The sequence below is a fragment of the Mustela lutreola genome, chromosome 8, assembly GCF_030435805.1.
Source record: "Mustela lutreola isolate mMusLut2 chromosome 8, mMusLut2.pri, whole genome shotgun sequence".
In the NCBI taxonomy this organism is placed as follows: Eukaryota; Metazoa; Chordata; class Mammalia; order Carnivora; family Mustelidae; genus Mustela; species Mustela lutreola.
Window position 1 is genome coordinate 50,224,067 of NC_081297.1, and position 519,494 is coordinate 50,743,560.

A 519,494-nucleotide genomic window follows, 5' to 3' on the forward strand; every position below is an offset into this window, starting at 1 on the left:
ATTAAAAAAAAATAATAAAATAGGGAGCCTGAGTGGCTCAGTTGGTTAAGCAACTGCCTTCGACTCAGGTCATGATCCTGGAGTCCTGGGCTCAAGTCCCACATCGGGCTCTTTTCTTGGTGGGAAGTCTCCTTCTCCCTCTGACCCTTCCCCCTCTCTTGCTCTCTATCTCTCTCTCCTCTCTCTCTCTCTCTCTCTCATTCTTTCTCAAATAAATAAATAAAATCCCTAAAATAAAATAAAGTAAAATAAAATAATAAAATTCAAACCATCTTCAGTGACTCTTTTGTCAAATCCTGGTATTAAAGACCCCTAAGGGCATCTTACAGCTCTTCCACCTCTTTCCTGGTAAGAGTGCCTGATGGTCTTTCGGGGGACCATCCATCCTTAGTTTTAGTCCTGTGATTTGCTGAGCTGTATTCCGCTCCCAATTACAGAAGTGCATTCTGAATACCCTATGCCTCTGACACTTCCATTAGCTTTGTACAAAACCGAAGAAGTAAACCAGAAAACTAAATCTGGTCTAATCAAGGGAAAGCCTCAGGACTGTTGCTGCATTAGCAGGACTGTCTTTTCTGCAGAGCTGGATGCTGTGAGAATATCAGGCTTGGGACTGCTGTGGCTCTGGAACATTTGTCCAGTCCAGACAGCCTACCTACAGACAGCCACAGAGAAAGCAGCACTGAAAGAGTAGATCAGGTATTGTGCTTGAGTCCTAGACCAAAATGAGCATGAATCCAAAGGGTCTCCCCAGGGCCATTCAACCTATTAATTTCCATTTTGGTTTTAGTCAGTTGGCTTGGTTTCTTGAGCACCTGTGAGATGATTATTTCTGACTGGTAGAAGACCTCAATTGAAGACACCGATGTTTCCATCCCTAATCATACCTGTGCTCCAGTTACATATGGTTCCTCTTCATTCTTTGTTTTAGAATTAATAACAGAACTTAAGAACTTAAGAAATTAAGAACTTAATAGAACTTAAGAAGATAACACATGTACAGCCTTTAGCATTGTGTCTACCAGTAGGGGCATCTGGGTGGCTCAGTGGTTAAGCATCTGCCTTCAGCTCAGGTAATGATCCCAGGGTCATAGGATTGAGTCCTGCATGGGACTCCCTGCTCAGTGGGAAGCCAGCTTGCTTCTCTCTCTCCCCCATTCCCTCTGCTTGTGTTCCTTCTCCTGCTATCTCTCTCTCTGTGTCAAATAAATAAATAAAATCTTAAAAAAATAGTAAACATTAAATAAGTGTTTGATTATTGCTATTACTCAGCCAGTAAGTGTTGGAACAGAAACTCCTCAGAGTGGGGCCTATGGCACAGCTCCGTGTTTGTACCACCTCACACGTACTATGAGTCAGTACTTTTCTGTTGGCTTGAATTGTTGGATGATTATTAGAGTATATCAAGCAGTTTCTATGGCACAGAAATGCTAATGGGGGGAGAAGACGGTGTAAGTGGAACATTTGATTACAGCGATAATGTTCTGAATATTTTTTAATGTTTTAAATGATTACAAAAGGCACTAGAGAATAATTGGCATACTTGTGCTATGAAAATAATCTCTGAACAATTCCAATCTTAACTATTAGTATTATTATTACAGTTAAAGATATATTAAGTTATTTTTAGGAGGCTAAATGTATTTTGGAACATGGTTTTATTTTTGTTAAACTCAAGTAGTATTTCCTTTCAAATGAACAATAAGTTTTGAGAAGGCTCTATGTTAAGTTCAAAATTAAATTCCTTTAATGTCGGTACATCTCTAGCAAACACTGAGTATGGAATTAGATTTGAAAGATATAATGACTAGCTATAATAAGAGCTTTAAAATTGCACTTTCCAAGAAAAAATTATTGAGCCTGGGAGTACATTGGAGCTAAAATGCATGCTGAAATAATTCAAATTATGAGCTCATAAATTCTATGGTTTGTAATATTACTATCATCTTTTAGACTATCAGGAGAAAAGTAGCTTTCAAGGTGGTCTCCATTTCCTTTATGCTGGAGTCCTCGGTAATTAACAAAACTCCATGATTCTCTCCAAACAGGTGACCTCCAGATTCATTAAACAGTATATCACAACCAAGTAATGCTAGGTTATTTTCAGCATTTTGTAGATTAGAACCAAATAAAAAGATATTTGTAAAACAGAGGATGAGGGAAATGACATTTTAAAACAATAAAACCATCTGTTTTGATTCCCTCATGGTGAAATGATTATTTTTCTCTAAAGATTTTCAAAGAAAAATAACAATATAAAACAGCTGCTTTTCTTCTTGACTCAATATTGGAAAATTGTATGTTTTTAGGAATTCGTCCATTTTTAGGAATTGTCCAATTTGTTGGCATATAATTTTTTGTAGTTTTCTTGTCTAGTCGTTTGTATTTCTGTGGTGTCAGTTGCTACTTCTCCTCTCCTTTCTGATTTTATTTCTTTGGATTCTTTCTCTTTTTTCTCAATACATTTGGCTAAGAGTTTGTCAGTTTTGTTTACTTTTTCAAAGTACCAGCTCTCAGTTTCATTGATTTTTTTTCTATTTTTTTAGTCTTTGTATCATTGAATTCTGCTCTGATCTCTATTATTTCCTTCTCCTCACCTTGGCCTTTGCTCTTTTTTTTTTTAGTTCCTTTAGGTATAAAGGTAGATTCTTTATTTGAGCTTTTTCTCATTTCTTGAGATAGACCTGTATTGCTATACATTCCCCTCTTAGAACTGCTTTCTCTATGTCCCAAAGATTTTGAACTATCATTTCGTTTTCTTTTTTTCCCCCATATATTTTATTTCTTTGATTAATTTGTTGATGCATTAGTTGTTCAGTATCATATCGTTTAGGCTCCCTGTTTGTTTGCCCTGCAGTTTTTTTCTGGTGATTTATTTCTAGTTTCATATTGTCATGTCAATAAAGATGCAGGGTCTGATTTCAATGTTTTTAAATTTATTGAGGCTTGTTTTGTAGCCTAACATCCATTCTGAAGAATGTTCCACGTACCCTTGAATAGAATGTGTGTTCTGTGCTCAGTTCAGCAGCACATATACTCAAATTGGAAAGATGTGTTTTCTGTTGTTTGGGGATGGAATGTTTTGTATATACCTGTTATGTCCCTCTGGTCATTCAAAGAGACTGTCTCCTTATTGATTTTCTGTTTGGATGATCTATCCATTGATGTAAATGGGGTGTTAAAGTCCCCTACTAGGGGAGACCTAGATGGCTCAGTCAGTTAAGCAGCTGCCTTTGGCTTGGGTCATGATCTTGGGGTCCTGAGATTGAGTGCTCAGTGGGGAGTCTGCTTCTCCCTCACCCTGTGTCACTCCCCAACTTGAGCATGTTTGCTCTCTGTCAAACAAATAAATTCTTTAAAAAATTTTTTAAATAAATAAAGTACCCTACTAATATTGTGTCACCATCCATCGCTCTCTTTATGTTATCCTGAGTGAACTAATTCAAGCAGAGAGAGTCAATTATCATATGGTTTCACTTACTTGTGGAGTATAAGGAGTAATACGGAGGACATGGGAAATGGAGAGGAGAAGGGAGTTGGGGAAATTGGAGGGGGAGGTGAAGCATGAGAGACTATGGACTCTGAGAAACAAACTGAGGGTTTGGGAGGGGAGGGGGGAGTGGGTTGGGTGGGTATTAAGGAGGGCATGTACAGCATGGAGCACTGGGTGTGGTGCATTAACAATGAATGCTGAAATACTGAAAAAAATTTTTAATTGCTCTATGTACATTAATATTTGCTTTATGTATTTAGGTATTCCAATGTTGGGTGCCTAGATATTTATTATTGTTATATTTTCTTGTTGAGTTGATGCTTTATCATTATGTAATGTTCTTCTTTCTTTTAAAGTCTGTTTTGTCTGATATAAGCATTGTTACTCCAGCTTTCTTTTTACTTTCATATGCTGGTAAGTGTTTTTCCATCTCTTCACTTTCGGGCTGTATATGTGCCTTTAGGTCTAAGGTGACTCCCCTGTAGGCAGCATATAGATGGGTCTTGTTATATTTTGTCATTTGTTTGCCCTTTTTTAAAAATCCATTCTGCCACCCTTTGTCTTTTGATTGGAGCATTTAGGCCACATACATTTAAAGAAATTATTGGTAAGTATGTACTTCCTGCAATTTTGTTGTCTTCTGGTTGTTTTTGTAGTTCTTCTCTGTTCCTTTTTCTTTTGCTCTTTTTTTTTTGTGATTGATGAATTTCTGATGTGTTTTGTCTTTTCTCCTTATTTTTTGTGTGTCTATTATAGGTTTTAGGTTTGTGGTTACTACTAGATTCTTAAATTAAAACTGCCCTTTCCTAATACAACAAAAGAGAGCCCTTTTAAACTAAGAAAACAAGGAAGCCCATCTATGCTTTACTCTCTCACTACATAAGATTGTCTGCTCTTTATGGCACATGAAAATCCAACACATATAATCATTAGTTTAAAAAAAAATCCTGCGTTTTTAGAAAAGGGTCAAAAAACTAGAGTTAAAACTACTTACAAGAAGAAAACACTTTTTTAAAACAATAGAAGTCCATAATCATAAATGGAGAAGCGATGAAAAAAATCAGAAATGATTTTGAACACTATGATTCAGCAAATTTGATCTAATAGGCATATGTAGACCATAATATCCAATGATTACAGACTATACATTCTTTGCAAGACACAGAGAACATTTATAAAAATGATCAAACACTGGGCCATAAAATTTTTTTTTTAAAGGCCAGGAAACACAAAAAGTACTGTAATATAATACTCTAACACAAATAAAATTAATCAAGACCTAGTAGAAATCTAAGGACATAACAAATCAGAAATTAAAAAATTCAAGATGATAATCTCAGGAAACAAACTGAGGGTTGCTGGAGTGGAGGGGTGTAGGAGGGATAGGGTGACTGGGTGATGGACTTTGGGGAGGGCATGTGCTATGGTGAACGCTGGAATTGTGTAAGACTAATGAATCACAGACCAGTACCCCTGTAACAAATAATACATTATGTGTTAAAAAAAAAAAAAAAAAAAAGAAAGAAAGAAAGAAAGAAGAGTTTTTTAAAAAAATCAAGATGAAGAAAAACAAATAACATGTGGAGACTGGCTGCCTGCTGAGATCCATGATGGTATAAGACCATCGAGAGCCTCGTGCAACAGATTACATATCTTTGGCTGCACATAGTCTTTGTGTGCACATAGTCTTGCCCTTGTCTGAGTCTACCTTGATTTGGTACTTGCCCATCTTGGCAACATAATCCCACTAAGCCTTTGTCCAGCATCTGTTATGGTTCTGGCTCTCAGACCACTACACCGATCTGTTGTGCTTTGTGCCTTCATTACATATGTTTATTGGGTGATACATTCCCCCCCACCAAAGAAAATTGCCCTGTTTAAACTGACACAGAGGCAGTTTATCTAATATGTACTTTAGATTAACTAGACTAGGGCAGTTGCAACTTTCTATGGAGAATGAGCACGGATGTTGCCAGACATCACTCTGGGTATGCTTAATTGCTTTGGAGTTAATAGAGCAGCTTTTTATGGCTTGCCATTCTTAAGGCATCCAGCTGTTTCTGGAAAGCTTTATTCATGTGGTGCAAAGCTGCAAGAACCAGTGAACCTCAAGTTGGTAACAAATATTGATGAAGAAAAACCCTCCTATTAATGGAAGGTAAAACTTTTTGATTCAATACCATATGCTGTTCTGGTTAGAGTGATCTAAGGATACAAAATAAAAAATGTCAGAAAAAAGAGCATTCAAAAAGTATCAAAATATGGCTTGAAGAATGGCTACCGGAGGACCCTTGGATGGCTCACTTGGTTAAGTATCCAAACCTTGATTTCAACTCGGGTCATGAAAGAAATCTTGATGTAATTAAAGTAATTCCAAATTTAGCTGATTTAGTGATAAAAAGAAAGAATTTGTATATAAGACATGTTTCATTAAAAAAAAAAAAAACACAGGCAATAACAATACTAATATAGTTGAGGACTCTAAAGTGGAAAATAAATTTCCGAAAGTGTTCTATGACTGTTGATCTGATGAATGAAGATGCAATTATTGATCTCATTCACCCAATAGAATAATTGTCATAATTAAGAAGGATAATTTACCAGTGTTTCATCAGTGTGGAATCATGCTATCTGCTTCAGAATACCTTAACTATGTAAGCGAGAAGATGAATATTCCTGTATTTTGGCAGCATTTTAGCAAGGTCACTTAAATTTGAATGATAGAAACCCCTATTTTCTACAAGAGCATATTTTCAGAGGTAAGTGCATGTTTACAAAAACTCTAGAGTCTGAAGTGTGAAAAAAAATTGTATTTTCTAACAGGACTTCATTTTTAGATGGAAATAAAGTGGAGATTGCCAGTACTATATGTAGCACAAATAATAGATGAGGATGAATTTTCTAGAAGAAAATAATGTGGCACTCTATCCATTGACAAATATTTTGCCCAGAAAGATTCCTACTGATAATTTATGGCCAGAAACACAGAAGAGTCAACTTTAGCTTTTTTATTTGTTTTCCTTTTTTTTTTTTTTTTTTTTTAAGATTTTATTTATTTGACACAGAGAGAGAGAGCACAAGTAGGGGGAGCGGCAGAGGGAGGAAGAGAAGCAGACTCCCCGCTAAGCAGGGAGCCCAATGTGGGATTCGATCCCAGGATACTGAGATCATGACCAGAGCCAAAGACAGACACTTAACTGACTGAGCCACCCAGGTACCCTGATTTGTTTTGCTTTTTAAGTAGGCTCCATGCCCAACATGGGGTTCAAACTCACAATACCAAGATCAAGAGTTGCATGCTCTACCAATTGAGATAACCAGGCTCCCCCTGAAGAATCAACTTTGAAACACTGAAGAAAATCATTAAAACCAATGAAATCAAAGAACCATAAAAATAAAGATTTGGGGGGCACCTAGGTGGCTCATTGTGTTAAAGCCTCTGCCTTCGGCTCAGGTCATGATCCCAGGGTCCTGGGATCGAGCCCCACATCAGGCTCTCTGCTCAGCGGGAAGCCTGCTTCCTCCTCTCTCTGCCTGCTTCTCTGCCTACTTGTGATCTCCGTCTGTCAAATAAATAAATAAAATCTTAAAAAAATAAAAAATAAAGATTTGGGATGGAAAAGCTCGAAATAATATATTTTGAAGAATTAGCAGCACAATATGAATTCAAAGAAAATTAGCTGCATGGTTGATTTGGGTAAGTATTTAAAGTTACCATATGTCCTCTTCTAAATCTATTTGGAAAATGATCATTATATCTTAGCATGTCCTGTATCAATATTTTCCAGACAGTGAGTTGAAGTTTCAGGATCTGTGCTGGAGTTGGGTGCCTGGAGGTGCCTGCTGCACAGTATTTTGAAACATAAATTAAGGCCTTGTAAAATTCTCAGTTAATTGCTCTTTTCAAATTAATACACTCTTGAAAATACCATGGAGCTTAAGTTTAACCAAATACTTGACACTCCACATTAGACATTTTGGAATCATGTCATATATAGAATACTTTTAAAAATAGATTTATGCCAGGTTGCCTCACTTCTTTTGAAATTCGTCCTGTTTTGTTTTTCTTGGTGTGGCTTGGCTTTATAATTTGGACATAGATTTTTCCTTTTTTTTTAAATTTACTTTTAATTTTTTTAATTTTTAAAAAATTACTTTTATTAACATATAATATATTATTTGCCCCAGGGGTACAGGTCTGTGAGTCATCTGGTTTACACATTTCACAGCATTCACCATAGCACATACCCTCCCCAATGTCCATAACCCCACCACCCTCTTTATACCCCCTCCCCCCAGCAATCCTCAGTTTGTTTTGTGAGATTAAGAGTTTCTTATTTTTTTTATTTTTATTATCTTATTGTATTTATTTTTATTATTTTTATTTTTTAAAGATTTTCATTTATTTATTTGACAGAGAGATCATAAGTAGGCAGAGAGGCAGGCAGAGGGAGAGGGGGAAACAGACTCTGGACATAGATTTTCCTTACACTTATCTCTGTGACCTAATAGTTTAACATTTTCACATATATATAATTTAAAAATTAAACATATATAGTTTAAAAATAAACCTTCAGAAAATTTAAGACTATTTATGGTATCCACTATATTTATTTATTTATTTATTATTTATTTATTTTTTAAGATTTTATTCATTTATTTGACAGAGAGAGATCACAAGTAGACAGAGAGGCAGGCAGAGAGAGAGAGAGGGAAGCAGGCTCCCCGCTGAGCAGAGAGGCCGATGTGGGACTCGATCCCAGGACCCTGAGATCATGACCTGAGCCGAAGGCAGTGGCCTAACCCACTGAGCCACCCAGGTGCCCCCACTGTATTTATTTTTAAGATTTATTTGTTTATTTTAGAGAGAGAGAAAGGGAAAGGGCAAAGGGGGAGGGAGAGAGAGCCTCAAGCAGACTCTGGCTGAGTGAGGAGCCCGATGTGGGGCCTGATATTATAACCCTGAGAACATGACCTGAACAGAAACCAATAGTTTTCACTTAACCCACTAAGCTGTCCAGGCAACCCCCCACCACTGTATTTATTTCATGTGTGTGAAACTGCTTTTGATATAATGGCTTTGTTTTTGGTCGCCTCTCAGTAGACTGCAAAAGTTTTCTATGCCTTTTTGTTCTGTGCTTTAGAAAGAGTTATTAAATAGAGATTCCTCTGCTCATTTATGGTAATAAATATGACTGATTGGAAATGTATTAGATAGTGCCATGGAGTGAGTGTGATCTTAAACCCGTACTTTAAAAAGGCTGGTCCTTAAAATAGAATGCTTTCTTTTTGGAGAGTTTCTGTGCTATTTGAAAGGTTCAGAGGTTACTGGGAGAGCCCTGAATCCACAATATATTTCACATCATACCTTATATTAGCTCATAGATCAAACTTGTAAATGTATAATAGTATCTTGCTATGTCTCTATTAAATATACATATATACACAATATATTAGATGTTTTTAAACAACTACAACCCCATCAGTGAGTCTGTACAATGCTGTTAAAAACATACTACTTTTTTTGCAACAATCTGTATATTGATTTTTAAACAAAGTTATGTAGTCAAAACATCCCCCTACTTAGATTTCTAATTTAATTTATGAAATTTGAACAAAACTTATATGTATCTGTCTTTATTATATGTAAGCATATGTGTGTTGTTATAGCACATAGTATGCTAAGGGTCCTAGATCTCTATTAATCTATGGAAATCATATGTACACTTCACAAGAACCTGGCAGATGATAATAAGGTAAGGTACATTTTTGACAAATTTCATGATACTCCTAAAATATTAACAACTTATTTTGTAACTTATTTTGAAATTCTCTTAGGAAATTTTAGAAATCATGATCTTTCTACTTGGATAGAATTTTTGAGATTCAATTTATATTAATATGACCCAGCATTCACAAATAAGGGGTTAAAAAGTCATCTATTCTGATATATAATTGTGACATTTCATATATTTTAAAATTCAGATATTTTTTACTTTATATAGAGATAAGCCTAATGGATCTAAAACAGTTTTTTTTTTTTACTCATTTGATTAAAGTAGAGACCGCTTTTAAAGAAAAGTTTCTGAAACCCCTACAGTAGACAAAAATTATTTCATTTTATGTTGAAATATGTAAATTTGTCATATAAGCCTCAAAGATCTCATAGAACAATAAATTAAATCACATTTACAAATTAAATACATAGAAAATGATAAAACCAATAAAATTCATATAGGCAATATATAACAGGATATTGAATTAAAATTTTTACTGGGCTGGCAAAATAGGGTGGTATCAAATACCACATAAGTAAACTGGAGTTTTTAAAACTGGTGTCCTCCATTACCAGCCCCTTCACTCTCTACAAGAATGGAAGAGTGTTGGTTGAGAGCACAGTCTATAGAACAACTTGAGTCTTGTGCAGGAGAGTTCTCAGTGATGTGTCAATACTGGTTACCCATAAACTTCCAACTAATTCTGAAGTAACCAATCCAAAACTGACAACAGTTGAAATTACATTTAAGCCTATCTCCCTGTGCCTACTTCCTGAATCCAGTAATGGTTATTTCAGTGCTTGAAACGTTAGGTACAACATTCACTGCCAAGTGCCATCTCCCTTTGAGCTCCCCAGGGAAACTTCCATTTAATCTCATTATCTTCTTCTTTTTTTTTTTTAAGATTTTATTTATTTATGTGACAGAGATCACAAGTAGGCAGAGAGGCAGGCAGAGAGAGAGGGGGAAGCAGGCTCCCTGCTGAGCAGAGAACCAGAGGCAGGGCTCAATCACAGGACCCTGGGATCATGACCTGAAGGAAGGCAGAGAAGCTTAACCCACTGAGCCACCCAGGTGTCCCAATATCATTATCTTTTAAGCAATGATTTGTTTATCATCAAATAGTGTCTTTGTTTCTCATGTGCTTCAAATACTTAAGCTTTTTATTTATTTTGACTCCATTTTTGACATTTTTTTACTGTAAGGGGAACATATGACTATTAGCTCTGTTGTTATCATTTGAAATTAGGTTAAAATCTTGTGTGTAATAGAATTTAGTAGTGAATTATTTTTGTCTTTAGAAAGAAAATGTTATTTAAAAGACAATAATAATTAAATATGATTTAATTAAATCAATTTTTAGGGTAAGTCTTCAGAGTTTCCAATGTTTTTCATATATAGCTATTTATATTTCATGAATTTTTCAGATTTATTACTGAGTTAAATGACTAGTAATATTTCAATATCACCCATGCATACAATATTTTACATTTGTGGGATTTTCTTAAAAAGCATTCTTTAAAAGACAAGCTAAAATATATATGTACATTTTGGAGCAATATCTTTTCTCCCCTGACTTTACTGAGATATAATTGACATGTAATACTTGTGTATGTTTAACATGAAATGTGTTAAAATGTCACACATATTGCAAAATGATTACCACATAGTGTTTGCTAATACCTCCATCATGTCCCATAATATCCTTTCTGTTTTGTGGTCAGTTTGAAAAACACTTTTAGAAATATATTGTGTGTTAGGGGAAAAAAAAGTATAATCTAGGATCAAATCTAACAAATCACTTAACCTCTCTGTATTCCAGCTTTTCAATCTGTATAGTGAGTGGGGTGATACATAGCCGACTTTACTAAGATGAGATTATCAAGAAGATAGATACCTTGAAATTAAATGACATAAAAATTCAAAGAAATGTTTTGTGAATTTAAGTGTAAATAATTTAATAATGCAAGCTATACTGACTTATGTCTGAGATTTTGTCAAGAATCACATTCTAGTTTTCCTTCTTCTTTTTTAAGGCTTACTTATTTATTGTAGAGAGAGAAAGAGAGAACATGAGCGGGGGCGGGAAGGAGGAGAGGGAGAGAGAATCTCAAGCAGACCGTGTACACTGTGCAAAGCCCCCACAGGGCTTGATCTCAGGACTCTTGAGTTCACGAGATCACAACCTGAGCCGAAACCAAGAGTTGGACACAACTGACTGTGCCACCCAGGCACCCCTGGTTTTCTTTTATGTTCTGTCACATGAAGCAAGGTGCTTATTCAATTCAATCTAAAAATAGTCATTTGAAGAGAAGAAGTTTTACTTCGATCATCATTTTGTTTAAAAGACATCTTGAATGGGCAGCAAATGTAACTTATTCAGGAAGATACTCCATTAGCCCACTAAAACTTCATTGATGAGAAGTGTTTATGTCCTTCAATAGCTTAAAAACTGCTGAAGAGCTCCATTTCCAACTGGAAATCCAAGAAATTTTTCTCAAAGTAGCATGCGTTTTTCTGCATGTAAATCAGAAAGCCTCAGGACTAGTTATAACTCTGGGTAAGGGCAAAGAGATGATCTTTGTAGTTAACTTCATGTCTTAAAACTATACTTGATTCTGTCCAAAAGATCACTTTGTGTTTTCTTAGTCATAATATTTGAGTTGCAAAGATAAATGTTTGTTCATTATCCTAATTGTCTTGTCCACGGTAAGTCTTATAAACATTCACTCCAAAACTTATTTCAATTCTCAAACCTCCAAAATGAAAAGAAATATGAAATTCACTCTAAAACAAAGAGAATATGTTCCCTATCTACTTTTGACTAGTATTTTAAAATTTATTTTAAGCAAAGAAGAAATTTTATCTTTTCATTGCAGTATAACAGGAAAGATGATTTGTCATTTTGTTCATAACTCTTCCCGCCTGTTGAACATCAGTGATATTTTAAAATATATAATAGACAGCATAATATGAATTTAAAAAGTTTAGGGGCACCTGGGTGGCTCAGTTGGTTAAGTGTCTGCCTTAGGCTCAGGTTGTGATCCCAGGGTCCTAGGATCCAGCCCTGTGTTGGGCTTCCTGCTCAGAAGGGAGCCTGCTTTTCCCTCTCTCACTCCCCCTGTTCATGCTCTTTCTACCTCTCTCAAATAAATAAATAAAATCTCAGAAAAATTTTAGTAATACTTAGTAATAAGGACCAGGTTTTATCTAGTGTCTCTGGTATGAACTAGTCATCTATTATTCATTCTTCTAATGACACATTTTACTGATAACACTTCTCATTCTGTGCAAGAATACAGTATTACCTGCACTAGTAGATAAAGCATTCTGCTTACCAGGACAATGCAGTTCGTACACCCAGATGGGACTCCCGCACAAAGAAGGTTTTAGGGAGTCTTTTACGAACATCTCACATGCATGTGTGAGTGCTCCGCGGTCAATCTCATCTCACTGCCCTTTCTGAAACTTTACTGCTGGGCAATCATTAGGGCTAAGATAGTGTTGTCAGTACTAAGACACAGAAGACAAATAATCAAGTCATTATCAGATCCAATCTGGAAGCAATTAGGAGCCAGTGGTATAGATGATGTCCCAAGGCAGTTTGCTAAAGAATTCACTCTTGCTTGGGGAGGCTGGTCTTTTTGTTCTAGTGATGCTTTTGGCTGACTGAATGAAGCCAACTCACATCATGGAGGGCAATTACTTACTCAAAGTTCACTGACATAAATATTTATCTCTAAAAACACCCTCTAACTCTGACACATCCAATGCACCATCACAGTGAAGAAAAACAAAAATGGTTGTTTTTGAAAAATATTTCCTTTCCTTGTTTTCCCTTTCTCTCTCTTACTGAGACCTGGATTTCTGCAATAAAACTGCTTGCCTTGTACCGTCTTCCATGGAGGCAGTCCGTCCTCCCATACACCATGGCCATGGGACTCAGAACAATGTTGGCCTTCTCTTAGCAGCCCAGGGTCACTTCCAGACCATTTTCCCCCCTTTGGAGGAAAAGCCTCTTCCTTCAAATTCATGCTAGTAGGTTATGCAACCTTTCACCACTTCATGTCACTGTCCATGTCCTACTGGTCAGTCCCCCACATTTATTGAGAGCTCTTGCACCCAATTCACAAGATTTCCTCTTCAGCTCAATTCTAACATTTCTAGGGTGACCTCAGTCACCATGATGCTGACTCATCCTTCAAGAGTTTCTTTACATCCTTTCTCCCAAGGATTGTGCTCCACCCCTTTTCAGCGCAGGGTCTGCCTCCTCTTCCTGACTTCCCTCTGAGCCCTTTGAATGGAATTTGTTTTCATCCTTCATCATCATTCCTTAGCCCATAGAAAACACTTTCTTTTGTCAAATCCTAAGTATAAGAAGGAAAGACTTTCAGCCAAACAGTCTGAAACAAGGTGGGCACTAGGAGAGAGCAGGAGTGGAATAAGCAAGAAATTTCTGCAAATGAGTGTAGAGTTGCCCCTGTCCAAGATTCTACTTACTGATCAATCCTCCTCACTCCCTCCAAAACACTGATCCAAAGCCAGTATTTCCCAATATGAAATACTTTAGTGGCTTGGTGCATAAGTCCTAAAACCTTATCATGACATACAAAGGTCCTCACGATCAAAATGCTTCTTAACTCTTTAACATTCAGTGTCTACACACATGGCCTCCTGCCTATTCAGTGAAAGACTTCTGGATTACATAAACTATGCCTTCTCAGACCTCATTCCTGTGCACACTATTCCCTGTGTCTGGAAACTCTTCTATTTATACACTTCTGTTCACATAGCAGACTCCTAAGGCAAAGTGCTCTTTTTTTTTTTTTTTTAAGATTTTATTTATTTATTCAACAGACAGAGATAGACACGGCAAAAGAGGGATGACAAGCAGGGGGAGTGGGAGAGAGAGAAGCAGGCTCCCCACCGAGCAGGGAGCATGGTACAGGACTGGATCCCAGGACCTTCGGATCTTGACCCAAGCTGAAGGCAGATGCTTAACAACTGGGCCACCCAGGCATCCCCAAAGTGCTCTTTCTTGAACAAGACTTTCCTGAACCTCTGCAATCCCAGGTCAAAACCCCTCCAGGGGCCTCATTTCATTAAGTGGCTCCTGCCACTTAATATCTCAGTTACTTGTTTGTCTGTGTGTCAGTCCTCTCCATGTTCTGAATTTCCTGAGGGCAAAGTTCTGTGTACTATTCAATCCTTAGCACCCTATATATTGAATGAATATAAGCCAACTTATTTACATCTACTTAGAGCAAGCTGACCACCAACATGGCCAAGAAACTCAGATGTTCCTGGACCACTGACAGATGTACTGAGTCCTCTTGCCCAGTTCCTTCTTGTTCTAGCTCACTGTCTTTCTGGCTTCTAATCTCTCTCTCTCTTTTTTTTTTTTTTTTTTAAAGATTTTATTTATTTATTTTACAGACAGAGATCACAAGCAGGCAGAGGCAGGCAGAGAGAGAGGAGAAAGCAGGCTCCCCTCGGAGCAGAGAGACAGATGCAGGGCTCCATCCCAGGACCCTGGGATCATGACCCGAGCCAAAGGCAGAGGTTTTAACCCAATGAGCCACCCAGGTGCGCCCTGGCTTCTAATCTCTTTGGTTCCATTTCTCATCTCCTACTTTGTGTTTTCCCCATGGACTGGACACCAGAGCTCCTATTTCTAAGCTGCTTAGGGTGGCAATTCTAAACTTCTGTGTCCCAAATATGTTGAGTCATAGAACAAAAAGAGAGGAAGGGGTAGAGTTGCAGTGAGCTTGCTGAGTTTGCAAAAGTAATACCACAACCCACAGTAGGCATGAATCTCAAAACCATAACATTAGGGCAAGCAGCCAGATACCCAAAAAATGTGTAATGAAAACTAATATGTGTTGTTAGTAGTAGGGAGAGCAGTTCTTTAGGGGTAGAGTGAATCTGAAAGAGCATTGGGGAAGTGACTGGGGTGCTTATAATTCTCTCTCTTTTTTTCTTGTGTGTGTGCTCGCTAAATATTTATGATGAATTAATTACCAAAGTCTTTTTACTAGCCCAGCGCCCAGAGAGTAACAATGTGACATGAATGTGTAATACAATGCAATAAACAGGTTGTTAGTCTTGCAGTTGAGATCTTGAGTTTATATTCTGTAGATTAACTCGTTGTGATTTTAATTGTGTTTCATGATTTTCTTTATGCCTATCTCTAATTTGTATATCCACAAACAAGGATCTAGAATTGGAATATGAAAACATGGAGAGCAAGTCCTGGCTCTGCCACCTGCTACTTGTGTGTGTGTGTGTGTGTGTGTGTGTGTTTTAAGATTTTATTCACTTATTTGACAAAGAGATCACAAGTAGGCAGAGAGGCAGACGGCCCGTGGGGGTGGGGGGTGTTGGTGGGGGAAGCAGGCTCCCTGCTGAGCAGGGAGCCCAATGCCAGGCTCCAGGATCTATGAGGAGCTCAATCCCAGGACCCTGAGATCATGACCCAAGCCAAAGGCAGAGGCTCAATCCACTGATCCACCCAGGTGCCCCTAATTGTGTGCTTTTGAGCAAATCATTTATTGCTAAGACTTTGTCAGCTGGGGAGACTATAATACATGCCTTATGTGCTCTACAGGGCTGCTCTATAGACCAAATAAACCATGGGTGAGTAAGTGTCAGTTTTACCCCAAACTCCACAGTTATTATATAAAAACACCTATTGTTTTTAAGTGTTTCATTGTTTTTAGCAATGGCTTAATGAAGAATGTTTCCAGACATTCCAGTCTCAGAGGGTAATGGCTTGAGGAATGTCTCAACAAGTGTATACATCAATCAGTGAAAACAAATAGCGAAAAATATGCCAACAATGAATTTATTTTCAATGAAAATTCCAAGGCTCGGGATGCCTGGGTGGCTCAGTGGGTTAAGCCACTGCCTTCGGCTCAGGTCATGATCCCAGGGTTATGGGATCGAGTCCCGCATCGGGCTCCTTGATTGGCAGGGAGCCTGCTTCTCTCGCTGCCTCTGCCTGCCTCTCTGCCTGCTTGTGTGTACTCGCTTGCTCTCTCTCTCTCTCTGGCAAATAAATAAAATCTTTAAAAAAAAAAGAAAAGAAAAGAAAATTCCAAGGCTCGTTCATAACACATAGAAATAGGGATGTCAACTCTTGCATAATGCATGTACCTTGATAGATAGTGATAAGTTCTCAAGGGTGCTTATTCTAATTTAGGTAATATAATCTGGTCAAATATTTCAACTTTCTAACAGTTGGGTAATTGCTTTAGGCTGAAAAGGAATCAGAATCATTCTCCCACAATCTAAACTTTGTGTTGTGCTCCAGCCAGTTCAGCTTCCTAATGGCCCAAGACAGGTAATCAAACACAAAATTTTCCTGCTACAGATATCTATTCTTTTTATGTTTGCTTGATTTGAGAAACTTTTCAGACTCAAAACTATAAGAAATTTTCTTTTTTGTGTAGATACACACATGCTTATTTTCAATACTCTGTTTCTTGATCTTTATGAAGATTTATCTAGCTCTACACTTCTGATCCATTTTCATCTCATTACTATATTATATAATGCAGAGTGTCAAGTTAAAAAAATCAAATGCAGTAATGGGAACCTATTTTATACCCAGAAGAATAGGTAAATTTTTGAAATTCCCCTTTGCAAAGTTTTTATCCAGAATGTGAGAAAATGGGAACTCATGGTTTTTAGAAGTATAAATTGGCAGAAAATCTTTGGGAAAAGTTCGGCATTATCCTGCAAATTGTAATTTGTTTTACAAATTGTAACAATTTCTAACAATTCAACTTTGAATTATAACAATTCAGCTTTGCAAGATAGTGCCAAACTGTTCATATCCTACAACTCAGTAATTCCATTCCTAAACCAGAGAAATTTTTGCATATCTGTATCAGAAAGCATAAAGAATAATGTTCAGTAGACGCCCTGTTCATGCATTTAAAAATAAAGATGAGAGAGAAAAAAATACTTGGCATAACCAGGCACCAGGGATATAGGTAAGTAAGGGGCAGCCTTTCCTCACTACATAGCAGTGAAAATAAAAGAACACAGCTACTCACATCAACAGAGGTGATTTTAGAAACAAAATGTTAAATTAAAAAAGGTAAATTACAAGAGCTTATATGTGATTCAATGTTTATAAATCCTATAAATCATAAGAAGAAGTAGAAATACAGCAAAGACTGTAGAAATACAGTCTGGGAAAGTGGTTGCCTCTGGGGGAAGGAGGAAGGAACAGATGGGGGGGCGGAATCAGGGAGCTTTGTGGCAACTGTCCATGTTCTAATCCGCAGGTCAGATGATGGGTTACCATTGTGCTTAATAACTTGCATATGTATGTCGGTATTCATTTGTAGGCACGGATCTTAACCAGTGAAAAACTTACATAATTCTGGCTCAGTCTGAGGATGCTTTCACCTGACCTCCCTTCTACAGTAAAATGAAAATACTGATAAAATGAATGAATTTTATCAAATGAAAAATGCTGATGGCAATAACAACGGTTTCAAAAAGACACGAGTGAAAAAAGAAGAGTGATTAGGTAACAGAAGCTTCATCAGGGTGTTGCTGATGAAGCATGGTAAAATGTGTGAAGGAAGGCCTAACTGAGGAGAGACACCTCCATAGAGCAGAGTTTCTTTAGACATCTCCATATAAATGTCTGAACCCCTTCATGCCCCTCCCCTCACCCGACTTGGAAATGTAGCCTCTGAGCTCTGGTCTTGGTGGAGGGAGTGGGGGCTGGCTTCCAGCACTTTCAGGGGCAGCTGGGACCTCCACTTCCGGAGTCTTTTTGAGATTCTGTGGCTGGAAACATTCGACTTCTGTGCTTTTCCCAGGGAAGGGCTTTAGCTAAATTTGTTATTGCTTGCCCATCTACAGTCCAGCTTTTCAAATGCTGTTGCTATTTTCTCCTCTTAACCTTTGTGTTTTTGACCTCTTATTTAAATTATTTTATCATGTTGGAGGGATGGAGGTAAGCAAGATTGCAAAGGAATTCCCGCACACGAATATTCAGACCTACACCTTAAGAAGAGTTAGGCTACAACAAGAAACTGTTACAACAAGAAAAATAAATATTCTTAAAATATTTTTCTATAAGGTATTCAATTAAATATTTAATATAATTTAATATTTATTAAGTATTAAATATTAATTTAATAAATATTCTATTAAACTATTTCTATAAAATATTCTTAAATTGAGTTGAGTTGGGTTGAAGACATAAAATACATGTGTGCATGTTTAACAGATTGTTAAAAATGAAACAACTGAAAATATTAGGGTATAACTTCTATAACAAGGGTCAGTATCATTGCCCAAATGTGTGTGTTATAAAAATGTGCATGTTATTTAAATATGGCTCTAATTAATGGGCTGTGATTTTTTTTTTTAAGTTTGAAAAACACCCCAACATTGACTAGCTTCCAAAACCCAGAATGGGACTTTCAGGTGCAGAGTTTCATCGAGCTGGAAAACAGCCAGACACACACTAGTTCTAAATCAACTGCTAGGTGCTGACCTAGGAAAAGCCCTGTGGGAGGGGCATGGGTGGTTAGGGGACCAGGATGAGGGCCCATTATTATAGTATAGCCTTTTGTAAAAAATTTTTTAAAAAATCACCTACTCATAAGTAAATAAACAAACACATTTATAAAAGGGGAAACCAATTTTTCTTAAGTTTCCTGATCTCCTACAGTGTGCCTTAGGGTTTCACTGAGAGAACCAACAACCTTCCCTAAGAAAGAAAATACTAGGGGTACCTGGGTGGCTCAGTCAGTTAAGTGTTTACCTTCCTTCAGCTCAGGTCATGATCCCAGCGTCCTGGGATCGAGTCCCATGTCAGGCTGTCTGCTCAGGGCAGAGTCTGCTTCACCCCCTCCCTCTGCCACTCCCCACTGCATGTGTGCGTGCTCTCTCTCTCTGTCAAACAATTTTTTTTAACCTTTAAAAAAAAAAAAGAATTCACATCACTAAAAAATCTAAGGTAGTAGGATGGTGAAAAAGCAAGGTTGTGGTGATAGTGTTCTGTGGAATCCCAAAATCCACAGGGACCGTATTTATTTATTTATATATCCATTTTAATTGTGTTGAGGTAGATTCAAGTGAGAATCAAATTGAAGTGAGAGAGTGAGTTTCTTGTCTCAGGGAGTTGGAGAATGAATCTCACAGACAAAGGAGAATAGCAAAGCGATAGAACTTTATTAAGCAAGGATACAGAGAAATCTGTCAAGTGAGACCGGTCCCGACCACATTGCCAATGTGGGCCTCCACCAACAGTCTTTTATTTAGAACTGACCAGGGATCTTGTGGCCTTAACATTCTTGTGACGTCTTGGTTAGAGTAAGGACTGGTGATAACATCTTTAATGGTTTATTTTTTTTTCCATTTTATTTTATTTTATTTTATTTTATTTCTTTTCAGCATTCCAGCATTCATTGTTTATGCACCACACCAGTGCTCCATGCAGTACGTGCCCTCCATAATACCCACTACCAGGCTTACCCAATCCCCCCATTTCTTCTTTGGGGTCTGGTTGTTCTTTGTTGGTAACAATGGGACTGCCATAAAAGAATCCCTTGGGGCAGGGTGGTCTGGTTTGTTCCCTTATCTCTGGTTTCTTACACCTCAACATTTCTGGGATTTTTGGTGAGCCTGGTCCTATAGCCCCCTCTCCCTTCCTAGCCCTGCCTGTAACTTACTCAGTGAGACCTTCAGATGTATACTGGTGAGTCATGTACTTGGTGGATAATTGCCAATATATGGTGTGGGGGGTGAGAGAAAGGAAGTTTCCAATCAAATTTTTTTAAAGATTTTATTTATTTATTTGTCAGAGAGAGAGAGATCACAAGCAGGCAGAGTGGCAGGCAGAGGCAGAGAGAGAAGCAGGTTCCCTGCTGAGCAAGGAGCCCGATGCGGGACTCGATCCCAGGACCCTGGGATCAGACCTGAGCCAAAGGCAGCCGCTTAACTGACTGAGCCACCCAGGCATCCCTCCAATAGAATTTTTGTATATTAAAGTAGACTTACAGGGGGTCAGGCTAAGTTTGCCTTTTGTCCTTAGCAAAGTGTCAACATAGGGGTGGTTGAGTTCCACTGGGAATGTCACTCTGCCTGTTTCAAGGACTTGTCAGTGGGCTGTAAGTAAGGAAGGAAATTTAATAATTCTTCTTATGCCTTTGTTTCTCATATCAAAATGAGATCATGCAGAGACAAGTATTTTGAAATGAGAAAAAAAATGCAATTTTAATGTGAAGTAAAGCCTCAAAGATCTGTGGTCCATTAGGGTATGGGGAAATGAGGACTTTTTCTATCACAGAATGAGTTTTAGAGAGGGCCTTTACGGGGTTATATTTATTCTTTCATGTTTGGGAATGGGATTCTAAACCTCAGAAGTGAAAATACTTCCCAAAGTTCAGATATGCTGGAGGTCAGCTCTGGAAACCACAGAGTTTGTTGCTAAGCCCAACAAAGCTCTCTGTTTATCATATCATCCATCAGTATTCATTTTATCATTGTCTTCTAGCTGGGTGCCCTTAAATGATGCTTTCTCACCTCGGTTTCTTCGTGTTTAGTTACAGACATATAGAATTATAGACACTGAGCCAGATGTGGAAGACGCCTTCCAGTGGTAACCATCTGGGGATTCCCACACCAGCCTAGGTCCCTGTGCCCATTTTTCCCCTTGAAATTCTTAATCTCGTCATTTCCATGAACCCATTCTCAGCTCGGTTTATCGGTAACAGCTGCCCTGAGACAGGATCCTTCCCACGGCTCCCAGATTGAAAGGGAACAATTTCTACTGGAAAGTATTTCTGGCTACTTCCAGAAAGCAGTCATTGGCACACTGTAATGTTCAAATAACGTGAGAAAAACCAATCCACATGCTGCTGTATTTTACGTGCTGATTTTAGAAAAGCTATAGTCTGTGCCTAGGGCAGAAGAGAACTTCTCTGCCAGCATGTAAGTGGAGATCCTCAGCACTTCCCCCTACTCTTAAATGCTGATGTCTGGAAGGGAATGCTTTCTAACATGCTATAAGGCTACCAGAGACTGGTCTTGACCTTACTAAACACAAAACAAAACCCTCCATCTATAAATGGGAAAAGAAACTGAATTACAATAATATTGGAAGAAAATACTGGAATTTTATAAAATAATTTATGATATAAATAAACATTTAGACATGATTGGTGTACATTAAATTGCTACTACCTGTTTGTTGGCAATTAGTGATTGCAATTAAAATTTATAATTGCATTCATAGATTAGCAAGTTCTCATACACACACACACACACACACACACACACGAGTTATATAAGTACATCTATTTCAGCATTCTCTGAAATTTAAAAGAAGTATATAATCTAAAAATAATATATATAGGACATATGTTGAATGAAAAATCTATTTTAATAAAATATATATATATAATATATAATTATATTATATATATTATATATAATTACATATAATTATATTATAATATATATAATTTTTATAAATATATAAATTTATAGTTTAATAAATTATGGTACATCTATATTGAATATATACAGTCATCAAAAGGAATGAGGAGGATGAATACAGACCCCCATGGAGAGAGCCCCAGGGTAAGCCAGGCCTCTCACAAGAAGCACGTCACATCATATGTATATTGTATGATCGTGTTCTTGTTACCATAAGCACACCAAAAGAAAAACCAAAGCATATATTTACCTAAGTGCATACATGTAGTCCTAGAATTGGATTTAAATGCTACTCTACCTTACCAGATATAAACTTGGTCCAGTTGCTAGACCTCTCTGTACTTCTGTGTCCTCATATGAGAAAGAGGGGAAATATTAATACCTACTTCACAAAGTACTTGAGAAGATTGAACACATAAATCCTGGAGACAAAATACACACATAGCAGACACTCAATAAATGTTGATTCCTGCTTGTAATACTCATGGGCATTGTCTCTATGTCCTGAATGACAATAACATGAAAGAACACTGCTCCTTTCCTTCTTAAGAATACAGCAAGGGATGCTGAGGTGGCTCAGTCAGTTAAGTGTCTGCCTTCAGCTCAGGTCATGATCCCAGAGTCCTGGGATGGAGTCCCAGGTCAGGCTCCCTGCTCAGCAGGGAGTCTGCTTTCCCTCTGTCCCTCCACCTGCTAATGCTCTCTCTCGCTCACTCGCTCACTCTCTCTCTCAAGTCCGTAAATAAAATCTTTTTTAAAAATTAAAAATAGAACTACCCTGTGGCCCAGCAATTGCCCTACTAGGTGTTTATCTAAAGGATACAACCATAGTGATCTGAAGGGACACATGTACCCCGATGTTTATAGCAGCCAATGTCCACAATTGCCAAAATTTAGAAAGAGCCCAGATGTCCATTGATAGATGGATGGATAAAGGCAATGTGGTGTATATATACAATGGAATATTACTCAGCCATCAAAAAAGAATGATATCTTGCCATTTGCAATGACACGGATGGAACTAGTGTATCATACTAAGTGAAATAAGTCAATCAGAAAAAGACAAACACCATGTCCTCTCACCCATATGTGGAATTTAAGAAACAAAACAAAAATAACATAGGAGAAGAGAAGGAAAAATAAGAGGGAAAAAATAAGAGAGGCAGGAAAATCATAAGACATTCTTTTTTTTCTTTTTTTGAAGATTATTTATTTATTTGACAGAGAGAGACACAGCCAGAGAGGGCACACAAGCAGCAGGAGAGGGATAAGCAGGCTCCCCTTTGAGAAGGGACCCTAATGGAGGCCTCAATTCCAGGACCCTGGGATCATGACCTGAGCTGAAGGCAGACGCTTAACAACTGAGCCACCCAGGCACCCCATAATGGGTGTCATAAGAATGTCATAAGACATTTTTAACTATAAGAAACAAACAGGATTGCTAGAGAGAAGATGGGTGAATGGGCATTAAGGGCACTTGTAGTACTGAGCACTGGGTGTTGTATGCAACCGATGAGTCAGAGAATTCTACCTCTGAAACTAATAATACTGTGTGTTAATTAAATTGAATTTACATTTAAAAAATTTTTAAAGAAAAAATACATATTAATGATAATCATCCAAACATCACGAGTAAATATTATTTGTTAACAAAGAATTATTAATGCATTACTCAATTCAATATTCTTTTCTTTTATTCAGTGTACTTGCTATGTTTATATGTGAGGCAGGCATATAATCCACTCTTACACAATATTTACCTGACTTGATTTCAGAATTATATCCATCTCATAAGTTGGGTATTTTCTCCTCTTTTACTCTTTCCAAAATGTTTTTTATAAGGTACAAATCATGTATTCATTGGATATTTGACAGCACTAGCTTATAAAACTATCTGAAACGTGGGCTGGGGTAAGATACTTAACTAATGTATTTATTTAATGGTTATTAGTCTACTCAGATTTAAATTTTAAAATTTTAAACAATTTAAAAATTTCTCTTAATTTTCTTAATTTTAATTTCCACAAAGCTCTTAAAAGATGTAATCTAGGGACGCCTGGGTGGCTCAGTTGGTTAAGCAGCTGCCTTTGGCTCAGGTCATGATCCCAGCGTCCTGGGATCGAGTCCCACATCAGGCTCCTTGCTCGGCGGGGAGCCTGCTTCTCCCTCTGCCTCTGCCTGCCATTCTGTCTGCCTGTGCTCGCTCTCTCCCCCTCTCTCTCTCTGATAAATAAATAAAAATCTTTAAAAAAAAAAAGATGTAATCTATTTTATCTGTGTACTATCTTGTTTTTCATTACTACCTTGCACCATCACCTTTGATCTAAATCCTCAAACTAGAAACCCACAAGTAATCACGTGTTCCTCTCTTTTTATCACTCCTTAAATTTAACAAGCCCTTGCTGTTGTTGTTGTTGTTCTAATCCCAAAGTACATATTGAATTCTACTTTCCTCCATCTCTGTAGCCGCCACCTTGGTCATCATTCTCTCTTCTGTTTTACTACAGCAGTCTCTTTATTTTAAAATTAATTAATTTTATATTTTAATTTGAATTTTGCTAGTTGACATAGCATGCAATATTGGTTTATGGAGTAGAATTCAGTGACTCATCACTTTTATGTAACACCCAGTGCTCAGCATCACAAGTGCCCTCCTTAATGCCCAGCTCTGTCTAGCCCATCTTCCACCCATGTCCCCTCCAGGACCTTCAGTTTGTTCTCTATCATTAAGAGGTTCTTATGGATTGTTTCCCTCTCTTTCTTTTTTTTTTTTTTTTTTTCCTTTTCCTGTTTCCCAGATGTTCATCACTGCAACTATCTCTTAACCGGTCTCTCTATTGCTGTTCTTCAACACAACCTCCTAACTACCCCAGGCTCACTTGGCTCCTCTCTCCCCATCGCTCACTGAGCTTCAGCTGTATCTATTCTTTGCCCGTTCTTAAAATAGACCACTCTCATTCCTGTCTCTCCGTGTTTGCCATAGGCATTTCCCCCATCTTGGGAACTCTCCCCTCACTGTGGAACTGATGAACTCCGGAACTCCGGCTTGTCTTACTTACATTGTGACTCCTGGGAGACGCCCCCCTCTAACCACGTGATCTGCAGTGCTTCTCCCCCATCCATTCCTGAACAGTCTCTGCCTCCATTACTTGTCCTCTCCACTGCACCTACCATGACTGCAGTAACTATCCCACTTACATATATGATTGCTCCTTATCTGTTTGTTTTCCTCGCCAGGACAGAATCTTCATGGGGGCAGGGTCTGTATATTTTGTTTCTCCACTGCCTTACATAATGCCTGACACATGTAAAATGCTCAAATCATGTTTAATGATTGAATTAAAAAAATAAATGAGTTCCAATTAATGGAATCAGTGTGAGCACAGTCAAGGTTTAGGAAAGCTCAGCATATAAATCAGGGAACCGCAAAATATTTGATGTGGTAAAATCAGGGGTTATGGGAGAAAAAAATGAAAGGGTCATTTAGTAGCCAAATATGAAAGATGAGGAGCTGGAATTACATTAATTTGCCAAGGAGGATCTGTTAAAGGTTTGAACTCTCTACTCTGCCCATATCTGGTGGTGAGTGTTTAAGAAAAAAGACAAAAATAACATATTGGATGCAGTGTTGTTTAAGCAGATTTTTAATAAGCCTACCTCCGCAAAAAAAGTTTATGAAATTGGCAACTGATTAATTACGAACTTCTCAGTAACACACCTTACTTAGCCCATCAGCAAGTTTTCCAGATTTCTAGAAGGACTCAGACACTTAAATCTAGTAACAAGAAAATGATTGTAAATGAATTCCCCTCTTCTATTCTGAACAGCTCAGAGGACAATGTATAGAGAATCCCACTTATTTTCACAACTTGTAAAACAGGGTAGATTTCATTCCCGTAGCCTATAGTTAGAGTTTATTTTCTCTGATGTGTCACCACTAGTAGCCCCTGCATACAGTTGATTCTTAATAAACCCTAATAAAAGTTATATAACTATACCGCTATTTCTAAATGTCCAGTGGATCCTTTGTGGTTAACTGTTGTAAACATGACTTTTAAGTCTGAACATTAAATTAAACAAAAGCTTAAAAAAGCAAGGGAAAATAATACTTTAGAAAGGTAGAAGGAAAATAAAGAAGCATATTATAAATTATTATTTCCAGAAATATTTTTAATTAAATTTAAAATCATAACCTTGAGGTTCTTCTCATGTTATTTAAATTAAAATTAAGAAAACAAAATCTTACAAATAATTTAAAAATGAACTGTGGCTCATAGATGAAGCTTCAGATTTGCATTTCTTTCATTAAACCCAGGAAAGAGAACTTCTTGGATGAAAAGGAAATGAAGGTCAAACAGTAAAAATAAATATACTGGACAATATACAGCTATCATTTCCAGTAAAAAAAAATTTTTTATTCTCTGCTAATAATATCAAGAGTACAGAACATAGAAATACAAAGGACAAAAATCAATTCTCTCAAAGTATTTTGGGAATACAAGGAAGTTTGTCCATTCTTTTGATTCATTTAGTCAGCAAAAGTTTACTGCTTACTTCATGTCAGAAACATTACCAAAATTGCATATATAAAGATGAGCAAATGATAGCCTCTGCCCTTAAGGAATCCATTAATTAGCAAGATATATATTAAATGTATACTTTTTAATTGAGTAAAATTCAAATACCTGGAGATGGATGAAAGGACCTTCTAGGAAAGTAAATAGCTAGAACAAAGACTTTTGAAAAAGCATGAAGTTCAGTTAGGCTGACCTATGAGAATTGCAAAGTAGAGTAAAAAGAAAGCATATCCAAGAAATACATTGCTGTCTTTCATATCAGGTAAAGTAGCTTGAGCTACATCTTCAGATAATATAAGATAATGAAAGACTGCATGGGACTATATTTATACTGAACATGGAGAAACAAAGGGCAGGAAGTCCGGATTTAAGGGGAGGATTGGGGAAAGGGAAAAGAATATTTTTGAACTCCTTCTTTGTCCTAAGCAATGTACTACATATTATACATGTATCACTAACTCCTCATAAGAAGGTATTTCAATGGGATAGTATTATCATCCTCTTTTTACAGTTTAGGAATCTGAAGCTCAGAGAGGTTAAATGATTTATCCAAGTTCACACAGCTCAAAAAATGGAGCCCTGGGCGCCTGGGTGGCTCAGTGGGTTAGGCCGCTGCCTTCGGCTCAGGTCATGATCTCAGGGTCCTGGGATCGAGTCCCACGTCGGGCTCTCTGCTCAGCGGGGAGCCTGCTTCCTCCTCTCTCTCTCTCTCTGCCTACTCGTGATCTCTCTCTGTCAAATAAATAAACAAAATCTTTAAAAAAAAAAAATTAAAAAAAAATAAATAAATAAAAAAAATAAAAAAAAAAAAAAATGGAGCCCTAATGGAGGCAGAATAAAAAGTCTTGGGAACTGGTTGGATCAGGGTGAGAGAGAGAGTAAAAGACCAGGCTCAGGTTGTCAGCCTGATTCATTCTGGTGGTAAGGTTAACAGGAATGGACAAGTCAGGAGGAAGGGCTGGTTTGGGCAGCCGATGAGGAATTCAGTATTGGACTTGATGAGCTTATGCTACTGCTGAAAAGATTTTTATGGACAAGTTAATAGTCCATTAAAGATAGAAATCTAGATCTTAGCAGAATGGTTAGGGCTGCTCATGGAAATTTGGAAGTTCTCAGTTAAAACTAAACAGTGAGAACAAATGAAATCCAAAATGAATATGCTAAGAACAAATTAGAGCTATCCCATTGAGATGATCAGAAATAAAGGACAGTGTAAATATAAATAATGTACTTTTAGTTTGGCAGAAAAAGAAAAAGTAAGACATTTTCTTTATACTTTCTCTTCCTGAATAAGCCAACAATTGAAGCTCTGACAATTATCATATAGTAAAGAGAGTTCATTGCTGTTTCCTGGGGCTACATACATAATGGTCTGTTTCCTATGGGCCGCAGTCTTCAACAGCCTGATTCCTTTTTAGAGGCATAGGGAAACATTTACTTCACTCAACTCCATTCCTCTAGCCTCAAAGACTCGCTTTGAGCCAAGCTTATTTCAGCTCGGGAATGGCTGGAGATTGATTGAAATCTGTCCCCACCTTTCCTCTCCGTCTAAGGGGACTTCTTTATTCTTCCAGAACAACTTGAGGACATTTTAGAAGCACAAAACGGTATGACTTTTAACTTACTCTTTATTTACTTAGATTTCTCCAAGAGGCAGTTAGCATCCACTAAGCAATACTTTTGTTGAGAATCTGGGTGACAGCTGCTGTGTATGGGATGGGGGAAGGGGGACAGAAGGCATGGTTCCTTTGAAGCGGAGTCATCACCACACCCTTGTTCAGAAGAAGCTGACTCAGAGAGGGCAGCTACATCTCAAAGCAGGGAAGAACTCAGAGCACTGCTTGACTGGCTTTACTGTTTGGGGCCATTCAGGTGCCATATCATTTTGTTCTAGAATTCTGTAGTCTCCTTCTATTAAATTTCTATTAAAAAACCTGAATATTTGGTAGGATAGAGTTATTGCTTTGTTTGAATAGTCAAAACCAGATCCTCATTATCCACCAATTTTCTTTCTTGGTTTTTCTTCTATTTGCTTGCCATCTGATAAAATTTAACTTTGAGGGCATCAACTGACAAACCAGATGTTTTGCTGGTGATAGTGGCAAAACAGACTAACAACCAATAACTTCTCAAAGCATTTTATGGTTCTCAAAGACAAGTCAACAAAAGTAGTCTTAGGGAATTTAATTTCAGAGAAACACTGTTCAAAAATAGTACTGCCCCATGACAATTTATATCAACTGAAGGATAAAATAATAATATTTGACTATTATGACATTATTTGTAGTGCACGCTTATAGAAAAATGGAATTCTGCCACCAAAAGACACCACAGAGGAGGGCATGCTCAAATAAGATGCCACATGCCAGCAAGATGAGCTGCAGAACCAGACAGACTGAGGTGAGAATCCAACTCTGAAATTACAGTGTGATTCTGTGCAAGTTCTTTCAATTACCTGCAATTAGGCCCCCAGATTATTGTGACTATTAAATACCAAGATGTATTAAAATGCCCAGCAGATTCTTTCAATAAGTAATTACTGAGTAATTATCCCACCATGCTGGAGGGGGACAAAAAGGAGAGACAAATAGGAATAAATGAGAAAAATATGGTCTCTCCTCAAGGAGCTACATTGAACAAGTAATTTAGAAAGTAATGCACAGGAAACAAACAGGGTTGCTGGGTGGTGGGGAGGGATAGGGTGGCTGGGTTATGAACTTTGGGAGATATGTGTTATGGTGAGTGCTATGAATTGTGTAAGACTAAGGATTCACAGACCTGTACCCCTGAAACAAATAATATATTATATGTTAATTTTTTAAAAAGGAAAGTAATGCACATAACAAAACAGATACAGGGTATTATACAGTAAGGACTCACTAAATAGTAACTTTTATTATTAGCTGACAGCATATTCATATGTTATTTTATTAATGATTTTAATTTTAAAATGTTGTACCCCTGGGGATAAAAATATATGTTTATAAAAAAAAATTTAAAAAAATGTTGTAAGGAGTTACTATATCAGAAAATAGGGAAAATAACTTTTCTTTTAAGAGAAGAAAAAGGCATTAAAGATAGTGTAAGTTTTCAGTCTATTTATACATCAAAGTGAATTGGAGTAACAAGTTCAGGATACTTGCATGATGAACTCTTAAACCCATATTACCAGTTTAAAATTGCACCAATTCCTGTCATCTGTTTGCAAGCAGGCTTATCCTAAAAAGAACATAGTCTTTGGAACAGTGATGCTTGGTTAGTTCTGACAGTACTAGCTGTATAGCCTTTGGCAAACTTTTGATCCTTCCTGTTTCACTTTCCTTACCTTTAAAATGAGAATTATAACGCATCTTCTTTCCAAGTGTTTACAGAGAGAGCATTTAGTAATTGGTGCTTAGCAAATGACAGCTTTGACTATTGTTATCCTGTAGTACATACTATGAAAGAGTGGGGAGTCTGCCCTCAAGAGTTTGTAGTATAGTAGAAGAGACATGTACTCAAATAGGGAATCATAAAGTAGCAGTTAATGGCCCCAGTAGGAAGAGCACACAGTGCTATGTGGGGATACATTGCTATGCCCCAGGCTGGGATAGAGAGGCAGGTAAGGAAAAAATCTCTGCCTCTGTGAGCTATGCTAAATTAGAAGACATGAGAGAAGCAAGACAGGTACCTAATAAGCATACTGGAAGGCACAAAGTGTCTTCAAAAGGAAGACCAATTTATTGTAGAGATTTCTTGTAGCAGAAGACTATCTCACTTTGTACATATGGTTTGTGAGCCAATCGGTACTTCTAGGGAACAGAGCCTATGAAACCACAAAACTAATGGAAATTTTATTGACGCAAACCTTCCACTCTGCACAGTACCCAAAGTTCGCAGCCTCTAATAAGAGAGAGGTTGGGATGCCTGGCTTGTTTAGTTGGTAAACATGCAACTCTTGATCTCGGGGTTGTGAGTTTGGGCCCCGTGTTGGACATAGAACATATTTTTAAAAAAGAAGAGATAGGTGGCCTCTATTATGCATTTTTTGTCCATCTGGTTTGACCCACACATAAGAAACTCCATTGAAAAGATACTTCAGGGTGCCTGGGTGGCTCAGTGGGCTAATGCCTCTGCCTTTGGCTCAGGTCATGATCCCAGGGTTCTGGGATCGAGTCCCGTATCGGGCTCTCTGCTTGGCAGGAGCCTGCTTCCCTTCTTCTCTCTCTGCCTCCCTCTCTGCCTACTTGTGATCTCTGTCTGTCAAATAAATAAATAAAATATTAAAAAGAAAAAAGATACTTGAAGGTAACGTATATAATGATTGGATCCTGATTTTCCGTGTTCTAGTTTTTGTTTTGTTTTAAACTGTTGGATGTATTTAATATAGTTGAAACACAATATTACATTAGTTTCGGGTGCACGACTTAGTGATTTGACAAGTTTATACATTGTGCTATGTTCACCTTAAGTATAGCGACCATCCCTGCCCTTGTTGACTATATTCTCATGATGTGCCCTTTATCTGATTTTCAGTGTTCTCTTTTGAGAAACTCAGATGGCAGGAAAAATTCAGTCATAGCAAGTTAATTTCCAAATCATAATGACATACTCATCTGCTTTCATCTAAACATTACAAAACAAATCCTGGCATGGGGTTCCAGGCTTCAGGGCTCCTGAAATATTCAGAATCTCTTGAACGATGACATTTTGTTTTACAGTTACTGCTGTTTTCTCACCCTTACAACTGTGCACATAAAGTAGGAAGAGATCTCTCCGGGTATCAGGATTGGCACAGCATTTGTTAAGGCAAAAACATTCAATACTCGGAGGTGTGTTATGTATTATAATAATGATTTTTTTTCCCATAGACTAGGAAAGAGTTCAAAATTCATGTTTCACTTGAAGAGAAACTTTTAGAAACTAAACAGAGACTGTATGTGTATTTTAAAAGTGTCTTTCAAGTTTTTTCATTATTTTTGACGTAGGCAGTACATATGTTTCTTCCCTGGGGCTTGTACCACAGAGGAAAGAGGTAGCAAAGAGACTGGCCTGGGTTCAAACAGTACCCTTAGGGACTCCAGTCAGTGGGGCACCAATATCCTGCTGTGCCTTTGCTTCCTTCTTCCGCCTGCCCCCTCCACCAGCTCTTCCTTTTTCCCATCAAAACCTAGCCTACTTCCTGAACAATTTGGTCTGACAAACATATTTTCATTCCAGATGATTCAATATCCTTGATTTCCTAAACAAATGCTAAGTTATTACTATCGTTGTTATTATTCACAATATTCTGGGATTTTAGCAGATTTTTCCAACTGCATAATTTGATTTACGCATTACTGTGTATTTCTGCTTCTTTGCATTCCTGACCTGCCTGCAGTACAGACGTGCTGTGTGAACAGCGGGACTTCGTAAATACTCCCGTGTGGCTCTTCAGTGAGGCTTTTTTGGTGCCGCATATTTTTTATGCAGTCACTCCCAGAATAAGAGTGATAACAAGCACCTCCATTCTGAGAACACCCGCCAAGTGATAGAATACAGGACCTGCCACAGAGGTGGCCAGAGCTGTGTTTAGACTTAAGGAGGACCCTGAGGTCTGATAGGAACAGCCACGTTTTCTTTCCATTTAGAGTCAAAAAAGGGGGAACTCAACATTCTTTGGTTGCATTACCAGAAAATAAGGTAAAACATGATTTGTATGGTTTTCAGGCTCTCTGGAATGCATTGAATATGAAGATCTTTGAACAGAACTGAGTAGTTTTTTTACCCTTCACACTCCCTGGTATATTTTCATCTCTCTGGCTTCTTTTTAAACTTCTCCGTGAACGACTACAATATCTGTAGAGATAGATCTAGTTAGCAAAAAAGAACATAAGATTTTGAAATTTACTAGTCACCGATCAATTTCTTTTCTGGGTTACCGTTTACTGACACTGACCCCTAAGAAAAATTTTAGAAAAACGGAATCAGGTAGAATCTTTTCTTTGTGTAGACTGCAGCAACTAGAGCTGAATTTCCATGTTTTTATTTTTTGTTATTTTTTAGTGTGGGGGTTGTTTTTTGCTCATTCATACATGCAAAAATAGAGCTCAGTTATTATGTTAGTAAGAAGAATAAAAATTCCTTATTAACTGAGAATTGAACTTTAAAATAGAATAGCAAAGGCTATTGGGTAAAGTGTTAAATTTAACAGATGGAACATTTTCACATTTTAATTACACCATAAGATTTTTAATTAGTGTCAGCAAGTGGCGAGAATCCTTCCCATTGTTTGTTTATCAGGCCATATATGATATTCATCTAAAAAAATATTCACCTAACTAGGACCAACATCCAGAGATTTACATTTGTATTTTGAAGGAAGACTGGGAGTGCCTGGATGGCTTAGTCAGTTAAGCATCTGCCTTCCGCTCAGGTCTTGATCTCCTGGTCCTGGAATGGAAGCCACATGTCCAGGTCTCAGGGCTCCCTCTCCCTCTGCACCTCCCTGCCTTGTGTGCACACACATGTGCACTCTGTCTCTCAAATAAATAAAATCTTTAAAAATAAAAAAAAAACAATGGAAGACTTTTTATCACAAGTGAGGTTATTGGACTTCAAAATAGCAATTTATGTACATACATGCGTATACACACAATACAAAAACAAAAATCTTTTCATCCATGTATATGGTGACTAATTATTACTTCAATTAGGAGGGAGCTATTAAATTTTCTAATGCATCTTGATTCAGTAAATTAGTTTTCAAGTAATTTGTTTATTCATCCAGGTTACCAAATTTGTTGGCAAAAAGTTATAATAATAAAATATATAAAATAATAAAATAGTATAAACTATAGTATTTCTTTATTAATCTTCTAATATCAGTTAGACCTCTAGAGGATAACACTCTTTCATTCCTGTTATTGGTAATTTCTACTTTCTTTTTCCTTGATTAGTCTAGTTAGAGGTTTATCAATTTTGTTACTCATTGAAAGAAACTATTTTTTACTATGTTAATTTTCTCTATTGCTTGTCAGTTGTCTATTCCATTTATTTTCATTCTTATTTTTACTGTTACCTTCTTTCCACCACCTTTGAATTTACTTTTTCCAGATTCTTTTTTTTTAACATTTTATTTACTTATTTGACAGAGTAAGACACAGAGAGAGCAGAAACACAAGCAGAGGGAGTGAGAGAGGGAGAAGCAGGCTTCCCACCGAGCAGGGAGCCCATGGGGGGTTAAATCCCAGGACACCAAAATCATGACCTGAGCTGAAAGCAGCCACTTAAAGACTGGGCCACCCAGGCACCCTACTTTTTCCAGATTCGTAAGGTGAAATCTTCAATAGTTGTTTTTAAAACTTTCTTCTTTTCTATTAGAAGCATTTAAAGTTACAAGTTTTCTTCTAAACTTTGTTTTAAGTTTCATTATACAAATTTTGATGTGTTGAATTTTCTTTACCATCCAGTTAAAAATATTTTCTGATTCCCTGTGTAATTTTTCTTGACCCATGAGTTGTTTAGAAATATATTACTTACTTTCCAAATGTTTGGCATTTTCTCTTGACATCTTTTTGGTTTTGATTTCTAATATAAATCCATTATGGCCAGGGAACATAGTTGGTATGATTTTAGTATTTTTAATTTTATTGAGACTTATTTTATAGCCCATCAAATAATGTCTTGGTTTATGTAATATCTGTACTTGGAAATAATGTATATTGTGCCACTTTGGGCTGTCATGTTCTATATTAATTAGGTCATAGTGTGTTCAGAAATCCTATGTCTTTACTGACTGTCTGTGAAATTGTTCTGTCATTCATAAAAGAGAGATTTTGCAATCTCCAACTAGGATTGTGGTTTGTGGATCTATGTCTCTTCAGTTGGGTCCTTTTTTGTTCCATTATTTATTAGGTGCTTTATCAGGTACTTACACAGTTATGATTTTTTTAATAATTTATTTATTTATTTGTCAGAGAAGAGAGAGCACAAGCAGACAGAGGCAGAGAGAGAAGCAGTCTCCCCGCCGAGCAAGGTGCCCAATGTGATCCCAGGGTTCCAAGATCATGACCTGAGCTGAAGGCAGCCGCCTAACTGACTGAGCCACCCAGGCATCCCCACATTTATGATTTTTATGTCTTCATGATGAATTGACTCCAATATGCCTTTTTATCTGTTAATATTTTTTGTCTAAACGTTTACCTTATCTGATATTAATATAGTGACCAACTTTCCTATACTGACTGTTTGCATGGTATATTTCCTTTATCTACTCAATTTTCTTTCAGCCTATATTTTATATTACACACACATTGCTCATAGACGATATGGCTGGGTCTTGTTCTTTTAATCAGTGCTTGATAAGCTTTCTTTTCCTTTCATCATTATTTTTGGCTTCATTCCTATTTTGTAGTCTTTCTTGGTGCTTCTATAGCCCAAAGACCCTAATATTTAAAGCCAGTCATTATTTTATAGCCCCTTTATGCACATGGTCTTGAATCAGAGAGATCATTGCAGTTGCCATTTTCTCAACTCTTTCCAGTAATCTTATAACTTTTTTAAGATGCAGAAATCAAGATGGCCCAAAGAATTCCTAATAATAGTCACTAAAGCTAAGTTCAACTCCTTGTGCTTGTTATAACCTAAGTAGAGGGCCCTAACCTAAGAAGAGGCTTGGGCTTTACGTCAAAAGATCAGGAATAAACATTCATGTATAAGTTTAAAGTGACATAAAATATTATGATGCTTCACTTCTTACTTGCTAACATGTAGAAGATGTTACTCAGGACTATCAGAAAGCCATGTCTGGGCTTGGTGATAGGGCACATGGGTGGTTATTAATATTCAATCTGGAAACATATCCTAACATAATACTTGTTTCCCAGTCTGGGCTGGGGGCTTGCTTTCTTGGTTTTTTAATGAAAGTAACAGATTAGTTGAGGACGACTAGGTTCATGCTATGTAATGAGTAATATATACACTTTTCCTAAAACAGCTACTTAGTTTAATACATGCACTGCTGTGAATACTATAGAGTGAGTCACAGGTAAAAGCTCAGTCTCTGTTCTGAGGCAGTCTCTACTCTCTTTCTTCTTGTATAATCCACATCCTGCTGATTCCTCTTGACTGTGTTTCATCTTGTGCCTGCATGGTGACAACAGGGTCCTTGCTTTGTGTCTCTAATGATGTACGTGCTCAGCTTCCACATTAAGAACAACCTTCTTCCATTGTGTATTTTTCTTAAAAGATTTATTTATTTGACAGAGAGAGAGAGACAGAGAGAGGGGGAACACAAGCAGGGGGAGTGGGAGAGGGAGAAGGGAACCCGATGTGGGTTCCCGCTGAGCAGGGAATCTGATGTGGGGCTTGATCCGAGGACCCTGGAATCATTACCTGAACCAAGGGCAGACACTTAACAACTGAGTCATCCAGGCGCACCCCTTCCGTTGTGTTTTTAAGGGTGCTTATTTTCTATCAACTCTTGTCAAAATTTCTCCTACTGAAGATTTAAATCTTCTGCATGCACCTGATTGTTGAGTAAAGTTATAGTCTAAACCTTTTAGAGAAAAGCAATATCCAGGGGTCCTGGGTTCCAGCCCCACATCAGGCTCCCCGCTTAGCAGGAAGCCTGCTTCTCCCTCTCCCACTCCCCCTGCTTGTGTTGCCACTCTCACTGTCTCTTTTTGTCAAATAAATAAATAAAAATCTTAAAAAAAAAAAAAAAGCAATATCCATTTTGGTGCCTTATTAGAAAATGGAAATGCAACGTGAACGGAAACAATGGCACTTTCTGATGACACTTTACCATCCCTGCCCGCTCTGCTTCAGGCTTCTACTGTTTAACTCCTTCCTGCCTCTTTAACTAGTCACATGAAATATATTGAAAATACATATTGAGATGAAGATCATGCCTGCCTGCGTCACACACATAAATGCAGACAAAGTCCTACTTTCAATTCAGAGAGCTCCTGAATAAAAAAGAGAAATGTCCACTGAATATGAATAAGCTGGGTTTCCATTGAAAAAGCTGTGGTTACAAAGTGATATAATGTAACCAATAAATGTCTAAAAGTTTCTTGGATGCCTGAGTGGCTCTGTTGGTTGAGCAACTGCCTTTGGCCCAGGTGGTGATCCTGGAGTCCAGGACTGAGTCCCGGAATCGAGTCCCACATCGGGCTGCCTGCTCAGTGCAGGGGTCTACTTCTCCTTCTGCCCCTTCCCCATCTCATATACTCCTCTCTCTCTCTCACTCTCTCATTCTGAAATAAATAAATAAAATCTTTAAATAAATAAATAATAAATGTCCAAAAAAATCCTCTCAGCTGTGAAATGCCACATGCTGGACCCCAAAACTACGACTCATATGTGAAAATGGGGTGTGACTACGCCACTAAAAATATCCCTGGAAAAAATATATCCGTGACAGCGAAACAGGCTGTGGATTGTTTTTTACTTCAGCATCCATAAATATCTCATTATCACTGTTTGGACAGTTGCACTTATTTACTATTCTAGGAGAAGTTTGTTGACATTCTGTTATTCCATTTTACACGTTCTTAGCAGTGAAATGATGTGTTCTGTGTTCTCTAACATGGGGTCTTCATTCCATTTGATAGCAACATGTGCAGAAGGCACCTCACCCAGGGATGGCACGTGCCTTAAGCAACCGAGACCCTTCATGGTGGACACACACCAGAGACTCAGGTTATATTACCTGTTCTACCTCTTCCCTTCATGAACCTTCTTGTTCTTTTCTTCAGTATTCAGTCTCTATCCCACTCCTCACGTGAGGGTTCTGTCTCCCGGCCTAGCATCCTCACAGGAATACAATACAAAGACTTTATTCCTGGCTTTACACTCCAAGTCCTGTTCCTGGGATCACCCTGCATCTTGAGGTGTAGTTGAGGCTCCCTATGACCTATGTCAGGTCAATCACTCCAAATTCACTCTTGCCCAAAAAGGAATTTAAAAATCACATTTCCAGTGGTTTGAGGGCAAGAGCCTTCTCTTCCTCTCAAATACTTTCCTCACCTACTCACTAGTACCTATAATTAATTTATGCCATAAACATTATAACCTATCGTAATGTCATGACATTTTCTTACAATTATAGAATCTTTTTTTTGGACTGGGTACAGTATGCTTTATTGATGGTATATGAGAAGATAGGGCTCCCCAAGCCACTCCCCCTTTTCAGGGGGTCTGAGATGGAAACTGTCAAAGTTGGGATATTCTCAGTGTGTTGGGGGATGAATTGAGCAAGGACTTCCCAGTAGCTGAGGGCCTCTCCCTACCCATGGCTCTCACCAGGGACTGGTGGTCCAGAGGGCTCTTACTCCTTGGAGGCCATGTGGGCCATAAGGTTCACCCTCCAGTGCTATAGCCAAATTCATTGTCATACCAAGAAATGAGTTTAACAAAATGGTCACTGAGAGCAATGCTAGTCCCAGTGTCAAAGATAAGTGTTAAAGGTGCAGGAGACAATCTGTTCTTCACCAGCCCAGGATGTCCTTGAGGGGGCCCTGTGTTGCCTGCTTCACCGCCTTCTTAATGTCATTGTATTTGGCAGCTTTTTCCAGGTGGCAGATCAGATCCACAGTGGACACATGGAAGGCCATGTCAGTGAGCTTCCCATTCAGCTCAGGGATTCCTTTCCTATAACCTTGGCAGGTCAGAAGAAGCAGGGATGTGTTCTCAGCAGCCCCTTGGCCATCACACCACAGCTTCCTGGAAGGGCTGTCCACAGTCTTCTGGGTGGCATTGATGGCATGGACTGTGGTCATGAGTCCCTCCACAATACCAAAGTCGTCATGGATGACCTTGGCCAGAGGGGCCAAGCAGTTGGTGGTACAGTCCTGCTTCTCATGGTTCTCACCCATCACAAACATGGGGGTATCAACAGAAGGGGCAGAGATGATGTTCATCTTGGCCCCACTGCTCAAATGAACCCCAGCCTTCTCCATGGTGAGAAGGACCCTGGACTCCACAACATACTCAGCACCAGCATCATCCCATTATGCTGGCAGGATCTTGCTCCTGGAAAATGAAGATGCACTTTCCACTAATGACAGGTTTTCTATTCTCAGCCTTGACCATGCTGTTGAATTTGCCATAGGTGGAACTGGAACCATGGCATAGACCATGTAATGGAGGTCAATGAAGGGGTCATTGATGGTGACAATATCCACTTTGCCAGAGTTAAAAGCAGTCCTGGTGACCAGATACCCAATATGGACAAATCCACTTTCTCCAACCTGGACCATCATGTCTCAGGGAAACAGCTGGCTCTGCACCAGAAGGTGCAGCTGTCTGTCAAACATGGAGAAACAAGAACCCCATTCTAGAATCTTTGATACTTACGAAATTTGAATCAGCCCAGGCTTGGCATTTTTTTAAATCTAGGAGCAAGTTTTAATACAGAGACAGAACCCTGGGATTGAATTAGAGTGGCAACATCTAGGACACCAGATGAGAGTATATGCATATGCTTGTGTGGTGCTCACATGTGCTCAGAATAAGGCCACTGTTTCTGCCTCCAAATCACAAAGTCACCCTTTATTTTGCTGCCATGTTTTATCTTCAAAAAACTACTGAGATGAATAAGCCTTGCTTCTCTGTAGAAATAATTTGTACAACAAAGAAGCTGAGGATGGCTTAATTTAATTCCTAATCATAAAAACTACATGATTTCTCAAGAAGGAAGCTGCATTAATTAGGCACCTGGACATGTCAGAAGCATCACCAGCATTCTCTCAATTCTCCCAGCAACCACAGAAGGCAGCTATTAGTGTTCCAATTTAGTGAGAATGAAACTAGGCAAAGTCACGGATCTATTACTGACATGGCAGAATTCAAATCTAACTCCTGATACTGTATGTGTTTTTCACATTCCATATACAGGAGGGGATCTAGTAGAGTTAGAGCTCAGATTTTGAAATCAGAAGACCTGAATTCAAATCTTCTCTCTGCCCTTACTATGTCTGAGATGCAACAATTTACCTCTGGCCCTTGGTTACTTCCAGTTTTATATTCTTTAACTTTCCTTTCTTTTGATTAGTGTCTATTACTTTTTCCATTGCTCATTGTCCTTATGTCATCATAAGCCTCATGTCTTCCCCTCCATCTATAATTCCCATTACTGTATCAAACTCAGAATTAATTGCTGACATCTCTTTACATTTCTGAAAGTGAAAGCCTGGACATTTTGGCATTACCTCAACTGTCAGTTTCATTCATACTAAAGAATACTTAGTCAATGTTATTTCTTCAGAGAAATTATCATGTTTATAGTGTTTCTGTACACAACAGACAGTTATATAGTTTATGTATATCATCCATATCAACCCTGGGTGGCTCAGTGGATTAAAGCCTCTGCCGTCAGCTCAGGTCATGATGCCAAGGTCCTGGGACGAGCCCTGCATGGGGCTCTGCGCCCTGCTTCCTCCTCTCTCTCTGCCTGCCCCTCTGCCTACTTGTGATCTCTGCCAAATAAATTAAAAAAAAAAACTAATAAAAGATGTGGTTCCTCTATCTCAAATGAGGGTAAGTTTAAAGTGGCTGGCTCTTGAAGGGACCAGCTCTTAGTTGGACTAATATATCATGAAAATATGTAATAATAATAATAATAATTACTATTATTATTATTCCCATTATGGAGACATCAAGTAATTGCCCAAATCACACAGCTAGAAAGGGGTAAGGACACTATTACAAATCAGAGATAAAAGGTAGACTCTTCAATCTATGATATTGGGAATGATGATTTTCTACACACAAAAAAATAAAATTAGATCTCTATCTTGATAAACCCAAGCTAGATTAAGATCTACATGTGAACTAGATGATGAGAATTAAGGAGGGCATGTGATGTGATGAGCATTGAGTATTATATGCAACTAATAAATCACTTAATATTACATCACCCAACTTTTGTATCAACATGGACGGGACTGGAGGAGATTATGCTGAGTGAAATAAGTCAAGCAGAGAGAGTCAGTTATCATATGGTCTCACTTACTTGTGGAGCATAAGGAATACATGGAGAACATTGGGAGATGGAGAGGAGAAGTGAGTTGGGGGAAATCGGCGGGGGGAAATGAACCACGAGAGACTATGGATCTCAGAAACAAACAGAGGGTTTTGGAGGATGGCGAGGTGGGGGTTAGATGAGCCTGATGGTGGGTATTAAGGAGGTCACATATTGCATGGAGCACTGGGTATGGTGCATAAACAATAAGTCTTGGAACACTGATAAAACAAAATTTTAAAAAAATTTTAAATAAAATAAATTTTAAAGAGCTATATGTGAAATATAGAAGTTTAAATATTGGGAAAAAATGTAGAAATAAATTTGTAAAACTGATGATAAAGAAGACTGTCTTATGCAAAAAATAAAGAAAAATAGTAAAAATCATTTGATAAATTTTGTATCAAAATTAAAATGTATGTTCAACAAAGACATACAATCAAAGTCAAAAGTAAGAGACATCGAAGAGATAATCAGTTCATATACAGATTATTTTTTAAAAACTTAGAAAAAGAAAAAAAACACCACAGACAATGAACAAAATATGAACAGGTAATAATCATAAGAGGAAACCCAAAGAGCCAGACAAAATGCTCACCCATTCGGAAAATGAAAATTCAAACAATAGGATATCATTTCTTAGCAAATTGTCAAGAACTCTGAAGTGTTGGTAAGGATGCAGGGAAATGGGAATACTATATGTTACTGTAGAAATAGAAATTGGGAGGTGCCTGCGGGACTGAGTTGGTTAAGCAGCTGACTCTTGATTTTGGCTCAGGTCATGACCTCAGGGTCATGAGACTGAGCCCTGAGTCCAGGCTCCATACTCCGTGGTGAGTCTGCTTATCTCCCTCTCCCTTTGCCCCTCCCCTGCTCATGTTCTCTCTCTCTCAAAAATAAATAAATAAATAATTTTTTTTAAATTAAAAAAAAAAAGAAATAGAAATTGGAACAATCATTTTGGAGAGCAATTTGGCAATATCTCATAAAACATTAAAATGCAATTCCAAGTAAAAGCATATATCCTAGAGTGATTTTTGCATTCATGCTCAAGAAAATTGAAGAAAGATATTCATTGCAGCAGTGTGCATAATAGCAAAACAGAAGGATAAAAGAGAAGACAACCTAAATGCTCATCAGAAGTGAAGAGATAAGTAGTATGACTTAATAAAAGAATTTTATATAGTAGTTAAGAAAAATCTATTTTTTTTTAAAGATTTTGTTTATTTATTTGACAGAGAGAAATCACAAGTAGATGGAGAGGCAGGCAGAGAGAGAGAGAGGGAAGCAGGCTCCCTGCTGAGCAGAGAGCCCGATGCGGGACTCGATCCCAGGACCCTGAGATCATGACCTGAGCCGAAGGCAGCGGCTTAACCCACTGAGCCACCCAGGCGCCCAAGAAAAATCTATTTTTAATTAGATAAAGATACATAACATATATTGTATTACATATAGTATTATAAATACATTTAACATGAAAAAATTACAAAAACCTACTTTTCTGTGGAAAAATAATTCACATATCAATGTTTACATTATATTTTTCATATAGTTTCTCTTAAATGACACAAATAAGAACTATCTTTCTTTTCTTTTTTTTTAGGATTTTATTTTTAAGGGATGCCTGGATGTCTCAGTCAGTTAAGTGTCTGCCTTCGGCTCAGGTCACGATCCCAGGATCCTGGGATCAAGTCCCACATCAGGCTCCTTGCTCAATGGGGAGCCTGCTTCTCCCTCTCCCTCTGCTCCATTCCACTGGTTGTCCTCTCTCTCTAATAAATAAATAAAATCTTAAAAAAAAAAAAGATTTTATTTTAAATAATCTCTACACCCACCGTGGGGCTTGAATTTACAAGCCGGAGGTCAAGATTTGCATGCTCCAGTGAACATGTCAGCCAGGTGTCTCTAAAAAACAATTTTATTGATAAATAACTACAAAAAAATAAAAACTTTACTATTAAGGTAATTCAATAGAAAGTTAATTAGAAAAATACTTGGAATAATTAATTAAGGTAATATATCTATAGAAAACTAAATATTGGATTAGTGTAATTAAGGAAATATAAGTATAAAATAGAAGTAATTAAAATAGAGCAATATATCTACAAAAATAAAATGTGAAATTAATTACTCATTAATTAATAATTAAGTCAGATGATTAACTAGGGTATTATAACAAAATAATTCTAAAATTACAATGGCTTAACCTAATTTATTTCTTGCTCATATAACATTGTAATGTAAATTTTCCTCCTCATCATATATTATTCCTTCATGAAGTGATTCAGGGATTCAGATCCCTTCTGTCTTTCAACTGTAACATCCAAAACAAAATTAAATTCTCAGGATCTTCTACAACCTTGTCCTCTGCCTCCAGCCAACAAAAGGGAAGAAAGATGTAGAGGGAACATATCTGCTTCTTAAAAGTTTAGGCGGGCAGTGACTTCTCACCATTCCATTGGTGAGAAATAGTCATGAGGCCATAGCTTACTAGAAGACGTGGAGCCACTGGCCAGACAGTGATTTCCAGAGACAGCTCTGAATTCTGAAAAGGAGAGCAGGGCCCCTAGCCAACAACTGGCCATCCATCACTTGCCAAAATTAAACTTTTTCTATAAATGGAACTAGATGAGGGAGTGTGAGAGTGGAAGAGGAACAGAAAGATCTGTACTGTTTGGTAGAAAAAAAATGATGTACATCAAATATGATAACTAATAGCTGCTAGTTCTGGGAGCTTATGAGTGTTGTTACAGTGTGCATGATACTTCCCTCAATTTTAAAATATTCTTTGAGAAAAAAGAAAAGATTCTATAACAGCCCACATAACCATATTACTACTTAGGAACAACCCGTCACTCTGTCTTTGGATTCAATTTAGTGGCACCAAGTCATAGGAGAGATGTTCCTATAATGAGCTTATTCTGGAAGACAGCACAGTGAGATGAATGGATAAAATTTGAGGTCAGATTTAGATTTCAATTAAGCCTGGCTGTGCCGCAGTACCATGGGACCTTAGACACATTATTTGAGCACCCTCAACAATGACAATAATAATATGTGTCTCATAAATTTGGGGGAAGATACAATGAGATATTTTAAGTAAACTGCCTGCCACAGAGTAAGGATTTTAAAATGTCAATGCCTTCAGCGCACCTGAGTGACTCAGCTGGGTTAGTGTCCAACTCTTGATTTTGGCTTAGGTCATGATCTCAGGATCCTGAGACCGAGTGCAGGGCATGGAGCCTGCTTCAGATTCTCTCGCCCTCTGCCTGTCCCCCAATTGTGTCCCCCTCTAAAAAAAATAAATAAAAGGTCAATCCCTTCTTTTTCAGTTTGTCTAATAATTGTCCTAAGAGAGTAGCAGTAAGGGAGGAGGGGCAGGTAATAACATTTCTGAATTTCTTTTTGTATACCACAGTGCTGGGGTACAAGCTCATTTGCACAAACTGTTCCCACTAAATTGCTCTTGTTTTGCCACTTCTGGCAATTCAGGTTGTTGGTTTTTTTTTAATATTTGTGTTGTTTATTTTAATTCCTCTTGAATTTCCTTCATGTTGTTTGTCTTTATGCATTTTGGTTTCATAATACTGAGTTGTCCTCAGTTGTATGGTCTTCTGTCTCAGGTGCTTATTTTCAGGATGATGGCTTTATAGCTTTTCCTTTGACACACATTTTTCTTTTTTCATTGCTTAAAATTGTCCTCTATCCCGTGGCCCAAGATCCTCTTTTGCATGTTTCTGTTGGCCAGGCTGGAAAACACTTCAGTGGCTGCCTAGGCAAAACAAACAAAACACATATCCTGGAGGCTTTTAGACCCTAATTACTTGAAGGGCACGTGGGACAAGCAGTCCAGGTTAGCTGGGCCCTCTACAACTGGCTTCCCAGCAACTAATGCAATCAGCTGGAAAATGTAATAAAATGTACAGTAAGGTCAACCCAGGAAGTTTATCCCAACTTCCTGAGTCATCCAGGTAATCACTTCTAAACAAAGGCCAAAATAGTCCTGTGTAACCCTGGTGCTGTTACACTGGTGCTGTTCAACTGTGTTGATGATCCCAAGATGGTCACTGAACAGCTCAGCCCAGCGGAAGACCTCACAAAGGAAACATTAGGGAGTGATGAAATACTTCTCTTCACAATTCTCTTTTCTTCTTTCAACATCAAATGCCTTTAAATACATGTATTTCAATCATTGATTGTTTTGTGCTGGTCTTAGCCTTTCCAGAACCAGGGCTGTCTAGACAACCCTTGTGGTTCTTACTATGATTGCAAGCGGCCTACAGCAATAACCATCAAGAAGTTTTGAGAGGTCAGGTCTCATTACTTACAAGTCCTGGAAATTACAAGCCCCACATCAGGTTCCCTGCTCCTTGGGGAGTCTGCTTCTCCCTCGGCCCCTCCCCCCACTCATGCCAGCTCTTGCTCTCTCAAATAAATAAAAACCTTTAAAGAAAAACTCAGGATTGAGCTAGAAATGAGAGATAATATGATTAGTATATCTGTAACTTCAATTTATTGAGTACTATGTACAACTATTGTGCTTTAACATGGATATCTCATTCAATTATCATAATATTATAGTATGTAGATCTTGTGATTATCCATATTTTACCATTGAGGAAACTGATATTAAATAATTTTTTAATAAGTAGCTACAGTATGATTAAAATATAGATCTGTCTAACCCAAAGGCAGTGTTTTTAACCAATATTATATAAAATGCCTATTGCCTGGCACATAACACAGCTCAGTAAACATTAGTTGGAAATGACAGTAATGGGACACTTGGGTGGCTCAGTTAGTTAAGCACCAGCCATCAGCTTGGATCTTGATCCCAGGCTCCTGGGATAGAGTCCTGCTTTACACTCCTTACTCAGCAGGGGAGTCTGCTTCTCCCTCTAACCCTACTCCCTGCTTGTGCTCGCTCTCTCTCTCTCTCTGACAAATAAATAATAAAATATTTTTAAAAATAGAAATAATAGCACTAGTAGCAATAGCTAGTAGTGGTAATTACAGTATGCAAGTAGGCGAAGAAAAATTAGTGGTGAAAATTTTGGTGGGGCTCCCAGGTGGTTCAGTCAGTTAAGCCTCTGCCTTCAGCTCAGGTCATGATCCCAGGGTCCTGGGAACGGGACGCACGTCAGGCTCCCTGCTCAGCTGGGAGTCTGCTTCTCTCTCTCCCTCTGCCTCTGCTCCTCCTCACTGCTCATTTGTTCTCTCTCTTTCTCTCTCTCTCTCTCAAATAAATAAATAAAATCTTTTTAAAACAAAAAAGAAAGAAAAGTGTGGTAATGGCAGTAGTACTGATATTCTATAGAAAATGAGAAGTGAATGGTTTTCTTGGTTATTTATTTGTTTACATGGAAAAACAACGTGATCATATTTGACTTCTAAAACACAACTCTAGAGGAAATGTATTTTTAAAATGCACTTTGGGAGAAAGTTCCTAAAGCTTCAGAGGCCTTTTATTTAAGAGGTTGTTTCATAGCCTGATAAGAGATTAGGAGCACCAGACATGATACAGCATTTAAAAAATAGTTCAGGAATTTAATTTATGAGACTTAGTGAATTATTGAATATTGGAGTGAGATCAAGAAAAGTTGATGCCGGGGCACTTGGGTGGCTCAGTGGGTTAAAGCCTTTGCCTTTGGCTCAGGTCATGATCCTGGGATCGAGCCCTATGTTGGACTCTCTGCTCAGAAGGGAGTCTGCTTCCTCCTCTCTCTCTGCCTGCCTTTCTGCCTACTTGTGATCTCAGTCTGTCAAAGAAATACATAAAATCTTTAAGAAAAAAAAAAAGAAAGAAAGTTGATGCCACCAATCCAATCCAAGATTGAAAATACAAACAAAGAAGCACAGAGAAACTGATTCTTTTATTTAGGAGTGTACTGATAGGGGGACATTCAGTTGACTGTCCAGTGGACAGTAAACTCTGGGCCAACAGGCTCTGGGCAAATACAGTCTTCCTGTGGGGTAAATAAGAATATTCAAGGAACAGTAAGCAAGGAGAGAAGGAGGCATAGGACCAAACCCTGAGAGATTCAACATTTGTGACATGTAGAAGAGTTCACATAGAAAACTAGGAGAGGAAGAACAGAAAGGAAAACTGGAGAAGGTGAGGATGGATTTTACCCCCTTCTGGTTTTATAGAAACTGACACCAAACTCATGTGAGTAGCAGGATTTTTCTTGCAACTGGTATCTCTTATATATCCCATCGTAGGAGTTTATGATCCTTATGTAACCGCCCACAAATGAAAACTGACTTTTTACACTTACTTGCTTTTGTTCATGCAAATTTAAATTTGAAGTGACCCCATGTTCCCAGTGACTACTATATTGGACAGTACAGCTTTACATGACCACAAAAAAAAAAAAAAAACAGTAATGCAAAGAGCTACAGCTGAAAGGTAAAAGAGAAACTAAAGTAGAATGAGGAAAAAATGTTGATTATTTCAAAATAAAGAAGAAAAAAGGAATAAAAGAACAAAGAGTAGATGGGGCAAATATATAAACAACAAATTATTTAACTTAAATCCATATCAGTAATCACATAAAATCTACATAAATAGATTAAATACTGTAATTAAAAGAGGTCTCATCAGATGGGATTTTTTTTAAAGATCTTTTTACTTGCCATATCAAAAGACAGATTCTAAACATAGTAATACAAGTAGATGAAAATAAAAGATTAGTAAAAGCTACATCATCCAAACACTAACCATAAAATGACCGATGCAGAAATACATCAATCATATGAGACATGAGATCAAAGACTTTTATCAGAGATGAAGATGGGCATTTCATATATATAAATGGTCCAGTTAATCAGAAAGACATAAAATCCGGGGTGCCTGAGTGGCTCAATGGGTTAAGCCTCTGCCTTCAGCTCAGGTCATGGTCTCAGGGTCCTGGGATCAAGCCCCACATCGGGCTCTCTGCTCAGCGGGGAGCCTGCTTCCCCCTCTACCTCTGCCTGCCTCTGCCTACTTGTGATCTCTGTCTCTGTCAAATAAATAAACAAAATCTTTTTAAAAAAAGAAAGAAAGACATAAAATCCTCTGTGTATTACATAAAAATATGAATTAAAGTATATGAAGCAAACACTGATAGAACCAAGAGGAAAAAGAGATAAATCTATAATTAAATTTGGAAATTTTAATACAAGTTATTCTATAATTTATAGAAAAAGCCAACAGAAAATCAGAAAAGGTATATACAATTGAACAACATTATTTACCACCTGGACTTAACTGACATTGTACACCATGATATCCTACTTCAGAATACACATTATTCTCAAATGAACATGGGACATTAACAAAAATAGACAATATGCTGGGCCATAAAGAATTCTCAATAAATTTCACGGGACTAAAATCATACAGAGTATGCTCTCTGATCACAAAAACCAATTAAGCTAGAAATTAATACTGAAAGGAGAACAGGAGATCGCAAAATATTTTAAAACTAAGTAACACATTCTACGTAATCCATAAGTCAAATTGAAAATCACAATGAAAATCAGAAAATATTTTTAACTAAAGCATAAAAATATAGCATATCAAAATTTGAGACACAGCTAAACCAGGAATTTAGAGAAAACTTCTACTTTTAAATGTACATATTAGTAAAAAAAAAAAAAAAAGTGTGTAATCTGTGACAAAAGCTTTGATCTTAAGAAGCTAAAAAAAAATACACAAAGAAGATAGAGGGAAAAAATATTAAAGATCAGAAATTAAAGATCAGAAATTAATGACAGAAAAATGTCCATCAAGAGGAAAAGGAATAAACTGTGTATATTCATGCAACTGATACTATGCAGAATTAAGAACTACTGATAAGTCTCAAAAATATTACTGGAGAAACACACAAGGAGTTACATGTTGTATGCTTCTATTCATATGATCTTTGGAACTAGGCTAACCGACCATGATGGAAGTCACAACAGAGTGAGTATGTTAGAGTATTGACAGGAAATACGGTTTGCAGAAAACTTCTGGGTTGATGACAGCATTCTGTATCTTGTACTAATGGAAGTTTACAAAGATCTATGTGTAGGTAAACATCAAATTATTTAATGAATATATTTGTAAATTTTACTATTTATAAATCATACCACAATTTAAAATTAAAATAAAATAAAAACTCAAATCAGCACTGAAGGAACATTTTTCCCCTGAGGGAAATAAAGGGTTATAGTTTGGTGTTTTAACTGAGCTACTACTAGCTGAACAAATGGAAATGTTTACCAAGCAGTCAGTAATCATTTCAGTGAAATGCTGAGGATGAAATCCAAAGGGGATTCGGTTGAGAAGAAAATAGGAAGCAAAATATTACAAAATGTCACCAAAAGGGCAACAAAGGCAGACCACATTTTGAGAAGTTTTGCTAAACAGGAGAGTGGAGATATGGGGAAAGACATGAGAATGGGAGAGAAGAAAGGGAGAAACTGAAGGGGGAGCATTTATTTCATACGGGTGAAAATGATGGGAATCAAGTGTCCAATGAAAGCTTAGATAAGAGTGGGGACAATTTTTCACTGTAGGTTCATATATTTGCCATTGGAAAGATGATGTAATTTTTCATCTGATTACTTCTCAGTGAAGCAGGAGATGAACTCATCAGCCGAGAGAGAGAGAGAGAGGAAATCATGCAAGAGATTTGAGGAGAGAGGAGAAAATGTAAAACAATCATGTGAGAATACAAAAGTCAACTAATTAGAGCGATGGCAGGATTTTTGACCCCTCTGAGATTTTAAATTTTAAATAATGTGCAGTTACGTAGTTTTTTTCCAATCTGCTCAGCAGCGCTAGACCACATGCTGTTTTAGGTAAAAGTTGGGCGCTGTCACACAGAATAATTATCTTGGGGCACCTGGCTGGCTCAGTTGCTAGAGCATGTGACTCATACTCTCAGGGTTGTAAATTCAAGCCCCACATTCAGTATAGCAATTACTTAAAAATGAAATCTTTTTTTAAAAAAGGAATAATTTTATCTTCATGGATTACTCAGGGAATTGCACAGTAAGACACAAATTTCAGGACCAATTTCACCATCCACATTTAAACTATATTAAATTCATTAACTTAATTTCAGTCATCCTCACTCTAGTTTTTAAAATTATTGGTTCTATTATTTTTTAATTTTTTATTTTTTATAAACATATATTTTTATCCCCAGGGGTACAGGTCTGTGAATCACCAGGTTTACACACTTCACAACACTCAGCAAAGCACATACCCTCCCCAATATCCATAATCCCACCCCCTTCTCCCAACCCCCCTCCCCCCAGCAACCCTCAGTTTGTTTTGTGAGATTAAGAGTCACTTATGGTTTGTCTCCCTCCCAATTCCATCTTGTTTCATTGATTCTTCTTCTACCCACTTAAGCCCCCATGTTGCATCACCACTTCCTCATATCAGGGAGATCATATGATAGTAGTCTTTCTCTGCTTGACTTATTTCGCTAAGCATGATATGCTCTAGTTCCATCGATGTCATCCCAAATGGCAAGATTTCATTTCTTTTGATGGCTGCATAGTATTCCATTGTGTATATATACCACATCTTCTTGATCCATTCATCTGTGGATGGACATCTAGGTTCTTTCCATAGTTTGGCTATTGTGGACATTGCTGCTATAAAAATTCGGGTGCATGTGCCCCTTTGGATCACTACGTTGGTATCTTTAGGGTAAATACCCAGTAATGCAATTTCTGGGTCATAGGGCAGTTCTATTTTCAACATTTTGAGGAACCTCCATGCTGTTTTCCAGAGTGGTTGCACCAGCTTACATTCCCACCAAAGTGTAGGAGGGTTCCCCTTTCCACGCATCCTCGCCAGCATCTGTCATTTCCTGACTTGTTGATTTTAGCCATTCTGACTGGTGTGAGGTGATATCTCATTGTGGTTTTGATTTGTATTTCCCTGATGCCGAGTGATATGGAGCACTTTTTCATGTGTCTGTTGGCCATCTGGATGTCTTCTTTGCAGAAATGCCGGTTCATGTCCTCTGCCCATTTCTTGATTGGATTATTTGTTCTTTGGGTGTTGAGTTTGCTAAGTTCTTTATAGATTCTGGACACTAGTCCTTTATCTGATATGTCATTTGCAAATATCTTCTCCCATTCTGTCAGTTGTCTTTTGATTTTGTTCAGTTTCCTTTGCTGTGCAAAAGCTTTTGATCTTGATGAAATCCTAATAGTTCATTTTTGCCCTTGCTTCCCTTGCCTTTGGTGATGTTCCTAGGAAGATGTTGCTGCGGCTGAGGTTGAAGAGGTTGCTGCCTGTGTTCTCCTCAAGGATTTTGATAGATTCCTTTCTCACATTGAGATCCTTCATCCATTTTGAGTCTATTTTTGTGTGTGGTGTAAGGAAATGGTCCAATTTCATTTTTCTGCATGTGGCTGTCCAATTTTCCCAGCACCATTTATTGAAGAGGCTGTCTTTTTTCCATTGGACATTCTTTCCTGCTTTGTCGAAGATTAGGTGACCATACAGTTGAGGGTCTATTTCTGGGCTCTCTATTCTGTTCCATTGATCTATGGGTCTGTTTTTGTGCCAGTACCATGCTGTCTTGATGATGACAGCTTTGTAATAGAGCTTGAAGTCCGGAATTGTGATGCCACCAACTTTGGCTTTCTTTTTCAATATCCCTTTGGCTATTCGAGGTCTTTTCTGGTTCCATATAAATTTTAGAATTATTTGTTCCATTTCTTTGAAAAAGATGGATGGCACTTTGATAGGAATTGCATTAAATGTGTAGATTGCTTTAGGTAGCATAGACATTTTCACAATATTTATTCTTCCAATCCAGGAGCATGGAACATTTATCCATTTCTTTGTGTCTTCCTCAATTTCTTTCATGAGTACTTTATAGTTTTCTAAGTATAGATTCTGTGCCTCTTTGGTTAGGTTTATTCCTAGGTATCTTATGGTTTGGGGTGCAATTGTAAATGGGATTGACTCCTTAATTTCTCTTTCTTCTGTATTGTTGTTGGTGTAGAGAAATGCAACTGATTTCTGTGCATTGATTTTATATCCTGACCACTTTACTGAATTCCTGTACAAGTTCGAGCAGTTTTGGAGTGGAGTCTTTTGGGTTTTCCACATATAGTACCATATCATCTGTGAAGAGTGATAATTTGACTTCTTCTTTGCCGATTTGGATGCCTTTAATTTCCTTTTGTTGTCTGATTGCTGAGGCCAGGACCTCTAGTACTATGTTGAATAGCAGTGGTGATAATGGACATCCCTGCCGTGTTCCTGAACTTAGTGGAAAAGCTTTCAGTTTTTCTCCATTGAGAATGATATTTGCGGTGGGTTTTTCATAGATGGCCATGATGATATTGAGGTATGTGCCCTCTATCCCTACACTTCGAAGAGTTTTGATCAGGAAGGGATGCTGTACTTTGTCAAATGCTTTTTCAGCATCTATTGAGAGGATCATATGGTTCTTGTTCATTCTTTTATTAATGTGTTGTATCACATTGACTGATTTGCGGATGTTGAACCAACCTTGCAGCCCTGGAATAAATCCCACTTGGTCGTGGTGAATAATCCTTTTAATGTACTGTTGAATCCTATTGGCTAGTATTTTGTTGAGTATTTTCGCATCGGTGTTCATCAAGGATTTTGGTCTATAGCTCTCTTTTTTGATGGGATCCTTGTCTGGTTTTGGGATCAAGGTGATGCTGGCCTCATAAAATGAGTTTGGAAGTTTTCCTTCCATTTCTATTTTTTGGAACAGTTTCGGGAGAATAGAAATTAGTTCTTCTTTAAATGTTTGGTAGAATTCCCCCGGGAAGCCGTCTGGCCCTGGGCTTTTGTTTGTTTGGAGATTTTTAATGACTGTTTCAATCTCCTTACTGGTTATGGGTCTGTTCAGGCTTTCTATTTCTTCCTGGTTCAGTTGTGATAGTTTATATGTTTCTAGGAATGCATCCATTTCTTCCAGATTGTCAAATTTGTTGGCGTAGAGTTGCTCATAGTATGTTCTTATAATAGTTTGTATTTCTTTGGTGTTAGTTGTGATCTCTCCTCTTTCATTCATGATTTTATTTATTTGGGTCCTTTCTCTTTTCTTTTTGATAAGTCAGGCCAGGGGTTTATCAATTTTATTAATTCTTTCAAAGAACCAGCTCCTAGTTTCATTGATTTGCTCTATTGTTTTTTTGGTTTCTATTTCATTGATTTCTGCTCTGATCTTTATGATTTCTCTTTTCCTGCTGAGCTTAGGGTTTCTTTCTTGTTCTTTCTCCAGCTCCTTTAGGTGTAGGGTTAGGTTGTGTACCTGAGACCTTTCTTGTTTCTTGAGAAAGGCTTGTAGCGCTATATATTTTCCTCTCAGGACTGCCTTTGTTGTGTCCCACAGATTTTGAACCGTTCTATTTTCATTATCATTTGTTTCCATGATTTTTTTCAATTCTTCTTTAATTTCCCGGTTGACCCATTCATTCTTTAGAAGGATGCTGTTTAGTCTCCATGTATTTGGGATCTTTCCAAACTTCCTTTTGTGGTTGAGTTCTAGCTTTAGAGCATTGTGGTTTGAAAATATGCAGGGAATGATCCCAATCTTTTGATACCGGTTGAGTCCTGATTTAGGACCGAGGATGTGATCTATTCTGGAGAATGTTCCATGTGCACTAGAGAAGAATGTATATTCTGTTGCTTTGGGATGAAATGTTCTGAATATATCTGTAATGTCCATCTGGTCCAGTGTGTTGTTTAAGGCCTTTATTTCCTTGCTGATCTTTTGCTTGGATGATCTGTCCATTTCAGTGAGGGGAGTGTTAAAGTCCCCTACTATTATTGTATTATTGTTGATGTGTTTCTTTGATTTTGTTATTAATTGGTTTATATAGTTGGCTGCTCCCACGTTGGGGGCATAGATATTTAAAATTGTTAAATCTTCTTGTTGGACAGACCCTTTGAGTATGATATAGTGTCCTTCCTCATCTCTTATTATAGTCTTTGGCTTAAAATCTAATGGATCTGATATAAGGATTGCCACTCCTGCTTTCTTCTGATGTCCATTAGCATGGTAAATTGTTTTCCACCCCCTCACTTTAAATCTGGAGGTGTCTTCGGGCTTAAAATGAGTTTCTTGGAGGCAACATATAGATGGGTTTTGTTTTTTTACCCATTCTGATACCCTGTGTCTTTTGACAGGGGCATTTAGCCCATTAACATTTAGGGTAACTATTGAGAGATATGAATTTAGTGCCATTGTATTGCCTGTAAGGTGACTGTTACTGTATATGGTCTCTGTTCCTTTCTGATCTACCACTTGTAGGCTCTCTCTTTGCTTAGAGGACCCCTTTCAAGATTTCCTGTAGAGCTGGTTTGGTGTTTGCAAATTCTTTCAGTTTTTGTTTGTCCTGGAAGCTTTTAATCTCTCCTTCTATTTTCAATGATAGCCTAGCTGGATATAGTATTCTTTGCTGCATGTTTTTCTCATTTAGTGCTCTGAAAATATCATGCCAGCTCTTTCTGGCCTGCCAGGTCTCTGTGGATAAGTCAGCTGCCAATCTAATATTTTTACCATTGTATGTTACAGACTTCTTTTCCCGGGCTGCTTTCAGGATTTTCTCTTTGTCACTGAGACTTGTAAATCTTACTATTAGGTGACGGGGTGTGGGCCTATTCTTATTGATTTTAAGGGGGCGTTCTCTGAACCTCCTGAATTTTGATGCTCGTTCCCTTTGCCATATTGGGGAAATTCTCCCCAATAATTCTCTCCAGTATACCTTCTGCTCCCCTCTCTCTTTCTTCTTCTTCTGGAATCCCAATTATTCTAATGTTGTTTCGTCTTATGGTGTCACTTATCTCTCGAATTCTCCTCTCGTGGTCCAGTAGCTGTTTGTCCCTCTTTTGCTCAGCTTCTTTATTCTCTGTAATTTGGTCTTCTATATCACTAATTCTTTCTTCTGCCTCATTTATCCTAGCAGTGAGAGCCTCCATTTTTTATTGCACCTCATTAATAGCTTTTTTGATTACAACTTGGTTAGATTTTAGTTCTTTTATTTCTCCAGAAAGGGCTTTCATATCTCCTGAGTGGGTTTCTCTAATATCTTCCATGCCTTTTTCAAACCCAGCTAGAACCTTGAGAATTGTCATTCTGAACTCTAGATCTGACATATTACCAATGTCTGTATTGATTAGGTCCCTAGCCTTCGGTACTGCCTCTTGTTCTTTTTTTTTTTTTTTTTTTTTTTTTTTTTTTTTTTTTTTTTTTTTTTTGTGGTGAGTTTTTCCGTCTTGTCATTTTGTCCAGATAAGACTATATGAAGGAGCAAGTAAAATACTAAAAGGGTGGCAACAACCACAGGGAAATATGCTTTAACCAAATCAGAAGAGATCCCAAATCGTGAGGGGGGAGAGAGGGGATAAAAAGAGTTTCAAAAAGGAAGAAAGAAAAAAAAAGAGAAAAAAAAAGAAAAGAATTTAAAAAAAAGAAAATGAATAAAGAAAAATATAAAAAAGAAATAATATATATATATTAGATAAACTAGTTTAAAAACCTTAAAAAAGAAAAGGGTAAACGTTAAAAAAAAAATTTTACCAGAAGGCGAGAAAAAAAAATGAAAAAGAAAAAAATTAAATTAAGTGCAAGACTAAATCAAATCACAGGGAGAAAGCCATGAGTTCCGTGCTTTGCTTTCTCCTCCTCTGGAATTCTGTTGCTCTCCTTGGTATTGAAACCGTACTCCTTGGTAGGTGAACTTGGTCTTGGCTGGATTTCTTGTTGATCTTCTGGGGGAGGGGCCTAGTGTAGTGATTCTCAAGTGTCTTTGCCCCAGGTGGAATTGCACCACCCTTACCCGGGGCCGGGCTGAGTAATCCACTCGGGTTTGCTTTCAGGAGCTTTTGTTCCCTGAGCGCTTTCCGTAGAGTTCTCGAGGACGGCAATACAAATGGCGGCCTCCTGGTCTCCAGCCCGGTGGAGCCGAGAGCCCGGGGCCCCACTACTCAGTGCGCCTTCAGAGAACAGCGCCCAGTTACTCCGGTCTGCCTGACCTCTGGCCACGCTCCGAGCTCACCGAGCCTGCGGCCGGTTCAAGTAACCCCGAGCTGTGATCTTACTGTCGGCTCTGTCTCTGTAGCCGGTTTTCCCATTCCAATACCCGCAAGCTCTGCGACACTCAGACACCCCCGATCCTTTTGTGACCCTGCGGGACCTGAGGCCACGCTGACCCTGTGTGGGCTTTGCCCCGGTTTAGCCTCTGGAGCGATGTCCCTCAGTGGAACAGACTTTTAGAAGTCCTTATTTTGTGTTCCGTTGCTCCGCCGCTTGCCGGGAGCCGGCCCCTCCTCCTAGGTCTATCTTCTCGTCGCTTTGGATTCACTTCTCCGCCAGTCCTACCTTTCAGAAAGTGGTTGTTTTTCTGTTTCCAGAATTGCTGTTCTTCTCTTCGATCTGCCAATGGATTTGTAGGTGTTTGCAATCTTTAGATAAGCTATCTAGCTGATCTCCTGCTAGCTGAAGTAGTCTCAGCCTGCTACTTCTCCGCCATCTTGACTCCTCCCCCCCGTTCTATTTTTAATAAGGAAATATTACACTGAGGTATCATAAAACCTAAATCGTAGTGTAAACCTAAAAAAAATTCTACATTCAATTTTATAATTGAAGTAAAAAGAGATTAAAGTGGAACTTTAAGGTTAAATATATTCATAAGTGCTTTTTAATTTTATATGTAGTTACCTATTTTCATTTAGATTTTTCATATTTGCGTGTCTTCAGTGTGGTAGAAGACTATAAACTCAGCCCATGCCACAAGTATCAGAAGTAAAAATGAAAACAAAATCATCTCAGAAGAGACCATAAGGTGTCTATGAAACAAAGCAAATTTTCAGCCTCAATTCCATACAGATATTATGAAGAAGAAAATGAACTTTGGTGATGATTTAACTTAATGACTAAATGACTAAATGACTTAATAACTAAATGACCTCAAACAATCCCAAACCAAAGAAAACTATGTGAGTCTGTTCTCAAAAAGCAGGAGAAAATGGATAATGGGAAAACACTAACATTTAGCAAGCACCTACTTCATTCCAGGCACCATGTTGGGACTTTATGAAGGTTATCGTTCATGATGGCGTCTCACCAAAGTACAAAAGACGGAGTTTGCTCTTGAATACTAACATTTATACTGAAGCATAATCTGATCTGCATTTTCTTATATTACAGAGATGTATAAATCAACTCATTTCATTAACTGCTGTAAGAAGACTATAGATACTTTAACGCACTGAAGCAAGTAGAAAGATCCAAAATGTCTAGGGTACTTGAACCCTTATCACCCACATGCAAAATTCAGCTCAGTGTGCTTTGTTATGTAAGGAACTTAATTAAGCTGTTTGAGGTAGTCCATGCATATAAGCTCTTCTCCACATTGCAGGCCATATTAGTTGTTTCACTTTAATATTCATGCAGCCATTGTAATTTTAAGTGGCAACAAAATGGAGAAATGAGGATATTATGTGACTTGGTTGCTCTGAATAAAACACTTTACTACTTTTACAAGTAATCATAATGGTAAACATGCCCTTCGTAAAACAGTGAGAAATACTTGCTTCAAAATCTTTTGAATGAGACCTGGAGGAATTTAAATATAATCTTCATACTGTTTCAAAGATTATAAAACCAGTCAGGAATTTTAGACACAATGTTTTTCTCAGTGGAGTGTGGATTATCAACCTGAATCAACAGTTTATGCTATAGAAGACCTCTGTATTTGACATAAAGATCTATTTAATCAATTTTCCTAAGCTGATTTAGAGTCAACGTGTAAACCCACCTGTTCTTCATAAGACTTCTGAATTCTGAAAGTGACTAACACAGCTTTCAGTCAATTTGACAAGCTATTAATAACGAGAAAACATGATTCATGGATTCTGTGAGATGAAATGATTTAACAATGAAATGTTTAGAATATAGTTCAGGCACTGTATTATGACCAGTGACCTTTGGTCACCATATTTCCTAAACTAAAAATTATCCCCACTCTAACTTTTGAGAATTCCTTCAGTGGATGTAGATGCTAGCAATCCCCCAATTTGAAACAGTTAAGAAAAATATCACATGGCCCACTGCAGTGATTCATTGCAGGAACTAAACTCTAAAACATTCAGATGAGCCAGAAACCACAGCAGGGTGCATTTCTAGTTGTGGTTATGAACAACTTTAATGTTTAATGCAATGTATTCTGCATGTATTTTATCAAATTGCCAAAGATATTGGAATTATTGATATTTATATAATGCTACGCAGCTTACAAAGCATTTTTTTCATAATTAATTCCACCTCTCACAACCACTTTATGGAGTAGATGTTATCATCCTAGTTTTTCAGGTTAACAACATAACTAGAACATTGTAGAATTGAGATTCAAACACGTATCCTTCATTTTCCTACTCCCAAGGTGAATTTTTCTCCACTGACCCATCCTGAATCCTATTGAAATGATATGCTCCATCTGTACTCATAGATGAACAGATCTGCATATGACCTGGGTTCTAACATTAGTAGGAAACCTGTACAGTGATAACAGGAAACCTCAAAGGAGCTATCACATTGTGTGATGTGGAGAACCCACCATAATGGGCAAGGGGCAAATTGCAGTTGAAGACATTCTTCGTCAAGAAAGAACATGTGAGTTTTATAGCTGTCATATAAAGCCTGTTTTATTTCTACCCTTGCAGAGATGGTGACAGAGAAAAAAAATTTGTCAGAGAACTGCTATATAACAGATCTTAGCCAGATGAACAACATCAAACATGCTGCACTAATAATCAGATCCTCAAACTCTTTCTTTTTATTTATTTAACAAGTATATCTTGAATGTCTCCTCTTGGCCAAATATTAGGCTTGATGCTAAGGTAGAGTGGTAAATAAGAAAGATATGGGCCCATACTGGACAATTGTGATCCCCTTCTGAAATCCAGTCCAGTGAGGGTGATAAATATTATTTCAGAAATAAAAATTAATCATATAATTACTAATAGGAACAAGTTATAAAGGAAAGAGGCTGATTTTTTTTAAGTTTAGTTGGTCAAGTTTCTTTTTTTATGATTATTATTATGTTAGTCACCATACAGTATGATCATTAGTTTTTGATGTAGTGTTCCATGATTTCGGTGGGAATGCAAGTTGGTGCAGCCACTTTGGAAAAGAGTGTCGGAGTTCCTCAAAAAGTTAAAAATAGGGGCTCCTGGATGTCTCAGTGGGTTAAAGCCTCTGCCTTCCGCTCAGGACATGATCCCAGGATTCTGGGATCGAGCCCTGCATTGGGCTCTCTGCTCGGCAGGGAGCCCTCTTCCCCCTCTGTCTCTCTGCCTGCTTCTCTGCCTACTTGTGATCTCTGCCTGTCAAATAAATAGATAAAATCTTAAAAAAAAAAAAAGTTAAAAATAGAGCTAACTTATGACCCAGCAATTGCACTCCTGGATATTTACCCCAAAGATACAGATGTAAGGGTTGATTTCTATGTGAGAGAATCTAACAAGAGGTACTGAATATAATCTGGAGGGTCGGGAAGGGTCCCTTTGAAGAAGTGATATTTAAGCTGAAATTTAAAGACTGAGTTACCAATTAATTGCTTTTCTCCTCTATTATCTTTTATTTTGTTAATACTTATTCCATATTAATAATAAGTTGGAATTGATTTTAAAATATTGAAAAGAAGCCGCTAGATGTTAGGAACAGCTTATATATGGTGATTAAGGTATAACAGAATTGGAAGGTAGATGACCTTGGCTGTTATATCCATCTAGTATTGCTACAATCATTGCATTAAAAAATCTCATACAATCTCAGTGGAATATAACAGCAAGCATTTATTTTCACAGAACTGAGGGTTGGCTGGGGGTCAGCTGATTCAGGTTGGGCTTGCCTATGAGGCCCTGCTTCAGACTGCAATGTCTTCAGAGGCTGTATTTCTCACCACTGGTCTGTAAGGCCACAGAGGTGGCTATGATACACATGTCTCCCATCCTTCTTGGACCAGTGGGTTATTTGGGGCTTCTTTTTCCTCATGGCAATAGCAAAAGTATAAGAGGAGAATCAGAAACGTGGGGAATCTCTCAAATCCTAGTAGAATTGGAACACTGTAATTTCTTCCCCATTCCCTTGGCCAAAGCAAGTCATATGGCCAAACTCAAAGTCAAGGGGCAGGGCTGTATATTGTACCCATTTAGAGGTCATTGACAAGGACTGGATACAGAGAAAGGTGAAATTATTGGAGCCAGTAATTTAATCAATCATAACTTCTATGGATCATCCTAATAGATATTACCTGATAGATGTATGTATCAATACATACATGTATCCAACTTGAATAATTAGTTTCAATGAATTAATAGCATTATATTCTAAATATCTACCCAAAGTATATTCAAAAGACCACTGATTAGTTATAAAGATTTCAGAGCCCTTCTTTTTCGTTACATTTAATTTCCATTCATGATGGCACCCAAATAACTCTTCAAAAATGGAGGAAAAAAGATAGACAGGAAATGAAACCATGTGCCTACAACCAAATGTACAGACGTCTCAGAGCTTTGAACCTGTCTTCAGTTCTGGTTCAAGTTCCATCACTAATTAACCATGCAATCTTGGGAAAGTTAGATAACCTTCTGAATCTGGAATACTGATATCTATGTCACCTGGTTGTTGAGGGAGCTGATGGGACAATATACACCAAGTTCAGGGCCCATACTGGACAATTGTGATCCCCTGGATCCTAATGAAATGTGCTTTCTCTAGTTACTCCAAAGCTTACTTCTGTATGGTATGGACCTTTTTTTTTTTTTTTTAAAGATTTTATTTATTTATTTGTCATAGAGAGAGAAGCGAGAGCAAGCACAGGCAGACAGAGTGGCAGGCAGAGGCAGAGGGAGAAGCAGGCTCCCCACCAAGCAAGGAGCCCGATGTGGGACTCGATCCCAGGACGCTGGGATCATGACCTGAGCCGAAGGCAGCCGCTTAACCAACTGAGCCACCCAGGCGTCCCTGGTATGGACCTTTATCGAGTCCTTAAGGTATGAGGGTAACCTACAAGGTAGCTTAAGAGAAAAAAATGTAGCAACACCTCCTGTATGATCTACATAACAGAGAAAATCCTTAGTTCAAGAGCTCAAGAGGGGTGCCTTGGTGACTCAGTTGGATAAGCAACTGCCTTCTGCTTGGGTCATGATCCTGGAGTCCCGGGATCGAGTCCTTTATTGGGCTCCCTGTTCAGCCCTCCACCATCCCATGCACTCTCTCTCTCTCTCATTCTCTCCCTCTCAAATAAATAAATAAAATATTTTTTTAAAAAATCAAAGAGTTCAAGAGAATTGTGACTCCTAAGTCTCCTGACCTACTTAAAAACTAATATGCAAAGGATTTTCCCAAAAGGCAGTAAAAGTAGGCATTTATATTTGAAAACACCGTAAAGAGCTAATAGTACTTAGACTGATTTAATGGCACTCATTTCATTAAAGAGTAGAGAAACTCATTGAAAGTGTATGAGTCATAAATTAGAGCATATAATTATAAAAGAACTCCAGGCAAGAATTCCAGGCAAGAATTGCCTTCTTGCCCCTTTATCTCTACTCTAACCTTTGAATTTTATAGCTAAACATTATGAAAATGTATCTAGGAAGAAGTAAAAGATGAATTTCATAATTCTTAGTGTGAAAGTAGAGACTGTATTAATTCGTTCAGGGTCTCAGATCTGGTATCTTTTTAGATTGTGTGGAGAAAAGGAAGAGAATGTCAAAAATGTGACTAGCATGGGCAAGAATGGTTCCCTGTATCTGCTGATTAATCATTGTGCCCAGATTATCACAGCCATAATGTAATCTAGTGATTTGAGCCTAAATGGTTTTATTATCTTGTGGGATTATATGTACATATACATATACATATACATCATATATGATGGTTATTGGCTGGGATTGATGAGGTTTCAGAATTAGAAGTGGCCATAGAAGCTAAGAGATCTAGAAGTCCCCTTCATCTGACAGGTCAAATTCAAAGTCACACGGAAACACAGAAACTATGACCAGGACCAGGGCAGAGATAGCCAGATGTCTGATCCCATGTCCATTTCAATCTTCAGAAAACATCTTCTAAAAAAAAGTCTAAAAAGTGGAAAGAACACTACATGGAACCAGAATCAGATATACATACTAATGCTGTGACTTGGAGCCAGTTACTTGATTGTACTCAGTCTCATTACCCGTAATTATAGCAATTTAAAGAAGTAGTTCATGTATTCTTATTAGGATTTGATGAGATAACAGATGTAAAATTGTCTCTAAACTATTCAAGTCATAAACCAGTAGTCTCATGGTATTTGTTTAGCCTGGAGAGTTTCTGTAAGTGTTTAAAAATAGCTTAAAATTGTAAATACCTGGAGATTTTACATAAAAATCGAGGGTTTTACTTTTTCTTTAGCACGAACAAAGTCTGACAATATGGGTTTTCCATATCTCTGTAGTTACACCAGCGAGACACAAGAAACAGCTGTCACCACACAGGCATATATGCTGTTTGCCATGGTTCCCACCCTGCTCCTCATCATGCCTGGCTCTGCATGCCTGGCTCGAGTCAGCATGTAAGATACCCACCATTCATTTAAGGCTTGATTCAATGATCACATTTTGTCATGATGTAGTCAGAGGATCTTTCTCCTTCACATAGACTGATACAAACACTCTGTGGAACCAAGCAGAATAAAATAAGCATGAGATGGCTAAGAGTATTTGTGAAAAAATAAACTATTCTCAAGACATAATTCCATTAGGAATAATAATACATTATGATTACATAATGCTCCAGCTATATTTCTTTTAGATCTATTATAATCTACTTATAAAGAGAATGAGACATTGGCATAAACTTCTTTTCTCCTTGCAAGTTTTCAAATTAAACACTACTTCTGGCATAGTGAGAAGAGTTTGCTCAGAAATACCCAGAGAACTGGGGTGCTAGAATGTCTTAAGCTACATGGCTCCATCTCCTGGTTTCAAAGAGCTTGGACACAAACATGAAACTCACCAGAAGGAAGTGTAAAAAGTGGAAAGAAAAATTGCTGTCTTCTCTGTCCTGCAAATTCATTCCTTTTTCCCTTGCTGCTTAAACTTAGTATCTGAGAACCCTCTTCCTGAAAAATAGATGACATGAATTTTTACAATTAAAACAACTAATGTTTTTCTTAACTGTGGGATGTGATAGTCACAACTGATTAGCCACATCACAAAATAAATCTTCATTTTAAAGTCTGAGGAGTTTTCCTCCCCCACTTTTATTAAGGTATGATTAACCTATTGCATCGTACAAGTTGGGGGCATAAAATGTGAGGACTGGATACACATAGATTGTGAAATGATTGCCACAGTAAAGTCAGTTTTAGCACTTCCATCAAAAGCAATCTATTGCTTCCTTCCAATAAATTCTCCTAATGTGATTCTGTAGATTATAATTCACTTTAGAATGGATGTTTTAATATTTCTGGGCATGTGTGCTAGACATTACTAACTTTTTAGCAACATAGCATACCTCTCTCCTTTGGTCTCACAAGAGACACCATGGCAATGTGACTTGCTTTGGCCAATGAATTTGAACAAAGTGATTTACGTCATTATATGTGGAAGTATGTCATTGCTGGTGCTTGGTACTTTATTTCTTCCCTTGTCCTGGCAGAGTGGAAGCCCCCAGTAACCCATGGGTATAAATGACTAATGACTAAATGACTTCCACTGATCCTCATCAGACATGTAGCAGGGGCAAAATAAATGTACTTCCATGATTTTAAGTCATTGAGTTATTGAAGAATGTTTGTTAACACTACATAACATGATTTATCCTAACTGATTTAGGTATGTGAGAGACCACTTTATTTAGATACCTATTTTTTTGCATAATAACCAATTTAAAGATCTGAGGATGCAGAGTGTATATTTTTCCTTTGTTTCTTATGTGTTGATATCAGACAATCTCAACGATGATGGATACACTGTGATAGAAGAAAGTACCCATCTTGACATGCATGTGAGCAAGTGTTGACATCGTTCTTTTTTTCTTTTTTATTCAAATTTAATTTAATATATACTGTATTATTAGTTTCAGGGGTAGAATTTAGTGACCCATCAGTTACATACAACACCCAGTGCTCATTACAATCAAGTGCACTTCTTCATGTCCATCAGCCAATTACCCCATCCCTCCACCTACCTCTCCTCCAGCAACCCTCAGTTTGTTTTCTACAGGTTAAAGTCTCTTATGGTTTGCCTCCCTCTGTGTTTTCATCTTATTTTATTTTCCTTTCCTTCCCCAACATTCTTCTGTTTTTTCCTTAAATTCTACATATGAGAGAAATCTGATATTTGTCTTTGACTGACTTATTTTGCTTAGCTTAATACCTTCTACTTCCATCTACATCATTGCAAATGACAAGATTTCATTCTTTTTGATGGCTGAATAATAGTCTATTGTATATATATACACACACATTTATATATGTATAAATTATAATATATTTATATATAATTTTATATTTAATATATGTTATATACATCATATTTATATATGAATTATAATATATGCTTATATATTATAATTTATACATATATATGTATCTTAAATTGATAAAAATAAAAAACCTATGAAAATGCCTTTATTCTTTCAAGAAGTACTTCAGTGGTGCCTGGCTAGCTCAGTCAGTAGAGAATTCAACTCTTGATCCCCCAGGTCATGAGTTCAAGTCCCCTGTTGGGTGTGTAGCCTACTTTAAAAAAAAAAAAAGGTATTTCAGTTATAGTATACTGGATATCTTTGGAGGTAATTAATTTTTTGTAGAAAAGACTAAAATATCATGCAATATGACTAACATGTCCGTGGATATTCACGGATTAGTTTGACAAAATATAGGAGGGTGCCTATGGACCTACCTGTGTGCATACTCACATGGTGTACATTTTTCTCATTGTCCACATTTGCATTTTTTTTTTAAAGATTTTATTGATTTGTCAGAGAGAGTGAGCGAGAGCGAGCACAGGCAGACAGAGTGGAAGGCAGAGTCAGACGGAGAAGCAGGCTCCCTGCAGAGCAAGGAGCCCGATATGGGACTCGATCCCAGGACGCTGGGATCATGACCTGAGCCCAGGGCAGCTGCTTAACCAACTGAGCCACCCAGGCGTCCCCACATTTGCATTTTGATAGAAACTCCCACATTGCTCTACTGAGTAGGCAAAATATTCATCAAATCCTAAGGAGCCAACAAGAAAATAGATAAATCATTACATTTGAATAGGTGAAATGACATGCTATAAAATTAATGTAACTAAATTAAAAGTCTTAGATTTTACTTTTCCTTCTAGAACTTTTAGATACAATTCTCTTTTTTTAACATTTTATTTTTAAGTAATCTCTACAACTAACATGGGGCTCCAAACTACAACCCCCAGATCCAGAGTCACACACTCTTCTGACTGAGCCAGCCAGGTGCCCCTTGGATGCAATTTTCTGGAGTCTAACTCAACATAGTCCATTTAATACAATATGGACACATTCCCAAAAAGTTCCTTAAAAGCACTTTTTTAAGCTATAAAATTACTATGGTTACATTTCTTTAATAATATATAAAATTATAGATAAGATGATAAAGTCCTATAACATTCCACCACACCTAATGTATTTCTTCCATGTGTGTGTCACAGTTTTGTGTTTGGATTTTTCCACTTAATGTTTTACCCTGGGTATCTCTCAATGGTATCAATATTATCCAAAAACATGTTTTCATCTACATGTAATAATAATTATAATAGTAAGTACAAGCTCTTGAGCTCTGGCACTGGGGAATTCTAAGTGTTGCACAAATCACTTGAGATATATTGTCAGTTAATCCTTAGAGCAGCCTTTTGAGGTACGGATTTTTGCATCCCTCTTTCAGATCAGCACCAGTCAAATAACTTGGGCAAGGACACAGTGCTTTTAAAATTCAAACCAGGTGTGTGTCCTCCAAAGCTGGTGGTTTTAAGCACCATAGTTCTGAGATAATAATGAATCTTTAAGGGAATATTCAGGTTTTAACAGTAAAAACCTCTGTATATACATTTTATGTATATTTTAAAATATATTCTTAGGATAGATCAGTTGAAGTAGAACTAACAAATCAGGAAATTTGAACATGTATTCGATTCTTGATATATATTGCCAAATTGACCTTCAAAAAGATTATACCAATTTACTGTGCCATCAGCAATGAAAGGAATTTCCCATTTCACTTCACCAAGAATAACTTTTTCAAAAATCCTTAATATTTTTCTCTTGCACCTTAATATTATCTTATTTTTTCATTTGTTTTATGACTACTGATGTATACATGTATTCCCATGAACTCTGTCTGTCTGTATCTCCTCTTTTTCAAATACGCCCTTCACTTCTTTTTCTATTTCTTTTTCCTATTTTTCTATTAATGAATGAATCTTCTAATAATTTGTAAGAATTTTTATGATATTAAGGATATTAAACTTTGTCAGACACGTATGTTGCAAATACTACCCTTTTGTTTTTTTGCCTTTTAATTTTGAAATTTTATTATGTAGTAATAAATGTTTACTATAATAATATGTAGCCTTTTAATTTTGAAATTTTATTATGTAGTAAAAAAAAAATCTATCAATAATTCAATTTCACCTTAGCTTTTTCTTTTTGTTTTTAGGCTTGGAAAATAATTTATACTTTTATATTTATAGCTTCTTAGTTTTACTCCATTTACTTCTTAAACTTACCACATTACTTCATTTTCCAAGTGACGATACTGTATCCAGTGTTTTGTTCATTAAATGATCTCATCTTTCACACCACCTTGAAATGCCACATTTATCTCAGTATCAATTCCTACATATATTAGACTCTATTCTACAACTTATTCTTCTGTCACTAGCCTACATTAATTGCTGACACTTGATCATCTGTTTTAACAATTAGTAGTGAAAATTTTCACCCAGAATTTTTCTTTCTCAAATCTTCTTGGACATTTTCATCCATTCATTCTTCCAAGTGATTTTAGAACTGAGTTTCAAACCTCAAAAGAGAAGACTATTGAGATTTGTATTCAAATTATTTGAAATACACAAATTACTTTGCAGAGAATTACACTTTTAAAATAGTTGCTCATTTGAGCATCCTTGCTAGTATTAAACCCTAAATCATCTTACTCAGATTCAGGACTATTTTTATTAACATACATTTACTTTTTAAATTAAATTTTTATGGAGCCTAATATGAAACTTTCTAGGGTCTATTCCACACTTTTGTCTCTAGCTATTATAAACGTGGTCATTACAAAGCACTTCCCATTATGGCTATGAAAATAATAAATAATGATAATTTTGTTTGGTCTTTATTTTCATTTAATACCCAGGTTGGCTTCCATACCCTATACCTAACATTAACATACAGAAACTTCATGCTTTTTTGGTGACACAGACTCTAATATGTAAATGATATTTATCAAGTAGCTGAAAATCTAAAGTCAAGTAAATAAGCATTTCTCAGTTTGGGGAATTTTTAGAGGAACTAGGGGCCTTTTATTTTCTTTAAACATATGAAACTGGTGTCTTTTCTTTATAATACTTAAAAATATCCTCTAATTACTGTAATGTCCTATCTCATAGTCTTACAAACATACCTATAATTATACGACTTTCCCATCAAGTAACCTTATACATATTTGCCTTGTTCTGAGTCTGAGAAGCCTAAAAAGATTAGTAATCCGGAATGGGATGTATAGCAGACACAACCTCCCTGAGGAGTAGCTACTATTGCCAAATCCATAAAAAGATCTTCCCAAGAATTGGGGTCCATAAAAGTCCGAGAGTGAATAAGTTGTCTACTTCCCACATACCTCAAATCCCCAAGCATCTTTGTGGGTATATGAGTTTACGGTTGAATAAACTTGTTAAGCTACAGTTTCTAAGATGCCTTCAAGTTTTTTTTATTTTTTATTTTTAAATATATTTATTTATTTATTTATTTGACAAAAATCACAAGTAGGCAAAGAGGCAGGCAGAGAGGGGGAAGCAGGCTCCCCACTGAGCCCAATGCGGGGCTCCATCCCAGGACCCTGAGACCATGACCTGAGCCGAAGGCAGAGGCTTAACCACTGAGTCACACAGGTGCCCCTGCCTTTAAGTTTTAGACCACTGTTATATATCTCTGGCAGAAACTGAAGTCTAGTAGCAAGGCAGGACTTCTATGGAGTTTTCTGCCTTAATATATACTAAAAAGAGAGTTCGGCAGTGAATGAATTTGAGCACACCAGAGTTGAAATTTAAAAGGCCTCCTTTGTGGGGCATCTGGGTGGCTGAGTAGGTTAAATGGCTGACTGTTAATTTCAGCTCAGGTCACCATCTTAAGAGTTGAGATCAAGCCCCGTGTTGGGCTACATGCTCACCACTGAGTCAGCTTGTGGATTTCTCTCCCTCTGTCTCTCCCCCTTACTCGTTCACGCTCTCACTCTCTCTCTCTCTCAAATAAAAATAAACAAAAACATTTTTTTTTAAAAAAGAGTAAGTATCAGTACAAGAAGTAGTCAGCATCGACAACTTCAGCTTAGAAAAGAATCAAATAGGCTTTTACTTTTCTGTGTACTGCCAGTTCATTTCAATAATCTGGATGTTTTTGTCTTAAATGTTCTCTCTTTAATACTGTGTTTTTGCTTTTTTAGAAATTTTCTTCATTTCTGTCAGCTTAAAGGGCAAACTTTGGTGCCAGTTCGAGAGTAAATGCTTATGCTTAGTTATATATTTTATTGGGTTTTGTTTTTTTTTGTTTGTTTGCTTGTGACTAGACTTTTTTTTTTTTCTTTAAATAGGTAAGTTGCATTTCCTTTCTTGAAGCTCATGAGATTTTGTCTTTGGCTTTAGCTTCCAGACATTTCACCATATGGCTTCTAAGCATGGATATGTTGTTTCCCTATCCCTACTTTCCACCCAGTTTGCATGGCATCCCTCCCATCTGAAGACCAGAGTCATTATTTGATTTCTTCAATTATTTGTTCACTTTCTCCACACCATTCTTTCTTATCTTCTCCTCCTATAAGCATGATGTCTCTGGGTCTATCCTCCAGGATACTCCTTTGCCTTGGCTTTTATCATTCAGCTCTGGGTGTAGCCTTCTGAGCTATCACTCAGCTTACAAATCCAGTCTTCAGTGGTCTACTCTCTTTAGCTAGTCTATTCTTTTCTCTTCTTTTTATCAAAAAGGTTGTAATTAACTTTCTTCTTTCTCATAGTAGCCTTTTATGGCAGACAAAATATGCTTCAAATCTTTAAAGATGCTTATTTTATTTATGTTAGGGTTTTTTTTTTTTTTAACCCTGTTAACTGTGTTTCCTATGGGCATTTTTTTTCTATTTATTGAGTCTGAGCCTCTCTTAACTATTATTTTTAAATTGCCTATTCACATTTGTATATTTGTAGATAGACATTTAAATGGTATAATATGGCTCAAGCACTTATTCTGGAATCTTTGGAATCAAAATTCCCACTTTAGAGAAAGTTACTAGTGGACTTTGACCTGAGGATATAGGGTAAATACAACTGTTCCTCATTCTTCAGTTAGGATACTCAATGCCTGTGGCCCAGAGCTTTGTACACGCTCAGTGGGACTGAAGTATTCTGGGTTTCCCCTGGGAAAAATTCACATTTTATTTTCATTCATGTGGGTGGGAAAATATATTTCTCATTCATTCTATATATTCCAGAAATTCATTATTATTGTATTCTATTTTCTATTTTTTCTGCTTTTTCAACAGTTGGAATAGTTCTGAACCCAATCAGGCAGAAATCATGCTTATGTGGTTGGTAAAGTAATCAAATAAAAGCAACATTTGTTAAGCACTTCTTATGTGGCCCTCAGTAAGCTAGCTATTTTAGATGGTTTTCTTTTTAATTCTCATGATAATTTAATGAAATAAGTACATTATTATGCCCACTTTATGAAGGAGGAAACAAAGGACCAGGACATTTTAGGAAATAGTCTTAGACCACACAATCTAAGTGTCAGATTTGAATTTTTGGTTTTTGTTCACGGCTCTTCAACTATTTCATTATCTGATATCAATTCCAGAGAGCAGACTTTTGACAACTTTTCCCACCACTCCGAGTAGGGTTAGAAAAGCTGTATGATACTAGGCAACATTATTGGGAAACTTAAAGTGGCCTTCAGTCCACTAAGTTCAGGGCAGCTGAACTTTGTTTACAAATCTAGGGAAAATATGGGGGTACCTGCATGGTTTAGTCCGTTAAGCATCCAACTTTTGATTTCAGCTCAGGTCATGATCTCAGGGTCAGGAGATAGAGTCCTGTGTGGGACTCTACTCTGCGATGTGCATAGAGCCTGCTTGGGATTCTCTCTCTTCCTCTCTCTCTCTGTGCCTCCCTGCCACACTCACACACTCTCTCTCCCTCTCTTCCCAAAAAATAAAAATTAGAAATATAAATAAATGAATAAATCTCAGAAAAAGAAACATCCCAAATGTCCACCAGGATATGAACTTACTCATGTAACACACAGAAAATATGTGTAGGGTTTTTTCCAAGACTTGAACTAAAACTGGATAGACTATATTTATAGATTGAAAAAAGTCAAGAATTTCTTTGTAGTGGTTCTTAAATATCTATGAATTTGCTTATTTGTTTTAAGTGGGAGTTCTGAGATAGTCACTTATGCCATACTTGTGATTAAGCCAAAAATGTAGAGGAAATCAACCGTCAGCCTTCTCATGAGAAATTTCAAGGGTATTTTTTTGTAATGAGTGGACGTCAGAATTAATATGTTCAAACAAATGCAAACATTAACAAATCTATAATTTTTTCAGTCTCATTTTTCATACATGCATATATTTTGTGCTTTTCCTGCCATGCCTAGTTTTGTATCCTCTGTGCTCTCATGAATCCTTTTCAAGTGGAAATATTTATGAATCTAATTATGTTATCTATTTAGTTATACTACTTACTATAATGATGGCTTGATATTTTCAATATGTAAATGGTACAATTAGCTACAAACATAGCACCCAAAGATAATCACTTTTAACATTTATTAAATATTCTTCCAAATGTTCACCAGTACACGCATGGATGGATGATAGACAATTAGATGAAACTTAGGCAAAAATTGGTAGACTTTTTTTAAACAGTACAGAATAGCACTATACAGACTGTTTCTGCCAACCGTTTTTCAGCCTATAGCTTACTTTTAGCCTATCTATGGCATAAATAATAATCCACATAGTAGTGGTTGTATACTATTCCATTTTACAGTTGTATACACAATTTAATTAAAATATGCCCCCCAATAATCACTTAGAATGGTTCTAACTTTACATAATCTTTAAAAGCACTGCACAACCTTACATATTTATTGTAGTTTTTTTCTGATACATGCTTAGAATAAATGCCTAGCTCGAGGAGGGTGTTCTATTTCAATTAGCTTAAGTACTAGAAAAATTATTACAATTTAAATTTTATATCTCCCAGAAAGGAGATATAGAGGACCTATTTCCCTTCCCACTGTCCCAAAACAAATGTCATTATTCTTTTAATCCTTTCCTACTAAATATTATTTCTTTTAAATGAATCTCTTTGTTATGTAATTTCTGGTGAGGTTGAGCATCTCTCAATTTGTGCACTGAATTTATATCTTTTTATATAAAATTCCTTTATTACCTTATTATTACATTCATATGTTATTATTTGTTGGATACCAAAATTTCCTTTTTATTATCAGACATCTATATGCTGCATATTTAACAAAATTTTTTTCTCAATCATCTGACTTTTAATTTTTTTATGATTTATATCTAATAAAAGGTTTTAAGTTTCACTTAAGCTATTTCATCAAACTTTTTTTTTACAACTGCCTTTGGTGTCATGTTTGGAAAAATTATCTTCTATTTTTTTCTAACACTTTAAGGTTATCAGTATTAATACTTAACTCTTGACTCCATCTAGAATTTGTTTAAGCATAATTGTAAGGAAAGGATTCAAGCTTAATTTTATTTTGTTTTCTTTCAAATGGCAAGCTATTTCACTCATTTGTTTGACATATACTTATGGAACATCTACTATGTGCCAACCAAAATGGGATATGATCATGAATTAGGCAAGCATAGTCTTGACCCCCATGGTACTTACTCAACAGCTTTCTTTGACTTTTTGCCCCACCCTTTCCCATGTGGTATAATTCCCTCTTTCAAATCCACTCCTGCTTAAAAGACCTAAAGATGTTTCCATTTTTCTGACAAAACCATGACTTATACAATACTGTATTTCACAATTTGAGAGGCAGAGTAGGGGGTTTAGGGGGTAGGGAAGGAAAAAATGAAACAAGATGGGATCGGGAGGGAGACAAGCCATAAGAGACTCTTAATCTCATGAAACAAACTGAGGGTTGCTGGGGGGAGGGGGTATGGAGAAGGTGGTTGGGTTATGGACATTGGGGAGGGTATGTGATATGGTGAGTGATGTGAAGTATATTAACCTAGTGATTCATAGACCTGTACCCCTGGGGCAAATAATACATTATATGTTAATGAAAATAATTAATTTTTTTAAAAAGATAAATTAGGGAGCCTGGATGGCTCAGTCAGTTGAGCGTTTGCCTTCAGCTCTGGTCATGATCTCAGGGTCCTGTGATCAGACTCCACCATTGGCAAGAAGTCTGCTGGAGGATTTCTCTCCCTCTTCTTCTGTCCTTCTCCCTGCTCATGCGCTCATGGTCTCTCTCAAATAATTAAATCTTTTTTTTTTTTTTTAATTTATCTCTCATTTAAACTCTAGTATCTTTAAGGGAAAGTCCTTTTTTCTATTTTCTATTTTTCTTAATGCCTAACATGGTGTCCACACTGAATGACTAGCAGATAACTGCTAACTGATAAGCCTGCAACAAAGACCATTTGAACATGTTCTTTCATTGTTAGTTTAGTGAACCCTCTATCTTCTCTGTTACTTATACTTGAGCATCTGAAAATAGGAAAAATATGCATCTGGGCAACTCATTACTCAACACAAATCTTATATGGCTTCTCAAATTTATCAGAGGCCTTACTGTATTTTTCACATACATTTGCTCTCTGATTCTCCTCACATCACTAAGCTTTCTGCCTTTCTGCCTTTCTCCTTATTCTCAACTAATAACTTTGCCTCTACTCTATATTGTTATGGCAACTCCAACTTACAACCACCAACTCTACAAACTTAACCTGAAACCAAGCTCACCTTCTCCATCTTTCTACTCATTACATCCAGTGAGGATTAGTCCTTATATTTTGTAGGACCCATCACCTGTCTCTTTTTTAAGAATGCATCCATCTCCTTTCTATCTCTCATGCATAGTCTTTTCTCTCTCTCTAGTGGACATATGTTCATCCCTTCAACATACGCTTATGTTTTAAAATCTTCATTATTCATTTTTGATGGGTTGTTGGTTTTCTTAGTCATTTATAGAAGTAGTTTATATTTAATGGACAGTCATTTTTCTCAGAAATGTTACAGATACATTCTCTGTTTGTTATTAAGACTTTGACATAAATTTTCAAAAATTTTAAATAACCAGAGTTTTTATTTATTTCCTTTGTTGTTTCAGGGATTTGTGCATTGCCTAGTAGAAACTTTCCCTAATCCAAAGTTTTCTAAATATTTTTCTGTTTTCTTCAGTATTTTTTTTTAGTTTTATTATATAAACACTGTCTAGAATTCATCATTGTATATTATATGTTAATAATTTACTTTTGCATTTCATTTCAGATCTATAGCTAAGTATTTTAATGCTATTTGCTAAATAGTTCACCACTATGTGCTGACTTTACCACAAACCTAATCTCCGTATATGTACATGTGTTTCTGTAACTTCTCATTTTTTTCCTCAATTCATCTTTGTCTATACATAGACAAATTTCTGGCCTTGTGGTACATTTAACATCTAACAGGACCAGTTCCTCCTCATTCTTTTTCATTTTTCAGAATTTTTGTGACAGTCCTTGAACATATAAGGATGACCTTTTTAAATTCCATTTTAAAATCCTATCAAGTTTTAACTGTGTTTGCATTGAATACAATTTTGAAAAGACTTGACATTTACAGTAGTGAGTCTCCTCACCCAGAAACATAAATTCATTACAGCTCCACATTCAGGTAGACATTTATGTCCTTTAATAAAGTTTTTACAGATTATAGGAAGAAGATGTGGAGAAACAAGTTTTCATAGTACTTTTAGCTTTGCTGCCATTATTCATTAATTTAAATTACTCAAATTTTTGGTGTCTGGGTGGCTCAGTGGGTTAAGCCTCTGCCTTCGGCTCAGGTCATGATTTCAGGGTCCTGGGATTGAGTCCTACATTGGAATCTCTCCTCAGCAGGGATCTGCTTCCCCCTCTCTCTCTCTGCCTACCTCTCTCCTTACTTGTGATCTCTTTCTCTCTCTGTCAAACAAATAAATAATTTTTTTTTAAGATTTTATTTATTTGACAGACAGAGATCACAAGTGGGCAGAGAGGCAGGCAGAGAGAGAGAGAGAAGCAGGCTACCTGCTGAGCAGAGAGCTTGATGCGGGACTGAATCCCAAGACCCTGGGATCATGACCCAAGCCGAAGGCAGAGGCCCAACCCTCTGAGTCACCCAGGCACCCCTAAATAAAATATTTTTTAAAAATAAATAAATAAGTTACTCAAATTTAATCCAGAGTTAGGTTGCAGTGTAATTTCCAAAATAATGAAAAATTGCTGAGAAACCCATCATTCGAAAGAGAATATTCCTGATCAGAGAATAAAACTAAGAGAATAACCTTGTCTTTCAGGCAGCACTCCCTCTTTGGGGCACCTAAACTGGCTCCCCTCTGGAGGGTCAGGATTCAGCTGAATATTCTTCCTTTGCATACTTTGCTCTTGCCACCTGTTCCGAGGCTTTCTTTGAGTCACTTCCAGTTTTTGAAGGGAGCTAATTTTAAATTTTGTTTATTCCAAATTCATTATTCTGGGCCAGCGATTTAGCATTTGCAAAAGTATGACTCACCTTAATTAACACTCATTAAGTCCATCCTTTAGCTTTTTAATTTAGCTGAACACAAGAGTTTCATTAACAAGGAGAGATGGAAAGGGTAGTCCAACAAAGAGGAGGATACTCTGGTAGTCATTTTGATAGATTATTTGCGCATGGTTCTCTGGCTCTACTCTGTACTACTATTTTTTAGCAACTTGAGAGTGAGAAGCAAAGAGTCAATTTCTACACATGGGTCAGATTTTCAGCACTAGCATGTTGTAAATATCGATGACAATGACAAAAGGCATTTATTGAATACTTAATCAATTCTAGGTGCTGTTCTAAGAATTGTTACATTAATAACTTACTATAACCACATAGTGAGATTTTACTAGGTCCATTTTTACAAACAAAGACATTGAAACTCATGGAGTTTAAGTAAACTCTAGAAAATGGCAGGGTCAGAGGGCAAAATCAGGTGGTCTGAGCTCTACAGCTACAGGCTGTTTCTCTGCTACCCCACAGCCTGCCCAGTACCATTAAGTAATTTACGTATTGTATTAGTTATGTATGGCTGTTGTAACAAATTACTACAAACTACATGAGTTAAAACAACAGAAATTTAGGGGTGCCTGGGTGGCTCAGTGGGTTAAGCCTCTGCCTCCAGCTCAGGTCATGATCTCAGGGTCCTGGGATGGAGCCCCTCATCGGGCTCTCTGCTCAGCGGGGAGACTGCTTCCCCCTCTCTCTCTCTCTGCCTTTCTCTCTGCCTACTTGTGATCTCTGTCAAATAAATAAATAAAATCTTCTAAAAATTAAAAAAAAAAAAACAAAAACAGAAATTTATTCTTTTATATTTCTGGTGATTGAAAGTCCAAAATCAGAATCAAGGTGTCAGTAGGGCAGCACACCCTCTGGACATTCTGGGCAAGAATGCATTCCTTGCCTTCCCCGCTCATTACCTTCCAGCTTCTGGTGGCTAGAGGCATTCCTTGATTTGTGGCCACATCACTCCAATCTCTATCTCTGTCTTCACATTGTCTTCTCCCCAAGAGAATTGTGTGTGTGTGCATTTGTGTGTGTGTGTGTGTGTGTGTGTGTGTGTTCAGATCTCCATTTTCCTCTCTTGTATTAGAGATACATATGGTGGCATTTAGGGCCTAAATAGATAATCCAGGATAATGTTCCCATCTCAAAATCATTAACTTAATCACATCTGCAAAGACCCTTGTTCAAAATAAGGTCACATTTACACGTTCCAGTGAGTAGGACCTGATATCTTTGGGCGCCATTATTCAACCTACTATACATTCTTATTTTCCACTCAAAAAAAAGATAAGAATAAAGTAAAAACAAATCTTTAAGTTGCTCTCATTTTAAATATGAAGAGAAAAACCCAAGTCCACCAAAATGTGACACAGGAGAATTTTACAGTCACCAAAAACTCCCAGATGTCAAATACAGGTTTTTCCCACTAATACTAATAAGTCCCGGTATTTAGCTAAGTATCTTGCATATAGTAGATACTTAAGAAATATTTGTTGGATTAAAATTTGGTAAAACCTATGGATATTTATCATTAGCTAGTTATACTACTTATTTTTTATTAAGTTTTTAATTTTAATTCCAATATGGTAAACAGTGTTGTATTAGCTTCAGGTGTACAATACAGTAATGCAATGATTCTGTCTATCATTCAATACTCATCATGATGAGTGTACTCTTAATCCCTTTCACCTATTTCCCCCTGTTATGCCCCAATAACGGGTCCGTGATTAAAGGAGGGAGACTGATAGAAAGCGAAGGTCAAGCAAAGCTTTATTTTGCGCAAGCATCAAGAATCAGACCAAACGTTCAGGGACGGACCTCTTACAAGAGAGGGTGACCCTTCTCTGCTTCACAGACTAGCTTTTAAGGGCAAAGGCCATGCGGTCGGGCCTGGCCATGCACAGGTGGCCAATGAGATTGTAACATACAGGAAACTCCACAGTGATGCTAGATGACCAATTGAATTACAATTTACCCTAGTAGACATTTGAACCAGACTATTACACCTTGATTAGGATTGGCGCCAAAAAGGCTGCCAAAGGGTGGGGGCCCATACTCCTTGGTAGCTAGGGAGACAGTATGCAACCCCTCACTGATTGGATGTCTCCACCTGGCCTGACCCACCCTTGTATCTGGGCTTTGTTACCTGGAGCTGGTTTCTGGGACTTGTTTTTAAGTAAATCCCCTGGGGGAAAGGGAGCAGGGATAGTTTAACTTTAATGAAAGCCCCTTGCTAGATAGGTCCTTACACCCCCACCTCCCATGTACCACCCCTCTGGTAATCAAATTTGTTCTCTATAGGTAAGAATCTGTTTCTTGGTTTGCCTCCCCCTTTTTTTCCACTTCATTCATTCGTTTTATTTCTTAAATTCCACCTATGAGTGAATTTCTCTCTCTCTGGCATTTCACATAGCATTACACTGTCTACCTCCACCCATGTTGTTTAGTTGCACTACCTATTAATGGAAAACATTAATTTTTTTAAAACATTTTATTTATTTAAGACACACACACACACAGAGCACAAGCAGGGGGAGTAGCAGGCAGAGGGAGAGGCCAAAGCAGGCTCCCACTGAGCTGGGAGCCCAACGTGGGGCTCTATCCCAGAACCCTGGGATCATGACCTGAGCCAGAAGCAGCTGCAACTGAGCCACCCAAGCACCTCCAAAACATTAATTTTTTTAAAAAAGAAAAATAATTCTAAGAAATAGGTAACAAAGGACTAGAAATTTAATGACAAAAAATTATAAGCATTGTTAAGACGTCAACAAGAAAAAAAATGATTTGTTTTTAATAAACAAATTATTTTTTAATGTTTGAAGAATAAAAGGCAATAGAATTTTCTTCTGCAATCAACACTCAGTAGAGAAACCACTATATGTCTAAGTTAAAAGAGTGTTTTTAAGCACTTTATTATTTGTTTACATTGATGTATATAATAGCATAGCCATGTGCAAATAAAATACAAAGCCAAATAAATGCGAACATATCAGACAAGTATATAGATTAGATTATAAGGGCTACTAACAATAAGAAATTATTTATTCTCCTTCATTTGTCCTTAGTGATCTCTAATAAAAATTTAAAAGCATATTAATTATAAAAACCATAACAAAGTGTCACAAAGAAACTTTGGTAGGTATTGGGCATGTCTACCATGATTGTGGTGATATATCACGATGTTAAGTACAAACTCATCATATCGTACATATTAAATGTGTAGTTTTATGTATATCAATTGTACGTCAATAAAGTTGTTAAAATTTCTTCTAAATAATTTTTTAAAGATTTATTTATTTATTTGACAGAGAGAGACGGCGAGAGGGAACACAAGTGCAGGGAGTGGGAGAGGGAGAAGCAGGCTCGCTGCAGAGCAGAGGTCCCTAGGATCCCAGGTTCCTGGGATCACGACCCAGCCAGAGGCAGACAATTAATGACTGAGCCACCCAGGCGCCCCTAAAATAATTTTTAAAAGCATATGCGGCACCTGGGTGGCTCAGTGGGTTAAAGCCTCTGCCTTCGGCTCAGGTCATGATCCCAGGGTCCTAGGATCCAGCCCCGCATCAGGCTTTCTGCTCAGCACTGGGAGCCGGCTTCTCCCTCTCTCTCTCTGCCTGCCTCTCTGCCTACTTGTGATCTCTGTCTGTCAAATAAATAAATAAAATCTTTTTAAAAAATAAAAGCATATTAATTACATTGACAGGAGAGTCTATCTTGGGAGATGATGTTTTATATTAATTAAAGCAAAAGGTAACACCACTATTCTGTCTAAGAAAAGAATAAATATGGATGGTAATTCAATTAAAGAATATATGTTAATATATAACCTCTATTGACCTGGGATCAAGATAATAGTAGCTAAGTAATGTAAAAGTTTTTAAAATCATGTTCTCTTAGGGAGTAGGTGCTTGGTTATGGACACTGGGGAAGGTATGTGCTATGGTAAGTGCTGAGAAGTGTGTAAACCTGGCGATTCATAGACCTGTACTCCTGGAGCTAATAATACATTAATAAAAAAATTTAAAAAAAATTTTAAATCATGTCTTCCAATGTGATGTTGCTTTGAAGACATGAACTTTTTGTACCTTACCAATATAGATGAATAAGAAAAAGAACTACCTACTCAGTAACTGATTCTGATGAAGTTTCATGGGAATATTAAACTAAGGCTTGGAAAAATAAGGGGAGACAAAGCCCTGGGGGGGAAAAAATAGCAATTCACAGGCAAGCCTGATCTGAACTTTATCTCCACTACACATTCATAGCTATAAGCAAAACTGTCCATGCACTGACTGGTAACTGTAGGAGATCTAGATGTTAGAATCCCATTCAGAATGGATTCAGATAATAAGAGTATGTAACTATCTCCGGTGGTTCATTATGCCTAAAAAACACTGTGCTCACTGTCTCAACATTAGAGAGTGGCAATACATGTTAACTGTTGTGGACTCCTCATTCCTCATTTCCCAAAACTGGATTTTCTTGAGAGAGTTCTGCTCCACCAGCGGTCTTGCTGGTTAGCCTCTGACTTAGCGTAAGTCTGTCATTCTTTGGGGGTTTGAATGAGAGTTGCAGTAATTTAATAGTGGACTAAACAAGCATCTTTAAGGTATCTTCAGCAAATAATTCAATGAATTCTTTCCAGCTGTAATATCTGTAAATATATGCCCAAGGGGTAACATGAATCATTACCATAACAGTGGGAGACAAATAAGTTACTAGACTATACTTTGATTTTAAAAGAGATGGAATTCAGGATATTAAGAAAATGATGATGGAACAAAGTGATGGAGAGATCACTCTTACTTAGAGTCATTTAGAAACATTAAAAGGTAGCCTATAATCATGGGTAGATTTTTGAAGGAAGAAGACATAACAAGTTGAGAGGAATAGTCTAAGCTGAGAACAGAGACTCATAATTTGGGATGTTTGGATTTTTTTAAATTTTTTTAAGTTTTATTTTCTTGTAGAAACAATACTGTACATGGTATCTGCTCTCTTCATAAATGTGTAAGTGCACAATACATTAATGTTGGTTACAAGTACAATGTTGTTCAACAGATCTCTAGTGCTCATTTATTTTTCTTAACTAAAACTTTTTGCTCATTAATGAGCAATTTCCATTTCCCCATTTCCCCAGCCCCTAGAACCACCATTCCATTCTTTGATTCCATAAATTTGACTACTTCAGATACCCTGTATAAGTCAAATCATGTATATTTGTCTTTCTATGACTGGCTCATTTTATTTAGCATAATGTCCTCAGGATGCATCCAGGTTGTCACATATTATAAAATTTTCTTCTTTTTTAAGTCTAAATAATATTCCATTGTGTGTATATACCACATTTTCTTTATCCATTCATCTGTCAATGGAATTTCAGGTTGTTTCCACATCTTGGCTATTGTGAATAATGCTGCGGTGAACATGGGAGTGTTAATATCTCTTCAAGACCTTGATTTCAATTCTTTAAATACCCAGAAGCAGGATTACGGGATTGTACAATAGTTCTCTTTTTTAATTTACTGAGGAAATTCCATACTGTTTTCCATATTGGCTGCACCATTTATACTTCCACCAAAAATGTGCAAGGGCTTCCTTTTCTCTGTGTCCTTTTTTTTTTTTTTTTTAAATAATAACCATCCTGACAGATAATCTTATTGTGGTTTTGATTTCAATTTCCCTAATGACTAGTGACAGGGAGCATGTTTTTCATATACCTACTGACCATTTATATATTTTCTTTGAAGAAATATCTATTCAGGTTTTTAGCCTCATTCTTTTTTTTTTTTAATTTTATTTATTTATTTGACAGAGATCACAAGTAGGCAGAGAGGCAGGCAGAGAGAGAGAGAGAGGGAAGCAGGCTCCCTGCTGAGCAGAGAGCCCGATGCGGGACTCGATCCCAGGACCTGGAGATCATGACCTGAGCTGAAGGAAGAGGCTTTAACCCACTGAGCCACCCAGGTGCCCCTGCCTCATTCTTAATCAGGTTGTGAAAGGGGGTTGCTATTGACTTGTAGGGGTTTCTTACATATATTTTGGAGATTAATGTTGTATCATATACATGGTTTATAAATATTTTCTCCCATTCCATAGGTTGGAATTCCATTTCACTCTGTTGATTATTCCTTTGCTGTGTAGAACCTTTCCAGTCTGTTGTGGTCCCACTGTGTTGACTTTATGTTTTTGTAGCCTGTGCTTTTGGTATCATATCTGTGTAATCATTACCAAGAGCAACGTTATGAACTTTTTCCTCTGTATTTTCTTCCAGGAGCTTTATAGGTTCCAGGTCTTATGTTTAAGTCTTAAATCCATTCCAAGTTGATTTTTATGTGTGATATATGATAAAGGTCTCATTTCATTCTTTGCATATGGATATCCACACTTTTAATCAAGGCAGTTTTACATGCTCCAACAAAAATATTTGTTTGAGAAAGTTTTAGAAAAGATAACACCTCCAAAAAAGAATTATTAAGTGTTTATCAGGGCACCTAGCTGGCTCAATTGGTAGAGCATGTGACTCTTGGTCTCAGGGTCCTGAGGTCAAGCTCCATGTTGGACATGGAGCCCACCAAAAATAATAAATTAATTAAATGAATAAAATGTCTTTTCATTCATATATATATATATATATATATATATATATATTTTTTTTTTTTACAGAATTCTCTCTAAGTAAGTACTGGCCTGCACAATAAGCAATAGCTTTGTCCTCACCTAAAAAAACAGACCAGTATATCCTAAACTTGAGAATTCTTTGAACTTGAGAATACGTTCACTGACTCCAATGAGGAGAAGAGTCTATAATTCTACTAAAATTTAAACATCACTCCTGGCTCTGTCAGAAGAGCATACAACCCTTGATCTCAGAGCTGTGAGTTCAAGCCTCATGTTGGGTGTGGAGGTCACTTAAAAATAAAATCTGTAAATAAATAAGTAAACAACATCACTTAAGATGACCCCACCATCAACAAAAAAACCAAACATGAAAAGTGAAACTGCCACATTTTGTTATAAGGTAGACACGCAAACAATTCCAAATATACTTATGTTTTTTGAAGATTTTCATCAAAAGAAAATATAAAATTTAACAATTCTTGTAGAAAATATACCTGAGGATCACAGTGGTCTGGTTCTAGTTTGAGAAATACTATAGCAGGCCATGCCAGGAAAGAGCTAATCTTAAAATATTTTCTTAGAGGGCTGCCTAGGTGGCTCAGTGGGTTAAAGCCTCTGCCTTCGGCTCAGGTCATGATCCCAGGGTCCTGGGATCGAGCCCCACATCAGGCTCTCTGCTCCGTGGAGAGCCTGCTTCCTCCTCTCTCTCTTCCTGCCTCTCTGCCTACTTGTGATCTCTCTCTCTGTCAAATAAGTAAATAAAATGTTTAAAAAAATATATTTTCTTAGATCCATAAGTGACACTCTTGCAACATAACCAAAGCTAATATGTGAAGAATACTTGAAATAGACTTTGTGGGAATGGCTGTAAGTGCCAGCAGTATGGAGATGGTAATGTTGAGTGCCAAGTGCTGGTTTACCATGGAGATATGAAAGCACACACTCACCAATTTGTTACTCCTTAACATTTATTTTTTAAAAGACATTTCCCAAAGATATTAATAACTCTATTTGGGCTCTGTCCATTCCAGACTAAAACAAATATGAAAACTGTTGGCAGATATAAAAAATAACGCCTAATGGGCCAGGATTTTGAAAGCAGGTTTCCCAAGAGTACCATAATGCAGAATGGAACTGAAGTCCAAGTAGTTGTCTTCAAGTTTTGTATATAAACTTAGTGAAACTGGGAATTACTTGTCCCCAAATCTTGAACTGCATTATCTTTTTTTGTTGTTGTTGAATTGAATTTTTATAAATTAGAGAACAAGAAAACCACAAGGAAATTATATATTAAAATTGAATATCTACCAGTGGAATTGCAAATACATATATGAGATAAGGAGACTATTAACTTGCCCTTCAGTTCATTTTGTTATATTAAGTCAACTGTTTATTAAAAACACATGTATATTAGGGGTGCCTGGGTGGCTCAGTTGGTTAAGTGTCTGCCTTTGGCTCAGGTCATGGTTCCGGGGTCCTGGGATCACGCCTCACTTTGGGCTCCCTCTTCAGTGGGGAGTCTGTTTATCCCTCTCCTTCTGCCCTCCATACTCCCCACCCCGCTCATGCTCTCTCTCAAATAAATAAATAAAATATTTAAAAAAAAATACATGTATATTAGAATGTATTGAAGTGTTAAACTGCACATGGTTGAAAATAACTATGGAAGTCCCCCTCAAGAGATTGAAAGAAAAATTACAGGAATTGTGTCAAAACATCTGAAAATAGGGATGCCTGGGTGACTCAGTTGATTAAGAATCTGCCTTCCACTCAGGTCATGATCTCCAGGTCCTGAGACTGAGCTCCGAATTGGGCTCTCTGCTCAGCAGGGAATCTGTTTCTCTCTCTCACTCTCCCTCTGCCCCTCCCCATTGCTTGTTCTTTTTCTCTCTCTCAAATAAATAAATAAAATCTTTAAAAAAGAAAGAAAGAAAGAAGAAAGAAAGAAAGAAAGAAAGAAAGAAAGAAAGAAAGAAAGAAAGAAAAGAAAGAAATCTGAAAATAGAACCCATTCTAGTCTTACTCGTTCCCTCTAGCTACCAATGTCAGGAGGGGATTGAAAATTATGAAATGCTCACTTTGAAATAAATCATTTCCCCTTAACAGTGTTTCTCTTTTCCCTTTGATTTTGGGGAAGGGACAGAAATTAACTATAGTATTCTGACTTTGAAGAGATGGAGAAACAGATTCCTAAGTGCTTACCTAGGATTATTTGTTTTTCATCCTGACTTCTAATCTAAAGTACACCAGAATGAGAATCAGCATATTTTACTGGAAGACTATAAGACTCTCGACTCTCATTTTCCCTCTGTTAATAGTTGTAAGAGTGTAAGCAAACAATTTTTACTACTCTACACCTCAGTTCCTGTAGAAACAAAATATGAATAATGGCACATGTCTAGAACCGTAGGACAGGAACAAATGAGATTTTAAGAATGCTTTCAAGGTATTAGATTTTTATTTTATAGACTTCTCTAAAGAGATTGGAGTTATTCAAACCCATATAAACACTTAAGAAAATAAACCGTTCATATCTAAATTATCACTGTAACATGTCATATACTTTGATTGTTTCAAATTATTTAGAGATTAACTCAAAGAAGTTCATATAGAAAGACTAGTCTAGATCCATTAACTTTGGGCTTTATAAATAATAGTAATATCTGGAAGATTTCAGAGTGATAATATGAACATAAGTTAGAAACTTATAATAAGTAATATTATTGGTTTTTAACTGCTCACTATTACTTCAAAAGACCGAGTGCTTAAGTCTAAGGGTTTGATTTTTAGTATTTTTGTTGTTTTTTTCTTCTTTCCATGCATATATCATAACCCAGAGTTGGTATAGGACAAATTGACTTTGAACATATTCTTCAATTTTTAAAGTGTATTTGGATAGGACAAAAATGAATTAATTGCCAAATAACTTGTATATCAAATTGACACTATCAATTTAATTCTCAATTATTGGAAAAGAACATTAGTATATCACCATTAAAATATATTTTAAAATGTATCTTTTATTAAAATTCAAACCAATAAAGGGAAAACATGGTTTGACAAAGAGTAATAAACCTAGATGAAGACAAGAGTACTAAACCTAATAAACCTAATAAACCTTTTGACAAAGAGTAATAAACCTAGATGAAGACAAGAAAGAAGATTAAAAAATAAAAACTAGAGGAAGAAAAAGAAAAAGAAAAACATATGATTTTAAGCTCAAATATATCAACAATAACAAAAGGCATTCTTTTTTAGTATATGTGCTGCCGAAGAGAGCACAAAAGGCATTCTTTTAAAAGTTCCTTCTTTAGGTCTCCCAGACTTATCCATCAACCTTTGGCTCTGAGGTACTGTAGAATTCCTAAACCATTTATGGCACATTTTTTAGTTTTCAGTCTTTAGATTCACTGTACTTTATTATTTACTCTTCTATTTTCTGACCTTTTCATGAAGCTAGAACTCTTTGCCAATGATTCCTTTCCAAACAGTAATCCTTTATTGGATTTCCTATCTCATTAATTTTATCAGCAATATTTTGAAGGACTTTTATAACTTTGTTCTGTATCCTTTTCTTAATCTCTTGAATTCCATTTTCTGCAAAATCAAAATGTAATCTACTAACTTGAAGAATATAAAATTTCAGCTTTTCTACAAAATTATTTTTCTGAAACAAAAATCCCTGGAGTGTTAATTCTATGTCAGTACTAGTATGCTTAGAACTGGATTTCTGTCTAAAACTTAAAAACAAAAACATATCTTCATCCTAATCTTATTTCTTCCATATGTTTGAAGATTTATGATCATTTCCTCTTTCCTTCATCTTCATAAAATGAAGTTAGAGGGGTGCCTGGGTGGCTCAGTGGGTTGAGGCCTCTGCCTTCGGCTCAGGTCATGATTCCAGGGTCCTGGGATTGAGCCTTGCATCGGGCTCTCTGCTCAGCGGGGAGCCTACTTCCCTTCCTCTCTCTCTGCCTGCTTCTCTGCCTATTTGTGATCTCTGTCAAATAAATAAATAAAACTAAAATGAAGTTAGAAAGATTTCCTTTGATATACCTTTCTTTTTTATTTTAGTTTTTTTCAGTGTTTCAAGATTCATTGTTTATGCACCACACCCAGTGTTCCATGCAACACATGCCCTCCTTCAAATCCACCACCACTTTGATAAACTTAAAGAAAAAAAAATTTAGAGACTTATTCTTTCTTTTATGGTGAAAAAAACTATATTTATATTTAGCCAGCTGGACTCAGTTTAGATGATCCCAATTTTGTTCGCAACATCCAAAGCTTCATAGTCAGGAGCCAGTCAAACATATGCCTTCTTTTTTTTTTTTATTTAATATACTTTTTATTTTTTATAAACATATATTTTTATCCCCAGGGGTAAAGGTCTGTGAATCACCAGGTTTACACACTTCACAGCACTCACCAAAACACATACCCTCCCCAATGTCCATAATACCACCCCCTTCTCCCAAACCCTCTCCCCCCAGCAACCCTCAGTTTGTTTTGTGAGATTAAGAGTCACTTATGGTTTGTCTCCCTCCCAATCCCATCTTCTTTCATTTATTCTTCTCGTACCCACTTAAGCCCCCATGTTGCATCACCACTTCCTCATATCAGGGAGATCATATGATAGTTGTCTTTCTCCGCTTGACTTATTTCGCTAAGCATGATACACTCTAGTTCCATCCGTGTTGTCGCAAATGGCAAGATTTCATTTCTTTTGATGGCTGCATAGTATTCCATTGTGTATATATACCACATCTTCTTGATCCATTCATCTGTTGATGGACATCTAGGTTCTTTCCATAGTTTGGCTATTGTGGACATTGCTGCTATAAACATTCGAGTACACGTGCCCCTTTGGATCACTAGGTTTGTATCTTTAGGGTAAATGCCCAATAGTGCAATTGCTGGGTCATAGGGCAGTTCTATTTTCAACATTTTGAGGAACCTCCATGCTGTTTTCCAGAGAGGTTGCACCAGCTTGCATTCCCACCAAAAGTGTAGGAGGGTTCCCCTTTCTACGCATCCTCGCCAGCATCTGTCATTTCCTGACTTGTTGATTTTAGCCATTCTGACTGGTGTGAGGTGATATCTCATTGTGGTTTTGATTTGTATTTCCCTGATGCCGAGTGATATGGAGCATTTTTTCATGTGTCTGTTGGCCATCTGGATGTCTTCTTTGCAGAAATGTCTGCTCATGTCCTCTGCCCATTTCTTGATTATTTGTTCTTTGGGTGTTGAGTTTGCTAAGTTCTTTATAGATTCTGGACACTAGTCCTTTATCTGATATGTCGTTTGCAAATATCTTCTCCCATTCTGTCAGTTGTCTTTTGATTAGCCTCAGCAATCAGACAACAAAAGGAAATTAAAGGCATCCAAATCGGCAAAAAAGAAGTCAAATTATCACTCTTTGCAGATGATATGATACTATATATGGAAAACCCAAAAGACTCCACTCCAAAACTGCTAGAACTTATACAGGAATTCAGTAAAGTGTCAGGATATAAAATCAATGCACAGAAATCAGTTGCATTTCTCTACACCAACAGCAAGACAGAAGAAAGGGAAATTAAGGAGTCAATCCCATTTACAATTGCACCCAAAACCATAAGATACCTAGGAATAAACCTAACCAAAGAGACACAGAATCTATACTCAGAAAAGTATAAAGTACTCATGAAAGAAATTGAGGAAGACACAAAGAAATGGAAAAATGTTCCATGCTCCTGGATTGGAAGAATAAATATTGTGAAAATGTCTATGCTACCTAAAGCAATCTACACATTTAATGCAATTCCTATCAAAGTACCATCCATCTTTTTCAAAGAAATGGAACAAATAATTCTAAAATTTATATGGAACCAGAAAAGACCTCGAATAGCTAAAGGGATATTGAAAAAGAAAGCCAACGTTGGTGGCATCACAATCCCGGACTTCAAGCTCTATTACAAAGCTGTCATCATCAAGACAGCATGGTACTGGCACAAAAACAGACCCATAGATCAATGGAACAGAATAGAGAGCCCAGAAATAGACTCTCAACTCTATGGTCAACTAATCTTCGACAAAGCAGGAAAGAATGTCCAATGGAAAAAAGACAGCCTCTTCAATAAATGGTGCTGGGAAAATTGGACAGCCACATGCAGAAAAATGAAATTGGACCATTTCCTTACACCACACACAAAAATAGACTCAAAATGGATGAAGGACCTCAATGTGCAAAAGGAATCCATCAAAATCCTTGAGGAGAACACAGGCAGCAACCTCTTTGACCTCAGCCGCAGCAACATCTTCCTAGGAACAACGCCAAAGGCAAGGGAAGCAAGGGCAAAAATGAACTATTGGGATTTCATCAAGATCAAAAGCTTTTGCACAGCAAAGGAAACAGTTCACAAACATATGCCTTCTTGTTCCCTTTGGGTCTGATCAGGGTGTTGATCTTGGCCACATCAAAGTCCTAGAGCTTCTTCATGCCCTTTTGATCTGGTGCTTGTTGGCCTTGAAATCCACAGGGAACACAAGTGTGTTATTTTCTGCTTTCTTCATGGTTTGCTCTGTAGTCAGGGGGAACTTGATGATGGCATAATGGCCAAGCTTGTTTCTCCTGGGGGCATTCTTTCAAGGATATTTGCATTGCCTTCAGAGATACAGTATCTAGGTGACATGCAGATCATTTTTGTGTGACCATGGACTTCTTTCAGCACTGCTTTCTTGGCCTTCCAAGCCTTTGTTTTGGCTTCAGCTTTGGGAGGGACAGAGGCTTCCTTCTTCACTTTGGGTGCCATCTTTGTGAAAGGCTCAGCGACTTCATTGTATAGTTCCTTTATATTCCTCTCTGTTATATCTTTTATATCTTTGAAAATAGCTTTCCATTATATAGACAATAGAATAATACCAGAGATATCTTTTTTATTAAATTAGTTACAAATGTTTTATAGTTGCACATGGTTTTCAAAAATCAAACACTACCAAAAGATACATCTAAAAGGAGCAGTTCTCCTCACCACCACCTATCACTCCAATTACTGCCTATAGGAGCAGATATTTTCAACTCTCGGATGATTTTTTTTTTTAATTTCTTCTGCATTCCTAAATATGTGTATGATGCCACTTCTGATCTATCAGTTTTGTCATGACTTTTTTGGCCCTTCAGTGCGGTCTATTTCACTTCATTCCCCTTCCGTCTTCCCAATGGGGTCATATCTGTGCATACATTGTCCCAAGCTATAAATGTTGGTGGGTAAGTAGAGTACAACAACTACTTTTCTTACTTCTAGAACTTCAGTAGAACAGATGTTAAAAACCAGTAAAATGAAGAGCAGGAAAATAAATCACAAATTCAGCTTTTTAACAAAAGGCAGAAACTGAGATACTATTTTTGCTTTGCTTATTGTTTAATTTTGAAATCCTCTAACATTCATTTTCCTTTTGATAGAACACATATTCTCTTAATTCTGGTAACTGGTTCTTTGAATGATTTAGAGGTGTCAAAAAGTTTTTGAGGACAGAATGTGACAGAAAAAGTAACTGACCTAGCAGAGAAAAGGAAGCTACAAATAAGGACTGCCAACTAAAAAACCTCTTTAGTTTTGCTCTCTGGGAAGATCATCCTTATATTTTTTCTGAAAGATCCCTTTTAAGAAAGGCACAGGGGAGAATTTCTCTTAATATTAGCAACCCCTTCCTATTGTTACAGTGATGGGGACTCTGAGTGAAGGCTTTAAAAAGCAGGTTTTTGGTTTCTAGGGTTTACTAAATCTGAAATGGCAATCCTATAGGCAGATAGCCAAAGCCAATAAACATTTGACACTGTGAACCTTGGCTCTCCAGGCCAGCATAGATATTCTTGTTTTGCAGCAGTAGACTTCAGTATTCTGCCTTTGCCTTAACCCTCAGCTCTTCTGTAAGTGTGAACTCACTATAAGTGTGAAGTGAAGAGTTAAAAACAATATTCCCTTTTCCTCAAGCTGCAGCTCAGTATTCTTTCATACATCGTTCTTTGTATTAACATACTCACAAATGCTTCTACTGAAAAAATTAGTTTTGTGTAGATAGATATAGTATATAGTAACAAAACTTCCAAACATCTAGGCAAAGAGAAAGACCAGAAAGTTTTTTATCCATAAATATTTTATATAAAGGAAAAACAATCTACTTCTTAATAGTTATATTATAGCCAAGATGGTAACAGAACAAATATCTTCCAAGTGGCAAAGAAAGACACCTGTTCTATCAGTCATCTACTGCCACAAAATGCCGCTCTAAAACAGAACCTTGAAACCATACTGATTTATTAAGCTCATCAGTCTGCAAATTGACCAATTAGATTGAACTCTGCTCAGTGATTTTTTTTGGTCTCAGTTGGGCCCATCCTTATATATGGGGATCAGTCGGCTATTGGCTAACCTAGAATAGCTAACCTAGGATGGCTTCCTATGGGATAATAGCAATAAGTTTGTTCCAGGAAATGGCTGAACACAAGAGCAATAAAACAAGGGCTTTTAAGTACTCTACTTGTGTTGTATTTGCTAACATTCTTTTTTTTTTTTTTCAGCATTAACAGTATTCCTTGTTTTTGCACCACACCCAGTGCTCCATGCAATCCATGCCCTCTCTAATACCCACCACCTGGTTCCCCCAACCTCCCACCCCCCACCCCTTCAAACCCCTCAGGTTGTTTTTCAGAGTCCATAGTCTCTCATGGTGGACCTCTCCTTCCAATTTCCCCCAACTCCCTTCTCCTCTCTAACTCCCCTTGTCCTCCATGCTATTTGTTATTCTCCACAAATAAGTGAAACCATATGTTAATTGACTCTCTCTGCTTGACTTATTTCACTCAGCATCATCATTTCCAGTCCCGTCCATGTTGCTACAAATGTTGGGTATTCATCTAACATTCTGTTTGCCAAAACAAGTCATATGACCCAAGCCCAGAATCAAACCAGAAGTACATGAAAGACTAAAGATTGAGGGAAGTTTTTCAGTCTACCATATCTATCAATTCAGAGATTTATACTTTATTTTATTCAAAATAAAGCACAGACATTTTCAAACATTAAAGTACTATTTAATACTCATAATTTGTCTTTAGGAAAGTTACCAGAAAATATTTTTATAACCAGAAGAAAAATGAATCTAAGAAGAATTATAGAATACAACAAATAATGATGAGGGAAAAAATGAGTAAAACATTATTAAGTATCAAAATTCATTGATCTTTTTTTTTTTAAATCTAAATCTAAAAGTCCGAGTTGTATCAAAATGTAAGTTTGAAGAGAGAAAGGAAATGGAAGTGAAATACAAAATGATATAAAACATATTAAACTTTTATCTTGTGATGAAAGTTTTTCTCTAAACATTTTGAGAAAAAATATATTATTAGTATAATATATATGCAATAGAGGAAAATAGGAGAACAAGGAAAACTTCATTATTCCAATTAAAACCAGGATAAAAAATAAGATAACATATAAGTGTAAGACATGAAATAAGATGGTTTAAATAGCTACAAAATAGCAGCAATCAAAATAAATATAAATGGATAAACTTTCTTATAACACTGGCTGCTAGAATTTTTAAAAATCAAGGCATGTGCTTTTTATAAATAACACTGAACCAAACTGATACAAAAAAGTTAAAAAATAAAGTAATGGGAAAAGATAGAACATAAAAATGTTAATGTAAGACTATTGGAATTTTGGAATCAAACAATACTGAATCAAAGAAAATAATGCTGAGAATTTATAGTAATAAAATTTCCAAACCTAAGATTAATATATATCATAAATATTTTCTCACCTAATAACATGGCTTCCATATAAGCACAGCAAAACTGATAGAACTTATAGGAGAATTTGAGAAATTTATTATCAGTAGAACAGAGCTTAACCTCTCAAAATATTAAGCAGACAAAAACATCATCACTATAGAGAAAAACTTGATTTAACACTCATTCTTTTTTTTAAACACTGATGAAAGGAGCATTTACAATTGACATAATACTAGACTACAAATGAAATGTCAACAATGTCCAACAAATTCCTATTATTCAGCTTATATTTACCATAATATAGAGAAAATGAAAAATCAGCCACTTGAAAGATACCATTCTTTTGAAAGGAATAACGTAATTAAGAAATCTATATACTTTTTAAAGTTTCAAAATTTTGAATAAGAAAAAATTACAAAAACACACATTGAATTTCTATGTCAATAACTGCTTAAAAAAAACATTTCAATTGAACAAGTAGACAAGTTTGGCTGCTCTTTGCACTACAGTATAGCATTGTATTGGAGATGTTGGCCCATGAAATAAGAAAGGAAAAGAAATGAAAATGGAAGAGATGAAACTACTGCTATTTGCAGTGATATGATTAACAATTTAGAAAATCAACAGAAATTTTAGTCTACCAAGGTGGTTAGACAAAAGATCAACACAGAAACTTCTAATTAGAAAATTTAATTATTTCAAAATTTTAACTCATGATAGTAATAAAAAGTACAATGTGTTTAGTGATAAGCCTAACAATAAATTTGTAAAACCAGTAGAGATAAAATTATAAACTTAGGGAGACATTAAAGAAGGCCTAAATAAATGGGAAGATAAATAATATTGAAGAACAAGAAAAAGCAATACCTCTTATTATACTTCTGTATTTCAATTGTTCTTTCTTTGATTGTTCTTTTAGTCTACAAAATCTCCATTAAGTGGAGTGCTCTTGTTGTTGTTTTTAGAGAGAGAGAGATTGAGAGTGCAAATGGGGAAGGAAGGGCAGAGAGAGAGAGGAAGAGAGAAAATCTTAATTTTGAATCCACTCAGGACTCACTCTCCCAACCCTGAGATTGTGACCTGAGAGCTGAAATCAAGAGTCATATACTTCACCAACTGAGCTACCCAGGTGCTCCTCCATTAAGTTCAGGTATTCTTCAACCACTATGCACTTACCAATCATTCAAAAATCTTTCATCTCCAGACCTCCCTCTTTAGCTCATTAAATAAATATTTTTTGAGGGGTACCTGGGTGGCTCAGTGGGTTAAGCCTCTGCCTTCAGGTCATGTCATCATCCCAGGGAGCCCCGCATCAGGCTCCCTGCTCAGGAAGCCTGCTTCCCCCTCTCTCTCTGCCTGCCTCTCTGCCTAGTTGTGATCTCTCTCTGTCAAATAATAAATATAGATATGTGTATATATATATATATTTATATATGAAATATATATATGTATATATATATTGATATATATATTAAATGTATATATGTGTATAAATATATAGAATATATATAATAATAATAAATATAATAATAAATAACTAAATAATAAATATATGTGTGTATATATGAAATATATAATAATAAATAATAAATATATAATAAATAATAAATATACATGTATATATATTATATATAATAATAATAAATAAATAATAAATAAATATATTTATTATGTTTATTATTATATATTATATATATTATACACATATATATTATTTTATAAAATATATATACACATATATATAAAATATAAAATATATATATACACACATATATATATATTATTTTTTTTGAGCATCGACTTTCTCTCAGTACTTGAAAAACTTACAAAACATGCTTAACTACACACCTGATACCTACATCTGGGTGTCCTCATATTTAATTTGTTCAAAAGGAAATTCCTGAAAGAATCCTAAATCAATTAAAATTGTTTGGCTGTAGAGAGAACTTCTAAGTAAGATACAGGTTTCTGTTGGGGCGCCTGGGTGGCTCAGTGGGTTAAGCCACTGCCTTCGGCTCAGGTCATGATCTCAGGGTCCTGGGATCGAGTCCTGCATCGGGCTCTCTGCTCAGCAGGGAGCCTGCTTCCTTCTCTCTCTCTCTGCCTGCCTCTCAGTGTACTTGTAATTTCTCTCTGTCAAATAAATAAATAAAATCTTTAAAAAAAAAAAAAAGATACAGGTTTCTGTTTATTTCACATCAAAGTTATCAGGAAGTAAGTAGTCTAAAACTGAGAAGGTGACCCCGTAATCATCAGACCCCTCACCTTCTTTCATCTTTTTAGTCCATCATCATCACTGAATGGTTCCCATCCTCATGGTTGCTTTTTTGCCCAAGATGACCACTAGAAATCTAGTCATTACATTCACACTCCAGGCCAAATAGAATTGAAGGAGAAAGGGAAGAAGAGCAAAAGCTTTTTTAAAGAACTCTCTCATAATCCAACCCAATAACTTCTACTTAATGTTACTAATCAGAAATGAGTGACATAGCTACTTTTATTTGAAAAGAAGCTTGGAAAAAATATTTACTGAGCCCTCCAAAACAATTAAGATTCTATTGATAAAGAAGAAAGAGAAAAATTGGCGTAGGATAAGTTACTGGTATCACAGAAAGTGGTGATAGTCATTGATTCTGGACACTAGAGGCCAAGTATGAAATTGAAACTTACTTTTCACTCTATGTTCTTCTGTGCTTTTAAATTTTTTTTAGATTTATGGGCTACCTATTAAAAATAAATATTTTTCATTGAATTCATTGTCTTTCTTCATGAGCCCACCTGTTCCCCTTAAAAATTGTTTTTCTTTTAGTAAAAGGAATCACCAATCACCAAGTGACCCACACTACACATGCGAATATTATTTTCAACTTTAATTTCAGCTTCCGTATTTATCTCACAAGACACCAAATTAAGTCAATTTTATCACAGAAGTGACTCACATATCTAACCTTTTCTCTCCATCCTCATTGCAACTACCTTATTTTAATCTTCAAAATGTCTAGTAGGACTATTGCAATGGCTTATTGTCTGGTCTTTCCCTCATCAATTGTTCCCAATTACTGCCCACCCTCCAGATTGCCACTGGCTATTATTTGAAAACAATTTTAATATGTCACTACTTCTTATAAGTCTGTAACATAGATGCTCATAAATATTCTTTTTTTAACTTATTGATTAATTAAAAAACCTGCAAAAATGAAACTTTCATGAAACAAAATTAGAAATCAAATATACAGGGATTTCTTTTCAGCATTTCTAGTGACTGGATGAAAATTTTACATTCTTGAATCCCAGCTTGCCAATATAAAAATAAAGATACCACACTAACTGACAGGACAACTTGCTAATAACTGCAGAACATATGAAGACTTTGAATTAAACTTCAAAACATTTATTAAGTCACAGGTTTCATTTGTTTAATTACCATTCAGCAATGAACTATTCTCCATGTGCTTTGAGCAGCTATCAAATAGTTGTTTGAATTATACTATAATTTGGCCAGCTATTATTCAGTGATTTTTACATTAGAATTTTAAATATATATATATATATATATATATATATATATATATATAAACTATATTTGAATATGTATGAAGTCAGGGATCACAGAAACTATACGTTTTAACAGGCTAAGCTTTATTTAAATTTCAGTAACTCAAAGAAGGGTGGGGCAGAAATGTATCTGACATCAAATTTTATGCTTAGTTTGTATTTAAGAAAACACAGCAGGACTGCCTGGATAGCTCAGCTTGTTAAACATCTGACACTTGATCTCAGCTAAGGTCTTGATCTCAGGGTCATGAATTCAAGCCTCATATGGGCTCCATGCTGGGTGTGGAGTCTGCTTAAAAAAGGAAAAACAACCACCTAGAAATAAAGTCACCAATAAATTTTAACTCAAATAATTTCAGAATAAAAGACCATAACACGTTATACACTTATTGTAAGAAATGCATAGCAGCAAAATCAGCAAAACTTTTTTATTGAAAGAGAATAATAAAACTGAAAACATTTACAATAAAAATGAAAATATGCATGATTTTTAAAAGTTGTATAATTGGTCCTTATTCTTCTGAACCTAAAGAGATCTACAAATAGACAAAATTGTCATGTCACCCTCCACTATATTAGAAAAGACATCACAGACTCAGACTCTAAAACAAATCTTTCTCACTTACTTTTTAAATTTTAACTTGTTCTTAGTTTTAAGTAGGTTTCATGCTCAGCATAGAGCCAAATGTGGGGTTTGAACTCCCACCTGAAATTGAGACCTGAGCCAAGATCAAGAGTTGGTTGGAAGTTCTACTGACTGAGCCACACAGGTGTGCTGAACCTTTCTCATTGATTAAGAATGGTATTGCATGAAGAAAATACAGAAGGTACTCACCAACCTGTCACAAGATAGCTACCATATCTAGTGCCTTAAAACCTCAAAATTCCAGCTTTTATTTTATATCTGTGTACAGGATAAGACCCCTCAGGAAAAATTGTCTTTTGGTCAGTCCTCACTGGTGAGGTGCATCTCATCACACTTACTCAGCGGAGGAGCAGTTCATCTTACTAAGAGAGAAATAACCTGATACTCAGGAGAAGAAAGAATAGTCACAAGTGAGCAACTCTTTCCCCTCTAGACTACAGTTGCCACAAGGAGCTGAAAATCTGGAAAGTTCTCACTTAAGTTTAACTGGAAAAATTTATTCAGCCAATGGATAAAATGATTAACAATTTTTTACAATAACTATCAGAGTCTGAATAATGTTTGGTCCTATTGCAATTTAATTTAAAATATTTAATATTTATATAAAATAATATTTATAAATATGTAATATTTAATTTAAAAGATTTCAACATTTTACCTATGAGGTAAGATTTACAATTTACAGCAATTACAACTTACAGCAATTACATTACTAGGTATATACCCCAAAGATATAAATGTACTGATCTGAAGGGGCACCTGCACCCCAATGTTTATAGCAGCAATGTCCACAATAGCCAAACTATGGAACGAACTCTGGGACCAATCCACAGATGAATGGATAAAGAAGATGTGGTACATATAGACAATGGAATATTACTTGGCCATCAAAAAAATGAAATCTTGCCATTTGCAATGACATGGATGGAACTAGAGAGTGTTATATTAAGTGAAATAAGTCAATCAGAGAAAGACAATTATCATAGGACTTATACATGCAATATAAGAAACAAAACAGGATCAGAGAGGAAGGGAGGGAAAAATAAAACAAGATGAAATCAGAGAGGGAGACAAACCATAAGAGACTCTTAATCATAGGAAACAAACTGAGAGCTGCTAGAGGGGAGAGGGGTGAGGGAATGAGGGTCACTGGTTGATGGACATTAAGAAGGGCATGTGATGTAATGAGCACTGGGTATTATATAAGACTGATGAATCACTGAACGCTTCCTCTGCAACTAATAATACATTATATATTAATTAATTGAAATTAAATTTGAGAAAAGAATATTAATATCAAAAAAGATTGCAACTACTTAATTGAATTTTCCTTATAAACACTTTGCTCATCAACTAAAACCTTCATAAGTATTAAATAGTACTAACATATCTAATAAATTAAATTTTAAATAAATTGTTTCTAAATTTCTCTTATTTTTATTTGAAAGATAAACTTTAAAAGATTTCAACTTAAGATCAAGAGTCTCAGTCAACTACTTAATCGGGCATTTCAAGTTAGAATTATAAGGCTGTGACTCTATTTGGCCAAGTTCTCTTTCCAAATGACAAGTAATGGTGGTAATAACAAACACATGCTATCGCTTGTTAATATGCCAAATACAGTATATAAGACTATAACAGACATGTACAAATTTCTTTTTAGCACAAATATAAATATTACAGTTGATTGTTTTAACCCTTCTATACTTAATGTTAAATCTTTCCTCAGCTAGGGAAAGCATATCTATTAATGAAGCTAGTTTTCACCTAGGAAATCAAAGTTATGTACTTCCAGAGACTTTAGCAAGAAAATAAGAGATGCAGGCATCCAAAGCAATTCTTCTCAGCACCAACAAAGAAAACTATGATATCATCCCAAGTAATTTAGAGTTACCTTCTCAGCATAACTAAAACCATCACTAACCAAAAATTAGAACAAGACCCTGGTGAGATCATTGTTGTTGATCCTCTCAGAATTCACTAAACTCTGTGTTGTAACTGGCTACATCACAGACATCACATTTGAGAGGACAAATAAGGGAAAGAAGTTAGACTAATGGGTCTCAGGACCATGTCCTTGGATTCAGAGTTATATATGTACTCTGATTCTTTTGTCTGTAGCCAGAAATGTGTAGTCCCCATTGTGATCTGTCACCTGATTGGATTTTGGACTCTAATGATTAGTAAATCTTTTCTCCTTCTAACTCTAAAGATGGTAAAAAGTCTCCTGGAACAAGAGATTAAATATTCAAATGTTAGAAGAATCTCAGGACCCAGTCCTTTTATGCTCTATCTAAACCTGAAAAATAGTAGTACTGTAAAAACACTTTTGTCATCGAAAAAATGAGTGACTGAATAAACCTCAACATGTAACAAGAATGGTAAGTGCACTCTTGTTTTCCCATTGCCATGGAAACTATTGGAAAATATAATTAAGAAATGAAATCTTCTGTCTTCTATCCTCTCTCTAAAGGTAAGAGAGAAAGTACTTTTATGACCGAATACACATTAAACCAGAAAGTGATACACATCACAAGAATCCCATTAAGAAATTGCAAAGAAAGAAAGAAATCTCATAGTTTCACAGAGCCAAGCAGAAAGAACTCATTACACATGTGTTTTCAAAATAACAAGCCCTCAAGGAAGAAAACTTGACAGTACCATTTTTCACACATAGTTCATCCTAAATTTGCTTGGTAATGCAAGTGACCAACTGTGTAAGCTAATTGACTTTATCCAAAGAAGAAACTACTTCTCATATATTTATGACAGGAAGTGTTGTTGCACCTTTGAGTAAGGCACCCTTAAGACCCTTCGAGATTTTTCAATGAAATGTTATTGGCATTTTAAGTGGGATCGTTCTAGCTAGTATAGGACTGCCAGATGTAATGCTGAATATGTCCTAGGCAATAAATACGTTTTGTAAAGCCCAAGTTCTGAACTACTGACCCCCACCCAGATGCTTCCACCATGTAAAGTGCCAACCCATTAAGGACCACTGTTAGGTCCCTCTTCTTCTGCCTCTGACATTATGTAATACTCTTTTGCCAAGCACATATAAGCCATCCATCTCTGGGATACCAAGGACACCTCCATCAGATTCATCAATGCAAGATTACTAAATTCCTGTTCTATAAATGATGGGTTTAAAACACCCAGAGTACCTTTATTTATTTATTTACTTACTTACTTACTTACTTATTTATTTACTTATTTATTTGACAGAGTGATTACAAGTAGGCAGAGAGGCAAGCAGAGAGAGAGGTGGAAGCAGGCTCCCTGCTGAGCAGATAGCCAGATGTGGGCCTCAATCCCAGGACCTTGAAATCATGACTCTAGCAGAAAGCAGAGGCTTAACCCACTGAGCAACCCAGGTGCCCCACTCTGAGTACCTTTTAAAGGAGGAGATCTTTTGTAACAGAGCTGTTCTCCAAACTATACCAAAGACTCCTTCCCAGGGGTAGTCTTTTTTACTGAAAGAAACTCCTCCATGGACCAAAGCTTCATTAATTAGAAATAAACCAAATGGGAGTAACTTTTCCATGAGCAAACCTGTATTGCTACAGGCCAGAGGGAAGAGAACTATTCATAAAGTAAAGAATCCTTTTATAGCAGGAGGCAATGTATAGAAATGGAAACTTACATGTATATAACTAAATTCTTGCACATTTTTAGATAATCTTTCATTTTTACGGAGTAAAGCGTATATTCCCCCTCAAAAGTCCCTGAGCTCTGTGATTTACTCTGGTATATTACACAAGTTTTTTGAACTAGACACTTTGTTCAGAGATCTCAGGGTCTCAGGAATATGGGTCTATTTGGAAAAGTAAAAGTATCCTCTGAATAAATAGTTTTTAAAAGATTTAACGGAAAACATGAAAGATTGTAGCTGATTAAATAAGACAACGGTGGCTCGGACCAGTGGTGGTGGTAGTCGTGGAAAAAAGTGGAAAGAGGAAAAAGAATTAGAGAAACATGGATGAAATACAGAACTTTTGTGACCAGTTGGATATGGATTCTATCTAGAGGATAAAAGACGTTCATGAATATTTTCTTTTTTTTTCCCCATTTTTTAAATTTTTTTTATTTTTTTTATAAACATATAATATATTTTTATCCCCAGGAGTACAGGACTGTGAATCGCCAGGTTTATACACTTCACAGCACTCACCATAGCACATACCCTCCCCAATGACCATAACCCCACCCCCCTTCTCACAACTCCCCACCCCCCAGCAACCCTCAGTTTATTTTGTGAGATTAAGAGTCACTTATGGTTTGTCTCCCTCCCAATCCCATCTTGTTTCATTGATTCTTCTCCTACCCCCTTAACCCCCCATGTTGCATCTCCACTTCCTCATATCAGGGAGATCATATGATAGTTGTCTTTCTACACTTGACTTATTTCGCTAAGCATGATACCCTCTAATTCCATCCACACCATCTCAAATGGCAAGATTTCATCTCTTTTCATGGCTGCATAAATTGCATTGTGTATATATACCGCATCTTCTTTATCCATTCATCTGTTGACAGACATCTAGGTTCTTTCCATAGTTTGGCTATTGTAGACATTGCTGCTATAAACATTCGGGTGCATGTGCCCCTTCGGATCACTATGTTTGTATGCTTAGGGTAAATACCCAGTACTGTTATTGCTGGGTCATAGGGTAGTTCTATTTTCAACATTTTGAGGAACCTCCATGCTGTTTTCCAGAGTGGTTGCAACAGCTTGCATTCCCATCAACAGTGTGGGAGGGTTCGCCTTTCTCCGCATCCTCGCCAGCATCTGTCATTTCCTGACTTGTTAATTTTAGCCATTCTAAATGGAGTGAGGTGATATCTCATTGTGGTTTTTGATTTGTATTTTCCTGATGCTGAGTGATATGGAGCACTTTTTCATGTGTCTGTTCGCCATCGGGATATCTTTTTGCAGAAATGTCTGTTCATGTCTTCTGCCCATTTATTGATTGGATTATTTGTTCTTTGGGTGTTGAGTTTGCTAAGTTCTTTATAGATTTTGGATACCAGCCCTTTACCTGATATGTCGTTTGCAAATATCTTCTCCCATTCTGTCAGTTGTCTTTTGGTTTTGTTTACTGTTTCCTTTGCTGTGCAAAAGCTTTTGATCTTGATGAAATCCCAACAGTTCATCTTTGCCCTTGCTTCCCTTGCCTTTGGCGATGTTCCTAGGAAGATGTTGCTACGGCTGAGGTCGAAGAGGTTGCTGCCTGTGTTCTCCTCAAGGATTTTGATGGATTCCTTTCGCACATTGAGGTCCTTCATCCATTTTGAGTCTATTTTCATGTGTGATGTAAGGAAATAGTCCAATTTCATTTTTCTGCATGTGTCTGTCCAATTTTCCCAACACCATTTATTGAAGAAGCTTTCTTTTTTCCATTGGACATTCTTTCCAGCTTTGTCGAAGATTAGTTGACTGTAGAGTTGAGGGTCTATTTCTGGGCTCTCTATTCTGTTCCATTGATCTATGTGTCTGTTTTTGTGCCAGTACCATGCTGTCTTGATGATGACAGCTTTGTAATAGACCTTGAAATCCAGAATTGTGATGCTACCAACTTTGGCTTTCTTTTTCAATATCCCTTTGGCTATTCGAGGTCTTTTCTGGTTCCATATAAATTTTAGGATTATTTGTTCCATTTCTTTGAAAAAGATGTATGGTACTTTGATAGGAATTGCGTTAAATGTTTAGATTGCTTTAGGTAGCATAGACATTTTCACAATATTTATTTTTCCAACCCAGGAGCATGGAACATTTTTCCATTTCTTTGTGTCTTCCTCAATTTCTTTCATGAGTACTTTATAGTTTTCTGAGTATAGATTCTTTCCCTCTTTGGCTAGGTTTATTCCTAGGTATCTTATGGTTTGGGGTGCAACTGAAACTGGGATTGATTCCTTAATTTCTCTTTCTTCTGTCTTGTTGCTGGTGTAGAGAAATGCAACCGATTTCTGTGCATTGATTTTATATCCTGACACTTTACTGAATTCCTGTATAAGTTCTAGCAGTTTTGGAGTGGAGTCTTTTGGGTTTTCCATATATAGTATCATATCATCTGCGAAGAGTGATAATTTGACTTCTTCTTTGCCGATTTGGATGCCTTTAATTTCCTTTTGTTGTCTGAGTGCTGAGGCTAGGACCTCTAGTACTATGTTGAATAGCAGTGGTGATAATGGACATCCCTGCCGTGTTCCTGACCTTAGCGGAAAAGCTTTCAGTGTTTCTCCATTGAGAATGATATTTGCGGTGGGTTTTTCATAGATGGCTTTGATGATATTGAGGTATGTGCCCTCTATCCCTACACTTTGAAGAGTTTTGATCAGGAAGGGATGCTGTACTTTGTCAAATGCTTTTTCAGCATCTATTGAGAGTATCATATGGTTCTTGTTCTTTCTTTTATTGATGTGTTGTATCACATTGACTGATTTGCGGATGTTGAACCAACCTTGCAGCCCTGGAATAAATCCCACTTGGTCGTGGTGAATAATCCTTTTAATGTACTGTTGAATCCTATTGGCTAGTATTTTGGTGAGTATTTTCGCATCTGTGTTCATCAAGGATATTGGTCTGTAGTTCTCTTTTTTGATGGGATCCTTGTCTGGTTTTGGGATCAAGGTGATGCTGGCCTCATAAAATGAGTTTGGAAGTTTTCCTTCCATTTCTATTTTTTGGAACAGTTTCAGGAGAATAGGAATTAATTCTTCTTTAAATGTTTGGTAGAATTCCCCTGGGAAGCCATCTGGCCCTGGGCTTTTGTTTGTTTGGAGATTTTTGATGACTGTTTCAATCTCCTTACTGGTTATGGGTCTGTTCAGGCTTTCTATATCTTCCTGGTTCAGTTGTGGTAGTTGATATGTCTCTAGGACTGCATCCATTTCCTCCAGAATGTCAAATTTGTTGGCATCGAGTTGCTCATAGTATGTTCTATAATTGTTTGTATTTCTTTGCTGTTGGTTGTGATCTCTCTTCTTTCATTTATGATTTTATTTATTTAGGTCCTTTTTCTTTTCTTTTTGATAAGTCTGGCCAGGGGTTTGTCAATCTTATTAATTCTTTCAAAGAACCAGCTCCTAGTTTCGTTGATTTGTTCTATTGTTTTATTTAGTTTCTATTTCATTGATTTCTGCTCTGGTCTTTATGATTTCTCTTCTCCTGCCAGGCTTAGGGTTTCTTTCTTGTTCTTTCTCCAGCTCCTTTAGGTGTAGGGTTAGGTTGTGTACCTGAGACCTTTCTTGTTTCTTGAGAAAGGCTTGTACCGCTATATATTTTCCTCTCAGGACTGCCTTTGTTGTGTCCCACAGATTTTGAGCCATTGTGTTTTCACAATGTTTCCATGAATTTTTTCAATTCTTCTTTAATTTCCTGGTTGACCCATTCATTCTTTAGAAGGATGCTGTTTAGTCTCCATGTATTTGGGTTCTTTCCAAATTTCCTCTTGTAATTGAGTTCCAGCTTCAGAGCATTGTGGTCTGAAAATATGCAGGGAATGATCCCAATCTTTTGATACCGGTTGAGACCTGATTTAGGACACAGGATGTGATCTATTCTGGAGAATGTTCCATGTGCACTAGAGAAGAATGTGTATTCTGTTGCTTTGGGATGAAATGTTCTGAATATATCTGTGATGTCCATCTGGTCCATCTGGTCCAGTGTGTCATTTAAGGACTTTATTTCCTTGTTGATCTTTTGCTTAGATGATCTGTCCATTTCAGTGAGGGGAGTGTTAAAGTCCCCTATTTTTATTGTATTATTGTCGATGTGTTTCTTTGATTTTGTAATTAATTGGTTTATATAGCTGCCTGCTCCCACATTGGGGGCATAGATATTTAAAATTGTTAGACCTTCTTGTTGGATGGATCCTTTGAGTATGATATAGTGTCCTTCCTCATCTCTTATTATAGTCTTTGGCTTAAAATCTTATGGATCTGATATAAGGATTGCCACTCCTGCTTTCTTCTGATGTCCATTAGCATGGTAAATTCTTTTCCACCCCCCTCACTTTAAATCTGGAGGTGTCTTCAGGTCTAAAATGACTTTCTTGTAGGCAACATATAGAGGGGTTTTGTTTTTTTTTTATCCATTCTGATACCCTGTGTCTTTTGATTGGGGCATTTAGCCCATTGACATTCAGGGTAACTATCGAGAGATATGAATTTAGTGCCATTGTATTGCCTGTAAGGTGACTTACTGTATATTGTCTCTGTTCCTTTCTGATCAACTACTTTTAGGGTCTCTCTTTGCTTAGAGGACCACTTTCACTATTTCCTGTAGAGCTGGTTTGGTGTTTGCAAATTCTTTCAGTTTTTGTTTGTCCTGGAAACTTTTAATCTCTCCCTCGATTTTCAATGATAGCCTAGCTGGATATAGTTTTCTTGGCTGCATGTTTTTCTCATTTAGTGCTCTGAATATATCATGCCAGCTCTTTCTGGCCTGCCAGGTCTCTGTGGATAGGTCTGCTGCCAATCTAATGTTTTTACCCTTGTATGTTACAGACTTCTTTTCCTGGGCTGCTTTCAGGATTTTCTCTTTGTTGCTAAGACTTGTAAATTTTACTATCAGGTGACGAGGTGTGGACCTATTCTTATTGATTTTGAGGGGTGTTCTTAGCGTCTCCTGGATTTTGATGTTTGTTCCCTTTACCATATTAGGGAAATTCTCTCCAATAATTCTCTCTAATATACCTTCTGCTCCCCTCTCTCTTCTTCTTCTGGAATCGCAATTATTCTAATGTTGTGTTGCCTTATGGTGTCACTTATCTCTCAAATTCTCTCCTCGTGGTCCAGTATTTGTCTCTCTTTTGCTCAGCTTCTTTATTCTCTGTCATTTGGTCTTCTATGTTACTAAATCTTTCTTCTGCCTCATTTATCCCAGCAGTAAGAGCTTCCAGTTTTGATTGCACCTCATTAATAGCTTTTTTTACTTCAACTTGGTTAGATTTTAGTTCTTTTATTTCTCCAGAAAGGGCTTTTATCTCTCCAAAGAGGGTTTCTCTACTATCTTCTATGTCTTTTTCAAGCCTGGCTAGAATCTTGAGAATTGTCATTCTGAACTCTAGATCTGTCATATTACCAATGTCTATATTGATTATGTCCCAAGCCTTTGGTACTACTTCTTGCTCTTTTTTTTTTTTTTTTGTGGTGAATTTTTCCACCTTATCATTTTGTCCAGGTAAGATTTGCTTTCTCCTCCTCTGGAATTCCGCTGTTCTCCTTGGTGAGTGAAGTTGGGTCTTGGCTGCGTTTCTTGTTTATCTTCTGGGGGAGGGTCCTGTTGTTGTGATTCTCAAGGTGTCTTTGCCCCAGGGGGAATGGCACCGCCCTTACCAGTGGCCGGGCTGAACAATCTGCTAAGGTTTGCTTTTGGGAGCTTTTCCCTAAGTGCTTTCTGTAGAGTTCCAGAGGAAGGGAATGAAGATGGCAGCCTCCAATCTCCGGCCCAGAGGAGCCAAGAGCTCGGGGTCCCGTTCTTAGTTTGCCCTCAGAGAACAGCACCCAACCGCCCCCATCTCCCTTGCCTCTGGTTGTGCTTGGAGGAAAGCGCTCAATCGCTTGCACTTGGAGAAAAGCCCCCGGTGGCTTCCTTCTCCGTGGCCTCTGGCTGCGCCCTGAGCTCACCCAGCTTGCAACCGGTTCAAGGTAAGCCCACGTTGAGAGCTCACTCCTTGGCTTTGTCACTGTAGCCAGCTTCCCCACTCTAATACCTGTGAGCTCTGTGACACTCAGACACCCCCAGTCCTTCTGTGACTCCGCGGGACCTGGGGTTACGCTGACCCCATGTGGGCGTCCCCCTGGTTTAGCCTATGGAGCAATGTCCCTCCGTGGAGCAGACTTTTAAAAGTCCTGATTTTGTGCTCCATTGCCCCGCTGCTTGCTGGGATCCAGCCCCTTGCCCTGCGGTCTATCTTCCGGTCACTTTGGATTCACTTCTCTGCAGGTCCTACCTTTCAGAAAGTGATCAATTTTCTGTTTCTAGAATTGTTGCTCTTCTTCTCTTCAATTTCGCGTTGGATTTGTAGGTGTTCGCAATGGTTAGATAAGCTATCAAGCTGATCTTCTGCTACCTGATGTCGTCTCAGCCTGCTACTTCTCCACCATGTTGACTCATTCCCCTTGACATAGTCTATTTAAACATTATTTTTAAACATTATTTTTAGTGACCACAAAATATTGGAACATACCATTGTTAATATTATACTATGGAAATTTAAACTGTTCTTTCCTTTGGTTTCTATTTATCATATGACATGACCTTCAAGTCCCTACAATATCCTGAAGAACAGTAGTGTTTTTGCATTGTCTTGGCAGTGGACATATATTAATCATTCAGATTATGGCCACGTTACAAGTGGCCACATTACTAGTATGTAATTTTCTCCTTATATTTAGAATTCTTTTCTTAGGATACATTCCCCTAAGTAGAATAGTAGAGACCTTGGCTGTACATATCTCTGAAGGAAGTCAGGTTAAGGGAAAGAAAAAAATCACAGATACTAATCAGTGGCTTGTGCCCCTTCTCATGTGAGAGAGCCCCAAAAGCCATTTAAAGGACTGATGGTCCCGCAATAGAAAAAGGACACAACAGCTAGTAATATGACCCCCATTTAAAATATCCAGGCTAGCGGTGCCTGGCTGTCTCAATTGGTGGAGCATGCAATTCTTGATTGTGTGATTGAGCCCCACATTGGGTGTAGAGGTTACATATATTTAAAAATAATAATAATAATAATTAATTAATTAAATTAAAAAAAAATCTCCAGACTAGTATGGCAAGAGGAAAGAGAAAATAGAGAACTACTGAATATCATTAGTGTTCAAAGAAATTAAACTTTAAACAATGAAATATATGTTTCAAATGGGTGGACACTGAGCAGATGTCATATTCAATGCTTTGAAGTGTGGGCCATTCTTGGGACACGTGGGTGGCTTAGTTGGTTATGTGCCTGCCTTTGGCTCAAGTCATGATCCCAAGATCATGGGATCAAGTTCCATGTTGGGCTCCCTGCTCAATGGGGAGCCTGCTTCTCCCCGTACTTGTTTCTCCCTCTGCCTGCCACTCCCCTCTGACAAATAAATAAATAAAAATTTGTACCTCTCTGACAAATAAATAAATAAAAATCTTAAAAAAAAAAAGAAAGAACCGTGGGCCATTCTTTTATAATGCTTTTATGTATATACATGGGAACACATTTCCTGGATGGCAATTTGAGAATATCTAAAAAATATTCTCATGTAATAAGTCTACTACTTGCACTCCAAAGAATTAATCAATGAAGCAACACAAAGACTTATCTCCCAAGATGTTCATCTTAACATTATTTATCAAAGCAAAAGTTAGAATTCTCCTAAATGGACAATAGCAATATGTTTTCTCTTCTTTATTTCATTTCTAAATTTTCTTTAATAAGTATGTATTACTTTTGTAGAGAGAAAAATAATAACTAGAAAATTTAAAAAATCATTAGGTTGTTCAGGTGTTAACACAAAATATGGGTTACTTCTGAATCACATGGCCATGATCTGAATGATTAATGTATGTCCACTGCCAAGACAAGGCAAAAACACTGTTCTTCAGGGTATTGTAGTGTTTATTTAGAAGGTCATGTCATATGATAAATTTAATTTCAGTAGTCACAACAAAATTAGAGGAATTTTCCATGCAACCAGTTTTCCATTCTCAAAATTGTCCCATTTTAAACTGTCTAAAACATTCGGATATAATCAAAGAATGTTGTCCCTTAAGTAAATTCGGAAAATGTGTTTGGATCTCTATGAACTTTCTACATTTAAAGGAAATTTTTTAAAAAGCTAAATTCTTATGTAAAAAGAGGAAGGCGACTGAAAGAAAGCAGATCTAACCAGATGTCTAAAAGAAAGAGAAAGATGAGAAAGGCTTGCAAGAAATAGAGCTATTTTAATATATTTATTATTTCCTTAAAGTTAAGATCGGTTCTGATTCTAAAAGGTCATATAATTATTTCTATTTCATATGAGTGATGCTTTAAAACAATTTAAATTCAATTAGTCAGCATATACTATATTATGGAATGATGCCTTAATAATTGCTCTGAAGATCCTTTTAATGTTGTTTGGTTTGTTAAGAAAATATTCACAAACCGGGAAGAGTCAAGATGGCGGAGAAGTAGCAGGCTGAGACTACTTCAGATAGTAGGAGATCAGCTAGATAGCTTATCTAAAGATTGCAAACACCTACAAATACAATGGTAGATCAAAGAGAAGAAGAATAGAAATTCTAGAAACAGAAAATCAACCACTTTCTGGAAGGTAGGACTGGCGGAGAAGTGAATCCAAGGAGATGGGAAGACAGACCCTGCGGGGAAGGGCCAGCTCCCGGCAAACGGTGGAGCAACGGAGCACAAAATCAGGACATTTAAAAGTCTGTTCCGCTGAGGGACATCGCTCCAGAGGCTAAACCGGGGTGAAGCCCATGTGGGGTCAGCATGGCCCCAGGTTCTGCAGGGTCACAGAAGGATCGGGGTGTCTGAGTGTCACAGAGTTTACAGGTATTAGAATGGGGAAGCCGGCTACAGAGACAGAGACAAGGAGTGAGCACCCATCTCGGGGTTACCTTGAACCAGTCGCAGGCTTGGTGAGCTCAGAGTGCGGCTGGAGGCCATGGAGATGGGAGTAATTGGGCGCTGTTCTCTGAGGGCGCAGTGAGGAGTGGGGCCCTGGGCTCTTGGCTCCTCCAGGCCAGAGACTGAGAGGCTGCCATTTTCATTCCCGTCCTCCGGAACTCTACTGAAGGCACTCAGGGAACAAAAGCTCCCAAAAGCGAACCCAAGCTGATTACTCAGCCTGGCCCCTGGTAAGGGCGGTGCCATTCCCCCTGGGGCAAAGACACTTGAGAATCACTACGACAGGCCCCTCCCCCAGAAGATCAACAAGAAATCCAGCCAGGACCAAGTTCACCTACCAAGGAGTGCAGTTTCAATACCAAGGAGAGCAGCAGAATTACAGAGGAGGAGAAAGCAAAGCACGGAACTCATGGCTTTCTGCCCATGATTCTTTAGTCTTGCAGATAATTTAATTTTTTTTTTCTTTTTCAACCTTTTTTTCTCTTCTTCTGATGATTTTTTTAAACTTTTACCCTTTTCAATTTTAATGTTTTTTTAACTAGTTTATCTAATATATATATATATATATATATATATATATATATATATATTCTTTTTTGCACTTTTTCATTATTTGTTTTCTTTTTTTAGTTGCTTCTTTTCTTTTTTTCTTTTTTTTTCTTTCTGAACCTCTTTTTATCCCCTTTCTTCCCCCTCATGATTTGGGAACACTTCTGATTTGGTTAAAGCATATTTTCCTGGGGTTGTTGCCACCCTTTTAGTATTTTACTTGCTCCTTCATATACTCTTATCTGGAAAAAATGAGAAGGCAGAAAAATTCACCACAAAAAAAAGAACAAGAGGCAGTACCGAAGGCTAGAGACCTAATCATTATAGACATTGGTAATATGTTAGATCTAGAGTTCAGAATGACAATTCTCAAGGTTCTAGCCAGGCTTGAAAAAGACATAGAAGATAGTAGAGAAACCCTCTTTGGAGAGATAAAAGCCCTTTCTGGAGAAATAAAAGAACTAAAATCTAACCAAGTTGAAGTAAAAAAAGCTATTAATGAGGTGCAATCAAAACTGGAAGCTCTTACTGCTGGGATAAATGAGGCAGAAGAAAGATTTAGTAACATAGAAGACCAAATGACAGAGAATAAAGAAGCTGAGCAAAAGAGAGACAAATACTGGACCACGAGGAGAGAATTTGAGAGATAAGTGACACCATAAGGCAACACAACATTAGAATAATTGCGATTCCAGAAGAAGAAGAGAGAGGGGAGCAGAAGGTATATTAGAGAGAATTATTGGAGAGAATTTCCCTAATATGGTAAAGGGAACAAACATCAAAATCCAGGAGACGCTAAGAACACCCCTCAAAATCAATAAGAATAGGTCCACACCTCGTCACCTGATAGTAAAATTTACAAGTCTTAGCAACAAAGAGAAAATCCTGAAAGCAGCCCAGGAAAAGAAGTCTGTAACATACAAGGGTAAAAACATTAGATTGGCAGCAGACCTATCCACAGAGACCTGGCAGGCCAGAAAGAGCTGGCATGATATATTCAGAGCACTAAATGAGAAAAACATGCAGCCAAGAAAACTATATCCAGCTAGGCTATCATTGAAAATCGAGGGAGAGATTAAAAGTTTCCAGGACAAACAAAAACTGAAAGAATTTGCAAACACCAAACCAGCTCTACAGGAAATAGTGAAAGTGGTCCTCTAAGCAAAGAGAGACCCTAAAAGTAGTTGATCAGAAAGGAACAGAGACAATATACAGTAAGTCACCTTACAGGCAATACAATGGCACTAAATTCATATCTCTCGATAGTTACCCTGAATGTCAATGGGCTAAATGCCCCAATCAAAAGACACAGGGTATCAGAATGGATAAAAAAAAAACAAAACCCCTCTATATGTTGCCTACAAGAAAGTCATTTTAGACCTGAAGACACCTCCAGATTTAAAGTGAGGGGGGTGGAAAAGAATTTACCATGCTAATGGACATCAGAAGAAAGCAGGAGTGGCAATCCTTATATCAGATCCATAAGATTTTAAGCCAAAGACTATAATAAGAGATGAGGAAGGACACTATATCATACTCAAAGGATCCATCCAACAAGAAGGTCTAACAATTTTAAATATCTATGCCCCCAATGTGGGAGCAGGCAGCTATATAAACCAATTAATTACAAAATCAAAGAAACACATCGACAATAATACAATAAAAATAGGGGACTTTAACACTCCCCTCACTGAAATGGACAGATCATCTAAGCAAAAGATCAACAAGGAAATAAAGTCCTTAAATGACACACTGGACCAGATGGACCAGATGGACATCACAGATATATTCAGAACATTTCATCCCAAAGCAACAGAATACACATTCTTCTCTAGTGCACATGGAACATTCTCCAGAATAGATCACATCCTGTGTCCTAAATCAGGTCTCAACCGGTATCAAAAGATTGGGATCATTCCCTGCATATTTTCAGACCACAATGCTCTGAAGCTGGAACTCAATTACAAGAGGAAATTTGGAAAGAACCCAAATACATGGAGACTAAACAGCATCCTTCTAAAGAATGAATGGGTCAACCAGGAAATTAAAGAAGAATTGAAAAAATTCATGGAAACATTGTGAAAACACAATGGCTCAAAATCTGTGGGACACAACAAAGGCAGTCCTGAGAGGAAAATATATAGCGGTACAAGCCTTTCTCAAGAAACAAGAAAGGTCTCAGGTACACAACCTAACCCTACACCTAAAGGAGCTGGAGAAAGAACAAGAAAGAAACCCTAAGCCTGGCAGGAGAAGAGAAATCATAAAGACCAGAGCAGAAATCAATGAAATAGAAACTAAATAAAACAATAGAACAAATCAACGAAACTAGGAGCTGGTTCTTTGAAAGAATTAATAAGATTGACAAACCCCTGGCCAGACTTATCAAAAAGAAAAGAAAAAGGACCTAAATAAATAAAATCATAAATGAAAGAAGAGAGATCACAACCAACAGCAAAGAAATACAAACAATTATAGAACATACTATGAGCAACTCGATGCCAACAAATTTGACATTCTGGAGGAAATGGATGCAGTCCTAGAGACATATCAACTACCACAACTGAACCAGGAAGATATAGAAAGCCTGAACAGACCCATAACCAGTAAGGAGATTGAAACAGTCATCAAAAATCTCCAAACAAACAAAAGCCCAGGGCCAGATGGCTTCCCAGGGGAATTCTACCAAACATTTAAAGAAGAATTAATTCCTATTCTCCTGAAACTGTTCCAAAAAATAGAAATGGAAGGAAAACTTCCAAACTCATTTTATGAGGCCAGCATCACCTTGATCCCAAAACCAGACAAGGATCCCATCAAAAAAGAGAACTACAGACCAATATCCTTGATGAACACAGATGCAAAAATTCTCACCAAAATACTAGCCAATAGGATTCAACAGTACATTAAAAGGATTATTCACCACGACCAAGTGGGATTTATTCCAGGGCTGCAAGGTTGGTTCAACATCTGCAAATCAATCAATGTAATCCAACACATTAATAAAAGAATGAACAAGAACCATATGATCCTCTCAATAGATGCTGAAAAAGCATTTGACAAAGTACAGCATCCCTTCCTGATCAAAACTCTTCAAAGTGTAGGGATAGGGGTCACATACTTCAATATTATCAAAGCCATCTATGAAAAACCCACCGCAAATATCATTCTCAATGGAGAGAAACTGAAAGCTTTTCCACTAAGGTCAGGAACACGGCAGGGATGTCCATTATCACCACTGCTATTCAACATAGTACTAGAGGTCCTAGCCTCAGCACTCAGACAACAAAAGGAAATTAAAGGCATCCAAATCGGCAAAGAAGAAGTCAAATTATCACTCTTCGCAGATGATATGATACTATATATGGAAAACCCAAAAGACTCCACTCCAAAACTGCTAGAACTTATACAGGAATTCAGTAAAGTGTCAGGATATAAAATCAATGCACAGAAATCGGTTGCATTTCTCTACACCAGCAACAAGACAGAAGAAAGAGAAATTAAGGAATCAATCCCAGTTTCAGTTGCACCCCAAACCATAAGATACCTAGGAATAAACCTAGCCAAAGAGGGAAAGAATCTATACTCAGAAAACTATAAAGTACTCATGAAAGAAATTGAGGAAGACACAAAGAAATGGAAAAATGTTCCATGCTCCTGGGTTGGAAAAATAAATATTGTGAAAATGTCTATGCTACCTAAAGCAATCTAAACATTTAATGCAATTCCTATCAAAGTACCATACATCTTTTTCAAAGAAATGGAACAAATAATCCTAAAATTTATATGGAACCAGAAAAGACCTCGAATAGCCAAAGGGATATTGAAAAAGAAAGCCAAAGTTGGTAGCATCACAATTCTGGATTTCAAGGTCTATTACAAAGCTGTCATCATCAAGACAGCATGGTACTGGCACAAAAACAGACACATAGATCAATGGAACAGAATAGAGAGCCCAGAAATAGACCCTCAACTCTACAGTCAACTAATCTTCGACAAAGCAGGAAGGAATGACCAATGGAAAAAAGACCACCTCTTCAACAAATGGTGCTGGGAAAATTGGACAGCCACATGCAGAAAAATGAAATTGGACCATTTCCTTACACAAAAATAGACTCAAAATAGATAAAGGACCTCAATGTGAGAAAGGAATCCATCAAAATCCTTGAGGAGAACACAGGCAACAACCTCTTTGACCTCAACCGCAGCAACGTCTTCCTAGGAACATCGCCAAAGACAAAAGAAGCAAGGGCAAAGATGAACTATTGGGATTTCATCAAGATCAAAAGCTTTTGCCAGCAAAGGAAACAGTGAACAAAACCAAAAGACAACTGAGAGAATGGGAGAAGATATTTGCAAACGACATATCAGATAAAGGGCTGGTATCCAACATCTATAAAGAGCTTAGCAAACTCAACACCCAAAGAACAAATAATCCAATCAAGAAATGGGCAGAGGACATGAACAGACATTTCTGCAAAGAAGACATCCAGATGGCCAACAGACACATGAAATAATGCTCCACATCACTCGGCATCAGGGAAATACAAATCAAAACCACAATGAGATACCACCTCACACCAGTCAGAATGGCTAAAATTAACAAGTCACAAAATGACAAATGCTGGTGAGGATGCAGAGAGAGGGGAACCCTCCTACACTGTTGGTGGGAATGCAAGCTGGTGCAACCACTCTGGAAAACAGTGTGGAGCTTCCTCAAAAAACCTACCCTATGACCCAGCGATTACACTACTGGGTATATATTCTAAAGATACAAACGTGGTTCTCTGAAGGGGCACGTGCACCCGAATGCTTATAGCTGCAATGTGTACAATAACCAAACTATGGAAAGAACCTAGATGTCCATCAACAGATGAATGGATAAGGAAGATGTGGTATATATACACAATTGAATACTATGCAGCCATCAAAAGAAATGAAATCTTGCCTTTTGCGACGACGCGGATGGAACTAGAGGGTATTATTCTTAGCGAAATAAGCCAATCGGGGAAAGACAACTATCATATGATCTCCCTGATATGAAGAAGTGGAGATGCAACATGGGGGGGTTGGGGGGAAGGAAAAGAAAAAATGAAACAAGATGGGATTGGGAGGGAGACAAACCATAAAAGACTCAATCTCAAAAAACAGACGGAGGGCTGCTGGGGGGCACAGGGGACAGGAGAGGGTGGTGGGGAAATGAACATTGTGGAGGGTATGTGCTATGATGAGTGCTGTGAAATGTATAAACCGGCGATTCACAGACCTGTACCCCTGGGGATAAAAATACGTTATATGTTTATTTTTAAAATTAATTAATTAATTAAAAATAAATAAATAAAAACAAAAAGACTATGTCAAGACAATGAAAACAAATACGGGAATTTGGGGACTAAATCAAACTAAAAAGCTTCCATATAGCAAAGAAAACCAACAAAATGAGAAAGCAACTTACAAAATGGAAGAAAATATCTGCAAATCATATATCTGATAAGAGGTTAATATCCAAAATATAAATATAAAGAACTCATACAACTCAACAGCAAAAAAACAAACAATTCACTGACAAATGGGCAGAGGATCTAAATAAACATTTTTTTCACAGAAAATATACAGAAGGCCAACAGGTATGTGAAAAGATGCTCAACATTACTGAACATCAGAGAAATGCAAATCAAAATCACAATGATATATCACCTTACACCTGGTAGAACGGTTATTATAAAAAGACAAGAAATAACAAGTGTTACCAAGGTTGTCGAGAAAAAGGAACACATGTGCACTGTTAGTGGGAAGGTAAATTGGTGCAGCCACTGTGGAAAACAGTATGGTAGTTCCCCACAAGATTAAAAATAGAACTACCATGTTACCCAGCAATTTTTACTTCTGGGTATTATCCAAAGGAAATGAAAACACTAAATCAAAAAGATATCCCCATGTTCACTGCAGCATTTTTTACAACAGTCAAAACATGGAAATGACCTAAATGTCCTTCAGTGGATGAATGGATTAAAAAAATTGTAGTATAAACACACACACACATGCACATGCACACACACATGCACACACACACTCACCCAGAATGGAATATTATCCAGCCATTAAAAAAGGAAGGAAATCTTGCTGTTTGTGACAACATGAATGAACCTGAAGGCACTATGCTATTATGCTAAGTGAAATAAGTCAGATAGAGAAAGTCAAATCCTGTATGATCTCACTTAAAAATTTTTTTTGAACTCATAGATACAGAGAATGGATTAGCGGTTGTCAGAGGTAGAGGATGGAGGGTGGGCGAAATGGATAAAGGTGGCTGAAAGGTACAAACTTCCAGTTATAAAATAATCATAAAGATGCAACATACAGCATGGTGACTATTGTATATTTGAAAGTAGCTTAAAGAGTACATCTTAAAGTTCTTATTGCAAGGGGGAAAAATTGTAATTGTGCGTGGATACTTACTAGACATTGTGGAGATCATTTTGCAGTATATATAAATATCAAATCACTATGTTGTACTATGTCAATTATATCTCCATAAAAATAAATAAATGATAGATAAATAAATAAAGGACTATACCTGGGCACCTGGATGGCTCAGTCAGTTAAGCTTCTTTGGCTTCTAACCTTTGGCTCAGGTTAGAATCCCAGTGTCCTGGGATTGAGCCCCACAATGGGCTCCTTACTCAGTGGGGAGTCTGCTTCTCCTGCTGCTTTCTCTGCCTCTTCCCCCTGCTCATTCTCTCTCTCTCTCACTTTCTCTCTCTCTATCTCTAGCAGTCTATTTCTCTCTCTCAAATAAATAAATAATATATTTTTTAAAAAAGGACTGTACCATACAATGGAATATTATTCAGCCATAAAAAGGAATGAGGTACAGATTCATACTATAACATGGATGAACTTTGAAAATATCATGCTAAGTAAAAAAATCAGACATGAAAGACTATGTGTCATATGATTACACTTATATCAAATGTCCAGAACAGGCAGCTCCAGAGAAAGAAAATACATGAGAGATTGCCAAGCATTTCAGAGAGAGAGAGAAATGAAGAACTGCTGCTAAGAGGTATGGGATCTTTTTGAGGGGATAAAGCTTCCAGAATATATAAATATGCTAATAAATATGCTTATAAATATGGTAATAATCACTGAATCATACCTTTTAAAAAGGTATATTTTATAATATGTGAATTACAGCTCAATAAATTATTTTTTTAAATATTTTATTTATTTATTTGACAGACAGAGATCACAAGTAGGCTGAGAGGCAGGCAGAGAGAGAGAAGGAGGAAGCAGGCTCCCCACTGAGCAGAGAGCCCGACACGGGGCTCAATCCCAGGACCCTAGGATCACGACCCCAGCCGAAGGCAGAGGCTTTAACCCACTGAGCCACCCAGGTGCCCCTCAATAAATTATTTTTAAAGGACTATACCAATATAGGAAATGTTCACAACATAATGTTGAACAGGAAAGTAAGGAATAAAATTATGTAAGCAGTGTAGACTGCTTAAATAGATCTCAGGATAGATGACGTCATAAAGCTTACTTGTTTTATGCATACCATATCCATGCTCATTTTGGAGAAAAAGAAATGTCTGCTCATTGCTCCCTCTGTTATTAGAAAATTAGTTCTTCATCAGAGTAATACACCTAAAAATTGTATTGTATTGTACACCTAAAAATACACCAAACTTGCTTACCTCCTAGAGGTATTGATACAACCTAAAATTAAAAACCATGTGTTTGAGACTTAACTTTAATTTTCATCAATAAAACGTCTTTATTTTTTTAATTGAACTGGTAGTCAAAGACTACGTCTCTTTTTTTTTTTTTTTTTTAGTTTTTTTTATTAAGTAAACTCTAACCTCAATGTAAGTCTCAAACTCATGACTCCAAGATCAAGAGTTGCATGCTCTACTGACTGTGCCAGCCAGGTGCCCCCAAACAGTCTTTCTTTTAAGAAACTATTTCCAAGAAGAGCGTTCTCTCAGAAGCATTCCAGTGTATCATGATTTGTAGCTGCCAATTAGAGAGTTATTTGAGTAGATATTTCCGGGAATCACAGAGTTAAGCCTTTCTTGCGGTGATATGAAAACTTGAATGTACAACATACTTCATGTTAATTTTTCAGAGTTTGTTGAGAAGTTATTAAACCCCCACACAGGCTTCAGACATACCCCTACACACTCATTTTGTGGGAGTGAATTTATAGATTTCATTCATTTGTGTGGTTTTAAGAATTCAAGATATAACCTAATGGTTAAGAGTATTAATGTTAGTGTTTACTTAACCTAATGGTTAAGTATAAAACAGAAATTTCCCTAAGAATTATTTTTTTCTATGTCTTATCCTTCATGTGTGTTTCATTTGCTATTTGGTAGTAAATTAAGTGTTCATTATTTAAATCACTAAGGACATTCTTCACCAAAGATATACTCTACCTGGATTCAAATCCCAAATTTATCCTTGTCTAGCTATACTTTGGTCAGGGACTTAACCTCAAGTTCTCAAGTTTCCTCATCCATAAAATGGGCAATGTTTCCTTTGGCGAACACACACACACACACTTTGTGTGTGTGTGTGTGTGTGTGTGTGTGTGTGTGTGTAATTAGATGGAATGTGTATTCTTTTCCTTTGGGAGTGATAAATGTACATATTCATTTCTCTGAACCATTTAAAACTCTAACAAAGAATAGCACTCGCCAAAAAAATTACATAAACAAAGAAAGAAAAAAGAGACAAAAAAACAGACTCTAAAATACAGAGAACAAACTGGTGGTTGCAGAGGTAGGGAGAGGATGATAAAGGATAAATAGATAAAGATAAATAGATAAATAGATAATAGATGAAGGAAATAGATAAAGGAGATAAAGGAGATTACAAGTACACTTATTTTGAGCACTGAGAAATGTACAGAATTATTGAGTCATTATATTGTACACCTGAAACTAATGTAACATCATATGTTAATTATACTTGAATTTTAAAAACCCATCAGTTATAGGTTGAGCATAAGAGAGTGCCTAGAGAAAATAAGAAACAGATGAAGCACTGAATAAGAACATCTATGAAGGCAGAAGACCCATAGTACAGAACAACTCTGGGCGGAGTTGGGGGGGTACATCCTATGGACAAATGAAAAAGATAGAACTCCACCCAGTGTGGAGGGTTCTGGAGCTAGCACCCAGAGCCCAGTGTCCTGATTATCACTCTACTTACCGGACACACATAAATGAGAATGTTCAAAATTTGATGTAAACCAGCCCCAAGGTAGAGCATCTTCAGGAATGCACTCTGATGTACTAAGGCTTCTATCTTTTTCCTTCCGCATCCCTAAATCATCCAAGAGCCTTTAAAGGAAGCTCAGAGCCTCTGCCTTTGTGCTGAGCACTCTCAATGGTCTTTGTACAGAGCTCTCTTTCAAAGTAGAAACAAAAAAGATTCTTAACTAAAGTATAGTTTTAAAATTCAAAGCCAATGGTGTCATCATAAGTGTTGGAGGCACTGATTTCTTTGAAGAGCTTACCAGATGTGTAGCTGAACATCCAACAGACATTAGTTGCTGGTGGTGGGTTTTTTTGCTATGTTCACAGTATTAGCTGTCCTCCTGGTCCCCTGAAAAAATTAAGTCCCCCATCAAGCAGAGGTCCCTGGCTGTCATTGCATTAGTTATATGAGGAAATATTTGTCTTTTCCCATTCAAAACTCTAGGAAAATTGATTCCTTGAGCTGGGTTATAGAAGTCTAGAGTCTCAGATACAAAGATTGCTAGTAGGTTTTAAATCATTAATTATCCCTACTGAAAAGTTTGTTAATAACATAAAATCTCTTTATGCAAATATGATTTTTTTACCTAGACACATGAATGAAAAATTGCCATATTATTATTAATTATAAATATGTAAATCTATTATACCAGCTTTATGGTTTCTTTGAAGTGATTTTTAAATATACTGAGAAAACTCTTTTTCCTTTCTATAGATTCAGAAATATATAGCACTTAGATTATTCATATGATGTATTACTTATGGTTATATCTGTGGCAGGAATATCCTTTCATTTTTTCCATGTAAGTCAATTACCATATACTAATGAGTAGTATTTTTTTCTGTTGTAGTCATTTGCTATTAGGCTCTGAAATGTATTTTGCAAGTGGAACAAGATGTTGAAATATGCTTTGAACACACCATATTGTATTTTTCAATTCATAATTAAGTTATGATATAAAGTCCCTGATGTTAAGATACAGAATGATTTAGTGAGAAAAATCTGAGATTCCTAGTCTGGATCTGAATCTGAACTGACTTACTTAACTTCTGAGTAGCCTAAAGCAAATCCTTTAATCTTGTTTTGCCTCTGTTTCCTCATTCTACTTTCCCGGATCCATGCAGAATTGAAAACAATGAGCAAGGCTTTTAAAAACAATTCAATTAGTCACTTGTAGGAGACTCCTTGTATGATTTTGAGGGCTGAAAGACTAGCTTCCCAGTACCCATTTCTCCTTTCCAATAGCACCCAAATTTCATTTTGAGGAATTAATTCTACCCCACTGTATATGGTCTGGAGGAACTCTATTCAGATGCCCTAGCTTCCCCTAGACAAGGGACATACCCATGTCCCAAAATGGCCATTTAAATTCTTTCTTCTTGAGCTGGTGAAACAGAAATTAGAAATGTTTACCATTTGATTTTCCCCCAAGTAGCAGGGTCCTGAACACATTTGCCCCATGTTGTGCTTCTATCTCCAGAGCAGCTCCAGGTGAGCTTGTGTCTGGTTTCGTTTCTCAGCTTCCCATAAATTATGAGAGCATGCAAGAATTTCAGTAGATTCCCTCCTGTTTAGGTTAGCCACAATCATGTTTTCTGTTGTTTACAACCAAAGAGCCCTCACTGATAGATCAGTGTAATTTTATTGAATATTTTCTCAGAGCAGACACTAAGCAGGGTATTGTGAGGGCTACAGAGATTCATAAAACATCGTGCCTATTTCTAACTCACTGGAGAACAGAAAGACCCACGAAATATAAAGCATATGTAAATATTAAGTATATAAATATAAATTAAATAAAGTATATAAATAAAGTATATATTATATATATAATATATTGCATATATTATATAAAGTTTATAAATATAAAGTATAAAGCAATGGGTAATGAGGCCCAAATGAGTAGTAAAAACATACTTGAGAGGCCATGCTTTATTGTAGTAAATATACAGAATTTGGAGCTGGACACTGCACTCCTGAAACCCAACTCCACCACTTTCTATCTGTGATGGGTACATTTCTCAAAGAATCTGCCCCTTCACTCCTGCTGCAGCAAATAAGAAAGCAGATTTTCAAAGTTTATAACCTGCAAGGCCCTACACAAATACTAGTTACTAATGATCACAGTGAGCTAAGCATGGTCAGGAGTTTCATGGGGTGAGCAATTCTGTATGAAAGCAAACATTTGATGAATGCCTAATATACACCAAGCACTGTCCCAGATTAAAAAAAAAAAAAATTTTGAATCTTATGATAGTCCTCTTTGTTAAGTATAATTATTCCCCTTTTAATAAAATTTTGAAAACTAAGATTTGTTTGTATGTTTGGTAATTTGCCAAAGGTCAAAGAGCTAGTATTTAACAAATCCTGGATTTGCACTCCATCTATCTGACTCCCAGTTCTATGGCATCACCACAAGATGCTTCACTTAGAGTATTTTAGAAAGAGTGGGATTCCAAGCAGGAGCAATGCTGTAAACAAAGTTATGTATCTAGATCTCTCTGCTCTCATCCCCTACACATGTTATCAGCATCCACCTGATAATCTCCTCAAACTCTTCACTCTTGGAGGCAGGCAGAGAAGTCAGACACATTAGACACAGGTTTTGTGGCAAGTTCGTTTGAAGCAAGATCCGCATCAGTAGTAACAGTGAGGGCACAGAGTAGGCACATCTCCTGGCAAAGGCTCTCTTTTACCCTTGCTTGTAGATGAAAAGTGGGCTCAGAAATGTCGTGATAATTGCGTGCTACTTTATTTTCCCTTCCTTCGAATGGAATATGCTACTTTGTTTACCCTTCCTTCTAATGGAAAGATAGTACAAGCTCTAAGATCAAGCACACTGTGGAAATCAAAGATTCCTATTAGCAAAAGTCACCTGGTTAATGAAAAGTGAACTACTAACTCGAGATCATTCAGCCCAGATCCAGAGAGACATTGCAGGAAGCTGCTGCCGCACCAAAGTAAAGTGATCTGAAGGACAGTTCAGATGTCTTTGGATCCTGGCAGCCATATTTCCAGGGGTTATCTTAGGAAGCCAGGATCTGGCTTTTCCCAGAAAACCTGATGGAACGATATCCATATCCTGTCATGGCTAATCAGTAAAAATCTCTTCTGGGTGATTAATTAATATCTGATAGCATCTTCTCAATTTTACATTAAGTCTAGTTAGATGGACAATAATACAACTTTTGGGATAATAATCATATTAACTGTCTTATCCTGCTTATTACTTATGTAAGGGCCTATTGAGCCAGAGTGACTTCATCTCGGTTGAACAGCCATTTTGTTGTTTATGCAGTAAAACCTAAACTGACCCTGCCCTCCCCCTCCCCACCAGGGGAACTTACTTAAAAGCAAGTCCGGGAAACTAGTAAAATATGGTTGACCAGTCCCAGGTAACAGAGCCCAAATACAAGGGCGGGTCAAGTCAGGTGGAGACATCCAATCAGTGGGGCACACATACTGTCTCTCTAGCTACCAAGGAGTGTGGGCCCCACCTTTTGGGTGCCTTTTGGGCACCAATTCTGACCAAGGTGATAGGCTAGTTCAAATAGCTACTATGGGGTGAATTATAATTCAATTGGCCACCTGTGTGTGACCTAGCATGACTGTGCAGCTTTCTCTGTGTGTTGCAATCTCATTGGCCACCTGTGTGTGGCCAGGCCCAACCACATGGCCTTTGCCCTTTAAAAGTTAGTCTGTAAGGCAGGGAGGGGTCGCTCTCTCTGTAAGAGGCAGCCTGAACGGTTGGTTTGATTCTCGATGCTTGGTGCGAAAGAAAGCCTTGCTTGACTTTTGCTTTGTATCAGGCTTGCTCCTTTGATTACAGAACCTAACACTTACAGATTTCTAAAATCAATTATTTATACCAGGATAGGAAAGAAAAGAAATCCCTGTGCTTTCTCTGTCTTTGTGGTGGCCCCAATTAAAGAGGGGAATATATTTGAGAAAAGAAATCAAATCAAATCAAATATATTACTTAATGGTACAAACTTTTTAGTCACTGTGTTATATTGATCATACAGCTGAATGTGGTCATCAGTCATTGCTTAAATTGAATGAACAAGGTTGGGTAGTTTAATGGATCCCATAAGTCAGAGTTGTATTGCTATAGAATGAGTTGTTCACTCATTAAAATACTGAGGAGCTGTGCAAAGCATAAAGCAACCATCAGAATTACACTGCCAGAAGTATTAGACCTCTGGGGAATGAAATAGGATGTCTTAAATCAGTTGTCTGCTATTTGTTGAAATTAGACAACCACCATACAGCTCAGTCATTCTCTTCAGATCTTTTGTTGTTATTGACAAAAGCAAGAGGAGATTAATGTTTAAGCAAAATATCAGTCCTCCCATGTATTACTTTCAAGGACAGATGATGAACCTAATACTATTCTTTTAAATTATTTTAATCAGATGGTCAGTAATATTTGTTCTTAGAATTTATCTTCATAGACATGAAAGGTGAATGAATTTAAGAGTTCACGACTCAGCCTAGAAAATATCACAGCCAAAGAGTTACAAAACAAATAGGCAATATAAATGCAATTTGTATACTTGTTTGTGTACTGACCTAGACATCCTCATGAATTTGGGACCATCAAGTTATACACTCTTTAGTCATGCTGCCAGTAGTCACCATATACTTTTTATAGCATCACTGATCTATGAAAACAATTTTTTTTTAAAGATTTTTATTTATTTATTTGAGAGAGAGGCAGTGAGAGAGAGCATGAGCGAGGAGAAGGTCAGAGGGAGAAGCAGACTCCCCGTGGAGCTGGGAGCCTGATGCGGGACTCGATCCCGGGACTCCGGGATCATGACCTGAGCCGAAGGCAGTCGTCAAACCAACTGAGCCACCCAGGCGTCCCGAAAACAATTTTTTGATCCATGAAAATAATTTAAAGGAAAAGTTTTTTCATTTATATTTACTCTCCCAACGTTGATTTACCTACATGTGATTTTTAGTAGCCTTATAAACTTCACCTTTCCATCTATATTTTTATCTGCTATATTCATTATCTACTGCTACTTAACAAATCACCCCCAAAATGTAGCAGCTTAAATCAATAAATATTTGGTAACAGTTTCCATAAGTTGGGAATCTTTAGCCAGGTGCTAAAATTCAGTCTTTCATGAGACCGCCGTTAAGGTGCTGGCTATCATCTAAAGGCTGGACTGGGGAAGGGTCTACTTCTTAGCTCATATGGCTAATGGCAGGATTCAGTCCCTCCTGGGGTATTGCCTAGAGGCCTCCCTTAGTTGCATATCTCTCCCTCTCTCCCAGTGTCCTCCCCATAGGGCCCCTCACAATGCAACATCTGTCCTCCATGAAAGTGAGAGAGAAGAAAATAAGAATGATGGAAATCAATCTCTTCACGATCTAATCTCAAGAGCTGACATCTTGTCACCCTTTCTGTATTCTGTTAGAAAAAAGTCACTAGGTTTAGTCTACACTCGAGGGAAGAGGATTACACAAAAATGTGAGTATCAGGATATAGGATTATCAAGCTGCCTCCACATCCAACAGAAATGGGTATGGCTCATGAAAAGCAGTTTGTGATCTAATTACACTCAGAGTCACACATGAAATATTTAAATATTAAAATAAAAAACAGTGTAAAAATATTTAAATACCCTAAAGAAAGAAGTGAAATTTTCATTTAATTTGGATTCCCCAGTATTTCAAGTATATCTGTCTGATTAATTTTTAACTGTTCCAATACCATATTAGTGGATTTTCATCAAATTCCATGCATTACTAAAAGAATCAGTATATAGCTTAAACATCTTCTTGAAGTAAAATGTTAATAAAAGACTTTCATAGATATGATGATGGCACTAAATCACTTTAAGTATCACCTACAATGCCTTGGGTTGTTTGTTTGTTTTAAGATTTTATTTATTTATTTGAGAAAGAGAGAGAGTGAGAGAGAGCATGAGAGGGGAGAAGGTCAGAGGGAGAAGCAGACTCCCCATGGAGCAGGAAGCCTGATGTGGGACTCGATCCTGTGACTCTGGAATCATGACCTGAGCTGAAGGCAGTGGCTTAACCAACTGAGCCACCCAGGCTCCCAAGCCTTAGGTTTTTTCATCATTTTTTACCTACTTTTTTATTCTTCCCTCTAGTCAATTTTAATGAAAATAAATAAGGTTGTTTAATGGGATAGTAAAGGAAAAGCAAAATACTTTGAGGATTCAAATGTTTATTTGCATTTAATTAAGAATACTTTCCTGCTGGCGCCCCTGGGTAACTCAGTCAGGTAAGCATGGAACTCTTGATTTCCACTCAGGTCGGGATCTCATGGGAAGGGAGATCAAGCCCCACCTTGGCTCCATGGTCAGTGCTCAGCAGGGAGTCTTCTTGAAGATTCTCTCCCTCTGCCCCACTACTAATGCATGCATTCTCTCCCACTAAAATAAATGAATCTAAGGCTAAATAAATAAATAAGTAAACAAATGAATGAATAGATTCCTGCTACGCAAGGATGAGAGGAAGATTATATGGCAGACACAAAATTAAGAACTCAGAATATTTTAGGACTCAGCATTTTTAATATAGCCTTTCTCCTAGATAAGTCTGAAACTGACTACAGATGTCATATATATCTTCTGGAACACTTTAATAATGTCATCTATGAACCATGCTATTCCTAAGGGAAAGTAACTGTGTATATGACTGAGCAACACATAGTAAAATTAGGTGTACCTATATACACACATCCCTTCATACCTGGCAAATTTCTTCATGTATGCCATTCATGAAGCTCTAATCATTCACTTCCTACTCTGATAAATGAAGAAAGTATGAGAAAACTGACCCTCATCTGTGAATTAGGGTTCACCAAAGTGTGACAAATAAACCCAAAATTTAATAGCCTAAGACAATGACAATAACAGCTTATTTATCCCTCACATTGGATGATTTCTGTCACCTCATTCAAACTAAGACAACCAAACCCTGACACTTAATATTGTCACTGTTGGTTGCCTTGAGAGAAACTTTCCTGCATGGTTCTTCTGAAACAGCCAAAGAAACTGAGAGCAAAAACTTATCTAATCTAGGGAACAGGTTGCAGAACTGCTTTGTACCAGTGTGATAAAAAATACCTGTTGGTGTGGCAGTATGTGATTTAGTTGTGACATATTACCTGAAGGGATGAGCAACAGGGGAGACCTATAACCTCACCTAAAGTACCTTTCATTATAGCTTACTCATGGACTTAAAAGAAAACTAAATTTATAGGCTGACTTTGCATTTCGGGTTTTTTTAAAGATTTTATTTATTTATCTGAGTGAGAGAGGACATGAGAGAGCACAAGCAGTGGGAGGGGCAGTGGGAGAGAGAGAAGCAGACTTCTTCATGAGCAGGGAGCCAGACCAGGGAGCCTGCTCAGGGCTTGATCCAAGGACCCCAGGATCACAACCTGAGCCAAAGGCAGTTGCTTAACCGAATGAGCCACCCAGGTGCCCCTGACTTTGTATCTTAGAAATGGGTAAATTAATATCCTATTATTTTCACCACATTCTGAAAGAGTAGAAATCAGAAACTCATGACATTTAAAAATCAGATTGATAACTGTCTTAGGGAAAAGTCACTCCAAAACAAAAAAAGGAACAAAACCTTTCTTTTGATGGATTATATCTTAGCATGTTATTTACTGGAACATTATTCAATAATTCATAAAAGGTAATTTTTCTGCTGATTTTATTTACTAGTAAAAGATTAACAACAAATCCTTAAAAATCTAAGCACAGACACAAACCACTTGTAACTTTCTATTTAATAGACATTCATTCTTCTGAATGCTTCTAATACACATGTTCACTTTTTGTATCTAAAATTTATCTAATCCTTATAATTTAAGCAGGTAAATGGATAAAGCAAACGACTTCATTTTTTATAAAAACAAGAATCAATATTTCAAAATTACTTCTTTGCCCTTGCAATTTTATCATATTCTCTTCAGTATCCCTATGGGAAAGTTAATTTGAAAGTTATGTTGCTATGTCTTACAGTCCCCTTCTTCCTTGTGTTTCTGAAAGGTGTAATGTACATACACGGAGCAGCACAGAGGGTGAAGTGATAGAGAAGTTTAGTCATAGGGGCTTGGAAGGGGTTTAAGGAAGGCAGGTATCAGTCTTTAATTCTTCCACATTGAGGAATTCTTTTTTTTTCTTTTTGATAGAGACAGAGTATGTGTATAAGTGGGGGGTAGGAGGGACAAAGGGAGAGAATTTTTTTTTAAAAGATTTATTTATCTCGGACAAAGAGTGAAAGAGAAAAGAAGCAGGGGCAGAGGAAGAGGGAGAATCAGATTCCCCACTGAGCAGGGAGCCTGATGTGGGGCTCGATCCCAGGACCCCAGGATCATGACATGAGCACAAGGCAGATGCTCAACTGACTGAGCCACCCAGGTGCCCAAGAAAGAGAATCTTAAGCAGGCTCTGCACAGAGCTCAATCTCACAACCCTGAGATCATTACCCCAGCCAAAAATCAAAAGTTGGACATTCAACCAACTGAGCCACCCAGGTGCTCCCTAAAGAATTAACTTTTAAACAGGATAAAGAAGAAAAACATGTAGTGGTTTGGGTCTTTGATGTACCCCTGCTCATGTCCTATGCCGTCTGTGCTGGAATATTCACTTCTCGTTCCAGGGTCTTATTACAAATAAAGGTGGCTTTGCTATGAAGCTAAGGAAGCTTAAGTTGAGTCCCTCACTTCCACTGGCCCTTCTCAAGGCCCTAGGAGAGTTTCTAGTGATGTGTTCACCTGATCAAATACTTATTTCAATTTTGCAAGTATTCATGTGTCGGAGGAAGCCATGGGAATTTAAAGGGGAAATTAAGCATATATGTAGCTGGATTCAGAAAATACGTATGGCTTTGTGGTCACCCCTTATAATGCTAACATATTGCTGGCCTATAGCTAATGCCCACTGTGCAAACTCACCAGGCATTGCAACATGAAGTTGTAGGCCAGAAACTACCTTGATAAAGACTTTCCCAAATTTGACAATAATCCCAAAAATGTGTATGACACTACCAACTGTAAAGTTTCTCAGGTGACGTAAACACAATACCAGGCAAGGTGGGCGCAAGGCAAGATTTATTAAAGGCACTCTCTGGCAAAGTTTCAGGGCTCAGGAGAAGGGAAGCCAGGAAAGTTGTGCCGGGAGGAGGTGGGCACTCTCAGGCAAGGTTCCACAACTCGGAAAGGGGAAGTTGAGGAAGTCGCACTGAAAGGGAGTTGTTGGGAGTCTTTTATCTGTTTCCTGCATAGGTATCGGAGGTACCTATGGAGATGTGACCTAGGCATACATCCTTTTGGCGGGAGAGTCAAGGGTTAAGGAAAAGGCGGGCGGGGGTGGGGGGGTGCTGGAAGATGACCTGGTGATCATTTCTTTTGTTCCTCCTGCACTTCTGGAGCCCCTGGACCCAACACCAATGAGTTATGAAGCAGAAATTAACATTATTGAATGATCAGTAACAAAAGACAAATTTCAGCCAAACTATGCTAGAGAAAACAACCTTTCTATGATCTCAATAGATAATACAAAATCATTTACATGAGAAAACAATCAAGGAACATATAGCCAAAAAAAGTGGGGGGAAAATATTACAGAGTGTGTTAGGCTATTTATTTTCTTAAAGTACTTTGTTATTTTTCTGGATGCTATTGAATATTTTAATACCCCAGTTTTTTAAAATTTGTTTTATTTTATTTTATTTTATTTTTTCAGTGTGCCAAGATTCATTGTTTATACACCACACCCAGTGCTCCATAATTTGTAACTTGTTATTTCTTTCCCGTTTTCAATATATTTATTTTCATGCTAAGTTTTTTTCCTCTCTTAAGGAGTGACACAAAATTGTTTAAACTTTAGGTCCATAAAACTTGAATTGATCCAAATTACATGTAGTAATTCATTTCATACTACACTGATGTAGAAGCTGTCATCTCCACTTTATAGCTCGGAAAACTGAGGTAGAAAAAGTGATTGTGATGAAGTGTTAGAACATAGGTGAGATTCAGTGGGGTGAGGTCTGGAGCCAATGACCAAGAAAGAATTCTTGAGACATCTTTGGTGCAAAATGGTGGTTTATTAAAGCACAGGGACAGGACCCATGGGCAGAAAGAGCTGCTGCCCAGGGTTGTGAGGGGTTAGGGGGAGGTAAGGAAAAGAGAGGTTTCAATAGAACTTTCATATGGTAAAGAGGGCCTACAAAGATACCTGATACCAGAGGCCTTGACAATGCCAAGGTCGTTTTTCCCTCTAGCAAGGTATAAACATTAAGATGGGTGGGAGATTCCTAAAGAATGTCACATATGTCCCACCCAGGAGTTGGAGTGGGGGAAAGGTGGAGGGTGTCAGCTTTTGCTTTGTCCTCAGCCAGCCTTCTATTCCCTCAACTGGATTCAGATTTGAACCCAGCTTGTTGGTTTCTGAGCCTGTATCTTATTCACTCGTGTTTCACCCTGTTGCCTCTGAGGATGAATGAGGCCCAGCTCCTTGTCATCAAGAAGCTTACAGTTCAATAGTGAACGGACAACAACTACCATATAGTATGATGTGTGCCAATTTGGCTACACAAGATACAGGATTAGAAAGGAGAAAGTGAATTTCCAGGATAGTAGGGAAGGCTCCACAAAGAAAGTGACACCAACTTGGTTATACTAAATAAAGTTCATATTCAAAATTCTATAAACTTATTTCATGTACCTAAAACAGTTACGTCCAGTCACCAAGCAAAAATTTATAATATCAAATTGTATATCACTTGATCCCAGGGCACAAAATTAACCTAGCTAAGTAGCTATGTTTTCAAAAACAACAAAGATTAAAAGAATAAACTAAATCTTTTGAAATGCATTAACTCTCCACCACTCTTACCAACAAAACAAGAATGATGGTGAAAATGAAGAGACTATTAGGACTCAAGGTTTTATGTACCTGCATGGGGAAATTGTCTAAATCTGATGCAAAATTGAAATGGGGCTGGGTTTTGTTAGCCTGATGTAGTTTTCCATTCAGTGTTCTACATATTCTATCCCAAGCTTGGTTACTATAGGTGAAAAAGATGTTTAACAAAGTATCTCTGATTATAGAAGTAGAAACTGATGAGGGAAACAGAGGCAGAAGAAAAACTATTAAATTTCCTTACCTACTGACAAGCCCTTGAAATAGGCAGAGTGACTCTCCTCTAGGGACTCAACTACCCTCACCTTGAGGCTTTGCTGAGGGCAAAGGACAATCCTACCTTGACCAACCGCCTACCCCCAACCAGGATCCTGTAAGTCTACATTACAATTCCTTTGGAAACTTTATCTCTAAACCTCCAAGATAGTGTTGACAATCATTCCCAAGTATATGACCCACTGATATACATCTAAAAGGTCTCAGGAGAAGGTTTTATTACTGGTAATGAATAACCTTTTCCCCAGGCAATAGCTAGCCCTTCAAGGTCCTAGAAATCTTGCTTCCAAAATTCTTTAGCCACCTATGCTATCCTTAATCCCCTCCCAACTTACAAGTATATAATAAACCACTCCTCACAACCCCGGGGCAGCAGCTCTTCCTGCCCCCGGGTCCTGTCCCCATGCTTTAATAAACCACCATTTTGCACCAAAGATGTCTCAAGAATTCTTTCTTGGTCATCAGCCCCAGACCTCACCCCACCGAACCTCACCTATGGTCTAGAACTTCATCAGAAACCTTGGCTTATAGGCTAAGGAATTCACTTCAGAATGAATGTTATACTACAAGAAGCAAATTTAGATGTTTGCTTTTAAAAGAGCACAAAGTGAGCTCCATTTTTCCATAACTGAAAGTGACAAGTGAAATAGAGTGAATTTCATAAGCAACAAGCATGATGGAAGAAGAAGAATATAAACAGGGCTCATTAGAGAAAGCATTCAATTAGTTTTAATGGGCTTCTTCACACTCCAACGAGCTTAAAGCACTAGATTATTTCTTATGAAAATTTCTGAGAATAGTAAATCAGATTGAAAATTTAATTTTTGAAACAACATTAAGCAAAGACCAAATATCCATGTTAATCAATTAAGCCCAGTTGTATTTGGCTCAGTGGTCAAGCAATAAATTGCTTTGTTTGCAACACTAATTCATTTGTGACAAGATAGCATTAAGTGTAAAGTAACTGATGATAGCAAATTGCAAAAAAATCCAAGAAAAAGAAGGAAGAAGAAGAAGAAGAGGAAGAGGATGAAGAAAAAAGAAGATGAAGAAGAAGAAAGAAGAACAAGAAAGATCCAACAGAATCAGAGCAGAAAATGTTCTTCCCTGAAAGGCACTACCTATGGTTGTCTCTTCTGAGGATTGCCCTTACCCCAGATCTTCCCAGCCAAACCTACTCTTTCACATCTCAGCTCCAAAGCCATGATTCCAGTAATTATTCCCTGATGTCTTCCTTCCTCTTTGCTCCTTCACTTAATAGATAACATTGTTTTTTCTCTTTAATTTTGTTTGTGTTTATCATCCCCACAATATAGATGCCTTGAGGATATTATCGTGCAATTTAGAACTAGATGAAACCTTAAATATTCTTTGGCTCAATACTTTAGGAACCGGGTTGAGCAGATCCTAGACTAGAAATCAGGATTAGTGCAGGGTAATTGGACTGCTGGTGCTGAATGGAAAGAGGGCTGCTCTGCAGACCAAATTTTTTAATTAATTTTTAAATTATGAACTGAACAATTCATAATTTGTATTTCTCCATAACTAGATAAAAATTTACATCTATATTCACATGGGGCTATGTCAAAAATCTCTGGTTTGTACCACTGTTTCAACAGCCTTGGGGAAATGAAGTGACATCATGGGTGGCTATTTTAATCATTGATAGTGAATGGTATAAAGGTCTGGGATGACTTAGATTATAGGATTGATGGGTGCTATGTGATATGACACACATATGATGTGAGGGGCCCATGTTGGACTTAAGGATAATAGCAATCTTTTATTCTCTTACATATCCTGGAAATAACTAAACATAAATAATGAAATCATTCCTTTACAAATTAGTGTTAACTACCTATATAACCTCCTTACTGAGCAGAGACTGCCTGCAATGATCAATTCTTTTTGAATCATCTGTGTGTCCATGAGTTCCTGGGTAAGTTTGGTTTTTGTCTTGGATGTGAGAGGGTATGAAAGAAGAATAAAAGTTCCAGGAAGAGGTGAGAGACAGATGGTGAAGAAGGATGGAATAACAGCCAGCTGCTAGTGGTCTGGAGAGCTGGATTTGATCCTATGTGGGGGTAGATTCTTAAGAAGCTAATTTAATGAAAGGCTTCATGAGTCTAAGAGTGTATGGAGAGTACTTTTTGTGTTGTGTTAACAAAATGTTGAACAGCACGTGCAGAAGGCCATGACTGATTCTCACTCTACCATGCATGGGCTTAGTGCAGTTTGGGGTAGCCTGAGGACTCAAACATTAACAATGCATGGTCTGGGAATCATCCTTCTCAGGAAGGGCACTGGCAAAAGAAGTGTTGTTAATGCACCTTGGCAAGAAGAGATCATGGAAAACTAGAACAGACTTGTTGAAGAGGACATCTGAGATGTCTTCCCACTTGACCACTTGGGGATATCAGAAATAATAGGCCACAGAGACTTTGCAGGGTTGCAGACAGGATCCTGGATGAGCAAGGCATGATAAGAGCCATCATAATTGGAGCATTCATGTGGCATTGTTTGTGCTCTTAGGTCAGGAAGAGCATTTGGATTCTGCTCTTATTCGAAGTGTAATAAGACAGTGGTCAAAAGACTTTAAATTAACCTGTGCAAAATTTCATAGCAAGCTAACAACTACTAGAACCAACTTCTCCCCTGATTTCCTGGGAAACTATAGCCTTACTATGGCATTGCCAGATAGGGTACAATGATAATTTTTTCCTCTAGAAGGGTGTTCATATTGTAAGGGCCTATTTAGCCAGAGCGACCCCATCTTGGTAGAACAGCCATTTTGTTGTTTATGCAGTGAACTTAGATTGAGCCTGCCCCCCAGAGGAACTTACTTAGAAACAAGTCTGGGAAACCAGTAAAATATGGCCAACCACTCCCTGATAAAAGAGCCCAGATACCAGGACATGTCAGGCAAGATAGAACAGAGCCCAGATGCAAGGACAAGCCAGGCCAGGTGGAGGCATCCTATCAGTAAAGCATACCTACTACCTCCCTAACCACCAAAGAATGTAAACCTTGTCTTTTGGGTGCCAAACTAAGGAGCCAATTCTGACCAAAGTGATAGGCTAGTTCAAAGAGCTACTATAGGGTAAATTGTAATCCACTTCATCACCCGTTCGTGACCTAGTATGACTGTGCAACTTTCTCTGTGTGCTACAGTCTCATTGGCCAGGCTCAACCACATGGACTTTGCTCTATAAAAGCTGGTCTCTGAGGCTTGGAGGAATCGCTCTCTCCGAGGAGATGGCCCCGACTGACCAGTCAGTTTGATTCTTGGTGCTGGTGTGAAATACAGCTTTGCTTGACCTTCGCTTTGTATCAATCTCAGTTCATGGACCCCATCAATATAAATCTCTAAAGGCTAATAAATGCTTTGCTTTCCTACTATGAAGAGCTAGAAGCCATCATTCAAAATGGATTAGTAAATTAACATAATACTTCACGGTTGAGATTCAGAAAACTTTAAAGATTTTTTTTTTTTTAATTTGACAGAAAGAGAGGAATCACAAGTAGGCAGAGGGGCAGGCCAGGGAGGGGGGGGGGAAGCAGGTTCCCTGCTGAACAGAGAACCTGATGCAGGTCTGGATCCCAGGACCATGAGATCATGACTTGAGCGAAGGCAGAAGCTTAACCCACTGAGCCACCCAGGAACCCCAAGATTCAGAAAACTTTAAATAGAATTCCTGACCTTACTATTGACACAATATTTAAGTAAATCAACTAATATTTATTGATTCTGTTAATGACTCAGTAACACACCATGATCAAGGAAGAAACAATTCTTTACATTAATTTTAAATGATATTGTTATGTGTTTCTGTGTTCTTTTATCTGAAATTACAATCTTTCCTTCCCCTTTGGCACTATTACCCATCACAGCTACTTGACATTTTCAACAGGCCTCCAGCTGCTAGCTTTCCTTAAATTGCTTCCTAGGACGCCTGGGTGGCTAAGTCAGTTAAGTGTCTGCCTTCTGCTCAGGTCACGATTCCGGAGTCCTGGGACTGAGCCCCACATCTGGCTCCCTGCTCTGTGGGGAGTCTGCTTATCTTTCTCCCTTTGCCACTCTCCCTGCTTGTGCTTTCTCCCTCTCTGTCAAATAAATAAAATCTTTTAAAAAGTTAAATGAAAAATTAAATCTCCTCCAAATTTCCCACATCTTATTTGTTAACAGTAAGGAGTTCATTGGAAAGTGGTTGAATTGCACACAAATGGAAAATGAATGGTGTCTGAGAAAGCACCTATGTACTCTCTCAGAAGCTGAATATAGTAACTTTGGTGCTTAGATTGAATGTTATCATCTTGGGCTGCTCAGAAATTTTTACTGAGGAATTCCTACCCCTGGATTGCATTCCAGAAGGTTGAACTGCCAAAATAAGTGATTTTCACTTAAGAAAAGTAATTTCCCTAGGGACAGAGTACCCTACACATAGGGTATGGGCTTGGTTGCTAAACATTACAAGGATTCTAGATTAAGAAGCCTGATTTATACACATAGGCCACTATAATGTCATGTAAAACAAAACAAAATTTGAAGATCCTTTAAATATCAAAAAATAAAGAATGGTTAAATAAATTATATCACATTCACACGATGGATGGCCATAGCTTAAAATACATTTATAAGGCATTAGTTATAACCTGAGGAAATATTTTTGTTATCAAATAAAGTTAAGAGAGAGGATTTAAAATAGCATATGGCAAAAACAATAGTTAACCATTACTGAACATCTATGACATATCAAGTACTTTCCAAGTGTCTTATATTCACAAGTGTCTCAACTATAGGGGGAAAATGTACTTAGAAAAATGGAGCCAGACATCCACTAAAAATATTAAAAAGTTATTGTCTCCAGGTCACACAGTTATGAATAGTCTTATTTCTTCTTTTTGCTTGTTAGAATTTTTCAATTGTAATACCTATATTTAATGAGCATGCATTACTATACTAATGAGGAAAATATCTACATTTTATAGTTGATTACCGATCCAAAAAATAGGGATCATAAAAAACCCCAGAACAGATTTTTATCTCATCTCCCCTTAATATAGGACACAAGGCATAGAGAATACAATTTTGCAATTTCTTACATGTATTTTGGTACTCCCAGGGCAACTAATCAACAAAGACAAGTCCTTATACTATATTATTTCCTCTACAAAACCTGGTGTAGTAATAATCCCAGAGATCTATTTCATATTATGAAAAATTATATGCCAACAGATTGGACAATTTAGAAGAAATGGACAAACTACTAGAAACATTTAACCTCCTAAAACGGACCCAGAAATAAATAGAAAATTTGAACAGACTAATTATCAGCAATGAAATTGAATTCATAATCAAAAAACTCCCAGGAAACTAAACTCCAGGACCAGGTGACTTCACAAATGAATTCTACCAAACATTTAAAGAAGAATTAATACTTACTCTTCTCAAACTGTTCCAAAAAATTGAAGAGGAAACAAACTTTCCCAATTCATTCTATGAGGCCAGCATTACCTTGATATGAAAACCAGGTAAAGAAACTACAAAAAGAAGAAAACTACAGGACAATATTTCTGATAAACATAGATGTAAAAATCCTCAACAAAATATTAGCAACCTGAATACAACAATACATTTTAAAGGTCATTCATTTATCTACAATAGCCAAATTATGGAAACAGCCAAGTGTGCATCAACTGATGAATGATGGATAAAGATGCAATTGATATATATATAGATGATATAGATACATATACGTCTATATATATCGCAAGGTACTGATCCCAAGGGATTGATCTCACAGCCTCGAGATCATGACCTGAACCAAAACCAAGAGTCTGATGCTTAACCAACTGAGCCACCCAGGTGCCCCATTAATTGGAGATTTCTAGGGCAGCCTACTCAGTCTGACATTTGAAGGAGGAGTCATTTACAGCAAAGGACAGGCCACAACTTCTGAAGCCAAAGAGCTGAAGGGAATTGGCTCAGAAAAAAATATAATAAACAGATATAAGTTGTTCCACCAATCTGTCCTTGGATAACCTTAATTTCCTATTCATGCCACACCAACATTTAATGCCAACAATGCTACCAGGAAGACAGCCAACAGGAACCTAACTCTAAACAGACCAGGTTGATAACACCCAAATCCACTCAACTGATTGTTAACAACAATAACAAAAATTGATCATTTTATGTCTCCTGATTTGTTGTGATTGGAAGTACCACCTATAAAGTATTCTTGTCAAAAATCAAAACTGAATTTGATGTCTATTCTTGTATGTCTGAAATTTTCTGTCATGAAATGTTGGTAAAGAATTTTGGTGAGCTGACTGAGACATTGAGAGGACTTGAAGCAAAGCTGCCAACAAAATGCACAAGCCCCCCAGAGCTGTCTGAGCAGGAAACAGCGCTGCCACCCCAACCCCAAGCTGCTCCTTTCACAGCACTCCAGCTTCTACACTGGCACTCTGTCCATTACCACCGCCATTTCTTGCAGCCTTGCTCTTGTGCCTGCCAGATGAAAGAGAGCTCCCGACCCTTCTTTTCTATGGCACTAGTTTCTGAGATAAAGTCTGATGTCATGCAGTAGAGGCTGGGTCACATAACTACATACACTGTAAGAGAGACTGGAAAAGCAAATAATTAACATTTATATGAGCTCTAAGTCTTTGCCCTTCACTAAGACCCATAAGGAAGAGCATTCCCAAAAAGAAAAGGGTCCAAGTACTAGGCAGCCGAAATGAACAACAAATACCAGCTACTTTTTATTTTTATTACAACTTCTCAGGTTATGCACAAACTCTTCAGTCTTATTATTCAAGTTCCTCCAAAATATGACTCAAGCAAGTTTTCAAGACTTGTCTCCACTCTTCCTCCACCCATTCTCTGTAGTTCAACCAAGCTGGATGATCATGGTTGGTTTTAAAAACTGACTTTGTTTCTCTACTCATGCTTACTCTGGATCATCTGCAACATTATGCTCCTGGAAATCTGGCTCATTCTTGAAAGTCTGTCTCACTTATTACCTCCTTAATAAAAATTTCATGATTCCCACTCTGAAATATGAAATCTTGAAATATGAATCCTATTGCAATCCCACTTTACTTTATTTGGACTTTCTCCTAATGTTCATTATATTCTCTCCGGTGTTGTAGTTACATTCCTGCTCAGAGTTCTCCACACTCTACGCGTCTTTAAAAGGTATTTTTGTATATTTTATGATCTTTGTTGCTCTTTTGGTATTTAAAAGAGAATCTTAATCAAAACTTCTACACAGCAAAGGAAACAGTCAATAAAACAAAGAGGCAACCCACGGAATGGGAGAAGATATTTGCAAATGACAGTACAGACAAAAGGCTGATATCCAGGATCTATAAAGAATATCTCAAACTCAACACACACAAAACAGATAATCATGTCAAAAAATGGGCAGAAGACATGAACAGACATTTCTCCAATGAAGACATACAAATGGCTATCAGACACATGAAAAAATGTTCATCATCACTAGCCATCAGGGAGATTCAAATTAAAACCACATTGAAATACCACCTTACACCAGTTAGAATGGCCAAAATTAGCAAGACAGGAAACAACGTGTGTTGGAGAAGATGTGGAGAAAGGGGAACCCTCTTCCACTGTTGGTGGGAATGCAAGTTGGTGCAGCCACTTTGGAAAACAGTGTGGAGATTCCTTAAGAAATTAAAAATAGAGTTTCCCTATGACCCTGCAATTGCACTACTGGGTATTTACACCAAAGATACAGATGTAGTGAAAAGAAGGGCCATCTGTACCCCAATGTTTATAGCACCAATGGCCACAGTCGCCAAACTGTGGAAAGAACCAAGCTGCCTTTCAACGGATGAATGGTAAGGAAGATGTGGTCCATATACACTATGAAGCATTATGCCTCCATCAGAAAGGACGAATACCCAACTTTTGTAGCAACATGGACAGGACTAGAAGAGATTATGCTGAGTGAAATAAGTCAAGCAGAGTCAATTATCATATGGATTCACTTATTTGTGGAGCATAACAAATAACATGGAAGACATAGGGAGATGGAGAGGAGAGGGAGTTGAGGGAAATTGGAAGGGGAGGTGAACCATGAGAGACTATGGACTCTGAAAAACAATCTAAGGGTTTTGAAGGGGCGGGGGGTGGGAGGTTCAGGGAGCCAGGTGGTGGGTATTATGGAGGGCACGTATTGCATGGAGCACTGGGTGTGGTGCATAAACAATGAATTCTGTTACGCTGAAAATAAACTAAAAAAATAAATAAAGAGCAATTAAAAAAATAAATAAATAAAAAATAAAAGTGTTGAGGGGAGAGAATGCCCAAATGGCATTAAAAATTTATCAGGCTGGCAGTTTTCAGCCATGTAAGCCATACTCATTCCCATTTCTCTTAGCAGCATCCATACTTCATCTGATTTCCGTCTGTTCCATATCTAACCCCAACCTCCTCCATCCAGCTTTCTTAGTGGTAACAGCCTTCTCTCTAATGTTATCTCAGGAATTATCACTACTATAAAATCCCAGAAGAGAAAAAAATTTTATGTGTGGAGTTAAGGAAGGTTTTCCAGGAAAGAGGATATTTTGACTGTTTTTAGGGCTTAAGTAGCCATTCACTAACTAAAACATTGGCAGAGGGAATTTTAGACTGAGAGAGAACTGAGAGAGAACTGAATCATCATTTTGATGATTCCATAATCAAAATGCATTATTTTCTGTGTGCTGAATCATTGACATGAGAAGATGAGACAGGAGAAAAATATTTTTGGATCCAAGTAGGAAGGAATTTTCCAGTTGCTTGGATTTTATGTTCTAGGACAGCTTTTCTGCCCTTTCAGCATGCACTGATGGATTAGTGAATCTGAGAAAATTTTGAACTCTTACCCTAGAAAATTACTTGCTATACACAGAAATTTCCAAAAAAATCCCAAGAGTTTCAAAAAACCCATAAAGCCCATTTGGAGACATGGGTCCACAGACCCTTCGTTTAATGACCTAATTTTTAGTTACAAAGGCGTTATCAAATACAAGAAAATTAATTATTTTTTTTTGTTCAAAATTCACATTTCTTGTTTTCTCAGTCTTCTCAGTCTCTGGTTCATCACTGCCTAACCGCAAAGACCATTGATCCTTGAGATCAGTCTGTATCAGAGACTGCTGGTTATCTACCTGATATCCATTCTCACTTTTTTTTAGTTTTATTCAGAATAGTAATGGGCCTTCTAAAAGACTACATTTCCCAGTCTTCTTTGTAACTGGTTGGTTTGTGTGTGTGCCCCAATTTGGCCAGTGACATGTAAACAGAGGTTATTGGGCAGGCCCTTTTTGGCCCCTCAACTATTCCTACTGCCTGCTCCCTGGAAATGTAGATATAATGGCTAGAGATCCAAGGGCTATCTGGACCATAACTCTATTTTATAGAAGAAAACCATGCACTAATGTGAGTTGAAAATGTTCAAAGAAAGTGCGGTCTTTGAAGACTTCAGGAAGCTGCCTCACCAGCACAGGAATATGAATTTCTGGACTTTTTTATATGAAAGAAAAAGTATTCATGTGTTTACATCACTATAGTCAGTTCTCGGTTATTAGTAGCTAAAGTGAAAATTCTTTCTAATCCTTACAGTGGTCAACGTAACACTAGGTACTTACCATCCTAATCCTATTTTATGGCAATGGAGGTAGTGGGAAGAAATCCTCTTCTTTTAGAAAACCCTGTGAGTGACCGTCTTAGGGTGGTTGCCCCAAGTCCATTAGATTAGTTCTCAGTCAAGCAAAAGACTACAGAGAAAGTTTCCCCAAGAATGTAAGGCACACATCTCTCATTAACTAAAAAATAATGACTGTATCTCGCTTTCATAGCTCTCCAGAGAAATGATGAATATCTCTCTTTGTCCACAATGAGAAAAGGTGTCTGAGCAAGGCCTAACCACATTCGGCCACAGATTCCTTGGAAATTTGTTTTTTTTTTTGGGGGGGGGGGGGGGGCTATCCAGAGAGGAGGCTTTAACGTCAGAAAGTTTCTGGTTCTGCTCTTCACTTTCAGTGGCTGGAGTCAGGGGTCTTCCAACCACATCCATTTCTATCCCACAGATACTTCAATTTCAGTCTGTTAAAAATGAAACCTATCTCCCCCCCCCCCCACCCCATGACTGAATGAATGGTACTGTAACCAGAAATCTGGGGATAATCCCACACTGTTTCCTTTACCTCCCATTGGTTGCTATGTATGTGTATGCTGTGCTCTGTGTATGCTATGATCCTACTGCCTGTATTTTCCTTCTGTCCTTTTGCTCTTTCCCCTCTCCATCTCTCCTCCAGACAATATCAGTTCCTAAACAACTACCGTCTTGTCCCCATCTAAGTCATATTCTATAATGTAATTGTATTAGTCTTTCAAAAATGAAAATCCAATCAGTTTAAAATTCAAACGTCTTGGCAGAATTCAGAGACCTATTAGGATCTAATTCGCCTTTGCAATGTCATCTTTTGCTACTTTAGCCCATGCCATACAGAGCAGCTGAACAAAACTACCAGCAATTTACTGAGCAAGTCATACTCCACCATATCTCCATAGCTTTCCCTTAAAAGCTTTTCCCTATCTCTCTCACCTGGAAAACTACTATTCATGTTCAATACTTAACTGAGACATTAACACCTCTAGGTATCCAACCTTGATTCTGTCTTCAAGAAACAATATGGGCACCTGGGTGGCTCAGTGGGTCAAAGCCTCTGCCTTTGGCTCAGGTCATGGTTCCAGGGTCCTGGGATCAAGCCCCGCATTGGGCTCTCTGCTCTGCAGAGAGCCTACTTTCCCCCTCTCTCTCTCTGCCTGTCTCTCTGCCTGTTTGTGATCTCTAGGTCTGTCAAATAAATAAAATCTTAAAAGAAAAAAGAAGCAATATAATATGGTATCAAGGAACATCACTCATGAATTCCAACTATTGCATCTGTGATCCTTGTCAAGTAATTTAACCTGTCTGTGCCTCAGTTTCCTCTTGTGTAAATAGGATTCTTGAGAAAATTGAACAAGATACTATATATATAAGTGATTTGAAGAATTCATGAAATATGGTAAGCACTCAATATAGGCGAGATATTCTTCTTTCTAAGATTGATTTTAATTCCTTAGTTTTGTGGTCCCAGCCTTCCATGAAGTTGAGAAATGTGTAAAAGTCTTCTCCATTTGTCTTATAGCTGGAGAACCAGAAAGCTGAAATTATTACTCTTGACTCCCTTAGACCTAAGGCTTTGTGTGCAAGCTATGACAGTGGGCAAGATTCAAAGGAAAGAAACCAGTCAAAGGTCACCATCTAGTCAATTCCTGGTAGTCTGCTAGCAAATATTACCTTTGAAATGACTGTTTGGGATTCCTAGCTATTTATTTTTTAATTTCTTTTAAGAATTTTATTTATTCATTTGACAGAGAGAGAGAATGAGAGGGCACAAACAGGGGGAGCAGCAGAGGGAGAGGGAGAAGCAGGCCCTACACTGAGCAGAGAACCCAACACCAGGCTCAATTCCATGACCCTGGGATCAAGAACTAAGCTGAAGGTAGGTGCTAACCATCTGAGCCACCCAGGTACCCTGCTTCCTGGTTCTTTAAGGCAATTTGTCCCCTATGTGCCAGTTCTCTGTTATTCCAAAGACATTCCTGGAGACCCAGGCTGCTATCTTCTCTTTGACTCTTCTAAAAATTTTGAAATACTTAATTCCCTGTTTGAAATTCTTCACAGCTTTGATTATCTAGGATGGTTTCTGTTTCCTACACTGAACCCTAACTAATGATTTACCTGGCCCCATTAATACCTTTCATTTCTTTCAACACAAGCTTTGCAAGGCAGTCAGGGGCTAACTCCCTGCTTCCCAGATACCCCATGCTTTCTTCATGTCTCCACTTTTCTTACACAGCTCTACCTGGTTCCACTCTTCGCTGGAATCATCTTCTACTTGAAGCTACATTTTTAGAAAGCTCCTTAGTCCACATACATAATTTTATTCTGAAACTTTTGGCAGAAGCAACCTACAACAGTAAAGTAGAGATTAGGAAAGTTTGCATGCATAAACTCATAACCTAGCCAAAATTTAACGAATCATTTCCAGATTTTCATGGAAGTCATAATGTACCTTGGAGATCTTTTTCTGAGGACTTTGTGAGGTTTTTCAATATCTATTTAATGCCTCTTACTCTGGTAAAAGAAATTTCTATAGTCCCAATTTCAACATATAAATAGCATTAAGCTAAGTTATATTACCCTTGGGAAAATACAAAATTTTGAATCAAAAGAAGCCCCTTTAGACCAAAATATGTAATTACTTCAGTATAAAAAATTTTAAAGTAATGCTGGATTCCAACATCTTTCAATGTGAATTAGGGCATGAAGCCCAATCTACACTCAGATCATATATTTTAAGGTTTGGAGATACAGATTTTGATATCCTCTTGTTCAGTAATTTTAGTTTATCTGAGAAAATTATATAATTTAAGTAAAAGCAACATGAGATACCTGAGAGGCTCAGTCTCTTAAGTGTCCAACTCTTGATTTTGGCTCAGGTCATGATCTCAGGGTCATGAGATCAAGCCCCACAGGGTGTCAGGCTCGAGGCTCAGCACAGTGTCTGCTTAAGATTCTTTCTCCCTCTCCTCTGCTCTCACTCTCTCTCTAAAATAAATAAATAAACCTTTACAAAAATAAAAAATAAAAAACAGGGGGGAAAAATAGCATGGAGAGCTTTAGGGTCTTGTACAAATTTTTGTGAAATACCTCTTTTTTTTTTAAACTACTTCTTTATTGAAAACTAAGGTTTAAATTTTTTTAAAGATTTTATTTATTATTTGTGAAAGAGAGAGAGCATGAGCAGAGGGAGGGGCACGGGAGAAGCAGGGACACACTGCTGAGCAGGGAGCCCGACACTGGTCTTGATCCCGAGATCATGACCTGAGGCAAAGGCAGCCGCTTCATCAACTGAGCCATCCAGGCACCCCTAAAAACTAAGGTTTAAGCATGAGTCCAAGGAGCTGAGTTGGCAAGCTATTTGAGTAGATACACACCAAGATACACTCAATGTTGTCTTGCTCCTCTGCCACTGACACACTGCCAAAGGAAAACTCTGAGTACTCCAACTCTCTCTTCTCTTAAACCCAGTTCATTCTTAGAAGGCAACTTAGTAATGACATCTCCTGTCACTATCTTTCCAACCTCCACAAATGGCCAGTGCATTTGTTTCTGATTGCTGCTATAACAAATTACCACAAATTTAGTGAGTTAAAACAAAACCCTCTTATTTTCTCACAGTTAGGAGGTCAGAATTCCAGGAGGACTCAGATGAATCCTTATGTTAAAAAAGTCTCATTAAGATGCTGGCTGGCAAACTGTGTAAAGAGCCAAGATCCCCTTCAACAGACGAATGAATAAAGACAATGTGGTCCATACATACAATGGAATATTACGCCCCCATCAGAAAAGATGAATACCCAAATTTTGTATCACATGGATGGAACTGGAGGAGATTATGCTGAGTGAAATAAGTCAAGCAGAGAAAGTCTATTCTAATACGACTTCACTTACTTGTGGAGCATAAGGAATAACATGGAGGACATTGGGAGAAGGAAAGGAAAAGTGAACGGGGGAAATCAGAGGGGAGAGGAACCATGAGAGACTGTGGACTCTGGAAAACAGACTGAAGGTTTTGGAAAGGAAGTGGTTAGGGGGATTGGTGAGCCTGGTGGTAGATATTAAGGAGAGCACATATTGTGTGGAGAACTAGGTGTGATGCATAAACAATGAATCTTGGAAACTGAAAAAATAAAATTAAAGTATAAATAAATAAATAAGCAAGCAAGCTGGCTGGTGTGGACTCTTTTCTGGAGACTGTGAGGGAGAATCCATGTCCAGGCTCATTCAGTTTTCTGACACAATTGTCCACATTTCCTTGCTGGCTGTCAAGCAGGTGTCATTCTCAGCTTCTAGAGAGTGTCCACTGTCTTTGGTTTATGCTTTCTCCTTCAAATCCAGCAACAGTGTTCCAAATCCTTCTAGAGTTTCAACCCAATCTGACTTCTCTTGCATCTCTGACTTCCTCTTCTGTCTTCTTCTGGATTAAGGGTTCATGTGCTTATGTTGGATCTACATAGAAAACCGAGAATCTCCCTTTTTTAGCATCAAATGATTACTAACCTTAATTATCTCTGCAAATTTCCCTTTTGCTATGTAAGGTAATATATTCATAGTCCCAGGGATTAGAGACTATGAATCTTCTTAGGGGCCATAATTCTGACAACAACCATCACACATGTCTGGAACTGAGGCTTTCCAGCTAGAGTACTTAATTCTTATAGCATTCAAAGACCAAGGAAGAAAAATCTCTTTATTCACAGATGTCCACTTCAAATCCCTGAAAGATAACACTTATTTGTTAAATCCTATAATCATTGCCAAGCAATAAATATATTTATACTCTCCTGTCCAGTGTCTTTTACCAAAAAATGTGGAAAGTAGTTTGGTCATATGTTAATTATTATTACATGATCATTATTCTGGATAAGGCATGATGTGTGTTTAACAGTATGTGACTATGTGTGACAATCAGAATAAAGTGAATTTTTGTGTCTCAGTGTGTGTATGTCTGTATGTGTATATATATCTTTTTTTTTTCTTTACCCAATCATCTGCTGATGGATGCTTAGTTTGTTTCCATGTCTTGGCTCATGTCAGTAATGCTGCCATGAACATGGGGTGCAGATATCTCTTTGAGTTAGAGACTTTTTTGCCTTTGGATAAATACCAGAAGTGAAATTACTAGATCATATGGTAATTCGATTTTTTTAATTTTTTGAGGAACCTCCATACTGTTTTCTATAGTGGGTATTCCAGTTTACAGTCCCACCAATAGTGCAGAGTAGAATATTATGCTGCCATAAAAAAGGAGGATATCCTGCCATTTGCAACAACATAGATGGAAATTGAAGGCATTATACTAAGTAAAATAAGACAGAGAAAGACAAATGCTTTATGATCTCATTTATATGTGGGATCTAGAGAAGAAGAAGATGGGGGAGAAAGAGAGGGAGGAGAAGAGGAAGGAGAAGGAGGAGAAGGAGAAGAAGAAAAAGAAGCTCACTGATATAGAGAACAGATTAGTGGTTGCCAGAGATGGGGGTGGGAGGTGTATGAGTGAAGATAGTCAAAAGATACAAAGTTTCAGATAAATAAGGCCAAGTGCTATAATGTACAGCATGCTGGCTATAGTTAACCATATTGTGTTGTATATTTCAAAGTTGCTAAGAAAGTAGATCTAAAAAGTCTCATTATAGGAAAAGAGTGTGTAACTTCGTGAGGTGATGGATGTTAACTAAACTGATTCAGGTAATCATTTTGCAATATATACATATATCAAACCATTATGTTGTACACTTAAAACTAATACAATGTTATGTGTCAATTATATCTCAATTTGTTAAAACTTCTGTGAAGTATTTTTCATTTCTTCCTCAGAAAAATCACCGATTTTGTTCCTCATTCATGTCATCTCACTGCCAACAAGGGGGAATTTACAAGTTTACAAACCTGCTCCTCAAGAAACAAAATAAAATTTAATTGTAAAAAACTTTCCACATCTCAAGATTCATGTATATCTTAATGCGAAACAGATGGTTATCAGCATTTCTTCCTAAGATAGCAACATCAGCAGAACAAATCCTGTAGAAGATTTTAGCCTTCATCTTCTTCCTGTGAGGAATTCTGATGAGAATTGTTCCTCCTCTGACATCCACGGCAAGTTCCTTTTGCTCTAGAGACAGTGTCTGCTTTCCAGCACAGAAGTGATTGCACAAAATGTATTTTTAGTAAAACATACGTAATATGTGTTTTGGGTACAAGAAGTAATGTCAGTTATTACTCATGGACCTAAAGCCCACATCATATGAATAATGTTGATTGAATGTGGTGAAAAGTATTCAAAGTAACAGAATCTCAGATTTGGGTTTTTTTCCCCTGAAAGGGATCAGGGCTCAAAAACCTTAAAAAACAGATCATCCTACAAGCTTACATTTGAAATGTACATGAGAAAAATTATAGATAATGTGTTATTAGAGGAATAATTATGGGAAGTATTTGTATCTTACTTCCATGAGCAAGACTAGACATTTTCTCAGATATACTCACCAGTATCTCTGACTTTTGCAAAGGATAACAATACAATTATCCTAAAAGTTTTTGAGATTTGAGTTTGATTCTAAACTGCTTTTATTCTGGGTTTTAAGCCAGACTGAGCCTATTCTGAGGTCTGATGGAAATTAGGGTAAAGAGATCTACTTAGGATGAAAAATGAGTAGAGGATAAAGGAGCTATTGAAAAATGGCAGTGGTGACAATATTTTGGAAAGTCAATGGATACCACGCCAGCAGTATTGGCAGTGACAAAAGACCCCTTAGCGAAGATATTAGTAACACCTATTGCAATATAGCAGAGCCTTCTCAGTGTAGACATCTCCCAGAACCAGTAGTGAAAGCACTGGGCCTTACCCAGTGCTGCACACAGAAGGTATCATCAGCAAACCAGTGAAACAGAAGGCAAATAAATATCATAACGTATCACATGTAAGCCTTTTCAGAGATAAGCGTCCAGGCAGACTGGCAAAGCCAGAGAAATCATTCTTCTTTTTAAAGTGTTATTATTATTCAGTTTTGCCCCCCAGATCAGAGTAACCTCGGAAAAATGGTTTCCTCATGAAAGAAACAGTTCTAAATGTAATTATCTTTCATCACAAATCTAGAATTGACCCTGTGGCATTCTTTTCCTCTGAGCAAACACTACCAATTCATAGATACAGAAACATGTCATTTTTATGTGTAATATAATTTTTAATGAATATGCTCATTTATATTAATATATATCAGAAATCTCAAATACAAAAACAGTTGCATTCATATAGTTGAAATTCTATCTGCAGCTCCCTCCTCTGTTCACTTTCTTTAAATGCAGTTTCCTTTCTGTCTTTTAGAATAATTCACTTTTGCTTATTCCAAAATTTCCAGGAGATTTTCTTTAGAGAACTCCATTTCTGTTACCTAACATTATTTCTTTTTGCTAAATTAAGCAGCTACAATGTCAGAGCAAAGAGCATAAAACCTATTACAAAGATTATTTCAATTCCTTTCATCAACATTTATTTTAATCACAAGATACATTTCAAGCCTATAATGTTTTTAGTTTAAACTGGAAAGTTGGCCCAAATCAAGATGCTGTTTTTTTAGGCTGACTGTTAGGTATCTTTCACATAGTTCCATACACATACATACTTGTGGGATGGATTACACCACCAAAACTTGATCAAAACTTTCTCACAGTAAATTTTAAGGCAATAAACAAGAATAGTCCTGTCAGAAACTGTTGAGTAGGCTATGCTTGTATTACCACAGTGTCTGGGACATGGCTTGTCATCTAGACACAGGAAGGTCCATTTGGGCAAGAACTCATTTTGCTCACAGCTGGTGTCATCACTAAAAATAGTGAGGGGCACTGAGTCGTTGGCCAATATGTATTTGTTGAATGAATAAATGAGTGCTTAAGACCATTCACCAGATTCCTGCTGCTTTCAGGATAAGGACAAAACTCTTCAATTTGAATACTTTGTTCTCAGGGGCCTCTCTACCTATAACTCTTGAGGAGACTACTAATCCCTGAACTGTGAGGCAGAACTGCTTTGCCCCAAGACAGTTCTTGGATATTCCAGAAGACAATTACAATCACTTGCTTGACTACCAAAATAGACGATTCACCACACTGGATAGATTTTACCAGATTAATTTTCTGAAGGCAAACAAACTTCCAAGATCTTGTCAGACACTTCTCCGAACATCACTCGTCAGACACTTCTCCGAACATCTCCTTAGGAGAAGATAGATCGTGCTGAGGTAACAAATAATCCTAAACTCTTAATGGCCTACAACACCTGAGGTTAGTTCTTCTCACAACAGCATGTGTCCTCAACTGATCAACAGTGGGGCCCTGCATAATAGTCACCCTCAGTCCAGCAGTGCCCACGATGAGGGCAAAGAGACCCTCCAGTACATGCCAGTCAGGGTGACAGAGGGAAGAGAATGGCAGGGCACCTGCTGCCTCCTAAGCTTCTGCCTGGGAGTCCTGCATGATGCTTTTGCTCAAAGTTTTATTAGCCAAAGCCAACTGTATTCACACCTGAAGTCAATCAACAGGGCAAGAGTATATATTCTCCTCTGGGAAGGGATACAAATATTGGTTAACAATAATACCTTCTACTACCACCATGTACTGAAAAATAGATGTAGGATGTCAAATCAGTCATTCAGTGACATCTGAGTCTAAACCCAGGTTATTCTCACAAAAATTAGGAAGAAAAGGAGCAAAATATGTCATTTATTTTTTTCTTTGACAGTTGTAGAAATATATGCTAAAAATTATTTTCACTAAAAACAACAGTTATAAAAACTATTATAAAATTAAAAACAGTTACAGAATTGTTTCCAAATCTTAAAAGATAAAAACAAATTTAAGAACATCTATATGCCAAAGATAAAAAACAAAAGAAAGAGCAAGGTTAAATAAAAGATACAAAGCAAGACACCAGAAGACTATACATAGAAATTATAACCACATGCACAAAAGGCTTAGAGTCCCATGATGAAAAGCAAATACTATTTAAAAAGTAAAAACCAGGGGCACCAGGGTGGTTCAGTGGGTTAAGCCTCTGCCTTCGGCTCAGGTCATGATCCCAGGGTCCTGGGATCTAGCAAGTGCATCGGGCTCTCTGCTCTGCCTACTTGTGATCTCTGTCTGTCAAATAAATAAATAAAATCTTTAAAATAGAATAAAAGTAAAAGTAAAAACCAACTATGTACCACTTGAAGGCACAAACCTGAAGTAAAGTAAAACAGAAAAGGTAAAAATAAATGAGTGATTTAAATTGTAAACACAAACAAAAAGAAAGAACAGAAATGGTATGGCCAGTGATTTCCACCTGCGCTACAAGGTAGAGCAGGAGGGCAAGTTTGGACATGAGTTTCTGGAGAGAAAGCTTAGGTATGCCAACAACAGTAGTTACAGAAATGGTGTCATGACCAGAAAGGAGGCTTACGTGCACAAGAATATAATGGAGGAACTGAAAAGAATTATTGATGATAGTGAAATTACAGAAGATGATGCTTTGTGGCCTCCCTCTGACAGAGTTGGCCAACAGGAGCTTGACACTGTAATTGCAGGGACACCTGGGTGGCTCAGTCGGTTAAGTGTATGCCTTTGGCTCACGTCATGATCTCATGGGTCCTGGGATGGAGCCCAGAGTCAGGCTGCCTGCTCAGTGTGGAGCCTGCTATTCCCTTGTCCTCTGTGCCTAACCCTGATTATGTTTGCCCTCTCTCTCAAATAAATAAAATCTTAAAAAAAAAAACTGTAATTGGAGAAGAACACATTTCTTTTACTCCATATAAAACAGGTTCTCTTACTGATGTAAACCAGTACAACAGTCCTGAAGGCCTTCAAGTATTTTACTATTTGGGGGTCCCTGGTTTCAGCACAGGTTATGATCTCAGGGTTATGAGATGGAGCCTGCATTGGGCTCTGTGCTCAGCAGAGCGTCTGCTGGAGATTCTCTCCCTCTGCCCCTCCCCTTGCTCCTTCTCTCTCTCTCTCTCTCTCTCTCTCAAATAAATAAATCTTTAAAAAACAAAAACAAAACCTATAAAAGATATGCAAATTTTATGGATAAAATTATAATGCTTTGTTAGAACACAAATGGCATCTTACTATACACTTCCTTTTGTGCTTCATTTTTGTCCCTCAGTATTATGTTCTTCACATTCCTCCATTGACATGTGTATATCAGGAGCTGTGCCCCAAAACACATCACATATAGCCATAAGGGAACAAACACTACAGTATTGCTTTTAATAGACTTAAATTGGGCACAATTTGAATCCCATAAATAGACTTAAAAAGTCAATACTTCATAAAAAGTCAATTATCCCTAGATTATTCTATAAATGCCATAAAACTCCAATTACAATTCAAGAGGGTTTTTTAGTGAAACTTGACAGGCTAATTCTAAAATGTACAGAGAAAAGCAAAGGGCCAAGAATAGCCAAGACAATTTTTTAATAAGAGAAGAACAGATTAGGGAGACTTGCCCTATAAATGAGAAGACTTAACATAAAGCTGTAGTTCTGAGATAGGGAGTATGTAGTAACGGAGTTGGTTACAGTTCTAGTGAACAACACGGGGAAAAGCAGAGAAATCAGAAGGAGAGCAACACACACAAGAAAGCCTGCAGTTGCAGGAGAAGCATTACAGATCAGTCATTTAAGAATGGTCTATCCAGGGGCACCTGGGTGGCTCAGTGGGTTGAGCCTCTACCTTCAGTTTGGGTCATGGTCTTGGGGTCCTAGGATCAAGCCCACGTCAGGCTCTCTGCTTAGTGGAGTCTGCTTTCTCCCCCTTCTCTCTGCCTGTCTCTCTGCCTGCTTGTGGTCTCTGTCTGTCAAATAAATAAATAAAATCTTTAAAAAAAAAAAAAAAAAGGTCTATCCATAGTGTTATTGGGATTGCTTGTAACGTAGAAAGACTTGAGATTGTAACATGTCACCTCTACCCAAATTATTGTAGAAATCCAATACAATTTTAATTAACAGAACTTCCCAGAGAAGTTTTTCTTAAAGAATGCAAGTATGCAGGGGTGCCTGGCTGCGAGGTCAGGGGAGCGTGCAACTCCTGATCTCAGGGTTGGGGGTTCAAGCCCCATGCTGGGTGTAGAAATTACTTAATATAAGATCATAAAAAAGGGGAGAGGAATGCATGTACACAGACACACAAATACCAAACAATAAAAGAAATAATGGATACATTTAGCTATATCCAAATTTAGACTGCCTTTATAGTAAAAGGCAGTATAAATAAAAGTAATTGACAAACCAAAAATCAGAATAATGCATTTGTAATATATATATCAAAAACAAATGATTGCAATATAAAGTAAATAAAGAAGTCCCACAATCAAAAGTAAGATATAAACAATGAATAGAAAACTCTTCAAAACATATAGACAATTTACAGAAGAGGAAAATAAAAATAAACACATCAGAAGATATTTAAACTCACTATTAACCAGAGAATTTTTCATTAAAACAACAGAATATCATTTCAGCCACCACACTGGTAAAATCAAAAAGCCAAGTTAAATGTTTACCACTTGGTAATTAAAACACCCCCACACTCTTGGGGTGCCTGGGTGGCTCAGTTGGTTAGGAGTTCTACTCTTGGTTCCCACTCAGGTCATGATCCCACCATCATGGGATCCAGCCCTGGGTCATCTCCGTGCTGAGTGCGGAGTTGACTTCAGATTCTCTCTTCCTCCCCTAGCTCCTTAGCACTCTCTCTCTCTTTCTCTCTCTCTAAAATAAATAAATAAAATGTTAGTAAATAAATAAATGAAATACCCACTGTCTTCTATAATCACTACTAGATTAAACGAAAAACCTAAACATCAAAGATTAAAAATATTGCACTTTCAGAATATGACCAGTGCTGTAGAGATAAATTAATAGGTGTCTATGATTTCATTATTAAGGAGGAATGATAAAAATTTTAAACCAACTTTCCAATTGAAAACACTAGGGAAGGGGCACCTGGGTGGCTCAGTGGGTTGTACCTCTGCCTTCGCTCAGGTCATGGTCTCAGGGTCCTGTGATTGAGCCCCACATCGGGCTCTCTGCTCAGCAGGAAGCCTGCTTCCTCCCTCTCTCTGCCTGCTGCTCTGTCTACTTGTGATCTCTCTGTGTGTCAGATAAATAAATAAAATCTTAAAAAAAAGAAAGAAAGAAAGAAAGAGAAAAAACTAGTAGGGAAAAGTTCAAACACACAAGAAAACAGAAGAAAGAAAAAAATAATGTACAATCCAGTAATTGCAAAATAGATAAAAAATAGAGCTGATAAATAAATCTAAAGATGGCTGGAAAGGGAGGGAAAAGCAAATAATAAAATAATCAAATATAAAATCTGAAAATTTAAATATAAAAAATCTTCCCCAAAAAGAAATTGTAAATTAGAAAAGGGATATGTCTGAGTATTTTTTAATCCTAATGATATAAATTGTTCTCTTGGAAAATTAAAATCACCAAAACAGACTCATGATGTATTACAAACATGAGTAAGCCCAGTGAAATGTTATTAAAGAATTATCTCTAAAAATAGTTCTAGGCCAGTGAATATTAGCAGAAAGTACAATGAACCTGTCAAGGATTAGGTATTTTCTATGCTGTATAAACTGTTCTAGGTCCTAAGAAAAAATGGACTGCTATCCAATCCATTTGTGGTAACTAGCAGTAACCCCTGGTATAAAACAAACACAGTCAATTTTTTTATTTTTGTAAAAAATAAACGTAAACTTCAGACTATTGGATGTGCAGTATTAGTCTGTAGTGTCTATTTTGTTGGGAAAGAAGAGATCGAGGTGAGTTAATAGAAATACAAATGTGAGAAGTTGATGAATTTAAAGGAAAATGAACCAGCCATCAAGACCTTGTGAGGGGAGGTCAAATTGAGGAATTTACCGAATATCAACATTCTTGCAAGCACAAAAATGAGAGGAGCAAAAAGCACAGAAGGATTTAACTAATAACCACCAAAAGAGGTTGAAACAGTTATATCACACTTAGGGCTCTTCAGTCGACTTCTCCAAGCTATTATTAGGAAACTAAAAATGCAAATGAAATGAGTGGTAAATTAGAGATGGAGCCGTATGGGTTCTAGCTGTTATGAATCACTCTCAGTGGCTATGACGCCCACCCAGAGAGCTCTTAGTAAGATAGGGTCCACAGATATCCGTAGCATTTATGCATATAAAAGTAATAATCTTTAATAGCTTTTGGTTAAAGCTAGCAGATTACATGTCCTACACAAACAAATATTGTAATGAAACATTGCAGCAGTGATGAAATTGTACATCAAGGTGAGAGGTTGCTGGGGGTGGGGGCAGGAGGGAGAAAAAGATGGGCGAAAGAAGCCATGTTTCCACAGAACCTGTTTCTATTCATCTGCCTTCCATGTCACTTCATGGTTCTGCTGTCTTTATAGTCTAATTGTGTTTTTTGGCTTTTGTTAATTGTCTAGTTGGCTGTTTAAAAAGAAATTACAGGGGCGCCTGGGTGGCTCAATTGGTTAAGTGGCCTCCATTAGCTGGGGTCATGATCCCAGGATCCTGGGATTGAGCCCCAAATGGGGCTCCCTAGTCAGTGAGGAGCCTGCTTCTCCCTCTCCTTCTGCTTGCTGCTCTGCCTACTTGTACTCTCTATCTCCATGTCAAATAAATAGAACCTTTAAAAAAAAATAAAAAGAGGGGCACCTGGGTGGCTCAGAAGGTTAAGCCTCTGCCTTCAGCTCAGGTCATGATCTCAGGGTCCTGGGATGGAGCCCTGCATAGGGCTCTCTGCTCAGAGAGAGAGGCTCCCCCTCTCTCTCTGCCTGCCTCTCTGCCTACTTGTGATCTCTGTCTGTCAAATAAATAAAATCTTTTAAAAAAAAATTACAGTTTGGGGTGCTTGGGTGGCTCAGTCAGTTAAGTGTCTAACACTTGATTTCAGCTCAGGGTAATGATCTTGAGTGTGTGTGTGTGTGTGTGTGGTGGGGGGTAATGAAATTAAGCCCTGCCTCTGGCTCTGAGCTTGTAATTTTCTCCCTCCCTCTCCCTCCGCCCCTCCCAGCCCGCTCGCTTGCACTCTCTCTCACTCTCAAATAAATAAATCTTCAGAAGGAAAAAAAAATTACAATTTGCTTATTTCCCAATGTCAATAAATTTCAGTAGACTTTCTTCACTTATTTGTATCATCGCCATACTTACACAGAAAAAAATGTATTTTATTGGGATTGATTCTTATCAATTTAATATAGCTATATAGTTAATGACTTATAAGTTGTTACATGGCCACCCCCTACCAGAAGTATCTGACTGTAAAATAACAACAACAACAACAACTTTATTTGAAGCAAAGACTTCTGGCCCGCCAAGCTGTAAAAAAAAAAATCTCTTAAAGTAGTTAATACATTTCTTGAGTATTACTGAAACATTGATAAACTTAGGGAAGAATTTTGGCCAGGTATCTCAAAATATTTGTACTGTGGATTTCTAAGAATAAATGTGTACTATTTCTGAGGCAGCTGGCAGAAGGCATTGGGACTTCTTTCTTAATATTTTGTTGATTAATAATTTTTCCTTTTGCAGACAGAGAAGAACATTTCACCAAATAAAATGTTTAGACTTGCTTTAGTTTAATTTGCCTCATGTTCCTTTATCTATACCTTCCCTCCCACCTTTTACCTTCCCAGGTCTGGTTCCCTATCCCCGGAGCTCCAAACTCAACGTTATTTACTTGGTTTCTTTTTCCACACTGCTCACCTCCCCACCAATTTTCTTTGTCTTTCCTTCTCTCTCCTCTCACCCATCCCAGCCTGAGGAGATTCCGGTAATATACAGAAAGTAGCTCTCAGCCCTAGCACACACATTGAAAGCAAAGAGAAAGAAAAATGAATACTGCTATATTGAGATCAATTCAAAGATATATTCCTTTGTAACCTAAATACATCACCAAAATTTATTTTCAAATTGTACAGTCACTTGTAGTTTGAAGCAAAACACCACTTCCATATGTATGGTCCTCTCCCCTATTCAAGACAACCTCAACCCCATAGTAGTTGTAACTTGCATATCATTCTCTATAATAAAACCATTAGTAGCACTTGAGTGTACATTGATACAGTGGGTGTTTTATGTAAGCTATAAAATAAATAAATAAATATATATTTTATATATATACAATATTATATATATAATATATATATATACCTTCCCATATATACATACATACAACATACAACAGCTGCTATCTGCTGTTCGTCTCCCCCAAGAGACCACCAGAATAACCTGGTGATTAAAGAAAGCTAAATTTATTAAGTCTACTACAATAAGGGAGACCAGGGCTTTCACAGGAACTTAGAAGTCTCAGAAGGAGGAAGATAGCAAGTGATACTTTATAGGTTATGGGCATCTGAGTAAAAATGGCTTAGGACAACTCCTTTAAGACAAGGAATTTGGAGGGGGGGGATTGGGCAGAGTTTTTGACATCATAACTTAGGGCTGGTGGTATGGTGGCCAATTTGTCCTTGGTTTTCTGGCACTTTCCCAGAGTTAAGCATTGAAGATTTTATTTACTTATTTATTTGACAGAGAGAGAACACAAGTAGGCAGAGAGGCAGGCAGAGAGAGAGGAGGAAGCAGGCTCCCTGCCTAGCAGAGAGCCCGATGCAGGACTCGATCCCAGGACCCTAAGATCATGACCCGAGCCGAAGGCAGCGGCTTAACCCACTGAGCCACCCAGGCACCCCAGAGTTAAGCATTGAAAACCCTTCATCCCAGGGATCCCTTCAGTTCTGGGCAAACAAAGACAAGTGGACACCCTAATAGGTGGGTACACCATTATGATGATTTTGAAACAAGTCTTGATAACCAAGATGTTTTTCTATAAGTAAAGAATTTCGTGAGTTTCCTAAGTGAAGTATTTGCCCAGATAAACCATCTATTTCAGCTAAATAATATTTGCCATGAAGATTGAACTCTTTGTTCAGATTAACTAGTTTGCAGGAATTAGCTAAAATAAACAGTGAATTTAGTTATTAATTTATGACCTTAGCCTCTTTGGCAAGAATTTACTACAAGAGAAAAGTCATGTTAGTGTAGATGGCCTGGGTTCTCAGTTCTGATACTTAAGCTATGTGGCTACAGGTGGTCTCAATTTTCCCAGTAGATCTACCTAGTGCTTTTTTAATACTAATAAGATCTAACCAGAAGGGGTGCCTGGGTGTCTCAGTCAGTTAATCATCTGCCTTCAGCTCAGGTCACGATCCTGGGGTCCTGGGATCAAGTCCCACATTGGGCTCCCTGCTCAACAGGGAGTCTGCTTCTCCCTCCGGTTCTGCCCCTTCCCCCCTGCTCTCATACACTGTCTGTCTCTCAAATAATTAAAATTCTAAAAATAAAAAAATAAAGAATTCAACCGGCAAATATTTACTAAACACCTAAAATATGCCAGAGCCTGTAGTAGGCACCAGCGATACTATGAAAAGTAAATCTGTAGAGTGATCCAAGGCTGGTGATGCATTATCATCTACAAACACATATTTAGCATCTATTAGCTTTCAGGTGATACACTAAAGATTAGTCACTGAAGACAAGGCATTCCTGCTACTCTAGTCTCCTCTAATCCTGCTAATAAACATTTCATTTTGACTTAAATTACTGAGTTGCCTTTAAATTTTACTGGGAAAAAAAAGACAAATCATCCACCCCTAAGAAAATGGCTATCTCATATTTTCCTTCTACATCAGTAGTAACAGTGGGTGCACCTGGCTGCTTAGTTGGTAAAGCAGGTGACTCTTAATCTCACCCCACATTGGGTGTGGGGCCTACTTTAAAAAAAAAAAAAAAAAAAAAGGCAGTAACACCATCCTTCCAGCTAGAAAATTACGAAGTTTTCTTTGATTCCTCACTATGGCTCAGAGCTGATACTTCCTCAGTACTGTGTCTTAACTGTTTGAAAACAGCAACACCTTCAAATTCAAATCATTGAGTTTATTTCTATTCAAAATGCTCTGTTTTCTTTTTAAAATATCACTCTAAAGATTCTTTTTTTTTTTTTTAAGATTTTATTTATTTATTTATTTGACAGAGAGAGATCACAAGTAGACAGAGAGGCAGGCAGAGAGAGAGAGGGAAGCAGGCTCCTTGCTGAGCAGAGAGCCCGAAATAGGACTCGCGATCCCAGGACCCTGAGATCATGACCTGAGCCAAAGGCAGCAGCTTAACCCACTGAGTCACCCAGGTACCCCACTCTAAAGATTCTTAATGACAACAACAAAAGCCAAACCTGAAACAAAATGAAACAAAAAGCACATCATATTTCTCTGGAGAAAAGACCAAAAATGAGAATCTGTAAGTAAAGGAATTTTCACCTCTTCACTTAGTGGCAGTTTTGAGTAAGAAAATAGCTTGGTTGGATATACATTATTATCCCATTGATTGTACTCAAAGTACTTTGGAAACTTCTTTGTTCTCCCTTTTTGTACTACTTTGTTTTATATGCTCAGCTGTGGTACAGAGTCATTCTTTGATAATATATTTAATTTAGAGGAACAAATGAACATTATTCAGAATCAAATTGGAAATTGTATCATTAAGATCTATGATTAAACTCAAGCAGTTTGTTATTAGATTCTGATATTGTTAAGCAAAACAAAACAAACAAACAAAAAAAAATTCATATTAAAAAAGAAGGATGTGATGAGGGGCCAGAACACAACTACAGTAATGTCAGGAACACAAAACTGAGAACAGATGTAGGAATTTTAGTCAGATATCAAAAAAGTATGAGCTGTTGGTCAAGTCACCTCACCCCGCTGGACCTAAATTTCCTCCCAGCCATAAAATTTTTCTCATCAAATTATCTACACGTCAAGATAGAAGACAGAGACCTGACCCCAAGAACATAAAATTCTGGAAAGGTAAGTTTTTTGCTAATGGAGGAGATGGAACCTTTATCCAGAAATGTTAAGAAGAAGACTGAATCAGTTTAGAGGGTTGAATCAGTCAAGACACAGCCAGTGGAAGGCTCTGATGACCCACTCCACACTTGTGTTCTACAACTCTCTAGCTACCAAGACTTCCAAACAGGTTGAAGGACAAAGCAATACTCAGGGGTACCTGGCTGGCTCAGTCGGTAGATCATGTGACTCTTGATCTCAGGGTCATGAGTTGAACCCCATGTTGGGCAAAGATACTACTTTTAAAAAAAATGCTAAATGTAACTGACAAAAAATTGTAGCCCAACATCACAAGGACTTGACAAAGAAAGTTTATTGACAGGATTCAATTTTACAGCCTTTATTTGACAAAAGACTATATGCCTGTGTGCACTCAAGTCTTATCAGTAATAAAACTTAATTTTCTCAAATACTGTAGTAAGATATACATAACAAAATTTGCTATTCTAACCATTTCTAAGTGTACCACTGAGTGGCATTAATTACACTGACAATGTTGTGCCACTGTTACCACTTAACTTCTTTTTTTAAAGATTTTATTCTTAAACAACCTCTAAACCCAGCTATGGGGCTCAAACCCCCAACCTGTAGCCCATGTTCCACCAACTGAGCCAGCCAGGCACTCCACCACTTAGCTTTTTTAAATAGACATGTATATCATTTTAAATAGACATGTAAATAGACATGTATATCATCAAACATGTATATCATGTTTTAAATAGACATGTAATGTGGCAGTCCTCCTGGTAAGCCATGGGAACAAAAACTACAATGGGTCATGCCTTCACATGGACGTCATGGATCATGGTGGGTGGTAGTGTTTGGGTTTGTTGGTTTTGGGTTTTTTTGTTGTTGTTGTTGTTGTTGTTGTTTTAACGGCCAGATAACAGGTAAGCTTTTCTGTACATGGGGAGGCGGACAGGGTTGAAAGAGATCCGCGGTAAACTACAGAGGTCAAGGAGCTGAGCGCTGTTAAGATGAGATCTCCCAACGTCCAGTTTAGAAGACCCACGCCCACAGGCTACCAAAGCCCGGGAAGAAGCCACGCCTAAGGCGGGGCGGGGCGGGGCGGGGCGAAGCCCTAGGAGCGGCTTGGGAGGGGCCTGAGCTGGGCGGCGCGAGGGGCGAGGCGGAGGCGCCGGGGCAGCTCCGGGGCGGGGCTTGAAAGGAGGCGGGGTCATTTCTGGTTACTTCGCCCCCGCCCCCCAGCCCGCCCGGCCTGGCCTGCCCCTGAAGCCGCAGGGCCAAGGTCCCGAGCGCCGGCTTCTCCTCCGGCCCAGCGCCAGGGTGGTGGTGGCGGACGGGAAGCCGGAGTGGGATGCGGCTGACGCGGAAGCGGCTCTGCTCGTTTCTCATCGCCCTGTACTGCCTCTTCTCCCTCTACGCCGCCTACCACGTCTTCTTCGGGCGCCGCCGCCGGCCACCGGCCGCGTCTCTGCGTGGCCTAAGGAAGGGGGCGGCCTCGGCGCGGGAGAGGCGCGGCCGAGGTAGGACACTGGGCGGCAGCTGACCCGCCTCGCGGGTCCGGGGGTGCCCCCCGGGCTCCAGGGTGCGCCTCGCCCCCTCCAGCTCTCGGTAGCCGGCCCTGGGCTCGGGCTCGGAGCGTGTGCGGCTGTCTCAGTCCTCGCCCGAATCTCACACGCCGGCCCCACTCCCCACCTTCAAAGCGGGCTGGCGCGCACTCTGTGAAACACGTCTTGAACCTGCAAGGCGTTGTCACGGAATGCCAGAGATTTCTGGGAAGACCGCTGGGTTGAAGACCTCTATTTCCTCATTGAAACAAAGAGCCTTCTCTAATTTTGTCCTGATTTGGGAAGGCCTCGGTGCCTTACCTCCAGATGGTGGTCATCTGTCCTGTATTTTGACCTATGTCAGAATCGGAGTCAGACTTAGCTCTCCCTTTTTTTCAGAATTTTTCTCAATAAAACTGTTGGACACTTTCCATTCTGAAGTCAAGTTTTTATGTATAGCTTCCGTATACACAATCTATAAAGAATAGCAAATGTTAAACTTATAACGATACCTATTATCCAGTTATTTTAGAAGGTCTCATTTGTGAGAGATAATTTTGTGTCTCCTATTAACATTTTAAGATCTTTCAGAATAAAGATTTAATAAAAATTAAATTCTGATTTCTTTTTTTTAATTGTATGTGTTTAATCAGTTCAAATTCAGTTGCTTTAGCTCTATGAAAAGCTGAAATTAGCACTCTCTGACACCTAATTTAAATGGCTTGAACTTATCTACAACTACAGCTCTACCTTACTGATAAACATTGTTTGTAACTCTTTTTACAACACAGAACAATCTAGTCTGGGAAGTGAAGAATGGAATCCTTGGGAAGGAGATGAAAAAAATGAGCAACAACAGAGATTTAAAACTAGCCTTCAGATATTAAATAAATCCACAAAAGGGAAAACCGACTTCCATGTACAAATCTGGGGGAAAGCTGCCATTGGTAAGTTAATGTATAGAGCTAAGACATGTAAAAAGAATCCTAAATGTACTTTATTAATATTAAATTCAATTCATTTTAATACATTATTTATTTCATTTGTTAATTAAAGCATCATGACACATTTTCTTACTTTTCATTGATATTTTCACTTCTGACTTCTATTAGACAATATCTATATAAATACACACACACAAAAATCTGTTGTGGGTCTTGAGAAGATTACAGCTTTATGTGTAGATACAAAGTAGAATATAAGCATCATTATATAGAAATGCCTATGTCAACTGAATTTTTATGAATTTATGTATTTATTGGACACTTGACACGCAAGTATAAGATGTGACCCCTCCCCTTGATGGCCAAACAAGTTTGGGAAACATTGAAATGAACAAAGTTAAACAAGGTTCTTTATTCCAGGCCATTCTAAGAGCCCTTAATATGCCACTGTTCATTATAAATATGTAAGGGGGATATAGGGTATAGCTAATTAAACTTGAATACCCATAAAAGCATTTTGCTCTGAGTATCATGAGATTCTAGAGTTCCAAGTTATATATTATGCTTAGAGAATGGGACCCTAAATGAGGGTTACAAGAGTCAGAAAGAATTTAGTGAATTAAAAAGGGGTTTGTTAGACCTTTAAACATGAGTTGAATTTATCTACAATAAGGGATAATGGTAGAAAGGACCAGATGAGAAGGAAGTAATCAGAGAATGATGCTTTGACCTTAGTGTTTCATAAATTCATTCATGCTTGCATCAAATATGCATCCTTGAAGACCACTACTGACCTCCAAATTTCAAGTATTTAGATCTAGGCTCTAATCATCAGGTTCTAGCAACGTTTTTCCTTAAAAAATCTCTAATATTAATTACATCCTTTAAGTTCCTACTTCCCCATTCTAGTTTTTAATTAATTCTACATCTTAACAGGTTTTCATGTTTCCAGCCTTTTCGCTTTGCATTCAGTAAGCACAGTGACAGATGAGTTTTATCAAACACTGCTTTTCATCAGTCTATTTCCCAGGCACATGGGATTCCAATTCCATTCCTATTCAAAAAGGAGGGGAAAGGGGGCACCTGGGTGGTGTAGTCAATAAAGCATTAGACTCTTAGACTCCTGATTTCAGCTCAGGTCCTGATCTTAGGGTCGTGAGATCAAGCCCCATGATGGGCCCTGTGCTCAGTGCAGAGTTCTCTCCACTTCTGCCCCTTGCCCTACTTGTACTCTCTCTGTCTCTTTCTTTCTCTCTTGCTCTCACTCCTGCTCTCAAATAAATAAATAAAATCTTAAAAAAAAAAAAAAAAAAAGGAGTAGGGAAGGTGGGAATGAAATCACTGGTCCACTCAATTCTAAATTACAGCCAGGAAAACTGTTAGGTTTCAAGGGCTGGGAATTATGGCTCAAAACTTTGCCTCTGGTCTTACAGCTCTACCTTTGCAGTCATCCTTTCTTTGTCATGAATGGTAGCATGTGCTTGCAGCTGGGTGGTTTTATCAGCCAGTATCCTGCTGGTAGGATTTAGGAATCAGTACCCTTCTTTCATTTCAACATCTCTCCATCTCCTTCATCCAAGCCAGCAGTGTTTCTGCTGATAAAACATTTTCAAGAAGCTTGTGGGTCTCCTATGTATGTCACAGGGATTAACTCTATTAAACAAGAACTCTTCCAGGTCTTTCCTGGAGAATCTCATCTCTGTTTCTGGCTTCTGCTGAGATAGCTGAGAAGACCCACAAATTACACACCTAATACCTATGTGACTGAATATTTTAACCTTCTTATCCTTTTGAGGCATTAGCAAAAAATATTCAGCTACATCCTTCACCTTCTTTCAGAAACATGCCTTCCTGACAGGGAATATCCTAGTTTTCCACCCTTTGCAATTCAACAAGCTGAGACTTTCCCAAATCATCAAGTCCTGGCTCCTTCTTGCTTAACAGTTCCTCCCTCAATCACTCTTTCCTCTTACATTTACTATAATTAGCAAGAAGAAGCCAGACCACAGCTTCAGCACTACCTGGAAATCTCTTTAGCTAAATATCCAAGTTTATCACTTACACATTCTACTTTTCATACAACTTCTGGACATAATTCAGCTAAACATTCTGGTGCTATTATAAGCAGGATCCCCTTTTCTCTGGTTTCTAATAATATGTTCCTCATTTCCTTCTGAGCCCTCACCAGCAACACTTTTAACCTGCATATTTCTACTCACAGTCTGCTTAGATGTTTATAAAATCCAGTATGGGATTTATTTCTATTGTGCTTTTTCTCTTCTGAGTTCTCACTAGTTGAGTCACTAGCACTCATACTTCTACCTATAACCTGTCTAAGACATTTTAAAATCATGCTCCTCAAAGTTCTTCTAGCCTGTCCCCATTGCCCAATTCCAAAGGCACTTGCAGATTTTAAAATATTTATTATAGTAGTATCTCATTTCCAGATACCATAATCTCTGGTTTCCTTTAGCTGCCATAATTCATTACCAAAACTTTAGTGAATTTAAACAATACAAATTTATTATCTTTTTAAAAATTAAGATGTAATTGACATATGACATTATATTAGTTTCAGGTATACAACATAATGATTTGAGATATTTGTATTTTGTGAAGTTATCAACATAACAAGTCTAATTAGTATCTTTCACCACACACACTTATACTTTTTTTTCTTGTGATGAGAACTTTTAAGATCTACTCTCTTAGCAATTTTCAAATATATAAAACAGTATTATTAACTATAGTCATCATAAACTTAAGTCTTACATTTTTGAAGGTAGAAGTCTAAAATGTGTCCACAGGGCTGTATTCTTTTTAGAGGTTCTAGAGGAGGATCTCTTTCCTTGACTTTTGCAGCTTCTTGAGATCTGTTTCCTTGACTTCTGTGACATTGCTTGACTCCTGGCCCCGCTTCACTCCCAACTTCTGTTTCCATCCTAATACCTCCTCCCCTCACTCTGACACCCTTACATCCTTATAGGGACTCTTATGATTGCCTAGGGCCCATCCAGATAATCCAGGATAACCTCCCATCTCAGCATCCTTAATCACACAGAAAATTTCTTTCAGGGGTGCCTAGGTGGCTCAGTCAGCTAAGAATCTGCTTTTGACTCGAGTTATAATCCCAGGATCCTGGGATCGAGCCCCACATTGGGCTCCCTGCTCAGTTGGGAGCCTGCTACTTCCCCTACTTGTGCGCGCGCGCTCTCTCTCTCTCTCTCTCTCTCTCTGTGTCAAATGAATAAGTAAAATCTTTAAAAAAAAGTTTCTTTTGCCATATAGGATAATGTATTCATAGATTCTAGAGATTACATCTCTGGATATCTTGGGTGGACAGGGAAGCATTATTGGCCACCACACGTGGAAAGCTTTATCTGTTTGGCTAGGTGTTTAAATAGTTATTTTTGTGGGTGTCCTTTAGTACTGGGGCATAATGAGACCAGAACAAAGCACTTCTGACAATGTAAGTAAAACAGGGCTCTCAGATTATTTCATTCTGCTTTCCTCTACTCTCAGAGCTTTCATTCCGATGAAATGACAGTAAAATATCAGGAGACGCCTTAAGGAGATAGATGCGAAGGCTTTTGTCTGCAGAGAACATGATGCCGTGAGGGGTGTGTGTTTAAGTGAGGAGGAGTTACTATCTCCCTAATATATTCACTGTATGCATAGATACATGAGCTCCTCTAGTGGTGTTTTGCAAAAAATGGTGAATTCCCCTAGTTTATTGTAATACAGAAAACATTCTAATCATGTAGTAACTAACATTATAACACATGTTGGGATAAAATAGGTAGTAATAGGTTTCTCAGATTTAGAGTAAGAGAGGTTATTGTCTTTAATATAACCTGCATTCTGCCACATTTCACACTGACTTCTGAATTCTGTCATATATTAACCGCCATATTGATGGTTTTGAGCTATTGCTTGGCAGAACTGCCTGCCAGAGGACCAAAAAGGAATACAGTCTGTTTTCCTGGTCAAATTTTATAAATTATATAAATTTATAAATTATATAAATGAGCAGAACGTAAACTCATCACACACCATAGTAAACCAGACAGTAAATTGGCTTGTTCTTGTTGTTTTTTTTTAATTACCAGGTTTGTATCTCTGGGAGCATATTTTTGAAGGCTTACTTGATCCCACTGATGTGACTGCTCAGTGGAGAGAAGGAAATTCAGTTGTAGGAAGAATACGTTACAGGTATTAATTGTGCAACGTTAAGGTTTACGGTGTTTCTATACAATGTTTTATGTAAATATGAGAAGAAAAATAAGAGGAAAACTTATTTAGAAACAATATTTCCACTTCCACTTGTGAATAGAAAAATGAATCTCATGAATATATATTGTATTTACAGCTTACCTGAACATTTTACAAGATACTTCCTTTTTTTAATTTTGTCTGTTTCATTTTTATCAAAACATTTCTGATTATGGGAAAGTTCATGCTCCAAATTTTATAACATTTGATTGTTGATAAGCATTTAATATGCCATACCTTGAAGGAATAATATATAGTCTTAAAAATATTTTCATTTTTCTTTTTCAGATGTTAGTCATGTTCACATACTTTATAATACTCAAGTGGTAGCAAAGTTATTGTTAAGACTTGTGAAAATTTTATAAAAATGCTTATATATGAATTCTTTCATGATTTGATGGTATATATTGCCATTTTAATGCAGTTACTCGGAAATTTTTTTTTTTTAAGATTTTGTTTATTTATTTGAGTGAGAGAGCACAGAGGGAGAAGCAGACTCCCCACTGAGCAAAGAGCCTAATGCAGGACTCAATCCCAGGATTGAGCTGGGACCTGAGCTAAACAAAGCCAGACACTTAACCCACTGAGCCACCCAGGGTCCCCCAGAAATCTCCCTTTTTGTTTTTTTTTTTTTTCCTGATTCAGTAAAACCAATGTATCATTAAGACATCTTAAGTTTTTATTTTTATAAAACTTTTACCTATGACTCCACATTTTCTAAAAATTTTTATGAAGGTAGAATTATGATTATTTTCTTAAGGAAAAAATGCGGTAATTTTGCTCAATGAAAGAGTGCTATTTTCTATTATATTCTGCTTTCTTGTTGAAATAAAAATTATTTTAAATGCTTATTTCAGGGGCACCTGAGTGGCTCAGTGGCTTAAAGGCCTCTACCTTCAGTTCAGGTCATGATCTCAGGGTCCTGGGATCAAGCCCCACAGCATCTGGCTCTCTGCTCAGCAGGGAGCCTGCTTCCTCCTCTCTCTCTGCCTGCTTCTCTGCCTACTTGTGATCTCCGTCTGTCAAATAAATAAACAAAATTATTTCATGTAACAATTGTACTACTAGGGGGAAAAATGTCAACTAAAGATTCAGGTTTCTATTAGGATTCCAGTTATTTCCCACAGAAATCAAAAAGAAAAGCTATGGTTAATCTCAATTTCGTTTGAAGTTTCTCTTCTCCTTTAATTCTTGTTTACTTTTTACACACGTGGAAAGCAATTTCATTTCATGTATCTTTTCAAAGTAATTTTTCTTGAGAAGTAAACAGGTTTTTATATTTTTTAAGATTTTATTTATTTAAGTAACATCTATCCCATCATGGGGCTCAAACTCTTGACCCTAAGGTCAAGAGTCACACTCTTCTCCAACTGAGCCAAAATGGGTGAATTTTATGAAATGTAAATTAAAACTTACTCTGTCATGATCTTTAGAAATAAGTTCAACTTTTTTTCAACTTTTTCTTAAAACAGCAGATGCTAATTGAAATACCATAATTGAGCTCTGATAATAATAAATTAAATAATGTGGCATCTAGCTTTTGTTTTCTCAAATGGATGGACAGTTAGTTTCATATCTTGTGATAATTCCTGCATATGGACATTACAGGACTCAGAAGGCAGTCTTTTAAAGATAAGCAAAGGCCATGATGAGCAAAGTAAGATTCCTCCTAAGAAATTAAAAATGAAGTTGCCCTATGAAATTAAACTGTAAATCAATATACGATAGATATGAGTAGAAATAGGCAAAGTTCCTTTAAGAGACAGAATGAAACGCAGGCTTGCTTGTAACCTAACTGAACATATTAATATAAAGAATGTATCGATAAGGTTTCTGAGAAGGTACATGAAGGAGAGATAATATTCAGTTCTGGAAACAGAAAGGAGAAGGGAAGGTAGGGAGATGTTGCAGTCAGTACCTATTTATTTTATTTATTTATTTATTTATTTATTTATTTTTAAGGATTTTATTTATTTATTTGTCAGAGAGCAAGCGAGAGCGAGGGAGAGCGAGCACAGGCAGACAGAATGGCAGGCAGAGTCAGAGGGAGAAGCAGGCTCCCTGCGGAGCAAGGAGCCCGATGTGGGACTCGATCCCAGGACGCTGGGATCATGACCTGAGCTGAAGGCAGCTGCTTAACCAACTGAGCCACCCAGGCGTCCCTGCAGTACCTATTTAAGTAATAGTAAAAATAATAAAACTAATAACAGCAGCAAGACTCCTATAGTGATTCCTTTGTGCCAGGTTCTGTTCTAAGCACTGTACATCTGTTAATGCATTTAGTTTTCAAAATAATCCTGCGAGGGGGTCTGGCTAGCTAAGTTGGTAGAGCATGTGACTCTTGATCTCAGGATTGTGAGTTTGAGCCCCATGTCAGGTGTAAAGATTACTTAAAAATAAATAAACTTCTGGCAGTGCCACTGCTGCAGGGTCGCAGTCACTCACACACTCCATGAAGACATGGCAAAAATGTCCAGCCCTACCTAGTGCATCAAATCTCTGATTGCTGGAAAGGGGGTAACAACTGCACGGTCTCCAAGACAGAGTTCCTAACATTTATGAATACAGAACTGGCTGCCTTCACAAAGAACTGGAAGGACTCTGGTGTCCTTGACCACATGATGAAGAAAATGGATGATAGGCAGCTAGATTTCCGGAATTTCTGCTGCTTTGATGGCCTGGTCATAGCTTTCCATGATTCCTTTACAAGGAAGTAAAGGGCCTAAGGGCCTCTTGGGCCTGCCCTCCAGACCACCCCTTTTCCTTCAAAGCAGCCTCCCAATCATCACCTCCTCCTCACATCCTATTTGGACCCTGAACCCAGAGCATCCACTGCCCTTTGCAGGCCAGTCCTGCTGGTAGTTAATAAAGAGATAGCGTTGTTTAAAGTAAAACAGAGTTTTTATTACATCTTTCCTTTTTTAAGATAGGTTTATAATTTAAAAGACTAATAAGTGGTTATTATAGTAACTTGAAAAGTCAGAAGACATTTTTATCACTCATAATTCCACTGTGCCCAGAATTCCAAAAACAAGGTTAGACAGCATTTCGTTATGTCTACTTCCGGTCTTTTTTCTATGTCTAGCATTATGTCATTAAAATTGTACTATAGATGCAATATTGTTTCTTGCTTTTTCACAGAGAATAATAGAACATATTCTCATTTACCCATGATGAAGAACCAACTAATTCTAGCTCTCTGTCATATTTCCTTTAGACATTTAACTTTCCTCTTTTTTTTTTTTTAAGATTTTATTTATTTATTTGACAGTAGAGATCACAAGTAGGCAGAGAGGCAAGCAGAGAGAGGGGGTAGGGAAAGCAAGGCTCTGTGCTGAGCAGAGAGCCTGATAATGGGGCTTGATCCCAGGACCGTGAGATGACCTGAGCCGAAGGCAGAGGCTTAACCCACTGAGCCACCCAGGCACCCCAACATTTAACTTTCCTCTTAAAAGAATTAAATATTCCCAGTAATAGGGAAGCTTTCTTTGTACTATTCTCAAGTTCCTTTTCTCTTGCTCCTCCTCAAAGGCAACCCTGTAATGATTCTGGTGTGTATGTGTATCCTCCCATTCATATTTTTATATTTATACTTATACTAGATTTAAGCACAATTTTTTATATTGTACTTTCAAATATACATAGAATTATCATATTTTTTGAGACTTAACCTCTGTGGATGTTTATAATGCCACCCTCCGTCTCTCACTTAACCTCCCTTTCTCACCTCCAATTCATCACTTACCCTTCCTTCAGATAAAGAGTGAAACAGTAACTCCCACATAAAAGAGGTGGGAACTACTGACTTAAACTATACAGAGGAGAAACTATACAGAGTTTCACACAGTTCAGCTTTGAATAGTTTACCAGGTCAAACTCTGGCCAGCACGTATTTTGAATATGGTTAAAGTAACAACAAAGCTACCACATTTCTGATTATCATATGCAGTTGATCTTACTACAACCAAAGCTTCCCATTGATTTACATCCATGCTCTATCATTCAAACCTGTTCAGGAAAACTTGCATTATAGAAATTATGTTTCTAGAAAGAATACAGATTACATCTCACTGTAGCTTTTATGTAAAATCTTTAAAAAAATTCTGATATCAAATACCTTTGTTCTTTGTCTCATGCTCTTGTTTTGTTGTATTGTTTTAACAGCTTCATCACTGGCCCAGCTGTAGTCCCGGGGTACTTTCCCATAGATGTGAATAACGTGGTACTGATTCTAAATGGGAGAGAAAAGGCTAAGATTTTTTATGCCACCCAGTGGCTACTTTATGCACAAAATTTGGTGCAAACTAAAAAACTCCAGCATCTTGCCGTTGTGTTGCTTGGAAATGAACATTGTAATAATGAATGGATAAACCAGTTCCTCAAAAGAAATGGAGGCTTTGTGGAGCTGCTTTTCATAATATATGACAGCCCCTGGGTTGATGATGTGGATATCTTTCAGTGGCCTTTAGGAGTGGCAACGTAAGTACAAAATACTATTAGGTACTTATAGATTCTTTAAGACCTGAATTTCTGAATCAGGAATATTGAACTTTAAGTTTGTAATAAACATAGTTCTGGGATCATCTGGGAGGCCACGTACAATCTTTTCCATGGAAAAAGTCTGGTTTGGTCTCATGCTACAATAATAATAATGATGTTGGTTGGTTTTATAGAGAGTGAGTGGGGAAGAAGGGCAGAGGGAAATGGAGAAAGAGAATCTTTTTTTTTTTTTTTAAAGATTGTGTTTATTTGAGAGAGAGAAAAAATGAGAGGAGAGAGGTCAGCGGGAGAAGCAGACTCCCTGCAGAGCAGGGAGCCCAATGTGGGACTCGATCCTGGAACTCCAGGATCATGACCTGAGCCGAAGGCAAGTTGCTTAACCAACTGAGCCACCCAGGCACCCGAGAAAGAGAATCTTAAACAGTTTCCATGGCCAGGACTCAATCTCACAACCCTGAGATCATGACTTGAGCCAAAATCAGGAGTCAGATGCTTAACCAACTGAACCACCCAGGCGCCCCCAGAGTATTTTAGCATTTTATAAGGAGAGCAGATAAGTTAGCTTTTTGTATTTTAAATCTCCAAGGCATAGGATGAATTTCAAGTTTATCAGTAGTGATAAAGAGATGGCTAAAAGAGAATGACAGAGAGGCACACATTCTTAAAACAACTATACAATCTATATAATTCATAGTAAAAACAAACAAAAAGGTCTTACTTGAATATTAAGGGGTGCCTGGGTGGCTCAGGTGGTTAAGCATCTGTCTTCGGCTCAGGTTATGATGCCAGGGTCCTGGGGATTGAGCCCTGCATCGGGCTCCCTGTTCACTGGGGGGTCTGTTTTTCCCTCTGCCTTCTGCTCCCCCTGCTTGTGCTCTCTCTCTCGGTCTTTCTCTCTGACAAATAAATAAAATATTTTTTTTAATTTAGAAAAGCAGTATTAAGTCAGAAGGATTCCATACCCCTGGATTTGGGAAGATCATAATATGCTCAGAACTGCCACTGAGACTTGTTGAACTTGCACAAATCTTTTCTTTAATAAGAGGGGTTAAGTAATAACAAAGGCTTTTAAATATGTCTGTACCATCTTTCTATAAAATTGAAGCTTATTTTTTATCTTTCTGTTAATGAAGTGTGTTTAGTTGACTTTAAGAGAAGTTAAACTTATGTCCAGCACTAATATATAAACCCCAGGGTTCTGTCTCTTGTTCACTGTATTGGCAGAGTCTAAAACCAAGCCTGCACAGAGTAGACAATGAATACTTGTCAAATGGATGAATTACAAGAAATTTCATTAACATGCTCTCTGAATCAGATATTCCTTATTCACTCATCACTTGTTACCAGATGGGACCTTAAACTATTGCTTAGTTGGTACACAAATATCACCAGAGAAGTGTATTAACAAGACATATTTGAGGGCCCACCCTATAGTACTCCAATCTAGTAGGTTTTTGGTAGCATCAGACAAAAATTTTTTATATTAGGTATAGCAAGATACAAGACTCTGAAAATTCCATCCCTTGAGTAGAGCTCATACTCATAAAATGCTCTGAAACAAAATTACTCTTTCACAGTAACTCTATGTAGCCTATTCATACAATTTCCATGATGAAAACCCTTTGTAATTCTGTTATTGTTGGACTAGACCAATACCCTTTTTATGGATCTGGTGGTTTTCAACCAGAAGCAGTTTTGCTGCCCAGGAAACATTTGACAATGTCTGGAGATAATTTTTGGTTGTTACAAGTGGAAGGGGGAGGCAACAATAGCATCTGGGATGCTGCTAAATGGCCTACATGGCAGATAACAGCCTCCACAACAAAAAATGAACTAGTCCAAAATGCCAATAACACAAAGGTTGAAAGAACCTGTTATAGAATATTATATAAAGCTTCACCCTTATAGGAAGGTTGTATCTCAGGCACACAGTTAGGTCTCTAATATTTCCAAATGCCCATAAGAATAGGTCAATTGCAAAAGGCCTCTTTGATATGCCATGAGAGGTTTTAAAAATATTTTTTCTTATTTTTTTAAAAGGTAAGTTATTGTGTTTTTTTTAAAGATTTACTTACTCATTTGAGAGAGAGAGACTGTGTGGGGAAGGGGCAGAGGGAAAAGGAGAGAGAGAGTCTTAAGCTGACTCCACACTGAGTGCAGAGCCCAACTCAGGGCCCTATCTCAAAACCCCAAGATCATGTCCTGAGCTAAAACCAAGAGTCAGAGACTTAACTGACTGTGCCACCCAGGCACCCCAATTTTTTTTAATCTACTTGAGGGGTACCTGGATAACTCAGTTGGTTGGCCATCCAGCTCTTGATTTCAGCTCAAGTCATGGTCTCAGAGTCCTGGGATTCAGCCCTGCGTTGGACTTCTGTGCGCTTGGCATGAGTCTGCTTGGGATTCTCTCTCTCCCTCTCTCTCTGCTCCCTCCCTTCCCTGCATGCATGCATCTCCCCCAATAAGTAAATAAATTAAAGAATAAAATCTTTTTTAAAAATCATCCTATAAGGGCACCTGGGTGGCTCGGTTGGTTGAGCAACTGCTTTCAGCTCAGGTCATGATCTTGGAGTCCCAGGATTGAGCCCTGCATCGGGCTCCCAGCTCCATGGGGAGTCTGCTTTTCCCTCTGACCTTCTCAGCTCTCATGTTCTCTCTCACTCTCTCTCTCAGAAGAATAAATAAAATCTCAAAAAAAAAAAAAAATCAGCCTGTAAGAGCTCTTTTTAAAAATCTACTTTAAAAGCCTTTGGGAAATTGGAGCTCTCTGCTATAGAAATGTGTATTCTATAATCTTTCCATCATTAAAACATTCATTAAATCATCATCATTATGAATGTGGATTATTTATAATTTGAAGGTCTTGAATGCAACCTTCCTTATAACTACAAGTTATGGAAGTTGAAGAGTGTTAAAAAAACATTTCAGACACTTAATCTCTATGGCAGTTTTGTAAAAGATGTCAATGTGAGGTTATTTTTTTAAATTAGTGGATTCAGGGACTTTTCCAAAGTAAGTGTGGAAAATTATAGTTTGAGGTTTAGAAAATCATACTTGAAATCTCTCCTCTCTGCATCATCATGCTACCTAAGTTGTTAGGTTATACGATAATTTGCCAATCCTACTGTCATATACTATTAACTCATATGTACTTATTTTTATAGATACAGGAATTTTCCTCTGGTGGAGCCAAGTTGGTCAATGCTGCATAATGAAAGGCCCTACTTATGTAATTTCTTAGGAACTGTTTATGAAAATTCATCCAGACAAGAACTGATGAACATTTTGAAACAAGATGGGAATGATAAGCTTTGTTGGGTTTCAGCAAGAGAACAGTAAGTTCTATGTTTACTTGATTCACCCATTTTGTTCTCCAGTCCATGAGTTGCTTTATGCAGCAGCACAGGTCTCCAAAGAGACATTGTTAGCTTCATTAATACCAGTCTTCCTGCAGAAGATATATCAGTAAATAAGGCTCTGTAGAAACTGGGTTGTATGCATTTAAAATTGGGACAATCTCCTATAGCTATAGTCCATCCTTTAGAGGAATGCTAGTAACTATCCTATGCAAATGTCAATTGTTCAAGATTCCCCCAATATTTGTTAGTTAGACCTGACACATAAGTGATTATGAATGCCAGTAAGACCTTAGGTTCATCCCTGAGATGTTTGGCAGACCAGTTTCAGTGTTCCAAGAGTGGCATGAAGTACTCCTTAGAGAACTGACAGCACCCCGAGGACAGAACAGGACACACTATTCTCTGAATCCCCAGATCTAACATAGGACCTTACACAAAATAGGCCTAAGATAAGTGGGGAGTGGATGGTTGGATGGATGGATGAATTTAACTTTCTTCCATCTTTTGCATGGTAATCATGAAAACAGTTCATGGAGTAAAGGAGAAATTTTGGAATTATTCCTTTTGTTTTTAAATAAAAAAATGTAGTTTCATGTGTAGAGTCATCAGAGAAGAAGTGCCTTAAAAATGTCCCTCCAGATCTAGAAATATATTAATTGTAGCAGATACTCTCTTTTTGAAGTCATAACTGCCAACTCAAACAACAGAGTTAGAGTGAGTGTAACCATACTGTATCCATTCAGTCACCAGCTGTTTTTCAAGCAACTGCTATATGCCTGAAACTCTCTCAGCCCTGAAGGATACAGCAGGGAACAAAACAGTCAAAATTCTATGCCCTCCTAAAACTGAAATGTTTGTTGGAGGAGACAAGCCAGTAAAATATATTGTGTGTCAGAAGAAGATAGATGCCATGTAAAAACAACTGAGCAGAGGAGGGATGTAGAGAGGACTAGGCATCAGGAGTGGAGCATCTGCTGTTTTAGAATGGCTGAGGAAAGCTCCAGTATGAAGCACAGGCCGGAAGAAGCTGCAGGAGTGAACTCCATTTCTATTTAGGAGAAGGGTAGTCCAGGCAGAGGGAAAGCAAATGTGAAGAGCCACAGGAGGACAGTATACCAGGAAAGGGATGAATGAGGACAGTATAAAGTATCAAAGTATTGTAGAAATAGAATTATTCTTGTACTTCCTCTTACAGCATTGAGCCTGGAGGTCGAGTGGGTGTCCTCCTTGCTTCTTTCTCATTGCTACTTTCAGACCCTTCTCCTTTTTTCCTTCCTAAAACCTCCCATTTTGAATATCATATCAGCAAACAACCATCCAGCAAAACCATCCATTGTTCTTCCTCTTTGAAGTCATTTACTGACCCGGGGGTTTATCTCTTTCGCTCTGTGAAAAGTTTAGTTCTGGCACACTCTCACTCTCTCCCACGTTACTCCAACCTAATTCTTGGTGATTCCCAATCTACGTAGATGGTCCTTCTTTCACCTTTGTCTTATAGTCCTTTACCCCCGTCTTCCAATGATCTGGTCCAACAGTTGGCCTTGGCCACTCAGTGTCATGCTCATTTCTTAGACTTTATCATTACACACACTCCGTCTTCTCTGTGATCTCAGGTTCCAGCATCTCTCTCTAACCACCATTTTCTATCATTCCAGCTCACTCACTGTAAATATCTGACTCCAACAGGTTAGCTGGGATTTATAATCCATTGTTCTTACTACCTTTTCATTGGCCTTTGCTCACCTCATCTTTACTTTCTTCTTCTCCCCACTTAAATGTCATAGTCAACTATGACTGATACACATAGTTCCTAATTCCCTAATGGAGCAAACCCTAACTCTAGTTAAATCCAGCTCTCTTAACCTGCACCATACCTGCACCGTGCAGACACACACACACACACACACAGAATCGTGCCAATAGACCTTGCTTTAAATACACAATCTTGACTCTCAAGTGCCCAGCAATCAGGTGTTTCCCTTATCCATATATTTTCCCCTCTCCTACAAGACTGTTTTATACCTTCTTCTCTTCTTCTCTCCTTTGACCCTTTTGCTTATTTCATGGAGACAATAGGAACAGTCGGGAGAGAATGTGAAGCTTTCTAGAGGTCTCTCAACCTCTTCCCTTGCTCCTGTACAGTCTATTCTCAACACAAAGGCCAGATTAATTCTGATAAAACGTGGATCAGGTCAGTCACCCTGTGAACACAGCCTTCCACGATGGAATGCTCTGACTTTATCCTCCATCCCTCTCCCCCTCAGTTACCTTGCTTCAACCAGCCTGGCTCTTCCTTGTTCTTCCTTGACCTTGACCTTGACCTTGCCAGGCACACACTGTACTTACACTTCACTCAGTTCGCCCCTGAAATGTCTGCATGTTTTGCTGCCTCACATCCACTGTATGCTCAGATGCTCCTGCATTGAGACGTTCCCCGCTTACCTCTTTAAAACCACGACTACTAGTTCAGAAACCCCCTCCTCACTTCTCTGCTTTGTTTTTCTTCATATTTAAACCTAAAGAACATACTGACTGGTTTGCTATCCATCTCCATCACTGGCACTAGAATGTAAACTCTGTAAGAACACAGTGTTGGAGGGTGGGTTAGAAAAAGAAGACCTGGCCCTCAGAAGACATTTAGCTGGCTCAGTTGGCAGAGCATGAGACTCTTGAATTTGGGGTTGTGAGTTCAAACCCCACACTGGGTGTAGGGATTACTTAAAAATAAGATCTTAAAAAATATATATATATTGGCTAGATTAACGTTCGTTCAGAAATGTCATGGTGACTATTAGATTTAAACATATGCCACTGTAAACTTCTCAAACTCTTAAATATTTTCAAGAAATCTATTTGGGCAAGATTTTATTTCTTTCTTCTGCCTGTCATCTCTGTAATGTGTCCACCATTACCTGTAGCTAACATTTTCCCTCACAAAAACATGCTTAGTAAAGTGAAAATGACAGTTGTTTTTCTGATTTTTTTTAGGTGGCAGCCTCAGGAAACAAATGAAAGCCTTAAGAATTATCAAGATGCTTTGCTTCAGAGTGATCTCACATTGTGCCCGGTAGGAGTAAACACAGAATGTTATAGAATATATGAGGCTTGCTCCTATGGCTCTGTTCCTGTGGTAGAAGATATAATGACAGCTGGCAGCTGTGGAAATACATCTGTTTACCATAATGCTCCTCTGCAGTTACTCAAGTCCATGGATGCTCCCTTTATCTTTATTAAGAACTGGAATGAACTTCCTGCTGTTTTAGAAAAAGAGAAAACTCTCATTTTGCAAGAAAAGGTTCAAAGAAGAAAAATGTTACTTCACTGGTATCAGAACTTCAAAAGAGAGCTAAAAAGGAAATTTACTAATATTTTAGAAAGCTCATTTTTAATGAATAATAAAGGGTAGCTCAAATCTTGAGCTAAGATTTGCTTTTTAAAGTCATTTCTAATACGTGTGTATATGTGTGTGTGTGTGTGTGTGTCTGTGTATAAATGTTCTTTGAGGTACCCTCGTAGACCCTAGATTATGTATGTAGTGTTAACTAAGTGCTCTGTTGTTGGGTCACTCCTGAAAATGAAGTTAAAATGTTACTCAAACTCACTTTTACTAAGTCAGATGATTTAACATTTATCAACTCTTCTGAGCCATTCATATCCACTCTAGGGAAGCAGTGTTCTGTGATGGAAAGATAGATTTAGAGTCAGATAGAACCTGGGTTGAAATCTTGCCTCTACACCTACTACCTGAGCAAGCCATCAAAGTGTCCTGAGTCTTGGTTCCCTTCAATGTGAAATGAAGACAGTGGTACCTCGTAGGTTAAGTTTTAAATATGAAATGAAATAATATATAAAGTATCCAATATATATAGTACATGCTAAATAAATACTAATTTCTAATTCATTTTTCACTCCCTACTAGTTGATAAGATTAAATTTAAATATTTTAATACATGTTCAATTACATAATTTGGAAATAATCATATACCGTGTCAAGAATGTATGTGGATAAATCTTACAGAGTTAGACCTTTACATCACTCAACTTTTCTTGGAGTAGGTGCCTGGATATACAATTTTGTCATAATTCATACATAATGGCCCTAGGTATTCAACAAGTCTAAATTGCCCCTATGCTTTCTTAGACCTAGAATTCCTACAGAGGTGTCCACACCTTCAGGTCTGGCAGCCTGGATAAGAAGGACATTACCTCTGCATTATATTGGAACATCATGGTGCTGGCACAACACTATCCGGTTCTGATGAAACTACCAACCTACAACCCCGCTAATAGCCCTGCACTCAGGGAGCCATAGTATATCACCTGGTCTCCCCTTTTCCCACACTTCAGGTGATAGCTAACAGCACATTATTCAAGGACACTCTGTTGATAGGCTTCCTGATGATCCTGAACATTAGTACCCAAAAGTAATATTAACAACAATAACAATAACAACAACTAAGGCAAATAGCTAGTTCAAGGCTTATTGAACTAGGAAACACTGAGAACCTGACAGTGAACTAGAGGAGCAGAAACTGAAAGGCTGTAATGGAATAGGAGCCATAACCTGGTATTGGGACAACAAAGAAATGCTCAGGACAAGCTCAAGGAGAGAGAAATCTGAACCCAGGGCATTGTGGTGGTTCTTAATGGGTTTCTAGCTCCCGCTCCCATAAATTTTGAGATTGCTTTTTCATTTCATCTTTGTGATCCTCAGAATTACCTCCTCTCTTCAACCTCATCCCTCCTTGCCCGTGGTTTCTTGAGCTGACTTCCAAACCCAAACAGCCTACCCAGAACAAGGACCATATGTTTCATCTCTTGGAGTCCACATTTGCCTTTCTTTTGAATAAGAGTAGATGTTAGATTCGACGTTATAACATGATCCTCCTTTGACTCAGTTAATGAAGTCTTTGTATTATGTTTTACCAACAAAATGACACCATCTTTCTTTCTGTGGTACTTAGTGCTTCCCATAATCCTTGCGAAGAATGCTTTCTGCATCAATATATTTGTTGCTAGCCAGGCCTTTGGAATGGCAAGACCACGGGGCAACAGACAAGTGAATTATATCAAAAGAAATTTTTCAGAGGCACCTGGGTGGCTCAATCATTGGAGTGTCCAAACTTCATCTCAGCTCAGCTCATGGTCTTGGATCATGGGATCAAGCCCCACGTCAGGCTCTGTGTTCAGTATGGAGTCTGCTGGAGATTGTCCCCCTCTCCATCTCCCTCCCCCTCCACTTCTCCCTCTGTTGGCCCTTTCTCTCCCTCCCTCAAATAAATAAATAAATAAAATCTTAAAAAAAAAAAAAAAAAAAAGAAAGAAATTTTCCAGTGTTTTCCAACATCCTTCCCTATTCTATGGAGTTTGTGGCTTACTTTTTAAGAGGCAACTCCAAGCCATCAGTTGTCTCTAGTATTAGTTGGGAATCTGCCTATAAGGTTCTGATGGTTTGCATTACAAAATTGAAGTCCCTAAAGCTTAATACTCCAGAACCTATCAAGATCTGAATGAAAAGTTTTACTAAACCAGAAATACAGGCTGAGGCCAATGCTGGAATGGAACTACATTATTTCAGATTGTTTTTCTGTCAATAACAGAGAATTTTCCACCTCAGGGGTGTCAGAGGCAGGCCCCTGGCCAGGGCGGCCTCCACCATTAAAAGATAGTGCCTGGCTAGTTGCCAGGTTAGGATTGCCTCCTGAGACTAAGCGGAATGCCCAAAGAGGAAGTAAACAGCATTGGTTGCTAGCGAAGTTGTTCGTTTAGGTGCACAGCCTGATTCGCTCCCTCCTGTACCCTGCTTGCTGATTGGTCATGTAAACGTATACAAGTGTGTAGACTTCCGGAAATAAAGAGAGAGAAGATACATCTGAACTGGGGCTTCTTGTCGTCCTTGTGGGTCGAGGGCGATAAGGGGGTAACCAGGCAGCAGACTACATTCAAACATTAAATATTTTGTAACATACCATACAGGAATTTACTTAAATATTAGGAATTAAAAAAGAAAAAAGTTCTGTCCTCAAGGGCTCACAGCCTGATGGAAGAGAAAATTACATAGATATTACAGAATATTCATGCTAAGAATTCCAGTAGACATATTTACAAAGAATTAACAGAATTCAGATAAAGACCTGTCTGTCCAGGGGTAAAGCATTCAAACTTGTCTTGAGCGGAATTTAAAGGACAAATACAGGGGTTCCTGGGTGGCTCAATCAGTTAAGTGTCTGCCTTTGGCTCAGGTCATGATCCTGGAGTCCTGGGATGGAGGACTCCCACTCAGTGGGAAGCCTATTTCTCCCTCTGCATCTCCCTCTGCTGCTACCCCTGCTTGTGCTCTCTCACATTCTCTCTCTGTCTCTCTCTTTTTCTCAAATAAATACATAAATAAAATCTTTTTTAAAAGTAAAAGATAAGGGGTGCCTGGGTGGCTCAGTGGGTTAAGCCACTGCCTTCAGCTCAGGTCATGATCTCAGGGCCCTGGGATCGAGTCCCGCATTGGGCTCTCTGCTCAGCAGGGAGCCTGCTTCCCTCTCTCTCTCTGCCTGCCTATCCATCTACTTGTGATTTCCCTCTGTCAAATATATACATAAAAAAATCTAAAAAAAAAAAAGTGAAAGATAAATAGATTTGGTGGCATCTCAGCACAGTGAAAGGACATTGGGGCAGCATTTTTCTTCTAAGATCAGCTGAAACTGAGACATTCCTGGTGCATTGGTTGAGGAAACAGGCTTCTGGGATGGTTATAAGCTACTCAAGTTAACTGCCACTGGGTCTATGGAACCACCCAACAGTGTAGACAAAGGGTTTCCATCATCTCCATCCATTAAGTGAGCTCATCACAGAGGGAACCACTGAAAACTGGCTCACTGGGATATTAGTTCTCAGAAGGAATTGGAGTCCCACTTGCTGCAAGTTGTCTGGCTTCTCACATGTGGTCTTCCTTGTGTCACTGGTCCTAAAGTGACTCTTTCAGTTCCTTTTAGATGCCTTTCATGCACCTTAAACTACACAACTAAAACTGTATTCATTGTTTTCCTCTTCCAAAACACCCCTACACGTAACTCTTTTCTCTCAACCTTAATCTCAGTAAATGGTGTCATTAACCATGCTGTTTCTCAAGCTAGAATCTGTAAATTCCTATTTATTCCTCCCCATTCTTCCAGAAAATTACCAAGTTCTGTACTTCTGCTGCTCTTCAAACTTATATTTGGCTTAGGCAAAATTTTTAAATAAAATAACTTTTTTTTCAGGTAGCAAATTTCTGCTGCAGAAATAATATGATGTTACTGTGACTAATTCCAAATTTAGGAAATTATAAAGTATAACATAGTAAATCTTATATATATAATATATTATTTAATCAATAAAAGAATTTGAAAGCTGTATCTGGCAAGGAGAACTTCTGAAATATGAAGTTTAATATGGCATCAATAATTTTTTTAAGATTATTTATTTATTTATTTGACAGAGAGAGGTCACAAGTAGGCAGAGAGGCAGGAGGAGAGAGAAAGAGGGAAGCAGGCTCCCCGCTGAGCAGAGAGCCTGATGCGGGACTCTATCTCAGGACCCTGGGATCCTAACCTGAGCTGAAGGAAGAGGCTTTAACCCACTGAGCCACCCAGGTGCCCCCGGCATCAATAATTTTTAATATAGACCTTATCATAAGAAAAAGATTTTGCAACTATGTATGGAGATGGATGTTGACTTATTGTGGTGATCATTTCCTAATATATACAAATATTGAATCATTATGTTGTACACCTAAATGTAAAGTTATATGTCAATTATACCTCAATAAAAATAACAATTTATTATATAGGTCATCCATAAATATACAATTAATTAAATGTATAATGAGAATTCGTTTTCACAAATATCACCAATGATTGGTATTTGGTCATTAGTTACATTTGTTTCTAAGAAATGTAGAAGAAATATAGTAGTTAAAATAGTATATTAAAGACCTTAGTTACTTTACTAACCCAATTCAACAAAAATGTATCTTTGAGTTTTATATACTCTAGCTGGGTTGTTTTCTGTAGCATAAATACAGAATATTATCGCCCTCGCCCCGCAAGGACGACAAGACGCCCTGGTTCGGATGCATCTTCTCCCTCTTCTCTCTCTCTCTCTTTCTCTCTTTCTCCCTCTTTATTTCCGCAAGTCTACACACTTATATACGCTTACATGACCAATCAGCGAGCAGGGTACAGGAGGGAGCGAATCAGGCTGTGCACCTAAACGAACAACTTCGCTAGCAACCAATGCTGTTTACTTCCTCTTTGGGCGTTCTGCTTAGTCTCACGAGGCAATCCTAACCTGGCAACTAGCCAGGCGCCATCTTTTAATGGCGGAGGTCGCCCTGGCCAGGGGCCTGCCTCCAACAGAATATATTTTTTAAAGTTATCAGTAGAAAGGAAAGTGTGTTCTTTCTTTTAATTTGTAATCTCAGTTGCTAGGCGTCCTACATTTATACCAGAAGCCAAGCTGCTTGCCCACATCAGGATGTACTTCTTTTGAAATCATCTTATTGCAATGATTCTTATGTGTCCTCTTTTAAAGCTAAAGTAAGGAGTTTCAAAAAGGAGTAAATTATGTCCTTGAATATGTTTGACAGTTTGATACGTGAGTGAGTTTGACAAAACTAAAACCCTTAACTGCTGAGTACGTACTGTGCTGCGAAGCAGTGGACCACAGAGTCTGTGAATTAATCTCCAGCAGCCTTTATATTTTGCCAAGTCTGTCATGCTAAAAAATAAAGCTACAAATTAAGTACTTAGAAATACTTTGAGACTTTGATGGCTTTGTCTTTGAGAGTTTCCTAGAGTTCACACTTGTCTCTTTCATAATAACAGTGACTGTAAGTTTTAGTTTATCGATCCCAATGTAGAAGCTAGATTCTCAGCCTGTTCACTGAAAGAAGTTAGGCTTCTTTCAAACCTGCAGTTTGTCCATCAGGCAGAATATCTGGATGGCTAAATCAACCTGCCATTTAAATTTATCTCAGGTTCAAGCATGATTTCTACCGTCTATCTTGCTTAAAATATATTTGAATTGTTTTAAATATATTATCTTATCTTTCCAAAATGAAAATGGAAAACAACTGTTGCAACTTTTCTTCCAGGATATACCTACAAGGAAGACTTGTTTTGGCTTTTCTTGCTTGCTTGCTTGCTTGCTTGCTTTTTTTAATGTAATGTTATCCATCTGTCTATTTATCTGTGTATTTTTTTATTTTAGAAAGAAAGAGAGAGCCCGAGAAGGAAGGACAGAAGCGGAGGGAGAGACAACCTCAAGCAGACTCCAGGAGAAGCACAGAGCCTGACGCGGGACTCAATCCCAGGACGCCCAAGATCATGACCTTAGCCAAAACCAGGAGTCAGAGGGAGGAGTCAAGATGGTGGAGAAGTAGCAGGCTGAGACTTCTTCAGCTAGCAGGAGATCAGCTAGATAGCTTATCTAAAGATTGGAAACACCTACAAATCCATTGGCAGATCAAAGAGAAGAAGAACAGCAATTCTGGACAGAAAACAACCACTTTCTGAAAGGTAGGACCGGCGGAGAAGTGAATCCAAAGCAACGGGAAGATAGACCCCGGGGGGAGGGGCCGGCTCCCGGCAAGCGGCGGAGCAACGGAGCACAAAATCAGGACTTTTAAAAGTCTGTTCCGCTGAGGGTCATCGCTCCAGAGGCTAAACCAGGGTGAAGCCCACACGGGGTCAGCGTGGCCTAAGGTCCTGCAGGTTCACAGAAGGATCGGTGGTGTCTGAGTGTTGCAGAGCTTGCGGGTATTGGAACGGGAAAACCGGCTACAGAGACAGAGCCGACAGTAAGATCACAGCTCCGGGTTACCTTGAACCGGTCACAGGCTTGGTGAGCTCAGAGCGTGGCCGGAGGTCAGGAGAAGGGTGGAAAAGAAATTACCATGCTAATGGACATCAGAAGAAAGCAGGAGTGGCAATCCTTATATCACATCAATTAGATTTTAAGCCAAAGACTATAATAAGAGATGAGGAAGGACACTATATCATACTCAAAGGGTCTGTCCAACAAGAAGATTTAACAATTTTAAATATCTATGCCCCCAACGTGGGAGCAGCCAACTATATAAACCAATTAATAACAAAATCAAAGAAACACATCAACAATAATACAATAATAGTAGGGGACTTTAACACTCCCCTCACTGAAATGGACAGATCATCCAAGCAAAAGATCAGCAAGGAAATAAAGGCCGTAAACGACACACTGGACCAGATGGACATCACAGATATATTCAGAACATTTCATCCCAAAGCAACAGAATACACATTCTTCTCTAGTGCACATGGAACATTCTCCAGAATAGATCACATCCTCGGTCCTAAATCAGGACTCAACCGGTATCAAAAGATTGGGATCATTCCCTGCATATGTTCAGACCACAATGCGCTAAAGCTAGAACTCAACCACAAAAGGAAGATTGGAAAGAACCCAAATACATGGAGACTAAACAGCATCCTTCTAAAGAATGAATGGGTCAACCGGGAAATTAAAGAAGAATTGAAAAAAATCATGGAAACAAATGATAATGAAAATACAATGGTTCACAATCAGTGGGACACAACAAAGGCAGTCCTGAGAGGAAAATATTTAGCGGTACAAGCCTTTCTCAAGAAACAAGAAAGGTCTCAGGTACACAACCTAACCCTACACTAAAGGAGCTGGAGAAAGAACAAGAAAGAAACCCTAAGCCTGGCAGGAGAAGAGAAATCATAAAGATCAGAGCAGAAATCAATGAAATAGAAATCAAAAAAACAATAGAGCAAATCAACAAAACTAGGAGCTGGTTCTTTGAAAGAATTAATAAAATTGATAAACCCCTGGCCAGACTTATCAAAAAGAAAAGAGAAAGGACCCAAATAAATAAAATCATGAATGAAAGAGGAGAGATCACAACTAACACCAAAGAAATACAAACTATTATAAGAACATACTATGAGCAACTCTACGCCAACAAATTTGACAATCTGGAAGAAATGGATGCATTCCTAGAAACATATAAACTATCACAACTGAACCAGGAAGAAATAGAAAGCCTGAACAGACCCATAACCAGTAAGGAGATTGAAACAGTCATTAAAAATCTCCAAACAAACAAAAGCCCAGGGCCAGACGGCTTCCCGGGGGAATTCTACCAAACATTTAAAGAAGAACTAATTCCTATTTTCCCGAAACTGTTCCAAAAAATAGAAATGGAAGGAAAACTTCCAAACTCATTTTATGAGGCCAGCATCACCTTGATCCCAAAACCAGACAAGGATCCCATCAAAAAAGAGAGCTATAGACCAATATCCTTGATGAACACAGATGCGAAAATACTCAACAAAATACTAGCCAATAGGATTCAACAGTACATTAAAAGGATTATTCACCACGACCAAGTGGGATTTATTCCAGGGCTGCAAGGTTGGTTCAACATCCGCAAATCAGTCAATGTGATACAACACATCAATAAAAGAAAGAACAAGAACCATATGATACTCTCAATAGATGTTGAAAAGCATTTGACAAAGTACAGCATCCCTTCCTGATCAAAACTCTTCAAAGTGTAGGGATAGAGGGCACATACCTCAATATCATCAAAGCCATCTATGAAAAACCCACCGCAAATATCATTCTCAATGGAGAAACACTAAAAGCTTTTCCGCTAAGGTCAGGAACACGGCAGGGATGTCCATTATCACCACTGCTATTAAACATAGTACTAGAAGTCCTAGCCTCAGCAATCAGACAACAAAAGGAAATTAAAGGCATCCAAATCGGCAAAGAAGAAGTCAAATTATCACTCTTCGCAGATGATATGATACTATATGTGGAAAACCCAAAAGACTCCACTCCAAAACTGCTCGAACTTGTACAGGAATTCAGTAAAGTGTCAGGATATAAAATCAATGCACAGAAATCAGTTGCATTTCTCTACACCAACAGCAAGACAGAAGAAAGAGAAATTAAGGAGTCAATCCCATTTACAATTGCACCCAAAACCATAAGATACCTAGGAATAAACCTAACCAAAGAGGCACAGAATCTATACTCAGAAAAGTATAAAGTACTCATGAAAGAAATTGAGGAAGACACAAAGAAATGGAAAAATGTTCCATGCTCCTGGATTGGAAGAATAAATATTGTGAAAATGTCTATGCTACCTAAAGCAATCTACACATTTAATGCAATTCCTATCAAAGTACTATCCATCTTTTTCAAAGAAATGGAACAAATAATTCTAAAATTTATATGGAACCAGAAAAGACCTCGAATAGCCAAAGGGATATTGAAAAAGAAAGCCAACATTGGTGGCATCACAATTCCGGACTTCAGGCTCTATTACAAAGCTGTCATCATCAAGACAGCATGGTACTGGCACAAAAACAGACACATAGATCAATGGAACAGAATAGAGAGCCCAGAAATAGACCCTCAACTCTATGGTCAACTAATCTTCGACAAAGCAGGAAAGAATGTCCAATGGAAAAAAGACAGCCTCTTCAATAAATGGTGCTGGGAAAATTGGACAGCCACATGCAGAAAAATGAAATTGGACCATATCCTTACACCACACATGAAAATAGACTCAAAATGGATGAAGGACCTTAATGTGCGAAAGGAATCCATCAAATTCCTTGAGGAGAACACAGGCAGCAACCTCTTCGACCTCAGCCGCAGCAACATCTTCCTAGGAACATCGCCAAAGGCAAAGGAAGCAAGGGCAAAAATGAACTATTGGGATTTCATCAAGATCAAAAGCTTTTGCACAGCAAAGGAAACAGTTAACAAAATCAAAAGACAACTGACAGAATGGGAGAAGATATTTGCAAACGACATATCAGATAAAGGACTAGTGTCCAAAATCTATAAAGAACTTAGCAAACTCAACACCCAAAGAACAAATAATCCAATCAAGAAATGGGCAGAGGACAAGAACAGACATTTCTGCAAAGAAGACATCCAGATGGCCAAGAGACACATGAAAAAGTGCTCCATATCACTCAGCATCAGGGAAATACAAATCAAAACCACAATGAGATATCACTTCACACCAGTCAGAATGGCTAAAATCAACAAGTAAGGAAATGACAGATGCTGGCGAGGATGCGGGGAAAGGGGAACCCTCCTATACTGTTGGTGGGAATGCAAGCTGGTGCAACCACTCTGGAAAACAGCATGGAGGTTCCTCAAAATGTTGAAAATAGAACTGCCCTATGACCCAGCAATTGCACTATTGGGCATTTACCCTAAAGATACAAACGTAGTGATCCAAAGGGGCACGTGCACCTGAATGTTTATAGCAGCAATGTCCACAATAGCCAAACTATGGAAAGAACCTAGATGTCCACCAACAGATGAATGGATCAAGAAGATGTGGTATATATACACAATGGAATACTATGCAGCCATCAAAAGAAATGAAATCCTGCCATTTACGTCAACATGGATGGAACTAGAGTGTATCATGCTTAGCGAAATAAGTCAAGCCGAGAAAGATAACTCTCATATGATCTCCCTGATATGAGGAAGTGGTGATGCAACATGGGGGCTTAAGTGGGTAGGAGAAGAATCAATGAAACAAGATGGGATTGGGAGGGAGACAAAGCATAAGTGACTCTTAATCTCACTAACAAACTGAGGGTTGCTGGGGGGAGGGGGGTTGGGAGAAGGGGGGTGGAGTTATGGACATTGGGGAGGGTCTGTGCTTTAGTGTGTGCTGTGATGTGTGTAAACCTGGCGATTCACAGACCTGTACCCCTGGGGATAAATATATATGTTTATAAAAAATAAAAAATTTAAAAAAAAAAAAAAAAACAGGTGTCAGACACTCAATTGACTGAGAGCCACCCAGGTGCCTGGAAGCCTTGTTTTTTGAAAACCACATAACCTAAGAGGGCCCCTCTTCAGGCTGGAAGGGGCGTCCTTAAAGCAGCACCCTGCCCAGATTAGCCCCTAGCCCTGCCAGGAAGGTACGCCTTGGACCTCAATTTCTAAAGTGCATCTTGCTGGTATTCTGTCTTTTTGGTTTGTTCTTCTTTTCGAATCTGTTGTTTGAGATATTTGTTTATTTAAACCTTTTTAAAACTCACTAAAAACAGAAAGAAATGTGATAATGGATTATTAACTCAGAATCTGTTTTCTAACTGATGTTGACATTCATTCATTATGTCCTACTGATTTTCTATTCCTTACCTGTTGCCAAACTCCAGCTGGGATTTGTTTTAGTTGCATCAAAACCCTTCATAAAAGGAAAAAAAAGCAAAACAAACCAAGAAACCAAAAACTTCTTTAGTTCTTTAACGGGCTTTTGCTAGGTTACTCTGCTCATCTTGTCTGTATTCAAATTTTGGATATTTTGTTCACTGTGGATTCTTCTGCATTTTGACATTTTAACACAAATATTGCATGAAAGTATCAATTATCTTTTTTTAAAGATTTTATTTATTTATTTAAGAGAAAGAGGGTGAAAGCGAGAGAGAGAGAGAGAGAGAACCCATAAGCAGGGGGAGGAGCAGAGAGAGAGGGAGAAGCAGACTCCTCATTGAGCACGGAGCCCATTGTGGGGCTCCATCCCAGGATCCCGAGATCTGACCAGAGCTGAAGGCAGATGCCTAACTGACTAAGCCACCCAGAAACCCCTCATTCATCTTAATTATTGAGTTGTTTGAAACCTTTGTGAATTTTGGACCCAGGGAGAGTGCCTTACTCCCATCACCCTAGTCCTGGCCCTGATAACAACAAGTGGCTTATAAGAAAAAATATTTATTTCCTATTCGCCTTTCATTGGGGTTACAGGTCACTGCAACTCTGATGGGCTCAGCTGGGCTGTGCTCAACTTGGCTGCACATGTCCTCTCTTTCCAGAACCCTGATGAAGGAGTAGTCTCTTTGTGGGACATTCTCTTCTCATGGTAGAGAAGAAGAGGAAGGGTGGCTTAGCTCAGGTTGCCATAGCAAAATGAAACAGACTGAGTGGCTTAAACAACACAAATCTATTTCTCACAGCTCTGAAGGCTGAAAGTCTGAGATCAGATGGCCAGTGTGGTCAGGTTCTGGTGAGAGCTCTCTTCCTGGCTGCAGATGGCCACCATCTCCCCGTGTCCTCAGAGTCAGATAGAATGGGCTCCAGGCTCTCCCGCTTCTTATAAGGACACTAATCCCACTATGGAGGCCACACCCTCATAACTTCACCTCAACCTAATTACCTCCCAAAGGCCTCAACTCCAAATATCATCACATGGAGGGTTAGTGCTCTAACACATGAATTTTGCAGGGATATGACATTCGGTTCATAGCAAAGGAGCTCTGCGATGAATTACGCCCAGTGTCTTAAAGCTTCCGCCTGGAACTGGCATCCTGTCATTCTTCCCATGTTCCATTGGTCAAAGCAGTCACAGGACCAAATCTGAATTCAAAAAGTGTATAATCTGTCTTCTGAAAGAGATAAAATATCAAGAATAGTCCAATTTACTACACTCTCTTTGGCAAAAACCTGAACTCTGGAATACATGACGTTGGAGTCCCTGGGCCTGTTGACAACTCTTTCGGTTCCCCTCTCCGGAGCATTCTAGGACGGTGCTCACTCCCCCCATTTAAAGATAGGTATAGATATATGGGGGCACCCAGCTGGCTCAGATGGTAGAGCATGTGACTCTTGATCTTGGCGTTGTAAGTTTGAGCCCCCCCACTGGGTGTAGAGATTGCTTAAATTTTTTTAAAAAAATAATAGGTATAGCCATGTGAAATATAGTGATATTTCACTTCCAAGCAGAAGCATTAAGTGACAATGCATAATTAACCTCCTTTCCTTTTTGTACTTCATCAGTTATGAAAGCCTAGGTCATCAGGATGAGCCTCAGTCAGCCTGTGTCTTGAATGAACAGACCCCCTAACAGCCCACTACGAACATGGAGTATGAGACCGACAGCCACTGGGATCTGAGGGTTCTTTGTTGCGGCGGCATAACCTAGCCCACCCGACCAGCATATTCCACCTCTAGGGATGGTTCCCCTTCCTACAGCCTGGCATATCCATTTCTAGGAAACAAACACCAGTCTTCCCTGAGAGGTTCTAAAACTCATCAGTGAAAATTGAAAAGAAGCAGGGAGACTTACATAAGCTCAAAATATCTCCTTACAAAATATTTATTAACTACAGAAAAAAGAATAGTAAGTTTACAATGAGAAACCTGACAGACCAACTTAGCAAAATGATAGAATTTTATGTTAGAGGTAATGGGATCAATAAGTATCATTCGCCTCCTGAAAGGATGCATTGTGAAGGACATGACACTTGTGTGGTATTACTGGTAAAAATGCACACCCTGAATGTAATCCTAAGACACAGAAAGGACCAAATTGAAGGAGATTCTTTAAAACAACCAAGGGTTGGGGCACCTGCATGGCTCAGTTGGTTGAGCATCTGCCTTTGGTTCAGATCACAATCTCAGGATCCTGGGATAGAACCCCGCATCTGGCTCCCTGCTTGGCCAGAAGCCTGTTTCTCCCTCTCCCATTCCCGCTGCTTGTGTTCCCTCTCTCAAGTGTCTGGTTTTTGCTCAGTACATGATCTCAAGGTCTTGGGATCGAGCCCCAGCAGGGCCTCCACTCAGCAGGGAGTCTGCTTGAAGATTTCTCCTTTTATCGCCTACTAAATAATAATAAATAAATAAATAAAATAAATATCAAAGTGTCAGGAGTACCCAAGAAGATGTGAATTGAGTTCAGAAGTAAAAAGTAGAACCTATGGTGAGTGCTGTGAAATGTGTAAGCCTGATGATTCACAGACCTGTACCCCTGGGGCAAATAATACATTCTATGTTAAAAAAAAAAAAAAAAAAAGTAAAAGGTAGAGAAAGTTATATGACACAGGGACATTGCAGATCGTTAGAAACAATGTGCTTTCCAGTAAGTAGTTCTGGGATGACTATCCACATGGAGAAAATGAAATTAAACCATGACTCACAGCATACCCCAAAATAAATTTCAGGTGGATTAAATATAAAAGTATTAAAAGTGGGGAATCTGACTGGCTCAGTCATTGGAGCATGCAACTCTTGATCTCAGAGTTGTAAGTTTTGAGTCCCATGTTGGGTGTAAAGATTACTTAAAAATAAAATCTCTTTTTTTAAAATATTTTATTTATTTATTTGACAGACAGAGATCACAAATAGGCAGAGAGGCAGGCAGAGTTGGAGGCTCCAGAACAAGCTCCCTACTGACCAGAGAGCCCGATGTGGGGCTTGATCCCAGAACCCTGAAATCATGACCTGAGCCAAAGGCAGAGGTTTTACCCACTGAGCCACCCAAGCACCCCTAAAAATAATATCTTAAATAAAGAAAGTCTGAGAAGCAAAATTATAAGCTACAAACTCTTTAAATATATATATATAGAAAAAATAACTTTATAACTTTGAGATAGGAAAAGATTTCTTTTAAAAGGTACAGTGAGCAGAAGCCACAGGGGAAGTTGATAAACTTGACAGTATCAAAAGGGACCATAAGGAGAGGGGGAAAGATCAACATAACACTGTATGTTAACTATACTGGAATTTTTAAACTGTAACAATAAATAAGTAGATAAATAAATTAAAAATAGATCCTCAACAAACAGAAGGTCTATGTAGTGAAAGTAACACAAAATATTAGAATTCAGAACATATGAATAACTGATTTTTTAAAAAGATTTTATTTATTTGAGAGAGAGCATGAGCGAGGAGAGGGGCAGAGGGAAAGGGAGAAGTAGACCCCCCCCCACTCAATCTCTTTGAATCTCAGCTTTCTTATCTGTAAAATGGGAGTAAATGTGGAGCACCCAGCATGAAAAGCAGAGCATGAAAAAGCTTGAGATGGGTTAGGATTAGAGATAGTTAGGCCAGTTCATTTTCTTAATGCTAGCCAGCCATGAGGATGACCTTAAAACATAAGTCAAGGGTACCTTACCAACTGATAACACTTTTTTAAAGATTTTATTTATTTTATTTGACAGACAGAGATTACAAGTAGGCAGAGAGGCAGGCAGAGAGAGAGAGAGAGGAAGCAGGCTCCCTGCCGAGCAGAAAGCCTGATGTGGGGCTCCATCCCAGGACCCTGGGATCATGACCCGAGCCGAAGGCAGAGGCTTTAACCCACTGAGCCACCCAGGTGCCCCCCAACTGATAACATTTCGAGTTACTTTATTGAGGGGATTTCCATACCACAAAGACTTAGGAGAAAAAGAAGAAAGCAAACAAATCAAGCTACTGCCTACTTGCCTATACCACTTGTGACATGTAAATTAGATGATAGATGATACACAGATAGTTGATAGATAAAATAGATGCATTTTGAATCTTAATATATTATATATATTTTGGTAAGCCTTGTAACACAGTAGAAACAGAAAAATATTATTTTAATTGTAATATGCAATGGAAAGCGGACTTCACAGTGCGACTTCTTCCTTGTCCAGAAGAGGGAGATAGGAAACCACAAATGCCATACAGTTTTTCTAACATTTTGCTTCCTATCTCTCTGACTGAGCAGCGGAAGAAAAGTCTGATTGGGGCCAGGGAGCTACAGGCGTTTGGACAGATAAGCCTGAAGAGTGAGCGACTGTGTCCCACTCTGCCATTCCGGGAGGACAGAACAGAAGGCCCCGCCACCGATGCGCAGGCGTGATCCTCTGTCGGGTCCCTTTCCTTACAGCCTAGGAATCCAGGTGATACGCTTACTGTTCGCTTCCATCCTTTTCACATGCACCAGTTAGAATCCAGAATGTGTTCAGCGTTTTATGGAAAATGGGGTCGTGTTATTGAAGTGTGCACAGGAAGAAATATAAGAGTGGGACATTTTTGTGAAAAGAGCAGTGTTCAAGTTTCTCAGAACTTTGATAGTTTTTAATTCTTCTTAGTGGAAAAAGATAAATATGATTACTTCTGTTTTATTAAATGTGATATCGTCATTAGTTCCTCATGCACATTTCATCTGAAGTTCCTTGAATGGATAAATCCTCCTTCAAGAACCATCAGGACCTGTGTGGGTCCAGTGCTCTTTTCGCTGGCATGTAACATGCCCCTGGAGTCTGTGTCCTAACTTGTTTCACGTTATCCAGACAATTCAAGGAAGAGAAGAGACAATCGGCCAATAAACACATGTAAACATATTCATCCTTGCTAGTCATCAGGGAAATCCAAATTGAAATAAAAAGGAGATACCATTTTAGACTCATGGTATTGGTGGAAATTTAACAGGTACATTTGAATGCGTAGGAAAATGGGCACCTTCGTGCACTGTGAGAGGAGTTTAAATCAGCACGGCCACACTGGAGAGCAATTTAGCACATTTAATACAGTTGCATGCTCCCCGGAAAACACCATTCCACTCCCCCAGAGGTTGAAAACCTGGCTGCACGTTAGACTCACTATCCCAGGGGGTTGTCAACCCACCACCCCACACGAAGCTCTTGCACGTGTGAGTAAGGACACAAATGCGAAAATCTTCACAGCAACATTGTTCATGACAGCATAAAAAATGGAAACAACATGAATGTTCCTCAACAGATGAATTGTGAACTAAAACATGGGGGAGAGTCATTCAGCTGAAAACTAAAGAAACTACAGGGGGTGCCTGGGTGGCTCAGTCAGATAAGCCTCGGGGTCTTGATTTCAGCTCAGGTCATGATCTTGGGGTGGTGAGATTGAGCCCGGCATGGGGCTCCGCCCTGGATGTAGAACTTGCTTAAGATTCTTCTCTCTCTGTCTCTCTCTGCACCCACCCCCCAACTCCCCACTTCTGCTCACACTCTCTCTCAAAAAAAAAAAAAAAAAAAAGGGAGAAGAAAGAAACTACAAATTACAGGTACATGGAGAAAGACGTAACCTAATCTCAGATATAATTTTGGGAAGAAATACTCAAAGAGCACATGCAGTACAATTGTACATTGTGGTTAAAATGAATGGCTTAAGCCCATATATAAATCTTAGATTCGTTTTCTATGACTGCTATAAAAAATTGCCAAATATTTTTTTAAAAATTACCAAGCACTGAATGGCTTAAAATAACACAGATTTATTACCTTGTGTTTCTGGAGAAGAGAAATCTGAAATGGGATTCACTAGTTTAAGATCAAGGTGTCAGCAGGGCTGGGTTCCTTTCTGAAGACTGAGTGTGAGGATCTGTTTTCTGCATTTATTTGGTTATTCTTTATGCTCTCTCTACACCTGGAAGAGTTCATCATTTAAAATAAGGTGATTTCAGGAATGCCTGTCTGGCTCATTCAGCAGAGCATTTGACGCTTATCTTGGGGTTGTGGAGTTGTGAGTTCAAGCCCCATGTTTAGGTGTAGAGATTACTAAAAAACTAATAATAATAATTTAAAGTAAATGAAAAAAATACAATGATGATATGTATCCCCATGACTATCTCAGTGGGATGCTCATGCAAACTGACCAATCTTGTGGAAATTTTATGTCACTAAACTTGATTGCTTTAACCCTCCATGGTCTAACAGAAAACACACTAGACTTGGAGTCCAGAGGTCTGTGTTCAAGTCCCAGGGAATCCTACTATCAATCTAACTATATACAAGTCCATTCACCTCTTGCTTTTCTGTTGCAAGGTAGATTTAAGAGTCAAAAGAGGCAATGCAGGGGCACGGGGTTCAATCATTTAAGCGCCTGCCTTCGGCTCAGGTCATGATCCCAGGGTCCTGGGATCCAGCCCGAGTCTGGCTCTCTGCTTAGTGAGAAGCCTGTTTCTCCCTCTCCCACTCCCCCTGCTTGTGTTCCCTCTCTCACTGTGTCTCTATCAAATACACTTGATCTTAGCCAAAAGGCCGAGAAGCGATGTGTCTCTATCAAATAAATAGATACATTTTTTTAAAAAGAGACAATGCACATGAAAGCCCTGTGAAAGTGTTGAAACACAGAGGACATTGGGTGAAGGAGAGAAGAAGTGAGTGGGGGAAATCAGAGGGGGAGACAAACCATGAGAGACCGTGGACTCTGAGAAGCATACAGGGTTTTGGAGGGGAGAAGGATTGGGATTGGGGAAGGGCTGGGGGTGGGTATTATGGAGGGCACGTATTGCGTAGAGCACTGGGTGTGGTACATAAACAATGAATTTTGGAACACTGAAAAAATAAAATTAAATTAAAAAAAAAAACTAAAGAAACTGAGCTGTCACATTAGAAAGCAAACGGATAAACAAATACCTTCTAAATTGCTGATCCCACCCCCCACAATGGAGGCTCAAGGAGTAACTCCCTATGGGTGTGTCTGTTAGCCTTGTTAACATTCATTGTGCTACAAATGCCAGAAAACCCAACTCAAGGGTGAGGAGAACTTGCAGGCTCACAGGAACAAAAGTCCAGTAATTTGGGTGAAGTCAGGTGCAAACTGGCTCACAGGCTTAAACCATGGCACCTGGTAGAGCGGCATCTCTCAGTTCTGTGCATGTGTGTCTGAGCTTCATCTTCAGAATGGATCTCCTGAATCATTCTCAAACCACTGAATCCTGCAGAAGAAAAAGTTACTCTTCCTCTCTTTCCAGTAAAATACAAGCTTCCAGGAAACGTGTTTGTCTTCTCTCATCACTAGATCTCTGGCATCTACATCAATGCCAGCATGTGGGATTTGCTCAGGAGACCTTAATCAAATTACCAATAAATAAACCTCAACACTGTTAAATAAGTTAACCTTCATTCTTCTGCCTTTCTTTCATTTTTTAATTTATATTTGAAGATAAATGTCTGTTCCACACACATAAGCATGGTGTATATATACCACGTATGTACCATATATACTTAGGATGTGTAATACTGAAATTATCCACCATAAACTCATCACACTGAATAAGCTGCATCTACCAGTATGCTTCCCTATCTGATGCCTGTTTTCTCCTTTCAGAAGTGACTACAACACTGAATTTTATTTATCATTTTGTTGTCTTTTTTTTCTTTTTTTTTTTTTTTTTTTTTTTTTTTTTTTTTTTTAGCTAGGCTCTGTGCCCCGCATGGAGCACAACGCAGGGCTCGAACTCACCACCCTGAGATCAAGACCTGAGCTGAGATCAAGAGTCAGATGCTTAACCAAGTAAGCCATTTTTTTAAAAAAATTACATATTTGCCTAAATACAGATTATCAATGGTCCATTTCTGAGCTTTCTAAATGTGGTTTCATTTTGCATGTAATCTTCTAGAATTTGCTTCTTTTGCTGTTGTTGCTTTTACTCAATATCCTGTTCCTGAGAATCATCTCTGCTGTTAAGTATAACTGTGGTTTGTTTTTCACTGCTGTATTTAATTCTATCACGTGACTAGATCAAATTCTCTTTATGCTCTCTCCAGCCAGGGAAAACTTGCCTTGTTTCTAATTTGGGGCTGGGGCAAACAGGGATGCTGTGAACATTCTTGGATGTGATGCTCATATGCAAGGGTTTCTCTGGACGGTGGTCTTTACCCTGGTACACCTGTGGTCTTATCACAGAGAGTTGTAAGGAACTCGATTTTCGGATTCTCAGTTTCCACATACATTCTTCCCTGAATTCATTTGCCTGAAGACTGAAGACTGATGACTGATGACTGTCCTGGAGGCTCAGTTTTGCTAGTACCATCTATCTTTTTACAGTTGCCCTCTGGCCAAAGGTGCACTGACTGTTCTCACCCAGAATCTGCTGCATTGGTGCATGCCCGGACACCCGCAGGTCAGTTACGTAAAAACCTCTGGCCAGAAGGGGAGCACCGGAAGCAAAGGTGCCATGGCTGAGGAAGCAGATGACTCTAATGACTGGGGAGCAGCTGTCAGTTTATTAAACATTCTGCGGATGACCAAATTGTCAGACATTTCTTAAAGAATTCAAAGAAAAATCCATTTCATTCCCATACAGCTATTTATATGAAAAGTTTTTTCATCCCTTCCATTTGTCATAAACAAAATAAAAATGGAAAGAGAATCCATGCTACCTCCTGTCTTATTTCAGAAATAAGTAAAGATCATCCCAAGAAATATGAACTGGTTGGGAAATTAAAGCCCCCATCCATTTTCCTAAAAGATGCTTCTCCAATAAAATTTTACCTTTTATGTTTAATAATTACTTGGTGAGTTCTGTAATATATTGTTTGATTGACTATGTAATACTAATAACTTTAATAATAACTGAGGACAATGTTTCCTAACACTTAAAGAGTCCTAAAGTCAAAAGAAAGAAAATAAATTTCAATCAGTTAAAACTTATTTTATGTGTATTTTTATCCCATAGGTTTATGATAAAAGAACACTTAGGACAAGAAAACATTTTCAAACATAAAATATATTTTGTTAAGATAAAATTCTATGGAGAAAGTAGAATGGAAACATGGATGCAAAGAGATAAAAGAATAATGTAAAATTTCTGTTAAAAAGAGCTCATCCAGGTGCCTGGGTGGCTCAGCTGGTTATGCATCTGCTTTTGGCTCAGATCTTTGTGTCCTGGGATGGAGTCCCAAAGCAGACTCCCCAATCAGCAGGGAGTCTGCTTCTCCCTATCCTAAGCCTCTCCCCTCACCCCTCTTTGCGCTCTCACTCTCTCTCTCAAATAAATAAATAAAATCTTAAAAAAAAAAAAAAAAAGCTCACCCAAGGACTTTTTTTTATAAAGGTGTATACCAAGTTACTTTGGTAGTTAGATTCATTAGAAGTGTTTTATTTATTCAAAAAAAAATTTTTTGGAGTGTAGTTGACATACAATATTATATTAGTTTCAGGTGTACAACACGGAGATTCAACCCATTGGGTATATTTTAAAATATGAAATAACAGCTTTAATATTTAAAATATGAAAACATTTGTCATTTAGACTGTTTTATATAGGATAAAATATTTTAGATATCAACCCAAAAATGTTCAGAGGGGTAGAGAGTTTTACAAGAATACCTTAGTTGGCACAGAAGCAAAAAATTCTGAAGACTGCTGTTCTAGGGTAGAAGTGCTTGGTCTTAAGGTAGTGAAAGTATTAGTCTTTATGGTATGAAGTCAAATTATTTCGCAAGATGATTGTACCAATTTACACGCTCTCCAGAAATCCATTTACTTTGCTAATAGGTCACTTGAATTTGCTAATGAGTTAGCTGAATTCTCCAGGAGTAGAAAAACATTTTTTCTTGCCAACTCTTTAGTGTTCATGGAGCCATGTTCCTTCGTTAGTGCCAAAGGCAAGATCTCAGTCAATTTCGACCTTCATGTATTCACCAAGTGTTTTTCAACCTGCTGGCTTTGGTTTGCGCTACTCCCTGTGCTTGGGATGCCCTCTCCACCCAAGTCCTACCAGTTTATCACCCATGCTTCTTCTGGTCTGAGCTTAAATGTCATTTGTTCAAAAAGTCCTTCCACAACCATGCTCCCTGAAGTGTCCTAATTCTCCACCACAGAACCCTGTAGTTTATATGGGTTAGGAATGATATATTTGCTTCTTTGCTCATATATTGTCTGTCTCTTGCACTGGATGGCAAGCTCCTTGAAGGCAAGAACTGTACCTGTTTTATTCACCTACATATGCTCCAACATTTAATATAGTTCCTGATACATAGTGAAATCTCCATAAGTACCTGCTAAATAAACAAATGGACAAATGACTTTTTTTTTCAGGCCGTAACAGAAAAACAGACATCATCCTTAATCTAGTCATTGGTGGATTTGAGCAGGATGTGACAGGTGCTTCCATGAATAAAAAGGTTATTCAGGCTTTAGTGCTCATTTTCATTTTGACCTGTTTAAAAAATTCTAAAACACCCCTTTTATGACCACACCTCCTCCTTTTTAAATTCCTTTTTCCCCTGCCTCTTTTTAAAAATCCCTTCCTTTTTTTTTTTTACTCCCCTATAATATATTCAATTCTAAGAAGATGGATAAATTTGGTAATTTTGCAAATGAAAGGAGAACATTTCTCTTTGATTTCCCCCCAATCTCCAGTTCCACGTTTCCAGGTGAATTTGGACTGTCAGGGATTGTATACACAATCACTAGTGATAGAGTTCAGCATGTGTGACCCCAAAAGAGGGCATCTTGGCATACTAAATATTTTAAGCTGAAGGAAGTTGAAAAATGGTGGGTATTGGAAGGATTCCCTGATCATCTCATAAAGCAGACAGTTAGACTTCCATATGAGAGACGCCCTCCCCTTACCGGAATACTTATCCCCCAAAATGGAGAGGAATCTGAAGGAATAGACCTTGCTGAGGGTCCCCCAATTTATTACAATTAGCTCATACCCTCTTGTCCATTACATTTTCCCACACTTTTCTTTCTTTATCAAATCTAGCATAAAAATGCCCTGGGTGGCTCAATCAGTTAAGCAGCTGGCTTGATTTTGGCTCCAGTCGTGATCTCAGGGTCATGAGATCAAGCCCTCATTGGGCTCCACACTCAGTGGGGAGTCTGCTCTGTCCCTCCTCCCTCTCTCTTGCTCTTTCTCTAAAATAAATAAGTAATTCGTTTTTAAAAAAAATTCACAGGTCTTGTTTTCCTTATGAAGACTTCCATGTCACACAAAACTTACTTTAAGTAGATTTGTAGGCTTTTGTCTTATTAATCCGTCTTTTGATACAGAGCTCTAGCCAAGAACTTAAGGGGTGGAAGGCTAGGATTTTTTTCCCCACCCCTTCAATAACTAAGATAAATTACCATCAAGTCCTCTGTAGTCAGACAATACTTCTCTTGTCTGTAATATAAGTTTTTTAAGTGAGCTCTGTCATTCTATGCCCACATTTAATTTAATTTATTTATTTTCAAAAGATTTCTTTTTAAGTAATCTCTACACACAACATAGGGCTTGAACCTACAACCTTGAGATCAAGGGTTGTGCACTCTACCAACTGAGCCAGCTAGATGCCCAGCTAAGGCCACATTTAAATATATATATATATTCGTGAGAGTAAAAGGACAAAATTTTAAGTCTGTCTAAATCTAATTTCTAATTGTGTTTATATACATATCCTTGAATCTCCCTTTTATGTTGTTGTGACTTTATATATTCTAAGCCTAATTTAATGTGGATGATAACCATGACAACTTTACAACGAGTTTCATGTTCACTAGCTCATTGAGTATGATTAGTATTAGACAGATGACTTCTGGGCATGCCCACGTACACCTCTGCAGGAAGAGAAACTGGCAACAGCCTTCCCTGGGACTGAGGACATGTCTTTTCCACAGGGCTCTAGTCCTGCTGTTACCACCCAGCATCCACCAAGCCAAGAGTCTCCCCGCAGCTGTTCTCACAGGCAAAGAGCTGCACCACAGATATGTCCTGGCCTGGAAGGGTAAGTTCGCTCTTTCTGCTTGCCTGGGACCTCCATCTTCTCCTGTCCTCAGACATCAGTGCTCCTGGTTTTCAGGCCTTTGCGTTTTGACCAGACCTTCAGCACTGTCTGTTGTCGGTTTCCAGCTTGCAGATAACAAGTTGTGGGACTTTGGGGCTTCCATAATTGCCTGAGTCTTTCCCTTATAATATATCTTTTTCTGTATTTATGCCCTATCGCTTCTGTTTCTGTGGAGAACCCTAATACAGGGACCATGTATTTCAGAATCTGCTCGAGTTAGGGGTGGCTTCCCACACAAATCTAGACTTGACTTTGATTGTTTTTCAATTATAATTATTTAGAAATTAAGGGACATAAAAAGGCAGATACTAGCCAAAGGTTTCCACTTCCCTTTATTTCTTGAACTAAGAGCATCAATAGCCCTGTGATTACCTGCTCTTCTCCTGCTCTCTGCCTGCAATGGCCCAAATGGTCCAGGGTTCATAACTGGCTCCCTTCGTGTGGTCTTTGGGGGCAAGGAGTGAGGGGCTCTCCTCCATTTGCCCCTGAAACCATAGTATGCACAAGAGGGTGATCACTCAAAAAAAGCCAAACTGTGTTTTTGCAGGAAGAGCCTGGGAGATGTTCAGGCCTCTTTTTTGCTGTCTTCAGAGACTGTGGGGTAAATATCTATAATGATTCCCTGACCTTACCGGGGGCACTGACCAGAGGGGTTATTTCCCCTTATTCTATGATAGTGACATTCAGAAGGAAGTAACACAATATATATATATTTTAAATTTATTTAAGTAATCTCTCCACCTAATGTTGGGCTCAAACTCATGACCCTGAGATCCAGACTTGTGTGCTCTTCTGACTAAGCCAGCTGGGTGACACAACACAATTTCTTAAATAAAAAAGGGAGAGATGTGGACCAATTGTTAATAGGGAATTAGCAAAGTATTGCATATTCTGTTCCATTGCCCCAAATATATAGTCATATAGTCAACTGCATAGTGGTTAAGTATTAGACTTGAGCTGGACTGCCTTGGTTCTGATGTAAGTTTTGCTACTTTCTAGCTCTACATCCTTGAGAAAGAATTGTCACCCTCTGTGTCTTAATGGATTCATTATTAAATGGGGATGACAATGAGAGCACCAAACTCACAGGGATATAATGAGGATTAAATTAGTTAATGCTATAAAGTGCTTGGAGCTACACCTGCACATACCTAAACGAGTGTTCCTTGTTATTATCAATGTTATTAATTAAAGATTTTATTTTCGAATAATCATTACACCAAATGTAGGGCTCAAACCCACAACTCTGAGATCAAGAGCTAAGAACTCCACCCAGTGAGCCAGCCAGGCCCACCCCTCAACCTGTTACTGTTATTGTTTTTGTTCTGGGGAAAAAAACCCCACAGATCCTGGTGGAGACTTAGTTAAGAATAACAGAGAGTAGTCACAGTTTTCTTATTCCAAACTGGATGTCAGGCCCCATCAAAGAGATTGGGTAATGTAGGAATCCCAAGCACCAAGGAAAGATCAGTAAGGGAGACTTTTTTGGCTGAAGAGCTTCTAAGGGGGACCCTCCAGGCATACCACTGGGGCAGTTCCCTGCTCTGTGTCCTCATATCCCACTGTGCTCTCTGGCAATACTCCACATATGGACTACTCCACAGCCTATGGCTGTGCCCATAGTCCGTAGACAGATGGATCTGGAAACCCCATTTCCACCGAGATAGCCTCAGATAGCCTGCCCTGGGTTTGCGTGACGTGACTAGAACTTTCAGGTTACCAGCAGTTACAGTTGACATTTGGTGAGAGCATGCCAAGCTCGGGCGGATGGCTGCAGGGTCTGATGCCCCATTCCCTACCCTCCCTGGAGATGCTCCCACTGCCTGGCCCTATGGGAGTCCCTGTCTGACTCAGTTGGGCTCTCCCAGGCTGCACTCACCGATCACACTTTGTCCAGCTCTGAAGTTTACAATACCATTTCAAATACATTCTCCCTCTCCCAACAGCTCTGAAGTCACATGTTATTTCCCCATTTCCTGGTCCAGAAATCAACAGTCAAAGAGGCAAACTGACAGAGCCGGAAGCCAAGCCTAGGTTTCTGCCTCTAAACCCAGGGTTCCTTCAAATACCTGTCAGCTGCTTCAAATGGAAAAGATCTTTCTCTGAGAGACCTCAGCTAAGGTGCCGCAGCAAAAAGGTAATCTTCCTTTCCAGAGCTCTTTGTCTTTTACTTTACTTCATCATTCTTAGTTTGATCATTTTGCCTCATCAAAATTAACTAAGTGAGATTCTCACATACAAGGAATTCCCTCTGAAAGGGAATACAATTTCCAAATTGTGCATTTTGCCAAGAGGTGTCATCATTCACCCATGTTTTTCAACATGCATTTATTGAGTGTCTACTTCATGTCAGGAAGTACAGGAACAGAAGTACAGGAACAGGAAGTACTTGAACACAGGAACAGTGTTCAAGTAGCTCTGGGGACTCACAGATAAGAGGTGGAGTCAGACAAGTAGATAAACAAAAACAAGGGATAACAAGTGCTGTGGCCCAAGGAAGCACGAGATGCCAGGTGCCATAAGTAGTGGATGTAGAGAGGCAAAATTTGTTCACCCCCAATATGTCTCTTTTGGTTTGCGGGTTAATTTATTGTGATCATTGTTAAGAAGCAGAAGACTCAACCTGGCGATTCACAGACCTGTACCCCGGGGGATAAAAATATATTATATGTCTACAAAAAATTAAAAATTAAAAATTAAAAAAAAAATAAGCAGAAGACTCAGGAAGAACCTTTGTTCTTCCCCCCAGTTGCTTAAAAGATTTCAGATAGAGGACCTGCTCCAGGAAGGGAGTTATCACCACAGATAATTACAGTAGAATATGAACTAGGTGTGGTCACCCCCGGAGGAATTTAGCAAAGTCTGTTTGTTAAAATTCCTCTTGATGTCCCATTGTTTGTGAAGAGCTGGCAAACATTTGTTTACGAGATATTTACTCTTTTTTATCTTCCTGTGAATTGTCTTTTCTTCTCTTTGAGGTCCCAGACCCCCTACCTTTCTCCTCAGCTTGAGGTGGCATACTGCCCGTGGGCCTCAGATTCCTTTTCCAAAAATCATCTCTGTTTCACAAAGACTATACCTTGAGATTATTTTACGTGCAAGTGTCTTCATTGTATTTATTCATTTTAAAGATTTTATTCATTTATTTGAGAGAGTGAGAAAGAGTATGAGCAGGAGCAGGGGCAGAGGGAGAGGGACAAGCAGACTGACTTGGGGCTGGATTCCAGGACCCCAAGGTCATGTCCTGAGCCACAGGCAGACCCACTGAGCCACCCAGGTGCCTCACGACTATATTTATTTATTTATTATGATTATTTCTTAAAGAATTTATTTATTTACTTGACAGAGAAAGATCACAAGTAGGCAGAGAGGCAGGAGGAGAGAGAGAGGGAAGCAGGCTCCCCGCTGAGCAGAGAGCCTGATGTGGAGCTTGATCCTAGGACCTGAGATCATGACTTGGGCTGAAGGCAGAGGCTTTAACCCACTGAGCCATCCAGGCGCCCGCCCCCCACAATTATATTTAAATAGGATTCTATTTACCAACCTACAGACTTCTCTGGTACATTCCTGAGGAACATTTGTATAGACTGGTTTATCTATAAAAGAGATAACAAAATTAGGCATCCTTGAAATGTCTGCTGCCAAAGTATAATGGCAAGAAGGGGTGGAGTCTGTTATTAATTTCCCAAAATACAGGCATTAGAGACACATGCACTTCTTGGTATAATAAATCTTTTTGTTAGGGTTTGCTCTACATACTAATCCATCTCTGATTCTGATAACTGGATTGCAGCTGCCATTTCCTGTCTAACTTTGGCTGTTTTCCTCTGAGTAATAACACCATTTTTTTTTTTTTTTTGTATAAGTGATGGGATTTAATACTTTCATCAGAATGGGCTCATTGAATATTCATATTCCGCTTATATTGTGCTGCAGCCACATGGGAAGTTGTAGTAGAATTTCAAAGCAGAAGATAGTCACTCCAATGAGAAGACTGTTATGTGTGGGTGTTTGGAAGTTATAAATATGAGATTACACAAAGCAGATTCTATTTTCATAACGATTTGTGCAAAATGGAAACAGGTGATTTTGAGCAGATGGTTAAAATCTTTACAAAGCAGTTTTATTCAAAGAAAATTAAAGGTATTTAAAAGCCCTCATTTGTTTTAGCTTTAAAGAGTTTTTTTGAAAATCAGAGATGAGTGTTTTTGGCAGAGAGGAGCAAATTACGCATGCGTTTTATTGTTCCCTTTTGCTTTTTCTCTCCCTTTGACCTTTAGTTTCTTTATCTCTCTACTATTTCTCTCCTGCCATCTCTTTTTAGTATCTCTTGCATTGGAGCTTCCAGGGCCCTATCCAAGCTCACCTTTATTGTTATATCCTACCCACTTCCCTATCAGGGAAAGTGTATTAGACTGAAATTGGCAAGATCTTTTGACAGATTGTCTTTACTACTGTGTTGCCAGAAAGGGAAAATGGCTATTTATATGGTCCATTTCCACAAGCTGCTGTTAAATTATGGGCCAAGTTTCCTTTAAAACAATGATTAATATTTCTTGATTGACTACCTAGCAAACTGTACTGGATTCATCCAGCCTATGAATGAATGAGATTTCCCTATATTTGGGTAGGATTCAATTGAGATTTCACGTGGAATTTGGAAATGGGTTTTTATTTATTTATTTATTTATTTTTTTAATAAACATATATTTTTATCCCCAGGGGTACAGGTCGGTGAATCATCAGGTTTACACACTTCACAGCACTCACCAAGCACATACCCTCCCCAATGTCCATAATCCCACCCCCTTCTCCCAAACCCTCTCCCCCCAGCAACCCTCAGTTTGTTTTGTGAGATTAAGAGTCTCTTATGGTTTGTCTCCCTCCCAATCCCATCTTGTTTCATTGATTCTTCTCCTACCCACTTAAGCCCCCATGTTGCATCACCACTTCCTCATATCAGGGAGATCATATGGTAGTTGTCTTTCTCTGCTTGACTTATTTCGCTAAGCATGATACGCTCTAGTTCCATCCATGTTGTTGCAAATGGCAAGATTTCATTTCTTTTGATGGCTGCATAGTATTCCATTGTGTATATATACCACATCTTCTTGATCCATTCATCCGTTGATGGACATCTATGTTCTTTCCATAGTTTGGCTATTGTGGACATTGCTGCTATAAACATTCGGGTGCACGTGCACCTTTGGATCACTACATTTGTATCTTTAGGGTAAGTACCCAGTAGTGCAATTGCTGGGTCATAGGGCAGTTCTATTTTCAACATTTTGAGGAACCTCCATGCTGTTTTCCAGAGTGGTTGCACCAACTTGCATTCCCACCAACAGTATAGGAGGGTTCCCCTTTCTCCGCATCCTCACCAGCATCTGTCATTTCCTGACTTGTTGATTTTAGCCATTCCGACTGGTGTGAGGTGATATCTCATTGTGGTTTTTGATTGTATTTCCCTGATGCCGAGTGATATGGAGTACTTTTTCATGTGTCTGTTGGCCATCTGGATGTCTTCTTTGCAGAAATGTCTGTTCATGTCCTCTGCCCATTTCTTGATTGGATTATTTGTTCTTTGGGTGTTGAGTTTGCTAAGTTCTTTATAGATTTTGGACACTAGTCCTTTATCTGATATGTCGTTTGCAAATATCTTCTCCCATTCTGTCAGTTGTCTTTGATTTTGTTCAGTTTCCTTTGCTGTGCAAAAGCTTTTGATCTTGATGAAATCCCAATAGTTCATTTTTGCCCTTTCTTCCCTTGCCTTTGGCGATGTTCCTAGGAAGATGTTGCTGCGGCTGAGGTCGAAGAGGTTGCTGCCTGTGTTCTCCTCAAGGAATTTGATGGATTCCTTTCGCACATTGAGGTCCTTCATCCATTTTGAGTCTATTTTTGTGTGTGGTGTAAGGATATGGTCCAATTTCATTTTTCTGCATGTGGCTGTCCAATTTTCCCAGCACCATTTATTGAAGAGGCTGTCTTTTTTCCATTGGACATTCTTTCCTGCTTTGTCGAAGATTACTTGACTGTAGAGTTGAGGGTCTATTTCTGGGCTCTCTATTCTGTTCCATTGATCTATGTGTCTGTTTTTGTGCCAGTACCATGCTGTCTTGATGATGACAGCTTTGTAATAGAGCCTGAAGTCCGGAATTGTGATGCCACCAATGTTGGCTTTCTTTTTCAATATCCCTTTGGCTATTCGAGGTCTTTTCTGGTTCCATATAAATTTTAGGATTATTTGTTCCATTTCTTTGAAAAAGATGGATGGTACTTTGATAGGAATTGCATTAAATGTGTAGATTGCTTTAGGTAGCATAGACATTTTCACAATATTTATTCTTCCAATCCAGGAGCATGGAACATTTTTCCATTTCTTTGTGTCTTCCTCAATTTCTTTCATGAGTACTTTATACTTTTCTGAGTATAGATTCTGTGCCTCTTTGGTTAGGTTTATTCCTAGGTATCTTATGGTTTTGGGTGCAATTGTAAATGGGATTGACTCCTTAATTTCTCTTTCTTCTGTCTTGCTGTTGGTGTAGAGAAATGCAACTGATTTCTGTGCATTGATTTTATATCCTGACACTTTACTGAATTCCTGTACAAGTTCGAGCAGTTTTGGAGTGGAGTCTTTTGGGTTTTCCACATATAGTATCATATCATCTGCGAAGAGTGATAATTTGACTTCTTCTTTGTCGATTTGGATGCCTTTAATTTCCTTTTGTTGTCTGATTGCTGAGGCTAGGACTTCTAGTACTATGTTTAATAGCAGTGGTGATAATGGACATCCCTGCCGTGTTCCTGACCTTAGTGGAAAGCTTTCAGTTTTTCTCCATTGAGAATGATATTTGCGGTGGGTTTTTCATAGATGGCTTTGATGATATTGAGGTATGTGCCCTCTATCCCTACACTTTGAAGATTTTTGATCAGGAAGGGGTGCTGTACTTTGTCAAATGCTTTTCAACATCTATTGAGAGTATCATATGGTTCTTGTTCTTTCTTTTATTGATGTGTTGTATCACATTGACTGATTTGCGGATGTTGAACCAACCTTGCAGCCCTGGAATAAATCCCACGTGGTCTTGGTGAATAATCCTTTTAATGTACTGTTGAATCCTATTGGCTAGTATTTTGTTGAGTATTTTCGCATCTGTGTTCATCAAGGATATTGGTCTATAGCTCTCTTTTTTGATGGGATCTTTGTCTGGTTTTGGGATCAAGGTGATGCTGGCCTCATAAAAAGAGTTTGGAAGTTTTCCTTCCATTTCTATTTTTTAGAACAGTTTCAGGAGAATAGGAATTAGTTCTTCTTTAAATGTTTGGTAGAATTCCCCCGGGAAGCCGTCTGGCCCTGGGCTTTTGTTTGTTTGGAGATTTTTAATGACTGTTTCAATCTCCTTACTGGTTATGGGTCTGTTCAGGCTTTCTATTTCTTCCTGGTTCAGTTGTGGTAGTTTATATGTTTCTAGGAATGCATCCATTTCTTCTAGATTGTCAAATTTGTTGGCGTAGAGTTGCTCATAGTATGTTCTTATAATAGTTTGTATTTCTTTGGTGTTAGTTGTAATCTCTCCTCTTTCATTCATGATTTTATTTATTTGGGTCCTTTCTCTTTTCTTTTTGATAAGTCTGGCCAGGGGTTTATCAATTTTATTAATTCTTTCAAAGAACCAGCTCCTAGTTTCGTTGATTTGTTCTATTGGTTTTTTTGTTTCTATTTCATTGATTTCTGCTCTGATCTTGATGATTTCTCTTCTCCTACTGGGCTTAGGGTTTCTTTCTTGCTCTTTCTCCAGCTCCTTTAGGTGTAGGGTTAGGTTGTGTACCTGAGACCTTTCTTTTTTCTTGAGAAAGGCTTGTACCGCTATATATTTTCCTCTCAGGACTGCCTTTGTTATGTCCCACAGATTGTGAACCGTTGTATTTTCATTATCATTTGTTTCCATGATTTTTTTCAATTCTTCTTTAATTTCCCGGTTGACCCATTCATTCTTTAGAAGGATGCTGTTTAGTCTCCATGTATTTGGGTTCTTTCCAATTTTCCTTTTGTGGTTGAGTTCTAGCTTTAGAGCATTGTGGTCTGAAAATATGCAGGGAATGATCCCAATCTTTTGATACCGGTTGAGTCCTGATTTAGGACTGAGGATGTGATCTATTCTGGAGAATGTTCCATGTGCACTAGAGAAGAATGTGTATTCTGTTGCTTTGGGATGAAATGTTCTGAATATATCTGTGATGTCCATGTGGTCCAGTGTGTCGTTTAAGGCCTTTATTTCCTTGCTGATCTTTTGCTTGGATGATCTGTCCATTTCAGTGAGGGGAGTGTTAAAGTCCCCTACTATTATTGTATTATTGTTGATGTGTTTCTTTGATTTTGTTATTAATTGGTTTATATAGTTGGCTGCTCCCACGTTGGGGGCATAGATATTTAAAATTGTTAAATCTTCTTGTTGGACAGACCCTTTGAGTATGATATAGTGTCCTTCCTCATCTCTTATTATAGTCTTTGGCTTAAAATCTAATTGATGTGATATAAGGATTGCCACTCCTGCTTTCTTCTGATGTCCATTAGCATGGTAAATTCTTTTCCACCCCCTCACTTTAAATCTGGAGGTGTCTTCGGGCTTAAAATGAGTTTCTTGGAGGCAACATATAGATGGGCTTTGTTTTTTTATCCATTCTGATACCCTGTGTCTTTTGATTGGGGCATTTAGCCCATTAACATTCAGGGTAACTATTGAGAGATATGAATTTAGTGCCATTGTATTGCCTGTAAGGTGACTGTTACTGTATATGGTCTCTGTTTCTTTCTGATCTACCACTTGTAGGCTCTCTCTTTGCTTAGAGGACCCCTTTCAATATTTCCTGTAGAGCTGGTTTGGTGTTTGCCAATTCTTTCAATTTTTGTTTGTCCTGGAAGCTTTTAATCTCTCCTTCTATTTTCAATGATAGCCTAGCTGGATATAGTTTTCTTGGCTGCATGTTTTTCTCGTTTAGTGCTCTGAAAATATCATGCCAGCTCTTTCTGGCCTGCAAGGTCTCTGTGGATAAGTCAGCTGCCAATCTAATATTTTTACCATTGTATGTTACAGACCTCTTTTCCCGGGCTGCTTTCAGGATTTTTTTCTTTGTCACTGAGACTTGTAAATTTTACTATTAGGTGACGGGGTGTGGGCCTATTCTTATTTACTTTGAGGGGCGTTCTCTGAACCTCCTGAATTTTGATGCTCATTCCCTTTGCCATATTGGGGAAATTCTCCCCAATAATTCTCTCCAGTATACCTTCTGCTCCCCCTCTCTCTTTCTTCTTCTTCTGGAATCCCAATTATTCTAATGTTGTTTCGTCTTATGGTGTCACTTATCTCTCGAATTCTCCCCTCGTGGTCCAGTAGCTGTTTGCCCCTCTTTTGCTCAGCTTCTTTATTCTCTGTCATTTGGTCTTCTATATCACTAATTCTTTCTTCTGCCTCATTTATCCTAGCAGTGAGAGCCTCCATTTTTTATTGCACCTCATTAATAGCTTTTTTGATTTCAACTTGGTTAGATTTTAGTTCTTTTATTTCTCCAGAAAGGGCTTTTATATCTCTCGAGAGGGTTTCTCTAATATCTTCCATGCCTTTTTCAAGCCCGGCTAGAACCTTTAGAATTGTCATTCTGAACTCTAGATCTGACATATTACCAATGTCTGTATTGATTAGGTCCCTAGCCTTCAGTACTGCCTCTTGTTCTTTTTTTTTGTGGTGAATTTTTCCACCTTGTCATTTTGTCCAGATAATAGTATATGAAGGAGTAAGTAAAATACTAAAAGGGTGGCAACAACCCCTGGAAAATATGCTTTAACCAAATTAGAAGAGATCCCAAATCGTGAGGGGGGAGAAAGGGGATAAAAAGAGGTTCAAAAAGGAAGAAAGAAAAAAAAAGAAAAAAAAAAAAAAAGAAAAGAAAAGGATTAAAAAAAAGAAAACAAATAAAAAAATATAAAAAAGAAAAAATATATATTAGATAAACTAGTTAAAAAACGTTAAAAAAGAAAAAGGTAAAAGTTAAAAAAAAATTTTACCAGAAGGCGAGAAAAAAAACAAAAAATGAAAAAGAAAAAAATTAAATTAACTGCAAGACTAAAAAAATCACAGGGTAAAAGCCATGGGTTCCGTGCTTTGCTTTCTCCTCCTCTGGAATTCTGCTGCTCTCCCTGGTATTGAAACCGCACTCCTTTTAGGTGAACTTGGTCTCGGCTGGATTTCTTGTTGATCTTCTGGGGGAGGGGCCTGTTGTAGTGATTCTCAAGTGTCTGCCCCAGGCGGAATTGTACCGCCCTTATCAGGGGCCGGGGTGAGTAATCCGCTCGGGTTTGCTCCAGGAGCTTTTGTTCCCTGAGCGCTTTCCGTAGAGTTCCAGAGGACGGGAATACAAATGGCGGCCTCCTGGTCTCCGGCCCGGAGGAGCCGAGAGCCCAGGGCCGCACTCCTCAGTGTGCGCTCAGAGAACCACGCCCAGTTACTCCCGTCTGCCTGACCTCCGGCCGCACTCCGAGCTCACTGAGCCTGCGACCGGTTCAAGGTAACACCGAGCTGTGAGCTTACTGTCGGCTCTGTCTCTGTAGCCGGCTTTCCCGTTCCAATACCCGCAAGCTCTGCGACACTCAGACACCCCCGATCCTTCTGTGACCCTGCGGGACCTGAGGCCACGCTGACCCCGCGTGGGCTTCGCCCCGGTTTAGCCTCTGGAGCGATGTCCCTCAGCGGAACAGACTTTTAAAAGTCCTGATTTTGTGCACGGTTGCTCCGCCGCTTGCCGGGAGCCGGCCCCTCCCCCCGGGGTCTATCTTCCCATCGCTTTGGATTCACTTCTCCGCCGGTCCTACCTTTCAGAAAGTGGTTGTTTTTCTGTTTCCAGAATTGCTGTTCTTCTTCTGTTTGATCTGCCGATGGATTTTCAGGTGTTTGCAATCTTTAGTAAGCTATCTAGCTGATCTCCGGCTAGCTGAAGTAGTCTCAGCCTGCTACTTCTCCGCAGTCTTGACTCCTCCCCCTGGAAGTGGGTTTTTTTTTTTTTTTTTTAAGATTTTATTCATTTATTTGACAGAGAGAGAAATCACAAGTAGGTGGAGAGTCAGGCAGAGAGAGAGAGAGAAGCAGGCTCCTGCTGAGCAAAGAGCCCGATGCGGGGCTCGATCCCAGGACACTGAGATCATGACCTGAGCCGAAGGCAGCGGCTTAATCCACTGAGCCACCCAGGCGCCCCTGGAAGTGGGTTTTTAATGTCAACTTTTGTTTATGCCAATTGCGCAAGTGTGGGGCTCTCAGTAATACACTGCATCATATAACTTCCCCATCTTTTATGTAAAAAATGGTTAAATATCAGCAATGTCCTATTGTGCAACTGAACAGATACTGAATAGATACTGAATAAATATTTGTTCATTAGAATGGAAGAGACTATACAGATCATTTTATAAAAGTTTCGAGATGGTGTCTAGAAAATGCAGACACACAATAAACTAATTAATTACAAAACACTCCCATCAAAACCAAAGAATTTCTCAATTAACACAGGAGGTTTAAACAAGGAGGTACATAGGCACACATAAACACATCAAAAGTTCCTCCAAAACTGGATTGGTTTTGCTATGAACTTGAAAGTAAGCTTTTTGTACCAAATAATAAAGATGATGATGACCAGAAAAACCAACATTTATTTATTACCTATGTGCCTGGTTTGGTGCCAACTGCTTTATATACACTTTGCATTTATTCGCTACTACAAACCTCTGTGGGTAATTATTATTCCCATTTTATAGGTGAAAAGTTAAAAGAAAAGTGTTATTATCTGGGAGGAGAAAACGGTCTACTTTCTTGGAGATGCACTAAATTGAATAAAAAATTAAAAATCTTGACCATGTCATCAACATTACTTGAGTATATGTAGCTAGTATTTTGTAAGGATATTCTTTTAGTATCCCTTGCCCTTGGGCAAAGATTCTCATGCATAAGAATCACCTGGGGACCTCCCCCTTCACCCCAAATTTGGATCCTATGGGTCTTTACTCCTCAAAGTGTGGTCTTTACGACAGCGTTATTGTTGTGGTCTGGGGGCTTATTAGAAATGCATGATCTCAAGCCTCACTCCTGAAGACATCAGGACCTTAGTATGACAAGATTCTCAGGTGTTTTCTATGCATATTAAAGTTGAGAAATGTGGCTTTAAGGACAGAACGTTTGAATTCTAAGGAGACTTCCAAGGTGATTTTGGTGAAGGGAATCAATGGTAAGATCAGACTTTATAAAACACTGCCCCAGGACATGATACCAAAAAACACAATTCACTGAAAACATCGCAGCCAGCAATTTGAGAAGCCAAGGGGTCACAGAGTCAAGACACAGAAGATGCACATGCACAACAGTTGCTGTTCTGAGGCTCTGGCTGGATCCAGGAATAAAACCGAGGCTACTGGCAGCCCTTCACCCAGTTTCCCATCCCAGCAGATGAAGGAGAGGGTATCCCTTACAGGAAGGGGAGTAGCTGGATGTCCTACTTCAGACACGAAGCTACTTTTAGACACTGAAACTGTATCTAAAAGACTTGTATGAACTTGGCATTGACTCCTTAATGTGTTTGAATTTAACTAAAAAAAAAATGATTTAAGTTATTTAGGACTGAGCCAAAGTGGTACTGCGGTAAGGTGCATGGTTTATTTTGTGGCTGCAAGGACCCCTGTGTATACTCCTAACTATGCCCAGAACATATGATCACATGGTAGATTAAGTAGTACTTCTGGAAATTTGGAGTGGCTCTGAAAGGCACATACTAGAAAACAGGGTGGGTAAGTATGCAGTAGGAATCCTACCATTAGGCACTCCAAATTTCTCCTCGCTGGCCTCCTGGAGTAGGAGTGTGGCAGGGGAGGGGCGAGCTTTAGGGGCCATCCCTGTTGTACCGCTAAGATAACAGCTACCACAAGGTGGAGCAAAGGCACAGAATTAGAATCACAGCTGTCTGTCTCCCAAACTCAGTTTACCCTGGCTTTCTGGATTTTAAGTCACAGGCATTCTCCATATTCAGCTTTGTGAAGCAATGTGGGCTCCTAAATATGGGAAAGATAAGGAGAACCTGAAAAAGAGAAAACTATGAAAGAATCAATTGACTTGTTAATCACAGCGCATGACTGGATCAGAAGAGATCCCTGGAGGGAAAACCATGAACCAGACATACACATTTCACTCTAGGTGAACCTGCCTCACAAGTTTAAAGAACCATAAATTCACAGCAAACAGAGTAGAAAATTGGGGAAACCCACTTTGGAGGGAAGCTGATAGGGGCTGGAATGCTGACCCAGCCAGGTCTTTACACATTTACTGGGCTTTCCAGTTTCTCGTCTATAAAATGAAGACAGTGGTATCAGCCTTTGTAGGGTTCTTGTAAGAACATATGTAAAATGCTTTGTTTAGTGAATGGGACCCAATATCCAAAAACAGTAAGATGGCGATTTACTAATATTAAAACATTAACATTCAAAAACATTTATCGATGGTTTATTGAACACGATGAAATCAAAGATGTTTAAGATACACTCTCTGGTTTTTATTTCTTTAATCTTTTTTAAAAGTTTTAATTATTTAAGTAATGTCTGCACCTAACATGGGGCTTGCACTCACTTCCTGGATAACAATTACAGGCTCTTCTGCCTGAGCCAGCTAGGGGCCCCGCCCCATGTCTCTGATTTTTAAATAGCTTTCTTTCAAAGAAGATTAAAACTGAGGTAATAAGCCAAAGATAACTTACATTCTCTGGGTATGTACAATAGTCTGGTGCTGCTATAAGCACTTTAAGGGATAATCTCTGTAAAAGCTTATCACATCCCCAGGAGCTAGGCATTAACCCCACTGTACAGGTGAAGGAACTGAGACCGGGAGAGGGGCTATAATTTGTATCAGCTCACTCGGGAAACTGCAGAGCTAGGATTCACTTCTAGATGTTCTGTCTTTGGGGCTTGTGGCTACCCCAGTAGCCGACAGTTCATTTCTAGGGGCTGCACTTTCTGCTGCCAAGTTGTACTTCTCAACTGCAAATATAAATTCCAGCAGCACCATGGAAGGATGATGTGGATCACGTTTATATTTGACTGCAGTTATCACCAAAATACGCTGCTTATCTCTGGTCTCTCTCTCCCCATGCCCAACCCGTCCTTTCACACTGCCAACAGTTGTCTTTATAAAACATATATGTGATCATGACACTTTTCTACTTAAAAGGTTCCCTGTTGTCTGCAGAACTGCATCCAAGAGCTCAGTACAGGAGGCCTCTCCCAGTTGGCCCTGACCTTCCTTCCCAGCCTCTCTGCTTTAGATATTCTGGCTCTTCACCCAACATTCTTACATAAGACAGTTCCACATGAAATTAGGGCAGTCAGGAGTTCCATAGTTAACCTCTTGTTTGGCAAAATGGAAAAAAAAATTAATTTTTAAAAAGATCTTTTTTAAAGTAATCTCTACACCCCTTTTGGGGCTTGAACCTACAACCCCAAAATCAAGAGTTGCATGCTGCACTGACTGAGGCAGCCAGGAGCTCCTTAAAAAAAATTTTTTTAATTAAAATTTAAAATGTACAATTAAAAACAACCTTCACGCACTGTCCGTTGAAACATAAATATATATTTAAACTTTCAATATGTTTTTCACCTCCCATGAGAGATCTGGTATTTTAGTAGAGGACATCTTGTAACTGTATTTCCAATTGCCCCAAAGTGTGATGTTCCTTCTTCCTTCTGGAACTCAACCCCTTCCCTCTCTGCTTACTAGTCATCTTTCAAATCCCGTTTAAATACCACTTCTCCCCAAAACGCTGGCAGCCCATTTTTTCCCTTCAGGGCTCCCCAAAGCCTCGCGTATTACTCTCTTAAAGCATTATTGTACTTTATTTACTTATTTATACAATAAACCTTCAGATCCTTTAAGGTAGGGACCAGGGACCTGATCTCTGAGTCCCTACATCTTAGCGTGGTGTTTGGCCCGCAGTGAGAACGTGAAAGTTTATCACTGGATATATCAATGAATGGTCAAAGTCTAAAGTCCATACTCTGTTCAGATCTTGCAAGGAAAACATTTGTATACTGGACACGCCTCTGAATAATCGCTTTGATAAACCAGGCCCACACTCTTGTTGGAAGCGATTGGAAAGGAGACATGAAAGGTCCCAGGCGGTACTTGGCGTCCCTCACAAAACTGGTGACCACCCCTTTTCCACCACTCTCGTTCCCGGGGCTACTTCTAGGAGGGGGGTTATATTGTATTCAAGATGGGTATTTTTTCTCCATCTCGACTGAAAAGCTTCACCGTCCTTTGATTTTTTTTTTTTTTTTTTTTTTTTTTTTTTTTTTTAAGCGCCAAGTCGTGCACAATTCAGTGAGCCTCCAGGTTCCCTACGGGGGTCCAAGATGACTCCCAGCCCTTCCTGCTGGAGAGCTCCAACTCTGGTTTCGTCCGACAGATTCTGGAAAAGGCCCCTCCAGAGCCCCCTCCCTCGGCCCAGGACGGCCCGGGTCGGGAAGGGGGTTTCCAGCTGCCGGGGCTGCGGTCCGGCGGCCGAACCCAGCCGAGCCCTGCTACCGCCGGGGGAGGCGCGGGGGGGCGTCGCCCAGGGCCGCCCCGGCTCGGCGCGCGGGGCGGGGCCGCGGGTGGCGGCGAGAGGCATCCATCTTCCCCGGCCAGCCGGCGTCTCCTCACCGAGCGGGGCGGGGTCGAGAGCGAAGGGTACGGGCACCGCCCCTCCCGCGAGCTCCGCTCCTCTTCGCCGAGTCCCGAGCGGCAGGTGAGGCCGCCGCCCGCCGCTTGCTCTCTGGGCGCGGGGAGCCGCGGGCCGTGAGCGCGCGGGCAACTTTGCGGCCGCCGGGGGCGCGGCTCCTCCCGGTGCGCGTGCGAGTGTGCAGGGCAGCGGCGGCCTCCTGGGGGCAGCAGCGGAGAGCGGGACGAGGAGAAAGAGGCAGCTCCGGCGCCCCGTGGCCCAGGAGGCAGAGGCCCCTCGCGGCGCCGGCTGTCGAGACCTAAACTCCGCCGGGGCTGCACCCAGGACGCGTTCGAACGGCGCAGCGGCCGCCTTCCCGGCCAGCAGCGGGGACGCGCTCTAGGATTACGTTTCCTTTCGCCTGCCCGGGAGCTGGCAGCCGCCTTTGCCGACGGGGGAGCGGCGGCCGCGGCAGCAGCATCCCGGCCCGGGTGGGACCCCCCGAGCGCCGAAGCCGGCGGCGGGAGCAGGAAGGGAGGGTCGCGGCGCCCGCCCTCCACGGCCGGCCCTGCCCCGAGCGCCGGGTGCGGGTTTCTAACAATGGTGCGGAGCGCCGGCGCGAAGCCCGCGTCCGCCCCGCGGCCGTAGAGGAAGTGGCCGGCTCCGGGTGGGGTGGGCAGGGAGACGCCCCCCGCCGCTCGCTCGAAGGAGTTTGCCTGCGCGCCGGGCCTCTCCGGCCCCGAGCCCGGCTCCCCGCCGGATCACCGACGGCAGTCGAACCGGAGAGTATGGTGCCAGCGCCCGGCTTAATCTAGTCTCCGGCTCGCTGCTTCTTTCCGCCTCCTCGTCTTCCTCCTCCTTTACCTCCTGTCGGAGCTGCCTCTGGGTTCCCGGTGTGTGGGAGTACAACTCTCTGCCTCTCCAAGGAGACCGGTTTGTGACAGCCTAACAGAACTTGCCCATTGAAAGCAAACCCAGAACAGCTGGATAATGTCCACTCCGAGCAGATTCAAAAAGGACAAAGAGATCATAGCCGAGTATGAAAGTCAAGTCAAAGGTAAGGATGGGAGCGGCTGCCTTGCTCCTTTTGTGTGCTTTCTTGTCATTGTGCTCGAGGAGGAGTTGCCTTTCTAACTTGGTGTCTGCGTTGGAGGAAGGCGCTGAGGGACAGCCAGAGTCTCTGGTCGAGCCACCCCAGGGTTCGTCCAAGCCAGTTCTCCTCCCAGTCCCAGTCCCAGTCTCGTCAAGCCCACAGGGAGCTGGAAACCAGGTGGCTTTTCCTGGCTGCCAGAGCGCACCTCCACCAGAGAGAGAACTGGCTTTAACTCAGCCACCTTCAGCCGGGCTGCCGGGCAACTTACAGGGGAGGCAGGCAGCAGCAGTGGTTCCTGCCCAGTTCTCCTCTTCCTCCTCCTTATGATTCTTTTTAACTGATATCTTTGTCACCACACACACACACACACACACACACACACTTAATATTTTAAGCAGCCGTCTTTCTGAAGTCTGGACTCCAAGTGGTCTAGAGCTTCATCGACTGCCGATGATATTAGACATTTACACTATTCACCATTTATCAGGGTGAGTCCGCCCTTTATAAAACAGCTCCCTGAAAGCCTGGCAGTTAAACCAAGCAGGGACTGGTGGAATCTGACTCCTCCTTTATAATGGGCCAGAATTCAGTGCCATCTTTCACCCTCACATGGGAATATCGCTTTATCGTTTGCGGAAAGCTACTTCCATGTAAACTGGTTTGAATATTTAAGTAATAGTTTCAGTCCATTTACATTGTCAAGTCATGAAGGAACCTAATTAATGTTGATTAAACATTTTTCCCTAATGTGCCTTGTGGTTTAAAAAATATGTTTTCTCTCTAGTACAAGTATTTTGTAGTACTGTCAAAGTGGTTGTGTTTTTGTGGTATTTTTTTGGTTTTGTTTTTCCTCTTCTGTGGTCTCTCCTGGGTGGTTTACCCTATTGAGACAATGGATGGAGTGTTGAGATTGCTGTTCTTGGGAATATTCAATGCAAAGTTCATAACAATTGCTGTGTGGACACCTGTGTTTTTGCAGATACAGTTTTATAAAAGGGCTGCTGAGGGAGGCATTCCTTACTTGCCTTGGGAAAGGCAGGAGCAGCCTCAGTGCTCTTTTGTGTGGTCAAGTTGTGAAAACACCTGGAGTCCTGAGAGGACCTGGAGGGGGACCCTCCATCACCCGAGGGTGAATTTGGACCAACTCATCATGGCCACAGATGTAATGTACAAGCCTGGGGACTCATGTTTCTTTAGGCTAACCCTGATAATGGATTTGAGCTCAGCGTTGTTCAAGAAATGATTTATAACTGCTTGTAATTAATATAAATTATATTTATAGGAACTGGTTATATTGATATGAAAGTTATATTAGCTGAGAAGTAATTATTTCCTTAGTGACAGGCAAACTTTTTAAGAAGCAGAATCTTTCTTAATGAGTGCAACACAGCCTGAAACCTTTCATTCTAAGTGGGACTCCTAGTCACCATTCCTTGTGCAGGTTTTCCACATGGCTCTTTGTGGTAGATCTTTGAGGGATGGCAGTCTGGCTTTCTTGCTGCCTGGAGTGATGACTGGCAGAATGCCCTTTTAAGTATTGGCTTCATTATTTCTGCTCCAAAGTCATTTGTTCATGATCAGGTCCTTATATGAAAAATAGTCTCATGATTAATTTCTTTCAGAGAGTGAATTCTATTATTATATGACTACTGATATGCTTGAGATAAAAGGCCCTCTATGTTAAAAAGAAATCAATAAAATGGGATGTATTGCAACGTTTAAAATGTGTCTATCAAATCCAATCCAAGAAAAAATTATGAACATGGTGAGGATTATTTTTGGAACAAATTCTGTCCCATAGAAAGTGATCTTCTCTGTTCTCTTCAACCTTCCTCATTCACACATACCCCAGTCTTCAGGCTGCTTTCTGACTCTTTCCTAACCTGACCTGCTCTGCTCATCAGGACCTGTATCCAGACTTTATCTATTTCCACCTATTCTGTTTCAAACCCAGGTCATTATATCCATATGCAATTACGGGAATAGGGTAATACAAGGGAGTTGGGTCATGCACACCTCTTCAGTGGCCCCAATTCACCTGTACTTCTGAGCAAAATCAAGAAACGAGTGGGAGAAAAATGACAGTGACCTAGTGCATGAGGCCAAGCCATTCTGCACAGTGGGAGTAGGTTCCTTTGTAAGGATGAGAAATGCAGCACTCTGGTTTTCTGTTTTATTTGCTGAGTCCCTCTGCAAGGGTGAGCCCTTTACCCTAGCAGAGTGCTAGTCCACTGTTTAAAGGTATGTGGTTTTGGAACAACCACCTCTTTTAATTCCAGCCAACTATTTCATCTGTTGATAAACAAAAGAAATGTGGTCTATTCAATTGCTAAAGGAAAACTTGGCTGGGCTGGACTCAGAAGAGAAGACATAGATCTGTTCCCAGTGAATAAAGCCACATGTGTTGGAGTCTCTAGGTGACTTTGGCGTATGGGTGATTTCAAGAGTCATTTTTGATTATGTGTACTTTTTTTTTTAACCTTCTGACTTAGAACTTTATACTCTGGAGTATTGTTCTTTCTTTTTCTCTCCCATTTCCCTGATACCAGTTGTACGAATCTCAGAATTTCTGAGATAATGGTTTTATCTAAAGAAATGACTCCAGGTGTGAGATTTTGGCACTGTGGCTGCCTATACATGTTTTGGGAACAAACTTCATGGAGCTATTCTCAACTGTGAAAAGAGACATCATAGGTGACAATGTGTAATTTTTTTTTTTTTTAAAGATTTTATTTATTTATTTGACAGAGAGAGATCACAAGTAGGCAGAGAGGCAGGCAGAGAGAGAGAGAGAGAGAGAGAGGAGGAAGCAGGCTCCCCGCTGAGCAGAGAGCCCGATATGGGACTCGATCCCAGGATCCTGAGATCATGACCCGAGCCGAAGGCAGTGGCCTAACCCACTGAGCCACCCAGGCGCCCGACAATGTGTAATTTTTATGTGTGAAACTATAGGTACATCTAGTTAGATACATCACGTTGAGTAAGTCACATAGCTTCTCTCTGGCTTTTGGTTTTCTTATAAGATGAAGAGTTTGGATTCTTGGTTCTAATGATCTTTGAGTCTGATTGAAGATGTTATGTCCATTCATATTAATAACTTAGTAAAATTTTCAGGTTTTTTGCATTTTCTTTCAGCTACCCTGTTATGGGGGAAATTATTTTTGGTTTCACTTTTTTTTTAAATAATGAATTTACAAACACTGTTTATTATTTGAGTTCTCAGAAAATTAAAATGTAATGCAATAGGGAATAGAGAAAAATAACAAAACCATGTTCAGAAAACTATAGAGCACAATTATAAGAGGGGATAGAATTATGAATTCTACAAGTTCTCAAGGAATAGATGTGTTTAAATCAGAGACAGAAGGACCTCAAGCAGTAATTTAAAAGGAGTGTGCTAGCTAGGAGAAGAAAGACTATTGCATGCATTGTGTTAGTCAACCTCCCAAAGATTTAGAATCCAGAGAAGTCAATCTCTTGTTTGTGGGGGCTCTTAAGAAGACAGCTTGTCTGGAAAAGTATATGAAACACAAATCAGTTGACTCTGTTGCTTGTTAGCATCTCTGGCAAAAAGCTTAGTAGGGGAATAGATGGTAACAACTGGCTAACAGAAGGTTTGGAGATTTTCTGGATTTTAGTATTCTATGCAATTTTCGAATTCTGCAGCTATAGTATTGTGGCACACATATAAAAAATACTGCTTCCCATATGGGAACTGAAAGAATCAGGAGACACATTTTGTGAAGTGGAACTCATGGACCTAGAGGTTGTGTTTGTTTTTAATAATGCATGTTGCTAGTTGCTAGGATTTGACAGCTATCATTTGCAATATTTTTTGAGGGATAATCTCCTACTCCTCTATATGCCATATGTACAGGAAGTGCCAAGAAAATCTGTTGTTCTTCAGCCACTCTGCTGCCTGAACTACGAATAGTACATTTTGGTAGCAGATGGATCATGAGGAAATACCAATGCAGTTTGATAGGTCCCTATGTCATACAGTAGGTTTCAATAGGAAAGAGCACTGCTGTCACTAATATAGAACCTGTGTCTCCATCTGATGTTCTTTCATCTGACCTGTAATAGAAAACAGCAACAAACTTAAATTATGAATTAAAACTTTATAGCTGGGAGGGACTTTAGACATTTCCTGTCTAAACATCATCTTAGACATCATCCTTACATGATGCAAGGAAGCATAATGATAGAGTTACACAATTAAGTAACCTACCTGGGGCTAGAACCCAGGTTTGTTTTCAGGAACAATGATTTACTTTTAGATTCCTCACAAAGTAGAGCAGGAGATAGAGCACTTCACTGTTTAGATTTCTTTTCTCTTCTTTTTTAAGATTTTATTTATTTGAGAGAGAGAGTGAGCGTGCACATGAGCAGTGGGGAGAAGCCGACTTTGCGCTGATCAGGAGCCTGACATGGGGCTCGATCTGAGGACCCTGAGATCATGACCTGAGCTGAAGGCAGATGCTTAACTGACTGAGCCACCCCGGGGCCCCTTGCTGTTTAGACTTTACAGTCACTGAGGGCACTGTAGTTGGACCTAGAAGAGAACAGCAACTTCTCTGCTCTGTTAACAGGAGGAGTTATTTAAATTGGTAAGTGTAACTAAGTGTCCCCACCAACCCCCCAAGATCATTACAAGAAACCACAATGTGCAGGTAGTGGCTTCACAGGCTTGCCTTAGGATCAAGAAAAAAAAATATGGTGACTATGTACAAATATAACTTGCTTGAAATTTTGGTCAAGCTAATTGGAGCTACTTCAGTAGCCCTCTTATGTGGCCCAGAAACCCTGGTTGGTTTCATGAACTTCAAAATACATTACAGAACAGTTTGGGAGAAATTTTGGGGCTGAATGCATCCTTCTGAACTCCGGTGAAGGCTGGCAGTACAGGATGACCAACCTCAACTTCCACAGTCTGTGTTGCTTCCCTTACTCTTGCGAAGCATTGACCAACTTAGGAGTCACTCATGTTCAGCTCTGGTTCTGGTTTGAGAGAGCTTGCTTTGTTGTGTGGCCAGACCCTTTTCTTACTTTAATCATGCGACTCCTTTCCCTTCAATTTAGACAATTAAGAATTAAGGTAAAGAAAAGGGGATAAGGTGTATGTGTCATCACTCTAATTTTGGTTTAATTTTTTTTGAAGGTAGAAAGTGGGATGAGGAGTACTTATTTGAAGACATTTTTCATTATTTAAAAGTATTTTTATCTGTTGGCCCTGACTTACTGTCTAGTGTTTTGATTATATATATATGTATTCCTGCTGATATTTCAAGATGGGAGGAAATAGAACATATTGTTTAAGAGCAGAGATTTTGGTGTTAACCACCTAGCCCTGCCAGTGATCATGTTTGTCATCTTTGAGAGTCCATTTCTTCATCTGTAAAATGGGGATGATAATAGTACTTCCTTTCTTGCCTTTGTAAGGTTTCAGTGAGGTGATTTGTGGAAAGCTTTATTACAGGCTTGGTACATAATAAGTAGTAAAAATCTGTCCTTGTTATCTGTGTAATTTTAGTTTTCTTCACATTTCAACTGCTTCTTGTTACATTTTGACTTAGATAAGCTTTTCGAAATTCAAATACATGATCACCGGTCTGCTACCTGACTAGATCCCAAAGTGAGTGAATATTTAATCATCCTGATAAAGTCCCATGTACTTTTGGAATGGAGTGGAGCGAGTTTCGTGGTAGAAATACAAAGGGAAATGTGATAAGCAAACCAGGGAGATTCCCAGCTCCTTATAAGTGGATTTTATATTGTCATTATTTTTTATCCAAGTACAGGTAACAGAGCCTAAAAGTGTGCTATTTCCTGGGCCTGGGCTGTCATGTGTTTACTTACAACTTTTGCTTTGAATTTTCTTTATCTTTGTTCAGTGTGCTGTATGGAAAATGAAAACTGTAATCCAGTCTGTGCATTTTATTTACCTGTGGTAGAAAGCATTCTAAAGACATCAAATCAAGTCACTGATTTAATTTTATGGTCTTGAGAAAAATATATGTATTTTTAAATCAATATGGATATGAAGAATTCATTTATAACTGTGCATTTTCTTCTGTGTCATGATTTTTCCTCCAGCTTTATTGACATAAAACAAAAAGTACTTTTTAAAAAAAGATTATTTATTTATTTATTTTAGGGATTTCTGGTGTGCTCAAGATGGGGAGGCAAAGAAGGGAGGAGAGAGAGAGAAAGAATTCCAAGCAGGCTCCAAACCCATAGTGTGGAACCCACACAGGGCTTGACCCCATAACCTTGAGATCACGACCCCAGCTGAAACCAAGAACTGGATGCCCAACTGACTGAGCTATCTAGGTGTCCTGAAAGTACTTTGATAACAAAATGTATCGTTTATGTATCTTTCATACCTTTTAGTACAGAGCTTTATTAAACATTTATTGAATGAGTAGAGCAATCATTTGGATTGTCATCCATTTGTAGTATAAGTTAATGTGGTGCTCATTCAGAATTATGTAGGGTATCCAGTAAAATATTAAATATTATTATTAAATATTAAATATTTTATTATTAAATAAATTAATATTATTATTATTAAAATATTAAAATACTGTGGTTTTGGACCACAAAATTAAATTGAATTGAAATAGTGTGTAACTTCTTTAGAATGTCATAAAGTTAAAACCAGTCTAAATGTCCCACAGTGGGGAATGGTTAACTGAATGCCATTGGGGGTGGTTAGCTAACTTGTATACATGGAATGTAATGCAGTCATTACCAGTAGTTTTTAAAGAATGTTTTGGCATGGAGAAATATTTTATAATAAGGATGATGAAATAATAATTAAAAACAATCACAGCAGCACCTAACAGTTAATGAGTGTCCGTGCTGTGCCGGTCACTGCTATGACTGCGTCACATAGCAGACCAAGCTTTACGTGTACACTGCAGACTGTCATGCATGGTGGGATGAATTTCTGGGTAGTTTTCCTTCTTGGTATATGCTGTACTTACTGTGTTTTTGGACCACAGGATACCTTGGTCAGTTTCCTGGTTTGATGCGGGAATCTCACAAGAATGTAAAAATAGAGATTCCTCCTTTTTTCTTTCCTTGCCTTTATTTCTCCCCCTTCTTTGCTTTTTCTCTCATACAACATTCTGGTTTTTGGGTTTTTTGTTTGTTTGTTTGTTTTGTTGAAAGATTTATTTATTTGCCAGAGAGAGAGAGTACACACAAGCAGGCAGAGAGGCAGGCAGAGATAGCGAGAGAAGCAGACTCCCTGCTGAGCAAGGAGCCCGATGCGGGACTCGATCCCAGAACTCAGGGATCATGACCTTAGCCGGAGGCAGCAGCTTAACCAACTGAGCCACCCACGTGTCCCTCATACAACATTCTGAAGGTATGCAGTCTGGGCCACCAGAATTATTTGCCTGGTTAAGTTATTTGAGTCTTCTCCATATTTTTTTTTTTAAAGATTTTATTTATTTATTTGACAGAGAGAGATCACAAGTAGGCAGAGAGGCAGGCAGAGAGAGAGAGAGGAGGAAGCAGGCTCCCTGCTGAGCAGAGAGCCCGATGCGGGACTCGATCCCAGGACTCTGAGATCATGACCTGAGCCGAAGGCAGCAGCTTAACCCACTGAGCCACCCAGGCGCCCGAGTCTTCACCATATTGTTGCTCTTCCATCACCTAGAGAACTGCCTGATTAAAAATGGGTTTTAAGTATATTTATGTGCTGGCTTGTGGGAAGGAAAATGAGTTGTGAGGTGCACCTGCATCAGTGTTTTAAAATCCAGGCCAGACCTATACCAGACAATTTTCATTCATTTAAGTGGTCGGAGTTTAGTCACAGGGCCACATCTGCTGCAAGGGAGTCTGGCAAACATACTCTACCTAGACAGTCTGGTTTCCTGCTACAACTCTATGACCATAGCAGGAGAGGAATATTTTGGTGGACAACTGGCAGTTAGCATGAAGACGGGTTTCTTTGGAGAGTCCATCTATTGGGGTGAAATTGTATTTTGTTTTCATTTGTATATCTTTGATTGCTAATAAGATAGAGCATCTTTTCACAGGTTTACTGGCCATGTGTTTTTGCCACTAAAATACGTTCTCATCTCTTCACCCATTCATCCTTTAGTTTATCTTACTGATTTGTGAGTTTTCTTTTTAGTGTGTTCTCGCTGTTACTCTTGTCAGTTACATCTTTTGCAAATATCTTTTCCCTGTTTGTAGCTTGTACTTTCACAATTATAAAAGCTATCTCTTGATAAACAGAGGTTGTTTAATTTTTTCAGATGTATCAATTATTAACTCATGTTTGGCATTTCTTTCCCTACTCTGAGGTCAGAAAAATATCTGTCTATATCCTTTTGTAAATGTTTGAAAAATTTGCTCTTCACATATAAGGTCCCAATTCATCTGACGTACATTTTTCACACTGCGAGCTACAGATGTATCTTTAGTTCTTTTCATGTGGATGACCAATTTTTTTTTTTTTTTAGCTCCATTTGCTAAATAGTTCCTTATTTTATTTTATTTTTTTAAAATAAGCTGTAGGCCCAAAGTGGGGCTTGAACTCATGGCTCTGAGATCAAGTGTGTGCTCTCCTGACTGAGCCAGCCAGGTGCCTCTCAGTCCCTTCTTTTAAAAAGTGACCGACCAGCTCTTTCTGTCTTGATCGCAGTTTCATATGTGCATGAGTTTATCTCTGGATGCTGTTGGGTTTCATTGGTTAATTTGTAGGTTCTTGCACCAGTATTACATTCTTCTAATTACTATAGCTTTATAATGAGTCTTTAAATGTAGGAAACCAAATCCTCCTTCTTTATTTTTCCAGAATTACCTTACTGATCTTGGTCTTTTCTTTTCCAAAAACATTTTAAAGATTTATTTATTTATTCTAGAGAGTGAGAGAGAGTGAGTACATGTACAAAAGAAGGGGCAGAGGGAGAGGGAGAGGATCCTCTAGCAGACTCCCTGCTGAGCATGGCACCTGACGCAGGGCTCAGTCCCAGGACCTAGAGATCATGACCTGAGCTGAAGGCAGGAGTCAGACACTGAACATACTAGACTGAGCCACCCAGGTGTCCCTCCAAATACATTTTAGAATCAGTTTTTCCTTCCCTGGGAAACCCTTTGGCGTTTTGATTGAAACTATGAGACATAAATCAGCTAGAAGAGAGCTAATGTCTATATAATATTAATTCTTCCTACCCACGAATATGAATATTTCTCCATTTACTTGGTTCTTTTTAAAATATCCTACTGAAGGGGTGCCTGGGTGGCTCAATTGGTTAAGTGTCCGACTTCAGCTCAGGTTGTGTTCCCATGATCCTGGGATCGAGCCCCATGTCAGTGTTGCTGCTCATTGGAGTGCCTGATTCTCCCTCTCTCTCTTTCTCCGCCCCTCCTTCCTTCTTGTGCTCACACACTCTCTCAAATAAAATCTTTAAAATAAATAAATAAAATATCTTACCGTAGGGGCACCTTGGTGGCTCAGTTGGTTAAGTGTCCAACTCAGGTCATGGTCTCAGGGTTGTGAGATGGAGCCTGACATTGGACTCCATGCTCTCCATGGAGTCTGCTTCAAATTCTCTCTTCCTTTTACTCTGCCCCTCCCCCACTTGCATGCTTTCTCTAAAATACATAAAATCTTTGAAATAAAATATCTTACTGTAACATTTTACATTTTCTGTGTTTTTGTTATATTTATTTCATGATATATTATAATTCTTGTTAATGTTCATGAGATCTCTTCTAAAATTATGTCCTAATTGTTTTCAGTTATACAGAAATGCAGTTTACTTTAGCATATTAGTGTTGTATCCAGCCACTTTGTTGGTCTATTATTATGTCTAGTTATTCTTTTTTTTTTTTTTGTAAAAAAATTACCTGCAAATCAAGACAATTTTATTTCCCCCTTGCCAGATTTTAAGGCTTTAATTTATTCTTCTTGTATTTTTGCCCTAGGCAAAATATTGAATACAAAGTTCATAAAAGTGGTGACTTTGGCATTCTTCCTTTTTCTAGATGTAAAGGAATGGTTTTAAGCTCCTCCTCTCGTAGAGGATGATGATTGTTTTCAGTTTATTACATGCACCCTTCATCAAGTTAAGTAAAATCTCTTGTATTTCTTGTCTACTTAAGGTTTTAATGATTAATAGGTGATTAAATGTTATCTATTTTTGTATCTATTAATAATATTTTCTTTAATGTGTTAATGTGTTGAGTAATGTTTAAGGGTTTCCTAATATTAAACCTTCTCTGCATTCCAGAAGTAAACCTGTATTGGTGTGCCTGGGTGGCTCATTCAGTTGAGCATCCTGAATTTCAGCTCAGGCCTTGATCTCAGAGTTGAGTTCAAGCCCCATATTGGGCTCCACCTTGGGCTTGGAGCCTAATTTAAGAAGAAAACAAAACAAAGCCCACCTGTCCTCATCATTTTATTTTATGTACATAAAAATAGTTGGGGGGCACATGGGTGGTTCAGTCAGTTAAGCATCCAGCTCTTCCTCTCAGCTTAGGTCTTAATCTCAGGGTTGTGAGTTCAAGTCCCATGTGGAGCCCACTTAAAAAAATAAATAAAACATAAAAATTTTAGAAAAGATAAAAACAGTTGGATACAGTTTGCCAATAATTAGGGGGTTTTGCCTCTCATTCCTTGAATGAAACAAGCCTATGGTTTTCCTTTCTGGTAATGTGTTAGAGAGTATTTCTTCTTTTCCAACTTTGTGGAAGTTTGACATTTTGGAATATTCCTTTTCTTGAAAGTTTGATAGAACTATTTGTGTCTAGATACTTACTTTGTGTGAAGAACTTTTTAGCTCATCAGCAGTTAGTCATTTCCTTTATTAGTTACAGGATTACTTATTCTTTCTATTTCTTCTGGCATCAGGAGAACTTTTAAAATTCATCAGCAGTTAGTCATTTTCTTTACTAGTTATAGAATTATTTATTCTATTTCTTCTGATCAGAAGAACTTTTTAACTCATCAGCAGTTAGTAATTTTCTTTATTAGTTATAGGATTATTTATTCTTTCTATTTCTTCTGGCATCAGTTAAGTTATGTTTTTCCAGAAATTTGTCCATTTTATGTTTCCAATATATTGATGTGTTAATGGTAGTATTCTCTTATTTTTTTAAAAGTGGCTGATCTGTATTATTGAAATTTTTTTTGCTTTATCTTTTTCTAGCTGAATCTTTTTTTTTTTTAAGATTTTATTTTTATTTATTTATCAAAGAAAGAGAGAGAGAGAGTGCACAGGCAGGCAGAGTGGCAGGCAAAGACAGAGGGAGAGGCAGTCTTCCTGCTGAGCAAGGAGCCTGATGTGGGACTCAATCCCAGGATGCTGGGATCATGACCAGAGCTGAAGGCAGCTGCTTAACCGACTGAGCCACCCAGGTGTCCCTCTTGCTGAATCTTAAAAGAGATTGTTTTTGCTAGTTTTTCTTTTTATTTTATTGATTATCACTTTTATCTTTACTACCACCTTTCTGATTTTCTTTGGGTTTTTTTCTTACGTTGGGTGCATTATCCTTTTTTGGTACTATTAACATTTAAGACAATATATTTCTTTTCTAATATAATTGTTATTTCTAATATAAGTATTATTCCTAACAAATATTTCTTTTCTTTGTTCCTAATATATATTTATGATAATTCTCCTTGAAGTATCACCTGTGCTACATCTTACAAGATTTGACAGCAGAGTTCATTAGAATTAAGTTCTAAGCATTTTTAATTTCTCAAAATGGTTTCTTTTTTGACCCATGAGGCATATAGGAATATGCTTCTGCTTCTAAATTAAAACAAAAAAGTAGAGATAATTAATTTATCTTTTAAAAAAATATATTGTGATCTGAGAGTAATAGTGTTTGAAATTAGTTGGGGATTTTTTCCTCTTTTACTGTTCTCTGGAGGATTTCATGTAATATTGGAATTATCTGACTCTTAAAAAGTTTAGTAGGACTCATCAGTAAAGTTATCTAGGTCTAGCGCTTTCATCAAGAAAAAACATTTGTCACTGCTTCCACATTCAAACATTTTCTGATTTACTAGCTTAACATCATTTATGATATTCTCATATCTTTTTAATGTTTGCATTATCTGCAGTTATGCCACTTCTCTGTTAATAACAACTGTCTGCCTTTCCTCCTTTTTTCCTTGATTGACTTTGCTAGAAGTATGATTATTTTATTAGTTTTAATTTTTTGGTTGTTTTATTTTTATTTTATTTTTTTTTACAGACAGAGATCACAAGCAGGCAGAGAGGCAGACAGAGAGAGGGAGGGGGAAGCAGACTCCCCACAGAGCAGAGAGCCCGACGCAGGGCTCGATCCCACGACTCTGAAACCATGACCTGAGCTGAAGGCAGAGGCCCAACCCACTGAGCCACCCAAGCGCCCCTTTTTAGTTTTTAAAAAAACAAGTTTTTTGCTTCTTTGATTTACTACATTGTGTATTCTCTATTTCACTAGTTTATTCTCTTTTACTTGTTCTGTAAGCATTATTTTGCCAGTTCTTTTAAGTTCTTATTTTCCAAGTTTTTTTTTTTAATTTTTAATTTTTTATAAACATATATTTTTATCCCCAGGGGTACAGGTCTGTGAATCGCCACGTTTACACACTTCACAGCACTCACCATAGCACATATCCTCCTCAATGTCCATAACCCCACCCCCCTTCTCCCAACCCCTCTCCCTCCAGCAACCCTCAGTTTATTTTGTGAGATTAAGAGTCACTTATGGCTTGTCTCCCTCCCAATCCCATCTTGTTTCATTGATTCTTCTCCTACCCACTTAAGCCCCCATGTTGCATCACCACTTCCTCATATCAGGGAGATCATATGATAGTTGTCTTTCTCTGCTTGACTTATTTCACTAAGCATGATACGCTCTAGTTCCATCCATGTTGTCGCAAATGGCAAGATTTCATTTCTTTTGATGGCTGCATAGTATTCCATTGTGTATATATACCACATCTTCTTGATCCATTCATCTGTTGATGGACATCTATGTTCTTTCCATAGTTTGGCTATTGTGGACATTGCTGCTATAAACATTCAGGTGCACGTGCCCCTTTGGATCACTACGTTTGTATCTTTAGGGTAAATACCCAGTAATGCAGTTGCTGGGTCATAGGGCAGTTCTATTTTCAACATTTTGAGGAACCTCCATGCTGTTTTCCAGAGTGGTTGCACCAGCTTGCATTCCCACCAACAGTATAGGAGGGTTCCCCTTTCTCCGCATCCTCACCAGCATCTGTCATTTCCTGACTTGTTGATTTTAGCCATTTTCCAAGTTTTTATTTTTCTTCCTTTCTAATGGAAGTTTGTAAGCAAATAAAATTTCCTCTAAGCACTGCTGTACCTGCATTCTACAAAGTCTTATATGTAGTGTTTTTGTTATCTTTCAATTCTGTGCATTTTTAAATTTCCATTATAATTTTTGCCCATAACTCATAATCTTTTTAAAAATGTGTTTAAATTTTCCCAGATATAAAAAATGTATTTACATTTTTCCAGATATTCCAGCCAGGGTGGCTCAGTGGGTTAAAGCCTCTGCCTTCGGCTCGGGTCATGATCCCAGGGTTCTGGGATCTAGCCCCACATTGGGCTGGCTGTCTGCTCAGCAGGGAACCTGCTTCCTCTCTTTCTCTGCCTGCCTCTTTGCCTACTTGTGATCTCTATCTGTTAAATAAAATCTTTTAAAAAATAAAAAATAAAAATTAAAGTTTTCCAGATATACAGTTATTTCAGTTATTTCGTTATTAATTACTAACATGATTGCATTGATTTTCTTTGGTGTAAATCTTGTATACTACTGAAGATTATAAGCCACATCCTCTCCTGGCCCTTTCTGTTTCCTTCCCCTGCTTTATATCTCTCCATAGCACTTATTATCATTGATCTATTTTACACTGACTTTATCTTGTCTGGGGGGCTTTTAAAATTCCTTTCTTATACGAAAGCTGGTAATCTGATTAAATCATATTTTAAAAACACTCTATCCTGCATTTTAGTTTCAACCAAAAGCGTCATGCTGGGGTATCTATCTGACTTTAATATACTTTAGGAAATAGAGGTCTAATATTCATTTTCTGAAGCTATCAATATATTATAATTTTTATTAATGAGATTTAATTGACATATATTAGTTCCATGTGTATAACATAACATAACACATAACACATTATGTATAACACAACATAACACATAACACATTATGTGTATAATATAATTGTGTAAACATTACAAAATAACCACCATTCTGAGTGTAATTAACATCCATTACCACACATAAAATTTTTTTTCTTGTCATAAGAACTTTCTTTTTAAAGTCAATTCTGTCCCTGACATGGGGCTCAAACTCACAACCCCGAGATTCAAAGTTGCATTCTCTTCCAACTGAGCTGGCCAGGTGCCCTGTGATGAGAACTTTTAATATCTCTTGAGACCCTTTCAGACAATTATTTAAAATTTTTCCAGTATCGATTTCTATTCTAGCACAACGCTATAGAATATATAGTTCAAGTTACTGTGAAAAGAACTAGTCTTGTGTTTTTTCCTATAGAGTGTTATAGGATCTGGTCCTTACCACCCAGAATAATGTTTATAATCCTGGATCAATACACTGAGGATATACATATAAGAGAGCAAATAATATTACACTAAGTGTTTTACATTCTTCACATACAGGTTTGCATCTGCACCTGGAAAACTCCAGCATATATGGCTTCTAGGGATGGAAATGTGTAGTGAGGACTCCAGTAACAGGCAGAACATGAAGACATCCACATTTTAACAAGAATCAGAGCTGGTGTTGGGAAACTTCTGGGGTCTTACTGTTACTGCTAGTCATCCAGATTCTGCTTTTTCATTCCTGCAGTTTGCAGGTGACAGTGTCTCTTTTCTTGAGGAAGGACTTCTACCATTTTATCCATTGGAGTTCTCCTCCAAAGCTGGCTGCAGAGACGTTTAATAATTCAGCACACCCTGGAAGAGATAGAACCCTCCAGCCTTCTCGGCATCATAGCAAATAGACAAGCCGGCATCACAGGAGTGTTTAGAAAGATTCCAGCAATAACTCTCAAAATGCTGGGTGTTCTGTTATTAACTCCTTTCTCAGTGGGTCTGTGGAAGACCTCTGGACTTCTGCCCTTTGCCTCTATTATTTTGAAGGCATGGCTTACAAAAACAGCTCCCTCCCTCAGACCTCCAGCACTTAAGATAGAACAATAGGTGTCTGCTTATCTTACTTAAGTCAGACAATTTTCACTTCTGAGGAAGTCCAGATTTTAGTCTGGCTGTGAAATTATCAAGTTTGAAAAGTGGAATCACGCCTCCGAACATTTGCCAAGGAGAGCAAGTAGGAAGATGTCAGCCTGCTGGTCTCGTTTGACAGAGGTCTTGGCCTAGTGGCCTTTTTTGATGTCTGGTCAGTGTAGTTCGCAAAAGTTCTCCTGTGGGAATCAGTGTATTTTCCTTGTGTCTCATACTGACCATCTACAGATCGAGCACAGTCTAGGCAAATTATAATCTCCAAGCATCAGGAGACAGCCTGGAATTCAAAGCCAGAGGTGTGACCGTTGTAGGCCTGAGTGCTGCCTGCTGCCGGTCCTTGGAGGAAGGAAGGTGAGGAGAGGATGGTCCGAGGAAGGTGAGGGGAGCAAGGTCAGAAAGAGCCACCTGTTTCAGAAGGTGAGGTTGAGCTACGCTCCAGAAAGTGGAGGAATGTTCTCTGGAGGACTTTGAGCGTGAGTGATGTGCTCTTATTTCTTTTTTGTGCCCAGTCATTTCTTTTTCGCTTCATCATTGCAGATGACTGAGGCATGCTTTACTGATACCGGGGCACAGAAAGCTGGCAAGTTTTGAACCCTTAGAAAAGGGAATTTGTTAGATTTTGTGACCCTCAGAAAAGAGAGTTTTCTGGTTACAGTGCTACAAAAAGAGAAAGAGCTGATGAGTGCCTTTCCAAATGGCCATTCTGTTTTTAAGTTGAACTTCTATTGCATTGTGTTCACAGTGTTTATGGGGATTCTCACATGTGTCACCGAAAGTTTATGTTTGAAAGATCGCCAGACGGTTTTTTCTAGAGTTTAGGGTTTTAACTGTACCCATTTTCCTGCATTCTCCAAATACCAAACATACAAATAGAGATCTCTCATTTGAAACTGGGACAGTTCCTTCCTGCAGTTAATATTGTAGTCTCTTTTCTTTTTTTTTTTTTTTTTTTGAAGTATTTCTTAGAGCAGGGGTTGGGGGGCAGCGAGGGGCAGAGGGAGAGAAAGAATCCCAAGCAGACTCCTCTGGAGCAAGGAGCCTGACATGGGACTCAATCTCAGGACCCTGAGATCATGACCTGTGCCGAAAAAGAGTTGGATGCTAAACCCACTGAGCCAGGCACGTGCCCCCGTAGTCTCTTTTTTGCCAGGCACTGCAGTTGCCCAGTGGTCTTGGAATTAAATTGTGAACTAATGTACAGAAAGCTCTCTGCACTGTGAAATATGACCAAAGTAATTTGATTGCCTTTGTGGTCAGTGGAGGTTTCTGACATTTCTCATACTATCACGTCCCATTTTCAGATCCCACATAATACTCTGAACTGCGCATGCTCACATAGATCCATATGTTTATATGTTTTGTAGAGCATAGGACTTTAGAGTAGAGTTTGTGGCCTTGGGAATCAGACTGCTGGGGTCTGAATCCTGGCCCCGCTGCTCCCCAGGTATTTAATTGTAGGCCAGTTACTTACTCCCATGCTGCCCTGCTTCCTTGCCTGTAACATGGAGATAATAATGGTGATTGGAGGGGTGCTGGTGAGGAGGGCAGTGAAAGAGTTCAGCCAAGACAGAACAAAGGAGGTAGACGTCTATCGGATGCACTGCAAGGGAGCAGTGCTGGCAGGACAGCAGAGGAGACACTGTCTGCTACCAGGCGATGGTGAGGGGCCGCAGTGCTAGGGTATATTGAAAGCATATGTGAACGTATGGAATTTTTCCTTTTTTGGTAATCTTAGGAGTTCTGCCTGGTTATAAGTACCTTATTGGTCCATTTGGGCCTATGACTATTCCAAGGTGAGGGAGGGCCACACAGCGTACCTGTTTGTATATTTAGCTCCGTGATCTCTGTGGGACCTTTGGCTTTGCCCAGGTTTGCAGTGCTCAAGCCTGTTGCCTAAAAGTGGTCTCTACACTTAGTCTCAAAGCACTGTTAAGATACGTAGAGTGTTGAACAAACAAACTGGCACATAGTATGTGCTCAGATAATGTTAGTGTATCTCCACTTTATGAACTCTGGCTCGGGAAGCAATAGTAATAAACTTTGGGTTATGGAAGACTTTAGTAGCAGAAAGGAGACTAAGGAGACTAGAGGACTAAACGTAATATGGTGCCTTGTATGGGATCTGAAACAGGAAAAAGACATTAGGTAAAAACTCAGATCATCTGAATAAAGTACGAGCTTTAGTTAAAAATACTAAGAGTAAGAAAATAAAACAATTGGTATTTTTAAAAATGCTACTTATATAACTTCTATGATTATAAAGAAGTTGTTGGCTAAAGTAAAAGACTGGTAAGGCAAAAAATGGAAATTCTCAAATGCTTTGGATACGTCCAATAGCATTATTTGTATTTACATTAATACAATAATTTGTATTTACATTAATAATATTTCTATATTAATCTCTCTATGTACCCATTTAACAAATGTGGTCATTTGCAGAATAGTCAATATCGCTCAGTGCTGTATCATTTACAGCAGGGCTGCTCAGAGTTGGTCCCTAAACTAGCGGGTGGGCAGCAGACTGTTACCGATCCACGGGGAGACAAGGTGCATCATGGTACTGCTTTCTTTATCCCAAAGCACTTGCTACAAATCAGTGTCGGTCAAACTAAGCTGTGCGTAGGGTGTGATGATTTAGGTTCTGGCACAAGCTCTTTATCGCACTATGGATGTGGAATGAGTAGTTCACCTTCATTAGCGTGGTGTTGGTCTGCACCATTCCATGGAAGTGTATTGAGATCTGTCTGATCCCTTTAACAGCTCTTACCATTACTTGTTCTTTGTTGATTTAGAGAACAAGGTTGTCCTTTAATGTAGGAGTGGTGGCCACTTACCAATGGCCATTGGTACTTTAAACTTCATTATTTTTCAGGGATTGAGCTTTCTTTAGAGAGGCACTAGGGTATATAGGTTAATATCTTGGATAAATCCAATTCAAATGTGGTTCCTGTGGAGCCTCAATTTTCCAGTTTGTTAATGGGTGTGATGATTACATCTATTTTATAAGATCGTTGTGAGGAATAAATGAGTTTATACCTGTAAAGGATTTAGCACTGCTTTGGGCAAGTGATAAGGGTTCAATAAAAGTGAGCTGTTGAATTAATAATTATTATCATATACTACTACCTGAAGTTATTGATTTATCTAGTGGCAGTTTTTTTCTTACATGATTTAAAACTCACGCATCTCAAGAGAAATGAATATATCTTAACAGACTTAAATCTTACAAAGAAAACACTAGCAATGTGAATTTTAATGGTTCTTTAGAAAAGCAATCTCCAGAAGCTATACTGGGCCCAGTCTTGAAAGAACTGTATTGGTAAACTTAGGACATCTAGCTACAAAGAAATACTTTGTTAGAATTCTTCACCCATCATTGTTAGAGAACCCTGTGAGTTCTGTTTTCTCTGTGTGTGTGATTGTGGCTATCGTAGATTTCTCTACCATTAACCTGCACTAGTTAGTTGCTCATTAAATGTTGCCAAGAATTAATCATCTGCCACGCAGATGAAGAGAATCAGAGTTATTCCAGCTGTTGTCAAAGGCCTGAACCTCTCCTTTGCTTCCAGCTTGGATATATCTGTAGAGTATGTTTATGGGTGTTTGTTTCTTTCCTTCCTTGGAGCTCGGCAGCACCCTTCCTAATGAACACCTGAGACAGACAGCCACTTACAGGTCTTTCATCACTCTGATTTCTCCTCTGCGTTAACCTACAGGTATTCATTATTCCATTGAACTTTTTGGTACCTGACTGTTTTGAGCTAAGACCTAGTCTCCCCTTGGGTCCACTCTTGTGCTTCTGATTTGGTGCAGAATGCCTGGTTATAATATCAGTGTCTCCTGCAGTCATCACTGTCGCTGCTTACAATACCAGCAGCTCACATTTATGAGGGGATTTCTTTTAAGGAAGGTCATATTAGTGTCACCTTCCAGATGGGGAAAATGAAACTCAAAACTTAGAAACTTGCAGTGGTTTCCCCAAGATCACACAGCTACTAGATGTTGGAGTCACCACAATTCACACTTAAGCACCATCCATTCCATAGAGCTACATACAGACGCTGTTCTATATGAGAGACTAAATGCCTAGATTTTATGTTACTCACGCTCTTTAAACTTACAGAAAGCTAGGAAGAATGACTGCCGGTTTTGTCTTAATAAATACTTGATATCAATTCAGATAAAAGCCTTTGTTGTTCAACAGCCAGGTACTAATATGAAATTGTTGTCTTATTATCTCAATGGATTTTTTTATAAGTCTCTTTTCTCTCTCTTTTTTAAAAGATTTTATTTACTTATTTGACGGACAGAGATCACAAGTCAGCAGAGAGGCAGGCAGAGAGAGAGAGGGGGAAGCAGGCTCCCGGCTGAGCAGAGAGCCAAATGCGGGGCTCTATGTGGGAACCTTGAGATCACAACCTGAGCTGAAGGCAGAGTCTTAAGGCACTGAGCCACCCGGGCTCCCCTCAATGGATTTCTTAATGAGGAATCTTGCTCTGGGGTTGCCTCTTTGTATGTAACAGAAAAGGCATTTTGGGGGTGAAATATTTAAAAATCTAAACCAGAATATTCTTGCTAAATTTAGTGTCCTGTTCCTAGGGATAAGAATCTCTGCCTCAGCTCTCCTGTTATTTCCACAAACAAAAGGCCTTTCTGGTTCCCAAGAGGCCCTGCCCTGTCTTAATTTCTCCTGGGAAAGAAGTTGTTATCTCTTTAGCTAATTCTCTAGATTTACTGAAGACTTCACTCTTTGTTGCTACTGTTCAAGGGCTTGAGACTTCTGGTAGACCCACTCAGCTCAGGTCAGAATTGCCTAGGGATTTGCTTTAGCAGTTTATTGGGCCCCACACCTAGCTCTAGAATTTGCATTTCTAACAAGCACCCAGGTAATGCTGATGCTGTTAGGTCAGAGACCACACATTGGGAACCATTGCTGTAAAAATAAAAGCAATTTTGTAACTTCCTTAAGCTAGCCAGTTTAGATGCTAATTTTACTCCCTATTTCCCTAAGATCTTTACCTTTCTTACAATTGCTGTCAATTCCTGTAAATGGATATCAAATCACGGCAATTTAAACTAAGAATATAGAAAATGCATGTAGCCCCGCTGCTTCTTGCTTTACTTCCCATCCTCCCCCCAGTCATCATAATTTGTTCGTTTCTCATATTATAAAAAAACCTTTTCACATCACATCTGGGTAAACTGAAAACTAAAGTGGGAACATGATGAACCCGTAAGGAGTAAAGCTTGAATTTACTTACAGATCTGCATGGGCCTTTGCACTAAGGAAAAAGGACACAAGGTTAAGTAACCTTTTCAGGACCTCCTGTGGCCCATTTCCATTTCCTCCCTTTGCCACCAACTCTTAGGACATTCAGGAGACCTGACATCTAACTCTGGAGCTACTGATGTGTGCATTTTACTGTGGGTTATGGTTAAATCAGGCAAGTGTAAGGATGGAGTTTTTCTGAAAACAGGGAATTTTATTATGTGTCGTGAGAACTTTTATTTGATTTCTTTAAAAAAATCTTGGATTCACCGATAATTCATGAAATATGCTATTGCAGTAGTTACATAAGAATTATAATGTATCTGAAGTCAAACAATAAAGGAGAAAAACGGAACAATATTACTCTTGAAAATCCCAAAGTTACCAAGAATTACATCTGTGAAAACCCAGAAACCAGAAAACTAACTTTGTGTGTGTGTGTTTTAAGTAATACCTATACTCAATATGGGGCTTGAACTCATGACCCCAAGATCAAGAGTCCTATGCTCAGTCCTGACTGAGCAGCCAAGCACCCATTTTGTTTGTTTTTGCTTATATACAGACTATGGCTTCACACTTGCAAGTGACCAAGGTAAAAGGATATTATTGAGGGGAAAAGATTTTCCTTCCTTCCCAGGTCCCTTACAGTTAAATGGGACATATAGTTAAATTCCAATAAATTAAATGTGCTTATACTGTGACTCCATTATATTATTAAGATAGTTTAAACTTTTGATTCTGGGTTCTTAGTTTAAATTCTTTTACAGTTGTGCTAGAATTAAATATCATTCATCCAACAAACAGCTATATTTTGAAAAGATTTTGTTTATTTGAGAGCGAGAGCATGTGCATGAGGGGGAGAGGGAGAAGCAGACTCCCCACTGAGCAGGGAGCCCAATGCAGGAGTCAATCCCAGGACCTTGGAAACATGACCTGAGCCAAAGGCAGCCGCTTAACTGACTGAACCACCCAGGCGCCCCCGACAAATGACCATTGAATGCATCCTTTATCACACAAGTGCAGATGTTTTTTAATCAAGGTACCCGCTTTGCCTTATAGTAGTTGCTCAGTGTTCATTGAATTAATACCTAATGAAACACAGCCTGTGTCTTTTTATGGGTTATGCTCTAGATTTAGAGGTGGATACTTAAAGGAAGATTTGCTAAATGGTATGTTAGAGGTGTTTTGAATTTATGGGAGCATTGTGCAGGAAGAAATTAGTTCTGCCTGGGAAAGAACAATACACTCTCCTGGGAGAGACATTTGAGCTAGCCTTGATGGATGAGTAGGAGTTCTCTAGGAAAGGAAGGGCATTCCAGGTAAAGGAGAGTCTCTTCAAGGGAGTGAGTCTGTATTTTTCCTTTTTAGGAGGTGTTAGTGTTTTAAGTGCTTTGAGCAGAGTAAAGAGATAAGAATAGAAAGGTGTGTGTGTATTGGGCATGTATTACGTGCCTGGCTGTGTGACTGCATTTTGCACACGTATTTTGTTTGAATCTCACAAGAAACACATGAGATAGACACTGCTAATTCTTTTTCCAGATTAGAGAGTTGAGGAAAGTTTGTTTTGCCAGAGATGACTCAGTGAGAGGACAACCATTATGCTTCATGTTCTTACATGGCATTCAAGCAGTTTAGACTTTGTGGATGGTGAGAAGCCACTGAGGGTGACAGGATGAGATTCTAGGGTGCTGAATAGACTAGAAAAGCCTAGGGAGGGAGGCCAGTTTAAAAATCTTGTACTCTACAGTGGCATATGAAGGCTTCAGTTCTGTCCTTGACCTTGAGGGTGGAAACGTTGAGAGATAAGGAGATCTGAGAACTGGAATCTAGAGGACTTGATGACCTGTGGGAGCAAGAAGTCAGTGATCAGGTTTACATAGGGGAGAACAAAATGCATGGTGATCTGGTGGAAAACAGTGTCATGTATTATTTGTTTCCTTTCAAACCTTGTTGTTTTTTTCTGTGTGTAATATCAAAATATATTAGCATGGTTGTACATGTACATAATTTATAAATATAGAAATGGAAACACATTGATATTATGCTCACTTTTTCCTTATGGGGTGTACCATCAAACAAATTTAGAGGCTATTAATTCCAGAGATGGGTCCCCATCCACTGGGACAAGAAAGATTGAGTGGGTGAGCTGAAAAGATGACTATCTATACTTATATTTCTATAGATAATTATTCCAAGTTCTTTCTTTTTGAGTCATTTGTCTTTTGCATTTCAGAATAATCCCAAATATCTTTAAAGTTGGATTAATGATACTAAAGGTATTCCTTCCCTATGGGACTGATTCTAAGCTGTTCTTGTCTTTGGACAATGTTAGAAGCGGAATGGGTATTAAGGTCTTTCTAATCTAGCATCTTCCTACCATCCCAAATCTTAGACAAGTAGTCACTGGGCTCTTGCCTCTTTGAGAGATAGGCATGCAGTCCCATACAAGAAGGTTTATTGGTCCAAAGTTCTTCTTTGGAAGCAAAGGTATAGTTTGCTTCCCTGTATGCAGCTTCAGCACATTGGTTCTTTTTCTTCCCTTAAAGTCATCACAGAGCCAGTAACACCATACATAGTGCCTTACAGTTTACCAGGCACACACATGCACACAGTCACTTGATGCTCACCACTCCTCTATGAGGCCATCAGGCGGTTGAGATTATAGTCCCTTGGAAAAGCATCCTAGTTCTTTACCTACAAATATTTGTCATGCCTGATTTGTACATTCTAAATAGGAGGCATTGAAGTACCAGGAGACATCTGACCTGAGTTTCAGTTCTGGTTCTACCACTTTCTAGTAACAAGACCTTGGGCAAATTATGTTGCCTTTCTGAGCCTCAATTTCCTTGCTTATAAAATAGGGAAAAAGCTCTCCATCTCAGAGCACTGCTGGGACCATTAAATTAGATAACTCTTTTAAAGCCATTGTAAGTGTGGCTCAGAGTTAGATGTACAACAAATCTTGCAAATGAATGTGCTTGCTTTGCCTGTCTCCTTTCAAATAAGTTTTTAAAAATCTGTACGTAACATGATGCTTATTTTTGTCAAATTTTCTATTACTGCTAATATAATTCCATTACATCAGCTAATAGAGGTCCCTCTGTCCACACCCCCACTCCCGCAGCTTTATTGAGATACAAATGACATAACATTCTGTATACTTTAGGTGTTAGAACATAATGATTTGGTATAGGTCTATATTAAAAAATGATTACTACAATAAAGTTAATTAACACATCTATCACTTCACATAGTTATAATTTTTTGTTTGTGGTGAGAGTATTTAAGATTTACTCTTGTAGCAACTATCAAGTGTATAATACAGTATGATTGGTATGATTATAATCATCATCCTGTATATTAGATTTCTAGGACTTACTCATCTTATGTGTGGAAGTTTGTACCCTTTGACTAATATCTTCCCATTCCCCCACCCTCCAGCCCCTGGCAACCACCATTCTGTTCTCTATTTCTATGAGTTTAGCTTTTTTTTTTTTAATTCCCCATATGAGATTATACTGTATTTGTCTTTCTCTGATTTATTTCATTTGGCATAATGCCCTCAGAGTCCATCCATGTTGTTGCAAATGGCAAAATTCTTTCTTTGCTTTTGCCAAATAATATTCCTGTGTGTGTATCACATTTTTTAAATCCATTTATTCATCAGTGGGCACTTAGGTTGTTTCTTTTTTTTTTTTTTTAAGATTTTATTTATTTGTTTGACAGACAGAGATCACAAGTAGGCAGAGAGGCAGACAGAGATCACATGTAGGCAGAGAGGCAGGCAGAGGGGGGCGGGTGGGAAGCAGGCTCCCTGCTGAGCAGAGAGCCTGATATGGGGCTTGATCCCAGGACACTGGGATCATGACCCAAGCCAAAGGCAGAGGCTTTAACCAACTGAGCCACCCAGGTGCCCCAGGTTGTTTCTATGTCATGCTTTTATAAATAATGTTGCAATGAACAGAGGGGTGCAGATATCTCTTTGAGATAGTGTTTTTGTTTTCTTCAACTTCCACTTCAAGAAGTGGAATTGATGGATAATAGTTCTGTTTTTAATTTTTTGAGGAACTAATGGGAGTTACTTTGGAACTTAATCCTATCATTTGTTTAGTTATTTCATTATTATTATCTTGATTTTTTAAAAGTATATTCCATTATTTCAAAAGTCATAGATGCAATATCAGAAAGAAATTTCAGCTCTTTCCATTTTGAGAAAAAAAAGTTAAACCTCCATTTACTCTCTTAAAAACATTTTATTATACATGACATCAAATGGATCACTTTACTGCGTTGTAGTCATATGGGACTAAATGAGAAGGAATGAGAGTAGGTGTTCTTTTTAATGTGAAATTTTTCCTTTATGGAGTCATGCAGTAAATGCATGTGTGTATCTTTGGAAATAAATATTGAGAAAGAAAGGATCAGTTAGTTCCACTGGACTTCCTTTCATCCTGTTTTCATGTCCTGTCTGGAGATGAAAAAATATGATTTTTATCTTCATTCTGAGAACTCTGTCCCTTTCAGGGTTTTAAACTCTTGATAGATGTGAAAGCCCTTTGACAACTGCTAGCTCGTGTTTAAGTGTATTTTTAGCCTGCCAGACTGTGAGTTTTCTGAGGCCTGAGATCCAGTGAGAATTTTTCACTCTGTTAATGGCACATAGCACAGTACCTAGAACATATAGTGACTAATTAGCTTCTTGCAGACTGACTGAAATGTTACTTATTGTTAAGTCTGTTGAAATTTAGTGCCTACAGATTTGTTAATACATCTTTGGAGAGTACTACTGTATCTTTTAGTTCAGAAAATATACTTCAGAAAAAATGTATAAATTCAGGAAAAAGATATTTTCCCCCAACAGATATACAGAATTAGTTGAGTGTCTTTACATAAAGGCAGTAGAAATGTGGGAAATGCTTTGTTATTGGTAGTAATTTTTCTTTGGACCTCCTTGGAATTTTTCCTCTTGAGGAATGTGTATTTCTTTCCCCTGATGGGGGTTTGCTCAGGCCGTAAGTGAACTTAACTCATTCCAGAATTGTCCAGAATTCCAGTCCTGCCTTCCCCACTTTTAGTCAACAATGAACAGCTCTGGTTCTTTATTCTTAAGGTCTTGTTATATGTCCTCTTTGGATTTCCTCCAATAACACGTTTCTGCAAAGGTGAAATCTTTCCCCATCTCTTATTCTTGTTGTTTTCCCCCAGTAAGTCTGGCTATACAAGGAGTCTGTTATCTGTTGTATCCATTTTCCAGCAGCTTCCGGGGCTCTTGAGGGGTATTAAGCGGAGAAGAATGAAAGGCCAAACACTGTGGGTGAGGGTATCTCCAGTTATGACATTGACTTTTTTGCAAAAATTTTAATGACTCATTTGGGAATGATGCTTTATGCACTCCGTGTGTGTGTGTGTATGTGTGTGTTTCTTTTTTTTCCCTGGTGGAGTTGCTCTCTCTATTTCTAGTTTTTGTTATGGTCCATTCTCTGTGGTAAATGTTTCATTCTTTATTTTATTTCATTTTGGTTATTATTTCTTGTTTCATTCTTAATTTTATTTCATTTTGGTCATTATTTCTAAATCAGTATGTTTTGTATGCTGAGTCACAGTTCTTTCGATTTTCTTCCACTATTTTGACATTTTTACCTCAATATGAATTTACTCTGAGAAAAAGTCCTAATGTTCTGACTTCCAGCAGGAAATGTTTGCATTAGGGAACTGACTTTTCCCTAAGTTCTAAAAAAAATATATATGTAATGTTTGCCACTTGAGGTTTTCTAAATATTAATGTTGTTTGATGTAATTAAGTTGTCTTTAAAAAAGTGTTGCATATAACCATACATAAAGAATGTTTGCTGCACAGGTTGACCACACACAGTGATATGTGATTGTACTTTTCAGGTTGGAAAATGTACTTTGTTAGGGTAATATTTGATTCAATTAAGGGTGTGGTATGATAAACATAATTCCTCATGAAGGAGTATAAACTGATAAACTGTAACTAGAGTGTAATTGGACCTTGTAATCTTACTTTTAGAAGTCTATCCAAAGGAAATAATTAGAGATGTGGATGAAGAAAATGCTTGAGAATGCTCACCATTGTTTTCTTTAAAAAAATAAATGATAATTAGAAGCCACATAAATCTCCAAGAGTCAGGAAATAATCAAATCAATTATAATATGCACAGGGATTGGAACATTATTGAACCACCAAAAAATAATAGGACTTTGAAGAGTATTTAAAGCCAAGAGAAACCATTGAAGATATATCATCAAATGGAGGGGAAAAATCTATGGCGAATAAAATATGATATATACCAGAATATCACATCATTATTTCTGAGTAAATGCAATGAGCAACTTCTTAAAATTTTCTTTGTCTGTTCTTGTATTAACCAAATTTTCTATAACAAATATATATTACATTGATGATGAAATAAATGAATACATGTAAAGTCCTAAATAATGCCTGACCACATAGGCACTCTCAAATACATTTTTATTGTTGTTGTGTTTACTTTTAGAATAACATAAATTTTTTTTAAGACTTTTATTTATTTATTTGACACAGAGAGATCACAGATAGGCAGAGCAGCAGGCAGAGAGAGAGGGGGAAATAGGATACCCACTGAGCAGAGAGCCCGATGTGGGGCTCGTTCCAGGACCCTGGGATCATGACCTGAGCCAAAGGCAGAGGCTTAACCCACTGAGCCACCCAGGTGCCCCAAGAAAAATATTTTTAAGCCCTCTCTAATTGTAGTTATTTTTATAACTCTTTGTTTAACACCTGTTTTCCGTAGACGGTGTGGTCCATTATCTATCCTATATATGCTGCCTCCAGCATTTCATAGTATGGAGTAAGTGCTCAATAAATAATTTTTTGGTCTCTCACAGATCAGATTTCTAATATTTTCTTTTATTTCAGTTTCCTAGGAGGAGCATCTCCAGTGAGAAAGCTATTAAAATGTTAGCTTTTCCCAGTTGAGAATTTTTATGTTCTTATGAGTGTTGAAATGTATGTAAATGAGGAAATTGCACTGTGCTAATAAATAGCATGTTGTTGGACCAGAAATATATTTATCGGCATATTTTATGTACAAATTGGCACTGAGATACCTTTAAATATTTTTTCTTTAAATATTTTTCTAAAGTTAGAGTTTTCAAATTTTAGAACATGAAGGACTCAAAAGATTATGACAAAGCTACTACCTCAGACATCCTTTTTGATTGATCCTAGGTTACATGCTTAAACAGGAAATGGGCACATTTTTAATAGCCTGTAAGGTTTTTTGGTGGGACTATAGGAATGTGTTTGGTTATGCAAAAATCCACAATTCTATAAAAGGACATAATTTGAATCTGTACTTGATTACAAACTTAGAGATGTCTGTAATATAAGAAGTTTCTTAATTGTAAATAATCACTTCCCAAGGTTTGCTGATCACTATGAGGAGGTAATGAACTTCAACAAAAATAACCAGCTGCTGTTTATGAAACCAAATGATAAAATTCACTTAATGAAAATAATGTGCTGACAGCAGTGTTTATTGTTTAAAACATAATAATCATGTTTGTTTGATCTCTGAGACAGAATATATCTGAAATATACCAGAGGAAATTGAGAGTAATGTGCTTTTTCAGAAATGTGAGTTTATTTATAAGAAACCAACATAAAAAGCTTGAAAAACCTTTTACCAGTGGTCTCAGTTTTGTAGAGTTAAACTGGACAGATCACAAAATTGGAAAGTAACCATTGTTTATAAAAATATAAGAAATTCAGAAGTATGAACTTGGAAAACAGGCATGTGGGAAGAATTTTAGTATCATGAACCTGAGACCTTGCGAATTACAAAAGACCTTGAAATCCACTTGATGATGACTTTTTGGAATCTCAGAAATAGTGTTAAAATACCATACGATAGAAAAGAATAATCAGGAAGCTTAATGCAATCAGAACCTCATAGCCTGTTATGGGAAGTCACATTTGGCAAAGCCTACTAAGCTACTGTAAGTGAATGTTAATCACATTTTATCAGCTGGTTGTACTATCTTTATTACATAATTTGAATGTTAATGACCCTGTAAATATATTTAACAGTGAAATTACAGTGTTTGTGGAACTCAGATTCCAAAAAGCATATAACCCTTTGATGAAGAATTATGTCTAAAAAGTACATAATTCAAGATGTTTCTACCATTTACAGTAGTCTGGATGGATACTGTGGGACAGGTATTTCTGTCTAAAATACTGTGACAATCAGAATGATTGATGTATGTCAAAATTAATTTTGAAGACCTATGATTCAGTGAATTTATTGTTTATGGAAATAGATAACCAACTAGAGTATTGTAACTTTTAGGATCAAATACTTACTCATTTTCTCATTGTAGTGTGTATCATTTTGGTTAACTCCATCACCTTATCTGCTTAGAAATTCTTAATGAACTATGAAAGGCTTAGGAATTGAACAGCTCCTCCTAAAGTAGCAGTAACGTTGAAAATGAAAATAATGGTTGGAGATGCTTCTTTAGTTTTCTAATCTGTATTTATTTGGTGTATGTATATGTACTTTGTGAAAACCTGACTCTCTGCCAATGTTCTTTTAGTTCTTTGCAAATATAAACCCACTAAAAGGTATTTTTCCTTTCAGAAGGATTTAAATGTCATTGTTCTTCTGGAAAGTATTATCTAATAGGAAAATTCAGTTCATATCAGAACTAAAAAAGCCTGTAATTAAGATGTGTCTCAGTCACATCTTTTCTCTGTCTTTTGTTAAAACGGAAACATGGATGCATATAAGTAAATTGTCAGGTAAAACATTTGTTTCCAAAGGTTATGGTAATGTAACAAATACCTGGTTACTTCACTTTGATTGTCTAAAATATTAACAAATTCTCATTTTAAAAATCTGGGTTATATCTGGTTACTTTACATTTTGAGGTTAATTTAGATTAATTTACAATCTTTTACATGTTACTGTCCTTTCTCAACACCAGAGAGAAGTAATAGGGTGAGCTTTGGAGTGAAAGTATTGGGACCAGATTCTAGATGCAGGACTGACTTAGCTTATCACTATGGTTCTAATCAGGTTACCGAATCTCTAGGGGCCTGGAGGACTTGCCTTCTGGGGGTCATTAGGAGGATTGCCTGAAATCCTCACAAGTATGTGGAAAGTGCTAAGAATGCATGCCTACAGTGCATGATGGTTCTTACAGTGGATGGTAGAGACTCTAGGTTGTGGGTTATTTAAAACCCTCCTCTTTCTGCCAGTTTCCTTTGGGAGAATTAGCTAGTTGGTATACTTTCCTCTAAAAACTTGACAAAGGAAAAAATAGCCAGAATGCAAATTATCTCTGCCTAAAAAAACATTAGAGAAGTCTGGATATGTCAGACACTGAACCCTACTGGTTAAAGTGAGATTAGGGCTTACTTTATTGATTCATAATCTGCACCGTTGCCTGTCTTACTGATACAGAGAAGGAGCTGACAAACTTTTTCTGTTAAAAGTCAGGAAGTAAACATTTTAGGCTCTGTAGGCCTTACAATCACTGTCAAAACTCCTCCACTCTGCCATTTGTATCTAAGACCAGCCATAATTTACAATGTGTAGATCAATGGGCATGGCTGTATTCCAGGAAATCTGTATTGATAAAAACAGGAGGTGAGTTGGATTTTGCCTGCAGACTGCAGTTTGTTAAACACTGTTCAGTTCATAGAGAACTGAAAGTACAGTTTTTGGTTTTGTTTTAAGATTTTATTTATTTGACAGAGAGATCACAAGTAGGCAGAAAGGCAGACAGAGAGAGAGAGGAGGAAGCAGGCTCCCCACTGAGCAGAGCCCGACTTGGGGTTCAATCTGAGGATCCTGAGATCATGACCTGAGTGGAAGGCAGTGGCGTAACCCATTGAGTCAACCAGGTGCCCTGTTTTTTGTTTTTTAATTAGAGGTAAATTCTTGTCCTCAGAGTTGTAGTTTGTATGACAGTTAACTTTTCTAGTTAGGTCACTCATACCACGGGGAACAGGGGGAGGGGAATGGGGAATGCCTGGGTTACCTGAGAGATTAGACCTTGCACCTGCTGATTGATAATTGAGTCAGTTTTGAGTTACATTAGACAGTATTGAGTTTTGGCTGTGCAGTCCAGGAGACTCATCTTGTGGCTCTGCCCCTTTCCTAGCTGCAAGTCATTGGCTTATGATGTGGCTTTCTTGGGGCTCAGTTTTCTTAAGAGTGAAACAGTGATAATTTGTACTTTGTCTCGTGGCGGTGAGGATTGAACGAGCCCATGTACTTAGAGTGCAAGGCTCAATGACTGAGAAAGGGAAACCAAATAATGGTAGATCTTAAGAACTTAGATGAGATGAGATTCTCATCCCATAGGCTATGTGCTTTTTTTTTTTTTTTACAAGATTTTTGTTATTTTACGTTCTTTGTGGACTTTTTTTTTTTTTGAAGATTTATTTATTTATTTTAGAGAAAACCTGAGTGGGAGGGGTACAGGGAGAGGGAGAGAGAATCTCTCTCAGACTCCAGGCTGAGCATGGAGCCCGATGTGGGGCTCCATCTCACCACCCTGAGATCACGACCCAAGCCAAAACCGAGAGTCGGTCACTTAACCAACTGGACCACCCAATCGTCCCTCTCCAGTTTCTTTTCAGGGGTAGAGGGAAGTACACTTATGTATAATTATACACTCAAAATTATTTGGGGCTGTGCCTCTCAAACTATCAGTGGTGAAAGACTGTTTTGTTCTACTCTGTCATGAATCAATGTTTTTATAAAATATACTAAGATGAATTATTACAAAAATGTAATAAAGGCAAAGAGATACCTACAAAGTCCCAACTTTTTTAAATGAGAGCCAATAAATACATAAAGTTTCTAAATGCTTACTTTCATTTTCCTGCTTATTTCTTTGGGAACTGGTAGTAAAGAATTGGCAGTCTGGTAGTTCTGATCCACAGTCACACTTTAAGAAGCACTGGTAATAAACAAACAAACAAATAAATAAATAAAAAAGAAACACTGATTTGGGGAAAAGCAAATACATGGGAGTTCTTTCAAAATACCCAGACAAAAACAAAAAAAGCAAAACAAAACAAAAACCCATATCAGTCACTGTTGACTAGAAGCAGTCACTAAATAGACAGTGAATTTGCCCCTTCTAAAAAAGTACTCACCAGGGAGACGTGTGGGCGGCTCAGAGGGTTAAAACCATTGCCTTCAGCTCCAGTCATGATCCCAGAGTCCTGGGATCAAGCCCCACATAGGGCTCTCTGCTCAGCAGGGAGCCTGCTTCTTCCTCTCTCTCTCTCTCTCTCTGCCTGCCTGCCTCTCTGCCTACTTGTGATCTCTGTCTGTCAAATAAATAAATAAAGCCTTTAAAAAAAAAAGAACTGGCATTAAAAAAAAAAAAAAAAAACAAGTACTCACCAACTGCAAGTGCAAGTTATTTACTTACCCAAATCCATGTTCAATGCACCCTCCTCTTCCACCAATGGCAGATGACTTGGTGGGAGATAACTGGAGATTCTCTTAGGAGCATAAGTCTTGGTGATGCTCCAGACCAAGATGACCCTCAGTTGGAGCACCCCCCAGCCACAGGCTCCAGCCCTGACCCTGAGAGCCCAGACTTCACAGAGCATGGTATCTCAGGTTCTGTTTCTCCTCTGTCTAATGCCATCTGAAACCACCCCTCCCCCATGACCTCTCTTAAACCACACATTGTGTTATTTTGCCACTATCTTCTCTGACTTCTTGCCACAGAACTGCAGGTTTTACAAGGATAGGGACTCTTTGATTCTTTTTTTGGGCTCCCCAGCTCGTGGCACACCCTGGGTGCACCTTGAAAATACACTGGTGTGTGAATGAATGAGTGTGTGACGCTATCCATGCCTCTCACCAGCCTGATGTCCTTTATCTGTGTGCTCTTCACTTTGCTAGGGTCCCTCTCAAAAATATAACCAGGTTGGGAGGGGGAACTGGGGGGAGGAGGAGGAGGTCACTCCAGAACAACACATTACTGTCAACACTTTTTCAATACCCATAACCCAAAAGAACATGTTGTTTTCCTCATCTTTCATTTTTTTGGTTAGTGATTGTGTAATAGCATTATAAGAAAGCCGCTAGCAGTGGTGCTCCCACTCTCAAAGCTGTCATGTTGGCTTTCTGGAAACTGTCAAGGTTACACCTTACCTTAGTTGAAATCCAATGGCATTGAGCTCTTGAGATTAGATAGTAATTTTCTGGAGAAGACACAATGGTGTGTAAACATATGACTGGGCTGAAATATATCAAAGTGCTTGCATGGGATATTATGGATCATTGATGCATTACAGTAAACTATTTATGGATATTTTATGATACATGTATGGGATAACGTCACCATATGATGAGGAGAGAAAAGAGTATCAGAATTTCATTTGCATGGTAATAATCATGTGTGAGGAGAAACAGTTTACCAAAAATAAGTTGATACCTTATGGTGATAGATTAGATTTTTGGCAGTTATATTTTGTTCAGAGGACCAGTAAGGTTTCTAGCAGATTGACTGTATGCTGGCTTTGGATCAGGATGTTTGGATTCTCATCCAGATCCCTGACCTTGTTCAAGTTAGTTAACCTCTTTGAGCCTTGCTTTCCTCATTTGTAAAATGCAGGTAATAATAGGACAGAAGCATATATTATTGTGAAGATTAAATGTGATTAATTCATGTTAATCACTCAGTGTTCCAGTCTTTCTTTAGTGCTCATTATTACCTTCTACTGTGTATAGACTATTTGTTGGTGTAGTAGCATTTTTGACAAGAAACAACAGACTTCAGAGTACCCATAGCCGTTGTACTCAAAGATTAATTTTATGGGCAGAGTGCTATTTTAACATATCTCTGCCTTTATTACCTGTTTAACATATACAAATTTATTCTTCTGGAATCCTTCTTGAAATAAAAGTTACTTTAAACTGTTTTTAAATATACTTTTCTCATTAGCTTACATTTTATTATTATTTGAATTATATGTAAGCTTAAAATTTTAATCTACTTGACATTGTAGTTCTTTCCTTTTTCCATATCTTCTTTTACTTATAAACTGAATGATCCTTTCCCCATAGATCTGATAAATATTCTGTCCTTTTTTCTGATGGTTTCTCTGTAATTTAATCTTAATTAAATTTTAGAATGATTTTTAGAGTGAGCTTTAGAATGAGTACTTTTTCATTCATTCAGTGGAGTTACTATTTGGTTGGAGTTACTTCTGGCTTCCTATTTAATACTTTATAAAACTTAATATTGACAGGTGATATATGGTGTATCAAGAGCTTGAGACTCTTAATCTCAGGGTTGTGAGTTTGAGCCCCATGTTGGAAGTACAGATTACTTAAAATAATAAACTTAAAAAAATAAATTTATGAAAACTGTAACAAAAATAATAAGCAAACCATATTAAACAAAGTTCTAATTCAATGAATACAGTATTAGGAAATATTATAAAAACTAGCTATGTAGAAAATAAATGAAAAATCATATGGAGTTGTTTATATGGCATGAATATAATTAAATTAATATGCATTTTGAGATGAATAGATAAAAACATTACCATAGTCTTTTTTTTTTTAAGATTTTATTTATTTATTTGACACAGAGAGAGAGATCACGAGTAGGCAGAGAAGCAGGTTCCCTGCTGAGCAGAGAGCCAGATGCTCATGACCCTGAGATCATGACCTGAGCCAAAGGCAAAGGCTTAACCCACTGAACCACCCAGGTGCCCCAGCATTACCATAGTCTTGAGATTAAGAATAATTCTTTTTTCTTTCCAATGTTTGTAATGTTGCTCTAAGGTTCTTATAATTTATTTTTCTAAGATTGATTTATTTATTTTTATTGAGAGAGCATTGAGCAGGAGGGGGAGAGGGAGAGAGAATCCCAAGGAGACTCCATACTGAGCCTGGGGCCTGGCCTGGGGCTCGGTCTCTCAGGACCCTGAGATCATGACCAGTGCCAAAACCGAGTCTGACACTTAACCAACTGAGCCACCTAGGCACCCCAGGTTTTTTATAATTTAGAAGTTTATTTTTTTATTTGAGAGAGTGAGAGAGAGAGTGTCCACAAGCAGGGGGAGGGGCAGATGCAGAGAAGCAGACTCCCTGCTGAGTGGGGAGCCCAACGTGGGGCTCAATCCCAGGACCCCTGAGATCCTGACCTGAGCCAAAGTCAGATGCCTAACCATCTGAGCCACCCACGTGCCCATATAATTTAAAAGTTTAAGAGACAAAGTGTCTGCTATTTAATTGCTCAAAATGATAAATATTAAAAAATCATATTGTACCTGTCTTTTATTATAGCTAGCAAATTTATTGAATTTATTTGCAAAATGTTTGTTAAAATCAAATCTGTTTGGTAAATCATCTAGATGGCTAAGAACAAACAGGGTCTCTCAGTTTGATATTATTAAAAATATTAATTAGGCACCTACTATGGATGGGATTTAAATGGGATCCATTTCAGAGAATGGATCAAAACCATTCTCTTAAAACTCTTAGTTATGAAGTTTTGTAGATATTTCATAAAGTAACTTTTCAAGGCCAGTGGGAAGTCAGCAGCAGAAATTTCTGTAATCCATTAAGGGGCTGCCTAGAGATCCTTGCTGGCTCCTGACATGGAGATATCCAGTTACAGCCGAAGGAGAGTACAGATCTGGTGCATCACGCTATCACAGACTTAGCCTTTCCAGTCCAGGGGACTGTCCACCACGCTGACATCTGCCTCCCAGGGCACGCAGGCCCTCTTGCCAAGGCCATTATTCCCGTATAGGGTCAGGCTGGCAGGGGACCTTTCTCATTTAACCCTGAATGTCTTCATTTCCATGAAGTTTTCTAAGGAGCTTGAAAGACTCAGCAGGGCAAAGGGCAGTGTGCTTGAACACACCAGTTTATGAAACTGTAGAACTGTTTCCTAGTTACAGATAGGCCTGCTCTCTCTCAGGCTATTCACAAAACTTCTCTTAAAACAGAACACATTTGGGGGCGCCTGGGTGGCTCAGTGGGTTAAGCCGCTGCCTTCGGCTCAGGTCATGATCTCAGGGTCCCGCATCGGGCTCTCTGCTCAGCAGGGAGCCTGCTTCCTCCTCTCTCTCTCTCTCTACCTGCATCTCTGCCTACTTGTGATCTCTCTCTGTCAAATAAATAAATAAAATCTTTAAAAAAAGAAACAAAAAGCAGAACACATTTTGTAGTAGCAAAGGTAATTGACCAAGGTAAGCCTTTAAACCTGATGTTAGAAGGTAGCCATTTTTTCCTTTTTTGAAGTGCTCCAGGTGGTAGATTCTGACACATCTCTCATTGCAAATGCTCATCATCTTATGACCAAACATCCTCCTAAATTGAAAATTTTTTTTTAAAATGTATGTATGTATATATATATATATACATACACACATATATATACACACATACACACACACACACACACACAATACACAGAAACACACACATATATATATGTTCTGACCGAACGTAGATGACATTTTGCATACACAAAACTGTTGAGCTTATAAAAATGCCTCTAGTACCAGCATATGTCTTTATGCTGACAGCCCTGCCCAGGGCTTATTCATTGTTCAAAACATACCTCTATTTTGACATTTCCTGGAAAGGGAAATCCTTTTGAATGCATGCAGTAATAGCATTAGTCACTGAGATTTTTACATGTAATAGTTGAATATTATCATTCGTTTTGATTCCCACATTATTGGAGTCCTTTTTAAGATCAATTCTTAAATTATTCTTCAGTTTTTAAGTCGATTTTTAAGGTTTTTAAGATCAACTGAAGTTGATGGATCCCAACAGGGAACTTTCCCCGTTTTTCTGCTGCTGTGTTATGTAGAACCATTTGCAAGAAGAAAAGCATTTTGCTACTTCAAACATCCCAGGTGGCTGAATTGCTTGTATGATTGAGGGAACAGTGGTCTGGCTCATCAGATTCACATTTGCTGTTTATATTTTCTAGAATATATGATAAAAATGGGAATAGTTTGAACTATGTTTTCTCACTAAAAATCTGTCCAAAATTTATATTGAGCTGCAATTTGACCAAAAGTGAAAACATTTATGTAAATTTTTAAAACTAAATATAAATAACTCAAAAATACTTCATGATAAAAAGTCAGAATCTGGGGCACCTGGGTGAATGGGGCAGTTAAGTGTCTGCCTTCAGCTCAGGAGTCCTGGGATTAGAGCCGGGTATCTGGCCCCCTGCTCATCGGGGAGTCTGCCTCTCTCTTTGCTCCTCCCCCTACTTGTGCTCTCTCTTTCTCTCAATCTCTCAGATAGATAAATAAAGTCTTAAAAAAAAAAAGATGGAAAATGATTTAAAGCTGTGTGTGTGTGTGTGTGTGTGTGTGTGTGTGTGTGTTAGGATTTTGATCATGGAGCCATGTGGAGGCTCAGCAACCCCCAGGAGGTAGCTCTCTTGTATTTTCTGCACAGGAATATACAGGGAAAATCCAACACATCAGGGAGGATAAGAAAAAGAAGCCCTAGATGGAAAACCAGCTGGTGGTGGTGTGAAGATGCTGAGGGGCTTCTGGGGGTGGTAGATGGGGGTTAACCATGCTTTCTGGAGGGGGAGAGGAAGAGGAAATCCTCTTGTCATAAACACCATCTTTGGATCCATTGGAAAACTGGATTTGGCAATAGAGGAGGAAGAAGAAGGTTTGACTCCTCAGACACACAAGGATCCGCTTTAGAAGCTGAGTGTCATGCCGTTCTACTGTGTCAGGCCTACAGCTGCCTCCTTTCGTGAGGAGGCTTCTTGCAGCTACCCATGCCCTCATTCAGTGACCAGGAAGAGAACCTTCTTTGAGAAGAAGAGACAGGGACCCCTGGCTGGTTTTGTCAGTGGAACGTGTGACTCTTGATCTCAGGTTTGTAAGTGCCAAGATTACCTTGAAAATAATTTTTTAAAGGTTTTATCTATTTATCTGGCAGAGAGAGAGAGAGAGAGAGAGCGGGAACACAAGCAGGGAGGAGAGGGAGAAGCGGGCTTCCTGCCAAGCAGGGAGCCCGATGCAGGGCCCAATCCCAGGACTCTGGGATCATGACACAAGTCAAAGGCAGATGCCTAAGGACTGAGCTACCCAGGTGCCCCCAAAAAACAAAATCTTTAAAAAAGAAGAGGAAGAAGAAGGAGAAGAAGGAGGAGGAGAAGAAATCGTTCTTTAAAGCTTTTTCTTCAGGTTTTTGTGTGGCTTCCTAAGGTTTCCAGCTCTTCATCCTCATGGCTCGTCCTGCCATTTGCCCCAGAGTCTTCCTCCTCTTGCTCCACATCATGATCTGTCTGAAAGGTAATGCCTGAGAAGCTCCATTTCTTCTGGACAAATGGTTGTCATTTTATCTCCCCTCTCCTGAAGCTTGCAGATTGTACTTTGAGTTAGGCTCTCATCTGTCGTGTCCATTTTGTGTTCTCTCTTTCAGAAATATTGGCATAGAATTGATTTTTCTCTCTCCGCTGGGTATTTAAATGCACACTTAACTTGGCCACGTTGGTCAGCTTCCTCCTGGCTCCTCTTACCTGCTTGTTAGCATGGTCTCTGTCTCCTGAGTCCAGGTTATCACCTGTCTTCCTTCTCCAAGGGCAGCTGCCATGTCTTTGACCTTCGCACACATTCCTCCAGTCTTTTTTTTTTTTTAATTTAATTTTTTCATCATAAGTATACTCTTTAATCCCCATCCCCTATTCACCCTCCTCCCCACGGGTAACCGTTAATTTCTTCTTTGTAGTTAAGAGTCTGTTTCTTGGTTTCTCTCTATCTCTATCTCTCTCTCTTTTTTAAAAAAGATTTTATTTATTGATTTTGACAGAGAGATCACAAGTAGGCAGGGGCGGGGGAAGCAGGCTCCCTGCTGAGCAGAGAGCCCGATGCGGGGCTCAATCCTAGGACCCTGATATCATGACCTGAGCCAAAGGCAGAGGCTTAGACCACTGAGCCACCCAGGCACCCCTATTTCTCTCTTTTTTTTTTTTTTCGTTTGCTCATTCGTTTTGTTTCTTAAATTCCACATATAAGTGAGATCATAGGATATTTGCCTTTTCCTGACTTATTTCACTTAACGTTATATTCTTTAGATCCATTCATGTTGCTGAATGGTAAGATTCATTCTTTTTTATGAGATATGTATTTATGAGATACACACACACACACCTCGCACCTTTTCTTTATCCATTCATCTACTGATGGACACTTGGGCTGCTTCCATGATTTGGCTAATGTAAATAATGCTGCAGTAAACATAGGGGTGCATGTATCCCTTTGAATTAGTGTTTTTGTATTTGTGGGGTAAATACCCAGTGGTACAATGATTAGATTGTATTTTTACTTTGACAGACAGAGATCACAAGTAGGCAGAGAGGCAGAGAGAGAGGAAGGGAAGCAGGCTCCCTGCTAAGCAGAGAGCCTGATGTGGGGCTCGATCCTGGACTCTGGGATCATGACCTGAGCCAAAGGCAGAGGCTTTAACCCACTGGGCCACCCAGGCGCCCCGTATTTTTAATTTTTTTTTTTTTAATTTTTTATTTTTTATAAACATATATTTTTATCCCCAGGGGTACAGGTCTGTGAATCACCAGGTTTACACACTTCACAGCACTCATTAAATCACATACCCTCCCCAATGTCCATAATCCCACCCCCTTCTCCCAAACCCCCTCCCCCCGGCAACCCTCAGTTTGTTTTGTGAGATTAAGAGTCACTTATGGTTTGTCTCCCTCCCAATCCCATCTTGTTTCATTTATTCTTCTTCTACCCACTTAAGCCTCCATGTTGCATCACCACTTCCTCATATCAGGGAGATCATATGATAGTTGTCTTTCTCTGCTTGACTTATTTCGCTAAGCATGATACGCTCTAGTTCCATCCATGTTGTTGCAAATGGCAAGATTTCATTTCTTTTGATGGCTGCATAGTACTCCATTGTGTATATATACCACATCTTCTTGATCCATTCATCTGTTGATGGACATCTAGGTTCTTTCCATAGTTTGGCTATTGTGGACATTGCTGCTATAAACATTCGGGTGCATGTGTCCCTTTGGATCACTACATTTGTATCTTTAGGGTAAATACCCAATAGTGCAATTGCTGGGTCATAGGGCAGTTCTATTTTCAACATTTTGAGGAACCTCCATGCTGTTTTCCAGAGTGGCTGCACCAGCTTGCATTCCCACCAACAGTGTAGGAGGGTTCCCCTTTCTCCGCATCCTCGCCAGCATCTGTCATTTCCTGACTTGTTGATTTTAGCCATTCTGACTGGTGTGAGGTGATATCTCATTGTGGTTTTGATTTGTATTTCCCTGATGCTGAGTGATATGGAGCACTTTTTCATGTGTCTGTTCGCCATCTGGATGTCTTCTTTGCAGAAATGTCTGTTCATGTCTTCTGCCCATTTCTTGATTGGATTATTTGTTCTTTGGGTGTTGAGTTTGCTAAGTTCTTTATAGATTCTGGACACTAGTCCTTTATCTGATATGTCGTTTGCAAATATCTTCTCCCATTCTGTCAGTTGTCTTTTGATTTTGTTAACTGTTTCCTTTGCTGTGCAAAAGCTTTTGATCTTGATGAAATCCCAGTAGTTCATTTTTTCCCTTGCTTCCCTTGCCTTTTGCGTTGTTCCTAGGAAGATGTTGCTGCGGCAGAGGTCGAAGAGGTTGCTGCCCGTGTTCTCCTCAAGGATTTTGATGGATTCCTTTCGTACATTGAGGTCCTTCACAATTCCGGACTTCAAGCTCTATTACAAAGCTGTCATCATCAAGACAGCATGGTACTGGCACAAAAACAGACACATAGATCAATGGAGCAGAATAGAGAGCCCAGAAATAGACCCTCAAATCTATGGTCAACTAATCTTCGACAAAGCAGGAAAGAATGTCCAATGGAAAAAAGACAGCCTTTTCAATAAATGGTGCTGGGAAAATTGGACAGCCACATGCAGAAAAATGAAATTGGACCATTTCCTTACACCACACACAAAAATAGACTCAAAATGGATGAAGGACCTCATACGAAAGGAATCTATTTTTAATTTTTTAAGGAACCTCCTCACTGTTTTCCAAAGTGGCTGCACCATCTTGCATTCCCACGAACAGTGTAAGAGGTTTCCCCTTTCTCCACATCCTCTCCAACACTAGTTATTTCTTGTGTTTTTATTTCAGCCATTCTGACAGGTGTGAGGTGATAGCTCATTGTGGTTTTGATTTGCATTTCCCTAATGGTGAGTGATGTTGAGCGTCTTTTCCTGTGTCCTTTGGCTCTTGGGATGTCTTCTTTGGAGAATAGTCTGTTCATGTCTTCTGCCCATTTTTTAATTGGATTATTTTTTGGGTATTGAGTTGTATTAGTTCTTTATATATTTTGGATATATTTGGATGTATTTATTTGGATATGCCATTTATATTGAATATGCCATTTGCAAATAGCATCTCCCATTCAGTAGGTTGCCTTTTTAGTTTTGTTGATTGCTCCCTTTGCTGTGCAGAAGCTTTTTATTTTGATGTAGTCCTAGTAGTTTATTTTTGCTTTTGTTTCCCTTGCCTCAGGAGACATATGTAGAAAAACGTTGCTACAGCCAACGTCAGAAGGATTACTGCCTGTGCTCTCTTCTAGGATTTTATGGTTTCAGGTCTCACATGTAGGTCTTTAATCCATTTGGTCTTATTTGTTTATGTTGTGTGTGGTATAAGAATGTGGTCCAGTTTCATGCTTCTGCATGTGTCTGTAGCCTTCGTCCAGTCTTGATCTGACTTTCCACAGAGACTCTAGAACTCTATATGGAATCCACAGGATTTTTTATCTGTTGCCCTGAGTAGTGTTGAGTTTATTGTAGCTTTTCCATGGCATCTGTGGATATAGTTTCTATAGAGATTCTTTCTTGCAGTATCAGACATCGGCTCATCTTGTTCGGAACATGGAGATTTCTCTTGTCCAAGTTGGTTTGCTGTAAAGCATAAGGTGGACCGAATCACAGAATGACCATGTCCAAGACTTTCATCTTCTTCCACCACAGGGTGAGACTGGACAGAAGCTTTCCATTTTTCTAGAACTGGGTGGAGCTGTTAATGTTACATTTCTTGTCTCTCTATATCAATAAGTTTTTTTCAGTGACTAAAAATTCTGTTAAAACTAAGAAAACTGGCAGCTTACTAGCTGTCCAGGCCCAGGTCCCTGTCTTCCATTTTTACTCAGGGGGGGACGAGCAGCCTCCCACTGTTAGGTACTTCTGCCGCACTGCAGTGCAGTGTCCCCCATGTTAGTCCAAAGTGCAGCTCATCCAGGGTGTTCCAAGCTGCCACAGAATCTTCTGTAGCCGTCCTGGGCAGCTGGGTCACAGCCACCCTGCTGAACACTGGGCATGGTTCTGTTTGGCACCGAACTTGCACCTGGCACCTGGAATGGACCATGAGGGTCAGTGGGGATGCAGAGCTGGTCGGAGAAAAACACACCTTCAGCCCTGCCCACGGCTCCTTCTTTTCTTATACTTACTCTCCGTGGCTCCAGAGACCCAACTCCCATGCTCCGCACTTGTGGTTTCTTCTGCCTTGAATGCCCTACCTCTCCCTGCATGCGTGGGAACATCATCCCTCCTGTGGCTTCCTCCTCCCTGTGACCACCATGCCCAGGACATAGCCAGGGGCAGAGCACATGTGGAGTGTTCCCTGCAGGGTCCTGGAAGGAAGAGGGGAGGGAGCACGTGACAAGGGCAGAGCCCCATGTAGCACCCTTGAGGACTGTGCACTCATGACCCGCTGACTCAGCAGGGGGCTCTTTTAGGAGAGCTCTGGACTCCTTTGAGAATTCTGAACTAGGAGGTGGTGGCACTTCAGGCCTGGGCTCCTGATCCCCGCCCCACCCGCTGCTGAAGTAGGTTTAAAGCAGCGTATCATGTGTAAATTGCCTAGTCAAGTAGCAAAACTAGCAGTGACTCCTGCTCCTGGTAAAATTATAATGCCAACTCACGACTTCTGAGAGATTTGCTCTGTAACAACGGTGGATGCAGTATGGTAGAGCTTGTCCTCTAAAGAGAATAATAACGGCCCCAGAGAGCTGCTTTTTTTTTTCCTTGTCAAGATCTCTGCTATTTGGGACTGACTGGTAGTACAGGAAGAACACCGCAAAGGGCCAGGCTGGCCTTTCCCTCGAAAGGTCCTGAGACCTAGAGCAGGTCATAATACATCGTTACATCTTCTTTTTTGTCCCCCTAATAGTTATGTCTTAGTTCAAGCATCTGACTTGTGCCAGGCACATGGTAGGCCTCTCCTTTGTATTTATTGAACAAACAGATACAGTAAATACTAAATACTCCTTAGTTACAGGTAGTTGAAATTAGAGTACAGAAGTGTCTGATGATTACTGTGTGTTAGCCATGAGCAAATCTTTCTTTTGCTTTGTCTAGTTTTTCTGTGACGTGACCTTTCTTGCTAGTAGACCTGTCACTTCCCTCCCTTCCGTCACTTTTACAAATGGCTGCAGGTTTCTCCACCTCACAGGTACTCCTGGAGCCCCCCCCCCACCCCCGCCACCGGGCTTTGAGACGAGCCCCAGAGGAAGAGAAGGTTTCCAGCATTTATCTTAGCTCACCCCTCTCCTCCCCAACCCCAAGAAGCCAGTGCTGTTTTTACCAGAAAAGAGTACAATGGTTTGTTTTTCAGAGCCATGCATACACTTGAGTAACAGATGTTGACAGAGAGGCCCGGGGTGGGGGGTGTTGGGGGGCAGTGAGAGTAAGCCAGTAGGATGTAGGTGGGCAGTGTGAGGGCTGCTTCTCAGGTGTGTGTTCTTTCTTGTTCCATGCTGCTGGCTGCAGCGGCTCCTAGCTAGAGTTTGAGTTTGGGTTTCATGGTAGAAAAAAAAATAATAACCCAAGTGAACGCAAAAGTTTGTGTTTTCTGACTATGGAAAGTTGAAATTGGAAGTGTTCCGTGCCTGTGGTATGAAGAGTGTGTGGTTAAGCTGGGGGTTGGCCTCTGCCCCACACACCCTCACTTGCTGTCCACCTCTGCAGTTCCCCGCTGCACCCAGGATGAGGAAGGAGAGCACACCAGGCCTACGTGATGCCACCTGAGCTCCTCAGGCCAGGCCCGCCCAGCACGCATAGCTGCAAAGTAAAGCTCTTCACCTGGATGTGGGAAGTGCTGACTCATGATACTGTGCACCTAAAACCAGTAGTACACTGTACTTTAACTAACTGGAATTTAAATAAAAACTTAAAACAACAACAACAACACTCTTCCCCCAGCCTGCAGCATATCCACATGGCTGGTCAGCTTCATCCTCGGCGAGAAGGATGCTGACCTCCCCGCCAGGCTCTCTGCTCTGTCCCTTTCCAGTTCTCTTCTCCTGGGCCCAAGGGAAAACTGGTTCCACTGTAAGTAAATGGCCCAGCCTTTTGCCCCTCTTCATAGCCTTTTTCTCCAAAACTTTGTTTCCACCTCATGCTTTCATCTGCAGGGAGAACACATCCTTTGTGGCGCTTCCTAGAAGCTCTGCTCCCTGCTTACCTCCGCACTGCACAGAGTCCAGACATCTTGCCATCCTTTGTACAGAAGCCCTCCCTCTTCCATGGAGTGAGGCCACCTGCAGGACCGCACCATCTCTTGTTCCTTGTGACACTCAGGGACTTGGTTCTCGGTCACTCCTCCACACTGATGGAGGTCTTCAGTCATTCTCTGTCTGCATCCTCACAGCTTGCATCCACTGGCCTTCACCTCCACACCTGAGTTGTTACCAGAAGAAACTTCTGATGATAAATACCTCCTCTCTTCTGGTCCCTGTTTGTCCTTCCAGTTTTCTTGCTTGGGTGCTGCCTGCATACCTGCTCTGTAAGACATACCCCTACCCAGTCACTTGACCCCTCTCTGTTCTTTTCATCATCCCCACACCACGTGGTCTTAAGCTCACCGGCTTCTCTTGAGGTGATTTTTGACCCCCATCAAAGCTGATCACCCCTTCTCCTGAACCCCCGGGCTAACATTTGAAACATATTAGTATATGTAGAAAAGAAACTGGTCAAGGAGGTAAATCTGTGCCTTCCTCCCCCTCAAAAAAAGTATGGTGTAGCAATGGAAGATTGTAGGGGAAAAAACTATGATTGAAATTCTGTTGTAGAGATTCTTTTCCAAAAAAATTTTTTTTTAAGAATTTATTTATTTATTTGACAGAGAGAGATCACTAGTAGGCAGAGAGGCAGGCAGAGAGAGAGAGAGAGAAGGAAGCAGGCTCCCCACTGAGCAGAGAACCCAATGTGGGACTCCATCCCAGGACCCTGATCATGACCTGAGCTGAAGGCAAGGGTCAACCCACTGAGCCACCCAGGTGCCCCGAGATTCTTTTCCAAAATTTAGTTTTGTAAATAAAAAACAAGAACAACAACAAAATCCAGCACATTATTACCAAAGTCGTATATGCACATAATTAAAACACAATAGAACAAACACACTTATAATGAAAAGTAGCCATTCCCTCCCCACCTGCAGTCTTGAACTACAGGGCCAACCATTTTTAAATGTTTGGTTTTTTGTTTTTCTGATGGCTGCTGCCATGTTTCTAAATATTATAGTTTAATCTCAAATAGGGCTAATGAAAAATAACTCCTAAAATAATGAAATCGTAAGATATGTAACACTGAATTATTGTTACCAATTTCATTATGAAAATTATTGAAGAATATTCTAGACAAATGCCTTTAAGTCATGATGATAGGAAGTCAAAAATCTTCACCTCCCACTTTCTCTTTTAGTATTAGGAATGTAATTTTAAAAATATATTTTGGGAGTATATTTTATATATTATTTTGTATATCTTAATAGCATAAAACGGATGTTTTCTCTAACCCTTTTTCTTTTTCCTATTCTTTTGCCTCTGGAGGCCCTGTGGTTTTTTTCATTGCTTAAGAGTACAGAAAGCTTATAGCTCCTTATTTACAAAACTATGATAAGCACTTTGCATAGCTCTTTAAAGCTTTAAAATAAGCTACAGCTTATTTTGTCTTTGAATCTTATCTCTGAAGGTGGGCTTAGAAAGAGGCTGCATCTCTAAGCCAGGGTTGCAGGAAAGGCTACTGAGGAGAGAAAAAAAAAAAAAAAAAGCATTCTAGATGCCTCATTTTAGAGTGCAAAATGGCTGCCTGGTAGGTAGAGACTTTAGTGGATTTAATTAAAGTACTGTGCTAAAAGAAATTGTAGCAATTATATATTATTAAACTAAGAAGTGCCAAGGCTTTGAAGTTATTTGCTATGGCCCATTATTTTCCTTGATTGTATGCCATCTGAGATTGAGCTGGGCCGTTCAGTTATGTGGGCATTTAGAAGAAGAGCAACATAGTAAATCCAAGTACAAAATTAGCATCTTTGGAACTCGGGGCTACATACTCAAGCTTTTGGGGAATGAAGCCGGTCTTTTGCTGCCATGGTTAGTTTGACTGTGATTATGCTGCTGCCCCTGCCCACTCCCCAGTCAGACATTATTTAGGTTATTGGAAAATACATGTTGTATATGTCAACTAAAAACAGGGTGTCATTTTGGGGCTTAAATGGAGGAGGATTTTATTTTAGATGAAGTGAAAGCATATGGAAATTGATGTGAGAAGAGCAGTGCTGGGTCCATTATTGTAAGAAAGTCAGCCTTTGCAAATGTAGGGCTGAGAAGTCCTTACAGGTGTGTTAGGCAGCAGGAGGGCAACACTGGCTAACACACCAGTGGTGCCCTCCTGCTGCCTAACACGAGATCAAACAGTACTTTTCTATATTAATAACTCAGAGTGGCAGAAGTTTTCAGGGAGAAGAATAAAATAAGGTTCTAGATCTGATTTTATCATTTTAAGCTGCAGTTATTAAGTAGAAAGGTTTCCTGAGTACCCATGACATGCCTGACAGCTAAAATTTGACAGCTGAAAATGACTAGGAGTCATCGGCTGATCCCTTTATTCTACAGAAGAGAAAACAAACGTGAGAGCCAAAGTGACTTGCCTAAGTGACCTTGGACAAATCCCCACATAAATAAGTCTGCTACATTTTATTTGTATTAGCTGGGAACATTTAAATGTATTTTAATGTTCATTAGAACTTTGATACTGTAGTTACATCTGATGTTATAGAGTTTCTTTCTGTGTTCACTGAAGGAAAGCCTTCCTCTGTTCACTGAAGGAAACATTGAGCATTTACTGTGTTCAGGGCACTCTTTTGTTGCTTTATAAGATATGGCCTGTTGACCCAATACAAAAGTTAGTGTTCAAACCCAGACCAGGGTCTTTCTTTGGTTCCTCGGATCATTGGCTTTATCCCATGTGGCAGTTGTCAAGCCTCCGTAGAAAATGTAGGTTGAACGTGTGGTTGAAAAAGATTATGTAGGGCTGCCTGGGTGGCTCAGTGGGTTAAGCCTCTGCCTTCAGCTCAGGTCATGATCTCAGGGTCCTGGGACCGAGTCCTACATCGGGCTCTCTGCTAGGCAGGGAGCCTGCTTCCTCCTTCCTCTCTCTTTCTCTACTTGTGATCTCTCTGTGTCAGATAAATAAAATCTAAAAAAAAAAAAAAGAAAAAAAAAAGAAAAAGATTATGTAACTGCTAGCCCTGCATTGCCCAAAGTAGTAGTACAAGAGAGAATTCTGTTTTTCTTCTTTCCTCTGCACTCAGCTCTCAATATGTCTGTCTACCAAATGTGTGGTGATTTTTCCCACACCAAGCAATTTTTAGCAGCTAGGTGTCCTACAATTTAACTCAATTGTGACCTGTGATTTTTAACTCAATTCTGACACTGTCTACCTGGAGGCACCATCCTATCTCCCAGGGTAAGGGCTTATCCCTACAAGGCTGCCCCCCACTTCAGATGTCATTTCCAAGTCCAGGCTGTCAACTTGGCTTCTGACTAACCAGCTATTAATTAGAAATTCTGTTGACTTCTGTCGCCCCCTCAGGTTCAATGGTTATCTAGAATGGCTCACAGGACTCAGGAAAACCATTTACTTATACTTCTTTATTATCAAGAGATGCAACTCAGAAACAGCCAGTTGTAAGAGATGCATAGGGCCAGGTGTGGGGGAAGAGGTGTGGAGTTTCCATACCCTCTCCAGGTACTACCATGTGCTCACCAACCTGGAAGCTCTCAGGATGCCTTCCTTTGGGGTTTTTATGGTGACCTCGTTAAATAGGCAGGATTTAGTAAATCATTGGCCATTCATCAATTCAATCTTCTTTACTCTCCCCTGCCTAGAGGTGGGGGAGGGGGAAGGTGGGGTTGAGAGTTCCAACCCCACAGTCTCTTGGTTGGTTCCCCTCCTAACTAGTCCCTAACCACAAGGGCATTCCAGAAGTCACCTCATTAACATAAACTGAGGTTTGGTTGAAAGCGGCTTATGAATAATAAAAGGCACTCTTTTCACTTTCATTGCTTTTTTTTTTTTTAAAGATTTTATTTATTCATTTGACACATAGAGAGAGAGATCACAAGTGTAGGCAGAGAGGCAGGCAGAGAGAAAGGGGGAAGCAGGCTCCCTGCTGAGCAGAGAGCTAGATGTGAGGCTCGATCCCAGGACCCTGAGATCATGACCTGAGTTTAAGGCAGAGGCTTAACCCACTGAGCCAACCAGGTGCCCCACTTTCATTGCTCTTATCATTTAGGAAGTTCCAAGAGTTTCGTGAACTCTGTGCTGGGAACCATGGACAAAAACCAAAATGTATATTTCTCTTTATACATCAACAATATCCCAAGTAGCAACTAGTCACTATTTAAATTTAAATACGTTAGGGGTTGTGGGACCCTCCTGTTTACAGTGACAACCTGGATCTGTAGTTGGCCTCTGAAGTGGGATCAGTTTTGTATGATTGAACCCTTAAACCAGTGGGGTCTGTTGCCACTTCTAGATAGTTGATTAAGTGGTCTGACTCCACCACTAACCATCAGCTACTTCTGACCCTGTATGAACAGAGTTTTAGTAAATCTAGATGTTTTGTGCAATTACCAGAATTCCAGTACTCATTTTGTTTAAAGAATTCCAGGCTCATTTTGTTTAAAGCTCTGAAGATACTCTAGAGACTATGTGGGTAGGAATGATGATCTTTTTTATTTTTTTTATTTTTATTTTTTTTATGATCTTTTGAAAAAGCTTCATTTCCCAATATTTATTGAAGAATGCTAACTCTGTGAGTTGTTAATTTGGAATTATTTGAAAAGAATTCAAGAAGTAGTCAGATGACTTTGGAGAACCTTGACCCTGTGACCCCAGATATGTTTAGAAAATATTTCACATTGGATTTGATTGGCCAGCCTTTCTTAGTCAGTGAACCCTGCTCCCAAAGAACATGTAGGAAGCTCTCCTTGTCCCCATACAATGTGGGTAACGGTATTCTGGAGAATGGTGGTAGAATGGACTGATCTGGTGGACCTCTTTTTATGCAACAAATGTAAGTTGAATGTTAATTAACATTGAAGAGATCATTATAAGTTACTAACTTTTTGTAATGTCAGTGAGCCCTTGAATTGTCCATTTTTTGGCAGGGTCAGATTTTGTTTTTAAATAAAAGATCTGGTCATCATAAAGCCTATTTACTAGACCATATGGGCTATTTTGATGTAGTTTCCGTAGGAATAAATATTGAGATTACTTTTGTTTAGAGCATTAGGTTCATGTGCTCCACAACAACATGTGTGGCTAAATTTAGGGGATACAAGAGTGTGAAAACCAAGGCCATTAGATCTGTACTTGGAAGAATAATGTTTGGGCATGCCAATCATGGTCTCAACTTTACTATCACTACATTGTTTTAATGACTCGGTTATTTGGGACAAAGGGATATTTTCTCTCTCATCAATGAAGGCTGTGCACAGTCAAGAAAGGAGGTGAAAAAAAAATTCCTCTAAAAGGAATTAGTGAGCCTTCTATTTAGGCAGTAACTCTTAAACATGCTCTCAAGAATTCCTTTGGTAACAACCTCAATTTACCTTGCCTGCTATTTCAGATGTGTCTTAAAATAGCATGATTTCCCACAGTCCTATTGAAATTATGGTGTTCTCCACTTAGTAAAATGTTTCTGCATTAGATTTCATTTAACTGCCTTTATTCTGAGCCTCAAATTCAATTTGGGAACACAGTTCACTAATACAAGTCTTCTGGATATTTCATTTTGGTTAGCACTTAGATTTGGGGAGGGGGATAGATTTTTTTCCTCCTTGATGCTTTCCAAAGGTATTTCTAGATATTAATATAGAAATCAGAGAACAGGAAATCACAGAAGGCCCACCCACTTGCAGCTTAATATGTCTCAAAGACTGAGAAAAAGAAAGGTTGAGGGTCATGGGGTGGTGGTGTCTCATCCTGGGCACAGCTGCTCTGCGGTGATAAGAAAATGGGGCTCAATTTATGCTGACCTTGTATCCAACCAAAGTTTATCCTGCGAGCTGTTGGAGGACGAAAGGGAGAACTTCCTGTGAAATACAGCTCATGTTGGCCTTTCAAAGGTTGCAAAATGAAAAGCTGGGAGCATGACGCATACTGGCAGGGGGGGACTCCAATGGGGACTCCAACAGGATTTCCTGCGCTGAAAAGGAAGCTTGTTGGAAGCCGTTTAATTCATTCAAAAATGTGAAGACCAATATGGCAGGTCAAAGCTGGGTTTTGAAGTTACAGAGTCTAATCTAATACAGTCAGTTCAGTACATCCCATATATAATTTGTAAGAAAATTAGGCATTCTGTATTCATTCCAGACACTTAGTATTATCTTGAATGGGAACATTTTCCTTGACCATCTCATGTATTCCCTTCTGGTAATTTTAAAACATAATTCCGCCAGATAAATGGACGCTTGATTGGGCACTTCAGTCTCTGTTCCAATATGGGAAATTTCCCTCAAGTTAAAATTTAAATTATGCAGAGTTTTAAACTGGATGTGTTAAAACTTTTAAAAGATTTACGTTATATTACATAAATATAATAGAACTGAAATAGACACCAAAAACTATTCAGTCAGAATCATTTGTGATAATAGTATCAAGACTCAAAGCAACAGTTATAAGCTAATAAATGCTTATTGGTATTTTAGTTCACTTTTTTGGAATCTTCATATTTACTATTGTTAGATATTACTTTAAAACTTTTTTTATGTGTGTGTAAGATTGAATTCAGGTATACCTTTTGGCAAAAGCTATGCTAAAGAAGCCACACCTGCTTGTCTTCTTTGCTTCAAATTGGTCCAGTTTAGTTGGAAGAGTCTTGAATATATGTATTTCATTTCTTATTGACCACATGTCATTTGTTAAGCTTTACCGTAGTTTTTGCTATCTTATTTAGAACCAACTGAATTACTGTGATTAGATTAAAATTACTATAGCATAGTATGCCATACCTTAAACTTCTTCGAGAATTAAGTTTACTTTCTCAAAAACAGGACCAGTCTTGCTACATGTAGGAATATTATAAGATGTATATTTATTGGTGTGTACACATGATTTTTATTAATCTCTGTATTTTGTATATATATAGGACTCTAAGTAGCTATGAAGTGTCTCCTTACATTTAAACTATATCTGTTCTGATATATCAGACTTTAGAAATAACTTATTAGTAAATGTGAAGCACTGAACTAACTCAAAGCCAGGGGGGTATTAGTGTTAGAGGACTTTCTAGAATCTCTATAGAAACTCTTTAACAGGGTTTATTTATTGTTTTTTATTTTAAGTGTTGGGAGGCAGCTTGGGAAAAAAGATATGTAATAAATAATGGTTTAAGGTTATACACCACGGGCACCTGGGTGGCTCTGTCAGCGGCTCAGGTCACGATCTCAGGGTCCTGGGATCGAGTCCCACATGGGGCTCCCTGCTTAGTGAGGAGTCTGCTTTTCCCTCTCCCTCTGCCTCTAACTTGTTTTCTCTCTCTCAAATAAATAAATAAAATCTTTAAAAAAACCCCACAAGGTGACACTCCAGATATACCAAAAGACAAGGACTCCCCATTACTTCCAGTGGACCATTTTCTCTTCTTGGTCAATAAATGGCATGAGAACAGCTCTCCATTTGTAGTTGTGAACCAAGCAATCTCTCATATCTCCATTTGCCTTTTTAAAAATTCCTAATTAAAAATAAATTATAAGGAAGACATTATTGTTTAGAATTCTGTATTATTGAGCTTTAGAAAGAAATCATGACTTAAAGAAAACCATGCATCCATGTTATTAAAAATAACAGGAGGAAGTGGTAGATGTAATGAAACACATCTATTTGGTTTTTATAGAATGTGAACTCTCAGTCAGACTTAGGCACCTTTTTTTTTTGTTAGAGATAGTCATGGCCTGCTGGTTTGGTCTATTGCTATGAGGCTATTGTTCAAACATTTTTCAGGCATTTTTGGAACTCTTACTGTGTGCCAATTACTGCCCTAGGCGCTAAGAATTTATAAATGAATATAATTAAGGATCTTATCTTGGAGAAATTTCATAGTTATAGCACTTCAGAAGTGCTATTCCTGAGGTTCCTGGGTGGCTCAGTCAGTCAAGCATTGGACTCTTTGATCTCTGCTCAGATCTTGATTGTAAGGTCATGAGTTTAAGACCCAATTTGAGTGCCATGCTGGGTGTGGAGCCTATATAAAAACAAAAATTTTAAAAAACACTATTCCTGATATTCTGTCTTGTCTACACTGAGAGATGGGGAGCCCTAGAACAAATAGGGTTCTAACAATAGTATATTAATCATTAAAGAAAAAGCCATTCATACTCTGGCCCCATGTTTATCTGTGTGAGTGTATTTTCCCCAGGTCTCCAAAGTGAAGGCTCTTTTCACTTTGTCCTCTTGTCTAGTCTCATCATGGCACATGGCAGATGCTTACCCATCTTTCTGTCTTCACTGTAGCTTGTTCCTTTCGCCCTCTGACTATCTGAACTGTACTTAAGCTTTAAGGCAGAATGAAATTTTGCTTCATGCACCTATGACACAATTTTTTTCTGGTTTTCTGAACTCTGTTGTCCTGCACCATCCTAGCTGGCATCACACAGTTTAGCATCTTATCACATTCTGGTGGGTAGAATATGTTTTTCGTCCCACCTCCCCAGCCTGATTGTCATAGCTTTGCCCCAAGCACTTTCTAACCACAGCTTGGATTCCCAGCTGCTTTGGGAAGCAAGCTAGACTAGAGCATGGGAGAAGGGGCACCAGAGAGCCTGAGATTAAAAATTAACCAGATTTTCATCAAACAATGTAACCCAAATAAGGAATAATTAACTCTAAGTTAAGACTGTAAATCAGAATTATTTAAGCCCACTAACTTGCCAATATTTTGTTTTAATATCCTCTTAATGCAATTACCATGGTTCTCCATAAACACTTAAATTAGGCTCACCAGAGTTAGCTTGCAAAGTGGCCTTGTTTGGCCTTCATGGTGTTTGAACAATCAGGATATTTTACAGAAACTCAGCTCTCTAGTTTGTCTGAAATAACCTCCCCCACCCCAGTGAACCATAGGGGAACCTTAATGAGCCCATTTTCAAAGAGCCATGGAAAAGGCAGAGAACAACAGCAGCAGCAAACTTGTATGGAATCTTTACTACATGCCAGGCAGTGTTCCCAGAACAGGATGAACCTCACAGTATCTCTTTTAAGTAGATATCCCAAATCTTGCAGATAAGGAAACTGAGGCACAAAATGGTTAAACATCTTGTGGTGCCTTCCCATGGCTTGCAGATGGTGGGGGAGATTCAGACTAGAGCAGGCTGACTGCAGACCCCCTCATCATGCTTTACTGCCTCCTTGAGAGGGACTGAGGCACCTGTTCCCAAGTCTTCCCTAAGATGACTGACAAGATTTGGTGAAAGAGTAAGAAAGTGGGTTTGTTTGTTTGTTTGTTTGTTTAAGATTTTATTTATTTATCTGACAGACATCACAAGTAGGCAGAGAGGCAGGCAGAAACAGAGGAGGAAGCAGGCTCCCCGCTGAGCAGAGAGCCCGATGTGGGACTTGATCCCAGGTCCTTGGGATCATGACCTTGTGACCTGAGCTGAAGGCAGAGGCTTAACCCACTGAGCCACCCAAGTGCCCCAACAAAGTGGGTTTTAATGTGTGGAAGTAGAACAGTAGTTTATTTTCTTTCCATTTGCCTAGATTGCATTTAACTTGATTCTTCACTTTGAAGCAAAATGACAGCTGCATGAAGAGGCCTGCACAAATCTGTTTGCTTAAAATTAGTTTGCATGTTTCTTATTTGTATTAACTGCTTACTATTTTTGTCACATTTGCTCATTTCCAAGGGTCATAGCAACCTCATCTTTCCTAAACCAAACTGACCCCTCCTGTCTCTGGATTCTGGTTGTACTTCTCATGTCACCCTGCATCATACACTGTCTTATTGTAATCTTGGTCTTCTAGTCAGACTGTAAGCCTTTTAAGGATAGCATAGTCCTTCGCTTCTCATATCCGTAGAGCCTATGCGTGCATGTATGTATGTATGTATGTAAGTAACAGCATTTAGGACATGAAATTTTACTAGGCTTTTATTTTATTTATTTAAGTTTTTAAAAAAGATTTTATTTATTCATTTGAGAGAGAAAGAGGGAGGGAGTGCACAAACAAGGGGAATATCAGGCAGAGGGAGAGGGAGAAGCAGGTTCCCTGCTGAGCAAGGAGCCCAGTGTGGGGCTCGATCCCACCGTCTGAGCTGAAGGCAGACACCTAACCGACTGAGCCACCCGGGCACCCCAGTTATGCTAGGTTTTTAATAAGTATTACGGGTCAGAGGAGGGTGTTAAGATGGAAGTACATGTATGTATATGGTGTATATATAAAATTTTTGTTCTAGAAGTTTGCAAGCATACTCAAAAGTAGAGGGAAGAGTATAATATATCCCCATGTACCCATACCTTGTTTCAACAACTCTGATGTTTTTAAATTGTGAAATATACATAATCAGTGTCAAACGCACACTCTTAAAGGAATAACAATGAAAAATTAAACCCCATGTTGTAATCACCTGGTGCACGGGGGGAGGGGCACAGGGAGAGAACCCCCAAGTGGACTCTCCACGTAGTGGGGAGCCCCATTCTGGGCTCTGTCCCATGGCCCATGAGATCTTGACCTGAGCTGAAACCAGGACTTGGATGCTTAGCCTACTGAGCTATCAATCTGTATTGTTCGTTTCCTACTAAAGGGTTGTCGGAAAGAATTCTGAAGCATTCTGTGTTCACTTACAAGAGAATGTTATGATCATTTATCAAAGTCTAGGCAGAGGAGGAGTTAGTAGCTGCCTGTGTCCAAGTTAACTGACAACTAAGCTGTCATTATTTCTGAGTTCCTTAACAGCTGAGTTGGTAAGAGTGGAACAGAGTCCCAGCACAATTGTACAGGGCAGTCTAATATCTTGGTAAAGCACCAGCATGTTTTTGAACAAGCCAAATCAATGTAGCAGAGCTCATGCTGTTTACATACTGGAGAATTGAAAAACTCTACTCAAAACCTCAAACCCCAGCTTTGACTTATATACAACTCTAAACCAGCAAGTCCCAATCACAGAACAATGGAGTCAGTACATCGGAAAACAGAAAAGGGGGCTCGCTATCAACAGGCCCACAGACAACAGTGAGAAGTAACAGCAGACAGGATGACAAGAGAGGAAAGATTTAAGCCTGGGTAGGCTACGGCCATTCGATGGGTGACAGACACGCCCACATACGTCAGTAAGCTCTTTTGCTGTGTTGGCACTGTAACACAGCAAAACGCAATACTTAGTGTTTTTGGAGATCAGCCTGAGTCATCAAGATAGTGTACTCAGTGCATTGTGTTTTAGAAGTTGATAATCAGTCAGACCCGTAGATGAATGATAACTTATAACCTTGAGCCTGTAAGATAAACAACCTAGAAAGAAGACTAAGAGATTCAACTGTGTTAGAATTAGTAACCTCTTCACACAGAAAAAAGGAACTGAAATAAAACAACAAAAAAAAAGAACAAACTGGGAAAATCAGTTTTGCTATTTATAATAAGCAAAGGATTAGGGGCACCTGGGTGGCTCAGTCAGTTAAGCGGCTCTTTTCTGCTCAGGTCATGACCTCTGGGTCTTGGGATCAAGCCCCACGTTGGCCTCCCTGCTCAGTGAGGAGTCTGCTTAAGGATTCTCTCTCTCTACTTCCCCCTCTTCCTCCACCCCTGTGTTCTCACTCTCTTTCTCCAAAATAAATTAATAAATCATTTTGAAAAATAATAAGGAAAACCTAGAGAAGGGTCTGAGAGTTTTTATTGGAAGACAGAAAAGAGTTCCTGCAGTTGATAGGTTAAAAAGAAGAAGAAGAAAGGAAAGTTACAAAACTGTAGAACTATAGGTTATTTTTAAAAACATGTATTTTTACAGTCTTGGGTTGTTTTGTTTTGTTTTTTTAAGTAGGCTCCACACCCATTGTGGAGCCCTGTGCAGGGCTTGAACTCATGACCCTGAGGTTGAGACCTGAGTATAGGCCAAGAGTGGTGATGCTTAACTGACTGAGCCATTCAGGTGCCCCTACAGTCCTGTTTTTAACAATAAATGCATATGAGGATAAATGGAATAGAACAGAAAAGGCATAGGGCTTTGTATAAGGCACTCTAGAAAAATGAGTATATAAAACTTTGCTGATTTTTGTTGTTGTTGTTGTTTTGTCTTTTTGTGTACATGCAAAAGAGGGTAAAAATATTTAGTTCTCCAGAAAACTTTGTTAAGACTATTTTACTCCTTGGCGTGATTTTTCTTAACTACGTAGTGATGAGTGGGGGCTTTCTCAGAGGTAAGTTCCTGAATTCTCTGTAGATTTTTATTTAAATGCTTTAGAAGTTTTCTCTGTGCTCTTCTTACAGGGGTGTATTTTGGATTATGACTTCCTGACCTGTTGCCTCGCATTTACTCTCCCCCCCCCAAAAAAGCTTCATTCAGCTGAAATTTACATACCATGTAATTCACTTGCTCTAAGTGTAGATTTCAGTAAATTTATAGAGTTGTGCAGCCATCACTGCAGTCTGGGTCTGTTGTTGTTCGATTGTTTTCAGCCTAACTCAGAGTTTCAGTCTAGATTGAAAACATTTCCTCTACCCCAAGAATAAATCCCTCCTGTTTATATGTAGCTAATCCCTGATCTAGCTTGCTTTCCTAAGTACCCACTGACCTGCTGTCTGTCTATAAAAATTTGCCTTTTCTAGACACTTCATATAAGTGGAATCCAACAACCTGTGATATTCTGCATCTCTCCTTTTTTAGTGTGGGGTTTCTGAGGTTTATCCACTTGTGGCGTGTCAGTAGTTCGTTTCGTTTGACTGCTGATCAGTATTCCATTGTGTGGATCTCACATTTTATTTATCCATTCACTTGTTGATGGACATTGAATTGTTACCAGTCTCACTGATTTTTGCTTTTATAATCAAATTGATATTAATGACCGTTATGGGGGCTCCTGGCTGGCTCAGTAGGTAGAGCACAAGACTCTTGATCTCGAGGTTCTGAGTTCAAGCCAAGTGTTGTATGTAGAGATTACTTAAATATAAAATCTTTTAAAAAGATAACTATTATGAAGCTAAAATTATGATACTGGGTTTTTCAGTTTGAGGTTTTCCAATGTTTCCAAGATTCTTTTGTATTGAAAAAGTTCATCATTATTCAAATTTGAGAAACACTGTTCAGGTATATAAGATTTGTCAGCAATTTTACTAGTGCCTGGATTTACCTCCTTTTTCTTAAAGTTTTAGACATAATAATGATTGTCTTATAAAGATTATTTTATAAAGATTGTTTTATAAAGATTTTATTTATTTGACAGAGATCACAAGTAGGCAGAGGCAGACCGAGTGGGAGGGGAAGCCCCAATGTGGGGGCTCGATCCCAGGACCCTGAGATCATGACCTGAGCAGAAGGCAGAAGCTTAACTCACTGAGCCACCCAGGTGCCCCCCGCATTTTAATGATTTTTTCAAAGATTTTATTTATTTATTTGACAGACAGAGATCACAAGTAGGCAGAGAGGCAGGCAGAGAGAGAGAGAGAGAAAGGAGAGGGATAAAGTTTTATTTATATCTCTATCTGATTTGGTAGTGAATACTGTCTCACTGAAAAGCATCTTTGGTCTCTGCCTAGTGAAGTTAGAACAACAATTTGTTAAAATAACCTATCAGTATCACTAGGTGAATTCCTAACAGAACATTCTGTATCAGAAGTTCTTCAGGGGAAATTAGTTTAGGTCTTGCACTTTGTCTCAGTAAATCTTGTGGTACTTGTATGCATCCTAACTGCCTTCACTGAATATCCAAAAATAATACTTTTTTTCCCCAGTAGAAACTGACTTAGGGTAACCTAAGCAAGGAGGGAGGAATTTATTCAGATTATAGAATTTTAATTATGGGAGATAGATTTGAAGGAGAATTGAACAGCCAGAACTAGGGCAGCTGTGGGAAACAAAGTTAAAAGAATCCAAGGACAGTGTCTCTAAGCTGCTAACATTCAAGTAGCTCAACTCCAAATGCATTTAGTCCTATTGCAGTTCAGCATCCGATTCCTGGGAGGTCAGGCTACTTGTTTATTCCTGAGGAGTTGAGTGTGGAGGGTTGTCATTAGAGACCTACCTTGAGGATACATCAAGCTCCCACACTTTATTTCCCTCCTTTTCTGGCAGCACCTTCCCTTTAACACATCTGCTCTATTTTGAAAAGGTTTTCTGCTTAATCCAGTTTGATTATCCAACTACATCACATCTCCCTGTTTTTATGGCTTAATTGAGCTATACTTCACATTCCGTGAAATTCACACATTTAAAGTGGTTTAATGGTTTTTAATATATTCACAGTTGTGCAACTGTTGCCCCACTATAAATTCAGAACATTTTCAACACCCCAAAAAGAAACTCCTTACTCATTAGCAGTCACTACAGTTTTGCTCTCCTTTATGTCCCCTAACCCCACCCCAGTCTGTTCTTGTGTACTAGTCTCTTCTGGCCATTTCCCATCAATGGAATCATAACGCATATTTGATCTTTTGTGTCTGGCTCCATTCTCTGAGCATGTGTTTTCAGGGTTCATCTGTGTCATAGCACCCATTGCTAGTTCATTCCTTTTTATGACTGAAGAACATTCCATTGTATGGAGATACTCCATTTTGTTTATCCATTCATCAGTTGATGGACATTTGAGTTGTTTTCTTTTACTATTATGAATGATGCTACTATGAACATTTGTGTGCACATTTTTTTATGGACATAAATTTTTCATTCTCTTGGGCATATACTTGGGAGTGCAATTGCAGAGTCATACGGTAACTCTGTGTTTAGCATTTTGAGGAATCACCAAATTGTTTTCCCCGTGGGCTGTATCATTTTATGTTCCCACTAGCAATATATGAGGGTGCTAATTTTCTTCACATCCCTCCCAACACTTGCTGTTATCTGACTTAGTGATTTTAGCCATTCTAGTGTGAAATATTATCTTATCATGGTTTTGATTTGCATCTCTCTGATGGCTAATGATATTGAGCAACTTTTTATGTGCTTAGTGGACATATATCTTTTTTTGGAGAAATGTCTAGTCAAATTCTTTGCCTATTTTAAAATTGAACTATTTCTCTTTATTGTTGTATTGTAAGAATTCTTTATATATTCTAGATACCGATCCTTGTAAAAGATCTGACTTGCACTTATTTTTTCCCATTCTATGAATTGTCTTCATTTTCTTGATGGTGTCCTATGAGACATAAAAGTTTTAAATATTTAGGAAGTTCAACTTACCTGTTCTTTTGTCACTTGTGGTTTTAGTGCCATAACTAAGGAACCATTGCCTAAACCAAGGTCATAAATACTTATGTATTTTCTTCCAGAAGTTTTATAGTTTTAGCTCTAACATTTAGGACTGTGGTTCATGTTGTGTTAATTTTTGTGTAAGGTATGACACAGTGGTCAAGATTCATTCTTTTGCATATGGATATCCATTTGTGCAACACCATTTGTTGAAAAGACTGTTCTTTCCCCATTCAGTTGTCTTCTGTTCACTGTTGAAAATCTGCCATAAATGTGAGGATTAGTATCTTGTTTCAACTGCATGAGCTTTTTTCTTTTCTGTAGCAAATCCTCTTTGTATCCTTTCAATCACAGGTCTTTTTGACTATCCACCAATGCCCCAGGCAAATAGAGGCACTCCTTTTATATTCCTCCTGTCTTTTGTACTTGGTCCCACTATAGAAATCATACTGTTATACTGGATTCTTTGAGTGTAAACTCTTAGACATACCTTATAAGGCATCTTTGTAGCAATGTATTCCTCCTATTTGCTTATAATTGCTCATAAGCGTGTCTATCAGTCAAGATTCTCCAGAGAAACAGAATCAGAAAAACGGTATTGATGTCGGCAAGTTCAAAATCTACTGGGTCGGCTGGAAACTCAGGCAGGAATTGATGCTGCAAACTTCGGGCAAAATTCCTTCTTCTCTCTGGAAAATCTTACTTTTTGCCATGATGGGTTTTCAGGTGATTGAGGCCCACACACATTATGGAAGCTAATCTCCTTTACTTAATGTCAGCAGTGTATAGGAGTTTTAAACACCTACAGAATTCCTTCACAGCAACATCTAGATTAGTGTTTGATTACTGAGTATTATGTCCTATCCAAGTTGACACAGAACTAACCATCAGAGTACAAATTTCTGCAGGAAGGGGTTTGAATCTCTGTTTAACTTTTATTTACTCCAGGAAGTCAAATGTAGTATTACATAATTAATAGTTGTTTTAGAAATGCTTCTTTGGATGATTGAATGAACAGGGTCAAATTCAAAATCTAACTTGGAGGCATGAGAGTTGTAATTTTGGGAAGATTAATGCTACTTAGCAGGTGTTTTATATTGTTAGATATTAACAGGAAATTGTTTTCCTCAATCTCTGGCAGCCTAATCATTTTAACAAAATATATCAATGACTTCTGTTCTGGGTTTATTCCTCCCTCAAGGTTACTGGCATGTAAACTACTGTTTTATTTTCTTAAGTTGACTATCTTTTTTTTTTTTTAATTTTTTTAGATTTGAGAGAGAGCATGCAACATGTGTGCATGCAGGGGGAAAAGAGGAAGAGGGAGAGAGACAAGGCTCTCCCTAAACCAGGGGCCCTATCCCAGAACACTGAGATTATGACCTGAGCTGAAATCAAGAGTCGCACACATAACCAACAGAGTCACCCAGGCATCCCTGTTGCCTATCCTTCTAACTCTACTTGATTATTAAATGTATCATTGCAGACTAACACAGGGTAGCCCAGGCCCTTCCCTACCCTGTCTGGTCCTGTTTTGAACTTGTAAGCATTGAGATGCCACTGTTTGCATCCTCTCTCAGGTAAAGGTTATACTCGGTATTTTGAAGCTCATGGAAGTCGTGGCACATTGTTAAAGAAAAAAAATACATGGAGCCTTACAGTAATGTTTTATTAATATCTATGAGACATGGTAACGAAGCAGAATTAAGAGGTTAAAAATATAATGAAAGCAAATATGCAATAGAGAAATGGTTGATCATAGTTCTAGATGCCATAATAAACTTTTCTCTTGTACTTTTATGTTCTCTCCGCAGGTGATGGTAAAACCAATATAATTTTTTGCATTTAAGGGACAATGCTTGTACTTAACTTCCTATAGGTCTGCTCTTTGGCAGGTGAGAACAGGGTCTGGCGTAGCCTGGTCTTAAACAGCCACACTTGGGATTAAAGAGCTCTTCCCTTTGTCCCAACAACTACAGGATGAATAAAGATGTGGAAAGTTGTCTGGAGAACACAGGAAAAGGAATAGGCCTCAGAAACAATAACTTGACGATAAATTTGCAGTGTAAGGAGAAGAAAAAAGCTTCATATTATCCAGGATACTGAAAGCCTCCTAAAAGCATTTGCAAAGTGCCTTTAGCATCTGTAAGGTGGCCCACAGAATTCCCTGGCCTCCAGAGTCTTCAGGTTTCTACATATGTGCCAGCAACATCTGAAGTAGACTTGGCTCTACCTCTGGAATTTGTGCTGATCCTGGGAGACACGGTGCCTGTCCGTGTGGTGGTGGTGTTTTGTCTAGACGGCTGTGCCCTATGCTGATCTCCCTGAAAAGGCTTCTCTCAATTTGGCTGCTGCCAGCTCTGCAGCTGCTAAATTAAGATAAACTCTTACATTCCTGACCCAAAATTATACGGTCCCTCTGCTAAAGCCTCTGTGTGAAGTAGCAGGCGTTGCTTACTCCGGGGGTCCCCAGTTGTGATACTCATGGTGAACTCTCCCGACCACCTCAGACTTTGAAATATTTAAGCATTGCCTTGATTACTTTACATTTCTAAGAGGTGCTCAATGTTTTAAATAAAGCCTGCCCAAACAGTCTTGTCTCATTCCGGTTTCCTCTCTCGGAGGAAGTGTCTTTCCATAACCCCAAACTACTAGCTTCTAATTTTAGGGATCACTAAGGTAGGATCAGGATGGAAAATAAGCTCTTCTCTATTGATTTGCCTTAGTCATTTTATTATAAAGCCTGTAATTAGCTCTATTTTCTCCACCTGTAATACATGTTTAGGTTGAAGAAATAGTGGATAATGTACAGGGTTAGAATTTAGGGAGCCCACTTGATCCTAGTTTTGGATACTTATGTGAATGACATTGTGGGGTTTGGGGGTGGGGGAGAAAAGGGATATTACACATTCATGTATTTCCTTTTATTTTTAGTGATATTAACTATTGACTCTGATCAGCTACAATTTGTCAGTCGCTCTCAGGAGTGCTTTTACTTAGGAGTGTATTAATTTAATCCTCATACTGTGATAACCCTGTGGGGTGGACTGTCACCGTCCCTCTTTTGTAGTTGAGGAAACTGGAAGGGTAAGTGAATTGTCCACAGTCATGGAGCAGGTGAAAGTTCGCACTAGACAGAGCCCACCTTCTTTTCTACTTTGACCATCTGCAAGGAAAGATGGCAAAGTAAAAATGAAACAAACCGGGATGAGGAACAGAAAACCTTGTCCCTCCGCATCTGAACACCCTAGGTCTGGCATGACGGGAGCTTTTCTCCATCATTTTAAAGCTATGACAAAGGTTCATTATCTGCAGTATTAACTTTAAAGAAAGAGGAAGTCACATAATTATAAGGTACTACATATTTAATGAACCCCACCCAGGCGGCTTAGATTCACTTGTGACTATCCCCGGAGCTGTTTTTGTAACAATATTTTAAACACCCAGTAAAGGAATCAGCTGCTTTCTTTTTTCACTCTTAATGAAATTTCACCAGATGAGGGGCTGTTCAGCTCATAATGCTCATATGTGGCTTTTAACCCCCTCCTTGACTGGTCTTCCCTTTCTCTCATTACTTAACTTTATAGAAAACTCTTGCTTTTCCCGCCTCTGTGTTACTTCCTCTGCCTGGAATGCTCCTCACGGTATTTTTCTGGGGAATCCTCCATTTTTTTTTTAAAGACACGGTTCAAAGATCACATCTTCCATAAAGGTTTTCCTTATATTAACTCTGCCTCTGTTCGTAAACCGATCACTTCCTTCTGTGTGACACCAGCTTATATGCTTTTATTTTAGCTTTGCTAAAATATGATACTTCTATATGATACTATGATACTTTGCTACAGTGGTTGTCCATGGACTGAGATATGTTACTCTTCTTCCTGAAGTAAGTACAAAAATGGAAGTGTTTAGAATTTTTATTTCATTTTTCTAGGTTTCTTTTTAAGTATCAGTCTGTGAAGGATCCAAAGAAACTGGCCCTTCACCATGATGATTTGAGAAGTACAAGTTGTCATTTTTTCTTATCTGTCCTCTCTGCTCTACTATAAGCACCTTGAGAACAAGCTTGAGCTTTGTATGGACAGTATTTTTGTGTCAACAGTGATGAATTTCATATTCCGAACAGAGAAACTGCAGCTCTCATAAGACGGTGTTTCACATCAGATACTTGTCCCTTTTTAGAGACTGAATTATATACTCTTGTTTTGTGCCTCAGTTATTATACTTGATGGTTTTGTCTTTTCCACTGGATTCTTTTTTTTTTTTTTAAGATTTTATTCATTTATTTGACACAGAGACAGAGAGATCACAAGTAGGTAGAGAGGCAGGCAGAGAGAGAGGAGGAAGCAGACTCCCTGCCAAGCAGAGAGCCCGATGCAGGACTCGATCCCAGGACCCTGGGATCATGACCTGAGCCGAAGGCAGAGACTTAACTCACTGAGCCACCTCGGTGCCCCTTCCACTGGATTCTTAAGGGTAATTAAGACTCGGTTGGCATCCCAAATGCCAACCATAATGCTTGGTACAAAATGAATGCTTGGTAATTGTTGTTGATTGAGTGGATGAATTCCAACTATTTATTTCTTATTGGTAGTGACCTCACTAACTCACAGGCTCCATAGATTCCTTATGATTTAACCCTATATGTTAAAGGAATGTTTAAAACAGGTCCAGAAAAACTAATTTCTATTGTCTACCTATCTATAAAAATCTACAACTTAATATTGTTAACTGTAAAAATTACTAGCCTAAATTTAGGTAGCTCTGTTTTTTTTCATACGAACAAAGTGTTTGCATTCTTTTATTTATTACCTGTATTAACAAAATTCCTTCGTATCCTGTTGCCACTCTTCTCATGATCATAACCCTGTGGCATAAGTATTTCCCTCCTTCCAAGATTTGAACTTGGATCGTTGTTCCTGAGCTGTTCCTCTTTTCAAAAATATAGTAGTTACAGGAAAACCCTGCAAGGATCTCTCTGTGAATCATTTACCATATATTTTATTTCTAGATGTGTTCCTTATCCTACAGGTTGACCTAATTAGGATTTTGGAAACCCTCTGAATGATTCACCTTGTAATTTACATTGAGATTCTAGATTTCAGTAAAGTAGCTCACCTTGCTTGGAGAGTGCAAAGACTGTTTTCAGATACTGCATTTTAGCTTTCCCCATTTATTGAACAGTCAGTACTTAGATTTTGTTATAGTTTATTAAGCATTTTGAGTTCTTTTTAGTCTCACATATTTGTAAGGAATAGCCCTCAGGAAATAATTGAGGTATTTGAAGTGTGAATAATGCATGCGGAACCAAATAAAGGTATACTTACATTAACTTTAGTCAAAAGGGGACATAGAAAAGATACATATGTTTTAAAATTAATCTTGTAATATTCCAAGCCAAGTTTGGGGTGCATGGGTGGCTCAGTGGGTTAAAGCCTCTGCCTTCGGCTTGGGTCATGATCCAAGGGTCCTGGGATCAAGCCCCGCATCAGGCTCTCGGCTCAGCAGGGAGCCTGCTTCCTCCTCTCTCTCTCTCTCTCTCTGCCTGCCTCTCTGCCTACTTGTGATCTCTGTCTGTCAAATGAATAAATAAAATCTTAAAAAAAAAATATTCCAAGCCAAGCTTGTTAAATAAGCAACATAATAAGAATCAGCAGGTCTAGTGTTTTCATTGTTGATGCTTGGTTTTTTGCAGGGCAAATCAGTATCTTTGAAAAAGAGGGGATAGGCAGAGAGGACTGTCCTATGAATAATTTACTTTCAGGGAATCAGGAAACATAAAAGTATAAATGATATTTCTAATGGACTGCCAAGTGTTATAATCCAAATAAAAGCATTTCCAGGGAACCAAAAGAACCAGGGATATTCTGTTTGGAATATTACAGGTTTAAAAAATTATGAGCAGATTGCATTCATAGAGAAATAAATTCCGGGTGAAGACAAAACCGCTAATAAAGAGGAGATGAGAGAGAATAAAAACAGCAGTCCACATTTTGAAGATTTTTAGCCGGGGACACTGAGTGATCATAGCAACCGTCTCCAAGGAGACCTGTGGAAATGTGAAAAACGCTGAGGTCACACGGGCGCCCAGAGAAATTCCGTATTGATTAACAACTTCTGGATGTATCTCTCTTGCTTCACCTTCAATGCCTTCAGCCTTTTAAACAGCATTTATTAGAAGGATAAAGGAAAACCAAATGTGATTTACCCAGAAGAGAAAAAGTAATTCTCAGAACAGAAACTCTGCTCAAAACATTGTGAGCAGCCTTTCACTGAACTTCAAAAGCTATTCAGAAACTTGGATATTAATGAAGTGAGAAGTCCCAAGGACTAAATGGAAAGCCTTGGTCATAGGTGGTAGTGATGGTTATTGTTTCACAGAAAAGGATGCAAGTTTAAATTCTGGGGCTGGAAGCAAAGCTCCCAGAAAGGGTTCTCATGTAAGTTCTTCATTACTAACCAAGCAGCTCCCGCTGCTCCAGGGACCCCTCCCTTTCTAATCCTTCCATCCACTGGTTCTGCAAGGGCATTGTTTAGGAGGATGGTGAGAAATGATGTGTTGTTCATGCGGAGCGGTGGTTTCCTAGGTTCCTTCAGTGAGTTAACCTTATTGCTTGTCTGCAGCAGCCCCGCCCCCTCTTTATCAGACACTGGGAAAGCAAATGTCGCCCGTGGTCTCGAGATGCTAAAAGGTTAAAGAGGAGAGGGACCCAAAAAAAAAAAAAAAAAATGAATCCAGTAATTGCATGGGATAGGAAACATGCACAGAATGTTTTAAACCTAGAGAGACTAGAGGGAGATGATAGAGACACACTGGAACCAGGACGACATTCCTAGAGGAAGTTTTGGCTGTGCGGAAAGGCCAGAAGTGGGGATAGGATGCCCTGGGGGATGTTAAGTGATGAGATATAAGGTAGGTCTGGGATTTGCAGGCAGGCCAGTAAACTGTGAGCAGTAGTCAGGGTGTGGAATGGGACAGAGAGAAAGTACTCCTCTGCACTCCTCCTCTTCATTCATTAATTCTAGAGAAATAGCACTTTGGATTGGAAAATGGGGTATCCTACTTAATCAAACTCAAGAGGCCAGGCCACTGGGAGCTGCTGACTTTCTTACTAGTGGGGACCTTTGGGGATTTCTGCCCTGGTCTTAACCTTGTTCTGCAGGGACACTGCATGTAGATATTGTGTACTCGTTTTCCTGAGTCTCAAAGGATTTAGTCAAATTGCTAGCCTTCTATCTAGACCCCATGGAGTGGTTATGCCGACTAAATGAGCGAATGTATGCAAAGCACTCAGAATAAATACGGCCTAATAAATAGTAAGAACTGTATAAAAGGCCCACTTTTGTGAGTCAGTACTGTTATTAATCTGGGATTCTTTCAAGTCACTGGAGCACCTGGATTGTCCTCTCTGTCCCTAGCCTGAACAGAGCTGGAGCAGGTCTCTTGGGACTGAGGGCTTGCCACAAGGGTGTGGTTCCTCTGCAGGGAGGGATGCCCTGGGTCCTTGGCTATAGTTCAGGAAGAAAACATGGGTTAATTCAGTGAAAGTTTCTTCTTTATTGTGAGTGTTCCGGGAACTCCATGAGCCAGCAGCACTGCGGGATTTGAGCTTTTTGAGGCAGAGGGGTTGCTATAGCACTTTTTAGAAGGGACCACATGGGTTTCACCACATGGGTTTTTCACTATATAATAAGACATCATTTAGTGTGTGAAAGATGGATTTTGCTCTTTATGTGTGTGGTTTTTAAAAATTATTATTATTTTTAGAACAGGGGGCAGAGGGAGAGGGACAAGAGGACTCCACACTGAACATAGAACCCACATCGGGCTTGATCTCACAACCCTAAGATCATGCGCTGAGCCGAAATGAAGAATCAGACACTTAACCAACTGAGCCACCCAGGCCCTACTTGCTTTTGCTTTTTGGTTATTTTAAATGGAGGTATTACAGCTGGTAGTGCAAAACTACTCTCAAGAATTGCTACTTTCCTTTCGAGTATCATCTCCTTAGCAGAACCTGCTTAGGCCCAGAGTTTAAAACAGTTTACATTAAGCCTGCCTCTGGAGTTCTTGTACACATCGACTTCCCAAGCTAGTTGTGAAGAATTGTCAAGATGATGTGCCTAAGTTGTTTAGCCTAGAGAAAGCCCTCCAAAGATGCCAGGTTCTGTTTTTCCTCTTCTCCTCTGGCTGATCTCCGAAGTTGGTGGCTAGGGCCCATGCAGGAGTAAATTGTTCTGTCCTCACTGGAAGTTTGGTGGTTACAAGTTTTCCTAGCACATCTTTAGTTTGACCAAACTACAGAAATAACTATAGGATTCCAAATTGGTCCATGATTTAAAATTGGGTGTGGAGGAAATTGGTCATAGAAAAACTGCCTTAATAATTCCAGTTGCTTACACCCACTGAGATGGACATCTTTTGGCGGGGGGGATTATGTCATTATTGTATAATAATAATTTTGTGCCAGGCAGAGTGCTAAATTCCTTTTCTTTCCTTCCCTCCCTCCCTCCCTCTTTCCCTCCCTCCCTCCCTTCCTTCCTTTCCTCCTTTCCTTCCCTCTTTCCTTCCCTCCCTTCCTCCCTCCCTTTCTTTCATTTCTTTCATTTCATTTCTTTCTTTCACTCTCTCTCTTTTCTTTTCTTTCTGTTTCAAGTTTTTATTTAAATTCTAGGAATTCTAGGTAGTTATCATATTGTGTAATACTGGTTTCAAGGTAGAATGTAGTGATTCTTCACTTACATGGAACACCAGTGCTCATCATCACAAGTGCCCTCTTTAGGGCCCGTCATGCATCTAGCCCCTCCCCCACCCACCTCCCATCCAGTAACCCTTAGTTTGTTCTCTATAGTTAAGTAAATCCTTTCTTTACTAATCTTAACCACCCCATAGCCCTATTTATAGATGAGGATACTCAAACACAATGACATTAAGTAATTCAGTTTAGGACTGACTAGAGTTTGGACTGAACCCAGAGGTGTGTGACCCCAGAGTCCCTGCACAAAATCTTTAGTGCCCTACTGCATCTTGGCCATTCGTTCATGCATTTATTCATTCATTCCATAAATATTGTGTATGTCAGGTATTCTTCTAGGCCTTGGGAGATACTGCAGTGGACAAGAATGGGAGTTAGGGAGTTTGCATTCTAGTGGGAGGAACTTAAGCCAGAAAATGAATGTGTGTGTTACTTATGTACATACACAAACGTACCTTTAGCATTAATGTGTTCTGTGAAGAAAAATGAAGTCTAGAGAAGGACAGTAGTTACTTTAATAGTTAGAGAAAAAGTAACTAAAAAGTTACCTAAAATAGTAACTTTCTCCATCTTATTTTAGCTGTTACTTTGTATTTTAATTTATATCACCTAAATTTAATATATACATGCTACCATGTTTGTAAGTTAGGAAGCATAACAGTATACCTGCAAACCTACCGCCTAATCTCAGAGCTAAAGCATTATTGATTCTGTTTCATCACCCTGTACTCATTCTTACCCCATTTACCTATCCTTTGAAGAAACCACTTCTTAAAATTTTTTGTTAAATTCTTCTCTTGCCTTTTATAAAAATAGTATTAATCACTTACAGTTATATCCATAGAGCTATATTGTTTCATTTTGCTTATTTATTCTGCCTTATATAAATAGTATTGGGCTCCTGGGTGGCTCAGTCAATTAGTCATCTGCGTTCAGCTCAGGTCATGATCCCAGGGTCTTGGGATTGAGTCCCGCATCGCATGGGGCTCCCTGCTCAGCGGGGGGTCTGTTTCTCCTTCTCCCTTTGCCCCTCCTCTCTGCTGTTATGCTCACATTCTCTCTCTCTCTCTCTCTCTCTCTCACACACACACACACACACACATTCTCTCTCAAATAAATAAATAAAAACTTAAAAAAAAAAAACTGTATCATCATTCCACATTGCTGCATGTGGCTGTAGTTCATTCATTTTAACAGCTGAGTTATGGTCGTTGGGTGAATGTGCAAAACCTATCGATTCACTGCCTTGTTGATTATTTCCAGCCTTTTACTCTTTGAATAGTGCTGCTAAAAACATTCTTTTGTGTGCCTCTTCATGCACATATACAGAAGTTTCTCCATGACATTCCTGAGAGTGGAATTGCTAGGTCATTGTTCAACCTCACATGATAATACCAAATTGTTTTCTAAAGGGATGGTACTGGTTTATATTTCCACCTAGAAGTAATTAAGAGTTCCAGTTGACCCACTGGGGATGAGGAGACATCTTCATTTTTGCCAGTCTAGTGGGATAATGAGATAGTGAGATAATGTTACATGTGGTCTTCATTGGCATTTCCCCAATAACTAATGAGATTGAGTTTCTGAGAAAATGATTTTTGAGGAAAAACCAGACTGAAATGAACGAGCAAGCCATGTAAGACCATGGAAGTAGAACATTCCACGGCAGCATTTCAGAAGTAGAGACTATCAAGGAGCAGCAAGAGATAGTTATGAAGAGAGAGAAGTGAGCCAGAGAAGATGAGGTAGGGAAGGCAAGCAGGCACTAGGTTTCCCAAGGTCTGGGGAACCCATGGTCAACACTGTTTTAAGCTTTATTGTAAGAGTTTCGGGAAGAAATGGGAGGGCTGTTGGAGGACGAGGAACGTGGTTTGATTGATGCTTTAAAAAGATCCTCTTGGGGTACTTGGGCGGCTCAGTCAGTTAAGCATCCAACTCCTGAGTTCAGCTCAGGTTGTGATCTAAGGGTTGTGAGATTGAGTCCCGTGGTGGGCTCCATTCTCAGTGAAGAGTCCGCTGAGATTCTCTCCCTTCCTTCTGCCCCTTCCTCTACTCATGCTCTTGTGCTCTCTCTCAAAGAAATAAAATCTTTAAAAAATAAAAAAGATTCTTTTAACTTACATGTGAATAAACTCTGAGAGATGATGAGAACGAAACCATAGGTGGGAGTTGGAGACATGCAGAAGGTAAAGTAAGAGATGAATCTGGCTTCAACCAGAATGTTGGTGGAGAAGGTGGTGAGAAGTTAGATTCAGGACACATGCTGAAGGTGAGGCTGGTAAAACCTGTTGCTGGTTTGGATGCAGGTGTGAGAAGAGAAGAATTAAGGATGATCTCTTGGTTTGAGAGTGAATAATAGAGAGTGTAGGGTCATTAGCTGAAATGAGAAAGATGGTGGGAGAACAACACTAAGGAGAAAATAAAAAGATTTTTTGCTATGGAGAATATATATTATGTATGTAGATACCTACTCAACAAGTCATCTGTTGATGTCCTAGAAGTACCTCCAGTTAAACATGGGCAAAACTGAACAACTGCTCTGTCATCCCACATCCTGGACCGTTGCTGTCTCCATGTATGGTAGCCCATCCATGTGGTTGGACAAGCCATAAATTCAGGAGTCCTTTCTGATAACCTCTCTCTGGCTTATCACCATTACCACTCCACAGCATGCCAGTTTTACCTCTGAGATATTTCTGGAATCTGTTCAGTTCTCCCCATCTCTGCTGCAATAGCCTAGTCTCAGCCAACGTCAGTTCTCACCCCAAGTGCTGCTCCATCCTCCTAACTGCATTTGTTCTGGTCCTTGAACTCATTTTCCACTCAGCAAGCAGCTCACTTGAAACCCCAAGTTCAAAACTTTCAAAAGTCTCCTTTAAAAAATTGCTTTTATCATAAAAGTCTAATATGACCAAAGTCCATGGGTGAGCAGACCTAGTCTAGGTCTCATGTCTAGGTTCCCTCCTCCGGACATCTCTTAGTTTCTTGAAGGCACCTGTCTCTTTCCCTTCCTGGGCCTTTGCACAGACTGTTCCTAGAATACTACCTCTTGTCATCCTACATAATAACATCCTTCAGATTTTAGTTCAACTGTTACTTCCTTGAAAAAACGGTGTGCACTATTCTTTCTCTAACTCGCTCGGGTTTTCTTTTTCTTCTTCTTCTTCTTCTTTTTTTTTTTTTAAATTTATTTATTTATTTGACAGAGGGAGACACCGTGAGAGGGAACACAAGCAGGGGGAGTGGGAGAAGGAGAAGCAGGCTTCCCACCAAGGAGGGAGCCTGTTGCGGGGCTCCATCCCAGGACCCTGGGATCGTGACCTGAACTGAAGGCAGATAGATGCCTAATGACTGAGCCACAGGTGCCCACAGGTTTCCATTAACAGATATAATTTCAAGCTTTTCCTTCATAGCACTTACATAACACATATATTTGTATAGCTATTAATATTTCTCTTTCTCTAGAATGTAAACTATGTGAGGCCCATAAGACTCTATTTTGTATACCGTTGTATTTTCAGGATTGAGTATGGTGCCTGGTACACAGACACCATTTAATGAACATTTGTTGAGTAAATCAATAAAAAGGGAGGAGGAAGCCTTGTTCTATATCTGAGTCAATTTTTTTAGGTCTTTCTAAGAGAAATATTTTATTGACTGTGATAGCTTCTTTCAAACTTGCTTGAAATATCCTAGTTCTGTTTTAGACTTCCTTATCAGTCACAATTTTGCATTTAGTGTTTACTACAAATGAAATAAAGAATCAATTATTTCTAAGAAATTTTATTTCAAACTTAATCTCGACAAAGAAATTTGTGGACATAAATTTGAACTCAATTGAGAATATTCTCTTCATCATTCCAGAGCAAATGCCCAGATGTAAAGGAGGATGGTTGAAAATAATAAGCATTTCAATAGCATTTACAGATTACAAACCATTTTTGCATTAGTGATGCCCTGGAATGAGTGAAGTTTTTCTTTATGCAGCATGTAACTTCACCACTAAAATCTTTCAAATATTCTCCAATATCTACACAATTAAAGTTTTCGTTCTTTATCAAAATAGACCAGGCCGCCATGATTTACCCCAGCCTACTTTTGTGGCATCAGCTCTTAACACTTCTCAAGTTATCCTTCACATTCCAGCAATACCAGCCCATTTGTAGTTGTCCCAAGTTAGATCAAGTGCCCCTCCTCTGCACTCCTGTGATACTCTGGGCATATGTTGCATGGTACACATCAGTTTACTTGTCTCTCAAATGGACTGTCAGCTCTTTGAGGGAAGACACGATGCCATTTTTTATGCTCAGCCCCAGTAGCACAGAGACTGCTATAGAGTCAGAAAACTCAGCGAATGCTTCACGAGTAAATGAACGTTCAATCACAGGAGTAGGTCTATTTGATTACTAAAAGGGGCATACACCTTAAGACTTATCACTTGATCAGTACTTCACTAAAGACTTACTTGATAATCAAGAACTTCCTCTATAGGTCTGTATCTACTCCTAGCATTTATGTCATTGAGATTAACCTTTGCTCTGAGTTGTGGGACTCTAGAGAGTTCCTGTTTAGGAAGCAGATAAAACAGAAAACCAAGAAATAAACCCACAATGACATGGTCAGTTAATCTTCAACAAAGGAGAAATGAATATACAATGGGAAAAACAGTCTTTTCTAAGAAATGATGTTGGTAAAACTGGACAATCATGTCCAAAACCATGAAACTGGACCATTGTCTTTCACCATACACAAAAATAAACTCAAAATGGATTAAAAACCTAAATGTGACACCTGAAACCACATATATCTTTGAAGAGAGAACAGGCAGTACTTTCTCTGACATGGGCCATAGCAATATTTTTCTAGATAGATCTCCTGAGGTAAGGGAAATAAAAGCAAAAATAAACTATTGGGACTACAACAAAGTAAAAAATTTCTGCACAGCAAGGGAAACAATCAACAAAACTGAAAGGCAACCTACTGAATGGGAGGAGATATTTGCAAATGACATATCTGATAAAAGGTTAGTATCCTAATTACATAAAGAATTGATATAGCTCAACACCTAAAAAATCCAATTAAAAAAATGGGTGGAAGACATGAATAGACATTTCTCCAAAGAACACATACAGATGGCCAACAGGTACATGAAAAGATGCTCAACATCACTCATCATCAGGGAAATGCAAATCAAAATCACAATGAGATATCACCTCATACATGTCAGATTGGCTAAAATAAAAAATACAAGAAACAATTGTTGGTGAGGATGTGGGGAAAAAAGGAACCCTCTTGCCCTGTTAAGAGGAATGCCAGTTGGTGCAGCCACTCTGGAAAGCAGTATGGAGGTTCTTCAAAAAATTAAAAGTAGAACTACCCTGTGATCCAGTAATTGCTCTATACTGGGTATTTAGCCCCAAAATACAAAAACACGGATTCAGAGGAATACATGTACCCCTATGTTTACAGCAGTGTTATTTACGATAGCTTAACTATGGAAGCTGCCCAAGTCTCCATGGATAGATGAATGAATAGAGATGTGAAGTATATATGGAATGGAATATATACAGCCATACAAAGAATGAAATTATTCAGTCATAAAAAGAATGAAATTTTGCCATCTGTGATGACATGGGTAGAGCTAGAGAGTATAGTGCTGAGTGAAATAAGTCAGAGAAAGATAAAATACCATATGGTCTCACCCATATGTGAAATTTAAGAAACTAAACAAAGGATCAAAGGGAAAAAAGGGAGAGAGACTAACCAAGAAACAGACTCTTAACCATAGAGAACAAACTGATCGCTGTTACCAGTTGGGAGCTGGGTCGGGGGATGGGTGAAGTAGGGGATGAGGATTGGAGAGTACACTTATCATGATGGGGAAAAAAAAAAAACAAAAAACAAATCAACCAGGGTAACTCACAGTGTAACCATGTACTAGGAGAACATTTTATAGCATCTGTTCAGGACATCTGCACTGTGTTGACTACTATAATTCATGAAGATTCACCTAGTTAAGTATGAAATCATTATATTGGCCAATCCATAAACTAAAATGTTAATTCTATCCATCAGAGATAACACTGTTAATATGTAGTTCCCTACTCTTCTTTTATCTGGGCATATATAATTTTCCTAAAATGGGACCAAACTGTGCCACTTTTTGGGTAATCTACTTGTTTTCTCTTTATATATATTGATATATAGAGAGAGGTGTACAGATATATATTTTTTAACGTATATTTATTTATATTATATAGAGAGCTATATATTTATATATAGATACAGGTAATATTTATATAGATATATAGATATATTTCTATATACTTCTATCTTATCTGTGTTACTATATATTTTCCATACTTATATCATTTTATAAAAGCTTCTAAATATTTTGTTCATAGTTTTGTATTTTAACTTTATACTTCTTTATGCAAGGGATGATTAGGATAAGGAAAGAGTTCTCAATATTTTTCACCAGTCATACCAAAGAAATATTACGTGATTTCATATAAAGAAGAGAAGAATTTGAGATTATAGCTTCTCGGGTACATAATTATGATGATATTTAATAGCTAGCCTCATTCTGTCTCTCTAATCAAAATTACCTCCAAATGCCCATTTTTAAATTCATTGCATAATATAATCAAGATAATTTCCTCCCTGGGGCGCCTGGGTGGCTCAGTGGGTTAAGCCACTGCCTTCAGCTCGGGTCATGATCTCAGGGTCCTGGGATCGAGTCCCATGTCGGGCTCTCTGCTCAGCAGGGGGCCTGCTTCACTTCCTCTCTCTCTGCCTGCTTCTCTGCCTACTTGTGATCTCTGTCTGTCAAATAAATAAATAAAATCTTTAAAAAAAAAAAAAAAAGATAATTTCCTCCCTTATTAGACTAAGTAAGATACTTTGGTAACAGTCTCCTTTGAGTTTCTTAGTTTTATATAAGAAGTATACAAGATAACTGTTAGAAGTTAATTTTAGGGAAAGTCACAAGAAAAGACTATAGTTTGTACCTTTGGCTCTGAAGGAACAAACTAATGGCTAACTTGAACACTCTACCCACATAAGACACTTACACAATTTGGTATGTGACCCAAAACTGTGAGCTCCTTTGTCTTCCTGTTTTCGTTACCATGCTAATCTTACTTCAAGGTGCCTCAGTTTATTATAGTCTTCTGATTAAGCCTCAGAGAAAGTAGGTATCATCTTTCTTTTAAGTTGGGTTTCTATAGTTGTGTTGGGTTCCTATAAGACACTCTCCGCCCCAGCCTAGTGCTACATGTGATCAGTTAAGTAGATCACAAATGAATTCTGTGTTAATTTTTCATGTGTTCCCTGATTTAATATTTTAGTACACCTTCTAATTTAGGCACCACACAAATAGTGTTCCGAAGAAGAATCAGGATTTTTTTAAATGCCAATAGCTGATTTATTTTAGGATTGCCCCCCCCCAAATTTTTGTAATTGTTATCATAGCTAAAGAGTATAGGACTGAGCAAAATCATATCTTAATGAACTTTGCCGCTTAGATGAGTCACGGCTTCCTTGACTGTATATTCTGGGCCCAGGCCACCTGTTGCTGAGCCCCGAGTAGGGAGCAGTTTGAGGAACTCACAGAGGGATCATCCCCTTGGGCGTTATTTGATTGCTTTGCAGCTCCATTCTTGAGAACCACTTTTTTGAGGACGTGAAACTTGTAAAATGTGTGAATGCCTCTAAGAGACTTCCAACCTTCAGGCACTGCCTTTCTAGTGCCTGGCACGTAGTACTAAGGCAATAAGTATTTGCCAAATGAATGACTGAAGTGAGGAATTAATTATTTTTAAACTTTTGTTTAAAAAAATGAGATCACAGCTTGAGCCAAGCCATCCCATCTGGTTGAAGGTTATTTATAGCTCTTAAGTGGTATCATTGTGCCATCGTACCAGAGGGGTGACTGTCACCATACTTGATGTTATCCTGTGTGTCCGTAATGCTTGAAAGAACAGATGATTTAAAGTAGGTGTGATTTGTTGCCTGGATCTTGATTTAGCAGCAGAAGCTCCTTTGGATTAAGTGGCCCGCCTTCTCCAGCCTAGAATCAAACAAAGATAAGCTGCTTTAGACACGTATCAGACCAGCATTCATACATTCAGTGTGCATCTGTTCCTGACATCACTCTCTCTCTTCATTATGGACTCCTTGCTTCCCATATCAACAACTTAGTCTCTCCTCAAGGCAGTTGAATGCTAGGCCTTCACATTTTTATTGCATGGTCATTTGAAAAAATAAATGGAGGTACAGCATCTTAATTTTTATTAAGTCTTAAGTTATAATGGAAGAAAAAAATTGCTAATATTTGCACACCTTAAAAAGTGTCATTGTTAAAATTATGCCAACTAAGATAAACCTGCAGTGTGGAAATTAAAATTTGTAAGTGATCTCATCATATCATGTTCAGTAACCTAGAATTCAAACTTTCTGGGAAAGTGTTATAGCAAAGAAAAATTGAGGGAAGTGCTAACATTTACTGAGAATTTATGTTACCTAATTTTTACAGTCACCAACATGTTAGCATCAGAAATAGAAAATCCAAGGGCACCTGGGTGGCACAGTTCCTTAAGTGGCCAACTCCTGTGATTTCGGCCAAGTGGTGATCTCAGGGTCCTGGGATTGAGCCCTGTGTCAGGCTCTGTGCTTAGCAGAGAGTCTGCTTGGAGATTCTCCCTCCCCTTGCTCTATTTCTTTCTGTCTGTCTGTCTTTCTCTCAAATAAGTAACTAAGTAAATCTTGAAAAAAAAAAAAAGGGGTAGAAAATCGAGCCAGGAAGAAAAGGGAATGCAGGGAAGTAAAGAGAGGGAAGAAAAGATTTGTTTTTGGTGTGAAGTACTGGATGCATTAATAGGATGTTCCTGTGTGGCAAGTGGCAAATCGGTTTGAAATAAGTGGGACCACAGTTTGGCTGAAGTTTCAAAGGAGTTCTGTTACAATTCTTTCCTCCAAATTTAATATTATTTCACATGCTAAAAATTATTGGTAAGTCATATTTACAGTACTTTGATATTATATCAGGGTACACGGTTTTCTCTCCTTCACATCAATTATATAGCCCTTTTGGGTGGTCCAAAATTAATTTTCTAATTTAATATCTCAACCAATAAGTAAGTGGATTTTTCTAAATATAAATAATAATAATAACTATGAGTTACTAAGCCAGAACCGTGTGTTAGGTACTAAGCTGTTTGATATCCTTCAATCTGCGCAACACCTATGGGGAGGACGTGAATGTAGTTATCATTCCAGTTTCACACATGAGGAAAATGAGGCTCAGAGAGGTTAAATTCCTTGGCCAAGGTCACCCAGGTAGTAAGTGGTCCAGCTGGAATTCAAACCAGCTTTGTCACCCTCCTGAATCTGAGCTCTGCCTTCTTCCTGGGTAGGACTTGCATCTCTTTTTGTTTGCAAATCTAATGTTATCCTGGTTTTCATAGAATTTAAATATAAGACTTGCCAATAATATTAAAATTATTTTATTTGTTATATTGTTTATTAATGAGCCCAGACCTCTCTTTGAAAGTTTCATTGTGTTTGCCAAGCATCTCCACCTGGATATTTTCCTAATACCTCATAGTCTTCATCTCTACACACTCCACTATTCCTGCCCCCAAATGTATTGTATAGTAATGGGGGGGGTCAATGACTAAATATACATACATATTTCGTTTTTATGTCGCTGTTACTACTTTCTTCTGGAATTCTTGAATAGATTCTGCTCTTTTGGCTCAAGGGACTCTGGGTGGTTATGCATTCCAATTCCAGAACTTGCTTTCGGGAAGCAGTCTGTGCCCACCCCTGCAGCCCTGCAAGACCCACAGGAACAGGATCATTGTACCCCAATAGCTGTGTGGTCCCTGGCTGGCCCATATGATGGGCTTGGGAAAAATGGGTTGACTGCCTGTATTGCTACCCTTATAGTGTTGCTGACCAGCAGGCAGCATATTAGAGATCACATCCTCATATTTCACGGGAAACTAGATTCCCCGGGTCTTACTCCACTCTTCCTTACCTCACGGTGACCTGGTCCTTTTGGCACAATGTTTATTTATGCCCTTCACACTTCCCATTCTGTTATTTACTTTATACTCTAAGTCTAGAATGAGAGCCTTCCTGCTATCACTATTCATTTCTATAAGTCTAAGACTCTACTGTCCAACAAAAGCCATTTAAAGTATTATCTCCTTCATGAACTCATGCTCAGTCTCCTCAGACAGAGGTAATTGCTCTCATCTCAGTCTCCCAAACAATGTAACATTGGGAACATCATAATCTGCCTTTTATTTCTTTACTCAGAGAACCGGGGGATGGGCACCCATGAGATCCACTGGCTTAAACATGACTAACTTTCCTTACTGTTGCCTTATTATTGGGCTTTTCAGAGCCTGGGTGCATTTAATTTGCTGAAATGCGTCATGAATCTTCAAGTGAGGGGTATATTTGTTGGTTGTGTTTTTTTTTTTCCTTTGTTTGCCTAGCAACACCAGTGTTGTTGAGTGCCCATTCTTGATATGCTGCTATAGGACAAGTACCTGTGGTGGGGTTACTTACGTTGCATTTTCCTTTTCTTTCCTTTTTAAAATTTTGTCAAATAGTGAATCCTTGTCACATTCTAAACTCCTTCTCCTTCTGGATGCTTTGCACTATGAAGGTAGCAACATGCTCTTCCCTAAAAGGCATTCTGGGATATGCCTTGCTGATGGGAGTATAAAATGGCACATCCACTTTAGAAAATAATTTGACCTTTTCTTATGAAGTGAAACGTATACCTACCATATGATTCAGCATTTTCATTCCTCTGCTTTTAACCTCAAGAACACCTACATCCTCAAAAAGACTTGAATGAGAATATTCCCAGCAGCCTTATTCATAACAACTCCCAATGGAAACAATGAATATAAGGTGTTCTTCAGTAGATCACTGAATAAATAAATTTTGGTGTGTCCATACTACCATAGTCCACAGAGAAAGAGAGAGAGAACTACTCATACACATAACAACATGGATGAATATTGAAACCGTGAAAGTGTTTTAACTCTTGGGTTGGGTGGTCCTTATATGGTGTCTACAGTTGTCAAAAGTCATTGGAGTGAGTGCCTAAGGTCTGTGCATTTTTTTTTTTAAAGATTTTATTTATTTATTTGAGAGAGAGAGACAGTGAGAGAGAGCATGAGCGAGGAGAAGGTCAGAGGGAGAAGCAGACTCCCCATGGAGCTGGGAGCCTGATGTGGGATTCGATCCTGGGACTCCGGGATCATGACCTGAGCCGAAGGCAGTCGTCCAACCAACTGAGCCACCCAGGCATCCCAGGTCTGTGCATTTTATTGTGTATGATTATCTCTGGGAGAAGGAGGCCAGCACACCAGTTAAGAGCCTGAGACTTGGAGCTAGAGTGCCTAGATACAAATCCTGGTTGTACCCCTCATTGTCCCTGGGACCTTCGATAAATTGCTTATGTAACTGTTCGCTTTAGTTTCTTCCCCAGTCAAATGGGACTGAAATCAGTATCTGCCTTATAAGGTTGTTGTGAGAATTAAATGAGTTAGATTTTTAGTGGTTTTTAAGTTCTTATTAAGTAGAATTTTAAAATAAAACACTCTGACCTTCATGACAGTACTCCCAGGTTTTTATCCCTGGCTGCAGGTGAGAATCACCTGGGGAACGTTCTAAAAATAACAATACCTGGGCTCCATTCCAAAGGATACGGATAATTGGTCTGGGGTGGGGTCTGGGGATTGCAGTTTGGGTTTTTTTTTTTTTTAAGCTCCCCAGGTGATTCTAATATGCAGCTAAAGTTGAAAATTACTTGGTTGTTGGTTTTTTGTTTTTTGTTTTTTACTATATTTTGACCAGTAATGCTTTATGGTATTGAAATATTCCCAATTTCCAATAATTCTGGTGCTGTGAAACAGACTGGACTTTATTTTCTTCATTTCCAGTAGTACCAGAAGCCTTTCCAGAGAAAGCAAAATAGATTGGCTTAATAATGGACTTCCATAAAAATTATTGTTGCTTACTTCATTGGATTTACATGGAGAAATAACAGAAAATCCTAACATTCACAAGGGAGCCCTAAGACTTCTTTTTATTCAGACCATTTTTTTTCTTTTCCAGGGTGAAATATTGCCTATCTAAAATGCTCCGGGGTGGGGGGTGGGGGGGGAGAAGCAGTCCATTAAGTTGAAATGATAAAGCATAGAAACTTTAAAACACCCAAGGTGCAAATTGTGAGGCCTTTCTATTCATAGCCCTCTAAATGTTAGGTGTCCCTGTCCTCTCTTTAGTGGTGAATGCAGACAGTGCTGGAAGAACAAGAGACCCTGATTAATATGAGGAAATAGGTTACATTAACTTTTTAGTCTCTCAGAAGGAGGAAGTCAAAGTACCTCACTTTTATGAAGAGTGACTGTGTGAATTGTTTACAATTGCATTAATGAGAAAGATGACTATATTCATTGAGATAAGACGTTGTAAATTCACAAAGTGTCAAGAGTGTCATTAATGAAAAAGCCGCATATGGCACTAGAATAATAGACATTTTGAGTATTATGTAGTGCTAACTATACATTTGAAGATGAATATGGCCAGACAACTTTTTGCATAAATGCTTTCTGAGTTCAGAGTTTATAAAAACTTTGTTTATATTTGTGTGCCTCTTACTGTTAATCAGCAGCTAATGACCGCTTTATGTTTCTAACTTAATCCCAATGTATTTGTATAGTTGGTGTGTCTTCACCCTCCTACCACCATTTGTTTTTAAGTGAGAAATAACTGAGTCATGTAAAGGAAATCTTTTATAATTATTGCAGTGTGTTTCTTCATGAATAATGAAGTAATGTTGGTAGTTTTATTTTTGTAGATTTTGGCCAATGATTCACATTTGTACTGTGTCTGGGTTGACTAAAAAAATCCACGTAGAATAATATACTTGAAATGAGACCAGTGGCCCTTCCTTGCTTTTCTCATCTCATAACCACTCTGGGTGTTGGTTTCTACATATCAAAAATGGTTTTCTTTTCTTTTCTTTTTTTTTTTTTTTAAGATCTTATTTGTTTATTTGAGAAAGAGAGAGAGAGCAGAAGCAGAAGGGAGGGGCAGGGGCAGAGGGAGAAGCAGACCCCGTGGTGAGCAGGGAGCTCACTGCAGGGTACAGTCCCAGGACTCTGGGATCATGACCTGAACTGAAAGCAGATGCCTAAGTTACTAAACCAGACAGGTGCCCCTAATGTGGTTTTAATTTGAACAAAAGAAGGTGATGGCCGAAATACCATTGATCAATTGGTGAAACCAGTCACTTTTTTTTTCTCTTTATTGTTGATGTTTAAGTATCATCAAAATGAATAACTTATGCATTGGATGTTATTGTTCCTACCATACCCAAGACATGATGCCAGGTACTACGGGTCTTACCAAGATGAATAAGGCAGAAATGCTATGAGTGTTCAGAAATTAGATATCATATTTTATTGAGGAAGGCTCAAGATTGAGGAATGTTTTACAAAGTAGAAGACATTTGATTGATACCTTAAAATAAGATAGATAAGATTTTTACATATTCAATGGAAAGTACATTCTAGGAGGAAGGAAGAGCGTAAGCAAATGAATGAGAGCTGGAAAGCCAGGCCCAGATCATGAGGTCTAGGTTAGGGTTTAGAGTATACATAGAACCATGTAGGGTTAGGTCTGAAAATCAGAGAAGGCCTTGAATGTTGTCAGTCCAGAGAGTTTGGATAAATGTCTGCATGTCCTTGGGAGATTTAACTGAAGACACTGGGACAGGGGCTAAAGAGATTTTAAGAAAAATTCTTAGGTGTTGTGAGTTTGAAAATAGTTGTATGTCAAATCAGATATATGATTTACTCTTACCATATGTAGTTTTGAGATTTGCCTTTAGAATCTCTGTACTTATTTTAGATTTGCAAAAAGCCCATGCAAAGGATAACATATGCAGATGACTATTTTCCAGCAGACCTTAAACATATGGCAATTAAATTTCAGTCTTTTGCTGGTGTGACTGGTGGTCATACCAGGAAATATTTATCATGATTTCTTTCAATAAAAAATAAAATTCTTTCAGTGAATCTTTTGGATTGTGTTCCAAAGCCCTTGAAATATACTTCTAGGGACCTAATACACTAATGAATTTTCATCGTGTCCTAGTTAGCAGAAGACCCAAGTAACTTGGTTTTATCATTGGTGTTTAAGATCGCACTTGCACTGTGCCTTCTTGGGTATACAAGGGAGAGGGCTGCATTGTTTGCTCCTCTTCACGTCCCTGCATTCTTTTGCATTTTCTCCTCTATTCTGATCTGAGCCTGGCTGACGTAGATAATCACCTCACAGCCAACCATGTGCCTGAGTTAACTGCCAGAAAGCATACTTACTTGCAGACAGCAGTTTGCTTTTCTTGGGAGACTGTGTTTTGGAAGAAGGTTTCATTCAGTGACACCCAAAGAATGCACAAGTAGAGGGGTAATGCAGGTACAGACCTAGGTTATAAATGTTAGAGAAGGGAAAGGGATGGGGAAGAGGAAACTATTTTCCATTCAGTAAATTGGGATATAGCAATGTCTATATGAACTTGATCCCTAACGAGGATTAGAACATGCAAAAACAAAAACCTAGTTAACTCATGCTGAGAATATCCTATCTACTCAGTACTATTTAAGAGATGTAGAAAAGGGGTGCCTCTGGCCCAGTGGATGAAGCATGCAATTCATGATCTTGGGGTCGTGAGTTCAGGCCCCACATTGGGTATAGAGCTGACTTAAAAAAAAGATGTAAAAAAGAAGACAACATTCTGCCTCACTTAGGGGTGAAAAGGCTCTCTGAAAAAAAGCTAGTTTTCTTTCATGCCTTCTTGAAAAGGATGCACAAGTACACGAACAGTAAACTATTTAGAACAAAAAGCTTGAATAGTTAGAGCTGGACTCTAATGTGGAGAAACTCATGGAGCTTATAAAACTTGAATAAGTAGCCCCAGGTTTAATGAGGCAGTCTTGCAACTTTAAGTGAACTAATGGTAATTTATAGACATTCTTAGTGTAATGTAGGATAAAATGGAAATGAATGGTGGTATAGCAATGTTAACAAAAGGACAAGCTATCTACTGTAGATGTAAGTAATTCCAGCATATGTGGGAACGCACCCAAGGGGAAAACCCTCACGGCCCCTTGAAATAACCTTTACACAAAAGCAAAGCTTAAGGTGGAGAAGTTGTGTCCAAAGCCCTTAGAAATATTGTCTTTCTGCCCTAAGATAGAACCCTCATAAGGGTAGAAGTTTTAACTTGAGAAACAAGGAAGAGACTCTTTCTGCTTGTATCAGTTAATTATTGCCCACACGGAAGCCATGAACTTGACACGGCATAGAACTCTTGAGAGCTCAGCTGTTGTGCTGCTTCAGGGGTCCCCTGTCCATGACCTGGGGGTCAGTAAACACAGGCCTGACCGCTTGACAGAGCTCTGCTTCCATATTGGCAGCTGCTTTCGAGTCCATTCCATGGAGCTGGCCTCCCAGGGACATTTCACCTGCCAGAAGTGGCTTCCCTGTCTCTCTTCCCTCCTCCATTCCAACCATCCTAAGAGGGCCTGAAGCTACCCCACCACTTTCATTAAATCCTTGGAATGTGCATTGGCCCACTGGAATCCTTCCTACCTCCAAACTCATAGAACTCTTTACTCTTCCATTTTTTGCTTTGTTCATTACCCGCCTTGCAAAAATTCTTACATTTTTGTCTATTCCTATACACTATTATTTCAAGCGTATGTTGCCCTTTAGGGCTCTGTAGTCTGTGATTCTTCCAAGATCTGAGCATAGGCCCCGCCATGTGCTCAGTATATAGGCTGACAGATTGCTTGGATGCCTTGAAGATACTGACTGCAGTAAGTTAATAACACACAAGGGTAGAAGGGAGTTCTACAAGCCACAGCTTGTCCCTTTCCTCGTGAACTTTCTTGATGTTCTCTGTGTTTTCATGCATGTCTTGTGGAGGTCCTCCCACATCTCCCAGCACTGGTAACGTACCACATCACCCCCCCCCCTTTTTCCCATTAAGTGTTTTAATCTGAATTCCTTTTGTTTCTTACACACTTGTTTGTTCTTATTTAATGCACAAAGACGGAGAAGAGAAAGGCAAAAAGATTGGGAGAGCAGATGCTTTGTCACTGGGGGCTGTTACTCGATAGTCTTCAGGTCCCTAGAAGCCCTTCAGCAGGGTTTTTGGGTCCTTGCTTCTCCTCTGAACACCAAGAAAACTGAGTATGCCTTTGTTCTTACATATCAGTCAATCACCAGCAGTTTGCACACAGCCTGGCACATGGTACATATTCAGTAAATAAATACTTGTTAAATAAAAACAAGCTTGGAAGGGTTTGAGCAATGGAAGGTTTATCATTTGGATTTCATGCCACATAGAATTGTGCCTTAATTTAAGAAAATCCTTTTGGTAAAATCAGAGACCAAAAACCAGAGAAATTATTAGTTTATTTTTTATAATATTGATGCTTCAAATAGCTTCTACAGTTCTTTGAAAATGTGATTTAAGTGTATAGAAATTTGCTTTACACGAAAGTTTTGGAGATCTTACCTCTCATAAAGGGAATTATTTGAGAACCATGCTTTCTTTTTTTTTTTGTAATTTTATTATTATTATTTTTTTACTGTTCCAAGATTCATTGTTTATGCACCACACCTAGTGCTCCATGCAATACATGCCCTCCTTAATACCCACCACCAGGCTCACTCAACCCCCCACTCCCCTCCCCTCCAAAACCCTCAGTTTGTTTCTTGGAGTCCACAGTCTCTCATGCTTCATCTCCCCCTCTGATTTCCCCCAACTCCCTTCTCCTCTCTAACTCCCAGTGTTCTCCATGTTATTCCTTATGCTCCACAAGTAAGTGAAACCATATGATAATTGACTCTCTCTGCTTCACTTATTTCACTCAGCGTAATCTCCTTCAGTCCTGTCCATGTTGGTACAAACATTGGGTATTTATCCTGATGGAGGCATAATATTCCATTGTATATATGGACCATATCTTCTTTATCCATTCATCTGTTGAAGGGCATCTTGGCTCTTTCCACAGTTTGGCGATTGTGGCCATTGATGGTATGAACATTGGGGTACAGACGGCCCTTCTTTTCACTACATCTGTATCTTTGAGGTGAATACCCAGCGATGCAATTGCAGAGTAGCTCTATTTTTAATTTTTTAAGGAATCTCCACACTGTTTTCCAAAGTGGCTGCACCAACTTGCATTCCCACCAGCATTGTAAGAGGGTTTGCCTTTCTCTACATCCTTCCAACACTTGTTTACTGTCTTGTTGATTTTGGCCATTCTAACTGGTGTAAGGTGATATCTCAATGTTGTTTTGATTAGAATTTCCCTGATGGCTAATGAACATTTTTTTCATGTGTCTGTTAGCCATTTGTATGTCTTCTTTGGAGAAGTGTCTGTTCATGCCTTCTGCCTGTTTTTTGACATGATTATCTGTTTTGTGTGTGTTTAGTTTGAGGAGTTCTTTATAGATCTTGGATATCAGGCCTTTGTCTGTACTGTCATCTCCAGTTCCATGCGTTGCCTCTTTGTTTTGTTGGCTATTTCCTTTGCTGTGCAGAAACTTTTGATCTTGATAAAGTCCCAAAAGTTCATTTTCGTTTTTGTTTCCTTTGCCTTTGGAGACGTGTCTTGAAAGAAGTAACTGTGGCCAATATCAAAGAGGTTACTGCTGATGTTTTCCTCTAGGACTTTGATAGATTCCTGCCTCACATTGAGGTCTTTTATCCATTTCGAGCTTATCTTTGTGTATGGTGTGAGAGAATGGTCGAGTTTCGTTTTTCTGCATGTGGCTGTCCAATTTTCCCAGCACCATTCATTGAAGAGACTATCTTTTTTCCATTGTGTATTTTTTCCTGCTTTCTCGAAGATTATTTGACCATAGAGTTGCAGGTCCATATCTGGGCTTTCTTCTCTGTTCCACTGGTCTATGTGTCTGTTTTTGTGCCAGTACCATGCTGTCTTGGTGATCACAGCTCTGTGGTAAAGCTTGAAATCAGGCAACATGATGCCTTCAGTTTTGTTTTTCATTTTCAACATTTCCTTAGCAATGCAGGGTCTCCTCTGATTCTGTACAAATTTTAGGATTGTTTGTTCCAGCTCTTTGAAAAATGCTGGTAGAATTTTGATTGGGATGGCATTGAAAGTATAGATTGCTCTAGGCAGTGTAGACATTTTAACAATGCTTATTCTTTCCATCCATGAGCATGGACTGCTTTTCCATCTTTTTGTGTCTTCTTCTATTTCTTTTGTGAGTGTTCTGTAGTTCCTTGAGTACAGATCCTTTACCTCTTTGGTTAGGTTTATTCCTAGGTATCTTATGGTTCTTGGTAAATGGAATCGATTCTCTAATTTCCCTTTCTATATTTTCATTGTTAGTGTATAAGAAAGGAACTGATTTCTGTACATTGATTTTGTATCCTGCCACATTACTGAATTGCTGTATGAGTTCTAGTAGTTTGGGGGTAGAGTCTTTTGGGGTTTCCATATAAAGTATCATGTCATCTGTGAAGAGAGAGAGTTTGACTTCTTCTTTGCCATTTCAATAACTTATTTCTTTTTGTTGTCTGATTGCTGTTGCTAGGACTTCTAGTACTAAGTTGAACAACAAGGCAAGAGTGGACATCTTTGTTGTGTTCCTGATCTCAAAGGGAAGGTTGTCAGCTTTTCCCCATTGAGAATGATATTCGCTGTGGGTTTTTCATAGATAGATTTTATAAAGTTGAGGAATGTTCCCTCTGTCCCTATACTTTAAAGCAATTTAATCAGGAACAGATGCTGTATCTTGTCAGATCCTTTTTCTGCATCAGTTGAGAGGACCATGTGGTTCTTCTCTCTTCTCTTATTGATTTGTTCTATCACATTCACTGATTGGTGAATGTTGAACCACCCTTGCATCCCAGGGATAAATCCCACCTGGTCACGGTGGATAATCTTTTTAATGTACTGTTGGATCCTATTACCTAGGATCTTGTTGAGAATCTTGGTATCTGGGCACCTGGGTGGCTCAGTTGGTTAAGCAACTGCCTTCAGCTCAGGTCATGATCCCAGAGTCCTGGGATCAAGTCCTGCATCGGGCTCTCAGCTCCATGGGGAGTCTGCTTCTCCTTCTGACCTTCTCCTCTCTCTTGTTCTTTCTCTCTCTCTCTCTCTCTCAATCAAATAAATAAAATACTTAAAAAAAAAGGAATCTTGGCATGCATATTCATCAGGGATATTGGTCTGAAATTCTCCTTTTTGATGGGTTCTTTGCCTGGTTTGGGGAACCAGGATAATGCTGGCTCTATCAAAAGAGTCTGGAAGTTTTCCTTCTGTTTCTATTTTTTGAAACATCTTCAGGAGAATAGATATTATTTATTCTTTGAATGTTTGGTAGAATCTCCAGGGAATCCGTCAGGTCCCAGGCTCTTGTTTTTTGGGAGGTTTTTGATCACTGCTTCAATCTCGGAGAACCATGCTTTTTAAATTTATATTTATCCTACCTATTTTTAATGGAAGACTAGCTTAATTGTAAGTATAAAGGAAATTGCTAAACATCAGAGAAATTACACAATACTTTCTTGTCTGAAAACAACACTTACAGAAAGCAGTATATCTTATTGCCAGGAAGTTTAATAAGCTTTCTGAAAAGTCTTGGTGAGAAAGAATGTTTGAGAAATTAGTGGACATATTTTGGAATGTTGTTTTATTATATCTTCTTTCTTAATCCCCCAAAGAAAAAGAACAGCTTGTTTAAAACTTTCTTTGTGTGACTACAGAGTTTGAATCAGCGTGCAGTTTTTTTTTTAAGATCCTTTAGCTATACGGAGGATGGAAAGACACACAGGGAATCCCAGCCCTCAGTGAGTTTGAATTTTTGTTGGGAAAGCCAGGAACATTTATACCAAACAAAGACATTACTATCCTACATGAATAAATAGGAAAAAAGAAAAAAGTAGAAGATAGTATTCTGAAATATTAATAATGGTTATCTCTCATGATGAGACTAAGAGTGATTTTTATTTGTACATTTCTGAATTTTCTTCCATGAACATATATTATTGGTATATGAATTTTCTTCCATGAACGTTTATTACTAGTATAATTCATTTTATTTATTTATTTTTTTAAAAAGATTTTATTTATTTATTTGTAAGAGACAGAGGGAGAGAGAGCAAGCGAGCACAGGCAGACAAAGAGGCAGGCAGAGGCAAAGGGAGAAGCAGGCTCCCCGCCGAGCAAGGAGCCCGATGTGGGACTCGATCCCAGGACCCTGGGATCATGACCTGAGCCGAAGGCAGCTGCTTAACCAACTGAGCCATCCAGGCGTCCCAATTTACTAGTATAATTTTAAAAAATTATCTTTAACTGCTTAACACTATGCAGCAAGTACGCTGCATGAGAAGTCGGAATAGAAAGGGCTAGAATAATCCAGAGGAACTCAGCTGGGCTTGTGTTGTGAGGATATACAGAAGAACTGGGGCCTGTGCTGGGCCTTAAAGAGTGGACAGTACCATAGTACCCATGGTATCTTGAACTTATATGTTACTTCTGCATCAGACTGATTGCCTCCTCAGTAAACATTCTCCATTTCTTTGTTGAAAGAGTCTCAGTTTTGATTCCAGTTGTTAGGCTGTGATCATATAGTGGTTAGTACTCTGTGTTGTGTTTCCAGTTGTTAAGGGATTGTTTGGTTTAAGGAGGACATGTGACCCAGTCTTTGCCCAAGGAGATGGGTGAAGGGAAGTGTGCTCAGGTGCTTTTGGGAATGTTTCTTTGGACACCGAAAGAGATGATCCTTTATTATCTGTGGAATTTATCTGGTCTGATATGACACCTGGAGCTCCTCCCTAAGAGGAACTTCTTCTGTAGCCATAAGAAGAACCAGATGAAGGACAGTAGAATATAGACAGCAAAGGAACCAGAGTCATGGACACCATTACTTAACCACTATGCCTTGGGCAAACTGGTTTCCTTTTCTCTACTTATAGGCTTATAATTTAACTAATTTCCTTATCACTTAAAGCCGTTTGGATTGGGCTGAAAGCATTCTCACTGATACAATAATTCTACAATGTGCTAACCTGTTCATAACCAATATTGACTTTAATCTGAACAACAGCTCAGTGAGATGGATAAGACAATGTATTAGTCAGAGTTCCAAAGAGAAACAAAACTCATAGGGTGTATGGGTGGTGTGTGTGTGTGTGTGTGTGTGCGCACATGTGCACATGCGTGCATGTACATAGAGAGATTGATTGATTGATTGATTGATTTTAAGGAACTGGCTCCTGGGATTGTAGAGGCCAAGTGAGTCAGAGATCTGATGGCAAGGGCTGGCTGGGGCAGGAAATAGTTGTAGGTTGTGTCCAATGGCGGTCAGTAATGGCAGAATTCCTTCTTGCTGGGGGTTGGGGAGGGTGCAAGGTATCAGCCTTTGTTCTTTTAGGGCCTTCAAGTGATTGGATGAGGCCCACCCACACTATGTCTTACTCAGAATCTGCTGATAAAACTGCTAATCTTATCCAGAAAACACCTTCAGAAAAACATCCAGAATAATATTTGACCATGGCCCAGCCAAACGGACACATAAAACTGACCAGGATTACTCCCACATATCGATGATGAACCTGAAATGAAGAGATACAACTTGCCTAAAGGTTTGAATCCAAGTTTACTAATTTTAAATCTTCCTGTGAATGAAGAGTCGCAGTGGTTATGCTCCACCAGTTCTGGATTGAATGCCTGCTCTACGCCAGGCAGCGTTCTGGAGGCCCAGGATCCAAAGTGGAGGAAGGGGAGGAAAAGACAACCAGGAAAGAGTGAGAATGTGCTCAGTATTTGGCTGATGGAGTCTTGTATGAGCACTTGGGTGGAGATTGCCTGTTGGTAGTTGGTGATTACCAGATCAGGAAGTTAGGTTAGGACTAGATTGTGGGAACCTAAGAATTCAACACCAAAGAGTTCATTCTTTTCTAAAATCTATTTCTGCTTTATTTATATGGAAAAATGCGTAAAAAGCATATACATCAAATGACAGTTGATTAATCTTTTTTGTTTTAGAGAAAAGCAGTTCTGTGATTGGATGCAATGGACAAGAAGGATTTTAGCTTTATCCATGTGATGTGCTTTTTTTAAACAACTGTAAGAAATGTTTATGTTAATTATTAATTACCATGATAATTAGATTGGAATAAAATTCTAGCTGATCATTCTTTATACAGCAGAAAAAGCTGTGATGTAGATGACAGGGTCCCAGAATCATATAGAACAAAAAAAGAAGAAAAATTTTAAAAGCCCTTTTATTTTGATGACAATTTCTAAATTGTTACATACAATTGTATGTATAATCTACCATAAAACTTGAAATAAAGGAGATCCAAAAACCACCGAGAACATTTCATTTTAGATGTGGATAATTTAGCATTATCCATACCTCAAAAGAAATTTATTATTATTTTATGCATTACTTAGTTCAAATCAAACTTGTCTGTGACATCTGGGCCCCATATGGTCGATTAATTAAAGCAGAGATGCTGAATTTGGATAGTCTGATATTCTCTTCAGAGGCTGATCTCCCTTAGGACTAAGACAGGAAAATCCTGACATTTTGATTTCTACATTTACAGGGATCTTTAGCATGAGAACAATATACAGCCTTTTGTAGCTTCTTAATGAGAGGTGTAGTGCGTTATATTGACAACAGGAGCTTGCCTTAAACTGTTTTCCCTCCCTAATAAGTAATAAAATGAGTGCACTGTTTCTCTTTATTCTGTTCACCCATGTCTGACACTTCTGTTTTTCCTAGGGTTAAGTCCCCCCCGCCCCCCCCACACACACACTGTGTGGGAACAGCACACTGATTCCAGAAGCACCCCTTGGTACGGTTAGCCTGGAGTCTCCAGTGATCTCCCCACACGGCTGTGGTGACCCTAGATTACCAGGTTGGCCAAAAAATAAGTTGGGTGTTTTGCAGATTAGCACACCACACACGTGGACCAAGTGACGTGTAATAGTCTTCAGAAAGGGATGCTGAGTACTTTCCACAGAGACGAGTGTCCCAGGAGGACAGAGAGCAAGCACCCTTCCTGAGAACGCCTCCATAAAGGAACCAGGACAACGGAGAGATGCAGGGGAGATGGGAGGTGGGAGTCACAGGGTCTCGTGAAGACCCGTAGTTTGACAAGTGTCTGCATGCCTAAGCTGGCTTGGTGCCTTCCCTGTTTCTAAATTTAAATGCTTACATTTTAGTTCACATTTCACTTCTCTCTGAGCCACATAAATTATGTAGGGACCTTTAAGAGCCCTTGCAGAGGGGAAGAGCAGGTGCTACCCTACCTAGTTCTAGGTGGGTTCTTCCAAGCTTGAAAAGGTATCTGATGTGCTCACCTGTCACCTGTTACTGCTGAGCCAGAATGTGTTCTTTCTGTCTGCCTGCTTGTGTCCTGAAGCTTGAGAAAAAAACCTTACCCCATCCTTATGGGAAGTAGAGTAGAAAAGAATACTTGATTGCTTTTTCTGTTCCTGTTTTTTTTTTTTTTTTTTAATTCCTTCCTATGTATTATTGTCCAGATAAAAACGAAGCCTTGGGCAGTTGAACAGCTGGAAATTGCTATAAGTTTTGATGTTATTTGTAAAGGCATGGAAATGGAAACAAAATTTTCACCACACTCTACTGTGAAATTCCTGTAGAAATGTCTTTAATTTTGGGTTGTGTTTGTTTTTTTTTTTTGTTTTTTTTTTTTTTTGTCTGAAATGTCTAGTTTGAATGAAAAGGTGCCTTAAAGGCTTAAGGCTTGCAAACGCACTTCTCAATTTAATCCGAGCAAAGGATCATATTTTTGATATATGAAGTTCTGAACTGAGTTTTTAATTTGTATACCAACAGTGCTTGCTCAGGAGGAAGTTTATTCTACAGGAAGGAGTATGAATGCCAGTCTCCAGACTGGTATCGGGCTCTTGCTGTGACCATGTCAAAGAGAGCGGTAGCACCTGACCTCTGCTCAGGGGAGCACACAGCGTTCCTGGGAAGGGCAGATGTTATAGAAGGTTTCTGTCATATCATTTTTGTTGTTCCAGAAGAGGTTTCAGGGAGTTTTCAAGGATCCATAAAATACAAGAGAACAAATATATTAAATGCAAGACCTGGAAGAAAGGAGAAAGAAAGAAGGCAGAAGAGGGAGGTAGAGATGAGTTAAGAAGTGTGCCCCCACACTGCCCGGGATGCTCCGTTAACTGGCTGGCCCTGGGCTTCCCAGGAAGGTTTGGTTCCTCCTCTGGAGAGGGAAGCCTGCTCTGTGAAACACCTCACAGCAACCATGAAGTGAAAAACATGTTTTTTCTCAGGAGAAGTGTAATTATTCCTTGTGTTAAGATAGCCATTTTCTCCCAAGGGTGTTCATAGTTAGAGAAGCTGTAATTAGGGTAACCGCCTGACATTGTGGCCCTGGGAAGGTAGCTTCGTGGCTCCAAACTTTGACTTCCTGTCTATAAAATGAAGAGATGGAGCTCAAAGACCTGGGAAGTCCCTGCAACTCTTGAATCCAGTAATGTGCTCTCTTCCGGCCAAATCCATTTTTCTTCCAGAAAGCGAAACGTTCTTTTTTCTTTCTGTCTCCTATTTCTTCTTACTGAATTTAGACACTGTCCCTTCCACCTTCCTCTCCCACCCACCCCCCCTTTTGCTGTTGCCCACCAGGAGAGCCTATCAAATGTCTTTCTCAGACGGCTGCTTATCTATTTTCCTACTTAAAAAAAAAAGTGCTGAGCAGAAGAGCTATGACCCTGGAGTGCTGAGCGTCAGGGGAGGAAGGGGGTGGGCAGTGTGTCACCGGGGGGGGGGAAGCAGTGTCTGGAGTGGAGGTCGGCCAGGAAACAGGAAGCAGTTTTCATACTTCCTTCACTTGCAGGCCGTTTGAGTATTCTGCGTGGAGGCTTGGGCTTTTTGTGTATAATAGAGGCCACTAGGAGCACTGTCTCTGGGAGTGCCACTGAATGGCTAATTGTTCCTAATTGTATTCTTCTGTGTACAGCTGACCACTAACTACAGCATCAGCTTAAAAACAGTGTTTAGGGAAATTGTTTGTGCCTCCGTTTGTGTCTAACATTCCAGTGTTTTCATGGCTGGAGGCAGCATGCCACGGAGTGTCACCGTGAAGGCTCACAAGGGCACCTGCTTTAGTCTGCAGGTGGCCCGGCCCCTGTGAATTACGCACTGTTGACATACGGAGAATGAAGGCTACCCTAAGGGAGCGCAAGACCCACTGTCATCGCCGTAGTTGTGCCTGACCTCCCAGAGACTGGAGAAGAGGCAGTGTTCCTTGAGATGGGGGCTGTGATTATTTTCTTCCTCGTGTTCCCTAGAGACTGTTGAGCCTAATGGCTTCTGAATGGCAGTGATGCTTTCCTATGGTTGAGTGTTGCTGGTCTAGGAAAGATAAGTTTATTGTGGTAAGTAAGATATTTGAGGCAGAGTTAGTGCCTGATAAATAGATCTTGAATTACAAGGCTTCCTTTCCCTCAACTGTCTTTTTTCCTACTTTTTGCACTTTTGCAGTTTGGTACTGCCGCTGAGATTAACTAGAATCCCTTGTCCTTCTCTTTGAATGAAAAACAGAATGGCTGTCACCATGCCAAAAGGTGTAGTAATTACTTTTTTTAAACTGGAGACCTGGGTGTTAGGGCTTTCATGGTTTAAAAAAATGCTAGCTGGCTCCATTGGATTTGGCTTTCAGCTCAACCAGCGACTTATCTTGAGAATGTCTGTGCTTATCTGCAGTTAATACGATAAGCTACATACATAAAAGATGAAGTTCATGGTGTTCTCTAAAATCATAATTGGGATTTTATTTTAGAATTTTACCCAGAGTTCATCATATCTGGCCTTTAACGATAAAATGTATGAACATTCTTTGCTAAATCTTCAATGCTGTCTGGTGTTTTCAGAGAGAAGGATTTACAGGCCCTTTTCTCAGTACACCAACAAAAGGTGAAAGAATTCAGTCTGTTGAGTGGAAAGCCCTTTCTAGCATATTAGCCTTTTTCTTGCCTAATATCTTTAATTTTGCTGAAAATAATTTAATGCTATTCTCTAGTATAGTGATGCCAGCAAGCCTGGGTTCCACTGAATGGAATGACCCCACCTGGCTATGATCACTGAGCTTTTCTGTTTGCTTTTCTTAGGAAATATATTAGGGTGTTATCTTTCCTAGTTGGCACTTCTTTACTCTTTCCACATTTAACCTACTACCTCCATTATGGGTTTGTAAATCAGAGCTCTGAGTGTATTAGAATTCCCTATAAAATAAGAGTAAGTGCATGTTAATAGTAACCTGAGGGGAACTCCTCTGAATGAAGAACCTGAAATCCTCTACGTTTATAACCATGCCATCAATTCTGCAAATCTTTCCCCCTCTCAGCTCCCTTCACTTGCACTCAAGTAAGAGAAAATTAAAGGTAGTCTCATTGAAAAGGTTCTCTATGGACATCAAACCGATGACCCGATAATTCTAGCAGTCCTTGAGACTGTCATTTACACTATAAGGAAGGTACCTTTTTTTTTTTTAAAGATATTATTTATTTATTTGACAGACAGAGATCACAAGTAGGTGGAGAGGCAGGCAGAGAGAGAGAGAGGAGGAAGCAGTCTCCCCACTGAGCAGAGAGCCCGATGAGGGGCTCGATCCCAGAACCCTGGGATCATGACCCGAGCCAAAGGCAGAGGCTTTAACCCACTGAGCCACCCAGGTGCCCCCACCTTTTTTTTTTTTTTTTTAATTAGAGAGAGTGAACATGCGTATATAAGTGTGTATGAGCAGGGTTTGGAGGATATGGAGGGACAGAGGGAAAGAGAGAGAATTACAAGCAGTGCAGAGCCTGACGTGAGGCTTGATCTTACAGCCCTGAGATCATGACCTGAGCTGAAATCAAGAGTTGGGCGTTTAATCAACTGAGCCACCCAGGCCTCTCAGGAAACTACCTTCTGATAGTTCCTTAGTTAAATAGAAAGAACATACCTGAGAATAACCATATATAATATGACTTAAATAGACCTTTCAACCACTTAAGTTAATGGCATATCTAAATAAAGCATATAATATAAATATAAATTAAAATTTTATTGCCTTTTGTTCTAAGCCATCTTGAAGTATGTAGAAAATCTGGTAATAGTTTGTTAGGTAAGATAGCAGTCTTTTTCTTCTTGTTCATTCCTTCTCATTCCTGATCAGATGCTGTTGTCCCTTTTCCAGCTCCAGTCGGGCTGTGGTGATTTTTCTGGTTAGCCCAATGGGGCTTCAGAAGCCTTTTCCCCACTTTGCAATGCATGTCATAGTTCCTCTCTAGCTGCTTCAGCAAACATCTTAATGAACCATTGTTGCCATCACCGAAACCTGCCACTGAGCACTACAGTGCACACTGCTGTTGCTTGTCACTTCTCCTCTCCCCTGCCCTCTGCACTGCTCCACACCTCCTTCCATATGTCTCTTCTCCCGGTGCCGTCTCCCAGTATGCACTCGTTCCATTGTTCATCATTGGTCATTGTTTTTAGCACAATGCCTGACATATAAAAGTGCTCATTAGATAGACAGATATTTTTAATGAATGGATACATCAAAAAATTATTTTAGCTAGCTTCCAGTAAAAGCATTAAAATTAGAAACAAGAAAAGGAGCCCTTCAAAGTAACTGGGGGGGGGGGATGGGGAGAATTTTACGTACCAGAAAATCTAGACTAAAAGTCTAGTTACTACAAATGAGTCCCAAATTTAACTCTGTGTGTTTTGAAGGTTTCAGAAAAGGAAGCACAGTAAATTGTGCATCGCTCATTGTCTGGTGGAAGGAAGCATGCCAGTGCACTAGGAGAAACACTTTTTTTCTTAGCACTCCTTTCTGTATATATGGTTGTTCATTCAACAAAACAATTGAGAGTCTCATGGTAATTTTACAATGAGCTGCAGAAAATTTTTTCTCAGATAAAAAAAATGTATTGGGCATCTCATATGTGGAAGGCACTGTGCCAGGAATGCTTCCTACAAAAGTGAACAAGAAATACGTAGTCTCTACCATCAAAGAAAAGTCTTTTTTCCACTGAGTTAATAGTAATAATTAGCATTCGTTGAGTTTTTAGCTATGTCTCAGGCCCCTGTCTAAGTGCATTCTGTATTAGCCTGTTAGTTCTAAGAACATTTGTACTGTTTCTCCATTTTATAGTTGGAGAAACTGAGGCAAAGTGAAGTGAAAGAACTTGTCCAAAATTCAGTAGCCTAGCGGGTCCTGGGGGGCTCAGTTGGTTGAGCATCTGCCTTCAGTTTGGGTCATGATCCCGGGGTCCTGGAATCCAGCCTTTCCACAGGCTCCCTGCTCAGTGGGGGAGTCTGCTTCTCCTTCTCCCTCTGCCCTTCCCCCATCCCCTGCCCCTTATGCACTCTCTTTTTCTCTGTCTCTCTCTTTTTTTCAAATAAATAAATAAAATCTTTTTTAAAAAAAGTTTTAGTAGCCTGTAAGTGTTAAGAGTCAGGATTTGAACCCAAGTAAGGCTGACTAGCTCTCAAGCCCTCACTTTTAACAAGCTTTATGGGGGCTGGAGGTGGGTAGAGGTGATTGGTTTCAAATATGTTAAGTTTGTGTTGCCTGAAAGTATTCCAAGTAGAGATGTCCATTAGGCTATGGGATGTATAGGTCTGTAGTTAGGCAGAGATCTGAGCCAACATTTAGGGGATTTTAGGTGTCTGCAGCATATGCTTGGTATGTGAAGTCATAGGGAGAAAGTCTATGAAATATAGGAGATGAATACATTTTTTAAATCTACTCTCAGGATTAAGGTCCAACATATAGTAAATTTTAGTTCAGTAAAGATAACACCACAGGGAGTTCATGTCATGTTGATAAAGGTATTTAATTCTCAGATGACTGGAAGTGTGTATGCATGCTAGGTGCTACGATTAAACTCAGCTAATAAGGAAGAATGAGCAGTAGTAAACTTTTGGTAGTATCCAGCTGTGTGCTGGGGCATATGGTAGATCAGGTCTCACAGCTCAGTCCAGGAAGATGCTGTTATCTCCCCATTTTATGGTTGAGGAAACTGAGGCCCAGGAAATTAAGTAATGTGCTAAGGTTTGCACAATAATGAGGGGTACAGTTTTAAGCCAGAGCTTTGTGACTGCCAGTGCTTCTGCCCCCTGCTGCACAAGGCTGGGTGTAGGAAGAGCAGTGGGGGTAAGAGGGAAGTGGATCTGGCTCTCCCCACCATCATGCAGCCTGACATACAGTTGAAGGTTTGTAGTTGCCTTTGATAGTGCCTGGAAGAAATAACCCAATCTGAAAAGCTGTTGGGGACTAGTGAGTGTTACCAGCATTCTGTTGCTCATAAAAGCACCCTAGAACAGCTACAGTGATGGAAGATTTATTTGGGAGCGGGGCAGGAACCCAGATGCATGCTGGGTGAGCAAGCAGCAGAGTACCTCCAGCTCCTTCACCTGTCCCCCAGCTGCTGCCCCCCTCCCCAGGCAGCAAGCACCATTTCCTAGGTAATTGCCCCTAACCGTCCCCTTCCCCCCCGACTGTGCCGTGATGTGGACAGGTCACTCATCCACTCCTCAGTTACTCAGGCAGAAACGGATGACTTCCTGGCAGAGCCTTCAGGAAGCCCCCCCCACCCCAGCCCCAGGAAACAAAACAAACAGAACTCTTCCTAGTCCCCTGTTTTTGACATCCTCTTTCTGCCCACCCCTCCCCCACCAAGAGCAGAAATTAGGATTCAGCACTTTTACTTTTAACTCTTTATTGACTTTAATATTAATGGGTAATTCATCTTGGGAGAGAAGTGCTTCTCTGTCTCCGTTCCTCTTTCTCCCTCTTCCCCTTCTGATCATTTCTGGTGTCCAGCTAAGTTTGTAACAGCCATCTTCTCCCCAGTTCTTGTACTGCTGCTCCACATCTCAGCTGAGTCGGCTTATAGACCCCACACCTTCCAAGCGTTACCATCATCATTATTACTTTAGGGACATCTAAATGCTATAGGACATTGTCCCTGTATAGTATGCACACGCTTGCTCTTGTGGGCTTCGTTGTGTGTGTGTGTTATAATCATCATTTATTTTCTCTGTTGAAAATGGCGCTTTCTGGAATGCTCTTCCCTTACCCTGACCAACTTATAAAAATTCTTCCTTTCAGTCTAGATCGCTTCCATGAGCCCTTGCCTGTATCTCGGCTTTCTTGCTTCTGCTTTGGGGAGGTGTCTTGGGTCTGGCCGTAAGGAGTCATATGGAGATTGGAGTGCAGGTTGTTTATTGGGTAGAGCTTTGGGATTAGCACCTCTTCTGGAGATTGTGCTGATCCCACAGCAGGCTCTGGAGTTGGGATGACCCTGAGGGATGGCAGCAGAGTCTTGGGAGAGGTGGCTCCCATCAGCCAGGACAGGGACTGGGGAGGAGCTGAGCTGTGGGCTATCCCAGCCAACACTCCTGGCAGGAGTGAGCGCTTCAGTTTCAGAGCAGAGAGCTGGGCAGAATCCCAGCATCCCCTGCAACAGCTTTTCTGTCCAGCCACTGCACCCTGATCTCTTCAGGCTCTGACGTCGCTTCTGCAGAAAGCATCTTGGCAACATAAAGAGCCTTTCCAGCTAAAAATACTTCCCATCTTCTTTTGCCCTAAACTGCATCATGAACTGGAGATCTTTGTAATGAACAAAAGTAAGTAATTTGTAATGAACTTTTGTAATGAACAAAAGTAATGAACGAAAGTAAGCCAACATAATAATGGGGAATATCTGGTCTCCATTCTCTCCTTTACACTACCGTTGTCACTATCCTAACTTTGCCCTTAATTACCTCTGTTTGGATTGATGGAATGGATTTTTTCTTCCCATCTTTTAAAAAATAACTACTTACAGTTGTATTGCCATATGATTGGCATACAGTAAACTGCACATATTTAATATGTACAATTTGATGAGTTCTGATAGTCATATGCCTATGAAATTATTAAAAGAACGAACATTTCTACCACCATCTCTCCTAAATTTTGCTGTGCTCCCTTGTTACTCTTCTTTGAGTCCCTTCCAGCCCACCACTACTCCAGGCAATCACTGATATGCTTTCTCCCTCTAGTTTGTGTTTTCCAGAGTTTTATATAAATGGAATCATGTAGGGTTTTTTTTTGTTTTGGTTTTTTTTGAGGGAGAATCCGGCTTCTTTCACGTGGCCCAGTTGTTTTGGAATTCTTCCATTGTGGTGTTGTGGGTCTGTGGCTTCCTTCTGTTGTTGAGTAGAAGTCCATTGTGTAGATGGATACATCATAAGTTGTTCTCCACTGACCTAGCTGATGGACATTCGAATTGTTTCCACTGTTGACTGCAGATAAAGGTACTATGAGCATATGCATACAAGTCTTTAAGTCATGATGTGAACATCCACTTTCATTCTCTACTCAAGTGAACGTCCACTTTCATTCTCTACTCATTTTCTACTTAGCTGGATCCCATGGTAGGTCTCTGTTCAACTTGATAAACTGCCATACTATCTCCCAAAGTGGTATAATAAGTACCATTTTACAGTCTCACTGTAGTTAGAGAGTAACACCACCACCAACACTTGGTATTGTGGGTCTTTTAAGTGTTTGTCAGTCTGATAGTGCATTGTGATATCTCATTGTGGTTTTATTTTGGATTTCTTTCACCTGAAGGTCACTAAAATGTTTCTCTTGTTTTTTTCTTTTGAAAGGTGTATTTTTTTTTTAAGATTTTATTTATGTATTTGACAGAGATAGATCACAAGTAGATAGAGAGGCAGGCAGAGAGAGAGAGAGAGAGGGAATCAGGCTCCCTGCTGAGCAGAGAGCCCAATGCGGGACTCGATCCCAGGACCCCGAGATCATGACCTGAGCCGAAGGCAGCGGCCTAACCCACTGAGCCACCCAGGCGCCCCAAAAGGTGTATTTTAAGTTTAAGTCAGTGGCCCATTTTGTGTTAATGTGGTATATGGTGTTCAGTAAGGGTTTAATTTTTTTATATGTAGATTCCTGTTGTTCTAGTACTCTTTGTGGAAAAAAAAAATCTTCCTTTACCTATTGAACCTTCACAGCAAACAGCTGACTATATATGTATGGCTCTATTTTTAGACTCTCTCTTTTCTTCTGATCTATACATCTATATGCTGATACCACACTTCAGATTACAGTAACTTTATAAGAAGTCTTAAAATCACATCATATAAGAACTTCAACTTAATTTTTCCAAAATTGTTTTGGTTATCCTAGGTTCTTTATGTTTCCCCACTAGTTTTAGAATGAGCTTATGGCACCAGCTGGAACCTCTAGTTCTGTGTTGAACAGAGCAGTGAGAATGGCAAAAGGTTCTAATTTAGGGAATAAGCGTACAATCCTTTACTGTTAGGTATAGTATTAGCTAAAAATTATTAGTAGATGCTCTTCATTAGGATGAAGAAGTTTCCTTCTGTTCCTAGTTTGCTGAGAGTTTTTATCATGAATGGATTTTGATGCTGTCAGATGATTTCTGCATCTATTAAGATGACTATATGTTTGATTATATGTTTTTTCTACTTTGTTCTGCAGACATCACTTTAGCAATATGAGGAATCATTTCAGCTGAAAATACCACCTGCCTTCTTTTGCCCTAAACTTAATGAAATGGAGGTCTCCATGACGTAAAACCAAGAATCACTAACAATGGAGAAAACCTAGATTCCATTTTCTCCTTTAGTTACTATTGTCACCATCCTAATTTGGGCCTGAATTACCTCTAATTTACATGAGGAGACTAGTTCCTAACTGAGAGCAATACCTTTCCCTTTCTGTCTTGGTCTAAGAAAATTTTTCCTAAAGAACACTTCTGGTTATGGTGTTAGCTGTGTTCTCATAACAAAAACCATCACCAGCCCCTCATTAGCCTTAGGATAAGATTCATCTGCTTGGTAGGGAGGTGAGTGTCTCCCACAATCCATCTCTCTCTAAAGAGAGCCCATTCCTGCCCTTCTTCTTGATCGAATCTGTATATGTCATTTCCCATGGCTGCGTTCTTATATTTAGGACACTTATCACACTGTATGTTTTATTTTTTCTATATCTGTTTATAGTTCATATTTCTCCTAAGCTGATAGGCTCCTGAGGATACAAGGCACGTTGTGTGTGTGTTTTCGTATACCTGTAAGTGCCTCCCTTTAATAGTCCTTCCACTTCCATAAGTACACTTTAACTGTGCCAGCTTCTGAGTGAGTGCTTTTTTCCCATTGGTTTTTAGGGAACATGGAGTCTTGGATCAGATGTTTTCATTTGAAAGGATAGAATGTATTTTAAAATGTGTTGGATCACATACATGGAATTTTATGGCTTTGAAGCAGTTTTTCAGTTTGCAAAATACTTAGAGTTACAATTTATTTTTCTGGCCATTACCAGAGTAATCCAATTATTCTTTTGGGGAAAAAAAGAAGAAAGGAATCCAAACTAACACACACACACACACACATACACACACTCCCTTCACCCTGATACTGATTGAACCTAATAGCTCTTGTTTTGAATTTCATAATTCTAGAAGAGTTAAACTTGAAAATGTATCTCTAAACAATGGAGCCTCTGTTTTCCACCAAAAGGCAGTGATTGTGTTGAGCATTTTAACTGGTTATCAGACCTCAGGCTGCCGGTTTGAAGAGTGAACTTTGGCAATAGGAACTTGGCTCTCAGTGCGGCTCTGCAGCTGGCTAGAATGTGAATAAACTTCCTATTGAAAGAGAGACATATCTTCTCAAGGAGAGGAATAAAGCCCTCAACCTACTAACCCTTCTCCTTTCTGTCTGCCTGCCCCAGCCTCTACTTACCTTTTTTGAGAGCATCTTCAAGTATTAGAGATGTTTTTAAATTCTCAAAAGCTCAGGAAAGAACTAGACAGCTACTGCTCCCTTGTTATCCTCATCCTAGAGATTTGTCCTTTGTAAAATCCCCTGCATCAAGAGTATGGTTTGCTTTGTGACTTCTCCCTCATTAAGGAATTGTGCAAATACCGCAAGCCTTTGTGCTCTGTGGAGCTCAGGTCTTTCTCTTTGACTTTTATTAGGCTCCATCTCTGTTTCCTGGTGGGATAATGGCTTTTGTGTACCCTGTATGCTTCCTTAGGTGGCCCCATGTCATCAGCTCATGACTCTCATGAGGCTTTCTCCCACAGCGCTACTTTGGGACATTATCCTGTTAGTCTTGAAAGGGATTTAACTCCTTTCTGAATCCCTCCATGTGTCCCTTCACCCCAGAGGCAACTTAACCAAAATCTTTGAGTTTTCAAGTGAGGTGGTGATAAAAGATGTATAAACCTTCACATTCTATAGAATTTTTTGACATTCTATGAATGTAGCAGAAACATTTGGGATATGTTGCATGCCTTGCCTGGGATTTATCATTTCAAACAGTGAGCCATTCTTGGATGGTCTCTTAAACAGCGTTGTCTCCTCTAGAATGATCTTCTTGCCTCTCCTGCATCCCATGCACCCCATTTCTGCATTAGGGGTCCTGCATCTGTGTTTTCTTACCCTTCCATGATTGTTGCTGTCATGACACTTACCCTATTTATGACAGCTCTCTGATTGATGTATTTTTTATTAGGTTAGCTCTTAGAGGTCAGGGAGGAACCCATTCACATTCTTCTTCTTTTTAAATCTGAGGTGTCTTTTTTCTTTTCTTTTTTTTTTTTTAAGATTTTATTTATTTATTTGACAAAGATCACAAGGAGACAGGCAGAGAGAGAGGGGAAATAGGCTTCCTACTGAGCAAAGAGCCCGAAGCGGGGCTCGATGCCAGGACTCTGAGGTCATGACCTGAGCCGAAGGCAGAGGCTTAACCCACTGAGCCATCTGGGTGCCCTAAATCTCAGGTGTGTTATCTGAGTACCTGACACATGATACATATTTAATTCATGTTTCTGAATGGACCACTTCATATGCACAGGTGCCTGCCTGGCTCAGTCAGTAGAGTATGCAACTCTTGGTCTCGGGATTGTGAGTTCAAGCCCCACACTGGGTATAGAGATTACTTAAAAATAAATCTTTTTAAAAATTTTTAAAAATTATGTATGTTTCAGCAGCCACAGCAGTGAACCTGATTTGGAAAATAGAATTTTGTTTTTCAAATCAGTGTAGTATTCTAGCCTCAATTTTGGCTGCTATTTTTAAGAGTGTTGTACATCTGATTTATAAAAGCAGATTAAACTTGAAAGCTTCTCTCACCATTGCTCTTCATTTCTTCAGCATTTTGGTTTATATTTTAGTCTGACTTTCAGAATGTTTATGCGGATAGTATGAAGATGAATTTTCTTAACTTCCAGACACTTTGGTTCCTGAGGCATCCTCCTAATTTCCTCACTTAAAGGTTCTTGCTGTTGGGGGAAGGGGGATCTGTTTATTGGACTTGGTAATTGATAAGCTTATGTAACCATTTATAGATTATTAACTTTTTATGTCTCAGAGAATATATCTTTACTCAGTGGATCCAGCATTTTTTTTAATGACTTAAGTATAGTTTAGCCAACTTCTCTATAGGTAACGGGGAATATAGGAGAGGGGCAGCTGCTCACGTATCACTTGTGCTGAAAATGACTTGTTGGCCTAGATGTTGTAGCATCTTTATCACCTAGGTCATGTGACAACTTTACCATTTGTGTCCTCTTGATTTTAAACACACTTTCTCCTGTCTCTGTTATACACACACACACACACACACACACACACACACACACACTAGTATGCTTCCTGTTGTCCTGGTAAACCAAAATTGGTGAACCAAGATAGAGAAATATAACTATACTCCTGAGCCTGCCTTCTGATTTCTGGATGAGAAAAAGAAGCATAATGCATTTAGAACACTATGAAAGTTAGTTAGCCCTAGAGTGATCAACACAGGGGAGCACAAACACAATTTGTTTTACTTGACTTGGGGGATAGAAATGTACCAGTGGAGCCTTTACAAAGAGCCCCTACATGGGATATTAGAATATTGGGTAAAGCTAAAGTGTTCATCTGGAGAGGAGGATGGAGAGCAGGAAGAAGAGAATAAAGGTGCTATCATTTTTAAAACAATTTGTATATATCACCTCATTTAATCTTTATAACAACCTTGATGGCAGGTTTTGTTACCATTTTACAGAAGAAAAACCCAGGCACTAAAAGAAGAAGTTGGATGACTAGTTAGTGGCCGGGGTGGGGTACAAACCTTGGTCTCTGTGCCTGCAAGGCCAGTATTCCTTTTGTTACCCCAGACTGCCTAAGGTTCATGGTTAGTGGCTGTTTATAGTGCGGTCACACCATCTCAGGAAGTGGAAAGTGGAAGTGGAAAGGAGGGATGCTCCTGTCAGTAGTGATGTCTGCCACAGAGCTGAGGTAGACCAACGGGGAACCATACGCAGAGACTTTGACATCATACACTTTCTCTTTAAACTTCAGTTTCTCCATCTCTGTAGAGAGGGCAAAGATATGTTATTGCTTTGTGAAGCCTTTGCCATATGCTTACATGGGTCTTCATTTAAGTTTCTTGAGTTAGTTTATACCATTCATCTGGGAGATGATAAGCTATAAAGTTAAAGGGAACTGTTCCTCCCAGACTTTTGTCCTCACAACTGCTATCCCAGCATTTATTAAAAATAATATGAACTTGGCTTATGTCAACACTTCCAGCAATGGAACTGTAGTTCACAGTGTGAATGCATTTAGGGGCTCTTCCCTTGGCTTATTTCTGAGCCTGATAACTATCACTGACCAATCCTTCTTATATACTCATATGTGAAAAAATAAAATTATTTTGTCTTACAAGACATTTTACTAATTCTTCTTTTTTTTCTTTTAAGATTTTAAATAATCTCTATACCCAGTGTGAGGCTAGAACTTATAACCCCAAGATTAAGAGTCATGTGCTCTACTGACCAAGCCAGCCAGGTGCCCGCTACTAATTCTTTTTAATATTTTGCACACATATTCCCTTGCTAGCACAGACCCCATATGCGTTGGTCTGATGTTCTATAAATTTTTGCAAAAATAGTTTCTCCTGTCTTTTTTCAACAAGCTGTGGTTTCAGAGTAGCACCACATTAAATGGGCTCCCCACCTCAAAAAAAAGAAGGTAGTCTATATACCAGGAAGATATCTTAAAAGGTCACTATATTAACGTCACAGGGTATTTAACATTTAGCATTTTTTTTTATTTAATTACTTTTCCTGTAAAGCTTTTCTTGGCCTAGCAGTTTTTTGACTCATTTTCTTTTATCCTTTGCTCTATTTAGTTGAGTTTTCCACCCCCACCCTCCATTTTTCATTAAAAACAAAAAGCAATACACAGTGTTAGTAGAGGCAATTTGGTATAATGGAAAGATTTCTAAGCCCCACGGATGTAGGCTTGAACCTCAGCTCTGCTGCTGCCCAGTTTGTGGGGCATTGAGTAATTCATACCTTCTTGGAGCACCCATAAAATTATGATGGTAACTGCTCTCATGGTTGTTTTAAGTAAGTGAGGCAGTGTATATCGTGTCAATGAATGTTGGTACTTTTTCCTCCTTTTTCTTTCCCTTCTTTCTAAGTATTGAATTTAGTTAGCTAGACTTAACACCCCAAATCCAGCCCTGTGTAAAGGGCTAAATAAGCACCTAGTAAATTGAGTCAGTTAAAATGTAACATTTAGAAAAACTGCATTAAGATATAAAATAAGAGCAGCTCATAGAAAAGGCGACAGTCCTGCTTGTTGGGTTTTCTTTTTTTGGAGTGATACCCGAAACTGAGTTGTCTTTGAGGTAAAACAGTGAACTGCTTATGGACATCTGAGTTGGGGGTAAGAAAAAAAAAAAAACTTAGAATACTGGCAGATGCATTTCTTTTAGATGCATTTATTTAAAATCATTTGAGGATGTACAGTTCTGATTATAAGTCATTGCCCTAAAAGCACTTTTTGTTTTCTGTCTAAAGAAGACAGAGGATGAGCTAAGATGGGGGCCCTCTTTAAAAAGACGCCATCCGGCAGTGAGCCTGTGCTTGGGAGTTTGTTATGACTGAGCCATCGATTGTGTAATGTGACTTGGACACGTTATTGAGGTCTCTTAGCTCCATTTGCATGACATAGAAGTGATTCATACTCTTAGGCAACCCAAGTTTGTGAGAATGGGAACCACTGAAAATGGTATGATATTTCGCAAACATATAATATGGTTTGAAATTTTTGGTAATGGTGTTTAATTATAGTCCAGTAGATTAACCAGAAATCTATCCTGAATACCAGAAAACTTCAGTTGTTGAAGTTCTTTATAAAATGTAGAATTCAACTAATCAGCAAATATTTGAGTGCCTACTATGTGGCAGGCAGTGTTCTTGGCTGAGGAGAGAGTAGTAAACAAAATAGGCAGATAATTGGGCACCTGGATGGCTCCGTTCATAGAGCATGTGACCCCTGACCCCAGGCTTGTAAGTGTGAGCCCCACACTGGGTGTAGACATTACTTAAAAGTAAAATTTTAACTGGAAAAAAAATAAGAAAGAAAAAAACTGGGGTACCTGGCTGGCTCAGTTGGAGGAGCATGGAACTCTTGATCTTGGGGTTACAAGTTAAAGCCCCACGTTAGGTATAGAGATTATTTAAAAAAAAAAAATTTTTTTTTAAAGACCTAGTTCTGCTTTCATAGGGGCTCCAGAGGGAGGAAAGCAAACAATAAATACATAAGTATGTAAATTATATTGTGTGTCAGATGGTGGTAAGTGCTACAGAGAAAAATTAAGCAGGAGGATTGGTACATTTTTAGTTATGATAATCGGTAAAGAACTCACTAAGAAGGTCAAGTTGGGGCTGAGATATCAAGGAGGGGAGGAGGCAACCTCTTTGGGACATCTGTGGGAAGAGCATTCCAGTTGAAGGAACAGCTAGTACAAAGGCCCTGAGGTCAAGCATGCCTGGCATGCTAGAGTAGCTACACAAGATGGAGAGCTGTAGAGAAGGAACCCCTTATGAAATAGTATGTTAGGGCAGTGGATGAGACAGGTGTTGGTTTTGACCTATATGGGATAGATCTTGAGTAGAGAGGGGACATGGTTTTATTTTGTTTGAAATAATCACTTTGGCTTTGTGGTTTGTTTGTTTTTTTTAAGATTTTATTTACTTATTGGAGGGAGAGCAGTAAGACAGAGCAGAAGCAGGGTGAGGGGCAGAGGGAGAAGCAGACTCTCCACTGAGCAGGGAGCCCCAACATAGGGCTCAATCCCAGGACCCTGGGATCACTACCTGAGCCAAAGGCAGAAGCTTAACCAACTGAGCCACCCGGGGGCCCCAGCTTTGTGTTTAAAGTGGACTCTATAGAGCAAGGTGTGGAGAGGGGCTACTTTCCCGCTTTAACAATACAATTATAGTAAACAATGTTGTTTTTTTGTTTTTTTAGTGAAGTGTCTTTCAGAATAGGTAAGCGACTTTTTTTAAAATCACAGTGCCTTGTGATTATCAGTCTGAAACCCAGTTTTCATTAAACATTTGTTTGTTCAAGTTTTTATATTAGCCCTGGAGATCATCATGGATGTGGCATCGGAGAAGATACAAGAGTAGAGTCTGACTAAGTGCAAAAATTCCTGGAAGGTTTTTTTAAAAAAAACAAAAACAACTGTATTTTATCAGCTCTTCAAATTCAGATTTACTATTTCTAAAAGTGAAAGAAAAAATAGAATGAAATTGAAGGTCTTTGTTTATTAGGTTTAGTCAGTCAAGATTCCATGATTTATTTGCAGATTAAAAGAGCTTATTTTTTTTAACCTTTTTTTTAAAACTGAGGTTATTTTTTTAAGCAGGATATACATCCTTCGTGTACAGCAGTAACACCGTGAATTCCATAAGCATTTGCTGAATTTTCACTGTGTCAGGCACTGTGCTCTGTATGGAAGATATCCAGGTGATTGAGATGTCATTGCTGTCTCTGGAGCTCAGAATGCAGAAGAGACATGTGGATATTAATTTCAACCCACAGTGGCTTTACTGTGGGTCCTCACAGAGATCCAAATGAAGGTTAATGGGAGTATCAGAGACAGTACTCTAATTGGGAAGATCTCAGATGGCAAATAAAAAAATACCATTGTGTGACATTTGTAGAGTTTCATGGACCAAAAACACTAAGACATTTTTCACTATATAAATTGTCATTAAAAATTTGATCCATTATGTAAGATTCCATCCGATTTTTAAAGATATAGATGCATAAATTGGTCAAGGAGTCATCAGTGTCAGTCAAAACCAAGGCTTGAAAATTCAATTCTCACTATCATTAACTCATTTAAAAATAAGAAAAGGATAGCTCAAGATCATCAGATGCTTGATAGTAGAGAAGCATGTACATATACAACATATACTGGAAGAGAAGTAGGAAAATTACAAATAATTAAAACACAGATGTTTATAGTAGCTCTATTCATAATTGCCAAAAGTTGGAAGCAAAGATGTCCTTCAGTAAGCAAATGGGTAAAGTATGGTACCTCCAGAGAATGGAGTATTATTCAGTACTAAAAAGAGATGAGTTCTATCAAGCCATAAAAACACATGGAGGAAACTTAAGTGGATATTTCTAAGTGAAGAAGCCAATCTGAAAAGTTTACATCCTCTATGATTCCAACTATATGACATTCTGGAAAAGGCAAACTATGGAGACAGCGGAAAGATCAGTGGTTGCCAGGGCTTGAGTTGGGGGAGAGATTAAGGCTGAGCACAGGATTTCAGGGCAATAAAAACACTGTGTATGATTCTATAATGGTGGCTACTTGTCATTATTCATTTGTCCAGACCCACAGAATGTACAGCACTAAGATAAACACAATTATAAACTATGGAGTTTGGATGATTATGATATGTCATAGTAGGTTCATTGATTATAACAAATGTGTCATTCTTGTGAGTGATGTTGGCAATGGGAGAAGCTATACACATTTGCGGGTAGGAGGATATGGGAAATTTCCTGTACCTTCTGCTCAGTTTTGCTGTGAATCTAAAACTGCTCTAAGAAACTAGCGTCTTTAAAAAATTATTTCCTGATACAACAAAATATAAGGGAGCTCCTGCTATCTGGCCCAAGGTTATAGGCATGCTCCCTTAACTGATAGAATATAAGTTTGTCTTTCAGGGGTCACTAAGGGACAACATTTCTTTGGTAACAGCTTTAATATTTGTCCTTTTGTGACTGGCTTCTCTCATGTAGCATGTTTTCACAGTTCATCCATGTACCAATACTTTATTCCTTTTTATTTCCAAATAGGAAATAAAAAAAACTCCATTAGGTTGGATACACAACATTTTACGTACCTATTCATCAGTCGGTGGACATTGGGGTGGTTTTCCCTTTAGAGTTATTATGAATAATGTTGCTATGAACATTTGAAGACACAATATTTTGCCAGGTCATGTCGTCACTGAGGATTATGGACAAACAGGATTATGGACAAAGAGGGCCCTACTTTGGTGGGCCTCACCATCACCTTCACTGGTCCAGGCAAGGAGCAGGTCATCAGCAAGTTGGCTCTGGTGACCTCCTTAGGCACCTTGCTCCTTGGCAAACGCAGTTTGTCGGTTTGCTGCTCAGGTTCAATCCTGAAGCAGGGGACTGCCACAAACAAGAATGAATGCCCACAGCCAGACCAGAGAGCCGGCACCTGTGCCATGAGAGAACATCCAGAAGTACCTGACCTTGGAACGACGATGGAAGGGAGGGACCAGAGTCAGTGCCTACTGCAGCCTGGCCTGGGCAGGGGCCCGTGTGTAACTCAGCTTTCCCATCTGCAATGTTCTAGGATACTTGGTGTCTGCGTAACTTTTGTACAAAGTAGATGTGTGCCCACTCCTGCCCCCTCCGCACCTCCAATTTCATTATGAGAAAGAGAAACCATATGGGAACTGAGAGTGAGCATATGGGTGTGAGGAAAAACATACGGGCGGATGGAGACAGGGCTGCAGTACCCGTCTGCTTGTCTTTGTCTGCTGGCTTCCTAATGTGTTCCCCCCTCATCAATTTTCTTCTTGGAAGGCTTACCTTTTTTTTCTTTCTTTTTTTTTTTTTTTTTTTTTTTTTTTTTTTGCCTATACATGATTTAATCTTGAGGTTGCCATGCTGTAAAATATCTCCCAAAATTGTTCCTTGGTTGGAATTGCATCTCCATCCATGTTGACTCAATGAGCACCGAGTTGGGGATAATTAATAAATGCTGTGGCCAGGGGGAACCCCAAATGGACAACGGGAATGCCGCCACCAGAGGAATCAAGAGAGCAGTCTTGGTGAGCGACAGGTAAAATAGTGTGGCACTCAGTGGTGTTCTCACGGCCCTTGGACTCCTTCCTGAAACGTTGAAGAGCCCCCAGAGAGCTATGGCCTGGTCATCCATGCTACCCCCCTCCACGCATATTATTTCGAGCCATGCCTTGGCCTAATCCTCGGCCTAATCCTCGTCACTCCCCAGAAGACTTAGGAATTAGAGCTCTCTCACAGGAAAGCTCACGGCCACCACTAAACTCCTAATTACGAAATTGTCTCTTTAACATCATGGGCGGGTTTTTATAGTGACCATTAACTACGATTGATTGTCCTTGTTGAACAACTTGACTTTTATGAGCAACTCCACTGGGCGTTTAATAAGGCAAAGTAGAGTCCAGAGGATATAATTTTTAAAATACTGTTTGTGAACAGCAAAGATTAGCATTTAATTTGTTGTCCTTTGGTAATTGGGGTTTGCAAACAGGACGTCGGTTGGACAAATAGTGTCCCTTTGGCTTACTTTGATAGCCTGTATCTTAAGTTGTTTACCTTCTTTCTGCAGTGTTCTCTAAAAAAAACTGCAACTATGAATTTGAGTCCTGTCCTAAAAATTGTACACCACACTTTAGTACAGACCTTATCAACAGTATAATAATTTTTTTTATCATTTCTTTATATGTAAACTCCAGTATCCCCTTCTCAGACTTTTTTTTCTCTATGCTTCAGATTAATGGCATATCTATTCATGAAGCTGTCCCATTTATCTCAAACATTTATTGAAGGTGGGTAATTTGCTCTCTTGAATGTATGTGAAATGTCTTGCCCCAGGAAGGTAATACAAACAAATGTATCGTACCTTATATAGTCCGTCTTCCACTTTGTCATTTACAGGATGAGATGTATTTTTCATTACCAGACGATGGGGATTTATTTGCCACTTCAGGCAAAACATGACCCTAGCAGGATCCAAAATTTGACATGGAGAATCTGTTTAATTTTATCTGTGCCAGAATGCCAGATACCATCTATCCTAATCCTATGGCCAGTTCAAAAAAAAAAAAAAAGTTACTGTATTTTTCTAGCAAAACAAGTTTCTGAAATTATTGCTGGGAAAACAAGTTCTGATTACCAAAATCTAATTTGCAACATACATAGTCCTTCAGGGACATAGCTTGTCCATAAATTGAGGACACCTGTATATTTAATTTTTTTCTAACTCAATACTGGTATCAGGGGAGCTGGTTAAGCTTGGAGTATTTTATAATGTTCCTTAAAACAGTAGTAGAGCCTGATGGGTTCTTTAAAGCTGGGATAGAGAAACTAAGGAAATTCAGTTCAGCTGGCATTTATCCTGAAGATTTAAATCCATGTCATTAGATTATCCACAGTTATTCTCTGAGAATTTGCTGATATATTTCTTTCTGTATTTGAAATTCCTACTTGTGTGAGGTTTTTTTTTTTTTTAAATCCATTTGGAGAGCCTTATTAGAATTATTAATAACAAACTATGTTTTTCTGGTTATGATTCTTTTAAATAAGGCTTTCAGTTAATAATGATTACCTTTATTGATTACCTACTTTGTACTGGACATGAAATCGGATATCATTTAACCCTTGTAGAACCATATAATATGCATCATTAGCTCTTTAAAGATGCTGTGCAACTAAAGCTCTTCAAAGGTCACAGAGCTAGTATGATGGCAGAGGCAGTATTTGAACCCAGCTCATTGAGATATCAAAGCTTTGCTGAACAGGCTTTAACCACCATACTACATTCAGATGAATCCACCAGACTGGTTTTGAAACTTGCAAGTTCCTTACACTATACCTTTAAAAGGAGCAAACAAAAAGGAGCAAAAAACAAACTCCTGAGCCCTGATCGACATGCCTTGGCACTAAGCTGAAATTGACCAAAAACAACCCAAAAAACAAAAAACATCTGGAGGCCAGATTAAACCTCTTGCCTTTTTGTACAACATCATACATTTGCATCTTTGAGCACCTCTTGAAAGTCCTACATAGTGCCTGCACGAGGGATCAGCTTTTTGTAACACCTCATAGTGTGAAAAATATTCTTGTGTTTTGGTCCATGAGTGGAATCAATTTAAGTTCACATCAATCATAGGACAATGACACAAATACTCTAAATCACCAACTGGACTAACGGAACACTAAACATTAAAGTTCTCCCATTTCCTTCCCACCAGCATCCCTTCAGGTCAAGGTTCCTTTCTGGAGGTCCTGTGGGTTCTACATCTTTACTACTTTTCAGCCTCATACTTTCTTCTCTTTTCCCACTTCCACTGACTAGTTTTAGGCATCTTCTCACCCCACCTCTGCCCTTGCCTTCCATTGAGTGGCTTTGGTCTTTGGTTTCCCTGCCTCACTCTGACTTCCTTCCAATTACTCTGCTATGAGAATGATCTTTTCATATCCCCTTCCTGATGGAAGTCTTCCCCTGGCTCTCTTGTTTTGCTCTCCTTATCTCCATAGCACTCAGTAACCTGTGGTAGGCTGAGTAATGGTCCATCAAAGATAACCTTATTTCCAGAACCTGTGAATGTTACCCCACATGATAAAAAGGGACTTTGCCCACATGATTAAGTATCCTGAAATGGGAAGTGGGTATCCACATGAGCCATGATTCTGATTTTACTGATCATTATTTAGGTATTAAAAATCGCATGTCTCTGTACATGCAGACACATACCCTATTTTACAATGAGAGGTGTTACATTCTAGTTGAAGAGAACTTTTATGGTAAAACAGTGTGTGTCTCTCAAACAGTGCAGAATTACCAACATACTGTAAATTTCTCCTCGACCTAAGCTTTGCAGTTAGGGGTAGGAAACTGGTAGATTCTCTAATCCCCATTGTGCTTTTAAAACCACTCTAGAGAACCACACTGCCCAGGATGGCAGCCACTAGTCATATGTGGCCATTCAGCATTTGAAAAGTGGATAGTCCAAGTTGCAATGTGTTGTAAGGGTAAATACACACCAGATTTTCAAGACTTAATACAGGAAATTGCAAAATATCTCATTAACAGTTTTGTGTTGATTACATATTGAACTTAAAATATTTTTATATGTTGGCCTAAATAAAATATATTTTAAATTAATTAAATCTGTTTCTTTTTCTTTAGCTACTAGAAAATTTAAAATTACATACAGGGCCTACTTTTATGGTTCATGTTCTGTTTCTACCTGCTAACTTTAGGAGGTTTCTTGTCTACACTTTGGGTGTATCACTTGAGTGTATAAAAATACAGGGGAAGGAGCATAATTCACCAACAGCCACAGACTCATGTCTATCCTGCATAATATTTAACTGTATAAGAACTGTTGAAGAGGGAAGAATTGATAGTCTACTGTTCAGTAGATTACTAAAGGTTTTTTTGAAATATGACTATTGGAGACTTTAGAATTTGATCCCCATTGCATAGTTTTCTTCTTCTTAGGTTTTTTTCTCAGAACTGAACATTTGAGATAGTGAGTGTCATCCCTTCCAGAATAAGGCATAATTTTTCAGAATCATCGGGGGAAAATTTTAATGAGAACCATCTTTTAAAAATTTTTTCACAGTAGTTCTGCTTTTTATTTTTTATTTTTTGAATTTAAATTCAGTTAATTAACATATGCTGTATTAATAGTTTTGGAGGTAGAGATGAGTGATTCATCAGTCTTATATAATACCCAGTGCCCTCCTTAATGTCTATCACCCAGTTACTTCTTCCTCCCCACACTCCTCCCCTCCAGCAACCCCGCTTGTTTCCTGTGATTAAGGGTCTATTATGGTACATCTCCCTCTCCAGTTTTGTCTTGTTTTATTTCTCCCTCCCTTCCCCTATGATCCTCTATTTTGTTTCTTAAATTCCACATATAAGTGAGATCATATAATTGTCTTTCTCTGATTGGCTTATTTCACTTAAAATATTACTCTCAGTTCCATCCATGTCATCACAAATGGCAAGATTTCATATTTTTTTGATGGTTGAGTCATACTTCATGGTATGTATTTACCACATCTTTATCTATTCCTCTGTCAATGGACATCTGGGCTCTTTCCATAGTTTGGCCATTGTGAACATTTCTGTTATAAACATTGGGATGCCTGTGCCCATTTGGATCACTATATTATATCTTTGATGTAAAACCAGTGCAATTGCTGGGTCATAATGTAGCTCTATTTTCAACTTTTTGAAGAACCTCCATACTGTTTCCCAGAGTGGCTGCACCAGCTTGCATTCCCACTAACAGTGTAAAAGGGTTCGCCTTTCTCCTCATCTTCACCAACATCTGTTGTTTCCTGGTCTGTTAATTTTAGCCATTTTAACTGATGTGAGATGGTATCTCATTGTGGTTTTGATTTGTATCTCCCTGATGCCGAGTGATTTTGAGCATTTTTACATGTAACTGTTGGCCATTTGGATGACTTATTTGTAGAAATGTCTGTTCATGTCCTCTGCCCATTTCTTGATTGGATTATTTGTTCTTTGGGTATTGAGTTTGATAAGTTCTTTATAAATTTTAGATACTAGCCCTTTATCTAATAAGACATTTGCAGATATCTTCTGCCATTCTATAGGTTGTCTTTTGGTTTTGTCACCTATTTCCTTTGTTGTGCAAGAGGTTTTTATCTTGATGAAGTCCCAAAAGCTCATGTTTGCCTTTGTTTCCTTTGCCTTTGGAGACATGCCCAGCAAAAGGTTGCTGTGGCCAAGGCCATAGAGGTTACTGCCTGTGGAGAACATCTTTGAAAGAATTGTGAACCCTTAAAAATTTTTCAGATGAAATCACCTGATATGCCTAAAAAAATACTGAAATAGACAAAATAATTGTGTTTGTTTTTTTTTTAACCAACAGGTTTGTCAGAAAAACTTAAACATAATTTTCTCTTTAAATTGGTTTTATAGGGGGGCACCTTGGTGGCTCAGTGGGTTAAAGCCTCTGCCTTCAGCTGAGGTCATGATCTCAGGGTCCTGGGATCGAGCCCCACGTTGGGCTCTCTGTTCAGCGGGGAGCCTGCTTCCCCCCCCCTCTCTCTTCCTGCCTCTCTGCCTACTTGTGATCTGTCTCTGTCAAAGAAATAAATGAAATCTTTTTTTTTTTTTTAATGATCAAGTGTCGATTTATTTTTACTTTTTTTTTTAAATTTTTTATTTTTTATAAACATATATTTTTATCCCCAGGGGTACAGGTCTGTGAATCACCAGGTTTACACACTTCACAGCACTCACCAAAGCACATACCCTCCCCAATGTCCATAATCCCACCCCCTTCTCCCAAACCCCCTCCCCCCAGCAACCCTCAGTTTGTTTTGTGGGATTAAGAGTCACTTATGGTTTGTCTCCCTCCCATAAATGAAATCTTTTTAAAAAAAAATAGTTTTATAGGGGCGCTTGGGTGGCTCAGTAGTTAAGTGTCTGCCTTCAGCTCAGGTCATGATCCCACAGACCTGGGACTGAGCCCCACATCAGGCTCCCTGTTCAGCAGGAAGCCTGCTTCTCCCTCTCCCACTCCTCCTGCTTGTGTTCCTTATTTTGCTATGTCTCTCTCTGTCATATAAATAAATAAAAGCTTTAAAAGAAAAAATAAATTGATTTTATAAAGAAAATCATGTAATTAGAAATAGCAAAAGTTGTTCAAACAGTATATTATATTTTAGAATTTGTCCCTGGTGGGGGTGGAACAGAAGCTGTTGGAGATGGGAGAAGTAAAGGCTTTTAGGAACCTTCTTTTCATGTAGTTAACAGCATTGACTGGAGTCAGACTATCTGGATTCAGAACCTAACTTCACCTACTGGCCAAGTGACCATGGGCAAGTTTACTTGTCTGTAAAATTGAGATAATAATAACACAAAAATTAAATGAGTTGATTCATATGAAACAGAACAATGCCTGACATAATTTGCACTCGTCACTTGTAGCTATAGGAATGCATTTTTATAATTGTCATTGCCTTTATTAGATACCTTACATATGCATGGAAAATTTAAATTTTCTAAACCCTTTGTCATTTATAACCTTCATCCTCTGACAACAGTATGAGTCCATGGTGGAGAGAGAGGGAAGGGAGTATTTCTTATGAATGATGGGTTCACTTGAGCCCAGAAGCGGGTCAGTAACCTGCCCAAGGTCACACAGGTTTATTTAGTGACAGAGCTGGGAGTCTCATCCAAGTCTCTAAATTCCCTGTTGTTCCTTCCCAGTAGTCTGATAAGCAGGACTATGAAAACTCGAGGTAAGTTTCACTGTGGTATACATTAAGACTATGTAACTCCCTAATTACATTTTGGGTTTTCCCTCTTTGAATTATACCCCAGGAACAGCTCACCAGTGAGTGCTTGTGGGTGGCTAAAGAGTGTGTTTTTTGTTTCTTTTTTTTTTTTTTTTTTTTTTAAGGTTTTATGTATTCATTTGAGAGGGGGAGCATGAGAGGGGGGAGGGTCAGAGGGAGAAGCAGACTCCTGGTGGACCTGGCCCCTGGACTCCAGGACCATGACTCAAGCCAAAGGCAGCCGCCCAACCAACTGAGACACCCAGGCACCCTGAGAGTGTGTTTTGTTAGTGTAAAATCCTGGCAAACTCTAAATTTCAACATCACATAGCAGAGAGTTATATTGTATTAAAATGATGGTGTCCTCATCTAACTCATATTTAAAGTCCAGCTCTAGCCCTCTTCGCTATGGAACTTTGAGTCACTTTTGTCCTTTGGTAAAATGAGAGTCATACTACTTTACTGCCCAAATAAGGATCTGGATTGTTTGTGTTCATTTAAGTGTTTTCAGATAGAGACTCTGTATCTCACTTACCTTTAGCCTGCTGCTTGGGGAGGACATACAGGCTTTGGAATCTGACAAAGACAGATTGAAACCTAGCTCTGTCACTTAGTGCTTTGAGGGGTTGGACTAGTCACCTGATCTTTATGAGTCTTAGTTTTCTTATCTGCAAAACAGGGATATTGGAATGTATTTTGCAGGACTGTTGTAAGGATTCGAGGTAACCTAATAAAGAACGTGGCCTGAGGAAAGGACCAGTGATGATGGTTACTGAGGCTCTGGAATTTCTACCTGTACACAGGTGGAGTCCTAGTTTGTGTACCAAAAATGGCATTGAATAAACTATGAAAGGTTGGAAAGTCAAAATTGAAATAACCTAGAGCTTTCTGTATTAGAAAAAATATTTAGAATATATAGCAAAATGTTATCAAAATTAACTTCCTCATGATAGAAAATCAAGTAGGTTTTTTGAAGTTATATCTTCTAACATTTTACAGTATATGTGTCTGCTTTTGTAGCAATGAATGGTTTTTTTTTAAACATAAAAAATAATTGTACCATATTAACAGGTGTGTTCCCAAGATGGCTGATTTCCCACCTTCCTTCTACTTTTCTAATCTGCTAAAATGAATATGTTTGCATGAATAAGAGAAAAATTAAAAGTGTATTCTTAATAGGCATAATCACCACCCTCAGATGGAATCAGCAGTGGATTAGAACTCAGAAAAATGTGGATTTCTTGAGAAATACATGAAGATATTTTAGGACCAATAGATGTAAAAATGATATATTTTTAAAATATTTTATTTATTTATTTGAGAGAAAGAGAGTGAGAGAGGGCACGAGAGGGGAGAAGGTCAGAGGGAGAAGCAGACTCCCCATGGAGCTGGGAGCCCAATGTGGGACTAGATCCTAGGACTCCAGAATCATGACCTGAGCCGAAGGCAGTTGCTTAACCACATGAGCCACCCAGGCACCCTGAAAATGATATTAATAACAATAAGTACCATTTGTTGAGAATTTTCTATGTAAGGCTCTATTTGAATTCTTTATAAGCATTATCTAATTTATGCCTCATAACAATTGGTTCTTGGTTTCAGTTGAAGTTTAAGTTTCTATACATTACCCAATGTCAGGACTCAGAATTTCAAAGGAAAAAAAAAAAATCTTGATTATACTAACAGAGGAAATTTTCACTTCTGCTCAGCCAGGGAAACAAAGCTTTGCACAAGATTTATGACTGAGTTCTCATTGGACTGGGTCCTCTCAGCTGTTAGCTGTCATGCAGACCTTAAACTACCATATAGTAAATTCTCTTTCTCACATTTCTCTTAATTGGGCAACTTGTGGGTGGAGGGGCGATGGGGGTGGAATTGACTGAATATCTTTTTCTTGAATTAGGCTTAAGGGACAGCATAGCAGAAAAAGGATACAGGTAGCAGTAAGGGAAGAGGTTTATTAAGTAGTCATATTGAACCCTGGTTTTGTACCTCTTCAGGTATGGGAGGTTCTGGGTGAGTAAATCTCCTTCAATAGTAGGTAATGAAAATGAACTTGGTATCTGTCTTCCTTTTAGCCTTTGGATCCCAGAGTGATCAGGAAGAGATGTTAGGTTAATTTTGAAGGAAGTCTCAAATCTGAGTGTTTGTACCTATTTCCCTGCTGACTATTAAACCTTTTCTTTCTTTCACATATTGCTGTATTCACAGCTCATGAATTGTCTTATATCTTGGACTTTTTGATGGGTTGGCTTTGTTTTGTCTCTTGGGTGTACTTACTCATGCAAAGAACCCTTTTGGAAGTTTTGAAATGTAATTTTGAAAGTATTTTTGTGAGTTCTTTACAGAAGAAGAGGGATGTCCCAGCTTATTCATCTTTATATAAAAGCAACTAGTATGAGTCCTATCATTGGCATTTTGATACATTTTTGTCAGACGAATAGATGAGTTCTTGTTTTAGTTCAAGGAGACTTCTCTAAGTATTGGAGTTGCCAGATGGTAGTACAGGCTGCTCTTGGGAGACAGTAAATTCCAGGCAGGCATGGACTTGGGAGAATTTGATCACCAGACAGCAGATAGGGCCAAATGATTTCTAAGGCTTATTGTAAACTTGAGATTCTGTAATCCTTCTATTCTCTAACATGTGTCCAAAGAAGAGAGATACAGAAAGTAAATTGGAACACATTATTCAGTAAAGCCTTTGATATCAGAGATGGTTAATGGAATTTGTACCAGCCCTGGGAGAAGTGTTTTTCTCAGATTTCTTGAGTCAGCATGAACAGTTCTTGAAAAAGAGTTCCAATAAGATTGGACTTCAGATCATCTTCCAGATTTAGTTTGAGCCCCAGGAGAGAATGGTGAGAAGGAGAAACTGTTCTAGTATTTACAGTTCCAGGAGAGTAGTGTGAGGGCCCCTCGGTGGCTCAGTTGATTAAGTGACTTCCTTCGGCTCCGATCACGATCCTGGGGTCTCGGGATGGAGTCCTGCATCAGCCTCCCTGCCCAGCAGGGAGTTTCCTTCTCCCTCTGACCCTCCCCCATCTCATGCTCGCTTACTCGCTCTCTCTCATTCTTTCTCTCTCAAGTAAATAAATAAAATATTTTTTTTAAAAAAAGAAAACTAGTGTGAGTTTTAGAGTAAGTCAAGCCATTGTCATCCAGTTTACAAATAAATTCACTTAAAAGCTGAGAAGTAACATTACTTACTAAATGTCACCAAGTTTTGATTGGTTTTCCATACACCATTTACACTGCTGCCTCATTTCTGAGGTCCCATCAAATTATCATTAATCTCAATTTTGTTTCTCTTGTTACATTTGTGACAATTGAAGAAGGTGTAAGTTTATCCAAAAAGCTTAGAATTTCTCTCTGTCAGAGAGTACAAATGGTAGTCTAGAGGCAAAATCTGGCACAGAGCTGGGTTTTGTTAGGCCTGTAGTCTGTTTTATTTTAATAGAATTAATTGCTGACATTTAAGAATTTGGAAATTTTGCCCCAAAATCCAAATTTCAGGCTTCTCTCAAAAAACAAAATCAGATTTAGCTTAACCTCCATCAAGCTTCCAATGTAGCAAATGCTACCTGGAGCTTGGTGGCTAACAAGCTATGGTCATTTCCTTCTCTTGTTGTTTTACATCCTGTCCACTTCCCTCATTTATGGGACTTACCTGGCTTCTGAGGGCATTGGAGTTTTTGACCCTGGCTCTGTATATAATGTTTGCATGCAGATCTTAAGACTCTAAGTAGCTATTCTTTATGTCCACCTCAAGAGGCAACTGCTAAACAATGTAAAGTATTTCACTGGATTTGGGCAGAATGTTCTGCCTTTGGGATGATCCCAGCCAGCCAATCCTGTAACCAGGGTGAAGAAGAAAAATTGCGTCCATCCTGTGCTGTGCTGCCAGCATCCAGGAGAGCCCTAGTCCAGGAGACCAGGACTGAAGTGCCCCGGAGATGGTTGCTTGCCTAAACTCAGGGTTACTTGGCACCTGCACTGGGGAAGCATCCAGTGGCATGGCAGAAGGCTTGATGCCATCCATTCAGCCAGCTTTCTCAATGCCGGCAGCTAAGAGAAGATCAGCTTTGCTTGTGAGTAATGTGGGTTCTCACCAGAGACCTCTAAATTTAAAGGGGGAGGGACATTGTGCTGTGGGTCAAAGTGGAAAGTTTTTGGTCTTGCTGAATTAGTCTCTTTTACATAAAAGGAGGATGGTATGAGAATTCCGAGCACTTCTGCCTGTTTTTAGTAGCCTTTCCACTCTACCCCTAAGGTGCCAAGATAAGTAAAAATGTTCCAGGGCTGCAAAAATTAATCATGAAAATAGAAAGAATACAAAGAATTTCTACTGTTTGGTCTCAGAGTTACACGTGAATCAGAGTCCTGTGAAATATTATCCTGGATGAGTCCCGTGCTCATCCATTGAGCTTGAAGTTCCATTAAACGTGAAGTTATACATTCATGACCAATTCTGATTTTTACCTAGCTTTCTAAAGGCTTAAAAGGGACGCTCTTATGATTCTGAACAACCTGCGCTTTGGTTCTAATAAGAAAAAGGAGTTATGCTTGACCTTGAAATTTTATCCTCATGCTGGCCTAAGACTGAAGCCAGATACCCGAAATTTGTTAAAAGCAGAATGTACTTTTGAAAAGGCTTGGAGCCTGAGGACAAGCCTGAGTAGATTAAAGTGCTCTCAGTCCCTCCGGTGCCCAGGACTGAGTCAGCGACTTCCTGAAAACCTTCATCACTTACTTTACATTTATTTTGTTTTCTTCACTTGCTCCCTTTCCTCACACCCCCTCCTCATTTTTCCTCTTACTTCTCTCCCTCTCCTCAATTCTTTTCTCCTTAAGCTGTTTCTCTTTATCTCTTCTTGCTCTCACCTTTCCCTCTTTTTCCCCAGTCTGTCAGTTCATTGTCTTTCATTTTTGTCTTTTTGTAACTCCTGCCTCTACATCAGACACAGGGGTCAGAAAACGGAGGCAGGACAGTAGAGTATCCCCCAAACTGAGAAGGCACTTAACGATCAGAAAGCGAAGCAGGCCAGTCCACACAGTTGACTGAGTCTCATTCAGGGTAACTTGCTGGTGGAGGTTGGGGCAGTCAGTGATCCAGCTGCATGGTTATTTTCCACAAAGTCCAGACCTTAGTCCACGGATTTTGTAGAGCAAGCAAGGGGTCATGTGGGGCATTGTAGTGAGATCCACGGTTCCTTCACATGCTCCTTGAAGGGTTTGCATGCACCTAACTGACAGCTAACCTGTAATCAGATCTTGTGGCCCTACCTGTGCAGGTAAGGGAAAGACTTTGTTGCCTCTCACAGAGTCATGGGAGGCCAAAATGTGCCTCCCCTAGCCTGGCCTTGGTGGGCATTTCTAAAGTAGGTGAAGTAACGTCCAAGGGTCCTGGAACACACACTTCCATGGAAGATGATCCGGCAAACATGGACAAGATGGCGGGCCAAAGATGGAGTCACTGTTGTTCGTGCTCCCACCACAGAGTGCTGTTTAACAGAGTGAAACTGAACAGAAGTAGTACACAGTTTGGGCAGAGACGTGGGAAGGAAAGTTTCAAGTAAAAGGCCATGTCTAGGTCATGAATGTGTAGCTAGGAAAGAGGTGGAGAGAAGTTCCCTGGTACTGGGGATTTGGAGGAAGGGCAGTGTTTCACAACAACACACTGGGCTATTCCCACATCGATCCTATTTAAAAATGAATCTCTTCCAGATAAAAGCAGCTATGGGAATGAGTGGACCTGGCAGAGGCCATAAAACTTAGTATCTGAGATCTTACAAAGAGCATATCAAGAGGTATAAGATTAGGAAATCCTAGCAGTTTTGCTTTAGTATTTCTGAACTGCTTTTTATTGTGAAGATTAAATGATACAATGTCTTTTAAGAAGTGTACTTTTTAAAGTAAATTATAAGACGAATGGACCCCAAACAAGACAAGAAAGGTAGAAGATAGGTATTTTAAATAATGTGTCATTTTAAGCTACTTTTTAAATTTAAAACTTAAAGCTAATTAAAGGAAAATAGAAGTCAGCTCTGATCATGTAGGTACTTATAAATCCTTCCATTCCATATCCTCAGTATTGTATTGAATGTGGGTGACATTTTTCTCCCTTATCTAAATTAACATAACGTAATTTTAAAAAATCTGTTGTTAAGGATTTGGCAGGAAATGTCATTTTCTGGTAATTTCATCAGTTAGAACATAGTTCTACAGCTATCTTTTCTAATGTGAATAATATGCATTTGTTTTTAACTTACTAAATATATAAATTGAAACATTCACAATAGTAAGTGAAGGTGGAACAGAATAAAAATAGTATCCCTTACCCTTTTAGAGGATTTTTTTTTTTTTTAAGATTTACTTGTTTGAGAGAGAGAGAACACATAAGCATAGGGGGAAGGGACAAATGGAGAGGGAGAGAGACTCCAGCACTCTCCACTGAGTATGGAGCCCGACATGGGGCTCAATCCCACAACCCCAAGACCATGACCTGAGACGAACTCAAGAGTTGGATAGTTAGCTGACTGAGTCACCCTGGAGTTCCTAGAGTATTTACTTTTAAATCCTCCTAGTAATTGATGAGCCCCTGCTTATCACGGTGCAATATGGAACAAATTGCCATCCGTGTAATACCCTGAACTTTCCAGATAGTCCTGTGCCTGGGGCTTTGCTCAGGCTGCTCCTTTTGCCCATAATACCCTTACTGTACCCACCCCCAACTTGGCACTTTCCTACTTGTCTGCCAACTCCAGTTTACGTGGGCAGTTTGCTGTTTGTTCCTGTGTGTTCTCCCAGCACATGCTTCCATTACAGGATTTACTACATTGCACTGTAAATGATGATCATTATAACAACAACAGTTATTTGTTTTCATGTCTGTAGACTAGGAGCTCACCTGAGAGGCCCTGGGGCACGACGCAGTTGTTTTGTTTTCCCAGAGCTCAGCACCTGGAGGGTGCTCAGTAAATGTTTGTCGGATGACTAGCGGAAGCCTTTCTTTTCTCACTTGCTTACTTGTTAAATGGACATTGTTGAGTGAACCTGTTGAATTCCATTTTTTGCAGATTGTGTGGGTATAAGTTGCATGTGTCTTCGGGATCAGAAATACCATTTTAATACAGAGTTTGGCTCATATCTGAGGATAAAATAAAAGAATGTAATTTTTGATATGAAGGTAGTCTATCAAATTAGATATTTTATTTGGTACTTTGAAGGGATACTGTAATGAAGAGAATTAATGTTTCTGACATTTGAAAAGATTTATTTATTTTTTTATTTGAGAAAGAGAGAGCAAGCGCACACAGTGGAGAGGGGCAGAGGGAGGAGAGAGAATCTCAAGCAGACTCCCCACCGAGTACGAAGTCCGTCTCGGGGGTTGATCTCACAGTCCAGCTATCACCACCTGAGCTGAAATCAAGAGTCGGACACTCAACCGACTAAGCCACCCAGGAGCCCTCTGTTTTCTACAAGCCAGTTTTAATGAGCTGATTGCTGTTCAGTATTTTCTTAAGCCTGAAAAATCTTGAAAGATGCACATATTAATATACGTGTGTGTGTGTTTTAATGGTATCTCTTTTAAGGCTTTTTTAGCCTGAAGCTTGAAAGGCATTTATTCTATGATCGAGAACTGTGAAAGTCAGTAAATGTAAACTTTATGTTGAGGAGCACAAGCACTTGACCACTTTCTGCTTGCCTTGTATCATCACCTCCTGGGCCAGAGTTCCAGCTCCTGGGAGCCAGAAGTCATTGGAGCTCTCACTTACTGAACTATAGTTAAGTCAGTGTAAGATATAAAGTTGCCAATAGCAATTGAATGAAAGTCTGTGGTAGAGACTTAAAGAAAATTAAGTGAAATGATTAGTGTTTCCTTTGGCATTTTCCTAGATGAAGGTATCCTCTGTGGTAGAAGTAGAATATAAAATTCCTTTAACTGGGAGATGTGTAAAATATGATAGTCAGTGGTTTTAACTAGAGTCTCTTCCACTGTTGACCAAATAGGGCATGGTTAATGGGGGAAACCTTGTGGGGCTGGATGCCAGAAGGACCTGATGGAGCAAAGAAAAAAGGAGGTAGTAATGTGACAGTGACCTTGGGGAGAGGGAAATGGAAAAACCATTTTATGAATTAGCAGAATTTGGGTCCTGAGTCCATAATGTACATAACTAAGCCTTCTGACAACCTGCAATCTTTACTAAAACATTCACCAGAGATAGTTACTGAACATCTATTATGTGCTCTATGGAAATTTAAAGACATGATATTTGTATTCAGGGATTTATAATCTGTGTAGTTCAAAGCTTTACAGTAATTTTAACATACTAGCAATTTATAACAGTTTACAGTTTATAAGAGCAACTTAAATAAGCACAATTTAAGAACAGCAGTAGTAAACCTAAATTCACAGTTTCCCATAAAGTTACAACATTCAGGAAATACTAGGGAATTAGTATTAATCACTTAACTAGTTTTTATAAAATATTTGAGTTTTTCAGGGAAGGAAGAGGTTCTTTTGGCTTTCTTAACTAAGTAAATACTAGGAATGTAATCATTGCTTTTCTAAATGATGCTAGCGAGATTCTTGGCAGTTAAATTTTATTTGATACATTAAGTTATATACAGTGTCTGTGTACATTCAAACAAATTACTTAGAAGGCCAACCTGGATCACTTGGGCTTGCTTTGTGTAATTATACATTTATGGGTAATTGTTGAACATTATAATTTTGTATCATAAACTTTGGAGTCAGACAAACCCGAATGGAAATCTAAGATTTAGTACTTAATAATCGTATGACTTTGGACAAAATATCCTCTCTCTACTTTGGTATCCTCTTCTATTTAATGGAAGCACTACATAATATGATTGCTGTAAAAATTAAATGAGCTAAGCTGTATCAAGTACCTGTCACGGAATCTGGAACATAGTAAGAACTCAATAAGTATTCTCTTGGTATTTACCATGTAAATGGTAAATTGCTTGGGAGGCTACATTGTACACTTTTAAATTATAATTATTGCAATGAGGAGAAGAGCCTTAATTTGAAAAAGGCTCAGTTTGGGGGGCCTAACTGGTTCCATTAGTAAAGATGTAACTCTTGAATCTCACAATTGTGAGTTTAAGCCCAGCGTTGGGTGTAGAAATTATTACTTAAAAATCTTTGTTAAGCCTCTGCCTTTGACTCAGGTCGCGATCCCAGGGCCCTGGGATTGAGCTACCACATCCCATCAGGCTCTCTGCTGAGCAGGGAGCCTGCTTCCCCCTCTTTCTCTCTGCCTGCCTCTCTGCCTGCTTATGATCTTTCTGTCAAATAAATAGATAAAAACTTTTTATTTTAAAGAAGTTTTCCATTCTTAAAACTTACTCCAAAAAAATATGCAAGCTTTTCTACTTATTCCATGAGACTTAATGTTGAATTATATCAGGAAAGAATGTCAACGTTTTGAGAATGCCTTGAACCTTTGAAAGGTCAGCAACACAAGCCATTTCAAAATGTAAATCTTAGATCAGTGGTTTTCACACATGGTCTTTTTCTGGTAGTAAAAATCAATCTACTAATACAGCCTGAAATGTCCTTGCTTAATTATGGGGAAGTTAACGAAATCTTACCTCTTGTGCATTCCAAATACAGGCATGACGATGAATCATTCAGCTCTGTACTTCCTTAAACTGGCCTTTCCTGCAATGTATTATTACACTGCAATTGATCCCCTTAAGTTACTGCCTTTTATCCTGGCTAACTGGCTTTCATGGGGGGAGGGGTGCAAATTTGTTTTCCATACTTCACCTGAAAATGTTATCTAGGCCAAAATGTAATATTTGGCTTTCAAAAGCTATGAAAACTGAAGCATTTATACTAAGCTTTTATCCTAAAATAATACTGAGGTTAATGTCCTTTCAAATGAAGATGTTGTAATGACAACTCAAGGAAATGTGTGCAGCCTCTCTTTAAGTGTCAGAAATGTTGTAAAATTGACTTTCCTTTTATATCCCAAACAATGAAGATTAACTGTACCGAGAGGACAGTTAACCTTGTTTTATTCCAAAAGGTTTTATCATAATTCTACTCCCTCCACAAACGTGCTAGCCATCTCTAGAGTTCTAGGATGAGAACATGGTTTTTAGCTTAGAATGGAAGCAACTTGATTTCATATAAGTCTATGCTATTTAGTTTGCTTCAATTGTTGGTGATCCCCTAATTTAAAAGTAGAAAGACTAGAGACAGGCAGTAACCTGGAAGGTTACATTTGGTCCCGCCATTCAAAGCTTCCTTCCCTAGAATATAACTCTTCTGGGCCAGAATATCAAAAATATCATTTTTACTTTAAGGAACTACATTTCCATTCCCCAAATTTGCACAGCCTTCAAAATCCTGCATATCCTTTGAAAGCAGTACAGGGTCAATGCCCTCTGAAGCTGTCACTGATGATAATCCCAATTGGCCCATGATCATTTCTTTTCTGAAAGTCCTTTAGGCTATGTAGTCAATATTATCAAATGTAGAACATCTTTCTTCTTTTTTCATTACATATTTTATGATAATCGGCCAATACAGTTCTTTACAAGATGAGGACGTCTTTTCATTTCTTGTTAAAACCTTTCATTTTCTTTGGAAGGGTGAATAGACATCTATAATTAGCAGTCATTCTGCAGTTGAGGAGTCCAAAGAAGTCATTCCTTCTCCAAGGTCACACTCCTAACTGCAACTAATGTCTTGCCTCCTCTGTATTCTGTCTCGTACGTGCATTGTGCTTAAGTTCTGTCTTCTCATCAAACCTGCTAATTCTTCAAAAACCTCTTCTGATGAGAACTCCACATTTCAGATTCCACCTATGAGAAACTTGGTTGCTAATGTCCTCAGATCCTAGAGGAGCTTTGTCCTAGAGATGAGCCACATTTCTAATTTTAGATTTTTTAATAGTTATTTTTAAGAAGTGAAAGGAAACAGATTAACAGGTAAAGTTAATGTCAATCATGTCTTTTCTATAAGCCAATGTCTAGAGTTTTTTCCCAGTGTCCACATTTTTAAATGTCAGCATTAAAATTATCAGTGAGACATTTTTACATCCTTCCTTCTTCCTAATAAGATGTTGAAATCTCACCTGTATTTTTACCCTGCCAGCACATCTCAGTTTGGACTAGCCACATTGGAAGCTCTCAGTACAGCTCTACAGGTTTCTCCACAATGTAGTTGAAAATCAGCTTCTGCTTTCTGATAGCAAATTAAATGGAAATACTCATTAGTTCCACACCAGATGACAGAAATGAGTGATTCATGACTAATTAAAATAATAGGCTTAGGCAGGGGAGAACATGAATACCATTCATTCTTGTGAGAGTTTTATTGTTGGTTTGTTTTGCCTAATAATTCATAATTCAAACAGGGAACCATACAGTTTACAAAAGAAATTCTGATTTCTTGAGGTGTAAGATGCTTAGCATTTCATTTATTTAATTAGTTATTTGTGTGATTTTCTGGAATGCAAGTCTGATTATGTATCCTCCTTAAGCAGAATTGTTCAGTCCTTTGCTTGTGTTTCCTGAAGTAACCCAGTGAAAAGATTCACCTGGGTATTTAATGAAAATCCCCCATTCCAGGTCCTGCCAGACCAACAAGATAAAAATAGCCAGCCAAGGGGATTGGACACAGGTATTTTTAATAAGCACCCCGGGTGGTTTTTATCATCAAACCAGTCTGGGAAACTGACCCAAGATAGAAAATCTTACTCCTTAGTTCTCTGCAAGGGGCTGCCCTAGGCTTATGACCAGACCCCCTAGCAGTCCAGGATTGAGTTTCCACAGCAGAGACACCCTTGGTATAAGTCTCCTTGTTCTCTCCCTCCTCCTGCAGGTGAGTTTGCTCTTCCTTCAGCCCAGAGTACCCTTACCCCTATGTGTATCAGCAAACTGCTAGGTCAATCTCAAGGTAACCTTCTCAACGCTTGCCCCTCTGCCCAAGCATGGAAACTTCGCCAAATACCTCCATTGCTCTTTGACACACATACTTTAAGACCCTGAAGGTCACTGGCTCTCACTGTCTGCACTGTCTTCTCACTGAGGATGGGGCTCTGAACTTTCCGCCTGTTCTCTATAGTGCCTAGTAAGGAGCCTGGCACAGAAAAATGGTCAGTGAATATCTTTGTAACAAAAGCCTGCAGATGCTAGTAATAATAGCATCTTTACATTTTCCCAGGTGGTTTGCAGATGGCAGCGTGCTTTTTGTTTCTACTCATTTAATCTTCCCCAGTCTTGTGAGGTGAAAATTGAGAGGTTAAGTCACTCGTCCCATGTCCCATGATTTTTTTTTAAAGATTTATTTATTTATTTATTTATTTGAGAGATGAAGGAACATGTGCAAGTGGGGAAGGGAAAGAGGGAGAGGGAGAGAGAGAGAATCTCAAGCAGACTCCCCACTGAGCACAGAGCCCCAGCTGGGGCTTGATTCCAAGCCCCTGAGATCATGACCCAAGCCAAAATCAAGAGTGGGACACTTAACCCTGAGCCATCCAGGCACCCTGCTGTGATTTTTAATACTACCACTAGAACTCCTGTCTGTGTCCATATTGATGTCACCTAATTTCTGTGTGAAGTATAAGAGAAGCATAAATCTTAGATTTCTACTGAAATAGAGAAATGGTATGTGTTTATGTCTTTGGATTTTTAAAAATTTTAGTTATTTATTTGACAGACAGAGATCACAAGTGGGCAGAAAGGCAAGCACAGAGGGCAGCGGGGGGTGGGGAAAAGCAGGCTCCCCGCTGAGCAAGGAGCCCGATGCGGGGCTCGATCTCAGGACCCCAGATCATGACCTGAGCTGAAGGCAGAGATTTAACCCACTGAACCACCCAGGTGCCACTGTGGATTTTTTTTTTCCTCCAAATGTCTAGCATAAAAAATGTATTTGCACCTGGTAGTTAGCTAATTGGCAACTGAAAGAGTGTAAAAATATTCATGTAAGTAGTAAGCATGTGAATAATTGACAGAACCAGTTAGAGCATCACTGGGTTCTTCTCTGAGACATTCCATTGGCTCTTACCTATCATTTGGGAAAATACCTTTTATTCATTAGGTAAAGGTACTGATAAATTTTAACAGAATGTATACTTTTTAAATTATCATAAGGAAAATCTGACCAAATAAGACTATGAAATAATTGAGATGGTTTGTGACAACTTAGAAATGTTGCATTTCTGTCTGCTGAGCGATCATGAAGTCACACCCAATCTATCGATTTTATGTGCTAGTGCTAGTCATTTAGTAACATATTAAAGAAGCAGCCCCATCTCATGGACTCAATCTTTCCATGAACTATGCATCATTCTGTGGTCTCACACAAATTTATTTCCAAGGATTAGGACTTCCCTTTCTTTATCAACTATAGGAAGAAATGTCTCTGTTTCCTCCTTCCCAAGACAATTTTGTTTTATTTAGTATTGTCAGCAGATTTTTATAGCTTAGAGGAACTGTTTCAATTTTGCTTAACAGATTGAGTAGTTTGAAAGCGTACTTTTTGTGTACTATTTTTGGATTGTTAATGGTGATACTTTCTGTGGTGGCACTTTTAGATCAGAAATGAAATAATTAGTCTTTTTTCAAAAAGCAGCAAATTTTAGTCCTGTTAAAATGGCCATTATTATTATTTAGTAGGTCCTGACCTAGATTTAAATAATGACCGCTTAGAACCTCCTCAGAGATGGTATTTTTCTGCCTAAAAGAGATTGTGCTATTTGGGAGTCTTGGTAATAAGCCCCTCCTAATGTTCTATTAGGCAAATCTTTTCTATACCATTAGAAATTGTGACAATTAACACACCAATGATGCTCATAGTTAGTAAATTTACTACTCTGGCTTACAAACAAATTCAGGATGAAGTAAAAATCCTGAAGCAAGAACCACCATGAAGACATCATTTTAAAGTACTTACCTTTATGTTGTCAAATTTGATTAACTACTAAAAAGTGCTAAGCATGGGAATATGAGGAGTTATTTTGTTAGTACTGATATCGTCATTCTTAGGAATGTATCCACAACCAAAATTTCATGGAATTGTGATACAGCAGTATGTCTTTTGTATAATAGCTGTAAGTCACATATCATTTAACTCACCCACTGAAAGTGTATATAATTCAGTGTTTTTAGTGTGTTCATAGGTTTGTAACCATCACCACCGTCACTTCTAGAACATTTTCATCATCCCATAAAGAAACCCTATACCCCTTAGCAATCCCTCCCATTTCTCCCCGACTCTTCCAGCACTAGTAACAACTCAACTGTTTTCTATGGAAAACAGTTTTCTATGATGCACAACTCCTTCTGGTAGGAAGGTAAAGGTAGTCTCTTCTAGACATCTCATAATGTAATCAGTTTCCGTTCATGACTGATTTCATTCACTAAGATTATGTTTCCAGGTTTTATCTATGTTGTAGCACAAATCAGTACTTCATTCCTTTTTATGAAGCCTGAGTAACATTCTATGGCTAGACCACATTTCGTTTATCTGTTCAATTTATGGACAAGTGTGGTGTTCTATTTCCCAGCTATTATAAATAATGTTGCTCTAAATATTTGTATATAAATTTTTGTGTTTTCATTTTTCTTGGGTATGTACCTAGGTAGAAGTAGACTTGCTAAGTCTGTGTTAACTCTGTGTTTAACCTTTTGAAGAAATTACAGATTGTTTTCCAGAATAGCTGTGCCATTTTGCATTCCTACCAGCAACAAATGAGGGTTCCAGTTCCTCCACGTCATTACCAACTCTTGTTATTACCTGTCTTTTTTATTATAACCATCCACACAGGTGTGAAGGGGTATCTCATTTGCTTTTGATTTGCCTCTTCCTGATGGCTAATGATGTTGAGCCACGTTTCATTTGCTATTGGCCATCTGTAGATCTTTTGCGGAGAAAATATCTGTTTAGATTCTTTGCCCATTTTAAAAATTGGATTACTTGTGTTTTTGTTGTTGAGTTGTAAGAGTTCTTTATCTAGATAGAAGTTCCTTATTAGATACATAATTTGCAAATATTTCTCCTAATCTATGAATCATCTCTCCACTTTTTTGGTGGTTATAGCTGTATATCTTTACAGGACAATGTGTCTTACAGGCTCTTCCACAGTCTACCACTGTCCGTTCCCCTTTCCATAGCTTCCTGGTACATTTCTTCATTACAACACTGATGTACTGATACTATCAACTTAGGATTTATATTTCCTACCAGAAGGAGTTGTGCATCATAAATCTTTGTAACTCCTGCCTAACACAAAATAGGGGCTCAATAATGGCTTGGTTAACTAAATTAAAATGAAGCTTGAGTCTCAAAAAAATGGTCCAGGTCAATACTAGATACACGAAAGCTAATAGAGTCCTGCAAGAGTGTCTTTAAAGAAGGTGGGTGGGAGGTTGCAATCCCTTCTACAGAAGTAAGACTCACACATTTTCGAGAAATCACTCTTTAATGTGATGCTTTCACCAGTTCCAGCCCTCATGATGACAGTGGTGCTATGTCCTGTAGCCCCCTGTGGTCCCATGAAGGATTGATAAGGTGTGGGGTGCAGTACATCATTGCCTTCTTTGATCTGTTCTGAGCTGTGAGCCAGAATTTATATGACTGTTTATTTTACTCATTTATTAAAATATCTTTTCAGTTCATCAGTGCCATATAAGGTTAGATCACGTCTAGTGAGGTCAGGTTAATAAAGCTTTACCATACGTGCAGTGAAGTGAGCTCCTCTGACATTGTGCTGCCTTCGGCTCTGGTTTGGTATGAGGAACCCAAAGGTTTTCTCTTCCTAATAAGGCATGTCTTATGGTAGTACCTTTATACTGATATTTTTTTTCCTTATTTTCTTTTTTGATGATCTTTTCCTCATTTGTCCCCAACTTGTCTAAATTAAAGAGGTGATCAAATGAATTCTCCTTCAGTTTTTGGAGCATGTTTTATTTTCTTACAACAATACCCTAGATTCTGTCCCTTCACATTTTCCTTCCTGAAAATGCTGTTACTGTCCTGTATTCATGGGGAAATTACAGATAATATGAAGTAACAATTACTGCCTGCAAAAAGAAGATGAGTTTTTTTAACTGTTTAAATATAGTCCTCCTTCTCAAAATCCCCTAGCTCTTGATTTTTTAAAAGATTTTTTTTAAGATTTTTAATTTAATTAATAAATAAATAAAATAAGTCTTATTTATTTATTTGACAGAGAGAGAAATCACAAGTAGGCAGAAGTAGGCAAAGAGGCAGGCAGATCGAGAGGGAGAAGCAGGCTCCCTGCTGAGCAGAGAGGCGATGCGGGGCTCGATCCCAGGACCCTGGGATCATGACTGACCCGAAGGCGGAGGCTTAACCCGCTGAGCCACCCAGGTGCCCCAGTTCTTGATTTTAAACACTGAAGGAAGCAAGCAAGAGAATAATCTAAGAATGAGACTGAAGAAGGAAGCCCACAGAATTTTTGTGTAGTTCTATTGAGATCTGTACTCTTGGCCACTTTTATTTCTTATTTGGCACTAACACTGCTTAAAAGAGGAAAAAAAAAAAAAAAGCCTAGTTGACAGCCTAAGACGATTGATTTATTTTCTCTTAGCGCAGCAAGATGTGCTAAAATTACCAAATCTTAAAAGACTTACTGAGATTCCTGAATGAGAAATATCCCCACCCTTGATTTCTTTTTTCTTCATGAAACAAAAATAGTTCTGTATTTATGGGGAAAAGAGTTTGGCAGACATGGTGATTATAATACTGTATTGAAAAACACTTACTTTGATTGACTAAAAACCAGATGCTGTTCCTGGTAGTTAAAAGCCTGTAATAATGTTTTCACTCTAGTGATCACCACACTTCTATGCGATTAATAATGGCTCCCCCAACCTAGAGGTAGAGAAACCAAGGAGAGGACACTTGAGAAATGCTTCCTACACTCCCCAGAGCAGTATTGCCTGGATCATGACCTTACTGAGGGCCTCATTTCATAGTTATTTGGGCCTTTTTTGCCAGGATAAAGTATTTAATCTCCTTAAATCTCAGTTCCTTTTTTGTAAAATGAGGATAATACTCCTACCTACTTCAGTAGGGTATAGAATAGTGTTTGATTATTGTTAGCCATTATTACATTGAGCACGTTTCCTGACTCCCCATTGAGAATTTGACTACCCTGCTGTTAATGAGTTTGATTAAACATGGCCAAGTGTATACATACATATTGTGAACTCAGTCTTTCCCTGTTGAAGAATAATAGGAAGGAATTGAGATGTTATTTGGACATTGATTTTTCTCTCTCCTTTTTAAAGATTTTATTTTTAAGGAATCTATACACCCAGATGCACCCAGATGTGGGGCTCAAACTCATAACCCCAAGTTCAACTCGGGGGTGGAGAGTTACATGCTCCATGGACTGAGCCAGCCAGGCGCCCCTGGACATTGATTTCTATGAACTGTACTCAATGAGATTCAGCTCTCACTTTTAGGGAATACTCACTGACTCCGGGAAGGATGAAATAAAGTTTTCCAGTATGAATCTGCTTGTGTGGAGGTGAACCCTGGATCTCAGACAAGAATAAGTCCGTCGTTACGGCTGTATCTCATTTTCCAGAACACACCGTTTTCATTGTAATAGTCATTTACAGATAGTTTTGCATGATACGCCTTTGCTTTTGTGTTTTCCCTAAATCATTCAAAGACTAACCTTCACCTTCCGAATGTATTAAAATCATCAAAGAATTCTCTTCAGGATTACATGTGTCAATAGAGCTGTTAGTTTGAACGGTGTGTAAAAAGTGAAGACCAAGCGAAGAGCCTTTGATGTTGTGACCAGAATAATGAAGTGCAGTCTCAGGACTCCATTTATGAATGGATTATTTGGATATAGAAAGAAATTATTTTTAGGCACGGCATTCCTATAAACCCAGAAGCTACATGTTTTACAAACTAGAAATTTATGCACTAAATACAAATTACCAGATGTCAGTTTCTGTATGTGCCAACTGGCAAATATGCGGTGGTTCAGAAGTCTGGAAGAAATGATGCTCGCATCTTTGCCATTCAAACTCATAAGGGATAGTTGAGGGAAAATGCTGTTGAAAAAATTACAATGTACGCAGCACCTCAAAGATGTCACGTGTCATGAATTGTTATCTCCAAGGCTTTAATTTTTTTGCCTCATGACTCCATGCATGTTTGTGGCATTGCAAATGTAACCCATGTTTCTGTTCTAATTTCTGACATTCTTTCCTGGGACTTGCCTCATTCTTTTAAAGGGTCAGCAGATTATGTAAAGAATGAATCTAGACCCAGCAATCTCGTAAAGGTCCAATACAGAGCTAAATGTGTCGTAGGATTCTTTACCTTTATCTTGCACGTACCAGCACACCTCACTGATTTTCACAAAACCATCCAATGGATTCTCTTCTTTCCTTAGAAATTCGAGCTCAGCTGGTAGAACAGCAAAAATGCCTGGAACAGCAAACAGAGATGAGAGTTCAGCTTCTCCAGGACCTGCAGGATTTCTTCCGGAAAAAAGCTGAAATTGAGACGGAATATTCTCGGAACCTAGAGAAGTTAGCAGAAAGGTTCATGGCAAAGACAAGAAGCACTAAGGATCATCAACAGTACAAGTAAGAGAGACTTGACTCAAATTTGTCTTTCCAAGGTGATAGCCTACCTTCTTAACACCTCCTTGGTTTTAGAATTTTCCATCTTTGAGAAGCTGTTGATTAGCATATCCCCATATGTAAAAGGCAACTCTTTGCATTTATAATTTATGAGCATCAATGTATCACATTTTAAAAGTGATCTCTTGATATTTTTTCTTGCCAGTAAATGTATATTTGTGGATAACTTTATAAATAAAGAAAAGGTGTGTGTTTATAAAATTTCTGATTACAGAGAAGTGGGAGTCACTCTCTACCAGGTAGATGTTTCAGTGGGCACATTTAAGATGGCTGCTTCTTCAAGCAAAGACCTCAGGATTTCTGTAGTGATTTTGTATGAAAATAAGCAGTAGGGGTTGCTTATGTTTAGGTCCCTCCCCGCCCAGTCATATTTGTGGTTACTGCAGTTGAGACTGACTTAAAACAAGGATCTTTAGGAAAATAATATGACCAAATGCAGTTAAACCTTGAATTAATTAAAAAAACAACAACTTTGAATTAAATGTACTTCCTTTGTTTAAAAAATATATACAGATTTTCTGATATGAAATTTGCTTTGTAATTTAGATCCTAGAGACAGACAAGTAGGCAGACAACTTTAATGGAGAATCCAAGTACTGTGACAGGGTAAGTGCAGACAGACCCGATGGAAATCCATTTAGTAGTGGAGGTGGGGAAGGGAAGGTCAGAGAAAGGTCTTGGAGGAAGTGACACGTAAGTGAAACATGAATGACTAGTTGGCAAGTTGAGGGGCCCAGAGCAGGAGGTTCCAGGCAAGGGGAACATCCTGCATCAGGGATTAGAAGGGAAGGGGTATAAGGCAATTTTGTAGAACAGAAGCAGTTGGGTGGGAGCGAGTAGTGAGGTGGTCAGCAGTGTGGCTCCAGATGAAATTGTGCCAGGTCCAGGAGGCTTGTAGATCACACTTGGCAGTTTGGACTTTGTCCTGAGAGCATGAGAAGCCTTTGGAGAGTTTTAATTAGAAGACTGGCCAGCTCAGACCTGGACTTTATTTTTATTTTATTTTTAAAGATTTTATTTATTTAATTTGACAGAGGGAGCAAGACAGCACAAGCAGGGGGAGTGGCAGGCAGAGGGAGAGGGAGAAGCAGGCTCCCTGCTGAGCAAGGAGCCCAATTTGGGACTCCATCCCAGGACCCTGGGATCATGACCTAAGCCGAAGGCAGACACTTAACCAACTGAGCCAGCCAGGCACCCCTTAGACCTGCATTTTAGAATGATGACGAAGACCACAGATAGGACTATGGACGAAGAAGCCATAGTGGAGGAAGGGAGACCATGCAGGGGGCTCACAGTAATGGCGTGCACTAGCAACACTAAAGGGACAAAGAAATAGACTTCTCTGGGAGATAATTAAAAGGCAACACAATCTTCCGGAAATATAGTAGACTTAGGTAATCTGAAAAGTATTTCTTTTATAAAACCCCCAGAAATGCTGATTAAAATATGATAGACATCATTTTGAATGTGTAACTGAACTCATAGGAAAGTAAGGGAAATTTCCAGGGGCCAAAAAGGGAAGAGGAAACCGAAAACTCAAGTGGACATTTATATCCACGCTTTAGTCCCTTATGGGGACTAAAGGTGAGGCCTGTGCAAGGTAGGGCGGTGGGACTAGAGGTTTTCTACCGGCAACCCTTTTGCGCTGCACTCCAGCATAAAATTGGGACCAGCACAACGACTGTCTCAGTGCGTTGGTAAAACAGAAAACCACCAACCCCCTGCAACAACAAGGCCTGTCTGCTCAGCCTGAGCTGCAGACTGGAGCTGTCTTTGTCTTTGTCTTCATCGCTGGCTTTGCTGTTTTCTTTTATACCCTTCTGTGGCCTTAGATCCTACATAAAAAGTAGGGTGGCAGTATCCCCAGGGTACTTTTGCAGAAGCAAATGCAGAATAATTCTAGATAGGGAATTTTTTTTTTTTATTTTTTTTATTTTTTATTTATTTTTTTTTTTTTTAAAGATTTTATTTATTTATTTGACAGACAGAGATCACAAGTAGGCAGAGAAGCAGGCAGAGAGAGAGGAGGAAGCAGGCTCCCCACTGAGCAGAGAGCCCGACGTGGGGCTCGATCCCAGGACCCTGGGATCATGACCCGAGCCGAAGGCAGAGGCCTCAACCCACTGAGCCACCCAGGCGCCCCAGGGAATTTTTTTTTTTTAAATGGCAGCCTCTCGTGTTGGCCCAACATAGAAATAGATCTTAGTCATGGTTTCCAGGGTGGACAGAGACTAGAGCTGGAAAGGAGACTGAAGCCTCTATTATAGTAATTGTCCCTTTTTAAAGTAAGAAAACTGCCCATTCACCCATTCAGTAAATATTTTTTAATGTCTTCTGTGCACTTGGTAATTGGTTGCGAACTGGGTATGAGCCCATGCACCTTAGTCTGATCCCTTAGGGCTTCAGCTGCCCCTTTTTCTTCCTCCCAGTTTGTGGATGTGTTTTTGTCAAAAGGTAAACCATTTGGAATTTTCTTTGACTTGGGTAAGTTTATTGAATATGGGAATGAAGGTAAGATGGATAATGAGTCTACAGAAAGGACAAATCAAGGGTAGGAAGAAAATCAAGGACAGACTTGACGAAAGAGCTAGATCTGGTTCGAATACTGGCTTTGCTGTGTGGTTTTGGTCATTGCTTACCCTTTCTGAGCCTTGGTTTCCTAATTTGTACAATGAGATTTTGTGACCATTAAATGGGAAACATGATGAAGTGCTTGATGTGACTGATAGCCGGCATGGATTATGTGTACTCAGTGTTTCCTCTCCTCTCCACCAGATACTTGGTAAGTCTTGGGCACAGCACTCAGCTTGGGGATGTTCATCATGTAGTTCATTATGTCCTTAGCTTAGAGTTACCTCTGACAGAAGACCAAGGCTTAGATCAGCCTTCATCCTACTCAAAGACTCTGAAACCAGCTTTGGTCTTAACAGCAAATCAGCGTGCCTCACTAAGCCTCACTTCTCTCACGGATAGAGGGGATACAAAGAATTTCTGCCTTGAATTGTAGTGGTAAGGATTATGTAGAGTTATTGTGTGTAAAGTCTTTAGAACATCCCCTAGATAAAAATAGCGAACTTTGTAGAGCACTTATTATGGATCTAAGTAAGCATTAAAATATACATATATTAACTGAAATAATCCTCATAAGAATCTTATAAATACTGTTATTTTACCCATTCTCCAAATGAAGTTACAGGCACAAAGAAAAGCTTAAATAATTTGGCCAAGATCACGTAGCTATAAGTGTAGCTGTGGGAATTGAACTCGAACAGTACAGATCCACATTCCTTAGAGTAACTGATGCATGCCCGACAGGTACTGCTGTTATTGGTATTGGTATTTTAGTATTGTTATCATTTATTAAGGCAATATTATGTGTTTATTCAGTGAATGAAATAACATTTATTAAATGCTTACCATGGGGAAGGCACTTAGGATACAAAGACATAGGAAATGTTGTCAAAGTAAGAAATGTTCTCAAAGAATGTATGGGTTACTTCAGCATAAAGGACACATGTAAAAGTCAGTATAACAAGGTGATCTTTATCTCTCAGGCTCACAGGATAGAGAATGTCAATAGAAGGGCTGTTGTCTGTCATAGAACTAGTGCCCCTTGCTTGATGGCTTTGAGAATAAAAGGACATTTTCTAGGTTGGGGCTGTAGTTCTGCTGTGCCAGGAGGCTTTTCTAGTGTGAGCCAGGGCTAGGACCCCAGAAGAGGACTTTCCCCCTGCCCCTGTTCCTGCTTCTACTTCCGTCCTCTACTTTCTCTTCCTTCTGTAGAGCGTTTGGACTTGATTCATTATCAAATCCTGAATCTGAGGAACATATAGGCAGAAAGTGCTGACTTAATGATTTCTTTCCTCAATTAATACTTAGAGTCATAAGTGATCATGAGTCGTAGAATAACATGTCTGATACAGATGGCTCTAGTGTCCCTGAGTTAGCTTAAGCCTCTGGTGCCTTTTCTTCATTTTTCAGTTAGACTTCAAAAAACAAAAAGCATTATACTTTTTCCTTTTTTTTTTTTTTTTGAAGTAGTAATATACCAGTTAGTTACTTGTTTTGCTTGGAAGTTTTCTTTAAGATTTTTTACAAGTCATCTTTTGTGGTTTATATTCACTTTTAGGTTTATTATCTAGAATAAAATGAGGTAGGAGCACCTGGCTGGCTCCATAGATAGAGCATTGCTGCTCTTGATCCTGGGTTTGTGAGTTCGAGCCCCACGCTGGGTGTGGAGCCTACTTAAAAAGGTGAATTAAAATAAAAATATTGGAATAAAACAAAGTATGTTTACAAATGTGGAATAGTTTAGTGACAAGTTATAAGCCAGTAAACTTCTTGGTTCTGTTCACGAGCCTCCCAAAAATGTTGTCAAGTTCTGATTCCACAGGAACACGTTTTGGGAAGCTAATGTTTATGTGTCAGGGGACTAATAAATAATCCTCAAATGTATGTTCCACGGAAAGCATACCTAGCCAGATCTCTTTTCCAGCAGCAGACTGGACATTCAAAGCAGACTTTGTGCGTAGTGGCAAACCACAGTCTGTCTGTGAGACAATAGTCAATAGATTTTTATGTAAATATAACTACTTTCTTCCCAATGGGGTGTTTAAAGCTGAAAGCCTGCCTGTGATTGTGTATATTAGGATCCAATGGCCCATGTCAGGAGTGTGGGTTTTGATTGGTGTTCTTGGTCCAATGTTTTCCTTCCGAGTCTAGGGAATTGCTGGCTTTCCGCCATCACAGCATGGAAGGCTCTTCTGCTGTTTGCTGAGTAGCCCTCTCTGAGCAACACCGAGAGTAGGAAGAAGAGCGACAATACCCATCTGTTGTGGCTCCTCGTGTGCCTTGGTGACTTCCCTCAGCTGCTTGGACAGCTTCGAAATTGATGGTAATTCCATTTTTTTTTTTCACTTCTCAGGAAAGACCAGAACTTGTTGTCTCCAGTGAACTGCTGGTATCTGCTTCTGAACCAAGTGAGAAGAGAGAGCAAAGACCATGCAACCTTGAGTGACATCTACCTGAACAATGTGATTATGCGGTTCATGCAGATAAGTGAGGACTCGACCAGGATGTTTAAAAAGGTACTTTCCATCTCAGTCCTGCCGCAGTGTACTTTCCCATAATCTGTGCCCCTAAGCATGACTGAGAAGGGTCTGGTGCCTTCGTTCCTTAATTGTACTCCATGAGTTTTTAAGCTAAAAGAAGGAATATTTTAAAGACACAGAATAAAAAAGTTTAGTTGGAGCAGGCGTATGTACAGAGTTGTAAATCGCTGAATCTGTGACCTGAACAACGTGAGCAAAATTGCGAAATGAGATGTACCTGCAGATTGCCCGTCTGTCCTTAGGAACGCATTGCCTACAGCTGTGAAAAATGAAACCAGAGGGGAAAAGCCTTAGAGTCTGTGTTTGGTGCTCACACATGATCAGACACTTGGGAAGGACAGGATAACCAGATGCACTGCTCTCTCGGGAAAATGTTATCATGGTTTTTTTCTTTGCTCTCAGCAGACTAGCAGCGGAGGTGGTGAGAGGATGACATGAAGACAATCCCAGAGGGCACAGAAAATTCAGGCTCTTACATGCCAGAGTGCTTCCGCCTTCCCAAATCCATTTACAAAATAGGAGCTGGGCTTTTAAGCCTTCTTATCATTGTTACTACTCTCAGCCAGCTCTCAGTAATTTTATTTTTGTTGAGAACAGTCACAGAATTGGACCATATCCTGTGTGGGGAATGCAGCTACATGCCCAGTAAGACTGGCTTTCCGTTTTTATGTTTATAGGACAAGGGTTCTCCCCACCTATCCTCAGCTTTGTGCTAGTAGCATGTGGTGCTTATATCCATAACTGTACTCTGGTCAGGAAGTAAACATTAGTTTCAGAAAGGGGGGGGGCACCTTGTAGATTAATGACATATTTATGTTTCAAAGGGGCCCTTGGAAACAAAGATGTAGTGTTAGGCCGGCCAGCTGGAAAACCTCTCAGCTGTGTTTGATGTGTCCACGTTAGGTTCTCTTTCTGACCCAGAAACAGAATTTAGCAAACTCCAGGTCCTCTTTTGCTGTGTGAAATAGGAAAAAAAATACAAATGATTCAAACAAAGGAGGAACTTAAAACAATTTGAAAGAGCCTATTAAGACAAGAACAGGTAGAGAAATGCCCAATGGATCTTAAAAACTAGAAATGTGAAAAATAGTTTATAGAGCCATGAAAATGATTTTCTCAGATGTCAGCTCTTTCGGCCAATGCCTCATTTAGTTCATTGGGGTTTTTGAACATCTATGAGCAGGAGATGGTGTTAGGTCTTGGGAGGGCTACGTAGAGGATGAAAAACCAGTCCTCATGCTCAAGAAGGTCACATTCTATCCAAATTTGGATGGTGCTATGTGATGCTTCTAGGCGTGGGAAGGCTGGCCTCCATTCAGCCACAGCGTCTCAGCCAGCACCTCAGTCGAATTCATTTATGTATCTATTCAACAGAACATCTTTAAAATGCCTGAGGAAGCAGAGTTAAAAGACACGTCCCTGCTTGCACGGAACTCATTATAGTAATTAGCATTTACCAAGCTAAAGGGACACACAACCTGCTGTGGGAACTCAGAGCTGAAGATCTTAAACTTTTTGGAAGGGTCAGGAAATTCTTCACAGAAGAGCGAGGATTGGAGTGAGACCTGTAGGAGAAGCAGGTGGTCATCAAGCAGCAAAGACAACTGTTCCAGGGAAAGCGGTAATATGGTGTGTTCAGGAAAGGGTTTGATGTCCCTGGGCCAGGGTCACGTGGGAGTTGAGTGCTGGGATATGAGGCTAGGAAGGATGGTTGTTATAGAAAGGTGCTTTGTATGTCTTACTAAGATGTGAGGATTTGAATTTTGTAAATCAAAGTCCAGGGCTTGATACAGTTGGTAGAAACCTGGGGCAGAGAGTCAAAGAGATTTGGGGTTGAACACCAGCTCTTTTGGCTTCCTTGCTTTGTGATCTTGGGAGATGATTCAAGAGATTCAAGAGTGTGCTCCACTCTTGCAGGGGGTGGGTAAGGCAGGATGGGGCAGAGGGAGAGAAGCTGAACCTCAGGCTGTGCTGGAGCTAGAATGGTCCTTTGGAGTTGTGTCCTGTCCAGATGAGGAGGCCTCGCCTTTGTTTTGCAGTCATTGGATTTGAGCTACCCTTGGGGAGGGTCTAAGTAGTGTTAGGGTGAAGCAGCTCCTTTTGGTGGAGGGTTGTTCCCAAGGGCAATTCTCAGAGCGGGATCAGCTGTGAGTTTCACCAGCCGATATTCCCAGTTGTTGGGGAAATAAGTTCTCGGCTCTTGAAGAAAGAGTCTGGGGAATATACAGTAAACACACAAGTGCGTGTGTGTCCACACACACACACACACACACAGCCTGTTTGCTACCTAGAAGTTTTCTTCCTTCCAGATTTCCTGGGACTCAAAAGAAGTCTAATTCTTGGAATGCTGTTTATAGGGGACTACTGGTTGCTTTGCCATTTAGTGGGGCAAACCATCTTCTAACCGTTGCTGACCAGGTGGAGAGTTAACAGTCATTACAGTTACAGGTGTCAAATTCTACCTTTCTCAAGCAAACCCAGCACACTACATCCCACACTTTTCCACATATTGTTGCTGGAAAAAGAAAGTGTAAGAGGAAGAAGGCAAAAGGGAAAGATCGGAGCTTATTGAGAAGCCAAACCAGCCCGCTAGGACACATTTGTCAGGAAGAACAGGAAGCTAAATCCATACCTATCAAGCCCGGAGAACTTTAGGTCCCTTTAGATTAAAAAGCAAGACTAGTCTCTTCTGCCGTTTTTCTTTTTCTTTTTTTGATTACTAAACCTTTCTCTTCAGTCCAGCTCTTCTTCCATTATTATGGTTCCAGAAGCGTATTTTCTATCAGAATGGAAAGAAATCATCAGAGCTAGTCTGAAGTGACCTTTAGAACTCTTATGGAGTCCTTAGCACAATGCTTGTCTTTTTTGGGGAGAGGATTTTGAGACTTCCTCATTTTTTTAAAAGTATCCCCTTGTCTGTATGGAGATGGAGCGAGATAAATGCTGGGTACGTGACAGGTTCAGCCTCTTACACAGCTGTATTGTATTCCATGTAGCCAGCAGTAGAAAATCCTTTTACCCAAACTGTTCTGTCAAATAAAGAGTCTGGAGCAGGTAATTCTAGGAATGTTTTTGTGCCCAAATGGACATAACAATCAGGAAGATACTTAGAAAAATATCTATCTAATTCCATGCATAGGTATAAGGAATAGCTTTAAAACTTAAATTTTAATCACATCAGAAATAGTTGTGATTTTCAGCAAGCAGAAATGGTGAAACTGTGTTAAAAAACAACAATATTCAATTACTCATATATTGATTATTTCAGATTTAGGCCTTTCCAACTGTAAATGAACCCTGTTGGTCAGAATTACATGTAGTGGTTCATCTTTTAGGCTCTGAAATCAGATACTTTCGGTCATGAATCTTGGCTTTGTCACTAGCACGATCTGTGTGGGCTTGGGAATATTTGTAAACATTTTAGGCCTTCGTCTCTGCATCTGTATAGTAGATATAGTGACCTATTCTGGGTAATTATATGGAGGATTCATGAGTCATCCATGAGAAGCCACTTAGCCCGGTGTCTGGACTTAAGAAGTCCTAGGTAATTTTTAACTATTATCTTTTAACTGTTATCTTTACTATTGTCTGTATTCTAAACCCTTACTCTGTACCATTATACTAAATGTTTCTTCAAGCGGTTATACTCAGTGTGTCCTCATTCTAAGGAGAATATATGTGATGACCCCATCCAGATCATTGCATATTGTTGGTTTATCACTTACTAGGATCTTCCAAACCATATTTGTAAGCACACTCTGGGGAGTGTCTTCCCAGTGTCCTTGATTGTCGCCAGATTAAAATTTTGGTTCTCACATTTCCTCAGTGAATGGGAAATCAGGGAATAACCCAATGCATACTGTGTTGGTCAGCACCCCCTCACCCCCACTCCAGACCCCTGAAGTGCCCACCCCCCAGGTGTTTCCCATGGAGAGTCTTAACTTTGGGGCTTCACTGAGGCCTTTTTAGGAGACGGTTGGGAATTGGAGCCTCCTTGTACACGTGGGTTTGTGTCATTATCAGCCCTTGTTTCTTTCCCGAAGAACAGGAGGTAGCAAGGTGTTTCTTTCTCTGTTCTCCAGCCGTGCCTCCCAAAGTGATGAGATTTTGCTCTTTCCATTACTCAGGCTGAAAGAGAGGGTCCTGCATCTGCTTGGATACTGTAGCCAGAAAATGTGCCGCTCATGTGCCGCACAAAACAGTGTAATTAATGCCAGCAGGCAGAACTGCAGGAAAGGACACAGCCAGCTTGCAGTAATCACTTTATTTAAGCACCTTATCACATGATCTTATTTCCCAATTTTAAGAATGTTAAAAGAAGTGTATCATTTAAAGGGAGCCCAGTAAAATGGTAGCCGTTGAATATGCTAAATTATCTTGGTGTTTTCGTTTTTTGTGTTTTGTTTTGTTTTTTAAAGATTTTATTTATTTATTTGACAGAGGGAGATCACAAGTAGGCAGAGAGGCAGGCAGAGAGAGACAGATAAGCAGGCTCCCTGCTGAGCAGAGAGCCCAATGTGGGGCTCATGACCTGAGCCGAAGGCAGAGGCTTTAACCCACTGAGCCACCCAGGCACCTATCTTGGTGTGTTTTAAATGATCTTCAACTCTATCATTTCCCCATGGATTGTTTCCAAAGTATTCATGTTTTTGTCCTTCTTTGGTTTGCATAAATATGCATCAAGTATCAGTTTATTTCTATAATGACCTCTGTATATTACTACCACTTAATTTTAACTGTGCACCAAGCACTGTACTTTGCATTTTTCAGACATTCACTCACATGTGCTGCCTGTGAAACAGGTATTATAATTCACATTTCACAGAGGAGGAAAGAAAATACTCAAAGATATAAATTGTAGAGCCAGACTGGTGGGTAGGTATTTTGTCTTTGCCCCCATGTCTTAGCTCATAGTTACTGTGGCTCTGTTGGTACTGTGGTAACTGGAGATGTTATTCAGTATATAGGTAAGATATTTCATAGAATTGGGACACTCTAGTCTTGGCCCAGTGTATTCATTTCTTATGAAAATCCTGAAGAATGACAGTTTTGGGGGAGGTAGCAAAACCTGTCCATCATCCAGTTATAGGCAGGGTTTCAAAGCAGCAGAGACTGGTCCCAGGCCACTGAGAATTACTCCATTTTGGCATAAATGCTGTAGGTTATCTGATTCAGACTCACAGGAATTAAATTAACCTACTTTTGGGTATCGTTGGTTGTGTGGCCCAACCTGAAGGAAGGAGAGATTACTAGTAAAATTTGAAAATTTGTAGTCATTTTATATTTTGATCAAGGCCAAATCCTATTCTCCTTAAATAACCCAGTATGAAAAGAAAGAAAACAAAAACATTTCCTAGGGAAAAAATGTTGCATTTTCATTTAGACCATTGAAAATATTCAAACAGAGACATTACTATGTCAATAAAAGATACCAGTCTACAACACATCTCTAACACTCTAACCTTTTTTAAAGAAAAGTTCCATAAGATTTTTTAAAAATCTGAAAACCACCAATCTGTGTATGAGTCTCTTTCTTAATATAAAAATATATATTCATTGTAGAAATTTAGAAAACATTAAAAAATAGAAAAAATTCTCCATATTAACACTACCTGTGATTGATATCTTGGGCTATATCTTCCTAGTATTTGTATATAGAAACATATTTGTGTAGTATACAAACATACATACATGTGTATTTTTACAAAATTTGAGATTTTGTTGTATATAGCTTGGGACCTTGTCTTTTTCATGTGAAGTTTGTTAGCATTTCCCATGTCTGGAAATAATCTTTTAAAACAGGATACTTCGTGCCTACATAGTGTTTCACTATCTGCATGGCCATGTTCTTTTCCTGTTGTTGGACACTTCAAACTTCTACACATCTATGGTGTTTTTTCTTATGCTGTATTCCTTGGAGTAGAAGTATTAGGTCAAAGAGTGATATTAAAATGTCATGCTTTGGATAAAATTTTTATCTTTCGCCTTTTTGGAGTAAAGATGGTCGTAGCTGTGTTTTACCAATGAGTAATCCATTTCCTGAAAAATAAATTTCCTGTTTTATTAACAGAGAGCTACCACATGTAATTTAGGATGCTGATGCAGTGGTAGTAAATAATATAACAAGAGGAACTTTTTTCAGAGCATTTCAGTGCGGTGTAACAGAAGAATTAAATGGTATGCTCATGGCATCAGAGGGCAGTTTAATTATTGATGGGACCAGGACAAATAAGTGTGAATAGTTCAAGCAAACACTACAGTTTGGCTCTCTTGAGTTTTATTAACTATAGCTAGCTCATTTTTCTGGAAATAAGTCAAAATTAAACTCTGATGTTTTACAGTGATAGAATTTTCTGAAATACTGTAGAAGATGTTTTTAATTTTAATTATAAGCCACTTATAAGTTGCTTATTGGTGTGGCTAGCACAGAGTACTTAAAATTAGCAGTTGTCATTGCTGTAGTGCATTGACCTCGTTGCCTGTATTAGTGACAAAAGGACATGTGTGATTGGCCTGGCTATACATTTAGCCAATTTATCTTACTAGATAAGAGCACTCACCATCAATTCAGAAGCTTTATTAAAGATTTTTAAAGAGGACACTAAATAGGTGATACATGTACGTCTCCTTGGAAAGTGACAGAATTCAAAACATGACGTGAGCAACCTTGGACATTCTGTCGTGCAGCAGGGTGCGGTGGTCTTGGCACTCTCGAGTTAAGAGAGTAAGTATGGCTGAATCCATACTTACATTGAGAACAGTTGTTGAAAAGCCCTTGAAACTTATTTGTGGTTTAAAAAACAAACAAACAACTGGGAGTGTCCAGGCCAAAATTATTTTAAATGAATATTTCTAAATTACCTTTTTTCCTTCTCTTTGCTTATCTGTGATTTCTGATTTTTGTACAGTGAACCTATTTTATAAAACACACAAGAAAAGAATTATTGTAAACTAAAACCTTAAAGAAACTTGGCCCAGAGTACATGAGTCAGTGTTTACTGTTTAAAAAAAAAGAAAAGAAAAAAAGTGGGGACATATAAACAGTAAGTAATTCCACTCCAAAGGCTGTTTGATAATGAAGAGTTGGCCTGCTCTTCAGGCACACTTGAAAGTTGTGCATTGAACATATGGAATTCAAATGATTAAAATGAAGAGACATGGGTGCCTGGTGGCTCAGTCGTCAAGCATCTGCCTTCAGCTCGGGTCATGATCCCAGAGTCCTGGGATCGAGTCCCACATCGGGCTCCCTGCTTGCCGGGAAGCCTGCTTCTCCCACTCCCATTCCCCCTGTTTGTATTCCCTCTCTCGCTGTCTCTCTATCAAATACATAAATAAAATCTTCTAAAGAAATTAAAAAATAAAATGAAGAGACATAATATCAGGGAACTTCTGAGCAAGGTGGCAGGTTGTACATGGACCCCCAACTAACTGTCTTACCTCCCAAATTATCTTAGAAATGACTGATCCGATACATGACTAGGAAAAATGAAACAATCCTTTTACCTTCAAGCAGATCTCATTATTCCTTTTCTCACTCTATTGGCTCCCATCTGACTCTGAATGACAGTCTGCATCCCCACCTCCCTCCTCTCAATATATTTTTCTCTGAAGCACTTATATCTTTCTGACATACTGTATATTTACTTAATATGTATTCACTTCATTTCCCCTTGATTTAAATGTAAGTTCCTGAGGCAAGTGTCCTTGTATCATTCATGAAACACTAACTAGCACATAGCAGGTGCTCAGTTAGGATTTATCAAATGAATAAATAATGAATATTTACATTTATATTAGAAACCAGAGATGAGTGTCACCTACATAACAGAAATGTCAAGGCATTTCAACGAGATCCAGTATCAACAGCTGGATTTAAGCGACACGTGTATGCGGTCTACTTCCCAAGAGCAAGAAATCAGAGGAAAATCACATGGGAAGTTTGTGACAGAGTAGGAGAAGGGGTGACCCAAGGAATCAAAAAGCGCCAGGGAGATGACAGAGGCAGTGAAGATTAAAAAAACAGTGGCATGAAGTCCTCCTTTTTTAAAAGATCTTATTTTTTAGTACTTTCTGCATGCAGTGTGGGGCTTTTAACTTACAACCCCGAGATCAAGAGTCACACATTCCACCAACTGAGCCAGCCAGGTATCCCCCATGAAGTTCTTTATGAACTCCTCAGCTTACCCCTGCGCTGGATACACTTAGGTCTGATTTTAAGCAGTATACCTACCAAAGATTTTGTGAACTGAGCCAAGGCTTCCAGAGCTGGCTTCCAGAGCCTGGCTTCCAGACTGAACACTGGATGGTACATGTACAGGACAGATGTTTTCAACATCTTTGTAACAGAACTGACATTGAAACCACAACCTATAGAAGGCTGGTCAGAATTTGCATTCTGAATCCCAGCAAGGTTGATTTCTTGATAAAAGAAAAATATTAACATTTTCCATATGGTTTCAATAAGACTCCAGATCTCATAACATAATATTCAGAATATCCAGAATACAGTCCAAAATTACTCAGCCTGTAAAGAACCAGGAGAACTTCATGAGAAAAGATAATCAACAGATGATTCTGAATTGATGCAGATGTTGGAATTATCTACCAAAGACTTTTAAACAAATCATGATAAAAATGTTTCAAGAAGTAAGAGCAAACATTCTTGAAGTGAAGGGAAAGATAGAAAGTAACAAAAATTTTTAAAAAATCACTGAATCGATTCAGTAGCAGAATGGAGGTAACAGAGGGAAGAGTCATATTAATTTCTGTTAATCTGGAAGACAGATTCATAGAAGTTGTCCAGTCTGAACAACAAGTAAAAAATTGGGGCAGGGGGAAGATCAGTGCTCATGGACCTTTGGGACAATACCAACTGTCTGACATTTGTATCAGCAGACAGCAGAGTCCCTGAAGGAGAGGAAAAAGAGTTTATGCAGAAAACGCATTTGAAATAATAATTGCAAGAGAACTGTTAAGGTTTCATCAAAAGGATGAATCTTTAAAAGTCAGTACGCAGATACATCATAATGAAACTGAAAACCAAGGAAAAAAAAATATTAAAAGTAGCCAGAGGAAAAAATGAGACCTATTTTTGGGAGAACAAGAATTGAATGACTAGATTTCCCTACACACTACATGCCAGTAGTACCTTACCATTTGTGACAACCAAAAGTGTTTTCAATGTCCATAATCCCACCCGAACAAACATGCAGGGGAAAACAATTTTAAAACTGTAGGATTCTGCTGGGGCCTAAGACTTACGGGTTCCAACTTAAAATTAATAGTTGCCACTTACCTAGTTATTACTTATGGTGTAAACGACAGAAGGAAATAAATGGTTTTTTTCTAAAAAAAAAAAAAAAAAAAAAGTGTTTTCAGATATTACCAAATGTCCCTGGGCATGAGGAACTAGCTCAGGTTGAGAACAATTGATTCTTATTGAGTTCTCCATTCTCCCAAGCACAATTTTTTTTTTAAAGAAATGTCCCAGTTTGATTTTTCAATTACAGGTTTACAACTATAGATTAAATGAACAAACATGGAGCATGTCAAAAGGTACCCAACGTTTCACCTCCCATAAAGAGGGGTAAAAAAATAATATTCAGAAATACTAGTCAGTCACTTATAACAATCAGGAGCCCTATGGTTCTGAATCCTTACCATTCTTCTCATCCCAGAAGGAAATTGCAGGCTTAAGTAAAGAACTGATGAGGAGAGAACTTTCCTACCATATGTTGAGGTGTCTGCAGTTGAGATCAACAAAGTCTAAAGCAACCTGAAAACAGTATTCTGGTCGCTAGCCAAAGCTTCTTACATTTGAAGACTATGTTTAATTTCACATGGTAGGTTTCTGGAAGATTTCTAGCAGCTATAAGAAATGCCATATTGGGGGATATTGCACATAGAGTAAATATTTGAATTAAGAAACACTGGTGATACCTTGAATTATAGCAACCCAAAAATATGCATTTGAAAACAGAACTATGGCTGTCAGATTGATGTCAATGGAAAAAAATTACTCATTATTAGAGAAACAATTAAATAGAATCAAGCAGAAATTTTGCCAACTAAATACATTGTCAGATGAACCTAGGAAGTTATGAAAACAAAAAATGTTGAAGCTGAATATGTGAACTATTTAGATTGGGAAAAAATAGTAATGTTTAATAATTGATAGCTAGTAAATATATGCCCTATTTTGCTTTCTAAACTTTGATAGTTTTAAGTGACCATAGAATCATAATTGGCTTAGTGCACTGGCTTGAATAAACATGCCCATAAAAATTACACCTCCTTGGCTCTTAAGATGGAGATAGCAGGGGTCTACTAAAATAATATTTTATTATTTGGCAAGGTCTTATAATTCCACTGAACAGTTCTGACAAATCCATTGTAACTTCTAGTTTTCTTTCTCCTTTTTTTTTTGAAACTTTACTTTCCTTTTCAAAACAAAACAGATACTTTATTTTATTATTCATTCAACAGATGTGTATTATCCTTGTGTGACAGGCACAATGGTAGGTTCTGAGGTTACAAATGTGAGTAAGACTCAAATCCTCAGTACACCAGAGGAGCTCATAATCTAATAAGGAAAGGAAGCATAGAGATAAAAATTACGTTATAAATCAGTAACTGCTCTTACAGAAAAAGGACCTAAGACCACAAGAGCACAGAGGGGATTGTAAGGCATACTGCCTAGGAAAATGGAGAAAGATTTCACAAAGAGAGTGGCATTTGATCATCATCTTGAACTTAATGAGGTTTTACAGAGGAATTAGGACAAGTGCATTCTTTTATACAGAGAGAACAGCAAAGAACAAGGTCCTGAGGTTCTGATCTAGGAAATGGTGGTAGGAGAAGATGATGGTAGGTGGGACTCTTGGTGGCCCCATCTACCTAACTCTTTTTATTTTTTAGATGTTAATTTCTTTTTTTATATTATGTTACTCACCATAAAAACCCATAGCAAATATCATTCTCAGTGGGGAAAAGCTAAGAGCCTTTCCGTTAAGATCAGGAACTCAACAAGGATGCCCATTCTTGCCACTCTTGTTCAGAAGAAGGTAGAAGTCCTACCTACAGCAATCAGACAACAAAGAGAAATAAAAGGTATTCATAATGGCAACGAAGAAGTCAAACTCTCTGTCTTTGCAGATGACATGATTCTTTATGTGGGAAATCCAAATGACTCCACCCCCAAATTACTAGAGCTCATATAGCCATTCAGTAATGTGGCAGGATACAAAATCAATGCACAGAAATCAGTTGCTCTCTTCTACACTAACAATGAAATTGTAGAAAGAGAAATTAGAGAATCAATTCTATTTACAATAGCACCAAAAACCATAAGATACCTTGTAATAAATCTAACCAAAGTGGTAAATTATCTATATTCAAGGAACTACAGAACATTCATGAAAGAAATTGAAGAAGACACAAAAAGATGGAAAAACATTCCAAGCTCATGGATCGGAAGAATAAACGTTGTTAAAAATGTAAATGCTGCCCAGAGCAAGCTGTACTTTGAACACCATCCTGATCAAAATACCATCGGCATTTTTCAAAGTGCTGGAACAAACAGTCCTAAAATTTGTATGGAACTAGAAAAGACCCCAAATCGCCATCTGCCTAATCTTAGCAGTAGTGAGTTGTAAAGATATATTAGGCCACCTTGTTTTTGTCCCAATCTAAAGGTCACAACAGCTACACAGCTGGCTAGGGTTAGGAACGTAGCCTGTAGGATGGTGAAGCATACACAGTGGGTCAACAGCTATCAGAGATTTAGAAAAGCATATCTGGTGGGGGTGCAAGGGTGGAAGTGCAAGAATTTTCTTAGTTTGAGGAATTGGTTTGTCATCTAAGCAACCAAGGAAACCAAGAGAGACTTTTACTCAGGGAAATGACATAATCAGCTTATGTTTGTTGAAAGCTTTGTAAAGAGTAAATTGGAATGAAAAACTGGTCTTGGGAAAGCTGTTGCATTAGTAATCTGGCTGGTCGTTTCTGCTGTGTCATGAATTACAACCAGAGAGTAGTTCCGTATGTGTAATGATACGATCTTCAGAAAGTGTGCATCTGCATAGATTGAGAATTATTTAAATGCTTCATTATTGTTGCTGTTGTTTTATAAAAGGTCTGTCCTAATCAGATTTCCTTAAGGCTTCTCCTCTTTTATCTGATTGCTCTTTACCCTATTGGAAAAGAAAAAGAACCTAGCAGTGATTCCAAGATTCCTGGGCTTTTAGTAACCATGCAGATGGGTTTGGACTGCTTCCACAAAACAGGGGTGGGGGGAATCCTTTCAAGATTTTAGCTTCCACCCCTTGAAGTATAAAGAAAGTGTCTTTGATACCACTAGGTGCAAGACAGTAATAACCGGGGGTGGGGGGTGGCACCACACACTAGGAAATAGAACTGTGTTAATATATAAGAAATTGGGGAAAAATAAGAATGAAGGATTTTTCTATCATTTTCATTTTATAAATTGCCACCTGTGAAAATGATTTTTGCACATTATTTGTATTTTTTCTTTGTATATGAAATATACATTCTCCCTGGCATGCAGGGAGAATGCTGATTTCCTTAAACTGTGTCACGTAAGGAATAAATACACTGGGAATGTTTAGTACAAGGAAAGTACTTAAGCCTTAGCTAGGACAGAGTAGCCGTCTTTGCGTATTTGAAGACCTGTCCTATAGAAGATAGCTTACATTAACTAGCTCTGTAAGTCTACAGGAGTTAAGACCAATTGATAAAACATGAGGGGAGACAAGTTCCTTAGCCTAGGGAAGACATTCCAACAGTTACCGCTGTCTGATACCAACAAGGGAGCTCCGTGGCGTTTTGCTCTGTTGTAGCTTTGGAATGGACTTCATCTTCCTTGCTATGGTACCTCAAACAAAAGTTAAGCATTCTAGAAAGAAAGTCTTGCATTATGTTGAAGTGACCATCTCAGACTACTAAGTTGAAAGTCACTATGAATACACTTGTGCCAGCAGGTAGAAAAATGGAGGGTGACTTCATGAGATGAAACAAGGATGTGACACTGCATAATGTGACATAGCAACATTATGACAGAACCTTCAGTTATAGAGTTCTTCAAATGTGCCAGATACTCTGCTGGGCACAAACAATGACTATCTCCTTTAATCCTTATAAGAACCCTAGCGAGTATACAGTTGACTCTTGAACAATGTGAGGGTTAGGGGAGCCAACCCCCTACACCGTTGAAAATCTGCATTTAACTTTTGAATCTCCTAAAACTTAACTACCAGTAACCAGATGTTGACTGGAAGCCTTACCAAGAACATAAACAGCCAATTAACACATATTTTATATGTATAATTTACTATACTCTTACAATAAAGTGAGCTTGAGAAACGAAAATGTTATTAAGAAAGTCATAAGGGAGAGAAAATGCACTTAGAGTACTGTGCTGTTTTTGTATAGCTGTTTTTCGAAAAAGCTTGACATATAAGTAGGTCCATGTAGTTCAAACTTGCATTGTTCTGGGGTCAACTGGATATTGTAATATTCTCTATTTTACAGATGAGGAAACAGCTCAGAGAAGTAAAAGATATTTAAATAGTCTGACCCTAGACCATGTTGAAGATTATGGGTTTTTCTTCCCCCTTTCAGATAGGCTGTCATCCCATGTACATTTGCCCACTAGCCACAAGTGTTTGTTAAATTTCTCTGGTTGTATTCAAGGAGCCAAGTCCTTGGTGAAATTCCCACTTACCTGCGGGAATATTTTTCTTTTTCCATCCTTTACTTAAATAGGTGGCTAATTCTATAAACCAAATAACCACTTGTAGTTCTGAGATGGTACTATTAGTATTAGGCTAAATATAGAGCAGTAAAGGAAGATTCTGATTTAAATTCTTTTTTTTTATTTTTAAAATTTTATTTATCTGAGAGAGAGAGAGAGAGAGCACGAGCAGAGAGGGGGGAGGGACAGAAAGAGAAGGAGAAGCAGACTCCCTGCTGAACAGGGAGCCCAACGTAAGGCTCCATCCCAGGATCCCAAGACCATGACCTGAAAGGCAGACACCTAACCGATTGAGCCACTCAGGGGCCCCTAGGTTGTATTCTTGAAAATTGATTGGCTCAAGAGTTTGAGTTTGGCTCAAGATTTGTATGTAGAGATTTTACTTGGTTCAGATTATTTGAATAAGCATGAATCAGACTAGATTGAAATGGTTGTGTTTATCTCAGTCACTAGACTGTAAGGCCACTTTTTTTAACCTTGACACACAGAAGATACTCCTAAAAACTGGTAGAATGAATGAGTGAATCCATGAGTGAGCACATGAATGAATGAACTTTTATTAGTATCTCAAAGAATCTCTGCCTTTTGCTTACTAATTCAATGGATGACTTATAAATGAGCAAATCTACTTAACTGATGTATTTCTGTAAGTAGTCCCTGGATTTTTCTTTCTTTCTTTTTTTTTTTTTTTAAGATTTTATTTATTTATTTGACAGAGAGAGATTACAAGTAGGCAGAGAGAGAGAGAGAGGAGGAAGCAGGCTCCCTGCCGAGCAGAGAGCCCGATGCGGGACTCGATGCCAGGACCCTGAGATCATGACCCGAGCCGAAGGCAGCGGCTTAACCCACTGAGCCACCCAGGTGCCCAGTCCCTGGATTTTTCTTACTGCAGTGCTATTAAGACTGAACCATACAATGTGGTTCCCTACACGATGTGGTCTATCTGGCTTCACCACAGACTACACTCATAACCCCAGCCAACTGTGCCATTGAGAAGCAGTGTGGCTTAGGATCCCCGCACACAACATCTACCACAGGCAAGAAAGACACTTGGCTTTGGTGAGAAATTTGTAGACTCAGGTTTGTGTAGAAAATATATTATTATGTCCTCTCCATGTTAATAAACATTTTCTTATTATGCTAGTAAAAAGAAATGTTTGTAAAGTTTGAGTTGATAAATCTTTGTAAAGTTCAGCATATTGGAAAATGCTGTGGAAATACACATTTTGTATATTTTCAGTTAATTATATTACAGCCTGAACCAGAATTTCATCACACATTCTGTTTTTAATTGGGTGGGTTTGCTTATATCAGCTACTGAGAAAATATGGGTAAGTGATTATTCATTTATTGACACCAAAAAGATATTTCTAATTTATCTTTGAGTAGAGAAATAACCCTAGCATGAAAAAATTGTTTCTTGAAGAGTTGAGGATATACAAGCTGAAGATTAAAATAGTTGTCCCCTCTCCTTTATTCTTGTGAGATTTTAAATGTGAATCTTGAGTTACTCAATCTTTCTGTTCTGGTGCTTTTATACCTGGGAGGTTACGAGTGACAGTATACATAATTTTGCGTCTTTCAGATTGTTGGCTTTCAGGCTAAACACAGGCAAGAGCAGACCTTTTTCACATAGATGCCAAATGCCACATTTGCCTAGCAATTTATTAGTAAATATTCTAGGAGATGTTCCAGATACATCCTTGAAAATTAAGTTTTATCTTGTTTCAGAACAATGTTCTGTTTCCCATGATCTATGATTCTGATTTTCCTACATTTTCTAATGGCATGGAATTTGTCTAAGAGAATATTGTTTGGTTTTCTCCTCAGAAATGAAGTAGATTGTGAGGCTAATTCCATGCATTTGTACTTAGTTGTGCATTGTAATAAACACAAAACCATGTCACTTGACGGAGAGAAGGGAAGAGTACAGAGACCCTATTAAATGTTATCCAGAAGCTTGGTTCAGACCATTAAGACTATCCTAACTTTCCCCATTAGGCACTTTGGAGGACGCTGCTACTTCTGTTTTCTGAATTTGCATGATTTAAAAGAATCTATTATTACAAAGACACATGAACAGGAGCCTTGGAAACTTAAAAGCACACACACTGTGGAAGGATGGACTGACCCTTTTAACCAAAATTTACATCCAAAACTCACTGAGCGTGAGACACCAAAATCATTTAAAATCTTCTCATTAAATATTTAATCTGGTTTTCTTCTTCCCCTCTTATTCTCTCTCTGACTCAGCATAAGGTCGGGATTCTGGTCATCACAATGGATTTACTTCAAAAATTCCTCTGTGAGAAGCCAGAAACCCTCTGAGCTGGTCATTAAATCCAACCATGTAGATCATTGATTGATTGTTCAGTATGGTTTTATTAATTATGCTCTTTCTTCTGCCTTTCTCTCTCTTATTTCTGGGAGTTTCAGAGAGCAAGCCTGTAGGCTTCCAGGATTAGAGATCCTGGCCAGGGCCCACACAGCATAGTGCTTATTACAGTGCTCTGTATAAAAAGCTGTTTTGGCATGTCTGGCTTTTTCCATGAGATTTTAAACTGTAGAAGGCAGAAGCCATGCTTTATTTACTCAGGTCTGGGCCAATCATTCAAGAAATGGGTATCTAGAATCCATAGTATGCCAACTACCCAGGCAGGCCCTGGGCCATAGTGCCTGCTCTCAATGAAACGCTCTTTGTTTGTGAGGAGAGAAAGAAATGTGGTAAGTGTAATATTAGTGGGTAGCATCAGCTTAACATTCACCGTATGCCACATTTTGTGTTAAATAGCAATAAGGACCATCCCAACAAAACTCTGACTTACTGGTGTCTCTATTTTGCCCTTGAAAAATATTGAGGTCTCACAAAATTATTTAAGTTAGGCACAGATTATAACAGGTTTGAAAATAGGCAGTTCGATTTTAGAGTATAAACTCTTAACTACTAAATTATGCAGCCTAGGGGTTGTGAAAAATGAACATATTATAATATCACAGAGAAGGGGGCGGGGTGCCTGGGTGACTCAGTCATTAAGTGTCTGCCTTCCGCTCAGGTCATGATCGCAAGGCCCTGAAATCAAGCCCTCATTGGGCTCCCTGCTCGCCTTCTCCCTCTCCTTCTGTCCCTTCCCCCTGCTTATTTTTTCTCATGCTCTCCCTTTCTCTCTCTCCTTCTTTTTCTCTCTCTAAAATAAATAAATAAAATCTTTTTTAAAAAATCACAGAAAGGGGAAGATGTCGTTTCTTTCTTCGGGAGGCAAGGTGAAATTATAAGAAGGTTTTCGGAGTAGCAGACAGGACTGTAGCAGGGAAGAAAAGAAAGGAGAGTCCTGGCAGAGGGGGCCAGCCTGGGGAAAATACAGAGATGTGAAATCAGGACAGGTGAGGTGACATTTTATGACCAGCCTGAAGAATATCGTTTGAGATTTGTGGAAGGTGAAGTAGGCTAGGTAGGCAGGGGAGGTTACGGGTGATTTAAAAATTTGGAACTCTATCCTGAAAAATTAGAGCAAGCCTTTGGAGGGCTTACTCAGAGAAAGGACGCAATTAGTGTTTTTTTTTTTTTTTTTTTTAAATTCTAATGGCATGCAGAAGAATGAATCAGCCAGAATAGATAGGATTGGTGACTCCTCCTTTAGGGAGAAGTGAATCTTGGATGAACCCCAGATTCTGACCTGAGTGACACTGTTGTTCTGGAAGCAATACAAATTCATTAGAACCCTTTTAGAAAATGATCTTCTGATATGTATCAGGGGTCTTAGAAATGTCAGTACTTCCAGCCTGCTAATCTCATGTCTGGGAATTGATCTTAGGGATACAACATAAAATGCAAGATATGCCCTCAGGCCAGTATTTATGATAATAGTTAAGAGTGCTTAAGGCAGATTGGTAAAAGTGAATGAATAAGTAAATAAATAATTGAATGATTAATGGAAAATAGTAATGGAAAAAACAGTAACCATAATAGAAGAATGGTTAATATACATTCACTGAATAGTTAATATGAATCCAATAATGATGGTTCTGAAAATTATCTAAGTACATGGAGAAATGTATTGTTACTGGGGAAAAAAGCAGAGTAGAAAAAGATACTTCATTATGATAGAACGATTACAGTGCAGACCCATGTTTAGATGAAAAGCTTGAGGGAAAATCACCAAACTATAATGGTGGTGGTTGTGTCCCTCTGTTCTCTATTTTTCCAGAGTTCTTCATGGTATTTAATTCATTTTTATGATGTGAAAAGGTAAATACCTTGGGACTGTTCATTTTAAACTTAATGTCTGAGGTGTCCGAAACATCAAAGTGACAATAAATAATAATTAGAAATAAGCTTGGTATTCAACCCTCAGTTACAAACTGGAGACAGTAAATGACAACTGAATTGAAGCTCTAACCATTTTCCTTCCCTTTGGATCAGAATCTCAGAGTTTTATTATAATGTATTAGAAGTTTTACCATCGCTGAAACTTAACATAGGCTCATATTAATGGGGAAAGAAACCTAAATCTTCCCATTTCCAATTCCACCCAAGCAGTTGAAGGGACTCTCCTGCCCTTTGCAAAAGTAATTTTATTTTTTTTCAAAGATTTTATTTATTTATTTGACAGACAAAGATCACAAGTAGGCAGAGAGGCAGGCAGAGAGGGAGGAGGAAGCAAGCTCACTGCTAAGCAGAGCCCAATGTGGGGCTCAGTCCCAGGACCCTCAGACCATGACCTGAGCTGAAGGCAGAGGCTTTAACACACTGAGCCACCCAGGTGCCCCTGCATAAGTAATTTTAATCTGCCAATCTCCAATAACATAGAAAACACCTGATTTCAAACATGCATCATTTCATAGTTATTCTTTTCTCTTGTAAGGGGACACATTGCTTTCCTTAATACCGAGGTATCATCTTTCTTACTTAGCAGTTCTTGTACAAGGATCAAGGATCTGCTTCACTGTTTTCAATTAAAAAAAAAAAAAAGATTTTATTAGGGCACCTGGGTGGCTCAGTGGGTTAAAGCCTCTGCCTTCGGCTCAGGTCATGGTCCCAGGGTCCTGGGATCGAGTCCCACATCGGGCTCTCTGCTCAGCAGGGAACCTGCTTCCTCCTCTCTCTCTTTCTCTCTCTCTGCCTACCTGTGATCTCTATCTGTCAAACAAATAAATAAAAAATAAATTAAAAAAAAAAGATTTTATTTATTTATTTGACAGAGAGAGAGAGAGATCACAAGTAGGCAGAGAGGCAGGCAGAGAGAGATGGGGAAGCAAGCAGGCTCCCTGCTGTGCAGAGAGCCCCACGGCGGCTCTGAGCCACCCAGGTGCCCCTGTTTTCAAATTTTTAATGAAATAGAATTCAGAGGGATATTTAACCTACTGAATTTTGATGGGCTTCAGTAATCCAGATATTTTCTAATTGGAGGGTTTCCATTTATTAGTCTAATATTGCCATGTACTAACTGTGTGTCCCAGCAGGTATGTTTTGGTTTAAGGTCATTTCTTTTGGGGTCCAGAGTAGCATTTTGAAGACGGGACTGTTTTTCACTGTTAATGTAGGAATTTGGAGACATGTTTGTTTTTTATTTTTAAGATTTTATTTATTTATTTAACAGAGAGGAGCACGTGAGCAAACTAGGCAGAGAGGCAGGCATGGGGAGAGGTAGAAGCAGGCTCCCGCTGAGCAGGGAGCCTGATGCAAGATTTGATCCCAGGACCCTGGGATTATGACCTGAGCTGAAGGCAACCGCTTAAAAACAGAGCCACCCAAGGCATCCCTGGAGACATGTTTAAAGTTGAGGTGGGACTAACATGAGGTGATCCCTTCACTGCTTCCATGCTCACAGCACAGACACCATGGCCCAGCACTCGACGGGGACTTGATGTTGTGTCCAGTCGGTTGTGTATTTGTGAAGATGTGCCGTGAATTCATGTTTCAGGCATTAGCCACATGAATGAGTGCTTCAGAGTGCAGTGCAGTTCTATAACAACCTTTGCACACTAAAGAAGTTGTGGTGGGAAGAGAGTACTTAATTTTGAAGTTACTTCCTAGATGATGGAGGATTCGGACTGTGAATTAAAGCAAATGGGCAGCAACTTTGCTGGTGTGTCATGAGGTTAGGCAGGGGTTTACCAACCTGAAAGGAACTCCCCACCATCTTTTCAGAACATCTGAAATTCCCATGGATCCGTAAGTCCTCTTTCTTGATTTGTATTTGTCTTTCATGTTGGCTTGAGGAAATTTCCATTTCCTGGTATATGTTCGATTAATTCATCGAGTACCACTAGTGACCCCCATGAAAATGAAACAGAGAAAGGTAAGTTTTGTGTACATACGTGGCAAAGGACTGTGGATGGAAATAAAGCCTGAGGGCTAGAACACAGCTCTTGGGCCCTTCTAAATTGGGTGTCACCTGGAGGGACCTAATGGCCAGGGCAATGGGCAGGGACAGCAAAATCAAATCAACCAGTATCTGCCAACCACTTTGTACATGAAAGTCAAGTGTCCTTACAGATCAAGAGAAAGAAAAATATGACATCGCCTTTTTGCTTGAGAAAGTTGTCATTACAAATAGTGTCTGGGAAAGAAATAATTATAATATTTATGGGATGTTTATTGTGTGTCAGGTATTAATCTAAAGGCCATGTATGCTCTCATCAACCTGTGAGATAGGTACAATGACTATATTCAGTTTACAGATCTCGAAACTGAGGTCCACGGGAATCCAAAATCTTTGAAACCTAAGACCCAGGCACTGGGACTCTGGAGTCCTTGCTTTTAAGCTTTGTGAATACAGCCTCTCAGGCAATTTTTTTTTTTTTATATTTCAGGGCCTCTGGGAAAAGGTGAAAGGAAAATGTAAGAGTATGCTTGGTAGATCATAGTTTGTGATGCCAGCCAGATTTCTTCTACCCCATTACCTGAAATCTTATAAAATGTGAAATGTTCAAAGAATCTTCTTGCTTGTTCTAAGATATTTGACCTAGGACAGCCTGGCAGAACTCTTATCACCCCAAACCCAAGTCTTCAATCTGATTTTAAATATTCTCATTCAGGGCTAATCGGACCTAAGGGATTTTTTGTTGTTGTTATTGTCGTAAGTCTTTGCCAAGAAATACTTTATTTTTGGACTTTCTACCTGAAATGTGAACAGCTGAGCAGAGTCACTCAGTGGCCTTTGATCCCATTAGAGAGTTCTGAATTGGTGACCCAGATCCTTGCATGAAATTTGATATTAAAATAACACCAAACTGAAGACATAGGAGATTACAATGTAATGTATATGGTCAGAGTAACAAAGACTCGAGGAAAATAAAATGAGTTTCACTTGGCTTCATTTGCTCACTTGTGACTTTCCTTTCACTCTTGAGTGATTCTTCACCTACCTCTTCACATATCAGGGACACAGCAAAACACAAAGTCTCTAACTCCAATTTAAGGATGTTAGAAGCTAGTGGGGCTTGCTAAACAGCAGTACTCTTTATCGCGTCAAGAAGACCTAGTAACAAGTACTGCTAATGAATTTGAATTCCTCTCAGTTCAGGTACTACCCTGTTGTCATCTTTCCACACTGTTTTATCTTCCAGGAGTTTATGCTTTGTCACATTTGGCCTTCTTTGAGGGAGCCCTGACCCAGTGACTGTCCTGGGTTTGCAGATGGACTGTGTTTCCTCTCGATCCTAATATTTTTATTTTTTAAAGATTTATTTATTTGAGGGGCACCTGGGTGGCTCAGTGGGTTAAAGCCTCTGCCTTCAGCTCAGGTCATGATCCCAGGGTCCTGGGATCAAGCCCCGCATTGGGCTCTCTGCTCTGTAGGGAGCCTGCTTCCTGCTCTCTCTCTGCCTGTCTCTCTGCCTACTTGTGATCTCTCTGCCAAATTAAAAAAAAAAAAAAAAAAAAGATTTATTTATTTGAGAGAGAGAGGAAGGATGAGTGGAAGGGGCAGAGGGAAAGAGAATCCCAAGCAGATTCCACGCTGAGCACGGAGCCCGACATGGGGCTCTATCCTATGACCCCGAGACCTTGACCTGTACCAAAAGCAAGAGTCAGACACCCAACTTTCTGTGCCACCCAGGCGCCCCTCCCCTTACATTTTCTTAAGAGTGGCCTGTGGGGCTTTCCTTTTTCCTCTCTCACCAGGGGCCAGCCTTCAGCATATGTAGTAACTACTTGAGCTATTACACAGACACAGTATTTCAGCAGGTGTGTGGGTTTATTTAGCAAGCGTTTATTGGAAGCTTCCCACGTGCACCCACTAGCCAGGGAGGGAATCCCGCCTTACATGCCATACCATTGGTGCCTCACCTGCTGTCCCCTAGTCCTGGCCTGGTTCCCAAGTACTGTGCAGGACACCAGAGTCCCAGAGCTGGCCGAGATATGGCCCTTACCCCCCATGCGGACATCCAGTGGGAGACACATAAATGATCCAGTGGATGTTTTTCTTGATTCAAATTGTAGCTGAAGCCCACACTACATTTTTTCCATTTTCTGTAGCTGACTACATCAGGAACTCAAAACAGGAAGAAAATAAAAATTAATTTGGATATATTATTTCCATTAAAATAGCTTATAGATTTGCTGGAAAAAATATTCCAATACTCAAACATCAAACTCACAGAATTAGCCTAGTGAAGACTGTTTTGAATGCTGGTTGTTTAGCAACTGAGCAGAAGCATAGAACTCTTTTTCATCTTAATGAAAATAATAAATGCAGATGAGCACCAGGTGTTGTAGGGAAGTGACAAATCACTAGGCTGTACACCTGAAACTGGTATTACACTGTAGGCTAACCGGGATTGAAATGAAAACATTAAAAAAAAGTTCATAAATACAGAAGCAAAAGCCTGTGGATGATAAGTGGTCTCCCTGTCTCACTGTTTTGAAAGTGCTTTCTTAAAACTAAAATTATAGTCAATCAAATAAATAGTTATTTTGGAAAGGGAGAATTAATTTCTGTTTTGGTTTCTAACCTAGCTTTTTGGGAATCACAAGATTTCTTTGTGACAATACTAAGATGGGATGCTGAAATTCATCTTTTTTTTTTTTTTTTTTAAAGAAGGTTCCACACCCAGTGTGGAGTCCAGTGTGGGGCTTAAACTCATGATGAGATCAAGACCTGAGCTGAAGTTAAGGGTCAGACACTCAACCAACTGACCCACCCAGGTGCCCTTATTTCTGATTCTTTAATGAATAATGCAACTAAGTTAAATTGTGTTCTGAGAACCTACTTACTTTTTCTTCTTGTTAAAGTCTGATTCGGGTGGTGGGAAAGCCATCGTATTCTACTTATTTGCCTCCTATCCAGCCTTTGGTGACATTTGTGCATACGTCTAGTATCTAGAAAGGACCATTTAGCTAGAATCAAAAAGATAAATAACTGTTAGCAAGGATGTGGAGGAAAGAAGACCCTTGTGCACTGTTGCTGGAAATGCTAATTGGTGCAGCCACTGTGGAAATCAAAATAATAAAAATAGAGGGACACCTGACTGGCTCAGCTGTTGGAACATGCAACTCTTGATCTCAGGGTCATGTGTTCAAGCCCCCACAGGATGCAGAGATTATTTAATAATAAAATCTTTTGGGGCACCTGGGTGTGCTCAGTAGGTTAAGCCTCTGCCTTCGGCGTAGGTCATGATCTCAGGGTCCTGGGATGGAGCCCCGCATCGGGCTCTCTGCTCTGCAGGAAGCCTGCTTCTCCGTCTCTCTCTGCCTGCCTCTCTGCCTACTTGTGATCTCTCTCTGTAAAATAAATAAGTAAAATTTTTTAAAAAAATTAAATCTTTTAAAAAATTAAAAATACAAGTATCATATGATCCAGTAATTCCACTATAGATTATTTACCCAAAGAAAATGAAAACACTCATTTGAAAAGACATATGTCCCCTGTGTTTATTGTAGCATTATCTACAGTAGCCAAGATATGGAAGCAACCCAGTTTCCATTGATAGATGAATGGATAAAGATGCTTGGTGGGGGGTGTATATCTATAGTGGAATATTACTGAGCCATAAAAAAGAGTGAGATCTTGCCATTCGCAATAACATGGATGGACCAAGAGAGTATTATGCTAAGTGAAATAAGTGAGACAAAGAAAGATAAATATCACATGATTTCATTTACATCTGGAATCTAAAAAGCAAAAACAAAAAGCAGAAACAGATCCATAAATACAGAGAACAAACTAATGGTTGTCCCATGGGAGGGAGGAAGGGGCATGGGCAAAATGGGTGAAGGGGAGTGGAAGATACAGGCTTCCAGTTATAGAACGAATAAGTTATGGAGATTAAAGATACAGCATAGGGAATATAATCAGTGATACTATAATAGCATTGTGTGGTGACAGATGGTAGCTGTGCTTGTGGTGAACATAGCATGAATTACAGAGATGTTGAATCACAATGTTGTACACCTGAAACAAATGTAACATTGTGTGTTAACTGTACTGTAATTAGAAGGAAAGAGGGTAGGGGGGCCTCACTGGCTCAGTCAGAAGAGCATGTGACCCTTGATCCCAGGGTCCTGAGTTTAAGCCCCATGTTGGGCACAGAGCTTACTTATTTAACAAAAAAAAAAAAAAAAAAAAAGATTAAAAAAAAAAGAAGGCAGCTTGGTTAAAGATGTATATTATATTAAAGACATGCTGGCCTTCCATTGTATTATACACATTCTTCTATTTTCAGTCACTGGACTTTTTAAGATATAATTTAGAAACAAGTTTCTATTACTTTTACTTTTTAAAATATTCTTAATTTCTTCTTTATTATAGAGCAAAGAGATTGCATTCCAACTTCATGAGGATTTGATGAAGGTCCTTAATGAACTCTATACGGTAAGCACATAATCTTTCTTCTTTTGCAAGAATCTTTGGTTTAGAATTTTGGTTTGCAGAAACATTGCTCTTAGAATTTATTCTAAACTAGGATGTTGATGGATGCTCCTGTGGTTGAAATGTGGAACCAAGTAGATAGATGCACACTACTACATTTGCCAAATCCTCTCAATTTGGGGAAACTGTATTCAAATAAATATGTATGTGCAATTAGCACACTTTTAAGAAACTAGAGTATAATTGTCCCAGTAAGACATGTTTTTAACTGGTTGAATTATAGGTGATATGTACATATATTTAATTCCAGAGTATTTTGTCTTAAATTGTTACCATTCTTAAATTAGCCATTCTGGAATTTGAGTAACTTAGAGTTGCTTTATTCTGTTACTTTAATTATTTTTTTCCCTATTTTAGTTAAATTGTTTGGTTAATGACCTAATATATTAAAATTACATTTGGGCAGGTATTTATTTTTCTCCTTGGCAATAATCTGCTTTTTTAAATTTAAATTTTATTCAGGTTACTGTATATAATCATAAGAAATTAAATAACTTAAAGCTATTTTATTTAAAAAAAAAACAGTGAGGTTGCAGGTTGGAATTAGTCATATGTCCATGTAAATTTTTTTTTATACTTAATGATCATATTATTAAACACAAATTCCTTCTGGAGGAATTTGATGAGTTTTTATTTTAAAAGAGAGAACAACATAATGAGAAATGAATAATATTAATTTGTATAGCTATAGATATTTGCATTTTTATTGTATAAGATTATTTGAATTCTTATTTATAGGCAAATTAAACCTGAAACATTATTAACTTATGTTTCGTGATTTACAAATCCCATTTGTTCTTAAAAAGCCATGTGTGTAAAATGCGATTTTGTAAATCGTTTTTAATGCTCCATTGATACTTGCTAATTAAAAGACACTGTAGTTTTAAGCTTTTTATTTATAAAATGAGTGATATTCTTATGAAATTCACTTTCCAGTTTTTCATACATGTGTGATAAATTTGTATTTTTTTCTCATATATATGTATATATATTTTTTATTTCTTTTCAGCGTAACAGAATCCATTGTTTTTGCACCACACCCAGTGCTCCATGCAATACGTGCCCTCTCTAATACCCACCACCTGGCTCCCCCAACCTCCCACCCCCCCCTTCAAAATCCTCAGATTGTTTTTCAGAGTCCATATTCTCTCATGGTTCACCTCCCCTTCCAATTTCCCTCAACTCCCTTCTCCTCTCCATCTCCCTATGTCCTCCATGTTATTTGTTATACTCTACAAATAAGTGAAACCATATGATACTTTAAAAAATGTATTTATTTTAAAGAGAATGCATGGGAGTGGGGGAGGGGCAAAGGGAGAGAAAGTCTTAAGCAAATGCCTCACTGAGTGCAAAGCCCCACATGGGGTTAAATCTCACAACCCTGAGATATGACCTGAGCCAAAACCAGGAGTCAGTTGCTTAACCAATTGCCACCCAAATGCCCTGCTAATGAAATTGAGTTTTTGATAAATAAGGCCATTTATTAGCTCATTAGTTTTTGTGTGATTTGTTCATTTCTGATACCCTAAGTTGGCAACCATTTTTGGATTTAGAATTTAAAAGTTAAGTGAACATCATGCCTCTGAGGCATCCAAAGAAGAAATTCTATATCTTCTTCCACCAAACTATTCTAAGATGAGAGCTTTGTGACATTTTCTTTGTGGATCCTTTTGCTTGGACATTGTTTTTCCTAGAAATATAAATCAGGGTGCCTGGGTGGCTCAGTGGGTTGGGCCGCTGCCTTCGGCTCGGGTCATGATCTCGGGGTCCTGGGATTGAGTCCCGCATCGGGCTCTCTTCTCGGCGGGGAGCCTGCTTCCTCCTCTCTCTCTCTCTGCCTGCCTCTCTGCCTACTTGTGATCTCTCTCTGTCAAATAAATAAAGTAAAATAAAATCTTTAAAAAAAAAAAAAAAAAGAAATATAAATCAATCTCTAATACTTTAAAAAATAGATCTTTCTCCCTCTGACCTCTCCCCTCTCATGCTCTCTCTCGTTCTCTCTCAAATAAATAAAAAAAAATCTTAAAAAAAAAAAAAAAAGGGTTCCTGGGTGGCTCAGCTGGTTAAGCAGCTGCTTTTGGCTCAGGTCATGATCCTGGAGTCCTAGGATCGAGTCCCACAGCGGGCTCTCTGCTCGGCGGGGAATCTGCTTCTCCCTCTGACCTCTCTCCTCTCATGCTCTCTCTCTCTCTCAAAGAAATAAATAAAATCTTTAAAAAAAAAATAGGTCTGCTGATTGTCATGACATCATAGACAAGAGCATATTGATTATGGTCTGAAGCTAGTAGTACTAGTCAGAGCAACAATGGCAGAGTAAACTTGATTATTGAGTATGAGGAAAATCAGTAAAATGCTGTGTGAAGATTTTATCTCAGAGATGGATGTGCGTAGTGAAATTTTTCCTCTATTCAGCCTATCAAATGGACTTACACATTTATCAGACTCTACGTAGATGTATCAAGTAAGCTGATATCTCAAAACTCTCATCATTTTTTCTGAGCCAGAAAGAATAAAGGAGCCAGGTTCTAGAAGAGGCCACTGGAGTTTCAATGACCCTGTCAGAGTCATTTAACCTCTCAGAATCAGTTAAGAAACTAAGAGGTATGGGGCGCCTGGGTGGCTCAGTGGGTTAAAGTCTCTGCCTTCGGCTCAGGTTATGATCCCAGGGGGGGATCATAGCCCCACATCGGGCTCTCTGCCAGCTGGGAGCCTGCTTCCTCCTCTCTCTCTCTGCCTGCCTCTCTGCCTACTTGTGATCTCTCTCTCTGTCAAATAAATAAATAAAATCTTTAAAAAAAAAAAAAAGAAAGAAAGAAACTAAGGGATGATAAGAGTTGAGCAATGAGGTTCTGATTAGGTAGTCTGTAGATCACTTTAAACTCTTGGAAAAAAAAATTTATCCTGAGGCACCTGAGTGGCTCAGTGAGCTGAGCATCTGACTCTTGATATTGGCCAACCTCTTGAGCTTGGGGTCTTGAGTTCAAGCCCCACATTGGACTCCCTACATTTGGAAAAAGAAAGATCTTTACCAGAGAGCATGTTCATCCAAGGTCAGAGGTCCTATTCCTTTGGGAAAGACCTTCATTACACACACACACACACGCGTACACAGTTCACTATAAAAGATAATGATGTTTGGTCTCTCTTGCCCTTTAAATTCAAATATACAAATTCTGTCTTGCTGAAATGATATCTATTCATTATACATATTCAGCTTACATTCAGGAAGAAAAGATGAGGATTATTTGAACAGGGGACCAGGAGTTGGGGGAGTGCTGTTGAGGTTTCTTGTGCAAACATTGATGGGTCATGGACAGATGATCATCAGAGTTACATCATGCATAGAAGTTTGTACAGCAGATGATGTAGTAATGATTGCTAAAGCAACAGGTACAAAATATGTAGCCTTAAGCAACTGAGGATGCTATTGAATTCCCTTCCTTTTTTTTTTTTTTTAAATCTCTTGATACTCCTTTAGAGTCAAAAACATCTAAAAGTACATTAGCTTCCTTACAATGGTATAGCTGATGAGTGCGGAGTGCTTTTTTAAAAATTACAGTCAACCTTAGTGGTGAGCAGCAGCCTTATGTGTGGCTTTCCTTACCCAAAGATATTTCTCCCAGAGGCCTCTTGGTTATTCCAAACATTCTATCAGAAGGTTAAAATACAAACACCCAGAAGGAGCCAAAAGAAATGCCTTATGATAATTTATACCTTAGAGTGAACTGTGTTTTATCAGATCCTTTGAGTAGAGGTGTGCGTCAGACATAAAGGCTAGACTTCTGAGCAGAGGAGAGAGGATGGTGGCATCAGAGTGCCATCCAGAAGGGGAGGAAAGGCTTTGAGGACATTCATACCCTTCTCTATATTTTTTCCTCAACCTTGCCTTTATTTGCAGAAACAGAGCCTCAGGATGGTTGTGTCTCACCTGGAAGACACATAGGGCAGAAGAGTGAATTCTCTTTTTCAGCCCTCATATTTTGTATTCAGGCCCTCACCAGATTGGGTGAGGCTCACCCACATTGTTATGAGGACTAATTTATTTATTCAACAAACATTTTTTATTTTTATTTTATTTTTAGGATTTATTTATTTATTTGACAGAAAGAGAGAGAGAGAGTGCGCATGTGGACAAGCAGGCAGAATAGCAGCTAGAGGAAGAGGGAGAAGCAGTCTCTGTGCGGAGCAGGGAGCCCAATGCAGGGCTCATTCCCAGGACCCTGAGATCATGACCTGAGCTGAAGGCAGACAGTTAATGACTGAGCCACCCAGGCACCGCCCCCCAACATTTTTAAAATGCCTATTAGAGTACCAGGCACTTTGGGATATACTGGGGATGCAGGTATGAGTACAAACAGGCCACATCTTCTCAAGGCATTTATATTCTAGTGGGCAGAAAAAGACAGTAAACAAATATATGTATAGTATGGCAGTTATAAGTACTAAAAGGATAAATCTGAATTAATACAGGCATTCAGAACAATGCCTTGCCCACAGTAAATGCTTACTAAATGTTAGCTGTTAGTGTCACCCTGGTCATGTCATCCTCTTCGTCAGTCCTTGAGGGGGGATGGTAACAGCTCTTTGTGGATATCAGGGACGATATCAGCAGTAATTACACATGACTCTTATATATGTATATACACACATATGTACACTTTTTCCTTATAACGGATATTTATTACTTTTGTAAAAAAGGAAAAAAGAAGATAACTTTCCCTAAAAAAATAAAAATCAGGGCTGCCATTGGGTTAGTAGGGATGTGGAAAAGCAAAAACAAAACAAGGATGACACGAAAAGTCAGAGGGGGCCTTCATCAGTCTGGTAAACAGTGATTTAAATTGCTAAGACACTCCTCTAATACCAAAATCTCAACAGGTTATGCTGCATTTTAGCAGAAAAACAATAATCTGTCCTAAATTAGTATGTCTTTGCTTTGCAGCATTATACTCAGCATTTTAAAAAACAAAGGGCTTACCATCCTCAGTAAGCAAATTCTAACAAAAATTAACACAGACGGTCATGATAAATCCACATGAAATTGATCAGTAATTATGTGTAATTGATCATCACACCCTATACATCAGTGACACACACGGCTAGCTAGAGTCAAGAGGTAATCCATCCTCTGTTTCCATTAGCATTATGAGGAAAGAACTGAGAAAATGAAGATTTATCCAGCCCTTATCATGAGGCAAGCACATTATCTCATTCATTTCTTGTAGCAGCCCTAGGAGGCAGGTATTCCTAATCCCAGTGTAATGAAGGGGAACTGGGGCTCAGAATGATTAGCTTAGGATCACACAGTTAATGAATGCTCCAAAATCTAAACCCAGCCTCGTCCTCCCTAAGGCCCATCAGTTGTCCACCTGACAGCTGCCTGAGGGAAGGCAGAGCAGGGCAGGTGGGGGAAGGAAGGGTGGAACATGATCTAATAGATAAAACTCATAGCTAAAACTCACACTGCATGCTCTCCTGGATACTTGTAAAAACTCATTTGAGCTTTCCAGACAGTCTGGTGGGTTACAGAATGGGAAACCCAAATGATTTTGCACTTTAGGCTTTAATGTTGGCGTATGATCATTTGGAGTGCCTCTTTAAGATACAATCTTTCATTTATCTTGAATGTTATATGTGTCAACACCACCTGTGCAGCTGTGTGTTCATACGCGGTGATTACTGCTGAGGATCTATTGCTGGATACTCCATTCACCTTTGTTTCCTCCTTCTGACTGCACTTCTGATTTGCCTAACAAATGTAACTAGAAAATGGAAAGGCTGTCCTAGCACAAACCCAGAGGTGCTGAGCATCTTCTGTGGGAGTTGGAAAACGGGGTTGCTACATGTACACAGATATCCACCCTGGTCTTTACATATCTTTGAACCATTTATCTGTTTAAAATGATAAAATAAAAAACTAATTATTTTTTAGAAGGGCTGAGAGGGAAGACACTGTTTGTTATTTCAAGCCCTTCCTTGAAAACTCCACCTCAGAGGACTGCTGAGGAAAGCTTTCTTGGCTGGCTTCTGAGCCTCCCACCAACCAGGAGCTAATGCATTCTTCTGTAACAAAGAAACATGCCCAAGGCAAGGTTGAAACATCCGAGAGAGCCCAAGGTACTGCCACCACAAATGGGAAGATTTTTCTCTGAGCCTCAAAAAGGGTTATTTATTTATTTATTTATTTAGGCTAAGTATTTATTTTAGCTGGAGGGCATTTTAAGTATTTGAAATACATATCTTTGTAGTAAAAATGAAAATTCATTCCTTTGAGATGGACTATGAAAAGGTCTCATCTCAGAACAAAACACTGAACAAAGAGAAATAAGGCAGAAAAGAGATGTGAAAAGCTCCTGAATTGAAAACCTCTTGGGCAATACCACATTCTCCACGATGCCACCTGGAAAACTTTTTTAAAAAGCAATCTATTTAGAGATCTTGGGCTGACAAAGTGTTCATATATATCCTTCTGGCATATTATTACTAGGCACTTCGATGGAAACAGAGAGAGGCGTTGGGATCAGATGACTCTGCCAACTTCTGAATTCTAATCTTGGGGTTGACACAGACTGACTTTGGAGACTAAGTTAGCTAATGTAGCCTGGCTTCATTTTCCTCCCAAAATGTTTGGGATTAATAAAATTTTTCCCATTGCATAAGTCTCTGAGGACAGCTGCTTGATAAGAACTTTATACATAAATGCCTTTTAGGACACCCTGCTAATTAATGAAGACAAATGATCCCAAGTGCCTGCTTGGAATTTTCATTTTCTCTCTGAGATTTGAGATTCAGTTGCGGTTGGTGCTTATGAATTACAAATAAGACTGTCTTCTGAAAGAAGTGAGCAGTATGAACTGGGGATAAAAAATTATTTGGCTTGGAAATGAAAAAGAAAATGTTAGAAAGTGTAGTTAAGAAAAAACAAAAAAAATTCTAAAGAAGGTGTCATACCAGGGCACCTGGGTGGCTCTGTCAGTTAAGCGGCTGCCTTCAGCTCAGGTCATGATCCCAGGGTCCTGGGATCCGAGCCCCACAACAGGCTCTCTGCTCAGTGGGGCGTCTGCTTCTCCCTCTCCCTCTACCTGCTGCTCTGCCTACTTGTGCTCTCTCTGTCAAATAAATAAATAAAAGCTTTTTTTTAAAAAAAAGAATGTGTCATACCAAGAATTCTTCTCAAGGAATATTTTATCCTGACTATTACAATTCCAAAATACAGTTTTATGACTTTAAGTAGTTACAGTGCTTTAATAGCTAACATCTTAATCAGAATGTTTTGTTTTTGTTCCGTACAGTATTTTGCATTGTTTATCATTGCTTATCAAGCCCAAATATATAGAGATAACAGATAAACATAGAATAAATTAGGGGCATTTTGCTTGGATTTATTGTCTCCAAATGGACCAGGAATGTTCACCAATAAAAATATACAAGTCATGTGACAAAAAAAATCAAGATCTAAATCACTTGCATCCATTTCAGTATATCTTAATACATGATTTTATAACTCACGTGATTATCTGAATTTCATCCTCCTGTAGGTTGATTGTAGAATTGTAGACTGTAGAATTTTAAGTGCTAAATGACCTTTAGAAATAATCAAATTAACTTCCTCATTTAAGGAGAATATTACAGAGGCTCAGATTAAGTGATTAACTAAAGTCCCGGGTTGAAACTGAAACCCAGGTTTTATTTTAATTTAGGTTAGTAAATAGTTTTCTATGCTGACTGCTTCAAGCGAGAGTTACCAGTCAGGCTTCTAATCTAAAAGAGTAAAGCTCAACCAGAACATAATAACAGCTCACTTTTGTCAGGTAACATTCTAAGCACTTTACATTAATTAGTTTTCTGAATTCCCCTAACAGCCTCATGGGTAGGTGAGGCACAGAGAGGTTAATATACTGCCAGGAATATATACAGCTAGGAAATCTCAGACCAGACACATACTCTAATCTCTTTTTTACTGGCAATTATAATCTAAAGTTATTAGGTACCAACATTATGTACCAACAGAGGTTCAGGCAGAGGGTTTGGAAATACAAAGGGAATTTGAGAAACATTGAGGACTGAGAAAAATTCTGAGAGGAAAAGGCAAAAGTAGACAGGATTTCAGTAATAAGAGAGAGGGAGAGGGGGCGGGGAAGGTTTTGGAGGCAAAAGGAGTAATGTGAGCCAGTGCACACAATTTGGAAGAACATGAGGCATATTCATAGAATTTCTTTCTGAATCCATATCTAGAGAGAAAGGACAAGTCAGGAGTTCAAGGATTTTGAGAGAGTACCAAAATGAAATTGTCATGAACACAGGGAAGCAAAAAATGCTTAGACATCTGGGGCACCTGGATGCCTCAGTCAGTTAAGCGTCTGCCTTCAGCTCAGGTCATGATTCTGTAAGTCCTAGGGTTGAGTTCCACATAGGGCTCCCCACTCATCAGGGAATCTGCTTCTTCCTCTCCCTTTGCATGTCACTTCCCCTGCTTGTGCTTTCTCTCTGCCAAATAAAGTAATAGTCTTTAATAGAAAAAAAAAAAAAAATGGTTGGACATCTCACCGAAAGCAGTTGAAACTCAAAAAGCTTCTTTGCACAGATTAAGTTCTTTCACCTTCCTTCTTTGTTCCCCTCACCTTTTTTTTTTTTTTTTTTTTAAATAAATGGAATGACATGTGTTGGATTTAAGGGACAGGATATGTTTCAAATTCCAAAGCATTTTTCACTGAAAGAAAAGGATTCTACACTGTTTTTTTCCATTGTAGTTGATGTTACAATTCTAAACATTGTAGGACTTTTGTTTTATGATTCCAACTGTCTTGTGTTCTCCATTTAAATATTTCATGTACTAAACCTTATAACTGGGACGCCTGGGTGGCTCAGTTAGTTGAGCAGCTGCCTTCGGCTCGGGTCGTGATCCCGGGGTTCTGGGATCAAGTCCCACATCAGGCTCCTTGCTCGGCAGGGAGCCTGCTTCTCCCTCTGCCTCTGCCTGCCTCTCTGTCTGCCTGTGCTCACTCGCTCTCTCTCCCTCTCTCTCGGACAAATAAATAAATAAAATCTTTAACAAATAAAAAATAAATAAAAATAAACCTTATAACTTAAATGTCTAATGCACCCATGTAATGCTGTATATGCGTGCGGGGGAGCAAGAGCCCCTAGCTTCAGGAGTCCCAAAGAGACCTGGTCCAGCCACTCGCTGCTGACACAATCCAAAGGCAGAGAAAGGAATGATGGTGAAACAGGAAAGGAATTTATTTCTGTGAGGCCAACATGAGGAAGACGGGAACTAGAGTCTCAAAGACTGGCCCCAAAGTGCCAGAAATGCTCCAGGCTAATACCAGGAAAATGTGGGGCAAAGGTGGGTACGTACGTGCAGGTGGGCAGTGAAGGTCAAATCCATTATTGCCTTGGGGGTCAATCAACAGGTAGGGTCTTGCTGGCTCAGGGCAGCCCTTATGGCTTGAAGGGGTAGTTTTGCTTCCCCTCAGAGAAGGCTTTGCCCTTAGATTCTTCTACCTGAGCCAAGAGGCTAGCTGGAAAGAACCCCACTAGCAAGTCTGAGGTCAAAAGGGAGGAAGCTAACATCCTCTTTCAATGTTGAAGGCATGTGAGACATTTCCCGGAAAGAATTAAATATTTAATACTGTGGGAGACTTTGAAATTCTAGTAAATTCTTTGGCTTTTCATTTTACATATACTTTCCCCCTCAACATGGCCAACTACTTCAACCTTTCCCATTGTCACTTCTGCCACTGTGTTCAAGGTGGTCCCGATTAATAAGTATTCCAGGTGCCAGCTCTTGGGTATTTTTTTTCAGTAGATAAAACTTGTATTTCAGTGCCTCTGAAGACTGTCTGAAAACCCCTTTTGGAACAAGAGCTTCCTGAATGACCTTCTCTCTATTACTGACTGTTCTCTGTTGACTTGTTGGGCAAGGATTAAGTCTCTTGGCAGGTCTGTTTCTTTGATGCATAAGACAAAGACCATCCTTCTGTTTTTAGCCTCCAAGGTGTGAAAATAAACAAGTCAGCCTTGGTGGGACTGAGGCCATTGTGGGCTTAAAGGATGTGAATGAAGGGTGTTTCACTTAGTGCAATATCACCCATTAAGCATTCACTGTGTGTCAGTCACTCCTGCAAGAGCTTGATATATATTCTTTCATTTTCTCTCCACAGCAGCCTTACAGGTACTATTCTTAGTCCCAGTTACAGGTGAGGAAACATTCTACAAGGCAAAACATAGATTTGAACCCCAGTCTGCTGCCTGAGTTCAACTATTAGAGCTGGTGAGAAATGAAACCGGCTATCTTTTTTTTTTTTTTTTTTTTTTTTTTTTTTTTTTTAAATTTTTTATTTTTTATAAACATATATTTTTTATAAACATATATTTTTATCCCCAGGTCTGTGAATCACCAGGTTTACACACTTCACAGCACTCACCAAATCACATACCCTCCCCAATGTCCATAATCCCACCCCCTTCTCCCCAACCCCCTCCCCCCGGCAACCCTCAGTTTGTTTTGTGAGATTAAGAGTCACTTATGGTTTGTCTCCCTCCCAATCCCATCTTGTTTCATTTATTCTTCTACCCATTTAAGCCTCCATGTTGCATCACCACTTCCTCATATCAGGGAGATCATATGATAGTTGTCTTTCTCTGCTTGACTTATTTCGCTAAGCATGATATGCTCTAGTTCCATCCACGTTGTTGCAAATGGCAAGATTTCATTTCTTTTGATGGCTGCATAGTATTCCATTGTGTATATATACCACATCTTCTTGATCCATTCATCTGTTGATGGACATCTAGGTTCTTTCCATAGTTTGGCTATTGTGGACATTGCTGCTATAAACATTCGGGTGCATGTGTCCCTTTGGATCACTACATTTGTATCTTTAGGGTAAATACCCAATAGTGCAATTGCTGGGTCATAGGGCAGTTCTATTTTCAACATTTTGAGGAACCTCCATGCTGTTTTCCAGAGTGGCTGCACCAGCTTGCATTCCCACCAACAGTGTAGGAGGGTTCCCCTTTCTCCGCATCCTCGCCAGCATCTGTCATTTCCTGACTTGTTGATTTTAGCCATTCTGACTGGTGTGAGGTGATATCTCATTGTGGTTTTGATTTGTATTTCCCTGATGCCGAGTGATATGGAGCACTTTTTCATGTGTCTGTTCGCCATCTGGATGTCTTCTTTGCAGAAATGTCTGTTCATGTCTTCTGCCCATTTCTTGATTGGATTATTTGTTCTTTGGGTGTTGAGTTTGCTAAGTTCTTTATAGATTCTGGACACTAGTGCTTTATCTGATATGTCGTTTGCAAATATCTTCTCCCATTCTGTCAGTTGTTTTTTGATTTTGTTAACTGTTTCCTTTGCTGTGCAAAAGCTTTTGATCTTGATGAAATCCCAGTAGTTCATTTTTTCCCTTGCTTCCCTTGCCTTTTGCGTTGTTCCTAGGAAGATGTTGCTGCGGCAGAGGTCGAAGAGGTTGCTGCCCGTGTTCTCCTCAAGGATTTTGATGGATTCCTTTCGTACATTGAGATCCTTCATCCATTTTGAGTCTATTTTTGTGTGTGGTGTAAGGAAATGGTCCAATTTCATTTTTCTGCATGTGGCTGTCCAATTTTCCCAGCACCATTTATTGAAAAGGCTGTCTTTTAAGACCGTGCCCTCCTTCTTTGGAGGACGGTTGCCCAGCAAGTATGCGGAGGAGGCCTGTGGTCTGTGATGTCCTAGGATTTTCGGAATGCAGTTATTAAGCTTTTGTCCCAAATCTCAGAGTCTCTTTTCTGTTTCTAAGTAAGTTGAATGGGAAGCGCTAAAAGTATTGTTGCCTCTGCTATAGACTTGTTAACAGGGTCATCTCTGTTGTATCCAAGTAATACACACCCAGTGGCTGGGGCGGTGGGGGGAGCCTTTCAGCAATGGAGGTCCTGGAAATGCATCGATGACAAGCACGTGGCCCTGTCATCAGTGAGCTATACTAGTGAGCTATTTCCATGTTTGGTGTTAGATTCTGGACTAAGTAGAGAGACAGGTCTCCACAGCTCTGTGCAAAGCCCAGAGCCACCAGGGAGCCTGATTTCAGTGATAGTCACTGTGACACCTGATTTTAGTGATAAAGGAAGGATGGGAAGGGTGCTCCAAAAAGCAATTCGTACATGAGGCAAAGCACTAATGTGTGAAACCACAAATTGCCTGTGCAGGGAACCCCATGTGCTTGAATACTGCCAGAGCATTAGCAAATCATTGGTGTAAAAATAAAGGGAGTAGTACATTGGACTTCCTAAAAAAAAATCCTCTGCCCTTTCCAGCATGTGAAGTACTTGAGAGATAAGGAAAATAAACAATGAATTTTGGAACACTGAAAAAAAATAAAATTTAATTTAAAAAAAAGAAAAAGAAAATATCCTTCACAAAATCAGAATTTTTTGGATACAGTGACATTTATTTCATGTTAGAAATCTCTGATAATTGTGAAATGGGCAGATATTATACCACATTAATTGCTCTCATGAAAAATTACTCTTAGGCACTAATGAACTGGTATCAATCAATAAGCAATAAAATATAATTGGATTTCTAGTAATAAAACATAATGGAATCAAATAGGACAAGGCCTATTTGTGGTACTCAAGAAATGTTTGCTGAATATGAATGTTTGTTAAGAGTTCATAAACAGAACCAATAACCCCTATCTATGACTGAAAGACTTAAATTAGAAACTGCCTCTAGTGACTATTGCAAATAGAGCTAGGACAGATAAAGATTAATAAGTACAGGTTACTCTTGTTACAAATAGAAACATTTTCTTTTTAATAAGGCCTACAATAATTTATCTTCTTTAGGATAAATTAGTCATTTTTTATTAAAAATTTTTATCAAAGTAGCAAAATGTTGTGAAACTAATTGTAATTTATATTGCCACTTGAAAGCTGTTAAATTTAGCATTTTGAAAAAGATGACTAGCACCCTGTTTTAGCTTAAATATTACAATAAAAAATAAAAGCATGTTTCAAATCTCTGTATCACCCTGTACCTACCAAAGAGTTTTTGGGTTTCCCCCCTTGATAATCACTTGATGATTGATCACTGTTCAGCTTGGCAGCTAATTAAAGTCACAAGAGTGATAGATATCCTGGAATAAAGTTCATCAATATAACAGTACATTAGCCAGGCTGTCCAGGCATTGTTCATTTCTAGATATTTTCTGTGCAATAGAGCAGATGAGTTATGGCCTCAGAGCCCATGGAGGATTTTAGGAGGAATCCTACTTTCTCAGTGTAACATGGTGTACTAATGGCTGCTTCAAGTCAACAGAAGCAGAAGGAGATAATTAGTTTAATTTGTTGTTAAACTGGCTTTTCCTTTCAGTTAAAATTTATCTGGTATTTACCCTGACACTGAAAAAAATCACTCCCTTTACCCACTAAGAAGTATATTATATACACACACGCAACTCAAATCATAAATTCTTAGGGTATTTAGTTGGTGCAAGATTCGTATCTGAAATCAAGGACACACAGCATTTTCGAGTTGGAGAAGGCCTAGAGGATTACGCGGTCCAACCACCCCCTTGATAGGTGAGAAAGCTTCAGGTTAGAAGAGATGAGTGGTCTTGCCCCCAGGTCAGATGGGTGGATTGAGGGCTCACACTCTTGGATGTACAAGACAAGAATGCTCCTTCCCCAACACAGGCTCCTGAAGCTGGAGAAGAAAACAGTCAATTTTCAACTGAAAACAACATTAACAATGGCATGGGTTCTGTCTTCCTATAGACTGCTAAATGCCATCCTATTTTCTTTCCTCTGAGTTTCATCAACTACTACCCTTTTAGTGGGATATTATTAAAATCCTCTTAGAAGATTTCTAGTTACATGATCAGTTTTTCCTTCTATGATTTGGTGCATTTTTTCTTTCATTACACACCTTTCAATGTGTTTGAGAGGCACAGTTTGATTGTCCCCCTAATTTTGGTTATGTAGGGAGAGCTGATGTTGTCATCTCTAGCAGATAAGATTCAGGGCCTGATCGAGGGTCAGAAAGGCTGAGGTTACAGAATTGTTCTCTAGCAAAGCAAGGATCAAAATCCAGATTTATTGGATTTCATAGACCTAAGCTGTTTCCATTGAACCTAGTGCTCTTTATAATTACTCTTCAATTGAATATAATCTGAAATTATAATTACTATTTTTAATTACTCTTGAAACAAAACTTCAACATTACACTAAATAGTAATATAATTATTCTTTTATTTTCTTTGGCCGTGTTTCCTCCCTTCGCATATATGTCTTCTCTATTTTCCCCTGTGTTTATTCTCTGCATTTCTGTTGCCCTGTCTTTTAGTTGGTTGGCAGGCCCTAGTCAGCAAGGTCCAGAATCCCAGATAGTGCCTTTTGTTCAAAGCATTTGTTTGAGTTATAAATATAATTTGATGATAAATTCAGACTCTTGTACTGATTTCATTTCAATGGAGTCACAACATACCTCAAGTTTTCCTTCATAAACTAGCTGTAAAGGCAACATCTCATGCTATTTAATTGTCAGCCTTGATCTATTTGCTCATTCTAAAGAGCTTTGCTAAAATTCCTTATTTATTTATTTATCTATCTATCTATCTATTTATTTATTTATTTATTTGACAGGCAGAGATCACAAGTAGGCAGAGAGGCAGGCAGAGAGGAGAGGGGGAAGCAGACTCCCTGTTGAGCAGAGAGCCCGATTTGGGGCTCGATCCCAGGACCCTGAGATCATAACCTGATCCGAAGGCAGAGGCTTAACCCACTGAGCCACCCCGGTTCCCCCCAAATTCTTAACATATACATAAGTGGCCTAAATGGAAATACCACCAATTTCCTTCCTTTTACCTCTATCAGAAATTATAATCTTGGGGTGCCTGGCTGGCTCAGTTGGTAAAGCATGAGACTCTTGATCTTGGGGCTGTAAGTTTGAGCCCCATTTTGAGTGTAGAAATAACTTAAAAATAAAATATTTATTTAAAAAAAAAATGATCATCTTTCCTGTCATGAAGAAATCACTGCCTGTTTTTACCATGTGTTGTGATAGGGGAGCCTGGATGTCTCAGTCGCTAAGTGTCCACTTAAGCATCCAACTCTTGGTTTAGGCTCAGGTCATGATCTTAGGGTCCTGGGATCGAGCCCCACATCAGGCTCTGTGTTCAGTGTAGAGTCTGCTGGAGATTTTCTCTTTCCCTCTCCCTCTGTTCCCCCTTACCCCACGAACACACACACAAGCTCTCTCTTTCTCTCTCAAAAATAAACAAATCTTTTTTAAAAAGTTTATGATCATTTTTTTCGAATATCAGTAACTGACATTTACTGTTCACTTATTATATGTCAGACTTTTGGGGCTCTTTTCATGTAAGGACACCTTTAATCCTTCCAGCTACCTTCTGCATTCCATGAGTGAGAATGATACACTGGTTTCACAGCAAGGAAATCGAGGCACAGAAAGATTAAGTTGCTTGCCCAAGATTACACCATGAGTAAGTGCACAAGTAGGATTTGAACCCAGATAGCCCATTCTGTGAAGCTAAGCTCTAACTACCAGTATACTCTCTCAAAGTTGAGTTCTCCCTATGTTATTTTGCAAATATAATGGAATTTTGTAAATTCTGCTTTCGTTGACCTGTGGAGAGCCATATCAGCCTAGGAAGAAGAGGTAAATTTTATGAGAGTTCATCATGTCTGCTCTACAGACCACTCACCACCTCAGGGGTCAGAACTTCTCCAGCCCAAATGCCACGAATGAGAACAACAGTGGTCTGTACCTCTTAGCTTGGAGCATAATATGAAGCTAAGTAATCTGTCTCTGGAGCCCACACACTTATTTCCACATCAGACCGTAGAAACTATCAAGAATCAAACTCTCCGCTCTGTTATGTGCTTCTGTGCATTCTATGATTTAATCCCCATTTCACCTCAGAGGAACGAGGGCCCAGTTAAGAGGCTTGCTGGGTAGGAAGTGGTTTTAGCACAGGAACTCAAATCTGGTTCTGCCTGGCTCCGGAAGCTGGGAGTTGGCTCAGTGCCCTAAAGAGTAGGAAGGCTCGAGGTAGCAGGTGGAAGGATCCTGGCATGCAGTGGTAATGGGTGTTCTCTGTCAGGCCCTTCCTGCCTGCTGGCCCTGTTGAAAATAAGCCCTTGGAGAGGCGCCTGGGTGGCTCAGTCTGGGAAGCGTCTGCGTTCAGCTCAGTGATGTTCTCAGGGTCCTGGGACTGACCCTGGCAGCCCGGGCTCCCTGCTCAGCAGGGGCCTGCTTCTCCCTCTCCCTCTACCACTCCCCCTGCTTATGCTCTCTCACTCTCAGATAAATAAATAAAGTCTTTAAAATAAAATGAGCCCTCAGAGACATAGCATGGCCAGGCAGAGTCCATAACCTGGACTGAAGCTGTGTGGCCCCTGGAGGGCCAGGTTCCTTGCAGCACAGCCCCTGGGGCTCAGCGTAGGGTGGCCCGAGGGTCCTACTTTCCTGGGGAACCCAAGAATTTGCTGGGAAACAAGAGGAACAGGCTTCCAAGGCTGTGGCCCTGACTTGGTGGTCGTGTTAGTCTGGCACTTGCAGAAACTCAGTTACAATTCACGCCTTCTCGTGTATTGATTGTAGAAAAGAGATCTTGATTTTGGGATGCTGACAGTTAAGGAAACTCCAAAAATATAGTTTCTCAGAAGAGCTCTTAGTGACTGGTGAAGTTAGTAAACTAGCAGGTTACGTATGGAATATTGTCGCAAATACACTGCTTTCCATTTCCCGTCAGCCCAACCACCACACCTTTCTTTTCTCAGGGGCCATGAACTCCAATGCTAACTGTATCTCATGGTGAATTTGAACTACTTAGCATCTCATTAGACCATTCCCAGGTATTTTATGGGCAATGCTGTTTTGAATGCCGGGGAGGGAGAAGAATAATTCGAGGCACATATTAGGTATTAGGAAACGTTCGTTAAACGACTATATGAATGGACAGGCGGACTGTAAAACGGCTTCCTGTCCTTCATTTGTTTCTCACCAAATGCCTATTTTTTTTTAAAGATTTTATTTATTTATTTGACAGAGAGAGACACAGCGAGAGAAGGAACAAAAGCAGGGGGAGTGGGAGAGGGAGAAGCAGGCTTCCTGCTGAGCAAGGATCCCAGTGTGGGACTTGATCCCAGTACCCTGGGATCGTGACCTGAGCCAAAGGCAGACCCTTAATGACTGAGCCACCCAGGTGCCCCCTAAATGCCTATTTTACTCCCACTGTCTAGAAGCAGTATCGAGAATCCAAAGGTGCACAAGACCCTGCTGGTGCCCTGGGTGAACTTAAGGACAGTCCGTGATACTGGATGGCACACAGGTATCAGACCTGTGGCAGAGAGCCCAAAGTGCTGTCAACAAGAAGGCCTTGGCAGTTGGAAGAACACAATAGCTCTGGTGGGGGAACCAGGGAACACTTGGCAATGGGTGAAATCTGAATTTGCCTTGAAGGATGAGTCTAAACGTTAGGACAAGGTGTGGGGGGAAGACATCGCAGGCAGTGGGATTGGCTTGGGAGAAGGCCACGGAGGCAGGAAAGCACACATCCTGAGGAGGGAGTGTTCAGTGATTGACTTAGAGAAGTACCCAAAGTGCTGTATGGGCCAGCGTTAGGCCAGACTGCCCCAACTCCATGGTGGAAGCAGACATGTCAAGTCTGAGGAAATGTCGAGAGAGAGAACAGGGAAAATGCCCTGTGACTTTTTTTTTTTTTTTTAAGATTTTATTTGTTAGAGAGAGCGAGCACAGGCAGACAGAGTGGCAGGCTAGAGGCAGAGGGAAAAGCAGGCTCCCTGCCGAGCAAGGAGCCTGATGTGGGACTCGATCCCAGGACGCTGGGATCATGACCTGAGCCGAAGGCAGCCGCTTAACCAACTGAGCCACCCAGGTGTCCCTGCCCTGTGACTCTTATCCTGGATTCACTTTCTTCCCATTCCCTCCTATTTTATGCTAAATGAGATTACCTCACACCCCCAAATCCTCCTGCTTAACTTCACGGGATTGCTGCTAAAATACGGCTCTGACCATACCGTTTACACCCCTGTGGATTCATGAACACCCATCGAATACTTTTAAATAATTTCTTTGCTTGAGGTTTCAAGGCTCTCCTAATCTGGCCCGACAACTGCTGCAGTCTCATCCTCCAGCCCGGTGACCCAGCCATGCACTTTCCAAGCCCTTCCCTAGAGCCCCTCTCGAAGTTATGGTCTACACACACCCACCATACCTGTGTGTTCTCCCTACTCCACATACCTTTGCTGGCACTCTCCCTCCAGCTTGAATGTCCTCGCCTTCATCTGTGTCCATCAGATTCTCCAAGGCCCATTTTTTAAATCTCCAAAAATTTAAGCTCTTAAAAGTAGGAAACCAAAAAAAAAAAAAAGAAGAAGAAGAAGTAGGAAACCAAGTCCCTATTTTTACACCCATCATTGCCTTATGGACAGTAAATACCAAGCAAATGGTGAGTGAATAAATAATTATCTTTCAGCCCTCTTTCCCTCTACTCCTAAATATAACCAAGAGCAGCTGTATCCCCCAGGAAAGGGGCCTTCCATTTTTATCGTGCTTTAAAATTTCCAAAGGTTATAGCCTATAGCAGTCTAGAATATCCAGTCTGGAACCTTATTGCCAGGGCTTCAACCATTGGTCTGCCAGTTACCAGCTATGTGACCTTGGGCAACTTAGTTCACCTCTCAAGGCCCTTCTTGTCTTATCTGTATAATAGGAAGAATAAAGGTATGTGCCTCATAAGAGTTTTTTAGAAGGACTGAATAAGCTATTATTTATAAAATGCTTAGAATGGTACATGGCACATAGTAAGCGTTACATAATGCTTCGTTTGCTAAACATATACATATTACATACATATGTTAATGGTATACATTACATACATACGCACACACACATATTATAAGTACTTAGTAAAGTTTTACATGCACACATATGTAGGGATGCACAATTGAATGTCCACAATGGCCTTGTAAGGTGAGAAGTATAAAATAAATTCCCCCCACCTGGTAATTGGTAGACTCATTCTTAGAACCATGCCTTCTAACTTCTGTGCCAGTAGTCAGAAAGTAAAATGTAGAACCTTAATACACTGCTTCTTCAAACATGTGAACGGTTTTCAGATACATAATGGTTTCATGACACTAAATATTAAAATTCACTGTAGATATTTTAATTATTTTGATTTAAAGTACAGGAGTAGTGTCAGATACATTATATGGGTCTGTCAGTAAGGGAAAAAATGTTAACAACTTCTGTGCAAAAGTTTTTGCGTAGGATTTCACAATTGCAAAGAAATCTATTTCACTGTATTCTTCTGCAGTTAAGAAAAGATGGAGTAGGAAAGATATGTTGAGTGTGTTCAGTGGAGAATTATGCATGAGGTTTTAGTAGAGAAGAATTCAAATAGGAAAATGTGTTATTGGAGTACATTTAAATGGATATATGCCTATCATGTCATTTGGAATGCAAATGCTTGTGTTTGCATTAAGCTGATGGAGAAGATATTATTTTCTTTGCAGTATGTATTCAAAATTCACCTTTAAAAATAAGAGCTTTCTTCTACTTCTCTGAAAAAGAGAAAACTGTTATTTTATTTTAAATACAAAACACATTTAATTCGGTCAACAGCTTACATTTTAAATAATGTAGTTTGTACTTGCATTCATTATCTGCAATTAGAGTTCTCAAAAAGCTTTTAGTGTTTTTCTCCTCAACTTTTAAAATTCATTCATTGTTATTGTTAACATTTTAGAAAATAGTGGAAACCCTAAGTCACACTGGAAAACTGAACAAAGAAATTTCCCTCTGGAAATTACCATTGAACTGGGTAGAAAATCCTCGGCTATTGTGCTGAACCACATTATGATGGGATATTTACACCCTTTTCTTGCTAGAGTTGGGTCAAGAATGTTTTCCTTTGAACCCAGACTAGTTTATAAGAAACCCCATGCTGGCAGCCAGCTGAGGATCTGTAGTTCATAAGGCTTAGTTTGTGCAGATTACTTGCTTACACAGGTCCTCAGCATCTAAATAAAGCAGGAGTTCAAGTCTTTTCTTCAGGGTGTATTTAGGAGAAAAGAATGCTTAGATACCCAGGGCTGCCTGGGATGCCTTTTCATCTCTCTCTGGTGGGGTCACATGTTCTCATATCTTCCTTTGACTCTTAGCAAGAAGAATACAGACAGCTGAGAGAGAAGAGGGAGAGGGAGAGAAACTTGTGTTTTGATATTTGGGGTTTTTTTTTACCCTCTCTTTAAAGATGTAACTGGAACCAGGGTCCAAATGGTATGTGGGTTTGCAGGGTGTACAAACAGAGCCAAGCCTAGAAATGCAAGGTGTGTCATCGATTCATTGACCTTACTGTTTGCCCAGCTGTAGGGTGACTCCCTTGTCATTCCCCAGCTGCCCAGCTGCTGCTTAATGCTGTTTTATTTTTCTTTTAAACTGCAGTAGCCAACCAGACTTCTCCTGGACAGGTTTGATAATTACTAAAAACAGATAACACACAGCTCAAGAAAAGCTGCCACAACTTTGCAATTTCGCCCTTACTTTGCTCTTGTTCAGCAATGCCTTTAACGTGATTTGCTAGCTTATGTTTTAAAGGGAAGACATCATCAGATTTTGTGAAAATAAGTAAAGGCTCTTCATTAACCCCATGTGTGACACTTCAAATAGTCACCTTCAGAATGTGCATTAAGTTGAACCATTCTTAAGAATGGACTGACTTTGCCTTTCCTTTTTTTTTTTCTTAAGATTTTATTTATTTATTTGACGCAGAGAGAGAGATCACAAGTAGGCAGAGAGGCAGGCAGAGAGAAAAGGGGAAGCAGGCTCCCTATTGAGCAGAGAGCCCAATTCAGGGTTCGATCCCAAGACCCTGAGACCACAACCTGAGCCAAAGACAGAGGCTTTAACCCACTGAGCCACCCAGATGCCCCACCTTTTTTTTTTTTTTAAGATTTTTTTTATTTATTTGTTTGACAGAGAGAGAAATCACAAGTAGGCAGAGAGAGAAGGGGGGAAGCAGACTCCCCACCAAGGAGAGAGCCCACTGCTGGACTCAATCCCAGGACCCTGGGATCATGACCTGAGCCAAAGGCAGAGGCTTAACCCACTGAGCCACCCAGGGGCCCCTTTCTGCCTTGTCTATAACCTACCAATACAGCAATTTCATATGCTTCAACCTAAATAAATACATTCCACTGATGCTTCCAGTTCCCAAACTATTTTAAAACTCATCTTTTTGAAATGAAAAAAATCAGGTTCCTTACTTCCAAATGTTACATTAAATCTCTTCTAAACAACTACATTTCAGTTATAAAATTGACTCTGAATAATTTATGGGTTATTTATAAATGTAATAAAATCCATTTTATGTGGATGAGAATTTGACATAATTTATGGGAAAGCACCACCACCGATGTTTGGATGCTAAGTTCTGGTATGTTCCTTGATACGTCTCTTGAATTAGAGTCATACCTTACCTGTGTTGTCTCTTTTAAGCAGTATAATTGTACTTAAAATAAACAAGGTTTAGAAATGGCCCAGATTTCTGACTCTGCTTATAAAAGCAGATTGAAATATATTGTAAAACTGTGATTTTTGAGGTAAAATCTTTTAAAATCTTTGACCATTACTTTGGATCTACAAGTACAGGGATTATATACAGATATGATAGTTACTGTAAGAGTAAATATACTTATTTAATATTTGAAAAAATGTTTATTAAAAAAGCATCCATATTTTCTAAATGCTTTGGGAAATAACTATGTAGATCAAGTTTTTTTTTCCAAAACTGCAGAATGTTAAATTGGCAATATGTGTCAAAAATCTTGAAAATGTGCAGATTGTCTAACTCTGCAATTCTTCTGAAAAATGTACCATAAAAATTTTTTTTAATTTAAATTTAAAAAAAGAAAATGTATCATGGAAAATGTGATCATTTTGTACATAAATATTTCTGGGACAATAATAAAACCAAATGTCTAAAGATTTAAAATTTTAAAATTTTTAAATTTTAAATTTTTAAAAATTTTAAATTGAGAATCATTTATATAAGTTTACAGCATACATGGAAAGACACATTACAAAATTTTATTTTCTATATGTTCCTAAATATATTAAAATGTAACTTATGCATATCATTTCTAAGAGAAGAAATAAGATAGAATATATATCAAGGGTTTCAACACAGCTTCATTTATAAAGCAGAAAGTTGAAATATCATAAAATGTTCAACAATAGGAAATTAGTCAAGCTATGTCCCAGTCATATAAAGAACTATTATTCAGGCTTTAAAATTGTATTTTAGAAGAATATTTGGTAATAGAGAAAAGTGTTCTGATATATTAAGCAAAAAAAGGAGATAGAAGGGGCACCTGGATGGCTCAGTCAGTAAGTGACATGATCCCAGAGCCCTGGGATCAAGTCCCCCATAGGGGTTCCCTGCTCAGTGGGGAGACTGCTTCTCCCTCTTCTTCTGCCTGCAGCTCCCCCTGCTTGTGCTGTCTCTCTTTCTTTGTCAAATAAATAAAATCTTTAAAAGTTAAAAAAAAAGTAGATTAAAAATTGTTAATATAGTATGGTACAAATTTTTTTAAAGGAGAAATATGTGTCATTTTCAGATAAGAGAGAGAGAGAGAGTGTGTGTGTGTGTGTTTTCCTAGGAAAAAGACCAAATGGCTGTACCAAAAATCTTAACAGTGGTTATCTCTGCTTTTTATTTTCTTTTTTGTATCATATGTTTTCTACATTGAACATACAGTACTACTTTGTGTTCAGAAAAACGGTGTTTTTAAACTGAAACTATGTGTGAACCTTAATATTTGCATTTTGTATTTTGGCCAGTAGATTTTATGCAAAAAAAAAAAAAAAAAAAAAAAAAAGTCTCCTTAGTAAGAGCTGTACTGATTTGGAGTTTTTTTAGAAGTCCAAAACTGGGGTAAAATTTATCCATGAGTGATGGTTTGTTCTGCAGATTAATAATGCAGAGATTTTAGAGAACACTTTTGAGCTTAAGAGAACTTTTCAAGTGCACTGAAAGCATGCCTAAGACTCTAAATCATTTTTTCATCAAAGCCTGTCCCCTAAGTGCCTCTTCCTGGCAGGTGAATTTGCATATTTCTCTTTGCTTTACTTAGAAGCAATAGTCCATAATTCATCTATTTGCCTAACAATCTGGCTCTCCCCCTGCCAGTTGGAAGGTGATATTTTTAACATATTCCTCACACAATGGCTTCCATTCACTCTCGGAGTCACAGACCAGCATCTTGTAACAATTTGGGTCCCGTTTTCGCAGGTGATGAAAACATACCATATGTATCACGCAGAGAGCATCAGTGCAGAGAGCAAGCTGAAAGAGGCTGAGAAACAGGAAGAGAAGCAAATCGGAAGGTCTGGGGATCCCGTCTTTCATATCAGACTGGAAGAGAGACATCAGCGGCGAAGCTCTGTAAAGAAAATTGAAAAAATGAAAGAAAAAGTAAGTGAAAAACATCACAGGGCCTTTCTGTCCTCACTTCGGGTGACAGTACTAAGGACACTGATAACCAATAGACGCACCTTGTAAATTATTGTGAAATGACACACATTTCCTCCCACAGGAATGAAAAATGTTTAAGAAACGTAAAAATCATGTACTAACAGCTGGACATCATGTAGTGTTGAAGGCCAAGTACTCCATATACAGTGTGGGCAACTTGAATATTAATGAAGAGGTTTCCTTGCAATTGGGCCTGAAGACCAAATATGTTGTTGGGTACTTTTAGTTATTTAAATCAGATTCAAAATGTACTTTTCTTGGAAGACTTCAGAGGTCATTGACATATGTGGAATACATTGTTTAGATTAGTAGAAAGTCATGTATCTCTCTCTGACTAAATGACTTTGTTGTCTTTCTCAATACCTGGCTCATCTCCATTTCCAGAGACAAGCAAAGTATTCAGAAAATAAGCTAAAATCGATTAAGGCACGGAATGAGTATCTCCTAACCCTTGAAGCAACCAATGCCTCAGTTTTCAAGTATTATATTCATGATCTTTCAGACTTAATTGACGTAAGTACTTGAAGTTTTTATATTTTCCATATATTTTTAAATTTTTTTTAACTTTTTTTTTTTTTAAATGATCTCTTCTCCCAACTTGGGGCTCAAAGTAATGACCCTGAGATCAAGAGTTACTCACTTTTCCAACTGAACCAGCCAGGCACCCCTATATCTTCCATCGTAAGATGTAATTAGCAGTAACTATATTTCATTGATTCAAAAACACCCTCCTTATTTCTCAAACCAATGTTATTTTTTATAATACTCAGAAGGAAAAACTGCTGCCAATTAAACCATACATGATACTAAAACACTGTCAACTGTAAGATGCACATGAAAAAATGTGGATCCTACAACCAAAGAAAAGCAAATGATTAGGTTCTGTGAAACTATGAGTTCCTGGTGAACTCAGCTAGGAAAGGACCCACTCATTTTTAAATTATGCAACGGCACAGCCCTAACTGCATTCATTAATTCAAAGTATATTTCTTGGGCCCTACTATTGTTAGGTGCTCAGGCTGTGGAATCATATACAGTTCTTTTTTGTTTAAGTTTTTATTTTAACACTGGTTAGTGAACGTAATAGTGTTATATGAGTTTCAGGAGTATCATGATTGGGAGTTCAGTATCATTCAATACAGCAGCCCTGGCTCATCACAAGTGCCCTCCTTAATCCCCCTCAACTATTTTACCCATCCGCCCACCCCCAAGCATATACAGAGCTCACCTTCAGGAATGCAAAGTGGAAAAGGCAGATGTTAAGCAAATGACTACAGACATGATAGCTTTGTTCCTGGTTGTGGTAAATACTGTAGGCAAAGTAGAGTAGACTTAAGCCACGTTTATAAATTTATCTAACACTGTACTTTGTCTCCAAGGATATGCTATCAAAAGCAGTAATTGGGCTCATTTAGAACTCTCCAAGCATAGACACCTGGGTGGCTCAGTCCGTTAATCATCTTCCTTGGGCTCAAATCATGATCTCAGCATCCTGGGATGGAGCCCTATGTCAGGCTTCCTGCTCAGCAGGGAGCCTGCTTCTCTTCTCCCTCTGCCCCTCCCCTCCCTTCTCTCTTCGCACCTCTCTTCCCTCTTCCCTGCCCCTCTTGCTCCCTTGCCCTTCTCCCCACTGCTTGTGCACTCACGTGCACACGCATTCTCTCTCTCTCTCGCTCTCGCTCTCTCTCAAATAAATGAAAATCTTTAAAAAAAAAACAAAAAACAAAAAACCTCCAAGTATATATGTATACTATTACATCCACGCAGTGATTACTGCTTTAACCCTCTGATCAGCGTTTCATTCAGAAAACCTCCAACACTGTAGGACACCGCACAGGTGAAACAGAAATCCCAGTCCAAAAACATCCATCTCTTCAAATAAAAGGAAAAAACTCAGTGTGTTGTAAGAAAAGCACAGAGAAATAATAGAGGTTCAGAGAGATATCTGATGGAAAATGACTCATGTGCTGCTTTGTATTGGTTGAGTTCAACAGTTTTAAGATACTGTAAATTTTTTTTTCTGTGGCTCATAGTATCATAATTTAGATGTATAGTAGGTTAAAGCATTTTTATTTTTATGGTGAATGTTTCATGGATTTAGCTATATTAGAGCCACAGTTTGGGACTTTTGCAAAAGAATTGTTAAATAATGAAATTATTTTTTCATTTATTAACACTGATGTGCCTCTTTTTTGAGTCTAAAAACAGTTTTATCTCATACTATCATAATTTCTTTATACAGGACCCTTTAATAAATAAAACCAGGGAAAACTTTTTTTCTGTTCATTTCGTACAAGTTTTTTAATCAAGTGATTAGTTTTCTTTTAGCTCTGATGAAATGAATTTTTTCTGCTAGACTGCTAGATTTTCTGAGTAAAAATAAACAATTTTTATGACTCCTGTTTTCAATCTTATATTTGTAGGGATTCTGCAAAGTGTATGGAATAAAGGACTAATTCTTTGTAACTAGTTCACTTGGTTATCTTTTGGTTTAGGGCTTATTTTTGGAGTACTTGGCTAGACCCAAGCCAGTTTAACACAAGGAAAAGTCTCTATGTATTGAAAAGCATTTTTGTACCACCTGCAAGGTACCAAGCAATGAATTAGACAGTGGAAATCCAGCAATGAACAAAACAAAGTTCCTGTCTTCAAGGAGTTAATGTCCTACTTGAGGCATCAGCTCATAAACATATTTACATATATACAAACGTTATATAGTAGTGACAATGCTGTAAGTAAAAATAAAACCACTATCTGAGGGCTTCTTTTGATGGCATTCAGGAAAAGCCTGATACCTGAGCAGAGAAGTGAGCTGGAGAGCCACATGGCTAGATGGGGAAGGAATCCCGCATGCAGAAGGTGTAGAGGCAGTTGTGTGTTTGGCAAGCTCAAGATGCTCAAGCAGCAGCAAAGCAGGAGACCAGTATGGCCAGAGCAGAGTAAGTGAGGAGGAAGGTTCTGGAAGAGAATGTAGGCAGAAGCCCAGTTATTTAGGGTCTTTTGGACGGGAAAGGGATTTAGATCCTGTCCTAAGTATGGTGAAAAGCCATTGAAGGGTTTTACTCAGGGAAGTGACATCACGTGTTTACATGACAGAGACTCACTCTGGCATCTGGGTGGAAAACAGACTGAGGGAGGTGATGAGTGAAAACAACAAGCTCTATCTAGAGTCTTTTGCAATTGTCCAGACTAGAGACGAGACCTGGGGAAAGTGGTTGGTTGGATTCAAAATACATTGAATAGGAATTTTATATAGTCGGTGAACAGAAGGGTAAACAGACTCCTCAGTTCAGGTCCTAAGTAACTAGGTTAACAGTGGTGCCTTTTCCTGAGGTGGGGACCCTGAGGAGATGTGGGTGAAAGGGTAGGAAGCAGCAGTTCTGTCGCATGCAGTAGGAGTGAGATGCCGGTTGGTCATCTGTGTGGGAGATGACAGTAGCATACTACATACTACTGGCACCTATAGGACGGGATTAGCATTTCAGGAAAGTCATCATCATTGTCATGGATATTCATTGAGCTCTTACTATGTAACAAGCAGGTTTCTAAGCATTATCTCATCAAACCATGTGAGGTAAATGCTATTTTCTACACTTGATTAAAGAACTGAGGCTTATATAGGCTGGATAGTTTGTCCAGGGTCACACAGCTAGTAAGCAGTGGGCCTCATACTCAGACTTTTTAACCTCCAAATCTAACTAACTATGATGTAAATAAATAATGCTTAAATGTACAAAGTAATTTTCAATTTTAAGAAAGGATGGACTTTTAAAAGATCAGCCTTAAATTTAAAATGGGAGTAATTCTCAAATAATACTTCATTATGAATTTTAAAAGAAATGGGTTTGTTGTCATATTCAACTGAAATTGAATCCTCACTTAGTAAAAATTATGCATTCATTAATTCACTTTTAAGGCGGTGAATGTGCACCTTCTAAAATGGCTGCTTACTTTGTGGGAATGTAATTTGCATATATAGTGGTGATCCTAAAAACCATTAAGCTTGACCCTTCCTTGTGAAAAAGAAAGACTGATTATTTTGCAAAGGCAGCTAGAATCCTTTGCTTTGTGAGCTTATTTAACAAAATCACTTTTATAGTGAGCTATCTAATAATAATGGGAAGAGTTGTATCTCTAATGAGAAAAAGTCAAGACGTTTTAATTTTGTTTATTTTTATTTATTTTTTTATTAACATATAATGTATTATTTGCCCCAGGGGTACAGGTCTGTGAATCGTCAGGTTTACACACTTCACAGCACTCACCATAGCACAGACCTTCCCCAATGTCCATTACCCAGCCACCCTTCCCTACCCCCACTACCCCCCAGCAACCCTCAGTTTGTTTTGTGAGATTAAGAGTCTCTTATGGTTTGTCTCCCTCCCATCCCATCTTGTTTCATTTTTTCCTTCCCTACCCCCCCCAACCCCGTGCCCTGCCTCTCAGATTCCTCATATCAGAAAGATCATATGATAATAAGACATTTTTAATGCTTAACATTTTATATGTGAAATGAAATGGAAGATAACTAAATGTGTCTTGACTGAATCAAAGCAATATAAATAAGAATTCAAAATGAGACCTCTCTCATTTCCCTTGGTTTCTACTGATGTCAATAATCTGTCTCTTTTCTTACAAATATCCTGGGATAGACTGTGATAAATGGATCTATTAGTATTTAAAAAAAAAAAAAAGTAAAATAAATAAATAAAAACAAAAAAATTTTTAAAAGTCATATGAATTTTCCATATGACTTTCCATAGGATTTGTATTTTATTATTTACTTATTTTTTAAAAGATTGTATTTATTTATTTGAGAGAGAGAAAGGGCATGAGCATGAATGGGTGGGAGGGCAGAAGGAGAGGAAGAAGCAGACTCCTACTGAGCAGGGAGCCCCGTGTTGGTCTCAATCCCAGAACCCTGAGATCATGACTTGAGCTGAAGGTAGACATTTGACTGAACCACCCAGGCCCCTAGAATTTGTATTTTAAAACCAGTCTTTTTATTATCACAGAATTAGTACATGTACATTATAGAAAATTAGGGGAAAAATTATAAGCAAAAATGACATGATCACATTCTTACCATCTCAGATCATCACTGTTAACATGTAGACTTTTTTGTGTCCACATACATGTACATCTTTATACCAGAAGAGTATGAAATCATATTTTATATACAGCTTTTTAACCTACTTTTTTCGATCATTGACCCCCATCTTTCCATTTCAGAAAATTTTGAACTCCTCTAATAGCCAGACCATATTCCTATTTATGATCCCCCCAAAAAAACATTTCACAGCTAGTGTGTCTAGACTAGATGAAATTTAGGATCACACATTACATCAGGGTGATGTGTTCCATTAGTCTTTTTTTTTCTCTTTTTTTAATCTAACAAAGTCCCTTGTTGAAGAGTCAGGAACAGTTGTTCCTCAGAACATTTCAGCTTCTGGATTTATCTCTAATTTTTGCCGTGTCAGTTAGCCTGTTTCTCTGTTTCCTGTATTTCCTACAAAGTGAACATTATATAATGATTTGATAAGTTCAAATTAAGCACTTTGCAACAGATCACAGCATAGGCGATGTTGCTGTGTCTTAACCCACCAGTAGTGATGCTAAAATTGGTCACTGGCTTGGATGATGTGACTCTGATTACTCCATCAGATAGTTAACATTTTTGCCCCTTGCAACAAACTGGGTATTCTAAAACTTCTTGAGTGTAGATCCTACGAAATTGGAAATATACTAACTTGGAACTCAAAGCTGACCTTAATTTACCTCAGTCAGCAAAATGCTTTTTTGGAGTACAAATTAATAAGGTACAAGAAGGTCCTGGGTAAATTTTAGTTTGTAGAGTTACAATCTCTTAATTTAAAATCAGGTAGGAAGTGGAACAGAGAGTTTTTTTCACAACAAAAAAGGATGTTTATTATGTCACTTGAAGATGAAATACGAATTTGGGGCAGCTGGGTGGCTTAGTCGGTTGAGTGTTGGACTCTTAATTTCAACTTGGTCGTGGTCTCAGGGTTGTGGGATCAAGCCGGGAGAAGCTCCGTGGGGAGTCTGTTTAAGATTCTCTCTCTCTCTCTCTCTCCCTCTCCCCCCACTCACATGCTCTTGCTTTCTCTCTCTCTCTCAAATAAATAAATATTTTTTAAAAAGAATAATTACGCCTTGGTGGCTCAGTGGGTTAAGCCTCTGCCTTTGGTTCAGGTCATGGTCTCAGGATCCTGGGATCAAGCCCCACATTGGACTCTCTGCTCTGTGGGGAGCCTGCTTTCCCCCCCACCTCTGCCTGCCTCTCTGCCTACTTGTGATCTCTCTCTTTGTCAAATAAATAAATAAAATATTTTTAAAAAATAAAAAGAATAAGTACAAATTGTAAGAAATGTATTACAAATATTGGCCAAAGGAAATTTAATTTATTTGGAAGAATAAAAGCATAATTATAAAGAAAAATAGATTGTAGTTTTATAAATCATAGGTTTCACTTCTGTAATCATTATTATCTCCAAAAGTAAGTGCAAAAAAGGCTGTAACTAATTCTGTTTAGAATCGAGATGCATTACAAGCTTTACAACCCAGAAGAAAAACCATGCAGGCAACAAATATTTGTAACTGAATGCTTGATTTGCCAAGAGGACAGTACAGGTATTATTTCCCATAATCCTGTGCAGTCAAATTCACCATTCTCTATATCTAGAATTCCTCAAACAGCTGGTAATGTAGCCTCTTTCAATCCAGTTCCACACCTACTTGCCCTCAAAAGGCATTCAGAGAAAGAGTTCTCAACAGCAGAATTCCATTGGTGCTTTGTCCCAGAGCATCTGCCCAGTGATAATAAAGTATTTATTATATGAATACTATAATAAATATATAGTATAATATATAAGTATAATATGTAAGTATAAAATATAAGTATAATAAAGTACAAATACTTTATTTGTTGTCCTTTTAGTAGGGTTTCACGGTTTCCAGTTACTCCCTGTAAAAGTTTGCAGGTCACTTTAGAGTTTGAAGGATAAATCTTTGTAATTGTTATAGAATACTGCTATAGAATAATCCCCTACTGCAGCTCATTTTCGTGGTGAAGATGTCTGTCATGCATTTTATTAGCCATTTATACAGAATGAAATTGAGATTACATTACATCATATATTCCATGCCGTGTTTACTCTATCATATCTAAGTAATCAGCTGTCCTAAAGCTTTTAGCCTTATCCTTTTGTCTCCAGAGACATGTGTTTAATTAAAAAGCAACTTATTCAGAGTTCAGATTTTTCTTAATTAGTTTGACTTATCCCCATGCATAATGGTATTTCGATTTAGCCATGAAAACCCGCCAAATTGTGATACTGCAGTCCCCATTAGGCCTGAACTCTTATTAGGAAGATGATAGAGAGATCGTGGTAAATGGGTTAGGATAGTGGAGTTATCATGGAAATTGATTTATGTGAGTTTTTATCCCTTTGTGATTGAATGCGTATTTAAAAACTGAAATGAGTTGGATGACTGAAGTAGATGGCTTTAAAAGTTCCTTCCAGTGGAGATGCCATGGGCTTTTGTTAAATGAAAATGCACCCATCTGCTTTCTACCTGCAGCATAGCTCCTCTAAGTTCCATCTTGGCTTGACCTCGGAATGTTGAAAGTGGCCAAAGCGTGATCCTTGGCTTTCCGCCTCTTGGTCCCTTGCCTTAAATACTATGTGATGGCTCCTAGATTTATATCACCTGTCTTGATCATCGCCCAGGACTTAGATTTGTATGTCCAACTGCCTACTGGACATCTCTACCTATTGGATGTCTAATAGGTACCTCGAACATGTCATATGTCATACGCTCAACTTTTTATACCCATTTGCCCTCATCATTGTCCTCATTTTCCATACACATAACTTCTTCGTAACCATTTTTTACACCTCAGTAAGTGGCACACCTTTCCACCCATTTGTGCAAAGCAAAAACCCAGTTCCCTCATTTCCCACATAGAGACCCATTAGCCAATCCTGTCATCTGTACCTCCTAAACATCCCAGACCTTGCTGTTTCTTGCTGCTTGTACTGTCTCCGAGACAAAGCTCTCCATCTCCTGCCTGTACTTAGCTTTCCGAGATGTCACCCCACTTCCAGTAACACCTTCTAATCAGTAATCCATTCTCTTCTCAAGCAGCCAGTCTATTAAGAAAGATAAACTAGACCTGTCAATCCCGACTTAAAACGCTCCAAAGGCCTACCGTTGTCTTTAGAATAATCTCTAAACTCTTCACCAAGACCCATGTCAACTGCCCACCTGCCACTCTTTGTGATGTGTTCCAGCTTCCTCCTTTAGTTACTGTGTTTTGGCTACATTGGCCTTTCCGTTCCCCAGACGCAGTAAGCTATTTCTTGGGCCTTTCTACTTTTTGTGTAGAACATCCTTCTAGAGCTTTGCCAGACAGAGCCCTTCTCTTCATTCATGTTGCACCCAGCTGCCCTATAAAAAGGAATAACACCCTTTCCCCCAGCACCCCCAGTTTTTCTGTCTTCTCCATAGCATCTACCAGCCAACCTGTTTGTTTGGGCTTGGTTTTATTTCTTCTCTCATCTCCTTTGTGACATGATTCAGAGTAGTTATAGAGATGTGGCCTGGGGAAGAACGCATCTGCTGGCAGCTCCTCTGAGAGAAGCGATTGCCGAAGGGAGTGGGAACAGCATTAGGCCACAGATGATTATTAGTCCTACTCATTGGCTTGGATATATGCAACCTCTGTTCTCCTCCTGTTTCCTACTTTGTATCCATTTCAGTGTACATTTTGACAGTTTTGTTGCACAAAAGAAACTCACAACAAGTTTGGCTGAATGTTGGTTCGTGGTTACTAAAGCAGCAGTGAGAATTAAATTGTTAGCTCTGCATGGACGATCAGGAACCCAGACATGAGAGCAGGTGTCTAAAGAAAGGATGCCGGTAGAATTTTAAACATCCAGTTTAGTCCCTTGAGATGCCCATCTCTCACAAAACAAGTTTGTGGTCTCTGAGATGAAGCACTTAATAGCTAGAGAGGAAAATAGTAAGGGACAGAGGTAATTTATTCAGAAGAAGTCAGCTTTCTCCATTTGCAGTAAAAGCTGTGAAGTTACCTATTTCTGGCCCTTGGAAAGCCTACCCATGGTTATGTGAAAGCTGTTTTTGCGGTTGTTTGCTTGGGTTGCACTATTATAGAAGAGACCCAAAACAAGGGGTAGATCAAGTCTTTACCCAATGTCCATGGCTCTGGAAGGGTCAAAGCCAAAGCTTAATGTAAAGCCAGAGATGGAACCCAGGACAAAAGATCATGGAAGCTTCTCAGATAATGGCAGGAATGATGAAGTTAAGAGGGAATACTGCCGCAGAAGAGTTCCCTCCCTTTCCATCCTCATGACAGCTGTTTACTTCCGTAGTCACATGGAGCTTGGGGCTGCCTTCCAGCCACTTCCACAGCTGCCCCGCACATGGCATTGGCTATTACTGTTGTGGAAGCACATGTGGGACTTGTTTCCATTGGAGTCCCATCATCTTCACTCCCATCTTGGACCAGCCTTCTACCCAGCAGGACTACTTATGTCATAAGAGTATATGCAAACAAATAAACAAAGGTCATCTCCCTGAACAACTATGATCATTTTTATGTGACTGAAAAACCACCAAAAATATTTCAGCTGCCCCACAGCCTTTGGAACAAGTCAAAGAATTTGTCACAGTCCTCAAAACCTGAATTTCATCTTTATTTTTGATAGGATTTGCAACCCTTTCGCCTAAAGAAGTTAGCTTACTGTGGCGATTTAGACTAATAACACCTAGTGAGATCTATCTTGGCAGCTGTTAGAATATTAAAAAACAAAACAAAACCAAAAAATGCCCTTCTACTTCCAATACTCTTTCCTTCCCCAGTTTTAATCCATAATTTTATGTACCCATTCAGTTTTTTATCCATTCGGAAGAGGACTGTTTTGTTTTCATAAAATATCTTATTGGTTTCTTATGTATTTTCATCATTAAATGCACTTGGGTTATAACTCAGCTCTGTGCAGAAGCTGGTCTTTCATACTGACATTAATAATTCATAACCTCCATAGAATTACTTTAGGCCTTTTAACCAAGTATCGTGAATCTTAACATAGCGAGTGTCATTTTAGCATCCAGTTCAGAGAAAAGACGATTCTGTGATAGCCTTGCTGTCCCAGGAGACCTTGAATAAAAATTTTATTCATGTTTCCTTTAAAAGTCCAGGACACTTGAAAAACCTAGAGCATAGAAAACATTGCATATCAGAAGTAACAGAATCATGCTAATTAAGTGGCTTTCCAGACTGATAAGCTCTGTAGGGATCAAAGATGGAAGTTGTCCATCAAGCTCATCACAGAAACCTCCACCTGGGGTATAGCATTCAAGTCCAGAAGACACCTAGGGGGCTCCCTGGACTGGCTACAAAGCCACATGCATACTTCTCCACACCCTATTAGGAAACCACCAGGGAAAGCAGCTACCTTGTTAGGTTCTGTGCCACCAAATCTACCTGGGTGACCTGAGTGTGGAGGCAGGCACAGGACTGTTGGGACTGTGACATTTACTCCCCAAAGAAGCAGCTCTTAGAAATTTGAAGAACAGAGTGATTTAAGTCCGGGAATAATAAAAACAGCCTGTGTTTTTTCCTACTTCAATTAGGTAGTTAGGGTTGAATTTCTTCCACCCCCCCCCCTTTTTCCTTTGTTCTTCCTCTCTTTCTTCCTTTCTAAGCTGAAAAGAGACTCATTTTAGAGGGGGGCCTTTTCTCTAGGTTGTTTCTTTCCTTAGTATTAATTTTCTATGTACTCCCATTGGGATCCAGTACTCATAAAATAAATCAGTTTATGTGATCTCCTTCATTTTTATCAAGCCAAACCTGTCTTCTTTTGGAGTAGTGGGGTGTTCTGAAGCACAAGTACATTTCAAAGAAACTAGGCCATTTCCTTTACCCATTCGTGTTTGCACAAGACGAGGTATTACTGGAAGGTGGAATGATTCAGGCCCTCTGTCGTATATAAAATGGCTACATGGAACCTTTATGAATTTTGAGGAGCAAATGAAATAAAAGAGGACTTTGCTCATCTGAGCCTAAAATTTTTTAATTAACTCGAAATTATTCTGTGTATGCAAGTGCAGCTGATTCCACTCAAAATGTACCAATGATGAGACTTCCATTTCACAATTGTATTTTGCTTGTATTTGTAATTGTGATAAGGCAGCTTCTTTCTGCTTTTTTAAATCAAATAATACTTACTCACCTTGATTCTCTTGCCCACTCTGAGAAATAGCACTCCCAGTGGACAGGGTTTGGGGATCTTTTTTTTTTTTTTTAAAGATTTTATTTATTTATTTGACAGACAGAGATCACAAGTAGGCAGAGAGGCAGGCAGAGAGAGAGAGAGGGAAGCAGGCTCCCTGCTGAGCAGAGAGCCCGATGCGGGACTCGATCCCAGGACCCTGAGATCATGACCCGAGCCAAAGGCAGCGGCTTAACCCACTGAGCCACCCAGGTGCCCCGTGGGATCTTTTTTTAATTGATGTTTTAGTGTGGTGCTTCTCAAACTTTAATGTGCATATAAACACCTATGGATTTTTTTTTTTTTTTAACTTCAGATTCTAATTCAGGAGGTCAGGGCTGAGGCCCAAGATTCTTCATTTCTAGCAAGTTCTAGGTGATGCTAATGGTCTACAGACCACACTTTGAATAGCAAGATTTTAGAATATCTCTATAGAAAAAGTCCCAAATTTAATAATTCTGAAATTGGAGGATGAGGGTAGAATTGAATCTGTGCCTTCTTAAAGGCCATTCTGATGGTTCCTGTCCTGGTCGGTGTGTCCTTTGTACTGAGATTACTTCCTTTGTGCCCCTCTACAATGTCTTAGCAGGAAAGTAATGAACAACTTATATGCAAATTCCTTGCAAATGGAGGTTGTGTTTTACTGTATTCCAGTCTTCATATTCCTGGAGCCTAGCAAATTTCCAGGTACCTAATAGATGGCCAATTAGTGGGTCGAACTGAATCAAATTGAATTGATTGAATTGCATTAGAACAATATAGGGATACCTTTATAGACCACTTCCTCTTTAAAAGATTTATATTATATCTATGTAGAAATGTAAAATTCTTTCAGTAATTTATAACTGACCAGTACCCAGAGTTCTATTATTTCAGTTATATTCTCTTAAAATGCAACATGAAAAAGATAAATGCAAATACAAATAAGAGGTAATGAAAATTTAAGAATCCCAAAATTCTATCTCCAGTGAAAGGACTTTGGCAGTCGTTTCTTATGAATTTTTTTCTAGGATAAGAAAGAAGACATTATTCCTGAACTTTTTTGGCAGATTCAAACCTGTTCTTCTCACTTCTGAAAGAGTACAGATTATTATGGAGTCCTCAGTAAATTATACAAATCCAAAATATCACAGTTATTGTGTTTACATCCTACAAAGATTTCAATTAATCATAGTCTCAATAAGCATGAACAAATTTAAATGCTATTTTTTTCATTATTTCCTTTCAGTATTTTGTTTTGCCTCTTTTATTTTTTGACAGGTTTCTTGAGATATTATTCATATACCATATAGTTCATTCATTAAAAAATCTGCAGTTGGCTTTTAGCATATTCAAATTTGTGTAGCCATCACCATGATCTATTACAGAACATTTTCATTACTCCAAAAAGAAATCCCATAACCCTTAGTCACCACCCTCCAGGTCCTCCATCCCCTAGCAACCACTAATCTACCTTCTATCTCTATAGATTTACCTATTCTGGACATTTCCTATAAGTGGAATCCTACAAGGTGTGGTCCCTGGGGGCTGGTTTCTTTCACTTAACATTTTGAGTTTCAAGGTTGATCCTACATGTCGTAGCATGTATCCTCACTCCCTTCTTGTTACGACCAGATAACATTTCATTTTGTTTACTTATTAATTGGACATTTAGATTGTTTCTGCTTTTCAGCTATTAGTAATAATGCTGTTATAAACACGCATGTACAAGTTTTTTTGTGTGAAAATTTGTTTTTATTTTCCTTGTATATATTACTAGGAATGGAACTGCCAAGTCATATGCTAACTCTGTGTTTCACTCTCTGATGAACTGCCAGACTTTTCCAAAGAGGCTACAATATTTCACATTCCCATTAGCAGCATATAAAAGATTCCAATTTCCCATATCCTCCTCAATGCCTGTTATCTGTCATCTTTATTAAAACCCTACTAGTGGGTGTGAAGTGGTTTTAATTTGCTTTTCCCTGAGGACTAATGATGTTGAGCATCATTCCATGTGCTTGTTGACCATTCGTATATAATTTTGGGGAAATGTCTGTCCAATTCCATTGCTCATTTTTTAGTTACACTATTTGTCTTTTCATTATTGAGTTGTAGGATTTATTTATATATTCTAAATACAAATTTTTTTAAATCAAATACATGGCTTACAAAAAATCTCCCATTCTGTGGGTTATCTTTTTACTTGATAGTGCCCTTGAAGCACAAAAGTCTTCAAATTTTATGAAATCTAATTTATTTTTTCTTTTTTTTTTTTACTTGTACTTTTGATGCCTTATCCAAGAAACCAATACCTAATGCAAGATCATGAAGGTTTACCCTATGTTTTCTTCTAAGAATTTTATAGTTGTTGCTGTCACGTGTAGCTCTTTGATCCATTTTGAGTTAATTTTTATATATGGTATTGTTTTATTTTTTTTAAGTGCTGTGATCTTGGCTACCATGCAAGTCTGAACAGAGCCCTGAGAACATATCTCTCTGCAGAGTATAATCTTGAAACTTCCAGACATGAAGGTTTAGACATTATTGAGAATGCAGTTGACAATTTGGAGCCCAGGAGCGATAAGCAGAGATTCATGGAGATGTACCCTGCCGCATTCTGTCCACCAATGAAATTCGAGTTTCAGTCTCACATGGGTGATGAGGTCAGTAATTGATTGTTTCAAAACTAATGAATTGTCCTTCATTATATTAGTTAGTTACTCTTCACCTGCTTCAACCTAAGAGTTGTCAGAATTCCCAGTTGTGTTCTCTCCCCTGCCTTTGTTTGGGATCTTAGCTAGTTATATCCTCAGATCAGCCACCACCACCTTCCCCTGCCCCATCCCACCCCATCCCCAGGTGCAATCACTTTTTAAAGCAAGGATCTAGCACTCAGATGCCCGCATTGGCCAACCCTATGGACAAACTCATTTGTAAGCACTACACTGTCTCAGGATAGTTAGTCCTTCCTCCACCTGTAGACATTCAGATCTAAATTCAAAAGGAAATATTTTGCTGGCCCAGTAGAATCTCTCTGAAGACTTCTGATAATCTTCATTTAAAGAATGATCATAATTAAAGAATCATTATAAGGAATCATTATTTAAAGAAAAATAATTATAAATGACAGGAGCATGGGAGAGAGGGAGGAAAATGCAGAACATGTTTTTTAAGACTCCAGTTGTCTCCAAACTGGTAAAATGAGCATTCGAAATGATATATCTCAGGTTCTTTATATGAATTTAGCTTTCTGTCTTATTTTACCCAGAGAAGAATATCCATCTAGGCTGTGTACGAGTGGCAGTGCTATATTTTATTGTCTGCAGCCAGGAAAGCAAGAAGAACCAATTAATGAGCAGGCTAGCTAGCACTTGGTCTTCCAGCTGTGAAAAACAATACTCATAGATTAAAAACTCAGTATTAGCTTATTGTGGTGACAGTGTGTTTTTAAAAATAGATATAATAGCAACGACAGATTCCTTTATTGTCATATTTTTTCTGAGACACCTAGTATTAAGATTTGTAAGATAGGCGTGTGCCTGCTGTATTTCTAACCCAATTTATATTTGCTTGATCTGATAGAGTAAATCACTCAATAAAAAATAGTAAGCAGTTTTTATGCAAAGAGCATGTGAATTTGAGAGGCAGGTGGCTTACCCCACCCAAAGTTATGTTTCCAAAACTAAAGGACTACTGTTATAATGTTTCAGTTATGGATATGTCAAACATAGAAGGATAAAATAGCACAGAGAAGTGATTGGGTTAGCAGTTTTTCATTTTGCTTTCTTTCCTTTTTTTTTTTTTTTACTATTATTATTTTTAATAAAGTGAGTCAGTTGCCCCTTTTTCTATGGCCGGTTCTGCCAGGGAGCAGCGGTCTCTGTAATGTTTTGGGGATTCCATAAAAGGAAACCCCCATGTGCCAAGAGCATTTCTGTGACAAGGAAAATGAAAAGAAACTTCATTTCTCGTACAATTTTAATATAACTAAATATAATATAATTAAAAGGCTCTAATTTTGACCTTAACCATTATTGAGATCAGAGCCAAAATATGTTTCTGCTACAGACTGCAAGAAGTAGCACTTCACATTCATGGTGAATCCCATGATTTGGCTGATACTGGTAAGGCAAGCCATGGTTGAAAGATGCTAATAGTGACATTTCCTGAGTCTTTACTCTATTCCAGGCAGTGTTCTAAGTACTCTGTACATGAGCTTATTTCATCCCTGCAAGGACCCCATGGTGTAGGAAATGTTAGTTTCCCCTTTTCACAGAGAAGGAAGCTGAGGGCGAGTAAGCTACCTCCATCCCCTCTGACTGCAGTCAGGCTCTGCCACCTCCCCTCCTTTTGCCTGTGTGGTTCACGTGGGTCCTCCTTTGCACTCTGCCCCGCAGTCATTCTGAATTCCACCAGTGAGACGTCAGCATCAGAGCTCCCTCTCCAGCAACTGGCCCATTCTTAGATCTCGAGAAGCTTCCCGCAGCTGCCGTCTTCCCCTGTGGTATCCAGGCCACACAGCTGCGCTCCACTTTCGCCACTCGTGTAGCAAGTCCGTATTTAACACCGAAGTTTTGAGGCAGCTCTTCGGGGTAAAGATGTCCCTGGAATCTAGAGGGGATCTGTGTGACTCAGGCAGCATCTAAGTAGGAAACCCATGCCTCTAGAGGCCAGCTCGATGGCCCTGTTGTAACTGTAGTTTCTGATTCCCCCGACCAGGTTTGTCAGGTCAGCGCCCAGCAGCCGGTCCAGGCAGAGCTCATGCTCAGGTACCAGCAGCTGCAGTCCCGACTGGCCACGCTCAAAATCGAGAATGAGGAGGTGAGCACGCTTTCTCCCCCACAAGTAATCTGATTCTAACGTGCACTGGAAGACGTTGTCACATGACCTAGGCATACTGAACATTCCCAACGCAATCTCTTCATCATGCATTTTCAGCTGGTTCCTAAAATACCCCTTGTCACAGATGAAGATTCTATAATATACCAGCAAAGTTTCTATATTATACCAGAGATGAAACCTTTACCAGGGATTCACTACATACACACGTAAACACACCTTTTCTTTTTAAATTTGTAATTTGTACTGAAAACAGTTCCCCTAAATGATCAAATTCAATATATGTGTCCAAGAATACACAATAGTGTGGAAATAAAACTTGACTGACATGTTAATTTAATCCTAACTTCTGAAATGAGTAATTTCTTTGCTTTTTTATATTATTTAGATTTTTGGTACTAAGCATGGCATTACTGATACAATAGTACAAAAATCATATTTTAAAAGCATATTTGAATGAGAATAGGAAACTGTTTATTTGCTGATATTAGAGGCTTTAGGTGAATAGAACATAAAATGTGGAGTAAATATATGTTGAGCCAGAAAGCAGTCATACAGTTCAGCTGCCTGTTTCTGAAATTAATTTAATTGGATCCATGATCTCCTTCAATAAAATATACCAAAAATGTTTCTAAGGCTCTCAGTCATCACCTATAAGAACCCAAATCAAACTCAAGATTGAAAGTTTACTTACTGGTCAATGTTTGCATAGCCTCGGGCATAATGGAATCTGTATTCTGATGATATTATCAGGAATCTCTCTTTCCATGATTTTGAAATTATATCTTCACATGTGCTTTCCCTCATCCCGGGATAGCCCAAACTACATGGTCCCTATAACTTGCTGTCTCACCCCAGCCCAGGGTCTTTATCTCTGAACTAGGATCCTTTATTGGCCTGACCTCAGTCATGGGTACTTTCCAGACCAGCCATTACATGCAAGAAGTGGAGCTCTTTCATGGATCAGCGTAGAGCCCTTTGACTGACAGCTCCAACAGAAATACGTAATTCTAGAGATAATTCCTGAAAGGAAGGAATGTGGGACAGAAAAAGAAAACAATAACAATAAGTCACCTTGAGGAAGTAAATTAACCAGAATGCACTTTTTTGGTACCCTCTTTTATTTTAATCCCATGGGATGTTGTGAACTCTATGAACATGTGTTTGGTTCTGTTAAAAAAAACAAACAGTGATGTGTTTCTAGACCAGTCTAGTTTGGTCAAAATCCATTGCAGCTTTCTGGCTTCCATTCTTTCTAGCAGAACCAAACCAGCCCTCTTCCACACATGTGTATTTAAGATGCAACCATGTGATTAAGACTTCAGTCGTTGTGTAAAGTCTCACAGATGAGCCTTTCCAAAGGAAAGCTATTGCTCTTCTGGAGGTGTTTTCGAGCTTAGGGTTTTGGCGAGGCATCACCAAACACTTGCCTGGTGCAGTTTACTGGATCCTAATAGATCTACAGTTTGTACATATAGTGAATTCCAATTTGTGTGTGTGTGTGTGTGTGTAGCCTTCTGCTGTTTTACTTGGAAACAGTCTTTAAACTCTAGGAAAATAATGTGTTCTACACAAGGTCAAAACTGGCAGCCCACAGACCTGTTTTGTTTGGCTCCCACAGTTTTGGCCTGTTGAAAATGAGCAAGTCTGGTGACTCTGACCTTGCATTGCCTCACGAAGGGAAGAGTGGATATATGAATTCTACTTTGCCATAGTCATTCAGCTCCCAATTTTCTTACATTGGACTCTTCCATTTCTGTTGCCTGTCTGGCCTCTGCAGGCCTTTGAGGTTTTGACCTTTAATGTATGCTCTTTGGGGCATATTGTAGAGAAGCATTGTCCTTATAAACTTGATTGGTGGCAAACAGTGCTTTCTGAGGGTTAAAAGCATTTCTCATAGAAACAAATGAATTAGATTGTCCTGACTTTTCCAGTGAGCATGACTGGTGGTTTATGATCGGTTGGATATGGGACTAATGCACTGTCATAGAATGGGATTCCCAACGAAAGGAAGATTTAAGTTGGATTTTTGACAATCAGTAGATTTCCATTGATAGAGAAGGAGGAAAAGTTGTTTCAGTGTATTTCAAAATGTCCTGGAAGAACCTTGATTTCCCAGAGGAATTTGGTCATCATCCAGGCTTATCCTTGAGGATAAGCCAAAGGTGAAGCTGAAGTCAGATGACAAGAGACTTTGGGAGCCAACTAAGGGATTTTGACACTGTTAGGCAGTTCATTTCAGTACAATAAATATTTGTTCATCAACTTCTACGCTCCACATATTTTGCAAGGTGTGGGGAGTACAGAGATGAATGTCACAGTTCGCATCTGTCTTGCATGAGAGCCAGACTATAACAAGTCATTTATATAATACAAAAAATAAGGGAGGTATCTTGGGAAGAAAACAGCAATCATTGCTGATTTAGAGTCCTTTATAGCGCTCTTCTTTACCATAAATAATTTGCCTCTGATCCTCCGCTGATAGAGGTCAGAAAATTGACACATTGCTCTCAAACCAAAATATACAATGAAAGAAGCATGTCTCTGCCTCTGCACAGACAGATACACATAAAGACCAAAATTCACTGGGAAAGAGTTCAGTTAACTAAAAATAATTACGACTTCTCTGTGAAAAGATAAAAGTTGAAAGAGAACTTCATCCAAGTTTACAAAAAGTGAGGACAGGGCAGCTAAATAGAACATGAATGTTTTCACCAAATCTTAAACAACTACACATAATGGGCATGATTTGAAACTGTGGGAAGCTGTTTCAGAAGGCAAATTCCATGCTAAAAACCTACACACCATGGATAAATTTTGTTTGCTCTAAAGTGCTTGATTTTTAAAAATTAGTAGCTGTCATTTCAAAAATTAGAAGTTTTTAAAATCTGTTTCCAGTTTCTAAACAATTAGAAAGCCTGATCATACTAGACCTGCATTTCTGCAGGAGGATATCTGGCTGGAGCTGAGATGCTGTGTTTAGACACAGAGCATGTGCTTCTTGTTTGCCATGCTCCCCACTCAGCCCACTTGCCTTATTTCCATTACTTCCTTGGCCCTTGAAGACATTTGAGTTTGCGGCACCGACCTTAGAACAAAGAGCAGTAAGCGTTTATGAAATGACCTCAGTATACTCGCACGTAGTAGAAGCTGAATGAAGCTTCAAAAAGGTTGTCATTGAATCTGGGGTGATTTATAATCAGATTATAAGAAACAGATTTATATTTATATTATAAACAGATTTATAATGGATTGTTGTCTCCTCACAACTTCACATTTGCCTATTTGGCCTTTTGAAATGAGCTTTCAGTTTCAGTGTGCTGCCTGCTCACATCACTGTACCTCACTCCTGATCATTTCAGCCTCCCATCGGCTGGCCGGCCAACACACGTTTATTAGTGCCCACTGTGGGTTGTACACATAGTCAGAGCAGAGCCTGCTGCCCACACAAGTTTACTTCCATTTTTTTTGTTTTCTTTTTCTTTTTTATAAGTTTGGCTTTTTTATTTAGAACATTAGTAAACATTCCTTTTAAAGACAACACTTTGAAAGCACCCTACAGCTAAATAATCACTGATATCTTTCTCACTATAAATATTCTCCACGTTTGTTTCCATCTAATGTTGCATGGTCTTGCACACATTCTTCACGTTTGCTTTTAATCTTTGTTACAGGGATTTCAGCTTGGGGTTCCTTCCCTCTGCTCCTTTCTTTCCAAGCTAGCTCTGGAGTGATTCCCCCAGAGCTGGGGGTCATCTTCACAGTTGGATTGATGAGCCTTCAAGGATGACTAGGACTGTGTAATGTTCATGGCACAGTGTCATAAAATAATGTGTGTGTTAGAGGTTGGCTTGTGTCCCCCCAAAATGTATATGTTGAAGTACTAACCCCAGTACTTTAGAATAGACCTTTATTTGAACACTAGGGTCTTCAGAGAGGTAAAGTGAGGTCATTCGAGTGGGCCTTCATCCAGTGTGATCAGCGTCCTTGTCAAAAAAGAAAGTTGGCCCACACAGACAGAGGAGGCCATGTGAAGAGACACGGAAGACGGCCGTCTGCAGGCCAAGGATGCGAGCCTGGAACAGACTTTCCCTCATGGCACTAGAGAGGAAGCAGCACTTTGCTCTCAGACTTTTGACCTGTAGGACAATGAACTGCAATCGTTGCGGCCCCCAGCATGTGGTACTTTGTTCTGGCAGCCCTGGGAAACGAATACAGTATGTTTAAAGAATAAAATCAAAACAACCGTTTTGTTTTTTCCAGTGATCATAATGTCCTGTGAGTAAAAGGGCCAAAGAGCTGGTCTGCAGCCGCCTACAAAAGTCACCTCTTGTCTGTCACTCATTTTGATTCTCAGCACATGGGCATTCCTCTCCAGTGCTGTACATTCTTCGGGTTTTTCATAAATGCCTTGTCATGTTTTTGGCCTCTCCTACCAAAGCTAACTGCGTTTTCCTGCTGCTAATAGGGAGTCATTACAAACCTCATATTAGCTGTTTCGTAGTTGCCTCATTATATTCCCTCCTTGTGGTTTATTAACATGACTTCTGTTTCAGAAGCTGGTGTTATTCTTCATCGAGAACATCCCATGGGTTAGTATGTAGTCCCAGCCATTCTGTCTGGTATTTTCTGTCACATTCTTTATGCTTCCTGACAATTCCAAATTTAACCATGACACTCTTGCTTCAAAGAAGAAAGTTAAGTAAAGGAAGAAAAACGGTGTTGTTGACAATGACAGGAATCACATGGCTGCTGCTGGTTCCACAGTTTGTGGGCCTGTTACTGTGGAAGCTGCTGGGTGTGGATCCTGTGTGGTCCCCTGGGAAATATACCGCCTTTAAGACCTGGGGCAGTAAGTCTGGTGCTGGGGCAAGGGTCCACTTCAGAGCCTGCAGTTGGTCCACAGATAGTCTGTTACCAGATGCTTGAATGGGTGTGACACCCACCAGTTTCCTGAACAGGTTCCTAACAGATAGGACTGGCTCTATACCCCAGCTGAAGGCAGCTGGCTCCGAGTCCCAGGCCCCCTCCAGGATGCATAGACAGACATGTCTCCCACCTGGAGCCAGGTTCCAGGGCCACTTCGAGATCTACAGATAGACTGAGGTCAGCAGGTCTGCCTCCAGGACCAGCACTGAGAAGTATGCCTTCTAACACGATACTGAACATGGAAGATTGCTCCATGACCAGGGCTGAGAAGGACTAGAACTACATCATGGGCTGCTGCACGGTTCACAGCTGGGACCAAGGTCAGCAGGCCTATTGAGGCACAAATAGATGTGACTCATCCTGGATCCCTTGGCAGGTAGTTCTGGTGACAGGACCAAAGCCAGATAGGACCATAACAGAATCCCCAGAGGGAGCTGGCTATTTCTGGGTCAGTAGCCAGGACCAGGGTTGGGAAGCCTCCCACCTGGGCCCAGGCCTACTTTCTCAACTTGGTTCTCCTCAGTCCTGGGCTCCACCAAGGTTTTACAATTCTTACCTGGATCCCAAAGCTCCCACAAATGCAATTTTGTCCGTGGATGGCCACCAGATTACTTGTGGGGCAGGGAAGAACATGTGCAGGGGAATCTCCTATTTTGCCATCTTGCTAATGTCACCTCTGGAGGGGTGAGTCTTGACTCAGCCTATAAATATATAATCATGACTTCCTTAAAGTAACCACTCACAGTATTTTTTTAATAACCTTTAATATTGATTTTTTTCCCCCAGTAATCTCTCTCCTTTGCATCGTGCACATCCCCAGCAATAATGACTAAGTCTGTTAATTTTCTTTGTACTTTTTTGTTTTATTGTATCACATGATCTCTTTTAGATCGGAACTAATACTGATTAGCATTAATTCTTCCCTAAACAGTATTTTGTTGATTAAAAAAAAAAGTAATTGAAACTATTTCTACTTCCTGTAATAATGAACTGAGTCATTCAGCTGATTATTTCACATTTCACTGTCCTGGACAAGATGTCTAGCCAAGCCTGAAGTCCACAGCACAGAGAACCATATGTTCCCAAAATGAAGAGCATCAAATATTTTGAACAAAAATATAACACGGTGATTTTGAACTATTAGTTCCCTGATTTGCTTGGAAAAATAAATAGACATTCTCCCTAGAAGATGATAGTCTCACCCTAACTTAAATAAATCTACCAAATAACTCTATCAACTTCAAATAACTCTACCAAAACATCTAGCAAACAGACATCAGATCAAAGAGATGCCCACAGGAACTACAAATATTGACATTATCAGAATGACATTATCAGAATGAAAGAGCCACTTATTGTGTTCAAGGAGCTAAAAGCCAAGCTTAGATTTCAGTAGGGAACATTAAAGTTTGAGAAGCACCACACTAAAACATAAACTATAAACAGTGAAATAACAGATTTTAAAGTGTACCATATAGAGATTCTAAAAGTGAGAACTACAATGTCCCAAGTTAACAAATCAGTGGATGGTTTTAACATCAGATTCGACACAGATGAAGAGTGAATTATGAAAGTGGAGGACAAATCAAAAGAAAATAATCAAAATGCAGCATGGAAAAACAAAAGATAGAAAATACAAAGAAAGGGACACCTGTGTAGTTCAGTCAGTCAAGCATCTGACTTAGGCTCATGTCGTGATCTCAGCGTCCTGGGATTGAGCCTTACACTGGGCTCCCCGCTCAGTGGGGAGTCTGCTTGCCCCCCCCCCCGCTACTCTACTCCCCACTCATGCATGGACTTGCTCACTCTCTTCCAAATAAATAAATAAAAATCTTTAAAAAAAATATTTGAAGAGAAGGGTAAGAGATGAAGAGAACACAGTGATGTTTGCCATACTAATGAAACTCCCAGAAAGGAAAACAATAGAAAAGGAGACAATATTTGCAGAGATAAAAGCTGAAAATTTATTAGAGTTTATGAAAAATATCGCACAATTCAAGAAGTCCAAAAAAATCCTGATAGAATAAATTTTTTAAATCCTTACAATAACACATCATGGTAAAACCTATAGTTTAGGGGCTGGTGGCTCAGTTGGTTGAGCATCTGCCTTTGACTCAGATCATGATCTGAGGTCCTGGGATTGAGCCCAATTCAGGCTCCCTACTCAGCAGGGAGTCTGCTTCTCCTTCTCCCTCGGCACCTCCCCTCTGCTTATGCTCTCTTTCAAATAAATTTTTAAAAATTTTTTTAATGTAGAAAACTTTAAAAGCAGCTGGAGAAGCAAGCAAAGTAGCAGTGGACTCACAGCAAACGTCTCATCAACAGGAGCATAGAAGCAAGAAAATGTAGTTCTTATCTTCAGTGTATTGAAAGAAAATAAACTACCAACCAGGAAAAAATACTTTCATAAATGAAAGTGAAATAGAAGACATTTTCTAGTCAACAAAAAAAGAGTTCACCACCAGCAGACTCATGCTAAAAGGAATAAAGGCAGGGAGTACTCTTAAAAATATAAGGAAAGGTGGGGCACCTGGGTGGCTCAGTCATTAACCATATATCTTCAGCTCAGGTCATGATCCCAGGAATCCCTGGGATCAAGGCCTGTGTTGAGCTCCCTACTCCACGGGAAGCCTGCTTCTCCATCTCCCACTTCCCCTGCTTGTGTTTCCTCTCTCGCTGTGTCTCTGTCAAATAAATTTAAATAATCTAAAAATATACATACACACACACACACACACACATATAAGGAAAGGAGGTCAAATAATGTAACATATATGGATAAAGCATAATAAATACTGACTATATTTAACTAATAAATACTAACTATATATGTTTTTAAATATATGTTAATATTTATGTACAAATTTTATTATAATACATTATAAACTAGCATATAAATAAGGAGAAGTAAATGAAGTTAAAGTGCTCTAAATTCTGTACTTTGGGAGAAGGATAAAGCTATTGATTTACACTAGACTTTGATAAGCAAAGGTAAACTCTGACCTAATTGTGCAAGGTAAATGTAGAAGACAAAATCTCCTAGAAGATAACATAGAAGAGTATCTTTATGACTCTGAGATAGGGAAATATTTCTTAAATAGGACACAAAAAGTACTAATCATAAAGGAAGAGATCGATAAATTGATTACATTAAAAGAGACAGTTTATCTAGATTCTAGAGTGAAAAGCCAGAGCAGAGTGGGAAAAAGATATTCATAGTACCTGTAACTAACAAAAGGCTCATATCCATAGCTACAAATAAATAAGAGAAAGACTTATAACCCAGTGGAAAATTGAGCAGGAGATTTAAACAAACTATTTGCAAGAGAGGGAATCCAAATTATCATAAACGTATTATAATGAGCTCAATCTTGGGCATCAGAGAAATGCATATTAAAACCACAATAAGATACCACTACACACGCAACACAATGGTTTAAATTTTATAAGCTGATAATGCCAACACTTCATGCGGAGTAGCAGGAACTCTCTTACTGTTCTAGTGGGAATACAATAATTTTGGAAAACTGTCATGTATGCTAGACGTGTGTTCATGGCAGTATTATTCTCAGTGACCCAAAACTAGAAATCAGTCATCTATCAACAGTAAAAGGGATGAATTACGATGTATTCCTGCAATGAATATTCAGCATGCACCAATGAAATACTATACTCTCAAGAAATGAATAAATCTTACTACATAAAGTTGAACAACAGAAGCAAGACAAAAATCATACATGCTATAGGATTCCATGTGTATGAAGTACAAAAAGGCTCAAACTAATACATGATGTTAGCATTCAGGATAATGGCTACTTTGGGGGACGAAAAAGGGGCTTGTGGTAATTGGGAGAAGCACAAAGGTATTTGTAGGGGACTTGTGTCTTGATCTGAGTGGTGGTCACATAAGTATGTGATCACTCTGGTCATTCATCAAGCAGTACACTTATGGTGTGTATATTTCTTGTGTGTATTTAATTTCCAATTTTAGAAGGTTACTTTAAAAAATGTAACTGAGGGGTGCTTGGGTGGCTCAGTGGGTTGGGCCTCTGCCTTCGGGTCAGCTCATGATCTCAGGGTCCTGGGTTTGAGCCCTGCATTGGGCTCTCTGCTCGGCGGGGAGCCTGCTTCCTCCTCTCTCTCTCTGCCTGCCTCTCTGCCTGCTTGTGATCTCTGTCTGTCAAATAAATATATAAAATCTTAAAAAAAAAATGTAACTGAGAGAGTACCCAGTGATACATGAGACTTAAAGGATCCAAATACGCAGAAATATACTCTAGAGAATGTCTCTGAAGAGAACCTCTCTTTACATTGGTGGTAGTGGGTGTTGTTTTCCTATCTCTCTCCTCTTCTTGGGGCAGGGCCTATGTCTTCGCCTCCGCCTGACAGAATAGATTCTTACTGAGTGTGGGATTCATGAAATCGTGTGGTAACAGGAGAAATGTGTTCCTGTCCCCAGGTGAAAAAAACGACCGAAGCCACCTTGCAGACCATACAAGATATGGTCACCATAGAGGACTACGATGTCTCTGAATGCTTCCAGCATAGCCGCTCCACAGAGTCTGTGAAGTCTACAGTCTCTGAGACCTACCTGAGTAAGCCCAGCATCGCCAAGAGAAGAGCAAACCAGCAGGAGACAGAGCAGTTCTACTTCATGGTGCGTCTGTCGCTTCCCAGCCACCTTTGGGCCTCAGAGCTGGGGTCCCCAAACAAGCATCTAGAGTTGGATTGGAATCACCTGGGTTCTTTATTAAAATACGGACTCCTGTCTGTCCTCAGAGTTGCCGATTCTGTTGATCTGAGATAGGATGTGGGAGTTAGTACTTTTGTAAAAGTTCCTCAGAATTAAAGAGGACTGCTCTAAGACCACTTTTAAACTGTAACGTACATACGTGTCCCCAGGAGGGCTTGTAACCTTGTGGGTTCTGGTTTCAACAGGTCTGGGGAAGAAGGGATCCAGAAGACTGCATCCCTGATAGGTTCCCAGATGATGGCGGGTGATGCTGGTCTGTGTCAGACTGCCCTCAGAGTAGCAAGGTTCTAGAATCTAGCAGATAAAAGTGGCTGGATTTTAAGCATCCCGTGGAAAATCCCTTGACATGATATACATTTTTTAAAGCTAAAAACGAATCTTTCCTTTTGCAGAAACTCAGAGAATATTTGGAAGGTAGTAATCTCATCACAAAGCTTCAAGCCAAACATGACTTGTTGCAGAGGACCCTTGGAGAAGGTCAGTTACTTGAAGCAGACAGGGAGGGTGACATGGATTTTGTCCTGTGTCACGTTGCCATTCCGTGAAGAGTGCGAGTTGTGGGTTTGTGTTTTGAGAAGCAGAGAACATTGCTTGTTTAGATTGGGCTTTTGCTAGAACTGTAATAATCAAGTTCTCCCAGCAATTTTCCTCACAAGCTTGGTGCTAACCTTGAGGAAGAATAGTGAAAGCTGGGGAGGGCTGAAAAGCCAGCACAGAGGTCCTGAGGAGCGCTCTGCCCAGCCTGGGGCTCCTAACACCTGGTGCTCCTAACACCTGATGCTCCTGACGGGAGAAGACTGGGCAGGGCTGCACCTGCTGACCACCCAGCCCCTTCTTCCTCACCCTCTGGGAACCTGTCCGGCCTTCCAGCTCCATCCCCTTTGTTGTAGGGGCCAGTATTTGTTCTCACATCTAATGCCTTCCTGGACTCCAGCAACCCGTTAAACCCGTTTGGGCGATTTTTTTTTCCCCTTTCTGTAGACATTGATTTCACTTGAGAAAAAAAATCTAAGGAAGTATAGTGCTGTAGCTAATAATAATAACAAAAAACAATAATAGTTGTCCCTTCCATAAGGCTTTCTCTGTGCTAAACTATTGTTCTAAACTACATATTGAGCTGGGCTGTAAATTTCCCCATTTTTACAGATGAGGAAAAACTATGGGGAAGAAAGGATTATAGGCAAAAGGGACTATTTAAATGTTAACTCTCTTTTCATCTTCTTAAAATTTAAAAGGAAAAAAATAAATACAAGCAAATTCCCTTTTTTAAGTGCCTCGTAGTCTGTAACTTTATCTTTTATTCACACTAGACCTTGCCAGAAGTTATAAAAGTGAAAGAATACAGATGGGAGTGGGGGATGGAGGGGACTGAGGTGTGTAACTCAGGCCAAAAAGAGATTGCTGCTCTTTGACCTCAACTCTTGCCCCCTACCATTCTAGAACCTTCCTAGGACAAGGTGATTTTTTTCATCACCTTATCTCCTGGTGTCCTTCAAAGGACACATTACCCTCAGGGAATGAGTACTTGGAGAAAGGTCATCATGACCTAAGGCTCCATGTATTACAATTAGGATGCCAGATTCCAAGATAAAAGGCTGATATCATTTAGAAAAAGAATTAACATTTAAACTACTCGAAAGTGTCTTGTGAAATAAAATAACCAAACACAATATGTGAACTTTCATTTGATTTTGAATCAAAAAAGCAAGTTACAAAAGGCATTTTAAGGACAACTGGGGAAATTTAAATATAGACAGACTGTATATTAAATGACATTATTGAATTCATTTTCTAAGATATGACAGTGATGGTGTTATTATGAAGAAGGTTCCTATTCTTAAGAAATGTTTGCTAAGGAGCGCATGGGTGGCTCAGTCTGTTAAGCGTCTGCCTTTAGCTCAGGTCATGATCCAGTCCCTCAGTGGGGAGCCTGCTTCTCTCTCTCCCTCTGCCTGCTGCTCCCCCTGCTTGTGCACTCTCTCTCTCTGTCAAATAAATAAATAAAAGTCCTTTTTTAAAAAGTGGCAATATTAAGAAAATGAAAATCAAAATTGAATTTAAAAGAAAAAGAAATGTTTGCTAAGTGCATATATCTGCAAGTTATTTTCAATCAATGCAGAAGAAATGATACAAAAGGAGAGAAGGAAAGAGAAGGAAATAAGGCCAGTGTGGCAAAATGTTAATAGTTGGGAAATCTCAGTGAAGGGTGGCCCTGTACAAGGCTTTCAGCTCTTCTATAACGGAGGTTGGAACTTTTTTTTAAAAAGCCCTTTTTTTTTTCTTTGAATAGTTGTGTTACCTCAGCAATCATGTCCCAGTTTGTTTGTTTTTTTTTTCTTTTTCCTTTCATAGTATCATGTAAGATCATTTTTTCCACCTACCACAAAATGCCTGATATTTCAGTGATGCCCCCAAGGTCAGTTGCCAGTTACCAAAGCATAAATTATTGTTAAGTGTTTTGATGAATGCTTACAGGCACAGAGTCCTTCCCTACAGGACTGGACACTACTTTAGAAATCGTGAGTTGGAGGCAATTAAGTGGTGGGTGAATTCATTCTTGGCCTGCATGCGGACACATGTGTTAATTCACTTGGGGTCACATTCTGAAACTTTTATGATACTCATTCTACATAGATTCTCTGATGTCTCCTGGAGTGAAAGCCCCAGCGGTTCATACTATTTTACGTGGCATGATTGGAAAGGGCTATATTTTAGCCGGCTTACCGAATCCATAAGCCAGAGTCCATCGTTAGCTGCTGTTTTGTACCTCGTGAACTCTGCCGGGATTTCTTTATCTTGGGATTTCTCTCAGTGGGTTTCTCTTGTATCATAGCAACACAAGCTGGGTTCCAGGGTACCAGGCCTTCACCAGGTTGCATTTATTCAGGAACTGGATGGTTCCCATCAGACACACTAGCCTCTGCCCACACGCCGCAGACCTTCTACTCCCCGGCCCTGCCCCACGTGCAGTCTTGGCAGCACACCACACCACTGCCTGGGCTTCATGCTGGCGGCTTTGCCCAGAGAAACCCTGAGCCTGAGCCTGCCCCCATCTTTTAGCTTGACCATTGTGGGCCTCCTGGCTTCCGTGCAAGCCCTGTTCGAGTTAATAGGCTTATACTAAAGGAGGCGAGGAGAGTTAATGGTCCCTGCCCTACAATGAGATAATCCAATGGGGAGTCCTTATGAAGGAGCTCAAGTCTGGGCTTGGTGAAATAAGGTTAGTAGCACAGGATTCGATGGTGCGTTTGGGGACAGTCGTGACTTTTTATATAGAAATCACAGCTCTGAATTATACCAGACTCACTGCTGCAAAAGCTGCCTTCGTAGTAAAACAAATAGGGCCTAACCCAGGGATTTAGCAGTTGATTGTAGACAGCTGAAACTGTAACTACAGACATGTGTTTGGCCTGTCTTGCTGCTTGCCTTTGGCAGCCGACCAGAGGCACGGTCAGTCCTTTGATTTACGACACTGTGAAGCCGCTCATGGGGGCTCTTAAAGGTGCACTGTCAAGATTCAGAATTCCACAACTTTGACAACTGCCGAAATGAAAAGAAATACATAATGAGTCGTTCAGACCAAAGTCATCACCTTCTTCGTCATCCTTCAGCAGCACCGTTACAGCCTTCTGTGATGTCATTTGTTTTTCACCCAGAAAATTTACACCAACACAGTAAATGAGATCTATATCCGTAAAACTGAGGCATGGAAAGTGTTTTTTCCTTTTAGGAAGGAGCCTTCGTGTTCACACTGGCTTCTTTATGTGCAACATTTGGAGTTAAAGGGGGTGTACATATCAGTGCAGTTTTCGCCAAACACAGACAATCTGACACCGGAAGCTGAGTTCCATGTTAGGTTGTTTCTAGACCTGGGTGTGCGGTTTCCCACAAAGGAACTAAATGGCTTATCCTCTTTGAATCCATTGTCTGTCTTTGAGTAGGAGCACAAACACCCTTTCGAAAGAGAAGCTGATTGTGAATTGTTATGTTTTTTTAGAAAAGCAATGCATTCTTAAGGAAGAAAAAAAGGCTGAAAAGTAATGTCAGAGTCCTTATCAGTCATTCTTTAGGGACCCTATTCCCACTGCCTCTGTCCAGATGGAGCTGGGCACATATTAAATATTTCATCTAGTTGGGGTTTTTTTTTTGGTTTTGTTTTTTTATCTCAGATTGCCACAACATGGTATTTTGGTTTTCCCTTTTAGTCTGTGGTGGTAAAATACACTGGGGAGATGTAACATGGGTGTTTAAGGGGGTAGGAGAAGAATAAATGAAACAAGATGGGATTGGGAGGGATACAAACCATAAGTGACTCTTAATCTCACAAAACAAACTGAGGGTTGCTGGGGAGAGGGGGTTTGGGAGAGGGGGGGTGGGGTTATGGACACTGGGGAGGGTATGTGCTATGGTGAGTGCTGTGAAGTGTGTAAACCTGGCAATTCACAGACCTGTACCCCTGGGGATAAAAATACATTATATGTTTATAAAAAAAATAATTAAAAAAAGAAACACACACACACAAATACACTGGAGTGTGAAAAATAATTCACTTCTTTATTCTCAAGTGAAATGATCGGAGTAGTCAAAGTAGGTGTTTGTAGCAAGAACAAGATAATCCTGGGTCATGGGTCATTTTGTGCCTCCATATGACTTATATTGTGGGATGGGGAGGGGAGTGAGGGAAGAAATTGTTGTTTTTAATAATTAAATAGCCTTCCAGAGAAAGTGATTGAAATCTAATCCTCAAACCACTGGAAGCTTTCACATTTCTCTGGGAAGCAGATTCTTCTAAGCTTGTGTGTTATTGATCTATTAATGATGATACTGATTAAAAAATAAAACCTCATTCATCAGTTGAGGCGCACTCTGTACTATTAGCTGAACAAAACAATGGATGTGGTGGTGGCGGTTATACCATGAATGATAGTTCTCGAGAAGCTTGCTCTTGGTTCATTAATCAAAATGTATCTTTGATAGGTTTTTAATTTTTTATCTCATACTGTTAACCATGGATGGATGGAGCAAAATGATTTTAAGCCATTTAATATATGATCTCTTTCTAAAATCTAGAGAATCTTTGCTTGGGATATTTTAACAAGAGTAGCAAAACTTCAAAGATACAGAAGACATTTCATTTTGAAGGCGTTATTAGTGTCTTTATCATTGAATTGCTTGAAAGTGATTAATGCATTATCCAGTTTAATTTTGTAGATACTTTAAATTTTTATTTTATTTATTTTTTAAAGATTTTATTTTTAGGTAGTCTCTATACCCAACATGGGGCACAAACTTCCAACCCCAAGATCAAGAGTGGCGCATACTACTGACCAAGCCAGCCAGGCCCCCCAGGACTTTAAAATTTTAACTTAATATGTGTTATATAATTTAGTACATCTTGGCATTTTGTGTTTGATTTTAGCCATATGGAGGAGATAGAAGCAGAAGCCATAATCCCTATTTTTCTTTTATGATTTTCAAGGTATTTTCTGGGGAATAAGACACATTTTTACGATATATTACTTGGGAGCTCAGGTCTAGAATTAAAACAAACCTGATCAAAATAGCATCAACATTTTTCACAGAACTAGAACAACAAAACCTAAAATTAGTGTGGAACCATGGAAGGCTCCATAGCCAGAGGAATGCTGAAAAAGAAAAACAAAGCTGGTGGCATCACAATCCCAGACTTCAAGCTCTATTACAAAGCTGTAATCATCAAAACAGTATGGTTCTGGCACAAAAACAGACACATAGATCATTGGAGCAGAATAGAGAATCCAGAAATGGACCCACAACTATATGGTCAACTCATCTTCAACAAAGGAAAGAATGTCCAATGGAAAAATTCTCTTCAACAAATGGTGTTGGGAAAATTGGATGGCAACATGCAGAAGAATGCAACTGGACCACCTTCTCACACCAGACAAAAAAATAAATTCAAAGTCGATGAAAGACCTCAATTTGAGACAGGAGACCATCAAAATCCTTAAGAACAACACAAGCAGCAACCTCTTTGACCTTGACTGCAGCAACTTCTTGCTAGACGTCTCTGGAGGCAAGGGAAACAAAACCAAAAATGAATTGTTGGGACTTATTCAGGATGAAATGCTTCTGCACAGCAAAGGAAACAATCAACAAAACTAAAAAGCAACCTAGGAATAGGAGAAGATATTCGCAAATGACACATCAGATAAAGGGCTAGTATCTAGAATCTATAAAGAACCCATCAAAATCAATACCCCCAAAATAAATAGTCCAGTTAAGAAATGGGCAGAAGACATAACCAGACATCTCTCCAAAGAAGACATACAAAAGGCCAACAGACACATGAAAAAGTGCTCCATGTCACTGGGCATCAGGAAAATACAAATCAAAACCACAGTGAGATACCACCTCACACCAGTCAGAATGGATAAAATTAACAAGTCAGGAAATAGCAGGTGTTAGTAAGGATGCAGAGAAAGGGGAACACTTTTGTACTGTTGGTGGGAATGCACACTGGTGCATCCACTCTGGAAAACAGTATGGAGGTTCCTCAAAAAGTTAAGAAGAGAGCTACCCAGTGACTCAGAAATTGCACTATTATTTATTTATCCAAAGGATACAAAAATGTTGATTTGAAGGGGCACATGCTCCCCAGTGTTTATAGCAGCATTATCAACAATAGCCCAGTTATTTTATTGGGAAAGAACCCAAATGCCCATCAACTGATGAATGGATAAAGAAGGTGTGGCTTATATATATGCAATAGAATATTACTCAGCCATCAAAAAGAATGAAAACCTGCCATTTGCAACAACACAGATGGACCTAGAGGGTATTATGCTAAGCAAAATAAAGTCAGTCAAAGAGACAAATATCATCTGATTTTACTCATATGTGGAATTTAAGAAACAAAGCAAATGAACATAGGGGAAGGAAAGGAAAGATAAAATAAGATAAAAACAGAGAGGAGGGCAAACTATAGGAGACTCTTACCTATAGAGAACAAAGTGAGGGTTGCTGGAGGGAAGGTGATCAGGGTGATGGGCTAAATGGGTGATGGGCATTAAGGAGGACACTTGTTGGGGTGACTCCTGGGTGTTAATTGTGAGTGATGAATCACTAAATTCTACTCCTGAAACCAGTATTTCACCATATGTTAACTAACTTGAATTTAAATTTAAAAAATAAAAAAGATTTGTAAATGTGTGGGGGGAGGGGGAACAAACCCAGATCCTAGGGCCAGATGCATCACATACTAACTGTTTGACCTTGAGCAAGTCACAGTCCCTTGCCTCCTAAATGCTTGGTCTCTTCCATAAAATCAAAATAACATTACCTGCTTCCCAAGGTTTTGTGAATATTGTGAGTTAATATGTAGAAGGTGCCTAGAACAGTGTCTAATAAGTATCGGACATCATTGTTGTTTGTGTTGTTAGTAGTATATTTGACGTCATACTTCTGTGATAATAAAGTTTGTAGCATGACAGAATACAGTACAGCACAAACCTGCTAGTTTCTCTGTCCTCAACCTTTCGCTCATTTTCCTGACTCCCTGTGCATGATCTTAGCTAGGTCCCATGGCCCCAGAACAACCTAAATGGTGGTAACCATCAAATCTTAATCTCCAGCCCTGTCTTGTGTCTGTGCTTTAACCCTGTCCAGCCAGCTTCCTGCCGAAGGATATCCCAGAAGACACCACTTTCTAGCAGACCATCTCTCATACTTAAGAACAGCTAGAAATTATTCTGGGGTTCTCTGTCCACCTTCTACTTTTCTTGTCCCTCAAAATAGCAAAAGGCCAAAAGAGGGAAGAGAGTTCGAGTTAAAAAATCGATAGAACTGGGTTCTATTTTTTAAATATTTTTCCCCTTTCCTCCCACCCCCCACTTCAAGTCAGGGCCCAGCATGGCTTCTAGTAGACCTACAGAGGCCTGAGTCTGGGCTAAGGAAGGTATTCTCTGGCATTAACTGTCACCTCCACCCCTTTTACAAATAGAGCATTAATCAAATCCTTCTTTACTTGCACTTCAAAAGCAGATAATAGAGTAAAAGACTCTGTTGCCTGGGAAGGTGCATTCAACATTTCCAGCAAGACCACTCTCTCTACAAATGTTATCCTGGCCTTCTGCGAATCGGAATCACTGCACTATGATGGGATGGGATGGGTGTACCTGTTTGTGCTGCAATGTGACCTTTCTCTGGTAGCTGTAGCTTCAGGCTGTTTCAGAAACAGGTCAAACTGTTTGTTTATTTGCAAACAAACCGGTGAAATGGTTCCCTCTTGCACACCCCTCCCACAGTTCCACCGGAAACATGAGAAAGAGCAGACAGCAACCACAGGCCCCCTTCTCACTTGGAATTAGCACAGATTGTAGGAGCACAACAGAAATGCAGAGCCGGTGTTTAAAACAAGCCAAGAAAGCCTGAATATACAAGAAACTCTTGTTGTAGGTGGCAGGGAACTTTGAAAGGCTATTACCTTACAGGTTGTAGAATGTAGCATAATTTAATGTCCTTAATATCTGCCAGTGTCATTTCTGATTATAAATGCAACTTCTCACCTTACTATATATTATAGAAAGAACACCAACTTAATATAAAGGAAATTGAGTTTCCCCACCCTAATTTGACCACCTTCTAACCCAAGTATCAGTCAAGACAGAGGAAATAACTAATATTCGAACCTTGGATGTATTTTATCTGTATTTCTTTGTTAACCTTAGTTAAGATCAAGCAGCTGTTCCATGTTTCCTGAGTAACAAATATCCCTTCCTCAAATTGCCAAGTGAAACATTTTTCTCCAATCTATAGGATTTATTACATTTTAAGTATAGGTTTTATGAAATGTTTACTTCAAATTATTTGTCTCTTATGATATGCTATCCTCGTGCTTTCCACCATAAAATGTGTAAGTTATTACAAACTCAGCATCTTAAAGTAAGGGACAGGTTACCAAGTGCATTCCACGGATTCCATTCCATTTACTTTTTTTTTTTTTTTCCCTGCAGGTCATAGAGCTGAGTATATGACTACAAGGTAGGAAAATATTTTATCACAACTCTATTTCTCATCCTTTTTTTCTTTCCCCTTAACAACAAGCAACCATTCAGTGCTGCAAGAATGAACCAATTTTGTTAATGAACATGGTAGATCATTTTGACTCAATAGACAATAGTAACATGAAATCTTTGGGGTTCTCACAAAACCAGATTTGCTCCAGCAGATCTGAGGGTTTCCCAGTGTAATTGTAAAGCTCTTTAATGGTAGACTGCTTCAGAAAGACCTAAATCGAATGGGCTTGGTTTATCTAATCCAAAATACTTTCAGTTTCTAGAAATAGTCTGATTTGATCATTTAATTTAACAAGCAACGTTATGTGCATATCTACTGTGTTAGTAAATAGAAAGCATGATCAGTTATTTTCTGCTCCTACTTTTCCTTATGTCATATAGAACTTAGAACTGTACCAATACTTGGGATTTTAGCTGCTTACCCCTTTTTGGTTCACTTTAAAGATTTAAGTTTGTTTTTTATTTTTTTATTTTTTTTTTTTAAGATTTACTTATTTATTTATTTATTTATTTGACTGACAGAGATCACAGGTAGGCAGAGAGGCGGGCGGGGGTGGGGAGCGAGGGGAGGCTCCCCGCCAAGCAGAGAGCCCAACTCGGGTCTCCATCCCAGGACCCTGGGATCCCAAGCCAAAGGCAGAGGCCCAACCCACTCAGCCACCCAGGTGCCCCTAAAGATTTAATTTTTAATATTACACCATATTGCACCCCCCCCCTTTTTTCATTCGTAAAGGGATTTCGAAGCCACCTCTGAGAAAGAAAAGCCTTTTAGGGAAGAGATTCTGATTTGGGTTGGGGAAAGTTTGCAACTTTTATTTTTCTGTGCCAGCCTTTGTGTGAGAGCCAGGAACTATTATAATGGACACAGCTAGACTTTGCACTCTTGAAGTTGAGCTCTCTTTGAGGTGAGAGGCATTTAGAACACTGATGGGTGTGTGTGTGTGTGTGTGTGTGTGTGTGTGTGTGTGTTGCGGTAATTGGCAAGTTGACTTTCAAAGCTCTGTTGTCTGTACCGGGCAGTTTATCCAAAAGGAAGCCTCTCTTCTTGGTGAACCAACTAGAAAGATACAGCTACTGACTTGCCTAAACCTCATGGAAAACACCGAGGTTTCTTTCTTCCCTGTGTCAGTGACAAAGAGGAGTGTTACTTCTTCATAGTAAGATGTAGTTGATGGAGCTTTTTTCATATATATCATCTCTTTGGGCTGTCAACTGCTTTACTTTTGTCTCTATATTATAATGAACATAAAGCACTTCAAGAAAAAAAAAAATTTCTTTTTAAAAGGAAATGCAAATACATGAATTTGCAGTGAGAACCGTCACTGCCCAACAGACTAGATACACACATCAACCTGACTCGGACTTCCTCTCATCCACATGGGCAGGCTGTGTGGTAGCCAGCAAACCAGCGCGTGTCATACTGTTCAAGTGTTGGGTGGCACAGCCCTGATTCTGTTCACCAAATGTGTGCCTAGTAAAGTCAGAGCCATCGGGGGCCTATGGCTTTCGGCCTCTGCCTCCAAAAGGACTTTAATAAGCGCCTGGGCACTTTGTTTTCCTGTCAGGTTTTTCTCAATATGGTTGTCTTGTTGCATTTGCCTCATACTTTAGAATCGACAGGAGAGGCAACTTGCAGGCTTCTGGTAGACAACTCAAAAGACATGTCCTCATTTGCCCCAGCGAGGAGCTACGCTGCTTCTCTCCATCATGCAGGAACAATAATCTAGCTCTACTTAGGGGGCTTTGGCTCTAGCTACAAGGTTTGCTTGTCCCACAATTGGTGACCACACGAAATGAGCCTTTGTTCTTATCCTCTTAACTTTGTCAATGGCTCCCAACGTCACCAAGTGTGCAGCTCTGCTGGACCTTGTAATAACCGTGTTTTCTGGTTTTTCTGTCAGATGCTTTGCTATCTTGGGGCCCTCTGACCTTGGAGAGACTACCACTCCCTCCAAGAAATAGTAAAGGTCAGGCTCACAAGTATGCCTTTTTTGTGCAGACCCACCAGTCCAGACCTATACCATCAGCTGCATCCTTTACCGTCCTTTTTTGGGTTTTCACGTTCAAGGTCACTCTCCCCCTTCCCTGATCACCACAAAGCCAAGTCCCAGACAACCCCTATTCCCCAGAGCCCACCAAACTTATTCAACCTAGACAGTCCTAAACCTGCTTACCCTCCCTCACCCCTTCCTTCCCATGGAGACCACAGCACTGCCTGTACTCCCTCTGCCTCCCGATTGACCCTGGTGCTTCCCCATGAACCCCTCCCCTGCAGAGTAGCCTGCCCCCTCCCTTTGGGCAGTGTGGGTAGTAAACTGTCCTTTCAGTGGTGTTTGCTTCTGATCTGTTGGCCTCACCATACCTGAATAAAAATAAAGTCTACAGTTTAAAACACTTGTAAAATAATGAGGGGCACCTGGGGGATGCATTTGGTTGGGCACTGATGCTTGGTTTCGGCTCAGGTCGTGATCTCGGGGTGGCGAGATCGAGCCCAGAGTTGGGTTCTGTGCCGAGTGTAGAGTCTGCTCGAGGCTCTCTTTCTTCCCTCTCCCACTGGCCCTCCCCTTCACCCCCTAAAACAAATTAATTATTTTTAAAAATCTTTTAAAAATACTTACAAAGTAATGAAAAGATTGGATGAAATCAAGCACATAAGGTTAAACTCCTTGGTGGGTAGTTGTTCTGGTTTTTGTGCCCACCAAATCCTTCTGTGAATATCCCAGAATCAGTATATAAAAGAGGTTTCAGAAATTTCAACAAGCCATGGCATACTGCCTAGTGGAAGTTTCCATATTCACCTCTGGACTCTTGAAAAAATTCCTCTTAACCTCTCAAGCATGTGGGACTTTGGGTGCTGCTCACAGTACACCCTGTTAATCCCTGGAGCCCACCTACTAGCTGAGTCCTAGAATCCGACTGTGGAAGCCTGTCAGGTTTGCTCCCCTACCTCTCTTGATAACTCCAGATTATAGTAATCTCTTATGAATCTAGTCAGGCTTCCTCATGTCCTTGGGATTTTGTTTCTAACCTGGCCTTTCTGAACATCAGTGAACTGAAAAAGTAATTCTTTCTAGACAGTTTGCAGCATAACAAAGGGCTTACCCAATTTTCAAGTGTGACGCATACCCTCCTGTAAGCCTTCCCATGAAGGAGTTAAAATTGGACTATCTGGAGAGCGGTCCTGGGACTCTCCCTCCCTGTGTCCCATTCAGTACAGTTGCAGAAGCTGAGTCAGATACTTGTGACATCTTTGCTCTAAAGGAAGAGGACAGAAGAGGCCCTGGTTCTCGACAACAGAGCAAGAAGCTACAGGGTCTAAGGGGAGCAGGTGGAGCACTGGTTGTGTGTGTGTTAGACTGGCGCAGCCACCAGAGCAAATAGACTAGAGATGGAGAGTCCAAAGCAGAATAAAGGACATGTGCTAATGCTCTACAAATATTGAAGCGATGAGATAGTTCGTTATAAAGAAATAATCATTCATATGAGCCTGTATCTACCTCCTCCCCGAGAAAGCATTGGAACCAAACTCATTTTTCACTTGTGACCCAATTAATACTTACTTTTGCATAAACTAAAACCCCATTAATATCTGAGGACTATTGAACAGATGTGACGTTACTTGCATTGACGAATTATGTTGTAACTAAAAATATTATATTTAATTTCTTACATTGGGATTTATCGAGAGCCCAGATTTTTATGACTCATTGTGTCTTCCGTGTGACTCATAAGCTGGTCAAGTTTGTAACACTTGGCCAGATAGCTCACAATTCCATTTTTAAACAAACTAGCAAACAAATGTCATATGCAGTATACAAGAAAAGGGTCGTCTGAGGAATAGTTTGTATCATTTTTGATGACATAAGTAAAAGTAAATAAATGGGAAAGGGGAAGGACTCTTTTCCCCCATGGGCGGGGTGGGGAGGTGAAGGGGGCACACAAGAAATCCTGTTTTGTGATTTTGCTGTGACCTATGGGTATTTCATTCATTGTTTGATTTCTGCCATGCTCAGTAATCATATTCCCTTCCCTTAGGCCTCCAAATGTTCCCCCTAAGCCCCAGAAACACAGGAAGTCCAGACCCCGCTCACAGTATAATGCTAAGTTGTTTAATGGGGATTTGGAAACATTCGTCAAGGTACTGGCACCAGCCATCTGGGTGGCTGATCTCCACGCTTCTTCCTATAATGGTCTCAGCCTCTCGTAAAAGGAGGCAGGTCATTATGTCCAAGTCTGTCCTGGGGCTCTTCGCTTTCCCAGAAAATCAATATAATATTTCCTGAAGTCAGAGAGGAAAGAATATTTGGTTTGCGTGCCTTCAGAGAAGGAAATACATGTGAGTATTATGTTGGCAAAAAAGTAAGCCCTCTTTCTTTCTTAAAAAAAATAAAAAAGCCATAATTTGGGCAAAAAGGAAAAGAGCTTACCTGATAAAATATTTTATTTTTACTTTGTGCAAATTAGATGGCACAGAATCTATTTTTAAAGTACATTGTTAGGGGATCTCTGAAGCACGGCTAGAGTTTGGATTTCCTGTGACTTGAGGAATTCATTATATTGGAGAAATGGTAAGACCCTGCGGTCTGTATCTTGGATCTCTGCTGTGTTTACTCTGTCTTCTTTTTCACCCTGTACCTCTGATAATGCTTCTAGCCGAGGACGAAGGAACTCACACGCGAGACATCAGGTATAGTGCTGCAGGGAGGGGAGGCCACAGCCTCTTTTGCTCTTGATATCATTTTCAAATCATAATCATGCTTGGCTTTAATTGGATTTTTAAGGTCTTTGAAAGAAAAATGTTTGCAGTTGGAAATCAGGTTGAAAAATAAGCTTTACTATTTATGGATTCCTACCTATCTGCTATAGAAAAGAGGTACAGAAATTTGAACACTGATTTAAGAGGAGTTGCATCTTCTAGCAAAAGCAGATAAACAGTATTTACATTACATGTTTGACAGTTGTACCAAATTTGAGTCAAGGGCTTTCGTTAAGGGAAGTCAGTGTTAAATGCCAAATACGCATTAATACTGGATTAAAGACCCTCAAATAAATTGCACAAAAAAGAGAAGAGCTTTCTTTCTCTTTTGTACCTAACATTTTATGTCATGGATTCCAGTGTTCCTGAAGACTAAATTTATGTAAAAAACTTCATCATTCATGATTCCCTTAATAATATGTTATAGATGTCTTAGTTTCTTTAAAGACTGATCTTCTATCGAATACGGGCACTAATGGTTAAAAAGTGTGTGTGTGTGTGTGTCATATTCACATGGACAGACACATACACACGTACGTGCATACACACACACACACACAGAGACTGAGGGCCTCTGGCAGCCTTGAAAATGAGCCCTAACCTTGGCATTAAGTGAAAAGCCACTGGACAACCTAAATTGCCATCACAAACCCACTGCCATCAGCCTCCAAAGAGCCTTCTTGGCTCTAATTTAATATAAAATTATTGTCAGACTTGATTAGCTAGCTTCCCAGCCCAAGGCTTATAAGCAGGGGCAAATTAGCTGGAGAGAAGGGAAGATAAAGATTAGATGAAAGCACCAAGATATGCAGCTGATGGTCTGGCAGAGAAAACAGAGAAAAGCTCAAAGAAACAAGGGTATGATTCTGTTCTATTTGATAACACAGTACAAGAATGACTGCTGAAGATAACAGGACAGCTCATATTATATTTTTAAAAGATTTTTCATTAAGAACAGTTAACAGAAACCAAATTTAGGGACTAAAGAAGGAGTAAACCAGTTATCCTGGGAAATGCACTTAGGTGAGCTCTTCCAGGTCCCAGATGGCATATTAAAGAACCTTCGGTCATAGCAGTAAAACAGTGGAGACAGAGATCTCTGCCCTCTGGAAAGTGCTCCATCACTCGAGATCCCCACAATATCACTGTGAGAAAGCAAGAGCAAACCATTTTTCCTTTTTCCCAGGGGGAAACTGAGGTACAAAGGGATTGTTTTTTTTAATTCTTGTTTGTTTGTTTGAATAGTGGGTGGAGCACAGCCCATTGTTTCACTTCTTATAAACTATTTTCTACAAAAGCATCTGGCATCCATGAAATCAAATTAAAACACATACACACTTATTACTTTTTGACCATAGAATTCATTGTATCCAAATAAAATACTGACATTAAACAAAAGATTAGTGATTATCTTGAGGAAATGTAAAGACGAAAATGTTTTTTAAATAATATGAAAACTTAAGGCATTTTTATTTAGAACTTTCTTAGTGCAAACATTTTTCTTTTAATAACATTTTATTCTTTCTTTTTGTTTTAATACTAAGTTCATCAGAGGTGCAAACTAATATTCTCCTTTTATCACTTACATTTAAATATTTGTTGCTCTTTTAGATTATAGTGTTAAGTGAAACGGTCATATAAAGTTTACCTCCCCTAAAACACACTTGTATTTTAAAGAAATATCCCCTCACAGTAAGTGTTGGTGTAATTACGTCGCTATTTTTGAGCCAACTAGTCCACACTAAAGAATTTTTAGTCTTAAGGACCTTCTCTAAGAAATTAATAAAGTGTACGTCCCTAAAACAAACAAACAAAATAACTAATTAGAGAAACTTGATACAGTCTCCAGAAGTGACTGAAGCACTAACTGGTTCACACACTGATTAGATGGTCTTAAAACCTAAACTAAAACTCTTCCTCAAGAACTGTATGAGCCATCCTAAGAATAGTTAAGAGTTTAAGGCTCCGCTGCATTATCCCCAATCCTTCCCCTGTTGCTTATTTGGAAAAGTTAGTAGATTCTGAATTGTTTTCATATATTAAGATAACCCAATTCTTCGTGCGGTTCAGAATAAAATTCCTCATGCATTAGTACCTGATGTCTGCTAATCATTCTGAACCTCCACGTTTCCTGTAAAGCTCTAATTCCTGAAAAAGCAGAGCCTTTGAACGTATATGAGCATTAACTCCACAGTCGGTACCTGTCTTTAACCACTTGGAGTGCATGGCATTGGTGCATAATTAACTGTGACCCCGGCAGCTCCTTCATCTCACCTATCATCCTACATGTGTTTTAAAACATTTCCAGAATTCACACTTGTTCAGCAGAGTGCACTGACTCTATTACAAGATATAGGGAAAGGGGCCACAAAACTGCCCCTTCCTCAGAAAATGGGGTCTAATGGGACGTGCATTTGGGCCATTTTTTCATAATCCTTAAAACATGTAAAAATAACGAGAAATCTGTAAGGATGAGTAAGTTCTGATGCAAACCAAACAAATATGTAACACATTATGATCATCTAGAAGACAGTCCTCCTGTCATGCATCTGTCATCCCAACGGTGTACTCTGGGGATGTCACCAAGAGGGTCCCGGCATGTCTGAAAGGCTGTGTGTAGTGACCGGTACGGCCAGTCAATCCTAAGATGCCGTGGTTAGAATACACAGAGTTCTCTTTAGGTCCATTAGATTAATTACTTATATAAATAACCCTTAAAAAGAGGAGCAATTCATGTTTTCACTTTGATACATGAGCCTCCGTGTAAGTAAAAGAGATGAATTCACTTTGACATCTCAGAGGACACTGAAACAGGATTGCAATAAATGTATTGAATGTGGTTTGCTCCAGAACGAGATTGGTTAAATATGGTTTTATTTTTGGCCTTAGTGGAAGATTTTCGAGGGGGGAGTTGGAAATGATCATCAAAAAGAGTAAAAAAAGCCCTCTTGAATTAGGGCTAAACTCTGAACTTTAATGTGTGATTTATGCCTCTCTGTGGTTAACTGGTTTCCATCTCTTTACCCAGGACTCAGGACAGATTATCCCTCTCATTGTGGAAAGCTGTATTCGGTTCATCAACCTCTATGGTAAGCCATAAACTATGGAATTCTTATTTTGTTTTTTGGGTTGGTTTTTTTTTTTTTTTTTAAGATTTATTTATTTAAGAAATCTCTCCACCCAACATGGGGCTTGAACACATAACCCTGAGATCAAGAGTCACATGTTCCACCAACTGAGCCAGCCAGGTGCCCCTGAAATTCTTACTTAAAAAGTAATAATCACTAGGAGTATAGTAGATGTGTCTTTTCATTTAACATTTGATTATTGGGGAAAGAGGGACCTAACGGTTGTGATGGGATTTTTCATCCTTTTCCTCTTCTGTTCTTTTTAGGTCTTCAGCATCAGGGGATTTTCAGAGTGTCTGGTTCCCAGGTGGAGGTCAATGATATTAAAAATTCATTTGAGAGAGGTAATTGTATGTCTATACCCACACACAAGCCATGTTAAAAAGCCATCAGCTGCTCTCAAGTGAAGTGGCATACTCGTTCTGTAGATCCTCAAAATCTTTCTCTTTGCATTCACTTCATTTTAAATGTTGATTTAAGAATCTATTTAGCATATCTGAGAAATGAAGCCAAAATCATAAGACCTTGTTATCAAGTATAGAACAGCATAGGAGCTTGGTATCTTGGTTTAGGACGGGCATTGATCATTCTCAGCATGTGTGTGAAAGGTGGCATGAGAACCCATGAGAAGGTACTGGAAGAGCGGCAGGATAGCCCCGAGCCTACCTAGCAGGTGTTGGAGGTGACTCATCCCTACTGCATGTCGGGAATGCTCTCCTTCCTCTTATTACCATCCCCAGACTCCTTCCCTGGGACCTTAGCAGGTAGTGAACTCTTGATCATTGGCTGTCAAATAAATCCTACTGAACTGTTACTTTGCACCTTATAATTAGCAAAACCATACACTGTAGTGTTAGGCAGAGCCAGAATCAAATCACTCTCCTAGTGACTAATTGTTTGATTTCGGCCAAGTTAATCGTCTCCTACTTTGGCCTCGGTTTCATTACCTGCAGAATTCCAGGATCAGGGTGAGGATTAGGTATTATCAGTGAATCATCATCATCTGTAGGGATGGCTCTTATTTATTAACGTGCCTCAATTATAATGATTTCTATCATGTCTACTCCGGGATACCTTCCTTCCTCTGCTTGGCCACAGAGTGAGGGGCATCATGGCATGCAGACAGGGCAACCTTCTCTCTCTCTCTCTGTCCCTTTTCCCTGGGCAGGGAGCCCTTGAATATTTCAAAGCTTGGTGGAAGAGGTAAACTTGGATCCAAATTGTTTTTCCTGTTCCAAGTTCTCTGACTGATAGGATGTGTAGAGCAGAGCAGCCTCCCCTCTCAGCAGCAAAGTGATCCAAGTCTCTTACAGGAACCATCTTCAGCATAAGTTGAAATGTATAAAGCATCAGTTTCCTGCCCAAGAGGCAAAAAAAAAAGTTAAAATATACAATTTTTGTTGAACTTTAGAACAGACCTGTGACTAAAAAAATAGAGTTTGATTTAAGGCTGCATATTGTGTTGAATTTCTCAAAGATTTTATCTCAATTTAATTCTCAGGGGTGTGGAAAGCCATGTTGTCAGTTATGTACATCTTAAAACTGTTTGCCATAAAAAAATAACATAATTTCATATTTGTGATACATTTTTTAAGTTTTTATTTTTTATAAAAGTCCCTTGGTACAATTAAGAGTACATTTTCAGATCCCTCTGTCTGATTTCCAAATCTCCCACTGCCAAATGCAGCTTTCCAATGTGCTGTGAACGCCCCCAGGCCACTTCAGGAAACTTTAATTTAATTGTAGGCATTCACAATTAGGTGCATCCTATACTATTTCTGATATTGTGTCTATATGGTATCTTCTTCCCAGTAGGATAAAAAACAGAGAATGTCCTATTTGCATTCATGTCAAGCTAAGATTAGATTTTTAACTTGATGTCCCACAATACTTTATTTTAAGATTTGGGTAACTCGTAAGGGATTATTTGGTAGCATTAAGATTTTTAAAAGCTTTATTTTAGCCAACTATTTTTAGGTTAAACATGGGTTGGGATATCTAAACGAATTACTTTTAATTTTAGTACTATATAATCTTTCATAAAGTGTAATTAAAAGATACATGTATATATAGCAATGTGTGCGTATAGAAACATATTTTTGTTCAGAAAAAAAAAAAAAAGAAAAGCACTGTGCATGTAACTAATTTTTTTCTTTTTTTGTAGGTGAAAACCCTTTAGCTGATGACCAGAGTAACCATGATATTAACTCAGTGGCTGGCGTTCTGAAGCTCTATTTCCGTGGGCTGGAAAACCCCCTCTTTCCTAAGGAAAGATTTAATGATCTGATTTCTTGTATCAGTAAGTGGATTTTTTTTAAGTCTTTTAGCACCAGAATTGTCTCACTAACCAATTTCCTGGAAAAGGCAGGGAGCCCTCACCACATATCCTCCCCCTTACTATTACCCCATTACCACCACATCTTCGAGACCATTTGTTTTCTTTCTGGATCCAACATGAGTCATCCTCCCAGCTGCGGCCTCACCCTCTGCTGAGTGGGCTTCACTCCTGAACGTCAGCAGCTCCTTAGAGCCCAAGAGTTTCCCACTTAGTGGCTGGAATAAAGCAGAAAGGCAGGTGCCAACCAGCTTAGGGAGAACAGGAAGTTGCAAGCATGGAACATAACTTCTGTTTGGCTTTTGGTCCTTGGTTTTCTCCACCAATCTTAGGAGTGTAGCAATTTTCCCATCTTTGACTGTCAGTCCCTTCAGAGCTAAGGTAAAATGAGATCCATGATCATTAGTACAATGCAGAGAAGCAGGTGGTAATTATCTGTCACTGGGCATCCCCCGCGAATAGGCAGAGTTGCTATGGGACTATGTAGGACACATCATGAAACCGATCATCATCAGCAAATAAAGCATTACTGTTTTATTCAGGGAGGCTTTTCACACTATAGGAAAGAAGGTGAAAGTCATAATACCCGGAATTAGTTATTAACTACATTGAGTTCCATACAGCTGAAAATGCAGTGCCTTTTTAAGCCCCACTTCCCAGGCAGGGGTCTGGAGCTGACCCAGATCACACAGAGAGGAGAACAAGAATACGGATCAAGCTTGCCCCTAAAAACTTTCCCACCCTGCTTTCCTACCATTCAGCCTCCAATCCTCAAAACTCTCCCAGCTCATGCTTCCTCACCAGTGCCATCACCAGCTTCTCACTGGGCTTGCTAGTAATAGTCTCCTAGGTGGAGTCAGCCCCTCCTTCTAGGCTCTGCCCTCTCTTCCCAGCACCCCCATCCTCCGCGTCATTTCATCCTTCACACTGCGGCGAGATCCAACGGCACAGATCTGGTCATATGACTCCCATCACCCCCCCTTCTAAAACCTACTGCAGTATGTCCCACCTGAACACAGACTCCTGGGGATGACCAATTCACAGAACCAAATTCTTCCTCTGTTGGATCTCTCCCTGCTCCCTGCTTTTGTGCACACTCATCTCCTGCCACCCGTCTCCTTTTTACTTTATGTATCAACAGTAGCAAGCAGCAAGTGTGCCAGGCCATCGCCCACCCCATGCCTTTGCCCACGCTGTTTGGTCTGCTGTCCCGGAGAGCTATTTGACATCTGCTGTGAAGGCTTTGCTGACCTGGCACTCCTCCCAGCAGGCCCTCCCCACCCCTGCCACCCCTAGCAAAATTAGTCACTCCTCCACGAACATTCCACTGTGTATGGAGGTCTACAATTTTTTCTTAACACCCCACATTACAATTTTTAACCCCTTCTTCTCCATGTGCTGAAGAGAGAATTCAGGGAAGAGGTTAAGAAGGCAGGCTTTGAACTTAAATAGCCGAAGTCCAAATTGCTCACCAGCTATGTGACCTTAGGCAAGTTTCTTAACCTCTCTGCATGTGAGTTTCATCAGCTATTAAAAAAGGGAGAACTCTGCCTTCGGCTCAGGTCATGATCTCAGGTTCCTGGGATTGAGCCTCATATCAGCCTTTCTGCGGGGAGCCTGCTTCCCCCACTCTCTCTCTGCCTGCCTCTCTGCCTACTTGTGATCTCTCTCTGTCAAATAAATAAATAAAATCTTTAAAAAAAAAAAAGGGGGGGGGGGGACAACAGACTATTATATATATCACAGGGCTGTGAGAATTAAATAAGTTGATACCTGTAAAGTGCCAAGAAGAGTGCATGGCAAAGAGTATGTTCAATGAAATACCCACAGGTAACTCCACAGGCCTGTGAGATGTTAATAGATTACTCAGTTTTGTAGCCCTACTACTTGCCATAGTTAATTCCAGGTCCATTAGTAAGTACAGAATCCACAGTTGTTAAAGGTCACCAAAATTTTACCAGAATTCTTTTGTTGGCATTCATGCCTAAAATCCTGGGTCTTGCTGGGTATGAGTTCCCCAGTCATAATTCCCTCCACCCCCACCCTATACAGCCTGATGTCTTGTGTGGGATTCAGAAGTGTGCCTGTGTGTCCATTCCAAGGCTCTTACATAGCCTGAGTCATCACAGCAGGCCTGTGACCCAGCTGGAAAGAACTGAAAAGGAGGTGTCATGCTTCTGGAATTCTCCTTTGGTCTTGTCCAGAGATTTTTCCTTACATCCTAGCCAGAAAGCTTAAATCTGGAAAAATAATAAGCACTCTACAATGCTTCGTGGTTTTCTAGGTACATATATCAACATTTATGTTCACATATACCACCAGTAGGATAAAGTGCACCAGAATACCTTGTCTGTGAGTATTGTAGAGTCACTTCAGGCTTTCACTAGATGAGAAATACTGCTCCATTGTGGTTATAAAAATCTGAACCGTAGAGTCAGAAAGCTGAAGATTCAAATTCTAGCTTCTCCACTTAGCTTTGTCACTTTGGGCAGAGATTAATACTTAGTCTTACTGAATATCTGTTGCTTTATCTATTTCATAAAGTCTGTGTGAAGAACAAAAGAAATAATTCATATAAAGTATTTAGCTTCATGCCCGGCACACAGTAAACCCCAGTCAATGTTGCTAGCTATCATTACAATGGTTACAACTACTCCCACTATAATCTGAGATCATATATGCCAGCACCTGCGTTAGTCACTTACAGTCTGTTCTTTGACCTAATTATCTCACGTGCATTTAGAAATGATGCTAGTAGAAGTTGTGGTGCTTCCAGCATGATTTTTCCCAGCGCATGAAATGTTTCTTAACAATCAATATTAAGCTGTCTCACAGTGGAAGGAAGAGTCAGGCTTACTGAAATGTGAAGACCGTAGGGAAAACAATGGAAAATCTACAGCAATATCTTTCTTTTCATGCAGTGAACTGCTACCAGTGCAAATGAAGAAGTTGCAAAGACATCCCCACTATATTAAAACAGTGGATTAATAATCCTCAGGTTAGGGCGCCTGGGTGGCTCAGTGGGTTAAGCCGCTGCCTTCGGCTCAGGTCATGATCTCGGGGTCCTGGGATCGAGTCCCGCATCGGGCTCTCTGCTCAGCAGGGAACCTGCTTCTCTCTCTCTCTCTCTCTCTCTCTCTGCCTGCCTCTCTGTCTACTTGTGATCTCTGTCTGTCAAATAAATAAATAAAATCTTTAAAAAAAAAAAAAGGACACATAATGAATGACACTGTTTATAACGACCCCTTTACTTCCAACATCTAATCTCTCAAAAAGGAGGGGATTTCTAGCTATTATTGATTTATCTCTAGGCAAGCATTTTCTCATGGCATTATGACCCTGATATACCATATTTTTTCTGGATTTTCATTAAATTCTTTGAATATGGTATAGTACATCACTCATCATTATATCCTCTCATTGATATTACACTATTTGATCATTTGAACCATTGATTAATTGCCTGCCATATGTAAAACCTTCTAGGGATTGAAACACTTGATTTTTGCCTTTCAGAAGGTTTAAAAATAGTAAGAGAGTGAAGATATTTACAAATAAATGCAGTCTAAGTTAGTATGTAATAGGAGCACAAAGATTTAGAAATTCTAGTGGAGAGAGGTCCCATGTACGTTGATTGTTTTTAATCTGTGTCATCTTCTCTTAGCATTGCCATAATTGGATTGATTTTCCCTATTAAGATAATTTCATTTGATATTTCCTTTGTATAGAAAAATCTTCCCTTTCATCTTTTTTAAGAGTTTGGATATGTCTCTGGGGCTCCTGGGTGGTTCAGTGAGTTAAGGTTAAGCGTGTCCAACTTTTGATTTCAGCTCAGATCATGATCTCAGGTTGTAAGATCAAGCCCCACTATGGGCTCTGCAAGGAATCTGCTTCTCCCTTTCTCTAAAATTAATAAATAAATCTTAAAAAAGCAAAAGAAGTTTACATAGGTTTCTGGTTACCTACTACTTTTTATTTACTTATTTTTGGAGTTTGGGGGGAAAGATTTTTTTTTTTTGAGTGATGAGTTGTTATTGTGCCATTTTTATGTTTCAAAATATTACATTCTTTGGAAACTTGCAAATATGGATAAAGACCCAGTGGACTCCAGGGCAATCTAAATTTGAAATGACAAACTTGGTAGTGCCTCAGTTTCTCACCCAAGTAGGTTTTTTAAAGCCATCTACTTTGTAATGGTTTTGTAAATGCTCAAGGTTAGGCCCACACATTCCTGGTCAGCTTCCAGAATGTACATATACCATGGCTTCGAGATTCCCTAGGGCAGAAGTCCAAAGGACTTTCCCTAGATCGGCTATTCAAGTGATGTGTGGTGTTTCCCGGCTGCTGCAGGGCCATGAGCCCAGATGGCACATTTGCCCTTAACGTTACCTTATGTGTTACTATCTAGATGACTGCTTGAGCCCCAGGAAACTTTTTTGGGAGGGTCTTTTCTTTTATTCATCATGATATCAACATATAGTATTGTAGGATACTTGAAAAATGCACGGAAGCACATAGAACAAAAGACTGTCCCACGTAATGCCCCTGCTCAAAGACAATGGTGTGTGTACACCACCATTTTGTTGCATTTCCTTCTGCTCCTTTTGTATTCATGTGCACACACAACTTTTTCTAAAACCAAAGTGGAACTGTACTGTCCATTCTGCTCATCATCAACCTTCTTTTTGACTCTTTTATTATCTATATTTTCAAACTTCTATAGAAAGATACGGAAAATTATAATAAATCCCAATATAAACAATCACCTAACTTTAAAAATTTTCATTTCTTGGACAAAATTATCCCACCTTTATCCCTTCCATCGTCTCCCTGACACATCACTTCCTCTGTATGTATGAATCTCTGGGAGAAGAGAATTCTTTTCTTTTTTTGTACAACATAGCCATAATACTATAATACCATTAGCATACCTTAAAAATAACAATAATTTCTTAAAATCATAAATAGCCCATCAGCACATTTTTAAAATAATTGTTTATTATGCAATTAATGTGTGATCACTGTAGAAAAATTAGAAAATAAAATAGAAAAAAAAACCATCTATAATTCCTTATACAAAGATAATATAAGCCTTTTTAGTATGTTCCCAGGTTTTTTCTATACATATACTATGTACTTTTAAGTTTTTTATACCTATGTACTTTTTTTTTAGAGGGAGAGAGTAGAGAGGAAGGACAAAGGGAGAAGGAGAGAGGGAATCTTAAGCAGGCTCCATGCCCAGCACAGAACCCATTGGGAGGCTCAATCTCTCAACCCCGAGATCATGACCTGAGCCAAAATCAGGAGTCAGATGCTTAACCACTGAGCCATCCAGGTGCCCCCATCCCTATGTACTTTTTATTTATTTGTTTTTTTAAGATTTTCTTTCTTTCTTTCTTTCTTTCTTTTGACGAGAGAGATGCAGCGAGAGAGGGAACACAAGCAGGGGGAGTGGAGAGGGAGAAGAGGCTTACTGCTGAGCAGGGAGCCCGGTGCAGGGCTCGATTCCAGGACCCCAGGATTATGATCTGAGCTGAAAGCAGATACTCAATGATTGAGCCACCCAGGAGCCCCAGACTTTTTAAAACAGATTATTGTAGGGTACCAGTTGATTAAGCATCTGACTCTTGGTTTTGGCTCAAGTCATGATCTCATGAGTCATAACACTGATCCCTGGTTGGCGCCACTCTCAGGAGGGAGTCTGCTTGAAGATTCTTTCCCTCTACTCCTCCCGTCAACTCATTCTAGCTTTCTCTCTCTGAAATAAATCTAAAAAATAAAGCAGTTTATTGAGATACAATTCTTGTGCCATATAATTCATTCATGAAGGTATACAACTCAGTGGCTTTTAATATATTCACAGAACTAAAAGTCATCACCGCAATCAATATTAGAACACATTTATTACTCCAAAAAAAAAAAAAAAAACCCAATTAGCAAAAACATACACTATTTACTCATCCCATCCCACTAGGCAACCACTAATATACTTTCTATAAATTTATCTATTCTCACCATTTCATATTATAAAAGGAATAATACAAAATGTGGTCTTTGGCAACTGGTTTCATTTCCTTAGCATGTTTTCAAGGTCCACCCATATTGTAGCATGTATCAGAGCTTTATTTTATTGCCAAATAATTGTCCATTGAATGGATATACGACAACCACGTGCTTTTAATAAGAAGGGGTATCATACCAAGTGACTGCTAATGGATGTGAGATTTCTTTTTGAGGTAAAAAAAATATTCTAAAGCTGATTGAGGTAGTGATTGATCAACTGTGAATAATATACTTTAAAGCCATAAAACTGTAGACTTTATATGTGTGAATTATATATGAATTATATCTCAGTAAATCTCATTAGAAATTGTATCACTTCCTATTGGTTCTTTATAAGCCTTTTTTAAAAAAACAGGCTCCAGGGGTGCCTGGGTGGCTTAGTGGGTTAAGCCTCTGCCTTCAGTTCAGGTCATGATCCTGGGGTCCTGGGATCGAGCCCCACATCAGGCTCTCTGCTCAGCGAGAAGCCTGCGTCCTGCTCTCTCTCTCTGTCTCTCTCTGCTTGCCTCTCTGCCTACTTGTGATTTCTCTCTCTGTCAAATAAATAAATAAAATCTTAAAAAAAAAAAAATAGGCTCCATGTCCAGTGTGGAGCCCAGCATGGGGTTTGAATTTACAGTCTCGAGATCAAGACCTGAGCTGAGATCAAGAGTTGGACATTTCACCTGCTGAGCCTCCCAGGCACCCCTGTAAGCCATTTTTTAAAATTTAGTAATGTTGTTAACATTTTCCCATATCAATATTTTTCAAAATACAGATTTAAATGGCTTTTATTTCACTTAATGGTCTTCTAGTTTTAGAGACTTAGGTTGTTTCCAGTGATTTTACAGTTAAACAAAATATTACAATGAGCCTTTTAGTATATAAATCTATTTGCCCATTTCTAACTGTTTCATGAGAAAAGAAAAAAGCTTTCAAATTCTCTTTTTAGTTCTCCCGTGTATGTTTTCGTTGCTAAAAATTCTTTAAGCTTTGTTGCATACATGATGGTTTCTGTCTGAATTCTAAATTTCTTTTTGATGCCTTATACTAGGGATTACTTTTACCCTTAAAAATGTGGAACAGGCTTAGTATCTGAACTGAATAAGTAAAGCTTCCTAAGCTAAGAGTGTTTCTTTACTAACCTCAGTAATTCAGCAGGAGAAACACTATGTATTTATTTCTACAGTGTTGCTATTTAGCTAGGAAAGAACATAATGGTTTAATTCACAGAACTCAATCTATTAATGATTATTAGAAAGATTTGCAAGCATTTCATTTCTTACTTGGGAGAGCAGCTGGTAACTCTCCCATCAAGGCTCAGCTAAAATTCATCTAAATGTACTAGAACATCTCTCTGTTTTTCTCTTTCCCTTTCATTCACACACATACACTATCACAAGCACACAGTTGATTATTACATTGAAATCGATAGAACCTATCAATGAACCTAAAAATGGCCTGAAACTGGGAAACTCACCTTTAATACTGCCCGTTGATCTCTGGAGCTCAGAAATATTTGTGTGCCTGCTCAGTTATAAACCTCTTCTAAACGTGGCCATTCTTTTCCTTCCCTGTTGTCATACTTGAAGATACATTTGCATCTTGTGACTTATTGTTTGTTTTCTGACAAATACTTTTGCAAATAGTGCCTCAGAAGAACTGATATTTTCAGAGTAATGGCCATTTGAGTTTTTGCCATTTTCTGAAGCAACTTGTGTTTTGGGGTGAATTTTTCACACATATTTACATGGAGCTGTCAAAGCCCCATGCTGTGAGGTTGGGATGCCGACATGGGAACTTTGCAGTGCTAGGAAAAGAACAGAAATCAGCATGGGGAGCTTTGAGCACATGACCAAGACTGGATGAATGCCACTTTTACCTAATTACATGAGATCCTGAATTATAGAAACAAAGGCTAGCTTAAAAGAAATTCAAATGAAATATTGGTTTTCCTTACTGACAACTTTTCTGAGGAGAAGAAAAGATCCATCTTTTCAAGCAGCATAGAATTGTGGGAGACTATGAATTGCCACTCTGAGAGCCGCTGGGAATGCACATTAATCAGTGTCCAGGCAACCATAAATTTTGACCCACTAACTGGACTCAGGAGAGTAAAGGAGTCATTTGTACCAGAGCAAGGCTCCTGTAGGATGTACGCCGCAGGCCTGTTGAGTGACCAGCCAGGTAATATCTGAGTCCCGCTCCCAGCCGTCATGCTCTGAGGCCTCTGGGACAGATAGATTTGCTATGACTTCAGGAATGCGAGCAGTTCTGTTATGCTTTGATTGAGGTTTACTGAAGTTGCAGAGAATCCAGGCCCACCTCCCACAATTTCATCTGGTCTTTTTGGTGTCACTGTTTTACATTCCTGTTGCCTTTGTCTCCTAAAACCTTTCATTTGCATCTCATGGTACCCTCCCCCAATTTTTCTTTTCCAAAATTTTGGTGAAATATACAGAATATGAAACTTACTGACTTATCCATTGTTAAGTGTATGATTCAGCGGCATTAAATACATTCCCAGTGTGCAACCATCACCACCGTCCATCTCCAGAACTTCTTCACTCTCCCAAACCAAAGCTCTGTACTCAGAAAGCAGTAACTCCCCCAAGCCCCTGACAGCCCCCTGCCCTGTGCTACTTTCTGTGAACTGGACTACTCTGGATACCTGGTGTTAAGTGGAATCCTACAGTATTTGTCTTCTTCTGTCTGGCTTATTTCACTTAGGTTTTCAAGATTCATCCAGGTGTAGGAGAATTTCACTTCTCTTTTAAGGCTGAATAACGGTTCCTTGTGTCTTTATACCACCTTGGTTCATCCACGCATCTGTCAGTGACCACTTGGCTGATGTCTGCCCCTTGGCCGTCACAAATAATGCTGCTGTGAAATTGGCATATGGATCCCTGTTCTGTGGAATGTTGAGTCGCTGTATTATATGCCTGAAACTAATACTACACTGTATGTTAACTAGCTGGAATTTAAATAAAAACTTTTTAAAAATCAGTGAGTTAAAAGAAAATATTCTAAATAAACAAATCAATTTCCCCCAGTTCTATCTGTACCTGTTCCCCCAGTTCTTTTTATTTTTTTTAAAGATTTTTATTTATTTATTTGACACTGAGAGAGCAATCACAAATAGGCAGAGAGGCAGGCAGAGAGAGAGAGAGAGAGGAAGCAAGCTCCCCATTGAGCAGAGACCCCAATGTGGGGCTCAATCCCAGCACCCTGAGATTATGACCTGAGCCAAAGGCAGAGGCTTAACTCACTGAGCCACCCACGCGTCCACCCCCAGTTCTTTCTAAATAAAAGTTTGAAACTACCTTTAAGGGGTAGGGGAACTCACTTTTAGAACTGAGAGATAGAAACAGGAGGATCTTGAATTAAAATTAAGTTTCTTGGGAGTAATGCCTGTATCTTCTTCTAGCCTGAAAATTACTTGCCCCCTCTGGGATTTGACAAAGATTAAAGATCAACAGTACATGAAGAGTAGTTCCTGTCACATTCTTTCCTTTTCTTTTTTTCTCTAAGACCTCAAAACTAGCCTGAAGTTTCTAAAACCCTCTCCCTGATATTTGACCTTAACCTTATACTGACGATCAGCCTGGTGAATTAGTAGACTTAACTTATGAAACAATCCAGAAGTTTTGAACAATGTTACATGTTCAAATGAACAAATGTTAAACAAAAGTTTAAACAATGGCAGAAGTTTTGTTGTTGTTTTGTTTTTAATCATAGCCCTTCTATGGATCTATATGCGGCTAGAAAAGAACAGAAGGTATTGCCAGTCCAGAGACCATTCATGGGACCCTTCATCATTACCATTTATAATTTGCATAAACATATTAAACTTTTTAACTGTTTGGTTTGGGGCATGAATGGAAAGTTATTTATGCATACGGTTTTTTAAGGACCAGAGAACAAATGCTAGTAAATCGCAATATTTACTTTTAAGAATGGGCCATAAGTCATTTCAAGTTTGTAAGAGGTGTAAGAGGAATTGGAATAGAAAACTGAATTAGCAAAGTATCACCATGGTCCAAGCTAGAAATAATAAAGACTTTAATTAGGAAATTAATACTGAGATAGCCAGGGGCAGAAACAACAGAACTTACGTCCCATGCAAAATTGAAAAATGAAGCAAAAATACTACCTTCCTAAAAAGGATGATCCTAACATCCAGACCAAATGAGTTTACCATTGAAGAGAACAAGTAAAGATCCATGAGGGCCAACTGTGTTTATGTGTGGGAGGTCAGAAAACCTGAGAAAGAGAAGGAAAATCAATTGACTATTATGTCAGAAATGAAGTCCTTAAAAAAAAAAAAAAAAAAAAAGTGGCCTGAGATTTTTCAAGTAGGATATATGAATATCTCAAGAACGATTGGAGCAAATGTAGTAATACAAAATTAGAGTAAACTTCAAAAATGTTTCTGAAATAGTCTTTGAAATATTTTTCCCAGGGGCACCTGGCCGACTCAGTTGGTAGGGAATGCATCACTTGATCTTGGGTTCATGAGTTCAAGTCCCACCTTGGGCATGGAGCTTACTTAATTAGAAAAAAAAAAAAAAGTTAAAAAATAAATCTTTTTCTCAAATGTATCTTTATTGAATGTCTTCAAAGTTGTACTTTATAAAGGGGGCACCTGGCTGGCTCAGTCAGTGAAGCATGAAGCTTTTGAGCTTGGGGTTGTGAGTTCAAGCCTTATACTGGGTGTAGAGATTGCTTAAAAATAAAATATTTTTGTACTTTGAAATCCTAGAAAGACAACCTGACTTGAACAGAAAATAGGTTTTAGTCCCAACTCCACCCCTCCAGCCACTTACCCAGTTCTCTTTTTCCTAATCCATTGAATGGGGATGACATTCCATGGCCTGCCTACTCCATGGAATTATTATCTGTGTTAAATTGGATAGCAGATGTGAGAATGCATTGTAAAAATGTAGATCATTATGGAAATACATTATTATGCATTATAAATAATGCATTTATTGGAAATTATTATGCAAATAATGCATTATTGGAACTAAATTTTTTGCTGCTGCTCACAGGCATTTTTGTGTTAAGAACCTTTGGACAATTTGTATTGCTAGGAAAGAGGGATAAAATAATACTAGGAAGTCCCAGGTACCCGTCTTCAGTGAGCTAACTCTCCCACAAGGATAAGAAAATAAATTACTGTAAACATGAGGGTATAAAGTTCTCTGAGAGCAAGATTCAAATCACTAATGCATTACTATTGCCTAACTTGGTACTTGAAAACTATTAGGCTGTCCTAAAATAGATGAAATTGATGAAATTATATAATACAAAGTAAAAATTCATATCAGTAAAATACTATGATAAGTTTTGAGGGAGGAGAGATTCAAAGCCTGGTACATTGCTGGAATCATAGTAATATACAAATAAATACAGGATAAATTAATGAATCATAGGGGAGGTGTCCCCCAAAACTACTTTAGTTACCATTGCAGCTTTTTTTTTTTTAAGATTTTATTGATTTATTTGACAGAGATCATAAGTAGGCAGAGAGGCAGGCATAGAGAGAGGGGAGAAGTAGGCTCCATGCTGAGCAGAGAGCCTAATGCAGGGCTTGATCCCATCGGACCCTGAGATCACAGGACCCTGAGATCACAACCTGAGCCGAAGGCAGAGACCTAACGCACTGAGCCACCCAGGCGTCCCACCATTGCAGCTTTTGAAAGGAATTGAAACCATATCAGATGTACAATCCAGAAATAGCAGCAAGCGAAAGATGGTTTTTAAACCTAGAAGACGCGAAGTTGCTCAAGACCATGGCCATCAGAAAAAACAGAGATAGGTCAGAGAAGATACTCTCAGAAATGGTATTACCCCCAAGCTCATCACTGATTCCCTGTTTGGGGTACAACCGCATCTCACCCAGGGGCAAGAGCTTCCTTATGGTCAGATATGAAATTTGGTACTCAGTGTTTTGTAGGAATGCGGGGCCTGAACTCATGACCTTGAGATCAAGACCTGAGGTGAAATCAAACGTCGGACATCTAACCAACACTCAGTGTTCTGCTTTAAATGTAGCAAGCGAAAAGATCCTGACCATGTTCTCTTCTGTCCATAGGAATAGATAATCTCTGTGAGAGGGCGCTTCACATCCGCAAACTCCTCCTGACCTTGCCTAGGTCCGTCCTTATAGTGATGAGGTACCTCTTTGCCTTCCTCAATCAGTAAGTACCCTAATACTCCTCCAGAATGTGCATCTTCCACTTCCATTTGCACTGATCTGAATTCTTTGTTCTTGGATTCTGTAACGTGCACACTGGGTCCCACTTATCAGCAGAGTCAAAGAGAAGACGATTGACTATAGACTGAAGGTATGTTTTTCTTAAGCAGATCAAGGTCATTGTATATTAGCGGAAAGACGCAGAAACTGTGGCCGTACATGCAAAAATATACAAATATTACCAAAAAGAACACTTGTCAGTGAAATATGTGTTTTTCCAACTTCCATCCAAAGCTAATGTCATGAACGTTTTTGTCAAAATGATGTAAACCACCCACTCACTGCAGAAAATTGCTGGGATTTTTTATGTTGTAGTGAAGAAAGGAGGGGAACTATAGATGCGAATTACACACAGATCCAAAAAAGAACTTCTGTAAACTCAATATAATGAGACCTTATCAAGAAGAAAATATTTATAAAAGTCTCTGCAGCAATTAACAGAAACCTTAAAAAATCATAGCATTATTTTCAAAGGAACCTTATTGTTTTAATTTAAGCACCTTGATTTTCATTTGTCTTACTTCTTGGGTAATAAAAATGGGGAATATCTTCCCCAAGCCCTATCTGAGAGCCCCCTTCCTATTCAAGGATCTAGTTAAGTAATTGGAAATAAAAGAATCTGGGAGGAGTAAACTCAGGGCAATGCCTCCTCCTTCTGGCCTGGGTTCATCCTTCCCAAAATTGGGATTTGTTTTTTATCTTCTCTATTTCTTTGGAGATTTAGAGTTCTCACATGCCATGGAGACCTGGCCCCAGAAACCAGGTCGCTTCTGATGGGGAAATGCTTACAGGGAACGGACATAAGCACAAATGACAGCGGAAACCCATTTGTACAGAAATCACCACTAGAAATAAGCAGGATCTAGAGACATGGATATAAACTATGTTTAGGTTAAATAAATGGCCATAAATATAAATTGTACTCTTTTTTTTTTTTTTAGATTTTGTTTATTTATTTATTTGGCAGAGGGTGGGAGTGGGAGCACAAGCAGGAGGAGTAGGAACAGGAGAAGCAGGCTTCCTGCTGAGCAGGGAGCCTGATGAGGGGCTCAATCCCAGGACCCTGGGATCATGACCTGAGCTGCTGCCAGACAATGACTGCGCCACCCAGGCGCCCCTAAATCTTACCTTTAAATAAGCCTTGTTACCTACGGTGGTTTTAAAAATCTGAAGGCTTGCTGACCTTAGTGGGCAAGCATGAGGGCTCCAAGCCTCTGAACAGGCTGTCATGTGGCCTGGGCCCAGGGAACCAGCCATCACAGAGGAGCTGCTTTGGGGCCAGCTCTTCCCAGGGGTGTCACCTGAGGAGTCCTGCCCCTTTCTGGCAAAGAGGAGGGGGTTTCTTAAGTCTATTGCTTCTACAGACATGGATTTCAAACAATGGAGGCATTCTTGGCTGCTCGAACCAAAAAGCAATGTGGGAGGTATCACAACTGACTGAGCTGCCATCATTTCCGAATTCTGGAAGAGGCATAAGACAAAAATTCGAGACAGCCTCATGAACCAGAACTGTTGGGACAATGGGCTTCGTGACCTGAGGTGCAGAGTGGATGGCAGATCCCAGTCAAGGCACTCAACTCAAATATACACCCCTCTTGCCATAATGGGGCTGGAAACAGGGCAAAGTGGACAGGAATCTGAATCTCTTTGTTTGGCATTTGACCTGCCTAGCTAAAGATGGAGTTATTGAAGCAATTGAAGTGGCCTGGGTTGGTTTTTCGTTTCGGGTTTTTTTTTTCTTTTTAATTTATTTGACAGATCACAAGTAGGCAGAGATGCAGGCAAAGAGAGTGGGGGGAAGCAGGCTCCCCACTGAGGAGAGAGCCTGATGCTGGGCTTGATCCCAGGATCCTGAGATCATGACCTGAGTCGAAGGCAGAGGCTTTAACCCACTGAGCCACCCAGGTGCCCTGGTTCTATATTTTTTTTTTCTTTTAATCTTATTTCCTCATCAATATTAAAGCCTCAAATTTTAAAAAATAAATAAATTTAAAAAGACAATCCGGAGGCTTGCTATCTTCACCTTTGATTTCAAGTGCCTCCCCTTCCCGTCTGGAGGGCCTTCCTTCCTGCCAACCCTCTACGTAAATTTTCCTGGCACACCTGAGCAAAACCCACTGTGAACCAGTAAACCACGAGAGACAGGCAAAGCAGTGAATCAAGAAAGTTTGTAAAACCTAAATCTAACTCAGCAGAATAGCAAATGTACGTGAGTCATCCAGCTGGCCTTGCTTCCAGCATTTCTGCCCAAAGATGCCCCCTGGCTCACTGCACCTGCCTTCATGCAGAAACAAGCCCCAGCCTATAGGGCGGTTGCTTGGGACAGGAATTATGAAAAGAAAAGGAAATTATTCTCCCTTAATTGTAAAATCGAAATGTGGGTATAATACTTTAATAACAAGATTTTGCTCTTCAAGTCAGCACTAAGTTAAAGACCCAGAAAGATTCGCTGTGACTCTCCCCACCAAGCTTCCGTGTGTCTTGAGAGAATTAGACCATTCTTACTCTGCATCTCACTCCTCCGTGCATCCATTTTCCAGACAATCTGTAACATGATCGTTGCCTTTATTGTGAACTTTTTATAAAAGACTGTATGCTTGAGAAATGGCAGGCAGGAGAGACATATGTTAGCTGAGGAAATTATGCCTTTGTATTTTCTGCTTTCTAGGCTATCTTATTTCTGGAAAAGGGTAACGTATCAGGTCATGTGGCATTTCCGTTTCTTTGTGTCTGTCACCATCTCACAAATGCGGCCAAGTCTCTTTTTTTCTTCTTCCATTTGTCATCTGTTCACCTGGATTTTACATTTCCTTTCAAGATTGACATTTTACTCCTGGAAAGATAATGTCTCTAGCTTCTCCCTAGAACAGTACCCTCTGCATGAGTTAGAGGCAGAACAATCAACTGCTGGCTTATTTTGAGTTGCCTCTGGACAATATCTCACAAATATCCATTGGATTGAATTTAGAAATTAGTCCTAGAGAACCAGAAATTGCCCCAAAGTTTGTAGTTAGCCAACTTGAAAAGGAATGAGAGAACTGGGAATTCTTTTCCCCTTCTCTTGCACTTACAACGTCTTTTGTGACATTGATTGGTAGATAGTTGTGGTCGTCTTACCCAGTTGTTTGCTTTCTTTCCATGGCTACAAAGAAAAGGTGCTTTGTTTTCCTCCAGGCTTTCCTCAAGATTTACAGGGAAAAACTGAAATCTGAGATGTGTTTGATGAGTGGGAGGGCATTTTAAAGATATCCATAAAACTTTATGGAGCTCACTACTGCCCTTCCTGGATTTACTTGAGTAACATTTATAACATTTACACCGTGGTGTTTACAAGTGAAACTCACTCACTTGATCCTGCTCTCCATTGAAAAAGAAATTATCTTAAATGCTCTTATGGCTCTGAAAAATGCCACTTAGTTAAGGAGGATTTATATTCCCCTTTCAGTTTCTTCCTAGTTGAAAGGTTATAAGTTGTTTTACTTTCTTTGGAATTTGCCAAGGCAACTTAAAGTAGATGGAACCTTATCTTGTTCTAATAATAAAAACAAATAAAATGCTTTGGATACCTATTTTGAGAATATAAAGTATCTTATTAAACACCAATTTTCTTCTTTCTCTCTGGTGCTTTTATAACTCTTGTCTGTCTCTCATAGCCTTTCACAGTACAGCGATGAGAACATGATGGACCCGTATAACCTGGCCATTTGTTTTGGCCCCACATTAATGCCTGTCCCAGAAATACAGGATCAAGTGTCTTGTCAGGCTCATGTGAATGAAATTGTCAAAACCATCATCATCCACCATGAAACTATTTTCCCAGATGCTAAAGAGCTGGATGGCCCTGTTTATGAGAAGTGTATGGCTGGAGACGACTACTGGTAAGTCCGGGAATTTTAGTCTTTCCCCCCCTGGAAAAATTATGGAAGTATACATATCAGTTTAATAAGAATAAGAAGTGACCATAGGTTGCCAAGGTTGCCGAAGTCTCCAATTTCTAGAAAAAGAAGAAGCAGAACATTTGAGATAAGTTAGACTTGCACGTGTGACAGATGCATTCCATTTACGAACATATATTTAAGGAGTGTGTTTGTGCTAAAGGTAAGTTTCTTAAAAGAATAAAAATCAAGGGGCACCTGGGTGGCTCAGTGGGTTCAGCCTCTGCCTTTAGCTTGGGTCGTGATCCCAGTGTTCTGGGATTGAGCCCCACATCTGGCTCTCTGCCACAGGGAGCCTGCTTCCTCGTCTCTCTCTCTCTCTCTGCCTGCCTCTCTGCTACTTGTGATATCTATATGTCAAATAAATAAATAAAATCTTTAAAAAAAAGAATAAAAATCATGACTGGCTCAAATCTGCAATGAATGTATGTCAAGAAAAGATGGGGAAAAGACTACAGCCAATTCAGAGCTGAACTCAAGAGCCATCAGTTGATATGCAGTCAGGTGTGTTGGGATGAATTTGCAAAAACTGGTGTATCCATAGGGCAATAATCATATTCTACTAGAATTCAACCAATTTTAATTTCTGTGGGTATGAATTATCTGTGTCAAAGATGAAGGGACCTGGGCTCCCCTAAGACCAGATGATTCTTGGAGCCTCCAGAATTTCACTGAAAGACTATCCAGCCACTCTTTAGCCATTCAAGTTTTATGTAGTAGCAGTTGTTCATTTGTTAAATTCTTTCTTTGACTTTATAAAAATATCTATTTCCACTTTGCAGTGACAGCCCATACAGTGAGCACGGTACATTGGAGGAAGTGGATCAGGACGCTGGTACAGAGCCCCACACCAGTGAAGACGGTATGCCCTTGTGCCCATACTATTATAAAACTAACCTTAATATCCATTTTTTTAGAATTGCTTATATTAAGAATTCAGTAGGATACAAAAGAAAATTTATAAAATATGTGTAAAGTATGAAGAATAATATTACAGTGAACACCACAGACCACCACCAAGTTGAAGAAAAAAAGACATCATTACCTTTGCCTCCCCTGTTATGACTGCCTTCCTTACTCCGTCAGGGGTAACCGCTATATGTTTGTTTTTCAATGATTTGTTGTTTCATTTTCTGTTTTCTTGAACTTCCTATAAATGGAATCATACTGTATATACTTCTCATGATTTTTTTTTTTACTCAGTATTATATTATGTTCCTGAGATGCACCCACATTGTTAATGCAATTATAATCATTTATTTGACTACTGTATGATATTCCATTGTATTTATTTTTTATTGATGAATATGGGGGTATTTTACATTTTTTGCCATGAAAAAGTGTGCTGTTAGGAATATTTTGAACAGGTATGCTACTGTAGTACCACAAATGTACAGGACTGTCTCCAGGATATATGCTTCTCGGAGTAAGCATGTTTCAAACTTCACTAGATATAGAGCCAAACTGTTTTTTAAAATAGCTGTAATGATATACACACCCCACCAGTAGTGTATCAGCCTTCCAATCGGACATATTCATCACCACGTGATGAATTTTACCAAATATTATTATCTTTGCCAATATTGTTGTGATTTTAGTTTGCATTTCTCTGATCACTGATAAAGATGTTGTTTTACAATAGAGTATTAACAGAAAACTTGGCATATAGTAAGAACATCAGATCAGGAGGTAATTGCCATTGAAAAGATACTTTGTTACTCACAGTAAGCAAGTGGAAAGGGTACATCGTTGCCACAAGTGGCCACACAGAAAAGCACCAAGGTTGGTCAGGAGGCGGAGGAGGAAGGAGCAACTGGGAAAGAGTCTTTGCTGGGGCTTCTGCAGGAAGAAACAGGCGGGGCAGGGTAAACAGGTTTCAGATGGGCTAGTGAGAATAATTCCAGCGGGCTCTGAGGAATAGGGGTGGTCTCTGGTTGTCTGATACATGGCACAGGAGGTTAGGGCAGGTGCATAGCGACCCAGAGGAGGTGGTTGGGATGGGCTCTGGATTGGCTGGTTTGTCTTTGAAAGGCACAACAAGTGAGTTGTTTATACTATCCAGGAATTGGTGATCCTTGGGAGGGCCAGTCCCTCTGGTAGCAGCAAGGTCAGAATACAGAAAATAAAAAATATGTCAGAATACAGAAAATAAAAAATATGGTTCATATAGATATACTGACCCTTGTGTGCTTCAGTTTCTTTTTTTGTGTGAAATTTCTATCAAGTGTTTTGCCCATTTAAGGTTCACTTGCCCACTCTTCATTTCTCTGGGCTTTTTCTGCTTGGTTTAATATGATTTGGCTTTGGTTTTTTTCTTATTTATAAGAGTTCTTTGTGGGTCTGGATCAGGTCTTATTGTGTTATGTTTTGCAAATATCTTGTGCTCTGTAATTTGTCTTTCATGTGCTTATTGTGTCTTTTGCTAAACAAGGAAATTTTAAAGGAGTTGAAGTTACCCAGTCTTTTCCTTTATGGTTGTTTCACTTTGTATCTCCTTTAAGAAATCTTTCTGTGCTGAGTGCAGGTAGTGAAGATAATTCTCCCATATTCTCTCTTTTTTTTTTTAAAGATTAATTAATTTATTTATTTTGGAGAGAGAACGAGCATGTGAGCATGAGTTAGGGGCAGGGGTAGAGGGAGAGAGAGAAGTAGACTCTTTGATGAACAGGGCTCATGACCTGAGCCACCCAGCATGCACCCCTACCCACCATATTCTCTTTTAAATGCTTTCAGGGGGCACCTGAGGGGCTCAGATGGTTAAGCCTCTGCCTTTGGCTCAGGTCATGATCTCAGGGTTCTGGGATTGAGCCCCATGTTGAGCTCCCAGCTCAGAGGTGAGTCTGCTTCTAAACCTCTCCCTCTCCTCATGCTTGCGCTCTCTCTGTCTCTCTCTCAATAAATAAAATCTTTAAATAACAATAATAATAATAATTAATAAATAAATGTTTTCAGGTTTTAGTTTTTACACATAGGTCTTTATTCTACCAGGAATTTCTTTGGAGGTATGGCATGAGGTTGGGATCCATTCCTTTTTCTCCATGTGGATGCACAGTTGGCCCAGCACTAATCGTCCTTTTTACACAGCTCTGCATAAACTACGTGTCCTCTTTGCACAAGTCTGTTTCTGGGCTCTCTGCTTTTCCACTGATCTACTTCTCTATCCCTCCTATCTTAATTTTGGTACCTTTTTAAAAAATCTTCGTATTTGGCAAACCAAGATCTCTGACTTTGCTCTCCTTAACAATTCTTGATCTTTTGCAACTTCAGTTAAATTTTAGACTCAGTTTTTCAAGTTCTTAAAACAAACAAAAACTAAAAACCTGTTGGGGTTTTGATTGCAGTTGCACTATTCTACATATATTAACATGGAGAGAAGCGACATTTTATAATATTCAGTCCTCTAGTCCAGAAACATATTTCTAGTTATTTAATGTCTCTCAACAAACTTTTATAATTTTCTCTTTAGAGACCATTTTTTTCTCTTTCTAATAAGTTTAATCTTTAACATTACTTTTCAACACTTTTTTTTTGTCATTTTAACAGTTTTTTATTTAAAATCGTACATCAGGGGCGCCTGAGTAGCTCAGTCATTAAGCATCTGCCTTCATCTCAGGTCATGATCCCAGGGTCCTGGGATCAAGCCCCATATCAAGCCCTGCACTGGGCTCCCTGCTCCGCGGGAAGCCTGCTTCTCCCTCTCCCACTCCCCTTGCTTGTGTTCCCTCTCTCACTGTGTCTCTCTGTCAAAGAAATAAATAAAATCTTTAAAAAGGAAAAAGTCCTGTATCAGTCATATATCATATATCATATTCCCACATCTTCATCTTCTCAGTTGTTGCTTCCTTATATTTGCTCTTTTCCTTTCCTATCTGGCAAGATTTGACTTTATGTTCAAGGATCTTTTTGTAGTCTTTGTCCAGTTTGAATCTACTGATAACCCCCTTGCCAGGGTAAATGCCCAGGTGGACAGTTGTGCCATTGGCCTGCTCTTCCTGTACTCATTCAATGAAGATGACATATTTCTTCTTTTCTTTTTTTTTTTTAATTTTATTTATTTGACAGACAGAGATCACAAGTAGGCAGAGAGGCAGGCAGAGAGAAAGGGGGGAAGCAGGCTCCCTGCTGAGCAGAGAGCCTGATGCGGGCTCGATCCCAGGACCCTGGAATCATGACCTGAGCCAAAGGCAGAGGCTTTAACCCACTGAGCCACCCAGGCGCCCCATTTCTTCTTGTAACCAAGACCACTTTGCCCATTTGCTGACCTTTGTGGTATCCTCACACAACTTGTACTTCATCATCCTTGTGGATGTGTGTGGATCAAATGTTGTACTTCTGTCTCAGCTCTTTGGAAAGAGGGAACCACATAATCTTCCTGGGAATATGGGAAGGTGCAGTCGAATGCCTTTTCTGGTACTTGCTCTGGTCAGAAGTCATGAAGGGATTAAACCTCATTTTGGTCACTGGTGCTTCAGGGATGGCTGCTTGACACCTTTTTTTAAGATTCATTTATTTATTTCAGAGAAATAGAGAGCTGGGGGAGGGGCAGAGGGAGTCTTAAGCAGACTCTGCACTGAGCACAGAGCCCCATGTTGGGGCTCGATCACACAACCTTGAGATCACAACCCGAGACGAAACCAAGAGTGGGATACCCAACCAACTGTGCCATTCAGGTGCCCCAACACTTTTTACATATGAACATATAAAGCTGTCAGATTTCTCTTAGTATCTCTTTAGCTATATACATGATCCTTTTATTCTCTCTTTAGTTATTGAATAATCTGCTTTAAACCCAACCACTGAGTTTATATTTATAATTTTTTTTCTACAGTTTGCTTGGTTCACTTCCGCATTGGCTGCTTAATCATTTTTTACAGTCTTTGGCTCTTTACTCATATTAATCCTTTCCATTGTTTTAAATTGTGATTGTGATCCTTCTAACATCTGCAGTCTTCCTGGATTTGTTTTTGTTGGTTCTTGTTCATTGAGTCTTATTTTCCAGAGTGTTTGGTAAATTTTTTATGTATTCTTGGAACTGTGTGGAGCTCCTTTAGGCTCAGTTGTAGGTAAGTTCCTCCAGAAAGGCTTCTCATTTACTTCTGCCTGGGGCACAACCACCTTCACCATATTGAATTTTTAGCTTGAGGTTTTCCAGGCCACCCAGGTAGTGTGATTTTAAACTGTAAACCTACCTGAGGATTGGAATGTGGTCAGGATTCTTGAAGATGATTTGTTCCAAGACTTGAGATAGATTCTATTTTTAAGTCCAGGAGGGGGTGGGAGTGATGTATACCATCTCTGGAGAAGTATGGAGGGCTAGGAGGGAGGAAGATTTCTAGAACTAGAAGCTCACTGTGACACTGAGAGTGTGATCCTCTATGGGGGTTTACCTTCTCCACACTGAGCAGACCCTGGACTTGGTTTTTTGTCCAAAATGAAACCTTAAGTTAACCAGGAAGTAAAAATACCCTCAAGGCAAACTCTGACTCACATTTTCTCATGTTCTATTTACCTCACCGGGTTCCTACTTTTGTTGTTTTTTGTCTTTAATATTCCTTACTGTCATGGAAAATTATTAATGAAATTACAAAGATTATTTAAATCTAGGGTTTTTCAGGGCACCTGGGTGGGTCGGGCGTCTGCTTTTGGCTCAGGTCATGATCCCAGGATTCTGGGATGGAGCCCCACGTCAGGCTTCCTGCTCAGTGGGGAGCCTGCTTCTCCCTCTCTCTCTGCTGCTTCCCCTGCTTATACTCTCTTCCTCTGTCAAATAAATGGATAAATAAAATCTTTCTTTAAAAAAAATCCAGGAGGGGGTGCCTGGGAGGCTCAGTGGGTTGAGCTGCTGCCTTCTGCTCAGGTCATGATCTCAGGGTCCTGGGATCGAGTCCCGCATCGGGCTCTCTGCTCAGCAGGGAGCCTGCTTCCTCCTCTCTCTCTCTCTCTCTGCCTGCCTCTCTGCCTACTTGTGATCTCTCTCTGTCAAATAAATAAATAAAATCTTTTTTAAAAATAAATAAATAAATAGATAATTTTAAGATTCCAGGAGGGACACCTGAGTGACTCAGTTGTTTAAGCGTCTGCCTTCGACTGGGGTCATGATCCCAGGCTTCTCCCTCTGCCTGCCTCTCCTGTTGCTTGTGCTTGCGCTCTTTCTCTCACTGATAAATAAATAAAATCTTTAAAAAAAAAAAAAAAAGCTTTTTCATTGATTTCAGCAAGAAGATAACAGTAATCAGGATGTCTGATGTCCATCCTGTGCCTTTAAAAAAAAGGTTTAAATGTTTCACTTCAACATGCATTGCATTTTAGATTCCTTGTTTGTTTGTATATTAAAAAGTTACATCTGAGCCCCCCAAAATTTTTCTTTATGTTTTTGAAAAGTAATATGAATTGACATCTTCAGAAGTTCATTTAGAAGAAATTCTTTACAATGAAAGCTTGTACTTCCATGATGTTGCTTTTGAAAGTCTCTGGGCCCTACCTCTGCCACCATCCCTTCCTTTGACTTGAGTTTCTTTGTTTCTCTGTATGATTTCTTCCTTTTTCACTGATGACTTCTGTCTCTCCTTGCTTTCCCTAGTGGCCAGGAAAGCTAAGACAAGGCCCAACCATCTCTCTTCCCAAACATCAGCCTCCCCACTGCCATCTGTTAGTTGTTCCTGCCTCTTGATTACAAAAGAGAAGTTTCGCTGAGGGCTCTGTGTTTTCCATAACGTGTTAACCACATTCATCTGGTTTTGCTGGAAAGAAAAATTGTGTACCAAGGGCAGATACCCTTGCCCACAGGCAACCTCTAAATTTTCCAAAGTTAAAAGTTAAAGTTAATCAAAGGATTGATTATCTTTGTGATTCCCAGGTATTGTCTTGTCTTTTCTCTGTGGTGGTATCACTGGAGAAGGGTAGCTTTGGTTTCTGAAAGACAAGCTGTTCTAGAGCAGAACCGTCACCTGCGAGGGCTGTGAGTAACAGATCTAGGCGGGGAAGTGTCAGGGACAGCAAGGTCCCAAAGAGAAAATGCAGTGTACTAGTATTTGACAAGAAATGGAAATACAAGACTTAATAGCACCAGGCAGTCAGAAAATCAGCTGTACTGAATTTTTTCCCTTTTGCGCAGAGCTGTAATAGCTGTAATAGCCACACAAAGAAATGAAGTTACCATGTTCACTCTTACTGTTACCAGCAGCGGCGACATTCTGCGAAGTCTGACGAGCTTAAAGGACAATGTGGCTCCATAGGAAAGGGAATGGTGCATTGCCATTACTTATGGTAATGGTGCATTACTTATTACTCTGCAATAAGTAGACTAAGATGTGTATAACCAGCTTATTGATTGACACTTGACTGCGAAATGACTCCCATGGGAGTGGAAAGAGTCAAAATAATGAAATTGCTCAGAGTTAGTAGTTGATAGAGAATTACCAATAAAAATGTACTTCTGATTCATCAGGTCACTCTTTCATAATCTCCCCACACTTGAATTAAATAAGCAGAGCCTGATAATCCTGTTGCTAGTTGTTTCAACAAATAAACAGAGATAAGAAGCATAGAGTGCATGATTATGAAATTATGATAAAATACATATATATATCTGTTAAGTAGCCTTAAATAGCCCTTGGCCAGCACTGACAGTCTGTGACTGAATGTCTAATTAATGTCTAAAGAACGTTAATGGTTCTTTCTTCATTTCCCTTTGACAAGTACCTAGACTGCACACTATGTTATGAGCTGGAATCTTTCCACCTTTTTCATTAAAATGAAATTCAAAGTACACAGGAAGGCTGACATAGGAATTTGCAAATTACATGTCATGAAGCTTTTTTTAACAAATCCTCCCCATGGATATGTTTATTCATGTCCCTGGTACCATGGACATGTTTATTTCTGTTCCCCAAGGAGAATTAGGGTTAAAAAAAATTGGCATCTGTCATCTCTGATCAACCAGGATTTATTCTTTATCTGCAATTTTAAAAACAAACCATAAAGTCAATCTCTTTGAATATAAAGTTCTAGTTCCTCATCTATAAAGCATATTTGTAGATATTTAATAAAGCTGCTATTCATACTGTTTTAATAAAGAATATAATTTTAGGGGTGTGTGGATGGCTCGTCATTAAGTGTCTGCCTTCCACTCAAGTCATGATCCCAGGGTCCTGGGGTCGAGCCCAGCATCAGGCTCGCTGCTCAGTGGCAGGAAGCCTTCTTCCCCCTCTTCCACTGCCCCCTGCTTATGTTCCCTCTCTTGCTGTGTCTCTGTCAAGTAAATAAATAAAATATTTTAAAAAAAAAAAAAAAAAAAGGTTTGGCCCCACGGACCCACAAACTGACAGATCCACACAGACAAATCTGCCGGGCTCTTACAAGTGCCATGTCTGGTTCCTCCAGAGTCACCACTATGAAGAAAGTGGTTCAACGAGCTGGCTGGAAGCCGGGCTCAACCCGGTGAAGGTTTCCCAGGCAGCTGCAGATTTGAAACAGTTCTGTCTGCAGAATGTCCAGCAGACCCCCTGCTAACTGGTGTATCTTTAAGTATGAATCCATTTAGACCCCACAAAATCTGTTCCTTTTTGTAGTAAAATGAATCTCTGGATGGTTTTCTAAACCACTTTTCATGAACCAGTGAATATTCAAAGGAGAACTAAATTTGAAACCTGTACAAAAGCAAATCCATGTGACATGTGCCAAACTATGTAAACTTCTACTTTTGTCAGTCCTCAACATCTGCCTCTCTGAATTTTCACAAATTTCTATTTCACAAGGGTAATTATTTTATGTACAGTAGCAGCAGCATGCAATAAAATATTTAGTGTAAAAAATATATCTATAATTTTGGAGCACCTGGGTGGCTTGGTTGGTTAGGTATCTGACTTTGGCTCAGGTCATGATCTCAGGGTCCTGAGATTGAGCCCCGCATCAGGCTCTCTGCTCAGCAGGGAGCCTGCTCCCCCCACCACCACCTGCCTTTCTGCCACTTTTGATCTCTGTTGAATCAAGTAAATAAATAAAATGTGTTTTAAAACTATATATATATATGTGTGTGTGTGTATATCTATCTATAGATATAGGTAGATATCTATAGATAGATGTGTATATCTATAGATAGATATCTATCTATAGATATCTACCTATATCTATAGATATACATATCTATCTATAGATATGTATCCATATCTATAGATAGATATACACACACATATATATTTTAGCGGCACCAGGGTGGCACAGTAGTTGAGCACCTGACTCCTAGTTTCAGTTAAGGTCATGATTTCAGGGTGTTAGGATTGAGCCCCACCTGGGCTCCATGCTCAGTACAGAATCTGCTTGAGATTCTCTCTTCCTCTCCCTTTGTCCCTCCCTCCCATCTCGTGCCCGCTCATTCACTCTCTCTCAAATAAATAAAATCTTCAAAAGAATATATGTATATATAATTTTAGGAGGGAATACTAGAGTGCTAACATGATCTGAAAGTTATAGTCAGTTTTTGTTGTTGTTTAGTTATATTCAATTGTTAAAGAACTTAAACTGTTGTTTTATTTTTTATTTATTTATTTTTTAAAATACTTTATTTATTTTATTTGACAGAGAGCGAGATCACAAGTAGGCAGAGAGGCAGACAGAGACAGAGGGGGAAGCAGGCTCCCCGCCTCTCTGCTGAGCAGAGAGCCCGATGCGGGACTTGATCCCAGGACCCTGAGACCATGACCTGAGCTGAAGGCAGCGGCCCAATCCGCTGAGCCACCCAGGCGCCCCTGTTGTTTTATTTTTACACCTACTTTGCTAAGTAGTATACTACATGTAGATTATAGTATTTAAATGTATAGCTGAAATTCATGCAGGCCCTTCATATAAGGTAAACCCTAAGCTTTTTCCATGTGTTTGTTGATTTTTTATGTTTGTGTCTTACATGGCCCAGAGAATGTTTGAATTTTTCAAGTGAGAAGGAAGCCTAGCTTACTACCCAGTGATTTCTTATGCAGTTATTCCATATAAGATATTAAACATATTTCAGGAATCTTTGCAGAAAAATCAACTGTTTTAAATGGGAAGGTTCATTACTAAGCAAAATCAAAGACAATTTCCTTCGAAAATATTTGACAGATAGACAAGTTTTAATCTATTATGTATGCACATATGCTAGGGTACTCGGAAACTAATACATGCTCAGTTTTCAGCAAATAAGACATTGCTTGTTGCATGTACATTTGCAGAAATGTACAAATGAATGTACATTTCTCTGAACTTTTAGCACTTGTATTGGCCCTTTCTCTGTTTTATTGATTAGAAGTTTGCTCATCTGTGTGGATAGCAGGGATGAAGATGGCGGGGATGGTGAGAGACAGGAGGAAAGATCTTAAGACCCAGAACTGAAGGGCTTTTTGTAATAAGCTGAATCACAAAACGCATCTCTTATAGTTGTTTTGTATAGTTTGTCCTCTTATTTGCTTTCAACCTTTGTGACCAGAATTAGATCAGTGCTAACATTCCAATTCTAGGCCCAGAGTTCAACATCTTTTCTTTTCTTTCTTTTTTTTTTTTTTTTTTTTTTTTTAATTTTGAGATCTTTCAGGGTTCACATGAAGTGAACCCTACAGGGTTCCTACAGAGAGATCCCAGCTTCCCTCCATGGTAAAAATCTTATATAACTGCAGCATAATATCACAGCCAGGAAATCGACATTGAAACCCTCCCTCTGCCATGTTCATGTTTCACTAGTTTCAGGTGCACTCAGTTGTGTGTGCAAACATTTAGTCACATACGGTTTCATCATCAGGGTCCTTCATGCTCCCCCTTTTATATCCGTGGCCATTTCTTCCCAACTTTGGCAACCACTAATCTATTCTCCATCTTGATTATTACGTCATTTCAAACAGGCTAGATAAATGGTATCACATAGTATGTCACCTTTTGAGATTGGTTTTTTCCACTCACTGTAATCCCCTTGAATATCTTTTGACCTCTGGATAATATAACTTTTGAATCTGGTCTTTTAATTTGGGTATAAGACAGTCTAAGTTATGCTGGTTTCATAGGCAACTAGAATTTATTACTGATCCTAGAGAAAACAAACTTATCTCTACTGTCGGTGGTAGTTGGAAGATTTGATAGTGCCAGATAAGTACATGAAGAAATTAAATGTATTCAAATAGTACTTAATGTGCTGGGTTTTGTAAACTTGATTTTTCTTTAAATAAGCAAATAAAGCATAAACTTCCTAATGTTCTGGGATAGTGATTTTTCCATGTTATCCGTGGTTATTAACATGTTATGAGGGAATTCCATCATTGTCAAAATAATATTGGAGCTGTTATGGAGGACATTACAACCCAAGGAAGGATCTCATATATCATGTTGCAAAGTTTAAGATATTTTTTATTAGTCTGTCATTCTATCTCTGGTAAAAGGCTGTGGAAATTAAGATCCAATGTTCCATTTTTCTTTGTGTGAAAAACTGATGACAGCAAGAGAATGTTTTTCTGTAACTTAACAGCCTGAGTTTATCCCCCATTGAGGACTTAATACATTTTTCACTCTGGATATTGAAATGGCCTGGTTTATTTCTAAGGCCTCATAGAGAACTTTCACACGGCGTTTCATGCTTACCTCACGCCTCTGTCCGTCATTGTCTTCTGGTGTGTTCTTTGTAGAATGTGAGCCAATAGAAGCGATAGCCAAGTTTGACTACATGGGGCGATCTGCCAGAGAGCTGTCCTTCAAGAAGGGGGCCTCCCTGCTGCTGTATCACCGGGCGTCTGAGGACTGGTGGGAAGGCCGGCACAACGGCATCGATGGGCTCGTGCCGCACCAGTATATTGTGGTGCAGGATATGTGAGTAGCGTGGGCTCTCCCCGCCCTCTGGGCTGCTCCCACCCTCCTGGCTGCTCCCACTGGAAGACTCCAGTCACTATTCCTAAACTGACCTTGGTCTTTTGAGAAAAGAGCCGATGGGATTGCAGAGCCCAAACCTCTGAGCTGGGCACCATGCTTCACCTCGCTGTTGGGCCTTTGCTAATGGTACTTCGGGGCCAGCAGGTTCGGAGCAAGGGCTAGTGAGAGATGCCCTGTGAAGCTTTCAGGCTCCTAGAAAAATCACCCATGTGGAGAACAGCTTCAAGAGCTGTAATAACACCGCTAGTTCCAAGCCAGCCATACTCCTCTTTTGCTGTCCAGCTACCATTTCAATTCCAGATTCCCCAGAAGGAAGACACTGACCTAACATCTCAAGAGAATCATCATCAGCCTTCTTTTTTCTGTTTTTTAATAATATTGCTGTAATTTAAAAATATTTAAAGAGATGAGAAGATGGTCATAATATATTAAATGAAAGAAATAGGTTGCAAAATTATATGTGAAGTATAATCCCTATTCTGTGAATATTTCACAGTATAGCACTAATATATGATTTTTCAAGGAGAAGAGAAATATACAGCATAAACTGTATACAGTGATTAAATGATTCACCCTAATTTTAGAAAAAGAAAGAAATGTTAAAAATGTATATCTCAGAACCCAAGAAGTATTGTGTGTGTGTAGGTACAGACATACAGTCATAGATATCTAAACTACATAAACATATTGGTGTCTTGCCTATATCTGCAGACATCATACATGTTTACCCGGGCATGGATTAAAAAGTAGAGAAGGCTATTTTCTCAAATTCTAGCAGCAGTGGTGTCTGGCTATTATATCATGACTATGATTTTGCTCTTTTTTGTATATCCGAATCTTGCACTTTACCTGCAGTGAAATTGTATATTTTTATTATAAGGAAAGTCGTGTTGATAAGAGAAAGACTTGAATGTGTAAATGCTATCATTTCTTTTTTTGTTGTTCCCATTCATCTTGTGAAAGACCCTCACCCTGGATTCTCTTCATTGTAGGGACGATACGTTTTCAGACACTCTGAGCCAAAAAGCTGACAGCGAGGCCAGCAGTGGGCCAGTCACTGAGGACAAGTCTTCATCCAAGGACATGAACTCCCCAACAGACCGGCACCCTGACAGCTATCTAGCCAGGTGGGTAGAGTCTGACCATCAGGCCCCTGAACCTCAACTTTCCCAAGTGCTTTGAGGAGCCACAGAACCCACAGCTTCTCGTATCAGCCAGTGTGATAAGCTCTCCTATTTTCTCTCTCTTTTTGTGTATTTCTAGACAAAGAAAAAGAGGAGAACCACCCCCTCCAGTCAGGCGTCCTGGCAGGACCAGTGATGGCCATTGCCCCTTGCACCCACCGCACGCTCTTTCCAACTCCTCAGTTGACCTGGGGTCCCCAAGCCTGGGAGGTCACCCCCGGGGCCTGCTACAGAACCGTGGCCTCAACAATGACAGTCCTGAGAGGAGGCGCCGGCCAGGCCACGGCAGCCTGACCAATATCAGCCGGCACGACTCCCTCAAGAAGATCGACAGTCCTCCTATTAGAAGGTCCACGTCATCGGGGCAATACACAGGCTTCAATGACCATAAGCCATTGGACCCAGAGACAATCGCTCAGGTAAGATGCGTGGAATGGCCTGGCACCTGCTTTGTACCTGGGGTGTGATGAAGGAGGGATGTAGGACTCCCTGTCTATAGTCCTGCTTTTTGTAGAGAACCAACTAGGGAAAACAGAAAAGAAATTAGTCCATTCTTTAAGGCCTAAGGTCTCTTTAGAAGACCCATTTGTTACTGGAAGGGCCCAAGTGATTAGGTTCATATTGATTTAAACAGAGACATGGCAGAAGTGTAGGCCCCAGGGCATTCAAACACATCACTGCTAAATAGCCAGGAAAAGACTGAAAAAGAATAATAATGAGGAAAAAAAAAAAGAATAATAATGAGGAAAGACTAGCCCTACCAGATCCCTAAAGCATGCTAAAGATAATAAAATGGACAAATTGATATAAAGAATGGAGAGCCCACAAACAGTTAAATATTACTGTAGGAGAAATATGACCCTTTCAGCTTAGGAGAAATGCTGGATTAGTCTGTAAATAGTAGGAGAAATAATGGCTAGCTGAAGAACACCAGGTCTGGGTCCTCGTCTCCCTTCTCTTCCCAACAGTTAGTGCAGAAGACTTCATAGTTTTTTTCTAATGATTAAAATTGACAAAGTAAAGGTAAGACAACATTGATTAATGGATTTTCTATCATTCTGCAATTTTTCCTCTAGTTTCCCCCCCCAGCTTAGGCCATCAACAAATAATGGGTATCATCAGTGACGAAAGAGGTTTAATCTAAAGCATCTTCCAGCTGTCTGAAGCTTAAAAATGAACTAAATCAATCAAAAAAGAGAGTGAATGAGAAATAAATAAAACAAACATGGGGAACTATTATAGATGGATTATTTTTAATAAAGAGTACCCAAGGAGACCTGTACAAATGTGACAAACTTCCAAGCTATTTCCAATATCCTAACTAAAGAAAATTTTGGATGTAAATTAGATTGTGAGGGGGTTTAATGTGTTTTTTAAAAATTAAACCAATTTTAAATGTATAACAGTTTTTCAACAAAATCAAAAAGACTTGACCTTTTGGTTTTCTCTGTTTGAAATACTACACAAGGTCCATGGAGACCTATATAGAACCAGTGAGATTTAATTACAGCTGAATTTAATGGTTTGAGAAATCCATAAGGTCCCTGCTTGTAATAAGCTGGTGAAACAGGATTTAGGTTAGAAAGACAGGGAATTAGGAGCTTAGGAGTGGGAAGGTATAACAATGCCTATTTAACCCTTTTGCTTCTAGAACCAGGAAATCCTTTTGTTTGTTCCTTTGCTTTTGTTTTTAAGTGGGCTCCATGCTAGGCATGGAGTCCAATACAAGACTCGAGCTCATGACCTGAGATCAAGACCTGAGCTGAGATCAAGAGTCGGATGCTTCACCCACTGAGCCACCCCAAGAAATCCTTTCATTGTAAATTATAAAAACAAAAACTCAACAGATAAATCAGGCTCTGCACAATCTCTCTGGGGCAAATAGTTATAAAAAAATCCATATGTTTAGCATCAAATAGAAATCACATATGAAAATAATCACTTGAAAAGTGATGTCATCCTCCCAGAATGGCTTCCAGCTGTGTCCTTTATTTATCTTTCCATCTCTCTTCTCCAGATTTTCCCTTGAGGACAAAAAAGCCTGCCATCATGGTGTTCATACAAAAAACATGCAGATTCTCTTATTAAACAAATCAGTGGCATCCCTGATGGGGCTTTTCTAAAAAATGACAGTATCCATATGCGATCACTGTAGCTTGGTTTATTCATTTAGCAAACCTTTACTGAGCACTTACTGTGTGCCAGGTCCTGTGCTAGGCTTTAGAGAAGCACCGTTAAATCATCAGCCAGCTGCTTTCTGAAGGTGCTTACGACCCTGGGAGGGATCGGAATATGGAAATCATTCCCATTGTGTAGCGCCCATGGGAGGGTTATGTTCCAGCTGAGTGAAAGGAGCCCTGGGCATGTAGAGAAGAGACATGCCAGTCAGCCTGGGTTGGTGGTTCTTCACCCGTCCTGTCCCACACAATGCTTCCACCTTTTCTGTGTGTGTGTGTGTGTGTGTGTGTGTGTGGTAAAACACATAATGTCCAATTTACCACCTTAACCATTTTTCACCACACAGTTCAGTGAAGTATATTCACGTTTTGTGAAACGGATCTCTGGAACTTTTTCTTCTTGCAAAACTGAAACCCCATCCCCACTGAAGAACAACTTCCCTTTCTCCCCTCCCACCCCCAGCCCCTGGCCACCACCGTGCTGCTTTCTGCTGCTGTGAGTGTGACTACCTCACAGAAACGCAAACAGACAGTGTTTGTCTTCTCATGACTGGCCTCTTATTTCACTTAATGTCCTCAGGGTTTATCCATACTGTAGCATGTGGCAAGATTTTCTTCCTCTCTAAGGTGAATAATATTCCGTTGATGTGTAGACCACACTTTGCTCGTCTATTCATCCATCAATGGAACATACTGTACCTTTTTGAAATTAAAATAGGTATTTTGTCATTCCCCCTTTACTGTCTGAAATAAATTGACAGATGAGATACCTAATTTGAAACAACATATAAAGCTCTAAATACAATATACAAAAATACAAGGAATTAAATATTAAAACAAGTATACTTCAGTTAATGCTTGAATAGGCTAAAAGACAAATTAATAAGATGCTTTCACCTACGTATATAATTACCATACATACAACAATTAAAAAATGCATATGAATATAAGATAGAGTTAGGGTCAGGGCTCAGGTTATTATAAATAGGATTTTCACCTCCATCAACGTCTGAAGGACATTCAGAAGTTGAACAAGACGCAGGATAATTCATTGCATGTAAATTACCTGGAATATTGCAACAGATCTAGTACGTATAACCCAGCACACCAAATGCCACTAACGCCATCTTGTTCTTGTGCCATTCAAAAACACACACACACACAGGTGGCTCAGTGGGTTGAGTGACCAACTTGATTTCGGCTCAGGTCATGATCTCATGGGCGGTGAGACAGAACCCCACGCCAGGCTCTGCGCTCAGTGGGGAATCTATCTGAGACTCTCTCCCTCTGCCCTGCCCCCGACTCATGCTGACAACTCTCTCTTTCTCTCTCTCAAATAAATAAAGAAATAAATCTCTTAAAAAATAAAATACTCACACAGCATACTACAAAAATGCCCTCTCTAGGGCAGTACCCTTCCACTGAGATCCCCTGGACAAGAGCATCAGAGAAAGGCTTAAACTGAATTTTGAACAACTGCTAGGAGTTAGATACAAACTAGTGAGTGCTCAAAATTATTTGTTAAATGAATGAAAGAAGGCTGCTTTTCATTCCCATTCCTATCTATTTCTTGAGAAATTGTTGCAGAGTCTAAACTGGAAGCTATCTTTTAACCATAAGCTGAGATAGAATTCTGAATAGTAAGTTAGCATGGAAGGTAGAAATCGCAAGAAGGCTGCCTGGCACCTTAGGACAGCCGGTGTTGGGTAGACGGTTCCGTGCACCCTTGCATCTTGGTCTCCTGATCATGCAGAGACAAAATAATCGTGGGCACTACATCTAAACATTCTACAGGTGGTGAAGCTGGAACAGCATTGCTCTTGGCGGCCCATCTGCTGTGAAACGAAGCGTAAGGGTTTCCGTACGTGAGTACTAATTACCGGTCTATTCTGTCTCTTTCTCTCTCTCTCTCTGGTTATCTTTCAACAGGATATCGAGGAGACGATGAACACTGCTCTGAATGAACTGCGAGAACTGGAGAGACAGAGTACAGCAAAGCATGCCCCCGACGTGGTGCTGGACACCTTAGAACAAGTGAAGAACGCTCCCACCCCGGCCACGTCTACGGAATCTCTCAGCCCTTTGCACAACGTGGCCCTCCGCAGCTCAGAGCCGCAGATCCGACGGAGCACTAGCTCCTCCAGTGATACAATGAGTACTTTCAAGCCTATGGTGGCACCCAGAATGGGTGTGCAGCTGAAGCCACCAGCCCTCCGGCCAAAACCTGCTGTTCTTCCAAAAACAAACCCTACCATAGGACCTGCCCCACCTTCCCAAGGTCCAGCAGACAAGTCTTGCACAATGTGAAGACCAAGTGGGCAAGGTCATCTGGGCTGGTGATTTTAAAAGAAACAGGTCACTGACAAAAGTCACTGATCCATAACTTTCCTTGTGCTTATAACTGGAGATTTTTGGCTTTTCTATGTTCTCGAATGTAATGTCTGAGACTAGCTAAATTAACAGGGGCATTTGTATTTTGTAATTTTTTTCCTTTTTTTTTTTAAATAACTGGACATATCTATGTCATTTTAAAGACAATAGAAACACTTAGATTTACTTGAAAATCCAATGCTGCACCATTTGTAATGAAGGCAACACCGCTCCAGCCTCCGTGTGGTAGAGTGCTTTGGGCTTAGTATAGTGTGGGTGAGTCAGAAACGTCTGGATCCAAAGGCATGAGAATCGGAGTTCCAGGCCCCGGTGTGAAACCACTGTTGGCCTGCATGGCACTTGGGGTAGTAGCTGAAAGGTTGCCAGTGGCATTGTTAGGTAGCTGACCATGAGCCCCTCTGCCCCGTGCAGTGGGACGTTCCCGGGAGAACTTGCATTCCACCACCTGAATGAGTTGGATGGTTGCCTTTTTCATAAGAGCCATTTCCCTCGGGTCCAGGTTAAAAGCTCAAAAGAATGGGGTCAAAAAAAAAAAAAAAAAAGAATGGGGTCAGAACCCCTGCAGTTACTGCTTGAGCTAAACCTAAGAAAGGAGAGAGAGAGAATCCTCCGGAGCTCTCAGCGTGACTCCTTCCACAAGCCTGCTTAGGCCCCCGAAGATTTCCAAGTCCATCCCCTGCATTCACAAAGGACCAGAACAGTCTAATTTCAAAGACTTGTGGTTACGCTACTCCCCAGACTCCTTCAGAGATCTGTTGTTGCTAACTGTCTAGGGAATACTTCTAGCTCCCCTAAATCGCTGTGTTCTCCCCCTGGAAATGGAGCACGAACACGGCACACAAGTCCTTGCCTCACTCAGCTTTCTCTGCCAGCTAAATGACCTCGGTTCCTTTAAACATGCTACAGAGGCCTGAGGAACCTAAGTGGAATCCCCAGCTCTGCTCTCCGTGTGTCTTTCTGAGCCAGCCAAGAACTAGCTACGGTACCCAAGGACGGGCCATGCTGGCCCAGGTGGGAGGGGCACCTCATGGTTCCATGGTGACTTCCTTCCAACCTAGCACCCTGGATCCATTGACTTTTTCCTTTTTTTTTTCCACATGGCCTCAAGAGAACTCAGATAGTCAGGTGAACTCCATGAGGGACCCTCTTCCTCTGACATCTGAGCCCCCAAAACAGTTTTCTCTGTGTTTTTCCTCTATCTTAAAAAGTTGTTTTGAATTCAGTTGTTTTTGCTAAGGTACAAATCACCACTCCTACCAACAGCAGCTTATGTCATCCTCTCTCTGTCACTGAACTTACTGATGAAGAGACTTTTTTTCTTTTCTTTTCTTTTCTTTTTTTTTTTTTCTAAGAAAAATGGATGGCACAGACTAACCCCTCTCCCTCTCAACCACCATTATTTCCTTCTAGGTTTGGATTCAAACTGGCAGCCACTGGGCTGCCCATCCAAGAGTGACAGAGTATGGACTTGAATCTGTTAACCCACTAGCGAATGCCTCCTGCAGGAAAGAATGAGGATCTGTACTAAAAATCAAGATCGTTACTGTGATCTCTCCCTCTATCTGCCAATTTAATCATTCTAATGCAGAGAGATAGGATAGTAATCCATTAATAAGATAAGGTTACCTTTCAAAGTCACACTTCTGGTTGCTTGTCTGTGGCCTAATTTCACAAGTGGATTGAATGGAGAATTTTTTTCAAGTATTTCCAGGTATGGTAAGCTTTCAAATCTGAGTTTTCTGAAGCATCCTCTTTGCCCACTTTGAAAACGATGCCCCATCGGCATCTTATCCGGCCCCTCACCAGGGGTCTCTTGAGCCTCAGTGGTCCCTCAACAACTCAAGACACCATGGACACTCAGCCAGGATTGAGCTCTGAATAGCACTAACCCTTTTAAACCATCTTCCCAAATTCCTCGGAAATTGAAACTTTCCTGAAAAACCTCTCAGTTCTTTTCAGATTCCACTTTGGTCTCTAATTCTCTGCTACTATATGGGGAAACAGAAGCAGAGAACAAAAATGAAATCAATGAAGTGGGGAGGAGACTTTAGATATTTTTTAGACATTGAAAGAAAAAGTATTTCTTTAAAGCATTTTTTCCATCTTTGATGGAAGAGTAAGATGTGAACAGAGGTCATCAAAAGGGCAGAGGCATGTTGAATTTATTATGGGGAGAAGAGGTATCTTTTACAAGTTATAACTTAGATCTTACTCCTGCAAGTTTATGTCTTAAGATTTTTCCCTGGTAATCCCGCGCAATGTCTCCTCTCTTCGGTGTTTACACCTCTGATGAAACGAGGATTGCCTCTCCAACCACCAAATTCGGATTCTGCTCCCTTGGGTAGCAGAAGACATGCTGCTCTAAAGCCTCAGGACCTCAGAGGCTGTGCCTTCTTGCAGGAAACATCTCATGCTCTCCCCTCACTCCCTTAACATCTCTCTCTCTTCTCTCCCTATACTCCTGGTGATATCCTGAAGCCTTTCTTTTTCTTTTTCTTTCTTTTTTTTTTTTTTCCGTCTCCCCTCCCCCATTCCCATGGATGTGACCTCACAGCAAGTAAGGACTCACCTTTTCTTACTTTGTTTTAGTAAGGAGTCTTCAGATTCCAGGGCCACTTCACAAAGGATCCAGAATAACACCCTGTAAGCTCATTAAAAGTTTCTGCAGCCGGAGGTCACCCAGCACGTGGCCCTCTGTACAGCTACAGGTGTAGCAGTGGGGAGGAGGGACGGTGCGAGGGATGGGCAGAAGGAAAAGAACCTGGAGATGTTACAATCCCCAGTTTCAAGGACCAGATCCTTCTTCATGCACAGTTTGGAAAGAATCATTCTGATGGCTCTAAAGAGCTGAGCAGACTCCACTTACACAAGAATAGATACTCACAGCTGATACAACTGTTCATGTCCCATCCACAGAACTCAACTGAAGTAGGCTTACCAAGTTGACCTTTTGGTCAGGGTCAGGGTTGTTAGGAGAGGATCATTAGGAGAGAGAGAAAAGTACTTAGTATAGATTTTCTGATGAGTGTCCTATAAATGATTTGAGCCAGTCAAATGGCCCTATGCAGAGCTCTACATTCATGTTCAATCAACACTATCGCTCAACAGTTTTGCACATTTTCACGCAACGTAATTTGACTTTGGTGCTCCTTGAGCCATACATAGAAAAATTTACAGCAGGGTCCCACTTACTCTACGGCAGTGAGCGTGAACAGCCCTCAGTGGATAGAGCAGGTCACACTGTATCAGTCGAGAGTTTTCTTGGTACTTTTGCCATTCCCAAAATGAGCTTGTAATTTAATTAAGGAAAAGATACAAGTGGGAAGGGTAGTGGTCTCTTCAGCTTTGGGAATGACATGGGGTCTATAAAATGAAGAAACTTTAATATGATAATTACAGCCTCTAAAATTTAAAGAGCCCACACTATATGTTAGGTAACTGGAATTTAAATAAACTTTCAGAAAATAAAGAGCCCAGAGATCCTTTGAGGGTTTAGAAGACTTCGGATTTGGGATCACATTCATTTTATTCCACAATAGTGAGAGGCCACGAATGCAGGAAAAGCACTTGGGACTGAGTCGTGCCCTGGGTTACCCACCACTGACTCCGCAGAAGGGGAGCGACTTAGAGGTAAAGGCTCACCCATGTATGCAATAGAGCTCCCCACTCCAGACCCCCCCCACCCCAGCTGAAAACCCAGCCTCCAGCTGGGCTGGGGTGTCCGGCTGTGTTTGGCACACATACTACCCCCCACTACCCCTGGTTCAGATCAGTAAAACAAACTGGAAATCAAGCTTTCACTTACCCTAGTATACTTTCTTTAAAAAAAAAAATAGTCTATGTGGTATAATCGAATGGGTACCTGTATCTTTAAATTACATAGGGACTTTTGTATGTTTAAATAATTGTACTGGGTTCCATAATGCTTATCTTAGAAACTGTTTAGTAAAATATATAAGCCGTGCATTTGTGAATGCCCCCTTTAGAGCATTCATCCAAGTTCAATGTGTAGTGTGATGGTTATTCTAGATGTTTAAAGTAAAGTGAGTGGCTGTGTAACAGGAGAGACTGCTATTTACCTATGGACTGGAGGGTAACTCCTGCCCACTTAATTAAATCAGTATTGTCCTTTTCTGTTGGTTTGATCAATTACAGTACTGGTAGCTTCCTGCTTGTGACTGTTACCTAAATGGTGTCTATGTACATCTGTAGTATGTACATGTGAAGTGCCTTTCTATTTTAGAGGAGTTTTAGCCTTGCTTTTTACTGTTTCCCGCCCCCCCCCATCCATCCACCCCACCCCGCTCCTGCTCCCTGACAACCCCCTCCCTTCACCCCCACCTCCGCTTCCAGCCCCAATTCCTACCGCCCACAGGAGTGGAAACTTCCTCTGCCTTCTCCCTGCTTCTCCGTGCCCTTTCCTGTGCCTCGGTGCTCAGTATCGTCCGTCTTGCATCCTTGTCGGTCATCAGACTGTCTCGTTTTGCTGGTAGCCGTGACTGTGCCTTTCCCGCCCGCAGTGTCCCCGCATCCCCCCTCCCTCTCTGATCTGCTGCCGCCCAACGTGCGTCGCCTGTGTTCTGTGCGCCTGTTACAGTCCCTGGGCTCTGAGGCAGAAATAGGGGGGATGCTGTTACAGTTCTGGAAGAAAAGAAATGTTTTGTGTTGTGACAATGCACTTTTATGTATAGTACTGTACATTCTGGCATGTACCACTCCAGGCTTCAGTATACAGTCGGGTCTGCTCTTCACGGTGTATCTTTATAATAAATAAGATAGTTCTGGCTGCCTTTGTCTTCGAGTTGGTGCGATTCGGTGGTGTTTCATTCCTTTCCTTTCTTTTTCTAATTACTGTTAACCCCCTCCCCCAGAGAGCTGAGTTGCAATTAGATGGTGAGAAACTACCTTTTGTTTTGTTTTGTTTTTTACTGTTTTTATTTGTGAACTTGAAAATGAGACCTCATGCACAGAGCCTTGATGAAGCCAGAGTTTTTCAGAGGGTGATTTGGAGATTCCTGTGTGGTAAGGAAAGGGGATTGGGAGAGGGCAAGCAAGCTTCTAAACACTATCCATATTGAAATCTTTCCTGAAAAGGATTCTTTGGGGGGCACCTGGGTGGCTCAGTGGGTTAAGCTGCTGCCTTCGGCTCAGGTCATGATCTCAAGGTCCTGGGATCGAGTCCCACATCGGGCTCTCTGCTCAGCAGGGAGCCTGCTTCTCTCTCTCTCTCTCTCTCTCGCTCTCGCTCTCGCTCTCACTCTCTCTGCCAGCCTCTCTACCTGTGATCTCTCTCTCTCTGTCAAATAAATAAATACATAATCTTTATAAAAAAGAAAAAAAGAAAAGGATTCTTTGGCATAGTAAATCTTGTCAAGCTGATCCTTGGTTTCATTTGAATACACTGAAATGCAATCCTTAGGTATAGACTATGTTTAGAATTCCCCATGTATTGATATATTTTCCTTCAAACATTAAAATAAACAAAAACAAAAACAAACTCTTGAGGTCTATCAATACCGAATAGATAGTTTTTTAAAAATTATCAGTAATGTGCTGGATTGAGTACTGATAAGAGTTGCAGAATTTTTTTAAATGATGCATAAATCAAGGGAAAAAACTTCACTGGAGTGTAAATTACAAAAAGGAAAGTGCACAAATCATTAACATAAGAATTTTCACAAAGTAACACTCTCATATCCACTGCCCAGATCAATAAACAGCACACTGTCAGCAGCATCCCAGAAGCTAGGCTTGGGCCTCCCCAAAGTTAATATCCTCAGGAACAATACCATGGTTTTGTATTGCCTGTCGTTTTAACTTTCTAGAAATGGCCTCCTGTAGATCTTGTGTCTGGCTCCTTCTGTGAAATATATGATTGTGACAACAAACCTGTTGTTACATGTAACTAGTTTCCTTCATTGTGACTGGCATATAGAATTCTATTACATGGATATGCTTTGTATTTATTTTATATTTCCTGATTAAACATGGGGTATTGTATACAGAAATCTTTAAACATGGAACAAGTGAAGGGGAAAAGCCACCCGTGAAAGGAAATATCTTCCTAAAACAGATGGAATGATATTGAGCAAAGCCATTACCAGGAAGGCCTACCCGAAAGCAAGTGAACCATTTTAAGACCAGAATTCGATTTAGAGGCTGTCCCTTGGGAATGAATGAGCAAATCAGACTATGGGATTGCTCTGGGAAAGACCTCATTGTCCTGCGTCACCGCTAGGTCTAAAGGCCCCAGCCTGCCTCAACCGTCTCTGTGCCTACTTCCTCACATCCCTCCTTCCGGAGTGAGAGTCCCATGTGAGCCTGTCTGGTTGACAACTCCGTCTGCTCATATGCCAGTAGTACCCTGGAAGAATCTTAGCAAGGCAGAGAAGGAATTGTCTGGCTTCTCCTTTGGGTAGTTGGGATTCCTAACGTGGAAAACTCCCCACGCTTGATCTAAAGTGCCAAAACGGTCCTGGAAAGCCAAAATCAATGGCAAGTTCCATTGTACAGGCCATATATCTCCATTTCAATTTGGGAAAATATGGTTAATATGCCTTTTAAATAGGCACATTTAAATGCATAGGTTCTTTATTCTTCAGTGGCCTTTCATCTGTGTCTACATAGTAGAAAACTTGCCTTCTATAATTAATGTTGGGCTGGCAGAAAGGGCTACTTAAGATGGCTAAAGTTCCTGCTCCGACAGGAGAACAAAGGCCCAAGCAGGAATCTGAGACCCCCGCCCTGGGCTCCAGTGGACCAATGGGACCCCAAAGAGCAGGCAAGATATCCGAATAAGGCAAACTTGCCAAAAGACCCCTGAGCTCCCCTCGAGACCCCTTAAAAGCCCCCTCCTCCCTGCCTTGGACGCGACTTCCACCACTCTGCTTTCCAGAGTCGCGGAACCTCACCTGAGGGTGCCCACCTCCTCCCGGCGCAACTTTCCTGGCACTCCTTCTCCTGAGCCCTGAAACTTCACCGGAGAGTGTTTTTAATAAGTCTTGCCTTGCACCCACTTTGCCTGATGTTGTGTTTATCTCGCCAGAAAAACTTTACAATTAAGAATGAAACTGTCATTTTTTTTTAAATTTTTATTTTTTATAAACATATATTTTTATCCCCAGGGGTACAGGTCTGTGAATCACCAGGTTTACACACTTCACAGCACTCACCAAAGCACATACCCTCCCCAATGTCCATAATCCCACCCCCTTCTCCCCAACCCCTTCCCCCCGGCAACCCTCAGTTTGTTTTGTGAGATTAAGAGTCACTTATGGTTTGTCTCCCTCCTAATTCCATCTTGTTTCATTTATGGGCTTAAGTGGGTAGGAGAAGAATGAAACTGTCATTTTATCAATGTTAGTCCTCAGCAAAAGAAGCTGGAGAGCTAGGACTGGGCTAATGGGAGAGATAACAAGTGCGTGTGTGTGTGTGTGTGTGTGTGTGAGAGAGAGAGAGAGAGAGAGAGAGAGAGAGAGAGAGAGAGAGAGAACATAAATGAGCACTCCTCCTAGAGTCATGAAACAACATGCTTGGTTCAGCATTTGGATCTTGAAGGAAGGGATAAGGTGAGCCAGGATGTCTCCAGCTCTAGGATATTTGCAACCCAATATGGTGACTGGTGGGTACACCCTTCATATCCATAAGCTCTCTATCAGCTGTGCTGCTGAGGGTAAATGGCTCTCTTTTTGCTACTTGGGTGGGCAGCTCAAGTGAGGACTAGTGTTGACTTCCCTTCTCGGGGATAATGCTTCCTAATACATTGCCTTTGACATACCCAGGGAATCTCTTGTGTAACCATCATGTCTCTCTAAATGAAAGTGAATGATCGTACACTGATGTGATATTAACTAACTTGAAAATGAGACTTGGGGGTCCTAGGCCTTTGATGGACAACATCCATTAAAAAAACAAAAGGCAATATGACCGGGATGAGTAATAGAAGCTACCATCCCTGAGCCAAAGATCATTATCACATTAGTAACTGAATATTAGCAGAGGGAAAGAGGGAAATAAATTTTATTTTTTATAAAGATTTTATTTATTTATCTGTCAGAGAGCACAACCAAGGGGAGTGGCAGGTAGAGGGAGAAGCAAGCTCCCCAGAGAGCCAGGAACCCGATGCAGGACTCAATCCCAGGACCCTGGGATCATGACCTGAGCCAAAGATAGATGCTTAACCAACTGAGCCACCCAGGCACCCCAGAAGAAGGAAAGAAATTTTAAATAAGACAAAATTGATTACCTGGTCCTAATTCAAACTCAGTTACTGGACTTCATCAAATCACCAGCCATACCTCAGTTTCCCAAACAGAAATAATCCACAGTGAGATTTTTAATATATTGTCTTCTAATCTTAAGCTGTTCTTATTTTTAGCACAGTTAAATTCATACTCTGTATATAACTGTGTGTCCTTGGGTTTTTCTCCCTCACATCAGTTCACACTGGAAGTGTCAATGAACATGATTTTTGTTAATGGCTACATAATATTCTAGCATATGAACATACTGTCATTTATTTAATCATTTTCTTTATCATTGAGTGACCCTGTTTGCAGGTTTCGATTTTTCAGTTGAATAATATGTTGTAGTGAGCAGCTCCATACACAGTGACTGTCTGCATTTTGGGACGTTAATTTGACATCGACTCCAAAAGGTGAAAAAACTGATTCGGGGGTATCAGCATCTCTAAGACTCATGATAAATGCTGCCAGAGAGATGGCGCACATTTACACGACTGCCAGCAACGTGAAAGCACACACAATACAAGTTTAAAATCCTGTCATTTTTTGCCTTTGCCGATGTAATAGGTAAATGATAGGTTCGATCTACATTCTTGGCAGCCTTTGTTACATGCACACCCACACTTCCAGAGTGGAAATCTCCCCGTCTTATTCACGTCTTCATCCTAAGCGTCAGATGTCTCACTGTGGTTTCATCTGAACATCATCACAGACTTTCCTCAGGCACCTTACATTCAGCAGACCTAGAAACCAACACTATCTTTAATTCCAAAATATATTTGGCACCCTTGACTTCCAATCTGTTTTACTGACTTTTTTTTTTTTTTAAGATGTTATTCATTTATTTGACAGAGAAAGATCACAAGTAGGCAGAGTGTCAGGGGGAAGCAGGCTCCCCGCTGAGCAGAGAGCCCGATGTGGGGCTCGATCCCAGAACCCTGAGACCATGACCCAAGCCGAAGGCAGAGGCTTAACCCACTGAGCCACCCAGGCACCCCTGTTTTATCGACTTTTATCTCCACTTTAACCCCATTCTGTGCCCCACTCCTTCCTGCCTCAACTATGCAGTAGCCTCCTGCATCCTTTTCTTGGGTCCCCTGTCTCCTTTTTGCAACACTGACCTATACTCTTGCTAATCAGCTTTCTTCAATACAAAACTAAACATAAAACTAACAATCATTAGGGACCCCTGGGTGGCTCAGTCGGTTAAGCATCTGCCTTCAGCTCAGGTCCTGGGATCGAGCCCCAGGTCAGGCTCCCTGCTCAGCGGGGGTTCTGCTTCTCCCTCTGCGCCTTTACCCTGCTCACACTCTCTCGCTAATAAAAAATTCTTTAAAAAAAAAAACCAAAAAACCTAACAACCATTGGACAAACAAAACTTTGCTTTGTACCAGGCTTTTTTTTTTTTTCATATATATTTTCATTTTAAATACAATCTAACCCCCAAGGTGGGGCTCAAACTCATGACCCCAAGATCCAAGAGTCGCTTGCTCCACTGACTGAGCCAGCCAGCCTCCCGCCAGGCCTTGTTTCAAACATATTAATAATAAATAACATGTATTAAGTCCCAGAGACCATTCTACAAGTAAGAATTAATTTCATCCTCACAAGAAAGCCAAAAGAAAGAGCTACAATGATTAGCATCCTTACGTAAAAGAAAATTAAGCCAGAAAGCAGCTAAGAACTTGCTGTGGAGGCTGCCTGGGTGGCTCTGGTGGTTGAGGGCCTGACCCTCGGTTTCGGCTCAAGTCATGATCTCGGGGTGGTGAGATCAAACCCCACGCTGGGCTCCAGGCTCCGCTCACATCTGCTTGAGATGCTCTCTCCCCTTCTTTGCCCATCCGCACTGCTTGTGCTCTAGATAGATAGATGATAGGTAGATAGATCGGCACATAGATAACATTCTTTGAAAAAAAAAAAAGAAAAGAAAAGAAAAAGAGAAGAAACACAACCCCTTGCTGTGGCCACAGAGCTAGGCACTGGCAGGGCCAGGATTGCACTCCATGCTGCCCGGTCCTGGGGGCTGCTGCTGGCCCTGTAAGATGCTCCCCATCCTTCTGCTGCTCAAAGCCACACGGGACTCCCCGCTGCAGGCCCGGAACTCTGTCTTTTCCATCTTTGCATCTTCTCACCTCACACACTGCTAACCAACTGGCACATCAGTGAAACTGAAATGAACTCATTCTCTGCCATCCTCTTCCTCCTGCCATTTCAACACCAGTGCCCCCCCACTTCCTCTCAAGAACTTCCATTTTCCCCCAAGTCCAGTTCCTTTTCCCTGAACACGCCCAGCCGCATGCCCCCTCAGCCCACTTGGGCCATCCCTCAGCCTCAGATGTCCCCTACCTCACTCGAGTATCTGCCCATCGAAGTCAGGGTTGTCCTTGAAAGCCCAACTAAAAGGCCACATGGTCCATGAAGCATTCCCCAGATCTGGTGGCAGGTGTCCCTCACTTTCTCCTGCATATGATTCCATGTGGTTCACTTTCCTCTGCTCATGCCCTCGCTCAGGGTGTGACTGTGAACAAGGTGTGCAGGCTTCCAGTCTCATGAACTGTATTCTCTGTTTGATAACAAGCACCAAACAAACCAACCGACAACTATTTTGGCAAAACAATTCCAGATGCTAATAACTCCTGCAGAAAGTCAAGGAGAAACAGAAAGGAGTCATATGATGTAGGGAGCCTGGGAGGGGAACTCCAGGTGGGACAGCTTGGAAGTCACCTCTGTGGTGATCAGATCTGACCTAAGAGCTGATTGATGGGAAGGAACCAGCATGTGAAAAGGAAGAGATAGACTGGAGGCAGAGGGACGCGCTCATGCAAGTGCCCTGCGCATTGGCTGCGGCCACACATAGTGTGGTTAGGGAGTGAAAGATGGCCATCGTGGCTGGAGGGCTCCAAGGAGAGCTGGGGAGAAAGAGGAAGATGGAGAGTGGATAGAGACCAGGTTTTGGAGGACCTTGGAGGCCAAAGCAAGTAAGATAGCTGGATGTCATTCCGAGTCCAAGGGAAGCCCCTGGAAGGATCTAAGCAGGAACGCAACATCAGCTATGCTTATAAAACCATAAGGATGTGTCACCTCACACCTGTTAGAATGGCCATGGAAAGAAATAAAGGGAGGAATGGAGGGAGGAAGGACTCCTTCTACCTCCTCTCCAGAAGGGAGAGAGGGAAGGGAGGAGATGGGGGAAAAACCAAGCGTTGGCAGGGATATGGAGCAACTGGAATCTCTATCCACATTGGTAGGATTGTAGAATGGCACAGCTGCTATGGAAAACAGTGTGGACTTTCCTCAAAAAATTAAAAACAGAACTACTATATGATCTGGCAAGCCCACTTTGGGGTATCTATCCACAGAACTGTGAAGAGATCTTCACGTAATCCTGTTACCACAGTGCTATCTGCAATGGCCATGAAAGCTGTGGAAATGTCCATCAGCAAGCCGGCGGATAAAGAAGACATGAAGCACACGTTTGGCCTTACAAAGGAAGGAGGAAGGCCTGTCACACGCTCCAGCATGGATCTTGAGGCCATCAGGTCAAGTGAAATAAGCCAGTTACAAAAAGACGGATACTGTACAAGTCCACTTAGGTGAGGTATCTAGAGTAGTCAGACTCTTGGAAAGTAGAGTGGTGGTGGTCAGGGGTTGGGGGGTGGCGGGGAGAGGGGCAGGCGGGAGTTGCTCAGTGGGTAGAGAGCTTCAGCTGTGCAAGATGAAACACAGATAGAGAGCCGTTGCACAACAGCGAGCATATGTTTAAAGCTACTGTCGTGTACATGCGAAAATAGTACGATGGTGAATTTTTATGTGTTTTTTACAATTATAAGAAAGATGATCACTCTAGATGCTGTGAGAATCACCTGGCTGTGGAGACGTAAGGAGGGAATGGCAAGAGCGAAGTGGAAGACCACAGTTAAGAAGCAACAGTGCGAGATGAGGGTGGCATGGACCGTTGTAGATGGAGAAGAAGGGACAGATTGGGAGTCAATTGAATTCAAAGAGTTCAATCATCAAGATTGGCAGATACGTTGGATATGGGGATAGAGAAAAAGGAAGAAGCAAGACTGACTCCCAGGTTTGTGTTTTCAAGCAACTGGGTAGACAATGTTGGCATTCATTTAGGAAATACCCAGGAAGAGGAAGAGGTCAGCAAGAGGGACCAACCAAGAATTCAGGTTTGGACTTACTTAAGACGGCTGTTGGCCTTCTAAGCGGAGACATCTGGGAGGTGACCGGATCTGACTCAGGGCGGGTATGTCAGTTTGGTACTGAAAGGTATGAGACTAAAGGAGCTTGCCTAGAAACACAGAGAGAGAGGAAGGATGAGAGCCCAGAACCAGGACCTCCTGCTAAGGGAACGTGCAGAGTTTTGGCCGAATGAGGGGTGAGCTAGGGAGATAGAGCAGCAAGGGAGGAAGGGGAAGACTGGGAGAGTGTAACACCTTAAGTAATGTTCTCGGGCCAGAAGCATTTGTTCTCTCTGCTTAGGAGAGTCCTAGAATTTCCTGAGATGTTAGAGTGGCTTGTCTTCTCACCTCGCTAAGGTCACTTCTTTGAAGAGCCTCTCCCGCATCCCCCGACCTAAAGAAGTGCACCTGGCCTCCTGCCCTGCTCTCCGTCAGGACTCCCGACTCTGTCTGCTAGCAGGAGACACAAATCCTTATGATCGCTTTAAGTTATTAACACCATCTTAACTTGGTCATTTGCAACGTTGTTTGGTCCCATGTAAATAATGCAAACTTCACATTTCACTGCAATGAACATTCTCCTCCCCACCTCCAGCTAGGGTCAGCCACGGAGGAGAAACCAAGATCTAGTAGACAAGGAACCAGGACTTTTTCCTTAGAGAAGTGCTTTGGTGAGTTTCAGAGACGCCTGACCGCACCAGTCTCTGCGGGATCTCTCTCTGTCCTCAGCAGGCAGGAAGCTTGCTCAGTCTGCTTGCGAGGTTCTGTCCCTACTTCCAGCCAATCCTTCCACCAAGATCTAAGGTGCCACTAACTCCGCCTTCTCTTGCAGAGAGCTCAGCCCACGTCATGCCCCCCCACGCCCTGCAGACTCTGGAAGTGCAGCTAGCCCTCATCCCCAGCTCTCTGTCACCCCCTCCATCAGCACCTTACCTAAAGAGCTCACAGGGAAGTCAGACTCTGCTCCACTGTATCTCTCCACTGTGGGGCATGTAAGTCAAAATTTGGGGAGCGGAGGGGTGCCTGTGGATGCCCTTCTCACTAAGCTGGAAGTGAGCACCAGCCACCCAATCTCCTTCTTTGAGGGGTACTCCCAGCACACCCACACTTCTCTCTAAACGCCTCTTCAAAAATCATTCTCCAAATATCCAGCTTCTTTCTTTTTAAGATGTTAATCATTTATTTGACACAGAGAGAGAGAGATCACAAGTAGGCAGCGAGGCAGGCAGAGGGAGAGGGGGAAGCAGGCTCCCTGCTGAGCAGAGAGCCTGATGCGGGGCTCAGTTGCAGGACTCAATCCCAGGACCCTGAGACCATGACCTGAGCCAAAGGCAGAGGCTTAACCCACTGAGCCGCCCGGGCGCCTCAATATCCAGCTTCTGTATGCCACTAGAGGAAAGTGAGGCATTCACAAGCTTTTAATGAAATCCTTTGAAAATGCTCATGTTGATTTGGTCTCATACATGAGAATATGAGGTTTTTGTCCCTCGGTGGAGCTTCCATTTTTCTTATATCCTGTTACCTAGTAGTAAATCCTACCTGAAGAAAATAAAGCAAGATAATAGAATAAAGGGGGATTAGGAAGTCCTGCTTCATTTTATTGCAGAATAAAAACCATTTAAAATGTATTTAATTTAGAAAAGGTAATACGGTGACATGAATCAGACACAAAAACATATTAAAAGGTATTCAGAGAAAGTCTCCTTCCCACCCTGGGGCCCCCATTCATCTGTATCTCCCATTCATTCTGCCTAGGTAACCTGTCTAAAGGCTTTTGTGTGCATCCCTACTGTTTTGTTTTGTTTCATTTTGCTTTAACATAAACAAGCAAATACAAGCATGTACTCTTCTTATTTTAGCCCCTCCTCACACAGATGGTAGCATGCCACCCATGCTGTTTTGCATTTTGCCTTTTACCTGATTGTGTATCTTGGAGTTTCCCATATCAGGATTTGGAGATCTTCCTCATTCTCCTTTATAGCTGCAAAGTTAAGAAAGTAGTCCATTGTATGAATATTCTGTAATTTATTTAACCTGTCCCCTGTTGAGGAACACTCAGGGAGTTTGCAATCTCTTGTTATTTCAGGTAATGTTGCAATGGATGACTTTATCCTTCTGTCATTTCCCACACATGCGAGTGTGTCTGTAGGATAACTTTCCAGAGGTGGAATCCCTGGGCCGAAGGGCATGCATGGTTGTGATTTGTGTCACTATTGCCAGATTGTCCTGCAAAGGGACATAACAAATTTATATTTCCATCAGCCTGTATCTAGGGTGTACGCTTAGTGGGTTGCTGGGATGGGCTCTCTGCAGAGTTCACGTTTGAGCAGCGAACTGAATCTCAACAAGAAGCCACCCATGGGAAACCCTTATGGGAAGATCATTCCAGGTAGAGGGAGCTAGGGTCAAAGTCTGAGTTGGAAACAAGTTCATCGTGGTGGTGGAAACTGTCCGTGAATGAGGGGGACCAGGCATGAGGTAGGCGGAGGGACCTAGCAGGAGCCAGGTCATGGAGACCCAGGCTGGGAGTTGGGATTTTATTCTGAGTGGCAAGGGCAGTCATCAAAGGGGGCTGGAGTGGTCCATTTTAGATTACTGACTGCTTCTTTAAAATGTCTTTAACTGTCTGTCTTGCTCACCAGAGCAGACCACATTCTTAGGTGCGATGTAAACTTCCATCCTAAAAGCCTCTTCTCAGCAAAGATCTAAGAAAACTGCAGATACACAGGGAATTAAAGATAAGCCAACTTTGGAGGGGCCTGAAGACCAAAGTCACACTATAGATCCCTATGGTGTAAGTTTAAAAACAACAGAAGGGAAAGGAGACCTTGGTCAACCATGAAGGTCTAGAACCAGAATGAACTCAGTCTTGCCTCCAGCCTCATGCAGGCACTCAACATTAATGTTTTTGTTATTCATTTCCTGGTACTAAATTCCTGAACTCAGGACGAAGACAAGGACTCTCTAGTCCACGAGAACAGTGATCCTGACGTGAGCATACATTGTTCTGCCTTTTGTTTTCCGTCTCTGTGATATAATGACCAAAGGACAAACAGAAAAGTTACATGTGAACAAGTTCACCTACCTTGCACGGCTAAAATGACCCTTAATTTCAAGTCAACTCTCTAGGACTTTCCTTAGAAGAGCTGGAAATGAGACAATCATTTCATCTGTCCTGACAGTTGGACCATTGGCAAATAGTCTCCCCAAATGCAGGCTGAAGGGAAAGGTGCTTCCTTCCCCCACAAGGCCCCATTATGTGGTATGCATTGCGATGCATTGCCTTTAGTGTCTGTTTTACTGAAGCGCATCTCTACTCCTTCAGTGACACTGTTTGGACACCTTTAGTCATCTGCCAACGTGTACCTTGGTTTGCTTGTGTTGGCGTTGCCTATTTTAGATTTGCTCCTTGAAAGGACTCCAGTGCCTTTGCACCCATGCCTGCTCTGACGGCAGGGACTTTGTCCAGCACCCGGCTCTCAAAGGCCAGCAACTGCTCCGCTATGGGGGCCCGTCTGCCACACTCAGCATATGGACCCTGGATGCAGCGGGACAACTTCTGCATCCCCTTAGGTCCTTGGAAGTAAGAAGGAATTCTATCCAGGGCAGAAGGATGAGAGCCTGAAAAGGAATAGATAAACTTTTGGAAATTCTACTGGGTCTGGCAGTTGGGGGTTGGACCTCAGGCAACGAAACTGTAAAAATGGAGTAAGGAGGGGCACCTGGGTGGCTCAGTCACTTAAGCAACTGCCTTTGTGGCTAAGGTCACGATCCCAAGATCCTGGGATCCAACCCCCCACTGGACTCCCTGCTCAATGGGAGGCCTGCTTCTCCCTCTCCTTCTGCCTGCCACGCCCCTCCCCCTACTTGTGCTTGGCTCTTTGTCATACAGATGGATAAATTAAGGATGAATTCTACCTTCCAACTGGGTGGCTTAACAGTAGTCTTCTCTCTTTACTGTGACCAGTATTTCTGTGTCAGAAGTTCCTGGTGATTGTCTTCTAGAAAATTTCCCCCTGGTCCTGCCTTATCAAGACTCAATGACAGTATCTTCATTCTCAATGTATTTCTCAATTCCCTATACTTTTTAAACTTGTGACCTGCACTCGACCTACATAAGAATTCCTATTTTGAAATTTTTTCTCTATTTAAGGTAAATTATTCCCAAAGCCTATGGTGACATTTTTCATATAATCAGACATATCTGAACCTCCTCTTGCCCACTTATATCACTGAGACACTTGGTTGTCTGGCCATTAAGCTTACTATTTTTTCTTCATTAATACACTCCATTCTAAACAAGCTATATAACTTTTCTTTTTCTAAGTGCAAATGTATGAGCTATTATGAGTGGTCATTTTACTTATTAGGGTCAGGTGTTTACCTCTTTAGTCAGAATTTGTGGTTGTGTTCTTTGCTTCACACCATGGTAAGCAAGTTTTCCTTGTTTCTGAGCATCTTTATTTTTTTTCCTTCAACATTTTATTGTTGTTAAAATAGGAAAAGCTAAAATACCTCAAAGAAAAAAATGACACTTCCTCTCACTATTTTGCTTCTAACGACTGGAGTGATTAAACCAGCACAGATGAGTTCTGGCTGTGTCTTTTCCACACCATCCTCTCTTGAGGTCGCCAATGTGATGTTCACGTCCCTTTTGTGTAAAGAGGCACCATTTTGCAACTGCTGTGGCTGCAGCATTTGGGAAATTCTCCTCAGTTAGATAGTAACTGGATCTAGACTGTTCCTCACCTCTGTGACTTTCAGGGTTTGGGGCACCGGGCTGGCGCAATCAGTAGAGTGATTTTGACTCTTGATCTCAGGGTTGTGAGTTCGAGCCCCACATCGGATGTAGACATTATAAATAAATAAACTTAAAAATTTTTTCAGGGTACTGTTTAACCTCAAGAACAACTCTTTTACCTTTATTAGGATGAATATTCTTTCTGAATACATGTATCAGATCTTTTAGTTGCAAGCAACGGAAGCCAACTCTGGTTAATGTAAACAGAAAGGATTTTAAGAGACTAAAAGAGAAGCTTCTGTTTCAAGGTGGCAATTTGAAAACAGACATTTACTGCTGTTGCCTCCTAACACCTCTCTATTGAAGGGCATTTTTAAAAAAATTAGGCTCCATTCCTAATGTGGAGCTTGAACTCATGACCCTAAGATCAAGAGCTGCATGCTTTAATGACTGAGCCAGCCAGGTGCCCCTAGGGCATTTTTATTTATATTAAAAAAAAAAGACAAATTCACAGGTTAAAAAGAGTAAGAGAGGTAACACGGTAGCACAGTTCTGGAAGACAGAAAAGAGACAAAGAGCAACTCACTTAGCACCTGGAGAAGGTTGAATCTCTAAGCTGGGAAATACACGTGCACTAAAGAAACTGCTCAAAGGCTCAGAGATTGATTGCACTTGGTACTTCTGTGAGATGAGACTGAAAGAGGGAGATTTGCAGACCTACAGATGAAATGTTGGAGATCCAGCAAGAACCCAGCTTGAGTGAGCAGCGTGAGAAAGAAAAGAGGGTATGTACAGGTGCCTGGGTGGCTCAGTCAGGTAAGCATCTGCTTCCAGCTCAGGTCATGATCGCAGGGTCCTGGGATTGAGTCCCATGGTGGGCTTCTTGCAGGAGCCTGCATCTCCCTCTGCCTGCTGCCCCCCTCCTCGTCTTGCTTTTGCTGTCTTGGTCTCTGTCTCTGATAAATAAGGGAAGAAAGAAAGAAAGAAAGAGAGAGAGGAAGAGAAGAAGGGAGGGATGGAAGGTGGGAGGAACGAAAGTAGGAAGGGAGGAAGAGACAGAGAAAGAAAGACAAGAGGGTAAAAGCTGAAGCAGAAAGGGAGCCAAAGGCTAGCTGATGAAGGGCCTTCAGAACATACTGAGGAGTTTGGATGTTCTTCTAAGCGGGACGGAAGATTTGTAGAGGGGATAGGGAGTCCATGTGACAAGTTGAAAGGGAAAATGGTACAGGACCCAATCCTGCCCCTCTCACAAGATTAAATGACTTGAGGGTAGGTATAGGGCCCACATTGGACCAAATTAAGATCTAGGACTTCTGTTTTACTTTTGGAAAATCATTTCTCTCTTTACCTAAGGATGCAAAGTTAATAGGCTGTAGGCTTGGAACTGTGGGGGCTATCACCATCATCTAGTCTGCCTGAGAATGATGCCAACACAGAGAAAACAGGCACCAGGAGAGAATTGCAAAGTGACAGAAGAACCAAATTTTGATGACACTGTGTGAGACTTTGAAGGCAGATGAATCTAAAACAAAACACAAACCTGGATTTCTCAGCTTTGTGAGACAATACATTTCCTTGTGTTTTTTGTTTGTTTGTTCGTTTGCTTGTTTTGTTTTGTTTTTAGATTTTTATTTATTTATTTGACAGACAGAGATCATAAGTAGGCAAAGAGCTTTGAAGGCAGAGAGAGAGTGGGGAAAGCAGGCTCCCTGCTGAGCAGAGCATCCGATGTGGGGCTCGATCCCAGTACTCTGGGATCATGACCTGTGTGGAAAGCAGAGGCTTTAACCCACTGAGCCACCCTGGAGCTCCCATTTCTTTGTTTTAACTCAAGGTAGTTTGAGCTGTGTTTGTCACTAGTAAGGTTTTGGATTCATACAGACACATAATTATTAACAGTGATTATCTTCAGTAGTGAGATTACAGGTGATTGTTTGTCCTTTCTATGTTCTTAGTAATGACAACAAATTTTACTAATTTTACAAGAAAAGAGAAATTGAAGTATTATTTTAATATATGGAGGGGAGAGAGAGAATGTCATTGAGGTTAGAAAACGGGCAGATGCTTGATCAATCTAAGAAAGGGTTTTGGACCCTTCTTAGCAATCTCCAATTTCTACTTCCTTTCTAGGTTTCTCTTGTGCCCCCCTCCCTCATGTTACTTACATAATCCACTTTTTAAAGAAATATTTTATTGCTTTATTTGAAAGAGAGAGAGAGCAAAAAGGGGCATGAGAGTGGGGAAGGTCAGAGGGAGAAGCAGACCCCTTGCTGAACAGGGAGCCCAACGCAAGGGCTTGATCCCAGGACCCTGAGATCATGACTTAAGCCGAAAGCAGATGCTTAACCAACTGAGCCACCCGGGCACCCCTACATAATCCACTTTAAAAATCCAGGAATAGAGAAATGGCATTAATGATTTCTGAAAGTCTCTGCTAAGCCTGTGATTTTCAGAATGACCTCTATCCCTACCTGGGCCATAACTGTACTCTAATGAAAGCTAATGTTGGTGCTGTATTTTTCTTTGCAGGAAAAAAGGACAGAACATGAGAAATTCTTTTCTTTCCAGTAAACACTTCCATACTTACTTACAGAAGAAGAAAAGATACTATGGGTAAGACTTTGGATGCCGATATCTGGAAAGTCCATTAAAGTTAGCGTAAACATGGGAGCATATTCCACTTCTAAAGAACAAAAGGAAATGGGGCTGAATTGGCTGCTGGAGGGAGTCGTTCACCTAAAGGAAAAACTCCAGCTTATGATGTTACAAAGGGGAGTGATGGAATGAATCTTGAGACTGACTCCTCTGGGTTTCCCTAAAACAGGCTCGGGGTCTCCCTCGAAATCTGGATATCAATTTGCCCCCCCCTCCTGCCCTTTGAGGTTATCTTGCCAGTGATCAGTAAGTCTGTGCAAAGCAGTGAAGTTCATGATCACTAGAAAAGAAAATGACTCTGGGTAACTTAAGCAAAAGTGGGATTTTCTTAAAGATTAAATAGTTAGCTTGGAGGACGTCCAGAAGGCCAGAGAAGGAGGCTTGATGGCTATCTAGCTAGGAATCCACTCCAGGTAATGCCACAGGAAAGACTATGTGAGGACACATGCCTCGCTCTTGTCCCTGAGCCCAGACCTCACAGGCCATACCTGTGACTTCCCCCGTAAAACTGCCACTTCAGGAAGGAAGGAAAGGAGGAAAGGACTATGGATCTTACATCATAATATGGAAGCTATGTATCGAGGACAGCAGGGCAACAGGGCAGAAAGAGCCTTGCCTATGTGGTGAGAGTACTGTTATTTTTGGCCTCTGTTCTAGGATGAATCTGTATCCTAAGTAATGTCCTTGGGTTTTATCAATCTAGCCTCCTTTGCCTTCAAAATCTATGGCAGATGGCTTTGGACAAAAGAAGTGAAGCTGGGGCCCCCTGGGTGGCTCAGTGGGTTAAGCCTCTGCCTTCGGCTCAGGTCATGATCTCAGGGTCCTGGGATCAAGTCTTGCATCAGGCTCTTTGCTAGGCAGGGAGCCTGCTTCCTCCTCTCTCTCTCTCTCTCTCTGCTTGCCTCTCTGCCTACTTGTGATCTCTCTGTGTCAAATAAATAAAATCTTAAAAAAAAAATAAAAGTGAAGCCATTGGTGGCTGTATGATGCCACGCTGGAAGGTTCCAGCAGGAAATAAGGAGACACTAATGAGGTGAAAACCATTTATCTTTGTTGGGCAGACTTGATATGTTTCGGGCTTCCAATCAACCGATAAGAAACAAATCTATCAGGGGAAAAAGTATGACCAGCAATGTCCATAAAGACACCACCTCAATCCATCATCTGGAGGAAGGAGCCCTACGGGTGTTCACAAAAGCTCAGGTACTGTCCTCAGGCTAGATGAACCAGTCCTCTCACCTTCCTGGGTGGACTGATGGAGGCAACAAAAAGGTAAGGAGGATTCCCTCCACATTCTTCCCCTGAGAGAGGAGTTTTCTTCCCACTGCAATTAGCTAATGGTCATTTGGGCCACAGACTGCCTCAAAATCATCTGGGATATTTGTGTAAATACAAATTCCCAGAGTCCATTAAAAAAAAATCCGAGTCAATAGGGCTGGAATGCTTATTGTGGTGATCATTTTGCAATGTATACAAATATTGAATTATTATGTCCCACATCTGAAACTGATGTAATGTTCTATGTCAACTTGAATAGGGTCCAGCAACCTGCATTTTACACACTCACATTGGGATTTTCCTGCCACTAAGTTTAAGAATCACTGTCATAAATAATGTAAAATTTTTACAGTAGCAAATTCAAATAAAAATACACCCCAAAAATGCACCAAGAAGCCTTTTCCACAGAGTTCATGTTCATACACCAATGTTATCTCAGAAAAATGGAAAGGTCTGTGAATTCAGATTTGTTCCAATATATTTTCTCTAAATTCTTTAATGAGCCCCAGACTGAGACAAAACCATTAATATTACTACTCTACCTTTCCCAGAAATCCAAAATGAGCATCTAAATTGGTTCCTTGGGAGCATTCAAGAAAAAGGTCAGGCACATCTACATAACATAAGAACATGTATTTCCAACTGATGATCCCACACAGTGGATTCAAAGCAAAGAAGAATGAAACCTCTAACAGAACAAGGAAAGAAAAAAGAACCAGGCTTTTGGCTGCTTCTCAAAAGGATTTACTTCAATGTGTGATTCTAATAAACACATCACTGAGGAAAAGGTGATTGAACTGTAAGTCTCCCTCATATTATACGCAATCTAAAAAAGTCAAACTCAGAAACAGGCTAGAATCATCGTTGTCTGGGAATAGAGAACTGGGGAGATGTTGGTCAAAGGATATACATTTTTCAATGATAAGGAGTAAGTTCTGGGCATCTAATGTGCAGAATGGTGATTATAGTTACTAATAATGTATCACAAACTTGAAATTTGCTAGAAGAGTAGATCTTGCGTGTTCTCACCAAACACATACAAAAAACAACTATGTGAGGTGATGGATGTGTTAATTAGCTTGATTGTGTTACTCATTTCACAATGGATACACATAACAAATCGTCATATATTTATGTACATATATTTATATATGTCATATATTTACTGCACACCTTAAATATATACATTTCTTAAAGGATTTTATTTATTGTTTTGACAGACAGAGATCACAAGTAGGCAGAGAGGCAGGCAGAGAGAGAGGGAGAAGCAGGCTCCCTACTGAGCAGAGAACCCAATGCGGGGCTCGATCCCAAGACCCTGGGATCATGACCTGAGCCCAAGGCAGAGGCTTTAACCCACTGAGCCACCCAGGTGCCCCAAATCTATACATTTTTATGTCAACTATACCTCAGTGAGGCTGGGGGAAAGAAGTATCTTTTATTATTTACGATCCATTAAATTCATTTTGACCTTATACCATTTCATACCAGATTAACTTTGGAGGAATTCAGTGGAGTCTGGCAGAAACCCTTATAGAGTGATAAAAAGAAATGCAGCTTCTGCGATCTCATTTTTAAATATGAGCCATCAAAGACTAGGGGTGGGTGTGGGAAGGGTGGCTAGTCTCATCACAGAGTTGAAAAGATTTAAGCCATGCGATCTAAGAATGAGGAAAAAAAAACACACAAATCCTGAAATGTACGCAGAGTTTGAAATTCTACCCCTTTTTAAAGTAATATACAATATGGCCAAGTTTTAAGGAAGGAAGGGAAGCCAGGGCTTTGTGAATCCCCCTCCTCTCAAGAAACTGGTCCCCCAAATTTCCATTTCATTGCCGTGACAACCGGTACTCCATCATTACCATAGTAACCAGCTGAATAGCATTAGTCTAAGGACAAGCTCTCTGATTGGGTGACCAACGGCAGCCATGAGGAACCGCACAACAATGCTGGAAATGCTGTTCTGGGATCACACTGACCTATTTCTAAGCCTCCCGGGAGGTTTCAGTTCTCCCCCGTGTTTCTCCTAAACCAAATACTGTTTTTGGAAGGAGACCATTTCAAGACGTGCGTTAACAATTATCCTGCCCGGTGTCGGTGCTGAATTGGGGGCCATTCATCTTCTGATTCTCCAGAAGTGTGGTCAGCCCCGACAGCCGCACCCTTCACCGTGCCCCGCCGCTTCGTCCCGCCCTCGCCTCCGTTCCAATCACAAGGCACGCTAGCCACATGGAACACCAGATGTTGGTCGCTGACGACAACAAGCTGCCCTCCCCAATGAGGCGGCTGACCCGCGGAGCCGGGGGGAACCTCGGAGGGTGAGGATCACAGCCAGAGAACGCGCCGGGCCTGCGGCCGCGCCCTCCCTTCTGTCTGGAAAGGAGCTGGGATAGTCGGGGCAAAGACGGTTTTTAAACAAATGCTGTCCTTTCGAGACGTTGCTGAGCTTTGGAAAGCAACGCCTCTCCCAGCTGTGACTCTCGCTTGGTCCTCGCTCCCAGCGAGCGGCCGGGTCTCCACCAACCACCCCGGGAATGCTCGGGAGCCAGCCGCCGCTGGAAGCCCAGGCCCCTCGCGGCCTCGCTGCTCCCTGCGGACCCCAGGCGCGCCCTGTCGGGACCCTTCCTTGGTGCGTTTCGGCGCCCAGGTCTCACACCACACTTACCGAGACCGCCCGTGGGCAACACCGAAGTTTCTCGGGGTGGGGGGGCTGGCAGAGCAAAGGAGTTAGAAGGTGAGGGGCCGGGGACGGAAGGGAGGGGACTTGTCCAAATGGGTTGGCAGAGCCTGCTGGACTGAATACCACAGAGGGATGACTATATAGTTTTCTGACGACGCCTCTACCCATGCAAAAGATAATTCAGAGCGACCCTCCCCCCCATCCCACGGCCGGCTGACCCTCTTCCAGACGCTTGAGACGCACAAGTGGGAAGACAAGAAGGCTTGCCCTCGTGGAGCTCACCCGCACATTTTATATAAGACTGGGAAATGGCAAGTTTCTACACCCAAAAAGAGATTATTTTGTGCGGGATGATGGACGTTATGGGGGGGGGGGGGGGACCTCCCGCCTTCCCAGGCACCTCCACAGCACGGCACATGTCCTACCCCAGCCACCGTGCTGGAAATGCGGAGGTTAGCAACCCGCCGCTTGGCCTCCGGCCCCAAGAAGTTGAAAGAACAGAAAAGGAGACGGTTGCTTAGCAATGGATGGCCACAGGTTTCTAAGAAGGATCAGGACGGCACGGAGGAAGGGGCTGGAAGAGCCCACAACCCCAGGAGACTGAGCAAGGCGCTTCGAGGGAAAGGGGCGGGGCTTCCAGAGGAAGGACTGAGTGAGCGTGAGGGTGAAAGTATGGGGCGGATGGGGGTGGCAGAGGGTGCGGGGTGAGGAAGGGCAGTCGCGGTGCAGGGAACAGCACGGGCTGTCCCAGGAGGAGTGCGTGAGGTGCGGCGGGGGAACGGGCAGGCCTGCACAGCCCCGACCAGACTCAGACTGCAGGAGGCCGAACAGATCTTCAGGTCAGGAAACCATGTAATACGTCGGACTAGGCTCCTAATTTATTTAATAGAATTTTACTTCAATCTATCCATGGAAAGCAATTCTTTTGGTTTAGGTCAGGGATTGTAAGAATGGGAATTTGGTTTGGCTGGGGATGAGAAAAAAGAGGACTTCAACTCAACAAACAGGTCTCCAGCCCAGTCTCTATGCCTGGCCCTTGGCAAAAAGAGCTGTGGACCCAGCTGCTTGATCCTCACCCTCTAGTTGCACCTGCAGAATTCTACAAATCCATCTTGAATATTTAGAAAGTGACCAGAGAGAGAGGTGCAGACGTGGAGCAACCTCCCGCTGAACTCTGCATTTGGCGGAGCTCAGGACTTCAGATGGTTAACCTCTCCAAGGCAGGTTACCTGCCTTCTTCATCCAGGTAAGCTGGACTACTCAACAGTATAAACAGTGTAAGGTATATAAATAGCATAAGAACAGTATAAGGTAGCTAAGAATTCATATTCTGGGGGCACCTGGCTGGCTCAGTCGGTGGAGCATTCGACTCTTGATGTTGGGGTTGTGAGTTCAGGCTCCACACTGGGTGTAGAGCTTACTTAAAATGAAATAAAAATAAATAAAATGAAAAGGGATTCAGGATCCGGAGTCAGGTAAAGGCAGATTCTAATTCCTGTTCTCCTTACGAGCTATTCAGCTTTGGGAAAGCTACATAACTACCCCAGACCTCAGTTTCCTCACCTGAAAATGGGATTTATTCATTTCCTAGCACATAAGATGAGGGGTAGATTCAGAGAAAGCCTGTGAAGTGCTTTGCGTACTACCTAACACTCAGCAAACACAGCGGCCGTAGCCAGTGCTCCTTCTCAGGAAGGTAGGGGTCAAAGTGGCTGCTGAATTACCTGGCACCCTGCTCCTGTAAAGATCAGGGATGGACTCGCAGGTCTGTTTCAAGCCTTTCAGAAAGTGGAATTTTTCCTGGGTTCAGGGAGGCATAGGATTTGGGTAGGTTAAGATGCCAGGACATTACGATCTAGTCTAAAGCAAAAGTTTTCCAAGTGTGGCTCCTAGGCCTGCAACATCAGCCACACCTGGGAGCTTGTTAGAAGTGCAAATTCTAGGGTGTACCCTCGACCTACTGAATCAGAAATAAGTCCTAGCTGTTGGTGTTCAGCATCCAGGTGATTCTGATGCATGCTTTACTTTGACAATCAGTTATCTGAGTTTGAGAGTTTCAAGCTGGGGTCTATGAAATTGGATGGGGAAAGAAATGCATCTTTATTCTCACCAGTCTCTCAATGAAACTCAGCATCTTCCTCCATTGCTGATATGAGCAGTAAACTACTGTGGAAATTATTAGGACCAATGCTAGATCTCTAGATCTAGCAACTAGCCAACTGGCAACTAGCCAACTGTAGTTGGCTCTTCAACAACACAGGTTGGGACTGCACAGGAGCGCTTAGATGCGGGCTTTTTGCAGGACAGTCCTGTAAATGTATTTTTTTCTTCCCTCTGATTTTCGTAATAACACATTCTTTTCTCTGGCTTACTTCATTGTAAGGATTCAGTGTATAATACATATAGCATACAAAATATGTGTTGATTGTTTATGTAATTGGTAAGGCTATAGAGGTGCCTGGGTGGCCCAGATGGCTGGGCATGCTTAGGTTATGATCTCAGGGTTGTGAGATTGAACCTTGCAATGGGTTCAGCAGCAGAGTCTGCTTGAATTTCTTTCTCCCTTTGGCCCTCCCCCCATGTGCGCTCACTCTTGCTCTCTCAAATAGATGGGTAAATCCTTAAAAAAAAAAAGTAGTCTAGGGGCGCCCGGGTGGCTCAGTCAATTAATCATCTGCCTTCAGCTCAGGTCATAATTCCAGGGCCCTAGGGTCAAGCTCTCTCTCCAATGAATAAATAAAATCTTTGAAAATAAAATAAAACAAAATAAAATAAAATCCCAGTATAAGTCAGAAAGATGGACTGGAATACAAAGAAATGGAAGGTGAGAGATGATATTTCTAATCCCAGCTTGACTAATAAAAGCCAGGCATGAAGAGGGCGAGAATGAAAACATAAGAAGTTCAGTAAGAGTGACATTGAGCATGACAGAGAGGAATCACAGGTGACCCCAAAGTTTTAAGTGAGGGTCACTAGAACAGGAATCACACCAAGAAAAAAAAAATCAGAGGTGCCAGGCAGAGCAAGTCTGGACAAGGCAAGGGCTGCGTTGCCTACAGGATATCTAGGTGCAGACAGTCAGTACTTATTTGGCATGGTCCTAAGCTTCAAGATTTATTGCAGCTCCTGAAGAGCTTGTTTGGATTTCAGCAAGAGCTTTTCCCCAACAGAGATTTTTATCCTGGGGCGCATGGGCACACAAGGGTTTCCATGGACCCTTGAAATACTGGAAGCGAATTTTGTTTGTGGTCATGGGTATTTTTGTGGGAGGAAGTAAGTCCTTCCCATACAAACTCAAAGGATATGTGCACCTCTTTCCCTCCAAAAATGTTAAGAAGTACTCTCCATTTATCGTTCTAAACACTCCAAGCAAGGTAAGCCCTGTTGTCTGATAATTTGGGGAAGAGACATGAGTCTCAGAACCAGCGCAAGAAGTCTCAGTAGGGAAGCAGCGGCGAGATCACAGTCATTTGTGAGTGATTCTGAGTCAGTGGGAGCTCACCACACAGTCACCGGATGAGGATAGAGTTTGGAATTTCTTGGTCAAAATTCAATGAACATGACAGAATAGACTCATCTCTTGAACCAGATCTTGTCTGCCTACCTGTCCCTACAAGAGTAGTCATGAGAACCCCAACTTTTAAGACTAAAAATGGTCATTTTTACAACTCCCGCACTGCTCGGCTCTCCACTATGTCCAAAGTAGCCTAACTGCACCGACTGTGCCAGGAGGGAAAGGAAGCCGCAGCTCAGGAGTCCTGTTTTGCTTTTGTCCTGCCCTCTACTGGCAGTTTCCAGTTATTCCCACTCTCGGGCTTCGCGAGACCAGATGGGAGATTCTGCAATTTCGCTGCTTCTGACAGAGCCTCTCTAGAGAGTTAGACCCCAATGAGGTCCAAAACATTTTAACACCAATCTACCAGCTCCAAAACCAAAATAAAGCAAGATCAGAATGTCAGTAACATTGCTAGGAGATTACAGCATTTTCTAATAGAGGGCTTTTCTTTTTAAGCTGAAAGAAAGTTGGTTTTTGTTTGGTTTTTAGTTTTAGGAGTAGAATTTAGAGATTCATCACTTCCGTACAACACCCAGTTCTCAGCACACAAGAAGTGTCCTCCCTAATGCCCACCGCCCAATTAGTTCATCTCCTACCCGCCTCCCCTCCAGCAACCCTCAGTTTGTTCTCGATAGTTGAGTCTGTTTGCCTCTCTCTTTTTTTCCATGCTCATCTATTTCGTTCCTTAAATTCTACCTATGAGTGAATCACATAGTATCTTTCCCCCAACTGACTTATTTTGCTTAGGGCAACACTCTCTAGCGCCATCCCCGTGGTCGCAAACAGCTCTAATAAAGTGTATTTTTGCCACTGGCTAAATATTTGTTAACTCCAGATAATTAAGATAAATAATACTTGCAGTGTGATATATATAAAGTGATAATTAATAAGCAGAAGAGGCCAAGATATTAGGAAATTTAAAAGCTATGCCCACAGATTGGAATAAGGAAATAAAGGCCTTGTAAATAGATGGGTTTTTGTTTGTTTGTTTCATTGAAACTAATTACCTTTGCTAGGTAGTATGTGGAAAGTTGTTTCCAAGTAAGCTTCATAAATGTATGTTTATTTGTCCAAATATACCTCCGAGCTGGGAAATAATATAAGATTATAAGATTATATTTTGCCTTTCCATTACTATCTTCTAATGTAATCGGTACGTATGGATGATAAATATAAGTTACCATCAGCAGCTGATGAATCCACAAGCTTTGACCAGATATACAATTCTAGAGATCTTTATTGATAATGAAAGGACTTGTCACTATTTTTTTTTTTTTTTTAAGATTTATTTATTTGAGAGAGAGAGTGCGAGCGGGGGCTGGGTAGAAGGGAAAGAGAGAGAATCCCAAACAGACTCCACACTGAGCATAGAGCCCAACCTGGGGCTTGATCTCACGGCCCTGAGATCATGACCTGAGCCAAAATTAAGAGTCAGACATTTAACTGACTGAGCCACCTAGGCACCCCCTCACCATTCCTTTCTCATTACAACTTCAGGAACAGAAGGAGGATGAAAGAATATATTGCCCATGCTAACATGTAACTTAGATGTCAACTCTCCTCTTCCCTCCTTTGAAGTCCTTCCCCATGTCCCCAGAAAAACCTACACAAGAAGTTACTAAAGATTTTCACAGGGAAGAAGGGAGAGGTTTACATTGCAGCCTCTCAACTAGCCCCCTGAAAGTACCCTCTTAGGCATTGTTGGCCAGCTTTGCAGTGGTCTGAGGGTCTGTTTGATTCCACTGGGCAGAGTACAGCCTCCCGTCTTCTCTCTCCATTACACCCAGGGAGCCTTTCTCTCCCCTCCCCTACTCACCCCAGTTCTTCCTCCAGGGAAGCAAAAGGAAAACCCTGTAGGTGGCCAGACCAATTCTACTCCAAGCCCTTCTCAAAGCATTTCTAACAAACATTTATACTTTCCCCCAAGAAGAATGTTAATTGGCGTCTAAGTGGTTGACAATTTTCCAATATTGTTACAATTCTCACTTGTCAGTTGTTGAAGTTTGACAAATCTATACAATTTGTTGAAGCTAGGTATTCTTTAGCTGCTGTAGTTCCCATTTTGTTGGAGTTAATTCCTTGAGGAGACAGACAAGAAAGTTCTCTTCTTTTCCTCAATATCATCATCCTCCTAAAAAGTACACAAGACTGTGGAGGCTCAGCTTTTGATAAAATGAAATGGTATTGCTCCTAGAGATTCTTGGTAGTGTTAAAACTAAAAATAACATCTAAAAAAATACATAAGAGGGCACCTCGGTGGCTCAGTGGGTTAAACCTCTGCCTTTGGCTCAGGTCATGATCTCAGGGTCCTGGGAGCCAGTCCCACATCAGGATCTCTGCTCCACAGGGAGCCTGTTTCCTCCCCTCTCTCTCTCTCTGCCTACTTGTGATCTCTGTCTGTCAAATAAATAAATAAAATCTTAAAAAAAAAAAGTGGCCTTGGTATTGAAAGCAGAGTTTTTAAAAATTATGCAGATAAAACACTGTGTCTGCATTAGTGATTTCCTGCAGAATTGTAGGACTCCACGTCAGTTTAACTATATGCAATTTGGTTAAAAAGTTTAGCTTGCATGTCCAGACCTTGCCAATGACAGTATAAAATGAGGTCACACGAATTTATTAATACCCATTTCAAGAAAAGTTGAACTCCTCCTCTTGCTTAACTGCAGGACTTCCAGGATCTCAACAAATTCTTCTCTTCACAGTTTCTGGAACTGTGAGGACCCGAGCCCAGTTGTCTGCTGCCTCAGCATCGGTCTGTCTCCAAGCTGGTCCATGCTCCCTCTTCACAGGCTGTCACCCATCTCTCTGCTGCAACCCCCCACCTCCTCATCCCCCCACCTGCCATTCCTGGACTCGCTCCTGCTCTGCTTCTACGCAAGCCAAGGCAGAGATCCTTCTTTTAATTCTCTGATGTCACTGTTCAGCCCAACTGCAGCCTTTAGGAAAGACTTCTTGGACAATTCAAGAACATGGAAGGGAAGGGACCTGTGTGGCTCAGTTGGTTAAGCGATTCCCTTTGGCTCAGGTCATGATCCTGGAGTGCCAGGATTGAGTCCCTATGGGGCTCCCTACTCAGAGGTGAGTCTGCCTCTCCCTCTGACCCTCCCCCCTCTCATGCTCTCTCTCTCATTCTCTCTCTTCCAAATAAAATCTTTTTAAAAATTTTATTAAAAAAATAAAAGAAAATGGAAGTGATGTTGTAACACCAAGAATACTTCAAACTGAAAGAGAGAAAGAAAGAAAGAAAGGGAAAGAAAGAAAGGAAGAAAACTTCAGGTTATACTGGATCTGGCAGCCCAGATACATCTCTAAATCTTTCTCTCTCTCTTTTTCAAAGATTTGTTTATTTTAGAGACAGCGAGCGCCCCTTGCTAGTGGGGTGAGGGAGACAATCTCAGGCAGACTCCCCACTGAGCCACGGAGCCCAACACACTGAGCTCACGGTCAGAGCTGAAGTAAGAGCCAGTTCACTGACCGAGCCACGCTGGCAGTCCTCCAGATCTCTTCTAATACTGACCTTTGGACTGGGATTTGACTACCCAGGATGCAGCAGTGACTCTCAAGATATGCAAGAATAGGGCTTATCATTAGGAAATCCCTTTCAGGTCTTAACCTTCCATTTGAACTCTTTGCCAAAATGAGTCTCTGAAGGAGCCTGGAGTAGGTTAAGCTACTTCTGTCTTCTTTAATACCTGCTCTTCTCCAACATAAAAACAAACTCACTTCTCACCCATAAGTTGACATTCAGAGTCAGTTTTCCATGTGTTTTTTGTGTTTCTGTAGGTCTCAGGAGTGAGGCACTGGCTGTCCTTAATTTGGAATGTTTTTCGGGGATGTTTGTGTCCCTGTGAGCATCCTTGGGACACGGTGTCTCCCTTTATTGAGACCAAAGTGCACACATGGTTACTGTTACAGGTTGAACTATGTCTCCTTCCTACCAAAAGATGTGGAAGTCCTAGCTCCCAGTACCTCAGGATGTGTTATTTGGAAATATTGTCATTGCAAATGTGATTAGTTAAGATAAGGTCATACTGGAATAGGGTGGGCCCCTAGTCCAATATGACTGGTGTCCTTATAAGCAGACAGCCATGTGAAGACAGAGATAGAGGGTCCACCCTGCGATGACAAAGCAGAGGCTGGAATTGTGTAGCTGTAAGCCAAGGAACACCAAAATGGCCAGCAAACCACTCAAAACTAGGAAAGCAAGAGATTCTCCCTCCCCCTGCGTAGGTTTCAGAGGGAAGATAGCCTTGTCAGTGCCTTGATTTCACACTTTTAGACTTTAGTTTTTGCTGTTTTATGCCACTCAATTAGTGGTCCATTGTTATGGCAGGCCTAGGAAACTAATGCTCTAACTGTCCAGGATAATAATGTTTCACTCGAGCAAATGGAAGGCATGCTTACTGACCACTATAAAAGGTTTGGGTTTCCTAAGATCAGAATCCTTCTCCTGAAATGCAACCTATTGCATGAGCACACATCCACACTGACCCATCCAGGCCCATCCACGCTGATCCTGAGGGGCTCAGGGAACCTACAAAATGGTCATATTCTGGCTATTGCTGCTGCTGTGAGTAATTGTCGTCCGTGGTCTGCCATCATCCGTGAAACTGTGGCAGGCTAACCTGTAAAATCCCAGACCTTGCACAGTTCTAACACGGGTTATTATGGTATGGTGTAAAACTCTCTGCCCACCAAGCAAAGGAACAGTTTAGACAATCAGTTTCTTTAACCAGGTCATCATAAACACATACTCATTTAATTGAAAGAGATAGTTCAGATCAATGTTCAAATAAAGGTTCTAATATATATGTTATTTGCTCATTAAACTCTTAGAGCCCCATGGTAACAGAATATTTATATATGGAATATGCTGAGTTAGTATTTAGTAGTACTTAATATTCAATAATACTTTTAAGAAAATAAAATTCACATTAGGATAAAATTCCATGGGAGAGGTAGAACAAAGTTCAAGGAACAAAAAGGGTGATAAAATATTACAAAGCTTATTAAGAGATTTTTATTTTTTTTTTAAAGATTTTATTTATTTATTTATTTGACACAGAGAGAGAGATCACAAGTAGGCAGAGAGGCAGGTAGAGAGAGAGGAGGAAGCAGGCTCCCTGCTGAGCAGAGAGCTCGATCCCAGGAACCTGAGACCAGGACCTGAGCCACCCAGTGGGCTTAACCCACTGAGCCACACAGGTGCCCTTAAGAGATTTTTAAATGTGGAAAATGGTTGCTATCAAGTCTCTATTGTACTAAGATTTCACCGGATATATTTAAAAGAACCCTTAACATTTTCATTTTATTTATTTATTTTTAAAGATTTCATTTATTTGACAGAGAGAGACACAGTGAGAGAAGGAACACAAGCAGGGGGAGTGGGTGAGGGAGAAGCAGGCTTCCAGCAGAGCAGGGAGCGCAATGCGGGGCTCAATCCCAGAACCCTGGGATCATGACCCGAGCCAAAGGCAGATGCTTAACGACTGAGCCATCCAGATGCCCCTAACATTTTCATTTTAAATGTCAATATCTACGATACATGATAAAATGAATCTTTTGAGACCATTTACATAGAGAATGATGATGATTTCAGATTTAAAAAAAAATCCATCAAGGTATCATGGTTTTTCAAAACCAGTTTGGAAGGTATGCAAGAAAAACAGGTTTGAAGACTATTCAGGGCCTTGCCCTGTAAGCCTGCAGAGTGCCTGGAGTCAGCTCACCTCACTACCAGCCAAGTCAAGCGGGCCCTGTGTGGGTCATGGTCGACAGCTGTAAACACCATCCTTCGCATAGCTGGTGCTTGATAGTTGTTACATGAGTCAATGTTGGCTACTAGAAAACAGCCATGCATATCCTCTGTCGGCTGCTGCTTTAGGACTGCTCTAACACTGGCCTAACCTGGGGTGACTGAGACCTGGGGATGGCTGTGCGGTCAAGGGGTATCCTGCACCACCATATGTTGTCACACCAAAAATGAAAAAATGCCACATAAGCTGCTGGATACACACAGCACTCCTTGGCTGTAGTTGGCTGATGCGTTGTCTCATGAAGTGACTGGGCTTAACTGTTGTCACCCATTCGTGTCTGTACTCTTTCCCCCTATGTATTCCTTTGTCACTGCCTGAAAAACACTAGTTTTAAAAACAATCGAGATGCATACTTTCAAGTATGGCTTTCCCAAACTGGGTCAGAGACCCCTGAGCTATGTCCTGGAGCCCCGAGGCATGGGGAAAAGTGACTAAGTGGAATTGGTGAGGAAGGTAGACACAAAGGGAAGGAGGAAGGGAGGAAGGAGAAAAGCAGAGGAAAATAATCAATAGTAATTAAGAGAGAAGAAAATGAACCTGGAGGAAGAAATAAAAGAAGATCATAACATTTACACAGAAGTGTCTTGTGATAAGGGGAAAAAAATGGCTGCCTTGTTTCAAATTTGGGGTTAAACTTGAGGCAGAAGGCAGAAATCCTCATATATTCTTAAACATTTTTTTTTAAGATTTTATTTATTTATTTGACAGATAGAGATCACAAGTAGGCAGAGAGACAGGCAGAGAGAGAGGGAAGCAGGCTCCCCTCCTAGCAGAGAGCCTCATGCGGGACATTGATCCCAGGACCCTGGGATCATAAAACGAGCCGAAGGTAGAGGCTTTAACCCACTGAGCCATGCAGGCACCCCATTCTTTTTTTTTTTTTTTTTTAAAGATTTTATTTATTTATTTATTTGACAGAGAGAGAGATCACAAGTAGGCAGAGAGGCAGGCAGAGAGAGAGAGAGGAGGAAGCAGGCTCCCTGCTGAGCAGAGAGCCTGATGCGGGACTCGATTCCAGGACCCTGAGATCATGACCTGAGCCGAAGGCAGCGGCTTAACCCACTGAGCCACCCAGGCGCCCGCAGGCACCCCATTCTTAAACATTTCCTTAAAAATTCCCCAGTATCTCAGGAAGATGTAATTCATTATTTTATTATTTTTTTAAGATTTTTTTTTTTTAAGTAAGCTCTACACACCCAGTGTGGGGCTCAAACTCAAAACCCTGAGATCAAGAGTTAAATGCTCTACCAACTGAGCCAGCCAGCCACCCCACTTGCCAGTTTTTAAAATTATGAGTTAGGGGATGCCAGGCCGGTATAATGCCAGATATTAGCTGTCTCCCAACAAAATACATGACAGTCACACCAAAAAAAAAAAAAAAAAAAAAAAAAAAAAAAAAAAAGGGAGAGAAATCTGATCAAACTTCTTTTTTTTTTTTTTTTTTTTTTTTTTTTTAAAGATTTTATTTATTTATTTGACAGACAGAGATCACAAGTAGGCAGAGAGGCAGGTAGAGAGAGAGGAGGAAGCAGGCTCCCTGCTGAGCAGAGAGCTCGATCCCAGGAACCTGAGACCAGGACCTGAGCCACCCAGTGGGCTTAACCCACTGAGCCACACAGGTGCCCTTAAGAGATTTTTAAATGTGGAAAATGGTTGCTATCAAGTCTCTATTGTACTAAGATTTCACCGGATATATTTAAAAGAACCCTTAACATTTTCATTTTATTTATTTATTTTTAAAGATTTCATTTATTTGACAGAGAGAGACACAGTGAGAGAAGGAACACAAGCAGGGGGAGTGGGTGAGGGAGAAGCAGGCTTCCAGCAGAGCAGGGAGCGCAATGCGGGGCTCAATCCCAGAACCCTGGGATCATGACCCGAGCCAAAGGCAGATGCTTAACGACTGAGCCATCCAGATGCCCCTAACATTTTCATTTTAAATGTCAATATCTACGATACATGATAAAATGAATCTTTTGAGACCATTTACATAGAGAATGATGATGATTTCAGATTTAAAAAAAAATCCATCAAGGTATCATGGTTTTTCAAAACCAGTTTGGAAGGTATGCAAGAAAAACAGGTTTGAAGACTATTCAGGGCCTTGCCCTGTAAGCCTGCAGAGTGCCTGGAGTCAGCTCACCTCACTACCAGCCAAGTCAAGCGGGCCCTGTGTGGGTCATGGTCGACAGCTGTAAACACCATCCTTCGCATAGCTGGTGCTTGATAGTTGTTACATGAGTCAATGTTGGCTACTAGAAAACAGCCATGCATATCCTCTGTCGGCTGCTGCTTTAGGACTGCTCTAACACTGGCCTAACCTGGGGTGACTGAGACCTGGGGATGGCTGTGCGGTCAAGGGGTATCCTGCACCACCATATGTTGTCACACCAAAAATGAAAAAATGCCACATAAGCTGCTGGATACACACAGCACTCCTTGGCTGTAGTTGGCTGATGCGTTGTCTCATGAAGTGACTGGGCTTAACTGTTGTCACCCATTCGTGTCTGTACTCTTTCCCCCTATGTATTCCTTTGTCACTGCCTGAAAAACACTAGTTTTAAAAACAATCGAGATGCATACTTTCAAGTATGGCTTTCCCAAACTGGGTCAGAGACCCCTGAGCTATGTCCTGGAGCCCCGAGGCATGGGGAAAAGTGACTAAGTGGAATTGGTGAGGAAGGTAGACACAAAGGGAAGGAGGAAGGGAGGAAGGAGAAAAGCAGAGGAAAATAATCAATAGTAATTAAGAGAGAAGAAAATGAACCTGGAGGAAGAAATAAAAGAAGATCATAACATTTACACAGAAGTGTCTTGTGATAAGGGGAAAAAAATGGCTGCCTTGTTTCAAATTTGGGGTTAAACTTGAGGCAGAAGGCAGAAATCCTCATATATTCTTAAACATTTTTTTTTAAGATTTTATTTATTTATTTGACAGATAGAGATCACAAGTAGGCAGAGAGACAGGCAGAGAGAGAGGGAAGCAGGCTCCCCTCCTAGCAGAGAGCCTCATGCGGGACATTGATCCCAGGACCCTGGGATCATAAAACGAGCCGAAGGTAGAGGCTTTAACCCACTGAGCCATGCAGGCACCCCATTCTTTTTTTTTTTTTTTTTTAAAGATTTTATTTATTTATTTATTTGACAGAGAGAGAGATCACAAGTAGGCAGAGAGGCAGGCAGAGAGAGAGAGAGGAGGAAGCAGGCTCCCTGCTGAGCAGAGAGCCTGATGCGGGACTCGATTCCAGGACCCTGAGATCATGACCTGAGCCGAAGGCAGCGGCTTAACCCACTGAGCCACCCAGGCGCCCGCAGGCACCCCATTCTTAAACATTTCCTTAAAAATTCCCCAGTATCTCAGGAAGATGTAATTCATTATTTTATTATTTTTTTAAGATTTTTTTTTTTTAAGTAAGCTCTACACACCCAGTGTGGGGCTCAAACTCAAAACCCTGAGATCAAGAGTTAAATGCTCTACCAACTGAGCCAGCCAGCCACCCCACTTGCCAGTTTTTAAAATTATGAGTTAGGGGATGCCAGGCCGGTATAATGCCAGATATTAGCTGTCTCCCAACAAAATACATGACAGTCACACCAAAAAAAAAAAAAAAAAAAAAAAAAAAAAAAAAAAGGGAGAGAAATCTGATCAAACTTCTTAATCTAATTTCCAACATAAAAGGAAAAAAAAGAGAGGCGCCAGGGTGGCTCAGTAAGTTAAGCCTCTGCCTTCAGCCCGGGTCCTGGGATGGAGCCCCGCATCAGGCTCTCTGCTCAGCAGGGAGCCTGCTTCCCCCTCTCTTTCTGTGTCTCTGTCTCTGCCTACTTGTGATCTCTGTCAAATAAATAAATAAAATCTTTTTTTAAAAAAGGAAAAAAAAAGATAAAAAAGCATGTTCAGTGCTGGCTGAAGGGATACCATCAGCGAAGTCCTGACTGTAAAAACTTCACAGGTCTGAAATGAAATGCATTAAACACTTCAATCAGAAGGCAGAGCTGGTCAGAACGCAGCACACAGAGGTGGTCATTGCTCTTTTTAATCAGTCTTCTCTCTCTAGTTCTTAACCATAGACGCTTTAAAAATAACGATACAAATAGTGAGAGGATAGGAAAAGACATACCATGTGAACATTAAGTATAAGTAAGCTGGGTCGTAAAAAAACAAAAACAAAACAAAACAAAAAAAAAACAGGCAAAATGCACTTCAAAGCAAGGAGCAGTAATGGAGATAAAGCAGGAAACTTCATCATAATAACATGTGTCTGGGCCTAAGAAAAGGGCTTTAAAATACAAGATGCAAGAACCTGACAGAAATAAAGGATGACATCTACCATCACAGAGATTTTAACACACCTCACTTGGGAATTAAAAGAGCAACTGAACCCCCCCATAAAGAAAAAGAAAAAAATCGGTAAAGACTACAGAACTAAAGTGATGCTATCAACCAGCCATAAAAATTTAGGAACAAAGAACCACAAGGATTCTAAAATAAGGAGAGAGGGAAGGGAGGGTGAGTGGCTTAGGCATCTATCTGCATTCTCTTCTAAATTAGTAAAGTACTGTTCAAACACAGTGACGAGGCAAGCACACGTATGCCCCAGATCTGAAGAGAAAGACGAGAACAGGAGAGGTGTTGAGTTTAAGGAAAGAATGGGCCATCTTTTATTTATACGGTTTTCAAACCCAAGTAAGCTTGCAAAGCCTTTTTTACATGCATGATGTCATT

At 39.4% G+C, this 519,494-nt stretch overlaps 3 protein-coding genes and 3 pseudogenes across 5 annotated transcripts; 4 read left to right on the forward strand and 2 right to left on the reverse strand.

The window, feature by feature from the left end:
- Positions 1 to 37,611: 37,611 nt before the first annotated feature.
- On the reverse strand, positions 37,612 to 38,542 carry LOC131837826 (glyceraldehyde-3-phosphate dehydrogenase-like; annotated as a pseudogene).
- Positions 38,543 to 147,607: 109,065 nt separating this feature from the next.
- LOC131839712 (protein mago nashi homolog) lies at positions 147,608 to 150,235 on the forward strand. The gene is made up of 3 exons (XM_059187466.1): positions 147,608 to 147,851; positions 148,052 to 148,183; positions 150,171 to 150,235. The coding sequence occupies exons 1-3, from the start codon at positions 147,608 to 147,610 to the stop codon at positions 150,233 to 150,235; spliced, it is 441 nt and encodes a 146-aa protein (XP_059043449.1).
- Positions 150,236 to 157,423: 7,188 nt separating this feature from the next.
- Positions 157,424 to 174,255, forward strand: RXYLT1 (ribitol xylosyltransferase 1). Its single transcript, XM_059184737.1, has 6 exons — positions 157,424 to 157,733; positions 158,549 to 158,704; positions 162,811 to 162,913; positions 167,138 to 167,452; positions 170,638 to 170,808; positions 173,821 to 174,255. The coding sequence occupies exons 1-6, from the start codon at positions 157,565 to 157,567 to the stop codon at positions 174,236 to 174,238; spliced, it is 1,332 nt and encodes a 443-aa protein (XP_059040720.1). The 5' UTR covers positions 157,424 to 157,564; the 3' UTR covers positions 174,239 to 174,255.
- A 39,257-nt stretch (positions 174,256 to 213,512) lies between these two features.
- SRGAP1 (SLIT-ROBO Rho GTPase activating protein 1) lies at positions 213,513 to 486,410 on the forward strand. 3 transcript variants are annotated; one of them, XM_059184738.1, is made up of 22 exons: positions 213,513 to 213,975; positions 349,061 to 349,256; positions 354,238 to 354,400; positions 378,947 to 379,009; positions 402,400 to 402,582; positions 403,027 to 403,155; positions 416,384 to 416,605; positions 418,662 to 418,763; positions 428,170 to 428,367; positions 428,856 to 428,940; positions 437,457 to 437,484; positions 441,555 to 441,657; positions 445,304 to 445,364; positions 445,670 to 445,747; positions 447,568 to 447,702; positions 459,878 to 459,983; positions 463,693 to 463,917; positions 464,757 to 464,836; positions 475,617 to 475,797; positions 476,850 to 476,984; positions 477,121 to 477,460; positions 481,148 to 486,410. In XM_059184738.1, exons 1-22 carry the CDS (start codon positions 213,909 to 213,911, stop codon positions 481,523 to 481,525), a joined length of 3,258 nt encoding a protein of 1,085 aa, XP_059040721.1. In that variant the 5' UTR covers positions 213,513 to 213,908; the 3' UTR covers positions 481,526 to 486,410. The 3 variants fall into 3 exon arrangements, 2 of the variants coding, with proteins under 2 accessions (XP_059040721.1, XP_059040723.1); XM_059184740.1 differs by lacking the exon at positions 441,555 to 441,657 and adding an exon at positions 442,173 to 442,206; XR_009356614.1 differs by lacking the exons at positions 441,555 to 441,657; positions 463,693 to 463,917; positions 464,757 to 464,836; ... (2 more) ...; positions 477,121 to 477,460; positions 481,148 to 486,410.
- LOC131838188 (large ribosomal subunit protein uL24-like) lies at positions 467,772 to 468,426 on the reverse strand (annotated as a pseudogene).
- Positions 472,015 to 472,934, forward strand: LOC131838503 (guanine nucleotide-binding protein G(I)/G(S)/G(O) subunit gamma-5-like; annotated as a pseudogene).
- Positions 486,411 to 519,494: the final 33,084 nt, after the last annotated feature.

Excerpts from the sequence above, each read along its gene's own strand:
- LOC131839712 (XM_059187466.1), top strand. The coding sequence starts at position 147,608 with ATGGCCAGTGATTTCCACCTGCGCTACAAGGTAGAGCAGGAGGGCAAG. Across the intron at positions 147,852-148,051 it reads AGTTGGCCAACAGGAGCTTG|AAACTGTAATTGGAGAAGAA; the intron begins ACACTGTAATTG and ends TCTTAAAAAAAA. Across the intron at positions 148,184-150,170 it reads GGTCCCTGGTTTCAGCACAG|AATATGACCAGTGCTGTAGA; the intron begins GTTATGATCTCA and ends TTGCACTTTCAG.
- RXYLT1 (XM_059184737.1), top strand. The coding sequence starts at position 157,565 with ATGCGGCTGACGCGGAAGCGGCTCTGCTCGTTTCTCATCGCCCTGTAC. Across the intron at positions 157,734-158,548 it reads GCGGGAGAGGCGCGGCCGAG|AACAATCTAGTCTGGGAAGT; the intron begins GTAGGACACTGG and ends TTTACAACACAG. Across the intron at positions 167,453-170,637 it reads TGGCCTTTAGGAGTGGCAAC|ATACAGGAATTTTCCTCTGG; the intron begins GTAAGTACAAAA and ends TTATTTTTATAG.
- SRGAP1 (XM_059184738.1), top strand. The coding sequence starts at position 213,909 with ATGTCCACTCCGAGCAGATTCAAAAAGGACAAAGAGATCATAGCCGAG. Across the intron at positions 379,010-402,399 it reads TCCTTAATGAACTCTATACG|GTGATGAAAACATACCATAT; the intron begins GTAAGCACATAA and ends CCGTTTTCGCAG. Across the intron at positions 445,748-447,567 it reads TAAAAATTCATTTGAGAGAG|GTGAAAACCCTTTAGCTGAT; the intron begins GTAATTGTATGT and ends CTTTTTTTGTAG.